The sequence below is a fragment of the Bos grunniens genome, chromosome 6 (genome assembly GCF_055505025.1).
Source record: "Bos grunniens cultivar Pamir isolate PY7600 chromosome 6, Bosgru_T2T1.0, whole genome shotgun sequence".
NCBI classification, from domain to species: domain Eukaryota; kingdom Metazoa; phylum Chordata; class Mammalia; order Artiodactyla; family Bovidae; genus Bos; species Bos grunniens.
The window spans coordinates 51317070-51881459 of NC_141170.1; the positions used below are offsets into that span (position 1 = coordinate 51317070).

At 39.3% G+C, this 564390-nt stretch overlaps 6 protein-coding genes, 3 long non-coding RNA genes, 1 other non-coding gene and 1 pseudogene across 33 annotated transcripts; 7 read left to right on the forward strand and 4 right to left on the reverse strand.

The window, feature by feature from the left end:
• Positions 1-36370: 36370 nt before the first annotated feature.
• SLAIN2 (SLAIN family member 2) lies at positions 36371-105522 on the reverse strand. Of its 4 annotated transcripts, none has more exons than XM_086405861.1 (9): positions 105299-105522; positions 79039-79187; positions 74275-74439; positions 70824-70985; positions 66447-66806; positions 65940-66077; positions 59339-59416; positions 38360-38678; positions 36371-36881 (listed from the first exon to the last, which is right to left on the reverse strand). In XM_086405861.1, the coding sequence occupies exons 2-9, from the start codon at positions 79151-79153 to the stop codon at positions 36815-36817; spliced, it is 1404 nt and encodes a 467-aa protein (XP_086261987.1). In that variant the 5' UTR covers positions 79154-79187; positions 105299-105522; the 3' UTR covers positions 36371-36814. The 4 variants fall into 4 exon arrangements, with proteins under 4 accessions (XP_086261987.1, XP_086261985.1, XP_086261988.1 ...); XM_086405859.1 differs by having other exon boundaries at positions 104866-105522; XM_086405862.1 differs by lacking the exon at positions 59339-59416.
• Positions 100920-101027, forward strand: LOC147370711 (U2 spliceosomal RNA; annotated as a pseudogene).
• A 59350-nt stretch (positions 105523-164872) lies between the features above and the next one.
• Positions 164873-334811, forward strand: TEC (tec protein tyrosine kinase). Of its 7 annotated transcripts, none has more exons than XM_086405864.1 (19): positions 164929-165000; positions 193718-193799; positions 220328-220513; positions 271866-271970; positions 275968-276049; positions 276765-276893; positions 295087-295133; positions 296792-296964; positions 300822-300887; positions 308092-308146; positions 313525-313604; positions 315135-315268; positions 321698-321772; positions 322503-322674; positions 322797-323013; positions 328929-328993; positions 332409-332527; positions 332611-332768; positions 334146-334811. In XM_086405864.1, the coding sequence occupies exons 2-19, from the start codon at positions 193779-193781 to the stop codon at positions 334227-334229; spliced, it is 1968 nt and encodes a 655-aa protein (XP_086261990.1). In that variant the 5' UTR covers positions 164929-165000; positions 193718-193778; the 3' UTR covers positions 334230-334811. The 7 variants fall into 7 exon arrangements, with proteins under 7 accessions (XP_086261995.1, XP_086261997.1, XP_086261990.1 ...); XM_086405866.1 differs by lacking the exon at positions 193718-193799 and adding an exon at positions 165659-165736 and having other exon boundaries at positions 164955-165000; XM_086405869.1 differs by lacking the exon at positions 193718-193799 and having other exon boundaries at positions 164873-165000.
• On the reverse strand, positions 215922-215993 carry TRNAG-GCC (transfer RNA glycine (anticodon GCC)). The gene has a single exon. It is a non-coding gene; the product is annotated as a tRNA-Gly (tRNA).
• Positions 334812-336386: 1575 nt separating the features above from the next.
• TXK (TXK tyrosine kinase) lies at positions 336387-396679 on the forward strand. 4 transcript variants are annotated; one of them, XM_086405874.1, is made up of 16 exons: positions 336394-336531; positions 338395-338462; positions 354722-354776; positions 355782-355884; positions 356582-356787; positions 360600-360665; positions 367276-367330; positions 375943-376022; positions 376944-377071; positions 380620-380694; positions 383871-384042; positions 387342-387558; positions 390288-390352; positions 391356-391474; positions 392961-393118; positions 396020-396679. In XM_086405874.1, exons 2-16 carry the CDS (start codon positions 338447-338449, stop codon positions 396086-396088), a joined length of 1584 nt encoding a protein of 527 aa, XP_086262000.1. In that variant the 5' UTR covers positions 336394-336531; positions 338395-338446; the 3' UTR covers positions 396089-396679. The 4 variants fall into 4 exon arrangements, with proteins under 4 accessions (XP_086262001.1, XP_086262000.1, XP_086261998.1 ...); XM_086405875.1 differs by lacking the exon at positions 338395-338462 and having other exon boundaries at positions 336387-336531; XM_086405872.1 differs by lacking the exon at positions 336394-336531 and having other exon boundaries at positions 338347-338462.
• A 959-nt stretch (positions 396680-397638) lies between these two features.
• Positions 397639-399860, reverse strand: LOC147370715 (uncharacterized). Its single transcript, XR_015165433.1, has 3 exons — positions 399624-399860; positions 398835-398968; positions 397639-398588 (listed from the first exon to the last, which is right to left on the reverse strand). It is a non-coding gene; the product is annotated as an uncharacterized LOC147370715 (long non-coding RNA).
• An 879-nt stretch (positions 399861-400739) lies between these two features.
• Positions 400740-447813, forward strand: LOC147370716 (uncharacterized). Its single transcript, XR_015165434.1, has 3 exons — positions 400740-400853; positions 447149-447257; positions 447706-447813. It is a non-coding gene; the product is annotated as an uncharacterized LOC147370716 (long non-coding RNA).
• Positions 402909-408653, forward strand: LOC147370717 (uncharacterized). Its single transcript, XR_015165435.1, has 2 exons — positions 402909-403046; positions 408589-408653. It is a non-coding gene; the product is annotated as an uncharacterized LOC147370717 (long non-coding RNA).
• NIPAL1 (NIPA like domain containing 1) lies at positions 409583-436912 on the reverse strand. Of its 3 annotated transcripts, none has more exons than XM_086405878.1 (6): positions 436790-436912; positions 423276-423542; positions 416002-416058; positions 412714-412804; positions 410884-411044; positions 409583-410362 (listed from the first exon to the last, which is right to left on the reverse strand). In XM_086405878.1, the coding sequence occupies exons 1-6, from the start codon at positions 436833-436835 to the stop codon at positions 409746-409748; spliced, it is 1239 nt and encodes a 412-aa protein (XP_086262004.1). In that variant the 5' UTR covers positions 436836-436912; the 3' UTR covers positions 409583-409745. The 3 variants fall into 3 exon arrangements, with proteins under 3 accessions (XP_086262004.1, XP_086262005.1, XP_086262006.1); XM_086405879.1 differs by having other exon boundaries at positions 415855-416058; XM_086405880.1 differs by lacking the exons at positions 412714-412804; positions 436790-436912 and having other exon boundaries at positions 423276-423379.
• A 21399-nt stretch (positions 447814-469212) lies between the features above and the next one.
• CNGA1 (cyclic nucleotide gated channel subunit alpha 1) lies at positions 469213-485041 on the forward strand. 2 transcript variants are annotated; one of them, XM_086405877.1, is made up of 8 exons: positions 469213-469329; positions 470796-470915; positions 471853-471915; positions 479262-479303; positions 479391-479501; positions 480707-480814; positions 481595-481701; positions 483209-485041. In XM_086405877.1, exons 1-8 carry the CDS (start codon positions 469223-469225, stop codon positions 484621-484623), a joined length of 2073 nt encoding a protein of 690 aa, XP_086262003.1. In that variant the 5' UTR covers positions 469213-469222; the 3' UTR covers positions 484624-485041. The 2 variants fall into 2 exon arrangements, with proteins under 2 accessions (XP_086262003.1, XP_086262002.1); XM_086405876.1 differs by lacking the exons at positions 469213-469329; positions 470796-470915; positions 471853-471915; positions 479262-479303; positions 479391-479501 and adding an exon at positions 480259-480317.
• A 16250-nt stretch (positions 485042-501291) lies between these two features.
• On the forward strand, positions 501292-563327 carry NFXL1 (nuclear transcription factor, X-box binding like 1). 9 transcript variants are annotated; one of them, XM_086405915.1, is made up of 23 exons: positions 501292-501828; positions 502169-502354; positions 505252-505425; positions 509069-509178; positions 510985-511115; positions 512358-512536; positions 512765-512926; positions 513029-513129; positions 513720-513834; positions 515393-515517; positions 516123-516245; positions 519214-519304; positions 523812-523932; positions 524168-524327; positions 525353-525444; positions 539540-539561; positions 540274-540414; positions 544561-544727; positions 547592-547661; positions 554643-554747; positions 558751-558837; positions 559654-559707; positions 561743-563327. In XM_086405915.1, the coding sequence occupies exons 2-23, from the start codon at positions 502171-502173 to the stop codon at positions 561914-561916; spliced, it is 2688 nt and encodes an 895-aa protein (XP_086262041.1). In that variant the 5' UTR covers positions 501292-501828; positions 502169-502170; the 3' UTR covers positions 561917-563327. The 9 variants fall into 9 exon arrangements, 8 of the variants coding, with proteins under 8 accessions (XP_086262041.1, XP_086262039.1, XP_086262037.1 ...); XM_086405913.1 differs by having other exon boundaries at positions 501443-501828; positions 505249-505425; XM_086405911.1 differs by having other exon boundaries at positions 501509-501828; positions 502169-502414.
• The last annotated feature ends 1063 nt before the right edge of the window (positions 563328-564390 follow it).

A 564390-nucleotide genomic window follows, 5' to 3' on the forward strand; every position in this document is an offset into this window, starting at 1 on the left:
TTCCGTGCTTCCACTGCAGGGGACACAGGTTTGATCCTTTGTTGGGGAACTAAGATTCGCCCCAAAATAAAGTAAATAAATAAATACATCGGATGCTGGATGTTTGGATATTAGACCAGTTGGAGTCCAATATGCAAATGAACTTTGGTTCTGAAGCCTAAGACGGAGAACTGGGAATAGATGTAAATTAGCAGTCAGATGTATAGCAATTGTCACACCTGCCTCTACTTTCTGATAATATGATTGATTCTGCAAGCTGAAAATCTTTCTTTTATGAAAAAACACCCAGATACGCTACATAAAAGGTAACATCATCCTTTTAAAGACACAGACAAGCCCATAACAGAATCCTGGAAAACCTCATTACATCTAATGGGCATTCCAGAAGGACTTATGGAGGCTGGAGATGAGGGCAAAAGAAGTAATATTTCAAAATGTAATAGTTAAAGATTTTCCAGACTTGGAAAAAAATGATTCCAGATTCAGGAAGCATAGTGAGTCCTGAGAATGGTAAACAGAAATAATTTCATACCTAGATATTTCGTAGTAAAAATGAAAAAAGACAGGGTATCTTAATTATATAACTTTTGGCTTTACCATTCTCATTTTTGGATAAGATTGAATTGGATAATGTCTAAAATCATTATTTATCAGATATCTGGGTGAATGTCAGGTATTAGGGATGTAAAAATGAGGAAGACAGCTTCTATAAAAACAGTGCCTTCTCTCCACCACACATTTCTATTTTCCGTTTATACTCTTCTTCAGACTCTCTTGTGTGTTACTTGTCACATCCTTGCCCTTCCTAGGATTTAGTCAGGGGCTCCTTCTCCCTCTACACATTCTTAGATGACTTAATTCATTCACTTGCCTTTAGCCCTGAACTGCAGAGAATGACTCTCCAATCTCTACTTCTAGTCCCAGATCCACTACAGATACTGCAAACATGGCATAAACTATAATTCATCCTCTCCACCCCCGACCCCTATTCTTGACCTCAGTTAATGGCACTGCCATCATCAGTTTCTTGCTCTTAGTATGTGTTTCTGTAGCCAGAAATACACTTACTCCTTTTCTTCATCTCGTAATAGGCAGTTCATCCTTCAAAATTCACTTCAAATCTCACTTCCTCTGTGAGGCCCTGGAACTCACCTTTGGGTTCCCTGTGAGTCGAGTGTCATCTTCTCTGGTTCCCCAAGTTACCGTTATGGCCTCCCCAACCTGTGATATTTTTTTGACATCTACCTTCTCCAGTAGACACAGGTCTGTCACAGTGGGAGCTGAGCTAGTGCAGTTTTATGTCCTGAGCACTGCTTTGTCGTGGTTCCTGTCTTGAGAGAGACCCACTCTGAATATAGCTGAATGAATGGGCGATGGCTTAATGAATGGATGTGTCTTATCCATCCAACACAGGGCGAGTCAAGAGAGTGGCATTTGTGTAATATCGTCATCTGGTGACCACACTCACTTCAGTTAAATTGGCTGTGATTTGCAGTCTGGTGTGAAAGCAGAAATGTGTGCAGAGCACACTGGTGGGTTTCCAGGCTGCCTGATTTCCGCAGCAGGGTGTTGCCAATCATTGTCATAAAGCCGTTGCCACAGCTCTGTTCCAAATGACCTGAAGTGAAACTGTCTGGGCTGTGGACTGGAATATTAAATGACATTGTGTTTCTTCGGCTAGCTGAGCTGCTTGAGTCACAGCTGCAGTAAAAACGTTTTAACAAAATTAAAATCTCTGTGGGGGAGGGGAAGCAGAGCATAAAGAAGGTTGGGCAGAATGCAGAGATGGAGCCAGGCAGGGGAGGGAGACCATGGTATTGCCTAATTTCTATATTTAGTTATAATAGGAAAGAAGAGGTTGAGACTGAGATGTCTGCATTTGTGATTTAAAATAATCTAAAATTTGCTCCCCATTGAATTGAAAAAAAAAAAAAGGTAAGAAATTGAGGAAAATACACACACAAATCAAAAGGGGCCATGGGGCAAAGGAATAAAAGCTGTCCCCTGCCAGAGCAAATTGAAACAGATCAATTACCTCTTGTCACTTCCTATTTCCAAACTAATGAATTACCGTTTAAAAAGCTTGGCTCTGTGCACTGCTGGGTTTAGTACAAAGGAGGAAATTTCTGATGTGTATCTCACGCAAATGGAAAATGATTGGGGTGATAAAGTACTGCCGCTTCTTTAGGGAATCAACATAAATAATTCTTGTTCATATGGAAAAACTAGAACTTGAAAAATCTTTATGGTAAGTTAGAGCCCTGAGGATCATGTTCTAGTTTATTTTTACTCAAATGAATATGTCTAGGGGTTACCTTGAACAAAGGAAAGAAAATATAAGGTAGCTTTCTTTGGTAGCTTTGCTCCATTTAAAATGGAAGAAATACTCCAATGTTCATAGCGACACTATTTACATTAGCCAAGACATAGAACCAATCTAAGTGTCCATCAACAGTTGAATGGATAAAGAAGATGTGATATATATACAACGGAATATTATTCAGTGATAAAAAGAATGAAAAAATGACATTTGCAGCAACATGGATGGATCTAGAGATCATACTAAGTGAAGTAAGTAGACAAAGACAAATATCATATGATCGCTTATATGAGGAATATATATATTCCAATATCACTTACATGTGGAATCTAGAAAAATGATACAAATGAACTTATTTACAAATCAGAAATAGACTCATAGACATAGAAAACAAACTTATGGCTACCAAAGGGGAAAAGAGGGGAGGGAGGGAAAAATCAGGAGCTTGGGATTAATAGAAACACACTAGTATGTATAAAATAGATGAACAATAAGGACCTACCATATAGTACAGAGAGCTACACTCAGGTATCTTATAATAAGCTATAATGGAAAAGAATGAGAAAAGAATATATATATATATATATATATATATATATATATATTTGAATCCCTTTTGCTGTACACCTGAAATTTATATATTATAAACCATCTATGCATCAGTTAAAAAAAAAAAAGCAGAAATAACTTGTCATCCCATTGTTTTCCAGGGCCTGAGAGTACAAAGGTGAGTTGGATGAGATTTCTGCAACTCACAGACAAAAGTAAAAAGATGAGACAGGGCCCAACCGAGAGTACCAAAGAGCAGCAAAAAGTACAAAGGCAGGAAGAACTACTGGACCCAGGAGGGACCAGAAGTGGGCACTGAAGGTCAGGAATCCACTTTCCCCAAAGTCTTAAATCTGTAGGCTGTAAGGAACTGAGCTTCTAAGCAAAGAGAGTGATATTTTTTAATAAAACTCTGGTAGTAATTTGAAGGCCAGCCTGAATCCATGACACCCTTAATGATATCATTCCACTTTCCTGCATGTAACTGATATGGGGGTTTTCATCTTCAGGAAAGCATACTGAAATGCTTTCAGGTGATTTTAAACTAAATTTATCACAAATTTGGTACTTTAACTATTACTAAATTATTGACCACGTGCTTCATAATTGATCATGGCTGGGAAATGCTAGAGCAAGGATGGTCATATGTGTTCTGTGGACACTTGAGGGTTCAGGGAAGGTGTCTTGGGAAGGGAGGGTAGGTAAGAAGACAGAGCCTGGACCATCCCCATCACACACACACATGTACAAAACACACTTCAACAAAAGTAGCTGCACTTTAATTATGGTAGATCTACCACCAAAATTTTGTTTTTATAATATGTTTCACCGCTTTTTTAAAAAGTTGTTTGCAAAATGGATAGAAGGTGGGAGAGACTGGAGGCAGAGAAAACAAATAGGACATAGTTGTAACAGTTTGGGTGAGAATAATAAAACTGGTTCAGGGAACTCCCTAGTGGCTCAGGTGTTAGGATACGGTGCTTTAAGCCGGACCTTGGTTCAATCCCTGGTCGGGGGACTAAGATCCACAAGCCACATGGTGCAACCAGGGGAGAAAAATGAACGAAATTTAACCAATCTGCCAAAAAAATAAAAAAAGGTTCAGTTAAATCTAGTTGAATGGATGAATTAAACCAATATGAATCAATAAACCAATATGAATCGCATTCCCTAGATATAAGATATCTCCATGATATGTAACAGGAGACTATGCCTCTAATTTATATTGGCATGAGACTGGGGGCGTGTGTGCATGCAAAGTTGTTTCAGTCATCTGCTACTCTGTGCAACCTATGAACCATACATAGCACGCCAGGCTCTTCTGTCCATGGGATTCTCCAGGCAAGAGTACTGGAGTGGTTTGCTGTACTCTTCTAACCCATAGATCAAACCTGAGTCTCTTGTGTCTCCTGCATTGGCAGACAGGTTCTTTACAACCAGCACCACTTGGGAAGCCCCCATGAGATGGGGTGAAAGTGAAAGTCACTCAGTTGTGTCTGACTCTTTGTGACCCCATGGCTATACAGTCCATTGAATTCTCCAGGCCAGAACACTGGAGTGGGTACCCTTTCCCTTTTCCAGAGTATCTTCCCAATCTAGGGATTGAACCCAGGTCTCATGCATTGTGAGGGGATTCTTTACCAGCTGAGCCATAGGGGAAGTCCATGAGATGGGGTAAAAATGAATAAATAAAATAGATGAGAATCGTGCTTCTCACATTTTAATGTTTATAGACATCACCTGGAGGTCTTGTTAAAAGACAGATTTTAATTCCCAGGGTCTGGGACATAAGATCCTTCATTGCCAATCAACTCCCAGGCTCCTCCAAGGACCACACTTTGAGTAGCAAGGTATTAGGGAATCAACAGAGGATTCACAGTTTGATGAAGGAGCACAGGCTTTGAAATCAGAGTCCATTGAATTTACAGTCCAGGGCTCACCAGTTACAAATTTCAGCTGCCCTCTGAATCTATGTCCTCCTCTAATAACTGTACTGGACTAGCTGCTGCACTGTTGTGAGGACTAAGAAAAATAATACACATAGGGGATTAGCACAATACCTAGCTCACAGTGGACATTTAGTAACTGGTAATTATTATCATTATTTTCTAAAAGCCAATTGTATAAAAGAGTGATCCACAAATCTCCTTTATTAGGTTACCGGAGGTGCTAGATGAGGAAGTAGATACATGGACCCTGCATCAAATCTGATGAATCTGAACCTCTGAGGGAGGGCTGGCCAGCATTTTTAACAAACCCCTTTGCACACCAGAGCTGAAGGCTCACTGCTGGAAGCTGTGCACATGTGTGGCTAGACTAGGTCAGGCCACTTCCAAAGAACGTTTATTTAGCATCTAGAGCTTGTACCATGACCTGGCTTCCCGGAGCAGGTGGGCAAAAGGCAGTGTGGTCCCTGGGCCACAGAGATTATAACATTCCTAGAGCTGAAGGAGAAATCTGTGCTTTGCTTTCCTGTGTTCCTTGTCTAGTAAGAAGCTCTTGTTCCAGGAAAAAAAAAAAAAAAAAAAGCCACCTCCAGCCTCCTTCCTTCCCCCATTTTCACCAAGATCTCTCACCAAGATAAGGGAGGAACTGCATCTTTTCAGACCAATTCTTGGCAAAGCGGACACTGGACGGAATGTCAAAGCTGGTCCAAGCTATTTCTGAGGCTTTCCACTTTGCCTTTTTTCACCTTTGTCCCACCACTCAGGCCGACCCTCTTCTCACCCCGTGGCGCTTGTGTGTCGCCCCATTTCTAGATCCCACTGCATTGTGTTCTCCCTCGCCTACAATCTCGTCCTCCTTCCTACCAAGCACACAAACTACTTCAGCAAAGGTGTAGGGATAAGCAGGTGTGCATCCTTTAGAAGTGGATGGGCTGAACCAAAATTCCACCTTGAAGGATCTGAACTAACTGTATGACTAAATGGAGCAAAGCTGGTACGAGCTATAGAAAAGCCAGGGCTGTACTTAGGAAACAAGGTTAAATCTGCCCTAACACATGATTAAATGACCAGTGAGGTCCAAATTACAGAGTATAACTTAGATGATTTTGGCCTAGAAAGGGGCAGATAGTACTACTTGTCCACAACAGCCATAGAAAAATCTCAAAAGTGATCCAAATGAAGATAATTTCCCCCCCTTTTTTGCCAAATGCATTTTGAAAGTGTAAGTGTTAGTCACTCAGTTATGTCCAACTCTTTGCGACCCCATGGACTGTAGCCTGCCAGGCTCCTCTGTCCATGGAATTTTCCAGGCAAGAATACTACAGTGGTTTTCCATTTCCTTCTCCAGAGGACCTTCCTGACCCAAGGATCAAACCTGGATCTTCTGCATTGCAGACAGATTTTTTAACCATCTGAGCCACCATTGAAGCCCAAAATGCATTTTACCTTTTCTTTTACATACTATTTCAAAAAATTTCGAACTTACATACAAGTAGAGAGCCTAGCTCAGTGAGCCTTCATGTACCCAGCAGCAATTATAAGGATTTTTGTATTATAAGGAATAATTTGAAGCAAATATAAAAGACCACATCATTTTGGCCACAAGTATTTCCTTGGTCAACGCACTGTAAAAGATGTCATCTATTTGATACTTCTGTCCTAAAGAAGATCAATTTTTGATCAAATAAACTTTTCAATGAACCTGTGAGGACCAGTTATTCATTGTCTTAAAATCTCTTGCACCTGTACATATCAGGCTAGGCAGATAGTCAGCAAATTATTTGGGGCACTGTTCTAGGTTCTGGGGATGCTACTACATAGATGGCATTTATGTGTTTATTTTTTAAACACAAATAAGAAAGTTAATTTTAGTTTATTATAGAATTATATGTTGTAATAAATACTATTAGGAAGAAAAAACAGGATACTATGACTGGGCACATGGGCAGGGGTGGTTAGGGGAGCCTGGTCTCCTCTGGAGGTAACAGTCTAGTTGCGATCCGTAGAAGGGGAGGGTGGAAACCATGTAAACATCCAGAGGAAGAATGTTCCCAGCAGGAGGACAGTAATGCAAAGACCTTGAGAGGAGAACGAACGTGGCATGTTTCAGGGACAGAATGGAGGCACCCGTTTGCACGTGTGTGCGCCAAGTGCGTGCGAAGTTGCTTCAGTTGTGACGAATTCTTTGTGACCCCATGGACTGTAGCCCACCAGGCCCCTCTGTCCATGGGATTCTACCGGCAAGAATACTGGAGTGGGTTGCCATTTATGGGTTTGCATTAAATATGTGGATGTCTAATACCTCCTTTCAAATGTGACAGGAGCCACATCAGAATTTGAACTATGGCACCAGCACATTATTAATTGCCTTTCTTTTAATTCGGTGAGTATTAATTACCCTTCAGGTGGTAGGCTCTAAGCTAGCTGCAGACACTAATAAGAGGTGCATCTGGAAGTGTTTTCCCTGAATAGCTCATAACAGGCAGTGGAGAGAGAGGTGTGAGCACACAGATAAAGCAGCCTTCCAAGTGAGTTAAGTGAGTTACAGCCCTGGAGGGGGAGTGCCACAGGGGACCACAGAAGCTCAGAGGCAGGTCTACTTGTCCAGGAAAACGTGGGAGGCTTTTATATAAGAGGTGACCTTTGAATTGAGCCTGTAAAGGTGAATAGGATTTAACAAAATGAATTGCTCCCAGCAATACTATGGAATAAATATCCTAAAAACCCCTTTAGTTACAAAATACCAAAACTGTTAAATTCAATACAATAACTGTCCTTGGAATCAAGACCATAGAATAGTGAACCAGTGCTGAAGTCCATGCTTTATTGAAAGCATTTACAAGAACTAGGAACCCAAAACCCTAGGGTGAAGTTGCATGGGGGCTTCTGGAGGATAAGACACTGGGGATGGGAGATGACAGCCAGACCCTCACAAAAAGTCAAGAACCTGAATGGCCACACCCTCCTCACAAAGGTAGGACAGAAAACTCTCTGCCCTTAACCAAGGCAAAGCATGAAGAAATACAACTTGTTTGTCTCAGTCCTGGCACTGGGAAAGAAAAAAAGAAGGGAAAGATATGTCTTCTGAGAAAATTAGTAGCCAGAACCAGGCCCCTGACTCAGACTGGGGTTTGATTGCACTACTAACTCAATTCACACCCCAGAACCCCCCAGGCTCAAGAATGGGCAGTACCACATACTTAAAGATGGTGTGAGAGATGGGCCATCTCAAACATCTGCTCTTGTTTGAGAAGCAGTTAGGCAGGTCCACTCTGAAAATCAGTGCATTTCTCTGTATGCATATTATATCTGAGTAAAGTGTTTTTTTTTTTTTTTTTTGTCCAGAGAGGAAAAGGAGCAAGAGTAAGGATGAGGAGAAACTGGAGGAAGAAGAGGAGGAGTTAATGTGCAGGTCTATTCCCCAGTTTAGGTCTCAAGACAATCTCCTGGGAACTAGAGGTTTCCTCTCTGGAGAGGGTAAAAGACTGTCTGTAGTGGGGGATAGCAGACACAGCGGAGGGTACAAATACAAGGAGCAAAAATGATAGGTGAACGTGTGCACACAACATACTATACTACCCTAGCCTTCTTTCCTCCATTTGGTTCCCAGAACTTGGCAGTTAGAGTCAGAAGATAATGATCCTGGGCTCTCCCAGCCAGGTCCCCCTAAAGGGAAGACAAATCCCACTCTTGCGCTCAAGCTTCCAGTCAGCTTTCCAGCCTTCTTCTGTTGAGCACGAGCAGACCACCAAGGGTGACTAGACATCTACTAGTCACCTTACTCTCAGACCCCAATTGAGACAGAACCTCAGATCTGTACCCTCTCCCGCTCTGTCTACCTTTGACCTCTGTGAGTGGCACTGGGTGTGCCATGTAACCTCCAGGATCTGTGAATAATACATCGTGCTTCAAAGTTTCCTCATGGTGTTTGCTTAATGTGTCTTCTGATCATAGCAAGAACCATGAGGGACAGAATAGCCACACACTGGCTCCAGTCAGGGAAATGTCAGTGGGGGTCCCCAGAAGTAGTATACAGACTACATGAGTGCGTCAGGCATTCCTAGCTGATAGCATCACTACAAAGAAGCAGAGATTGACAGAACATCCAGCTACACAAATATTTGTTGTTGTTGTTGTTGTTCAGTTGCTCAGTGGTGTTTGACTCTTTGTGACCCCATGGACTGCAGCATGCCAGGCTTCCCTGTCCTTCACCATCTCCCGGAGCTTGCTCAAACTCCTGTCCATTAAGTCAATGATGCCATCCAACCATCTTGTCCTGTCATCCCCTTCTTCCCCTGCCTTCAACCTTTCCCAGCATCAGGGTCTTTTCTAATGAACTGGCTCTTCACATCAGGTGGACAAAGTATTGGAGCTTTAACTTCAGCATCAGTCCTTCCAATGAATACTCAGGATAGATTTCCTTTAGGATGGACTGGTTTAATCTCCTGGCAGCCCAAGGGACTCTCAAGAGTCTTCTCCAACACCACAGTTCAAAACCATCAATTCTTCGGTGCTCGGCCTTCTTTATGGTTCAACTCTCACATCCATAAAAGACTACTGGAAAAACCATACCTTTGACCATATGGATCTTTGTTGGCAAAGTAATATCTCTGCTTTTTAATGTGCTGTTTATGTTTGTTGAATCTCATCTAAACACATTCTCGGAGAAACATCCAGAAAACCACTGGATACATATCTGGACACTGTGGCCCAACCATGGCGACACATAAAATTAACCATCACAGTGAGAGAAGAATAAACTATTCTTTAAAATTCAAGCCCTCCAAAAGTTAACCTCCCATGTTTCCTTGCCTATGAGCCTCTTAGAAAGCTTCCACAAAATGAGGGAGTAAACTAAGAAAGAAAAGCCACGGATCCAGGGAAGGGTTCTAACCAGGCTAGTCTCCAGGCAACAGCGATACAGCAGGCAGAGGAAGCCACCTGGCAGACAGGAGCAGCAGGATGACTGCTCAGGGCAAGGAAACGGAAGGTAGACTCCTGAGAGTTTCTGTGGGATGGTTATGAAGGGCACAGATGCTAGAGCCATACTTCCTGGGTCTAAATTTGTAGCTGAGTGATATTAATCTTCTAGTCTTCTGTTTTTTTCATATACAAAACAGGGAAGGTTACAATATGCTTTGCTGGGAGAGCTGGTGGATGGTCAAGACGAGCTGGGTTATGTTGTTCAACGACCCTGAAATCTCAGTGGCTTATAAACACAAACATATTTTCCTTTCTCATGCTGTATGTATGTCCCATGGGTTGCCTGGGGCTCCCCACTGAAGCCTGCAAGCAGAGGTATTCCTTATCATCTGGAATGACAGTGTTTTCTCTGGTAGGGGAAGGAAAAATGGAGAGTTACAGACGAGCTATAAAAAGCTTCTATCCAGAAATAACGTGTCATTTCTGCTCAGGTTCCATTGGCTGAAGCAAGGGACAGACAGGGACATGCAACTCTACCTTATGTCCAAGTGAAGGAGAAGGACAAGAATGATGATACACACTCTGCTGACCACCATAGATCCCCAAGCCCGTGGGATCCCTCCACCCGGAAGGAATCCGAGGCTTTAGATAGGAAGTGGGGGCTGCACGATCTGAAGGGAGGAATACATAGTTCCTAAAGAGGGAATACGGAGAAGGCCAGGGAGAGGGAAAGGAGTAGTCAATCCAGGGACACAGGTTTGAGAGAGAAAATAGAAATGTAAGACTTCCTATGAGAAATAGAAAATAGAGCATATGAGAGAGGTCTGACTAGGATTGACAGAAATTCTTCCTAGGTGGTTGCCATGTGAAGTGAAGTGAAGTGAAGTTGTTCAGTCGTGTCCGACTCTTTGCGACCCTGTGGACTGTAGCCCGCCAGGCTCCTCTGTCCATGGGATTCTCCAGGCAAGAATACTGGAGTGGGTAGCCATTTCCTTCTCCAGGGGATCTTCCCAACCCAGGGATCGAACGCGGGTCTCCCACATTGGAGGCAGACGCTTTAACTTCTGAGCCACCATGGAAGCCTGGTTGCCATGTAGCAACACATATCAAAGAGGAACTCTCTGATAGCTCCTCAAGAAAACTGAGCAGACTTTTGTTAAGTTTCTTTAAATGTTTCTAATCCTATTTAATTACATCCTCACATATTTATAGCTCAATTAACAAAGTTCCTATTTCTAGTATTCAACTTGCCTAGAAAATATACTGCTTTGAAAGTATTTTCCATGGTTCTGAAAAAGATGGGAAATTAGGTTCTGGTCTCACTTTTAAATATGTATATATTTAAATTTATTTAAAAAATTTTAAATGTGGACCATTTTCAAAGTCTTTAATGAATTGTTAGAGTACTGCTCCTGTTTTGTGTTTTGGTTCTTTGGTCACGAGGCACATGGGATCTTAACTCCCTGATCAGTAATCAAACCTTCACCCCCTGCGCTGGAAAACCAGCAAAGTCCCCTAAAATGTATTTTTTAGAATAAACTTATTTTGGAACAGTTTATAGACTTACAGAACCGCTACAAAGATACTATGTTCCCACATACATGATGCTCACTATCTCCTCTTGCTAACATCTTATATTAGTATGATCTATTTATCACAGTTAATGAACCAATATTAATACATTATTAATAACTAAACCACCTGACCTGCCATTTGAGAAATCTGTATGCAGGTCAGGAAGCAAGAGTTAGAACTGGTCATGGAACAACAGACTGGTTCCAAAGAGGGAAAGGAGTATGTCAAGGCTGTATATTGTCACCCTGCTTATTTAACTTACATGCAGAATACATCATGAGAAATGCTGAGCTGGAAGAAGCAAAAGCTGGAATCAAGATTACCGGGAGAAATACCAATAACCTCAGATATGCAGATACCACCACCCTTATAGCAGAAAGTGAAGAGGAACTAAAGAGCCTCTTGATGAAAGTAAAAGAGGAGAGTGAAAACCCTGGGTTAAAACTCAACATTCAGAAAACTAAGATCATGGGATCCAGTCCCATCACTTCATGGGAAATAGATGGGGAAACAGTGGAAACAGTGACAGACTTTATTTTGGGGGGCTCCAAAATCACTGCAGATTGTGACAGCAGCCATGAAATTAAAAGACTCTTGCTCTTTGGAAGAAAAGCTATGACCAACTTAGACAGCATATGAAAAAGCAGAGACATTACTTTGCCAAAAAGGTCTGTCTAGTCAAAGCTATAGTTTTTCCAGTGGTCATGTATGGATGTGAGAGTTGGACTATAAAGAAAGCTGAGCTGAAGAATTGATGCTTTTGAACTGTGGTGTTGGAGAAGACTCTTGAGAGTCCCTTGGACTGCAAGGAGATCCAACCAGTCCATCCTAAAGGAAATCAGTCCTGAATATTCACTGGAAGGACTGATGCTAAAGCTGAAACTCTAATCCTTTGGCCACCTGATGCGAAGAACTGACTCATTGGAAAAGACCCTGATGCTGGGAAAGATTGAGGGCAGGAGGAGAAGGGGACGACAGAGGATGAGATGGTTGGATGGCATCACTGATGTGATGGACATGAGTTTGAGTAGGTTTCAGGAGTTGGTGATGGACAGGGAGGTCTGGTGTGCTGTAGTCCGTGGGGTTGCAAAGAGTTGGACACAACTGAGCGACTGAACTGAACTGAATAACTAAAGTCCATCTGTGATTCTGATTTCCTTAGTTTTTTGCTTTATGTTCTTTTTCTCTTTTAGGACATACTACATTGCATTTAGTTGTCATGTATCTTCATTTTATTTTTATAGATATAAAAATCTCACACTAATTCACTTGTGTTGAAAATAAATTGAATTCAGAGCTAGTCGACTGGGAGTCAGTTTCCAGTGCCTCAAGAGAAAACAAGGTCTCCCCCTAGTGTTTAGAATAGGAAATAGCATCTTCTCAACTTTGTACAAAAACAAAACCAACCTTCCTTCAGTTCAGTTCAGTTCAGTCGCTCAGTCGTGTCCGACTCTTTGGGACCCCATGAATCACAGCACGCCAGGCCTCCCTGTCCATCACCAACTCCCAGAGTTTACCCAAACTCATGCCCATCGAGTCGGTGATGCCATCCAGCCATCTCATCCTCTGTCATCCCCTTCTCCTCCTGCCCCCAGTCCCTCCCAGCATCAGGGTCGTTTCCAATGAGTTAACTCTTCGCATGAGGTGGCCAAAGTACTGGAGTTTCAGCTTCAGCATCAGTCCTTCCAATGAACACCCAGGACTGATCTCCTTTAGGATAGACTGATTAGATCTCCTTGCAGTCCAAGGGACTCTCAAGAGTCTTCTCCAACACCACAGTTCAAAAGCATCAATTCTTTGGCACTCAGCTTTCTTCACAGTCCAACTCTCACATCCATACATGACTAATGGAAAAACCATAGCCTTGACTAGATGGACCTTTGTTGGCAAAGTAATGTCTCTGCTTTTGAATATGCTATCTAGGTTGGTCATAACTTTCCTTCCAAGGAGTAAGTGTCTTTTAATTTCATGGCTGCAATCACCATCTGCAGTGATTTTGGAGCCCCAAAAAATAAAGTCTGACACTGTTTCCACTGTTTCCCCATCTATTTCCCATGAAGTGATGGGACCAGATGCCATGATCTTCGTTTTCTGAATGTTGAGCTTTAAGCCAACTTTTTCACTCTCCTCTTTCACTTTCATCAAGAGGCTTTTTAGTTCTTCTTCACTTTCTGCCATAAAGGTGGTATCATCTGCATATCTGAGGTTATTGATATTTCTCCCGGCAATCTTGATTCCAGCTTGTGCTTCTTCCAGCCCAGCGTTTCTCATGATGTACTCTGCATATATGTTAAATAAGCAAGGTGACAATATACAACCTTAACATACTCCTTTTCCTGTTTGGAACCAGTCTGCTGTTTCATGTCCAGTTCTAACTGTTGCTTCCTGACCTGCATATAGGTTTCTCAAGAGGCAGGTCAGGTGGTCTGGTATTCCCGTCTCTTTCAGAATTGTCCACAGTTTATTGTGATCCGCATAGTCAAAGGCTTTGGCATAGTCGATAAAGCAGAAATAGATGTTTTTCTGGAACTCTCTTGCTTTTTCGATGATCCAGCGGATGTTGGCAATTTGATCTCTGGTTCCTCTGCCTTTCCTAAAACCAGCTTGGACATCTGGAAGTTCACAGTTCAAATTCCAAATTTGCTGGCATATTGAGTGCAGCACTCATCTTTCAGGATTTGAAATAGCTCACCTGGAATTCCATCACCTCCACTAGCTTTGTTCGTAGTGATGCTTTCTAAGGCCCACTTGACTTCACATTCCAGGATGTCTGGCTCTAGGTCAGTGATCACACCATTGTGATTATCTGGGTTGTGAAGATCTTTTCTGTACAGTTCTTCTGTGTATTCTTGCCACCTCTTCTTAATATCTTCTGCTTCTGTTAGGTCCATACCATTTCTGTCCTTTATTGAGCCTATCTTTGCATGAAATGTTCCCTTGGTACCTCTAATTTTCTTGAAGAGATCTCTAGTCTTTCCCATTCTGTTGTTTCCCTCTATTTCCTTGCATAAAAAGTTGTTTTTTTTGAAATATTAAAAATCATAGTTTAAATATTATCCACAGAAAGAGAAGGCACAGTTAATTACTAAAAAAAGAAATGGCCAACAACCTCAGCGTCAAAATGTCCTTGAAGAGGGATGGAGTTTTGGACCTGGTAGGGGGTTCATGTAAATGTGTGCAGGGTTGGTGAGCAGGTGTCCCCTACCGGGCCTGATGTCATGTTTCCTACAGAACAGGTAATCAAAGACTGAATGGGCAGTTTTCTGTGAGTTTACACTCTTTATATTCATTATAATATAATCAGGATTAATGAGTATAAAAGGTGAGGCATTCAATTCCTGTGCTATCTGTCCACTTGACTAGTCTTAATGAGCACTCCAGTCAGCAGCACTTTCCTCCTCTCCTACATCCCTTCCCAATTACTGGATATTGGATTTCTAGCTATTTGAACATTTGAACATAGTGAAAAATCAAGAAGAATGCCAAAGGAGGCCTGTGGAATAACTGTCCCAAAGACAAGTAAATAGAAATCTGGAACCCATGTAAAAATACACATAGCTAAGAACTTAGAACTTACTGAATATTCTTCTACATAGTTCTAATAATTATGATAATTTGATTTGCATGCACAGGAAAAAAGACAGCACCTTTGTAAAGATGGCTTCAATGCTGTATTTCTGGCAATAGGAGAACATCTACTGAACACAGAATAGTCATTGGTTTTACTGATGAGCTTAAATTATTAAGCAATATTCACATCATATCAGCATCTTCTGTTTAAGAAAGCATCAGAAAAAGATTTTCATCAGATACTAATGAAAGAAATTGAAGATACAAATAAATGGAAAGATAGTCTGTGCTCATGGGTTGGAAGATTTAATATTGTTAAAATGTCCACACTACCCAGAGCAATCTACTGATTCAATACATTCCTATCAAAATTCCAAAGGCATTTTCCACAGAAATAGAAAAATCCTAAAATAGGTATGGAACCATAAAAGACTCTGAGTAGCCACAGCAGTCTTGAGAAAGAAGAAAAAAAATGGGAGGTGTCATACTCCCTGATTTCAAATTGTATTACAAAATCAGAGTAATCAAAAGAGTATAGTATTGGCATTAAAGACAGGCACATAGATCAATGGAATAGAATAGAAATCCTTGAAGAAAACCCCACACATATAGGGTCAATTTATAAGAAAGGAGCACAAAAACATACACTACAGTGTCTTCAATAAATGGTGTTGGAAAAACTGGATAGTCACATGCACAAGAATGAAACTGGACCACTATCTTACCATACATGAAAATTAATGCAAAATGGATCAAAGATTTGAACATTACCTGAAACTGTCACACTCTTATAATAAGAAAACATAGGCCACAAACTCCTTGACCTAAGTCTTGGTGATTTTTAGATTTGATACCAAAAGCAAAGGCAACAAAAGAAAAAATACACAAGTGAGACTACATCAAACTAAAAAGCTTCTTCACAGCAAAGGAAATCAGAAAGCAAAATGAAAAGTCAACCTACCAAATGGGAGAAAATTTTTGCAAATCATATATAATAAGGGGTTAATATCCAAAATATATAAAGAACTCATAAAACTCAATGGCAAAAAATGCAAATAATTCTATTAAAAAGTGAGCAGAGGATCTGAAAGACATTTTTTTCAAAGACAGAGGATCTGAATAGACATTTTTCCAAAGATGGACAACAGGCACATGAAAAGATGCTCAAAATCACTAATCAATAGAAAAATGCAAATCAAATCCACAATGACATATCACCTCCCAACTGTTAGAATGGCTATTATCAAAAAGACTAGAAATAGTAAGTATTGCTGAGGATGTGGAAGGAACCCTTGTGTACTTGTTAATGGGAATGTATTAATAAACTGGTGCAGCCACTATGGAAAATAGTATGGAGCTTCCTCGAAAAATTTAAAATAGAATTACTGTATGATCCAGCAATTCCACTACTGGGTATTTATGTGAAAGAAACAAAACATTACCTTGAAAAGATTATGCACCCCCATGTTCACTGCATAGCTCAGTTGGTGAAGAATCCGCCTGCAATGCAGGAGACCCCAGTTCAATTCCTGGGTTGGGAAGATCCCCTGGAGAAGGCTACCCACTCCAGTATTCTTGGGCTTCCCTCGTGGGTCAGCTGGTAAAGAATCTACCCACAATGTGGGAGACCTGGGTTTGATCCCTGGGTTGGAAAGATCCCCTGGAGAAGGGAAAGGCTACCCACTCCAGTATTCTGGCCTGGAGAATTCCATGGACTATACAGTCTATGAGGTCGCAAAGAGTCAGATACAACTGAGCGACTTTCACTCACTCATGTTCACTGCAGCATTATTTATAATAACCAAGCTCTGGAAGCTACCTAAGTGTCCATCAATGGATAAATGACTAGAGAAAGTATGTATATACATATACATACACAATGGAGTATTATTCAGCTATAAAAAAGAAGGAAATCCTACCATGTGCAGTAGCATGGATGGGCCTTGAGGACATTATATTAAGTGAAATAAGTCAGCCAGAGAAAGACGAATATTGTATGATCTCACTAATATGTGGTATCTAAAACAAAACAAACCAAAGTATGAACAAACAAACTGAGTTCATGGATATAGAGAACAGATTGCTGGTTACCAGAGGGGGGGAGGAGAAGTGGGAGGTAGTGTGGAAAGTGGGTGAAGGGGGTGAAGGGGATTAAAGAGTGGAAACCCACAGTTATAAAATAAATAAGTTGTAGATATATAATGTACAACTTGGGGACTATAGCTAATAATTCTGTATTGTATATTTGAAAGTTGCTATAGCTAATAATTCTGTATTGTATATTTGAAAGTTGCTATAGCTAATAATTCTGTATTGTATATTTGAAAGTTGCTAAGAGAATAGAACTTTAAAGTTTTCTTCACAAGAAAAATTTGTAACTATGTATAGTGATGAACTAGATTTACTATGGTGGTCATTTTGCAATATATACAAATATCAAATCATTATGTTATACACCTGAAATGAATATAATGCTACATGTCAACTGTAGCTAAATACAAATAAAAATAGATTAATAAAAGAGAAAGTGTTAAAAAGAATTCTTATTTGGTATTTATGAGTCTGCCTGGTTTGGTGGCATCTACAAGAGAATAATCTACAAGTAATTCATTTTATCTAAAAGATGTTTGAGTATAAATACTCTAACTAGCTGCTGACCAAGTTACCAATTCTCAAAGAAAGCTTTCCCTCTCCCCCGCAATTTTCTGGAGTGTATATTAAAACAAGGATGTTTCATCCACCTCATTAGAACTGATTCAAATGTATTCTTTTTAATGGCTGAGTAATACTCCATTGTGTATATGTACCACAGCTTTCTTATCCATTCATCTGCTGATGGACATCTAGGTTGCTTCCATGTCCTGGCTATTATAAACAGTGCTGCGATGAACATTGGGGTACATGTGTCTCTTTCAATTCTGGTTTCCTCAGTGTGTATGCCCAGCAGTGGGATTGCTGGATCATAAGGCCTAATGAGGTGGATGAAACTGGAGCCTATTATACAGAGTGAAGTAAGCCAGAAAGAAAAACACCAATACAGTATACTAATGCATATATATGGAATTTAGAAAGATGGTAACAATAACCCTGAATATGAGACAGCAAAAGAGACACTGATGTATAGAACAGTCTTTTGGACTCTGTGGGAGAGGGAGAGGGTGGGATGATTTGCGAGAATGGCATTGAAATACGTATAATATCATATACGGAATGAGTCGCCAGTCCAGGTTCAATGCACGATACTGGATGCTTGGGGCTGGTGCACTGGGACAACCCAGAGGGATGGTATGGGGAGGGAGGAGGGAGGAGGGTTCAGGATGGAGAACACATGTACACCTGTGGTGGATTCATTTCGATATTTGGCAAAACCAATACAATATTGTAAAGTTTAAAAATAAAATTAAATTAAAAAATAAAACAAGGATGTCTACCATAGAAAATCAAGTTTTCTAATTAAAACCTTTTCATGTTATTTTAAAGGAATTAAGACAAAGATAAGGGACTTTTACAGGTTTTGCTTACACTTCTTTAGTAGACATGGTCTCCTTTATTTACTATAAACCAATATGTATAACTTGATTATGAAATTATATTATCAGAAGTATTTTTTTCTCAGTGCACAGCTTAGGGCTGTGCAGAGTAAGTTAAACCTACAGAAGCCTTTCTGGCTTGCGGAAGAATGAAAATATTTGGAAAATTTTAGTATCTAGGTTAAAAATTTCATTATGCTCACCTTACCTCTAAGAGAATAGTTGTATTATAAAATAAAATCACAATACAGTGTTCTGAAAAGGAAAAAGAAAATATGCCACATGAGGTTTCTTCTATTTTCTTCAGCTTCATGTTTTCTTGTCCAGTAAAAACTTCTTCTTCTTCTATTTATGTAAATCACTTTTTTTTTTTTTTGGACCAACACAGACTATAAAGAAATAAATTCATATATATTAGGTTGGTGAAAATGTAATTTTTGTTTTTGCATTATTGAAATTTGCCATTTGATATTGGAATATATTCTTAAATAAATGTGGTTATGTTTATACATCATTTTAATGAGCATTTCTATTTTTTTTGCTAATGACTTATTATCTGCTGTGTATTTTATATTTACTTTAGACTATGGAAATGATGTTAGACAAAAAGCAAATTCAAGTGATTTTCTTTTTCTAAAAAGATGGGTTGTAAAGCAGCAGAGACAACTCTCAACATCAACAATGCACTTGGCCCAGGAACTGCTAACGAACATACAATGCAGTGGTGGTTCAAGGAGTTTTGCAAAGGAGAGGAGAGCCTTGACGATGAGGAGTGTAGTGGCCAGCCATCACAAGTTGACAGTGACCAACTGAAAGCTTGGTCACTGTAGCTGATCTTAACTACATAAGAAGTTGCCAAAGAACTCAATGTCAACCATTCTACAGTCGTTGGGCATTTGAAGCAAATTGGAATGGTGAAAAAGCTCGATAAGTGGGTGCCTTGTGAACTGACTGCAAATTTAAAAAATCATCATTTTGAAGTGTTGTCTTCTCTTATTCTACACAACAGCGAACCATTTCTCGATGGGATTGTGATGTATGATGAAAAGTGGATTTTATACAGCAACCAGAGATGACCAGCTCAGTGGATGGACTGAGAAGAAGCTCTAAAGCACTTCCTAGAGCCAAACTTGCACCAAAAAAATATCATGGTCATTGTTGCTGGTCTGATCCATGACAGCCTTCTGAATCCTGGTGAAACCATTACATCTGAGAAGTTTGCTCAGAAAGCAAAGAAGCAAATTGATGAGATGCACTGAGAACTGCAACACTTGCAGCCGGCGTTGGTCAACAGAAAGGGCCCAATTCTCCGCGACACCTGACTACAAATCACACAACCAATGCTTCGAAAGTGGAATGAATGGGCTACAAAGTTTTGCCTCACCCACCATATTCACCTGACTGCTTGCCAACTGACTACCACTTAAAGCATCTCAACAACTTTGTTTCCACAACCAGAAGGAGGCACAAAATGCTTCCCAAGAGTTCACTGAATCCTGAAGCATGCATTTTTATGCTATAGGAATAAGCAAATATTTCTCATTGGCAAAAATGTGTTGATTGTAATGGTTATTTTGATTAATAAAGGTGTATTTGAGCCTAGTTATAATGTTTCAAAATTCAAGATTTGAAACCGCAATTACTTTTGCACCAAGCTAAGAAATCTACACTTTCTGGCAAAGGAAGAAAAATGCAAAGCATATGACAAAGCACAAAGGTCTTGTAATCACAAGGGCCACCCTCAGTTCCTCAAGAGACACAGTGATCTTCCAGGTACTGCATTCTAGAATAAAGTTTTCACAACAGGCCCTTATGCAGGGGATGTTGAACCACAGAATGAACAATGCCCTTGATAATTTTACACCAGAGAGAAGTAGCTCTTGTGGTTGTTCTTCATAAAACTCTGGATAAAGCCCAAAGAACAACACTAAAGTAAAATTTATGAAAGTGCCTTTTGTGGCCCAAATATCTAAGAGCATGTCCCACAAACCAGATTCTATTCATTTAACTAAAAGTCAGGTAAGTTTTTGGCGAGGTTTGGAGAAGTTAGAAGACCTACATTTCTCTTACTTTTTGAAAAACCATTGGGTGTACATACGTACATGGTGAAGAATTCAGAAGTACAAGAAAGATTTCTGGTAAAATGAGTGTTTTTACTACTGTACACAGAGTCCCTAGTTCCCCTCTCCACAGGTCAGTCACCAGTTTCTTTTGTTTTCCTCTAGAGAAAGTCATTGCTAATCAAGTGAAATAGCACACAGAAGCCTCTCTTGCCACAAATGGCATTGTTTAGTACTTCGTTTTTGCTTCTAACACTGTATGCTGGGTATCATGCCACATAATTATACAGAGCTCTTATATACAATCTTCCTAATTGGCTGCATGATATTTCAGTGAATAATGTATCATAATTTAACCAGTGTCCTACTGGTTGTCATTCAAGTTCAGCCTTTGCCACAAGTTAACACTATAATAAAGGTCCTGTATTCACAACTACGTAAGCACATGTGCAGGTATAAGATACATTCTTGGAAATCGCTGTGTGTGCTTAGTTGCTGCAGTATGTCCAACTCTATGCGACCCTATGGACTGTCGCCCACCAGGCTCCTCTGTCCATGTGATTCTCCAGGCAAGAATAGTGGAGTAGGTTGCCATGCCCTCCTCCAGGGGATCTTCCTGACCCAGGAATCGAACCTACATCTCTTACGCCTCCTGCATTGGCAGGCAGGCTCTTTACCACTAGCGCCACTTGGGAAACCCTGGAAATCACTATATCTACATTTTAACCTACACTGTAAATTTTGCTCAGTGTTATAAACCAAGAATGACTGAAGTTTTCATCTTGTTGCCATCAGCCAAGATGGATGCAGGCTTGCAAGATCGGAAGTTTGTTTTTGCACATGTACACCCTAGATTTCTACTGGATTTCCAAGTGAGGATACCAAATCAGCAGATGGGTACGTAAATCTGGAGTTCAGGAGATGGGTCTGAATCTAGACACATAATAGATGATTTCTAAGCCAAGAACCATTGAGTGAGTATAGACAGAGAAGTGGACCAAGGATTGGGACTTGCTGTGCTGCGCTTAGTCACTCAGTCGTGTCTGACTCTTTGTGACCCCATGAACAGTAGCCCGCCAGGCTCCTCTGTCCATGGAATTCTCCAGCAGAATACTGGAGTGGGTAGTTGTTCCCTTCTCCAGGGTATCTTCCCAACTCAGGGATCGAACACAGGTCTCCCACATTGCAGGCAGATTCTTTACCATCTGAGCCACCAAAGAAGCCCAAGATTATGGAGTGGTAGCCTATCCCTTCTCCAGGGGAACTTCCTGACCTAGGAATCGAAGCAGGGTCTCCTGCATTACAGGTGGATTCTTTACCAGCTGAACAACTAGGGAAGCCCTGGATTGGGCCTTGGGGCACATCAAATTAATAGCTGCAATTAAAAAATTGAGATACGCTTGGTAAAACTGATAAGGGAGGAGAGGTGGGAGAGGGATAGGGAGAGGGAGAATGTAGGAAACCCAAAATATCAATACATGAAATGAAAGGGATATCACGTTGTATTATTCATTCATTAAAAAGAACCATGAAAAACTTCCCTCAAAACTATTTTTACTTATCTAGGATACGTGGATTAGATAGACTTTCCCTTCTCCAGGGACATCTTTCCAACCCAGGGATTGAACCCAGGTCTCCCACATTGCAGGCAGATTCTTTACCAGTTGAGCCACCAGGGAAGCCCAGAGACAATTCCTCAGTTCAGTTCAGTTCAGTCGCTCAGTCGTGTCCAACTCTTTGCTGACCCCATGAATCGCAGCACGCCAGGCCTCCCTGTCCATCACCAACCCCTGCAGTTCACTCAGACTCACGTCCATCGAGTCAGTGATGCCATCCAGCCATCTCATCCTCTGTCATCCCCTCCTCCTCCTGCCCCCAATCCCTCCAGGCATCAGAGTCTTTTCCAATGAGTCAACTCTTCGCATGAGGTGGCCGAAGTACTGGAGTTTCAGCTTTAGCATCATTCCCTCCAAAGAAATCCCAGGGCTGATCTCCTTCAGAATGGACTGGTTGGATCTCCTTGCAGTCCAAGGGACTCTCAAGAGTCTTCTCCAACACCACAGTTCAAAAGCATCAATTTTTCAGCACTCAGCTTTCTTCACAGTCCAACTCTCACATCCATACATGACCACTGGAAAAACCATAGCCTTGACTAGACAGACCTTCGTTGGCAAAGTAATGTCTCTGCTTTTGAATATGCTATCTAGGTTGGTCATAACTTTCCTTCCAAGGAGTAAGCGTCTTTTAATTTCATGGCTGCAGTCACCATCTGCAGTGATTTTGGAGCCCCCAAAAATAAAGTCTGATGCTGTTTCCACTGTTTCCCCATCTATTTCCCATGAAGTGATGGGACCAGATGCCATGATCTTCGTTTTTGAATGTTGAGTTTTAAGTCAACTTCTTCAGTCTCCTCTTTCACCTTCAGACAACTCCTACTAATCAGTTAAAGAAAGCTCAATAGAAAATCAGAGAAAAACAAATACTGTATGTGAATGCATAATATGGAATCTAGAAAAATGGCACAGATGAACCAGACATGTGGACACAGGTAAGAAGGGGAAGGTGAGTAGGATGAATAGGGAGATTAGAATTGACATATATACACTGCCATGTACAAAATACATTAGCTAGTGGGAACCTTTGGTATAGCACAGGGAGCTCAGTTCAGTGCTCTGTGATGACCCAGAGGGGTGGGGATGTGGGGGTGGGAGGGAGGGCTCAGAGGGAGGGGGCATATGTATATATATAGCTGATTCACTTCATTGTACAGCAGAAACTAACACAGCATTGTAAAGCAATTATACTCAAAAAGAAAAAAAAAAAAACCAGGCAAGTTATTGGAACAAATTTCAAGAGGATACCCAAATGATTAACAAGCATTTGAAAAAGTACACAACCATCATGAATTATCAAAGAAACGAAAACTAAACCCACAAAGATTTCACAATATACTCTGACTAAAGGGAAAAAGGCAAAAAATATAGTAAAAAGGACTGTCAATACCAAACACTAGCAAGGATGTGGGGCAATGGGAACATTCATACACTGCGGGTAAGAATGGGAGCTGGCACAACACCGTGGAAAACAGCTTGGAAAACACCTGTTGATGCTGAACATATGCACATCACTTCATCTAGCAATTCCACTTATAATCATAAGTGTATCAAACAGAAATGCATGCACATGTACAAGAAACTTCATAGCAGAGTCCTCTGACTTCACTGATTTCCTCAATTGTTTTTCAGTCTCAATGAAGTCTGCTCTTAAATTTTTTTCCTTTGGCTTCTTTTTGTAGTTTCTTAAGGTAAATGCTTAGAGAGTTGATTTGAGATCTCTTTATCAGTTTGCTGTTGCTGCTATAACAAATTACTACAAACTTAGTGGCTTAAGACAACATAAATTTCTTTATTATTTCACAGTTATGGTCCAGAAGTCTGAAACAACTTTCACTGGGCTAACATCAAGGCTTTGGTAGGCTTTTATCTTAACCAGGAAGAATATGTTACTTTGATTTTCTAGCTTCTAGAGATGGTCCACAATCCTTTGTTCATGGCTGCATTCCTCTGGCAGTGTTGAGCTGAGTCCTCCCATTGCCATCTCTCTGGTTCTCCCTCTTTTGTCTCCTTAATCTATATGTGAGGACCTCTGTGCTTGCACTGGGGTTATAACAGCATATATTTATTGGGTCTTTTTAGGCAATCTGACAATCTAATCTGGTGTGCTTAAATAAATGTAAGATTGGTTTCCACTGTTTCCCCATCTATTTCCCATGACGTGATAGGATCAGATGCCATGATCTTCATTTTCTGAACGTTGAGCTTTAAGCCAACATTTCCACTCTCCTCTTTCACTTTCATCAAGAGGCTTTTTAGTTCCTCTTCACTTTCTGCCATAAGGGTGGTGTCATCTGCATATCTGAGGTGATTGACATTTCTCCCGGCAATCTTGATTCCAGCTTGTTTCTTCCAGTCCAGCATTTCTCATGATGTACTTTGCATAGAAGTTAAATAAGCAGGGTGACAATATACAGCCTTGACGTACTCATTTTCCTATTTGGAACCAGTCTGTTGTTCCGTGTCCAGCTCTAACTGTTGCTTCCTGACTGCATATAGGTTTCTCAAGAGGCAGGTCAGGTGGTCTGGTATTTCCATCTCTTTCAGAATTGTCCACAGTTTATTGTGATCCACACAGTCAAAGGCTTTGGCATAGTCAATAAAGCAGAAATAGATGTTTTCCTGGAACTCTCTTGCTTTTTCCATGATCCAGCGGATGTTAGCAATTTGATCTCTGGTTCCTCTGCCTTTTCTAAAACCAGCTTGAACATCTGGAAGTTCACAGTTCACATATTGCTGAAGCCTGGCTTGGAGAATTTTGAGCATTACTTTACTAGCATGTGAGATGAGTACAACTGTGCAGTAGTTTGAGCATTCTTTGGCATTGCCTTTCTTTGGGATTGGAATGAAAACTGACCTTTTCCAGTCCTGTGGCCACTTGCTGAGTTTTCCAAATTTGCTGGCATATTGAGTGCAGCACTTTCACAGCATCATCTTTCAGGATTTGAAATAGCTCAACTGGAATTCCATCACCTCTACTAGCTTTGTTTGTAGTGATGTTTCCTAAGGCCCACTTGACTTCACATTCCAGGATGTCTGGCTCTAGGTCAGTGATCACACCATCATGATTATCTTGGTCATGAAGATCTTTTTTGTACAGTTCTTCTGTGTATTCTTGCCACTTCTTCTTAATATCTTCTGCTTCTGTTAGGTCCATACTATTTCTGTCCTTTATCGAGCCCATCTTTGCATGAAATGTTCCCTTGGTATCTCTAATTTTCTTGAAGAGATCTCTAGTCTTTCCCATTCTGTTGTTTTCCTCGATTTCTTTGCATTGATCGCTGAAGGCTTTCTTATCTCTCCTTGGTATTCTTTGGAACTCTGCATTCGATGCTTATATCTTTCCTTTTCTCCTTTGCTTTTTGCTTCTCTTCTTTTCATAGCTATTTGTAAGGCCTCCTCAGACAGCCGTTTTGCTTTTTTGCATTTCTTTTCCATGGGGACGGTCTTGATCCCTGTCTCCTGTACAATGTCACAAACCTCCGTCCATAGTTCATCAGGCACTCTATCTATCAGATCTAGCCCCTTAAATCTATTTCTCACTTCCACTTTATAATCATAAGGGATTTGATTTAGGTCATACCTGAATGGTCTAGTGGTTTTCCCTACTTTTTTCAATTTAAGTCTGAATTTGGCAATAAGGAGTTCATGGTCTGAGCCACAGTCAGCTCCTGGTCTTGTTTTTGTTGACTGTATAGAGCTTCTACATCTTTGGCTGCAAAGAATATAATCAATTTGATTTCAGTGTAAACAGTGTCAGACTTTATTTTTTTGGGCTCCAAAATCACTGCAGATGGTGACTGCAGCCATGAAATTCAAAGACGCTTACTCCTTGGAAGAAAAGTTATGACCAACCTAGATAGCATATTCAAAAGCAGAGACATTACTTTGCCAACAAAGTTTCGTCTAGTCAAGGCTATGGTTTTTCCTGTGGTCATGTATGGATGTGAGAGTTGGACTGTGAAGAAGGCTGAGTGCCAAAGAATTGATGCTTTTGAACTGTGGTGTTGGAGAAGACTCTTGAGAGTCCCTTGGACTGCAAGGAGATCCAACCAGTCCATTCTGAAGGAGATCAGCCCTGGGATTTCTTTGGAGGGAATGATGCTAAAGCTGAAACTCCAGTACTTTGGCCACCTCATGCAAAGAGTTGACTCATTGGAAAAGACTCTGATGCTGGGAGGGACTGGGGGCAGGAGGAGAAGGGGACGACAGAGGATGAGATGGCTGGATGGCATCACTGACTCGATGGACGTGAGTCTTAGTGAACTCCAGGGGTTGGTGATGGACAGGGAGGCCTGGCGTGCTGCGATTCATGGGGTCGGCAAAGAGTCGGACATGACTGAGCGACTGAACCAACTGAAGAATGGTATGGTCAGATTTAAGTCTTCCATTTTAACATTTGTTTTCTGTTTGTCCTGTTTTTGTTCCTTTATTCCACCTTTCCTGCCTTCTTTTAGACTATCTGAACTAAATTATAACTTAGCTATTTTCTCTCTCTCTTAATTACAATATACACACTCTAGGGATTACAATATACATAGCTAAACTTTCACTGTCTATTTAGAGTTAGTATTTTGTCTATTAGTCTAATAGAGTTAGAGTATTTAGCGTTAGTGACAAAATACTAACTTGCAGCTCTACAGTTCTCTTTATTCTTACAGTTGTCGTATGTATTAATGATAAATACACTGAAAACTTTTGACAAAGTTACAGCTTTTGCTTACAACAGTCATACAAATTTTAAAGAACTTAGAAAATTTTTGTTTTTACCCACATAAAGTTGGCTTTAAGCTCAACATTCAGAAAACTAAGATCATGGCATCCAGTCCCATCACTTCAGGGCAAATAGATGGGGAAACAGTGGAAACAGTGTCAGACTTTTTTTTTCTGGGCTCCAAAATCAGTGCAGATGGTGATTGCGGCCATGAAATTAAAAGACGCTTACTCCTTGGAAGGAAAGTTACGACCAACCTAGACAGCATATTGAAAAGCAGAGAAGTTACTTTGCCAACAAAGGTCCGTCTGGTCAAGGCTATGGTTTTTCCAGTGGTCATGTGTGGATGTGAGTTGGACTATAAAGAAAGCTGAGTGTCAAAAAATTGATGCTTTTGAACTGTGGTGTTGGAGAAGACACTAGAGAGTCCCTTGGACTGCAAGGAGATCCAACCAGTCCATCCTAAAGGAGATCAGTCCTGGGTGTTCATTGGAAGGACTGATGTTGAGGCTGAAACACCAATCCTTTGGCCACCTGATGTAAATAGCTGACTCATTAGAAAAGACCCTGATGCTGGGAAAGACTGAGGGCAGGAGGAGAAGGGGACGACAGAGGATGATGGTTGGATGGCATCACCGACTCAATGGACATGGGTTTGGGTGGACTCTGGGAGTTGGTGATGGACAGGGAGGCCTGGTGTGCTGCGGTTCATGGAGTTGCAAAGAGTCGGACACGACTGAGTGACTGAACTGAACTGAATGAACATTTATGCTGCTTTTCCTTTGTTCTTGCAGTTCTAAATTTCCCCCTGGCATCATTTTCTTCAAGTCTGCAGATTTTATATAAAGTCTTAGTTTTCCCTCACCTGAAAATGTCATTTTGCTGTGATTACTGTCCAGTGTGTAGAAATTTGAGTTGATTATTCTTTTTCACCACTTTAAAGATCTTATTCACTATCTTCTGGACTCACAGAAATCTGTGATCATTTAAATTGTTGTTCTACCATACATAAGGTGTTTCAATCTAGCTGCTTTCAGGACTTTTCTCCTTTGTCTCTGGTGTCAGCATTGTAATTACGTCTGTCTATTTCTGAGTTTTTGCTTTTTGAGTTATAAAGTTTAATTCACTTCATTGTGTCTTAGTGTGGTTTTATCTTATCAACCCAGATATGTTCAGTTAACTGAGATTCTTGAAATCTGTATGTCTTTCATCAAATTTGGGAACTTTCATTCATTACTTCAAATAATTGTTCTGTACCTCTCTCTTTCTCTTCCTTTCTGGTATCCTAACACTGGTGTGCTAGAACCAGCTTATGAATACACTCTTGGAATGGAACTCATTCATATGTAGGGTGCTTACTGTAAGACTCCACAGAGAAGAGGCAAAGGGAGCAGCAGGAGTATCAAGGAGTGTGGGTTCTAGAGCGCAGGCTCAGCAGTTGTGACACATGGGCTTGTCTGCTCCATGGCACGTGGGATCTTCCCAGACGGGATTGAGCCCGTGTTCCCTGCATTGGTAGGTAGATTCTTAAATCACTGGACCATCAAGGAAGTCCCTACAAAAGACTTCTTTTTGAGAGTGAGTCCAGTGAAACAAATGTTGGGCCTTTTGATACTGGTCCTCTGGTTCCTGAGGCTCTGCTTATTTTTCCAATCTTTTGTTGCTCTGTTCTCCAGGTTTAATAAATTCTATTGATCTGTCTTCAGTATCACTGACTTTCCTGTCATCTTTAGTTAGCTCTTGGATCCATCTACCAACTTTTTAAATCTTCAGTTTTTCAGTTCTAAAATTTCCATTTAAAAAAAAAATGTACTTGTTCAGAGATTCTACAGTTTCATTCATCTCAAGGGTGTTTTCCTTTATCTCATGTTATAGTTATAATGGCTGCCTTAAAATCTGAAAATTGTAACATCTGGACCATCTTGGTGTTGACATTTACTGTCTTAACTTCTTGAGAATTGATCTCATTTCTCTGGTTCTTTGTATGTTGAATAATTTTGGATTATATGTTAAATACTTTGAATATTATTTAGACTCTAGGTCCTGTTAAAATGTTCTGGAGAATGTTGATTTTGTTTGTTTAAACAAACAACCCAGACAGGTTCAGAATGCAACTTCTGTTCCATCTTCTGCAGCCTGTGGTTCCAGTGTCAGTTTACAAAGGCTTTGTTATGCTATGTGGGATCAACCTCACACACACACTGCTCAGTAGTTATGCTGTGTCATAATTAGCGGTTTAAATTAGTTCACTTCTCAAAGGCTTTGCTGTGCCACTTTGGGTCTGAGTATGTGTACTGCAGGGGTAAGCTTAGAGCTTACACTGATTAGTTCGGATTAAAACACAATAAAGGACCCCTCTCTCTGGGCTCTCTTTCTAGTTTCCTCCTTACCCCAAAGGGTGCCTTTGCTTTTCCTCTGACCAGATACAAAGGTTCTCTCAGAATTTTAACACCATCACTATCACTGTGCAGTTGCCACAACTCAGTTCACCTTTAGGACAAAAAGTAGAGAAAAATGGATATTATTCTCACTCTTTAGACTGCAGAGGTTCTTTTCCCATTTTCTCTATCAGAAAAATAGGGTTTCCATCAATTTCAACTGCTTGCTACCAGGGCTTAATGGGGTGCTTAACAGTGACAAACCATGAAAGAAAAGCAAAAATAAAAGTCCCCAACAAGCTCTAGCTTCCAAGAGCTTTTTATTTTTCCCCTTTTTTTTTGGGGGGGGGCAGGTCGGGGGCAGGGTTCCTTTCATAGGTTTTCCCTCAGAATTTTCTCTGGTTTAACCTATCAGAGGAGCCATCATGACAGCTCTGCTGGGTGCCTTCTCTGAGGACAGGGCCAAGATAAAAGAGGAAAAAACCACTAATTTCTCTGAGTCTCTTCTCCAGGTTTGACTGTCCTCTCACACCACCTGCTTTTGTTTGTATTTCTGTGTCCACAGGTAGGTACCTTATGCATTTTGTCCAAAATTTTTAGTTGTCAGTAGGAGAAAAACCTTTTGAGAGCTTGCTCTGTCTTAATTATCTCTGAAGTCCAAATCTGCAATATTTTTAAGAGACTTAAACTGGAAACAACCCAATTGCTCTTCAACATTAGAATGGACAAATTGTGATATATACAATGGCATATGACAATTACAATGACCTACAGTAATATCAACATGGGTGAATTTCACATTAGCTTTGCTGTTTAGTCCTTGAGTCAGAGAAATGCTATTTTTAGCCTTTAATCAAAATGACAGGCAGAAAAAATTACAGAGTATGGTTTGTTGTTCAGTCGCTAAATTGTGTCCAAGGCTTTGTGACTCCATGGACTACAGCACACCAGGCTTCCCTGTCCTTCACTATTTCTCAGAGTTTGTTCAAACTCATGTCCATTGAGTCAGTGATGCCATCCAACCATCTCATCCTCTGTTGCCCCCTTCTTCTACTGCCCTCAATCTTACCCAGCATCAGGGTATTTTCCAATGAGTCGGCTCTTGGCATCAGGTGGCCAAAGTACTGGAGCTTCAGCTTCTCTGGTTACATTTAGATAAAGTTCAAAAATAGGCAAAACTTAAATAATAATGTTGGAAGTCAGGATACCTGTTATCTTTGAAGAGGAAGGAAGTAGTGATTGGCAGATGGCATTAGGAGAGCTTTTTGGGTGCTCTTAAGAGTCTAACTCTTGCCTGCATGGTGGTTATACATATAGTAACTTAGTAATTCACTCAGCTGAACATTTGTTTTGTACGCTTTTCTGTACATATTTTATGTGCCAATTTAAAAAACACATTAACTCTTCCTTCAGGTGGCAGATGACAGAACCTTAGCTTAAATCAATCTGTGTATTAAGGGGAATTTATAATAAGGATACGAGGTGTTTCGTGGAATTCAAGGTCAGGAATGATACTGGGCTGCATGAACATGACCCAGGGGATCCAATACTATCAGAACCTGGCCTCTCACCACAAATGTAGTTGAGGAAACATGACCACTGACATGAAACAACCATTCTATATGGTACACAATGAGACATTTTGGGGGTGTAACTATTGTTTTGTTTACTAAAGACAAGGCCTACCTATTGGAGACAGCACCACTTTTAGGGAAAATGGTCTTCCCTCATTCTATCCATATGGTTTCTCACAAGAGATACATGTTTTTTACTTAACCCCAATCACCTGCCATAGTCAACAAGCCCAGTAATGGGCACCTGACCTGTGCTGGGGAATAGTATTCCTAGACGTTTTATTCTTGGGGCCAGTGCTCTATTGTTAAATAGGCATGCTTGGGGTAGGGTGCAGAAATCTGCATTTTAGCAGCTTGTCAGATGATTCTGAAGTTTGAAGACTCTCATCTAGACTATCTTGATTCTTCATTTGGCTGTGTCCATTTCTTCAGAGGTGTTTTGTTTTGAAACTGGAATTGTATTCAACCAAAACTGTCAAGTCATGGCTTGGTAGGCTGTGTGTATGTGGGGGGCAGGGGGCTCAAGTGTCAAGAAAAGAAACTATATAAAGAATATGAAAATACAGATGTGGGAAAATTTTGGAATATTTGTATATTTTTCCTGGAACTTTTTTCTCCCCTAGCAGAATCCATCTGAACGATGGCAGTCCTCAGTGACCTCAGAGTTAAGAAAAAGTTACAATGTCAATCATGAAAATGATCCCAATTTCACTGGGAAGGAAAAAAACAACATCCTTAAATTTAAGTGGCTGATTACCTATGGAGTAAATGCTTTTTCTTCTTTATAAATTTACTCTATTCCTCCATTTTTCTGTAATAAACATAATTTTTCATAACAAAAGACAGCTGATGTTATAAAGATACAGTGTATTTATTTTTAATCAAGGAATATCTATAATCAGGAACCGAGAAATGTGTCAAGCTTTCAATAAGCAGTTAATGTACACCTCTGTTTCAAGAGGAAACTCATGTCAGTATTGTTTAAGTGAAAAGTATTTCCTCATCTTAAACAGAAGACTTCTTACCCTTCCACTTAATACGGGTTTCCTCCACTACTGAAGGTGAGAGCGTTTCTATGAAACTTTCCTGAGCTGAAATGGCATAAAGTGAAGAAACAATTATCTGAGGACACATCTTGCTAACAGAGACACAAATCAAGTAAAGCACAGATGCTCACATGGTTCCAAGCTATGGTGGCTTGAGACGCTGAGTAGCTCCCAGTGCAGGGGCTTCACGTGTTGGGCTCACTGTTCTCTGCAAAATAAACACTGAACACTATATTTGCTTTCACCCTTTTTTGTAAAAGCAAAAATCCTCTTTGAACTTCTTTTGGTTAGTAAAAAGAGGTACAAATAGGTCTTTCAAAAAAGTGAAGTGGCATACAGTGAACCTTTGAAATGTGGGAGATACCTGTTATTTTATTTTTTTGAGATACCTGTTATTTTATAACCATGTTAAGGTCAGCACTTAAATCTTTATTTCTGGGAGGAGGGATTGCAGGATCCAAAGGTAAAATGTGGGATCATTTTCCCTTTTATGTTTCTTAATATTTTCAGTTAAGTAAAAAGTAATGAGCCTATTATTTTCAAAATCATTAGAAATAAAGCTTTCTTCCCCTCTATCTAAAAAGAAAACACTGAAGTTACCCAGTATAAAGAACTGGTTTGAAATTAGAATACAGTTAATACTTTTAACTGAGTTGTATTAAGTTAGGTCCATGAGGAAAATTTGTTCCATTTTTTACCAGTAAACAGAAGGCCATTTAGTCTGCTCAGACTTATTCAGGATCATTAAAAATATGTTAGTGGTTGCTAACTTTGGCTTCATGCTCATATGAACACACTTTTTTCCTCCAAGTTAGTTTCACTATCATTTATTTTGCTTTTGCGGCTCAAAGCTAAACTTGGATATAGCAAATAATTCACAAAAACCACCATATATATTTTTCTGTTGCACTGGGTATATAAAAAGCTTAAGTAAACTTTTCATTCATGAATTTACAAGTATAATGACATTCAATTTTAAATGATTCTTTAAAAAAAGATTCTTAAAAGCTTTTAGATTGACTTGGGAGAAAAGTCAAGCATGAAGGTGTCATGTCTCTACAACTCATTAATGAGACCAATTTTAATACAGAGAATGGTGAAAACTTCCAAAAGGGATGCAGGGAACTAATAAAACAATATACAATTCTTGATTTTTTTCCCCATTCACCCATAAAAGAAAGATACACATGATCAACTGGAGAAGGCAATGGCAACCCACTCCAGTACTCTTGCCTGGAAAATCCCATGGATGGAGGAGCCTGGTAAGCTGCAGTCCATGGGGTCTCGAAAAGTCAGACATGACTGAGCGACTTCACTTTCACTTTTCACTTTCATGCACTGGAGAAGGAAATGGCAACCCACTCCAGTGTTCTTGCCTGGAGAACCCCAGGGACGGACGGAGCCTGGTGGGCTGCCGTCTATGGGGTCACACAGAGTCGGACAGGACTGAAGCAACTTATCAGCAGTACATGATCAACTAAATAAATATGCATATTTGGTTTGAAAAGGTATTAATTTTCTCTTCTGGACACTTTTTTTAAGGTTGTTTTTAAAAAAGGATTCATTTATTTGACTGCACTGGGTCAGTGTTCTGGCCTGTGGGATCTTCCATTGTGGCACGTGGGCTTCACAGCATATGGGATCTCAGCTCTCCGACCAGGGATCGAACCCCTATCCTCTGCATTGCAAAGGGAATTCTTAACCACCGGACCACCAGGGGAAGTTCCTGGAGCCTCTTACATAATGGTGTTTTTGCTAGTTTATGTATGCTATCTTTTTTTTAACTAGATAACAATTCACAGCAAGTTAAAAAGTTATAGGAATGTACCAGTTTTGAGTAAACTACAAATTTCACCCTTCAAAATCCATATACGAAGTAATTAGGACAGAAAGAATACAGCATGATATATTCCAACCTCACAGAGATCAAGTCCGAAAGGACAATGTGACTTGGGTTGCGTTTAGAAAAAAAAATCAACTGAGATATTTATTATTACCAATTGTAAGCAACTGGCGAAAAGGAGGGTAGATCTTACTGTACCCAGAAATTAATAAAACACTTGAAAAAACAAATATAAATTTAATAATAAACATTATGGTCAGGTTGTTTATTAAGGAGGCAACCACACATACAAGTTCGGCTATAGAAATGTTTGCAAATCAAACTTCATGTGATCTAAAAGGACCATGCGTAATGTCAAAAATGGACGCCTGTACATTCAATAAAAAGTTAAATATACATAGTCTAGATCATTCTAGAGTTATACAAACATCTGGGGACACATATGTATCTTATTTCCTTCAGAAAAACGTTTTTATAAAAGTGATGTATTGAGATAATAATTTTAAAAAGTATCTGACAATTATGAATGGTCCCCAGTATTACAAAATGTGATTTTCAGGGTATGAAAACCAAAAAAAGCCAACCCTTCAGAGTGTTTTATATTATACAAACAAGTTTTGTAGAAAAATGATCCAGCAAATGCTTGAGTTAAGAATATTTATATTTTTCCAATTCTTTACACTTTTATTAACACACTTACAAAAAAATAACATTCAAACACTGAAAAATTAAATAACTTTGGAAGCAGAGCTCATAGCCTTCTGCTCACATATAAGTGACAATTCTGGGCTGTTGGCACAAAAAAATAATCAACATTCATAAAACCCTTACTACTATATATCAAACATAAGTTAAAATCATAGGCACTAGTTTATCAAATCCACATTTCATCTGTAAGAGTAACCACAGCGAATCCTTATATTTTTCCCAAACAGAAAAATTGGCAATACACAAAGGCTTTCTAGTAAAAAGGCAATTTTTCTCTTTAGGAAACTAAAAGCCAATAGTCTGTGGTGGTATAACAGCAGGTAAAATAATACTTTACCTAACTCAGATCCATCATGTTCTTAACAAGTGATGAAAATTTTAATTAAAGAAAAATAGACATTTTTTTTTCTGATGCAGCCATTAAAAAAAAAGTTAAATAACCTGAATATTCCTTTTGAAAATCTAACTTAAAAATGTAATGGGTGTTTTGTAAGAGTTAAAATTCCTTTTAATTATTAGATTGCAGCATTTTTTTTTTTTGCAATGTTGCACTGAAAACTGAGACCTATTTTTCCTCTTGTGTATACGTGGTTTAAAAGAGACAATGGCTAGCTCTTTTACTTACTTAGATTTTTACAAGAGATACCCCTCTACCCGAAACAGATGCATTATCTTCTTCTGAAAAGCAACATTTTTAAGTTCATCATTATATGTGGAATTCTGGCGCCATCCTTTCCTGACCCACCCCCATCACCCTCAAATCCAAGAATAAAATTTCTTCCTTGCATTATACACCAAAATACACTAGCACTGGCAGTTTAAACTTCCAGCAGCTGTGCTAACTGAATGACTCCTTACTGGTCAAGCTAATAAAGACTACCATGATGTCCATCATGGCAGAACAGCGGTCTTGATCTTAAAAGTTTTATCCTTCTCTCAACCTATAAACCTCAGTACTATCCTGAATATAAGCTTCCCATTTCTCTCTCAATTTCTTTTGCCAACTTACAGAATGTCTTTGACTAACAGAAGATGAACATATGTTCAAATATCTAAAATCCTTTAATGACCTGACTGCCAATATTTTAAAGCTCTACAAATTAAATATTTTAAAACAGACCTCACCATGAAAAAAATGAGAAGTCTGCAGAAGATGGAAGCTTTAGTCTAGTAATAGTCAAATAAAATCCAAATTAGTTATTTCTAGGATATATATAAGGGCCATCACAGAGCAAGTGTTTAACAGGTTAGAGTCACATGTAGTAGGTTTCATTTGTACCCCCAAATCCCAAAACTGACGTCAGACAGAATCTAAAAGGGACAGTATTTTCAAAGGGTGTTTTGAAACAGTTGCTCAGTTTAAAGCAGATAAACTTAAATAGGATTCAGCAGGCTATAATTTCCCACCACATAATAGGCTGCTAGGTCAATTAATACTAACAATACAACTGTCATTACCAGAGTTTTTGAACGTTAAGTGCATAGATTACACCCCCTCCCCCTTATTGTATGGTTTTGTTCCAGGTTATAAGCACTGAAGTGGTGTTATTTATATCAAGAATAAAGACACATACTACTTGCTCTTTCCCATCATGGAAACCTGCTAATGAAAACAAGATCTCTTAGTCCTGTAACAGATAACAGCATGTGAAGAAGTTGGCTTCAATAGCAAAGGCTATCTTTCCTGAGCCAGGAGCTATAAAGTTTAGAAAGATTGTACAACTGATATTAAGCCCTTTTGGCAATCAAAACAAACACACAAAAGTCTGATATGTCAATGCAACATGATGGATGCACGGTGTAACACTGTCTGGTGGTGGTGATACGTGAGCTACATCCAAAACTTAAGATTAAACAAAATGACAATTTTTCTAATGAATCTGTGAAAATAATTTATAGGATTCTCCCAAATTTAGGTACTGTGTTTTAAATCTCTAGCCCAGGTTTCTTCCCACCCTGTCCCCTTCCATCTCAATCTAGTTTCCTGGAGTACTAGTGAAACATTGTAATTAGTCAGAATATTAGTTCTCATTAACACAAATATTTATTGATACTATGTATACAGTAACTTAGGTTGAATGTGAAGTTTTGGATAGCTAGAATTCACCTTGTGCACAAAGGTATGCTCTCATTTACAGATGGGCATTTCTCTTTGGCATCCATTAGTTTTTTGCCCAGATATTGGCCTCTGTCAAATATTAAAAAATCAATTTAGTTGCTATTAAATAAAACTAAAAGTGATTCCATGGAGAGTGATTGTATGATTACCAAACACATCTGATGTTAAATGTCATTAAAGTGCTGTTTGATCATCTCTGTCAATTTGTGCTAATTAAGACAGAGAGGGCTGGGATTTTATAAATCCCAAGAGTCTTATCTGAACAGTCTGCATATAAAAGTTGTCTTTTAGCCTGGTGAAGGGGTATCCATGAAGCTGTGGACCTCTGCATTCTTGTCTTTGCTGGTCAGTAACAGCCATCTTTCCAACTGTCATCTTTCATGCTGCCATAGGTTTTAGGAGCTGGCAAGGATCTGAAATAAAGCAATTTTACAGAATGATTTGCAAGGTTTTATGGAACATTACCATGCTATCTTCCACGCATATCAATTACTTTGTAGGTTGCAACACAATCCAATGTTCCAGGGGACTGCTGAGATCAAAGCTCTAAACAGCTATTAGCACGACCATTCTACATCAGGCATGTCCACAACTTTAAGTTTTACTGGGCATCAGGTAACTGCACTAACCTCTTTTTTGTTAACATAGACACTGCAGTAAGAGAAAAGACTGTCTTGTCTTTTCCAACCAAATGGATGACCAAACTTATTACTTACTTATTTGAGGGGTAAACTGATGAATGTGTTATCAGTGGCACAGTGTCACCATCATGAGAGAGGCAAAAGGGGACAGAGCTTAAAAGGACTCTGAAGTCAGACATACTTGGAACTGTATGTTGCTAGTTGAAGTCTCAGGCAAATTACTTAACTTCATTAAATTTTAATATTCTCTGAAAAATAGGCATAACAACAGTACCTATATGTCTAATGCTATAGTAAAAATTAAGTAAGGTGTGCATGTGCATGCTAAGTCGCTTTAGCCGTGACCGACTCTGCGACCCTATGGACTGAAGCCTGCCAGGCTCCTCTGTCCATGAGATTCTCCAGGCAAGAATACTGGAGTGGGTTGCCATTTTTTCCTCCAAGGGATCATCCTGACGCAGGGATTGAAAAACTGTTGTACTCTACTGAACTCAAAAATGTAATATATTATCTTAGAAATAAAAGAAGTATGGTTAATTCAGTTTCAATGCTTAAGGCACAAAAGCACTTCTTTCATGCAAATAAATATTTCAAGTTTAATACATTCAACACCTAATGATGGTGGTAAGCACAGTCCTTACCACCATATCTGAAAGGTACAGATATGACTACATATATGTGACTCCCAATCTGGGTAGGCTCAGAATCATCTGAAGATTAAACAAACAAATTTAAAAAACAGCATACCTACAGATCTGGGGCTTCACACCAGATCTACTTTGTGGGCAAAACTCAGCCTCTATATTTACATAAACTCCACAGAACATTCTGAACTGTAGTGAGATTTGAAAACCAACATCCTGGATTACACACTCAGACCTGACAGCTACAAGTTGTATCTTAAATCTCATTGTAGGTTCTACTATGCTTTTAATATCTTTACTGAATCTCATTTATTCAAAATGAACAAATACCACAACCGGATGGAGTGGTTCTAACAATTTTTCCTAGGAATTCACCAAGATGCTTAATCATACCAGGCATCTGGGCAAATTTAATCTGAATCAAAGTGATATAATACCCCAATGTCCCAAGTGAGAATTTCTTGAAAGTAATGTTTTATTCAAATTTTAATGATTTTAGTGGGAACCCACTAGGACTCCTGATCTTCACTATCAGAACTGAAGGTAATTCCTGTCTACCCACTTTCCTATACTCAAGAAGGTCAAAACAGAGTATTTGCCACTTACCTGCGAACAGGCTGTGCAAGTTTGCTGCGAGGCACTGGTATACCCCCAGCAGAAGGGGCACTGGGTCTGGGCAAGCCACTTCTCATCACAGTTGTCCCTGCAGGTCTGGTTAGAGTAGTGCTGTTGATATTGCTGGGAGGATTTGCTGGGACTGTGTTCTGAACCATGGGAGGCCCAGGTGAGGAAGTGGTTTGCATGAGTTGTGTTGTTTCTTGGCTACCAGGAGAACCAGAGCCATGGTTACTAAATGCTTTTACTGGTTGCCGAAGAGCCAAAGGAGATGGTGCTGCAGGGGAGCGGAATTTACCTGGAGAAGGTACTGCAGAATGGCAAAGAAAAATCAACGTTTTCAGTGGAAATCAAGTGCAAGTGAAACTGCTGCTTTATGACTGGGCACCAGTACATCTGTATTCCTGAAAATTCACTCTATAGAAATGCAAGGAGTAAAGAATATTTCTTGGGTAATATATACATTTACATAAAGATCACTAGCAGCTCTTAAGTAACCAAGTCCTTACTCAGAGGACTGTAACTATCCTTGATAACAGTGTTTTAATTTTTAACTAGGTGAGCTAGGAATCCACAATAACAGAAAAGACACTGCAGCATTCTGTTTCAGCACGGCAACCAACCTAAGCCACATTGTAGAGGTGAAAAAAGTGCTGGCTACTAGACGGTTGACTAGAATTTCAAACACACTTTCCCCTCAAAGAAACAATCATGTAAACATGTATCAAGTACCTGGAAAGTAAGTCCTCTCTCATCCACAGTGTAACTTAAATCTTAGAAACTGAACCTGCTTCTGTTGTGCTTCAGCAAGTAAGGAAGTTAAAATCTAGGGGCACATCAAGAACTATATGAAGTCATAGGATAGAGACGCTATGTTTTGCTGGAATGTCAATTCTACTAAGTAGTTAGTTAAAAGACATTATTAAAACAAGTAATGATATACAAAAGAATTAAATGTACAATTGAAGTAATTTTTGTCAAAATAAGACTTCAAAATAAATTTTATTATTGTGGTGGTCCCTTAGCATTGTAAGCTCAGATGTTGCGGGATTCATTTGTCCTTTCCTGCTTATTCTATTTGGATAAATCACCTCTGGAAGGTTTCTTCAAATACCTATGAATGCCTACATACAATATAGATAAAAAAATATTACCTTAATATGCTTTACCTAACAAAGAACTCTGGGGTGGGGGTTCAGAGTGAATGATAGATGGGGATAAGGGAGGAGAGTTCAGAGGAAAAGGGAGAAAGAAATCAGAGTCACCCTATTCTCTCTGAACCTGCATTACTTTGCCTAAGATATGAATAGAGAGAAAGCTTGACTGTGTATCAAAATCCCAAGGAACATTAAAAGGAGGGGGAGAGGGGCCCAAGTACCATCCCCAGAAAATCTAGTTTGGAATGAAATCAATATACTTATTTTAAAACCACAATAGGAGCGTCCGACCATGTTGACAAAAACAGGACAGGGCTTACCCTCCTGCTATAAGCACCTCTATAATTTGGGTAAGATACATAAAAACGATTTTCAAATATTGAACAACAGGCAGTACAGGACTGTAATTCCTGAGAGAAGGAAAATAAATGTGATGAGCTCTCTGGCTTTTTTTGGGGAGGGGATGGTGGTGGACTTTTTGGATTATAGAATGAGGAGGAGGATCCAGAGAATATCAAAATTATCTTGCTGAGTTGAGGAGACAAAAATTGGACTCTGAGGGGCAAAGTACCTTAGAGGAGGGAGGTGCTCCAGAAGACCTCTATAACTCAGGTCTGTTTGAACCTCTGCCTGAATACTGAGCTGTGCACTCACCAAGTAAAGCTCCATATGACTGAGCAAAGAAGGCATGTAGTAAACTGAACAGTTTCCAAAGCTTATACAGGACTAGGACACGTTTAAGTTTCAACCAGTTAGAGCAGAGAATCCTTGCCAAATATTCAGGGCAATCAGGGGACACTCTAAAAGGAATAAACTAGTTCTAGAATAAAACAACTCTAAATCCACTCTAACAAAACTCAACAAAAAGCCACTAAAGCAGGGATCAGCAGGTTACCACTCATGGGAAACTAAAATGCTTTTGTAAATAAAGTTTTATTAGAATATGGCAACATTTGTATGTTTATATTTATTGTCTATGGCTGCTTTCCAGCTACAAAGTAAAACAGTTACAATAGAGACCATATCACCCATGATCCTAAAATATTTACTATCTGGTTCTTTAAGAAAATGTTTGCTGATCCTTGCTCTAAGGATCACACTAATCTATAAATAACTGTTTACCAGAACAAAGTCCACACTATTTAAAATTAGATAACAAAATCCAGCATACAACATAAAACTTCACAATGTCTACTAACCAATAAAAACTAGTAGACATATAAAGAAACTGTAAAGTGATAACCAAAACTAGGCTAAAAATTAGTCAGGACAAACAGATTAAGAAGTCACAGGGATGACTGAGCTACTGAACTACTGTAATAGTTTATAAATACTATTATATACAAGCTTAAGGATATAAAAAAATATAAATATGAGATGAGAATTAAAAGATTTTTTGAAGAGCTAGATAGAACTTTTTAAAAAACTTTAGGAATTCTATTCTTATTATTTTTGGCTGCACCCTGTGGCTTGTGGAGAGAAAACAGACTTAAAAAAAAGTCTCCCAAGGCAATAAACATAAAAGTGAAAATAAACAAATAGGACATAATCAAACTTACAAGCTTTTGTATAACAAAGGAAACCATAAACAAAATGAATAAACAACTTAAAGAATGGTATAACATATTTACAAATGATGGGACAAACAAGGGCTTAATCTCCAAAATATACAAACAGCTCATATAACTGAACAGCAAAAAACAACCAACCAATTGAAAAATGGGCAGAAGACCTACATAGACATTTCTCCAAAGAAGACATACAGGTGGCCAATGCGCACATGAAAAGATACTCAATCATTAGAAAAATTCAAATCAAATCTATGATGAGGTACCACCTCACACCCATCAGAAAGGCCATGATAAAAAACTCTACAAAATAATAAATGTTGGAGATGGTGTGGAAAAAAAGGAACCCTCCTACACTGTTGGTGGGAATGTAAACTGATGCAGCCACTATGGAAAACAGTACAGAGGATCTTCAAAAAATTAAAAATAGATCTACCATATGATCCAGCAATCCCACTCCCAGGCAAACATCCAGACAAAACCACAATTCAAAAAGATAAACACAGTCCTATGTTCACAGCAGAACTATTATTCACAATAGCAAAGACCTGGAAACAACCTGAATATCAATCAACAGATGAATGGATAAACAAGATGTGTTACATATACACAATAGAATATTACTCAGTTGTAAAAAAAAGAATGAAATAATGCCATTTGCAGCAACATGGATGAACCTAGAGATTATGAGACTAAGTGAAATATGTTAAAAAAAAGACAGATACCATATATCACTTATATGTGGAATATAAAATATGACACAAATAAACCTATTTATGAAACAGAAACAGACACAGAGAACAGACTTGTGGTTGCCAAGGGGGAATGAAGTGGGGGGAGGGATGGATTGGGAGTTTCGGATTAGCAGAGGCAAACCATTACATACAGAATGGATAAACAACAGGATCCTATTGCATAGCACAAGGAACTACATTCAATATCATGTGATAAAACCATAATTAAAAAGAATTTTTTAAAATGTATATATATGTATAACTGAATCACTTTGTTGTACAGCAGAAATTAACACAGCACTCTAAACTAACTATTAATACTTCAACAGAAAAAAAGAAAGAAAGAAATGAACAGAATTTTCAGGGACCTGCAGGGTTACAAGAGGCTTACATCTGTATATCACTGGAGTACTAGGAAGAAAGGACAAAGAGAGGACAAAAAGCATAGTGGGAAACAATGACTTTCGTATATTAAAACTCACCATATTTGCTAAAGGACATAAACCTGAAGATTCAAAAAACTAAGAGAACACTAAACTAGATAAATCCAAAGCAATCCATGTCAAAACACATCACAGTTAAACTTTTGAACATGAAACACAATAAAAACCTTGAAGTCAGAGAGAGAGATAATACATAACCTATAGGGGAAGATGAATTTTTAACAACAGTGGACTTCCCATCATAACCCACAGAGATTAGAAGGAAAGTGGCATAAACTTTACAAGAGTTGAAAGAAAAGAAATGTCAATGCAGAATCCTATGCCCAGAGAAAATATCCTAGAAAAATTAAGGGAAAATCAAGACATTCTCAAGACAAGAAAACCAAGACAATGTGTGGGCAGCAGACCCATTTCCTCCCCACCACCCTGCCAAAAAAACCCAGCCGAACAAGTTCTATAAACAGGCAGAAGATGATAAAAAGATGGAACCCTTGAATACCAGAAAGGAAGAAAGAATAAGGTAAACAAAAATATAGGCAGACACACAGACTTTCCTTCTCCTTGAGTTTTCAAAATTATATTTGCAGGTTTAAGAAAAATTTGTAATACTAATGTCATTGGAAATATTAAAGTAAATATTTATGACAATTATAAATAGGGTGAGGGTAAAGATACATGAAAAAAGGTAAGGTTTACATACTTGAACTGATAAAATGATAACATCAACAGTGAAGTGAAGTGAAAGTCGCTCAGTCATGTCCGACTCTTTGTGACCCCATGGACTATATAGTCCATGCAATTCTCCAGGCCAGGATACTGGAGTGGGTAGCCTTTCCCTTCTCCACAGGACCTTCCCAACCCAGAGATCGAATCCAGGTCTCCCGCATTGCAGGCAGATTCTTTACCAGTTGAGCCACAAGGGAAGCCCAAGAATACTGGAGTGGGTAGCCTATCCCTTCTCCAGTGGATCTTCCCGACCCAGGAATCAAACCAGGGTCTCCTGCATTACAGGTGGATTCTTTATCAACTGAGCTATGAGAGACTGATATGTATATATGATGTAATGCATATATAATGTAATACAGTCACTATAATAACTATGCAAATATATGCACTCAAAAACACTACATTTAAGTCATTTGTGGTTGCCATAGTGGAGAGAGAAAATCAGACAAAGTTGGTCCAAAGGTACAAACTTCCAATTATAAGACTAATAAATACCAGGGGTATAGTGTATTGATAGAACTTAATTAACTGCTGTATGTTATATATGAAAGTTGCTAGAAGAGTGAATCTTAAGATTTTTTGGTTTTGTAGCTGCATGAGATGATGGATGTTCACTAAACTTAATTGGCTATCATTTCATAATGTATGGAAATCAAATCATTATGTTGTATATCTTATATATATACAGTGTTGTATGCCAATTACATCTCAATAAAACTAAAAGGGAAAAAACACTGTAAGTCAAAATGGAATTCTAAAGAATGTTCAAGTAACCCACAGGAATGCAAGAAAAAGAAAACAGATAAATGAAAAATAGGGAAAGCAAACAGAAAACAACAAATAAAATGGCAGACTTAAGCACATCAATAATTACACGAAATGTAAATGGGCCATCTGTATCAATTATTAAGCCAGATTTGGTAGAAATGCATTTAAAATATAACCTAAGTTTATGCTGCCTATAAGAAAACTCACTTCAAATATAAAAATATAGGGAGGTTGAAAGTTAAGGGATGGGAAAAGATATATCATGCCAACAATACAAAACGCAAAGCATGATGTTTACAATATCAGATAATTAAAAAGAAAATTACACAGGACAAGGAAGGATAATACATAATGAAAGCAGGGTCAAATTACCAAGACAAGCCAATCCTAAATGTGTACATACTAAAGACAGCTATAAACATGTGAAGGAAATACTTTGAACTGAAAGGAGAAATAGACAAACCCATAACAGTTGGGAGATTTCAACATCTCCCTCTCAACTAACAGAACTAGACAGAAAACAAGCAAGTGTATGTAAAAACTCAACATCACCACCACCAATCATAGGATCTAATTGACATTTATATCAACAGAACAGTCTACTCAACAACAGGAGAAAACACATTCTTTCCAAGTGTCCACAGAAACCAAGTCAAGACAGACTATACCCTGGGCCATAAAGCAAACTTCAACAAGTTTTTAAAAAACTGAAATTACAAAGAGTACTTTCTCTGATCATAATACAATGAAACTAGAAATCAATAACTAAAAGGTAACAAAGATTTTAAAAATCACTTGAAAACCAAACAATACACTTGAATAGAAATTTTATAATATATGGAACTGAATAAAAATTAAAATACAAAATATCAAAGTTTGTGGGTCATAATTAGAAAGTCTTACATCAGTAATCTAAGTTCCTATCTTCAAAAACCTAGAAAAAGTAGAGTAAAAAAACTCAAAGCAAGCAGAAGAAAATAATAAAGAGCAAAAATTAATGAGACTGAAAATAGAAGAGCACAGAAAAAAAAATCAATGAAATAGAGAGTTCTTTCACAACTGACAAACCTGACAAAATAAAAAGGAGAGAAAATACATAGTATCAGTAGTGAAACGGGATATCACTACAGACCCTGGAGACGTTAAAAGGACCATAAGGGAGTACTGAGAACAATTCTACACATGTTAATTTGACAATTTAGATGAAAAGAACCAACTGTTCAAAATGCACAAACTACCGTGACTCATCTGGTATGTAACAGATAAACTGAATGGCCGTATAATTATTAAGGAAACTGATTACCAACAATGGATTGTCTAGTCAAAGCTATGGTTTTTCCAGTAGTCATGTATGGATTTGAGAGTTGGACTATAAAGAAAGCTGAGTGCCGAAGATCGGTGCTTTTGAACTGTGGTGCTGGAGAAGACTTTGAGAGTCCCTTGGACTGCAAAGAGATCAAATCAGCCAATTCTAAAGGAAATCAGTCCTGAATATTCACTGCAAGGACTGATGCTGAAGCTAAAACTCCATTACTTTGGCCACCTGATGCAAAGAACCAACTCCTTAGAAAAGATCCTGCTGCTGGGAAAGATTGAAGGCAGGAGGAGAAGAGGACGACAGAGGATGAGATGGTTGGATGGCATCACCGACGCGATGGACATGAGTTTGAGTAGGCTTCGGGAGTTGGTGATGGACAGGAAGGCCTGGCATGCTGCAGTCCATGGGGTCGCAAAGAGTCAGACATGACTGAGTGACTGAACTGAACTGACTGAACTGAATTTCATAACTCGAAATCCTCTGAAAGAGAAACCTCCAGGCACAGACAACTTCACTGAAAAAATCTACCAAATGTTTAAAGAGGAATTAACATCAATTCCATATACTCTCTACCGGAAAAGAGAAGAGGAGAGAATAAATCAAAATTCATTTTATGAAATATCAGCCATAATATCAAAACAGAAAAAGACAGTGTCAAAAAAGAAACTTGAAGACCAATACCTCTCAGGAATATGGACATAAAACTCTTAACAAAATATAAACAGAAAGAACTCAGTGATATAAAAAAAAATTATACACCATGATCAAGTGGGGTTTTTTTCCAGGATGCAAAGATAGTTCAATATTTGAAAATCGATCAACATAATCCTCCACAATAACAGGCTAAAGAAGAAAAAGTACATGAGCCCACCTATTTTTGATGGAAAAAAGCATTTGACAAAGTTCAACACATATTCATGACAAAATTTTCAGAAAAAGATGGAACAGGAACTTCAACTTGATAAAGAGCACCTACAAAAAAATCTACAGCTAACATTATACTTACATGATATAACAATATAAACAATATATAATAATAACCTCAGATATGCAGATAACACCACCCTTATGGCAGAAAGCAAAGAACTAAAGAGCCTCTTGATGAAAGTGAAAGAGGAGAGTGAAAAAGTTGGCTTAAAGCTCAACATTCAGAAAACTAGGATCATGGTATCTGGTCCCATCACTTCACGGCAAATAGATGGGGAAACAGTGGAAACAGTGTCAGACTTTATTTTTTGGGGCTCCAAATTCACTGCAGATGGTGGCTGCAGCCATGAAATTAATAGACACTTGCTCCTTGGAAGAAAAGTTATGACCAACCTAGACAGCGTATGAAAAAGCAGACACATTACTTTGCCAACAAAGGTCCGTCCAGTCAAAGCCATGGTTTTTCCAGTAGTCATGTATGGATGTGAGAGTTGGACTATAAAGAAAGCTGAGCACCGAAGAATTGATGCTTTTAAACTGTGGTGTTGCAGAAGACTTGAGAATCCCTTGGACTGTAAGGAGATCAAATCAGTCAACCCTAAAGGAAATCAGTTCTGAATATTCACTGCAAGGACTGATGCTGAAGCTGAAACCCCAATACTTTGGCCACTTGATGCGAAGAACTGACTCATTTGAAAAGACCCTGATGCTGGGAAAGATTGAGGGTTGGAGGAGAAGGGGATGACAGAGGATGAGATGGTTGGATGGCATCACCAATGCGATGGACATGAGTTTGAGTAAACTCCAGGAGTTGGCATACTGCTGTCCATGGGGTTGCAGAGAGTCAGACATGACTGAGTGACTGAACTGAACTGAACATTATATTTAATGAGGAAAGACTGAATGCTTCCCCTCTAAGATCAGGAACAAGGTAAGGATATATGCTCTCATCACTCTTATGCAACTCAGTGCCAGAAGTTCCAGTGAGTGCAATAAATAAGAACAGAAAACAATGGACCTTAGGTTGGTACAAACATAACAGGTTTTTTACATTGTTGAAACTTGCCATTTGATACTGGAATACATTCTTCATAAAGGTGGTTATGTTACACATCATTTTAATTCACATTTCTTGCTTTATGCTTTTTGCTAATGACTTATTACTTATTTTTTATATTTTAGACTATGGAAATGATGTTAGACAAAAAGCAACTTCAAGTGATTTTCTTATTTAGTTCAAAATGGGTCATAAAGCAGCGGAGACAACTCACAGCATCAAGAACACATTTGGCCCAGGAACTGCTAGGGAACATACAGTGTAGTGGTGGTTCTAGAAGTTTTACAAAGGAGAAGAGAGCACTGCAGAGGAGGAGCATAGTGGCCATCCATTGGAAGATGCCAACTGAGAGACATCATCGAAGCTAATCCTCTTACAACTAACCACATGAGAAGTTGCCTAAGTCTCAATGTCGACCATTCTGTGGTGGTTTGGCAGAGGAAGCAAATTGGGAAGATGAAAAAGCTCAGTTAGTGGGTGCCTCATGAACTGACTGCAAATCAGAAAATTGTCATTTCGAAGTATTGTCTTCTTTTATTCTACACAATGAGCCATTTTGCAATCCTATTGTGATGTATGATGAAACCAGGATTTTGTATGACAACCGATGAGGACCAGCTCATGGCTGGACTGAGAAAAAGATCCAAAGAACTTCTCAAAGCCAAACTCTCATGCAAAGGTTATGGTCACTGTTTGGTGGTCTGCTGTGGTTTGATCCACTACAGCTTTTTGAATCCTAACGAAACTGTTACATCTGAGAAGTATGCTCAGCAAATTAATGAGATGTAACAAAAACAAGCAACGTTTGCAGCCGGCATCAGTCAACAGAAATGGCCCAATTCTTCTCCACGACAACGCCTGACTGCACATTACACAACTGATGCTTCACAAGTTGATCAAATTGGGCTACTAAATTTTGCTTCATCCACCATATTCTCCGGACCGCTCATCAATCGACTACTATTTCTTTAAGCATCTTCGACAACTTTTTGCAGGGAAAATGGATCCACAACCACAGGAGGCAGAAAATGCTTTCCAAGAGTTCATCAAATCCCGAAGCACAGATTTTTATGCTCTAGGAATAAGCAAACCTATTTCTCATTGGCAAAAATGTGTCTATTGTAATGGTTCCTATTTTGATTAATAAAGATGTGTTTGAGCCTAGTTATGATTTAAAATTCATAGTACAAAACTGTAATTACTCTTGCACCAACCTAATAGATTTCTGGGAAAGACTGAGGGCAGAGGGAGAAGAAAGTGTCAGAGGATGAGATGGCTGGATGGCATCACCGACGCTGTGGACACGAACTTGGGCAAACTCCAGGAGATAGTGAGGGACAGGGAGGCCTGAAATACTGCAGTCCATAGGATCACAAAGAGTCAGACACAACTGGGCAACTGAACAACAACAACAACAAGTTAGGGGGGAAAAAAAAACTCTTTTTACACAGAAAATCCCAAGGAATCTAAAAAACAGACAAAAAATAAAATCTTCCAGAAATTCTAAGCTCAGGAAAGTCACAAAATGTAAGATAAACATACAAAAACCAATTATATTTCTATATGCCAGCAGTAAGTGTATGGAAATATAAATTTTAAATGCAATACCATTTGCACTGCATCCCAAAATAGAGAAAAATACATACATAGATGCAAATCTAACAAAACAAGTTTCAGCAGATACCATAGGTTAGCTGTGAAGATCAAATGAGTAATGTATAAGCAAACTGTTGATAAAATGTAAAATATTACAGGATTTATAAGACAAATCATATCCATGCCTCCCATACCCAGGGAATGTGGTGCCTCTCACCCTGCTGCAGCTCAGTTTTCTGGAAAGATATTCAACAATGCCACTCAGGACAGTCTCCTGGGCTGTTCTGATAAACTGACTAAAATATAGGCATTAAGTAAGTTAGGCTCTATCACCCAAATTAATTATGACAGCAGGATATAATTTCTCTTTACTCATTTTGGATATCAAGAATTATACTTGAACCAAGGCACAAAATGAGGGAATGTTATCTGCCCCAAGCAAGAATTAGAATTCTATTTATAAAACTGACATGACTAAGAATGTTAACTGTGGTGTCAGAGTCATCTCTAAAATGGAATGGTGGGTGATATGAGGATTCTTGTTTTTCAAATACTCATTTTTGTCTTTTAATAAGCATTTAATAAAATCTGTTTATTTTCTATTTAAGGCTTAAATAATTCAGCAGGCACTTCACTCTAAAAAACAGAAACTGATTAAACTGTATACTGTATTCATCTTGATATTCACTGAATTTTTTACAAATAATCTATCACAACATTAAACACTATCTTGCAATATAAAAACTAGACATATCAAGTGGTTGTTTTCAGTCATGTGTCAACCAAACTACAAATTACATTAATTGTATAATTTTTTAAAAATATGTAAATGTCCAATAAATATATAGTTTGCAATAAAAACACACATAATGCCAAACATTGGCCACCAAGACTAATGGGGAACAAAATACTTATTAAAACATATACGCCATTCAGTTAATTAATAAAGAATAAGGACAAAAATACTTCCTTGTCAGTTATCCTAATTACACTACTCATTCCAGCCCCTCAATGATCTATGCACCATAAATGATGGGCAACAGGTTACTGACACAGTAAGGGCTTTAAAAATAATTTCTGGTTATTAAAGGCCACAGAGATGAAGTAAATATGATTCTCTCATTACAAAGTTAAAGAATCCTTGTTAAACGAGATGGTAGTAACCATCTAGTACAACCCTTCCACTCTATAGTGAACGAAAATTGCCATAATCACAGAAATCAACTGACCAAATAAATAGGAAAATGAGGCCTTGAATCCAGGTCTCCTGATTCCCAGACTGGTAATACCAAAGGAGAAACACCTCTGGGACTAAAAGTTAAAATACCATTTTTAACATTTTAAATTTCAGCTAGACTCAGAAAGTTTATTTGTGGGGCTACTATCCTATGCAAGTTTGATAAGATATGACACCAAGGCATATTAAATTTTTAATGGCTAACAAGTAATCATAAAAAAGTCTTTGATTTCTTCTTTCATTAGTATACAGTACTTGCCATTATTTTTCTAAGCATATAAAGAGAATATTTATTAAACATAAAGGCAGAAGAAACCTGTGAGAATCGACTTCACTAGCTTTTCTTCCATATATACAAAAACACTGATAGATAATAAATAAGCTACCAACAAACATCTGCAGCATCAGCAGCATTATTCACAATAGATACAAAATGGGAAACAACTCAAATGTCCACCAACTGATGAATGGATAGACAAAATTGGTTTGTGTCCATACAATGGGATATTATTTGGCAATAAAAAAGGAACAAAGTACTAATACATGCTAAATACGAAGAACTTTGGAAATGTTATGGTAAGTGAAATAAGCCAGCTGCAAAGATCACATATTGTATGAATCTATTGATATGAAATGTATAGCACAGGCAAATCCAGAGACAGATTAGTGGTTGCCAGTGCCTGGAAGGAGTGGGGAATGGGGACTGACTGCTAACAGTGCCTGTATTTCTTATGGGGTGACGAAAATTTCTAAAATCAGACAGTGGTTAACAGTTGCTCAACTTATGAACTGATCTTTGAGTAATTCAAGGAGTTAGAGGTGCTGACCATTTTCACAGTGGAAAATCCACACATAACTTTGCAGTTGGCCCTCTGTATGCATGGTTCTGCGCCTGTGGATTCAGCCACTACAGACCGTGTAGTAGTGTAGCACACGTGCATAGTGAAAAAATCCATGTATAAGTGAACCCACACAGTTCAAACCCATGTTGTTCACGGGTTAACTGTATCACCCTTTTTTTGCGTACACTTTAAAAGAATGAATTTTAAAATAAGGGAGGAGAATAAAAGCAAGAAACCTCAGAAAATAAATAGCCCTATTTTCGAACAGTTCCCTAAAACAACAGAAGAGGGAGCACTACAGCCATAAATTAGAAACTTAAAACTCCCTTTCTAAGTGTTTAGAAAACCAATTTCACAGAACAATAAACAACAGAAAGAATGAGGCCAAATTTCATATAAAGCTATTATATGAAAAAAAGAAAGTAAGAAAATAAATAATAGAATAATACTTCTACTAATGGTGAAATCTTGCCAAATATGTCTACCATGCATACACAACAAAGGTCCATCTAGTCAAAGCTATGGTTTTTCGGGTAGTCATGTATGGATGTGAGAGTTGGATTATAAAGAAAGCCGAACACCGAAGAACTGATGCTTTTTAAGTGTGGTGTTGGAGAAGACTCTTGATAATCCCCTGGACTGCAAGGAGATCAAATCAGTCCTTCCTAAAGGAAATTAGTCCTGAATATTCATTAGAAGGACTGATGCTGAAGCTGAAACTCCAATCCTTTGGCCACCTAATGTGAAGAACTGACTCACGGACAAAGAATTAATCTCAAAAATATACAAGCAACTCCTGCAGCTCAATTCCAGAAAAATAAAAGACCCAATCAAAAAGTGGGCCAAAGAACTAAATAGACATTTCTCCAAAGAAGACATACAGATGGCTAACAAACATATGAAAAGATGCTCAACATCACTCATTATCAGAGAAATGCAAATCAAAACCACAATGAGGTTCCATTTCACGCCAGTCAGAATGGCTGCGATCCAAAAGTCTACAAGAAATAAATGCTGGAGAGGGTGTGGAGAAAAGGGAACCCTCTTACACTGTTGGTGGGAATGCAAACTAGTACAGCCACTGTGGAGAACAGTGTGGAGATTCCTTAAAAAAACTGGAAATAGAACTGCCATATGACCCAGAAATCCCACTGCTGGGCATACACACCGAGGAAACCAGAATTGAAAGAGACACGTGTACCCCAATGTTCATCACAGCACTGTTTATAATAGCCAGGACACGGAAGCAACCTAGATGTCCATCAGCAGATGAATGGGTAAGAAAGCAGTGGTACATATACACAATGGAGTATTACTCAGCCATTAAAAAGAATATACTTGAATCAGTCCTAATGAGGTGGATGAAACTGGAGCCGATTATACAGAGTGAAGTAAGCCAGAAAGAAAAACACCAATACAGTACACTAACACATGTATATGGAATTTAGAAAGATGGTAATGATAACCCTGTATGCGAGACAGCAAAAGAGACACAGATGTATAGAATAGTCTTTTGGACTCTGTGGGAGAGGGCGAGGGTGGGATGATATGGGAGAATGGCACTGAAACATGTAAATTTACACATGTGAAACGAATCGCCAGTCCAGGTTCCATGCATGATACAGGGTGCTCGGGGCTGGTGCACTAGGATGACCCAGAGGGATGGGATGGGGAGGGAGGTGGGAGGAGGGGTTCCAGGATGGGGAACACATGTACACCCATGGTGGATTCATGTCAATGTATGGCAAAACCACTACAATATTGTAATGTAAAAAAATAAATAAATAAATTTTAAAAAAAAGAAAGAAAAGACCCTGATGCTGGGAAAGATTGAAGGCAGGAAGAGAAGGGGATGGCAGAGTATGAGATGGTTGGATGGCATCACTGACTGGATGGACATGAGTTTGAGCAAGCACCAAGAGTCTGCAATGGACAGGGAAGCCTGGCATATTGCAGTTCAAGGGGTCACAAAGAGTCGGACATGACTGAGCAACTGAACTGAACTGATGCACTGCTGCTGCTGCTGCATCGTTTCAGTCGTGTCCAACTCTGTGTGACCCCACAGACGGCAGCCCACCAGGCTCCGCCATCCCTGGGCTTCTCCAGGCAAGAACACTGGAGTGGGTTGCCATTTTCTTTTCCAATGCATGAAAGTGGAAAGTGAAAGTGAAGTCGCTCAGTCGTGTCTGACTCTTCACGACCCCATGGACTGCAGCCTACCAGGCTCCTCCATCCATGGGATTTTCCAGGCAAGAGTACTGGAGTGGGTTGCCATTGCCTTCTCTGAACTGATGTGCACACACACACAAAGATGAAAATTACAAGATACAAAAGAACATAAATAATAAATAATGAAAAACACTCAAAAGTGAGATGGTGGAACACAGAAAAGATTTAGACGTAAAATAAATCATTTCAAAGTGAAGTCTAAGATGCAAGGAACAAGAGTCACCATACACAACAGAGTGCTTTAAGAGAAATAAATAATGAAAATAAACTTTTATAGAACAAGAAGAAATTAAGAAAGATGAAAAGGATTCAAGAGAAGGCAACAAATATAGAAGGCAAAGAACACCTAATATGTGTACAAGGATTCCCACAAAAAGAGAAGAGCAATGCAAAAGGATGCAATAATGAAAACTATAATTTCAAAGAACTTGTCTAAAATTTTTAAATCTCTGCAACTTTAAATTGAAATAACACAAGTCTGGGGAAATCAACTCAGAAGAACCAACAAAGAGATGCATTCTCATAAATTATTGGACTTTAAAGAGAAAAAAAAACCTTTGGACATCTAGATAAAAATATCAAATGATTGTAACAGAAACAACTCTTATTCCTGACAAAAAATAAGAGTCATATATTTAGGATACTCAAGGAAAGAAAATATAAGCCAAAGATTTCATATCTAGCTGACTTTCAAATATAAAAATAGCAAACAAGCTGTCACCAACATACAAAAAATGAGAGAATGGATATTGTTCCCATAACTCCTTCTGAAGGAATCTACTAGAGGATAAGCTTTAAATAAAAAAATGGACTGGTGAGACAATATCAACAGACTGGTAGTAAGCATCAGATATTATTTAAATGTAGAGCTATCTCTAAATGAGGTATAAAGGAGAATATGGAATAGTTAATATATGGGAAACGTTTTATAAACTGTTTTTAGTAACCATACTGTATGGTGTATTACACTAATGTTATTTATCCCCAGAAGATTCTGTGTAAAACATGGGAGAAAAATTGTTACATGATACTCTATTTCTATGTGTTTCCAAGAAATAGGCTTCTCAGAGCAGGATAAAAGAAAGATAGATAATAAGTTAAAAGAGGCTAAAGCCCTAAATTTGAAAGGGAAGTATTAGCATGAACTCATTAAGGCTCTCAATCTTAAAAAATACACAAACTTACACATATACAGTTCTAGTAACTGAAAAGACCTAGAAATAATGACCAATAAGATAGCAAAAAGCATAACTAATAACTAAGATTTTGGTTTTGAGATTCCATTTCCTACCAAAACAGGTTTTCTGAAGAAAACCTAAATCCAGGTCTGTGGCAGGAAATGTAAAAGATGAGCCAATCTTGTCATATCAGTTTATTAAGACTTTATCAAAGACTACCAGGGTTGTGTCAAAAAGACCTGAACACCAACTTGATGATGCTTCTACCAAAGTTGGGAAAATGCCCAGAATAGATTGAAACACAATAAAAAAATGTTTGTTTAAATCTATACATTTATAATGATACATATTAAAGAAAAATACTGGTTAATCTTTGGAGAATTCTAGGTTGCTAATTTTTTATTTTGCAAACTGGTAAATAAAGGGAAAAAACAAGCACTGAAATAAAACTTTAGTGCTGATTTACCAAAGAATAAGAAAAAGTTTCTCTACATACTAGTTTTTTTATTTTAAATAAAGGAATGTTAGAATTGAAAAACCCAATTCTGCAATTCCTAATAAAGTAAAGATATAGGCATTATGCATCAATGCCTGTTAATATCACATGAAACAGGCAACCCCACTGTATGCACCTTTGGCTGAAGAAGTGCCACCACCAATGAAATAGTCTTGCCAAAAATAACATTACTGAATCTAATTAAGCATGAAGATAACTACCAATTTATAGGAAATACAGAGGAACCTGATAAAAGACATCACAGAAAATCCAATTTGTGTGAACATCTATAGGACAAGTGATTTGGTGGTTTCTTCAAACAATAAGGGGTAGTAAAGAGTTGGAGGAAAGCTATAAATTAAGGGACACTTAAAAAGACATAGTAAAGAGGCAAAACTATAGTTTGATTACTTGGATGACAAATACAGAGAAGTAAGGAACTTCTGGAAGTTCTAAAATAAAAATTATAAAAATTTGGGAGAATGGCTACTTTGGTGAAAAGGGGTCAAGAGAGGATTGTGTTTGGAAGCAGATGGATGTAGAGCATCTAAGGGAGTAAGTTCTAGTCTCCTGATACAAATGGTAGTCACAAGGTTGTTGCCTTATAGGAATTCATTAAGTTCTCTATGTATTATATGGTTTTCTGAATTGGTGTTGTATTTTAAAATAACAAGGATTAAAATACAGATTTATAAATCAGAAATCTTTTTAATTTTATTAATCTTTAAACTTTAACTTTATTAATCTTTAAGTTCTTAGATGAATGAAAGGACTCCTTTATGAAAGGAGAAGTCAAAATGTTCTATTAACACAATCTCAAGATATGGAGAGAAATACTTTAATAAGGTTAATGAATAAATTGAGGGAAAACTAGAGAGTTTATGAAGAGGTGCACTAAGCTGTAGCTTCACTAATGTAAAAAATGTTTCCTTCTCTAATGGCAGCAGCATTTTGCCTTATCTATAAATTTGCGGGCTAGGGAGGAATAAAAATATAATGAGGGTAAACTGGAATCAAGTGATCTTTTTAAGACCACAGAATATTAGATTTTTAACATTCTAAAATGCAGTCCTATTTAATCAGGAAAAGCAAGGTACAAGTTTCAGAGAGGAGGGAATTTTGAAATAGGATTTTATCAGCAAAGGAAATTAATCGATGTACTTAAGACTTAACCAGAGAAGAAAAGAGAATCTTAGAAAATCACGAAAGCCTTAGCAAGTCTAAATGTAAATACAATCCATTCAATCATCATTCCAAAACAGCATGACATGGTCTAACAGAAATGTGTGTGTTTGAAGGGAGCCCCAAGAACAGTTCTCTGTGCTCTTCTTTCCCATTCTCCCACTGTATATAACAGTCATGGGAGCGAGAGCAACGCCTATCATTTTAACTGCTTCAAAAAGCTGTTTATGGCAGAGGCTGGCTTTGATCACAACTGTTAATAGAAGAAAAAGTAAAGAGGGGCTAGAACAGAGAAAAAAAGAGAAAAGGATACAATGCATGTATCCTGTTTGCTTCAGATTCAGTACATGTTAACTGACAGAAAAGAGAACACAAGAAATTTTAAATTTTGGATCCAGAGTAATTACAAAATTCCTGGGTTCTTATCATTAAGGACTCTGATTAACTATTGCTTATCTCATGTTAAATATCTCATGTTAAATATGTTAAATATCTCAAAATACAGAACATTAAAGCAGTATTAGACAGCTACCATCACAAACTCCTTAGTTGCTTCTTTCCTTCTAAATAAAAATATAAAACATTTAAATTTGTTTTTAAAATAAAAAACAATTAAAAAAAAAAAAAAAACATTTAAATTTGCCCTGATCTCTGCATTCACTTTTCTAATTAGTCATTTTCTTCCTCTAACTTGGTTAGGTCCCCCCCACCCTGTTTCTCTCTACTTCACTGATTTTCTAACAACTGGAGGTAGATAAAACATATCTTTATCAAAGCAGTTTAAGCAGTCATTTCTATGAAGTCTTAAAAACACACAATGGGTTTCTTCCCTCTTCTCAAAGGGAAAAATGGGATGAAGAAAGCCAAAAGCTTTGCAAGAAGAAAATGCAAACAGGGATGTGTCCAGCCTTCTTGAGTTAGTGGCATGATCGTATTCATCAACAAATGTTTATGGTGTGTTTCTTTTGTGCCATGCCACACAGTTTTACTTCTCTTCCCATCTTCAAACTCCAGCCACTACTAAATGCAATTAAAATCAGCGACCATTTTTCCAAGAGTTTAAGGAAAACTTCTTCCTCTTCCCACAATTCTGTGAACCCTTAAAGTAAGTAAATCAGCTTTCTAGAAAACATTAGAGGTTCATCCCCAGGATAAGGAACATTTGATTTATGTGGCAATTTACTATCTAGTCCATGTTTCTCTACTGGGCAGGTTTAATATGCAAAGTTACCTGTGAACATATGTCCTGTCTGCTTTACATCCCTACAAGATCAGAGAATCCCACAGTCCAAAGCAGACCCCTTTCTCTCACAAAGTCAAGACAGGAGGGGAAATCAGAAAATCCATTTTGGCCTTCCAGTCAAGAGATATTCTCCAATTCAGCTTTACCAGTAATTAAATTAGTATTTGAAATCCTGTCATAACCATTTCTCAATTGGTTTAGAACTTAATAGTGTAAATGATCACCAAGTCACAACACCAACCAGAAAATATGGGAGTCTGGATTAAGATAATAAGGAAATTAAACAAAATGAAATTAAAAGAACAAAATATCAAACATGCACATGCACAAACTACTCTCCCTTTACCATGTCAACTAGACAGCTAGAGGTACCAGGAATTATGAGACTCAGCTTTCCTGTTATCACAGAGCGTAGGTAGGTTGGTAGCTCAGAATCACAAAAACAATGTAATCTCCATAGGCCCTATGGAGATTACCCATAGGGTAATGGAGATCACCCTTCCTCCAAAAAGTCAGCCAGAAATTACAATCTTCTCAATCTAATAATGGCTTCCCTTGTGGCTCAGCTGGTAAAGAATCTGCCTGCAATGTGGGAGACCCAGGTTCGATCCCTGGGTTGGGAAAGGCTACCCACTCCATTATTCTGGCCTGGAGAATTCCATGAACTATATAGTTCAGAGTCACAAAGAGTTGGACACGACTGAGCCGACTGTCACTTTCACTTTCAATCTAATAAAGAGCAACACAGAATTAAGTAAAAATTTTAAATTATATAAACCTAAGGCCCCCCAAATGAAGCAGCTTGTAGAACATAACAAAAAATACTATATATATATATATAAATGTAATATCCTCTCCTGCCCTTTTGTAGATACTAGAATCCTTTTATGATCATCTGTTTTCACCTTCCTCCCATACCTAAAAATATTCAAAAGTATTTGGAAATCTCAAAAAAGAGGCCTAGGGCCCTCAAAAAATTTAAGAACATTTTCTACAGTGATCTTTAGTAAGGCACCTTCTTCTTCAATAAAAGAGCATAATCTATTGTGTCTATCATTATTTCTGACAGAAGGTACCAGAAAACACCCCTACTGGAGGCCCTAAGATCAACTTCTGACATCCAAAACACGAACTTTCCTACATTCTTGTTTTCTATTTGACTATTTTCTTGGGATTCTAATATCTAAAAGTATTTCCTTAAATTATACTTATCCACCAAATCACTGTTAAATCATTTGCTTTTAATGAACTTGCTGAAGTTTTGATACCTATTTCAGTACTTCTGTCACCATATTAACTAAATTGTTTTTTCAACAAATCAAACCTCAAACCTCCTCTTTCCATGTAACATTCTGTTAGTGTTTTATCCTTATATCTTTGTTAGTTGTTGAGTTCTGAAGCTGTCAGGAAATCTATGCAGACAGGGGAAATATTTTTCTTCACTGCCTGTATTTATTCTGTCCCATATTCTCTGAGGTTTCTGTTCATTGTTTTTCTCTCTTGGCTGCTCGGCATTTGGAACTTCCTTGACCAGGGGGACCAGGAATCAAACCCTGCCCTGAGAAGCCGAATTACGGACTATTAACCACTTCCCACCAGGGAAGTCCTATTCATTCTTATTACTGTTGGTCTATCCAATCCCACAGTGTTTCTCCCAATTCTACTTTTTCCTAGCTGTCCATACATTCAGCCTCCTGGAACCAATATGATAGCTTTGATGTCCAACCTTCAGATATTTCTTCAATACTCAGTTCTTATAAAAACTACCATTCCATAAATATTCCAAACATCATCAGTTAACCATAACTCTGCTCTAACCTCAATCAATCTCTAATATGAAAACAGGCCCATTTCATCCTACAGGTAAGTAAATCCAAACACCAAAGTCAGAAGAAAAAATACTGCATACAGAATGTCTGGCATTTCATACATTTTAAAGCATTTATTAGTTTATCTAACAAAATTAAAACAGTGACCCTCAGTTTTAGGTAAGAAAAATGATAAATTCTCTAATATGAAAAGCTATCAAAAATAAATATCATTTATTCCTTTCAGAATTGAAACTCCATACATACCTCTGTAGAAAATTAGTTTCTTCTGGATTTATCCAAGTAACAGAGAATGAATCCACATTATTTTATTATTAAAAAAAAAAAAAAGACTAAAACGTGCCCTATACACATCACTGACTCAGTATGCCAAAAGGTGAAAGATTTAACTAACTTGATCATTTGCTGAAATTTAAAACTTAGTAAGAGGCTGTAGTTACCTCTTTTTGTAGATGAAGTTTGAAGCAACTGTTTGGCTTTGAGGGAAGTACGAGGCAAATTTTTCAGCCTTTGCGAAGCTGTTGAAAAATAAGGAACTGTAATATTTGCCTGGAAGGACAAGATAAAGGCTATAGCTTCTGTAAACTTGAATATTTTAAAACAAACTTGAAAATTTATCAAGAAACAGATAGGCGAGAATACATCAGAAACCTAAAATCAGAGGAATCAAAGTGATGCTTAGTGCATTAAGTTAGAAAAGAAAGGGAATGGAAATCTTAGTGCAAAGTGCATACTTTAAGAAATTGTTTCTTATAGATGAGAAAATCTATAACATGTAAACTGATCAAAATACCAGAGAAAACAAACCACCAGCAAACATGCTACAGGATGCAAAGAATACAAAGCTAATAAGTAAAAGTGATGAACACAAGCACACAGTACAGAAAAAAATAAATAAATGTAGTACTTGTTCAGTGCAAAAAAGCAGACTTTGGCAAAGCAGTTATTGTTAGATGAACTGTCCTAACGTGAAATAGTAATCCTCATACTCAAAAAGGAGAAGAAAACTCAGAACCAGGCAGGTCCTCAAGGGAGTCAACAATCTAGTTGCTTTAAATATGCTCAACACCATCTTGGTGTAGAATTTAACTAGCTGCATTTTAGACCTGGTTATCCGGACTATGTACATATGCATATGGGATGGTGAGGGGTAGGGATGTGTGTGCGTATGTGTTGGAGTTGAGGGATTTGGAGGAGTCAGAGCATCTGTTTTTTAAGTGTTCAAGGAGGAGTTCTAAGCTTTCTTCACAACTCCTCATCTATTAACTACAGTAAAACTCTCAAAACTGGCAACTAAGCAGCAGTTCAGAGACATCCAGAGCTAAAGCTCACTATGGCTCCAATGAATGGGTGAGTCCCACAGCCACCAGTGCAGTCACCTATGTAAGCTGTTCTAAAACATCATTCTATGATGTGAAAATAAGACTTCATACACCTCTAGGATTTATAAGCACCACTTCCACCTGCCCCAAAAAAGAGATCTCAAACCATAAACCTGGCCAGCATTCAAACAGTCATTTGTGGATAAATGTATTACTTGATACATCACCAAAAAGAATTAAGGAGAATTTTTCTTTATTGCTTAATCCAATCAATGGTGATAGAATTTTCACTAATAGGAAACATTTTTAAAAAGTAACAAACCCATTTGATTTCAATTTCTACCAACACTTACTACAACACACTACTGCAACTAAATGTTGTATGCCAGTTTAAGTTAAACATATTGCCAGGCGGACTAGCAAAAAATTCTCCAAACTTAAAAAAAAGAATCAATTTTATAATGCATTACCTCATATCTATCCCACAGAAATATCAGGCACTATCATCATTAAATATTCATTTATGTATTTATTCATACATGCTTTCTACCATTCATTTTCATTCATTCACTCACCCATTCATTCCTACTTTCTAATAATTGTGTACTTTATTCCAGGTACTGTTTTAGAAATAATGAATACATAGCTGGCTAGATAGACAAGTTCCTACTTCCATGGAACTAAGAGTTTAGGGAAGGGGAAACAGACAATAAACAAAGAATAAAATGCATGGTCTGCCAGATGGTGACAGCTGCTAAGGAGAAAATTAAGTAGGAAAGGGGGACAAGAAGTAGGAGACATAAGCTGCAACTATAAATAGGGTGATTAAGAAATATTTCCCCTGAGATGACATTTTCCCAAAGATCTGAAGGAAGCACGGAAGTGAGCCATACAGATACTGGGGGAATGCACTGTAGACGGAAGGAAAAGCAGTAGTAAGGACCTGAGGTAGGAGTGTGCCGGATATACATGAAGAACAGAAGTAGGCCACAGTGTTTGTAGTGGCGCAAATGAGGGCAAAGGGTAACCAACTGCACGTAACGCTGGCAATCCACAATATCTATTAACCACTAGATTTCTTAAACAAGGGTTTAAATATAAAATATCATCTATAACCAATTGTTCTGTAAAGATCTTATTTAAATTCACAGCTATAATGACTCCAATGGACTTTATTTATCCCTCAAGTTTCATGGGTGATGTCACAAGAACAGCATCTACAGACAAGTGATGACTGTCCAATGGTAATGCCAAGAATCAAACTGCAAATAGGTTCAGGCAGTATACTCTAAATTTGCCTGATACAGATAGAATAAAATGAATGATTTTCATGATACCACAAAGAAACATAATGTTACACAAATAAGAACAAAAACTAAATTTTAATCTGAATTATCAATCTTAATTTGATCCATTTTCCAATGGCAAAATCACTTGTATTTCTTTATTTTGACCATGTGGCTTGTGGGATCCTAGTTCCCCTCTAGGGATCCAACTTATGCCTGCTGCAGTGGAAGCACGAAGTCCCAACCACTGGACTGCCAAGGAGTTCCCAAAATCACTTTTTAAATGATAACGTATACTAAACTGAAGTCTCCAAATCCTTCTAGAACTTTAATCCACTCTTCACATCGCTATCAGATTCAATTTCTTAAGAAGGAACCCTGATTAAAAGCTATGATAGCTTGTTAAGATGAAATCTAAACTCCTTAATATATTTTATTTACCTACTTATTTTTTGGCTGCACCACACAGCTTGTGGGATCTTAGTTTCCTAACTAGAACCTGTGCCCTCAGCAATGAAAGTACAGAGGCTTAACCACTGGAGTGCCAGGGAATTCCAAATACGGTATTTTAAAATTCCCACAATCTATCCCCTACCTACATCTCTCATTCTTGTCACTGAACTGACTAACCATCCTGTGACCCACACTTTAGTCAAACAAAACCACTATAATCAGGGTGTCGTTCTTAAGATTTCATTACTGGTCCCACTGTTGGGAAAACCTGTACTTTCTTCCCTCATGTGACACCTCCTCCAGAGCTGACTGAGATATTTTTCAGTATCTTCTCAGAAAACCTCTTTATACTGATGAGTGTAATACCTCTGTTTCCCCATCACTTCCTGCTTTTGAAGGGCACAAGCTCTCTCTTTCACATTTATATTCCCAATGCTTGGAAAATAACATGTACCCTATAAACATCTTAATTATTTACTGAATAATTAAGTAATAATTAATAACAATCTCTGGATAAAATCTGGAGACTTCAATTAAATATTCAAGATCCTCCACAGCTGAGATCCAATTCAGTGGTTCTTAAACTTAACTATGCCCCAGAGTCAGCTGAGACACTTCTAAAAAAATAGAGATTCTGGGTCCCCATTCCAGATGTATTCAATCAACATTTTCAGAAGTAAAGGTCAGAAGAACTATACTTAGTATCAATGTCTTTGTGATAACTGACTCAACGTAACTATATTACTTATCCTTAAACAAAAATTCTACAAGTATTTCACTCATTCTTATATTAGCCCACTACACAGATTTATCATGACTTATTTTACTTCAACTTCATGTTTCATAATTGTGTAAAATTCTAGTGTTTTGGTCACAAGTGAAATTTGGATGAGAATTCCTTCCCCATGGGCCTAAGTGCAGTCTGGCTATGCATAAGCTGGTAACTGCCCTGAACACTCCCTTCTCAGTGTGAGGTCCACAGTACAATACTGATCCTATACATCTCTCCTCTAGGAGTATCTTGTGCAAATATGTTCTTCCACTTAGTTACATGAAAGCAAGCAAATGATAAATGTTACACAGACTTAGTTTATTCTTTTGTGGTAATTCATAAAGTATTTATAGTTCAACCTCAAATCATGCTCCAATAGTCATCCAAGAATATTTTCCAATGCCTCCTTATTTGCAGTTAGGGTCAGCATGATGTAATCCAAACAGTAACTGGGAGGAAATCGGGAGACACACAGAGGAGCTGAGTTAATCTGGCTTGGTTTTGCCAGTTTTCTAGTTACTTGGCATTGCACATATAATTTATATGGATCTCTGCTCCCTCTCTATAAAAATAAAAAATGGGATGTTGTGAGGTTCAAATGAGATAATACATATAAAAGTAAATATATACTACTTTTTTAAAACCAGCAGATTGTCTTGGGTTTTTCTCCCTTCTCTTATTTCTGAACCAGTAATTCCTGTATTTTTCTGAAAACTAAACCTGTTCTCTAGTGGTCTTAGAAAACAAGCACTACACTAGTCTTTTGAAAAACTGTCCCTGACAAACATTCCTTCCTTTAACTGGAGAAACTGAAAAAATTACATGTATTCATGACCTTTGCAATGCTCTGGTTTTCTTAAACTTTTTAAGTTACTCACATTTTCCAAATATAAAAGTCAAGAATTGGTAATAGCTATCAAAATGAAGTATATTAGAACTTTCATAATATTCATATTTGAATGCCAGCATCCACAATAATGCAGCCATAGCAAATAAGCATATAAAAATAGTGATTGCATAGTAACAAGGCAAAAGAAGTGGTCCCTTAGGTGGAAATAACAGCAATCTTGCAAAGTTAGGTTCATGCAGATCAGCAAGTAAGAACCAAAGCTTTACCACTTAAGAGCTGGAAAAATACTTAAAAGAAAACAAAATGCAGCAAATATATGAACTGGTTTGTATAAAATATTTAAAATGCTATTCATGTATAAAACGTGCCATTGTAATATTTTTACATAATTACCATATTAGTCTTAATTTTGATATGTAACAGTACATCTAACACACACACTAATTAAAACATACATATATTATGTATCAAAGATATATGTAAAATTTTCAGAAAAATAGGTAACATTTTGCTTCATAATGTATTGACTTTAAACACAAAGTTTTAACTTTTTTTCTTTTTTTGGCAGCACCATGTGGCTTGTGGGATCTTAGTTCCCTGACCAGGGACTGAACCCAGAGCCATGGCAGTGAAAGCACCAGGTCCTAACCACTGGACTGCCAGGGAAGTCCAAGTTTTAAATATTTTTATCAAATAAACTTTATTAAATTTTAAACCTGCTAATATTCTGGATTTACTACTTTTCAAATACATCCTGTGAACAATGTGACTCTATACTACAATAAATGTTTCTGACATTTCCATCATAAACAAGTTTCATAACTACAAATATAAAAATAAACAAGTATATGCAATTTTTAAAAAAGGATGGTACCTTACTATTTCTTCTGCCTATACATTATTCAAATACTGAAATATACTACTATGAAACTGCATACATATATTCATTCCACTTAAAAGTAAATTAGTGATTAGAATCTCACTATGTTTCTTTATCTATTTTTAATTATCAACTTCTGAGGGGAAAGAGAAAATAATTCACCTATAGGGAAAAAATTAAAGCTACATAGCCTTTCAAAGCTTCCGGTTCCTAGTTTGTAAAAATGTATTAGTAACTGAACCTACTTTATAGACTTGTTCAGAGGATTAAACAGAATTATGAATATAAGGTATAGCACAATGTGAGTTTTATAATATAAATAATATCATTTACAATTGGTAAATAAGGAAAACTTATCATCACAAAAGTCGTTTTGGTTCAAATTGAACCAAAATTTTTTTCTAGACTGTGAATTTTTGAGCCACCAAATAACAGCAGCTTAATATAAAGTACACCAAGTCAGCTAAACACAACAGAGCCAAGGAAGAATGCAAGGAGACTTACAAAAGAATTGAACACTGTCAAAGTTGTTCCTTAATACACAAGTTATAAAATGGACAGTCAATAACTTTATGTTTGTATCACTTCTTCATTACAGCTTTGAGGAAATGAAGGAACACATCACAGTGACCACTTTAACCACAAACAGTAAATATGTTACAAAGGAACTGAATAAATCAGACTACAAAACTGATGTGAACTGTGGGATAGAAGGCATGCATTAACTGAGCATTTCTAAGATTGCAGAAATAACTCTGATAGTTGTTTAAACTGGGTTTAGTACATGCTCTTATCTGCCTTAGTTAATAAGCAATACTTCTTGGAAAGTATTCAATTCTTTTAAAATCACTCTGTAAAGTACAGAGTGCCCATCTACTCCCACATCACTTCTTGGCTCAGTCTGGCCACTTTGTCTTAGGCGTTCCTTCTGTGTGATTCTCTAATCCTTGTTTATGTTGCATATGTCTCCTTAAGTCAACAGTTTCAGCTTTTCTTTCCATCAAGTTACTTTTAACCTTTTTTTAAAAAAATAAAATTCTACCTTTGGTAAAGTATTTATTAAGAATTTAGCAAGCCTTTATTTGTATACTCATAGGACGATTATTGCTTTTATTGATACTCTAGTAAGAAAGTTCCTTGGGTTTTAAATGGTCTATTTCAGGACTATTTCCCTCCCACCCCCCTAGATTCTGTCACTTTTAATGTTCAGTATTGCAGAACAGAAGGTTTTTAAAGAATATATATATTTATAAATTAAACAGAACTTGCTTATTTCAAAATTCGAGAGACTACAGTTTCATACAGATTTAAGTATTGATACAACTGGATATTTAATAGGGACAAATTTTAAATACAGCTATGATTATCTTACAGAACTAATGAACACTACATTTTACTATAGTATAGCTATTCAGCACAAAATTAAAGTCTGTAATTTTCATTTTTCTTTAAATAACTGATACATAAAAGATACTTACTGGCTGAAGCCTGAGGTTGCATGCGAGGTATACCTCCATTTGGCACTTGAAAATTTGAGTCACTTCTGCTGCTTTTCACTGAGTCAACTTGCGTATTAGATGTTCGGGACAGGTTTGGAAGACTGCGTCTTAGTTTTTCTATGACAACAGAATTTTAATTAAAAAAAAAACAAGTCAAAACATTTTTTAGGATGGAGAAAATTAAAATATTAATATTAATATTCAAAAATAATTCTTTAAGTGTTCTGAAGACTTTAGAAGAAGTAACAGGAAAAAAAAACATCTTATAAAAAATAACTCAATACAGTTTCTATAAATGGGTAGAACCTTTAAAAAAGAACCATAAATTACTTAACTCAAAATCTAAACACTTCATGAGTATGGCAAAGCAAAACTAACCTAAGTAAAAATTCTTGATGTACTTATCTAAAATACAAAACCTTGGTAAAAACCGTGTTACTATATACCAAAATATGAAGGACAATTTTTTTCCATTCTTAGAGTTACCTTCATTTTTAACATTGGTTGTCTGTAAATCTGTTGGATGGCCTTGAAGTGAAAGGCGAGGTTGCTGTAAGCGGCTAATCATAGGCTGTGGGGACACTCTACTATATTCTATTCCCCGAGCAGGAGATCGAGAACGAGGTGAATTTCGGGGTGACTGCTTAGGTGATGGTCGAGGTGAATTGCGTGGTGATGGTGAAAACCTGTTAACAGCAGGGTATACTGCATGATGCATATTGTCATCTTCATCATCTAAACTTTGTGCATCAAGTTCCTGATCACTAAAAGTACCCCGTCTTGTAGAATTGCAAGATGAACCAGAACTGCGCCGAGACGCTGTGGCTGCATATTCTTGCCGGAGACCTGACAATAGTGAATGTGTTATTTCTTTAGTATTAGACATTTAAGCATTTTTAAGGTTTAAAAGCACAAAATTATCATTGAGAAACACAAATAGCATATAACATGTAAAGGAAAACTCCCTTTCACTTGATTCATCTTAGACTTCCCCACACATAAGGATGCATATAGTACATCTAAAAAGCTATTTTTAAATTACATGAAATTCATAAACTTTTACCCAATTTCAACATTTCTTCTTGAATCCAAAATCTATATTAAAAAGAAAACTATAAATTTAAAAATACTTCTATTTCAAAAGACGGAGTCCAAATTTGAGATTAACATTAAAGGAATATTGAAGGAAAACAATTACCTGTCCAATCAGTGTAAAAAATACATCAGTGAGTAAACAAACATCCTGGATACTAAACTTTGGATTAATCTTACTCCAGAAGATGATGAAGGAAACTTCTAATCCACTCTTAGGAATTCAATACTTGGGTACAAATGTAATTTCAATTGCTTCATAAGCTAACAGACTTCAATAAAATAAGCTTATATTCTAAACCATCAAGAATTTTCAAAGGAGTCCCTTTTTATCTTGTTATTTCCAGAAACACCCAAGCAACCTAAGGAGCCCTTCAAATACTATAAAAACTTCTAGAATAAAAACAAATGTGACACATATTCAATGAGAAAAAAATTACAATTGAAAAAGAGTGTCGAATTCAGATAATATTTTGAGGAAATCCTGCTAACTACTGGCAGTTTCGTCCAGAAGATCTGTGTGTTCTTGAGTAGTATTCAAACTTTTTAAGTTATATAGTCATACACAGAAAGTGTTATCAACATGGTTCCCCAAAGAAGTGAAAGAGAATCATATCAGGGTACCTATAACACTATGCTTTCCTAGGGCCCATCTAGCCCTTTGGTCAGGTTTGGAGACCATTGTAGTAACTGATAAATTACTTGGCGTCACCTAGCAAAAGACAACAGACCCATGAAAAGAGTATTGTTTTAGAAAAGAAAGATCTAAATAGACATTTCTCCAAAGAAGACATACAGATGGCTAACAAACACATGAAAAGATGCTCAACATCACTCATTATCAGAGAAATGCAAATCAAAACCACTATGAGATACCATTTCACACCAGTCAGAATGGCTGCGATCCAAAAGTCTACAAATAATAAATGCTGGAGAGGGTGTGGAGAAAAGGGAACCCTCTCACACTGTTGGTGGGAATGCAAACTAGTAAAAAAAAAAAAAAAAAAAAGAAAATCCCAATCCTGATGCAAGTTCTCCACTAACAAGTGGGTCTTAGGGAGATCACAACCACTATGGGCATTGTGCTTCTCTCATCTTAAAAATGAGAGCTGAACCAAGCAAAAGCCCACATCTGTTACTTTACAATTTTGTTAGCAAAAAAACTGGAGAAACAATGTTGCAAAAAGGAAAATCATTCTTAAAAAGAAAATGATGGTGTTTTCAAAGAGGTATCACTCACATTTTCAGTATCTCTTTTTTTAATTCACCAAAAAAAGAAATATTTATGCATGTGAACAGCTTAGAAAGGATTTTTAAAGAAAGGCTAAAATTTCTATTATGTGTTACCAACATACAATATGAAAACTGTATCAAATATGTGATTGAATTACTAACAAAATATTGCAGTCTAAAAAGTCAGGATTCAAAGAAGAAACAAATAAGTTTAGTCTAAGTAACAGTTAGGCAGTATTCTTTATTCTTTTTTCACATCTGTGACAATAACCCCTCATTAGCTGGCAATACCATACTTGGAGTGAGGAGTTATGTCTACAAAGTTACAGAAGAAAAGGGTAACATGTTATTGGTTTCTAGGGCTAAAGACAGATAAGCACCAAACCTTTCTATCTTTCTAAGGGAAGATGTGTAAAAATGGGATAAGAATCAGCAGAGTAAGAAACCAACATTTTGCAGTTTCTTAATGTTACAGCTTGATAAAACTTACATAAAACAAAGGACAAACAAAATTTCTGAACCAAATTACAGCACTGCTCCATTACCTCAGCCAACTGTCAAGACTCTGAAACCTGTGCTTTAAGGATCTTATCATTGTAAAGCTTAAAGAGATCACTTTAGAGAGATTGCTTCCTTCAGTTAAGCCCATACAATAAAATGTACAGGCAAGAATAATATTATCATCATCATCTTATATTCAGATCAGAGTCAAGTCACTGATAAACCCTTGAAATAGTAAAAAATTTGTGCACATGTATATTTTGGGGACACTTCTACCAGATTCTCAAAGGTACCTGTTACCCAAAAAGTTGCAAGGACCACTGTGCAAAGCAATATCACATGCTTCATTTAATTAAATGTCACAATTTCAAGTTTCCCATAAAGGTCTCTCTCTCTCTTTTTAATCAGAATACACCATACATTCTAAGGAAGATGATATACTTGCCTCCAAGGAGAAAAAAACTGATTTTGTGGGTGTGAAAAAAATCTTAGACATAATAGTTTGTAGTTCTTAGAGTACACACAAAGAGATGTAGACTATATCAGTGGTATTAAAATTTATTGGGAGTGGAGGTGGGTAAAAAGGAAAAGAAAAATCTAAATAGGCTCCTTAGGGGTTCCAAATAGGAAAAGGAGTACGTCAAGGCTGTACATTGTTACCCTGCTTATTTAACTTATATGCAGAGTACATCATGAGAAACGCTGGACTGGAAGATACACAAGCTGGAATCAAGATTGCCGGGAGAAATATCAATAACCTCAGATATGCAGATGACACCACCCTTATGGCAGAAAGTGAAGAGGAACTCAAAAGCCTCTTGATCAAGGTGAAAGTGGAGAGTGAAAAAGTTGGCTTAAAGCTCAACATTCAGAAGACGAAGATCATGGCATCTGGTCCCATCACTTCATGGGAAATAGATGGGGAAACAGTGGAAACAGTGTCAGACTTTATTTTTCTGGGCTCCAAAATCACTACAGATGGTGACTGCAGCCATGAAATTAAAAGACGCTTACTCTTTGGAAGGAAAGTTATGACCAACCTAGATAGCATATTCAAAAGCAGAGACATTACTTTGCCAACAAAAGTCTGTCTAGTCAAGGCTATGGTTTTTCCTGTGGTCATGTATGGATGTGAGAGTTGGACTGTGAAGAAGGCTGAGCAGCGAAGAATTGATGCTTTTGAACTGTGGTGTTGGAGAAGACTCTTGAGAGTCCCTTGGACTGCAAGGAGATCCAACCAGTCCATTCTGAAGGAGATCAGCCCTGGGATTTCTTTGGAAGGAATGATGGTAAAGCTGAAACTCCAGTACTTTGGCCACCTCATGCGAAGAGTTGACTCATTGGAAAAGACTCTGATGCTGGGAGGGATTGGGGGCAGGAGGAGAAGGGGACAACAGAGGATGAGATGGCTGGATGGCATTACTGACTCGATGGACTTGAGTCTCAGTGAACTCCGGGAGTTGGTGTTAGACAGGGAGGCCTGGCGTGCTGCGATTCATGGGGTCGCAAAGAGTCGGACACGACTGAGCAACTGATCTGATCTGATCTGATCTGAATAATGAAAGAACAGCTGAGAAATGCTAACCTACACTAAGGAAACAGCAACAGAGTATACTACACCAGTGAATCGGAGAAGGAAGTGGCAACCCACTCCAGTACTCTTGCCTGGAGAATCCCATGGACAGAGGAGCCTGGTGGGCTACAGTCCACGGGGTCGCAACAAGTCGGACACGACTGAACGACTTCACTCACTCATACTAGTGAATTACAGTACAGAGTAACATGCAGGGTATGATTTCCAGTCACAGTAGAGCACAGCCTGCTTTTCTTCAGTACTCACACAGCAAACTGCTCAGTATACAATAGACTCTAAAAACGAGTCAATGAACAAACCAGTCCACATGCTGAAAAAGCTCTGAAATTTCAACATTTCTATTCTTATTATACTACTATTCCACAACACTGTAAGACATTTAATAAGGGCAACAAAATTATACCATAATGAAAGACCTAAACTTTATCCATTAAAATACTTACTTTCTTCCTGCATCCGAGCTAGAATTTGCACATCAGTTACATCATTTAGCTTATAATTGGATCCAATTGAATCTTCATCTAATTCTGAAGCACTTAATTCACTGTCTATAGAGGACTGAGGACTGAGTGGAGGATTTCTGTCTGATGAACTTTTCAAATTACCTTAAAAATAAAATGATTCAAACTTTGGTGAACAAAAATTGAATAAACATCTGTTGCAATTAACTTGATATTGTATCTTTGGGTTGATTCAGTTCACTGATTCTGTCTTTTCTGTTTATAAAATTCCCAGATGTTAAAATTAAAAACTGACCTGATTAAGAATAAAGACAGCTATAGAGACTCCTTCAAATACAATGACAAATACAAAACTCATTTTCTTATAGTTATAATTTATCCATATTCTTATGAAAAATTAAGTTTTCAAAACAGTACTGGCAAAGTAGTTAATGTTCAAATAATACATGCTAGAGGATTTCAACTTTTACCAGGTAGCCAATGAAACTGCTCTATAAATAGATGAATTATGTCGTGTTTTCTCCTCCCATTCAGTCATTAGCAAACACCATCATCTTTTCCCTTGAATAAAACCACCTACTTTTCCTAAACAAGAAAACTATAATTTGAGGAAAATCAGGATTCCTTAGAGATTTAGAACCAAACCAAAGAAAGAACACTAAGCTCGTTTCTCCTACATTATGCCATGTTTACAAAATTCCTTTGCCAAACTAGTAATGGGGATCCAAGGAGTTCTCTGATGTTTAGTAGTGAAGCACAAAGACAGGATGAAGGAAATGACTGGATTAAAAAACACATTTTATCACTATAAACCAAAGGAGGATAGAAGACAGCTCAAAGGAATAAAGGCTATACATATCCAAAAGAGTCTTATTAGGTTGGTGAAAAAGTAATTGCAGTTTTGGACCGTGAATTTTAAATCATTATAACTAGGCTCAAACACATCTTTATTAATCAAAATAGGAACAATTACAATCAACACAGTTTTGCCAAGAAGAAATAAGTTTGTTTATCCCTGTAGCATAAAAATCTGTGCTTTGGGGTTTGATGAACTCTTAGAAAGCATTTTCTGCCTCCTGCTGGTTGTGGAAGCATTTCCCCTGCAAAAAGCTGTTGAGATGCTTGAAGAAGTGGTAGTCGGTTAGTGAGGTCAGGTGAATACAGTGGATGAGGTAAAACTTTGTAGCCCAGTTCATTCAATTTTTGAAGTGTTGCTTGTACGACATGTGGTTGGGTGTTGTCATGGAGAAGAACTGGACCCATTCTGTTGACCACTGGCTGTAGGCGTTGCAGTTTTCAGTGCATCTCATCGATTTGCTGAGCATACTTCTCAGGTGTAATGGTTTCGCCAGGATTCAAAAAGCTGTAGTGGATCAGACGAGCAGCAGACCAACAAACAGTGACCATGACCTTTTCTGGTGCCAGTCTGGCTTTGCGAAGAGCTATGAAAGTCCAAATACAAGCTGGTTGCTGCTGGCTGTCATATAAAATCTACTTTTCGTCGCACGTCACAGTCCGATCAAGAAATGGTTCATTGTTGTTATGTAGAATAAGAGAAGACAACACTTCAAAAGGATGATTTTTTTTGATTTGTGGTCAGCTCATGAGGCACCCACTTATCATGCTTTTTCACCTTTCAATTTGCTTTGAAGGTCAAATGACCATAGAATGGTCAACATTGAGTTCTTTGGCAACTTCTCATGTAGTTGTACAGAGAAGGCAATGGCACCCCACTCCAGTACTCTTGCCTGGAAAATCCCATGGACAGAGGAACCTGGTAGGCTGCAGTCCATGGGGTCACTAAGAGTCGGACACGACTGAGTGACTTCACTTTCACTTTTCACTGTCATGCATTGGAGAAGGAAATGGCAACCCACTCCCGTGTTCTTGCCTGGAGAATCCCAGGGATGGCGGAGCGTGGTGGGCTGCCGTCTATGGAGTCGCACAGAATCGGACACAACTGAAGAGACTTAGCAGCAGCAGCAGCAGCATATAGTTGTAAAGAAGATCAGCTTCAGTGACCCTCTCAATTGGTCACTGTCAACTTACAATGGCTGGCCACTCCGCCCCTCATCTTCAAGGCTCTCATCTCCTTTGCAAAATTTCTCGAATCACCGCTGCCCTGTATGTTCGTTAGCAATTCCTGGGCCAAATGCGTTGCTGATGTTACAAGTTGTTTCTGCTGCCTTACAACCCCTTTTGAACTTGAATAAGAAAACTGCTTGAATTTGCTTTTTGTCAATCATCATTTCCATAGTCTAAAATAAATATAAAATACAGCAAGTAATAAGTAATTAGCCAAAAAAAATAAAGTGAGAAATGTGCATTAAAATGATGTACAACATAACCACATTTATTTAGAATCTATTCCAATACCAAACGGCAAAGTTCAACAACGTAAAACCACAGTTACTTTTGCACCAACCTAATACCTTCTAAGGAAATGCTTTTTCATCTGATCAACTTCCAATGAAGAACTGAAAAATTCCAACACTGTTACTAATATTTCTAATACAGATGTATTTGAAATTCTTGTTTTCTGAATTTTTCACCGTAAGAGTCAGCTCTAACATGAATGGCACATAAAAAGAACAAGAAGAAAACAAAACATAGTTAATATTTATTTCATCAAAAAGAGTATAGTGTACATAATAGGAAATGTACTACAAGGTCAGTCTCAAATAGTACCTGCATAAAAATTTTTAATATTTTTTAAAAATATTAATCAAATATGGTAGATCAAACGTTTTAGTACAACAGTCATGGGTGATATAAGTAACAACTAACAACCTATGTAAAGAGCAAAGAGCGGGATCAGTAAGTGATGAAACTGGCAAGTACAGAGGTCAAAAGTTTGAGGTGATTAATACTTTTTAAGGGAGCTATAATAATTAATCATAACAACAGCAGTAATAAGAGTAACTGAATGGGTGAAATCTAGAGAACAGTAAGCTATACAGTAACAGTCGCAGTCATAGAACCACGCAGAACATTCTTTCCTCAATTATAGCAATCTATCCTTTTCCTATACCCTTGATGGCTCTAAACACCTCCTTGGCACATTCATATATGGTCTAATACTATTATTAAAGTACAATATCAAAGCTCATTAAAACTCCTATTTAACTGTAGCTTTTACAACCCAAGCAAGCATTTGTTAAGAGAATCAAACTTATGACCCTATTTAATCAAGCCACATTAAAAAAATTTTACATATGTGCTAAAGAAAACTGGATGTATCCTGGCTCATCTGTATCCCTGGTGCCTAGTACAGCACCACCTGGTGCTAAGTAGCTCCTTGACAATATCCTCTCTAATCAGTTGGAGGTTTCATAAATAAAAAAACTTGAGCTACTGATGAATAAATTATTTTCTGAGGCAGGGCAATAAGTTAAAAACTATTTCTTGATTACTTCAATTCATTTCTCCTTACCTGAATTTCCAGGAAGTATCAGCTGTTTGACAATAGGAGGTCGAACTGGGGTTGAGGATGGAGAATTGAAACCACTACTGTACGGGCTACTGGCATTTGGACTGTAAGGACTTGTATAACTGACGGAGTTGAAAGGATTATTATACAAATTCTGCCTCTTGAGAGCTGCATTAATGACAAGAGAAACAATCAAATTGAACAAAAGGCTAGTAACATTTCAAAAAATTTCCTGTTAGGCAATTCAGTAATTCATTATCTCAATTTAAATACGGAAACATTTCTACGGGGTGGGCGGGGGTAATATCACATTAATAATCCCAACAAAATATCTCCACTATCTTAAATTCGGTTACGCAAATAAAAAGAGAGCCACATCAAACAAAAATATTGTAAGATGTTACAGAAAAACCCATACAAACTTTTTGGCTAACCCAATAATACCACAGGAAGAATATCTCCTCAATAAACTATTAACTACTAAATTAAGTTACTTCTGTCTTGCTGGGAAGTTTATTCCCACTGTTGAATAGCCTTTAAAAATAAAATGAATATAAAGCAATTTGTGTTTTCTCATTTTTTGAATACATACTGCTAATAACAACAAAAAACTATGAAATAATGAGTTTTAAACATAGCCTTTCCTAAGTTTGGATTTTAGAAGAAATAAAACAATATTGACTATTTAGTGAAAGTGAAGTCACTCAGTTGTGTCTGACTCTTTGCGACCCCATGGACTGTAGCCTACTAGGCTCCTCCGTCCATGGGATTTTCCAGGCAAGAATATTGGAGTAGGTTGCCATTTCCTTCTCCAGGGGATCTTCCCGACCCAAAGACTGAACCCAGGCCTCCCACATTGTAGGCAGACGCTTTAGCTTTACCGTCTGAGCCACCAGGGAAGTCCACTGACTATTTAGCCCATATTAAAGTCAAACATGCAAGAATTCTTTTTTAAAAAGAAAAAAAGTTCCCACCACTCCCATTTTCTCAGCCAAGGAGAATACTTCTGCTAGAAAAAGGTAAAACATCTGTGATATGTGTACAAAATTATAAAAGTAGTACGAAAGATCTCAAGTGAAATTATATGTAAGAAAAATTAATACTTAAAATATTTTGGGGGGCACTTTCCTTTATGGTCCAGTGGTAAGAAGCCACCTCGCAATGCAGGGTACACAGGTTTGATCCCTGGTCTGGGAAGATTTCACATGCTGCAGAACAACTAAGCCCACATGCCGGAACTACTGAGCCCGCACACCACAACTGGAGAATCTGTGTGCCGCAACCAAAGAGTCCTCATGATTCAAGAAGGATCCTGTGTGCTGCAACTGAGACCCAACGCAGCCAGCCAAATAAATACATATATAAAAGTATTTTTTCCTTTCCTCCACTCTATTCTAAAATCTACCATTTACTCATGTTTATGACCATTACCGAAGTATGATGTAGAATACATACACAGATGTGACATTGTACTTTTTCTCAACAGGCCTATCGCCAAGTACTGCAGGGAGAAAAAACAATGATTTCAAGGCAAAATGAAATCAGTAGCATCAAAAAAGTGCAAAGACGCTAATGGAAATGAGGAGATAGGAGTAATTCATTACAACCGACAGAAAATAGGTAAGGCTTTTTGGAAGAAGAGGCAGTGGAGCTTAAATGGATGAGTAGTAATTTGATAGGGCACCAGAACTGAGCAAAGTGTATGGTTTCATCTGTGTTTATAACAAACTAAAGCTGTGTCATGAAAATGCATACTGTGTTTAGGGAATAACAGTGAGTAATCTAGAAAGGTAAAGTTCATGGTAAGGAACAAAACAAGAAAAACCAGCTGGGGCCAGGTCACAGGAGGCATGGAACGCCATTCTTAGGAGTTTGAAATGTGTCCAGTAGCAATGATAACACCATTAGGGACTTCTGAGCAAGAGTACTGTGGTCTAATCAGCACAGGAAAAATAAATGGTAGAAATCCTAATGTTAAATAACTGAACTGGTTAATAAAGGTGACCAAAAAAGGGAAGAAAGGGATAAATATTAAAAACTACAAAGGATTACTAAAGGGCAAAAAAAAATAAGATGGTTCTGAAGTTTCTGGTTTGCTTATAGGCAGAGCACTGGTTTTGAGAGAAGGCAAACATGTTTTCTGTTAAGTTGGATAGTACAGTAAGCTGGTCGGTAGTATAGTTTTACACATATTTCACCATGAGACAAGACATCATTAAACACATTGAGTATGTAGTACATAGCTTGATCTCAATATATCAACCTGAGCAGAAATAGGGGTGTTCGTTCCTTCCTCTTTACTCTGATTTCCTTTGAAGCATATTCTCTATATGGTTATTTATTTAAATACCAGCACTGCAAGTTCTCAACTCAGATTTTAACTTTCTTTTTCTTGAAAAATTTTAATCATACTCACAACATTAGTTAGTATCTATATTACCCAAATCCCCTTTACTTATATCTCTAAGCCTAAGTTTTCATGGGCTTCAGTCTCATATACACTGCCCACTTAATGTCTCCCCTGAAGATATGGCAAATGCACCCCCAAAGCAACTCATTCTTTTCTCATTTTCATTCTCAAAACCAATTCATGTCCAAATCCAAACTTATTCTTTCTGAGCTAAAACAAATTTTATGTCTGCGGTCCTTATCTCAGAACGGTAAAAACATTCACCCTATCACACTAGCTGGAAACACAGAAATCAATGCCGATACTTTCTTCTCCCCCAGTTCCACATATTTGGCTTATTCCTTTTTCCTTTCACACCTTTTCATCTTGGTATGACCCTTTCTCCCAACGCACACTGCTCAGCTATCATCATCAACCCTCCTCAAAACCATCCTATGTTCACTTTTGGCCTTCTCCGCTCTAATATAGTCTGGGATGACAAAATGTTCTGGAGAAAGAGGCGACGGCAATGTGAATGTACTTAATGCCACTAAATTGTACACTTAAAAAGAGTTAAAGTGGGGAATTTTATGTTAAATAAGTCTTACAACCAAAAAAAAAGAAGATGGGCAGAGAACAGAGAAGGGAGAACCTTAAAGACTGAAAAGAAAACTGTAGGGAGTGTTTAAGACAGGGTAAAAAAGATAATGCATTATCATTAAAAAATAAATAAATAAACAAGAAAAGAATGTCTTAGAAACACATGGTAGTTCACTGAAGAGAAGCCAAGTGTGAAGGAGCAGAAACTGTTGTGCTGGAATACAATAGCTAAATTTCTAGGAAGATGTGCCTTATCAAAAAATACATTTAAAAAAGTATCTTCCCTCCAACCTGAGAAAAGAGAGGTTTAGGACTATAATCTTCAAACTTTAAACAGCCAAATTACTTTCCCTTTAAATATATACAGTTATAGCTACTGCTCTGTGCACACAGCTATAAGATCTAAGCATTGTTGAGCAGATCCAGTACTTGATTACACCTAGTTTCGGTTCAAGAGTAACAGCTTCTCTTACAGGCTCCTACTATCTTTAATAACTTTGTCATAATAAAGCAAAACACTACTCACTCCAATTGCTACTTCTGAAGTGTAACAGCTTTGGTTTTCTCCACTATGTCTATCCCATACATTATTTTCTTAAAATAACCACTGCTCCTTACAGGCAAACTACACTTTATGCCAGTTTAACTGTGTACATTCCCCATGCCTCCCCTGACCACTGGGAGCTTAAACCCTGAAAAAAAAGAGCATGTACTTCAACAAAAAAGCCAAAAAAGGTAATCTTAAGGACACAGCTGCCAAGTAAACACAAAGTAAAAAACAAAAACCTATTCCAAATTTGTAATCATGCATCAATCTTTTACTACATGAGTTTTCCGGGAAACTATTACTTTTTTTGGTCTTCTGTTTTTGTTTTTTTGGCCATGCCATGCGAATTGCGGGATCTCAGTTTCCGGAACAGGAACTGAACCCAGGCACCAGCAGCGAAAGCACTGAGTATTGACCGCTGGACATCCAGGGAATTCCTGGAAACTGATATTCTTAAGACAATGACAGTAATTCCAAGAAAGAATCAATAATATTTTTCCTATATTTCCAACACACCAGTATGCTACATTAAATGCCATAAATAGTGACACATATATTTGATTAGCTTTGTGAATGCTATTAAACAGGGCATAAAAGCAATTTAAACCTAAAATGCCAAAAAAAAAAACAAAGCAAACAAAAAGACGATAGGCATGAATACATTTACTAATCACTACCATGAACCAGAAAAACATGCAAGGCTCTTTCATAAAGATTATCATTTAACCCTTAAGTAACACTTATAAGATTTCATCATCCTTATAAGAAAACTGAGCTCAACAGAGTTAAGTAATTCACAGGGTCACAAGCAACTAAGTGACAGAGTGAGAAGGAGGTCTCTAAGGTTCTCCATCTGATTACTTCTATCACATCAGAATTTCCCTGAGGCTGGTGAGATGATTTCAGATGATACCAGACAAAACATTTTTTAAAATAACCGTTTGTTTTAGTTTACATTAGAAAAAAAGCTTGTCATAAAATCCATTATTTCACAAATATTTTTTAGCATGAAGCTAAATAGAGATTAAAAAAAAAAAAAGAACTTATTAAGTAAATAACAGAACAGGGTTATGTGCATATGGCAAAACCTCATAACAGCATGCACGATGTGATCTGAAAAACACCACCAAACAAGGACCTGCCTTCCTAAAAATATATCATTCAACATTTATCTGTTTTTTTGATTAAAGAAAGCAAAGGGGTGAATTTACAAGAAAAATTACAGACATACCTGACATAGTTTGATCAAGTTTGTGGATAAGAGACTTTTTAGCACATTCAACATCAGGACTTGGGTAATCCAAAACTTGCCTGCACCAAACTAAAGGACTAACCGATTTCTGCATTGGTGTAAGTTTTTTCTTTGGTGATGAATATAGCCTAGGAGAAAACAAAAAACAAAAAAGACTAATGTTAGTTACTAAACACAAGGTTACAAAATAAGGGATCTTTTGAACAGATTTAAATTGGGGGATGAGAAGTAAAAACTGATGGAGTATTTTTAAATCACCCACATCTACTTTCTACACAGGAAGAAAATATTATAACTATCAATACAAATCCAAATCTCAACTATTAAGTGAACTCAAAGGAGGCCAACTGTCCTGTCCTAAAGTGTGTCTTATTTTTCTTTTACTCTCATTCAAAAACTATGAGGAAACATGTTTTTACAATAGTTTATTCTGTTTTCAGTAGTTCTTAACTCCCTAACATAACCATATCATTAGGTCTTTGTCTGGAAGTCAGATAAATACCTTGCTTTCCAATTCCCAGTTCCCTTCCTACCACAAACCACATGAAAATTTATCATTAGCAATTCATTCCTTTTACTTAAGCAATAGCCCCTCTGTAGCCGTCTTTTCAAATGATGGTATGTTAGAAAAAAGCAATAATTTAAAAAATCCTTAATAACAATATGATCCAATTTACTAAATTACTTCAGTTTCAGTAAAGCAGAAAGAAGACATAAATTTTATAAGTTCCTGGAGAAGGTATATAAAAACAAAAAGGTGAGAAGACAGGAGACAGGTGTACTTTAATTTCCTAAGTAAGTGTTAGTCGCTCAGTCGTGCCCAACCCTTTGGGACCCCATGGACTACGGCCCATCAGGCTCCTCTGTCCATGAGATTTTCCAGACAAGGATACTGGAGTGGGTCGCCATTTCCTTTTCCAGGGGATCTTCCCGACCCAGGGATTGAACCCAGGTCTCTTGCACTGCAGGCAGATTCTTTACCGACTGAGCTACAAGGGAAGCCTACTTGATTTGTTTTTCCTCGAATGAGTTCAGATGGTATCAACTGATGTTCATCTCAAATGTGACTCTACAGGAAAAATGTGAAGTTAACTGTACTCTAACCAGAGTGGTTTCCAAATTAAGACACTTTAGGCGAAATCTATGATATAAACAAAATTATTGTATTTCCAATGGATGGGATGTAAAATCAGCTCCTTTCTTGGATCCTACTGACACATGGAGGATGGGGAGCGGGAGACAAAGGGCCCCATTTCCCCCTGCTTCCTTGTCTTGTTGATGCTAGATAGAGGTGAAAGTTCAGCGGTCTCACTGGGCCTCTATGACTTAATTTTAACAGAAACAGGGTAATGAAGTAATACTTTTCAAGTTTTATTGACAAGTGAAAACTTGATAATCTCAACCTACTGTAAATTATATTAGCCATCAATAAATTGGCTGTGTCCATCAGAACGCCGTCCCTCTTGATTAAACTATGTATCATTATGTAAGAAATTCAAAAGCATCAGAGTGAAAAAAATGTTTTCAGTAGGCAGTTATTTTAAAGAAGTCTATGTGTTTGTAAGAGATGAGCAAAGGAGATAATACATACAATTACTGCAAGCACTTTTGTTTGGGGTTTTCTTTAAAATTTAGGGTTAGGGAAACACTTGGTTTTGCTAAAGAGACATTCAGTTACATGCTACATACAATACAGCTTATGTGTCCTCTGGCAGGTTTAAAAGTACTGTGAAATGTCAACCAAAGGTTCCCTGACTGAAAAATAATTTGGTGCCAATATCATATGGGCCAAAGTGTTTTATTTTTAGGGATCATTTTAGTGATGGGACACTGAGATAAGAGAACAGAGTAGCAGAAGATAGTTTGCACACATAGGGTTATTGAATCATTTTCCCTCTTTTCATCACTTGAGGAATAGACAGTTTGCTACATTACCTTTTATCTGTTAACAGAAAGCAAGAGCATTCTTTATTGCCAATAAGGGGATTAAATATAGGATCTGTAGGGAGAGAAGTAGTTTATACATGTAGGATCAGCAGGACTTGGTGACAGATTAATGATGAGGGTAGGAAATAAAAAAGATAGAGGAATCCAAAATTGTTCTACAGTTTTTAGCTTTTTGTGACTGAAAGTATTACAGCGCCACTAACAAAAACAGGAAAGCTACCATTTGTGTGGCATAGGGGAGATCATGATGTTTTAATAGATTCTGAATTATTGATGCTTTATTCATTTAGTTTATAGTAGTTTCTGTATTTTTAAGATGCTAAAAGTACCTTACAACTTTCAAAAAAAGTACAACTTTTTCAAGATATAATTTACATACCATAAAATCAACCCGTGTAATCTCTGTACCATAAAATCCATTGTATAATTTGATAAATTTAGTATTTAATTATTCCAACCATCACCATGTAACTTTAGAATTAATTTATATTACCCTAAAAAGAAACCCCTTTTCTGTTTCTACCTCAAGCCCTAGGCATTAACTAATGTGCTTTCAGCTCCATGTCCTTTTCTAGACATTTCATATAAATGAAATCATTCAATGTTTTGTGTGTATGGCTTCCTTCATGTGAATTACCAAAGTCTGAAAGAAAGAGTGAGGCTGGTACCCTGGGACGACCCAGAGGGATGGTATTGGGAGGGAGGAGGGAGGAGGGTTCAGGATGGGGAACACATGTATACCTGTGGCGGATTCATTTTGATATTTGGCAAAACCAATACAATATTGTAAAGTTTAAAAATAAAATTAAATTAAACAAAAAAAAAAAAAGAAAGAGTGAGCACTGCTACAAACCAAAGTCTGAAAGAAAGGGTGAGCACTGCTACCAATACTAAAAGACTTGTAAGGAATATCACGAACAACTTTATGGCAACAAAGGAGGTATGACAGATAAATTTCTAGAAAGATACAAGTTATCAACTGGGACCCAAGAAAAAATTGAGACTCTGAAGAGATTATAAAAAGAAATTGAATTAGTAATGAGGAATCTCCCTCCAAAGAGAAGTCCAGGCCCGATGCCTTCACTTAATAATTTTATCAATACTAAGGAAAAATAATGCCAATCCTGTACAAAATCTTTCAGAAGACAGATCTAACAGTGAAAGACTGAATGCTTCTCTGAAGACTAGGAACACAGTTAAGGATGTACGGTATTATCATCTCTATCCAGTGTGGTATTGGAGTATCTAGCCAGTGCAATATGGCAAGAAAAAGAAATTCAAGGCATCCATATGGCAAAGAAAAAGTAAAACTGTCTTTATTCACAGACAATGTGATCCTGTACATAAAAAATCCTTTGTAGAATCTACTGAAAGCAAACAAAATCAACTAGATTTAGCAACAGGATATAAAATCAACAGCTCTCCCTCCACAAAAAAATTGTACTTCTATGTATCGATGAAGAATTCAAACATGAAATAAATAATTCCATTCACAATAGCATCAAAAAGAATACTTAGGAATAAATTTAACAAATGAACTGCGAGAGTTGTACACTCAAAACAATTAAAACATTGCTGAGAGAAATTAAAGAAGCCTTAAATAAATGGGAGAGATGCCCATGTTCACAGATCTGAAGACTCAATATTAACATGTCAATTCTTCCAAATTGATCAACAGAATTAATACAATCCCTAAAATATATCATCAGACATTTTTATAGAAATGGACAGCCTGATTCTAAAAGTTACATGAAAATGTAAAGATACAGAATGGCCAAAAGGATTCTGAAAAAGAAAAGTCCTTTTTTTAATTTCAAAATCTCTAATCTTGCTCCCTTCCAATTCATTCCATATACTGCAGGTGAACTGTTTTCTAAAATATGAATCTGACTATTAACATTACTCTACTAAAACTTCGATACCAGTTTTTTAATATGTATTTATAGGCTGCACTGGGTCTTTTTTGCTGTGCATGCACATTCTCTAGCTGCAGTGAGTGGGAGTTTCTCTTTGTTGTGGTGCAAGGACTTCTCTTTGAGGTGGTTTCTCTTACTTTGGAGCACGGGTTCTAGGAGCATGGACTTCAATAGTTGTGGCTCATGGGCTCAGTTGCTCTGCAGCATCTGGGATCCTCCTGGACCAGGTATCAAACCCGTGTCCCCTGCACTGGCAGGCGGATTCCTAACCACTCGACCACCAGGGAAGTCACTATGCCAGTTTCCTTTTGCCTTACAGTCTTTTCCAAAACACAGCTCCCATGACCCTTGAGACACAGCAATGATCTAACCATTGTAGTACCTTTTTTTTTAAGCTACATTTCTCACCCTCCTCCATCACTCCAATCTAAATAAAAGCCATATGGTACTAATTTCTAGTCTTGAAAGCCCAATACTTTTGCTTCTAGGTCATCTGTATATGCTGTTCCCCTTGCTCAATTCCACTTTGGGCTTACCTTACCTTCTCCTTGTCCAACTTCAGCCAGCCCATTACTACTTTCTACTGAATCTCATCTTAAATATGACTTGTTCAAGGGAACCTTCTTAAGTATCTTTCATAAGACTATATTAGGTGCCCCTCTATGTACTATATAGTGAAGAAAGGTGTTTTAACAAAGCATCTTTGGATCTACTTAGACATGGCTCACCAAAAAGAAAATTCCACCTCTAACCTTCTCTGAATTAAAAGAAACTTACTTTATTCATTTTTGTCCTGTCTGAAGTTTCTGAGTTGGTATTTATAAGTTGAAGAGAGACCTGTAAAAAACTGTTAGCAGCAATAAAAACATTAAACATGGATAAACCTCAGAAATACTAAACTAAGTTAAAGAAGTCAGCCACAAAAGACCACATACCAGATGATACCATTCATATGGAATGTCTAGAATAGGCAAATCTATGAGATGGAAAGTAGATTAGAGGTTGCCTAGGGATAGGAGAGAGGCTGGGGAAAGAGAAATGGGTAGTGACTGCTAATGGGGATAAGAATTCTTTTGGGAATACTGAAAATATTCTAAACCAAGATTATGGCCATGGTTGTACTATTCTGTAAACATGCTGGAAATAACTCAATACTACAAACAGGTGCTGCTGCCGCTGCTAAGTCACTTCAGTCCTGTCTGACTCTGTGCGACCCCAGAGACGGCAGCCCACCAGGCTTCCCCGTCCCTGGGATTCTCCAAGCAAGAACACTGGAGTGGGTTGCCATTTCCTTCTCCAATGCATGAAAGTGAAAAGTGAAAGTGAAGTCACTTAGTCGTGTCCGACTCCTAGCGACCCCATGGACTGCAGCCTACCAGGCTCCTCTGTCCATGGAATTTGCCAGGCAAGAGTACTGGAGTGGGGTGCCATTCCAAATTCTATCTTAGTAAAGGTATTAAAAAATCTGTTAGAAATAATTGGCCTTTCAAGATACTGCATTTTCCCTTAAAGTAATCAATACAAAGGAATTAAACACCATTAAATGTAATTTATGTATATTGCTAAAAGAACTAATAAAGATGTAAGAATATGAATACTAACAATATGAATATTAAGAAACTAATCATTACAAATCATATTTTGACCCATACATCACACATGCCTGTATAATATGACTTGTGATTATTTTAAAAAAACTAAGAATATAACTATTTTGGAAAAGTAAGAATTTTAGTAATATATTTAGAAATATATATTGTGGACAGTATACAAAAAATATCTTCATGACCCAGATAACCATGATGCTGTGATCACTCACCTAGAGCCAGACACCCTGGAATGCAAAGTCAAGTGGCTTGGAAGCATCACTATGAACAAAAAGAGTGGAGGTGATGGAATTACAGTTGAGCTATTTCAAATCCTAAAAGATGATGCTATGAAAGTGCTGCACTCAATATGCCAACAAATCTGGAAAACTCAGCAGTGGCCACAGGACTGGAAAAGGTCAGTTTTCATTCCAATCCCAAAGAAAGGCAATACCAAAGAATGCTCAAACTACCACACAGTTATACTCATCTCACATGCTAGCAAAGTAATGCTCAAAATTCTCTAAGCCAGGTTTCAGCAGTACGTGAACCATGAACTTCCAGATGTTTCAGATGGATTTAGAAAAGGCAGAGGAACCAGAGATCAAATTACCAACATCCACTGGATCACCAAAAAAAAGCAAGAGTTCCAGAAAAACAGCTACTTCTGCTTTACTGACTATGCCAAAGCCTTTGACTGTGTGGATCACAACAAACTGTGGAAAATTCTTCAAGATATGGGAATACCAGACCTCCTTATCTGCCTCCTGAGAAATCTGTATGCAGGTCAAGAAGCAACAGCTAGAACTGGACATGGAACAACAGACTGGTTCCAAATAGGAAAAGGAGTATGTCAAGGCTGTATATTGTTACTCTGCTTATTTAACTTATATGCATCATGAGAAATGCTGGGCAGGATAAAGCACAAGCTGGAATCAAGACTGCCAGGAGAAATATCAATAACCTCAGATATGCAGATGATACCACCCTTATGGCAGAAAGTAAAGAGAAACCTCTTGATGAAAGTGAAAGAGGAGAGTGAAAAAACTGGCTTAAAACTTAAAAAGTTGGCTTAAATTTAAAACTTAAGTTTTTTTTCAAAAACTTAAAATATTTTTCAACATTCAGAAAACTAAGATCATGGCATTCAGTCCCATCACTTCATAGCAAATAGATGGGGAAACAATGGAAACAGTGAGAGACTATTTACTTTGGGGGGCTCCAAAATCACTGCAGACAGTAACTGCAGCCATGAAATTAAAAGTCATTGGAAGGACTGATGCTGAAGCTCCAACACTTTGGCCACCTGATGCTAAGAGCCGACTCACTGGAAAGACCCTGATGCTGGGAAACAGTGAAGGCAGGAGGAGAAGGGGACGACAGAGGATGAAATGGTTGGATGGCTTCACTGAATCATTGGACATGAGTTTGAGCAAACTCTGGGAGATGGTGAAGGACAGGGAAGCCTGTTGTGCTGCTACAATCCATGGAGTCTCAAACAGTCAAACATGACTTAATGACTGAACAACAACAAAGAAGTGATAATAATCTCCCCCCTACCAATTCTGTCCTCTGAAGTTATTAATATTTATAATTTGCAGTAGGTTTCTCCTGACTTTTCTATACATACACATAGCAGACACATAATTAAAAGATGAGGGGAGAGACTGGAGATACTTTGCTGAATTTAAGATAACCACAATAATCACTTTTCATGTTGCAGTCAGCTGAGAGTAGGCTAACAAAGTTAAGATTTAACTTAAAGTAAAAATAAAAGCTATATTAAAATTATTATTGAAAAACTTCTGCAGATTGGTATGAAAACTTTTACAAGCTAAGGAAAATCAGATTTGAATACCTCAAAATCATCCTCTCTATTTACTCAGTAAGGCATACTCCAAGCAAAAGATTGGAGCCTCTGTCTTCACAAAGCTCAATATATATTCCCTGCAATAGTAATGACATTTCCAGACTGTTAAGTATTTGATCCTGAATAAAGTGTTAGTTGCTCAGTCATGTCCAACTCTTTTCGACCCCATGGACTGTAGCCCGCCAGGCTACTTTGTCCATGGAATTTCCCAGGCAAGACATACTGGAGCAGGCTACCATTTCCTATTCCAGGAGGCCATCCTGACCCAGGGATCGAACCTGCATCTCTTGTGTCTCCTGCATTGGCAGGTATATTCTTTACCACTGCACCATGTGGGAAGCCCAAGATTTTTTGTCCTACCACATCTAAATATAATTTAATAAACTATTAGGATTGTGTTGCTTAGTCATGTCTGACTCTTTTGCAACCACATGGACTGTAGCCTGCTAGGCTCCTCTGTCCAAGGGATTTCCCAGGCAAGAATACTGAAGTGGGTTGCCATTTCCTTCTTCAGGGGATCTTCCCAACCCAGGGACTGAATTCACATATCCTGCAATGGCAGGTGAATTCTTTACCACCAAGCCACCCCGAAAGCACAGCTCGTATGAGACAGGTACTATTATAATCCCTGTTTTATAAATGAGGTCACTGAAGCATAGTGAGATAAATGACTTGCCCAAGGTGACATAGCTGTTAAGTGGCAAAATCACGATTGCTTGAGAACAATTGCTCTTAACTATCATATTTTTCCAACTAATACCATTACTTTAAAAAATGCAAAAGATACTTGTAAAGACGTCAATATAATAATCATCCTAATGGCCTTCTGCTGTTCCCTGCTTTCTTCTAAGCCCTATGAACCACAAAATATAAAGCTGTAATTGATCCTACTATTACAAGGAAAAAAATCACAATGCAACTGAAGAAAGTATCTTTAGTTTATTTGTAATTATGCAATTGAAGAAAAGTATCTTCAGTTTACATGCAATGTAAGTCTTTTTAAATTTTAGTAAATAACAGTGGTAATTATTTGCAAGGCAAATTCATTAATGAAGTCTTAGAACAGTTTACAAGCCCCCAAATGACATCAGCTGCAGGGTAGAATACAGATATAAATTGCTAGTATGTCAGCAAAACACAACATGCTGAATCAAAAAATGGCAGAGCAAGTAGAAGAGACTGAAGAAAAGTTTTAAAGTAGTAAATCTCAAACTTCTGGACAGTGACATGCTATGCTTCCATTTTCATTTCATGAGTCTCTTGATTCTCATTTTGGTATGGTGTGGGTTTTTTAATTTTAAGAAAATAAAAACAATTTTGATATTCCTTGGGATGCCACAAAACTGAGGCTGGAAATTCTTTAAAAAGGCAAACATCTAGTGTTGAGGCATAATCATGTACTGCTGGAAAACAATAGTAACAATGAGATCAACTGGGAGTGTAGCAATCAGAAAATGAGTTGTTTCTTTTTGAGAAAAAACATCAGGAAGACTGAAGTCTCAAACTATATGAGATGCTGCAAATTATAGCAAAAGCATGTATCACATCTATATATTTCATGAAATGTGTGTGTGGTTCATATTGATTCTCTTAAGAGTATTTTGCTTGTCAACAGCTAATTTTATCTGTGAAATGCCTTAAACAAGACTTCAGCTGTTTAAGAAACCATGGTTCTTACAGCTAAGAAGTTAACTTTTAGCAAACGATATGTTCTTCAAGTCCTAAATAATAATAATGTATGTGTGTGTGTGTCAGTTGCTCAGTCATGTCCAACTCTTTGCAACGCCATGGACTGTAGCCCACCAGGCTCCTCTGTCCATGGGATTCTCCAGGCAAGAATACTGGAGTGGGTTGCCATTCCCTTCTCCAGGGGATCTTCCCAACCCAGGGATTGAACCTATGTCTCCTGCATTGCAGGCAGCTTCTTTACCATCTAAGCCACGAGGGAAGCCCAATAATAATGTATACTGACTTTTAATGGTTTGTCAACCAAGCTTAGGTTTTTAAAATTAATATATATTTTTCTTAGTGTTGGAAAGGTTTCTGCAAAAATATCTGAGAAAAGATGTGAAAGCAGCAAGTTAGAATTTACTAAACACTGGTAACAAAGATTTATCAACACAATAAACACCAAACTGTCTTCTCAGAGAATCTCCTATTTGCAGTATTCCTACAGGTTCTAAAATTAGATTTTTGAATTATTGTAAAATTAGAATATTTTGTCCACTTTGTGAAAACACGAATCAAATAGGAATAGAAGAAATCAAAATACATATATTAAGATAAACATATATTCAAATATAAGAATTTAACCACAACAATACGCTAGCCTAAAACATTAGGTAATTACAGTGCTAATATCTTTATGTTACATGACAGAGCAGTAAGAGTAAGTAATACATTATACTCTGCTTTTAGAACTAAAGTTAGTATTAAGGCCAGTCCAGACATTCTCTTTTCTTTTTCTTTTGAAAAGATAGATACAGAAAGATAGGAATGAGTATGTGAGGGTTCCTTATCATTAAAGTGTACTGTATACCGAGATGGTTAGAATGCATAAAATACATTTTAGGGGGTTTGGGGGAAAGTATTTAACAATGTCCTGGAGAGAAAACCCAATCTAGTCCTCTACTGTTCAAGCCTGCAGTTGTATATATACATAAAAGTTATATATATTTAACTCTCTGTCATATACAACTCCAAGCATCTCAGGGCCAGAAATATTCGTGTCATCTATTATGGCCCACTCTTATTCCCAAAGATAACTGCCTGGCACACAGTAGTTTTTCCTAATGTTCAGAATATTACTATTTTATTACTTAGAAATGTGTATGAAGCAAAGTTACTAAATCAGATACTTCTTCCTGCAATACAGCACTAAATATTTCTGATTAAGTAGACAATGTAAGTATGCTTTAGTGTAATACTTGGGGTGATTTTGCCACCAGGAAACATCTGGCAACATATGACATTTCTGCCTGGCTAGGGGTGTTGCTAGACATCATAGAATACACAGGACAGCCCTCACAACAAAGAAGTATGTGTCCCAAAGTATCAATTCTCTCATATAAGACAGTAAGATCAAAATGCTATTTTTAAGCAATGTAAATTAACTTTCTTATAAGCTATGTAGATATAAAATATCTACACTGCTTAAAAATATCATTTTGATATTACTTTTATAGGGCTTCCCTGGTGGTTCAGACAGTAAAGAATCTGCCTGCAATGCAGGAGACCTGAATTTGATCCCTGGGTTGGGAAGATCCTCGGGAGGGGGGCATGGCAACCCACCTCAGTATTCATGCTTGGAGAATCCCCATGGACAGAGGAGTCTGGCAGGCTACAGTCCACGGGGTTGCAAAGAGTCGAACACGACTGAGCAACTAAGCACACCAACATTTTATAAGAGGAATGAAACAAATCTGATCTTGAATCATTTAGCTTGGTATGACTGTTTTTTTTTGCAATCAATTGTAAGTGGTTGGGATGAAATGGAAAGACCATCATCACGGCTCAGTACTTTGATTTGGATTCCAGTTTTGCTATGTGTTTCTGGACCCAAGAGGTGGGTAAAGATCAGACTTGGTTTTCTAGCACACAAAGATACCTACATCTCCTGTTCCCACCCACATACCACTGCCACATTATTCTTTTCAAAATACCATTTTGTTAAGGATATTCCAACACTCAAAAACCTCCTCCTAGATTTCAGAGATCATCCACAGTATGGTCTCCAATCCAATGATTCAACTTTCTTCAGTTCAGTTCAGTCTCTCAGTCGTGTCTGACTCTTTGTGATCCCATGGACTGCAGCATGCCAGGCTTCCCTGTCCATCACCAACTCCTGGAGCCTACTCAAACTCATGTCCATCGTGTCAGTGATGCCATCCAACTATCTCATCCTCATCCCCTTCTCCTCCTGCCCTCAATCTTTCCCAGCATCAGGGTCTTTTCCAATGAGTCGGTTCTTCGTATCAGGTGGCCAAAGTATTGGAGTTTCAGCTTCAGCATCAGTCCTTCCAATGAATATTCAGGACTGATGTCCTTCAGGATTGACTGGTTGGATCTCCTTGCAGTCCAAGGGACTCTCAAGAGTCTTCTCCAACATCACAGTTCAAAAGCATCAATTCTTCGGCACTCAACTTTCTTTATAGTCCAACTCTCACATCCATACATGACTACTGGAAAAACCATACCTTTGACTAGACAGAGCTTTGTTGGTAAAGTAATGTCTCTGCTTTTTAATATGTTGTCTAGGTTGGTCACAGCTTTTCTTCCAAGAAGCAAGCATCTTTTAATTTCATAGCTGCAGTCACCATCTGCAGTGCTTTTTGGAGCCCCCAAAAATAGTCTCTCTCTGTTTCCATTGTTTCCCCATCTATCTGCCATGAAGTGACGGGACTGGATGCCATGATCTTAGTTTTCTGAATGTTGAGTTTTAAGCCAACTTTCTTACTTGTTCCCTAACAAACTTCACAGGCTTTGCTTCATCCTACTCAGATGAGGCACTCATTCTTTTCCCTGTACTTTTTGATTCAGAAAGAAATACCCATTGATCTATCTGTACCCATTGTTGGAAGCTGGTAAAGAATCTGCCTGCAATGCGGGAGACTTGGCATCGATCCCTGGGTTGGGAAGATCCCACTCCAGTATTCTGGCATGGAGAATTCCCTGGACTATATAGTTCATGGGGTCACAAAGAGTTGGACAGAACTGAGTGATTTTCACTTTTCACTTCCTCACATTCAAGTCCATATAAATTTTTCTTTTAAGAACTCTCACTGCTGGTTTTATAGAGAATCAAATTCTGTTCTCATAATGTTTCCAAGTTAAACTCCAAGCACTTGAAGGCTTAGTGTAAAGCCACAGTCAGTCATTTAAACAAACGTTTATATGGTAGCTACCACTGGCCAGGCATGGTGCTAAACAGGAATCCAAAGATAAATTAAGACAAAACTGAATGATTGTACCCAACACAGTACTTGTTAGCTCTCTCAGTCATAGGCAGTACTACCATCGAAACCTACAGCACCTACTCATCAAGTTCCAAACCTCCAGATTCAGGTTTCTAGGATTTATCTTTTTTGGGAGGATTTTGTTTTTTCAATCCTCTCCAGATCAGCCTGAGTGAAAAATAACCAATGGTAAACAAGAGTTTCACTATGACAAGTCAATGAAAAACCCATTATCTTCCTCCTAGGGGGGAAATTAGCAGGTTCACTCAAAAGATAGTCACATCCTAAAACTATTAATTTACTCCTTCTATATCTACTAGTTATTAATAAAGACATACAATATAATCTCTATAATTATAAAATACAGCACTAATTAGGCACGAAATGCATATACTTAAAACCTCCTCACTAACTTGATAGCATCTATTAAATTCCATTCCTCATGTTTATCAGACTCACAGGTTATTTGTGGACTTAACCTGGCTCACTCCTTGCTTCTTCTTCATACTTTTCAAACAAAACAACCCTTAACAGCCACACACGGTTGGGTGCTTTCTGACTCTCTCACAGACAGATGAGCAGAAGTTCCTGAATGGAATAGTGGAGGGTTGTGGGTGGGAGGAATCTCCTTCTAGTAAATTGTTAGAAGTGGGATATGGTTTGATTCATCCTCATGAATTCTGAACCTCCAAATTTTAACTAAACACTATTTCTCTATTTCTAAGTATTTCCATAAACTTCACGGTACTGCATTATCTTGCTTATCTATTATTTTTCAGATTTCAAGAAGATATAATCACTTTTTATTTTCCTCCCTATAGTTCTTTAATATTGTCAAGAAATTGCAATTTTACTCCAGAATTTGAACCTTTTCCAAGATTAAAGCAAACTGTATATTTTGCATTTTGTGTCTTCCTCTTAAATAATCTAGTTTGTTCCTAAAGGTGTCCACATCCTCCATTAGATTCCCAAATGAAAGATCACAGAGGATGTGATTTTTGAGTAAACAGAACATGCAAAATAAGAACTTGTATTACTGAAAGACTTAAAACCTAAATGTTTTTACAAGTTCACTTTTATTACTAAACTATTATAACAGGAGTCAACATGCAGAGTGCCTTGGCTAGCACAAGTCATTATTATAATGAATTTGTTGCTATTTTATTGTTTAATTGCTAAATGGTACTTGACTCTTTTGTGACCCCCATGGACGTAGCACACAAGGCTCCTCTATCCATGGGATTTTCCAGGCAAGAATACTGGAGTGGGTTGCCATTTTCTTCTCTAGGGGATCTTCCCAACCCAGGGATCGAATCCACGTCTCCTGCATTGGCAGGATTATTTACCACTGAGCCATCTGGGAAGACCATTATGAAGAAGAGTACATTATTATTAATATAACTCAATGCATTTACATTAATACATTATTTAATGCTATTTACTATCCAAAGTATTTTTTTAATCATGTCAAAATTAAAAGAATTTACTGATATATAGATATGCTCCCAACAGAAGGCAAGAAGGCAGGGATCTGGGAGAAAAGGAGTCTTTTGGGGCTATCTGGGCATCAGCACCAGCCAGGTACTTCAGGAAGTCTGGCACAGGAATCTGCATGCAAAGTAGTCCCAAAAATGAGACTGAGGAGAACAAGCAACATCAGTGACCCAGAAGGCTCACAATGTGAACTCCAAGCTTTAGAATTCTTTATCTGGTATCCTTGGAAAATTAAGCTGTTTGGATCCCTCCCCCCAACAAAAACAGACTACTGACCACAGTAGTATCTTTTTGATCCACCTCCTAATGAAAATAAAAATAAACGAATGGGAGCTAATTAAACTTAAAAGCTTTTGCACAGCAAAGAAGATCATAAACAAAAAGACAACCCACAGAAAAGGAGAAAATATCTGCAAATGAAGTAACCAAGAAGGGATTAACCTCTAAAGATACAAACAACTTATGTACCTCAATAAAACAAACAAACAAACAAAAACCAAACAACTCAATCAAAAAAATGAGTTGGGGGCGGCGGGAAGAGCAGAAGATTAAACAGACACTTCTCCAAAGAAGACATACAGATGGTCAAAAAGCACACAAAAAGATGCTCAATATCACTAATTATTAGAGGTATGTGAATCAAAACTACTATGAGGTATCACCTCACACCAGTCAGAATGGTCATCATCAAAAGATCTACCAACAATAAATGCTGGGGAGGGTGTGGAGAAAAGGGAACCTTCCTACACTGTGGGTGGGAATGTAAATTGGTACAACATTATGGAAAACAGTATGGAGGTTCCTTAAAAAAACTGCATACAGAACTGCCACATGATTCAGCAATCCCACTATGGGTATACTATGGGCATATATTCAGAGAAACCATAATTTGAAAAGACACACGCACCCCAATGTTCACCGCAGCACAATTCACAACAGCCGAGACATGGAAGTGACCTAAATATCCATCACGTTGTATTATGATCCCTACTCTATGTGACCACAGACTAATGAAACTGACTTCAATTAGTAGGATTTATCACTAGGATTTTTTAATTATAAAAGCAACTTGTGTTCGTAACAGAAAACTGAGAAATCATAAAATATACAAAGAAGTATAAAACAAAGTATATCTTTTATCCTACCAAAGAGATAATTTTGAAACTGATTTTTGATATAAGACACTGTATCTTGACAGTATTTTAATTAATTCATGGGAGAGTACAGTTTCAATATTGCCATTATGCAGACTACATGTGCAATTCCTTACTGTTAACTGGTATTGGGGTCATGCAAGTCATGCAAAAAATTTGGTCTCATTATTTCCAGCTTCACCTAGTTTCAATTTATCATTGACAATCAGATTGATTCAATTTAATATAGCTGAACTCACAAGATTCTGAAAGCCTGTTTTGGATACACAAAGATGAATATGATACTGTTCCCTCTGCTTAAAATACTCACAATCTAGACAAGACAGACCAAAGAGGAGGTTGTGATGTTACACGTGCTCTAAAAAGAAACATAAACAGTAGTAGGTAACATTGAAGAGGAAGTAAACCAAGTGGGAAATTTAGAATTTCAGAGAGAAAAAGAAGATACTCTATACAGAACAAACATTAAAAGGTAATAGGCCTGAATGTTCATGAAATTTCCTAACAGCAAGTAAATCTAGGAAAAAGGTGAACTGGACTTACACTGCTGAGAGCTTCAAATATCTTCCTAACCCATTTTTATTCACTAGGCATAATAATGACTTTAGACAGTTTTCAAAACTCAAACCTACCCTCAACAGGAAAAGAATTTGCCATTACTAAGGATATTCAAAGAAATGTGCCACAGATTTATAAAAACTCCATGATGCTTAAAGATCTCTCCCACATTTAAGCTTAGCACTTTGTCTTGAAGGTATCTTATGTTCCCAAAAGACTACAATATTTTAATCACGGAAACAGAATTTAAAAGAAGACTTAGAAGTAATCAAATTCAACTTTTACCTCTTTCTAACATCCCTTGCCACAGGACAATTAACTCTTACTGCTAAAAGTTACTCACAACACTTTTTAAAGGCAGTTCATACTGTCTAGGAACAGCTCTACTAGAACATTTTCCTTCTATTAATTAAATATTTGCTTACCTCTAATATATACCTTGGCCACCCAGTGTAAAGAGTCAACTCATTGAAAAAGACCCTGATGCTGGGAAAGACTGAAGGCAGGAGGAAAAGGGGATGACAGGGGATGAGAGAGTTGGATGGCATCACCGACTCAATAGACATGAGTTTGAGCAAACTCTGGAAGATGGTGAAGGACAGGGAAGCCTGGCGTGCCACAATCCATGGGTTCGCAGAGAGTCGGACACGACTGAGCAACAACAGTGTATACCTACTGTCCTAGTGATGATCTCCAGAGTTATACAGAATAAACCTTAAAAAATCAATCTATCTACAGGTTAAACAAATCAAGATAAAATGTTATTTACCAGGCACGGTTTTAAGGCTTGGTAAAAATTTCAATGAACTATATTAGCTGTGTGACATCAAGTTTAATTTCCTTACTTGTAAGATGACAAGATAACATGACACCTTCTTATCAATACGATCAAGATAAACTTTGAAGACACAACAATAAATGAAATAAACCAGACACTAAAAGAGAAATTCTACATGATTCCACTTCCATGTGGTACCTAGAGTAGTCAAACTCATAGACAGACTGTAGAGTGGTGGTGGTGGTGAGGGGCTGGAGGCAGGGTGAATAGGGGAATGGGGAGTTACTGTTTATACAGAATTTCAATTTGTAAAGATAAAGTTCTAGAGAAGGATAGTGGAGATGACCTCACAACAACATAAATGTTTAATATGCCACTGAACTATACACTTAGAAGTGACTAAAATGGTGAAGTTTTTGTTTTGTATATTTTACCCTAATTGAAAAAAAAAAATGGGGATAATAAATACAATTACAATTCAAAACAGATTAAATGATTTAACATGCATAAAATGCCTTGGTATAAAGAACATGCTCAAACAATAATGACTATAATGTATTTTACCAATCACGTGGCCTTTCTTGGTCAAATTCAATTTTTTAAGAAAGCAAGAAAACGCATTACTATGTCCCGAACTGTTCTAACATTGGGCTGCTCACACATACAGGCTCTAAGAATTTGTTCATTGAAGAAAAAAGAAAATATAAAGTCATGTTAGAATCACTGGGAAACCAGAGTTAAGGGAATAAAATGGTCATCTGATGTATAACTTCTGATTCAATTAAAACACACACAAACCATGTTACTTTAAAATAACATCTCCTTGGTACAGAAGAATCCAGAAGATAAAACTTTAAGATTTTAATCAGTGAGCCATTGCCAAATCATAAGTGGTGGCAAGTATACAAATTAAATTGCTTTATAAACCTGGGCTCATCATATTAAATTACAAATTCTACCGACAGTTTCCTACAAAAAGCATACATAAAACAAAATGGTCAGGTAATAAAGTCCATTCTCAAAAGTGAAGGGCTATGAGAAAAAAAATAAAGTAAAAACTACATACCTATCGATCGCTGAGCTGGGGAAAGTTTATCAATAAAATTTATTGACGAGCAGTCTGAGTGAAAGTGCCTTCATAAACTTAAAACTGATTTAAAGTAAAGCAAATTTAACAGGATATGAGGAACAATTTAGATTTCCAATCTCAAAAACTTTTAAGGGGACCTCGCTGGTGGCACAGTGGATAAGAATCCACTTGCCAATGCACAGGACACGGGTTCAATCCCTGGTCCAGGAAGATTCCACCTGCAAAGGAACAACTAAGAAATGAAAGCAGAGAGACACTAAAACTAAATTTAATTAAAAATGTTAACTAATTATAAAACTAATGATGATATTACAGGAGCTGACTATAGGCCAATAGGCCAAAGAAAAATATGAATGATGTTATTTACCTAATATAAATTCCATACAAAGAAAAGATGTAATAGTGATGGTCTAAAAACATTCAGAGCACATTTGATGATATTAAAGACAGGAAACTGGTATTGTAGTTAGGTTTAAAAAGAGTCCATATCTTCTACTATAATATTTAGTAATTAAATGATACGACGCCTTTGCTTTTCAATATGCCAAGGAGATCCAACCAGTCCATTCTAAAGGAGATCAGCCCTGGGTGTTCTTTGGAAGGAATGATGCTAAAGCTGAAACTCCAGTACTTTGGCCACCTCATGCGAACAGTTGACTCATTGGAAAAGACTCTGATGCTGGGAGGGATCAGGGGCAGGAGAAGGGGTCGACAGAGGATGAGATGGCTGGATGCCATCACTGACTTGATGGATGTGAGAGTCTGAGTGAACTCCGGGAGTTGGTGATGGGCAGGGAGGCCTGGCATGCTGCAGTTCATGAGGTCACAAAGAGTGGGACACGACTGAGCGACTGAACTGAACTGAACTGAAAGGTTTGTTTCATTGTTCATTCTACTTTTGTACATGTTTAAATTTTTCAAGTTCACTGCAAAGACAGGCCAGAGTTGAATTAAAATAAAATGGTGATGATGATGACAAAGCTAACACTTATATTTTTAGTTTGTACCAAGAACTTGTAAATGCTTTACAGATATTTAATTCTATATGGCTGGTATAATAATTAACTCTACAAACAATGAACAGTCTCAAGCACAGAGAGTAAGTGGTTGACAAGGTCATGCAGTTGACAAGGGTGGGACTACAGTCTGACTCCTGGGGCTCTAAAGGCCACTTCGGCACAAGAATAATGAGTACCAAATGAGGTCATCAGATAAATAAAAAATGTACCTAGGGCTCAGGTTGTTAAAAGATAAATGATCAAACGAATTAGGTGGAATATAGAGCTAAAGGTGAATAACAGTACAAATCTATTAAGAATAACAAGAATTAGGTAAAGGCTTCCCAGGGGCACAGTGGTAAAGAATCAGCCTGCCAAGCAGGAAACACAAGAGCTGTGGATTCGATCCCTGGGTCAGGAAGATCCCCTGGAGGAGGAAATGGAAAACCACTCCAGTATTCTTGCCTAGAAAATTTCATGGACAGAGGAGCCTGGCAGACTACAGTCCATGGGGACGCAAAGAGTTGGACATGACTAAGCATGCACACACACAACGGTTGAAAATGTTTAAATATAGTCAGAGTATCTGTGTTCCAATCCTAGTTTGTCCATATATTTGAGTGACTATAAGCAAGTTATTTAATCTAAGCTTTAATTGCCTCACCTTTAAAATGGGGATTAATAATAGAATGACCATACTGGGTTATTAAAAAGATGAATTACTGCATATAAAGTGCTTAGTATAGTATCCATCATGTGTTAATGCAATAAATAATTGTTAGCAATTATTAAAAATAAAAGAACAATGAAAATCACACTGATGGATGTCTTCTTTCACTGCTTGTACCCAACATGATACTGGGTGTTCTAGTTTCAGGGCATTTAGGCAGGAAGATGAAATAAAAGGCATCCAGCCTGGGAAAAAAGAAGTAAAATTATCTATCAGCAGATGACATAATTTTATATATAAAACATCCTATGGATTCACACCAAAAAACTATCACAGCTAATAAACAAGCTCAGTAAGACTGCAAGAGACAATGACATCAATACACAGAAATCAACTGTATTTCTATACAGCAGTAATGAAGAGTTCAAAATGAAATTAAGAAAAACAATTCCATTTACAGTGACATCAAAAAATAAAATGACTAAAATAAAATTAACAAAAGGAATATAACTCTTCTACACTGAAAATTTTTAAAGTTGAAAAAAATTAAAAATCAATATTGTTAAGACCTCAATAGTTAAAATCCCAAATTTACCTACAGATTTAACATAATCCCTATCAAAATTCCAGGGTTTTTTTTTTCTGAGATTTACAAGTTGATCCTAAAAATCATATGGAAATACAACAGTCTCTGAAGAGCCAAAACAATCTTGAAATAAACAAAATCAGAGGACTCACACTTTCCAATTTCAAATCTATAGTAATTATGGCTGTGTAGTACTGGAATAAAGATAGTCAAAGATAGATTAACAGAATAGAATGGAGAGTCCAGAAATAAGCCCATACATTTATAAGCAACTGAATTTTGACAAAGATGTGGTGACAATTTAATGGGAACAGAAAAGTCTTCTCAACAAATGGTACAGAGACAACTGGATGTCCACATGCAAAATGAATTGTCGGACCCCTAGCTCACACCATATAAAAACCATATAAAAACAGAATGAAGGCTCCCCTAGTGGTCCAGCGGTTAAGAATTCACCTTGCAATGTAGAGGACATTGGTTCAGTCCCTGGTCCACAAAGATCCCACATGCTGTTGGGCAACTAAGTTGAATAGCAACTACTGAGCCTAAGGGTTGCAACTACCGAAGCCTACACACCATAGAGCTCGTGGTCTGCAACAAGAGAGATCACCTCAATGAGCAGCCCACACACCACAACTCAAGAAAGCCCACATGCAGCAATGAAGACCCAGCACAGCCAAAAATAATTTAAAAATTTAAAAACTCAGAATGAATCGGAGTAAGTATTGGTAAGAATGTGGAAAAACTGGAACCTTTGTGTAATGCTGGTTGGAATGCAGAATGGCTTAGCTGCTGTGGAAAACAATACAGTGGCTCCTCAAAAAATTAAACTTAGATTTACCATTTGATCAAAAAATTCCACTTCTGGTTATGAATCCACAAGAAGTGAAAGCAAGGACTTGCACAGATTATTTGTAGGCCCACATTCATAGCAGCATTTTTCACAACAGCCAAGAAATGGAAGCAATGCAAGCATCCACCAAAAGATGAATGGATAAAGAAGGTGTGTTATATACATAGAATGGACTATTATTCAGCCTTAAAAACAGAAGGAAGCCCTATCATATGCTACAACATGGATAAACCTTAAGAAAATTATGCTAAGTGAAATAAGCTTGTCACAAAGGGACAAATTCTTCGTGATTCCACTTATAGGCATCTACTGTAGCTAAACTCACAGAAATAAAGTACATAGAACAGTACCTGCCAGGGGTTGGGAGTACGGGTAAGGAGTTGCTGCTCTGTGAGTGTAAAGTTTTAGTCATGCAGGATGGGAGGTTCTGGGGATCTGCTGCACAGAAGCAATGTGTATGCAGCTGACAGTACTGAACTACAAACTTGGAATTGTTGGGAGGCTACATTGAGGGAAACTGAAGTCCAAATTGAGTCAAGGTGATAGTAAGCTGAAAGGCAGCTTGAAACAAGGTTAGCTCTACTCTTCTAAATAATGGAAAATAACTGAAATTGTATCACCAAATTACTGCTGTTGATCCAAAATATTATGGAAGGGTCAAAAGCCTGAATAAGAGGAAATACTAGAATTTCTAAAGCGAAAAGGAAGCAATGTCTAGAAATTCCAGACAGATTGATTCCTTGCAAAATTCAAAATTATGTTAAACAAAATGTAAAGTTAGAAAAGGTAAAAGCCAGAAGATTCATCATGAACAAGTGAAACCAAATAACTGCAATTTCTATTCTGATAAGTTTACTTAACTGTAGGTAAGAACTCTGTAGGCACCATATAGCTTAATTACAGCAAGACATTTGGGAAAATCTTTCATAATATCCATACAGGCAAAACGGCATATAGGCTTGATAAGAAGAAGTAGTACTAACAGTTATTGAATAACCACAATGTATGTTGACTAATGATGTTAATCTGGAGGAAGTCTAGTCGAGCTGCATCTTCAGAGCTCTTTATTCTATAATTTTAATATTTTCATCAACAACCTGAATGAAGACCCATTAAGTATTCCTATGAAATATCAGTGAGTGAGTGAGTGAAGTCACTCAGTCCTGTCCGACTCTTTGAGACCCCATGGACTGTAGCATACTAGGCTCCTCTGTCCATGGGATTTTCCAGGCAAGGGTACTGGAGTGGGTTGCCATTTCCTTCTCCAGGGAATCCTCCCCATCCAGGGATGGAACCCGGATCTCCCACATTGCAGGCAGACACTTTACCGTCTGAGCCACCAGGGAAGCCATGAAAATGACCCAAAAAAATTGCAAGAAATAGGTAATATTAAATGCCTAAATCGATCGCTTCTCGGCCTTTTGGCTAAGATCAAGTGTAGTATCTGTTCTTATCAGTTTAATATCTGATACGTCCTCTATCCGAGGACTTAAAAAAAAAAAAAAAAGCCTAAATCAAGACTAACAAAATACAAAAACTTAATACCTAAGCTAAAAAAAATCATTACAGAAAGCCAGAGTTAGGAAGACTTGGTTTAACAACCTATGTATAAAAATACAGAGTGTAACTGAAACTACTGGCTCATATTAGGCATAAGTAACAGAAGTCAAAACTGTTAATGAAATACTTGGTTCCAAATAACAGCATTTAGCTCATGTAAAATATATCCACCACACGCTGGTCAAATATCATCTAAAATTCCAAGTTCAGTTCTGGATAACACATTTAATGACAAGGAACAACTACAATTTATTAAAAATGACCATGGCTGAAAGATCAGAGAATTACATTAAGTTATGAATGATTAAAGGGCTTCCTAGGTGGCTCAGTAGTAAAGAATCCACCTGCTAGGCAGGAGAAGCAGCTTTGCTCTCTGGGTCAGAAAGATCCCCTGCAGAAGGAAATGGCAACCCACTCCAGTATTTTTGCCTAGAGAATCCCATGGACAGAGAAGACTGGTGGGCTATAGTCCATGGGATTGCAAGAGTCGGACATGACTTAGGAGCTAAATAACAAGAAGGAAACAAACTGAGGTTGTTTTACTCTGGAGATTATAGAGTGCTCAGTGTGTGGTAGGGAGGAGTCAGTAGGGTTATGATGGTAGTATTCAAATACTGTAAGGGGCTATTCAGGTGGAAAAGGAATTATACTTGGAGAAAGCAAAATAAAGTGGGAACAATATAAGCTATGATGTCATAAAGACCTGGATTCAAATCCTGACTCCATCATTTACTGTCTGCTATTTGATGCTTAGAGAGTGATTAAGTTGCCTTACCTGGAAAATGATACCTACCTCATAAATGGATAAAAACTTAAATGCAATTAAGTGTAAAATTGTTCATACGTTGCCTGGCATCGCGTGACACACTGGGATACACAATAATGTACGTTTCCTTCTCTAGATTTTTCTGAGTTGTTCTATAAGAGCATTTTTCAAACTAATAATTACCATTAACGGGTCACCAAATCAGCTTAGTGAATTGTAACCAGCATTTTTACCCTAAAGAAACAGAAAATCTTAGCACTTTAATATACATACTAAGTATAGTTTTGTGAAACTGTTTCAATTATTCACATACATGTGTGTACTAAACTATGGTATAAAATGTACTTATCATGAAGATAAGTCTAAAAAAAAATAAGTGAAAGTCACTGCTAAAAGTACAGTGTTTGTGTGTGTGTGTGTGTGACTCAGTCATGCCCAACTCTTTGCAACTCCATGGACTGCAGCCCACCAGGCTCCTCTGTCCATGGGATTCTCCAGTCAAGAATACCTGAGTGGTTTGCCAGTTCTGTCTCCACTAAGTACAATACTGGTTACTAAGTGTGTTCTACAGAAACTAATTCCTTGGGAGCTCAAATGAGTTTAGGAGACAAACCACACCACTTAGAGATCTACTATATTCAACACATACTAGCATATCAAAAAAGTTCAGCATAAAAGAAAACTTTTTTGTTGTTGTTGAACCTTTTCCCCAGATATATCTGATCTCAGACCAACAATTATTTTTTCATACAATATCTACTAACACCTTCAGGAGTGGCATTTTGTGGTATACATTTGGGAAAAAAACATTTCCCTAAATGAAAAAGAAAGAAATGTGTATGTTACAGAAAGTAGATTTTTAGTTTGCTAAGAAAAACTGATTTAAAAATCTTCCTCTTACTGCTACTAACACCCACCACCCTTTGTAACTTAATACTTCATACACATACTCCAAAAACATTTTAAACATGATTTTCAAACTTTTAATTCACACAAGTCTTTTCAGAAAAAGAGTAGGACATCTATAATATAAAGACATGTAACCAGGAACCAACTGGCCAAAAGAAACTTCTGGCATACTATTTTAAAAGACTTGCTTTACTTAACCAAAGCAGCAAAAGACTTAATCAGCCTCTCCAAGTGGAGTTAATGTGTTCTAAGAATATATAATCTAAAATGGGGGATGAGTGCAGCTAATCCTCGTTATTATTAAGAGCATCATTATCATCATCAGTTGGAAGAGGCATGTGATGGTATTTAGATGATTCTCACTTCTTTTAAAGTGTATACATACCTAGGATTCCTTTGTGAGGACATGACTTCACACTAATATGAAAACTGTCACTACCACAGTCAGTTCTAATTATATTTGGTATCACTTGGCAGTAAAATAAAGGCTTGACATCATATATTCAAGAGTATCTCTGTATTTCAAACCTTTCTAATCGAGAGTTACAAATATCTCTGACTCTGCTCTAGCAGTTGTCACAGCATAAAATGCCCCTCAGTCCTCAGGCTCCACCTCTCCTCAAACTTTTCCCAACTACCTTAGACTATTATTTTCTTCCCAATTTCTCAGCACTCTCCGTACTTTCGGTCCCTATCAATCTTTTAAGCAATTCACTATGTATTTCCCAACCTATTTCTTATTTTGTTGTTCAGTCGCCAAGTCGGGTCTGACTCTTCGCAACCCTATCCCAACAAGACTGTAACTGCCTTAATGAACAGGGATCAAATTTAAGAATCTCCCACAAGATCCTGGAAGCACTCACTAAATATCTCTTGATATTAACAACTTGGCTTAACAGTAATAGCAGCTAGTGTCTCAAAGAGCTTATATACCAGACCCTTGCTAAAAGGATACACGGATTATCTCACATGATCTTCACAACGCTATAGAATAAAGAACTATTATTTTCTTCATCAAATAAGAGGAAGAAAGTGAGGCTCAGAGTAACTTGCCCAAGGTCGTACAGCTGTGAGTAGCAGAGCCAGGGCCTGAATCCAGTCAAAGCTCTCAACTATATCAGGACATTCAGTAAAGTTGCAGCCCTGCAAAACCAGAGTCTATGAAGGATTTCAATTTCACTAAGTTAGAAGTTTCAATTTCAACAAAGAACAGAGAGATACTTTAGCTAAAAGATGAAAACTTAAAAAAAAAAGACAAATTAAGAATTTCCCATAGATATTTTTATGCAATTGCCATAAAACACGAAGCAAACTGCCTCTCATGTCCTCTCTATATATGGAAGTGATATTATGCCGTGGGTCACAATTTTATCAAGTAGCTTGTGACAATGCAGTTCGGTTCACATTTTTAAACAGGGCTCTTTTTCTCTGCCTCTAGCATGACATGGAAATAAAAGATGGAAAACTGTCACTTCACAGCTCAGGAAAACGCCAAACTTAATTTTTGTTTAAAAAATGAGAGTCAGGGCTCTTGTTCCACCGTTGACTCTTACACAAAGCGGCACCATCCTCTGCCCTCTTCACACAAAGCAAGCTTCACCCCACTACCCAAGAGGGAGTGCTGATTCACACGGTCTCCCCATCGCCGCCAGAAATGTACCCAACTCCCACTGGTCCAAAACGCTGACCACTGCGCGGACTTCGATTACCCTGGTCTGCTCCCCGCACCGGTGACACCTCATCAAGCAGAACCCCTCCCCGACACCCAAAATACCCAGGCCAGCATCCTAAAGCCAGGATTTCACACAAAGCAAGATCCCTTCCTACAGAGCAGTTTCCCACCTCCGACTCCTCCCACGGCGAGCAGCCCTTCCTAGGCTGTGCCAGTCCCCAGATCCCAACGAGGCCCAAAGACCAGAGGGTCCCCCAACCCAGAGGAGAACTAGCTACAAACCCTGTTCCTCTCGCAAGCCTCGAACCCCCAACTCTCGCTGACCTTACCGCTGCCAAAGCAAGAAAACCACGAGTCAGAGAGCGGACCCCGCTACACAAAGCGAGGTGTCTTACCGGGGGACCCCCGTCCCCGCCCAGCCCCGGCCCGGAGCCCCGCGCTCACCAGCTCTCCTCCTCCTCCTCCCAGCCTGACAGGCGCTCCAGTTCCTCGGGCCGCAGCGGCTCCACCTCGTCCAGCAAGCCGCCCTCGCCCGCCGCCAGCAAGGAGGTGGCGTCCCGCAGCTCCTCGCTACTCGTCCGCCTCGGGCCCGACCCGGCCCCGCTGCCCGATTTGGCGCTGAGGCCCAAAGGGAAGCCCCGAGGAGACGCCGTGCCGGAGGAGGGAGTGGACGCTCCGGCCCGAACCGGGCTGCCGGGCCCGAAGGAGCCGGCGCCCTGCACGGCCCCGGAGCGGCTCCTCAGCTGCTCGTTCTGCTTCTCCAGCATCTTCACCAGCTCCTGCAGCTTCCGCACCTCCTGGTCCGCGTTCACGTCGGAGTTAACGTCCTCCATCCCGGCCCCGCTGCCTCTGCCGCCCGCCACCCGTTCGGACTCACAGCGACAGGCAAAGAGCCGGAGGAAAGAGGCGCCGCCGCCGCCGCTCACTCTAGCCGAGGCGCCGGCATATAGCAGGGCCAGGCCCCACCGCCTGTGTCCCTCCTGCTCCGGTTCCCAAGCGTCGCCGGACCCAGCCGAGCCGCCTCATCTGCGCCGGCTCCAGGATTGGGGGAGGCGGCGCCAATATCCGGCCTCGGCAGCCATCTTCCCTCCGTCCCTCCGCCCCCCTCAGCCCGGCCCAGTGGGTGACCTCAGAGCGTCGTGGGTGGACCGGCCGCCGACCGGCGCTAGGAACCCAGCTCAGATCTCCCGGAGGGGCGTGGCCATGGGCGAGGCTGGTGGGGCGGGGCCGCGTGGGGGCGGGTCTTAAGCCGGAAGGGGCGTGGTCGGAGCGTTGGCGGAGGCGGGTCACTGCTCTGCTGGATGAGACGAGCGATTCCGGGCGCAGGCGGGGCACGAGAGGAGTGTGGACCAGGTGGCGGGTGGGACTAAGATTGCAAGTCGACACTCTTAGCCCCACCAATTGGCGTTGGTTGAACACTCGCCTATGTGTCCGGCGTCCGATCCTGTTCTCCTAAGCGGGTTCTCTGGTGGGCGCTGAGCCTGGCCCCATGGAAAGAGTTTATTTCGTGTGTTCAGCAAATATTTAGTCGATGCCTTCTTGAAATAGGGGATCGTCGGGTCTTGCAGGAGCCGCAGACCATCTGTGACCCGTTTCTTCTTCTGAAAATGAGAAAGCCAAATCTCAAATGGTTAAGAGATGTCTAGAAAAGAATAACCATAAATTGTTGAGTACTTACTACGGAGAGACACTATGCATTAGATAAAGGCATTATCTAGAACAATTTTCCCGACTTCATTGCTGTTTTCAGCACACTCATGGAAGCAGGGATAGAAAACTGCTCCTTTCTCAACTTTGTCTGTTAGTCGATCCATAATTTCTTCTTTGTATTGTTTTCTTCTGAAAAACTTTTCCATATTGTGTCTTGCCTTTAAAAGGTTGTGTATTGAAAGTACTTAATAAACATGTTGACAAATACTGATAAACGCTGAGAGAAATATGACTAAAAATTTGTCTTCAGTGGCACCCGTTTGTAATTTGTCCCAAGTGGCGCAGTGGTAAAGAATCTGCTTGCCTCGGAGAAGGCAATGGCACCCCACTCCAGTACTTTTGCCTGGAAAATCCCGTGGACCTAGGAGCCTGGTGGGCTGCAGTCCATAAGGTCGCTAGAGTCGGACACGACTGAGCGACTTCACTTTCACTTTTCACTTTCATGCATTGGAGAAGGAAATGGCAACCCACTCCAGTGTTCTTGCCTGGAGAATCCCAGGGACGGGGAAGCCTGGTGGGCTGCCGTCTCTGGGGTCGCACAGAGTCGGACACGACTGAAGCGACTTAGCAGCAGCAGCAGCAGCCAATGCAGGAGACACAAGCGGCCTGGGTTCGATCCCTGGAGATCCCCTGGAGAAGGAAATGACAACCCACTCCGGTATTCTTGCTCGGGAATCCCGTGGACAGAGGAGCCTGGTGGGCTACAGTCTATGGGGTCGCAAAGAGTCGGAAATGAATTGAGACACACACACATACTCTGTTTTGATCACATTCAGTGCCCTTGAGACCTCAGTTGTGAATTACTGGTTTGTGTTTGCAGCTTTCCTCTAATTGCGTCCTCCACCCTTTGCTAATAATGACCCAGTCCTGCTACACCTGGGTGTGGACTCATGCCCTGTCATACTTGCTTCCACCCTTTAGTCCTCCTGCGCTGCATTTTCCTTATGCTGAATATTCTACCTGCCAAGTCTGATTCTTTTCTTAAAACTTCTGCTCACGCATTTAGGAAACTTTTTCCTGACAATTCCAAGAAGATCTAGTTGTTCTGTTTACTGCAGCATTGCTGTTGTTCAGTTGCTAAGTCATGTCTGACTCTCTGTGACCCCGTGGACTGCAGCATGGCAGGCCTCACTGTCTTCAGCATCTCCTAAAGCTTGCTCAAACTCGTGTAAATTGATCAGCATTACCTGATCAATAATTTTCAACAGGTATTTGCACTTTTGAAAAATTTGCTTCTTTTTCTAAGTCACTTTCAATTCTTTTTGTCTTTGTACCTGATGAAAAGGGACCATTCATTTTAGTTTTCCAGGTCTAGTAAAGTGCCTGACACAGTGGACATTCAATATTTGGCTTGTTGAAAGTTATGTGGGATGTAAATTCTGACAGGTCAAGGACCAGATAGATGTTTATTCATAGCAAAAAAAAAAAAAAAAGCGTTAAGTATTTTCAACATTTGCTAACTATAAACAAGTAGAATATTTTCCTAGCTATGCACACCTCGTCAAAGAACGTCTTTGCATCACAGTAACTGTGAAGCAGTATATATTACCTGTATAATGCACATCTAAATATCATTGCTATCCCTGGCACATCTGAATTAGTCACCAGAAGGTTAAACATCATGGTTGCTTTACATAGGGCAGTTTCACTTGCAATGGTTTGCAAAATAAATCTCAACCAGCCAGGTTCTGTAACAAGAGCATTCCAAATATATTCCTTGCAAAGAATAGTTCATATAACACTATGAAGTTCATGGGGCAAGGAGAAGTTGGTGTAATGTGAAGGAATGAATGGGTCATCAGAAGACTGGATGGCAGATTCTAGCTATACCATAAATATGGTACATGTGTGCTAAGTTGCTTCAATCATTCTAACTCTTTGCATCCCTCTGGACCATAGCCCACCAGGCTCCTCTGTCCCTGGGGTTCTCCAGGCAAGAATACTGGAGTGGGTTGCCATTTTCTTCTCCAGGGAATCTTCCTGATTCAGGGATCAAACCCACATCTCTCATTGGCAGATGGGCTCTTTACCAATAGCACCACCTACTTGACAATCTCTGGCCTTATATTCAAAATATGTTTGAATACTTCCTCTCACCACCACTAGTACAACTCTAGTTCAAGCTGCCATCTTTTCTTGTGGTTCTCTCTTAATGGGTTGTTTCACATTGTTGCTTACAGTCTGTGATGCACATAGTAACCAGATGATCCTTTGTTTAAGTCAGACCAGGTCACTTCTTTGCTGGGGATCCTCTACTTGATTCTTAATATACTTAGAAATCTCAGGTCCTTTCCTTGTCCTGTAAGATTGGATACTTGGCAACTTCTTCAGGTATCTCATTGAGTACCCTATTCTTCCCTTCTATCACTCTAGTCCGGCCACACTGGCCTTTCTGATGTTTTCAAACATGCCATGCAGATCTCTACTTTAGGGACTTTGCACTTGCTATTCCCTCTATCCAGGGTCAATTCTTCTTCCACACTGTCACATTACTAATCTCCCTTCATTCAGGTCTCAGCTCAAATATAACCACCTAAGTTCACTATCTTCATTATTATGACCCTCACAAAATAGCATCCTTACCGTTCCCTATCCACTTAACCTTTTAATTTTTCCTCTGATACATCATCTATTTCTTCCTCTAGTTTATTGCCTGTTTCTCCCCAGCAGAATGTGAACTGTGTGAAAACACGATTCACTGATGCCTGGTGCCAAGAACAGTGCCTACTATATGGTAGATGTTAATAAATGTTGAATGAATGGATGGACTTAGGTCAAGTGGATTTCAGATAAATGTATTTGTTATGTCTCAGATCGTTAAGCTGGAGAGTCCTAATAACACTGAATGGTTGATTTTCTTAATTATATTTCCTCTTCCAAAAGAGCAGCATGTCATACACATGTGTCATCTTCAACACGTCCTGAATGCCAACAGCCCTTACAAATTGCTGAGGAGAGAAAATCTTAGGTTTTCACTGAGAAATATGAGGACGAGAATATTACATTCCATCCTAAAACTATCTTTCTCTTTCAGGTTAACTGCAATACTGTCTTCTCTGGTGATTCTGAATTGTCAGAGCATATTTTCAAAGTCACTCTAAAAGTGACCTCATGTATGTATGAAGCGTAAAGCTGGGAGGTGTCTGTAGTATGCATCACAGTTAGCCCAACTAGCTCTTCAGGTGTTGTCTTTTATGATAAGCTTGCTTTGTTCCTGAATGAAGGAGTTGCTTCTTTTCTAAGCAGGTGTGGCCCCTTCCATAACTTGTTTCTACTTGCATGTTAGTTCTTGGCGAAACTCCTAACAAAGTGGAAAATATTACAAACCACCAAAAGTATTTAAGGAAAAACTATTACTCAATGGTTTAAAGATATTCAGCAGTCCTAAAATCCTAAACCAATATGTGTATGTGTATGTATGAGCATATGCCCAAAAGGAGTTTAGAAATCACTGGGCACTTACAGAAATATTTGCATTTGTTTTAAAAATGCTCAGATTCTTTGAAGAAACCTTGTCTATTTAGCACATCCATTTTGTCATCACAGGCACATACTGGGCTAGTCATTTCCTAGATGTTCTCTCGCACCTAATCCTCACCAGCATTTTCCCCCGAGATCTACCTCCTTCTGGTCTATCTTGGGGCCTTTTCTTTACTGTCTTGGCACATACTACTTTAAGAAGGAATCTCAGGAACTTTAAAGGGCTATGCATATAAGAGATTCTGAATTGAAATCTTGGGAACAAAAAGAAGAGGAGCCCAGGATTTGGACCTAAAATTTTTCCAGTCAACATTGATTAGGCCTTACAGTTATGGGATGCCTCAAAAGTGGCCATGATGTCAGGCATCACTTCCTTAAGAAGGTCCTCTGGTCAAGAGTGGCCCCCTATCTCACTGTTGGGGGCATGTATTATATTGATGTAAAAATGGGAAGGCCCATGATCAGGGCAGAGGTGAACAGGCTCTTATAGTCTTAGGAGGCTATTGTCTGAGCCCCAAATGAAACAACACCTAATATCCCACCCTTTTTGTGGCAGCAAAAAGGAAGATAAGATTTTAAATAAAATTTATTATTTCTTCCTTTTTTAAAGTAGTATATCAGCAGAACAGTGAAGCTGGAAAAGAAGACTGTGAATCACTTCTGAATATCAATGATGTTCTAGGGAACCTACCATTCAAGGATAGGAGAAACCTTATTAAGAATCATCCAAATCTCCAAGTTGATACAAGTCCCAGTTATCTGTCTAGGATTTATATTCTGAGGATTGACTTAGAGATGCTAGAGAGATAGTAGACTATGAATAAAGGGCTGGATTAGGCTTAAATAAATTAAGCTGTCTAGACATTTATACAGTTACTCTTCTAAGAAGGTGAAAGAATTCTATTCTTAAGTCTTTGGAATACTCATGGAATATTACACAGACTGACAGACATAATCAACTATTCAATTTACTGAAGCACATCTAGAAATTTCCTTTCTTATTCATCATCACCCTTATATAAACAAAGTTATATGTACCCTGGAAGTGTAATTCTGTAAATATCTAGGTCTTTCTGAATTAGCCCAATAATAGTGACTAACAAGGGGCTTTCCTGGCAGACCAGTGGTTAAGACTCCATGCTTCCATTCCTGGGGTTGTTAGTTCAGTCTCTGGTCAGAGAAGTTCCATATGCCACAAGATGTGGCCCAAAAAACTCCCCGAAAACAGAACAACAAAAAATAGTAGCTAACAATTATCGACCACTTCTATGATACATAATAATTCATTTAAAACTCACAATTGTCCTTTGAGGCAGCAGCTATTAGTATCATCATCTCTGTTTTGCAAATGAGGAAACCAAGACAAAAATGTTAAATAACTTCCCGGAAGTAGGAGAGCTGGTTTTGAACCCAGGTGGTCTGACTTTAGAATCTGCACTCATAATCTCCCATAGTTCATGACCAAGATGAGTTCTCCATTATTTTCCTTCCAAGAATTTTGACACCTCAGTCAGCTACCATCTGGAGTGGGGACTGGGAACAAGGGTTATTGCTTTCATGATACCCAACAACTTGATCCTCTTGCTCCAAGAGCACGTTTGCCAGTTTTGCAGTCTCAAAGACCCTGGGACTCGACACATGGAAACAATCTGTTCCTTAAGAGAGGGAAGTAATTCCTCCATCTCTTGTTCAAAACACTTCCTAGTAGGCCATTTACTCTGATAGTATTGGGCTTCCCTTGTGGCTTAGTTGGTAAAGGATCTGCCTGCAATGAGGGAGACCTGGGCTCAGTCCCTGGGTTGGGAAGATCTCCTGGAGAAGGGAAAGCCTACCCACTCCAGTATGCTGTCCTAGAGAATTCCATGGACTGTATAGTCCTTGGGGTCAAAAACAGTTGGACATGACTGAGCGACTTTCACTTTCACATTTTGATAGTACTCCAGATACTTGAGAAGCAGGAGGAAGGGTCCCGAGGACCATGTCCCTCCTGCCCCCCAGTCAGCACTTTACTTAGATGAAGCTTCGGCATCTGAGCTTCTTACCTGAAAGAAAGGCTGTTAGACTAGTTCAGTTCTATAGGAGTTTTATGGGGAAGAAGTTGACTGAGGGAGTCTTTTACCCAGAGCAGTAGTACTTACCACCACAATCAACAAAGCATGAAGATTTAAAGGTCAGAATTTAATGGCAAGAGTCCTAGGCCTATACATGAGAGAAGGAAAATTTGAACAGGTCCTGAAATAAGGGAGACAAAACAGTTATCAAAAGACAAAGTATAAAGCAAAGGAAACACATGAGAGCAGGAGGCGTGGCCTCAACAGTAGATGAGAGGATGCTGCTGCTGCTGCTGTGTCGCTTCAGTCGTGTCCGACTCTGTGCGACCCCACAGACGGCAGCCCACCAGGCTCCCCCGTCCCTGGGATTCTCCAGGCAAGAACACTGGAGTGGGTTGCCATTTCCTTCTCCAATGCATGAAAGTGAAAAGTGAAAGTGAAGTCGCTCAGTCGTGTCCGACTCTTATCGACCCCATGGACTGCAGCCTACCAGGCACCTCCGTCCATGGGATTCTCCAGGCAAGAGTACTAGAGTGGGGTGCCATTGCCTTCTCTGGATGAGAGGGTGAGTTGATGAGAGGGTGAGTCTCCACTAAAATTAAGTGTTTGCAGGCTTAGTAGCAGGTTGTGTGGGAGGAAGACTTGCATTTAAAGGGCCAGTGATGCTGTTGCCTGGCTGGGTTGTGTGTTTCTAGCCTTGGGACACATTGGTAACCAGATATGCTGGACCAGGGCCCGCTCTACAGAGTCCCTGCTGCACAAGAGTCCACCATTGTGCCGATCTGTAAACAGATTCCATCTCCCCCAAGTTCCCTGAAACCAGATAGCCCTATCTCACATCTGTACCCTTGTCTAGAGAAATGAGGGTAGGGTGTTGGCAGGGAGATGAGAAACCGGGCACAGGTGGTTCCCCTGTTATCAGTGGGTATGGTTGACTTCAGATAGGGCACCTGCACGTGAAGAGACGACGCCCAGTTCAGACAGAGCGGCTCTGTCTGTCGGCATGGTTGTCTACCCCAGCTTATGGGAAGACTTGCTTCCTCTTTCAGTCATCACCATTCTCCCAGATGGCTTCCACTTTGCTATTGCCTAGTTTTTCAACCCCCTTTCAGTTGATCAGGAAGTGTGGCCAGGTATTTAGGCAACCTTCCGTGACACATAGCTGTCAGTTTACAGTTCTGCTTAAGTACCCTCTGGTACTTAATGTTTTGAATGTTGTTTGCCTTTCAGTTGTTCAGTCATGTCCGACTCTGTGATCCCATGGACTGCAGCACGCCAGGATACCCTGTCCTTCACCATCTCCCAGAGTTTGCTCAAACTCATGTCCATCGAGTCCGTGATGCCATCCAACCATCTCATCCTCTATCGTCCCCTTTTCCTCCTTTGAATATTGGAGCCAAATTATGATATGATATCTTTGTAAACAACTCTTGAGAAAACCCCCAAAGTTCTGCTGTGCGTGGGCATCAGGACAAATCATGGTACTGACTGTCATGATCCTGGCAGAGAGAGGGTATGTGTACTATGGGCTAGCAGGGCAATGTGTATTGCTCTCATAAATAGAATTACAGGCTGCGTGGAAAGTGAATTTCTCCAACCTGTCCACCAGGCAGGATAAAAGAGACGGTTTTCTACATCTCCACCTCAGATACCTTTAGAGCTACATCATAATGTTGCACAAGGCCCCCTCCAAGAATAGGCATAGCCTGAATTCAGGCAGAAAAAACAACTCCTCCTACACTTAGTCAAAAGGCTAATAAAGGCCACCACCTCCACACAGAGGCTGATGTGCTCCCTGAGCACAATAATGTAGTTGCCAGAGCTTCCAAGTGATTGTAGCAATGGGCTTGGCTCTGGAGTTTTATATTTGAGCAACAACATTCAGTCATCCCTTGTAGGGTCAGCCCAGCAGTGAACCAGCCAGGATTAGTACCATGAGCAGAGAATATGAGCTGGAGCTATGTGAGAGGATACAAAATGATGTGCTAGAGGGCTCCAGGCTCTTTTTTTTTTTTTTTTAATTAGGTAAATCTAGCTTCGGAAAAGGCAACGGCACCCCACTCCAGTACTTTTGCCTAGAAAATCCCATGGATGGAGGAGCCTGGTGGGCTGCAGTCCATGGGGTCGCTGGGAGTCGGACACGACTGAGCGACTTCACTTTCACTTTTCACTTTCATGCATTGGAGAAGGAAATGGCAACCCACTCCAGTGTTCTTGCCTGGAGAATCCCAGGGACGGCGGAGCCTGGTGGGCTGCCGTCTATGGGGTCGCAAAGAGTCGGACACGACTGAAGTGACTTAGCAGCAGCTTAATGCCCAAAGTTTAGACAGTCCTTTCCCTGACCTCCAAACAAATGCTAAACATCAGATCTTTTTTCTTATAGTTTCCTAGAATGTTTACATTCAGCTTTCAGTTGACATGAGATTTATTGTGGTGGGTGTGTAAGGCATAAATCTATCGCTTTTTTTTTTTTCTTCTTTTTTCTGGCTGAGCAGTGTGGCATACGGGATCTTAGTTCCCCAGACAGGAATGGAAACTGTGCCCTCTGCAGTGGAACCCCCAAGTCTTAGCCATTGGACAGCCAGAGAAGTCTCAGTAAGGCTTAACTCTAAATGGACAGTTTTATATGGGCACCGTAGTATGCTGGGTTACACTCTATATATTCATTCGGTCTTTGTTACTAGTTCAAAGTACACTGTTAAGGGCCAGAGAAGATAAAGGCCATATAAGGACTGTGCCCCTTACTCTGCAGCAGCTTACTGTCCAATTAAGGGGATGAAATGTACACAGATAACTATGCATACAAAGAACCTTGTGAAAAGTGCCATGTGAGCCATATGGACAAGAGAGAATACAAGGGCTTTTTTTGTGTGTTTGTTTTTCATCTGATTTTTTTTTTTTTTTTTGAGAGAAAGAGAGAAAGTATTCAGGGAATAGAAGTAGCTTGAGTTTTCCCAGAAGAAGTATGATTTCAGATAGGCCTTCAGGGATAGGTAGCTATTTTAATCTTGACTTGTTGGTTGTAATGAGCAGAAAACCACCTGAACCATCTCTGTTTAAAAAGGGGGTTATCCACTCATCTCACTTTTAAGAATCTATTCCAAAAGTAAACTGGGAAAAAATATTAAACAGAAATACGCACAGGGCAATTTACTATTTTTATGCCATTATTGGTAATAACAAGAGACTGAAAGCAACTCCAGTATTGTCAGTATGAGACTGGTTGAGACATCATGAGGACTGTGCAGTAAAAAGAAGGAGAAAGATAACTTGTCTCCAAGATAATTGGTTTAGAATGGTGCTTAGTGTCAACAGGAGGGACAGATATAAAGTATGTACATATGCGCTTATATTTTCAGAAAGAAACAATGGAAGACTAACACAAAAATGATAAAACAAACAAACAAACAAACAAACAGTGACCCAATGAGAAAGAGTGATGCTAGTGGTAAAGAGGGCTTCCCTGGCGGCTTAGACAGGAAAGAAGCTGCCTGCAATGAGGGAGACCTGGCTTCAATTCCTGGGTCAGGAAGATCCCCTGGAGAAGGGAATGGCAACACCCTCCAGTAATCTTGCCTGGAGAATTCCATGGACAGAGGAGCCTGGCGGGGTATAGTCCATAAGGTCACAAAGAGTCAGACACAACTGAGCCACTAACACTTAGTCACTTAGTGGTAAAGAACACACATGCCACGGCAGGAACATAAGAGGCTTGGGTTCAATTCCTGAATCAGGAAGATCCTCTGGAGGAGAAAGTGGCAACCCACTCCAGTATTCTTGCTTGGAAAAATCTCATGGACAGAGGAGCCTGGCGAACTATATATAGCCCATAAGGTCGCACAGAGTTGGACATGACTAAAGTGACTTTTGGAGAAGGCAATGGCACCCCACTCCAGTACTCTTGCCTGGAAAATCCCATGGATGGAGGACCCTGGTAGGCTGCAGTCCATGGGGTCGCTAAGAGTCAGACACAACTGAGCGACTTCACTTTCACTTTTCACTTTTATGCATTGGAGAAGGAAATGGCAACCCACTCCAGTATTCTTGCCTGGAGAATCCCAGGGACGGGGGAGCCTGGTGGGCTGCCGTCTGTGGGGTCGCACAGAGTCGGACATGACTGAAGCGACTTAGCAGCAGCAGCAGAAGTGACTTTACACTCATGTACACAATGAGAAAGGAGGAAATAGAGTGAAGGAAATAGAAATTATGATATAACATTCATATTTTATGAATTTTGGCAAGATAAAAATTTAAACATGAAAAAAAATTTCTCTGCCCTTTGGCCTCCTCTCTCCCCCACTGTACATTGTGTATCTGAATTGTGCATTGACCAAATCTCCCCATCAGCAGAAATACCTGCTCAACCATAAAGAGCAACATTCTGTCTGGACAAAGACAACTCCTTTAAAGATAACATTCCTTCTTAATCTTCTAAAGGGGTCTCAATGACCCACCACTGTGTACTTACAGATCTGGATTGCATAAACTGTCAATAATATATCATTTAATATACAGCCCTCTTATCTCAAAAAATTTACATAACTATGCTTTGACTTGTAATAGGTGGAACAGTTCTCAGAGCTTTCTGAAGAGCTCATCCCAGGTTATAATCCTCAATTTGGCTTGAATAAATTTTCCATTTCTTCTTTAGATTGACTGATTAATTTTTCATCAACAAAATAGAATTTATCTTGAGTTTATTTTGTAACATAGTTTTGACTTTGGAACCATGTAAATATTGACATGCTTAAGAAACAGAAATTGAAAGTAAAAAAGGTGAGCAGGGGGTGCTTCCCTCGTGGTTCCATGATAAAGATTCTGCCTGCCAAGGCAGAAGACATAAGTTCAGTCCCTAGTCTGGAAAGATCCCACATGCCACAGAGCAGCTAAGCCCATGCATGACAACTGTTGATCCTGTGCTCTAGAGCCTGGGAACCACAACTCCTGAGCCCATACACCACAACCACTGAAACCCCCAGGCCCCAGTGCCTGTGCTCCACAAAAAGAAAAGCCACGGCAATGCAAAGCCTGTGCACCACAACCAGAGAGTAGCTTCTGCTCCCCACAACTAGAGAAAAGTCCGGGCAGCAATGAAGACCCTGCTGCTGCTGCTAAGTCGCTTCAGTCGTGTCCGACTCTGTGCGACCCCATAGACGGCAACCCACCAGGCTCCCCGTCCCTGGGATTCTCCAGGCAAGAACACTGGAGTGGGTTGCCATTTGCTTCTCCAATGCATGAAAGTGAAAAGTGAAAGTAAAGTCACTCAGTCATGTCCGACTCTTAGCGACCCCATGGACTGCAGCCTACCAGGCTCCTCTATCCATGGGATTTTCCAGGCAAGAGTACTGGAGTGGGGTGCCATTGCCTTCTCCGAATGAAGACCCAGCAGAGCCCAAATGAATAAATACATTTTTCACAAAAGTAAAAAAGTGGAGCTATTAAAAAGTCATACTATAATATCTGATGATAGGTAAAGCCAGTTGAGGGACAGAACTACAAAGTAAGAAACCAAGGCAAGGACTTCCCTCGTGGCACAGTGAATAAGAATCTGCTTGCCAATGCAGGAGACACAGGTTCCATCCCTTTTCCGGGAGGATCTCATACGCCTCAAGGCAGCTAACTCTGTACGCCACAACTACTGAGCCCGCACTCTAGAGCCCTCGAGCTGCAACTACTGAAGCCCATATGCCTAGAGCCTGTGTTCTGCAGCAAGAGAAGAGACTGCAATGGGAAGCTCATGAACCTCAATGAAGATTATTTCTCCCTCACCAAAACTAGAGAAAGCCCGTGTGCACCAGCAAAAACCCAGTGCAACAACAAAAAAAGTGGTACTATATATAATCGTAAGAACTATCAGTCACGTTTCAAAAGAAACCAAGGCAACGTCCTCCATCTCCTTTAAGTTGCTCATTTATTTATCCAACATGTTTATTGAGCACATATTAGGAACCAGGAATTGTTCTAGGCATTAGGCATATAGTAAAAAATCAAAAGGAAAAGACTTGACTTTATGGAGCTTACATTTTAGTGATGGGTGACAGATGATAAGTACATGAATAAAATGTAGAGTTTGCCATATGATGATGGTGCTATGGAGAAAAATCAGGGGGGAGAATAAGGAGCATGGGCAGGGGTAGGATTGTAATTTTAAATAGAGTGGCTAGGCAGAGTCTTGCAGAGAAGATGACATTTGAGCAAAGGTCTGAAGCAGGTAAGAAAGCATAACGGCCAGGTTACTTGGGAAGAGCATGCCCACAGAATTGCAAGTTAAAGGCTCTGAGGCAATAATGTGCCTGGCTTCAAGGAAGAAGTTCTCTGTTGCTGAACTGGAGTGAGTGGTGGGGAGGGTCTTGGTAGATGGAGATCAGAGGGAAAGGGGAAAGCTTCTATAGGGCCTATGAGGTACTTGTAAGGACTTAGGCTTTTACTCCAACTAAAATGAGAAGAAAAGGGAGGGTTTTGGGCAGAAGAGTGACATGACCTGATTTGCATTTTAACCAGTTTCCTGGTCTCTGCTTCTTGCATATTCAGCAGTGGCCCCATCCCTCTTGTTCTCTCTCAAAACTTCTGCTTACTCATGGCTTCTGAGTTCCCATCTTAACATCAGCTTACATGTGACTTTTTGTTTGGTGTTGTAACAACTGTTGACATTTCAGCTTGTGTGCCTACTGTGACCTAATCACTCAGTCTCTCAGTGTCTCAATTCCAGATTCTTGGGTGACACAATATTAGACTCACCATATTACTAGGCTAAGATTAGCCCATTGTGAGAGAATAAGCTGAAGCAAGTGTGGGCAGAAGTGATCAGAATCCTATAAAATGTCCAAAATATTATGGACAGAAAAGCAATGGTTAGTACATCAGCTTCAACAGGTACCTCAAATATTTTGATTATTCAACATATACATAACAATCAGTAATCTGGCATATTTAGTAAACAATCTATAATCCAATTAGACTGCTAGGGTGCTCAGGAACCACCTAAGAGTAATAGTAATAATAGATGACTTTACAGTGCTTTATACTAAAAAAGGTACACGGAGCTTCCCTGTAGCTCAAATGCTAAAGATTCTGCCTGCAATGCAGGGGACCTAGGTTTGATCCCTGGGTCAGGAAAATCCTCTGGAGAAGGGAATGGTTACCCACTCCAGTATTCATGCCTGGAGAATCCCATGGACAGAGGAGCCTGGCGGGCTACAGTCTGTGGGGTCGCAAAGAGTCGGACACGACTGAGCGACTAACACTACTGCTGCTGCTGCTAAGTCACTTCAGTCGTGTCCGACTCTGTGTGACCCCCATGGACGGCAGCGTACTAAAATAGAGCTTCGAAAGCTGTCCATGGTAAAGACCATTTTTCTCATTTCCAGTCTGTAGGAGAATTAGACTTTTGTAAAAGTGAATTCCTAGAAAAATTAAATGTAAGAAGATAGATAAAATTAAAACCTACATTTGTTGTTAGAGAAAATTTTCATTTTTTTATTTACTTAGAAAGTTATACGAATAGCTATAAAAGTTTCAAAATGCTTAGTCTCAATCTCTGTACTTATCACGCACCTGTTACAAATAGTTCTAAGCTTTAAATAGCACTGTACTAAAGCTCACTTATCTAAGTAGTAGCTAAATTCTACAGTAATGATGGAAGATTAAGGGCATTTTATATTCTGAATAAGCATATTAAAGAATATGAATTGTGCTGCTGATGTTACTTTCACTTTCCTCATTCTTCTCATTAAATAAGCTTAGTGCCCTGCATGCAGAAATGCATTTATTCATTTCTAATGAATCTTTGTTGATTGAAATATTTCTGTAGTTTGAGAATAATTTTATGCAAAACAATGTGTAATTTATTCTATTTAAATTTATTATTACAGATTAACTCTAAATAAATAGAGGAAAGCAAAAAAATAGACGAAAACAATAGAATGGGAAAGACTAGAGATCTCTGCAAGAAAATCAGAGATACCAAGGGAACATTTCATGCAAAGATGGGCACAATAAAGGACAGAAATGGTATGGATCTAACAGAAGCAAAAGATATTAAGAAGAGGTGGCCAGAATACACAGAAGAACTATACAAAAAATATCTTCATGACCCAGATAACCCTGATGGTATGATCATTCACCTAGAGCCAGACATCCTGGAATGTGAGGTGAAGTGGGCTTTAGGAAGCATCATTACAAACGAAGCTAGTGGAGGTGATGGAATTCCAGTTGAGCTATTTTAAATCCTAAAAGATGATGCTGTGAAAGCGCTGCACTCAATATGCCAGCAAATTTGGAAAACTCAACAGTGGCCACAAGACTGGAAAAGGTCAGTTTTCATTCCAATCCCAAAGAAAGGCAATGCCAAAGAATATTCAAACTACTGCACAGTTGCACTCATCTCACACACTATTAAAGTATGCTCAAAATTGTCCAACCCAGGCTTCAGCAATACGTGAACCGTGAACTTCCTGATGTTCACGCTGGATTTAGAAAAGGCAGAGGAACCAGAGATCAAATTGCCAACATCCATTGGATCACCAAAAAAGCAAGAGAATTCCAGAAAAACATCTACTCCTGCTTTATTGACTATGCCAAAACTTTGATTGTGTGGATCACAATAAACTGTGGAAAATTCTTCAAGATATGGGAATACCAGACACCTGACCTTCCTCCTGAGAAATCTGTATGCAGGTCAAGAAGCAACAGTTAGAACTGGACATGGAACAACGACTGGTTCCAAATTTGGAAAGGAGTACATCAAGGTTGTATACTGTCACCCTGCTTATTTAACTTATATGCAGAGTACATCATGTGAAATGCCAGGCTGGATGAAGCACAAGTTAGAATCAAGATTGCTGGGAGAAATATCAATAACCTCAGATACACAGATGACACCACCCTTATGACAGAAAGCAAAGAAGAACTGAAGAGCCTCTTGATGAAAGTAAAAGAGGAGAGTGAAAAAGTTGGCTTAAAACTCAACGTTCAGAAAACTAAGATCATGGCATCCGGTCCCATCACTTCATGGCAAATCGATGGGGAAACAATAGAAACAGTGAGAAACTTTATTTTGGGGGGCTCCAAAATCACTGCAGATGGTGATTGCAGCCATGAAATTTAAAGACGCTTGCTTCTTGGAAGAAAAGCTATGACCAAACTAGACAGCATATTAAAAAGCAGAGACGTTACTTTGTTAACAAAGGTCCATCTAGTCAAAGCTATAGTTTTTCCAGTAGTCATGTATGGATGTGAGAGTTGGACTATAAAGAAAACTGAGCACCAAAGAATTGATGCTTTTGAACTGTGGTGCTGGAGAAGACTCTTGAGAGTCCCTTGGACAGCAAGGAGATCCAACCAGTCAGTCCTAAAGGAAATCAGTCCTGAATATTCATTGGAAGGACTGAAGGTGAAGTCCTTCAATACTTCAAACTTCAATACTTTGGCCACCTGATGTGAAGAGCTGACTCATTGAAAAAGACCCTGATGCTGGGAAAGATTGAAGGCAGGAGGAGAAAGGGACTACAGAGGATGAGATGGTTGGATGGCATCACTGATTCGATGGACATGAGTGTGAGCAAGCTCCGGGAGTTGGTGATGGACAGGGAAGCCTGGCATGCTGCAGTTCATGGGGTCAAAAAGAGTTGGACACAATTGAGCGACTGAGCTGAACTGAACTGAACTCTAAGTGCTAAATATGGCTGAAATAAGTTCTAGTCTCTCTTGGGTTAGAAATGGGACACTCAAGGGGAAAAGCAAAATATCTTCTTAAATACCCAAGTCTCTGATATCTCCTGTATTAGCACGCAGGTTCTTTACCACTAGTGCCACCTGGAAAGCCCGAATTTCAGATATAGACAACAACAGAGTACTGAAACAGGAGGGAAGGGGGCAGGGCTCGACCCTTAAAGAATGACGTAGACCGAGGACACAACATAAACTGATTAGAACCAAATAGGTCCAAGATGATGGCAGAGTCAGAAGAGTCGACTTCCACTAGACCTTGAGCCTCATCATTCACTCATTATAATACATCAGCAAACTAAATGACGCACCCACAGGCACCATGACCTTTCTAAGGCCAAAAGTGAGCAGTGGCCTTAGAAAGTGGCCTTTCGCTTCCTGAAAATCCCCATCCTTTCCCTAAAATCTGGCTTCCCAGCTGGCTTTAGTGGTAAAGAATCTGCCTGTCTGGGCAGGAGACATAATAAGAGACACAGGTTAGATCCCTGGGTTGGGAAGATCCCCTGGAAAAGGAACTGGCAGCACACTTCAGTATTCTTGCCTGGAGTATCCCATGGACAGAGGAACCTGGTGGGCTACAGTCCATAATGTTGCAAAGAGTCGGACACGACTGAAGCGACTTAGCACGGACACACGTCATCACTAAAATAGCTGGAATACTCCTCCCACTCATCAGACCATGAAATTACTTACCCCTATAAAAACTGACAAGATGCCCTGGAGAAGGGAATGGCAACCCACTCCAGTATTCTTGCCTAAAGAATCCCATGGACAGAAGAGCCTGGCGGGCTATAGTCCATGGGGTCACAAAGAGTTGGACACCACTGAGTGACTACACATTCTTTTTTCATAAAAACTGACAATGCCTTACCCTCTTACCTTCTTGCACTTCTGAGTGCCACTCTTGCCTTCTGAGATAGCCCATATTCTGTGTAGTGTGTGTGTGTGTGTGTGTGTGTGTTAGTTGCTCAGTTGTGTCTGATTCCTTAAGACCCCGTGGACAGTAGCCCCCCAGGCTCCTCCGTCCATGGAGTTCTCCAGGCAAGCGTACTGGAATGGGTTGCCATTCCTTTCTCCAGGGTATCTTCCTGACCAAGGCATTGAACCTGGGTCTCCTGCATTGCAGGCAGATTCTTTACTGTCTGAGCAACCAGGGAGGCCCCTCTGTGTAATGTGTTTCTCTCTAAATAAATCCACTTCTTACCTATTTGTCTCTCACTAAAGACTTTCTGCAATGAAACATGAAGAACCTAAGCTTCATTAAGTCCTGTGACCAGGTACGATCTCAATTAGAAGACCATGGGTTCAAGTTCCAGTGTGAGTCATATGGCTTCATTACTAACACTAAATTAGAGGGAACAGTGCTTCTAAATACTCACATTTCATTGAGATTGAAAATCCTGGTTCTGTAATTGATTTGTGGACCATTTTTTAATATAGCTAGTATTTAAGCACTTAATTGCTATGCTGGGTTTTCTATAAAGTGAATTAAGCTGATTAAAGCCTAATATTTTATGGTTTCATCATTTAATACAAATGTATCAATAAGTATAACTGAATAAACAGTATATAAATCATTGATTTATTTACAAACTACCATTCTATAATCCCTGATTGGAAAGAAATTATAGAATAAGTTTACTCTGGTAGCAGTAAGCTTTGACTACTGGTTTATTTCCTAAGACTATATGGCTTTTTTTTTATCCACAGAATTCTGAGTAACCAAAATTTAAATTCATGCACAAACTGATTTTAAAAACCTGAAATGGTTATGAGGAATTAAGTGAGGGTGTTTAAATCTCTTAGTACTGCCTCGAATTTCTTTCAAAGATAGCATTAAATGTTCCAAGTTTTGTTTTTATTCATACAGAATCAGAGTAGTTCAGCAGGAAAAACATACAACAATACCCCACTTGACCCTTTGCCACAATCTACTCTTTAAAAAACAGAAAAAGAAAATTAAAAAAGGGAAATTGTTTTTAAAGAATTATTTCAAGTGCATCATTGCCAGGAATTTAAATTGGTCTCCTCCATACCATTGTTGTGAAAAAACATTAATATTGTTTTCAAAATATTTCTATACGTTTTGAGGTGAGATACCTTTTTTTTTTCTTTTTTTAAATCAAGTTCTAATGGTAAGGTTCTGTAAGATACAAACTAGTAAATATTCCCTGCATTCACTTGTAAAAATGCTAAACCTATTCCCATAACCATTCTAAAAACTATCATATGTACTTATTTACTTCAGAGGTCTAAATATTTACATATTTACTTCAGAGGTGTAAATAGGTTACTGACTGCTGTTTCTTCTGCTTAGCTCATCCTCTTCCTTCTCACCTATCTGGAGAGAGACATTTCTCCCGGATCTCTTGCATTTCTGCATATCTAGTGACCGAGCCATTGCCACTCTTGTTCTGGATTATCTTTTCAAGGATGTTTACACAACAAACAGTCTCGGAAACTACAGATAATACTTCTCTGTAGAAAAGGGCAGGGTTTTTTTTTAACCATCAAATACAACACAAATTGCGTATTAAAAAACAGAGACATCATTTTGCTGACAAAGGTCTGTATAGTCAAAGCTGTAGTTCCTGCAGTAGTCATGTACTACTACCATAAAGACCATATGGATCTTGGTCTTTATTTTTGGCTGCCCTGGGTCTTCATTACTGGGTGTAGTCTTTCACTAGTTGAAGTGAGTGGGAGCTGCTCTCTACTTGAGGTGTGAAGGGCTGCTACCAGTTGGACCATAAAGAGGGCTGAGTGCTGAAGAATTGATGCTTTTCAACTGTGGTGCTGGAGAAGACTCTTGAGAGTCCCTTGGACTGCAAGGAGATCAAACCAGTCAATCCTAAAGGAAACCAACCCTGAATAGTCATTGAAAGGACTGATGCTGAAGCTGAAGCTCCAATTCTTTGCCACCTGATGCAAAGAGCCGACTCACTGAAAAAGACCCTGATGCTGGGAAAGATTTAAGGCAAAAGGAGAAAGGGGCAGCAGAGAAAGAGATGGCTAGATAGCTTCACCAACTCAATGGACATCAATCTGAGCAAACTCTGGGAGACAGGGAGGACAGAGGAGCCTGGCATGCTGCAGGCCATGGGATCGCAAAGAGTTGGACATGACTTAGTAATTAAACAACAAACTGTAAGAATAATGTTTCCTCTCAGGGCCAAGGTCAGGCATACATCCTGCTTATTATAAAAGATTTGGGTTCCCTTGGGCTTCTCTGGTGGTCCAGTGGTTAAGAATCCACCTGCCAACCCAGGGGGACATGGGTTTGATCCCTGGTTTGGGAGGTTCCACATGCTACGGGGCAACTAAGCCCATGCACCAAACTACTGAAGCTTGCTTGGCCAAGAGCCTGAGCTTTACAACAAGAGAAGCCATTACAGTAAGAAGCCCTTCACACCTCAAGTAGAGAGCAGCTCCCACTCACTTCAACTAGCGAAAGACTATACCCAGCAATGAAAACCCAGGGCAGCCAAAAATAAATAAGTAAAATAAAAAAGATTTGGGTTCTCTAAACTTGGGGTTTCTCACCTACAATCCACTGGGTATGTAAGCACCACCTGGCTCTCTTCATGTTGCCCAGTGAGCACTGGAGCTCAAAACCAGTGCAAATGCTGATACTCTGGCTACTGCTATAAGTATGAATGATATATTGTTCTTTGTCTGCAGCTCAGGAACATTTTTGTTTTCTGCCAGAATGAAACTGTGGCAGGCAAACTTCTTAGCTTGTAAATAGGGTAAAATTCCTGGGTTCCTTGCAATACCTCAGTTCTTGCATTGAGATCTTTCCTAACATGCCCCCCCCTTACCTTTGCCCTTCAGGTTCCTGAGAGAATCTGTGTCTCCATAATGAATTTCCTTTTTATTTGCATTTAAATGGGCTCCCATTATTTGTAATCAAAATAGTCCTGATACTGTAGCCAAAAGTGGGATCAGACTGCTCACCACTCAAAAGCTGATAAAGTGGCAAGATTGGTAGAAAGGAAAGCTTGCTTTACTTTAGATGCCAGAAATTGGAGGAGAGGGAGGAAGGGGGAGAGATGGTGTCCTGTCTAGAGGCCAACTCCCTACAATCAGAGGCAAGAGCTTTTATAGACGAAGGAGGCAGCCACATGTAGAAACAGTACAGACAGCTCTGACAGTCATCTTGAAATTGGTCATCGGTGGTCTGATCAGCATCATGTTGGTTGTTTTAAGTACAGTTACTCTTCTGGTCCACAGTCCATTTTGTTCCCATTTCCAGGAGGCCAGTTCTTGGAACTGTATCATGACTACAGTCTGGTCATCATTTAGTTAACTTCTTCTACCTGGTGGGGGTTTTAGTATCCACAGGACAGCTCACAGTATATGGCTCAGAATATTATCTATAGCCCTTGAGAAAGAGCTAAAGGTCCTTGACTTTGCTTATTGACTTAACTATTATTGTTTTGTCCTATTTTCCTTTGCTTCTATATTTTCTTGCTTCCCTGTTTAGACTTATTCTTTGGCTAAAGTTTTTGCATAGACAAAAGGCCGGCAGAGGATATGGAAGGGAAGGACCACAGGGTCCTGTTCAGTTTCAATACCATCAAGAAAATCTATTTCTTTTTGAAAATAGAACAATAGGGGGGAATATTCGAGTGGTTTTCTAAATGCTTTCATTCAACAAATCTTTGTTGAGCCGATCCAGGTATTATGCTGGATGCTGGGGCTACAATAGTAAGTAGCATGTGGTTCATAGAGGTTCAATTATCCATACGAGAAGCAGCCTTAAGTATAAGTAAAGCAACACATATTAGTTGCAAACTGTGAGAAGTGTTGTGAAGAAAACAAAAAGGAGGTGAAGGAAGGGAATAAAAAGGGAGGCTACTTTACAAAGAGCGATTGGAGAAGGTGACTTTGGGAGAGGCATATTTAAACTGAAATGTGAAGGATGAGAAGGCCAAAGATCAGTATAAATTGAAGGAACAGTAAGTGCTAAAGCTTTGAGATGGAAAAAGCTTAGGAAATGTGAAAATCGAGAGAAGAACAATTGTGAATAAATGTAATGAGTAGCGGGAAGAATGCCAGGTGGGGACTTAGGTCAGATTATTCAGGGATTTACTCTGTGTACAATGGGAAGCCATTGGAGAGTTTTAAGAACTTAAGTGACAGGACCCAATTTACATTAAAGAAAACAAATTTTGCTGTTGTATGGAGGATGGGTTGGAGGAAAGCAAAATTGGAAGCAGAGAGACCCGTTACAAGGTTGTTGCTTTATTCAGGAAAGAAATGATGGTGGCCAAAAACCAGCGGTAGCAGTGGGTCCTGTGTGACTGGGACAGTGGATGTGGGTGGGGGTGGCAACCTGGGAGAGTGGTGGGTGGGGGAGGTCTGGGGCTGGTCAAATCAAGACTGCCATTTGGGGCTATGTTTAGTTGTACATTTTTATGCAATACCCCAGGGAAGATATCAAGTTGGCCATTGGAGGTTAAAGCCTAGAGTTAGATATAAATTTGAGGATCATCAACATATACATAGTATTTGGTCCCAGTTTACTTTCTTTCCCAGGACTTAGTGCTCATCCTTGGTGTCTCAGATGGTAAGGAAACTGCTTGCAATGCAGAAGACCTGGGTTCAACCCTCGGTTAAGAAGATCCCCTGGAGGAGGAAATGGCAACCCACTCCAGTATTCTTGCCTGGAGAATCCCATGGACAGAAGAGCCTGGTGGGCTACAGTCCATGGGGCCACAAAGAGTCAAACAGGGCTGAACGACTAACACTTTCACTTTCTCCCCAAATTGGGATATGCAGGAACTTCTGAATCTCCTGCAAACCACCCACAGAACATTAAGAACTGGAAGCACCATGTTCAGATTTCTCTGCCTAATGGTGCCACCATGACTATTTTTTTCCTTCTCTGGTGGTTCCAAGTTGATGAGGGCCTTCCTACAAGGCGGCCTCCTCCCAGATACCCTGACAGAAAGGTGCCTTTGCTTTCAACCTCCCCATCAACCTACCTGAAGGGTTTTTACTGACACAGTTTAATGGGGATACAGTTCTGGGCCCCTTCTCAGTTTATATCCATCCATGTTCACGTCTATAAACTAAAATAACACCGCCTCCTTCTCTCCCAAGCCTAAGTGTTTCTTTAAAGACTATTTTTTAAAACCACGTGGTTTTTTTGGACATATAAGTTACATACCATAACATTCACCCACTTGGGTGTGTAATTTAATGAATTTTAATAACACTCAAAGTAATAAACATAGCTATGCAGCCATCATCACCATTCATTGTGGACTACTTCCATCACTCCCTAAAAATCTTCTGTGCTTATTTGCAGGCATTCCTTGTTTCCTCCACCATGGCTCCAGGCAACCACTAATCTATTTTTGGCATTTTTTTGGCCTTTCCTAGACATTTCATATAAATGGAATCATGCAATATGTGGTCTTTTGTGTCTGGCTCCTCTTACTGAGCATAATGTTTTTGAATTTCATCCAAGTTGTAGCATATAGCAACATTTCATTACTTTTTTATTGCTGAATTTCCTTCCATTGTGTGGATGTACAACATTTTGTTTACCCATTTGCTTGCTAATTGTCATTTGGGTTGATTTTGGCTATTATCAATAATGCTGCAGAAATAGCATTCTTATTCACCAACCCTAGTCACATGTTGAAAGAATCATACATAATTTTTTTAAATTGTGAATTAAGTGTGTAATTTGTTGTGTATTTTCCTCTATTTTCCAGTTCTTTTGGAAATTTGGTTATACTGTATTTATAGTTTTAAAAGTAAACTTTATTCATTTGATTTAAAGTTATCATAAGATAGTTCAGTCACACACAAAGGCATTAGGATAATAAAAAAATCATGTACCTACCACAGTTCAAGAAATATTTCTCTGTCTAGGAGATAACTGCTCTCATTAATTTGTATTTTCATTCTCATTCATGTCTATGTACTTTTACATGTAGACATTCTTATAAAATACATAGTATTTTCTGTGTGATTTTAGACTGAATATACACTGTATGAAAAATAATGGTACTATGTATTCTTAGTACTTTAGTACTAACTTATTTTTCTTCTCATAATAGCTGCCTTAAGTTGAACAAATACTATCCCCACTTCACAGATAAGGAAACTGAGGCCAACAGAGGTTAAGTTACTTGCCAAAGTCACACAGGTAGTAAATAGTAGAGCTGGGTTTGAACTCAAGAGTCTGACTCCAGAGTATCTGCATGACTATGCCACACTATTTCAAATATTACATTGTTATACTGTGTTTCTTTTGCAGCCTGCTTTTCCCTTCAACATTATATTTGCAAGATTCCCCCATAATGATGCATGAAGCCATAGTTACTTCCTTTTCATTACAACATGGTATTTTGTTCAGTGACTAGGCCACAATTTAGTTACTCATTCTACTATTAATAGAGATGATTACCAACAATATTGCAAGTACATTCTTGAACAGGTCTTCCTGTGCACGCATGCAAGAGTTCCTATAGCGTATATATCTACAGAAAGAATTTCTGGGTCATATGGTATGTGCATCTTCAAACTAACTAGATATTTCCAGTTATTCTCCATAATGATGATGTCATTTCACTTGCAAGAAATCAGCTTGAAAAACATTCTTCTGTCCCTGGTTACAATATAAAAAATAACCAAGCACTACAAGAAACTGGAATAACATGCCCAAAAAAGTGACAAGAAGTGGAATTTATAAAGAAGAGTATAGTAACCCAAATTTGCCATTTATCAATTCTCTCATCTCCTTTTCCTTACTTCCTAAGCTATATTCAACTCTTGGATCTTTCCTGAAAAGCATGAACCTGATATATTACTACAAATATTAAAACCCCTGAATTCTTTACAGAGGAGTGAATTATTTTGAAGCGCAGTGCCTTCATAGTTCAGTGTTTCATTGATCCCCTTCTTCTCTACCAGCCTGAAACTTGCTATTTTTTATACTCACAATCATGGAGCATTAAAGAGTTGAAACTCTCTTTCATATATAAATAGAGATATAGACCCCAAGTAACCTTTTCAGTGAAGAACCTGTAAAGTTGTAAGAAAACAAAAAGTTTAGTGTAAGAAATTTTAGTTCAGTTGTTTGATAATTTACATGCATCTAACGTTAATACTGCATAAGAAAATTTCTTTCTTTGGCTATGCTGGGTGTACTTTTGTCTACTTGTGGCTACTCTCTAGCTGAAGTGCACGAGCTTATCATTGCAATGGCTTCTCTTGTTGCAGAGCGCAGGCTCTGGAGCGTTCAAGCTTCAGTAGTTGCAGCTCCCAGGCTCCAGAGCACAGGTTCAGTAGTTTTGGTATACGAGCTTAGTTGCCCGGCAGCATGAGGGATCTTCCTGGACCAGGTATTGAACCCGTGTCCCCTGCATTAGCAGGTGGATTCTTTACCACTGAACCACCAGGGAAGCCTGAAAATTTCTTACAGAAAAGGAATATAAGCAAACTTTGGAAGGTAAATGTTCTTTGAAATATTTTACCTTAAGATTCTTTTCAAAAGCTTTCTCTCTCATACATTTAAAATGGAGTCAAGTGTAGTTTGCTTCTAAATTATGAGCAATATTCTGCTTCCTCTGCAGCTTGGAGGGACATCATGGATGATGCCTTTCAGGTATAGAGAAGAGCACAGGATTAGTGGGGGTGGAGGGTGGAAGGAGAGAGAGGGAGCCTCCCGAACATGAGCTCATGGAAGATGGTAAACATTCATTGCACTTTTATTCTTTAGATCAACTAGGCAACTCCATTTATGTGTCTTGCCCCTCAACCTACCATGCTTTCTGAAGCTGCCTCACTTTCTTCTGTGTTCATCTTTCATCAGTCTCTCCCTTGTCCTAGGTGGCAGGACAGGATTGACGACATGTAAGTGCTCCCCTCTTGGATACTTTTTTTCACCTGATGCCCCATCCCCATAGAAGATATACTCTTTCATCTCACAGATGCTTCCTGTCCTTCCTGGTGTGCCTTATAGAGCAGAGGCTGCAAATTCAAATGCCCACAGTAGCCAGAAAGGCAACTTTACTGAGGAAAAGTGGGACGGGATCACAGAGAACTGGAATGATGCCCCATAAAAGGAAGTGGCTACTACCAAGCTCCTGTTGATTCTTACCATTGGAAAATGGGATCCCAATATTGCCAGGTCTTTTGATTTCTCAGGTGATCTGGAAATACAGATTTTTAGGTGAAATTCTCCCAACTGTTAAATGTTGGAACCTGACTCAGTAAAGACAACAGAAACATTCTACAACTTAAACTAAGCTGGAGGGCTGGCAATGGCTTGTGGGTTGCCATTTCACCACCTTTACTTTAAGGAGAGTTCTGTCTTGGCCAGCTTGATTCCCAGACCTTTTGCACAATTGATAATGGAGAATTGAAAAAAATGAGTAGAGAGAACCAAGGTCTCGGGGGTAAAATGAAATGCACAAGGACCTAACTGAATGAGGTAGGCTGATCTAGATAACAAAGAGCTGGGAGGAAAGGGGGGTAACAGAAACAGAGTTTCCAGAGTTGGGCAGTCAGGTGTGGAAAAATGGGAAGGATGCTCTAGAGGAGTGCTGCACGAGAAATCTTCTTAGGGTGGAGGTAAAGTCAGGAAAGAGCATGAATAAGTGTCAGTAAATACGGGTCACATTTTAATGATCCTCAGAGAAATTAGGTAGAGATTGGAACTCTTTTTTAAAGATCTTTTTGGATGCTAGGATTGGGCTTTAAAATGTGACAAAAATAAAAGAAGGAAGGAAGAAAAGAAAAATTAATAAAAAATAAAAAGCAAAAATAAAATGTAACTCCATGTGAAGACCAGGTCACTTCGAGTCCTGGGAATTAGTAGGAATAAGTTTCTTGATTGCTGACAACAGAAACAATTCTGGGTAACTTAAGAAGAAAATAGATTGATTGGAAGGATATGGGGCACATCAAAGAATCAAAGAATTTTAGGAAAACAAGAAAAGCAGGCTAAGAAAATGAGCAAGAATGAGGGAACAGCCTGGAAGACAGCCAGCTCACACACGGGAACAGCCTGCCTCTCTTGTCACTACTAGACGCTCACTGTTACACGCCTGACTCTGCTCTCACTGCTGGTACTCTGTTGAGCACTGGCTGCTTACACCAGCAACAGAAATAATGCTATAGTCTACTGTTCTTGCTTCTTTGTATCAAGACTCAAAATCCATATGCAAGACAGCAAAAGAGACACAGATGCATAGAACAGTCTTTTGGACTCTGTGGGAGAGGGCGAGGGTGGGATGGTTTGGGAGAATGGCATTGAAACATGTATATTATCACATGTGAAACGGATCGCCAGTCCACATTCGATGCAGGATACAGGATGCTCGGGGCTGGTGCACTGGGATGACCCAGAGGGATGGTACGGGGAGGGAGATGGGAGTGGGGTTCAGGATGGGGAACACGTGTACACCTGTGGCGGATTCATGTTGATGGATGGCAAAACCAATACAATATTGTAAAGTAATTAGCCTCTAATTAAAATAAATATATTTATATTAAAAAAAAAAGACTCAAAATCCTAAATAGAGAGTTTCCAACTGTCTGACCTTAGGGCGTATGCCTATTCCCTAGCTGGGAGGAATCTGAGAGTACTAGGGTAGTTCTTTTTAGCTTTCCCAGGGAGGGAGAAGCAGCCTCTTGCCCAAATGCATGCAATGGCAGCTTCTCCAAACAGGAAGTTCATTTGTATTAAGAATTGGGCAGTCACACATCTACTGCAGAACCTCAGTGGAAGTAGTCCCCCATGTGAAAGACTGAGTAGGAGATGGCCAGTGTATCAGCCAGGACATGATTCTTCATGCTGCAGTAAAAAATAACTCCGGAATCTCAGTGGTTCACAGCAACAAAGGTTTACTTCTCATTCACAACCATTGCAGACTGTACACACTGTCCTCATTGAAGGACCCAGGCTGGTGAAGCAGCCTCTACCTGGAAACATTACTAATCTCATAGCTTCAGTGGGGGTGGGGGTGGGGTGGGAGGAAGAGCATAGCAAGCCATATTCTGACTCTTAAAGCTTAAGCTTGGAAGTGATAAACATAAATTCTGCTCACATATTCCTCATCCAAACAAATCATACGACCAAACCTATTATCTGTAGGACAGACCCAAAGAAAGGGCAATTGATTATTTTTTAAAAGGAATTAAGGCCATTATCGGGGGCCGGGGGGAGATATGCCAGGTAGTAAGAATGAGAACATTAGAGGCAAGAAACAAAACGGTGTTTGGGCAGTAGCTACAAGTAGCGTGCCATTACTGAAGTATAAGGCTCAGGACAGGAAGAATTAAGAGTACTGGATGACAAGTGGGAAAGAGGTCACCAGACCCTTGTCTTCAGGATGAAGAACTTGATCCTTATTCTGTAGGCAATGAGGATCCTTGTGGGTTTTTAAACAAGAATATGAGATGACTACATTTGTACTTTAGGCAGATTACTCTATGCAAAGGATGATTTGAAAGAGGTCTGTTCGGAAGCTCTTGTATTTATTCAAGTGAAGGATGACAGCCTGAACTGGAGAAGCTAATAGGGGTGAAGAGGTGGTGACCGGCAGAGAGAAGGCAGAATGGCTGCGTTTGTTGATTGATTAGATGTGAAGGGTGAGAGAAAAAGAGACAGGGAGGGTGCTCAAAAGTACTCATTCTGCACAATTCAATTTCCTTCACCTTCCTACTAAGTGACAAAGCTGAATGTCCAACATCACCAAAATATCTTAGAACTTAGAATTTTCTGTTTCCCTAGATGTGTACATTGGAAAAGGCTAAAAGTTCCCAGGAAAATAAAAATGGCTAAACATCACCTCACATACTAGTGTAAGAAGAAGTTTAAAATGAGCATACTTCTTCAAGTGACTACCTGATCTCTCTTTTCCACTTATCTCCCTTTTTAATCATTCAATTCTCACGTCTTAGCCTATCCTTCAAGGTGTAGTATAACAATGAGAAAGGAACGCTCTCTTTTTTCTTTTAATAATTTTTATTTATTTACTTATTCTTGGCTGTGCTCGGTCTTCACTGCTGCTAGAGCTTTTCTCCAGTTGGGGTGAGCTGGGGCCACCCTCTAGTCGTGGTGTGTGCAGCTTCTCTTTGCAGTGGCATCTCCTGTTGCAGAGCACAGGCTCCAGGGCCTGTGCCATCAGGGAAGCCCAGTTACTTTATGGTAGGATGCCAGCTACTCAGGTGGCTCAGTGGTAAAGAATCTGCCTCCCAATGCGGAAGGCACAGGAGATGCAGGTTCGATCTCTGGGTGGGAAAGATCCTGGAAGAGGAAATGATAACCCACTCCAATATTCTTGCTGGAGAATCCCATGGACAAAGGAGCCTGGGGGGCTATATAGTCTATGGGATCGCAAAGAGTTGGACACGGCTGAGCAACTGAGCACACACACACAGTATTACCAGTGACATCATTGCCTACTGATATGATGCACTGAGAACATCTGTATATTCCTGCCCCTCAAATTATAACTTGTATCCAATCATGAGGACACAACAAACCCAAACTGAAGATTATGAGCCTGGGCCTCAAAAATACCAAAATTATAAAAGACAAAGAGAGTTTGAGAAACGGTCCTGATGTTGATAGGGATGCTGTGGTTTTGTAAACAGTGCCCTTCTTTACAAGGCCAATGGGGCATCATGTCTGCCAACTTACTTTGAAATGGTTTAAAAAATTATACATCATTGCTGTCTCATGTATTTGTACGGGTGAGATAATGAGAAGGGGAGGGAGGGAGAGAAAGAGAAAAAAGGAGAATGGTGAAAATGTTAGTAAGTAGGGAATCTGGGTCTTGGGTAAAGGGTGTATAGAATTTCTTTGTACCGTTTTCTGTAACTCTGGTCTCAAACTAAAACAAAAGTTAAAACTAGAGAATGGAGCTACTGAATATCAAAAAACATTCTTCAGAAAAAATATCTTTGATACAGTGTTAAGAGAAAGATATTACTAAAGAAATGAATAAAATAAATGGCTTGGGGAAACAGCAAGCCTCAGAGATATGTCCTTAGTACCAACATGGCGAGACAGGACGAAAGCAGATATGGCTGCTTGGGTCTGGATCACAACTTCTCTAGTGCTAGAGGCTAGTCCCTTCCTCCGAAGATCAGGGGAGAGTAATGAGAGAATGTAACAAAATAATAGAACACAATACAATAAACTCCTTAAAAGCCAATAAGCACCATCTAGTGGCAAGAAGATGACTTTCCCCACAGTTTAAGAATTGTCAAATTCAAATTGTACAGGTCAATTTGCATGTCTACCAGCGGAGTGTGAGAGTTTCCAAAGTTTCACATCTTCCCGATCTTCAGCAGGCTTGCTAAGGTCACCCTTGTCCAGTTTTATCATTTGGTAAATATGGAATGGTCTTTCCCATAAGTGAAAGTGAAAGTTGCTCAGTCATGTCTGACTCATTGCGACCCCAAGGACTATACAGTCCATGGAATTCTCTAGGCCAGAATACTGGAGTGGGTGGCCTTTCCCTTCTCCAGGGGATCTTCCCAACCCAGGGATTGAACCCAGGTCTCCTGCATTGCAGGCATATTCTTTACCAACTAAGCCACAAGGGAAGCCCATAAACTTTCCCATAAACTTGAGGTTATATTTAGAGGCTTGGTTTAGATTCAGGTTTGTTTGTTTATTTTTTTAATTGGAGAATAATTGCTTTGCAATTTTGTGTTGATATTTGTTATGCTGCTGCTGCTGCTAAGTCGCTTCAGTCGTGTCCGACTCTGTGCGACCCCAGAGACAGCAGCCCACCAGGCTCCCGCATCCCTGGGATTCTCCAGGCAAGAACACTGGAGTGGGTTGCCATTTCCTTCTCCAATGCGTGAAAGTGAAAAGTGAAAGTGAAGTCGCTCAGTTGGTATACATATATTCTCTCACTGTTGAACCTCCCTTCCTCACCCACCCCATCTCATCCCCTCTAGATTGTCACAGAGCACTTGATTTGAGCACCCTGAGTCCCAGCCATTTCCCCTGGCTATCTATTTTACATATGGTAATGTATATGTTTCCATGCTATTCTCTCAATTCGTCCCACCCTCTCCATCCCCGGCATGTCCACAAATCTGTTCTCTATGTCTGCATCTCCATTGCTGCCCTGCAAATAAATTCACCAGTACCATCTTTCTAGATTCCATATATATCCCTTAATATACAATATTTGCTTTTCTCTTTCTGACTTACTTCACTCTGTATAACAGGTTCTAGGTTCATTCACCTCATTAGGACTGACCCAAATGTGTTCTTTTATATGGCTGAGTAATATTCCACTGTATGTATGTACCACAACTTTCTTTTTCCATTCATCTGTCAGTGGACATCTAGGTTGCTTCCATGTTCTAACTATTGTAAATATGCTGTAATGAACATTGGGTACGTGTGTCTCTTTCAATTATGGTTTTCTCAAGGTATACGCCCAGTAGCGGGATTGTTGGGTCACACTGTAGTTCTATCCCTAGTTTTTTAAGGAATCTCCATATTGTTCTCTGTAGTGGCTGTATAAATTTGTATTCCCACTAATAGTGCAAGAGGGTTCACTTTTCTTCACACCTTTCCATCATTATTGTTTGTAGATTTTTTGATGATGGCTATTCTGATTGGTGTGAGGTGATACCTCACTGTAGTTTTGATTTGCATTTCTCTAATGAGTGATGTTGAGCATCTTTTCATGTGCTCATTTGTCATCTGTATGTCTTTGGAGAAATGTCTGTTTAGGTCTTCTGCCCATTTTTTGATTGGGCTGTTTGTTTTCCTGATATTGAGCTGTGTGAGCTGCTTATATATTCTGGAAATTAATCCTGTCAGTTGTTTTGGTGGCAATTATTTTCCCCCATTCTGAGGCTGTCTTTTAATCTTGTTTATTGTTTTCTTTGCTGTGCAAAAGCTTTTAAGGGCTTCTCAGGTGACACTAGTGGTTAAGAATCTTTCTGCCAATGCAGGAGACCCAAGAGATGTGGGTTCTATCCCTGGGTCAGAAAGATCCCCTGGAGGAGGAAATGGCAACCCAGTCCAGGGTTCTTGCCTGGGAAACCCCACGGACAAAGGAGATTGGCAGGCCACAGTCCATGGAGTCACAAAAAGTCTGACAAGACTGAGCACTACTACTGTACTGTAAGTCCCACTTGTTTATTTTTGCTTTTATTTCCGTTACTCTGCTGCTGCTAAGTCACTCCAGTCGTGTCCGACTCTGTGCGACCGCATAGATGGCAGCCCACCAGGCTCCCCCGTCCCTGGGATCCTCCAGGTGAGAGCACTGGAGTGGGATGCCATTGCCTTCTCCGTCCATTACTCTAGGAGGTGGGTAAAAGAGTATCTTGCTGTGACGTTTGTCAAAGAGTGTACTGCCTGTATTTTCCTCTAAGAGCTTTTTAGTTTTTGGCCTTACATTTAAGTCTTTCATCCATTTTGAGTTTATTTTTGTGTATGGAGTTAGGAAGTGTTCTAGTTTAGGCAAAGATACTACTAACACAATTCTATATACTTCCTATTGTATCACAACAAAAGGCACATGATACTGATTATAAGCTATACAAGCTAAAGCAATGAGGGCACTTTTAACTTTGTATCATCTTTGCATTATCATCTATTATCTTCAAAGTGGTTTAACAATTGCAGTGTGTTTCAATTGTTTCTGTTCATATTTTTAAGCAGGTAAGGTAGGTTTCTGAGGCTTTTTTGGTTAGTAAAGGACCACACTTTCCCATTTTTACTGTTGTATTTCTGTTCTTTTCTTATTATATTACTCAGATTATAACAAATCATTATCATACAGCAAAAACTTATCAATGTTTCTCTTAAAATTTATTTTATTTATTTATGTATTTTAGATTTTAAAATAATTCATATTTCTAGTCTTATCTAAAACCCTTTTGGCATACTGAGCTTTTCAGGTTTAATAAATTTAATAAATGCACATAGGGGCTTCTCTGGTGGCTCAAGAATCTGCCTGCCAATGAAGAAGATGCAGGTTCTATCCCTGGATTGGGAAGATCTCCTGGAAAAGGAAATGGCAACCCACTCCAGTATTCTTGCCTGGGAAATCCCATGGACAGAGGAGCCTGGCGGGCTATAGTCCATGGGGGTCATCTGACACAACTTAATGACTAAATAACAACTGGTTGTCAATCAGTAAGTTCAAATGTGGCCAATCTGATTCATCAATCATATAATAATAAGACCCCTCATCAATATTTCACCTAATGATCTTACCAAACATTGATAATCTCCCATGCTTCACTTCTCTAATCCCTTCCTCTCCCAGAACTTCTGGCAACCAATAATCTTTTTCCTGTCTCCATAGTTTTGCCTTTTCCAGAATGTCATATAATTGGAATCATACAGTACGTAGTCATCTCATATTTGCTTCTTTCACTTAACAATATGCACTTAAGTATTCCCCATATCTTTTTTTACCCCTTTGTCTTTTTGTGACTCGATAGCACATTTATTTTTATTGCTGAATAATATTCCATTGTTTGGTTGTACCACTATTTATTTATAAATTCACCTACTAAGGGATACCATGGTTGCATCCAAGTTTTGGCAATTATGAGTAAAGCTGCTATAAACATTTGTGTGCAGGTTTTTCTGTGGATGTTTAGGTAAATACTGCTTTCCTGATAGTTAAGTTGGTAAGCAATCCACCTGCAATGCAGGGGACCCTGGTTCGATTCCTGGGTTGGGAAGATCTCCTAGAAAAGGGATATGCTACCCACTCCAGTATTCTTGGGCTTCCCTTGTGGCTCAGCTAGTGAAGAATCCGCCTGCAATGAGGGAGACCTTGGTTTGATCCCTGGGTTGGGAAGATCCCTGGAGAAGGGAAAAGCTACCTACTCCAGTATTCTGGCCTGGAGAATTCCATGAACTGTGTAGTCCATGGGGTCGCAAACAGTCGGATACGACTGAGCGACTTTCACTTAGGTAAATACTAAAGGATATCATTGCTGGGTCATATGCTAAGAGTAAGCTTAGTTTTGTAAAAAACGGCCAAACTGTTTTCCAGAATTGGCTGTTCCATTTTGCATTCCCACTGGAAATGAACAAGCTCCCGTGGCACCACATACTCCCCAGCATTTGGGATTGTCAGTGTTTGGATTTTAGCCGTTGTGATATGTGTGTATTGGTATTTCATTGTTTTAATTTGCAATTCCCTAGTGATCTACCATGTTGAGAGTCTTTTTTTTTTTAGTTTTATTTTTGGCTGCACTGGATTTTCATTATCACACATGGGCTTTCTCTAGTTGCTGTGATCAGGCTCCTCATTGCAGTGGCTTCTGTTTTTGCAGAGCACGGATTCTAGGGTGCATGAGCTCAATAGCTGTGGCACATGGGCTTATTTGCCTTGTGGCATGTGGGATACTCCTGGGCTAGGGATCAAACTGGTGTCCTCCACACCACAAGGTGGATTCCTAACCACTGGATCACCAGGGAGACCCCCAAGCATCTTTTCATAAACTTATTTGCCATCCCTTTCTTCTGGGTTTTTCCTTCCACTATAGGTAACCATTTTTTATTGACTTTGGTTTGCCCTTCTATTTTTACTTAAAAAATCATATGTACTTATATTTATAGTCCCCTTGCTTACACAAAAGGTAGCATACTGTACAGATTCCAAAGCATTTTATAGAGCATCTTTTACTACAGCAGCATAGAACCCATCATATGGACATACTATTGTTTCATAAATGCTGAACATTTAACGGTTTCTAATCTTTTGGTATTACAAATAACACTACAGTGAATAAGCTTGTGCACACATCATTTCATATTTCTGTTTGTATATCTTTGAGATACATTTTATCGAAAGGTGATTATAGTGTCCAAGGTTAATGCATATGTAATTTTGCTAGATATTGCCAAATTCTCCTGATACCCCTGCATTCCACCAGCAATGTATGATAATGCACGCTTTCCTACAGATCTGCCAATAAGATCTTTTGTTAAACTTAAGGATTTTTGCCAATGTGATAGAGGAAAGCTGTAATGTTCTACATTTTAGCACTATAGAAGTCTGTTCTGTTCTAAATTATACATTTTATGCATCTAGGATATTTTATAAAACAAGTTAACATAAGTATTTTTAAAGAAGATAGGTTTTCTATTTCAGTCTTAGAATATACCACTTTTATTGATAATCTAACTATTAATCAAAGAACTAGAACAATTTTCAGCTAGAATGAGAAAGAATTTCAGAGGTAAGAAAGTCTGATTTTATCTTTTAACAAAGTAAAACTCTTGAGCTCAAAGAAGCCAGGTAATTAACTTCAAGTTACATGGTTCATAAAAAATGAGCTCACATTTAACTAAAGCTAAAAATACTGCAGTGACTACATCAAAATTATGAAGAATGCTCTCCACAAACTGGAAGGCATAACACTCATCTTCATAACAATTTCACTAAATTAAACTCTGATGGATTACATCAAAGCCCAGGTACTCGAGTGACTGCTGCTGTGTTTTAGTACAATTCTGGAAGCTGATGTGAGCAGTGAAATCCAAAGTCACTTGGTTCTAACAGCCTTATCAATCATCTTTCTCACTTTTTCAGCTTTACAGTCAAATAGATCTGCTAATGGATTTCTGCCAATAGTTCCCAAATTTACAATATGAAATCTGAAGGCAAGGCCTATATATATTAGAATTTTTCTATCAGTCTTACTATGACGTAATGGTTTGTAATTCTTGAGAACAGAGTATGGAAATTATCTTTTTGACTTGGCTCCTTATGGAGTAGCAGGATGAAACTGCAACGCTTTTACAGTTTTAGTCTCATTAAAAGGTATAGACACTTACTTAGAAGTATTTTACACTAAATTTGCATTCAGAGACTTCTTAATAAAAGCAAAAAGTTGGAGCAAATTAATCAAAATCACCAATTATCCATGATGTCATTCATAGCACAAGAAAAATAATTTTTTGGTCCAGCACCCAAGCCACTTCAATATCACACATTGCATTTAGTTTCCATGTTTGCTTTAGTCTTCTTTCACCTGGAATAACCCCTCAGACTTTCTTTCATGGCTTCGATGCTTTTGGAGCATCAGGTCTGTTACTGTGTAGAATGTCCCTCAGTTTGAGTTTGTCTGATGGTCCCTCATACTTAGACTCAAGTTATGAATTTGGAACAGGATTCACACAGAAGTGATGCTGTATTCTCAGTGCCTTGGGTCAGTCATGCACCAGTTTACATGACACTAATGTGTCCCAGTAGCCATGATACGTATCTTAGTTATTCTCCACTGTAAAGTCACTATTTTTTTACTTTATAAATAAAAAGCAATTTGTGGGGAGATATTTTGAGACTATATCATATTTCTCATTAAACTTTCATCTACTAATTTTAGCATCCATCAACGATTCTTGACTAAGCCAATAACTATGTGATAGTTACCAAATGGTGGCATAAGGATATTGTTTAATTTGGATTTTTTCCCTTTTGGCTGTGCTGTGCAGCTTGCAGAATATTAACAGTGGCTTGTGGGCTCTTAGTTCCTGAACCAGGAATGGCACTTGTGCCCTCAGCAGTGAAAGCACAGAGTTCCAACCATTGGACCACCAGGGAATTCCCAAGTTTGGATTTTCTTAATATACTATAATTGTAATAATACATTTGTTTGCATGTTCATGAAATATATACAGTGCCAGAGAAAATAAAATAGCTTAAAACAGCAACCCAAAGAAGCTGTTTAATGACAAAGTCAGTTTGCACAAATAACAAAAACTATTTAGAAGTATGAATGAGCAAGTCTCTTACAGCCTAAACCTTTTCTTCCTTTCTAGTTTTATTGAGATATAACTGACATGCAGCACTGTATACATTTAAGGTGTACAGCATAATGGCTTGACTCATATATATTGTGAAATAATTACTATAATAAGTTGGTTAACATCCATCATCTCACATAGGTACAAAAATCTCCAAAGGAACCAAAGAAAAAGAAACGTTTTCACCCTAGTGATGAGAACTTTTAGAATCTACCCCCTTAGCAACTTTCAAATATACCATCTGGCAGTTTAGCTCTTAGTCATCATGTTTGTTTTGACCTATACATATAAGGTTAAAGAAATTTTGGGAAACCTTTTAAATTTTAATTGTCACACATATCTTTGGGGGTAAATAAAAAGGATGCCCACCCAACATAAGCTTGAAAAAAGATGTCTTGATGGGGTTAACTGGAGCAGACTATCGTATCATAAACTTATCACAGGGATGAAATTAACTCTATTAATAAGCTTGAATCTTACAAGATCTATATGCTTTGCTTTTGTATCTCTCCAAATACAAAAAGTGTTTTCCTTAATAATAACTTACATGAAATTAAAAATTACTGTAATTATTAAATACTTCAAACATACAGAAAAAAATTACAGACATCCATTACCCACTATCTGAATGTAAATGATGTTTATATCTTATCATCTTTGCTTCAGAATGTTTTTTTCTCTACATAAATAAAGTATGGATACACTTAAAGCCAAACTTTCATCTTTTTCCTTTCCCTCCTTAGGGTTAGCCATTTCCTATCATCAATGTGTCTTTGCCATGCATGAATTCATGCTTTGAATTGTACAAAACAGTTAATCTTTGAGTCCAATATATTAATGGGCTTCCCTCATAGCTCAGTAGGTGAAGAATCTGCCTGCAATGCAGGAGCTCCGGATTCGATTCCTGGGTTGGGAAGATCCTCTGGAGAAGGAAATGGCATCTCACTCCAGTATTCTCACCTGGAGAATCCCACGGACAGAGGAACCTGGCAGGCCACGGGGTTGTAAGAGTCAGACACGACTTAGCCACTAAACCACCACCACCTTATAAATATATCTATATAACACTGTTTTATGCATTACACAATTAGATTATTGATTATAAGTTGTATCATACTGAATGCATCAACTTTCATTTTTACTTAGTCTAATATTTTTGAAACTTATCTACCTTGATACATGTACATCTGACTTATTCATTTTAACTACTGTATGGAAATTTATTGTATGAATAATCATCTATTCACTATTATTTATTTCCCAGCTGATGATGAATTAGTGTTTTTATTTTATTTTAATTTATTTATTGCTGCCTCAAAGGGTGATGTAATAAATATTCTTATATGTTTTTCTTGGTATATGTGGGCAAGTTTCCCTGTAGTAAAAAAAATTTGAGTCATGGTGTAACCATATTTTCAGTTTTACTATGTATTGCCAAATTGTTTTCTAAATGGTTGCACCAACTGATACTCATATCAACAACTCACATCTTCTCTTGTACTTTGATTCATCAGGCTTTCTAATTTGTTTCCAATTGGAAGTATGTGAATTATTATCCCCTTATTGTTTGCATTTGAATTTCTTAATTAGTAGTATGCAAACTTTTCTTTTCATGTTTTTGCTATTGTATTTTCTTTCTCTGCGATATACCTGGGTATATCTTTCACCAGTTTTTATTGGGTTATTTATAATTTTCTTGTTCATTTGAAAGGGTTCTTATTTATTATGAATATTAATTCTTTGTTCTATGCCTTGCATATCCTGCCACCTGTAACTTGGTAAACTTTGTGTATAGTGCTTTGGATACATGTTTTAAATTTAATGTGGCTAAACTTAGTAACAAGATAGTTTCATTTGTTTTGGGTCATGAAGACCAGAAGACCAGCATTACTTAGATCTAGTGCATACCTGGATGAAATCTAGTTCCCTGTGCTAAACGTTCCCTGGTTCCATGTCCCTTCTAATGCCTATGGAAGCAGAAGAAATTGAGACAAATTCTTAGAATTTGGATATAGTTGGGAATCTTAAAACTGGCCATAAGAAGCCGCACTTCGAGCAAATACTTTTCCTGGGGTAAATGAAGGAGATTCTTACCAAGTCGTTTTAGTTTTGTTTGGGGAAGGGCAGGGGTTAAACCAGGTAGATGAGCTTTTGTTTCTTAACAACTATTACTATCTGTGTGTGTTAGTCCCTCAGTCATGTCCAGTTCTTTGAGATCACATAAACTGTAGCCCACCAGGCTCCTCTGTCCAAGGAATTCTCCAGGCAAGAATACTGGAGTGGGTAGCCCTGCTCTTCTCCAAGGGATCTACCCTACCCGGGGATCGAACCTGGGTCTCCTACATTGCAGTCGGATTCTTTACTGCCTGAGCCACCAGGGCTATTATTCCTAATGGGGAGTATTGATAATCTGGTATATGCTACTCTTCAAAAAGAAGAAAAATTATTAAGTTTTTTTTTTTTTAAACCTTTTATGTTGTATTCGGGTATAGCCAATTAGCAATGTTGTGATAGTTTCAGGTGAACAGCAAAGGGACTCAGTCATACATATACATGTTCTCCCAAGAAATATTGTCTTGAGTCACATTAGTGGATAGGAGTTGCCAGGATATTTCCATAACATCTTGCTGGTTCTGTGGATGACAGCTGGGGTTTTGTAATACCTGATGTTTAATTCTCTGCCATTTGTTAAGAAATTTCTTTCCTGCAAGGATTGGATGAGTAGCTATTTTTCATATCCATATGAAATACCTCACACCCAACTCTACCTTGCTGAACATTTGGATAGCAGGATGTGTAAAAAGCTAATATAATGGCTACTTTGCTTCCACGAGGAAGAAAAAGGCAGTATATATGCTCTTTTTTAATGACTGTGAGAACTAGAAAAGTTACTTTCCCCTAAGACTACCTAACTGAATCAACGCAAACTTTAAAATCCTTGGTCAATTTTCCTTATTATGAAATCTTTTTAAAGCAAAATTAAATACCAATGTATTAGTCATTCAGTTCAGTTCAGTTCAGTCGCTCAGTCGTGTCCGACTCTTTGCGACCCCATGAATCGCAGCACGCCAGGCCTCCCTGTCCATCACCAATCCCAGAGTTCACTCAGACTCACGTCCATTGAGTCAGTGATGCCATCCAGCCATCTCATTCTCTGGTGTCCCCTTCTCCTCCTGCCCCCAATCCCTCCCAGCATCAGAGTCTTTTCCAATGAGTCAACTCTTCGCATGAGGTGGCCAAAGTACTGGAGTTTCAGCTTTACCATCATTCCTTCCAAAGAAATCCTAGGGCTGATCTCCTTCAGAATGGACTGGTTGGAGCTCCTTGCAGTCCAAGGGACTCTCAAGAGTCTTCTCCAACACCACAGTTCAAAAGCATCAATTCTTCGGCGCTCAGTTTTCTTCACAGTCCAACTCTCACATCCATATGTGACCACTGGAAAAACCATAGCCTTACTAGACAGACCTTTGTTGGCAAAGTAATGTCTCTGCTTTTCAATATGCTATCTAGGTTGGTCATAACTTTCCTTCCAAGGAGTAAGCGTCTTTTAATTTCATGGCTGAAATCACCATCTACAGTGATTTTGGAGCCCCCAAAAATAAAGTCTGACACTGTTTCCACTGTTTCCCCATCTATTTCCCATGAAGTGATGGGACCGGATGCCATGATCTTGGTTTTCTGAATGTTGAGCTTTAAGCCAACTTTTTCACTCTCCTCTTTCACTTTCATCAAGAGGCTTTTTAGTTCCTCTTCACTTTCTGCCATAAAGGTGGTATCATCTGCATATCTGAGGTTATTGATATTTCTCCCGGCAATCTTGATTCCAGCTTGTGTATCTTCCAGTCCAGCATTTCTCATGATGTACTCTGCATAGAAGTTAAATAAGCAGGGTGACAATATGCAGCCTTGACGTACTCCTTTTCCTATTTGGAACCAGTCTGTTGTTCCATGTCCAGTTCTAACTGTTGCTTCCTGACCTGCATATAGGTTTCTCAAGAGGCAGGTCAGGTGCTCTGGTATTCCCATCTCTTTCAGAATTTTCCACAGTTTATTGTGATCCACACAGTCAAAGGCTTTGGCATAGTCAATAAAGCAGAAATAGATGTTTTTCTGCAACTCTCTTGCTTTTTCCATGATCCAGTGGATGTTGGCAAATTGGTTTCTGGTTCCTCTGCCTTTTGTGAAACCAGCTTGAACATCTGGAAGTTAACGGTTCACGTATTGCTGAAGCCTGGCTTGGAGAATTTTGAGCATTTCTTTACTAGCGTGTGAGATGAGTACAATTGTGTGGTAGTTTGAGCATTCTTTGGCATTGCCTTTCTTTGGGATTGGAATGAAAACTGACCTTTTCCAGTCCTTTGGCCACTGCTGAGTTTTCCAAATTTGCTGGCATATTGAGTGCAGCACTTTCACACCATCATCTTTTAGGATTTGAAAGAGCTCAACTGGAATTCCATCACCTGCACTAGCTTTGTTCGTAGTGATGTTTCTAAGACCCACTTGACTTCACATTCCAGGATGTCTGGCTCTAGGTGAGTGATCACACCATCGTCATTATCTTGGTGGTGAAGATCTTTTTTGTACAGTTCTTCTGTATTAGTCATTACTAATACTAAAAATTACACCCCAACTGATTCTCTATAGAGGCTCATCTTCCAGAAAGGTGGGCAGAGAGAAAATTGGTTCAAGTGATCAATTCCTTTTAATGCTCTCTTTTATGTTTATATGTGATATGAGTCTTTCTTCATTTTTAAGATAATTTCTCTAACCCCTATTAAAGACTGTTTTTTAAAGCTATTGAATTTTCATTTCTTATTGAAAATTATTAAGTTCAGTAAAATTGTTAACAATGTGAGTTTAAAAAAAAAAACAAACCTGGTAATTCCCTGGCAGTCCGGTGGTTAGGACTCTCACTGAGTGGGCCCCAGGTTTGATCCCTAATCTGGGAACTAAGATCCCACAAGCCCTGTGGTGTGGCCAAAAAAGAAATTAATGAATAAAAATAAGTAACAATGATAACAATATCTTTGAATGCTTAATCACAGAAACAATGGATAATAATTACAAAATTATAAGAGAAAAAAAGAACATAAAAATCTGTAAGCATACCACCTAGAAGTAATAATTATTAATATTTTGGAATATAATTTATTTTTTCTATGCATATCTATGTACATTTTAACCAAAGATGAGATAATAAAGTCCATCTGCTTTGTAAATATATTTTTCACTGTTTCTTTCTTGATATAACATTTTACTTAATCAGTAAATATTCAGCTAAAATATCATTTTATCTAAAAGATCCTTTTACGTATACATGCCTTCAGAGTTGTGTCATTATATATATATACACATAGAAATGTACCTAATCATTTCTAAATTTTTATGTTATGAGTTTTAACATTAATGAAAATCATTAATAACTTTTTACACATGTCTATGAATAGTTCTTTGACAAACAGTCACTCCAGAGCAAATGGTATAAAAATTTTTTGGGCTTTTGATATTTACTACAAAATTTATCTTGATAAAACTTACATAACTTACACACTTAAAAGCCTTTTAATATTTTTTTTTACTTTCTTATAGGTAACATTTCAACTTTGTTGGCCATACTCTATAAATAATACATAAAAAGCTTGATAGTGTTTATCAATATCCAATAGAATATTGACCCATTAACATCCATTTTGTACAGTGCTATGCATTAGAAATCTTATCATATACTATTAATAGGTAAATATTAATCTGAGAGCCATTTCTAGCATTAAATGAAGATGAAAAGTAAATGTAAAAACTTATCTGTGAATTCCTTCAAAATATATTCAGGAAAATACTTTTTTTAAAAGCTTTTTAAAATATTTAATCATTTATTTGGTTGTACCAAGTCTTAGTTGTGGCATGAGGGCTCTGGTTCTCTGACCAGGGATTGAACCCTGGCCTCCTGCACTGGGAGTGAGGAGTCTTAACCACTGGACCATCAGGGAAGTCCCTACTTTTTTTTTTTTTTAAATAAACTACTATATTATTGGAGAATGAGTGAGAGTCACAGAAAGGTAGGTTTTGAGCAGAACTGTATGTTATAATAGAAATATTTAGACGTGAAAGTGAATGTGTTAGTCACTAAGTTGTTTCTGACTCTGCGACTCCATGGACTGTAGCCCACTAGGGTTCTCTGTCCATGGACTTCTCCAGGCAAGAATACTGAAGTGGGTTGCCATTTGCTTCTCCAGAAACATTTAGAAATTATCCATGAAATAGTATAGGTTGAAGCTATAGTAAAAAATTGTTTAAATTTAGATAAATTATGGATAATTGAACAATGATTGACTCAAAATAGAGACTAAGTATACTACATACGATTATTTCATGGAGCAGCACTTTCCCACCAACTAGATTATAAATATTACTCCACTACTCTTGCCTGAAAAATCCCATGGACAGAGGAGCCTGGTGGGCTGCAGTCCATGGGGTTGCTAGGAGTCAGACACGACTGAGTGACTTCACTTTGACTTTTCACTTTCATGCATTGGAGAAGGAAATGGCAACCCACTCCAGTGTTCTTGCCTGGAGAATCCCAGGGACGGGGGAGCCTGGTGGGCTGCCCTCTATGGGGTCGCACAGAGTTGGACACAACTTAAGTGACTTAACAGTAACAATCTGATCACAAATGGAATTATTATACTCTATTGTCCTTGCATCATTCATTCAACAAATTTTGAGTGCCTACATGTACCATTTAAACATTTTTAGGTTTTTTTTTTCTACAAACAATCTCACATTCACCATTTCATATTCTACATAGCTGGAGAAGGAAATGGCCAGACACTCCAGTATTCTTGCCAGGATAATCCCAGGATAATGGATGTAGGAGCCTGGCTGGCTACAGTCCTTGGGCTCGCAAGAGTTGGACTTGATTGAGCGACTAAACCACTACCAACATTCTTCATAGCAAGAGTTTAGATTTCCATGATACCAGGGGTTGAGACTCCAGGCTTCTGATGCAGGGGGTGTGGGTTCGATCCTTGGTTGGAAAATTAAGATCTGGCATGCTGCACATCATGGCCAAAAAAAAGAGTATTCAATTTTTTATATTTGTGGAGATAAATACTACAGGACTGGTGAATGACCTTGGACTCCTGGAGTAGGAATTTCTGGGACTGGGGTTCCCCTCTTTCTGCAGTAGAGGGGCTGCATCTTCCCACTAGGTCTCCAGATGCTGGGAGCCACTTTCTCAGCACTGCTCACAACTGCTGGCATTAAAATTCAGGCTGCCCAAGCAGTTCGTTTATCCCCACAACACTCTCATGCTCACCTTGCCTAAAGAGAGAGAAACAGAGGGGCAGGTCTCTCAACTAGAGGATAGCGTTCACGTTGTACCCACTATGTCCGGGCTCAAGTACATCTCTTTTTAGAACGTGTACGAGGGGGAATGCATCCATCTGCTGCCCCTTCTACCTGGGGTTTCTGCTGGCTCCAAGTGATACCACTGATACTCACTGGAGCCCTTCACCTGGCAATATTTAAGTAATCATTGTGGGAATCTTAGATCTGGCAGGGTCTCACCACCCCCTCCCAGCATTTCCTCAACTCCACCACATCTTGGCAAGTCCCAGGAAGGACCCTCAAGGTTCCTTCCGTTCTCCACTACGCTCCTCCCTGAGAGCAGCTCCACTGCTTTTTGTTCCTTCACCCAGAACATACAGGAGCTGGGATGTGGGGAGTTGAGTGCGTGCTAAGTCACTTTAGGTAGTCATATTTGACTCTTTGCGACCCTATCAACTATAGTTCACCAGGCTCTTCTGTTCATGGGATTCTCCAGGCAAGAATATTGGAGTGGATTGCCATTCCCTCCTGCAGGGAACGTTCTCAATCCAGGGATCAAACCAGAGTCTGTCTCCTGCATTGGCAGGCAGGTTTTTTTTTTTTTTTTTTACCACTAATGCCACTTGGGAAGCCCTTCTTTTTTCTTCCCCACCCTTCCCAGGTTTGAGGAATATTTCTATTTTGGATTTTGGTGATGGGGAAGGAACTGGTTCTCTGCTGCATTTGCTTTCAAAATAATGTTTTAAATGACCTTACATTTGGACATTCCTTTTGAATTTAGAAAGCTAGAATTCAGTGTATTTTTTTTTTCCTCACACTAAATGCTGATCTCTGTCCTGACCCTACCCAGATGGCAGCCTCCTGTCTTGCAGCCCAGAGGGGAGAGATGGTCAAAGATTCAGGAAACAAAATACATGGACCAAAACCTCACAGAGTCATCCCGTCAAACAGCTCATGAATATTATGTCTTACATGAGGAAATGTTAAGTGAAAAAATAGGAAAAATGTAACTATGCCTTGGTTAAAGCTATATAAAATGAAAATGTCTACATAGAAAATAAGACAGGGATGAAGAACACTATCTAGGTTACATTTAGAGCGGAGGGATTATAGGTTGAGATTTTATTTTTTGTTTTCCAAAACGCTTGTGATTACTTTTATAAGTTGGAAAAAAATGAATGTACCAAAACTAAAAGAGAAATGTCTTTCATTGTTTGCAGGTACATTTCCTTGAACAGACCTTGAATAATGAAGAAATATCCTACATTTATAGATAATGACCCTATTCTCTTGTGGTAAGCCATTCTAGTGTTTTAATAACCTTCTTGGTCAGGAAGTCTTCCTTCTGTCATAAATATAATTCGCTATATTGCTATAATATTTCTTATGTCTCTGGCAAACATTTCAGTTTGTCATTTAGCCAATGTTATCATTGTGGTTAACCACAAAGGAAAAGTATCCTCATATATTATAAATAATAATATGTTAGCTAAACTATTAGTTGTTTATGGAAAGCATTGCAAGTTATATAAACCTCTGTCATAGTGTATCATAATATATTGGAGTAAATACAAGCAAGATAAAATAATTTGTCTTTATCTACCAGACTTCTTAGCATATGGGATACTTCCAATAGATGGTAATTAAATAAATTCAATTTTATGATTTTAAAAGTCCTGATCATTTCATAAGAACATAAGTGATTTGAAATATCTTGATTTTTGAAAGTCTTTGGATTAAAATCCAGATCAAATCTTTTAGACATTTATTTGAAAAATTATCCTTGTCTACAGTATGAGAGGTTTGCCTGGAGCACCTCTAATTAACCCTTTCATCCTTTATAAAGGTATTTTTTTGTTGTTTGTTTGTTTGTTTTCTGGCTATCCTGTGCAGCTTGCAGGATCTTATTTCCCCACCCAGGAATTGAACTCAGGCCTTCAGCACAGAGCCCTAACCACTGGACTGCCAGGGAATTCCCTAAAGGTAAATAATTCTATGACTTTATGATTCATTGGCTCACAAATGCCAAAAAAAGTAAAATCTAGTTTTTTATATTTGAATATTATTTAAGAAACATTAAAAAAAAGGAACTGGCATATTTAGGCCAGACTTGTATTGTCAGTGGAAACAGAATTGAGTGCTTCCCTAGTCTAGTGGATTCAGAGAGCAGAGCCATGTGACTAGTCTAAACACTCCTTCAAGATGACAGAAGGTAGGGTATTTTTACACATAGTGAGGATACTTTCTTTAAATGGCTCTATGCTTCATGCAGTCGTTTTCATACTCCATGTTGACTATGCACACGGCCTGAGATAAAATAGTATTGGAGTACAGCAGACGCACTAGAGACAGCTCATTGGAAATCAAGAGCTTTGTAAGCCTCAGTTATAAAAATCACAAAAATTTTCTGGAGAAAAGGGGAAAAGTAAAATCCACTAACTAACAAGGTATCCTTCAGCTGCTGGTACAGAATTTTGCATAGCTTCAGCAATGGCCAAAGGCGTCACAAATCACACGGAAGTGAATTTTGATGGGTCTGTTCCAGTTTTAAGACAGGGTAATCAACCCCTAGTCTGGAGGTCCCTCCTTATCTCTGAGGAGATTGTGGGCAGTTTTAGGATTAACCAGGGAATCTTGTTCAGTATAAGATGACTGTGCTGTGCTTAATTGCTTAGTTGTGTCCGACTCTTTGTGACCCAATGGACTGTAGCCTGCCAGGCTCCTCTGTCCATAGGCATTCTCAGGCAAGAATACTGGAGTGGGTTGCATGCCCTCCTCCAGGGGATTTTCCTGACCCAGGAATCAAACCAGGGTCTCCCGCATTGCAGGCGGATTCTTTACCAGCTGAGCTACCAGAGAAGCCCATAAGATGGCTAGGGAACCCTTAATATCATTAACTCAGGCTGCGGAAACTTCAATGGCAGTGTTTCCCAAAGTGTGACAGCTAGAGTATTGAAGGCAGTGCCATTTTCCCTGCCTGCCCTTCTGTGAATGTATGCGCACAGTATGCTCTGGACCCATGTTGTCCAATCTGGGCACACCAGACACAAACAGCTCTTGAATACTTGCACCTGACTAATCCAAATAGAAATACGCTGTAAAATACACACCCAACGTTGAAAGCATAGAGGGAAAAAATAAAGTAAAATGTCTCACTAATAATTTTTTGTATGCACCACATGTGGAAAAGCCTATATTCTAGTAAACTGGGTTAAGTAAGACATGCAATTAACCTTAATTTTACCTGTTTCTTTTTACTTGTTTCATTTTTGATAACATGGGTGGCCTGGGTTTGTGGTGCTCATTGGATTTCGGCTAGATGATGCTGCTCTAGACAGATACCACTGGGAAGAGCTCCTGTCCGTCCCAGCACTCTGCTTGCACAGCATGCTGGGAATTACACCAGGGACCATTAGAGGAGGCCCTGCCTCCGGAGAGGAGGAGGATTTATCTAATGGTCAACAGCAGGCGGCTGTGTTGGAAGCTGTGTTGGAAGCCCAGCTGAGTCTGGGATGAAGGCGGATGAGGTCAAGGGAGGAAATAACAGATATTTGTATTTTCAGTTTCCTGAAATTTCCTTATTAGGTTGTTTTATTTAAGTCAGGGAGGGGGGCATGGAAACGAGTGAGAAGAATATATTAATACAGGTAGGTCTTTAGATATGTAAACACACAACTAAAGTTTGTTTTATATATTCAACATGACTGTTTACTTAAAGTTCTTTGACTAAAACCATTCATATATATATTTTAGAGTATGACTTTCTGGGTTTTACTGTGAATCCTTAGTTTTTCTGTTTCATAGTAAATACAGGGCTCATTTTCTCCATTGCATCAGGAGATGGCTATGCATTCAAGGGAAGGAGAGAAGCCAACTTCTCTGTCCCACAGGACTTCTTCTGTATCTACTCACAGCACTCATGCTGTCTATGTTGCTGCTGACACTTGTTGACTTAAAAAAAAATGTACAATATGTGAGTTGCGAGTTAAGTTTTAACTGGGGCAAAATGAGGACTGTAGGCCAGGAGATAGCACCTCAGATAGCTCTGAGAAACTGCTCCAAAGAGGCAGGGATAAAAAGGTCAATATATATGTGGTTTTTGGTGAAAAGAAAATACATGCAATCAAGCACATATTTTTCCAGAAGGTTTCTACTTGTCTCATGAAGCCTTTGCTAGTCACGAGGAAGAGTCATCACCATGAAGGATTTTAGTGCTTTTCTAGATATGGGGAAATACAAGAATTGGGCTCATAAAATTGACTCCTGGAAATATATAATTATCTGAAGACCTCCCTCCTTTGCAATGAGCACAGAGTGCCTCATTTCTGCTCTCCACCCTGAACTCCTTGCAGAGGGTATTGAAGGTCAGCATTTGCAGCTGCACATGACTTAATTCTTATAGAGGTAGATGGCATGTGCCCATGGTAAGTGCCAATTTGTAGTTGACACTCTTAATCGAAGAGTTTGGAATTCAGAAGTCAGGGGGAGATGCTTAGCTGTCCTTTTGAATGTTTCTATCAGCCCCTGAGGAATAGATTTGCATTTGCATTATAATGGAAGGATGTTCAAGAACTTTCTGTTTAGGATATAGGAGTTCTATTAAAGCAATTCTTTTTTTTTTTGCTGTTAAAGTTAACAATGCAGGATATTATAAAGAGCAGAAAAACAGCCTGAGGATGAAGGCGATTTTGCAAATAGACTTGAGCTTGTTAACCATCTTCCTCTACGAAAAGAAATTTATATATTGATTCATTTACTTGGCAATTTGATGATAGTCTCCCAGGTAGGTGCAAGGCACCTGTAGCAGTACCTACAGTGGGTGCTAGTTTCATGAAATCTTGCAGACAATTAAGAAGATACATCATAGAGGACAATTTCTAGTGTAGATGTGAAAACTTCAAGATGGAGAAACTTAAAGTTAACAAAGAGGGGAAGAAATTCTTTAAAAAGAAAAGATGTTAATTTTTACCTTTTGAAAAAGACCAAGAGGGTTGCCATCATTTCTAGCAGACTGCCTAACAAAAATGTGTCTGGCAGGCCACATTTTCTAACGGGCTTTGTTCCCACTATTGTTTAGAAGCCAAGAATTAAGTTGAACTAAAGAAGTCTAGCTTGTTTTTGATCATCATATTGTGTTATCAATGTTATGAAATAACATGCAATGTTAGAAAAACAAGCACAGGAAAAGGTTCTTTATAACCTTTTAATTTCTTTTGTATTTAAATTATTCCTCAGGGAAAAGAGAAGAGAAAAGGCAAAAATATTTCTTCCATTTTATAAAAACATGTAGTATCCAATCTCCTTAATTTGGAATTAAATTGGCTGAGCACCTCTGGGTGGGGACTGCTGGGAGATGATGTGAAACATACCTTGATCTCAGTTTCTAATGCAACCAGCTGCAGCTATTAATGAGTCCATACCACCAGGATATAAAACATATCATAGTCCTTAAACCAAATGTCATCGGTGTTGAGCCCTCATCTGTTCACTACAGGCTTCCCTGGTGGCTCAGACAGTAAAGAATCTGCCTGCAATGCAGGAGACCCAGGTTTGATTCCCCAGTCAGGAAGATTCCCTGGAGGAGGGTGTGGCAACTCATTCCAGTATTCTTGCCTGGAGAATCCCATGGACCTGGTGGGCTACAGTCCCTGGGGTCGCAAAGAGTCAGACAAAACTGAGCAGCTAACACTTGCACTTCTTCCTTTTCACTAGGCAGAAAATAAAATCTCAGTTATTATTCAATCCATTTTACTCCCCTCCATGGAATCATACAAGAATCACAGGCCCACATTGTTCCAGGAGCTTTGGGAAGAGGCCCATACTTAGTCCTTGAATGGATGTTGACTTCACATCTATTGCTTCTTCTGTAGAAGCTGGTCTTTGGTACTTTGGTGGACAAGACTGTGGTGGATGAAGTAGACCCTTGCTTAGTTTCCTAAGTTTACTTGGAGGAGCTACCAATGTCCACCCTGAGTGCAGTGCATGAATGAGGCCCACAGCTGCCATTCCTAGAACCAGATTGTACTTTGAGTCTAGGGGCAGGCCCTGTCTTGGCTTGGGTTTTCCCAAAGCAGAGCTGTGATAAGTGCTCTTACTTAGGCAGTATACTTGGAGTGATAGGGCTTCCCTGGTGGCTCAGTGGTAAAGAATTCACCTGCCAATACAGGAGATGCAGGTTTGATCCCTGGGTTGGGAAGATCCCCTGGAGAAGGAAATGGCAACCCACTCCAGTATTATTCCCTGGGAAATCCCATGGACAGAGGAGCATGGTGGGGTATAGTTCATAGGGCTGCAAAAAAGTCAGACGCAACTTTGCAACTAAACATCAACAGCAACAACACTTAGAGTGACCATAGGAAACAGGAGTAAGACAGTGGGGAGAATGAAGCAGAGAAACTGGAAAAGCCATGTGAAGGCATGTTCTGGAGGTCGATGCTTTGGGCAACAGGGCTTTGATTTGGCTAAAACCTTCAGTGCAGTATGCTAAGTGACTTCCAGAATTGTCTGTTCAAAATTGTCTGTACTGGAGTTGGAAAAATTCATATATACATCAGATATTGTCTCCCATTTGTCTAGGGTTGCTGTGTTAGTTTGCCTGGACTGCCATAACTTTCCCAGACTGGGCAGCTTAAACAATAGAAATTTATTTTCTCAAAATGTGGGGGGCTGGCAGGTCTGAATTCTCCTGAGGTCCCGCTCCTTGGCTTGCTCATGACCACCTGCTAGCTGTGTCCTCACCCGGCCTTATCTCTCTGCATCTCTTTTCCTGGTGTCCCTTCCCCTTCTTACAGGGACATTAGTCCATATAAGGTCCACCCTTATGACCTCTTTGAACTACATTACCCCCTGAAAGGCCCTAACTCCAAATACAGTACGTTCACATTGGAGATTAGGGCTTAAATCTATGAATTTGGCAGAGGTCGGGGTGGGGATAGGGTGACACAATTCACTCCATAATGGTTACCCTTGGCGGAGCTAACTTGTTGACCAGGGTAGAGAACAAATGCAGTAGTGTAAAGTTACTGGAAATTCAGACTTGGATGAATTAGGAGGTGAGGGGGAAAGAATGTTGTTGTTGTTCTGTTGCTAAGTCATGCCTGACTCTTTGAGACCCCATGAACTGCAGTACGCTAGGTTTCCCTCCTTCACTATTTCTTGGAGTTTGCTCCACTATTTTCTGGAGGGGAAAGAATACGGAGTTGGGATTTCAGATGCTTGGATGGTCACCTTTTTCCTTCTCAAGTCAAAACTAGATCTTCCCTCACTATCTAAAATGAACCAGGTTAATCCTTTTCAATGGGCTAGAAACAAAGCCAATCTTTACTTTCCTCCTGGGTGAGGAAAGTATTTTAATTTTTTGGCCATGCTGCACAGCATGTGGGATCTTAGTTCCCCAACCAGGGATCAAAGTTGTGTCCCCTGCATCGGAAGTACACAGTCTCAACCATTGGACTGCCAGGGAAGTCCTGGAGGCTATGTTTTTTTAAGACAATATGCTGGGTCTTTCTTTCCTGGGATGGGTGTCTTAGGCTAAAGTGTGTGCTCATCAGAACTAAGACAAGGATTTCAATGCAAATGATTTATTTGGGAGGCAATCAAAGAAAAGAAAGAAGTGAATAAAGTGTGTATTAGTGAGCAGATTATCACTGAGGGCAACTGGCCCTCCATTCACTAGAATATGCCTCAGAGCTGTCCTATCCAAAGGCAAGGAAACTGGGATATTTATCCTCCAGTCCTCACCTGTCATTGGTTGGTGGCAGTTCCCTGGCGATGCTAACTCTTCTGGCATTTCTGGACTATTCTGTATAAGAGAAAGCTGTCAGGCGCAAGTTGCCCAAGGAAGACCTTGTGTATCTAAGGAATATGAGGGACACTGACAGCTACTATGGTGGGGTGAGGCAGGGAAAGGATGTCTGAAAGAGGGATAAACTAAGTAATTAACAGTATGAGCAGAACTGGACCATCGGAAGATTTCATTTTTTTAAAAAAATCAATAAATATGCTGTGATCTTAGCAGTAGCGATTTGCATTTGCTTTATTATAGTTATTCAAAACGTATTCTACCATTCAGACTTTGCTGTTGCTGTCCAGTTGCTAAGTCACGTTCGACTCTTTACAATCCCATGAACTACACCATGCCAGGGTTCCCTGTCCTTCACTATCTCCCCAAGTTTGCTCAAATTCATATCCATTGAGTCAGTGATGCTCTGTAACCATATAATCTAATTCAGACTTCATATTACTTTCAATCACCCGTCTTTGTTAGGTTTAAATCAATTAAGTTTTTTAAAATTTAAATTTATTTATTTTTGGCTGTGCTGGGTCTTCATTGCTTCGAGGGTTTTTCTCTAGTTGTAGAAGCAGGGGCTACTCTCTCCTTATGGTGCACAGGCGTCTCACTGTGGTACTTTTTCTTGTGGAATATAGGCTCTAGGTCACGCAGGCTTCAGTAGTTGTGGCACATGGGCTCGGTAGCTGTGGCTCCCGGACTCCAGAGCACAGCCTTAGTTGCTCTTCGGCACGTAGGATCTTCCCAGATCAGGGATCAAATTCATGTCTCCTGTTTTGGCAGGCAGATTCTTTACCCCTGAGCCACCAGGGAAGCCCTAAATCAGTGTAGGTTTAATATTTTTTTTCTTCTTCATGATTGTTTCATTTTGCAGGCACAAAGTAATACTGTATTGTTATTTAGTTGCTCAGTTTTGAATGACACTGATTTCTGCTTTTTAGTATTTCTTCTATTTAAATTTATATAGCTTTTCTTCCTTTTCTAGGTTCTTGACAGTGGGAGCTTAAATTTTGATTTGGGACTTTTCTTCTTTTCTAATGTAGGCATTTACTGCTATAAACAGAGAAGGCAATGGCACCCCACTCCAGTACTCTTGCCTGGAAAATCCCATGGACAGAGGAGCCTGGTAGGCTGCAGTCCATGGGGTCGCTAAGAGTCGGACACGGCTGAGCGACTTCACTTTCACTTTTCACTTTCATGCATTGGAGAAGGAAATGGCAACCCGCTCCAGTGTTCTTGTCTGGAGAATCCCAGGGACAGGGGAGCCTGGTGGGCTGCCGTCCATGGGGTCGCACAGAGTCGGACACGACTGAAGTGACTCAGCAGTAGCACTGCTATAAAAATTTCTCTTGACACTGTTTAGCTGTATGCACAAATATTGATATGTTGTATTTTTGTTTTCATTCCATTCAGAATATTTTTTGTGTGTTTCCTTAATACATACTTTGATTCATGGATTATTTACAGGTAAGTTGTTATTTTCCACGTGTTCGGGAGTTTTCCTGGAAATCTTTGTTATTGATTTCTGGTTTGCTTTCATTGTGACCTGAGAACACATGCTGTATGAGTTCAATTATTTAAAATTTGCTGTAGTTTGTCCTATGGCCCAGGATATGATTATCTCAGTATATGCTTTAAGAACACTTGAGGACTATTTTAAGAATTCTATTTCAGTTTAAATACAGTGTTTTTGTGTATATGTTTTTCTATAGCTTTTTAAGTGGTTGCTCTAGGTTTTATTGATACCTTACATACACATAACTCCTCCTGGTGTCATCATTTTACCAGTTTGAGGGAAACAGAGAAACTTTAACTTCTTTTGCGTATCTTTACTCTCCAGGTGGCGCTAGTGGTAAAGAATCAGCCTGCCAATGCAGGAGACCTAAGACTCGAGTTCGATCCCTGGATTGGGAAGATTTCCCTGGAGGAGAGCGTGGCAACCCACTTAAGTATTCTCTCCTGGAGAACCCGAATGGACAGAGGAGCTTGGCGGGCTACAGTCCATAGAGTTGCAAAGAGTTGGACATGACTGAAGCGACTTAGCAAGCATGCACTTTCCCCCATTTATAATTGGCCTTAAAATAGTGGCACCCCACTCCAGCACTCTTGCCTGGAAAATCCCATGGACGGAAGAGCCTGGTAGGCTGCAGTCCATGGGGTCGGTAAGAGTCGGACACGACTGAACGACTTCACTTTCACTTCTCACTTTCATGCATTGGAGAAGGAAATGGCAACCCACTCCAGTGTTCTTGCCTGGAGAATCCCAGGGACAGGGGAGCCTGGTGGGCTGCCATCTATGGGGTCGCACAGAGTCGGACACGACTGAAGTGACTTAGCAGCAGCAGTGACTTCTGTTGAAAATCTCCTTTAAAAGGGTTTAAAGGCTTCCCTGGTGGCAGAGTAGATAAAAATCTGCCTGTCAATACAAGGGAAATGGGTTCAATCCCTGGTCCAGGAAGATTCCACATGCCGTGGAACAACTAAGCCTGTGTGGCACAACTACTGAGCCCACACAACTGCTGAAGCCCATTTGCCTAGAGCCTGTGCTCCACAACAAGAAAAGCCACTGCAATGAGAAGCCCATGCACGACGATAAAGAGTAGCTCCCACTTGCCGCAATTAGAGAAAACCTGTGTAAGAGCACCAAAGATCCAGTGCAGCCAAAAGTAAATAAATAAAAATAACAATGAAAGGGTTTTATACTTTACTCAATCCACTTTTAGATGACTGATCTTTCTACCAGAATGTAAGTACCACCATAACAGGGAGTTTCCTTGGGATTGTTCACCAGTGTTAGCTTTCTGCTAATGCATTGATGGTCACATTTTCATAACTGCCACCATTGAAAGCTCAGTGGTAAAGAATCTGCTTGCAATGCAGGAGACGCAAATTCGATTCCTGGGTCAGGAAGATCCCCTGGAGAAGGAAATGACAACTCCAGTATTCTTGTCTGGAAAATCCCACAGACAGAGGAACCTGGTGGGCCACAGTCCGTGGGATTGCAAAACAGTCGGATATGACTTAAACACTAAACATCAACAGCCATTGAAAAGGAAGCGGCTTCAAAAAGTTGTGGGGCTAGATCATTCTAGGTAGAAGAAACAGTAAGTAAAAGCCATCAGGCCAGAATATACTTAGAATCCTACTAAAAATACTGAGTATAACATTCTATGTGACATAGCTCATATCATCTCAATCCTCATAACTATAAATTTGTTGATATAGTATGACTCATTTGAAACACTATTTAGATCCTAATCCAAAATAAAAATTGGCCAAACCCACATGGTTTCACTCAATATGTTCCTCTTCTTACCTTTTTATATGTTTTCTTCTGAGCATAATCTGGTTTTACTTTGGGGCCTTTTTTTCTAACTCTGTAATTTAATATGTTTTTACTTACTGTTAAATCAACATTAAAACTTTATAGAAGGAATTAAAAAAAAAAACACCATGATCCATGATTCAAACATATTTTCCCTGGCAGCTTTGAATGGTTAAAGTTTTAAACTCTAGAGTCATAAAGCTTTATATTCATATCTTGGCTGTGTGACTTCAGGCAAATTATACTTGCTGCTGCTGCTGCTAAGTCACTTCAGTCGTGCCACGAATGAAGCCCACTAGGCTCCCCTGGCCCTGGGATTCTCAAGGCAAGAACACTGGAGTGGGCTGCCATTTCCTTCTCCAATGCATGAAAGTGAAAAGTGAAAGTGAAGTCGCTTGGTCGTGTCCGACTCTTAGTGACCCCATGGACTGCAGCCTATCAGGCTCCTCCATCCATGGGATTTTCCAGGCAAGAGTACTGGAGTGGGGTGCCATTGCCTTCTCCGAAATTATACTTAGGGCCTCTGCATTAGTCCTCTCATTTGTAAAATGAAAAGAAGAACTGCACACAGCTTTTTGTTAAAACTATTGTACCTCACACAGTTGTTGTGAGAATTAGGTGAATTGATCTAATGCATTTAAACAGTCTGGCACCCAAGAACCCCCTCCTCAATAACTGTTCATAATTCTTATTATCAACCCAACAATTTTCTTCCCACATAATTTTTGTTTAGTTGCAATCATAGGATATGTATGGAGTAGAGAATGGAAAACCAATTCAATATTTTTGCCTGGGAAATTCCATGGACAGAGGAGCCTGGCAGACTACAGTCCATGGGGTTGCAAAGAGTCAGAGATGACTGAGCATGTTAGCATGTGTGCACACGCACATGTGCATGCTCACACACACACACACAGGATATGTAAAGGATGGTGTTATACTTTTAAATTTAACTTTAATAAGGTTTCCTTCACACTTATTTAATTAACATACTGTTTTTAATGATAGCCTGACATGCCATACTATTGATATATTTTGCTTAAAAATTTCCCTGTTACTGGGCATTTATTTTATTATTATGAGTTATGATCTTATAAATTTTTTATTCTGAGTGATGAATAATATTCTTTATTATTATGAGTGATGATCAATAAAGTGTGGAAAATTCTGAAAGAGATGGGAATACCAGACCACCTGACCTGCCTCTTGAGAAACCTGTATGCAGGTCAGGAAGCAACAGTTAGAACTGGACATAGAATAACAGACTGGTTCCAAATAGGAAAAGGAGTACGTCAAGGCTGCATATTGTCACCCTGCTTATTTAACTTCTATGCAGAGTACATCATGAGAAATGCTGGGCTGGAAGAAGCACAAGCTGGAATCAAGATTGCTGGGAAAAATATCAATAACCTCAGATATGCAGATGACACCACCCTTATGGCAGAAAGTGAAGAAGAACTAAAGAGCCTCTTGATGAAAGTGAAAGAGGAGAGTGAAAAAGTTGGCTTAAAGATCAACATTCAGAAAACTAAGATCATGGCATCCAGTCCCATCACTTCATGGCAAATAGATGGGGAAACCGTGGAAACAATGGCTGACTTTATTTTTTTGGGTTCCAAAATCACTGCAGATGGTGATTGCAGGGAGGCCTTGCATGCTGCAGTTCATAAGGTCGCAGAGTTGACACGACTGAGCGGCTGAACTGAACTGACGATCTTATGCACATGCTTTGTACATGATGCTTTTTCCTTCTTTCAAATGATTTATTTCCCAGCTATCCCCAGGAGTATAATTTTTGATTTTGTGTCCAACATAGAACTCTTTCCTCCCATGTATTTAGTTCCAAAGAAGCAACCATTATACTTTTTACATGTACTTTCAGTACATGATGGAAAGAGAGGCAGACATATCATATCACCACAATGAAGTGATGTTCATGTAGGAACAGACTCTATACAAGACTGATAAGGTCTACATTATTAGCATCATTGTTGTTATCATTCATTTATTCCACAAACATTTACTATTCACCTTGGACGGGCGTGGACAATGGTTAGGAAGAATGTTACAAAAGGAAGCCAGAGAGGTACAAAAAAGAGTGAAGCTCCAAATGCTAAACACCACTTTATTTACAAACTTTCCTTGTTGATTCTGCATGTCTTCTCAGGCATCATGTGGAATCTATCTGAAAGTTAAAAAGAGGCATTTTCTTTTCTTAAGGAACTAAGATTACGTCAACCTGATATTTCTCACCTAAACATATGAATTTTATGAAGCCATGTGGATATATGGTAAGAAGGGAGTCCCTCTCTCAAAGAAGTCATAGATCGCCTTTTCCCCCCGTCTATATTTCAACTTTATTAAAATAAACAGGGCAGTAAGAATGTTTGAATCTTTTCCTTGGAGGAAGAGGAAGAAATCTTTTCAGGTCCATCACCAGATTCCTTCTTTGGAAGAGGCCCAACCTAAAAGTTTGAGTTACATAAGCCTAACCTTGTATACTATTTTCTTTTCTTTAAAAATTCTTTTATTGGAGTATAGTTGATTTACAATGTTGTGTTAGTTTCAGATACACAGCAAAAATGAATCAGCTATATATATATATATCTCCACTCTCTTGTAGATTCTTTTTCCATATATGCCATTTCAGAGTTACATATATTAATAAAAGAATGAAATTAGAACACTCCCTAACACCATATACAAAGAGAAACTCAAAATGGATTAAAAACCTAAATCTAAGGCTGGATGCTATAACACTGTTAGAGGAAAACATAGGCAGAACACTGACATAAACTGCAGCTAGATATTTCTTTAATTTTTTTTTTTATTTTGTATTGGGGTATAGCAGATTAACAACCAATGTTGTGATAGTTTCAGGTGAGCAGCAAAGGGATTCAGCCATACATAATATGTATGCTGTTTTCTATTAAAGCTACTGCCCATTTCACATAAGAAATAGTACAGGTTAAATTTTTTAGGTCTACCACATCCTGAGTTCAGTTTTACACCTTTTCATTAATGTAGCTGAAGCTCTCCTTCTGACACTGTCTCTAAAAACACTGCTGAAAACCAATGCCAGTACTCTCTACTGGCTTTGGAGATGATATACATGTGTTAATCACCTACTTATGCTCCTTGACTGGTAATATAAACAATGCTTTCTTCTGGAAATGGCATAATGTTATGGAAACTAATTGTCACCAATAAAGAGTTATGTTTACCTAGATGTTTTGTTTACAGATCAGTCTATGGTTTTCTTGAGAACAGAGAGTGACAACACAGAACTTCTCTTCTAAGAAGGGAGGCCATTTATGAAGGTGTTATGTGAGGATCGGGATTTGCTTCCCTTTCCATCAACCTTCATAAACTTTAAGAGTCTCACCAAGTCAAAAACAGGAGTCACCAGACCTGCCTCCCTCCAGGGAAAGTGAGCTGAAAATTAGTTCTTTTAATCACCACAAGTATCTGTTAAACTCAAGACAGTGACTTTTACCTTTTTTGGATCAATCTGATGAGAATTCTAAGTTCTCTCCCTTATACATATATATGTGAGCATTTTTCTTGGGAGAAAGCCAACATTATTACCATAATTACATAATTATAATTTGCACACACACATACATTTTCCATACTTTCAGAAGGTTCCTGACCTGCGCTCCCTCAAAGAGCACCTGCCCTGGGGGAAATTCTTTAACCAGTCAACAGGCAGCAGAAGAGACTGGGGCTGCGAAGAGGCAAGATCACCAAAGAGAAATTTTACTAGATTCATTCTGAGACATCATACTCAAGGCCCTCACCTGAGTGAAAGAGGTTTTGGAATCAGAAAGCCTTGGTTCAAATCTGTGCCCTCTTCCCATCGCCCCTCCCTCTTAGGCAAATCATTAATCATTAGATTTTTTTTTCTGTAAAATAGAATCTTGTCAGACTTCTCAGGGTTACTGTATGAGGAAAAGAGAGAGAATATATAGGAAGGCATGCTTTTAGGTCTCCAACAAGCACAAGGTAGAATGAGGATTAATGAATGTGACTTTCCCATTGCTTCATCTTCAGGCTGACTACCTGGCCGATCATTCAGCTCCCAGCTCCATTGTCACCTCCTTCGAGAAGCCTTGGAGACAACTGGATCTGTGGTCTTCCCCTCCCGACACTCTCAATTCCATCACCCTACTGTATTTTAGCCAGGACGCTTCTTGCACGTGCATGGCTTCATTTTTCACTTGCTTATTGATGACTGACTGTCCCTTTCGCCCCATTATACTAAAAGCTTCTGGAGGGCAGAGTCCTTGTATTTCTCTGGCCTCTTAACAGCTCATGAGACATGTGCTGGGCTGTGCTTAGTTGCTCAGTCGTGTCCGACTCTTTGTAACCCCACGGACTATAGCCCGCCAGGCTCCTGGGTCCATGGGATTCTCCAGGCAAGAATACTGGAGTGGGTTGCCATTTCCTTCTCCTCATGAGACATGGTGGACACTCAGATTTGGTGAGCCAGGAGAGCTGTGGTTTAGCGTTCAAAATCAGGAGGCAGACTACAGGGATTTGAATTCCAGCCTTTCAGTTTGTTGTTGGTTGACATTAGGTAGTTTCTTTAAATTCTCTGTGCCTTTCACCCTACATAAAATGGTGGACTTTTTTTTTTTTTTTTTAATGCTGGAGTAACGTCGATTATCAAGGTTATGATAGTTCCATGGGGTCGCAGAGTCAGAAAGGGCTGAGCCACTGAGTGAGAACACACACACACACACACCACGTGACCTGTTATAATTCCATGGGGTCGCAGAGTCAGAAAGGGCTGAGCCGCTGAGCGAGAACACACACACATACACACACCACGTGACCTGTAAGTGTATCAGATGCGCTCTGCTGCTTCAAGTTGGACAGAAAAATACTTATTCTTTTGGTAAAACTGGCTGCTTCGCTCCACCTCACTGCGTTACCACCTGGCTCGCCACCATTTAGCGGAAGGGGAGGTGTGGTCCCTAGTTCCGATCGAGTCCCCGGTCACCCACAGGTGGCACACTCGGGGTTCTCCCGGGCCAGGGGTGTCTGCGTCCTCGCGGGGCGGTTGGTGGGGGGCAGGAAGGAGGAGGTTCCTGCGTCCAGGAAACACCAGGGACGTTCCCGCGACTTCCCCGAAACTCCCGCTGGGTCCCGGGAGTCGGAACGCGTAAGCGACCCACTCCCACCTTCAGTCTCAGAACCGCAGCAGAGCAGTGGGAACAGGTCGCCGCCGGCCTCCCGGAGCTGGAGGCGGAGCCCTCTCGGGCCGGGCGGTCGCCGGGCCGGCCGGGGCGGGGAGAGCGGAGGAGGGGGTGGGGCTCCAGGCACAGGACTCCGCGGCTCCGGCGGACTTCAGTGTCCCGGGCTCCGCGAAGCGGTGTACTCCAGCCAGGTAAGGGCGCTGCGGGCCGGCGGGGCGGCCTCGGGCCTGCGCCACTCGGGGCGGGGAAGGGTGGGTGGGGATGTGTGCGGCGAGAGGAGGGTTCCACCAGCCCAGAGGCTGACTCTCATGGAACCAGGAAGGATTTTCTCTACCCCGCGCGGCCGTGAGCCGGAGCTCGCCGCCCCAGGTGAGGACCCCCGTCCTCTGCGGGCTACGGAGGGACAGGTGCGCGTCCCGGCGTAGCCGCGCCTTCCGGCGGCCGCAGCTTCTCCGTCCCCTGGGCTCCGGCGCTGGCTTCTCCCGAGGAGCGCCCGCCCCTTCTCCTTTAGAGTCTTGGGACCGAGGCCGCCCTGCAGCAAATTCAGCGTTGGGTTCACTTCCAGCCTCGCCGCGGACTTCACTCCTCCTCTCTTCTTGGGCAGCAGCGAAGTCTTGATGCGAGAGTTGGCAGAATCGACAGACTTTCCACGGTTGCATGTGTCTGAGTGCCTCTCCCCACCAGCCTCACAATTTTAAATCTGGGAAACTGTGTTTGAATCTCGATAGCAGGGAGTCGGTGAATACATGTGTTGGGGAAACTAGGGCCTTGACTCGGGGGTGTGCGCTTTCCTTCGGATCCTAAGTTTCCTTTTGGTTTGATTTTGTTTTTTTTTTTCCTCCATGGAAGAACAAGTTGCTGTATATCAGATTCGGAAACAGTCTCATCTGTTGCCATTCTTTGGAAACTGAAGACTTGATTAGAAGGGTAGGTCTCAGTGTTAAGTTAGAGCAACAGGATGACTGGTGGCTAAGTGGGTTTGAAGCTTATCCAAAATAGTTAAGTGTTCTGAGCATATACCCTGTGTTTTTCCAGTGAATGCCCATTTTTTTCCTCTTAGGAAATTCTGAGAATTCACTTTTTTTTCTAGATAATTCTTCCCTAAAGAGCTAGAAAGAAGGAAACACTCCAACAAACCCGTAGGTTTCCCAAGTAAGTTTAGGATTTAACAGGTTGGTTTGTGATACTGGTAGCTTAGTTTTTGAGAATCACATGGAGTGTCATGATTTATATGGAGAATAGAAAATGTGTATAACAGCCTCCTTAAGTATTTGAATTTTTTTTTTTTGGTTTAGGTACATTTTCATAGTTTAGGGAAAAGCCATACTTTCCCAATACTCCAGTTAATCTGATCAGTATATTCTTTTGTCAGTTCTAGATGCTTACTGCATTTATGTTAATGATCTTGATTCTTCTCAGAGGGTGTGTACATTTTGGTTTGTAGAACTGTGTAGGGCAAGCGTTGCAAACACATGGGAATCAGTGTTGTTTGATTGGCAAACCTCTAGTTTGCCACACACAGGTTCTTGAACTAGAATTTTCACATCTTCCCAAACAGAAAAAAAAAAAAAAAAGAATATTAATATATGTTCTAGCACTGTCAACCTGTTCCTTGCTTATTGTGTATCAAAATAGTCATCATATTTTGTCAGCAGCTAGTCACTCAAGGGCAGAATCTATGTTTTATCAAATCATAGTGAATCTCAAGAAAAAGGCGATCTTTGCTTCCTAAGCTGACCCTGGACAGGATGGCTGGTGGCATTGTGGCTGTGTCTGGCCACTTTTTGCTTGGGGAAGAATTGCTGGTAGAGACCTTCCTTTGTGTGTATAGAGCGCTGGCAGCCTGAGCCTTGCGCTCCAGGCATATCTCTACCTACAGGTTCCTCCAGGTTGACCTGGTTGGTGCCTCCCTTCCCCACCCCAGCTCTTCCAGCTCCTTGGCTTCCACCCCACTCCACTGCTCCCTGGGATTCCACCCCTGGAGAGAATCATTTTCTTGTTCAGGGCAGGGATAGTCCACGTAGTTGACAGGGCTGTTGACTCTCAGCTTGGTGCATAGATGCTGTTGATGACGGGGCTGCCTGTTTCAGAGCCCTTACTGTGTTCTTTTATCCGGTCGACTCAGGCAAAGTGGAGCACCTGATCACTGTGAAGGTGAGCTGCCTTAGCTGGAGTAACTGGAGTCTGCTAGAAAGGAGTGCAATTGGTCCATGGTCCCTGGCAGTTCTAAAATTATCCTGTCCCAGGAGATTATGCCATGAGACTAGCTATGTTGAAAAGAACCCCAGAGGAGAGAGGCATAGCAGTTTTCACCTACAAGCATGCCTCCACCCAGGCTTGCCTTTGCATCTCTGCTCTGGCTCAGCCAGTCCTTCTTGAATTGGATTATAACTATTAACTTTCCCACTAAGTCTGACTGTTCAGAGCTCAGATGACCACAGCTGCATGGTCTAGATGTAGAAAATGATATTTTCTTTTGTTTAGGTGAAACAAGGCTGGAATTTCCCAAACAAATTGTTATTAGGGAAACAGAGCAAAAGCAAATAATAAAAGGGCACAGAAGCCTCTATGTTTTTTGTTTTGTTATATTCTTCTCTTTCTTTTTAGTTTTAGTTTTAAACTTTTAATCCAAGTTACATGTTTCCCTCTCCAGAAATAAACACTTGTGATTCCCTGAGCTGGTTCTTTTGGTATTTATTCCTTGTAGGCGATACTTGTAGTTGCACTTTTCAGTCTGAAGGTTTATCTGTTCACTTCCCGCTGTGGAAGATGATGACTTGGTTCTCTTTTTCCCTCTGACCCCCCCATCTAACCACAGCTTCCTTATTTTCCTATCCTTGCTATAGTTAAATAGTAATTAGATCAATATTCATAGCCAAGCCAAGTACAACTTCTTTTCTTCAGAGTCAGTAATTGCTTTGTTTGTTCACTGACTTAGCTTTTTATGTACTCATCATTAATTTTACCCAAAACTTTTGAATAGTTTTCAAATTCTTCCCTTGGATGCATCAGGTATTCAGTCAATTGCATTTTCCTCGAAGAAGGTGTCCCTGAGCCTCCTGGCTTGCTCTAGTCTGGACTGGCTGCCTTCTACATATGGGCACAGATGTCACCCTGAGGACCTCCGTTTGTCATCATCCTGGGAATCCTCATCATTCCTCTCCTGTATCAGTTCTCCTGTTACCCGTGGCACATGCCTTTCTCATCTTTGCAGACTCCTTTGTTTTGGTGTAGTCCATCCTCAATAAGTTTCCTGGTGAAGGCTGCATAGGATGTGTATTTTTTTCTGTTAAGTTTATTGATTTGTGTTTTGTCTATTCATTTAATAGCAAGTGCTGAAAATATGTTTACCACTGTAAATTGATAGTTTATCTGGCTGCAGATTTATAGGATGGAAGATTTGAAGGCATTGTCTCATCATCCCCTCCTGGATTGTGGTGTTGCTGTTGAGAAATTCAGAGTCCTTAATTGTTAAGGAATCTTAACAATTAACAATTGTAAAATTGTTCTGATTTCTTAATTTTGTCTGTAACCTTTCTACACACCTGCTGTTTGTAGAAGTAAGTTTATAGAATTCCTTTCTGGAAGTTGATAGAATTTTCTCTTGGCCTCCATAGCCTGAAATTTTCATGTGTGCTATGATATGGGTCTGTTTTCATCCACTGTTCTGGGTTCTTCCAGTCCAGAAATCTGTGTCTTTCAATTTGGGAACTTTTCTTGAGTTATCTTATTGGTCATTACTTTTTCTCTATGATGTCACTTTCAGAAAATTATTGTTGAGATACTAGATATTTTGGGCTGGATACTAGATATTTTCTTACCTTTTCTTCACTCTTATCTGTCTTTTTATTTCTTGTTTCTATTTTGGGTGAGATTTTCTCAATATTATCATGAACTCCTTCCACTGAGTTTTTCATGAGTGTAATCAGTCATATTTTAAATATTTAAAATTAAAACCTTTTTGTTCCCTGAATATATATACATATGTATTTGTGTGTGGCTTTTGTATTTCTTTCTTTCTTGATTTTGTTTCATGGTTTCAGTGTCTTATCTTTCTGAGGAGTTTTGTTTTTTAAAGCTTTTTCCTTCCTCCACAGACTGTTTCCCCAGGTTGCTATTGTCTGTCTGTTTAGGTCTTTACCTTTTGTGTTAGAGACTTTCCTTGCATTTCTGATATCCTACATTGTCTACTCATATCTAAATGGGGAATTAAAAAGCTAAAGATATAGTGGGTTTGTTGACTGGGAAATTCAGTATGGGGTGATTTGGGGAGACTCTGATGTTAGTGCCTCCTGGGCTGGTGAGGGTGCTCAGAAAGAGCTCTTGCAGTCTTTTTCCTGCCTGATGGGAAGAGCTTGGCTGTCAGGGATCTGGGAGCTAGGTGGAGAAGAGGCTGATTGTCTCAGCATCTGCATGTTCATGTAACCCCTCCATGGTATTAAAACACCTGAGCTGTGGCTGACATACTCCAATACAGAGACCTTCTGTTTTCTGCCCTCTTTGCGGGTAGTTACATATTCCTGTAACTCCTCTGGGGGAAGAGGCAGGGGAGAAACTCCAGGTGTTTTTTTGCTGGGGTGGAGAAGGGGCAATCATTTAACTGCTCAGACTGGCTGAGACCTGGGAGACCTAATTGCTTCCTTAGGAGGCTTTCAATTTTCATTTTCAATCACCCCTCCCCCTACAGAGGATGCCATCGTCTTGACTTATTTAGATTGCAAGGAGATCAAACCAGCCAATCCTAAAGGAAATCAACTCTGAATATTCACTGGAAGGACTGATGCTGAAGCTCCAATACTTTGGCCACCTGATCCGAAGAGTCAACTTATTGGAAAAGACCCTGATGCTGGGAAAGATTGAGGGCAGGAGGAGAAGGGGACGACAGAGGATGGGATGGTTAGATGGGATCACCGACTCAGTGGACATGAGTTTGAGCAAACTCTGGGAGATAATAAAGGACAGGGAAGCTTGCCATGCTGCAGTCCATGGGGTTGCAAAGAGTCGGACACCGAGAGACTGAACAACAACAATTTAGCATTTTGAGATTCCATGGTATAAATCAGGGTGGATCTTGGCTTCCCTTCACCCCACCAAAGTATTTTTACTGTTGTCTCTTTTCACATTCTCTCCATCCTTGTGGGTTTGTCCCTCAATTTTCATTTTATTGGACTCTCAGGCGGGAGAGAAAGCAGAAGGTTTGTTTACTCTGCTCTTAGTGCCTGAAGTGTAGCTTTCTTAATCATCCCTGCAAAGGGACTAGTGTGGTTTAGCCACAGCAGTGTGCTGGCATTTTTCCTACCTTTACCCAGACTAAGCATTTTCTTTTATTTTTAATTTATCTTTTTTACTTTTTGGGTGCACCATATGGCATGTGGGATCCTAGTTCCCTGGCCAGGGATCATACCTGGGCCCCCTGCACTGAAAGCACGGAGTCCTAACCACTGGACCACCAGGGAAGTCCCAGTAAACATTTTCTAACCAGCCTGCGTGTGTTTTCTCACCCAGCCCAGTTTAGGCCCCTCATTCCTTCTTATACCACACTAAGGATCTGCTACCAGTTGATTCCAGGAGTCATAGGAAGCAAAACCCCTCTCCAGCCCTAGCTTGAGTAGAGTATAGCTTACTGTTCATAGAGTCCTGGTTCCTGCTTCTCAAATTGGCTTTGTCTAGGAGGACTCATTATGTCCCCTTGTCCTGTTAGTGTTACACTTTTCAGTGAAACTCAGCCTCTATAAGTCTAATGTTTTAAGCTGAAAGATGGGCCTGGTGTCATTGGTGATCATGTGATCTCCAGTGGAAATTATCATATGTCCTTCTGGAGGCATTTATCACATAGTTGCCTGACCAGCAGCAACATCCTCTCTTCCCGTTTCAGAGCTCACGCCTTTTCTTGAAATGGGCACCAAGTTCCTGTTTCTGGCTTGGATGAGCAGGGATGACGGACTTACCCTGCTCCTCACAGATGATCACAACTTTCCCAACCCTGTTTAACCAGCTGAGACATTCTTCAGGCTCCCTTAATGCAGTGTGATCTTACAGCTTTCTATCTCAGTAGCTTGACAATACCAACATGATTTTCTGGTTACGCATAGAGGAGTGACGCAAGAGTTAGCTTCCACTGAAGTAGGAAGAGTGTTGATCACACACCACCTTATCTGTGTAGAAAAGGCAAAGCTCTATGCTCTCATGATGGTGGCTATGCATTGGGAATCCAGAAAAACCAGTGCTGCCAGTTGCTACAGTGGAGCAGATACAGCAGTCATTCTGAAGGATGACAGCAAAGGATAGGATGGTTAGGAAACACTCAGTTGGAACTCACTAGGTACCATTGTGAACAAAAGCTTGGCCAAGGGGAATACCTTCAGTTTTCATTCTTCCCTCTGTATTTCCACAGAGGTCCTTTCCTTTTTCTAAACAGAACCTTTGAAGACATTGCAACATCTTTTTCGAAGCAGCATACCTTTTCTTTAATGTGCTGAGTAATTCATATAAGTTCTTCTTTTTGTCTTCTTAGCTGAAATGCGAACTCTCCCAGGTTAAGAGTGCATGTCTAATGAATACTAGATCATTGTATCACATGAATTTTCCAGATAATTGTCAACACTTGATAGTTATATATATATATACACACACACATATATATATTGTTATAATTATCCAAGTTGTATCCAATAGTCTATATTCACTAAATTCTTTTTTAATCTATTATATTTTTATTTTTTCAAACTTTTTATTTTGTATCAGAGTATAGCTGATTAACAAACAGTAGTGTATATTCACTAAATTCTTGATAGTACTTTCACTTCTCTTTGGCTGAATAGACTGAAGCCGTACAGTATTCAATTTAAGTATTCCCAAGTATATTATTTAGAAATAATCCTGATTGAAAACATTGAGAGGACAACATTAATTTTACTTATTATTAGTTGTTTTTCACCCATATATTTCTTAGCATAGTGTCGTGATTGTCTTGATTTTTATAGCTAAGGGGAGTAGCTTTGGAAGAGGAAGGGAAGTGTGTGCAAATTAGGTTTCAAATCCTCTAGGTTTTACATTTCTAAAAGAGGAAGATTTCTCTGGATTTCAGCAATATTTCATATATTTTTCCTTTGGTAACTATAGGCTATTTATTTTTTTAGGTTGAGAGCTTTGGAAATGCTTAGCTACAGAGTATCAAAATGAAAAACTTTACATCGTCATATACTACATGAAAGGCTTATAAAGTAGAACTCTGTCAAGTATCTTACTTCCTTTACCTTACGGTTTTGCAAAATTCTAGCCTGATTTAATAGGGAAAACTTGTAATGTCTCTTCTCTTTATTCTGAATAGAGTTCTAATAGTGTTCTTCTGTTAGCTATTTCTTTGGAAACTGTCATGTCCTCAAGTATCCCCCAATATTAAGTTTCAGCCACAACTTGTGAGATTTCCACATGACATTTCTGCTTTATTGACTATGCCAAAGCCTTTGACTGTGTGGATCACAATAAACTGTGGAAAATTCTGAAAGAGATGGGAATACCAGACCACCTGACCTGCCTCTTGAGAAATTTGTATACAGGTCAGGAAGCAACAGTTAGAACTGGACATGGAACAACAGACTGGTTCCAAATAGGAAAAGGAGTATGTCAAGGCTGTATATTGTCACCCTGCTTATTTAACTTCTATGCAGAGTACATCATGAGAAACGCTGGGCTGGAAGAAACACAAGCTGGAATCAAGATTGCCGGGAAAAACATCAGATATGCAGATGACACCACCCTTATGGCAGAAAGTGAAGAAGAACTAAAAAGCCTCTTGATGAAAGTGAAAGTGGAGAGTGAAAAAGTTGGCGTAAAGCTCAACATTCAGAAAACCAAGATCATGGCATCTGGTCCCATCCCTTCATAGGAAATAGATGGGGAAACAGTGGAAACAGTGTCAGACTTTATTTTTGGGGGCTCCAAAATCACTGTAGATGGTGATTGCAGCCATGAAATTAAAAGACACTTCCTCCTTGGAAGGAAAGTTATGACCAACCTAGATAGCATATTGAAAAGCAGAGACATTACTTTGCCAACAAAGGTCCATCTAGTCAAGGCTATGGTTTTTCTTGTAGTCATGTATGGATGTGAGAGTTGGACCGTGAAGAAAGCTGAGTGCCAAAGAATTGATGCTTTTGAACTGTGGTGCTGGAGGAGACTCTTGGGAGTCCCTTGGACTGCAAGGAGATCCAACCAGTCCATTCTAAAGGAGATCAGTCCTGGGTGTTCTTTGGAAGGACTGATGCTAAAGCTGAAACTCCAATACTTTGGCCACCTCATGCGAAGAGTTGACTCATTGGAAAAGACTCTGATGCTGGGAGGGATTGGGGGCAGGAGGAGAAGGGGATGACAGGGGATGAGATGGCTGGATGGCATCACCGATTTGATGGACATAAGTTTGGATGAACTCTGGGATTGGTGATGGACAGGGAGGCCTGGTTTGCTGCGATTCATGGGGTCGCAAAGAGTTGGACACGACTGAGAGACTGAACTGAACTGAACCCCAAAGTTAAATTGTGTTTTTTTTTTCCTACATAGTAGTGATTTCAGTGTTTATTATTCTGCAAATAATTTAAGCACGCAGTAGAGTTAGTTTTGGAGAAGGCAATGGCACCCCACTCCAGCACTCCTGCCTGGAAAATCCCGTGGATGGAGGAGCCTGGTGGGCCGCAGTCCATGGGGTCACTAAGAGTCAGACACGACTGGGTGACTTCACTTTCACTTTTCACTTTCATACATTGGAGAAGGAAATGGCAACCCACTCCAGTGTTCTTGCCTGGAGAATCCCAGGGACTGGGGAGCCTCGTGGGCTGCTGTCTCTGGGGTCGCACAGGGTCGGACACGACTGAAGCGGCTTAGCAGCAGCAGCAGCAGAGTTAGTTTTTACCATTGGGATTGTTTTTGTTTCATAGAAGGCAGTTGGCTTTCTATTTTATTTTCCTGCCTTGAGTAATAAAAATGCTTGATCCTTTAAGCATGCAGAGAAAAAGAAAACAATTTAACTGAGTTTTGAATGCTGTTAGATATGTAAGTTTTAGGTATGAATGCTTTTTACTTTTTTAAAATGATATTCAGCTTATTTGTCACAAATTTAAGCCAGTTACAGAAGCAGTGCATTAAAGAATTCTTGTTCATAGATTCTGGAATCATAGCTGAAGGTTTTTGAGGCTCAGCTGGTGACACATCCCGCTTTCCTCCCCCAGACCAAGGATGGAACTCTGCCTGCCACTAGCATTCCTCAGCTCTCAGTGTGCTTTCTGGACTCTCCCTGCCATCATTAAAAAGAAGTCATTTTATAGAACTTTATATATTCATTGTTAAAAAATTGTGAACAATACTGAAGCTTGCAAAAAAGAGATTTAAAATAACCCCCAAACTGTTCCAGAGAGAATCTTGGTAAACTCCCCTCTCCATCATCTTTATCATCATTTGACTTTCTACAAATCTTTAACAACTTTCTAGAAAATAACTAACCAAAGGAGCATTGTGTGCAACCATTTATGTAACTCTAAATTCGATAATCTTTACATGTATAACACATATATAGATACATAAACACACACACATATGTGTGTGTGTATATATGTATATATACACACACACACATACTTTATGAGATTATACTTAGACATGCTATTCTTTGGGTAACAGTTTTCAAAATAGGCATCTTCTTATAGGAATAATTATCATTTTTAATAGCCTTTTGACAGTCTGTCTTGTTAATATGCAATGATATTTTCGAACCACTCCCCAATTGTTGGACATATTTTTTGTTTGTCTTTAAGTAAATAGTGTTGCTTTATCTTTTTCCCGTTTGGGAATTGTTTTCTCAGGAAATATTTTTCAAAATACCACTCTGGGATTAAAGGATTTCTAGTTTCCATTAATCATTGTCAGCAGGTACATAATAATAGTTTGTAAAAGCTCACTGGCTATATAAAATTTCCATTACCTCTTTTTTGACCTTTTGGATCCACGGTATCTCTTTTGGGTGAAGACATAAGGTTTATCCGGAGTTCTTGAGGCCACACCATGTACCCAGTTGTAGGTCAGATAGTAAAGCTGGAGTAGCCTGACAGGTTTATTTGCGGAGACTGTGTTCTTGTTGATAAATGTCTACAGCCTCTTTATTTTGTTGGATGTCTGATAGGAAAAGTTTCCAGGGATCAGTAACAAAATGTGGAGGAGTTGTAATGAGATCTGTGAAACTAAATTTGTCTTTAGTATCTGTTCTAGGGTTCACGGAAGTGGGGAAGGCATTATATGTTCAGTAGGGAATTCCGACTTTCCCACCCATTTCCCCATTACTGGACTGCATGAGGAAGTAGGAGGGGCAGGGCAACCAGTAACAGGAGAGAATTTTGTAGTAATGCAGTTTCTTGATAAAGAACTGGAGCAGAGTGAATTCCTATTCAGATCCCTACCCCAACTCCCCGCAATCTCTCAGTCTGCTGTGTAAAGCCTAGGCTAGATTTCTAAGATAGCCATTATGTGGTATTGTGTTCCCAAGCCTCAGGTTTTCCATCTATTAAACAAAGCATAATGACACCTAATTAACAGTCCACTTCAGAAAGATTCATGGCCTAATGCTTGTAAAAGACTTTGAGCTTTTCCCAGAGTGTTTTATATACATTCATGAGTAATGAGATGGCCTGCTCTATTTAGCAAAGGACATCTAAATTATGGGTTTCCCAGGTGGCACTAGTGATAAAGAACCTACCTGCTAAGGCAGAAGATGTAAGAGACGTGGGTTCAATCCCTGGGTTGGAAAGATTCCCCTGCGGGAGGGGATGGCAACCTACTCCAGTATTTGTGCCTATAGAATCCCATGGACAGAGGAGCCTGGCAGGCTACAGTCCATAGGTCGCAAAGGGTCAGAGATGACCGAAGCAACCTAACACATGTATATTATGCCCATTTTACAGATGATAAAAGTGAGCCTCATAGAGGATAATGCCTTGTTGAGAATCAGACGATAAACTTAATGTGGTGTCTGTGGAATTTTTCTTGGTCTTTGTGGAAGAACTGACTCATTTGAAAAGACACTGATGCTGGGAAAGACTGAAGGTGGGAGGAGAAGGGGACGACAGAGGATGAGATGGTTCGATGGCATCACGACTCAATGGACATGAATCTGAGTAAACTCCAGGAGTTGGTGATTGACAGGGGGACCTGGCGTGCTGCAGTTCATGGGGTCGCAAGGAGTCAGACACGACTGAGCGAGAACTGAACTGAACTTGTGGGACGAGTGGAATCTAAAACAAATTCTGCAGAAGTTTATGTGTTGGGAAAGTGGATTTTACAGTTTTTAAGCAGATATAACCTTTTGCTGGGATAGGCTACTCCTTTGTGAGGAGGAATCGTGTTTGACAAATTCTCTAGAGTTCTTGAGGAACATTGCATAGTTATGGAAGCTAGGGATAAACTGTGAAAAGACTCCACACAAAGGCCATTAAATAAATTTAGTCAGAGGGAGGCTGGGAGAAATATTTTTAAAAGTCAGGAATAGGGAGGGGACTGGAAGACAGAACAGAGGTTAAGCATAGATGGACATGTCTGAGATTACAAATGTGAGAAAGTTAGTTTATTTATTACTATTTCTAAAGTAAAACATGTAGAAGAGGGAGAACACAGTGTAAACTCCCAAGTTTACAGTCAACCTGAACCTTTTGGGACATAAGAAGCCAAATTGCTGGTCTCAAGTTCATGCAAAATGTCAGGGAAGTAGTAAAGAAAGCATTTAGGTAAAATGAATCCGTCTGTACATACAAATGGATGTTCTCGTTTACTCGAGAATGAGATTCAGGTATTACTGTCAATTCTTAACTGAAGACATTGATTCACTGTAGGATTTGGAACAAAAAAGCTAGCTACATCTTAGCTGTTGTTACACATAATTCAGAAATGCTACCTTACCAGTTTTCGTGATCCTTAAGCATGTAAGATTGTTTCATCAATGTACCTTAAAAACATAATGGACTTAGAAAAAAGCAATATATTAATCAGCAGCATAGAGGATTGAGTAAATAATTCTGTGCAGTTCTTTTGTCTAGAAAGGTAAATGCTGAGGAGACACGTGGACATGGTGTACCTTCTTAAGCCATGGCAACCCAAGCTCTGTTGTACAGGAAGAGCTTTCATTTGCACCTTCTTTATTTCCAAATAATGCTCCAGTGGCCCCCTTGTAGTTAACTGAGCATGTAAGATGTGCCAGACTCCATGCTCAGTTCTTTACATTGGATTATCTCATTTAACCCTCCCAACAATCCCTATAAAGTACACAAGATAATTTTGGGCATTTTTATAGATGAAGAGCCTGAAGGAGACTCGGGAAATTTGGTTACGTGGTAGAGCCAGAGTTCAGAACAATACAGTCTGACTCCAGTGTACTCTGCAAGCTCTCCTGAGCTACACATACTGAGCTACCTGCTTGCCCGCTCCCTCTGTTATTTTCCTTCCTGGTCAACAGAGTTGGACAACCTGGAAGAAAACATAGAGATCTGCTTCAAACAAAACTAAAAGCAACCAGTTCCCCTGGGTATCATTCCAAGCCCCTTCGCACTATAGGTCCTAAGATGTCTTCACAGCAGCACTGATGAGTAAAAATATTTTGTGAGGGACTTCCCTGGTGGTCCAGTGGCTAGGACTCCATGCTCCCAATGCAAGGGGCCTGGGTTTGATCCCTGGTCAGGGAACTAGATCCCACATGCCACAACTAAAGATCCTGCATGCTCAACTAAGACCCATGCAGCCAAATAAATAAATACATATTTTTAAAAAAGAAATATTCTGTGTGCCAGACATGTAATTTAGAAGTTTCTAGTTGCCACATTAAAAAAAAGCAAAACACAACAAGTGAAATTAATTTTAATAGTATATTTTGGGTAACTCAGTACATAAAAAATATTTTACCATATAATCATATAAAAGTTATTAATGTGATACTAGAAATAACTCAGGAACTTACTGTGAGCAATACAGTATAATACAATGCAGTGCAATTCAATAGAATATCTTATGCAGTACAGTGGATAAAGTAAAATGTAATCCTATCAAACAAAGTTAGGAAACATATTTTACACCACTTCAGTTTTACATTTTACATTAAAATTAATTAAAATGAAATTTAAAAATTAGTCCTCAGTTGTAATAGCCACATATCAAATGCTTAATTGCTGTTTGTGGTGAGTGTCTACCATATTAAATGGAGCAGCCCCATAGCAAAAGTTACTCTCTGTCTCCAAAAGCCTGGAGACTCCAGATTCTCTATCCCTCCTATTCCTTGATCCCTTCAAGCCCCCATGTCATCTTCCCTGCCTATACCCAGGGCTACCAGGTACTGTTGTGCAAGTTATTCACGGCAAAACTCTGGGATGTCATTCAGGTGGACAATTTGGTAGATGTGTTTACTGTGAGGATGGAAGTGAAGTGTCTAAATGAAGAGACATAATTTCCTAATTCATGCAAAGGCGTTTTTTGGGGAGGGGCAGTGGTTGCAGTGCTTGTATACCTTCCTAGCATTCCGGCAGTGGGGCCTGACATTTTTCTCCTGTATGCTCAGGACTCTTCCAGTGTTCACAGCCTACGGCTAAAAGTAAGGCAGCAGCTTCAGTCACCCTCTCCTCTCCCCAAAATCATGTTACAAAGCCATAGTCATTTTTCATGGTGGTTTACCTTGGAGCCATGTATCTCACTCACTCATCACTCTATCCTCAGTGGCTGGCACATAGTATATAGGTTCTGAACACATTCACTGATTTGAATTATCATCTCAGAGTTCATTCAGGGCCCCTGTATTGTAGCCTGAGTTGCCCTTAATGAATCTTGACCTGAGGCTGATTTATCCAAGTTTGCTGACCTGGCTCTCTCTCTCACCAAGTCACAACTAATCCTTCATGTGGCGCCCTTGTTCTGAATAATAATTGTCATGATTTTTATTATTACTGATAATAGCTACTATTTATTGATCCGTGTTCATCAAGCATTATGCTTAGCAGTTTATGTGCGTTATTTCATTTAATCTTTCCAAACATCTCTAGAAGGTAGGTACTGTTTTATAAGCAGGAAACTGAGGCACTGAGAAATTAAGTAATTTACTTGAGGTCACACAGGTGGCTTAGTGGTAAATAATTCACCTGCAATGCAGAAGACACAGGAGATGTAGATTCAATCCCTGGGTCGAAGAGCCTCTGGAGGAGGAAATGGCAACCCTCTCCACTATTCTTGCCTGAGAAATCTCATGGACAGAGGAGCCTGGTGGGATACAGTCATGGGGCCCCAAAGAATCAGACACGGCTGAGCGGCTGAACATACATACATACACAGCTAGTCAGTGTCAAAACTGAAATTTAAAACCAGTTCTGTCTGACTTCAAAGTCCTTCTAATGGTTTAAGTGACAAAACTGGGCTTCTCTTTTGGTATCTGGGGCCTGACTGACAAGTCACTACACTGTCTTTGCCCAGACTTCCTTCCTTTGGGGAACTTTCTATTCACAGTCCATGTAGTTTGGGTGGGGTTGACACCAATGCCAAGGATGGTCATGTGACTCAGCTTTGGCCAATCTGAGAAGTTCCTCCTTACCTGGCCAGGTGATTGGTCAGAGGTGAGCACATGGCCTAGATTCACTCACTCAGGCTCTTTTTCTGGTTCAGTTTAAGAGAGGAGGCATTTTTTTCCCCTCTGGGATTTTTAGGCTGCTGAAGTAATGTAACCTAGAACTTCTGGTGGCCATCTTTCTACTACATGGAGGCAGCTGTTTGAAGGAGGAGGGAATGAATGAGGCTGACACGCAGAGAGAAGTACCAAGTGGTGGTGAGAGCACAGATTGCAGCATTTGAACCCCAGCATTCAGATGTGCCTGAAGCATCCAGGACTTCTTGGTTATGTGAGCTAATACATTCCTTTTTGCTGTTGTTGTGTGTACAAATCTAGTTGTTTGGAATTGAAAATGCTAACTAATAGACAGACTAGAAGATATTTTTGTCGTGCATTTCCTGTTGCCATTCTCTGTCTGACAGCTAGATGAATTCACTACTTCTTGGGCCTGGGTGCCTACTGTGGTCTGCTCTATGCTTGGAGGTCTTTGATCCCTGTAGACCCTGTACATATTCAGCTTGTTTCTTCCCTTTTCAGTCTGTGAGCCCTGCCCCCATGAAGGGAGATTCCACACCCAGCCCCTCCCTGGTACTCCCCCCAATCCACTACCCCTGTGGCACAGCCCACACATGGAGATGTCAGTTGTGCCATGAGTGGAACATTAGGGAAATCGGATCTTTGTAGACATTAGAACAATTACTCATCAACCTACGTTTGAGTGTTGATCAAAGATTGTTGAATGCTTAACTCATCTGGCCCCTGACACTCTGGGATCTCAGCCAGTTTAGGCCAGAGCGTTGCCTCTTATCCCTAGCTTCCTTGGCTCCCAGCCTTTCTGATTAGCTGCCTTCTTATGTATTCTCAACTCCCCTGTGATTCTGAGCTTCCAGCCTTCTACTGGCTTCCTGCCCACATCTTTCCGGTGGCCCTCTGAGGGCATTGTTCCATTGTGAATCAGCATTCCCACAGCCCAGCCACACAGAGTGAGAACACTCCCTTCTCTGCAGCTGGCTCTTCTGTAGCCTTCTCCTGGCTTCCCCTTGTTCCTTCCAGGACATGTAAAAGCTTTTCTCCTTTAGCATTCAAGCCATTCATGCAAATACCCTTCTGATTTCTCCTTTTGTCACTGACCTCATGGTCATGCTGCTTGTTAGACTCACCTGGTTCATGGTTTTCTCTCCCAACTCTGCCGTCTCTGCATTCATCTGTACAACTAGCTTTATATATCTGTGATAAGTTGTCCAGTTGCCTTGAGGTACTTAAAGGGAGTAGCTAATTGTGACCAGAGTGGTATATCAGGGACACTCCTTAAAAGAGATTACCTGTGATCAGGACCTTAACAAATGGGCCGGATTTCAACAGGTGCTCTTCTAGGCAGAGAGAACTCAAACAAAGGCATAGGGAAAGGAAGACATCTATGTCCTTGAGCTCTTGGAAACAGATGGTAGGATGGGAAGAGGGAACCCAGGTAGAATTTGACATGATGATATGTAGTTAAGATTAAGGAATAACCCAAAAGAGGATCCAGTGTGGAGAAAGCAAGCGACGGACCAGCCTTTATTATTAAAGGGAGAAGTACTTTGAAGTTTTCAGGCATAGGTTGATAGTACAGATTATAAGATAAAAACCTGTTAGGTTGATTATAAAAGGAGAAGAGTTGTAATTAAAGCAGTTGAAGGAAGTTCATAGTAAGACTAAGGATGTAGAGAGGGTGGGTGGTAGAAGAAAAGGTGGGAGAATCTGTGGAGCAAACTGGTTGTGAGGGTGCTGGGAGCAGGCAGAGAAACCAGCAGGACATCTGCTTCTTAGGAGATGGGAGAGATCGAGGTCTGCTTGGTGATGGGTGATTTAGAGGTACAGGATTTGGTGTGAAACAACCATGTACTAGATGTGAATCAAAGTACAATTGGCCTTTTAATTATCTTATGTATTAAGAGTAAGATGTTTATATCATGATGGTAAAAACAACTTAAATTATGTAAGCTTGGGAATTCCTTGGCAATCTAGTGGTTAGGACTCCATACTTTCACTGCTGGGACCTGGGTTCAGTCCTTGGTCAGGGAACTAAAATCCTGCAAGCCACACGGCATGGCCGAAAAAAAAAAATTGTGTTAAGGTGTTTCTCAAACTGTTCTGTAGAATACTACAACTCTGGGAGATGTTAATCAGGTTCAAGGGAAATGGAATGAGTTCTGTGATCAAATAAGATTGGAAAGTATTCTATATGATTCACAGAGCCTATTCATGTCTTAAGAGGTTCTGTGAAGTGCACACAGGGAACCATTTAGACATTGATTAACCCTGATTTCCCTAATAAATTTGTCCATTTCAGCAAGGATGTGATCAACACACACTGTAATAGTATGATCTGGCCACTGTGCTGGCCACTGGTCAGTAAGAATAAAATCAGCCCACGTGCCTGCCCTTGTGAGAGTGTGGCCTGGTATTATCTGACAAGTTCGTAGTGTTCTGAAACAGTTTGGGAAGCTTTGAGTTAAGGTGTGCAGACATTCTTGTTTGTGCTCTGGAGTAGAGGAGTGATTTTTAAAACAATACATATTTATTTATTGGGTTGTGTCAGGCCTTGGTTGTGGCACTCAGAATCCGCAGTCCTCCTTGTGGCATGTGGGACTTGCGGAATCTTTAGGTGCAGCATTTGAATGCTGTTAGCTGAAGGGGGTGGGATCTAGTTCCCTAACCAGGGTTTGGGGCTTGGAGTCGTGGCCACTGGCCCACCAGGGAAGCCCCTGAGCAGCGTGCTTGCCTCCTGTCCCATCACTCTGCCTCTGTGTCTCTAATGTTACACCGGTATCTCTACTTTTGCATACTGTTTCCTGCCCCTTCTGCCTCGGGGATGGACAGAGCTGATGACAGGCTAACTTTCAGTTCTGGGAAGTTGGTGACTTGCTCAGGGTGACCCAGCTAGTTAGTGGTAGAGCCAGAACCCAGCTCTTCAGGCTCTAGGTCCTATGCACATTCCATTCTTGGTGAGAAGGGACAATATGGAATGCCTAAATATTGAAAAAAAATTAGATAGACTCAACAGGTTAGTGAGATGAGATACTATGGATTATGCCAGTTTAATCAATATCAGGGCTGATTTAGATATCACCAGCACCACCACCATCATCATCACTAATGTTGAGTAATTACTATGATCCATGTCCTGTGCTAAGCACTTTACACATATTTAATTTTTACAGTAACTCTGTGAAGTAGTAATTATTACCCCATTTTATAGATGAGGAGGCAAGCTCAGAAAAGTAAGTGATATATCCATGTTTACATAGCTAGGAAGCAACAAAGCCAGGCTTCCATTCTAGGCTGTTTTCAGAGTCCACATGCTTAACTTCATCTTCTATTAGGTGAGTTTTTTTCTCTGCTTCTAAAATTCCTTCTCAGAATCAGTCTGTCTTTTCTCCCTTGCCATTTCAGCTTGCCCAGCCCATTCTCTGTGTGAAAAACTTGATTTCAGAAAGGATCTGATCTTTTATTTATTCCATGTCAGGTAACATTCATCAAGTATTTAATGGGTGCTTACTGTGTGAAGGAACTGTTTTAGAAGCTGAGGATCCAGTGGTGAACACACAGACTAGGTTCCTGCTTATGAGGAAGTTAGAGTCAGTGTGGAGGTCGCACGATTAAAAACAAATAACAGAAATCCTGCGTAGTAATAAGTATGATGCAGAGAATTAAAATCCGTATTTTAATTTAATCAGGGTGACTGATTATTTTAGATTGTGTAGTCAAGGGAAGGAGGGTTTCCGTGGTGGTTCAGCGGTAAAGAATCTGCCTGCCAATGCAGAAGACACAAGTTCCATCCCTGGGTCAGGAAGATCCCCTGGAGGAGGACATGGCAAGCCACTCCAGTATTCTCGTCTGGAGAATTTCATGGACAGAGGAGCCACAGTCCATGGGGTCGCAAAGAGTCAGACATGACTTAGCGACTAAACAACAACAGTCAAGGAAAGGTCTTTTGGTGAAAGTGGCATATAGGTTGAATTTGAGTTACAAGAAGTTATTGGTTAAGAGTGAGCAAGAGAGAGCAGGTGGAATGATTTTCTAGATAGAGGTAACATGATTTGCAAAGACCGCCTCCCCCCAACATGCCATGGATTTGCTATGTGTAAAGGACAGGAAGAAGGCTTTTGTGGGTTGACACATAGTGGGCCAAGGAGAGAGTGGTACTGGATGAGGTTGGACAAGTAGGTGGTGTCCTAAATTAAGAGATTTTTAGTCTGAGTTCAGGGAATCCATTAGAGGGTTTAAGCAGAACTGAGGACATAAGCTGGTTTATGTTTTTAAAAGTTTGTGTTGATTGAGACTTCCCTGGTGGCACAGTGGATAAGAATCCACCTGCTGAAGCAGGGGACATGGGTTTAATCCCTGGTCTGGGAAGATTCCATGTGCCTTGGAGCAGCTAATCCTGTGTGTCCAACTTCTGAGCCTGTGCTCTAGGGCCCACGAGGCACAACTACTGAGCCCGTGCACTGCAACTGCTGAAGCCCGTGTGCCTAGAGCCCGTGCTCTGCAACAAGAGAAGCCACGGGAATGAGAAGTCCGAACACCACAACAAAGAGTCGCCCCCCACTCTCTGCAACTAGGGAAAGATTGTGTGCAGCAACGAAGACCCAATGCAACCAAAAAAAAGTTTGTGTTGATTGATGAATAGAAAAAGGATTGTAAGAAGATGAGGAAGGAAGTAGTGAGACCTAACAGGAGGATATTGCAATAGTCCTGACAAGGGATGATGGTGTCTATATCAGTTATTGCCACAGTAATGCTGTGTGACAGATATCCCCATAAACTTAGTGACATACAGAAAAAAGGATTATTTTTGCTCAGTCAGTGGAATGGTTGGGTAATGCGGCTCTTCTGGGCCAGGCTCAGCTGATCCTGACTGAGCTTGCGCATGTCTGTGATCAGCTGTGGGTCAGGTAGGCAACTCTGCCATATTGCCTGCTTTCCCTGATATGTTTGGGAGGGCCAGCTGGTTGCTGATTGTCTAGGATGGCCTCAACTCAGATGGCTGGGACAACTCTGCTGTCCTCTGTGTGGTGTTGTTACATGACTCTATTCTTATTCTCAGGCTGGCCCAGTCCTAGTCTCATGGTCATAATAAAGAAGCAAGAAAGGAAGTAGAAATGGGCAGGCAGATTTTTAAGCCTTAGCTGGTGTTCCATTTGCTACTGTCACATTGGTCAAGGCAGGTTATTTGAGTACATCGACAGCTAGTATGAGGGGCATTGCCAAAGAGCAGGTATACAGAGAGGTATGAAAAGATTCAGGGAGGCATTACAATAAGAGCCATTAGTGCAATCAGTCTGTTGCACTAAAGGGAAAAGTATGAAGTGGAGTCTTGAATATTCATAGGATATTGGAATATTTTGGAGCCTGGTGGCTCAGTGGGAAAGAGTCCACCTGCAATGCAGGAGATGTGGGTTCGATGCCTGTTTTGGGAAGATCCCCGGGAGAAGGGAATGGCTACCACTCCAGGATTCTTGCCTAGAGAATTCCATGAACAGAAGAGCTTGGCATGCTGCAGTCCATGGGGTTGCAAAGAGTTGGACACGACTGAGTGACTAACACTTCCACTTCCACAGTCAAAAGAACATGCTGATGGATTAGAGTTGAGGTATGAAAGAGAGGAATGAATCAATGATAGCTCTTAGATTTTTGGCTGAGCAGCTGGGGAGATGGTGAGGCCATTTATTCAGACATCAAAGACTAGATAAAGAGCAAATTTTCGGGGACTATATAGCACTCCATTGTAGCCATGTTACATTTGAGATACTTGCTAAATATTTAAATAAAGATATCAGGATTGCAGTTGGATATATAAATCTGAGGTTCTTGGCAACAGGGCTAAAGATGGAGATGTCAGGGTTATTACCACACAGGCGGTATGTCAAGCTGTGGAACTGGATGAGGCTGCCTCCGAGGAGGATTCATAGATGAAGAAGCAAAACAAGCCCAGGGTAGAGTGCTGGTGCACACCAGTGTTCAGAAGTAAAGGAGGAAAACAGAGGTCAGCAAAGGAGACTGAGAAGGTTCAGCCTCTAAGATTGGAAAAAAATCAAGGAGACTTTGGTGTCACAGAGAACCAACAGAAGCGAAGCATTTCAAGGAGAGAATGGTCAGCTGTGTTAACACTGTTAGGGCAGCAGGGGAGAGAGACTAGAACTGGGAAGTGATCACGGGTTCTGGCAACAAGGCTGTTCTTGGTGATTTTGACACATGAAATCTTAGTGGCCTGATGAGACAGAAACGCGCCTGGAGCAGTTTGAGGCCAGCACATGAGTTGAGGAGCAGGGATAGCAACCCTAATCCTGTCTTTCAAGAGCTTTTGCTGTAAAGGGACTCAGGTGATACGGTAGTTGGAGGTGACTGTGGGTCAAGGCAGAGGTTTATTTTTGGGAATGTATGTGATGCTTCTGTACCAAAGGGGATGATCCAGTAGAGAGACATCGGGTACACCAAAGAAGGGAAAGCTACAGGCCACAAATGTTGGAGATGGCAGGAGAGGACGGGATTGAGAATTTAGAATAATTAGTGTGTTACCTTCTTTGGGGGTATTTGGGTACTCTGTTTTATTTCTAATTTTGGAATGAAACATTTACCATTGAAGTGAATCGTTTCAGCCAGGGTAAGGAAGAATATGAGTTCTGCTGTAACACTGGGCAGAGGGAATGCGTCTGTATTAGGCTCATTCAGCTACCATCGTAGAGGAGAGATGCAGAGACTTCTTTGGAAGTATTCTATTTCTGTAGGTGGTGCTCAGTGTTTCTTTTTTCTTTTTTTACTTATTTTTATTTTTCGGCTGTGTTGCCTGACATGTGGGATCTTAGTTTGCCAACCAGGGATTGAACCTCTCCCCCTGCGGTGGAAACATGGAGTCTTAACTACTGGACTGCCAGGGAAGCCTTCCACGTTTCCTATAATGATAGAAAAACTGATAAATTCAGTTTCTTAGATTTTGATATGGGTAGCAAGTTTGGCACTTCTTGAGCAAAGCTAGGGAGGGAATGTGAATGACAGTGTCCAGATTCTTATAACAGTATGACTTGATGTTTTGATCAGTTCAGTAGATTGCAGACCAGATATGCATTCTGTAATTCCAGCTGGGAGATAAAAATTGCCTTTTATACTTTTTAAGATAAGGTAACTTCAACTTTACCTTTTGAACCATGGTGTTGGAGAAGACTCTTAAGAGTCCCTTGGACTGCAAGGAGATCCAACCAGTCCATCCTAAAGGAGATCAGTCCTGGGTATTCATTGGAAGGACTGATGTTGAAGCTGAAACTCCAATACTTTGGCCACTTGATGTGAAGAGCTGACTCATTTGAAAAGACCCCGATGCTGGGAAAGATTGAGGTTGGGAGGAGAAGGGGATGACAGAAGATGAGATGGCTGGATGGCATCACCAACTCAATGGACATGAGTTTGGGCAAACTCCAAGAGTTGGTGATGGACAGGGAGGCCTGGCATGCTGCGGTTCATGGGGTTGCAGAGTCGGACATGACTGAGCAACTGAACTGAACTTCAACTTGGAACTATAATATAAAGCAAATATATTAAATGAATGGTAATTTAAAATGTATTTTGTAGAAGTTCATGTGTACATTTGGTGATATTTAAGCAACTATTTTCACCAGCCTTCCTGGAATCTGTGCTCTGTGTGTGGTGGGGTGAGGATGGTGGTGTTGAAAAAAGTAGTACTCTGTCTTAGAGTATCTTCCCAGTCTTCGAAGATTTTTGTTCAGTTGCTGTGAATCTGTTTTCCTATTTTACTGATTTAAAATATTAGTGCTTACTTGTGCAGTTCATATTGTGAACTGAGAACCACATCAGTCACCACTCTGTTTTTTATTGCTTTCTGATTTGGTGGAAATAATACTGAAAAAGACATCTGCTAGGGCCTTAGTCGGAGAAGACAATGGCAAGCCACTCCAGTACCCTTGCCTAGAAAATCCCATGGATGGAGGAGCCTGGTAGGCTGCAGTCCATGGGGTCGCTACGAGTCAGACCGACTGAGCGACTTCACTTTCACTTTTCACTTTCACACAATGGAGAAGGCAATGGCAACCCACTCCAGTGTTCTTGCCTGGAGAATCCCAGGGACGGCAGAACCTGGTGGGCTGCCGTCTATGGGGTCTCACAGAGTTGGACGCGACTGAAGTGACTTAGCAGCAGCAGCAGCAGCAGCAGCAGCAGCAGGGCCTTAGTAATTCTTATATATAGCAGTCTGTTAGTTCAAAGTTAGCAGAAATATTAGGAAGTCAAGAAGCAAGACGTAAATCAGATGAAGTCAGAATCTCAAAATGTAAATGCTTCTAGTGTGAAGCTGTAGATCTTTGGAATTGTTGGTGTTTTCTGTTATCTTAGATCATTCAGGAGGGTGTATCTGAAAATACTTAGCCTTCAAAAATTTTTACAGCAAATATGTTGATTATTATGTTATTAATGTAATATTTACATTTCTTTCACATGTTGGAGAGTAAGTCTGAATTTCATTTAATTTTTATTGAAAATGAACTTAAGCGCGTTTATCAGATATGGCTCAAGGATCATATCTATTTATCTAATTCTGTACTCGACTCTTCTTTCTTTTTTTTGGCCATGCTTTGTGACTTATGGGATCTTAGTTCTGCCACCCATTTCTCTTGAGGTGCCCTGGCTGATAGCCTGCAAGTGCTCAAAATGTGAGTGAGGCCATTCTGGACATTGAGCAGAATTGTTCCCCTGACAGAATCAGGAGGAAGAATACATTTTAATTGTTTTTAAGTTCATAATTATGGAATGGGGTGTATTTTGCTGGTGGTTTTTCTCATCAGAAGCTAATGGACACAGCTTCCAGTGCTGGTGGACGTTTCTGCTGATGCTGTGTTGGGCTCATCTGGACACAGTGTGGCTGTGTCTTCTATGGAACATTCAAGGCTAATTTTGATTATAATGAGTTTCTGTTGTATGAACTGATGTGAGAACCAACTTCCATATAAGTTTTGCTTGGTTTCACTCTGTTTTATTCCTTCCTTCTGGTTTGTGATTTCTCCTTCTACTTTTGATTCTCATCTGTATGTTATTTACATGTTGTACATTTATATTTTTCTTAAATTTTTTTAATTGAGAATAAATTCAGGTAACCACCATTTGAACCAATTTGAAGAGTACAATCCTGTGGTTTTTAATATATATACAATGTTGTATAACCACCACCACCATCTAACTCCAGAAGATTCTTATCACTTAAAAAAAAACTGTACACACCCACCCTACCCCATTCTCTCTTCATTGCAGCCAAATGATAGTCTACTTTCTTTCTCTATGGGTTTGCCTGTTCTGGACATTTCACATAAACAGTGTTCTGGTCATTTCACATAAATGGAATCAATATAATGTGGCCTTTTGTGCTTGGCTTCTTTTACTTAGTATAATATTTTCAAAGCTCATTTGTGTTGCACTATGAATCAGTACCTCATTGTTTTTTTCTGGTGGAGTAACATTCAGTTGTATGGGTTTATATATATCTCCATACATCAGTGTATGGACATTTGGGTTGTTTCCACTTTTTGGCTATTATGACTAATACCTCTATGCGCAGTAGTTTATAAGCCTCTTTGTGAATATATGTTTTCAATTCTCTTGGGTATGTACTTAAGAGTGGAAGTGCTGGGTCATAGCTTAACTCTATGTTTAACTTTTGAGGAACTACCAAACTGGTTTTCACAGTGGCTGTATCACTTTACATTCCTACTAACAATGGATGAGGGTTCCCATTTCTCCATATTCTTGTCAATCCTTATTTTCCTTTTTTTGGGATTATAACTAGCCTAGTATGTGTATAGTAGGAACTCCTTGTGCTTTTGATTTATGTATTCCTAAAAGAAAGACAGTTCCAGAAAAACATCTGCTTTATTGACTAAGCCAAAGCCTTTGACTGTGTGGATCACAATAAACTGTGGAAAATTCTGAAAGAGATGGGAATACTAGACCACCTGACCTGCCTCTTGAGAAATCTGTATGCAGGTCAGGAAGCAACAGTTAGAACTGGACATGGAACAACAGACTGGTTCCAAATAGGGAAAGGAGTATGTCAAGGCAGTATATTGTCACCCTGCTTATTTAACTTAATGCAGAATGCATCATGAGAAACATTGGGCTGTATGAAACACAAACTGGAATCAAGATTTCTGGGAGAAATATCAATAACCTCACATATGCAGATGACACCAACCTTACTCCAGAAAGTGAAGAACTAAAGAGCCTCTTGATGAAAGTGAAAGAGGAGAGTGAAAAAGTTGGCTTAAAACTCAACATTCAGAAAACTAAGATCATGGTATTCAGTCCCATCACTTCACGGCAGATAGATAGGGAAACAGTGAAAACAGTGTCAGACTTTATTTTCTTGGGCTCCAAAATCACTGCAGATGCTGACTGCAGCTATGAAATTAAAAGACACCTGCTCCTTGGAAGAAAAGTTATGACCAACCTAGACAGCATATTAAAAAGCAGAGACATTACTTTGCCAAGAAAGGTCTGCCTAGTCAAAGCTATGGTTTTTCCAATAGTCATGTATGGATGTGAGAGTTGGACTGTAAAGAAAGCTGAGCGCTGAAGAATTGATGCTTTTGAACTGTGGTGTTGGATACGACTTTTGGGAGTCCCTTGGACTGCAAGGAGATCCAACCAGTCCATACTAAAGGAAATCAGTCCTGAGTGTTCATTAGAAGAACTGATGTTGAAGCTGAAACTCCAATACTTTGGCCACCTGATATAAAGAACTGGCTCATTTGAAAAGACCCTGATGCTGGGAAAGATTGAAGGTGGGAAGAAAAGGGGACAACAGAGGGTGAGATGGTTGGATGGCATCACCAACTCAATGGACATGAGTTTGAGTACACTCTGGGAGTTGATAATGGACAGGGAGGCCTGGCGTGCTGTAGTCCAGGGGTCTCAAAGAATCAGACATGACTGAGTGACTGGACTGAACTGAAAAGCTAGTGATGTTGAACATTTTTTCAAGTGTTTATTAGCCTTTTGACATCTTTGGGAAAATGTCTACTTAAGTCCTTTACCTGTTAATTAAAAAAAAATTATTCAGTTGTAAGTGTTATATTTTCTGGATACTAGACTCTTATTGGTGCCTCAGCTGGTAAAGAATCTACCTTCTATGCAGAAGACCTGGGTTCAATCCCTGGTTTGGGAAGATCCCTTGGAGAAGGGAATGGTTACCCACTCCAGTATTTGGCCTGGAGAATTCCATGGACTGTATAGTCCATGGGTCACAGAGTCAGACACGACTGAGTGACTTTCACTTCACTTCAGACTCTTATTGGGTATGTCATTTGTGAATTCTTTCTCTCATATGTGGGTTGTCTTTTCACTTCCTTTGTAGTGTCCCTAGACATACAGAAGTTTTTGAGTTGAAGTCCAGTTTCTCTCTTTCGTCACTTGTGCTCTTCTTGAAGTTGTGTTTAAAAAGCCATTGTGTGAACTAAAATCATGAAAACTTACTGCTATGTTTCCTTCTGAGAGTTTTTGTAATTTTAGTTTTTACATTGTCTTTGATCCATTTAGAAATCATTTTTGTTTGTGGTGTGAAGTAGGGATCCCAATTCACTTATATCCAGTTGTCTCAGAACCATTTGTTGGAAAGACTGCTCTTTCCTTGTGGAATAGTGTTGGCATGCTCATCAAAAATGAGTTAACCATAGATGTGTGGGGTTTCTTTCTGGACTCCCAGTTCTACACTGTTGATCTGTACATCTATCTTTATATAATATTACACTGTTTGGATTCCTGTAATATTGTAGTGAAAGTGAAAGTGTTAGTTGCTCAGTTTTATCTGACTCTGCGACCGCACGGACTGTAGCCCACCAGTTTCCTCTGGTCATGGATTTCTCCAGGCAAGAGTACTGGAGTGGGTTGCCATTCCCTTTGAAATTGGGAATGTGAGACCACCAGCCTTTTGTTTTTCAAGATTAAATGGCTATTTGGCATTACTGTGTGAGTTTTAGTATCAGCTTGTCCATTTTTGCAAAAAAAGAAAAAACAAAAAAGGCAATTGGAATTTTGATGCAGATTATGTTGAATCTGTAGAGCCATTTGATAATGAGTGCCATTTTAGCAATATTAAGAATTTCAATCCTTGAGCATGGACATCTTTCCCTTTATTTTGGTCTTCTTACATTTCTTTTAACAGCATTTTGTAGTTTCCAATGCATAAGCCTCACACATCTTTGGTTAAATTTTGTTCATGTTTCTTTTTTTTTTTCTTTTTTGGTGGAGTCATATGGCTTGTGGATCTTAGGTTCCTGGCCAGGCATGGAACCTGGGCCCTTGGCAGTGAAAGCATGGAGTCCTAACCACTGGGCCTCCAGGAAATTCCCATGTTCATGTAGTTTTTAAAATTTTACTTTATTGAAGAATAATTGATTTACAATGTTGTGTTAATTTCTTCTGTACAGCAGAGTGATTCAGTTATGCATGCATATATATATATTCTTCTTCATATCCTTTCTATTGTGGCTTATTACAGGATATTGAATATAGTTCCTTGTGTTACACACTAGGACCTTGTTGTTTATCCATTCTATATATAGTAGTTTGCATCTGCTAATCCCAAACTCCTGATCCATCCCTCCCTCCACACCACTCCCCTTTGTCTGTCCCAAGTCTGTTCTCTCTGTCTGTGAGTCTGTTTCTGTTTCACAGATAAGTTCACTTGTATCATGTGTTAGATTCCACATATAAGTGATAATCACATTATTTGACTTTCTGACTTTTACTTAGTATGATAATCTCTAGGTCCGTCTCTGTTGCTCCATGTTGCTGCTGATGGCATCATTTCATTCTTTTTTTATGGCTGAGTAATGTACCACATCTCCTTTATCTGTTCATCTGTTGATGGGCATTTAGGTCATTTCCATGTCTTGGCTATTGTGAATAGTGCTGCTATTGTTTATGTGTTTTTATTGTAAGATGTCTCAATTTCTCTCTGAATGTACACAAGGTATAAATTGTAAATCAATACAAATAAAATTTTTAATGTAGTTCATCAGCTATATAATGTAGTCAGACTTTTACTATAAAAATCTGAGAGTAAGGACACAAGATTTCTATTCTTAAAGGTATTAGTATTATATTAGTTACATTCTATTTTCTTTCTTTGTTTATAAAATGGTACTTGCACTTACTATGGGACTCTGGTGCATTTTAATTTCTTAGTGATAATAGTAGCACTACAAAAATTAAAATGGTAAGACTAAGAGCAAACACTTAACACTTAAGTGCATGTACTCTTCTGAGTGCTTTCTGTGTATTAACTCATTTAATGAAATTCTGAGTGGGGGTGTAGTTTTAAAAGCTAAGGGACTGTGAGTTTGTGTGTATGAAACTTTACATTTTAATGCCATTTTTAAAAACATAATTTTAATCTAGAGTTCTTAAAAATAGCTATAGTGAGTTGTTAGTTTTAAAAATTAAGATACTAATAATAGTATTAATGAACAAAGAGAGGGAAGTAGTATTTGTCAACTTAGCTTTTGTGTACTCTGAATTATTGGTAGAGAGGTTTGGACCCGATGATTCTAATTATTGGAGCACCCAGCTCTCATTTTCTGTAAACAAATAACTTGAATATGAATAAGCTGTAAACATCACAGTCCTCTGTATGGCACTTGAGAAGGATATTGGAGGAGAGGGCTCTTTAAAGCTTTAGACAGAAACTCTGCTGGAGTATAAGCTCGAAGAAGGTGGGGCCTGTGTTTTCCATTGCACTGTTGTAATCCTCTCACAGCATTAGATGTAAAGTGGATTTTAAACAAACTATTTGGTTGAAAAATTAATGAACAAATGAATACAAGGCTGAAAAAGAATCAGTTTGGATTTTGATTTCTTTTTGATAGTGGAAATACCATTCTCTCCTTTGGGAATATGTGTGTGTATTTGGGTAGAAATGGAAGAGAGAAAGGATTATTGAAATAGAATATGTTTAAATTAATGGAAGTTGTTTTTACTGTTTTTCTTCAAACTCACCTTGCATTTAGTGGGGCTGAGCCCTTGTTCAACCATCTTCCATGGGTGACAACTAACTCAGCCCTTACCCCAGCTCAGACATCATCTTCTCTGATTATCTTTCTACCTTCTACCTTTGGGCAGAGCTGAACCTTGTATCCATCTGTGATATAGCACTTACCACATGGTTAATGACATTTTTACTTTCTGTTATATATGTCCTTTCTCCTACGTTGTGGATACCTTATCGGCTATGTCTTCTGCTTTATTCCCAGAACCTGATAGCGTATCTGGCACTTAGCAGATACTCAGTTAACAGTTGTTGAATATGAAGACATGTATCAGTTCAAAACAAAGGTATGGCAAAATGAACTGACTGTTGGCTATGTATAAGAAACTTTATGTGGATTTTTCTGATTTATACCTCATGTTACTCCATTAAGGTTGGTACCATTATCCTTATTATGAAGGTAAGGGAATAGTGTCAAAAGAGTTAAGTAACTTGTATGAAGTTATACAACTAATAAATGGCAAAGCTAAGATTTAGAGCCAGGTCAGTGAGACTTAAAAGTTCAGGCTCTTGTAGGCAAAATATTCTTTGACGTAAAGTGTAGCAATGTCTTCTTAGGTCAGTCTCCCAAGACAATAGAAATAGAAGCAAAAATAAATAAATGGGACCTAATCAAATGTATAACCTTTTGTGCAGCGAAAGAAACCATAAACAAAATGAAAAGACAGCTTATGGACTGGGAGAAAATATTTACAAACAATGCGAATGATAAGGGCTTAATTTCCAAAATATACGAACAGCCAAGGCAATTCAATAACAAAAAAACCAAACAACCCAGTCAAAAAATGGACAGAAGACGTAAATAGACATTTCTCCGGAGAAGACATACAGGTGGCCCAAGGCACATGAGAAGAGGCTTAATATCACTAATTATCTGGGAAATGCAAATCAAAACTACTTATCTCACAGTAGTCAGAATGTCCTAGGGAGGATGTGAAGAAAAGGGAAACCTACACTGTTGGTGGGAGGGTAAATTGATGCAGCCCACATGGAAACTAGTATGGAAGTTTCTTAAAAAACTAAAAATAAAGTCACCATATGATCCAGCAATCCCACTACTGGGCATTTATCTGGAGAAAACTCTAGGACAAAGTATATGTGCATCCCAATGTTCATAGCAGCACTAGTTACAATAGCCAAGATGTGAAAGTAACATATATGCCCATTGACACATGAATGGATAAAGAAGAGGTGGGATGTATATACAATTGAATATTACTCAGCTGTAAAAAGAATGAAATAATGCCATTTGCAGCAACGTGGATGGACCTAGAGATTATCAAACTAAGTGAAGTAAGTCAGACAAAGACAAATATATGATATCACTTATATGTGGAATCTAAAATATGACACAAATGATCTTATTTACAAAACAGAAACAGGCTTACAGATGTAGAAGACAAATTTATGATTACCAAAGGGGAAAGGAGGTGGGGGAGGGATAAATTAGGAGTTTGAAATTAGCAGATACAAACTATCAATACTATATATAAAATAGATAAAAACAAGGCCATACTATATAGTACAGGGAACTGTATGCAATATCTTATAACCTATAATGGAAAAGAATATGAAAAAAGACTACATATATGTATATGTATAACAGAATCACTTTCCTGTACACCTGAAACTAACACAGTCTATAAATCAATCATACTACAATAGAAAAAAAGTTAGGTTCTTTCTACTAAATCATTCTGCTTAAACCAGGAGTTCTAATGTAAGTAATTGGTGACATAAGATGACGGAGGGTGACATAGGGAAAGAAATCGTTAGGATAATGTATAAAGAACCATTGGTTATATCTTCTACAGCTCTGTCAGGGGACATATTAAAATTTTTAGAGTTAATATGTCAAAAGATATAGGCTTGCCTTCTAGATGGTTGAATTTCCTGTGTTTATACGGTGGTATTAAACAGTGGCAGAGTTCCAAAGAATAGCAAGGAGAGATAAGAAAGCCTTCCTCAGCGATCATGCAAAGAAATAGAGGAAAACAACAGAATGGTAAAGACTAGAGATCTCTTCAAGAAAATTAGAGATACCAAGGGAACATTTCATGCAAAGATGGGCTCGATAAAGGACAGAAATGGTATGGACCTAACAGAAACAGAAGATATTAAGAAGAGATGGCAAGAATACACAGAAGAACTGTACAAAAAAGATCTTCACGAGCCAGATAATCATGATGGTATGGTCACTGACCTAGAGCCAGACATCCTGGAATGTGAAGTCAAGTGAGCCTTAGAAAGCATCACTACAAACAAAGCTAGTGGAGGTGATGGAATTCCAGTGGAGTTCTTTCAAATCCTGAAAGATGATGCTGTGAAAGTGCTGCACTCAATATGCCAGCAAATTTGGAAAACAGCAGTGGCCACAGGACTGGAAAAGGTCAGTTTTCATTCCAATCCCAAAGAAAGGCAAAGCCAAAGAATGCTCAAACTACTGCATAATTGCACTCATCTCACACACTAGTAAAGTAATGCTCAAAATTCTCCAAGCCAGGCTTCAGCAATATGGGAACCGTGAACTTCCTGATGTTCAAGCTGGTTTTAGAAAAGGCAGAAGAACCAGAGATCAAATTGCCAACATCTGCTGGATCATGGAAAAAGCAAGAGAGTTCCAGAAAAACATCTATTTCTGCTTTATTGACTATGCCAAAGCCTTTGACTGTGTGGATCACAATAAACTGTGGAAAATTCTGGGAGAGATGGGAATACCAGACTAACTGACTTGCCTCTTGAGAAACCTATATGCAGGTCAGGAAGCAACAGTTAGAACTGGACATGGAACAACAGACTGGTTCCAAATAGGAAAAGGAGTTCGTCAAGGCTGTATGTTGTCACCCTGCTTATTTAACTTCTATGCAGAGTACATCATGAGAAATGCTGGACTGGAAGAAACACAAGCTGGAATCAAGATTGCTGGGAGAAATATCAATAACCTCAGATATGCAGATGACACCACCTTTATGGCAGAAAGTGAAGAGGAACTCAAAAGCCTCTTGATGAAAGTGAAAGAGGAGAGTGAAAAAGTTGGCTTAAAGCTCAACATTCAGAAAATGAAGATTGTGGTATCTGGTCCCATCACTTTATGGGAAATAGATGGGGAAACCGTGGAAACAGTGTCAGACTATATTGTTTTGGGCTCTAAAATCACTGCAGATGGTGATTGCAGCCATGAAATTAAAAGACGCTTACTCCTTGGAAGGAAAGTTATGACCAACCTACATAGCATATTGAAAAGCAGAGACATTACTTTGCCAACAAAGGTCCGTCTAGTCAAGGCCATGGTTTTTCCAGTGGTCATGTATGGATGTGAGAGTTGGACTATGAAGAAAGCTGAGCACCGAAGAATTGACGCTTTTGAACTGTGGTGTTGGAGAAGACTCTTGAGAGTCTCTTGGACTGCAAGGAGATCCAACCAGTCCATCCTGAAGGATATCAGTCCTGGGTGTTCTTTGGTAGGACCAATGCTAAAACTGAAACTCCAATACTTTGGCCACCTCATGCGAAGAGTTGACTCATTGGAAAAGACTCTGATGCTGGGAGGGATTGGGGGCAGGAGGAAAAGGGGACAACAGAGGATGAGATGGCTGGATGGCATCACTGACTCGATGGACATGAGTCTAAGTGAACTCCGGGAGTTGGTGATGGACAGGGAGGCCTGGCATGCTGCGATTCATGGGGTCGCAAAGAGTCGGACATGACTGAGTGACTGAACTGAACTGAACTGAACTGAGTACAGTGGTAATATAGGGAACAAGTGGGTTTCCAAAATGTTGAGCTACATAGAATTTTAGGGCTGACAACATTAGAGTTCCTCAGCTTCAAGGCATTAATCTTAGAGATAACGTCATAGGACATTAGAGTTTGTGAGTTTTGCTTTCAGTTGCATTGTCAACTGAGGGCAGAGAAGATTCTTCTACACCGTGAGGCTCACTTTTATATTGTAACAAGGGATTCAGAATAGTGGCAGACAAAGACCCGCCACATTGATGAGACAGAGCAGGAGAGCTGGGAGGAAACACCGTCATTTCCCAGCCTCAGAGATGGGTGAGACTTGGAGCTTTGAGCTGCTAACCCTGTCAGGAAAAAGAACCTCTTGCTTAGGTCAGACTTAATCCTCCGGAACATCTCAGAGGACAGAAAGATCCTGTTAGTTTTTTGGTGATTTATGATTAAAAGACAAAGACCCTGATGATTTGCAATACAGATAGATGTACTTTTGAAAAAGATTTTTCCTGCAAGTCTGTCCAGTGACAATAAGAGAAACTAAAAATGGTGAAGGATCTGAAGTAGATACTTCTGTTACTTTTGTGGTTTGGCTTCTGAGGTAAATACCACCAAGGCTTAAACAGAGTGAAATTGTTAAGCTATCAAGTACTTATTGAATACCTGTTGTATTTCAGGCAGAAGTACTGGTTGCTGGATCCTGCCAAATGTTATACTTTGTTTTGCTTGATTTTCTGTTAAGACAGAGTATTATTCAGGGTGGGAGAAATACTTGGTAATATGCTTCTGAGAATTGCTGTGGAATGGAATGGAGATTTATATATCTGTATAGGGTATGTATGTGCACGTGGGCTCAATCGTGTCTGACTCTATGACCCCATGGACTGTAGCCTACCAGGCTCCTCTGTCCACGGGATTTCCCAGGTAAGAATACTGGAGTGGGCTGCCATTTCCTTCTCCAACATATATATACATACATACATAGATATCAACTAACTTATTCTGTTGTGGCTGCCTAAATATCAGAATTGCCTTTTTTTTTTTTAATTTTGGCTGTGGTGTATGGGCCTCATTGTGATACACGGGCTCTTATTGCAGTACCCGGGCTCTCTCTAGTCACAGTGCAAGGGCTGCTCGCCATGGTGCATGCGCTTCTCATGTTGTGCATGTGGGCTCAATAACGCAGGGGATCAGGGGCTGTGGAACGAGGGCTTTGTTGTCCCGTAGCATATGGGATCTTAGTTCCCTGACCAGGGATAGAACCTACATCCCCTGCATTGGAAGACAGATTCTTAACCACTGGACCACCAGGGAAGTCCCAGTATTGCTTGTTTATGTCAAGTTGATTTTTACAATTTCACACAGCACTGGGAAAAAAATTGGGCATCAGTTTCTTTAATAGAATATAATTTTTCAAATGAAATTTTCAGTTGCACTGAAATATGCAACCGTCTGTTGGCTAAACATGATGTTAAGATTTAATGCTTGGCTGTCTCCCCAAAATGAGAAGTATCTAGCTTCAGAATCTTTGTATGGTTAGGGAATGCTTATGTGGGGGAAACTTTTATTTTGGAGAAAGTAGTTGAAAATAGTAGGATGATGATGAAGTGAAAGTTCTGTAACTACTAAATTTCAATTCAAGCTGTTGACAAATTCTGGAAGTTCCATGAAACCATTTCTCAATTCTTTAACACTCAGAATGGCCTTTTTCTTTCCAAAGATTTGTAGTATGTGTATTGAATAAATCTTGCCCCCCATGGAAATGTGTTTTTAATTCTGTAATTGAATTCAGACAGACATGTTACTCTAGTTAAATTTTATTTTAATTTCAGTCATATACTTGGAATGCATTTGGTCTGTAAAGTAAAGGATATATGTAGTTAAAAGAGTCATTCTTCTGTAACCAAGACTTCTGCTTTTCTCTTTAAGTTCTTTTCTTCACAACAAAACATGGCAAAAGTAAATCTCATGATGGAGAGCCAGTACATAACTTCTGAAAATGAGAGTGAACACATGCCATTTTAAACTTTTCTTTCTTGTTTATGATTCAGATAAAAATCAAGCAACTTGATAAGAACATTTTCATATCTGTTAATATGTGCAAGTGATTATACAGACCAGAATATTAACATCTATTAATACTTTTATTCATGTGTTGGTGTACATCTAGCTATCTGTCAGAATTCTGTAAGTTCCATGAAACCATTTCTCAATTCTTTAAGACCTAGAATGGCCTTGTTTCTTTCCAAATATTTGTAGTATGTGTATTGAATAAATCTTTCTCCCCCATGGAAAGATATTTTTAATTCTGTAATTTCATTAAATTACAGTTAATTTGATTGTAATTCTGTAATATCCTCATTGATGTGGTCTACCATATTTTGAAGAGGGGTAGTTGTTCTTCTTTAGTGATTACATGTTAGTGATTTTTAAGGTCTATTGGTGTTCCAAAACAGCTTTGTCCATGTCACTTGTATGGCCCTCAACAGACTGCATTGTAGCTCTTTGTTTTAAAATTGCTTTTCCCTATGCCTGCCTAGAGCAGAGTTCTTGTCTTGCTAACCTTTGTAACCTCCTCAGTGCCTCCTGCATAGTTCTCATACATCACGGCTTCGCAATAAATGCCAGAATGAATGATCATATATGAATGTCTGGAATTATTATTGTGGACAGATTATGTCATCAACTGAACATGGTGAAAAGATGGATGAGTGAAGAAGAGGAAACATTTAAGGGAAGGAAGAGGGTTGACAGGGATTAGAAATGAATGAAATGAGAATGAGATGATCAGGAATGATAAAGTACATTAATTATATGTCCTGGTTATGTATTGCTGTGTAACCAACCACCTTAAACTTAACAGCACACAATCACAACCACTTTATTACACTCATGGATTCTGTAGGCTAAATATTGGACTAGGGCACAGTGGGAATGTCTACTCCACAATATCTGATGCTTGTAAAACTTGGTATCTGGGAGCAACTTGGACAGCTCAGAGCTGGAATCATCTGAGGGTTTTTTCACTCATCTGTCTCAGGCGTCTGGGCTGGGATGATTTGAAGCCTGGGCTCAGCAGAAATTCTCCACTGGAACACCCTGTATGTGACTTCTCTATTTGGCAGGAGCTTCTCTCATTATGGTAGCTAGGTTCCAAGTAAGACTGTCCCAAGTATGAGAAGTCTGAAAAAACAAGACAGAAGCTACTTGGCCTTTTCTGGCCTAGCCTCACAGATTACCCAGTATCCCTTCCACTGTACTCTATTAGTTGAAGGAATCAAAATCCCACTCAAATTCCATGGGAGGAGTGTAAGTCAATTTGCATCTGATTTTAAAAACAGCTGTATTACATGTCATAAGTGGTTCAGACAATGGCAGTGATGGGTAGAGCCATAAAACAGGGAAGTACATTATCAATTTACTTCATTAGGGAGAGTGTGTATGAGAAAGGTCCAGTTCCATTCTTTTGTGTATAGCTATCCAGTTTTCCCAACACCATTTATTTATTTGTATTCTTTTCTTTTTGGAAAAATTATTTCATGTATTTATTTTTGGCTGTGCTGGCTCTTTGTTACTCCATGGGCTTTTCTCTAGTTGTGGGGAATGGAGACTACTCTCTCATTACAGTGTGTGGGCTTCTCATTATGGTGACTCCTCCTATTGCTGAGCACAGGCTTTAGGGTGCCCGACTTTAGTAGTTGTGGCACGTGGGCTCAGTAGTTACAGCTCCTGGGCTCTAGAGCACAGGCTCAATAGCTGTGGTGCATGGGCTTAGTTGCTCCACATGCCATGAGGGATCTTCTCAGATCAGAGATTGAACTCTTGTCTCCTGCATTGGCAGGTGGATTCTTTACCACTGAGCCTCGGGGAATCTCCCCTACACCACGTACTGAAGAGACTGTCTTTTCTTCCATTGTATATGCTTGCCTCTTTTGCTGTAGCTTGACTGTGTGAGTGTAGGTTTATTAGGGGGCTCTCTGTTGTGTTCCACTGATCTGTGTGTCTTTTTGTGTCAGTGCCATACAGTTTTGATTACAGCACTGTAAGTTTGTAGTATAGTTTGAAATCAGGGAGTGTTATACCCCAGCTTTGTTCTCTCTTAAAATTGTTTTGTCTATTTGCGGTCATTTGTGGTTCCAAACTTTCCAGCTGGTGCTAGTGGCAAAGAACCTGCTTGCCAGTGCAGGAGATGTAAGAGACTCGAGTTTGATCCCTCAGTTGGGAAGATCCTATGAGGAAGAAATGGCAATTTACTCCAGTATTCTTGCCTAGGGAATCCCATGGGCAGAGGAGCCTGGTGGACAGAGGAGCACGGGGTCGCAAAGAATTGTACTGAAGTGACTTAGCATGCATGTGATTGCAAACAAATTCAGGATTATTTGTTGTAGTTCTATGAAAAATGACATTGGTATTTTGATATGGATTACATTGAATCTCTGTAGGTTGCTTTGGGTAGCACATCTAAATGATATTGATTCTTCCAATCTATGAGCATGGTATATCTTTCCATTTATTTGTCTTGTTTTCAGTTTCTTTTCTCAGTGTCTTCGGAGTTTTCAGAGTATAGGTCTCTCATCTCATCAGTTAAATTTATTCCAGTTGTAAAGGGCATTGTTTGCTTTATTTCTCTTTCTGATAGTTTGTTATTAGTATACAGGAATGCAGCAGATTTATGTACATTGCTTTTCTTATACCATACTAAAAAATAAACTCAAAGTGGATTAAAGACTTGAATATAAGAGCTGGAACCACAAAACTCCTAGAACACATGGGCAGTAATCTTTTTTTATATCGATCTTAGTAATATTTTTTTAATATGCTGCTAGGGCCACAAAAGCAAAAATAAACAAATGGGACTACATCAAACTAGGCCTTTGATGAAGTCAACAAAACAAAAAGAGAACCCACTGAATGGGAGAAGATATTTATAAATTATATATTTGATAAGGGGTTGATATCCAAAGAACTCCTACAACTCAGTATCAAAAAACAAACAAAAGCCCCAATTAAAATACGGGCAGAGGACCTGAATAGACATTTCCCCAAAGAAGATAAACAAGGCATAGGAAAAGTTGCTCCATTGTCACTCACCACCAGGGACATGCAAATCAAAACCACTATGAGGTATCATCTCACACCTGTTAGATCGGCTCTTAGCAAAAAGAAGAAACAACAAATGTTGAGGAAAGGGAACCCCTGTGCTGTGTTGGTGGGAATGTAAATCAGTGCATCTACTATAGAAAACTGTATGGAGTTTCCTTAAAGAGTTAAAAAATAGAGCTACCAAATGATCCAACAGTTCCACTTCTGGGTCTTTATCTGAAGAAAACAAAAACACTAACTCAAAAAGACATATACCTGTAAGTCTTCATTGAAGCATTATTTATGAATAGCTAGTGTTCATTGATAGATGAATGGATAAAGAAGATGTGGTATATATACACAGTGGAATACTGCTGCTGCTGCTGCTGCTAAGTCGCTTCAGTCGTGTCCGACTCTGTGCGACCCCATAGACAGCAACCCACCAGGTTCCCCCGTCCTTGGGACTCTCCAGGCAAGAACACTGGAGTGGGTTGCCATTTCCTTCTCCAATGCATGAAAGTGAAAAGTGAGAGTGAAGTCGCCCAGTCGTGCTCGACTCTTAGCGACCCCATGGACTGCAGCCTACCAGGCTCCTCCGCCCATGGGATTTTCCAGGCAAGAGTACTGGAGTGGGGTGCCATACTACTTGGGTATAAAAAAGAATGAAATCTTGCCATTTGCAGCAACATGGATGGACCTGGTTACCTTCCAGGTCTAAGTGAAATAAATCAGACAGAGAAAAACACATACTATGACTTTACTTTTATTTGGAATCTAAAAAACAAAACAAATGAACAAAGAAAAGCAAAATGGAAACAGACTCAGATACAGAAAACAAACTGGTGGTTGCCAGAGGGGAGGCGGGTGGAAGGATGAGTGAAGGGATGGAGGTTCAGTCTTCCAACTATAAAACAAATAAGACATGGGAAAGTAACATACAGCATAAGGAATACAGTCAGTAATACTGTAATAAGTTTGTGTGCTGACAGATAATAACTAGACTTTTATGGCGATCATGTCATAGTGTATAAAAATATTGAATCACTGGTGTATACCCGAAACTAATATAATTGGAGAAGGAAATGGCAACCCACTCCAGTACTCTTGTGTACTAATTATAATCCCATAAGCAAAAGTCAGTGGACATTTTCCTCAGTAATTAGATCATGGCTTATATTCATGATACTTTTTGAATGTAGTTTACAGTTTTTAATTGTTGCAAGTGATGTGTAAGAATGTTTCTCCTTCAATAAAAAAATGAAAAAAATGTTTTCTATGGAATTGGTATTCTTAGATGTTTAATTTTATCCTTTTTAGAGATCAGGTATATAACAGCTGGCATTTCACTTTGGGAAATTCATCTTTAACTGAGCTCCACAAGCCTTAGAATTAAGGGTAAATAATTCTCTGGTCAAATTTGCCTCCTTATCTTAGGGTGCTCTGTAGTTTCAATTGTGATGCTCACCTTTGGTAAACTTTCTAATGATTCTTTTTAAAAAGGCTACGATTCAGATATACTCACTTTATCTGACTGTCCACTGTGCTTTGGTGCTTTGTTAATGTGTATAGAATTTTCTTTTTATTGTGCTTTAGGCTTGAAAAGCTAACTTCTGCTTTCATGAAGTTTGAACAGGGGAAAGGACAGGAAATAGAAGAAGAGGAGTTATAACAAGGACAAATGTTACGTAGACTGTGGTTTTATTTTTGGCCCTGGAAACCACATACTCCTGTTTGTCGGGGAAGAAATGGTATCACATTACATTATCATGAGGCTTTTCTGACTCAATGAATCATTGGGATCATTGGAAGAGCTTCTGTGATGAGCTGGATAGCGTGGTAATAATATCCTCGAATGAGAGCCCGCCCACCTTTTTCCACTTTTATTTGACTGTCTTTCCCCCCACCCCCTTCTCTTCCTTTTTTCATCTTTTTATGTACTCTTTCTTACCAGTTGCAAAGGGTTGGATGACAGGGACATGGAAAACCATGCTGTTCCTTTAAATAAATTTCAAAAAGTTTTTATTATGACAAATTTCAAATGCAGACAAAAATAAACTGTAATGAACTCCTGTGTGCCTCACTCAGCTTCTACAGTTATCAGCTCATGAACAGTTTTATTTTGTCTACACCCCCATATCCCCTTTACCAGATTATGAAGCAAATCACATACAGTATTTTGTCTGCAAAATTTCAGTATGTGTCTCTAAAAGATAACTCTTAAAAATAGAATCACAGTAGCATCATCTCACCAAAAAAATTCCAAAACGACCTAGTACTATTTTGTTATCATAAAATAAATCTTACCACAAACTATATATCACCAATATATAGTTAGTGGTCAAGTTGTTAAGAGTTGTCTCACACATTTAAGAGATATCTCTTAAGACTGTTAAAAAGGCTTTTGACTCCTTCTCATTCTCAGTGTTTTTGTTCTTGCAATTTTTTGTTAAGCTTACTTTCCTGTAAAAACAACTGAATGCAATAATGACTTGAGTTCTTTATTCCTATTTTGAAAACAATAGGAAAATAATATGTTGGCATTGATGAATGTTTCAAATTAAAAACAATCTAGATTAATGTAGTCAAGGAACATATTTTGGTATAAATTATTTTATATATAATTTCCAAATTACTTTCATGTTTTCTCCTAGTAAAAGTTGCTGAAAATCACTTGACCTACTTGAGAAATTTGTTATTCATGCCTTGTTTTCACTGGTTATTGTTTCCTTATGAATTTGCAAGAAGCAGAAAGAGAAATATTTTTTGTGTATCAGAAATTCCCTCATGTGAGGAGAACTAGTGCCAGAGTATCGTCACTTAAAGTGAATCCACTTACATTTCATAGTAAGTAGTAAACAAACAAAAAACCCACTATGATTCAGACTTTATCATGAAAAATAAAGTGAATATATGTCTTTTTATCTCATATATGGTACCGTTTAGATTATAATTTGTAACTTTTGAACAAAGAGGGAATCAACTATTAGTTTTCTTGAAATTATTTTTCTGATGAAAATGCATGATAAAGATTTTTGACTTCCTTCCCTTTACATTTGCATCTGTCAGCACAGATCTAAAGAAGGCCCTTTTTTGGGAAAGCATTAGCAAGCTTTTTCAGGTTTTGCAAGGGTGTATCCCGAGGTAGATTAAAGGTTAAGTCATGATAACAAAGAAACCATCATATGGCATTTCTAAGATCTGACAGAAGTGTGTTAATCCCTCACAAAGAAGGGTAGCACAAGTCTAGGCTGATTGAGCAGCTCTGATCCATGAAGTTACTCAAGGACTAGGTTCCTTCTTCTTCCCCTCTACTCCCTACGGTCATGTGTTGAACGCATAAAGTTGTGTCTGCCGTGTCTACTTTCCAACTGTTGAGAAGGTGGACAGTGCTCTAAATCTGGGGAGAGTGACCTGTCTTTAAGTTGAAGCTGGTCAACATATCATGTCTGCACACATCCCTTTGGCTTTCAGTTAGATGGCCACAGCTTGCTGCCAAGGCTGGGAAATATTATCTCTAGCCCATACATCCGGAAAGAAGGGAAGGATGAGTAGGGCATGGGGTTACAAGTGGGGAAGGGAGCAAAAAGCAGTCTGATGCAGTGTATTTTAGTATTTTAAGTGTAACTCATTAAAAAAATTTTTTTTTAAATTGAACGATAATTGCTTTACAGAATTTTGTGATTTTCTGTTGTACATCAACAAGAATCAGCCTTAGGTATACCCATATCCCCTCTCTCCTGGGCCTCCCTCCCATCTCCCTCTCCATCCCACCCTTCCACTTGTCCCCGAGCCCCTGTTTGAGTTCAGTCATAGAGTAGATTCTCATTGGCTGTCTATTTTACATATGGTCTTGTGAATTACATGTTACTCTTTCCATACATCTCCCCTTCTCCCTCCTCTCCTCCCACTGCCCATAGGTCTGTTCTCTATGTCTGTTTCTCCACTGCTGCCCTGAAAATAAATTCATCAGTACCATTTCTTCAGATTCCATATATATGTCTCAGTATATGATATTTATATATCACTTCAGTATTCTTGCCTTGAGAACCCCATGAACAGTATGAAAAGGCAAAATGATAGGGTACTGAAAGAGGAACTCCCCAGGTCAGAAGGGGCCCAATATGCTACTGGAGATCAGTGGAGAAATAACTCCAGAAAGAATGAAGGGATGGAGCCAAAGCAAAAAGAATACCCAGCTGTGGATGTGACTGGTGATAGAAGCAAGGTCCGATGCTGTAAAGAGCAATATTGCGTAGGAACCTGGAATGTCAGGTCCATGAATCAAGGCAAATTGGAAATGGTCAAACGAGATGGCAAAAGTGAATGTAGACATTCTAGGAATCAGTGAACTGAAATGGACTGGAATGGGTGAATTTAACTCAGATGACCATTATATCTACTACTGCGGGCAGGAATCCCTCAGAAGAAATGGAGTGGCCATCATGGTCAACAAAACAGTCTGAAATGCAGTACTTGGATGCAACCTCAAAAATGACAGAATGATCTCTCTATGCCCCAACCAGTAATGCTGAAGAAGCTGAAGTTGAACGATTCTATGAAGACCTACAAGACTTTTAGAACTAACACCAAAAAAGATGTCCTTTTCATTATAGGGGACTGGAATGCAAAAGTAGGAAGTCAAGAAACACCTGGAGTAACAGGCAAATTTGGCCTTGGAATACGGAATGAAGCAGGGCAAAGGCTAATAGAGTTTTGCCAAGAAAATGCACTGGTCATAGCAAACACCCTCTTCCAACAACACAAGAGAAGACTCTACACATGGACATCACCAGATGGTCAACACCGAAATCAGATTGATTATATTCTTTGCAGCCAAAGATGGAGAAGCTCTATACAGTCAACAAAAACAAGACCAGGAGCTGACTGTGGCTCAGATTATGAATTCCTTATTGCCAAATTCAGACTGAAATTGAAGAAAGTAGGGAAAACCACTAGACCATTCAGGTATGACCTAAATCAAATCCCTTATGATTATACAGTGGAAGTGAGAAATAGATTTAAGGTCCTAGATCTGATAGATAGAGTGCCTGATGAACTATGGAATGAGGTTTGTGACATTGTACAGGAGACAGGGATCAAGACCATCCCCATGGAAAAGAAATGCAAAAAAGCAAAATGGCTGTCTGGGGAGGCCTTACAAATAGCTGTGAAAAGAAGAGAAGCGAAAAGCAAAGGAGAAAAGGAAAGATATAAGCATCTGAATGCAGAGTTCCAAAGAATAGCAAGAAGAGATAAGAAAGCTTCCTCAGCGATCAATGCAAAGAAATAGAGGAAAACAACAGAATGGGAAAGACTAGAGATCTCTTCAAGAAAATCAGAGATACCAAGGGAACATTTCATGCAAAGATGGGCTTGATAAAGGACAGAAATGGTATGGGCCTAACAGAAGCAGAAGATATTAAGAAGAGGTGGCAAGAATACACAGAAGAACTGTACAAAAAAGATCTTCACGACCCAGATAATCACGATGGTGTGATCACTGACCTAGAGCCAGACATCCTGGAATGTGAAGTCAAGTGAGCCTTAGAAAGCATCACTATGAACAAAGCTAGTGGAGGTGATGGAATTCCAGTTGAGCTATTTCAAATCCTGAAAGATGATGCTGTGAAAATGGGGTACTCAATATGCCAGCAAATTTGGAAAACTCAGCAGTGGCCACAGGACTGGAAAAGGTCAGTTTTCATTCCAATCCCAAAGAAAGGCAATGCCAAAGAATGCTCAAACTACCGCACAATTGCACTCATCTCACATGCTAGTAAAGTAATGCTCAAAATTCTCCAAGCCAGGCTTCAGCAATATGTGAACCGTGAACTTCCTGATGTTCAAGCTGTTTTAGAAAAGGCAGAGAAACCAGAGATCAAATTGCCAACATCTGCTGGATCATGGAAAAAGCAAGAGAGTTCCAGAAAAACATCTATTTCTGCTTTATTGACTATGCCAAAGCCTTTGACTGTGTGGATCACAATAAACTGTGGAAAATTCTGAAAGAGATGGGAATACCAGACCACCTGATCTGCCTCTTGAGAAATCTGTATGCAGGTCAGGAAGCAACAGTTAGAACTGGACATGGAACAACAGACTGGTTCCAAATAGGAAAAGGAGTTCGTCAAGGCTGTATATTGTCACCCTGCTTATTTAACTTCTATGCAGAGTACATCATGAGAAATGCTGGACTGGAAGAAACACAAGCTGGAATCAAGATTGCTGGGAGAAATATCAATAACCTCACATATGCAGATGACACTACCCTTATGGTAGAAAGTGAAGAGCCTCTTGATGAAAGTGAAAGTGGAGAGTGAAAAAGTTGGCTTGAAGCTCAACATTCAGAAAACGAAAATCATGGCATCCGGTCCCATCACTTCATAGGAAATAGATGGGGAAACAGTGGAAACAGTGTCAGACTTTATTTTTCTGGGCTCCAAAATCACTACAGATGGTGACTTCAGCCATGAAATTAAAAGACGCTTACTCCTTGGAAGGAAAGTTATGACCAAACTAGATAGCATATTCAAAAGCAGAGACATTACTCTGCCAACAAAGGTCTGTCTAGTCAAGGCTATGGTTTTTTCCAGTGGTCATGTATGGACGTGAGAGTTGGACTGTGAAGAAAGCTGAGCGCCCAAGAATTGATGCTTTTGAACTGTGGTGTTGGAGAAGACTCTTGAGAGTCCCTTGGACTGCAAGGAGATCCAACCAGTCCATCCTAAAGCAGATCAGCCCTGGGATTTCTTTGGAAGGAGTGATGCTGAAGCTGAAACTGCAGTACTTTGGCCACCTAATGCAGAGTTGACTCATTGGAAAAGACTCTGATACTGGGAGGGATTGGGGGCAGGAGGAGAAGGGGACGACAGAGGATGAGATGGCTGGATGGCATCACTGACTCGATGGACATGAGTCTGAGTGAATTCCAGGAGTTGGTGATGGACAGGGAGGCCTGGCGTGCTGTGATTCATGGGGTCGCGAAGAGTCGGACACGACTGAGCGATTGAGCTGAACTGAACTGATATGATATTTATATTTCCCTTTCTAAAGTGTAAGTCATTTTTGATACTTGTGTTATTTTATTGTTTTTTTTTCAGTGCATTTAATTAGTTAATCTTTATTGGGGTATAGTTACTTAACAATGTTGCAAGTTTTTTTTTATTTTTACCAGCTAACTGCAAGATCCTTATTTGCCAGTGGCATTGAGTGTGATGGGAGCAATTCTTTAACATTATTTTCATTATTGACTTTTTGAAAACCCTCATCTTTTGAACATTTGATGTTGTTGACTGTTGCATTCCCTCATTCAGTGAGTGAAACAGACCCACAAAGAAGCAGAACCTAGTAATGTGGAAGGAATATTTGGAGCCTATATGGTCAGTTGATCAATGAGTAGTTTCTATGTTAAGACAACTTTTGATTCTCTCTAGAATACTTAACTCTGAATCTCCTGTAGTGTAAGTATATGTGATGATGCGTTGAGGTATTGCAAGCAGATAGGGTGGGGCTCCTCAGAGGAAGAGAACCCAGCCTCCTAGGCCTAAGTCATTTTGTGATCTAGCCTGGCCACAGTGCTTGCTCTTGCAGAAGAATAGGTCTCAATGGTTAATGATTTTATAGGAGCAAAAGAAGGTAAAACTGAACAGATATAATCAGGCCAGAGAGGTAACTTAACCATAATATATCAGTTGTACCATTTCAAAGGTCAGGATTAGCCTGAAGCACATTCTTGAGCTGTTTTGCGGAATGCAAACCCCTCTCGAGGGCACAATTTCCAGATCCGTTGGAACCTAAGGAATGATGATGGTGACCTTTGCTGACCCTCCCAACTTCCATCAACTTGTGCTGGACTCTGTCAACCTTTCCCCAGTTCTATGCTGACTTCTCTTTGCTCCAGCCCCAGTCTTGCTGTTTGGGGAGATAATGCTCTGGGAAGTGTCCTTGTTGTCCTCCTTACTTGCTGCAAGTAATAAATCCTTCCTTCTGCTCTTCTCTTTGAGTCTGTCTTTTGGCTCGATACCTGCCAAGAGGTGAAACCAATTTCCTTGTAATAGTATTGCTCATGGTTTCTTTTGTCAGAACTTTTTTCTCCATCCACTGTTCTTTTTATCTCTTTTTTTTTTCTCTTCATTTTTATTAGCCAGGAGACCCTCAGCCACAATCATAGCCAAATACCACAGGGGGTCCTTCGTTGTGAACCCCAAACCTGTTGTCTTAAAGAGTATATGTTAAATTATTGCATTTACGTGTATTATATGGACAGTAAGAAACCACTCTCTGTAGTGTAGTACTGCACAGTCCGCCCCCAGTCCAACATCTTGGTCACCCACCATGTGGCTGGACAGGCACTACCTACCCAGGAGAGATAAGTCAGCTGACTTCTGTAACTTTTGCCTTTTGACCTTTTGAGTCTAATCTAGACCTAGTTTCAGTAGATCAACAAACTACTCAAAACTTTGTGGCCTGTTACTGAGCAACTAGCTGAAAGGAGACACAGTCAAGACTTTAAGAAAATACAGTTTATCCCTGGGTGCCTTGTTTAGTAGGTAAGGAAGACTTGCAGGCTAAACTTTTACTCTCATCTGAGAGCTAAAAAAGTGCCTGATCCTGGAATAGCACCAATTCATGATGTTAAATGGGGAGCCTAGAATGTACCCTTTATTCTTATTAAAGTCAGCCGAGCATTTCCCTCCTTTTTGCTTGTGTTTCTGCTGTTCGGTTCCCTTTTTACAAAAGAAAATTGGGGCTTAAGCTGGGGTTTACATTGTAGAAGAGAGCAGAATAAGGTTTGTTACTATATAGTACCTACCCATTTTAGATACTTTTGAATTGAAATATAACCCACAGAAACTGTTGGCAGACATACAACATTTGATTTCTCAGATAATTGTCAGTCTGATGTTTATTCATGCTAGATTTCTTAACATTACAAACAGGCTGAAACTTTGTGGTAAACCTATGATGTAATGTGTAATAGCCACTGTGTTCTGATGTAAAATTCTGAAATTGAGAGCTTTAACTACATTACTACTCTTAGAGCACTGACAAGTATTAGATTGAGTTAGATAATATTGTTGATTTGTATAGGTAAAATATTGCCAAACATTGACCTTTTCATATGGCTTAACATAGTAAGATGAGAATTTTAACAACCTTTGATCACTCTGCTTCTTTCTGTAAGGAGTTCATCCTTTCTCTACCCTGACAAGTAGGCTGTTTGTTTCTTCTTTACTATATTCCTTACCATCCTCATGTTTGGTAATTCACAATCACCTCTGTACCCGTGATTAAAAATATTGTGAAAGGATGTATAAAGTAGGCTGGGTAACCTTAGTAGCCATTAAAAAAAACATATTTTTCTTCAGCAGAATTTTTATGATAAAAAAGAGTTCTTAGATCTTTTGGCTAAAATTGGTAGACCATGAAACCAAGAACCATTAGTCTGGTATTTAGATTTGTAACACTAGACAGAGAATACAACTTCATGGTGGTTTGGGTTTCTCATTGGTGAAACAGTGAACAGTGTCTACTTCAGAATATTGGTATTCAGATAAGCAACAAGGATATACTGTATAGCACAGGGAACTATATTCATATCTTGTAAAAACTTACAATGGAAAATAATCTGAAAAACATAACTGAATTACTTTGCTGTACACCTTAAACTAACACAGTATTGTAAATCAACTAATACTTTAATAAAAAAAGAATATTGATGTTCAAAGACTAATGCGTTATTTTTCAAGCTTTTAACAATTAGCAGTCAGAGTAAAGGAAAGAATGTTCTTGTGTTCACTGTTAAGGAGACACAGAGAAAAGGGTCTTAAGTTATAGCTCTTCGTTTTATTTTAAAAAGATACTTGTAACCCAGAGTTGGTTCATTTGTGATTCTTTTGTCTGAATGGCTCAGTCCTTTTTGGTGTGGAAAATGGGAGAATCAGCTGGAGGACTCTGAAATTTTGTTTCATCTTCGTTTTTTACTTTGGAGCATCAAACGGATTCTTTCATTCAGAGTGATTGTCTCCAGGTTTTAAAAATTAATTATGTATGTATGTATGTATGTATTCTTATTGAAGTCCTGTTGATTTACGATGTTGTGTTAGTTTCAGGTGTATAGCAAAATGATCCAGGTATACATATATATATGTATTTTTCAGATTCTTTTCCCAAGTTATTATAAAATATTGAGTATAGTTCCCTATGCTATACAGTAGGTCCTTGGTAGTTATCTATTTATTTATAGTAGTGTATGTATGTTAATCCCAAACTCCTAATTTATCCCTCCCCTACCCCTTTCCCCTTTGGTAACCATGAGTTTGTGTTCTATGGTCTCTTTCTTTTCTTTTTAAAAAAAATCTCTTAGATCTGTTATTGAAACTTGCAGTGATCAAATGACTTTGACATGCACGTTACATTTACATTTCTTATCATCAGTCCCCTATCCCAAGGGAGAACTCAGTTTCATAAAAGTTGAGGGACTTTCCCAAATTCACAAAGCTGAAGAAGCCTAACTTGACCTGGTACCCGGATTTGGCTGGTTCCAGCCAGAGCTCATACTTCTCCTGCCATTCCCTGTTCCTCTGGTAGAATGTGTGGGTCTGTTTCTGTTTGATTATAAATTCATTTGTTCTCTTTAGTTTTTGGTATTGAGAGATTGGTGTCCTTCTTAATGATGCCTTGGGAGTCAGTTTTATCTGTTGAAATTTGGAGGTTGTGTCGAATTGCCTTTAGCCATCTGCCTAAATAGAAGGCCGATAATGACGCATCATATACTTTTCCCTTTAGTTCTCTTTTCCTTTCCACTGGAGAGGTTGTGTGTGTAGCGGTTAATAGTGCAGGCTGTGTGGTGAGAATGCCTGAATTAAAATCTGGCTCTTATTCTTACCATATGACTAGGGAATGTTACCTTCAGTAGGTTGTTGAATTAAATGAGTTGTTACATCTGAAGTGCTTAGTGTTTAGTGCTTAGTGCTTAGTGCTATGTGTTTGCTATGCCAACACGTAGCAAAATAGTGGAAGCTTGATTATATTTTTTATTATTTTTCTGTGTAAATAGTAACTCTACAGGGATACTCCCTGATTCTCTTATAGTCTGCTTATTCCTCCGGCTTTCATTGATCTTATCAAAAGGTCATTAGATTGACCTTTCAGGACAATGAGGTTAATTTCAGGTGTATAGCAAAATGATTCAGGTATACACATAACTATAAGGGAAATCTACTCAGCCTCCTCTCCTCTTTTCATGTACTTTTCACAGTATTTGGCAGATATGTGTTTCATAGTTTGCAGCTCATAGCCATCTTTTTGTTCACTGGAGGTAGGAATTATCTTCCTCTCCGATTTGAGTATTTTATTGCTTGCATAGAATTTTAGGGAAGGAGAGTAGAGAACATATTAATACTCTTTCCACTGCCATCTTCTAATAATTTTTTGATCCCAGAAGCAACCACTTTTATTTTTAAAACAACATGTTAGTAACGTAAATCTCTAAGTGATGTACTTACGCTGCCACTTCTTGCTTTTTCAATTTTAGGTATGATGCACTGACTTCCTCCTAGTACTATGGAGGACATAGTTCTCTTTCACAACATACCTTGAGATCCACAAAGAAGCATATTTCCTGCATTCCCTTATCCCAATATTTTTATGCTAGTAGTAAGATTATTGTTGTTCAGTCGCTCAGTTGTGTCTGACTCTTTGCGACCCCATGGCTTCCCTGTCCCTCATCATCTCCCAGAGTTTGCCCAAGTTCATGTTCATTGAATCAGTGATGTCATCCAACCATCTCATCCTTTGTCTTCCTTTTCTCCTTCTGCCTTCAATCTTTCCCAGCATCAGGGTGTTTTCTAATGAGTCAGCTGTTCACATCAGGTGGCCAAAGTATTGGAGCTTCATCTTCAGCATCAGTCCTTCCAAAGAGTGTTCGGGCTTGATTTCCTTTCAGATTGACTAATTTGATCTTAAAGATAAGATTACTACTTATAGTCTATTTTATTATGATGTTCTAGATGTTATATATGGCTAAACTCTGTAGCAAACTGTGATTATTTTTCCTTTTCTGTATAATTTCTTACTTTCCATAAATTGATTTATTATTTTTAGGTTTGCTACATTTTAACTAATTTATTATAGATCTTCTAACAATACCTTCAGGTTCATTTCCTGGAATAATTCCTTCCAAGAACTGTTTCAGTTCAGTTCAGTTCAGTTCAGTCGCTCAGTCATGTCCGACTCTTTGCTACCCCATGAATTGCAGCACGCCAGGCCTCCCTGTCCATCACCAACTCCCGTGGTTCACTCAGACTCACGTCCATCGAGTCAGTGATGCCATCCAGCCATCTCATCCTCTGTTGTCCCTTTCTCCTCCTGCCCCCAATCCCTCCCAGCATCAGAGTCTTTTCCAATGAGTCAACTCTTTGCATGAGGTGGCCAAAGTAGTTTCAGCTTTAGCATCAGTCCTTCCAAAGAACACCCAGGACTGATCTCCTTTAGGATGGACTGGTTGGATCTCCTTGTAGTCCAAGGGACTCTCAAGAGTCTTCTCCAACACCACAGTTCAAAAGCATCAATTCTTCGGTGCTCAGCTTTCTTCACAGTCCAACTCTCACATCCATACATGACCACTGGAAAAAACGATGGCCTTGACTAGATGGACCTTTGTTGGCAAAGTAATGTCTCTGCTTTTGAATATGCTATCTAGGTTGGTCATAACTTTCCTTCCAAGGAGTAAGTGTCTTTTAATTTCATGGCTGCAATCACCATCTGCAGTGATTTTGGAGCCCAAAAAAATAAAGTCTGACACTGTTTCCACTGTTTCCCCATCTATTTCCCATGAAGTGATGGGACCAGATGCCATGATTTTCGTTTTCTGAATGTTGAGCTTTAAGCCAACTTTTTCAGTCTCCTCTTTCACTTTCATCAAGAGGCTCTTTAGTTCTTCTTCATCTTCTGTCATAAGGGTGGTGTCATCTGCATATCTGAGGTTATTGATATTTCTCCCGGCAATCTTGATTCCAGCTTGTGCTTCTTCCAGCCCAGTGTTTCTTATGATGTACTCTGCATATAAGTTAAATAAGCAGGGTGACAATATACAGCCTTGACGTACTCCTTTTCCTATTTGGAACCAGTCTGTTGTTCCATGTCCAGTTCTAACTGTTGCTTCCTGACCTGCCCTTGGTCTAATTTGGCCTGGTGATTTTCGGTCTGCTGCCCAATGTCAGCTTCAGATTTCCCTTCACCATTGTCTGGGAGACTGTTTTTACCTCTTTTGTTTTGAAACCCTTGTTTCCTGGGTTCCGTGTATTTTGTGATATAGTTTTTTTATTTTAATGGAGTATTGTCCTCAGGTAGCTATTTGAAGAGGGTGAATGGGAGGTAAAAATTTTAAAACCTTGAATATTTGAAAAATGTTTTTATTCTCTTGTCATTGTATTGATAGTTTGGTTGAGGATAGACTCTTAGTGAAGTGAACTCGCTCAGTTGTGTCCAACTCTTTGCGACTCTGTAGACTGTAGCCCGCCAGGCTCCTCTGTCCATGGGATTTCCCAGGCAAGAATACTGGAGTCGGTTGCCATTTCCTTCTGCAGGGGATCTTCCCAACCCAGGGATCGAACCTGGGTCTCCTGCATGGCAGGCAGATGCTTTATCCTCTGAGCCACCAGGGAACAGCTATAGACTCAGGTTAGAAATAAATTTTCTTCAAAAAAATTCTCCATTATTTTCTAGCTTCTGTTATTGTCCTTGATGATTGCTATTATGAATTTTGATCCTTTCTGTGAAACCTATTTTTAAGCTTGCTGAATCTTCTGCTTGTCCCTGTGATTTTGAAATTTTATGAGCTCTGCTGATTTGGTTCTGTTTAAATTGAGAAGTAATCTTTAATTTGGGGAAATTTTCCTAAATTTCTTCTTTGGTTGGTTTCTCACTGCTTTCTCATCTTGGAACTCCTATTTTTCAAATGCTAAATTTTCTGGATGGATCCAGAAAATTATATTTCCTCTCCAGTTTTTATTTTTATTTTTTGTTTTTTTGTTTCATATTTTGGGGATATTTCCTCAGTTTTATATTCTGACTCTTCTACTGCGCTTTTCATATCTGTTTTTCCCCGTGTTTCTCTCTTTTGGTTCTGTGTACTTTATTTTGGCTGTATCCTGACCTTGTGTTATGCATGCAATGTCTTCTCTTAACACTAGGATTTTAGGACGGAGCCTGGGCTAATGTGTACATTCAGCCCTCCATCTTTAACTGAAAATCTACGTGAGGAGAACTTTCCTTTGTTTATATGAAGTTTCATAGTATTCTTTGGCCAGGATTTCCCATTGACCAACAGATTATTACAACAACAATGAACTATTTTTTTCATTTATTTAAGTATGTAGTTTACAATTTTTACAATGTTGTGTTGGTTTCTGCCATACAACAGTGCAAGTCAGCCGTAATTATACATACATCCGCTCCCTCCGTAACCTCCATCCTCTCCCTCCATAGCATCCCCCCAGGTCCTCACAGAGCACTAGACTGGGCTTCTTGTGCTACTTAGGAACCTCTCAGCAGCTACCCATCTTACATCTGATAGCGTATGTATGTTGATGCTACTTTTTCCATTTGGCGCACTCTCTCCCCCCCCTGCTGTGCCTACAAGTCGATTTTCTACATCTGTGTCTCCATTCCTCCCCTGCAAATAGGCTTGTCAATACCATTTTTGAGATTCCATATTTATGCATTAATATACTATATTTATTTTTCTCTTTCTCACCTACTTCACTCTGTATAACAGGTTCTAGGTTCATTCACCTCACTAGACCTGACTCAGATTTGTTCTTTTTTATGTCTAATATCACATTGTATATATGTGCCACATCTTCTTTATCCATTCATCTGTTGATAAGCATGTAGGTTGCTTCCATGTTCTGGCTATTTTAAATAGTGCTGCTATGCACATTGGGGTACAAGTGTCTTTTTTGATTATTGTTTTCTCAGGGTATTTGCTGTGTAGTGGGCTTGCTGGGTCAGTACCAAATTTATAGTTTAAACTAAGGAGGACCAACTTAGATGCAAAGGAGCAAGAGCTTTTTTCTCTGACTTCTCAGCTTAGGATAATGGGTCAAATAGACCTGTTATCCACCTCTTATTGAGAGGCACTAAGAGTGGTATAAAGAGTTTGTGTCAGAGCCCAGTTTCTCTTCATTTAAGATAGTGGCTCTCAAATCTACCTGCACATTAAATCATGATGCCCTGGACCCCACCCCAGACCAATTCAGAGTACCTGGGTGTGGGTTCAGGATGTCTGAATTCTGAAAAAAACTTCCCTGTGTGATTCTGATGTGCACTTAAAGTTGATAATTATTCCTCCAGGAGCTTAAAATCTAGGTGAGAGTTAGAATATCAATTTAGAGCAACACCGATTCTCTAAACCATGCAAGGCAACAATGAGCTCTGTGATGGGTGATACAGAGATCATGGGCCCAGGAACCAGGTAGGTTTTAATTAATTGAGACCATCAGGAAAGGCTTCATCAGGGAGGTGAGTTTTGAGCTAGTAGTTTTCATAGGTGGAGAGAGGGGGTTCTCTAGGCCAGGGAATGAATGCTGACTATTTTGACTGGGATGTGGAGTGTTGGCTGCTGCTGCTGCTAAGTCGCTTCAGTTGTGTCCGACTCTGTGTGACCCCATAGACAGCAGCCCATCAGGCTCCCCCGTCCCTGGGATTCTCCAGGCAAGAACATTGGAGTGGGTTGCCATTTCCTTCTCCAATGCATGAAAGTGAAAAGTGAAAGTGAAGTCGCTCAGTTGTGTCTGACTCTTAGTGACCCCATGGACTGCAGTGCACCAGGCTCCTCCATCCATGGGATTTTCCAGGCAAGGGTACTGGAGTGGGGTGCCGTTGCCTTCTCCGGTGGAGTGTTTGGAGAGCAGTAAAAGTAAAGGTTGGATGTTAGGTTGCAGCTAAATTGTGGACCATGTCTAGTGTTTTGGCTAAAGAATTTTTACTTTATCCTGCAGGTGATGAGGAGGACTTTGGGGAGGCATGGAGGATTTCCAGTGAATGAATGTGGTGTGATGACAGTGATGTCTTTGGAGGCTGAGCCAGTGGGAATAATGGCATGATGACAGTGGTGTCTTTGAAGGCTGAGCCAATGAAAATAAAGGGCATGTAGTTTGAATAAAAGGAGGCAGGAGCTGGGGTGAAAGGAAGACCAGTTGGAAAGCTATTTTCATGGCCCAGATGATAATTCTTCAAGCTAAAAAAAGAACACTGGAATTAAAAAATAACAATAATAAACATTTGTACAGTGTTTCATAATAAGTAAGTTCTCTCTCACATCTCATTAAACCTCACAGTAACCTTGTGATATTTAGCTCCATGTTTTATGAATGAAAGAAACTGATGTTCAGAGGTTAAGCTGTTGTAAAGTAACTTTACAGAAAACAGAGGGCCTGATTGGATAATGAAAGATCAGTAGTAGGGAGTTGCAAGGAAGTTGCCAGGGTGTCAGCTTGGGTGGTATCATGTTGGCTGAGGTTGGTATTGGGTTGGCCAAAAAGTTTGTAAATTTCTCACTGCCAAACTCAGTGGCAAGTTCCCAGTTGTGCTCTCTGATAACCACTTATTTTCTTCACGTGACTCCTGTTGCCTCTCTGATTTTTAAAAAAATATTTTATTAATTTATTTAATTGTGTCAGGTCTTAGTTGTGGCATACAGGATCTTTAGTTGCTGCATGTGGAATCTAGTTCCTTGGCCAGGGATCGAACCCAGGCTCCCAGTATTGTGAGCCCAGAGTCTTAGCCACTGGACCACCTGGGAAGTCCCTGCCTCTATGATTTTATACACAGTAACTTCTTGTCAGGGTGTGGTGGAAGGAAGGGAAGAAAGGGCTGTTGTCCTTTCAACTCGTCTCAGATAAAAATGTCCAGCCCTTTACTGAGTGTCTTTGGTTTTCAGAAAGTGAAATTTTGTTGGATTTTGGAAGGCTTATTAGCCTGGGCATGGATAGTCTAGATGTGGGGGCTCCAAATACAGGACTGAGGACCTCATACAGAGGAGCTCTGCCTTGAGGGGCAGCCATGTAGGGTAGGGTAGCTGAGTAGCATAAGCTGTAACTGGGTGGGAATCGTTTTCTCTTGTGATTGAGACAGGAGCCACAGGGAAGAGAAGTGGGGAATGGTAGTGTAGGTATCAGAGAGCATCCTTGTAGTTCTGGTGGTGAGGTTGCTTATTAAGATTACATCCTTGTTACAACTGGAAATTGATGCCATACACCACTGTGGTAATTCATTTTGTTCAAGTCTGCCATGCCTATGTGCTTGTCTATTTGTGTACCAAGATCCTGAGGCAATTTAAATACCAGCCTAAACTAGCCATGCAGGTGATGAAATGTACTTTTCCCTCTGAGATATTTGTTTCTCTGCAATCAAATAGCAGTAGAGTGTGCCAGCAAACCAAGGGATTGGCAGGGAGGGACAAAGGAGTGGATCATCATGGCGGTTTGGATTAGGTTTTCTTATCAAATCCTGGGACTTGGAGGAAAAGGATGGGGCTAGGGAGAAGGCAATGGCAACCCACTCCAGTGCTCTTGCCTGGAAAATCCCATGGATGGAGGAGCCTAGTAGGCTGCAGTCCATGGGGTCGTGAAGAGTTGGACACAGCTGAGCAACTTCACTTTCACTTTTCACTTTCATGCATTGGAGAAGGAAATGGCAACCCACTCCAGTGTTCTTGCCTGGAGAATCCCAGGGACGGGGGAGCCTGGTGGGCTGCCGTCTATGGGGTCACACAGAGTCAGACACGACTGAAGTGACTTAGCAGCAGCAGCAGCAGGGAAGAAGAGGAGGTTGAGCTTTCATGCCCTGTCCAGGCACTTTCTGTCCGGGTGCATAGAGTAACATTCCTCAGCTCCAGCTGTCAGAGTAAAATCTGTTTTTGTAATTTGGAATGACTGGCGTCCTTGGATAATTAACATGTTGCATTTTATTTCAACTGTTAATTTTCTTACTTTAGAACACTGGGATCTTCAATGGCAGGAGAAAGAGTGATCAGAAGACCGAGATGAATTTTAACACTATTCTGGAAGAGATTCTTATTAAGAGGTCACAGCAGAAAAAGAAGACGTCGCCCTTAAACTACAAAGAGAGACTTTTTGTGCTCACAAAGTCCATGTTGACCTACTACGAGGGTCGCCCAGAGGTAGGAGACAATCAAAATTTACTTTGCTGCTTTCTATGTTGATACTGCCTTTTGACACTGACATTCCTCACACCCTCCAAATCTTATGCAATAAGCTTTAGGTTAATGAAGTTAAGCTAATGATTTGTTAGCTAATGAAGTTAAGCTAATGATTTGAAAGAAAAAGTTTAGAATATGGATGGACATTTTCACACGTCTGTTAATTATGGGTTTAGTATACGTGGGTATACATTTTATGTTGGCCTACTGAATTAATCTGTTAGAGGAAATAAATTCCTACATCAGTTTTAGATCCTTGTGGAATTCATTAGGTATGTTTTGTAAATGACCTTTTCGCATAAACTCATATTATGTATCAAAGTCTTCTTTATTAGCACATACAAACTGTGTCTATGTCCATCACTCTATATGAATATTTCTTCACTACTCGGTGGAAGTCACTTAAAACTGGTTAGTGATTTGATGAAGTTGACTGGCAGCAAAACTGTTCAACTTTTTTGGTGCTAAGCAGCTAGTACAAAGTTCCTTTGATGGGAGCAGGGGACAGTGGCTCACTGAGAACCTGGTTGGTGAGCAGCTGGCATGGGGTTCATGTTGTCATCCAGCTCCTGGCTCTTAAGTTGGTTTGTCCTCTGGTTCTACCACTCGATGAGGTGTGTGAGTGTAGAGTAGCCTCTGACCCACCTTTTTCTTCCTGCCGTGTTGGGGACTCATCATCCAGTACTGCAGGTCCAGCCATGTTCTCCCTTTTAGACATTTTCTCGAGTCCCAGGGGATGGCTGGAGAGACTGGGTCACCCTTGTTTACCACATGCCGTGGTCTAGTTGTTTACTAGTAGATTGTTGGTGATCTTGATGTTTTGTTTTATTTTACTCTACTTTTTTTCTGGAGTACCATCTTCAGAAATGGATTTGCTTCTTTTTGTTTTTGTTTTACTTCCACTAATTTCTCCCACTGATTTCTCTGTGTTTTGGTTCCCCCAGTACAGACAGAATGACATTGCTTTTCACTGGTGGCCCTCAATTCTGTTAATTTCTGTTGTGGCTTGTCATTGTGACCTGTGGAATTCTGCAGGTTCATATAATTCAGTCTTTTATCCACCTTCCTAAATCCCCATAATGCTGAAGACCCAAACTTCAAAAACTCAGTTGTAAAACCTGACCTTAGATGAAGCTATTTTTAGTTTTTATCTTAGTGGATATGGGTATATTTGGTAATAATCATGTGTTTAATTGAGTGGGGCTGTCCTAGTTCTTGCTGTGAGTGTTATGTGTGGTATATGAGGTATAATACATTTATTAAATCTGAAAAATTCAGGATTCCAAAGAGTTTCAGGTAAGACTAGAAATATGAATTATTTTAAAATCTAAAATAAAATTTAAGGGAAACATTAATACATTTTTGCTGTATGATAATGATCTGTTATAGTTTGAATAGTATAATAAGAAAAGAATAGAAATATTACAGTAAACATGGGTTAATGATGCTGTCTTTTGTGCTCCTTAACTGAATTATAGAAAACAAATACTGAAACAACTTGCTCACCTCTTGCCCAGCATAACTTAATATTTTTCTGTACTGGTTTTAAAATCATGCTTAATTCTGCAAACAAAAATAAATGTTTCACAGTGTTAAAAAAAAAAAAGTAAACATGGGAAAGTGTGGTCCTTTACTAACCAAGAAAGCCTTGGAAACCTACTTTACGTATTTAGAGATATGGACTGTTACAGTTGAAATTCTTTGTAATTGTTAAGTCACTTTGAAGATGATAAATGATAATACAAAGATGATACAAAGTTAAAAAGGCCCTCATTGCTTTAGCTTAGGGAGAATAAAGAGAAGAGTGGAAACCCTCTTGTTTGACAACCTGACCTGCTGTCTTTCCTGGAAGCAGCTTCAGCCACCATGAGAACCAGAAAGGACAGAATGAGGAAGTTGTCACAACATGTAAAAAAAAGCCCAGCCTCTGACACTTATCATCGATTTACTGTATAGCACAGGGAATTACCTTGCCTGGAAAATCCCATGGACAGAGGAGCCTGATGGGCTAGTCCACGGGGTCACAAAGAATCGAACACAACTGAGCGCACACACCGACACACAGGGGATTATACTCGATATTTTATAATTTATAATGGAATATAATCTGCAAAAAACCTGAACCACTATGCTGTATACATGAAACTTACATGATATTATAAATCAACTATACTTTAATGGGAAAAAAAAAGAATTCATCTCCTTTCTGGCTACTGATGACTGGCCCAGGGAGCCTAGTCGCATTAGCTAGTTCTGCCTGAGCCCTTACTTATCCCAGGAGCTGGGCATTTTTATCCCTCCTGGATTCTTTTCTCAGGAACTGATGTTCATTGGGACACTTATGACCTTCAGTTGAAAATATGATTACAGATTTGCTTTCCTCCCACAATTAAAAACAAATGTTTACCTATATTAAAAAGTTTGGAATTTTAAGATAAGAATCTGAATTCTTCATAAAGTAAAGGTTCTGATATACTGGGCTTAATTCCTTCATGACAGCTCTGAACCTGGCTTCTAGGTAAGCCCAGTAGCATGTCATTGTAGTGTTTCTTCCCTGTTTGGGTTAATGTGCCCAGTTTTCTGTTTTCCGTGGATCAGTGTTCTTGTTACCATCTCCCTTACCTTAGAAGCTGTGATCTAAGAAGGGCTGTAATGTGGGTAACCCATGGAAATCAACAGGTATTTTAAAAATATTATTTTGTTACAAATATAAAACTCTTTTAAGTGGATAGCCCCAGATATATTTATTTTAGTTGTTCATATTCTGTTTTAGAAGAGAAACAGTGGGTAGGCTACTGATTGATCTAGTAGCTACGTGGTTTCTTTATAGCTATTAAGTGACTCTTATCCTTTATTAAAAGTCTCAGTTAATCACAGTGTGAGTCAGACATCAGTCTTCTCCAGGTTTTCTACTTCCCAGCTCCTTTGATATGATGGCAGCAGGACTTTACTGAAAATTTTCTTGTACCCTAAGTACAGTTTATTGTACTTTTCGAAGTATGCCCAGGAATTCTGGGAAATTCATTGGGAAATTCAGTCAAGCTGTTTCTTCCAAATGTGATGTTGGAAAACTTGTGTTTTAGTTTCTGCTGTGGTTCATTTTTTGGTTTGTCCTTCTTATTCGTTCTCAACTAGCTCATATTTCTGCATCTTCTAGTGAACTGATAAATGATCTTACTGACAATTTATATTGTTTGCTCTTCTTGTAATAACACAGCACAGAGGACACTGTGATCTTGCTTTCTGATTAGGGAACTAATCACATAGATCAGACCACCTCATATTCTGCTGGAGCCTCCACTTGGTTTTGAGATGGAATCTAGGGAAGAATAGGACTGGAGTTTAATCAGAAAAATGACCTATTAAATAATAGAAAACAAAGAATGGTGAGATTTCTATATGATGAGATGTTTGAATACAGAAATTTCAAGTTGTATATAAATCTGCAACTATTGTTACTTGAGAAATCAGGAAGTTTTATAATTCGACTTTGAAATTATCAATCTGGTTGGTTTGTTGTCTGTAATACTCCTCTGGTTTGAAAACTGGCCAGTAGTTTATGAGGTTGAGGAACAGGGAGACTAGTTGTGCTGGGGATCTCTAAGGCCATCCCTAGGTTCAGGGATTCAGTAGATTGCATGGGACTCAGTATAGAGTTGAGGTCACTGCTATGATTTATTTCAGTGAAAGGGAGACAAAGCAAAATGAGCAAGGCAAAAGGTGCATGGGGCAGGTCTGGAGAAACCAAGCACAAGCTTGCAGGAGTTCTCTCTCGGTAGAGTCACAAAGCGGGTGTATAATTCCTTCAGCTCCCGTTGTGACAGTTGTGAAATGTTTTCTCACTGGGAATCTCAGTGGAGACTCAGTGCTGAAGGTTTTCACTGGGCTGGTCACATAGACACCCTCTGTCAAAGCATGTACCAAAACTCCAGACTCCAGAAAGAAAGCAGGTGTTCAGTGTAAACCAGATTGTACAATTTAGACCCAGTGAGCTATTCTTATCAGCACTGGGAATGTTAGAGCTCTCCCCCTCCCAAAGTCCAAGTTCCCAGATGCCAGCCAAGGACCAGCCTTGTAAGCAGACCTTTTTCAGCCTCACAGGCCTGTTAGGTTAGCTCTTTCCCGACACATTTGTAGTAGTTATGGCACAAATTATTGAGTACCAGATATGGCCAGGTACTGTTCTACTGTGCTAAGTACATGCATTATTTTCTTTATTCCTCAAAAGAATAGTGTATTACATCTTATTAGGACTCCCATTTCAAAAAATGAGCAACATGAGACTTGTATGTATAAAAACTTACACTAGGTCAATCAAATACCGATGAATTACAGGACTATTTATTCAAAGCCTATCTTTGAAACAACCTTGATACTCCAGGGAAAATTAAGGAAAAAAATCTATTAAATCTCTTTATAGTACAGATAAACTTTTATTTTAAAAGTTTTGAGGAAATTTTTCTTACTTTCAGTTATGATTTTTTAAAACCGTTTGTTTGTGGTAGAAGAAAATTAACATCAGACAAAACTAAGGTTTCTGTCTGATTCTGTCACTATTTACCTAGACTTTATAAAACAATGTTTTTCAATTGTTTTTGTAGTTTAGAAATTACTTTCATATATATTGTCTCTTTACACCCTTAACTCCTTTGCCATGACTGCTCAACCCAACACACATCCAGTCTGTTACCAAGTCTCATGAATTCTCCTTTCTTTCATCAGAGTCTTATTCCAGCTCCCACTTTCATTCTTTTGGTGGATCACTGCCCTAGTTGATTCTACTTTTGAATCTTCATCTTTCAACTATACAGACTTCAGAAGGATACTTAAAACCTATAGCTTTGCATCTACTCTAGGATCAAGTTAAAACTCCTTAGATTGGAATACAAGGTACTTGATGCCATTTTTCCTTGTCTTCCCTCTGTCTTTCCTCCATCTCCAGCTGTGTCTTCTACCTGTACTCTTTCACACTGTACCTTTATTAGTATTGTTCAATCAGCTTGGAGTGATATATTCTTCCACATGCCTGCCAGGATCAGTCTATCTATCTACATTTTATCCATCAAAAATATGGTGAGAGGCCTAGTCAACACTTGCTCATCTTTTCTGACTGAGTTCAGTCCTTACCTTCTCTGAAGCCTTTTCTGTAATCCTCACACCAGTGGTGGACTCACCAGCCCCCATCAGCCCTCTGTGCCCTGTCCCATATTTTTATTGAGACATCTTGGTTGCTTGACTTTGTTTATGTGTCTGTTCCCCCATTGGACTTCAAGCTCTTTGAGGGCAGGGTTCAAAGCTTTCCTATTTTCGAATTTTCGGGAGTTGAGTGGAGAGTTGAGTCCTCAGTACCCAGTAGGATGGCTGGTTGGTTCAAAGGAGATTTGGGGAGACCTCAACCCTTCAAAGAAGGCAGGGCTTCCTATGCAGGTTTATCCTATGCAGACAGCAGTTCAGTTCAGTTCAGTTGCTCAGTCGTGTCCGACTCTTTGCGACCCCATGAATCGCAGCACGCCAGGCCTCCCTGTCCATCACCAACTCCCGGAGCTCATTCAGACTCATGTCCATCGAGTCAGTGATGCCATCCAGCCATTTCATCCTCTGTCGTCCCCTTCTCCTCCTGCCCCCAATCCCTCCCAGCATCAGAGTCTTTTCCAATGAGTCAACTCTTCGCATCAGGTGGCCAAAGTACTGGAGTTTCAGCTTTAGCATCATTCCTTCCAAAGAAATCCCAGGGCTGATCTCCTTCAGAATGGACTGGTTGGATCTCCTTGCAGTCCAAGAGGACTCTCAAGAGTCTTTTCCAACACCACAGTTCAAAAGCATCAGTTCTTCGGCACTCAGCTTTCTTCACAGTCCAACTCTCACATCCATACATGACCACTGGAAAAACCATAGCCTTGACTAGACGGACCTTTGTTGGCAAAGTAATGTCTCTGCTTTTGAATATGCTGTCTAGGTTGGTCATAACTTTTCTCCCAAGGAGTAAGCGTCTTTTAATTTCATGGCTGCAATCACCATCTGCAGTGACTTTGGAGCCCAAAAAATATCATGGACAACCAAAAAGGTTATCATGATGCTAGTAAGAATAAGAGTCAGGATTAGAGCCTTGGTATTCTAACTGTAAGTTCAGTGCTCTTTCTGTAATGCCTCCCTTCTCATTTTATTACTTTGTACTTAAATCAAACATTCTATGTGATGAGATGATTGAAAATTTAACCTTTTAGCCAGTTTAACTGTCTTGATGGTGGAGGAAGTTACAAGATGATGGCATGAGTCTCTTGAATATCCTGGGCCATCTCCCGTATTTCTGTGTCTTCTGGGTCATATTGTTGTTTGCTTGACTGACCCTGGGAACCTGGAGACTCTAGTGATGCAGGCATAAGAGCTTGTAAGCTTCTGAGATTATTGGTTATTTCTCCCTTAGTTGTATGCCTTGACTAGGTGGACTCCTAGGGGAAAGTATAAGTTTATAGGATCCTTCTTATTGCTACCTGAAGATTTGTATCTTCTAGCACTTTCTAGGATTCTGGGGGGTGAGTATGGAGTAGAAGATATAGTTTCTTTTACTTCAGGACAATTGGGAGCATTGGCATCAGGCTTTAGAGGTTTCCAGACAATTCTCCAGCTTATAAAAAGTGAGACAGCTCTAAATACTCCATAAACAGTAAAGTGGCTAGTGTACTAGGGGATTTTTCTGGCTCTGAAAAGTCTCAACTCTGTGATCCCATGAAAACTCATTTTCTCACTGGTAGTTGAGTTTCCATGTTTCTGAAATAAGGTTGTATCAGTTTCCTGTCTTGTGTCTTAATTTCCTCTCTGTCTCTTCTTCTCCCACTCTTGATTCGTATTTGTGTTCTTATTCTACTCTCCTGGATCTGACCTTCTTCATCACTTAAAACAGCCAAGATGTAGATCTGAAGTCCTAGGGGTCTGATTTACCCTCTTTATTTGCCAATTTATCTATTTCCATCGAACAGTATTCACTTTCTTTTTTTTCCTCTAGGAAGCAGAAACGTATTTAAGACTGAAGAGGGGGATAACACCATTTGTTCTATCCACTCTCCTAAAGTATTTTTATAACCTTTTATTTTGCTATAGTTTCAAACTGATAGAAGAGTTGCAGGACTAGTACAAGGAATTCTCAGATAAACTTTACTTAGATTCACAAATTGCCTCTGGTTGCCCCATTTGCTCTGTCATTCTGTTGGTCTGTTACTTGGTCTCTTTCTCTTCCTATGCATGTTTTCTGAACCACTGGAGAATACGTTGTAGACAGTCCCCTTCTTCTTTTTTTTTTGTGGCCGCATCAGGAATAGAACCTGTGCCCTCTGCAGTGGAAGTGTAGAGTCTTAACTGGATCACAGCAAAGGCCCATGTAGATAATCCCTTTTTGCCACTAAATGGGTTGTTGTATATTGCCTAAAAATGAGGATATTCTCTTTTAGAACAACAGTACAATGGTCAAAGTCAAGACATGTAACACTGATACAATACTATTATTTGGTCCAGAGTCCATGGTCAAATAGTAGAAGGCAATGGCAACCCACTCCAGTACTCTTGCCTGGAGAATCCCAGGGACAGAGGAGCCTGGTGGGCTGCCGTGTTGCACAGAGTCGGACACGACTGACTCAACGCAGCAGCAGCAGCAGCAGCCATGGTCAAATTTCATTCATCATTCCACTGATGTTTTCATAGCTGTTTCAAAACCTCCCCTCCCAAGTCCAGCATCTAATCCCTGATCATGCATTGTGTTTAGTAGGTCAAGACATACAAATTGTAAATGTTCATGGTGCAAGGAAGAGAACGGTATACAGGAAATACTGTTCTTTGTTGTAAAATGCCAACTATATCATGAATACTCAGTGACTGTATATGAGAGTCCACATGCATGAAATCAGATTTAAAATCATTATAAGTTATTCCCTTGCTCACATTCTCATGGTCATCATTAGGAGCTGAAGATCACCTTTCCATGAAATAAATTATTTTAGCCTGGTACCCTGGGATGATTAGAAATCACTTGTTCCTGTTTCCCTTTCTCTCGCCCCCTCCTCAATTTTAACTTTTTATTTTTCTGTGTTAAACAATTACTAGTCATATAAAGCATTTTATGGAGAACATTACAGTATGAGTAATTTCTAGTAAATGAAGTGGGAGTTTAATCAAAGGTTTGGTCCTCATGCTACCTAAAAGTAGAAATAATAAAAGAATTCTAGGTCTCAAAAACACTTCTGGATCTGGCTATAATAGTTGTGATTTATTCATTAATTATTTGTATCATGATGAGAAAGACAAAACCTGTAAGAAAAAATTAGCATTTCTGTTCAGAAATGGTATTACCTAATTTATTCATAGCTTTCAGCAATTTTTAGTGTTATCAAAAAATAAAATTTACATCAAAGTTTTGTATAGTTATTTTAGCACTGAATATATTCAGAAAACTGTGCTGTAGGCACTGAAGGCAATTATGAAAAGACCAATTCCCAGAATGTCTGGGAAATGGCAGTATAGTGGAAACAGTGTTTCTCTGTACCCCCCTTTCCCACCTGCCTGTCTTAAAAGAAACTTGTTTTAACCAGAAGTGTATGTCACTTGTTGCAGTTTTTTTTTTTTTTAAAGAACTGTATTTGACATCATGGTTTTTGTAAGATGAGTTTTGTTCTCTGCATCATGAGCTGCTGGTCTGGGGATCCTTAGAAATCTTAGAAGCTAGTTCTGTAATTAGTAGTTTCTATTAAGTGTTTGTTGATGAGGATAGATATGATATCACTTGTCCTGAAGGACAATTAGAAAAGAGGCCAAATTAAATGAGTAGAGGAAGCACGGACTTCCCAGTAGCTCAGATGGTGAAGAATCTGCCTGTAGTGCAGGAGACCCGGGTTTGATCCCTGAGTCGGGAAGATACTCTGGAGAAGGAAATGCCAGCCCATTTCAGTATTCTTGCCTGGAGAATTCCATGGGCAGAGGAACCTGGCAGGCTATAGTCCATGAGTTGCAAAGAGTCAGAAATGACTGACCACACACACACACACACACACACACACACAATAAGATAGGGATGGGGAAACCAAAAAATGGATGATCCTGGTTTTGTTAAGCTTACAATCTGATTAAGTTATAGTTCTGCCTTTCTGGGTTCATAATGGTAGACTTTCCTATCCTGCATCCAGTCTGTTTCAAAGGGGACTTCTTGCCACCTGGAGTTCTTGTCCTTGTATGCCACAGTTATTTGCACTCGCCCATACTTTTCTGGATTACCTGAAACTCTGAACTTCCCTCGCCCTTGGGTTTCCCTCTGTTCTTAGACTTTACGTAGCCTAGATTTCACAAACGTAGAGGGGTTTTACATACACACTTGCAATATTCTGTTCTCCATAGCATCTCCATAAAGTATATGTGTAGATAACCATTTCTCCACCGTTTACTTCACAAGTGAAGACACTGAAGGAGGAACAACTAAGTCCTGTACCTTCTCTGAAGTGAGATCCCATTTGACTAGGTGAACCAAGATGCCTTATCTTTCTGGCTAGCATGCTGTTAAACCACATTATGTTCCTTCCCATGAAGGGGGACTTCCTTAAATAGTGTTTTCACTGACCGCCTCTAAACATACATTTCCTTCCTCCTTTCCTTCTGTAGCTTTATATATAAGATCTTGAAAGGGTGTTCTTTTAGCAGATGTTGAATTGTGTTTGCTTTTTTCCTCATTGTACCCCTGTGAGATGCTGGGAACCCTATGCATTTCAGTGAATTATAGTTGTACAGAAAAGGGACCCACAGAAAGAGCACATTCCTGTGAATGCTTAGATGAAAGAAATGGAAAGGGCTAAACTGAAGTTGTAACTCTTCAGAACTTTAAAATGGGTTTGGTTAAATAATTCATTTTATTTAACTTTAAATAGTTCATTTCAAAGTGCTTGTGCTGTGCTTAGTTGCTCAGTCGTGTCTGACTGTTTGTGACCCCATGGACTGTAGCCCACCAGGCTCCTCTGTCTATAGGGATTCTCCAGTCAAGAATACTGGAGTGGGTTGCCATAACCTTCTCCAGGGGATCTTCCCAACCCAGGGATCGAACCCAGGTCTCCCACATTGCAGGCAGATTCTTTACCATCTGAGCCACCAGGCAAGCCTAAGAATACTGGAGTGGGTAGCCTATCCCTTCTCCAGGGGAACTTCCTGACCCAGGAATTGAACTGGGTCTCCTGCATTGTAGGCGGATTCTTTACCAGCTGAGCTACCCAGGAAGCCCTCATTTCAAAGTATGAATGGTCAAATGTTTCTTCACAAAGAAAACTCACAGGTAACTCAACTAAAGATGAATTTATTCATATTCATATTCTATCCCAACAAGTAGAGAACATTATCACAGCTGAAGAGAACCCATAAAATCTATTGCAGTAAGACGTTAAGTGCTTTTTAAAGTAGTAGATAAGTAGTTAAATATTTTTTCTAAATAGTTAAGTAAGCTGATTTTTAGGCTAACTCAGTCCTGGCTAAGTGTTAGTTGCTCACTCGTCTCCAGCTCTTTGTGACTCCATGGACTGTAGCCTGCCAGGCCCCTCTGTCCATGGAATTTTCCAGGCAAGAATACTTGAGCGGGTAGCCATTCCCTTCTTCAGGGCATCTTCCCAACCCAGGGATTGAACCCAGGTTCAATCCTGAATTGCAAGCAGATTCTTTACCGTCTGAGCCATCAAGGAAGCACTGATTATTGTACAACATCAAAAAAAGGGTAGAGACTTGAATTTTCTTGGAAAATTTAGCAGCTTGAAGCTAAAGGTCAAATATGGAATTTAAAATTTGTTTTTAAACAAAGTGATTCTTTTACTTTCAGATATCACACTTAATCACTTTCTAAGATAGGTATTATGACTAAAATATATGTAGGAAACAAGACCAATATCTACTGGATGAGAGAGTATATTTCTAGAGGTTCTAGAACACGCTTATCGGCGGTTTTCTATTCCTTCTTCACTGTAGGGAACTTCTGTTGTGGTCTGAGGTCCATCTTTGAATTAATTGCTTTTCTGTGAGTTAGAGAGTAGATCATGGACTCTGGAGCCAGATCGTGTGGGTTCAAATTCTCAATTTGTTACTTATTAACTGTGTGACCTCAGTCAAATTACTTAATCTCTCTGTGTCTCATTTTCCTCATCATTAAACTGGGGCAAATAATAGTACTTCCTTAAAGGTTTTTGTCAGGAGTAAATGGATTCCCCTGCATATGAAGTAGTTAGGACAGTTGGCATATAGTAGGTGCCATTCCAAGTGTCAGTGATTGTTGTTGTTATAAGTAAATTGCATTGTCTACCCACTTCTGTCTTTTTAGTATAATGTATTTCAGAGTTTTTGTCTTGCATCTGGCTTTTCCCAGATACAGACTTTTTTTTTTGCAATAAGTGTAACCATTTCATTTTCCTAATAAGTCACTAATCACAGGTGATTTCATTGATCTTTGCTCCTTGTAGTCTAGTTGCATTTGTAGAGTCTGATCACTAGGGGAGATGCATACCGTGTGTGTGTGCGTGCGTGTGTGTGTGTGTGTGTGTGTGTGTGCTCAGTCATGTCTGACTTTTTGTGACCCCCCTGGCAGGACTGTAGCTGCCAGGCTACTCTGTCTATGGAATTCTCCAGGCGAGAATACTGGAGTGGGTTGTCATTTCCTCCTCCAGGGGACCTTCCTGACCCAGGGGTTGAACCTGCATCTCTTGTATCTCCTGCATTGGCAGGCGGATTCTTTACCACTCTGCTACCTGGGAAACCATGCATACCTTGGGATAGGGCTAGTTCTCATTTTTGGCACCTCTGAGCATCTGTTGGTGGTGCTCTCATTGCGTTTACCCTGTGTCTCTTTTGTCCACTGGCACATGATAGAATGAATGCTGGTTTGATGAATGTTGTGTTGTTCAGTTTTATATTTCATAACACTAGAGGTAGATCGACTGGGAAGGTAAAGAAAAGTAAGCATTAGAACCTTTCAATTCCATAGAATTGGATTTGTAAAGCCCCTAGAAGGGCCCTAGCACTTTCGCATTTATAATTTTGCACTGAAAATAAGAATCTTCTCCCCAAGGTGTGTAAGCCTCAAGCCTCTCAAGACTTGGATCTGCTTTTGCAGAACTTGTGAGACACTATTTGTTCTAGTATCTGATAATAACTACAAATCTGCGAGTGAAATACCCCCAGACATCTCCACTGTAAAGGAAGCACATTTATAGTTTATGCTCTTAAATTTTTCTTTCAAGATCAAGCTAGTTTATCTATTTAAATTTGTCAATTTATTTTTCTTTAATTAAAGTTTTAGCATTGTTTTTAAAAAGTCTCATACTAAATATATTCCTGAGTATTTTATGGTTGTAGTTACTCTTATGAACAGGTGAATTTTTAGGATGTGTTATAGTTAGATACTGTTGATATGTAATCAAGCTCTTGATTTTTATATATCTGTTTTGTAACCAACCAGTATACTATATTATTTCTAAGTACTTACATTGGGGCACAATTTTATATTACCAACCTTGCTATAAAAGGGTTATTTTCTACTAAATTTAATCCAATTATGAGAAGAAAATAATTTTTAAAAATATATTAAGAAAAATAAAAGTATTTAAAATCCTAAGCAGGAATACTTGAAAGCTACATGGAAGCCTAGGGGAGGGTGTTCCAGCAGGTGAATCCAGGAAGTAAGGCCCCAAGGGAGACATGGGGTACTTCTTTGCTCCAGAAACAGCAGAGAGGCTGAGGGACTGAAGTGGAGTTGGCAGGGTGGGGGGGTTGGTGGGGGTGGGGGAGGTGGCTGGTGACCTGGGCAAGTTTGTACATGGATTGTTGTCAACCATGGAAAAGACTGAATTTTGTTCTTCTTCTTTTTTAAAAAATTAATTAATTTATTTATTTTACTTTACAATACTGTATTGGTTTTGCCATATATTGATTTGAGTCCTCCATGGGTGTACATGTGTTCCCCATCCTGAATTCTGCTCCCACCTCCCTCCCCATCCCATCCCTCTGGGTCATCCCAGTGCACCAGCCCCGAGCACCAAGATATTGGAGGGTTACGAGTGGGGAGTGACATAGTTTGGCCCTGACATTCATGCACATCAGAATACTGGGGCTCAGTGCAACATGGGTTGGTGGTTAGAAGGTGTGAGGTTGTTTTGGCTCTGCTAGCTGATGTGAGGCTGCATTCCATGGGGTCGCGAAGAGTCAGACATGACTGAGCAACTTCACTCTCACTTTTCACTTTCATGTATTGGAGAAGGAAATGGCAGCCCACTCCAGTGTTCTTGCCTGGAGAATCCCAGGGACGGGGGAGCCTGGTGGGCTGCCGTCTATGGGGTCACACAGAGTCAGACACGACTGAAGTGACTTAGCAGCAGCAGTAGCAGCCAGTGTGATCTTGAGGAGGTGAGTTATCCATGCAGTACCTCAGTTTCAACCCTAAAATGAAGAAGTTGGATTGTGTGGTCATAGAGTCCTTTTCGTGGCTAAATATGATTCTCAAGTCTTAAAATAGTTATTAAACATGTATCGGCAGTGTCCCCACCTCCCCTACCTGCTCAGACTTGGACTTTCCTTCCCTGTTCAGCTTCACCTCTGCCTCTGTGGGTAGCCAGATTCTGGTGAGTGTGGAGTGGTGATAACATTTTTTTTTTTTTCCAACGTATATTTCCTTGGTTACTAAAAAGGGTGAGCAAGTCTACCTATTTTCATTTACTGTCGGTGTTTACTCTCTGTTGAAGTGCCCCTTTCGATTTTTTTCCTCCTTTTTTTTTTTCTATTAAGTTTTCTGCCTTTTAAAATGTACTTTTAGAATACATAAAATACATATTCTGAATCAAACCCACTATCTGTATGTGCTTTGCAAATACTTGTTTGTGCTTTGTGACTTGTCTTCTCTTCATGGCATCTTTTTTCTTATTGTGGTAAAAACACATAACATAAAAGTTACCATTGTAACTATTTTAAAGTGTACAATTCAGTGGCATTAAGTATATTAATAATGTTGTGCAACAACCACCACTATTTAATTCTAGAACTTTTTTCGTCTCTCCAAACAGAAACTGAGAATGTTGCATGTGCACTGAAGAAGAACATGTATTATGTTGCTTTTTGGATGAAATGTTCTGTGTATATCTGTTAAGTACATCTTATATAAAGTATCATTTAAGGCAGATGGCTTCTTATTGATCTTCTGTCTGAATGATCTATCCATTGATGTAAATGGGGTGTTAAAGTCCCCTGCTGTTATTGCATTGTGGTTTTTCCCTTTGGGTTGGTTAATATTTATATATTTAAGTCCTCCTATGCAAAAATCGGCTTGATAAAGGACAGAAATGGTATGGACCTAACAGAAGCAGAAGATATTAAGAAGAGGTGGCAAGAATACACAGAAGAACTGAACAAAAAAGATCTTTAAGACCAAGATAATCATGACGGTGTGATCACTCACCTAGAGCCAGACATCCTGGAATGTGGAGTCAAGTGGGCCTTAGAAAGCATCACTATGAACAAAGCTAGTGGAGGTGATGGAATTCCAGTGGAGCAATTTCAAACCCTGAAAGATGATGCTCTGAAAGTGCTGCACTCAATATGCCACCAAATTTGGAAAACTCAGCAGTGGCCACAAGACTGGAAAAGGTCAGTTTTCATTCCAATCCCAAAGAAAGGCAATGCCAAAGAATGCTCAAACTACCACACAATTGCACTCATCTCACATGCTAGTAAAGTAATGCTCAAAATTCTCCAAGCCAGGCTTCAGCAATACGTGAACCGTGAACTTCCAGATGTTCAAGCTGGTTTCAGAAAAGGCAGAGGAACCAGAGATCAAATTGCCAACATCCGCTGGATCATGGAAAAAGCAAGAGAGTTCCAGAAAAACATCTATTTCTGCTTTATTGACTATGCCAAAGCCTTTGACTGTGTGGATCACAATAAACTGTGGAAAATTCTGGAAGAGATGGGAATACCAGACCACCTGATCTGCCTCTTGTGAAACCTATATGCAGGTCAGGAAGCAACAGTTAGAACTGGACATGGAACAACAGAATGTTGTTCAGGAAAACAATAGGAAAAGGAGTACGTCAAGGCTGTATATTGTCACCCTGCTTATTTAACTTCTATGCAGAGTACATCATGAGAAACGCTGGGCTGGAAGAAGCACAAGCTGGAATCAAGATTGCCGGGAGAAATATCAGTAACCTCAGATATGCAGATGACACCACCCTTATGGCAGAAAGTGAAAAGGAACTCAAAAGCTTCTTGATGAAAGTGAAAGGAGAGTGAAAAAGTTGGCTTAAAGCTCAACATTCAGAAAACGAAGATCATGGCATCTGGTCCCATCACTTCATGGGAAATAGATGGGGAAACAGTGGAAACAGTGTTAGACTTTATTTTTTTGGGCTCCAAAATCACTGCAGTTGGTGACTGCAGCCATGAAATTAAAAGACGCTTACTCCTTGGGAGAAAAGTTATGACCAACCTAGATAGTATATTCAAAAGCAGAGACATTACTTTGCCAACAAAGGTCCGTCTAGTCAAGGCTATGGTTTTTCCACTGGTCATGTGTGGATGTGAGAGTTGGACTGTGAAGAAAGCTGAGCGCCAAAGAATTGATGCTTTTGAACTGTGGTATTGTAGAAGACTCCTGAGAGTCCCTTGGACTGCAAGGAGATGCAACCAGTCCATTGTAAAGGAGATCAGTCCTGGGTTTTCTTTGGAAGGAGTGATGCTAAGGCTTAAACTCCAGTACTTTGGCCACCTGATGCGAAGAGTTGACTCATTGGAAAAGACTCTGATGCTGGGAGGGATTGGGGGCAGGAGGAGAAGGGGACGACAGAGGATGAGCTGGCTGGATGGCATCACTGACTCGATGGACATGAGTCTGAGTGAACTCCGGGAGTTGGTGATGGACAGGGAGGCCTGGCATGCTGAGATTCATGGGGTCGAAAAGAGTTGTACATGACTGAGCAACTGAACTGAACTGAACTGATGTCGGGTACATAATTACTTATGAATGGTGTATCGTCTTGTTGGGTTGACGTCTTTATAATTAGGTAATGATAATTACATATTCTTCACCTTTTATTATAGTCTGTTTCAAAGTCTATTTGTATGACATGGGTAAAGCTGTCAAGTTTTACCCAAAACTTGGTAAAACCCAAGTTTTCCTTTGGTTTCCATTCACCACTACCTTTATACTTACATTTCCCATGAGATTTATCCTTCTGAGTATTTTCTTGTTGCTCATTCATGCAACATATGAATGTTTCAGTTTAAAGAAGCCCTTACACATCTGGTTTAGTGATGGTGACTCCTTTAGCATTGTTTGTCTGGAAAACTCTTGGTCTCTCCTTTAATTCTGAATAACTCTGTCAATTAAGTATTCTTGGTTTGAAGTTTACTTCTTTCAGGACTTCAGCTATACTGAACTACCCCAGAATTACCCCAGTATCAAAACCAGAGAAGGATGCTGCTAGAAAAGAAAATTGCAGATCAATATCCCTGATAAATTCAGATGTAAAAATCCTTAGGTGGTAAACTCATTGACATAGGTCTTGATGATTTTTTAAATCTGACACCAAAAGAAAAGGCAACAAAGCAAAAATAAACAAATAGGTCTTCATCAAACCAAAAAGATTCTGCATAGAAAAGGAAAGCATCAACAAAATGAAAAGGCAACATACCAAATGGAAGAAAATATTTACAAATCACATATCTGATAAGAAGTTAATATCTAAAATGTAGAAATAACTCATACAAGTCAGTGGCCAAAAAAAAAAAAAAAATGTGGGCTGAAGGTCTGAATTGACATTTTTTCCAAAGAAGACATAACAGATGGCCAACAGATATATGGAAAGGAGTTCAACATCACTAATCATCAGAGAAATGCAAATCAGAACTACAATGAGATATCACTTCACACTTGTCTGAATAGCTATTAAAGAAGACAAGAAATAACAAACATTTGTGAGGGTGTGGGGAAAAGGAAACATTTGTGCACTGTTGGTGGGACTGTAAATTGGTGCAGCCACTACAGAAGACGATTATGGAGGTTTCTCAAAAAATTAAAAATAGAGCTACCATATGATCCAGTAGTTCCACATTTGGATATATATCTAAAGAAATGGAAAACACTAGTTCAAAATGATATACACTCCTCAGTATTCATTGTAGTATTATTTACAGTAGCCAGAATACAGGAGCAATCTAAATATCTATAAATGAATGAATGGATAAATTGTGATATACAGAGACATACATGCACATAGGGGAATATTACTCAATCATAAAAAAAGAAATGAAAGCGTGCCATTTGCAACAATGTAGATAGACCTCGGGGCTTCCCTGGTGGCTCAGACAGTAAAGAATCTTCCTGCAATGCAGGAGACCTGGGTTTGATTCCTGGGTTGGGAAGATCCTCTGGAGAAAGGGAATGGCTACTTACTCCAATATTCTTACCTAAGAAATCCCAAAGACAGAGGAGCCTGGCAGGCTACAGTCTGTGGGGTTGCAAAGAGTTGGACACGACTGAGCAACTAACACTTGAATACTTGAGATAGACCTCAAGGGCATTGCTAAGTAAAAATCAGTTAAAGAAGACATCAGTTCAGTTCAGTCTCTCAGTCATGTCCGACTCTTTGCGACCCCATGGACTGCAGCACTCCAGGCCTCCCTGTCCATCACCAACTCCCAGAGTTTACTCAGACTCATGTCTGTCAAGTTGGTGATGCCATCCAACTATCTCATCCTCTGTTGTCCCTTTCTCCTCCTGCGTTCAATCTTTCCCAGCATCAGGGTCTTTTCCAATGAGTTATTTCTTCACATCAGGTGGCCAAAGTATTGAAGTTTCAGCTTCAGCATCGATCCTTCCAATGAATATTAAGGACTGATTTCCTTTAGGATTGACTGGTTGGATCTCCTTGCAGTCCAAGAGACTCTCAAGAGTCTTCTCCAACACCACAGATCAGTTCAGTTCAGTTGCTTAGTTGCGTCCGACTCTTTGCAACCCCATGGACTGCAGCACGCCAGGCCTACCTGTCCATCACCAACTCCCAGAGTTTACCCAAACTCATGTCCATTGAGTCGGTGATGCCATCCAATTGTCTCATCCTCTGTCATCCCCTTCTCCAACCACCTTCAATCTTTCCCAGCATCAGGGTCTTTTCCAATGAGTCAGCTCTGTGCATCAGGTGGCCAAAATATTGGAGTTTCAGCTTCAACATCAGTCCTTCCAATGAACACCCAGGACTGATCTCCTTTAAGAGGGACTGGTTGGATCTCCTTGCAGTCCAAGGGACTCTCAAGCATCTTCTCCACTACCACAGTTCAAAAGCATCCATTCTTTGGTGCTCAGCTTTCTTCACAGTCCAACTCTCAAATCCATACATGACTACTGGAATAACCTTAGCTTTGACTAGATGGACCTTTGTTGATAAAGTAATGTCTCTGCTTTTGAATATGCTATCTAGGTTGGTCATAACTTTCCTTCCAAGGAGTAAGCATCTTTTAATTTCATGGCTGCAGTCACCATCTGCATTGATTTTGGAGCCCCCCCAAAATAAAATCTATCACTGTTTCCCCATCTATTTGCCATGAAGTGATGGGACCAAAAGCCACTTAGTTTTCTGCATGTCACTCTCCTCTTTCACTGTCATCAAGAGACTCTTTAGTTCTTCTTCACTTTCTGCCATAAGAGTGGTGTCATCTGCATATTTGAAGCTATTGATATTTCTCCTGGCAATCTTGATTCCAGCTTGTGCTTCATCCAGCCCAGTGTCTCTCATGATGTACTCTGCATATAAGTTAAATAAGAAGGGTGACAGTATACAGCCTTGACATATTCTTTTCCCGATTTGGAACCAGTGTGTTGTTCTGTGTCCAGTTCTAAGTGTTACTTCTTGACCTGCATATGGATTTCTCAAGAGGCAGGTCAGATGGTCTGGTATTCCCATCTCTTTCAGAATTTTCCACAGTTTATTGTGATCCACACAGTCAAAGGCTTTGGCATAGTCAATAAAGCAGAAGTAGATGTTTTTCTGGAATTTGCTTGCTTTTTTGATGATCCAATAGATTTTTGGCAATTTGATCTCTAATTCCTCTGCCTTTTCTAAAACCAGCTTGAACATCTAGAAGTTCATGGTTCACACACTGCCAAAGCCTGGCTTGGAGAATATTGAGCATTACTTTACTAGCATGTGAGATGAGTGCAATTCTGCAGTAGTTTGAGCATTCCTTGGCATTGCCTTTCTCTGGGATTACAGAGTGATTTTTTAAGTATGTAGAACCTAAAAAAAAAAAAAGCCAAGTTTATAGATAGAGATAACAGATTGGTGGTTGCCAGAAGTAGGGGGTGCAGGGTTTGAAAAATAGGTACAAAGGTATTTAAATATTTAAAAAATGAAAACATAAATTGATCAGGGGAAAAAAGAAATGACAATAAAACTTAGAATACATAGTTTCTCTTATTTTCCTTAAAAAAGTAAATCCATTAAGGCATTTTTTGAAAATGAAAGTGAGCTGCCTGCTTCCCATACATTCTGGTTCCTAAATTCGTCCCTAAATTGTGATTAAAATTTTTTTTTAAATTAAGAATCTCAAACAGTATACAAAAGAAACCTAAATGAAGCTGACTTAGTATGTCAACTTGTAACTTTCATTTCCACTGTGAGGATACTGGCACACCACTAGAAATGTTTTTTGTTTTTATTTAGAAGGAAATTTAGTTACATTCTTGGCTAATAGTTTCTAGTCTATAAATTTAATTATTTCTGCTTTATTGACTATGCCAAAGCCTTTGACTGTGTGAATCACAGTAAACTGTGGACAATTCTGAAAGAGATGGGAATGCCAGACCACCTGACCTGCCTCTTGAGAAATCCATATGCAGGTCAAGAAGTAACACTTAGAACTGGACACAGAACAACACACTGGTTCCAAATCGGGAAAAGAATATGTCAAGGCTGTATACTGTCACCCTTCTTATTTAACTTATATGCAGAGTACATCATGAGAAACACTGGGCTGGATGAAGCACAAGCTGGAATCAAGATTGCCAGGAGAAATATCAATAGCTTCAAATATGCAGATGACACCACCCTTATGGCAGAAAGTGAAGAAGAACTAAAGAGTCTCTTGATGACAGTGAAAGAGGAGAGTGACATGCAGAAAACTAAGTGGCTTTTGGTCCCATCACTTCATGGCAAATAGATGGGGAAACAGTGGAAACAATGGCTGACTTTATTTTTTGGGGCTCCAAAATCACTGCAAATGGTGATTGAAGCCATGAAATTAAAAGACACTTACTCAAATAGACATTTCTCCAAAGAAGACATACAGATGGCTAACAAACACATGAAAAGATGCTCAGCATCACTCATTATGAGCAAAGTGCAAATCAAAACCACTATGAGGTACCATTTCACGCCAGTCAGAATGGCTGCGATCCTAAAGTCTACAAGCAATAAATGCTGGAGAGGGTGTGGAGAAAAGGGAACCCTCTTACACTGTTGGTGGGAATGCAAACTAGTACAGCCACTATGGAGAACAGTGTGGAGATTCCTTAAAAAACTGGAAATAGAACTGCCTTATGATCCAGCAATCCCACTGCTGGGCGTACACACTGAGGAAACCAGAATTGAAAGAGACACGTGTACCCCAATGTTCATCGCAGCACTGTTTATAACAGCCAGGACATGGAAGCAACCTAGATGTCCATCAGCAGATGAATAGATAAGAAAGCTGTGGTACATATACACAATGGAGTATTACTCTGCCATTAAGAAGAATACATTTGAATCAGTTCTAATGAGGTGGATGAAACTGGAACCTATTATACAGAGTGAAGTAAGCCAGAAGGGAAAACATCAATACAGTGTACGAACACATATATATGGAATTTAGAAAGATGGTAACAATAACCCGGTATACGAGACAGCAAAAGAGACACTGATGTATAGAACAGTCTTTTGGACTCTGTGGGAGAGGGAGAGGGTGGGAAGATTTGGGGGAATGGCATTGAAACATGTATAATATCATATATGGAACGAGTCGCCAGTCCAGGTTCGATGCACGATACTGGATGCTTGGGGCTGGTGCACTGGGACGACCCAGAGGGAGGGGAGGGGAGGGAGGAGGGAGGAGGGTTCAGGATGGGGAACGCGGGTATACCTGTGGTGGATTCATTTTGATTTATGGCAAAAGCAGTACAATATTGTAAAGTTAAAAAATAAAATAAAATTAAAAAAAAAGACGCTTACTCTTTTTTTAAAATTTTATTTAACTTTACAATATTGTATTGCTTTTGCCATAAATCAAAATGAATCCACCACAGGTATACCCGCGTTCCCCATCCTGAACCCTCCTCCCTCCTCCCTCCCCTCCCCTCCCTCTGGGTCGTCCCAGTGCACCAGCCCCAAGCATCCAGTATCGTGCATCGAACCTGGACTGGCGACTCGTTCCATATATGATATTATACATGTTTCAATGCCATTCCCCCAAATCTTCCCACCCTCTCCCTCTCCCACAGAGTCCAAAAGACTGTTCTATACATCAGTGTCTCTTTTGCTGTCTCGTATACCGGGTTATTGTTACCATCTTTCTAAATTCCATATATATGTGTTCGTACACTGTATTGATGTTTTCCCTTCTGGCTTACTTCACTCTGTATAATAGGTTCCAGTTTCATCCACCTCATTAGAACTGATTCAAATGTATTCTTCTTAATGGCAGAGTAATACTCCATTGTGTATATGTACCACAGCTTTCTTATCTATTCATCTGCTGATGGACATCTAGGTTGCTTCCATGTCCTGGCTGTTATAAACAGTGCTGCGATGAACATTGGGGTACACGTGTCTCTTTCAATTCTGGTTTCCTCAGTGTGTACGCCCAGCAGTGGGATTGCTGGATCATAAGGCAGTTCTATTTCCAGTTTTTTAAGGAATCTCCACACTGTTCTCCATAGTGGCTGTACTAGTTTGCATTCCCACCAACAGTGTAAGAGGGTTCCCTTTTCTCCACACCCTCTCCAGCATTTATTGCTTGTAGACTTTAGGATCGCAGCCATTCTGACTGGCGTGAAATGGTACCTCATAGTGGTTTTGATTTGCACTTTGCTCATAATGAGTGATGCTGAGCATCTTTTCATGTGTTTGTTAGCCATCTGTATGTCTTCTTTGGAGAAATGTCTATTTAGTTCTTTGGCGCATTTTTTTGATTGGGTCATTTATTTTTCTGGAATTGAGCTGTAGGAGTTGCTTGTATATTTTTGAGATTAGTTGTTTGTCTGTTGCTTCATTTGCTATTATTTTCTCCCATTGTGAAGGCTGTCTTTTCACCTTGCTTATAGTTTCCGTTGTTGTGCAGAAGCTTTTAAGTTTAATTAGGTCCCATTTGTTTATTTTTGCTTTTATTTCCAATATTCTGGGAGGTGGGTCATAGAGGATCCTGCTGTGATGTATGTCAGAGAGTGTTTCGCCTATGTTCTCCTCTAGGAGTTTTATAGTTTCTGGTCTTACATTTAGATCTTTAATCCATTTTGAGTTTATTTTTGTTTATGGTGTTAGAAAGTGCTCTAGTTTCATTCTTTTACAAGTGGTTGACCAGTTTTCCAAGCACCACTTGTTAAAGAGATTGTCTTTAATCCATTGTATATTCTTGCTTCCTTTGTCAAAGATAAGGTGTCCATATGCTTTGAAAGTAAAGTTATGACCAACCTAGACAGCATATTGAAAAGCAGAGACATTACTTTGCCAACAAAGGTCTGTCTAGTCAAGGCTATGGTTTTTCCAGTGGTCATGTATGGATGTGAGAGTTGGACTATAAAGAAAGCTGAGCACCGAAGAATTGATGCTTTTGACCTGTGGTGTTGGAGAAGACTCTTGAGAGTCCCTTGGACTGCAAGGAGATCCAACCAGTCCATCTTAAAGGAGATCAGTCCTGGGTGTTCATAGGAAGGACCGATGCTGAAGCTGAAACTCCAATACTTTGGCCACCTGATGCACAGAGCTGACTCATTGGAAAAGACTCTGATGCTGGGAAAGATTGAAGGCAGGAGGAGAAGGGGACAACAGAGGATGAGATAGTTGGACGGCATCACCGACTCAATGCACATGAGTTTGGGTGAACTCTGGGAGTTGGTGATAGACAGGGGCGCCTGGTGTGCTGCAGTTCATGGGGTAGCAAAGAGTTGGACACGACTGAGCGACTGAACTGACCTGAACTACACATAATGTCTTGCACTTCACCTCTGTTTTTTTTTTTTTTTTTTGGCTTCACTAAGTCTTCTTCGCTGTACTCGGGCTTTTGTTAGATGTGGTTTTCAGGCTTCTCACCGCAGTGGCTTCTTTTGTTGCAGAGCAGGGGCTCTAGGGCATGAGGGCTTCAGTAGGTGTGGTGTACAGACTTGGCATGTGGAATCTTCCCAGACCAGGGATTGAACCTGTGTCCCTTGCTTTGGCAGGTAGATTGTTAATGACTGGACCACCAGAAACATCTACCTCTAACTTTTGATAGTTTTTAAGACTATCAAATATAAAAATGGGAATCAGTAAACCCAAGGTCTAGTGTTTATTTGGTTTGTGGATCCAAGCAGTCACTTAATCACTCTGAACTCCAGTACTTTTATGCATAAAAAGGTGCAGGTGGGGCAGGAGGAGTAGCATCTGCCTTAACCTATTTTATACATTGGTGAATATCTACTTAAAAAAATGGTAGTGAAACTATTTTGCATCTTTAAAAAATTAGCTATCATTATTATGATACGGGCTTCCCAGGTGGCTCAGTGGTGAAAACTCTGCCTACCAATTCAGGAGACACAGGAGATGTGGGTTTGATCCCTGGGTCGGAAAGATCCCCTGGAGGAGGAAATGGCAACTCACTCCAGTATTTTTGCCTGGAGAATCCCATGGACAGATGAGCCTGGAGGGCTACAGTTCATGGGGCTGTACAGAGTCTGACCTGCTGTACAGAGTCTGACCTGACTGAGTGAGCACACATATTATTATGATTCTAAATTAATTGTCATTATCAGTCATCTGAAAAGCTGTATTAGGTCAGGTAAATCCAGATGGTGCAGAATTATTTAGTACATAATTAACTTCTGAAAAACTGCATGTAGTTTTGGTCATTCCTCAAAGTAAAAAAACTGGAAACTAGCTGGAAATGATCAAGAAGGGTCATTAAAATTTTCAAAGGGAAGAACTTCCAGTGTAAAAGAGTAGACTAAACATTATAGAATCCTAAAGACTGATACAGGGAAAGGCAACAAAGGAGAGCAGTGGGTCCTTAAAACAAAAACAAACAACCCACCCACCCTTGGCTTCATTAAATAGTTAGTCCCCATTCCCTTAATACTGTAATCCCTTACAGTATTTATTTTTTTCCATCTGACTCATTTCACTTAGTATAGGGCCATCTTCATCTGTCCATGTTAGTTACACATGGCAAAATTTTTTATGGCTGCATAGTCTTCCGTTGTATATATAGATCACATCTTCTTTGTCCATTCACCTGTTGATGGACACAGGTTGTTTTCATGTCTTGGCTGTTATAAGCAATGCTGTTGTGAACATTATGGTGCCTGTACCTTTTCATGTTAGTGTTTTTATTTTTTTGTCTATACACCCAGATCTCATTCCTTTTTATAACTAAATAATATTATATCATAAGGATATGCCACGTTTGGCTTATTCACTTCTCTGTTGATGGGTATTTGAGTTGTTTCCACTTTGTGGCTCTTTTGTTCTTTTTTTTCAAATTTTAACCTTTTTATTTTGTATTGGGGTATAGCCGATTAACAATGTTATGGTAATTTCAGGTGAACAGTGAAGGGACTCAGCCATACATATACATGTATTCATTCTCCCTCAAAGCCCCCTCTCATCTGGGATGGCACAAAACTTTGCGTAGAGTTCCATGTGCCATACAATAGGTCCTTTGTTGGTTATCTATTTTGAATAGCAAATAGCAGTGAGTTCATGACCTTCCCAAACTCCCTAACTATCCCTCCCCCCGATCCCCCACCACCAGCAACCATAAGTTCATTTTCTAAGTCTGTGAGTCTCTTTCTGTTTTGTAAGTAAATTCATTTGTATCATTTCTTTTTAGATTCCACATATAAGGGATGTCATACAATATTTTTCCTTCTTTGTTTGACTTCACTCAATATGCCACTCTCTAGGTCCAGCCATGTTGCAAATAGCATTATTTCATTCTTTTTAGTGGCTGAGTAATATTCCACTGTATATACGTACTATATCTTCTTTATCCGTTCCTCTGTCAATGGATGTTTAGGTTGCTTCCAAGTCTTGGCTTCTTGCCCACAGTAGTAGATATAATGGTCATCTGTATAAAATTCGCCCATTCCTGTCCATTTTCGTTCATTGATTCCTAAAATGTCAGTGTTCACTCTTGCCATCTCCTGTTTGACCTATTTGATTTTATTTTCTTGGGCTCCAAAACCACTGCAGATGATGACTGCAGCCATAAAATTAAAAGACGCTTGTTCCTTGGAAGAAAAGCTAAGACCAACCTAGACAGCATATTAAAAAGCAGAGACATTACTTTGCCAACAAAGGTCTGTCTAGTCAAAGCTATGGTTTTTCCAGTGGTCGTGTATGGATGTGAGAGCTGGACCATAAAGAAAGGCTGAGTGTCAAAGCACCACTTTGAAATGTGGTGCTGGAGAAGACTCTTGAGAGTCCCGTGGACATCAAGCAGACCAAACCAGTCTGTCCTAAAGGAAGTTAGTCCTCAATATTCATTGGAAGGACTGATGCTGAAGCTGAAGCTCCAATACTTTGGCCACCTTATGTGAAGAAGCCCCTGATGCTGGGAAAGGTTGAAGGCAGGCGGAAAAGGGGATGACAAAGATGAGATGGTGGGATGGCATCACCAACTCAATGGACATGAATTTGAGCAAGCTCTGGGAGTTAATGAAGCACAGGGAAGACTGCAGTCCGTGGGGTTGTAAAGAGTCAGACACGACTGAGTGACTGAACAACATGTCTTAGCTGTTGTAAGCAGTGCTGCAGTGAACACTGGGGGGCAGGTATCCTTTCATATCATGTTTTCCTCTGGATATATGCCCAGAAGAGGGATTTCTGGGTCCCATGGCAGCTCTGTTTTTAGTTTTTTAAGGAATTCTGCATAGTGGCTTTAGCAGTTCACATCCCCACCAATAGTGTAGGAGGGTTCCCACCTGTCCACACCCTCTCCAGTGTTTGTTGTTTGTGAATTTCTCTGATGGTAGCCATTTTGACGGTGTAAGCTGATACCTTATTGTAGTTTTCGTTTGTATTTCTCCGATAACTAGTGATGTTGAAGATCTTTCATGTGCCTTTTGGCCATCTGTATGTCCTCTTTGGAGAAATGGCTTATCAGGTATTTTGCCCATTTTTTTGAGCGGGCTGTTTGTTTTGATGCCTTTAAGCATCATAAGCTGTCTGTAAATTTTGGAGACTAATCCATTGTAGGTCCTTGTGGCTTTTTGAATGGAGCTGCTGTGAATATCCATGACTGTTTTCCAAAGGGGCTGTGACATTTTAGATTCCCACCTGGGAGAGAATGAAGGTTCCAGTTTCTCCACATCCTTCTTAAGACACTTGTTAAAATCTCCTTTATTGTTTGAAGTCCTCCTAGTTGAAGTGGCATCTCATTGTGGTTTTGATTTGTATTTCTCTTTTGTCTGAAAATGCTGAGCATCTTTTCATGTAGCCTGTTGCTTTTTAAAATGCATATATGCTTGCTCTCTTTGGTTAGACAGTAAAGCTTGTCTGGCAGGAACTTTATCTTTACTCAATTTTTAAATGAACGGGACAGTGGTGTCCTAGTAAATGCTTCGCAACTAGAGGTCAGGGGGAAGCCCATATTTTTAGTGTTTGCCAGTTTCTGTGGTTTAAGCACTCCTACTATGGCATATTTCCAGCCATCAACGAGCCACTGAACGTGGAGCAGGGAGATGGTGTGCACAGTACGCTCTCATGAGCTGGCATGCGCTGACTCCTTCCAGCATATCAGTGGGGAGAGGAACGGGTGACGTGAACCTCATTCGGGCTGCCTGGTGAGTGCAGGCTGGGCCCATGGCACCAGGCTGGTGCCATCCTCATGTTAGCCTAAAGAGAAAAATGTATAATGTTCATTGAGTGTCTACCATGTACTTAATCTTCACAACAGTCTCCTGAGGCAGATTTTACTATCTTATTTTCAGAGAAATCCAAGGCTTAGGGAACTATTAACCAATTCAGTGATTCACAGCTCAGTGTCATCCTTGGAATTTAGGTTAGGATTCCAGTTTACTAACTGTTTTGGAGAGATGGTGAGATCTCCAAGACCGCCCTCAGGCTTGATTAATTGCTGAGGGGACTCATTCAATGCAGCATGTTACTGTACCCATGACTCTCATTTATTATAGCAAAAGGATACAGAGTAAAATCAGCAAAGGGAAAAGGCACATGAGGTGAAGCCCAGAGGAAACCAGGCTCGAGCTTGCAAGAATCCCTTTTCTGTGGTGTCACACAGAGTATGCTAAACCTCTAGCGGTGAGTTGACAACGTGTGAAATATTACCTGACAGGAAGCTCATTAGAGATGCATTAGGGCACTGGTTGGTTATATTGGCACCCTCTGCCTAGCATGAGTCAAAACTCCAAATTCCAGGAGGAAAACAGGTGTTCAGTGTAAACCAGGTTGTTTGTACAGACAGTTTAGACTCAGTGAGCCATGCTTTATTTTATTTTCTGACTCTGTGGCATGTGGGCTGTTAGTTCCTTGACCAGGGATCAGACCCATGCCTCCTGCAAGTGGAAGCGTGGTCTCAAGCACTGGATCTCAGTGAGCCATTCTTATCTGTGCTGGGAATGACGGGACCTTTCCAAGTTCCTAAATGCCAGCCCAGGCCAATTGCAGAAAGGCCAGTAGGCCTTTCTAAGAATAACAGTCTCCAGTCTGCTGTATTAACTCTTTTCTGCACACTAACCCCAAAGCAAAAATAGGGAAGAAGGTTGAGAAAGGGCAGAGACCATATCTGCTTATCATTTCATCCCTTTTCCGCTTCTGGTGCCTGCATCAGACTTGATATGAGCTGGGTTGCTAATAATGGTGCCCTGAGTTATGCAAATCCTCACTGATGCTCAGCCCCTGTGTATCTGTGCCCTCTGTAAGGCTTCTGTGCTCGAAAGGTTCTCTGGGTTCAGCCAGAACCTCCAGATCATGATTAATTATGACTAATTATGACTGCTTCTCCCAGATATCTCTGTGTAGCTTCACACCCCTACTCTGACTTCTCAGCGACTATTCTTTCTTGTAAGGCCTTCGTTTGAATCACTGAGATCTACATTTGTATCTCCAGTGGAAACAATGGTTCTTTTGTTCCAGTACCCCAGACACCTTGCCTCAGACTCACTTTTACTTCTGTGAACTTTAACTAAAATTGAAACAGTTTCTTCCACCTGACTTCCTCTGTCATGGTCATCTGTTGGGGTCACACCTTCTTTTTGTTCTTATGGGCACTGACAGAGTGAGTTGTCTGCACTGTGTCCAGTTGTTACCAGCACATTCGGGGGTCTCTGCTCTAGATGAACAGTACTGGGAGAGAGCAGACCCGGCTGCTACGAGCTGTCTAAAACCCAGTTCCTCTCATTCTGAGTCACCAGACAGATCAGTTAAAGCAAACAACTTACCTTTCTTTGACCATTTCCCTCAGCTTTCAGGTGAAGTAGTTGTTTTTCTGCCTATGACTTTACATAATTATTTTTTCCACTAATTAATTTAACATTATGGCTGGAAATATTCTTTTTTGGAGTTAAAAGCAAATTTTCTAACTAAAAGAGGAAGCACTGATTCAGATGTCAGATGGCCAGTGTTCAGTCCCAAACTCTGTCCCTCACTGGCTCATATGAAGCTGGGTGAGTGAACTTAACTGCTCTGTGCCACAGTCTTCTCATCTGTGAATTGGGGACAATAATAGTTACTACTTCATAGGGTTGTTGTGGGAATCAGTTGAGAAAATGCCTTTAATATTTATTTCTTAGTTATTTGGTTGCACTGGGTCTCAGTTTCAGCATGTGGGGTCTTTAGTTGAGGCATGTGAACTCTTACTTGCGACATGTGGGATCTAGTTTCCTGACCAGGGGTAACCCAGGCCCCCTGCATTGGGAACATGGAGTCCTAGCCACTGGACCAGCAGGGAAGTCTGAGAGAATGCCTTTAAAATGGGCACTAAGTGAATTTAAAACACAATCCACCATGTAGTGAGCCTAGCTCAGTTGGTAAAGAATCCACCTGCAACGCAGGAGACCCCGGTTCGATTCCTGGTTGGGGAAGATCCGCTGGAGAAGGGGTAGGCTACCCACTCCAGTATCCTGAGCGACTTTGACTTTAAAAGAAAAGTCAGTATCTTTTAGTTAACTCTTGGTATAAAAAAATCATTCTTTTTGACTGCTCATACTGATTTGAGTAAATAAACACCCTGACCCTCTACCCCACACTCCTTTAGAACTCTATTTAACTGACAGTGAAAATTTTAAGAAAATTGTTTGAAAGGAGTTCCAGTGTGGTGAGTGAAGCCTGCTTACCTTGAAACAAGTTACGGGCTTTGGGACTGGGCAGCCTGGGGTCCACCTGAGACCATTCTCTGACTATGTGAGCAGAGGGACCACTAACTGGGCTTTTGATTCTTGAGGTGGGGGTGGGGAGGGCGTGATCTGCCCCTCCAGCCTCAGAATGTAGGCCCCTCCAAAGTCTCTCTGCAGGCTCACAGCTTCCTCCCACCATTCTGCTTCTCCTGTTCCTTGCTCCTCCTCTTCTCCTCCTCCTGGCCCAACTCCGTCTTTTAGATCCTGCTTCCTTGTTCGTACAGTGCCATTTGGATGTGATCTCCCTGCCTCTTTAATGACCCCCTAGCTCTTATGTCGGAGAAGGCAATGGCACCCCACTCCAGTACTCCTGCCTGGAAAATCCCATGGATGGAGGAGCCTGGTAGGCTGCAGTCCATGTCGCTAGAGTCGGACACGACTGAGCAACTTCACTTTCACTTTTCACTTTCATGCATTGGAGAAGGAAATGGCAACCCACTCCAGTGTTCTTGCCTGGAGAATCCCAGGGACAGGGAAGCCTGGTGGGCTGCCGTCTATGGGGTCGCACAGAGTCGGACACGACTGAAGCAACTTAGCAGCAGCAGCAGCAGCAGCAGCTCTTATGTATTAATTTATTTACGTATATTGATCCATGTACCTATTCTTTTTCAGATTCTTTTCCCGTTTAGGTTATTACGTAACTTGAGCAGAGGTCCTGTGCTATATGGCAGGTCCTTGTTGGTTGTCCATTTTAGATATAGCTGTGTGTACTTGTCCATCCCAGACTCCCTGACCCCTAACCCTTCTTGTTCATACAGTGAGTAATGGCGTTTTTCTCCTTTTGTGAACTCCAAGGTTTTCCTGCTTCCTTTCTGGCTGCTTGTTCTTGTCTCCTTCGAGAGTCAGTGTTCCTTAAGGTTGCTCTTTAAGGTCTCTTTTCTCACTCCACGCTTGCCTGAGGGGACATCATTCATTTCTGTGGCTTTGGGTTGGAATCTATTTGCGAATAATGTCTCTACTGTGGTTCCCAGCCTGATGTCTATTCTGAGATCTAAGAATTTTCATCGCCACCTTAAATTCAAACTGTCTGAAAAGAAACTCAGGTTGTGCCCACCATCTCTGCCTCAGTAATTGTACCATGGTCTCTCCAACTGCTTGTGCCAGGAACCTGAAAGTCAGTCTGACCTTACCCTTCACCCTCTGTCATGTCTGGACTCTCAACAGATTTTGTTGATCCTATCTTCTAAATATAACCTCAATCCTGCCACTTTTTCTTATCTCTACCACCACCATGATCCAAACTACCCCTGCCTGTTCTTGGGTAAATATAGTGGCCTCTGTATCATATAGGATTGAGTTAGGCTATATATCACACAAAACCTCTAACTAATAGCAGCTTAAATGTACTAGAAATTTTTTTTTTCTTTCAATGTGGAAAAAGACAAAGACTGGAAGCAAGCTGCCCTGAACTGGTACAGTAGATCCAACCTAGGGATTTTGAATCCTGTCTTTTTCTTTTATCGTCCTAGCTTATATCTTTTACTTTGGCCCACGATGGTTGCTGGTGCTCCAGCCATTTTTTCTGAATTGCAGGTTGTAAGAAGGAAGAAAGAAAAGAAGGTACTTCTCTCACCCGAGTTGATTTCCTTTAACAGCCTTTCCTTATGTTCTGTGTAAGACTTCCACCTGTATCTCATTGACTATAAATTAGCTGCATGGTCAAGTTAGCTGCAAAGGGAGCCGGAAAGTAGTCTTCTATTTTTAATAGCAGTATACCCAACTAAGAGTTAGGGTTCCGTTATTGCTGAGAAATGGATATTATGACTAGACAAGTAGGGATTTCTGCTGCGTCCTAATAGCTCCTTTTCCTGCTCTTGCCCTCTGCAGTCTGTGTACATCTTGGCCACAGTGATCTTTTAAAAACACAGTCTTGTTCCTCCTCTGCTTAAAATCTTTCAGAAACTAATCATTATCTCCAATTTAAATCTCAAAAGTCCTCAACAGGCCTTTGGGCCAGCAGCTTGCCCATCTGCCTGCATTATCTGCACTTCTTTCTCTTCCTCACTTCTGACCTTCCAGGTCACCAGTCTTTGTGTTCCTTTTAGGCGCCTGACTCCTTTCAACCTTAGAGCATGTGCTTTAGCTATGTCCTCTGTCTAGAATCCATCCCTCCCTTCCCTTGACTGGCTAACTTCTTCCGGTTTCAGCTTAAATATCACTTGCTCAGTATAACTTCACTGTTCTTCCAGGTTAGATTAGTTTTCCACTTATAACATCAACTTGAGCTTTTACTATTTTTTACCACCTATCTCTGCTTAATAAATTTTTAGTGCAATTGTTTTTGCAGTCTCTCTCTTAACTAATCTTTTGCAAGGCAGATGAAGGCATTTCTTAGCCCAGTTCTTGACCTGTGGTAGGTAATAAATGGTTGTTGAATGACTGAATGTGATTGAGGTTCAAGGATGGATGTTATGAATTTATTCTGGATGATGATAAAGAGATGTAAATAAAAACTGTAAAGAGAAGTGGCTTGCTAGGTAGTCAGAGATACTGAATCAGGCACAGTAAGAAGTTGGGACTAGAGAACTAATTTTGAAATAATCATATCTAATCTGTTTAATTCTCTTTATTTGAGAAGGAGGTAGCTTCCTAAGGGGATGTGCAATGGGGCTTTAAATCCAGACAGTTTGCTCTGAATCCTGGATCTGTCATTCACTAGCTATGACATTGGTCAGCTGATAAAATTCTCTAAGTCTGTTTCCTTTTGTGTAAATGGAGAAAATACATAGCCTGCAAGGACATTTACATGTAGCCAAAATATTTTGAACTCTTCTGTTTAGTCTTAAAAAAACACTATTAAGAAGGAAGATACACCTCACTATTAAAAAGGAAGATATAGCTACTTAAATAAACAGAGATGATAGAAAACATTATCCTTTTTAATCATTTCCTGGTCATCTTGAATGCACATCCTTTTTGCACAGTGAAAATCAAATTGCCTTCTGGGCTTAGGAACAGAGGGCTTTGGGGCTTTTTTGGAGGCTTTTAAAAAAAAATAACTTTTAATTTTATGTTGGAGGATTGCTGATTAACAATGTTGTGATAGTTTCAGGTGGATGGCAAAGGGACTCAGCCATATGTATGCATGTATCCATTCTCCCCCAAACTCCCTCTCATCCAAGCTGCCACATAACATTGAGCAGAGTTCCACATGCTGTACAGTAGGTCCTTGTTGAACGTAACTTACCAAATACTTCCGTAGTGTGTACCATATGTCATGGTCTTCTGTGCTTTTCAAGCATTAACTTTAATCCTCTGAACTTTATAAGGTAGATGCACCTATCATTTCCATTTTACAGATGGGGAAACTGAAGGATAAGGAGATTGAGTGCCTCACCCAGGGTTGCAGAGGCAGGAATCCAGCTGAAGCTGTCTGATTCATACATAAGGATCAGGCTTCTATTCATCTTTATGTTCAGCAGAAAAAGGAACTTTTCCTCAAGAAAGCCTAGGAAACTGGTTCAAGTGTGCCTTTGTAGTAACTACTGTCAATAGTATACTTTGAAGAAAGAGCAGTTTTGGGCCAAAGATGCTCTCTTCTGTGCTGTGTAAAGGCTGTGAGCTACCAGAGATCAACTGTTTCTAACGTAAAAAGGAAGTGCTAATATAGTAGTTTGCAGATTCAGTATTGGTTTCATACTGTAAGACAGAGCTAAAATAGCCTCACAGGGCAAAAATAGTACAGTCACGTGAAGCATCAATAGTCCTTTTTAAAAAACAGAATTATCAGACTTGTGAATTAGAGGTTAATCTCTTTTTCCAGATGAAAAGAGTGGATGTTGGTAGATACTGGTCATTTCTATTCTATCCTTCTGTAATGTTAGGGAACTGATATTTGTCCTGACCCAGGGAATAATCTCATTCATGCCATTTTATTTTCTAAGATACAATCAAATTTGATATCAGTTCTCAGAAGACCTTTCATGGCATCTAGAAGGTAGGTGTGAGAGTCTTTCTTTTAGTAGAACTAGAAACTTTTCCTTTATTTTCCCTAAGGACTAAAGTTGTTTTAAAATAACATTAATAGCTAAATTGATCAAACATTGGCTATTTGTCAGCTTTGTTTTGAGAGCTTAACATGAATTGACTCTTCAACTCTTATAGCAGGCTTAGGAGGTTCTGGTGCTGTTATAGCTATGGTATAGCTAAAGGCACTGAAGCTCAGGAAGGTTGAGTAACTTGTCCAAGGAGACAGAGCAAGTAAGTGACAGAGCTGAGATTCAAACCCAGGCGTTTGAATCAGAGTCCAGAGTCTTGCCTCTTAAGCAGTAAGCTCTTGTTAGAGTCCTGCTGGTTCTTAGTCTAATGAGGTGTAAGATATATAATAAAAAGTAAAAATGATTTTTCCTTTTATTATTATTTTCAATTATTATTTATTTATTTGGCTGCACCTGGTCTTAGTGACAGCACACAGAATCTTCAGTCTTCTTTGTGGCATGCAGAATCTTTAGTTGTGGCCTGTGGGATCCACTTCCTTGACCAGGGATCGAGCCTGGGCCTCCTACATTGGGATCTCAGAGTCTTAATCACTGGACACCAGAGAGATCCCAGTGTATTGTTTTTAGCAGCCTGGGCCCTTGCATGCCAAAATATAATCATTCAATGCCATGGTTCCTCATTTCCTTTAAGGTTAAGTGCAACCCCTATATCAGAGCCTTCCATAATCTGGTCCCTTCTCACCCTCCCACTCTCCTCTCCTGCCCCTTCCACTTGTCCTCCTCAGTTATCTGAACATGCAGGTACACTGACATCCCTAAATCTGCTTTGCTCCTTAGCCTATGATATTCTAGTTGTCAGTAATACTCTTTTTCTTTGCTTGGAAAACTCTTCTTTAGGACTCAAGGTGCAGCTCAAAGAGGCACCTTCTCCATGCAGCCTTCTCTGACTCTTCTCTTGGAAGACTCAACCTCTTCTTCCTTTGTGTCCCAGTACATTTTGTTCAGGAAAGAACCTTCCACACTGCCTCATGAGTAATCATCTCTTCCCAATCAGCTGGAAATTCCTGAAAACAGGAGCAGATGCTACATAAATGTTGACTGTGAGAGCTGGAGGGGTGAGGAGGTGCAGGTGAGATACTTGAAAGGTCTGAGGATATTAGACCTGGGTTAATTCCAGATAGTTAATATCCTGTGTATGGAATGTAAGGATTTTTGATTTGGGGACATAAACTATTCATTGTGACCTATTCATACTTTCTTTCATAACTCGAAACGAGAAGTATACGAATTACATTGTTCACAACCGTGATATCCATGAAACAAGCAACAGTGAAATAACTCTTCGATTTGGCAATTGAAATAGTGTGTGTGATTTAAAATAATTGTGCTGATTCTAGGTTAACTGTCGGATGTTTTAATTTGATTAAGTTAAGTCTCATTTCAATTCCATTGTTTTCCTGGGTTGCCCATACCACATATCCATTGAGTTCCCACTGTGCTGGTGGCGACCACACGAGGCAGGCGCCCATCCCTTACCCATCTATTATGGACGTGGAGTACTCCATGAGAGTCTCACAGTTAACTACATATTATGATATGTAGAAGTTAGAAAAAGTACTTTCAGAAAAAGTACAGGCTGCTTTTGTTTCAGAGTGTGAGGTATGTGAGTAGGACCAAAACGTTCTAACGGTACAAAATGTATTAAATGGAACCACCTGCAATTACCATTATTTGATCATTTTTCACTTCTAAAAGGGCAGTTTCTTATGACCTAATATTACCTTTGTGAATTGATGAGAAAAGCCACCTCTCTTTCTGAATCCACTTAAAAGCCTGTGCTTGGTAATATGGAGGTTTGAAGTCATTTGCTATAGAAACTCCTACAAGTTCTTTGAAAGTCTCACAAAGCCTGTTGTTGTTTAGGTGGTGTGAAATGGTCCCTCTGTGCTCGGAAGGGAGCTAAAGGGTTACCCTTATATCCCTTTAGAAGAGAAAATCAAACAGATAATGCCCCCTCCCAGGTGCTGGTGGGCCCACAGTGAGTATAGCCTGGCTCTTGGGCTGTGGGGGTCATGTATTTGGCATTGGAGAGCATCTCTTGGAATGGCCATATATTCTGCAACATGGATTAATTTTTATTAGATTATTTGAGAGTTAATTGTATTAGCAATAGCAGAGTAAGAGAGGATGAACAGTTTAAGGATGGCCCCCAGCTGTGATAACCAATAAAGAGTAGAGTAGCGCAGTCTAGAACTCTGTCTTCATTTGCTCTTGGCCAATTGGTTTAATGTCAGTGCCCCCATGTACCTAATTATACAGTGCAGATGCTAAGTAACTCATTTTTTCAGTAAGATCAGTAGTTTTATAATTAGACTTGAAGCACTTAGAGATTGATGGATGCAAAGAGTTGAGTAAATGAGACCTCTAAGAGCACTGTGTGAACATCAGGAATTGTGTTCGTTCCTCTCTTGAATCCATTGTTCACAGTACCAACAAGGATAGCTAAATCTTTATTAGCAGCACTTAAGCAATTTGTTCATCTCTACTTTTTTACCTGTTTATAATGCAGACTTTCTGTATTTTCACAAAGAATTTTTGTAAGTATATTCAACAACTGCTTTAATCAGGATTTTTAAAAATGTGATGGGAAGAAATATTTTTTTAGACTTTTCAAACATACTCAAGTGTGGACAGAACAGTGCACTGACTCGTATGTATCCAGCACCTGGCTAAATAACCCCAAGTCATACTCCCCATGCCCACTTCAGTTATCTTGTGGCACATCCTTCCCACTCTCAGTATCTCATAGAAATCACATAGTTTCTTCTACAGATGCTTCAGTATTCATCCCCAAAAGACACAGAGGACCCATCTTTTTGCTGTTGTGTTTTTATGAAAGTACATTTGGTTTGCAGTGTTGTGTTAGTTTCAGGAATACAGCAAAGCTAGACACACACATATATATATATATTCTTTTTCAGATTCTTTCCCCTTATTACAAATATTGAGCATAGTTCCCTGTGCTGTACAGTAGGTCCTTGTTGATTATTTTATATATAGTAGTGTGTATATGTTAGTTCCAAATTTCTAGTTTCTCTCTCCCCATGCCTTTCCCCTTTGGTAACCGTAAGTTTGCTTTCTGTCTGTGAGTCTGTTTGTTTTGTATGTAAGTTCATTTGTATCGTATTTTTTTTTTTTTAACAAAGTCTGCGTCTTAGTTAGAACCTTAATACTATCACACATCTCAAAACATATCAACACAACTTCCTTGATGGCATGAAGCAGGCCCAGTTAGTGGAAGAAATTGTTTCGAAAATCGTTTTATCTGTAGAATGTTCACAATTAAGAAACTGTGCTACCAACATTTTCTGTAAATTAATTGTAATACAAAGTGAATATTCCTATAGAAACCATAGTAAAAGCAGTGGTTAGCACCCATTCAGTTCAGTTCAGTTCAGTCGCTCAGTCGTGTCCGACTCTTTGCAACCCCATGAATTGCAGCACGCCAGGCCTCCCTGTGCATCACCCATTAGGCCTCCACAAATCCGTGGAACTAGGCAATTTTGGGTATTTCTCTTTGAATATCTTACTGTGGGGAGAATTGACAGACAGTTCATCTTTTCTTACGAGAGATCTCGATATAAGACACACAGTTTCTCTCTCTTGCTGGTGTTGTCCCACATGATTCCTTCTCCCCACGTCCACCTCCTCACTCGCCTTCCCTTCACCCCTATCTCTTAGGCCCCCGAGAAGCAAAAGGAAGGAACTTTCCCTAGCATGACTGATTATCTTTACTGGAAAAAAGCAAGGATATTGCTTTCTTGGGGTCAGCAAGCTATCTAGGGAAGCTACGTTATATGTAGTTGAATATTTTAAAGGTATTTTAGTGAACAGACTACAGGATGGTCCTGTTAACACTGGAGCAAACTAGAAAAATGTCATATATGGTTCAGTAGAAACTTATTTAAAGACCAAGTTCATGCACTGTTTTACAGGATCCTAGCACAGCTAGGTTTATTTAAAAAAAATCTTATCTCCAAATCATACTTCTCTGCAAACACTTTTGTGGTCCACTCACATCAGATAAGCAGAGAGAAGGTTTTTTTTTTTTTTTTTTTTTTTTAGTGGAGGACCTGGAGGTTTGGCGTGGGCAGTGCGGAGATAAAGTTCCCAAGAGGTTGTGAGCCTCCTAACATATTCCCCTTGCTCAGAAACCCAGTCCTGCCTGCATGTCATAGGTCAGCCTCCAGGATGAGGCTGGGGGCAGTTACCACAGGGGTTTCCCACCCCTGGGGCTATCCTTTCTCTGAACGATCACTTCATCAATCCATTTGGCCATGATGGGGATACTGGGAGTAGGGGTGGAAATCATACCCCTAATTGTGCTGCAGAAGTAGGTTCATGCCACATGCAAAAGCCACAGAGTTTGCTGTGTGTGTTGCCATTACTCATTGCCCTGCCACCCACCACTTATCCCGGAAACTGCATTTTCAATTTTGCCCCATTTGCTGTCTGTAATTTTCACCCACCAGAAACTCATAAAGCTTCTCTCTCCTAAGTTCCTCTTGATTAGAAATCATGTTGTTGTGATTCTAGTTATTTATACTTTCAAAAAGATATAAAATGTCATTAAAAAAAAAAACCTGAACACATGAAGTGTTTACTGGAGAGCCTCAGAACACGTGTGAGCAAACATACATGCAGTCATATACGTGCGGGTGTGCACGGAACCCCTAGGACAGAAGCAAGGTTCTGCTTGTCACTGTTAATTGTAGAAACTTGAAAACTGAAACCTAGGTTAAAGGATTTTCTTTTATCCCCTTCCTTCTCTTTTACTACTTAAACATACAAACAAAAAAGATTTGCAGTGGCTTATCCAGTGATTACCTTCTCTGTGGTTGAGGAGGGGTCCCTTGACAGAGCTGTATTTCTGAGAACTGTAATGTGACAGTTATTGTGTTCATTTGTAGTCACACGTTCAGCAATGTGCTTTGACTGAACAGGAGGGCAGAAAAAGGGCCTTTTAGGTCCTGGAAATTTGTGGTGTGCCTGTGCCCATCTGGGGTGGTGTATGTCTGAGACAGCAATGGCAGAAATAAAGCTAGCTGAAATGAAAGTGAAAGTTGCTCAGTCATGTCTAACTCTTTGCGACACCATGGACTATACAGCCCATGGAATTCTCTAGGCCAGAATACTGGAGTGGGTAGCCTTTCCCTTCTCCAGGGGATCTTCCCAACCCACTAGCTGAAACCCTGCTCTAAAATAGCATAGTCAAACAGATAGCTAGTGGGAAGCTGCTGTATAGCACAGGGACCTCAGCTTGGTGCTCTGTGATGACCTAGAGGGGTGGGATGGTGTGAGTGTGGGAGGGAGATTCAAGAGGGAGGTGATATCTGTATACATTTAGCTTATTCACATTATTGTCGCAGAAATTAACACAACATTGTAAAGCACTTATCCTCTAATTAGAAAAAAAAAGTGATGGCTGTGACAGGATATTGTGAAATCAGATCCAAGGAAGGCCTCCTCCCTGCTTAGCTGAATCCGCTTCTGTTCATTCATGTTTTCATTCATTCATGTCCATGTTCATTCTGTGACCCTGTGGACTGTAGCCTGCCAGGCTCCTCCTTCCATAGAATTCTCCAGGCAAGAATACTGGAGTGGGTTGTCATTTCCTTCTCCAGGGGATCTCCCTGACCCAGGGATCGAACCCAAGTCTCTTGTATCTCCTGCAGTGGCAGGTGGGTTCTTTACTACTGTGCCACCTGGGAAGCATTCATTCATTCATTCATGCACAAGTCATCAGGCACCTGCCACATGTCAGGTGCTGCGGAGAAGGTGGGTGTGTCTTTCCCAGTTGGTGACCTTTATCCTGCCTGTCTCGAAGAAGTGGGTGAGAAAGGGAGAAAGAGGAGCTTAGGGCTGGGAACCAGCATTAGGGGAAGGTATTAAATTAATTTTATTTCTTAACCAGAAAAAATTTAGCACTGGATGAATCAGGTGGGTGGATGAGTTGTTTCTAAATCAAAACAAATACTAAGGCAGAGCCTTCATTTAATTGAGAGCCTATTAATTGCCTACTTCATTTTTATAACAATTTTTTTCTTTGTTGTTAAGTTTTCTAAGTCTTTGATTTATCTAAAACTTTTTTATATAGGTCATTATAGAGTATTGAGTAGAGTTCCCTGTGCTATACATTAGGTCCTTATTAGTTATCCATTGTATATATAGTAGGGCATACATGTCAGTCGCAATCTCCAATTTATCCCTCCTGCCTTTACCTCTTGGTAACCATAAGATTGTTTTCTATATCTGTAACTCTTTTTCTGTTCTATAAATAAGTTCATTTGTACCATTTTTTTTCAATTCTATGTGTAAACAGTATACCATATTTGTCCTTCTCTGTCTGACTTAACTTCACTCAGTATGACAATCTCTGAGTTCATTTATGTTTCTGCAAATGGCATTATTTTGTTCTTTTTTTATAGCAGAGTAATATTCATTGTTCTCTGTTTGTTTCCAAGGCAAAGATAGAGTGCCTGATGAACTATGGAATGAGGTTTGTGACATTGTACAGGAGATAGGGATCAAGACCATCCCTATGGAAAAGAAATGCAAAAAAGCAAAATGGCTGTCTGGGGAGGCCTTACAAATAGCTGTGAAAAGAAGAGAAGTGAAAAGCAAAGGAGAAAGGGAAAGATATAAACATCTGAATGCAGAGTTCCAAAGAATAGCAAGAAGAGATAAGAAAGCCTTCTTCAGTGATCAATGCAAAGAAATAGAGGAAAACAACAGAACAGGAAAGACTAGAGATCTCTTCAAGAAAATCAGAGATACCAAAGGAACATTTCATGCAAAGATGGGCTCGATAAAGGACAGAAATGGTATGGACCTAACAGAAGCAGAAGATATTAAGAAGAGATGGCAAGAGTACACAGAAGAACTGTACAAAAAAGATCTTCAAGACCCAGATAATCACGATGGTGTGATCACTGACCTAGAGCCAGACATCCTGGAATGTGAAGTGGGCCTTAGAAAGCATCACTACGAACAAAGCTAGTGGAGGTGATGGAATTCCAGTTGAGCTATTCCAAATCCTAAAAGATGATGCTGTGAAAGTGCTGCACTCAATATGCCACCAAATTTGGAAAACTCAGCAGTGGCCACAGGACTGGAAAAGGTCAGTTTTCATTCCAATCCCAAAGAAAGGCAATGCCAAAGAATGCTCAAACTACTGCACAATTGCACTGATCTCACATGCTAGTAAAGTAATGCTCAAAATTCTCTAAGCCAGGCTTCAGCAATACATGAACCGTGAACTTCCTGATGTTCAAGCTGTTTTAGAAAAGGCAGAGGAACCAGAGATCAAATTGCCAACATCCGCTGGATCATGGAAAAAGCAAGAGAGTTCCAGAAAAACATCTATTTCTGCTTTATTGACTATGCCAAAGCCTTTGACTGTGTGGATCACAATAAACTGTGGAAAATTTTGAAAGAGATGGGAATACCAGACCACCTGATCTGCCTCTTGAGAAATTTGTATGCAGATCAGGAAGCAACAGTTAGAACTGGACATGAAACAACAGACTGGTTCCAAATAGGAAAAGGAGTACGTCAAGGCTGTATCCTGTCACCCTGTTTATTTAACTTACATGCAGAGTACATCATGAGAAACGCTGGGCTGGAAGAAACACAAACTGGAATCAAGATTGCCAGGAGAAATATCAGTAACCTCAGATATGCAGATGACACCACCCTTATGGCAGAAAGAGAAGAGGAACTAAAAAGCCTCTTGATGAAAGTGAAAGTGGAGAGTTAAAAAGTTGACTTAAAGCTCAATATTCAGAAAACGAAGATCATGGCATCTGGTCCCATCACTTCATGGGAAATAGATGGGGAAACAGTGGAAACAGTGTCAGACTTTATTTTGGGGGGCTCCAAATTCACTACAGATGGTGACTGCAGCCATGAAATTAACAGACACTTACTCCTTGGAAGGAAAGTTATGACCAACCTAGATAGCATATTCAAAAGAAGAGACATTACTTGCCCAACAAAGGTTCGTCTAGTCAAGGCTATGGTTTTTCCTGTGGTCATGTATGGATGTGAGAGTTGGACTGTGAAGAAAGCTGAGCGTCGAAGAATTGATGCTTTTGAACTGTGGTGTTGGAGAAGACTCTTGGGAGTCCCTTGGACTGCAAGGAGATCCAACCAGTCCATTCTGAAGGAGATCAGCCCTGGGATTTCTTTGGAAGGACTGATGGTAAAGCTGAAACTCCAGTACTTTGGCCACCTCATGTGAAGAGTTGACTCATTGGAAAAGACTCTGATGCTGGGAGGGATTGGGGGCAGGAGGAGAAGGGGACGACAGAGGATGAGCTGGCTGGATGGCATCACTGACTCGATGGACGTAAGTCTGGGTGAACTCTCGGAGTTGGTGATGGACAGGGAGGCCTGGCGTGCTGCAATTCATGGGGTTGCAAACAGTCGGACACGACTGAGCAACTAATCTGATCTGATAATATTCATTGTAGGGCTTCCTAGGTGGCTCAAGTGGTAAAGAAGACTAAGAATAAGTGGCTTAAGTGTTAGTTGCTCAGTCGTGTTTGACTCTTTGCAACCCCATTAACTAGCCTCTCCAGACTCCTCTGTCCATGGAATTTTCCAGGCAAGAATACTGGAGTAGCTTGTCATTCCGTTCTTCAGGGGATCTTCCCTACCTAGGGATTGAATCTGGGTCTCCCAGATTACAGGCAGAATCTTTACTGTCTGAGCCACCGTGGAAGCCCAAGCAGTAAAGAATCTGCCTGCCAGTGCAGGCAATGCAGTAGATGTGGGTTTGATCCCTGGGTCAGGAAAAGCCTCTGGAGGAGGAAATGGCAACTCACTCTAGTATTCTTGCCTGCAAAATCTTATGACGTAGGAGCCTGCAGGCTACAGTCCATGGGATCTTGAAGAGTTGGACACAACTGAATGACTGGGCATGCAATATTCTATTGCATATATGTACCATATCTTCTTTATGCATTCCTCTGTCGATGAGCATTTAGACTGCTTTCATGTCCTGTGAAAGTGAAAAAAAAAAGTGAAAGTATTAGTTGCTCAGTCGTGTCTGATTCTTTGTGACCCGATGGACTGTAGCTTGCCAGGCTCCTCTGTCCATGGAATTGTCCAGGCAAGACTGTTGGAGTGGGAAGCCATTCTCTTCTCCAGGGGATCTTCCTGACTCAGGGATTGAACCTGGGTCTCCTGCATTGCAGGTGAATTCTTGACCTTCTGAGCCACTGTAAATTATGCTGCAATTAACGTTGGGATGCATGCATCTTTTCAAATTATGGTTTCCTTTGAGTGGATGCCAAGAGAGGGATTACTGGCTCCTGTGGTAACTCTGTGTTTAGTTTTTAAAAGAACCTCCAAACTGTTCTCCATAGTGGCTGTGCCAATATACATGCCCACCAACAGTGTAGGAGGGTTCCCTTTTCTCTACACCCTCTCTAGCATTTATTATTTGTAGATTATTTTATGACCATGTGAGGTGATATCTCATTGTAGTTTTGATTTGCATTGAGCATCTTTTCATGTACTTTTTTGGCTATCCGTATGTCTTCCTTGGAGGAATGTCTATTTAGATATTCCACCCATTTTTTGATTGGGTGTTTTTTTTTAAGGGTTTGTTTTTCTGTGAACCATGTTTAAAGTCTTTATTGAATTTGTTAATATAGCTTCCATTGTTTTGGTTTTTTTACCTCAAGGCATGTGGGATATTAGCTCCCCGACTGGGGGTCCATCCCACATCCTCTGCACTGGAAGGTAAAGTCTGAAGTGCTGGACTTTCAAGGGAAGTCCCAGGGTTGTTTGTTATTGAGCTGCATGAACATTTGAAGTCTATGATTTAGAACAGTAAATTATTAGCAAGGAATTTCTTAGTTTCTAAATGTTCCCAGATTTCAAGGTCTCTGAATGCAGGGGCCATATTTTTTTTTTTTTTCAGCTTTGTTGAGATTATAATTGATATATAGTAAACTGTATGTTATAATTGATATATAGTAAACTGCATGATAGGTTACCTGCTCCAGTGTTCTTGGGTGGCTCAGCTGGTAAAGAATCTGCCTGCAATGGGGGAGACCTGGGTTCAATGCCTGGGTTGAGAAAGATCCCCTGGAGAAAGGAATGGCTATCCACTCCAGTATTCTGGCCTGGAGAATTCCACGGACCGTATAGTCCATGGAATCGCAAAGAGTTGGACGTGACTGAGTGACTTTCACTTTCAAACTACATGTATTATTTGAGGAGTCTTGACGTATGTATATACCTGTGAAGCCATTACTACAATACAATAATGAACATATCCATTACCCCTCACATTTTCCTCATGCTCTTTTTGTAATTCATACCCCCTTTCTATCTCACTGTCCCTAGGTAATCACTTATCTGATTTTTGGCACTATAGATTAGTTTGAATATATGGGCATTTTGAAATAAACTCGTATAGCATTTACTCTTTAAAAAGCTAGCTTCTTTCACCTGGCATATTATTTTGAAATACATCCATTCTATTGTATCAATGTTGCATTTCTTTTTATTGCTGTAAACTATTTCATTGTTTGTCCAGTCACCTGTTGATGGTCATTCAAATTGTTTCCAGTTTTCAGCTAATACAAATAAAACTGCTGGGGAGAACATTTTAGCAGATGTTTGGGAGTAAGAGAGCTTTGTTAGTCTTTTGTTTGTGATCTTAGTGTTTGCATGTGGCAATTAATAGTTCTAAAAACTGAAAAATTTATGTATAATACAATAAACACTCATTGATATTACTTTCACTTGCACTCCTTTGGCCAGAGATTGGGCACATGGTCTTACCCAAATGCATGGAGATAGGAAAATACAGTCTAGCTGGGCACCCAGGAAGAAGGGGAAAACATTGAGATCACTAGCATCGTCTCTGCTCCCTGGGGCTCATAGTCTTTGGATTGAATTGATTAATCCTGGAGTTCATTGAATTTGGATGTCTGTCACATGAACTTTATAAAGTAAGAGATCTATATATGTTGATTTCTACATAACTCACTCCAGTTTTTACTAACTTGAAGAATTTAAGTAAATTACTTTTAGACTTACTTGCAAATATTTGTGTTAGTAGGTTTTGCTTTCAAATATGCTAAAACATAACTGGTATAAGTTTTAAAAAGTGCCTTTGGGTTGCAAAAGGGTATTAGGAAAAGGGTACCAGAAGTATAGAAACATCTCTATCAGCACAATATTATTTGAAGATTATTATGTGATTTTGGAAATGATTTTTTTTTGTCTTCAAATTCCTTATAAGTTATCCTGTTTTTGTTCTGGATGTTATGTTAGAAACCATAATCTTCATAAGTGAGCCTTGCTTGTGTATGTAACTACAGGCTTCTTAATGTAAAAGTACTCTTTTTGTTTGTTTGTTTGATTAAAGTCACTTTGTAAATTGTAAGGCCCTTATGTCAGTTATTATTATGAGCTGATTAAAAGGGAGGACAAAAATATTAAGATGCCAAGTTTTTGTTTTAGTTTTCTTCTAGTTTTTCACTGAAATTTAGTACTTAGTAAAGTGGGGACATTTCACCATAGAATTACCAAGTTGGAAATGACTTTATATTTTATTTATTCTACTTCTCCTGATACCAGAAAGGCCTACATCAGAATTATTCCCAGTATCCACACGCACACGGTCATAACCATCCTGAGGTTTTCCTTGTTTCTTATGATTTATGTGTCCTGTTGCTCTTGAGGCCCATTCTTTCAGCTCTGTTCTGAGTGGAAAGGGAAAACAACTTTCATGTATGAAATAGGCCTTTTTACTCATTTGAGATTTTTGGTAGAATATATCATTTTATTTCTTTCCTTTCAAGAGCTGATTGAAAACTCTATGGCCTCTTAGTATTGACCCCTCTGAACTTTCAGTGTCAGCTTGATTATTCCTTTCCCTACCTTAGCAAATGGCTAGTTGTAAATTCCATAAGGGCAAGAAATTCTGTGCTTTTAAAATCTCTGTCATGGTTCTTTGGTATCTCTGTGCCTGGTGGTACAGAGATACCAAAAATCAATCTTAAAGATTAAAGATTAAAATCAATCTTTAATTAATGTGACTGAGTGAAGAAACGGTCATGATAGAATATAGTGAATGTCACTAGTAAGCTTTGATGCTGCCCATCTGCTGAGGACTGTGAGATTTAAGAACTTCACTATTATTATATAAAACATATCTTTTGTCTGTATTCTCTGGAAGGTCCTTTGTCATTAAACATGCCATGTCAACAGCCATCTTTGGGTTTGTACTTACGGTCTGTTTTAATTGTTGTGTCCTTTGGAGAAAACAGAAGCTGACTGAACACTAAACAACTTAACTGGACCAGATGGAGTCCTAACCAAAGCGTGGCAGTGTGTGTGCAACTAACTGGTTTGAGGTGTGCTTTTGAGGTGTGCTGTGTGTGTGTTCAGTCACTCAGTTGTGTCTGACTCTGCGACCCCATGGACTGTAGCCCACCAGGCTTCTCTGTCCATGGAGTTTTAATTCCATGGTTTGGGGAGAGAGATTCAATTCCAGCAAATAGCCCAGCCCTCACATTCAAGTAAGCTGTTGGTTTGAATCTTACTTACTGTCCAGTTTTGTTTGCATTTAATTGGTGAACTTGCTTTGATCTTATACCTATTAAGAGTTATAAACACGAGAAATTTCCACTGAGTTAGTTTGTGCTCAGTTAAGTGATATCAAGTTACTAAAGAGTACCTGGCACTTGAGAATTCAGGGTTGGAATTAGAGTTAAGGCCCTGGTTTGTTGTGTGACTTCTGCCCAGTTAATTATACGCTGTCAGCCTTGATTTCTTCATTGGTAAAGTGGGGTGGCAGCTCTCATAATGCTGTGAGGATTCACTGAGTTACCATTAAAGGTGCACATAGTGCCTGGCTCAGAGTAATTGTTACGTTTTGACATAAGATAATTTTATTTTCTTAAAATAAGTGTTCACAAATACTCAGGCTTGAGAGACCAGGAGTCAGGTAAGAGCTTCTGTGAGTTTGAAAGATGTGGTTTCAGTTCTAGCTCAGCCACTCATTACCTCTCAGCTACTCAGTTTCCTAACAACTTCCCAGGGTTGTTGTGAAGATGAATTAAGAGTAGATGCTGCCATTTAGAGAGTGACTTCCCTGTACCAGCCACTGTACCGAGCACCTTTGTGCCTTATCTTTTTTCCTGCTTAGAGCTTAGTGAAATGAGCAGTGAAATTATCCCTTATCCTTAGTGAAATTATCCTATACCTACAGAGGAACCCAGAGAAGGCAGAATGTGGATCTGCCTGCCTCCAAGTTCATGCCCCGGACCTGAGGTCCCTGCAGTGCACGGGTGATTCATCCAGTACTTTCTTCTGTGGCAGGCAGCTGAGAATAGCCACATTAGGAATAAAAGTTGTGATACAGGGGGAAAGGGAGGAACCACGAACAATATCGGAAGGAAACTCATTGCGCATAGTAAGTCTTAGGAGAGGGGTGTAGAAAGGAGGACCTGAGGGTGTTTTGCACATAAACCTGGGGCCAGCTCTGGATATTTGTATATAATCATAAAAATTTAGTTTAATTTAGAGTTGTTATTGATATTTTAAAAAATATTTTAATTCTAGAAATTAAAGGAAAACAGTGTATGTTGTAAGACTTTCCTAGGGGCAGATTCTCTTTCATCTAATTCCCAGTTCTACTGTTCTGTTGGTGTGTTGTTTTACACACGTCACATTTCATCTGTCTCTCTAGTTTCCCTATTTAAACAATGGACAAAATGACCATTAGTTACCTATTCCTTATTTGGTCTCAAATAATCATTTTTGTGTCCTTTCCTAGACTTCCCCTGAACCACTTTGAACTTCAGCCCCAATGAATTTCTGTTCCCTGAATCGGTGCTTTGTTGTTTTTTTTTTTCGCCTGAGTTCTCTTCTCCACTTTCTCTAAAAGAAAACTCGTACTATCTTTTAAAAACCAAATGAAAATATCAGTTCCTCCCTGAAACTTCCCTGGCTTTTCCCGGCTCATTCCATAGCATAGCATGACACATGACTTCATCTTTATTTGATTGTGAGTCATTCTCCTCTTCCCCTTCCACCTACCGTATTATTGTGAGCTCCTCTTGAGGGGACTCTCAACCCTCTTCCGTAATGTTGAGACTGCAGCACACAGCGCTGTGCTTGGTGTCTGATCAGTGTTTGCCAGCAGGATAGGTAAAGTAATGAATGACCAACTTAAGTGTGAACCTTTATCTGTAAATTTCATAGTGAAGTATTTGAATTAATAAACACAAATGTTAGTATAGTACAATAGATTATATATCATAGGATGTGTATTTAGGGGGCCATAAACCAGCCCACCCCCAATTTTCCTATATAGATTAACTGGCATCTGTCAGCCGCTTTTAGTCCTGGGGGCAGGTGGTGAGTGGAGATGGGCGTCTTAGAAACTGATGATGGTCTGCTGCTCCAGAGCTAAGAGAGCTGGCAGGTGATAAATGACCCCAGAGCAGTGTCTGAAAAAACTCTATGATGTATCAACAGGGATTTTCTCCAGGGTTGGGAGATTAAAGGTCATTTGATTTTCTTTGTGCTATTAATATTTTCTAAGGTTTCTACAGTGAAATATTTTCCAAGGTTTCTGTGACTTATTAATAGGATCGCAGTCTCTTCTGCCCACTAACTGGCATAAGCCCAGGAATGGGGTAGGTGGCCTTGTCTAACTAGCCCCCTTGGCACGGTGCACCAGGTTTTTTACAAGCTGGCCCTGCTCACCTGCCTCATGTACCCTGGGCTTCAGCCACAGTTTTTTTCCTGTTTATTTATTTTATATAGCAAACACTCACGGATAGCATATTACAGATCACTCTTTAAAGCATTTTGCAAATGCTGACTCATTTCAATCTCATAACTATCTAATAATCTCTATGAAGTGGGTACTATTATTATTCCCATTTTATAGATGAGGCAGCTGAGGTCATTCTGGAATATGTTTTTCATCCCATGTGCTGTGATTTTCATTCCCTTCCTACCATATTATCAGAATTTCTTTTCTGAAATTAATCATATAAGCCTTGGTTCCCCAGTGTTCTCTTAGCATCTTTTTTATATCCAGTACTTACTATGTATTGCTGTGTTACCATGTATGTCTCTCCCACAGGTAAACTTGGGCAAGTTACTTAACTTTTGTTTCCTTCTTCTGTAAGATGTGTTTATTAACTGTTAACTCACAGAAATGGCACAATATTTGGATTGTATGTTCAGGAAATGCACTTTCTATCTCTGGACTTAGTGTGTTCCTTAACACAGTGGCTGGCACAGAGCAGGTATTGTTCTGTGAGAAACTGAGTGGAAGAGACAGAAAACCAGAGTGACCTAAAGTCAGAGCCTCTGCAGGAGAGAGCAGCAGCACCCCCTTAATGCCTCATAAAGGCTTGAGCGGAAGATAGCTGAGTGAAGGCCATTGGGTTTGGTCATGAGCGGTGTTTTTGAGAACAACTTTAGCAGCTGCGGTGAGAAGGGAGGCAGGCAGATTGCACGTGGTTAAGGAGGCGTGGGTGGGAAGGAAATGAAGGCTGAAGGTGTAATACCTCTCTTTTAGGAAGGGAAGGCCAGAAGAAGGTCCTTGGTGTGGATGGCAGAGGCCTGAAGGTGGCTATAGCAGAGGTCCCCAACCTCCAGGCTTGGGACCGGTACCTGCCGTCAGATCGCTAATTGCTGTCTAATTGCTGGCGGCAACATTAGGTTAGAAATAAAGTGCACAGGGAATGTAACACGCTTGAAAAATCCCCCCACGCCATGGTCCCTGGAAAAATTGTCTTCCATGAAATTGGTCCCTGGTGCCAAAAAGGTGGGGGACCGCTGGTCTGTAGGCAGGAGAAGCAAAGGCCTCAGAAGAGTATGGCTGTAAAGAACTTTCCTCTGGCTCTTGGGGCGGAAACTCAGTCCATGCTCAGAATCCATGTTGCCCCATCGAGGACTTGGCTCCATTAATTTTGTCACCTGTTTGCAGCTGGGGCATCCAAGGTTGAGAGAGCTTTAGGAGTTGTTTGCAATCCTTGGGTGATGTGTTTAACCTGTGTGAGGTGCAGTTTCCTCATCTGTAAAGTGAGAATTCGGTGAGCATAGAAAGAAATGAGGTCTGTTAAGTGCCAACTACTGTGTCCTTAGCTGTTGTGTCCTTTTAACCTTCTCATAGAGACAGGATGAAAGAGAAGAAAAAGAAGGGTGAATCTTAGGGTGTTTTAGGCCTGCAAAAGTAAGAAGTCAGGGGTGTGCTTGTGGGATGGCTTCTCTCTTCTCCATGAGGTAGTGACCGGGATGGTCCACTGGGACGAGGGGAATGGGTGGGGTTTGTAGCTCTGTAGCATTTATGAGACTGGTGGTCTCCACGGAGGCCACCAGCTTCTCTCCACTGGAGACAGACAAGACCTGTGAAGGCCTGGCTAAGTATGAGAGGACAGGTAGGATTGTTTTGTGACCTGCTGCTGCCAGGCATGCAGGAGCAGAAGGCGTGGGTAGAACTGGGGACTGACGGAAATGTCATTGGGGGATGGGGATTCCTGTGTGGGGGTGGGTTGGGGAGAGGGAGAGAGAGATGGGGGTGGAGGGAGGGAGACAAGGAGGATGGATGCCCTGGTAAAATGACGGCCAGATAATTAATGGGAGCTGATAGTCTGGTAGGGTGGTCTGGTCTAAGGGTGGTGGTAGTGAAACACAGAGCTGCTTATAAGGAGCAGGGTAGGGACTCCAAAGGCTGTGGCCAGCGGGGAGTTTCAAAGTATTAGATGAAGCAGTTTTGAATGACCAGGGCCAGGGCATGCCTGGGTCACCCCAGATACTACAGTGTTCTTCATCTTCATTTCTCTTCTTCTGTTCTTTGTCATATGACTCTGTACATTCTCTTCTAAAGTAATCTTAGTCTTTGTGCAGCTTTTATATGGGATGTATCAGTTAATATTATTCAGTAAACATTTTTTATTTCTACATTGTGCTTGAAATCATTTTTAAGGAATACACTATGCCAACTTGTCTTTGCACATACTACTTTGTATTCTTCTGGATTTTTTCCCCTGGGATAAATTCTCACATGTGAGATCATTATGTTCATGGATGTTGATGTTTTAGAGGGAGAAGTCCTGGTGTGTCATTAGTTACTTGCTGTAGGGAGATTTGCAGTGAGCAGGGAGGGAGGGCAATAGGGAAGGAAAAAAAAGAAAAGAAAATTCAAACATAGATTCTGAATGGAGGCTTTGCACGAGCATGCATCCTCCTCACATCCTCCTGAGTTCTGTGTGCTGGAGTGGAAGATGTCACTGGCTGGAGTTTGCATCTGTGATCGAGTGCATGGACTTTTGCTTGGTTTGTCTCTGATGCTTTCTTTTTTGGGTTATGAGAGTTGGCTGTCATCCAGAAGTTAAGGTGTGTGTCCGTGAGGAAGACAGCAATCAAAGGGAGTCTCTTTCTCAGTTCTAGACCTTTCTGGAGAGGGCAAGGACAGAGCAATTTCAGCTTTGAAAATTAAAGGGCTTAATTATTTTGATTATAATCCTCATATGTTAGTACTTTGAATAATTTTAGCCATACAGGGAGGCATGATTTATATAATTATGAAGGAAATTGTAATGTTTTGAATCAGTGATTTTTAAAACAAATATTGCTATTAATAACATTTTTCCTTTAACTTATGATTGAAATGGTTCTCTTTTTTTTTTAACAGAAAAAGTACAGAAAGGGATTTATTGATGTGTCAAAAATCAAGTGTGTGGAAATAGTGAAGAACGATGATGGTGTCATTCCCTGTCAAAATAAATATCCATTTCAGGTGAGCTGGCGTATTTTTCTGACAGTGAATTTCTGGGCTTTTAGTCATGTTTACTATTTCACATTAAAGTTTCCTGTCCTTGCTTTGTTGATTGATTTCTTGCAGCTTTGTTGAAGTATTAATATAACTGACCCATAAGAATCATATATATGTAAGGTATAGATTTGATGTTTTGATATATTTCAACATTGTGAGATGATTGCTACAATCAAGCCAGTTAACATATCCATCATTTCACGTAGTTACCATTTTCTTTCCTTCTCCTCTCCCTTTTTTTTTCCTTCAGTGGTGAGGCACTTATCTACCTTCTTAGCAGTCAAGCATGTAGTGTTGTTAACTGCTATCCCCATGCTGTACGTTAGATCTCCAGACTCATTGATCTTGCATAACTTCATCTTTGTACCCTTTGACCAACATCTCCCAGCGCTCCTCCTGCCTGCCCCTGTCAGCCACTCTTGCTGTTTCTATGAGGGTGTTTAAGATTCCACATCTGTGATCATGCAATGTGTATCTTTCTGTGTCTGGTTTAGTTTACTTATCGTAATGCCCTCGAGGTTCATCCATGTTGAGGCAAGTGACCAGGTTTTCTTTTTTAAAGCTGCATAATATTCCACTGTGTATATGTATGTTTATATATATGTGTATGTGTATATATACGTGTGTGTATAAAATAATTGTTTTTATTCATTAATTTGTCTGTGGACATCTCCTCATGTTTACCAACTAGATGGCTCTCAGACCCCTCTCCTTTTTGGGTTTTTTTAGGGGCTCCATTTCTTAGGCACGATTGATTACATCATTGGCCATTGATGATTGAACTCAGTCACAGCTCCACTGCCCTTCTCGGAGCTCTCCACCTCTGAGAAGTGGGACTGAAAGTTCCAATACTGTAATCACAGGGTTGGCTTCACTGGCAACCAGCACCCTCCCCAACCTTCTCCTGGATTGTCACCTCATTAGCATAATAAAAGATACCCCTTTTCTCAGCCCAGGAAATTCCAAGGGGTTTCTAGGAGCTCTGTGCCAGGAACCAGAACAGAGACCAAATATATATTTGTTGTTATAAATCACAATATCAGAGGTGTCAGCTGCAAATTGGCACTTGTCATGGGCACTTGCCATTTACCTCTACAAGATGCTGCTGCAGTTGCTGACCTTCAGTAACCCCTGAAAGAAGTTCAGGGTATAGGGCGGAAATGAAGTACTCTGTGTTTTAGGAAAAACTGGCAAGACAGGTCTTCTGATAGTTAGATATTTTCAGGAGCTGATTTTATGAGCACAATTCTTGTATCTCCTCATATCTGGAAAAGCACTAAAATCCTTCATAATGATGACTGCTTAACGAGCCTAGCAGAAACCTTCTGGCAAAATATGTGCTTCATTGCATGTACCCTCCCTTCAGCAAAAATCACATGTATATTGACCATCCCCCTTGCTTCTTTGGAGCAGCTTCTCAGAGCTATCTGACGTGCTGATTCCTGGGCTGCAGTCCTCATTTTGCCCTAAATAAAACTTGCAGCTCTCACATTATATCTTTTCAAGGTTGACACAGGTATGAAAATCATGGGCCAAATGAGGCAGCATACACCCCCAGCATACAGCCCTTTCTCTTAGTGCTTTATCTTTACCTCTTTAGTACATCTCATTTTCTGTCTTGTCATAAGGTATTTCTTAGATTCGTGTCTGTATCTCATGTAGTCCCAGCAAAGTGCTAGTTGTATGAATTAATCACCGAGTAGAATATAGCAATATTTGTTCTATGAAAGGAGATCCAACCAGTCCATCCTAAAGGAACTCAGTCCTGAATATTCACTGCAAGGACTGATGCTGAAGCTGAAACTCTAATCCTTTGTCCACCTGATGCAAAGAACTGACTCCTTGGAAAAGACCCTGATGCTGGGAAAGATTGAAGACAGGAGGAGAAGGGGACAACAGAGGATGAGATGGTTGGATGGCATCACCGACTCAATGGACATGCATTTGAGTAAACTCCAGGAGTTGGCAATGGACAGGGAAGCCTGGTGTCCTGCGATCCATGGCGTTGCAGAGTTGGACACTACTGGGTGACTGAACTGAACTGTTCTATGGTGTTCCCATTGTTATTAGACCACATTTATTTGATTCAAATGAATGAGGAGGGATTGTTGACAAAAAACTAATCAGTCGATCTAGGAAAGAAGTGGGGATTTTTAAAAACTTTTTACTTTATATTGAAGTATAATTGATTAACAATGTCATGTTAGTTTCAGGTGTACAGCAGAATGATTCAGTTATATATACATATACACACACACATGTATCTATTCTTTTGGGGGATTTGCATGTACACACTGCTATGTGTATGTGTGTGTGTGTATGTATTTTTTTTTTTTTTGGCTTTGCCGTGCAGCTTGTGAGATCTTATTTCCCTGACCAGGGACTGAACCTGGGCCCTTGGCAGTGAGAGCATGGGTGAAGTCCTAACCACTGTATGGCCAGGGAGGTCCCCATACTGCTGTATTTTAAATGGCTAACCAACAGGGACCTACTGATAGCATAGGGAACTCTGCTCAATGTATGTAACAATCTACATGGGAAAAGAATTTGAAAAAAAATGGAAAACTTAATTCGAGCCAGAGTTGAGGATTATAACCTGGGAGGAGCATCTCAAAAAGCTCTGAGAACTGTTCCACCCTCTACAAGTCAGGACACAGTTAATGATACGTCAGTTTTTGAGTCAGAGGGCTGGACATCATGTGACATATTATTGACAGTTTTACAGAATCCAGAACTGAGCAGCATTGTAGTGGGTCATGTGACCCCTTACAAGATCAAGAAGGAATGCTATCTTTTAAGGCTCTATATTGTTCCTGCTGGGAAGATGATGTTGCTCTTTAGGGTTGAGCAGGTATTTCTGCCCATGGGGAGGTTTGATTTTGCATCACAGAATTACACAATGTACAGCGGGGGAGAGAGGAGGCTGAAGAGCAGAGAAGAAATTTTTGTTTACATTTCTCTTGTCTTGCCATAAAAATATGATTTTTATTTCTGAGGATTATCTACTAAATATGGTCAGGAAGAACCATCTATTGATAAAAGAGCTATCTGTGTTCAATCTAGTGGCTGTTGACATAGTAAAGAGAGGTTTCTAGCCAGATATTTCTTTTCGGTCAATCAGGGTGTTTCTGCCTTGTGACTGACCACCAAGGGTAAAGTGAAGACCAAAATTCTTGGGTTAGCTTCCCATTCTTAATTTTATTATTGCTATTAAAAATATTAGGAATAAGACTGTCTAATTGCTCATCTGGAGGTAACTGTAAAAGAGGTACTGTGGTTAAAAGTTTGGAACTTAGAGTCAGGATCCTGGCTTTCTGGATGACCAGATACATGCTGATGAGCAGGTAAATTAAAGGGTACCATTTGCAGTGTATTCTGTGTGAGTGGTGCCTCCGGGAGCTATTTAGAATTGATGTCTTGGATAGGCCTTAGTCTCCTCTTCTGCAGAATGGGAATACTAATGCCTTGATGGTAGGATTGATTGAGTTGATGTCTGTAAAGCATGAAGTTTAGAGTTGGAGTAGTCCGTGCTTAATTAAGCTACCTACTGCAGTTATTTGTAGTGGCAAAAGGAAGGTGTAGGAGTGATGCTGAAAGAGTAGTCCATTCATCTAAATATTATTCAGAAAAATACTTGATTGGAATAATCCCTGTTGTACCAAGTTTACTTAAGGAACTTTAGTTCCTTACGTTGCAAGAAATAATAAGATTGGCAAAGCATCCTGGCCTCTGTACATTTTTTTTCGTCCTGTAAAAGCACAATCCTTTGCAAAATCCCACCTGATGTAGACCTGAAGAAATATATTTGCTTTTGTAAGAAGGTAATCTAGGTTCTTTGAACTGAAAGCAATTGACTTTTGCTTAAAGAGTTTCCGAGTCTTTTATTGGTCCCTATGGTACCAGGGCTCTGTGCTGGGCAGGAGTGCTGTTCTCACCTGCTCCATCTTCTGTTTTATTTCAGGTTGTGCATGATGCTAACACACTTTACATTTTTGCACCTAGTGCACAAAGCAGGGACCGGTGGGTAAAGAAGTTAAAAGAAGGTAAGCTCATATCATGAAATATGAATCCGTACATAATTTCAGAATATAACATTCTTATCACTAGGACAGAACTATCTTATATTTATAATCTTTTAATCTACAGTAAGTGATTCTCCAAGGTCATTCTTTTCCTGTAAGTGACACACATTGACGATAACTTCCTTTTTTTATAATCTGCTTCCTTCTAGTGGCTTATACATAGTTTTTTAAGAAAAACAAGCTTTCATTTAATATATAATACATTTGGAGGTGACTAACCACTGGGCTTTTACGATAGCAGGATTTAGTATTTTCTAAGAAATTGTGTAGTCAACATGTGATATGGAGGAATTGACTTGCACGTGAAGAATGTTCATTTGTAATTTGTCCTGCATAATCCTCATTGCTTCCTCTGAAGAACAAAATGGTGATGGGCTGACTTTTGTGTTTATCCATCACAATGTAGCAGAGATTGTTTCACCTTGTTAGCACAAGGGTGCCTCGCCAAAAAAAGGAGGCAAAAGAGAACTGTATGCATCTTCTGAATGTTTGATTTTATGTTATGAGGATTTCCTCATAATAAACAGTCCATGGGGTCACAAAAGAGTCAGACACGACTTAGTGTCTAAACTGTAACAATGAATTTGAGAAAGAGTGATCAACAGTGTTATTCAAGGAAACATTCTGTCATCTCTGCTTTATTTCACTGATTGTTTAATGTATCTTTGAATTACAGAAATAAAGAACAACAATAATATTATGATTAAATATCATCCTAAATTTTGGGCAGATGGAAGTTATCAGTGTTGCAGACAAACTGAAAAACTAGCACCTGGATGTGAAAAATATAATCTTTTTGAAAGTAGTAAGTATTCATTTTATTCTATAACTATGTTGTGCTCAGGATGTACATATTATTCGTAAAGGGAGAAAGTGACATGTTTTTGATTTTGCTGCTGGTTAAATATGGCCTTCAAACTTTCAGGGTAGGTCTATTTTGTAAGGGTAAGTGTGAACCTAAGGAAGGACTGTCAGCACTTTTTCTCTCCTTTCCTCCCAGCTTTACTGAGGTATAATTAACAAAATTGCAACATCTTTAAAATTTACAGTGAGGTGATTGGATATGCTTTTCCATTGGAAAAGGTTTTTCTCATTGAGCTGATTAAAACCTCGTATGTTTACCTTTGTGTGTGTGTATGTATGAAAACACTTAAGCTCTATTTTCTTAGAAAACTTCAATTTACATTACAAAGCTATCAGCTATAGTTGCCATGTTATACACAAGATCCTTAGACTTTGTCTTTTTTCCTGTTTTATATTATGTGTATATATATACACACACAGTTCAGTTCAGTTGCTGAGTTGTGTCGGACTCTTTGCGACTTCGTGGACTGCAGAATGCCAGGCATCCCTGTCTATCACCAACTCCTGGAGCTTGCTCAAACTCATGTCCATCCAGTTGGTGATGCCATTCAACCAACCCCTAATCTGTTGTCCCCTTCTCCTCCTGCCTTCAATCTTTCCCAGCATCAGGATCTTTTCCAGTGAGTCAGTTCTTCACATCAGGTGGCCAAAGTATTGGAGCTTTAGCTTCAGCATAGGTCCTTCCAATGAATATTCAGGACTGATTTCCTTTAGGATTGACTGGTTTGATCTCCTTGCAGTCCAAGAGACTCTCAGGAGTCTTCTCTAACACCACAGTTCAAAAGCATCAATTCTTTGGTGCTCAGCTTTCTTTATGGTCCAACTCGCACATCCATACATGACTAATGAAAAAACCATAGCTTTGACTAGATGGACCTTTGTTGGCAAACTAATGTCTCTGCTTTTTAATATGCTGTCTAGGTTGGTCATAGCTTTTCTTCCAAGGAGCAAGTGCCTTTTAATTTCATGGCTGCAGTCACCATCTGCAGTGACTTTGGAGCCAAAAAACATAAAATCTGTCACTGTTGCCCCTGTTTCCCCATCTATTTGCCATGAAGTGATTGGACCAGATGCCATGATCTTAGTTTTTTGAATGTTGAGTTGTAAGCCAGCTTTTTCACTCTCCTCTTTCACTTTCATCAAGAAGCTCTTTAGTTCCTCTTTGCTTTTTGGCAAAAGGGTAGAGTCATCTGCATATCTGAGGTTATTGATATTTCTCCCTGCAGTCTTGATTCCAGTTTGTCCTTCATCTAGCCCAGCATTTCACATGATATACTCTCCATTTAAGTTAAATAAGCAGGGTGACAATATAGAGCCTTGACGTACTTCTTCCCCAATTTGGAACCAGTCTGTTGTTCCATGTCCAGTTCTAACTGTTGCTTCTTGACCTGCATACAGATTTCTTGGGAGGCAGGTCAGGTGTTCTGGTATTCCTATCTATTTCAGAATTTTCCACAGTTTGTTGTGATCCACACAGTCAAAGGCTTTGGCATAGTCAACAATACAGATGTTTTTCTGGAACTCTCTTGCTTTTTCTGTGATCCAAAGGATATTGGCAATTTGATCTCTGGTTCCTCTGCCTTTTCTAAATCCAGCTTGGAGAATTTTGAACATCACTTTGCTAGTGTATGAGATGACTGCAATTGTGCAGTAGTTTGAACATTCTTTGGCATTGCCTTTCTTTGAAATTGGAATGAAAACTGACCTTTTGCAGTCCTGTGGCCACTGCTGAGTTTTCCAAATTTGCTGGCATATTGAGTACAACACTTTAACAGCATCATATTTTAGGATTTGAAACAGCTCAACTGGAATTCTATCACCCCCAAGAGCTTTGTTCATAGTGATGCTTCCTGAGGCTGACTTGACTTTGCACTCCAGGATGTCTGGCTCTAGGTGAGTGATGACACCATCATGGTTATCTGGGTCATGGCGATCTATTTTGTATAGTTCTTCTGTGTGTTTTTGCCATGTCTTCTTAATATCTTCTGCTTCTGTTAGGTCCGTACCATTTCCGTCCTTTATTGTGGCCATCTTTGCATGAAATGTTCCCTTGCTATCTCAGTTTTCTTGAGAGATCTCTAGTCTTTCCCATTCTATTGTTTTCTTCTATTTTTTTGCATTTATCACTGAGGAAAACTTTCTTATCTCTGCTTGCTATTCATTGGAACCCTGCATTCAGATGGGTGTATCTTTCCTTTTCTCCTTTGCCTTTCACCTCTCTTCTTTTCTCAGCTATTTGTAAGGCTTCCTCAGACAATCATTTTGCCTTTTTGCATTTCTTTTTCTTGGGGATGGTCTTGATCACTGCCTACTGTACAATCTCGTGAAACTCCATCCATAGTTCTTCAGGCACTCTGCCTATCAGGTCTAATCCTTTGAGTCTATTTGTCACTTCCACTGTATAATCATAAGAGATTTGATTTAGGTCATACCTGAATGGTCTAGTGGTTTTCCCAGCTTTCTTCAATTTAAGTCTGAATTTTGCAATAAGGAGTTCATGATCTGTGCCACAGTCAGTTCCTGGTCTTGTTTTTGCTGACTGTATAGAGCTTCTCCATCTTTGGCTGCAAAGAATATAATCAATCTGATTTCAGTATTGACCATCTGGTGATGTCCATGTGTAGAGCCTTCTCTTGTGTTGTTGGAAGAGGGTGTTTGCTATGACTAGTGCGTTCTCTTGGCAAAACTCTATTAGCCTTTGCCCTGCTTCATTCCGTATTCCAAGGCCAAATTTGCCTGTTACTCCAGGTGTTTCTTGACTTCCTACTTTTGCATTCCAGTCCCCTATGATGAAAAGGACATCTTTTGGGGGGTGTTAGTTCTAGATATATGTGTGTGTGCATGCTTAGTTGCTCAGTTGTTTCCGACTCTTGCTACCCCCATAGACTGTAGCCTGCCAGGCTCCTCTGTCCATTGGATTCTCAAGGCAATATGGAGTAGGTTGCCATTTCCTTCTCCAGTTTTATATATAATATATATATATATAAATTGAGTAATAATTAACATACCTTATTCATTGAATAACTGTAAACTTGTATTCTTTTACCAACATCTCTATTTTCCCCACCCTGCATCCCCTGGCAACCATTATTCTACTCTCTATGAATTTTTTTTTTTTTTAAGATTCCCCATATAAGTTACAGCATGTGCTATTTGTCCTAAGTCTGGCTTATTTCACTTAGCATTATGCTCCCCAGCTTCATCCATGTTGTCACGAATTAAAGGATTTCCTTCTTTTTCTAAGGCTGAATATTCCATCATGTATATATGTACATATGTACACACCCATTGCATTTTCTGTATTCAGTCCTGTTGGTGAATGCTCAGGTAGTTTCTGTTCCTGGCTATTGTAAAATATGCTGCTGTGACCATGGGAGTACAGATTGTCTCCTCGAGGTATTGATTTCCTTTCGTTCGTGTATATACCCAGAAGTGGGATTGCTGGATCATCTGGTAGTTCTATTTTTAAGTTTTTTGAGGAACTTCTATGTTATTTTCCACAGTGGCTACATCATTTACATTCCCACTAACAGTGCACAAGAGTTCCCTTTTCTCTACATCCTTAGAAGCATTTGTTATCACATGTGGGTATTTTTTTTCCTTAGTTGTTTTTTATTTGTTTTTGTTTTTTTATTTTTAATATAAATTTATTTATTTTAATTGGAGGCTAATCACTTTATAGTATTGTATTGGTTTTGCCATACATCAACATGAATCTGCCAAGGGTGTACACGTGTTCCCCATCCTGAAACCCCTCCCACCTCCCTCCTCATACCATCCCTCTGGGTCGTCCCAGTGCCCCAGCCCTGAGCATCCTGTATCATTCATCGAACCTGGACTGGTGATTCGTTTCACATATGATGTTATACATGTTTCAATCCCATTCTCCCAAATCATCCCACCCTCTCCCTCTCCCACAGAGTCCAAAAGACTGTTCTATACATCTGTGTCTTTTTTGCTGTCTTGCATACAGGGTTATCGTTACCATCTTTCTAAATTCCATATATATGTGTTAGTATACTGTATTGGTGTTTTTCTTTCGGGCTTACTTCACTCTGTATAATAGGCTCCAGTTTCATCCACCTCATTAGAACTGATTCAAATATATTCTTCTTAATGGCTGAGTAATATTCCATTGTGTATATGTATCACAGCTTTCTTATCCATTCATCTGCTGATGCACATCTAGGTTGCTTCCATGTCCTGGCTATTATAAACAGTGCTGCAGTAAACACTGGGGTACATGTGTCTCTTTCAGTTCTGGTTTCCTTGGTGTGTATGCCCAGCAGTGGGATTGCTGGGTTGTATGGCAGTTCTACTTCCAGTTTGTTAAGGAATCTCCACACTGTTCTCCATAGTGGCTGTACTAGTTTGCATTCCCACCAACAGTGTAAGAGGGTTCCCTTTTCTCCACACCCTCTCCAGCATTTATTGCTTGTAGACTTTTGGATCACAGCCATTCTGACTCATGTGAAATGGTACCTCATAGTGATTTTGATTTGCATTTCTCTGATAATGAGTGATGTTGAGCATCTTTTCATGTGTTTGTTAGCCATCTGTATGTCTTTGGAGAAATGTCTATTTAGTTCTTTGGTGCATTTTTTGATTGGGTCATTTATTTTTCTGGAATTGAGCTGTAGGATTTGCTTGTATATTTTTGAGATTAGTTGTTTGTCAGTTGCTTCATTTGCTATTATTTTCTCCCATTGTGAAGGCTGTCTTTTCACCTTGCTTGTAGTTTGCTTTGTTGCACAGAAGCTTTTAAGTTTAATTAGGTCCCATTTGTTTATTTTTGCTTTTATTTCCAATATTCTGGGAGGTGGATCATAGAGGATCCTGCTGTGATGTATGTTAGAGAGTGTTTTGCCTATGTTCTCCTCTAGGAGTTTTATAGTTTCTGGTCTTATGTTTAGATCTTTAATCCATTTTGAGTTTATTTTTGTGTATGGTGTTAGAAAGTGCTCTAGTTTCATTCTTTTACAAGTGCTTGACCAGTTTTCCCAGCACTACTTGTTAAAGAGATTGTCTTTAATCCATTGTATATTCTTGCCTCCTTTGTCAAAGATAAGGTGTCCATATGTGTGTGGATTTATCTCTGTGCTTTCTATTTTGTTCCATTGATCTATATTTCTGTCTTTGTGCCAGTACCATACTGTCTTGATGACTGTGGCTTTGTAGTAGAGCCTGAAGTCAGGCAGGTTGATTCCTCCAGTTCCATTCTTCCTTCTCAAGATTGCTTTGGCTATTGTAGGTTTTTTGTATTTCCATACAAATTGTGAAATTATTTGTTCTAGCTCTGTGAAGAATACCATTGGTAGCTTGATAGGGATTGCATTGAATCTATAAATTGCTTTGGGTAGTATACTCATTTTCACTGTATTGATTCTTCCAATCCATGAACATGGTATATTTCTCCATCTATTAGTGTCCTCTTTGATTTCTTTTACCAGTGTTTTATAGTTTTCTATATTTAGGTCTTTAGTTTCTTTAGGTAGATATATTCCTAAGTATTTTATTCTTTTCGTTGCAATGGTGAATGGAATTGTTTCCTTAATTTCTCTTTCTATTTTCTCAGTGTTAGTGTATAGGAATGCAAGGGATTTCTGTGTGTTGATTTTATATCCTGCAACTTTACTATATTCATTGATTAGCTCTAGTAATTTTCTGGTGGAGTCTTTAGGGTTTTCTATGTAGAGGATCATGTCATCTGCAAACAGTGAGAGTTTTACTTCTTCTTTTCCAATTTGGATTCCTTTTATTTCTTTTTCTGCTCTGATTGCTGTGGCCAAAACTTCCAAAACTATGTTGAATAGTAATGGTGAAAGTGGGCACCCTTGTCTTGTTCCTGACTTTAGAGGAAATGCTTTCAATTTTTCACCATTGAGGATAATGTTTCCTGTGGGTCTGTCATATATAGCTTTTATTATGTTGAGGTATGTTCCTTCTATTCCTGCTTTCTGGAGAGTTTTTATCATAAATGGATGTTGAATTTTGTCAAAGGCTTTCTCTGCATCTATTGAGATAATCATATGGTTTTTATTTTTCAATTTGTTAATGTGGTGTATTACATTTATTGATTTGCAGATATTGAAGAATCCTTGCATCCCTGGGATAAAGCCCAATTGGTCATGATGTATGATCTTTTTAATGTGTTGTTGGATTCTGATTGCTAGAATTTTGTTAAGGATTTTTGCGTCTATGTTCGTCAATGATATTGGCCTGTAGTTTTCTTTTTTTGTGGCATCTTTGTCAGGTTTTGGTACTAGGGTGATGGTGGCCTCATAGAATGAGTTTGGAAGTTTACCTTCCTCTGCAATTTTCTGGAAGAGTTTGAGTAGGATAGGTGTTAGCTCTTCTCTAAATTTTTGATGGAATTCAGCTGTGAAGCCATCTGGACCTGGGCTTTTGTTTGCTGGAAGATTTCTGATTACAGTTTCAATTTCCATGCTTGTGATGGGTCTGTTAAGAGTTTCTATTTCTTCCTGGTCCAGTTTTGGAAAGTTGTACTTTTCTAAGAATTTGTCCATTTCTTCCACGTTGTCCATTTTATTGCCATATAATTGCTGATAGTAGTCTCTTATGATCCTTTGTATTTCTGTGTTGTCTGTTGTGATCTCTCCATTTTCACTTATAATTTTATTGATGTGATTTTTCTCCGTTTGTTTCTTGATGAGTCTGGCTAATGGTTTGTCAATTTTATTTATCCCCTCAGAGAACCAGCTTTTGGCTTTGTTGATTTTTGCTATGGTCTCTTTTGTTTCTTTTGCATTTATTTCTGCCCTGATTTTTAAGATTTCTTTCCTTCTACTAACCCTGGGGTTCTTCATTTCTTCCTTTTCTAGTTGCTTTAGGTATAGAGTTAGATTATTTATTTGACTTTTTTCTTGTTTCTTGAGGTATGCCTGCATTGCTATGAACCTTCCCCTTCAGACTGCTTTTACAGTGTCCCACAGGTTTTGGGTTGTTGTGTTTTCATTTTCATTCGTTTCTATGCAAATTTTGATTTCTTTTTTGATTTCTTCTGTGATTTGTTGGTTATTCAGCAGTGTGTTGATGAGCCTCCATATGTTGGAATTTTTAATCGTTTTTCTCCTGTAATTGAGATCTAATCTTACTGCATTGTGTTCAGAAAAGATGCTTGGAATGGTTTCAATTTTTCTGAATTTACCAAGGCTAGCTTTATGGCCCAGGATGTGATCTATCCTAGAGAAGGTTCCGTGTGTGCTTGAGAAAAAGGTGAAATTCATTGTTTTGGGATGAAATGTCCTATAGGTATCAATTAGGTCTAACTGGTCTATTGTATCGTTTAAAATTTGTGTTTCCTTGTTAATTTTCTGTTTAGTTGATCTATCCATAGGTGTGAGTGGGGTATTAAAGTCTCCCACTATTATTGTGTAATTGTTAATTTCTCCTTTCATACTTGTTAGTATTTGTCTTACATATTGCGGTGCTCCTATGTTGGGTGCATATATATTTATAATTGTTATTTCTTCTTGGATTAATCTTTTGATCATTATGTAGTGACCTTCATTGTCTCTTTTCACAGCCTTTGTTTTAAAGTCTATTTTATCTGATATGAGTATTGCTACTTCTGCTTTCTTTTGGTCCCTATTTGCATGGAAAATCTTTTTCCAGCCCTTCACTTTCAGTCTGTATGTGTCCCCTGTTTTGAGGTGGGTCTCTTGTAGACAACATATGTAGGGGTCTTGTTTTTGTATCCATTCAGCCAGTCTTTGTCTTTTTGTTGGGGCCTTCAACCCATTTACGTTTAAGGTAATTACTGATAACTATGATCCCGTTGCCATTTACTTTATTGTTCTGGGTTCGAATTTATATACCCTTTTTGTGTTTCCTGTCTAGAGAATATCCTTTAGTATTTGTTGGAGAGGTGGTTTGGTGGTGCTGAATTCTTTCAGCTTTTGCTTGTCTGAGAAGCTTTTGATTTCTCCTTCATATTTGAATGAGATCCTTGCTGGGTACAATAATCTGGGCTGTAGGTTATTTTCTTTCATCACTTTAAGTATGTCTTGCCATTCCCTCCTGGCTTGAAGAGTTTCTATTGAAAGATCAGCTGTTATCCTTATGGGAATTCCCTTGTGTGTTATTTGTTGTTTTTCCCTTGCTGCTTTTAATATTTGCTCTTTGTATTTGATCTTTGTTAATTTGATTAATATGTGCCTTGGCATGTTTCACCTTGGGTTTATCCTGTTTGGGACTCTCTGGGTTTCTTAGACTTGAGTGATTATTTCCTTCCCCATTTTAGGGAAGTTTTCAACTATTATCTCCTCAAGTATTTTTTCATGGTCTTTCTTTTTGTCTTCTTCTTCTGGGACTCCTATGATTTGAATGTTGTAGCGTTTAATATTGTCCTGGAGGTCTCTGAGATTGTCCTCATTTCTTTTAATTCGTTTTCTTTTTTCCTCTCTGATTCATTTATTTCTACCATTTTCTCTTCTAATTCACTAATCCTATCTTCTGCCTCTGTTATTCTATTTTTTGCCTCCAGAGTGTTTTTGATCTCATTTATTGCATTATTCATTATATATTGACTCTTTTTTATTTCTTCTAGGTCCTTGTTAAACCTTTCTTGCATCTTCTCAATCCTTGTCTCCAGGCTATTTATCTGTGATTCCATTTTGATTTCAAGATTTTGGATCAATTTCACTATCATATCTTTATCAGGTAGATTCCCTATCTCTTCCTCTTTTATTTGGTTTGGTGGGCATTTATCCTGTTCCTTTACCTGCTGGGTATTCCTCTGTCTCTTCATCTTGTTTAAATTGCTGAGTTTGGGGTGTCCTTTCTGTATTCTGGCAGTTTGTGGAGTTCTCTTTATTGTGGCGTTCCTCACTGTGTGTGGGTTTGTACAAGTGGCTTGTCAAGGTTTCCTGGTTAGGGAAGCTTGTGTCGGTGTTCTGGTGGGTGGAGCTGGATTTCTTCTCTCTGGAGTGCAATGAAGTGTCCAGTAATGAGTTATTAGATGTCTATGGTTTTGGGGTGACTTTGGGCAGCCTGTATATTGGAGCTCAGGGCTGTGTTCCTGTGTTGCTGGAGAATTTGCTTGGTATGTCTTGGCCTGGAACTTGTTGGCCCTTGTGTGGTGCTTGGTTTCAATGTAGGTATGGAGGCACTTGATGAGCTCCTGTCAGTTAATGTACCCTGGAGTCAGGGTTTGGACTTAAGCCTCCTGCTTCCAGTTATCGGTCTTATTTTTACAGTAGTCTCAAAACTTCTCCTTCTATACAGCACCATTGATAAAATAACTAGGTTAAAGATGAAAAGTTTCTCCACCGTGAGGGTCACCCAGAGAGGTTCACAGCGTTACATGGAGAAGAGAAGAGGGAGGAGGGAGTTAGAGGTGACCCGAATGAGATGAGGTAGAATCAAGAGAGGAGACAGCAGGCTAACCAGTGATCATTTCCTTATGTGCACTCCACAACTGGACTGCTCAGAGATGTTCACGGAGTTATACAGAGAAGAGAAGAGGGAGGAAGGAGACAGAGGTGGCCAGGAGGATAAAAGCAGGGAATGAAAAGGAGAGAGACAGATCCAGCCAGTAATCAGTTCCCTAAGTGTTCTCCACCGTCTGGAACACACAGAAATTCAGAGTTGGGTAGAGTAGAGAAGGGTTAGGGAGGAGACACAGGCGACCTGGTGGAAAGAAAGGAGAGTCCGAAGGGGGAGAGAGCAGTCAAGCCAGTAATCTCACTCCGTAGTAAAAAATGGGTACTGAAGATTGGGTTCTTAAAGGTACAAAATTGGTAACAAATACCTAAAAGCAAAATTTAAAAATCTAGAGTAGAGTTTGGAATTTCAAAAATACAATGTTAAAGAAAATACGAAGGAAAAGAAAGAGAGAAAAAGAAAAAGAAAAAAAAAGAAAACAAAGTCACAAAAATTATAAAGAAAATATAGGTACAAAATTGATAACAAATACCAAAAAGCAAAAGTTAAAAAATCTAGAGTTTGGACACCTTATCTTTGACAAAGGAGGCAAGAATATACAATGGAGTAAAGACAATCTCTTTAACAAGTGGTGCTGGGAAAACTGGTCAACCACTTGTAAAAGAATGAAACTAGAACACTTTCTAACACCATACACAAAAATAAACTCAAAATGGATTAAAGATCTAAACGTAAGACCAGAAACTATAAAACTCCTAGAGGAGAACATAGGCAAAACACTCTCTGACATACATCACAGCAGGATCCTCTATGACCCACCTCCCATAATATTGGAAATAAAAGCAAAAATAAACAAATGGGACCTAATTAAACTTAAAAGCTTCTGCACATCAAAGGAAACTATTAGCAAGGTGAAAAGACAGCCTTCAGAATGGGAGAAAATAATAGCAAATGAAGCAACCGACAAACAACTAATCTCAAAAATATACAAGCAACTCCTCCAGCTCAACTCCAGAAAAATAAATGACCCAATCAAAAAATGGGCCAAAGATCTAAATAGACATTTCTCCAAAGAAGACATACAGATGGCTAACAAACACATGAAAAGATGCTCAACATCACTCATTATCAGAGAAATGCAAATCAAAACCACTATGAGATACCATTTCACACCAGTCAGAATGGCTGCAGTCCAAAAGTCTACAAATAATAAATGCTGGAGAGGGTGTGGAGAAAAGGGAACCCTCTTACACTGTTGGTGGGAATGCAAACTAGTACAGCCACTATGGAGAACAGTGTGGAGATGCCTTAAAAAACTGGAAATCGAACTGCCTTATGATCCAGCAATCCCACTGCTGGGCATACACACTGAGGAAACCAGAAGGGAAAGAGACACGTGTACCCCAATGTTCATCGCAGCACTGTTTATAATAGCCAGGACATGGAAGCAACCTAGATGTCCATCAGCAGATGAATGGATAAGAAAGCAGTGGTACATATACACGATGGAGTATTACTCAGCCATTAAAAAGAATACATTTGAATCAGTTCTAATGAGGTGGATGAAACTGGAGCCTATTATACAGAGTGAAGTAAGCCAGAAGGACAAACACCAATACAGTATACTAACGCATATATATGGAATTTAGAAAGATGGTAACGATAACCCTGTATACGAGACAGCAAAAGAGACACTGATGTATAGAACAGGCTTATGGACTCTGTGGGAGAGGGAGAGGGTGGCAAGATTTGGGAGAATGGCATTGAAACATGTGAAATGTCATGTATGAAACGAGATGCCAGTCTAGGTTCAGTGCACGATGCTGGATGCTTGGGAATGGTGCACTGGGACGACCCAGAGGGATGGTATGGGGAGGGAGGAGGGAGGAGCGTTCAGGATGGATTTTCTTTTAAAAATTTAGAAAAAAAAGAAAAGAATTACAAAAAAAAAAAAAGTTTGTCCCTGATGTGTTGTTCTAAACAGAGTATGGAGACTAAGAGGGAATTTATTAAACAAAAGCAATATAATCAAAAAAAAAAATATAGAGTTTGGAATTTCAAAAATACAATGTTAAAGAAAGGAAGAAGAAAAAGAAAGAGAAAAAAAACCAAAAACAAAGTCACAAAAATTATAAAGAAGATATAGGTACAAAATTGATAACAAATACCAAAAAGCATAAATTAAAAATCTAGAGTAGAGTTTGGAATTTCAGGAATACAATGTTAAAGAAAAGATGAAGAGAAAGAAAGAGAGAAAAAAAAAGTCACAAAAGTTATAAAAAAAAAAATATAGGTACAAAATTGATAACAAATACCAAAAAGCTAAAATTAAAAATGTAGAGCAGAGTTTGGAATTTCAAAAATACAATGTTAAAGAAAAGAAGGAAAAAAAAGACCAAGGTCACAAAAGTTATAAAAAATATATATATGAAATTTGCTTTTTTAAAAAAAAAGGGTCTTTTTTTTTTTTTTGCCAAGTAATGGTAGGTTATAAAAGTGAAAATTAAAGGAGTAATAGAGGACTTGAAATTTTTAAAAAAATTAAAAAAAAGAAAGAATGATCGTATAAATAGTAAAAATATATATAGGACTTTCTCTGATATTGTGGGTATTGTGGGTTCAGTTCATTTTCGGCTAGTTCATTGCTCCGGCTTATATTTCTCAAGATCTATAGGCCCCTTCCTATGTAGTCGGTACTAACCACGGGGTTTTAATCTATTGCCTGTCGCTTCCAAGGCAGTTCCCTCAGTTATAGCTTCTTCTGTTTGCTGGTCTCTTCAGTGTCTGGTTTCTGCCCTGATACAAAGGGGGCGGTTGTGGACACCTTTTTTTTTTTTTTTTAAAGCTCACTTGTTCAGTCGTGCTGTGGGGAGGGAGGGACGCTGCAAATAAATAAGACTGGCGTGTGCTCGCAGTGCCTCAGCCACACTGGGCCTGCCCCCGCTCACAGCACGTGTAGCCTCCCTGCCCACACTGCTCAGGCTCTAGGTTGCTCCGCCAGGAACCATCCATGGCCAGCCCTGGACTGCTTGCACCTCCCAGGTCTAAGCTGCTTAGGTTCAGGTACTCGGGTAGTCCTCAGAGGCACAGACTCAGCTGGGCCTGCGTTTTGTGCCCTTCCCAGGTCCGAACAGCTCAGACAAGAAAGACAAGACATATACTTGTCTTTCAGCGATGAGGTGTTTGGCGAGCGTGGTTGCTGTGACTTATCGCCTCCCCACCACTCGGTTATCTGGGTGTACAACCGGCACACCTTCTCAGGCGGATGTTGACTGTCCAGAACCCCAAGAAGTTTTAGTTAGCAAAGAAGCCTGCTTACAGTTTTGTAGATAATGTCTCTCTGGGGCTGCGATTGCCCCCTTCCGGCTCTGGCTGCCTGTCACTGGAGGGGGACGGTCTGCAGCCGGCTATCTCTGTACAGTCCTTTGTTACGTGTGTGGGCCTGGCGGTGTCTTAGGTTAGGGCTGACTTTTTGTGTGGTAGATATCCCACTGTCTGGTTTGCTAGCCCAAATTATTTCGCTCAGGTAGCGCTCGGGGTATTCAGGGCAGATCCTTACTCTAAGCGATACAGCCCGCACCGCACCTCCCTGCCCAGCCCCCGCTTGCTAATGGTGGATGCAGGCGTCTGCGCTGCTTCTCCGCTGGGGGACTTACCGTAGGGCTCGTAATCTGTGGGTGTTAATTGTTTATTTTTCCTCCCTGTTATGTTGCCCTCTGTGCTTCCAAGGCTTGGCACAGACTCGGCAGTGAGAATGTTTCCTGGTGTTTGGAAACTTCTCTCTTTTTAAGACTCCCTTCCTGGGACGGAGCTCTGTCCCTCCCTCTTTTGTCTCTTTTTTTGTCTTTTATATTTTTTCATACCTCCTTTCAAAGACGGTGGGTTGCTTTTCTGGGTGCCTGATGTCCTCTGCCGGCATTCAGAAGTTGTTTTGTGGAATTTACTCGGCATTTAAATGTTCTTTTGATGAATTTGTCGGGGAGAAAGTGTTCTCCCCGTCCTATTCCTCCACCATCTTAGCTCCTCCTTGCTTGTAGACTTTTGGATGGCAGCCATTCTGACTGGTATGAAATGGTACCTCATTGTGGTTTTGATTTGCATTTCTCTGATAATGAGTGATGTTGAGCATCTTTTCATGTGTTTGTTAGCCATCTGTATGTCTTCTTTGGAGAAATGTCTATTTAGGTCTTTGGCCCATTTTTTGATTGGGTCGTTTATTTTTCTGGAATTGAGCTGGAGGAGTTGCTTGCATATTTTTGAGATTAATTCTTTGTCAGTTGCTTCATTTGCTATTATTTTCTCCCATTCTGAAGGCTGTCTATTCACCTTGCTTATAGTTTCCTTTGTTGTGCAGAAACTTTTAATTATAATTATGTTCCAAACAGTATCAGACTTTATTTTTGGGGGCTCCAAAATCACTGCAGATGGTGATTGCAGCCATGAAATTAAAAGGCACTTAATCCTTGGAAGGAAAGTTATGACCAACATGCTGCTGCTGCTAAGTCGCTTCAGTTGTGTCTGACTCTGTGCGACCCCATAGACGGCAGCCCACCAGGCTCCATCATCCCTGGGATTGTCCAGGCAAGAACACTGGAGTGAGTTGCCATTTCCTTCTCCAATGCATGAAAGTGAAAAGTGAAAAGTGAAGTTTCTCAGTCATGTCCTACTCTTTGCGACCCCATGGACTGCAGCCTACCAGGCTCCTCCGTCTGTGGGATTTTCCAGGCAAGAGTACTGGAGTGGGTGGCCATTGCCTTCTCCATGACCAAACTAGGTAGCATATTAAAAAGCAGAGACATTACTTTGCCAACAAAGGTCCTTCTAGTCAAGGCTATGGTTTTTCCAGTAGTCATGTATGGATGTGAGAGTTGGACTGTGAAGAAAGCTGAACGCCGAAGAATTGATGCTTTTGAACTGTGGTGTTGGAGAAGACTCTTAAGAGTCCATGGACTGCAAGGAGATCCAACCTGTCCATTCTGAAGGAGATCAGTCCTGAGTGTTCTTTGGAAGGACTGATGGTAAAGCTGAAACTCCAGTACTTTGGCCACCTCATGTGAAGAGTTGACTCATTGGAAAAGACTCTGATGCTGGGAGGGATTGGGGGCAGGAGGAAAAGGGGACAACAGAGGATGAGATGGCTGGATGGCATCACCGACTTGATGGACGTGGGTTTGGGTGAGCTCCGGAAGTTGGTGATGGACAGGGTGGCCTGGTGTGCTGCAATTCATGGGGTCGCAGAGTCAGACACGACTGAGCAACTGAACTGTTTATTTCTGTTTATTTTTGCTTTTATTTCCAATATTCTGGGAGGTGGATCCTAGAGGACCCTGCTGTGATTTATGTCGGAGAGTGTTTTGCCTATGTTCTCCTCTAGGAATTTTACAGTTTCTGGTCCTATGTTTAGATCTTTAATCCATTTTGAGTTTATTTTTGTGTATGGTGTTAGAGAGTGTTCTAATTTCATTCTTTTACAAGTGCTTGACCAGTTTTCCCAAACCACTTGTTAAAAAGATTGTCTTTTCTCCATTGTATATTCTTTCCTCCTTTGTCAAAGATAAGGTGTCCATATGTGTGTGGATTTATCTCTGGGCTTTCTGTTTTGTTCCATTGATCTATATTTCTGTCTTTGTGCCAGTACCATATTGTCTTGATGAATGTGGCTTTGTATTAGAGCCTGAAGTCAGGCAGGTTGATTCCTCCAGTTCCATTCTTCTTTCTCAAGATAGCTTTGGCTATTCGAGGTTTTTTGTATTTCCATACAAATTGTGAAATTATTTGTTCTAGCTCTGTGAAAAATACCATTGGTAGCTTGATAGGAATGGCATTGAATCTGTAGATTGCTTTGGGTAGTATACTCATTTTCACTATATTGATTCTTCTGATCCATGAACATGGTATATTTCTCCATCTATTAGTGTCCTCTTTGATTTCTTTCACCAGTGTTTTCTAGTTTTCTATATTTAGGTCTTTAGTTTCTTTAGGTAGATATATTCCTAAGTATTTTATTCTTTTCGTTGCAATGGTGAATGGAATTGTTTCCTTAATTTCCCTTTCTATTTTCTCAGTGTTAGTGTATAGGAATGCAAGGGATTTCTGTGTGTTGATTTTATATCCTGCAACTTTACTATATTCATTGATTAGCTCTAGTAATTTTCTGGTGGAGTCTTTAGGGTCTTCTATGTAGAGGATCATGTCATCTGCAAACAGTGAGAATTTTACATCTTCTTTTCCAATTTGGATTCCTTTTATTTCTTTTTCTGCTCTGATTGCTGTGGCCAAAACTTCCAAAACTATGTTGAATAGTAATGGTGAAAGTGGACACCCTTGTCTTGTTCCTGACTTTAGGGGAAATGGATCAATCAAAGAAGAAGATATAACAATTATAATTATATATGCACCCAATATAGGAGGACTGCAATATGTAAGACAAATGCTAACAAGTATGAAAGGGGAAATTAACAATAACACAATAATAGTGGGAGACTTTAATACCCCACTCACACCTATGGATAGATAAACTAAAAAGAATATTAACAAGGAAACACAAACTTTAAATTATACAATAGACCAGTTAGACCTAATTGATATCTATAGGACATTTCATCCCAAAACAATGAATTTCACCTTTTTCTCAAGCACACACAGAACCTTCTCTAGGATAGATCACATCCTGGGCCATAAAGCTAGCCTTGGTAAATTCAAAAAAATTGAAATCATTCCAAGCATCTTTTCTGAACACAATGCAGTAGGATTAGATCTCAATTACAGGAGAAAAGCTATTAAAAATTCCAACATATGGAGGCTCATCAACACACTGCTGAATAACCAACCAATCACAGAAGAAATCAGAAATAAAAATATGCATAGAAACGAATGGAAATGAAAACACAACAACCCAAAACCTGTGGGACACTGTAAAAGCAGTCCTAAGGGGAAGGTTCATAGCAATGCAGGCGTACCTCAAGAAACAAGAAAAAAGTCAAATAAATAATCTAACTCTATACCTAAAGCAACTAGAAAAGGAAGAAATGAAGAACCCCAGGGTTAGTAGAAGGAAAGAAATCTTAAAAATTAGGGCAGAAGTAAATGCAAAAGAAACAAAAGAGACCATAGCAAAAATCAACAAAGCCAAAAGCTGGTTCTCTGAGGGGATAAATAAAATTGACAAACCATTAGCCAGACTCATCAAGAAACAAAGGGAGAAAAATCACATCAATAAAATTATAAGTGAAAATGGAGAGATCACAACAGACAACACAGAAATACAAAGGATCATAAGAGACTACTATCAGCAATTATATGGCAATAAAATGGACAACGTGGAAGAAATGGACAAATTCTTAGAAAAGTACAACTTTCCAAAACTGGACCAGGAAGAAATAGAAACTCTTAACAGACCCATCACAAGCATGGAAATTGAAACTGTAATCAGAAATCTTCCAGCAAACAAAAGCCCAGGTCCAGACGGCTTCACAGCTGAATTCTACGAAAAATTTAAAGAAGAGCTAACACCTATCCTACTCAAACTCTTCCAGAAAATTGCAGAGGAAGGTAAACTTCCAAACTCATTCTATGAGGCCACCATCACCCTAGTACCAAAACCTGACAAAGATGCCACAAAAAAAGAAAACTACAGGCCAATATCACTGATGAACACAGATGCAAAAATCCTTCACAAAATTCTAGCAATCAAAATCCAACAACACATTAAAAAGATCATACATCATGACCAACTGGGCTTTATCCCAGGGATGCAAGGATTCTTCAATATCTGCAAATCAATAAATGTAATACACCACATTAACAAATTGAAAAATAAAAGCCATATGATTATCTCAATAGATGCAAAGAAAGCCTTTGACAAAATTCAACATCCATTTATGATAAAAACTCTCCAGAAAGCAGGAATAGAAGGCACATACCTCAACATAATAAAAAGCTATATATGACAGACCCACAGCAAACATTATCCTCAATGGTGAAAAATTGAAAGCATTTCCCCTAAAGTCAAGAACAAGACAAGGGTACCCACTGTCACATGTGGGTTTTATAATTGCTGTCCCAGTACGTATGAGTTGGTATCTTATTCCTGCTTTTAATTTGCATTTTCCTAATGATTAGTTATGCTGAGCACCTTTTAAAGTACCTCTTGGCTGTTTGTATGTCTTCTTTAAGTGAAAGTCTGTTTAGGTCCTTTGTCCACTTTTAATTGAGTTATTATTTAACTATTGAGTTGTATGAGTTCCTTGTATATTTTGGATACTAACCCCTTCTCAGATATGTGGGTTGCAAATATTTTCTCCCCTTCTGTTGGTTGCCTTTTCATTTTGTTGATGGGTTTCCTTTGCTGAGCAGAAAATTTTTGGTTCTGTTGTAATCCCATTTGCTTACAATGAATAACACATGGCCTCAATCCCTATGGCACTTACAGTCTGTTCAAGAAATCTGTTCTAAAATAGTATTGCAAGCAACATGCACCAGAGTGAGAGAGTCAGAGTGGACTTCTTGTTATGTTTGCTGCTGCTGCTACTAAGTTGCTTCAGTCGTGTCTGACCCTGTGCGACCCCATGGACTGCAGCCCACCAGGCTTCTCTGTCCATGGGATTTTCCAGGCAAGAGTACTGGAGTGGGGTGCCATTGCCTTCTCCGTCTTGTTATGTTTAGTTTTCCTTAAAACTGTCGATCACTGTTAGATGGCATTTTAACCTATCTTATTGTTGTATTTTTAGGTATAAGAAAAGCACTACCTCCAACACCAGCACCAGAAATAAAGAAAGTAAGGTGGTCTTTAACTTTTGGAAGTGATGAAAGAGACAGTTGCTCATTCATGTGTAACTTTTTGCGACCCATGGACTGTAGCTTGCTAGGCTCCACTATCCGTGGGATTTTCCAGGCAAGAACACTGGAGTCAGTAGCTATGCCCTTCCCCAGGGGATCTTTCTGACCCAGGAATCGAACCCAGGTCTCCCACATTGCAGGTAGATTCTTTACTGTCTGAGCCACCAGGGAAGCCCCTAACTTTTTTAAGCGTGTGTTTACCAAGTGTGTTTTTGTTCAGTCCTGTGATATTGCCTCCTACATTTCTATCAGAAATGGATAGATTATGGCTTAACTTGATTTTTTTTTGGTGTCAAATAATATTTATTTAAATGTATCAGAAATTATCACTGGGGGCCCTATTATCATCTGGCATTCTGCCTATATTTTGGCTTTGAATATTATTCAAGCAATGGGGGACTTTAGAGGAATATTTCAGTCCTGAGACCACAGTATTATGACAAAGGGATGACTCTATTGATTTAATGATATACCTATGAATAGTGAAGTATGGTACAAAACATATACTTTGGACTTGGGAGGGACCCGATCCAGCACGAATCTGATGTGGGTGACTTTAAGCCATTGTTTCCTTAGTTATAAAATGGAAATTATATACTCTTATGGAATTAGTACTAAGAATAAATGAGGATGCAAATGAACTTATTTGCAAAACAGAAACAGACTCACAGAGGAAGGAAATTTAGGGTTGCCCAAGGGGAAAGGCAGGGTATGGGGGTAAATTAGGCTTTTGAGATTAGCAGATAGGAACTATTATATATAAAGTAGATAAACAGCAAGGTCCTACTCTATAGCATAGGGAGCTGTATTCAGTATCCTATAATAAACCATAATGAAAACAGTATGAAAAAGAGTATATACTGAATCACTTCGCTGTATACCAGAAACGAATGCAGCATTGTAAGTTAACTATGTGCTATGCTGTGCTTAGTCCCTTAGTCATGTCCAGCTCTTTGCAACCCCATGGACTGTAGCCCACCAGGCTTCTCTGTCCATGGGGATTCACCAGGCAAGAATACTGGGGCAGATAGCCTATCCCTTCTCCAGGGGAACTTCCTGACCCAAGAGTTGTACAGAGGTCTTCTGCATTGCAGGCAAATTCTTTACCAGCTGAGCTACCAGGGAAGCCCAACTATATATTTCAATTTAAAATTAAAAAAAAAAAAAAAAAGAATAAATGAGAAAAAATATGCCAGCTATGTACTTAGAGTGTACCTTGCACATAGTAGGCATGAAGAAGTAGATTCCTTCAAGTGGGAGACCTGACGAAAGTAGGTCTTTTTCCCATTGTAGGCCATTAAATGGTGGATCTGCTTTTAGTCGTGATTTCTACTCACATTCTACCCTTGCCTCTCCCTGGTAAGTTAATCCTGACCCCAAGAAGAATCCTTCTGATATTTAAAGACAGTTTTTGCTCTTGTCCTGTATTCTGAAACCCATGAGAGGCCCAGTAGCATCAACATCCTCAAACTCATGGGCGGAGAGTCACCAGATTACTTTAGGTAGAGTTTATTCTGTGGCGGTATGCAGTGCTTAGTGTTTACTTCACACCCAGTTTCACATAGAAGACTAAACTTTCACATTTCCATTTCTTAGCGAAGGCCTCCTCCACCAATTCCGCCTGAAGAAGAAAATGGTGAAGAAATAGTTGTAGCCATGTATGATTTCCAAGCGACAGAAGCACATGATCTCAGGCTAGAGAGAGGCCAGGAGTATATCATATTGGAAAAGAATGACGTTCATTGGTGGAAAGCAAGAGATAAATACGGGTAGGTATTCCCTCCCTGTGGATGATACACAGTGGGTGGCTGGGAGTTAAATACTGAGCGAGAAGATGATAATCTGTAACTGCTATGTAGTGAGACCAGTTCAGCAGCCGTAAATGAAAATATACATTATTACCTTTTAGTAGCACAGTGTCTTCTTAGGGACTCAATAAATGTAGATAGATCAACCACTTCTTTGCAGAAATTAGAATCCATTACACTGGTCTATTTCTCATCCATTGTATGTTTGAACTGGATTGTTTTGATCTTGGGGGAAATTACATTTTAGGTCTCTTTCTGTCCCCCTCCCCCTCAAAATAAATAAGTAATCTTAGATTGGTTGTAGAAAGAGAGAATGTGAGTGTGTGTCTGTCTATATGTATGTGTGTATGTGCCTATGTCTAAAATACATACATTCAAGAAGTTTAAAAACAAACATTATTTATACTAAATAGGATTTAAAGAGAATAATCCTTTCAACCTTATTATTGGTAAATAATGGGTAAATATGATATGGCGGGGGTGGGGGATGGTGTATCTTAAGCTTCATTAGGAAAGCTCTATATCCTGTGCTTACCTCTGTAGTATAACCCTGTTTTTATTCTGAGTTCCTGTGAATAAGAAGAGGAGGACTTTTTGTCCTGATTAGAGCATTCCTTTCATGCAAATCCACTTTCTTACCTCCTGCCCCACCCGCAGTTCCAGGGTCACTGCTGGAGAAGCAATGGAAGCCTCTGGATTGGGCAGGGCCCATGCCTGCTGCTCACTTCTTGGCAGTGGTACATCTCCTGAGTGCTGTGCATTAGTACCTTTATGGAAACCTGTTCATCTGTGTTTACAGGAAGGTCATCACTGCTTTTTTTTTGCCAAACAAGATTTTTTTTTAAAATTATAGACATATCCAAAAGATATGTAATAGTTTAACGGAGCCTCTTGTCACTTGACTTCAGAAATTGGTCGGTCATAATTTTAAAATCTTCCCATTAAAACAAAAAAAAAATCTTCCCAACTGTTCTTTTTTTTTTTTTTTTTGAGTATTTAAAAGTAGATTCAAATCATCATGAAATTTCACCCCCAAGTCTAATTGCTAAAGATGTTTTTAAACAACTGCTGTGTCATTAGCATGTGTGCGTGTGTTAGTTGCTCAGTCGTGTCTGACTTTTTGTGACCCCATGGGCTATAGCACACCAGGCTCTTCTGTCCATAGAATTCTCCAGGCAAGAATACTGGAGTGGGTAGCCATTGTCTTCTCCAAGGGATCTTCCCCACCCAGAGATGTACCTGGGTCTCCTGATTGCAGGCAGTTTCTTTACCATCTGAGCCACCAGGGAACCCCAATATTATAATAGAATAATAATTTAAAAAATTCCTCTGTAGGCTTTCTCCCAGCATTTTCAGGACTAGAAAAAATAAAATAAAAGCCCAGATATCAAATATTTAAATATTTATAAGTCAGGCTGACAAACTAGTGAATAAGGTATAATTTATCCCCCAACTTGACAAACATACCTCCAAAATGACAAGGAAAGCAAGGTCTGGCTTGGAGTTCCGTGCCAGAATGTGACAGCGCCCGGAGGGCTGGCCGTCTCAGGGTCTCGCCCTTCTCCCTTCCCTTCTGTCCCTGGTTCCGTCTCGCATGCACCATGTGCGTCTCCCAGCTACACATCCAAATTCTGTCCATTTGGTTGGCAAAAGCCACCTCCCAGCTTGGTTACTGCCTGGACCTGGGCTGGAGGAGTGCATGCGAGCAGCATCATTTGGTTTCCAGAGAATGAAACCCCTTGGAAAGGCCCCTGTAGGGCTTGGCAATGGGCAGCGAATTCTGAGGCCATAGTTTCAGATGATGGTCCAGCTGAGGAATGATGGACTTTAGCATTCCCTCGAAAGTGTGAGGTCAGAACAGGGGCCCTTCTGGCCCAGGTTTAAGGATAGTACCAACTCTGTAATTCTGGTTTTCCTTGATTAGCTCTAATCTGTATTTTTACAATTCACTCAAGATTAAAACAAGGTCCACACAATGCATTTTGCTGACACGTCTCATGTCTGTCTCTCTTTTATTCTACCACAATCCCTGTCCTTTTTCCCCCCATTTTTGATTTATTGATAAAACCAGATCTTTTTCTCTATAGTGAGCCACAATCTAGACTAAGCAATTTGCTTCCACATGGTGTTGTTGAATATGTATCTATGTCCCCTATATCTGGTGGTTCCACTTCTTACGATGCCAGGGTTACGCAGGTAAACACACTGGAGGTATGTTTGTCAACTTTATTCCTCCATCATAAAATTCTTCGTCAATGTTTCACTTAATGATTTTAGCATCCATTGATGATTATTGCTTAGATCTATTATTTCCTTCAGGATAGCAAAATGGAGATTTTTCTAATTCTGACGACCAAGCTTCCTCTGCTGATAACAGTGGTAACCAATACTTTTAAAAATGTTATTATGGATACTTCTGGGATTCCCAGGTGGCTCAGAGGTAAAGAACCCACCTGCCAATCAATGCAGGAGACGTGGGTTCACTCCCTGGGTCAGGAAGATCCCCTGGAGAAGGAAATGGCAATCCATTTCCAAGTATTCTTGCCTGGGAAATCCCATGGAAAGAGGAGCCTGGTGGGCTCCTTGCGGTTGCAGAGAGTCAGACATGACAGCGACTAAACAGAAGGAGAAGCATGGATAGTTTCATATTTGGTTTTTTTCTATTGCTGTCATTATTCTTTTTGCTTGGATTGTCCCATCATGCGTCAATGGTAACTATTTTTGTTAGGGGTCCTTTTAGCCTTTCTTTCTCAGCTTCCTTGCTTTCTGAAGAAAATAAAAGAGCTCAGTTTCATTCTTGTGTTCTTCCTGGTCAAACCTGCAATTTGCCATTTCCCCATAGAGTTCTGGCTCCTTTTCATACGAAATAATATTTAAAGACAACAGGTGGGGTACTAAGATTCTATTGCTGCTGGATTGTCCTTGCTTCTAGGCCTTTCTCAGTGCACAGAGCCACATATATACACTCTTATGTGTGCATATATTATGAGTTGTTACCAGAGGCCTGGCGTGCTGCGATTCATGGGGTCACAAAGACTGAGCAACTGATCTAAACCAGCAGTTCAAATTCAGAATTATAGTATTTTTACTCAACGTAGAAATTTTATACCTATGTCTCTTTTTCTGCTGAAATTCTTGGTTCCAGCCAAGATTCTACCTACTATGACTGCTCCTTAAATTTTAATGTGCACAGGAGTCATCTAGGGTAAAAATGCAAGGTCCCCTGGCCCCACACAGGCCTCCTCAGTTCATGTCTCTTGGGTGGGACCCAGGAATTTGTCGTTTACCGAGTGACCAGATGATGCTGATGCAGATGTTAGGGATTACTCTCTGAAAGCGTGCACTGCACAGACTGTCGCGGTGTTGCAGTGGCAGTTGTTCTCATCCCACACTGCCACTTTCCTGAAGTAGTGGTTTCTTTAAAACATCCCCAGAAAGGGTGAATTCAAGAGAAGCACCATAGAACGTTAGGAAGGGCCCTGAACCGAGTCACAAGTTCAGAATTCACATTCTGACTCTGTTGCTGGCTAGTTCTGAGCCCTTGAAGAAGTCTCAATCTTCCTAAGCTTTGGTTTCCCCACTGAAAAGTGGGTACAAGAATGTCTGCCTACCTCAGAATTTTTGTAAGGATCCAATGAGGAAATCCTTTGTAAAGCATCAAATACTGTAGATACATTGACTTATTGAGGGTCAGCCAATCTTTCTTATAAGCTTTAGGCAATATTATACTTTAATTATTCCAGAAGGGCAGTAATTTTCCTCTTAATACTGTCAGTAAAATATTTTCAGTTTATCTAAAGTGTTTTTCTTATTTCTAGGAGTGAAGGATATATCCCAAGTAATTATGTGACAGGAAAGAAATCAAACAACTTAGATCAATATGAGTAAGTAAAAGATATTTTGTGAATGTGGAGAACCAGACATTGTTTTTCTTTTCCTAATTATGTAAGGGATCTGGGAGACTAATGGTTATCTTTCACTGTCTTTATAAGGTGATACCAACTTATTCTTAACTCAGTTGTATAAGGTGGTAAATGATGCTGTAATTAGTGTATAATTAGTTTCTATTATACACTTCACCTGAACATACTATGTGTGAATCGAGTTACAGAAATGAATATAATTAAATTGATTTTAAACAAATCACAGCTTAACTGGCTTTGAAATACAGCTCATTGTTCATTCAAGAAATGAAAATACAGTTTCCTAGAGTTGCCTTTAAAAAAGCATTTGATTGTTTATTTTTTCTAACTATAATAAGTGATTATTGTTTTAAAATTGTTTGAAAATATGAAAAATGTTAATAAGGAAAAAATTATAAATCACCTAGATCTGAACTCTGTCAACATTTGTATATTTTCTTTCAATCTTTTCACTGTTTTAAAAAAATAGAATCATGCTGTATATACTGTTTTATATCCTGTTTAATTCACTTAACAATATATTTCCTCATACCGTTGAATGTTCTTCAAAAACATTTTCATAATTGTACTATGTTTCATTCTTCAAATATTTACTGAGACCTTAGTATGTATCCTGCACTGTGTGAGATCTTAAGGAGTACAACCAGGCATATAGCCACATGGATGTGCAGTAATTTATAAAATCATTTTCTTATTTGTGTGACATGAATGTTTTGGCATCTTTGCTATGTAAAAATACTGGGATACCTCTTTCTGCTTATTGTTTTAAACTAGATCTTTAAAAACCTATGTACTGGGCTAAAGGCTAGTTTTGAACTTCTTAAGACTTCTAAAGCATGCTGTCAAATTACTTTTCAGAGAAAGCAAGTGGGCTGCTGTTCATACGCCCACTAGCAGTGTGTGGCCAGGTTTTAGTGAGAGGCTCAAATATACCAAACACTGTTTGTGGTCATTCTGAGGTGGTATTTTGATGCTTCATTCACTTCTTTAAAAACAACACCATCACCACCACCTCCAACACAAAGCTGTTTCCTCTGTCCATGTCACTTCCTGTAATATGAGTGTACCTTAAAAGTCTAGAAAAGGATTAACAGATTCAAAAGTCGTAGTTCCCAGTGGTGTGACCCCTTCAAAGGTGTTTTAGAAGTAGGTGAGGGTATAAAAAACATGTAACTAAAATAGTGTTTTTGCTCTGAAATAAGTTTTAGGAAAATAGAGCATATATTTAGAATTTGGGGAAGATGCTAAAGGTAGAAACTTGGACTTGATTTTAAAGGGATCTGGTAAAGAAGTGACTGATAATTGAGGAAGGAAGTGCTTGGAAACTAGATAATCCTTATCTGAATGTAAGAGCTACCCCCTATGACTCACGGGATTACACATAAGGGCTTTAGAAAGTTTATGGTGCATTGCCATGCATTTTTTGGGTGCCTGACTCCACCTCTGCATGACTAAGGGGACTTGCTGTGGGAGCCCCCTCAGCTGGCTTCTGCCCAAGGTTGGGGATACCACGTGACAGGGTGCCAGTTCTGGCTGCATGAGAGATGAAAAACCTGTTCTCAGTGCTGACTCCTGCTATCTTTCCATGCCACGGTTGGTGTTGGATTTTGCTAAAGCCCATCTTGTAATACATCTCAAATATCTCCAGGGTTAAAAAACTTTTTGCCAGGTGCTGAACCAAGAGCAATAAGGAGTTCATGATCTGAGTCACAGTCAGCTCCTGGTCTTGTTTTTGCTGACTGTATAGAGCTTCTTCATCTTTGGCTGCAAAGAATATAATCAATCTGATTTTGGTGTTGGCCATCTGGTGATGTCCACATGTAGAGTCTTGTGTTGTTGGAAGAGGGTGTTTGCTATGACCAGTGCATTCTCTTGGCAAAACTCTATTAGCCTTTACCCTGCTTCATTCTGTACTGCAAGGCCAAATTTGCCTGTTACTCCAGGTGTTTCTTGACTTCCTACTTTTGCATTCCAGTCCCCTATGATGAAAAGGACATCTTTTTTGGGTGTTAGTTCCAGAAGGTCTTACAGGTCTTCATAGAACTATTCAACTTCAGCTTCTTCAGCGTTACTGGTCGGGGCATAGACTTGGATTAGTGTGATATTGAATGGTTTACCTTGGAAACAAACAGACATCATTCTGTCATTTTTGAGATTGCAACCAAGTACTGCATTTCAGACTCTTTCGTTGACTGTGATGACTACACCATTTCTTCTAAGGGATTTTTGCCCACAGTAGTAGTTATAATGGTCATCTGAGTTAAATTCACCCATTCCAGTCCATTGTAGTTCACTGATTCCTAAAATGTCAGTGTTCACTCTTGTCATCTCCTGTTTGACCACTTCCAATTTGCCTTGATTCATGGACCTAACATTCCAGGTTCCTATGCAATATTGCTCTTTACAGCATCAGACCTTGCTTCTATCACCAGTCTCATCCACAACTGGGTATTGTTTTTGCTTTGGCTCTGTCTCTTCATTCTTTGTGGAGTTATTTCTCCACTGATCTCCAGTAGCATATTGGGGGGGAGTTCATCTTTCAGTGTCCTGTCTTTTTGCCTTTTCATACTGTTCATGGGGTTCTCAAGGCAAGAATACTGAAATGGTTTTCCACTCCCTTCTCCAGTGGACCACATTTTGTCAGAACTCTCCACCAAGACCCGTCCGTCTTGGGTGGCCCTATGCAGCATGGCTTAATATCACTGAGTTAGACAAGGCTGTGGTCCATGTGACTAGATTGGCTAGTTTCTGTGATTGTGGTTTTAGTCTGTCTGCCCTCTGATGCCCTCTGTTAGCTCCTACCACTGAAAAATGCTGGGCTGGATGAAGCACAAACTGGAATCAAGATTGCCGGGAGAAATATCAATCAATAACCTCAGATATGCACATGACACCACCCTTATGGCAGAAAGTGAAGAAGAACTAAAGAGGCTCTTGATGACAGTGAAAGAGGAGAGTGAAAAAGTTGGCTTAAAGCTCAACATTCAGAAAACGAAGATTTATGGCATCTGGTCCCATCACTTCATGGGAAATAGATGGGGAAACAGTGGAAACAGTGAGAGATTTTATTTTGGGGGGCTCAAAAATTAAGCAGATGGTGACTGCAGCCATGAAATTAAAAGATGCTTGTTCCTTGGAAGGAAAGTTATAACCAACCTAGACAGCATATTGAAAAGCAGAGACATTACTTTGCCAAAAAAATGTCTATCTAGTCAAGGCTATGGTTTTTGCATTAGTCATGTATGGATGTGAGAGTTGGACTCTAAAGAAAGCTGAGCACCGAAGAATTGATGCTTTTGAACTGTGGTGTTGGAGAAGACTCTTGAGAGTCCCTTGGACTGCAAGGAGATCCAACCAGTCCGTTCTGGAGGAGATCAGTCCTGAGTGTTCATTGGAAGGACTGATGTTGATGCTGAAATTCCAATGCTTTGGCCACCTGGTGTGAAGAACTGACTCATTGGAAAAGATCCTGATGCTGGGAAAGATTGAAGGCAGGAGGAGAAGGGGATGACAGATGGTTGGATGGCATCACCAACTCAATGGACATGAGTTGAATAAACTCTGGGAGTTGGTGATGAACAGGGAGGCCTGGTGTGCTGTGGTCCATGGGGTCACGAAGAGTCGGACACAACTGAGTGAGTAAACTGAACTGAACTGAACTGAACTGAATCAAGAGCCCCTCTGCTGTTTGTTTGGGGGCAGGAGGAGGAGCCCTAGGCAATGGTTGTCCCCTGGGCTGGACTCAGGACTGCCAGCCTACAGCTCCCGGAGTATCAGTACCCTGGTTCTCACCTCTACATCAGGTCCCAGTTGGGGGAGGACAGAACCAGCAGAAGTGTTGCAGGAAAGAAACTGGACTCATTATGGTGGTCAGGAATATATTCTTGATGGAAACACATTAAAGGAAGAAGGTGACAGGAATGCAAGGGCCCTTAGACGGGAAAAGTCCAGAACAAGACTTTGCATGGGTGATCCAGGAGGCAAGGACCAAATTGAGAACCGGCTAAGATTTATAGCTCATTGATTGGTTGTTTTCAATTCTTTTTTTGTTATTTTATACCTGTTGCCTCCTTTTTATAATTTACCCAGCCTACCCTCCCCAAGAAGCTTGGCTAGGATCTTTCCTTTCCAGAAAGGACTCAGTATCCCTAAATCAGCTTTTCCCCTCAATTCAGACACCACCATGAAGTCCTATCCATTTAAGTGTTTGAAGTGACTAGCCAATCTGAAACCCTCATTCCCATTAGGGTTTTGATATCTAAGAAGGGAATGACAAGTTACTTACAAATCCTGACGTTGTTTCTAGAGATATATTGTACCTTCATCAAGGGGAACTAACTGATCTCCCTAGGTATTTGTGTACCAGGCTTGTGAGCGATGCGTGTGCTGGCGTCCTAGAGCTGTAACTCTCCTCACCGTGTGTGCTTCCTCACATTCCCACCCTCTGCATCGTTCTTTCCCATACGATGCGTTCAGCATCCTTTCCCTCTTGTCTGTCCCTCCGTGCCCGGTACCTCCGTGCCCATACCTTCTATGATAGGTATCATAGAAGAGACAAAGAGGCCACAAAGAACCGTTACGAAATACTCACCAAGAGCCACAGGTTGATTCCTCTTTTGATTTGCTCATCACTCCTTCCTGTTTTCCTTCCACTTTAGTGTCTGAGTTTCTATTCTAGGGAAAGAAAGCATCCTTTCTGGGGAACCTGCAAATGCCTTAAAAATGACTGCTTAGAACAGGATTTGTGCTGTGAATTCCTTTTCTTTCCTTATTTTCTTTATCCCTTCCTAGAAGCCTGAATCCGAGAAGGCAGTGGCACCCCACTCCAGTACTCTTGCCTGGAAAATCCCATGGATGGAGGAGCCTGGTAGGCTGCAGTCCATGGGGTCGCTAAGAGTCAGACACGACTGAGCGACTTCACTTTCACTTTTCACTTTCATGCATTGGAGAAGGAAATGGCAACCCACTCCAGTGTTCTTGCCTGGAGAATCCCAGGGACAGGGGAGCCTGGTGGGCTGCCGTCTATGGGGTCGCACAGAGTTGAACACAACTGAAGTGACTTAGCAGCAGCAGCAGCAGGAGCTTGAATATACTAAGTGAGGAAAGGACCTCTTTTTTTCCCCCGAGTTTCTTATATCTAATTCCTCTTGAAAGCCACAGTCTAGTTTTACTGACTACTTGCATGTGAATGTGAGACTAATCCTCCATTGTTTACTCTTGCTGTGAGAATATGGGCTTGGATTTTCTGTGATTAGTTAAGAGAATATTTTTCAGTCTTTCAGATCCTGCTGGTTTATAATGCATAATGAGAGATCCAGTTACTGTTCTTAATTATTTCTTATGACTGTTTTTAAGAAGATAAATATTTCCTCTATCAATGAGAAAGCTTTAGGGACAGAATCCAATCTGTTCTCCTTTTTTTTTTTTTTAATGTGAACCATTTTAAAAGTCTTTAGTAAATTCGTTAACAATGTTGTTTCTGCTATATGTTTCTTTTTTTTTTGGTTGCAAGGCACTTAGGATCTTAGCTCCCCAATCAGGGATCAAACCCACACCTCCTGCATTGAGAGGTGAAGTCTTAACCACTGGACAGCCAGGAAAGTCCCCTCCTCCTTTATTTCATTTCTCAATTACTTTCAGAAATTGATCAGAACTATAGCTTTGTTGAATGTGGTCCCAGTTCATAAAGTGGGACCCACAGAAGTGAGATCTTAATACCCACAATTCTGAGGCCTGGTTAATCATTTCAGGTTCCAAATAAAATAAGTTACTGGCTTGTACTGAGATTATAATTTGTGTTTGGCTGCTACAACTGCTTAAAAGAATCTTGATGAGAAAAGATCTTGTATTTTTTTTCTTTGTGTTTTTCTCTTCCTCAGTCAGGGAAGGCCTTTGTATTTGCTTGTCTCACAGTGTTTGCTGGGCCAAAAATAGGTGCTCATCCTCTTATAAAAGCCTGAAACAGTGACAAAAAATTCACGTGTTTAGAGGGGCCAAGCTAAGTTTTGTAATATTGGAACCCTCAGGAAATATGACTGGTGGAGGGTTCTGCCCATGAAAGGCCATCTAAAACAAAACAGCAGAGAGCAAAAACCCAAGTGTAAAGCTGACAGTTTGAGGGACTTGTCTAGTGGTTCAGCGGTTAACATGCTTCCTACACGGGGCGGGGTGGTGGGGGTGGGGTGGTGGGCATGGATTCCTGGTCAGGAATTAGGATTCCACATGTCACACGGCCAGAAATATAAATAAACCTGACAATTTGAGTTCATCTTCTTCGGCCAACTTGCTTATAATCCCATGGAGAGATTGAGCTGTGGAAAGCAAGGGAAGGGGTGTACTTCTGAGCATGAAGTGGGAGATGGCAGTATCCATCTTTCCTTAGGAAAAATTTCCCAAGGGGTAAAAGGGGCGCTGATATGCAGGGGCTTAGCACAGAGTGGGGAGGGCAGGCGCCACTGCTTGGCCCTGGCGGAGTTCCTACAGCACACCTGAGGAGGCTCCCAGGGGTTAGGACTGTGCTAGAAGCAGTACGTCGGGAAGACCCAGGAGGCCTCTTCTGTTTTGCTCTGTTTCTTTCAACACTTGGGACCTTTGTGAAGTTCACTAGGGGAGTCTTCCTGATAAGCTGAGATGAAATCTACTGCCTGTTGGTGGGATGGAGGCTTAGGATTAGATTTAATTTGAATTAAAGACAATAATGTAGTGATATTTCCTGCATATTTGAGTCTGTGGGGTAAAATTCATTCTTGCTGTTATTATAATAGTGAAAAATAGGAATGATTTTTATGTTAACTAATAAAAAAGAGCTTAAATAAATTATGGCACATCCAGACTGTGAACTATATTGTTTTGCAAAGATGTGTGTGATACACTGTTAAGTGAAAAAATCCAGGTTCTGATACAGCAAGTATACTTTGATCAGCTTTAATAATGAAAATGAGAATGTTAGCATACATATGGGTCTTTATAAAAATATGGGTAGAAAAAGTCTGCAAGTATGTACATCCAAATGTTACTAGTGGTTTTCTATTTTATAGAGATCATGCATGATATCTTGTTCTTATTTATTGTTTGTCATTGGGGAGCAGTATTGCCTTGCTAATTCTAAAAAGAAAAAAGAACAATTAAAGTACCTGAGGTCTTAAACATATCTTTTTCTGTTCAGATGGTATTGCAGAAATATGAATAGGAGCAAAGCAGAGCAACTCCTTAGAAGTGAGGTAAGTGTTTGTACTTGTTTTGTGGGTTTGGTTCCAGCACAGAATCAATTGAAATTAATTCCCGATTAGAAATTCCACCTACCTCTGTGACCAAAGCCTAAAAAAATACCATGATGTACGTACAAATTAAAAAAAAAAAAAATTTAAAAGCGAAGGCTGCCATATTTGTTTCCTGGGGCTACTGTAAACAAAGTACCACAAACTGAGTGCTGTACCAAAGTAGCACAAGCAGAAGTTTGTTGTTTCACGGATCTGAGGGTCAGAAACCTGAAATCCAGATGTCAGCAGGCTGGGCTCCTTCGGGGGCTGTGAGGGAGGGATCTGAATGAGGCCTCTCTCCCTTTCTCCCTGTGGTTCTTCCCTCTATGCATATCTGGCTCTGTGTCCAGATTTCCCTTTTATAAGGACTCCAGCCACATAGGATTAGGGCTCCCTGCCCCATGACCTCATTTCCACTTGATTGCCTCCATACATCTCCACAGAAGGTCACGTTCTGAAGCACCAGGGATCAGAACTCCAGTGTATGTTTTTCAAGGGGGAAAGAAAGTCCCTGTTCTTCAGTCGCCCAGTCGTGTCTGACTCTTTGTGACCCCATGGACTGCAGCAGGCCAGGCTTCCCTGTCCTTCACCATCTCCAGGAGTTTGCTCAAACTCCTGTCAACAGATTTATGCTATACTATGCTATGCTAAGTCACTTCAGTCGTGTCCGACGCTGTGTGACCCCATAGATGGTAGCCTACCAGGCTCCCCCGTCCCTGGGATTCTCCAGGCAAGAACACTGGAGTGGGTTGCCATTTCCTTCTCCAATGCATGAAAGTGAAAAGTAAAGTGAAGTTGCTCAGTCGTGTCCGACTCTTAGTGACCCCATGGACTGCAGCCTACCAGGCTCCTCTGTCTATGGGATTTTCCAGGCAAGAGTACTGGAGTGGGGTGCCATTGCCTTCTCCGAACAGATTTATAACAATGGATAATAGCTATACATGGCCAACGTTTTCTTTACTGTTTCTTACTGATTTATCATTTGCTACCTTAATGTTAGTACTTATATGTATTTTTATTTTTTGCTTCAAGTTGTTTTAAAACAGTTTAACATCAATATTACATGCTATCTTTTATAAATGAAGTGTTAACACAGTATTTAGTTGCCTTTAGAAATGTGCCAAAATTCTTGCACTTTAGAAATAATTACAGTGGCAAGATGAAATCTAGTCTAGAGGAAGCTAAGTGGACTGAATAAGGAGACCCATCCAAGTCTAGCTGTGACTTTTCTAGTCTATTTTTGGCATCTGTAAGGCCAAAATGTTGTATTAGAAGATGACCTCTACAGTTCTCTGCATTTATGACCTAGTTATTCTATTTAGTAATAGTTCTGTTAAACCTGTGCTTTCTCATTTTGTCTCCTGCTTATTATCCCTAGTTGAGGTTTGGTTGGGTGCTTATTTCTTATAGTTTATGTTAAGAGATCAGTACATTCATGCATGCTAAGTTGCTTCAGTTGTGTCAGACTCTTTGTGACCCTATGAACTGTAGCCTGCCAGGCTCCTCTGTCCATGGGATTCTCCAGGCAAGAAAACTGTAGTGGGTTGCCATTTCCTCCTCCAGGGGATCCTCCGGACCCAGGGACTGAACCCATGTCTTTTACATCTCCTGCATTGGCAGGCAGGTTCTTTGCCACCATTGCCACCTGGAAAGCCCATACTGGAAGAGAGCAATAGCAGGTGATTATGCTTGATTCAGAGATCAAATTGCCAACATCCACTGGATCATCGAAAAAGTAGAGAGTTCCAGAAAAACACCTACTTCTGCTTTATTGACTACGCCAAAGCCTTTGACAGTGTGGATCACAAAAAACTTGAACATTCTTTAAGAGATGGGAATACCAGACCACCTTACCTGCCTCCTGAGAAATCTGTATGCAGGTCAAAAAGCAACAGTTAGAACCAGACATGGAACAACAGACTGGTTCCAAATTGGGAAAGGAGTATGTCAAAGCTGTATATTGTCACCTTGCTTATTTAACTTATATGCAGAGTACATCATGTGAAATGCTGGGCTGGTTGAAGGACAAGCTGAAATCAAGATTACTGGGAGAAATATCAATAATCTCAGATATACAGATGATGCCACCCTTATGGCAGATAGCAAAGAGGAACTAAAGAGCCTCTAGATGAAAGTGAAAGAGGAGAGTGAAAAAGTTGGCTTAAAGCTCAACATTCAGAAAACTAAGATCATGGCATCTAGTCCCATCACTTCATGGTAAATAGATGGAGAAACAATGGAAACAGTGACAGACTTTATTTTCTTGGGTTCCAAATCACTGCAGATGGTGACTGCAGCCATGAAATTAAAAGACGCTTGCTCCTTGTAAAAGATGCTTACTCCTTGGAAGGAAAGTTATGACCAACCTAGATAGCATGTTCAAAAGCAGAGACATTACTTTGCCAACAAAGGTTCATCTAGTCAAGGCTATGGTTTTTCCTGTGGTCATGTATGGATGTGAGAGTTGGACTGTGAAGAAGGCTGAGCGCCAAAGAATTGATGCTTTTGAACTGTGGTGTTGGAGAAGACTCTTGAGAGTCCCTTGGACTTCAAGGAGATCCAACCAGTCCATTCTGAAGGAGATCAGCCCTGGGATTTCTTTGGAAGGACTGATGGTAAAGCTGAAACTCCAGTACTTTGGCCACCTCATGTGAAGAGTTGACTCATTGGAAAAGACTCTGATGCTGGGAGGGATTGGGGGTAGGAGGAGAAGGGGACGACAGAGGATGAGATGGCTGGATGGCATCACTGACTCGATGGACGTGAGTCTGGGTGAACTCCGGGAGTTGGTGATGGACAGGGAGGCCTGGCGTGCTGGGATTCATGGGGTCACAAAGAGTCGGACATGACTGAGCGACTGATCTGATCCGATCTGATCTGCTCCTTGTAAGAAAAGCTATGACCAACCTAGACAGCATATTAAAAAGCAGAGACATTACTTTACTGACAAAGATCCATCTAGTCAAAGCTGTGGTTTTTGCATTAGTCATATATGGATGTGAGAGTTGGACTCTAAAGAAAGCTGAGTGCCGAAGAATTGATGCTTTTGAACTGTGGTGTTGGAGAAGACTCTTGAGTTCCTTGGTTTGCAAGGAGATCAAACCAGTAGATCCTAAAGGAAATCAGTCCTGAATATTCATTGGAAGGACTGATGCTGAAGCTGAAACTCCAATACTTTGGCCACCTGATGCAAAGAACTGACTCATTGGAAAAGACCCTGATGCTGGGAAAGATTGAAGGCGGGAGGAGAAGGGGACGACAGAGCATGAGATGGTTGGATGGCATTGCTGACTCTATCTATTGACATGAGTTTGAGCAAGCTCCAGGAGTTGGTGACAGACAGAGAATTCTGGCGTGCTGCCGTCCATGCAGTTGCAGAGTCAGACACACGTGAGTGACTGAACTGAACTCAACTCATGCTTGATTCATATGACATGTCACCTCTCCTCCCATTCTGTGGGTGGCTCCACAGTGAAAGGCCGCTGTAGGGCAGTGGGTACCTAGAAGGCTTGAGGTCTAAATCCTGGCTCTGCTCTTTATTAGCCATTTGACCTGGGGTAAATTTCCAACCTTTCTGTGCTTCATTTCCTCACCTGTAAACAGGTAAGGGGATAATAGCAGTACCTACCTCAAAAGACTATTTTGAGGACTGAGTAGATCCACATATAATATATCAAAGCAGAGTAAGTTTTCAATAAGTATGTGCAGTGGCACCCCACTCCAGTACTTTTGCCTGGAAAATCCCACGGGCGGAGGAGCCTGGTGGGCTGCAGTCCGTGGAGTCGCTAGAGTTGGCCTGAGCGACTCTAGCGACTTCACTTTCACTTTTCACTTTCATGCCTCGGAGAAGGAAATGGCCACCCACTCCAATGTTCTTGCCTGGAGAATCCCAGGGACGGGGAAGCCTGGTGGGCTGCCGTCTATGGGGTCGCACAGAGTCGAGTACGACTGAAGCGACTTAGCAGCAGCAGCAGGGACTTCCTTGGTGGTCCAGTGGTTAAGACTCTCTTCTTCACTGCACTGGGCACCTGTTTGATCCCTGGTTGGGAAACTGAGATCTCACATGCCACACAGTGCAGCCAAAAACAAAAGAAAATAAGCACACAGACAAACAAAATGTGTTTTACTAGAAAATCTTCCAGCAAAGATAAAGGAATAGTTCTGCTTTATAGAGTAAAATCATTTCCAGGAAATTTTGTGTAAGCAAATAATGTTAACTCATGGGAAACATAAATCGGGAAACAAAGTTTACTGACCAATAAATTATTATGATCATTGTCCCTAATTGTTCTTATCAGATTTATTTTGGGGGCTTTATTTCATTCCATTGTCTTTCCTAGGAATAAGGAAAGACTGTTTTTATTTTCATCTGCTAGGCACACTTTCCAAGCAGATTCAGTGTTGGAGACTGACTGTGGTGCTATTGGTGGAGAGGTGTTTGAGGTTCCTGGCTTCTGTTTCTTGCTCTTAGGCTTAGAACTTGATGAGGATTTATCTCTTGACCATTCACTGTGTTTCTGCCTTTTGGTTTTCTCTGCTTAAGTTGCTTGTGCTTCCGTCTCTCCTTTTGTAAAGAGTGATATTTAACATAGATTTCTAGGGGAATTAAGGACTTTTTAAAGTGTTTCTATAAAGAGCACTGAGATGTTTATAGGAAAAATGCTATGTGGACAAAGATGATATAGAGTTAGGATTCACGACTTCTAGAAAATACAAAAAATGTATGAAATGAAACCCAGTTGTTAAGAAATGCCGTTTTCAGTAACTGTTTCCCCATATGTCCAGGAAGTAAAGGAATTGCAAAACTTGTCTGTCAGTTCTGGAAGGGCCCTGAGAGATTATCTTGTTGAAATGTCTCCTACTAGTGTGTGTTCCATGCATTGGAGAAGGAAATGGCAACCCACTCCAGTGTTCTTGCCTGGAGAATCCCAGGGACAGGGGAGCCTGGTGGGCTGCCGTCTATGGGGTCGCACAGAGTTGGACATGACTGAAGCAACTTAGCAGCAGCAGCAGCGTGTGTGTGAAGAGTTACAGCTATGGGGAATTATGAGTGTGCTTTCTTTAACCAGTCCATGGGTCGCAACAGTCCACGGGTTGCAAAGAGTCGGACACGACTGAGCGACTTCACTTTCACTTTCACTTTCTTTAACTAATCTCACGGTCCAGTAATGTGAAGTGAAACATCACGTGGATGACTTACCTGTTGCTAAGTTGTGCTTCTCCAACCAGATTTTCTAGGCAGAGGATAATAATCATAAAATCATAAGACTGGGTTCTTGGATCTTCTGTATGGCATTGATATTGGATTGAAATAAAATTTTTCTTAACTTGGATTTTAGGATAAAGAAGGTGGTTTTATGGTAAGAGATTCCAGTCAACCAGGCATGTACACAGTTTCCCTTTATACAAAGTTTGGAGGGTAAGTAATCTCTCTGTCTTTTAATTCAGAATTTTTGAATGCAGTTCTTACATAGCTTGCATGGATTCCTGAAAAATAAGCTGCAATTCAGAATTTTAAAATCTGAACTTGATTTCTAAAGTCTATGTGCTGTGCTGTGCTGTGCTGTGCTTAGTCGCTCAGTCATGTCCAACTCTGTCCCCATGGACTGTAGCTTACCAGGTTCCTCTGTCCATGGGGATTCTCCAGGCAAGAACACTGGGGTGGGTTGCCATGCCCTCCTCCAGGGGATCTTTCTGACCCAGGGATCGAACCAAGTTCTCCCGCACTGCAGGTGGATTCTTTACTGTCTGAGCCACCAGGGAAGCCCTAAATTCTATAACATTTTTGTATTCATATCTAGTAATTGTCCTCATCATTTTCTATATATGTATTTGTTGAGAATGGCTATAGAAACCTTGGGGCTTCCCAGCTGGTACAGTAAAGAATACAACTGCCAATGCAAGAGACTCAGGTTTGATCTCTGAGTCTGGAAGATCCCCTGGAGTAGGAAATGACAACTCACTCCAGTATTCTTACCTGGAAAATTTCATGGACAGAGGAACCTGACTGGCTACAGTCTATGGGGTCACAAAGAGTCAGACACCACTGAGGGACTGAGCACACACACACATAGAAATCTTAGCAACATTCCACAGATAATTACTTTGTACTGTGCTAGTGGTAAGGCTACCACACTGAGTTGCTTCCAGTTGCTTGGTGGGGATTTCTTTCAGAGAAGCAAACAGGCAGTGCTGGTATATATGAGTGAGTGCTGGGCAGAGTGCCTGTGTGGCAGGGTAGTGGGGTACATAGCCCAGACACATCTGAGTTAGTCATTAATACTACCTACTGACATCCAATCTGAGACCTGATGGATGAGGCAGGTGGAGGTTGGAGGGAGGGGAACAAGTGTTTCTGACACAGGAAATTGCTGGACCCAGAAGTGAAGGAGCACTTGGCAAGCTGAGGAAAGTGTATTGTAACTAGATTGTAGAATGGGAGGGGTGGGGCAAGGGAGGAGAGAGGAACCTGAGAAGGAAATGTGAAGTCTGAGCTTTATCTTAACACCAGCAAGAGTTCTCTGAAAAGGACTTTTAGCAGATGACTCAAGAAGATCTGTGTTACAGAAAGATATCTAAAACAGAAGTTGTACATGTTTTATAAGTTCAGTTTATTCACTTTTAGAGGTCCTCTGAACATTTGTAACATCAATAATAGGGACAAAAAGCAGTAGCCAGCTAATTGCTATTTTAAGACTTTAAACTATTAGTAAAGAGTTGGTAGAAATTCTTTTTTACATTCTCATGCAAGAGATCAATGATGTTATCAGTGACCACTTTAAATCCCATCTGCTAATTTGAAAGGTGAAATTAAGAAGAACATGGGGAAAAATAAAATTTGTGTTGGAGACTAGATGGGGCTATATGTAGGGACCCTGGTAGAAAATATCTTACAAGTGAAGTTATGTTATTCCAACTTAGTTCTAACACATTTGGATTTTTGTTATAGCGAAGGTTCCTCAGGTTTCAGGCATTACCATATAAAGGAAACAATGACATCTCCAAAGAAGTATTATCTGGCAGAAAAACATGCTTTTGGTTCAATTCCTGAGATTATTGAATATCATAAGCACAATGCAGCAGGTAAGTAAGCTGTTAAAACCTATTTCAAATATGCTTAGAATAATTAGACATTGTGATGCGTTCTTCCTGGAGCAATTTTATATTGCAGTTAGTTGTAGAATGTCATTGGTTGCATATTAAGGAAATGATATATACAAAGAAAAATCAGAAATAATGACTAAAGAAGTGCAGTCTTGACCTTTAAATGCAAGTTATTTTTGTTGTAGGTGGCAAAGGTTCACATTTCTGTGGTTTATACCCTTGGTGCTGACAAACACTCTTTGCTTGACCAAACTTTAGTCAGGGTCTGGAACCATCTCCTAGGTCCATCAGTATATTTTCTTATAAAATCCAATTTTAGCAATAACACTGCTATGTCAGTTTAACCAGAACCTCTTAACCTTGAGATCTGATACATATCTAAGCACCCTCAGTATCTGATTGAGTTCCTCATCTCCAGTCATCCCCTGCGTGATAGTCCGGCACCCTGGCTTATCTTCAGTGAGAATAATCTTGCTGCAAGATTCCTGATAGATGGGCTTAGCTAGAACCATCCCCACTCCTCCCTCCACTGGTGTTTCTTTTAGTAATTTTCCACCCACTGAACCCCACCCTTCTCCTTGGCTGTAAGCTTTCGCTTACCCATGCTGTATTTGGAGTTGAGTCCATCTGTCTCCCCTATTCTAAAATCCCATTGCTGTGGTCCCTATACCTGTCACAGTGGTGCTGATTGAAGCCTGCCGAACCATCTGTGACAGTGTCGTTGAATATTTTTTTTTTTCCTTTAACAGTACCAGACTAAAATTCAACATATGTCTGTGTCAGAGTTGTCACAGAAGCTACCAGATGAGCAGCTTGGGTTTAGGTCTATGTTAGAGGCTTCTAGAAACTAGAGTAATAGTGTCCCAGACAAGTTTCCCATCTTTCTGAATCTCTGCTACACTTGCCACTGAATGGGAATAAACCAAACACCAAAAATAAAACCAGAGACCACAGTTTTGCCCATTGAGGCTCCACAGGATGAAACAGAGAGGTTTCTAGCTTTTGACTTCAAAGGTATAACTGAGTAGAGAGCCAAGCATCCAACCCAATTTATAGATACTTTATTGAAGGCTTTTGCCAAGAATGTTGATATTTGTGACTCTCTTTACTTTTCTCAGATAATGATAGAAACCGTTATTGAAATATAATTTACACATCCTAAAGTTCTTCTGTGTGATATGTTCATAAATTAGTAATTTACAGAGTTGTGTCAACTGTCACCATAATCTAAGGTCATTTTTACTATCCCCCACAAGAAATCTTGAACCCATTAATCAGTTCAGTTCAGTTCAGTCGCTCCGTTGTGTCCGACGCTTTGCAACCCCATGAATCACAGCATGCCAGGCTCCCTGTCCATCACCAACTCCCAGAGTTCACTCAGACTCACGTCCATCAAGTCAGTGATGCCATCCAGCCATCTCATCCGCTGTCGTCCCCTTCTCCTCTTGCCCCCAATCCCTCCCAGCATCAGAGTCTTTTCCAATGAGTCAACTCTTCGCATGAGGTGGCCAAAGTACTGGGGTTTCAGCTTTAGCATTATTCCTTCCAAAGAACACCCAGGACTGATCTCCTTTACAATGGACTGGTTGGATCTCCTTGCAGTCCAAGGGACTCTCAAGAGTCTTCTCCAACACCACAGTTCAAAAGCATCAATTCTTCGACTCTCAGCCTTTTTCACAGTCCAACTCACATCCATACGTGACCAGTGGAAAAACCATAGCCTTGACTAGATGGACCTTTGTTGGCAAAGTAATGTCTCTGCTTTTGAATATGCTATCTAGGTTGGTCACAACTTTCCTTCCAAGGAGTAAGCGTCTTTTAATTTCACGGCTGCAATCACCATCTGCAGTGATTTTGGAGCCCAGAAAAATAAAGTCTGACACTGTTTCCACTGTTTCCCCAACTATTTCCTATGAAGGGATGGGACCAGATGCCATGATCTTCGTTTTCTGAATGTTGAGCTTTAAGCCAACTTTTTCACTCTCTACTTTCACTTCCATCAAGAGGCTTTTTAGTTCTTCTTCACTTTCTGCCATGAGGGTGGTGTCATCTGCATATCTGAGGTGATTGGTATTTCTCCCGGCAATCTTGATTCCAGCTTGTGCTTCTTCCAGCCCAGCATTTCTCATGATGTACTCTGCATATAACTTAAACAAGCAGGGTGACAATATACAGCCCTGATGTACTCTTTTTCCTATTTGGAACCAGTCTGTAGTTCCATGTCCAGTTCTAACTGTTGCTTCCTGACCTACATACAGGTTTCTCAAGAGGCAGATCAGGTGGTCTGGTATTCCCATCTCTTTCAGAATTTTCCAGAGTTTATTGTGATCCACACAATCAAAGGCTTTGGCATAGTCAATAAAGCAGAAATAGATGTTTTTCTGGAACTCTCTTGCTTTTTCCATGATCCAGCGGATGTTGGCAATTTGATCTCTGTTTCTTCTGCCTTTTCTAAAACCAGCCTGAATGTCTGGAAGTTCACAGTTCACATATTGCTGAAGCCTGGCTTGGAGAATTTTGAGCATTACTTTACTAGCATGTGAGATGAGTGCAATTGTGCAGTAGTTTGAGCATTCTTTGGCATTGCCTTTCTTTGGGATTGGAATGAAAACTGACCTTTTCCAGTCCTGTGGCCACTGCTGAGTTTTCCAAATTTGCTGGCATATTGAGTGCAGCACTTTCACAGCATCATCTTTCAGGATTTGAAATAGCTCAACTGGAATTCCATTACCTCCACTAGCATTGTTCATAGTGATACTTTCTAAGGCCCACTTGACTTCACATTCCAGGATGTCTGGCTCTAGGTCAGTGATCACACCATCGTGATTATCTGGGTCGTGAAGATCTTTTTTGTACAGTTCTTCTGTGTATTCCTGCCACTTCTTCTTAATATCTTCTGCTTCTGTTAGGTCCATACCATTTCTGTCCTTTATTGAGCCCATGTTTGCATGAAATGTTCCCTTGGTATCTCTAATTTTCTTGAAGAGATCTCTAGTCTTTCCCATTCTGTTGTTTTCCTCTATTTCTTTGCATTGGTCGCTGAGGAAGGCTTTCTTATCTCTTCTTGCTATTCTTTGGAACTCTGCATTCAGATGCTTATATCTTTCCTTTTCTCCTTTGCTTTTTGCTTCTCTTCTTTTCAGAGCTATTTGTAAGCCCTCCCCAGACAGCCATTTTGCTTTTTTGCATTTCTTTTCCATGGGGATGGTCTTGATCCCTGTCTCCTGTACAATGTCACGAACCTCTGTCCATAGTTCATCAGGCGCTCTATCAGATCTAGTCCCTTAAATCTATTTCTCTCTTCCACTGTATAATCATAAGGGATTTGATTTAGGTCATACCTGAATGGTCTAGTGGTTTTCCCTACTTTCTTCAATTTCAGTCTGAATTTGGCAATAAAGAGTTCATGATCTGAGCCGCAGTCAGCTCCTGGTCTTGTTTTTGTTGACTGTATAGAGCTTCTCCATCTTTGGCTGCAAAGAATATAATCAGTCTGATTTCAGTGTTGACCATCTGGTGATGTCCATGTGTAGAGTCTTCTCTTGTGTTGTTGAAAGAGGGTGTTTGCTATGACCAGTGCATTTTCTTGGCAAAACTCTATTAGTCTTTGCCCTGCTTCATTCCGTATTCCAAGGCCAAATTTGCCTGTTACTCCAGGTGTTTCTTGACTTCCTACTTTTGCATTCCAGGCCCCTATAATGAAAAGGACATCTTTTTTGGGTGTTAGTTCTAAAAGGTCTTGTAGGTCTTCATAGAACCGTTCAACTTCAACTTCTTCAGCATTACTGGTTGGGGCATAGACTTGGATTACTGTGATATTGAGTGGTTTGCCTTGGAAACGAACAGAGATCATTCTGTCATTTTTGAGATTGCATCCAAGTACTGCATTTCAGACTCTCTTGTTGACCATGATGGCTACTCCGTTTCTTCTAAGGGATTCCTGCCCACAGTAGTAGATATAATGGTTATCTTAGTTAAATTCACCCATTCCAGTCCATTTCAGTTCGCTGATTCCTAGAATGTCGATGTTCACTCTTGTCATCTCATTTTGACCACTTCCACTTTGCCTTGATTCATGGACCTGACATTCCAGGTTCCTATGCAGTATTGCTCTTTACAGCATTGGACCTTGCTTCTATCACCAGTCACATCCACAACTGGGTATTGTTTTTGCTTTGGCTCCATCCCTTCATTCTTTCTGGAGTTATTTCTCCACTGATCTCCAGTAGCATATTGGGCCCCTACTGACCTGGGGAGTTCCTCTTTCTGTATCCTATCATTTTGCCTTTTCATACTGTTCATGAGGTTCCCAAGGCAAGAATACTGAAGTGGTTAATAGTCATCACCTAATCCCCTTCACCAGTCCAGCCCTAGGCAACCACTAGTCTATGTTCTCTCTTTACAGATTGGCCTGTTTTGGATTTTCATGTAAATGGAATCATACAATATGTGGTGTATTGTGACTATATGTGGTCTATTGTGCTTCTTTGAGTATAGTATGTCAGAGCCTCTATAAGTACTCTATTCTTTTTCATTGATGAATAATCATCTATTGTGTAGTTGTTTATCCATTTTGTGTCATTCATTAGTTGATGGACATTTGGGTTGTTTGCACCTTTTGGCTGTTTTCAGTTATGCTGCTATGAACATATGTGTACAAGTTTTTGCCTGGGAACATGTTGCATTTTTCTTGGGTACTTACCTAAGAATGGATTTGCTAGATGATATAGCAACTCTGTGTTTAATATTGATGAACTAATTTCATATCAATTTATCCCCCAAAGAATTTTTTCTTATCTTTTATTCTATGCTTTTTCAGTGTTCACATTCCCTTCTTTCTTTTTGTTCTTGTGTGAATTTTATTCTTCATCATTATCTCAGTTAATTCATTTCAGAAACATGTATTAAATGCCTAGTGCATACCAGTAAACTATGTCAGGCTGTAGGGAGACTATGGTGAACTAGATGTTATTAATCTCAACATCTGGTGGGGGAGACACAGAAGTACATAATAATATTAAATTACTATGAGATATCGTATATTAGAGAAAATACATTGTGCTACAAGGTACCTATAGGTGAAATACCTGGGATTTCTTTTTTAGTACTTAAGCAACTTAAGTTAAAGGATTTAATGTACATCTCTGATTTCCAGTAGCTGGTATTCCCAGTTGTTAATGTTGTAGAGTCCAACTTTTTGTTTTGTTTTTTCTCTACGAAATGCTTTATTTTTTAAATTTATTTTTTAATTGAAGGATAATTGCTTTACAGAATTTTGTTGGTTTCTGCCAAACATCAGCATGAATCAACCATAGGTATACATATGTCCCCTCCCTCTTGAACCTCCTTCCCATCTCCCTCCCTATAGAGCCCAGTTTTTATGCTGAGATTACAAATACAGAGTTATGGCAGGTGAATCACTTTAATTTTTAGTAGACTACTGTAGTTCCATTTTATAATTCAAATCTCATACTGGGAAAGAACATGATACAATAATTCATAATAATTTTTGGAAACTAAACATCCTTTAAAATGTTTGCAAAGACAGTATGTTAGCATGGTGCCTGATAAACACTGCATTTTAAAAAATAATGTTGAATGAATAAAAACATATGTATATTTAAAAAATATGAAATTGTCAACTCAGTAGTGAAACCAAGTAGAACCCTGTGGGGCCTTCCTGGGTACAAAAACCCCTGTGTGTTTGCCATTTCTTGTTTGTTTTTTTTAAAAAAAAAAAAAGCCTCCCCTGAATTCCCAAGGAGAGGCTCAAGCAGTTCATGATTAGAGTTACTGGACTCCTAGTTCCTCCTGAAAGGATATAGATAACAATTGGATGCATACCTTTGAGTTGCTCTGCAGAAACTAAGACCCCCATCCAGGTGGAGGAGGGTGACTGCCTGCTGACCCCAAGCAGGTAGACCCCAGACTGGTTGGAACTAGAAGGCTGATGACTGAGATTCCTGAAACATCACGCTGTTACCTACCACCAATCAGTAGAAGGTCCATGAACTAATCACTCATTAGATGATCCCCTCCCATAACATTGTCTTTAAAACCCTTGTTGAAAGGCTTTTGGGGAGTTTGAGTCTTTTGAGCACAAGCCACCCAATTCTCCTTGCTCGGCCCTGCAATAAACCTTTATCTGCTCCAAACCCTGACATTTTGATTTGTTTGGCCTCACTATGCATCAGCCACACAGACTTGCTTTTGACAACGTAGGATCATCTTCCTTCCCTCCTTCCTTTACTTTTTGCCGGGATATAGCACAGGGCTGTATGTACATACAGAAGACGAGCAGTAAGTGAATAAAGGAATGACTTCTGTGGGTGAATTTCTAGTTTAGTGTTTTACTATGCAGAATGATTCAGAGTGAATTCAATTGCAGTACTTCTCTTTGATTTCTAGGACTTGTCACAAGGCTGCGGTACCCAGTCAGCACAAAGGGGAAGAATGCACCAACCACTGCGGGGTTCAGCTACGGTAACTCCTTTCGCAGTTGTGTGGGTCATTTTTCTTGTAAAGAACCCATTATCACAAGGCCAGTTTAGATGTGTAGAATTCCACATACGGAACTGTTTTTATAGAAGTTTATAGTCTGAAATGTTAGATGATTATACTTAAGAGCTGTAGTAACCCTAGGTTTTCTGTTTTCATCATTATTGATTATTTGGCAAAAAAAAAAAAAAAACAACCCGCCTGTTTGTGAAAATGAAGCATTACCATGTTGCTTCTAAATTATATCAAAGTCTTCCTGGGTCTCAGTGGGCTCGGTTGGCTACTCACAGGAATGTAAAGATGGAGGTTAGTAGAGAAGAGATCCAACTTGATTGTGCTACTGGCGAAACTCTTTCCAACTTGATGGACTTGAAAAAAAAAAACTGAAGGAGAGGAATGGTAAAGGAGGAGATATTTGTTTAAAAAAAAGAGGTACCGTTCTTTCATGCTCCATTATTAGCTGATGATGCAGCATCTTCTTTCCTTCTTCAGTTCACTTTGCTTTTATTGCGACAGCTGAGAATGGGTCCATCCTCCTAGAGTAGAAAGCCACCTTCTGGGGTTTACCTGCAGGTTGCAAGTCTGCTCACTGTTTTACCAGTACTAGTATTAATTGTATAATTTTTAGATTGACTTCAGTTATAGTTTGTTTCTCACTGATTTTTACTGTGTTCTCCTGCTTAAATTTTAACCACTTTCTCCTTCTGTCTCACAGAAAAATGGGAGATTAACCCTTCAGAGCTGACCTTTATGAGGGAGTTGGGGAGTGGACTGTTCGGAGTGGTAAGGCTTGGCAAGTGGCGAGCTCAGTACAAAGTAGCCATCAAAGCTATTCGGGAAGGTGCCATGTGTGAGGAAGACTTCATAGAAGAAGCTAAAGTGATGATGTACGTTTCTGTGTTTTTTTCTGGTTCCCCTTTCTGTATTCAGAAGTGGCCCCTTGCCAGCTAACACCCCTGGTGGTTTCTTTCTCCGCAGTAACTCTCTGTATGCTTAACTTCCCTCCCAGGAAACTGACACACCCGAAGTTAGTACAACTTTATGGTGTATGCACACAGCAGAAACCCATTTACATTGTTACCGAGTTCATGGAGAGGGGATGCCTTCTGAATTTCCTCCGCCAGAGACAAGGCCATTTCAGTAGAGATATGCTGCTGAGCATGTGTCAAGATGTGTGTGAAGGGATGGAGTACCTGGAGAGAAACAGCTTCATCCACAGAGACCTGGTAATCATACCACCTGCTTTCCTGTCCCTGGCCAAATTCCTTTGTAATCTGGGTCAGCAGTTCAGTTCAGTTCAGTCGCTCAGTCATGTCTGACCCTTTGCGACTCCATGGACTGTAGCATGCCAGACTTCCCTGTCCATCATCAATTCCTGGAGCTTGCTCAGACTCATGTCCATTGAGTCGGTGATGCCATCCAACCATCTCATCCCCTTCTCCTCCCACCTTCAATCTTTCCCAGCATCAGGGTCTTTTCCAATGAATCAGTTCTTTGAATCAGGTGGCCAAAGTATCAGAGTTTCAGCTTCAGCATCAGTCCTTCCAATGAATATTCAGGACTGATTTCCTTTAGGATTGACTGGTCGGATCTCCTTGCAGTCCAAGGGACTCTCCAGAGTCTTCTCCAACACCACAATTCAAAAGCATCATTTCTTTGGCGTTCAGCTTTCTTTATAGTCCAACTCTCACATCCATACATGACTACTGGAAAAACCATAGCTTTGACTAGTCTACTGGAAAAACCATAGCTTTGTCAGCAGACAAGCAATGATTTATTCATACCCAAGTTTTGTTCTCAACAGTATTTCGCCATTATTTTTAAATGTGGTAAATTTAACTTGCCCGATAGTTTTAACAGAAAGATCTTGTTAAATCTAATACATGTAGTATATATAGTTACAGAGGTCGTATTTCCAAGTTAATAACCATGCACTGATATTTGATCTTCACAAGAATCTCATGAGGTAGCCAGTGATAACAGATTTTCTGACCACCATTGTCTTATATAAGAAAATTAGCATCAGAGAAATGAGATAATTTGCATATGGTGAAAAATGGGTAAGTTAAGGGTTGACTCATCTTTTGACTTAATACTAAGGTCTTTTCTAGACTAGAAGAAGAAACTATTATGTAACAGAAATCCTTTGGTTCATTTTCTTCATTGGGAAGAGATGGAGGGCCATGTTAATAACTCCAGAAAATATCAGTAATCTTGTACTGGTTCTAAATGATTATGATAGAGACACTTCTAGATTTTCCTCTGTCTTATTCTGTCTCCCTTTCCCCTCCATTCTTTTTTCTTTCTCTTTTTCTTCTCTGCCTGTTATTGCCCAGTGTGTCTATTTTCAGTATGTTGGTAGAACTGTTAGTTCCTGTTAAAGTGTACAACCCTCTATTATTAACTGTAGTAATCATGCTATGTCTTAGATACTCAGAACTTATAACTGAAAGTTTGAACCCTTCGGCCAACAGCTCTTCATTTCCCCTATACTGCACCCCTGGCAGTCACCAGTATACTCTCTCTTTATAAGAGTTCTGTTCTTTTTCCCCCGCTTAAATTCCATGTATAAGTGATACCATACAGTGTTTGTCTTTCTTTGACTGACCTATTTCACCTGACATAGTTTATTCCAGATTCATCCGTGTTGTTGCAACCGATGGGATTTCCTTCTTTTTTATGGTTGAATAATGTTCCATTCTGCATGCCTGTGTGTGTGTAGTTATATACATGTGTGTGTGTGTGTGTATATATATATATATGTATGCATGTATATGTACACACAGGTGTATACACACACATACACTACACATGCATGCAGAATGGATGTGTATATACATACACACACACATATATACACACACACACCACATTGTCTTTATTCATTCACCCATTGATGGACACTTACGTTGTTACCATATCTTGACTATTGTGAATAGTGTTGCTATGTATATGGGAGTGCAGATGTTTCTTTAAGATACTAATTTTGTTTCCTTTGGATATGTACTCATAAGTGGGATTGCTGGTTCATATGGTAGTCCATTTTTAATTTCTTGAGGAACCTCCATACTGCTTTCCATAGTGGCTGTACCAATTTGCATTTCCACCAACAGCATACAAGGATTCCTCTTTGTCTACCTTTTATATTTCTTGCTAGTGTTGTCATCTTGTGTTTTTGTTGTAGTAATTCTAATAGGTATGAAGTGATATCTCATTGTAATTTTGATTTGCATTCCCCTGATGGTTTGTGGTGTTGAGCCCCTTTTCGTATATATGTTGACCATTTGTGTGTCTTTTTTTTTGTTTGCTGTGCCATGTGGCATGCAGGATATTAGTTCCCTGACCAGGGATTGAATCCATGCTCCCTGCAGTGCAAGTGCAGAGTCCTAACCAGTGGACCACCAGGGAATTCCCTTGTGTGTCTTTTTTGATGAAATAAGTATTCTGTCCTCTGCCCATTTTTCAATTGAATATTTGCTTTTATTTTTGCTATTGAGTTGAATGAGTTCCTTATTTATCTTAGATATTAACGCTGTATCAGATGAATGGTTTACAAACATTTTTTCCTATTCTGTAGTTTGCCTTTTCATTTTGCTGCTTGTTTCCTTTGCTGTGAAAAAGCTTTTCAGTTTGGTGTAGCCTAGTTAGTTTATCTGTGCTTTTGTTGCCATGCTTTGGTGTCATATCCAAAAGTTAATTTTGTGTATGGTGTAAGGTTAGGGTCCAAGTTCATTATTTTGCATATGGATATTTGAATTTCCCAGCCCCATTTGTGGAAGAGATTATCCTTTCCCTATTGTGTGTCTCGGTGCCCGTGTTAAAGATTATGTAACCGTACATGTGTGGGTTTAGTTCCAGTTTCTCTGTTTCTGTTCTGTTGGTCTATGTTTCTCTTTTTGTGCCTTCACCATACTGTTTTGATTACTGTATTTCTGTAATCTGGTTCAAAATCAGGAAGTGTGATGCCTCCAGCTTTATTATTTTTCAAGATTCTTCTGGCTATTCAAGATCTTTTGTAGTTCCATATGAATTTTAGGATGATTTTTTATACTTCTATGAAAAATGCAGTAGAATGTTGATAGGGTTGCATTTCATCTGTAGATAATTTTAGGTAGTATGGACATTTTGACAGTTATTAATTCTTCCACTCTGTGAACACGGGCCACCTTGCCACTTAATTGTGTCTTCTCAGTTTCTTTCATCAGTCTTACAGTTGCCAATGTACAAGTCTTTCACCTCCTTGGTTAAATTTATTCCTACATATGTTCATGTTCTTTGTACTATTGAAATTCACTTGGTTTATTAATTTCTCTTAAATTTATTCTTACATATGTTAATGTTTTTTGTACTATTGAAATTCACTTGGTTTATTAATTTCTCTTAAATTTATTCCTACATATGTTAATGTTTTTTGTACTATTGAAATTCACTTGGTTTCTTAATTTCTCTCAGTTCATTGTTAGTGTATAAAACAAAACTGATTTTTCTGTTTATTTTGTATCCGACAACTTTACTGAATTCTTTTATTTTTTTAACAGTTTTTTAGTGGAGTCTTTATAGTTTTCTATGTATAAGATCATGTCATCTGCAAACAGCAACAGTCTTACTTTTCTGTTCTAGTTTGGATGCCTTTTATTTTCTTTTCTCCTCTTGTTCTGGCTACGACTCCCAAGTACTGTATTGAAAAGAAGTGACAAGAGTGGGCATCCTTGTCTTGTTCTGAATCTTGGAGAAAATGCTTTTAGCTTTTCCCCATCGAGTATGTTGTTATCTGTGAGCTTGTAATATATGTTTTTATTCTGTTGAAGTATATTACTTCTATGAAGTACATTACTTCTAATTTGTTGAGAGTTTTTAATCGTGAAATCAAGGGATATTCAGTTTTGTCAAATGCTTTTTCTGTGTCTATTGAGATAATCATTTTTATCCTTCCTTCTGTTAGTGTGGTTCCTCGCATTTTTTGATTTGCATACGTTGAACTATCCTTGTATCTCAGGATTAAATACCACTGGATTATAGCATGCGATCATTTTAAATGTGCTATTGAATTCTGTTTGCTAATATTTTGTTGAAGATCTTTACATCTGTGTTCACCAGGGATATTGGCCTATAATTTTGTTTTCTAGTGTCCTTATCCTGCTTTGGTGTTAGGGTAATGTCAACCTTATTAAATGAGATTGGAAGTGTACCTTTTAAAAATTTTTGGAAGAACTTGAGAACTCAAATTTGGTGTTAATTCTTCTTTAAATGTTTGATAGATTTCACTAGTGAAATCATCTAGCCCTGGGCTTTTCTTTCACAAAACTTAAAAATTTATTTATTTATTTTGGCTATACTGGGTCTTCATTGCTGCACATGGCTTTCTGTAACTGTGCTGAGTAGGGTCTGTTCTAGTCCAGTGCATGGGCTTCTCATTCAGTGGTTTCTGTTGTTGGAGAGCGTGGGCTCTAGGGCACGTGGGCTTTAGTAGTTGCTGTGCAGGGGCCTAAGAGCACAGACTCGGCAGTTGTGGCACATGGGCTCAGTTGCTTTATGGCATGTGGGATCTTCTCGGACCAGGGATTGAACCCATGCCCCCTGCATTGGCAGGCGGATTCCCAATCACTGAACAAAACTTTTAAAGACTACATTTTATGATAGGGGCAAAGGACTTTTCAAACTTGAAGATGTGAAAAGGTGGTGGGGTGGGGGGGCTTCCCTGGTAGTCCATTGGTTAAGAATCTGTCTTGCAATACAGTGGACACTGGTTTGATCCTTGGTCCTGGAAGATCCCACATGTTGCAGAGTAACTAAGCTTGAGTGCTGCAACTACTGAGCCCATGCTCTGGAGCTTGCGAGTTGCAACTGTTGAGCCCAAGAGCCCTCGAGTCTCAGAGTCCCACAGCAGGAGAAGCCACTGCAGTAAGAACCTGTGCACCACCAACTAGAGCGTAGCCCCCACTTGCTGCAACTAGAGAAAACCCATGCTCAGCAACGAAGGCCCAGTGCAGCCAGGAAATAAAGAAATTAAAAAATTTAAAAGGAAGATGTGATATGTGTAGCATTAGTTATTGTTATTATTATGTGCAGTGATGATAAAGAACATCTCTTTGTCATATTGAAACTTGTGAACTTAGCACCTTCCTCTTTCTTACACTTGTAAAACTGATGGAAATCTGTAGTCTACATGGGTATGACAGATTACACCTCTTTATACATATCACATCTTGGTGAAGGCAATTTTGATATCTTTGTGCCTGTGATACTGACATCAGTAGGGTATGTTTTTATCATCCCTTAAGGAAGATTCTGATGGTTCTGTCTCCTGGGTGAGGAATCCTGGTGACCATCATGTAAAGGCACTATAGGATATCTTTACAGGAAGATGGAGATAACCCAGAGAATGGGCATTAAGTAATACTTTAAAAGAAACACTTAAAACACATTCAACAGGAAATAACCTCATTTAAGTGGAATTTTCCATGCACAGAGAACAAAATTCTGAAGCAACAGGAAGAAAAATACATTCTTACCCTATGGCTTTAGCATTTTAAATGATTGTCATCATGTCCTCCTTCTGAGAGATACTATGTGTTATTCCAAACTATTTTCTTGAACCTTGTAACCTTAAAGCATGGGCAAGAAAATCTAAATAATCTAGAATTGTATTTGTCATAAGTGATAAAGCAAACTATATTATGCAGGGCTGTTCTTTTGACTGGGGTAGGGAAGACCAATCATTGAGCAAAACCACTGGGTAAAAGATTTTCACCCATCACTGTGGTGGTTGTGTGTTATATAGCTCACCTAGTAAGAACCTGAATTAAGGACCTTAAGAGATGTTGTTACTATCAATAAGAAAATCAGGTAATTTAATAAGAATAGCAAAAAGCTGGTTGACCCTTCTATTAGTCGTTAGCTGCGACAGTTGGCAAAGATTATGTAATAGTGCCTTGTTTGCACATGAGACTTTTGACCTGTCTTTCTATCCATTCTTTCACATATATGTTGAAGACATTTCCATAGGGGTAAAAAAAATTTCATATAAGACACCTCTGCAAATGTTGACTGGCTTATAGTAAATTTAATATACACAGAACTTATATTTTTCTATTTTTATTGAACTTTTACACTAATATACCATTTTAATGTTGTTTTCCAGGCTGCCAGAAATTGTCTAGTAAATGAGGCAGGAATTGTGAAAGTGTCTGATTTTGGAATGGCTAGGTAAGACTGAGTATATGTGACCATTTTCTCTAAATTTGGGGTTAAATTAAGGCTGTGGCCTTTCCCTTTAAAGTACTTGACTTTTTCTTTGCAATTTGTGTCAACTTCTTCCTCTAAAGCCTATTTAAGAACTGTTTTGAAATATCTTTTTCTCCATTAGCAAAACATTAGAAGTACCCATCATTTTTGTACAGATCGATTTTTCTGCTTCTTAGTGTTTTTGATATAAGGTTAGAAAATAAATTAGATAATCTATATCTTGAAAAATTTATTTGCTGAATTTGTCTTTTTATTGTTAGCTTTGACTTTTTCTCAGGTAAACTGTTGAGAAATTATGATTACTTAGTGCTTCATTCGGAGAAGGCAATGGCACCCCACTCCAGCACTCTTGCCTGGAAAATCCCATGGATGGAGAAGCCTGGTGGGCTGCAGTCCATGGGGTCGCTAACAGTCGGACACAGCTGAGCAACTTCACTTTCACTTTTTACTTTCCTGCATTGTAGAAGAAAATGGCAACCCACTCCAGTGTTCTTGCCTGGAGAATCCCAGGACGGGGGCCCTTGTGGGCTGCCGTCTATGGGGTCACACAGAGTTGGACACGACTGAAGTGACTTAGCAGCAGCAGCAGCAGCAGCAATGCTTCATTATGTGGCTTTAGTTGATAGTCACATTAGTTCATAAAATTGATAAGCATGGAAATAATCTGTACTGATAAAGCAAAAAGGAAATCCTGTTAGCTGTCCTGAGATAAAGATAAATGTATTAAAGATAATAGTACTGTATATGAGGGCTTCCCTCATAGCTCAGTCGGTAAAGAATCTGCCTGCAATGCAGGAGACCTGGGTTCATTTCCTGGGTCAGGAACATCCCCTGGAGAAGGAAATGGCAATCCACTCCAGTATCCTTGCCTGGAAAATCCCATAGACAGAGGAGCCTGGCGGGCTACAGTCCACGGGGTCGCAAGAGTCGGACACAACTTAGCCACTAAATCACCACTAAACCATACATTGTGTTAATCATTGTTAACCATTCTCTCCACTAGGTGGTAGTATAGCCTGTTAAATATACTGCTTTCTTTTCTCCCTCGTGAGGATTAAATTTCTAGAATCTTTTGTTTTGATAGAAATGTGTTTGGGGTACAGTTTTTAGAATAACCAATCTGTAGTGTTTTTATTCTCCTAATTTTTGTAATTTTAGTAGTGTGTTATAAAAGACCTTTAAAAAGCATTTCATTTGTCCTGTCTTTCCCTCCTTCCTTCTTTTCATTCATTCATCCGTACGTGTGTGAGTGCTAAGTCGCTTCAGTCATGTCCGACTCTTTGCGACCCTGTGGACTGGAGCCTGCCAAGCTCCTCTGTCTATGGGATTCTCCAGGCATCTGTACATCCATCTATAAAAATATTAGGTGCTTGTGCTGCGCTAGGCACAACATTAGAGATTGAAGCCAGCAGAGGCTAAGACATTCGAGTCCCTGCCCACGTGCAGCTTTAATTCAGGAGGAGAGAGAAGTATAAGACCTGAGAAGCACTAAGGGGAAAAGAACAGAGTGAGGTCCCAGCACAGGGGTTCGCAAACACCAACCTCCGGGCCACATCTGACCTGACACCTCTGTTTGTACAACCTGAGCCACCCACGGGGTTCACATTTTTTAATGGTCGGAAGAAAACTTAAAAAAATGTTATGACATGTGAAAATGATCTGAAAGTCCAGTATCAGTGTCCATAAATATGATATTATTAGGACATAGACTCGTCTGACTGCTTTCACTCGACAGAGGCCTGCAAACCCGAAATATTCATCATCTGGCCTTTTACAGAAAACATTTGCCAACCCCTGTGATAGTGATAAGCTGGGGTTCATGCGGTGGGGGATGCTGAGTGATATGTGGGGCAGGGGTGATAGTTACTCCTTTAGGTCTATTGCCCTGGAAGGCTCTTTGAGGCCAGGACATTTGGAAAGAGACTCAAAAGGTAGGCAGCAGTCAATTAGGTGAAAAATCTGACCGTAAAATAATCCAGGAGGTAAGAAACAGCGAGTCCAAAAGCTTGAAATTAGGGATGAGTTTGGCCTGCTCAGGAGTCAGAAGAGGGTCAGGGTGGTTGGCCCATGGTCGGCAAGAGGAATGGTTATAAAGCAGGCAAGGCCAGGTCATACAGGCAGGTCTCTCTCCTAAGGAAACTCAAGCCGAGGGAGGTTTGAAAGCCTTTACTGTCAGAAATGGGACCAGAACTGCCGACTCTCAGGAAGTAATGACCCAGTGTTCTTTGTTTTCATTCTGTGAAGACATTCTGTATCTGCCAGGCAGACCTCCCATTTCATGCTTGATTTTCATATACGTCAGGCTTTCAGAAAAACCTGTGCTTTTGCATCAGTCCCTCTAACACAGTGGTCCCCAGCCTTTTTGGCACCAGGGGCTAGTTTCGTGGAAGGCAGTTTTCCCGTGGACCCGGGGGTGGGGCTGGTTTCAGGATGATTCGAGCATGTTACATTTATTGTGCACTTCATTTCTAGTATCATTACATCAATTCCAGCTCAGATCGTCAGGCATTGGACCTCAGAGGCTGGGGATCCCTGCTTCTAAAACACTCATTCTACACTCAATTCAAACTCTCTTGACTGACAGGCACCCACGGTGGCATTTTCACCAGCTTTGTCTATACAGCAAAGGAAGTTAGTGCAAGTATTTGAATATTTTCCCATGGAGTTTGTATAAATTAACTTTATATGTCCCTACCTTCCTCTTGTAAATACATACTGAACACATTATAGAAAGGGCTGAAGAACCCAGGTTTACCATCCCAATTAAGGATCCTCCCCAGGGGTAACTGGTGTTACCAGCTTGTGTGTGTCCTACATGGTATTGTTTTGAGTGTGTGTGTATGGAGGAGGGATGTCATGGTATATACACCACAGTGTACATACATCATTCTGCTCTTTTTATTTGCTATAGTTTTAAGTTGTGCTCTGTGGAATCATGGGGGCAAAAGCACATGTTCCAAGCTCTTTGCACTACTTCCTTAGAGCAGCTCTGCTTTAGATGTTTTACAAATGGAACCTTTGGGCAAAACTTGGTTTAAAGGACAAAATTGCTTATTTAAAAAAACAGTTTGCAAGCTTTTATTGTGTGCTGCCTCCACTGCCTTATAAAAAAGAAAAACAGAAAAGTGAAAGTACAGATAGAAGGTAGTGTTTCCATCTCAAGCACTCAGAGGAAGACAACAATCGCAGAGGCGTGGCTGCAGAGGCAAGCAGCTTCAACCGGATGCTTGTTGGACTTCAATCAACTGTGTTTTGATTCTGGGGTGGGTGGGGGGGAGGTGGTGGTGGGCGGGGGCTGTGGTGGAGGGAGGCAGGTAGGGGGGTGGATTAAAGAACCTGTACAAAATAGAGATCATAACTCAGTGTCGTACTCTAGGTATGTCCTGGATGATCAGTACACGAGTTCTTCTGGTGCTAAATTTCCTGTGAAGTGGTGTCCACCTGAGGTGTTTAATTACAGCCGCTTTAGCAGCAAATCAGATGTGTGGTCATTTGGTAAGACTCACGCTCCATTTCCCCTCCACACTGCCCTGAAGAGGAAGTGGGTGCATTTTTTGGCAATCCTTCTCATCTTCCAGGTGTCTTAATGTGGGAAATATTCACTGAAGGCAGAATGCCCTTTGAGAAAAACACCAACTATGAAGTGGTAACCATGGTTACTCGCGGCCACCGACTCCACCAGCCAAAGTTGGCCTCCAGATATGTATACGAGGTGATGCTGAGATGTTGGCAGGAGGTATAACATTTTTGGGGTGCTTTCTTCCTCAGACTCTAAAGCATTCAGGGATCTGGGCTTGGTAGATTTTAATTTAATGTGTGGTCATTATAGCCTAGTGAATGAGTGCATACTTTACATGATTTCAGACTCTTAAGTAGGAAGCTGCTCTTCTCAACTCAATCTGAATAACAGGAAGAAGATGTGAAGATGTGGAAATGCTAATAATAAGATAGTAAATTCAGGCTGCCCCTTCCCTCCCAAGTGGGCATCCTTCCATGGTTGCCTGAGTTGGAGACTCTGGGAACACACCTGGAGAAGTAGCTCTTCTTTCAGTGGCCCTCTTGTGTTATTGAAATATTTACTCTTTCACCAGAGAGAGTTTCTTTCTCCAAGCCTCAAATTCCTCAGGTCTACTTTACTCATGGTCTTTGAAAGTTTTCCTTTTCCTTGTGTTGAAATGTCACCTCATAGAAGAGATTGGCTTCCCTGGTGGCTCAGTGATGAAGAATCTGCCTGCTAATGCAGGAGACGTGGGTTTGATCCCTGGGTCGGGAAGATCCCTTGGAGAAGGAAATGAAAACCCACTCTAGTATTCTTGCGTGGAGAATCCCATGGAGAGAAGCCTGGCGGGCTACAGTCCATGGGGTCACAAGAGTCGGACCTGACTGACAATTAAACAGCAACAATGACAGAAAGAGATTAGACACGAAAGTGACTTTTGAAAGATAACAGTGATATTAGCTCACAATTATTACGTGATAGGCACTGTGCTAAGTGCTTTTGATTAGTCCTCAAAGTAACCCTTTGAAGTATGGATACATTGACCATGGTGTGGATGGGGATACCATGTTAATGCCTGCCCAAGGCCACTTCACTGTAGAGAAACAGAGTCCTGTCCAACTCCAAAGCCCATGCCCTCAGTCACTTGCTATAATTTGCCTCCTAAGAGCATTGATTGGGATGGGAAGAGGCCTACTGCCCAAGAAGTAGCACTGGCCAGGAGGGGATAGTGTGAGCAAAGATAGGGTGGTGGTACTGGACTTTGTGTCCACAAGGGTGGAGATTGTTCTGCTTCAGCATAGAGCCCATATGAGGGTTTTTGTGGGAAATAAAACTGGGTAGCAAGGCCATGGGGGTGGAACAGGTCGTAGAGGGCACTGCAGGTTAGCAGGACTTGATTTTACAGGTAGCTGGGATCTCTACTAGGTTTTTGAGTTGGATGCAAAAGCTGTGGGGCAGAAAGATGAGTGTAGCAGCAGCACGCGCAGGATCAGTGAGACCTGATGGGATATATGTGTGCTCTGGTGTGCTGTGCCATTTGAGTTTGAACAGTGAAAACTCATTTTGGGGATGGGTTCTGGAACCCACAGCTTCTCTTTGCTTTTTGAATTATAGAAACCAGAGGGAAGGCCTTCCTTCGAAGATTTGCTGCGCACGATAGATGAACTAGTCGAATGTGGAGAAACTTTTGGAAGATGAGTGGTGCTGTGACCGACGGCTTCCAGATTCCAAAGCACAAGGATGAAATGGCACTTCGTGGCAGGCTCTTAATTTATTTAGCACTTGGACGGGAAGATTGTTGTACTTATAAAGTGGAAACATCTGATGCATTTGCTTCATGACCAGCCATAGCTCTGTGACTGAATCTTCTGGATTAATGGAAATGCTGGCTTAGACAAAGTGGTTAAAAGCACCCACTTTCATTCATTTCACAAGTGCCAGAGTGCCCACTGTGGGCCAGGCACTGCACCCAGGCCCCCGGACTCAGTCCGTTTCTCGGGTGTACGTGGCGTCATGTCCGCTGGCATCAGTGGAAGGCCAGGGTAATGGGGAGGAGGAAGGGCGTCAGAGCTGCAGTCCAGCTACCCATCTGCCCTATGATTTTTACAAAACTCTGGGCCAGGGTCTTGTCTAGAATGTGGGTTCTGGATGGATCGGTACCCATCTTAGGTTTTGAAACATCTGTTTTCAAGATTGCCATTAGTATTTCATTAAAACATATTTGTATGCTGTACATATTATAAATATATATAATATATAAAGTTATATATTTATAAGAAACGTGAGTTGTCTTTTTTATTTAATTTTTATTGGGATATAGCTGATTTCATGAGTTGTCATTTAATTGAAACATTTAATTCTGTAATACATGAGCCAGCCTTATTAGGACATGGATTGTCTTAATTCCTTTTCCCCCAAGGATAAAACATTCCCTACTGAAGAGGAATGTCGGGACCTTTCTATTGCTTGTGCCCGCTCCTTACTTGAGTAGCCATGTTTGGGGTGCCTGTCCAGTTTAAGCCCCCAGCAGGGTTTGTGTTGGGCTAAGTGGTCCTGTCCACAGTATCCACAGCTAATTGAAGTTGGATGGAAAATTGAACTGGGTTTCCCTGATGGCTCAGATGGTAAAGAATCTGCCTGCAATGCAAGATCCTGGGTTTGATCCCTGGGTTGGGAAGATCCCCTGGAGAAGGCGATGGCAACCCACTCCAGTATTCTTGCCTGGAAAATTCCATGGACAGAGGGCCTTGGCGGGCTGTTGTCCTTGGGATCACAAAGAGTTGAAAGGTCCTGTCTATGATATCCACAGCTAATTGGAGTTGTATGGAGAATTGAACTTGGCCATTCAGTTAGTCTCTGTGTCCTAAGACTCTGTCCCTGGACATAAATGCTGTGAGTGGAGGTGTACTCTGGAGCAGAAGGATCAGTGATGTTCAACACAATGGCTGTCCCCACTGCCTGCAAGATGCAGGAGCAAGCCAAGTTCTGGCAGAATCCAGGAAACAGCCAGGAATAATGGAGAGCATGGTATACTAAGCTGTCTCGCAGCTGGTTTTCAGGAGGCCTGCTTGGACTTGAGTTCCTGTGTCAGAGAAATTGTCTATTATTGCTTTATAGTAGACTCTGTGATTGAGGTTACAATCTGAATTAGAACCTCATTTCCTCATAAGCCCAGGGAAAAGAAACACAGTCTCTATCATAAAAGCAAAGGCCATGTATTGCTGCACACAGGATTGTTCGTTTTGAAGGCATAGAAAGCCCAGGAGGACACAGGGGCTTGCTTCAGGAATTCATCTGCTCCAGGGGCCCTGGTCTTGACCCTGTTCTGTGCTGCACTGTGTGAACACTCCTTATGTAGCATTCACACAGCAGTTGTTATGTGAAGAAGCTACTTAATGCCCAGCAATGAGTTGTCTTGGCCAGCAACATCCTATAGAACCCTCCCCAGGAATAGCTGCAGAGGCTAAACCACAGTGTTGCCAAGGAAACAGCTCACAGGAGGGCAATGCTGTGTTCAGGAGTATACCCCACTGGTTCCCTAAGCAAGTAACAGGCCAGAAGATGAGCCCATGGCCTCAGAATAGTGCAAATACTGTTCCCTAGCTACCTGTTTCCTCTAGGACTCCCTGTTGACCTAGGGACATTAAAAAGGCACCTCTGTGGTTCATATGTTTGAAGCACTAAAATGTCTTATTTATGCGGGGCCCAAAGAAACCTGTGTACTGCAAGACTTGGGTTTCAAAGGATTTATTATGGCTCTTGCTTCTAAGAATGAGCTGAGGCCTCCATATTTAATTTTTTTTTTTAAACTACACACTCAAGACCCACTTCCTTTACCATCTTGCAAGTCTCACGAACAAGGGTGGGGCTGCTTCTATCACATGCCAGCTTGTAGGGCACATGCCAGCTTGCTGGGACCCAGACAGCATGTCCTCTACATGTGACGTCTCATTTCCCTGTTTACTCTGAGGATCTAGAGGCAAGAGCAGGCAAAGTCAAGGTGAGTGACCCATCTACCCTCTTTTGTTGACTGCACTGACTTGAATACTGCAGCAGTGGTACTGTGTGCTGTGTGTGCTGTCACTCAGTCGTGTCTGACTCTGTGACCCCATGGACTGTAGCCCACCAGGCTCCTCTGTTCATAGGGATTCTCCAGGCAAGAATACCAGAGTGGGTTGCCATGCCCTCCTCCAGGGGATCTTCTCAACCCAGGGATCAAACCCAGGTCTTGCAGTGGTGCTGCTGCTGCTGCTAAGTCGCTTCAGTCGTGTCCGACTCTGTGTGACCCCAGAGACGGCAGCCCACCAGGCTCCTCCGTCCCTGGGATTCTCCAGGCAAGAACACTGGAGTGGGTTGCCCTTTCCTTCTCCAATGCATGAAAGTGAAAAGTGAAAGTGAAGTCGCTCAGTCGTGACGGACTCTTAGCGACCCCATGGACTGTAGCCTACCAGGCTCCTCCACCCATGAGATTTTCCAGGCAAGAGTACTGGAGTGGGGTGCCATTGCCTTCTCCACACAGTGGTGCTAGAACCATTTAATTGAAAAAGTGCTTAAATGGTTAAAAAAGATTATTATACATGCTGTACATATGGGAAAACAAGACCTTTTAAGGAACACAAGCTGTGGCTGGCTTCTCTGAGCAGCACCTTAATATGACCCTGGAGAATCATCTTTCCAGTCTGTTCAGTTCAGCTGTCTTCTATCCTTCCCTGTTCCTTGTCTAATGGGAAAAAATAAAACATTTGTCCTGAGTCTTGTCACAGTCTGTTTCTTGCCTTCCTCCTCATCTTCCTGTCTAACTGTACCCTCATCGCAACAACATATGCATCTGTTAACTGTAGCTCCTTCAGGGAGTTGGCTGTGCACAAGGTGCAGCCTACCTTACGGTCATCTTCACGCTTTCCTCCTTCCTTCCTTCCTCGCCTTGACTCCTGCGCCTCCCAGCCACATCCCGTGTTTCCCTTTTGACCTTGAGGAGCTGCACTGAAAGTGCTAGGGGGCTTTGATGAAAAAGGAGAAGCTATAGCCCTTGCCCTAACAGTTGATGAATACTTTTGATGGGAAAGCAAGCTTTGGCTACATTTGGGAACATCTTAAAAAATCTTTAAATCATTCACTGGAACGTTTTTTTAAAGCTATATATATATAGCTTTATATATATATAGCTGCAGCAAAAGAATTAAAAATAGAAGAATCCACCCAGAATGTGTAAAGAGATCTTAATCTATAAAGCAGGAAATAGGAAGGGCCATGTGAATTTGCTGTGTCTTCAGCGCACTTGTTCCCTTTAGTTTACTTACTTTTTGTTTATTTTTCAATGGGATAAAGTGAAACTCCCAAGTGCATTTTTATCATTGATAATGTTACCACACCCCAGTTACCTGGGGATGGGTTGGTTTTCCCTTCTCCCCACGGAATAAATTTTCTTCTGATGGTGCCAAAAAGTGTTAGTACTGAGCCGGAGGACAGAACATTCTAGACACGGTACTTTAAAACTGACAATCTAGTTCTGTTTCTACCATGAACTGTGCCCCTTATCCCATCTGTGCCTCCGTTTCCTCCTCAGTTCAGAGATAGCAGTTTGCATTCATGCTCTTTTTAAGGTCCCTTTTGCCCAAACCTTGTGACTTCTTGAAATGGTGTTTGGTGGGGTCACCCACACAGTCGGGAAGGAGGAGCGAACAGCAGCTACCCTCAGATCCGGATGGAGATTATTCAGCTTTCTCTTATATAGGCCATCAGGTTGTCATTCACACACTTCGCTGAGGTTTTTAGAACAGGAAAATAGGTGGGGTTAACTTTGCCCGTGAGAAACGTCTTCAGTGAGCTATGATTTCAGTTAAAAGATGTGTTTTTGTGACAGGAGCATCTCTGGAGACCAGAAGGCTGTTTGTATGCTCCCCACATAAGGCAGCATGATTCTTTCCACCTGTAAGTAAGATGGCTCGGGCCTTTATCTTCAGGGCTTGTTCTGGGCTTGATTCTCACTCTTGAAAGCCAGAAATTATGATGTTTGGAAGATAGTTTCCCCAGATGTTGTGACAGGGTTTTCTTTGTTATTTGAATAAGCATGGTGATGATGTCATTTTAGAAAATGTTCAGCCTTAAGAACACACAAAAAACCCCAAAATTGCTGTGTGTAGAAATGTGATCAGTTTGAAAAGTATTTGTGTTAGAATATTGTGTAGAGAACTGAGGGCAGAAGTCTAGGATCCCAATTCTAGTTCAGGATTTGCTGCAACCTTAGGGGGTCACCTTTGGCAACTTCCTCATGTGAGGTCCCCATCTGTACAACAGGGACCCTCTTTTTGCCTACCACCCAACACAGTATATTAGAGAAACAAGAAATTAAAACGACAGGTTCTTCATGAACTTAATTTTGGAATTGCTTTGGAGGACTATTCAGTCCCATGTACAAGTTTTGGAAATGCATATTAATTTACTTTGAAGACTCAGAGAGTCTTGTTATGCAAGAAATTAAAAAATTGGGAAGAAAGACACTGATTTGAATACTGAATGACTATGAAAACTACACTCAGTCACATGAGAATAAAGCCGTCAAGGCCAGCTGACAACAGTTTTTGCATTTCTGATTTTTTAAGTTGCATTAGGAAAAGTTGTTTGCAGTTTTTAAAATGTCATGGGTTTAAACTAAATCACCTCATAGGACTCGTTGATAAGATTTGTAAAAAAAAATAATAATCCAGGCTATCCCACTTGTACTTACCTGAACTATAACTTACTGTCTGGATCCACACATAAAGATGGATGCCTGTTATCAGACTTACAGGCAAAGCAGAGTGAAGCATTAAGAGCTAAGAAGCAACAGCCTGTGTCCTCACCTCCCCCGGCGACAGGACAAAGATGAGCAGTGACTTAATAAAAATCTTTTATTAAAAGCCATGTGGGCATCTGTTCTTCATGTCTCCTGAGATCAGAACTAGAGAAAAGGTTGTAAATAACAGGAAGGATTCAGTTATATATAAAATAAACAGTGAGGGTTGAGACAACGATTAGATTGCCCAAAGGATTGAATAAGAGGTTGCCTATTTGTGGGGATATTTTGAGGATCATTCTGTCTGGTCTGGAAGGGCATGGGTTTGATGAACTATCACTGTCCTTTCCAGCTTCTGATAATTTGATTGCATGGTGAGAATCACCGATTTATTTATTCCAACAAATTGCACTTAGATGTGGCTCTGTTTTCTCCTGGGTGAAACAAATGAGTGTTTACTGCTGATGAGCGAAAACTGAGGGGTGCCCCAAGATGTGTTAATACCAGCTGAAACCATATTTCTAAGTATTTGCTGGACCAGAGTCATTTGCGAAACACACTGGTTGTTTTAAGGGTTGTCATAGAAGTCTGGCCTCCTAGGCTGCTGTGGGACAGGAGAAGGTGGGAGGTGAGTGTTGATCATACAGACTGGTGGGCAGAGCCTGAGGGAGGTGCCAGGGCCCTGCTCCAGTGAGGGTCGGTTTGTGAAACGACAACTAACGGCTGGTCTGAGGACAGACCCAGCCCAGGGGAATTATTTAGGGCGCAGGGACCAGGGAGAAATGCTGGGGGCTCATGTAGCTGACCACCGCCCTCCCTTCCACTTCATCATCACCTTATTTCTCGTTTCTTTCCAGTTTATAGAGTAGAAGGAAAGTAATCTTTGAGTGCTTCTTAAGTCTTAGTGTGTCCAAAGTGTGCCTGGGATACTGTTAAAAGGCAGTTTTCTGGACTCATAATTTGATCTGGGGCGGGGGTGGGGTGCGAGGTAAGGACCCCGCGGTCACTCTACCTTTCCTGGGCCTCTGATTTCAAAGCCCCTCTTATTCCTTCTTGTTCCTCCTTGGGCCACCTGATGGAAAGAGCTGACTCACTGGAAAAGACCCTGATGCTGGGAAAGATTGAAGGCAGGAGGAGAAGGGGGCGACAGGGGAGAATGAGTTGGTTAGATAGCAGCATCGAGTCAATGGACATGAGTTTGAGCAAATTCCAGGAGATGGTGAAGGACAGAGAAGCCTGGCGTGCTGCAGTCCATGGGGTCACAAAGAGTCAGACATGACTGAGCTGAAAAACAACTGAACAAACAAAACTTGAAAAACAACATTCCTCGTTGTATTTGAGTCCCACACAAACCCCTTTAAATTAATATTCTCTGTTATTTCTTTTCCAATTAATATGAAGATAAGGAGGGTGGCTGCATGGGCATCTCTAAGGTGGCCCAGTGATGCCTCCTCTTGCTGTCCACACCCTTGCATGATCCCTCTTCTCTAGTATGAATGGAGTATGGTAGCTGGGCTGGATAGAGTGTTCCTGGGAGATGAGCTCGCAGCAGACTGTAGCTTCTGTCTTAGTGCTCTCAGACTCCCTGTCTTTTGGAAAACCCACTGCCATGCTGTGAGCACTCTTGGACACCCTATGAGAATCCCCATCCCCATGAGCCATGCCACCAAAGCCAGCAACAGCCGTGTGAGTGAACTTGAAAGAAGATTCTCCAACTTAACCCAACTCCCCTTTACCACAATGTCACGAGCTTCGTGAACTTTTCAACTTGATTCAGAAGCACCCAGCAAAGCTGTGCCTGGACTCCCGACCCACAGAAACTGTGAGATGGTTTCTGCCTCGAGGTTTGGCATCCAACAATGACTAGCTAAACCAGTGGCAAAACCTAGGACAGCCATGGACCCAAAGAAGACTTGGCCAGTTGCCTCAGGCTGGAGTTGGTCCTCTTTCTGAAAAATAGGCTCAGTGTTAATATGGACACTAGAATGCATGTCTTTCCTTTTGTTTCTAAATAATTTCATTTTTATCCCCTCACAGCTGCATAAAAGCAATAATGCCCACAGCAGCCACTGACTGGCACTGGGTTTGTGAGGTTTCCACACTTTTTTGTGTGTGACCAGCAGATGCCCTGCTGTGCAGTGAAGCCCACTGACCAGCATCTGTCTCCTCCCTGCCCTTGGAGAGCGTGGCCCAGTGCTGGCTGCCAGCAGGTCTGGTGGCCACCAAGCTGGCCAGATGTCTGCATGTGATGTCTGTGAGCTGTTCGTGCACTTGGAGCTCATAGACCATAACCTCCTAGGAAACACCACTCTGAGACCTGGGGATGGAGGAGTTGTGTGCAGGATGCTTGCAAAGCCCTTCTCATGCTAGCTCAGAACTGAGAAGAAATAAAGTTCTTTCCTGGAGCAAACAAGGGCTTCTGGAGCTGGAATGTTTGGTATCCGGGGCTTTGCTGGCTGAAGCTGTGAACGGATGGGCTGTCAGTCTTCAGGGAGACTCCGTCTTTTCCTTTAGCATCTTTGCTCCCAGGACACCATTTCCCCTCGTGCCCAGTGCCCCAGTGCAGAGCTTCCCCGAGCTTCCAGAGTCCCCTCGCCCTTTTCCTCACACAGCAGCCTCTCAGGCCCCGCCAGGCCAGCACTGTGCTTGTCCTTCACCCAGAGTATCACATACCGTCCCACGAGCTAGCTGCCTGTTTTCTATTAGGAACCAGCGAATCCCTTAGTGGAATAACTTGAAGCTTTAACAGACAGGATAATGTCCAAAAACCAGTTTGGGATCTAATACAGAGTCGCTGACTTATTTTGTCAATACATTTAAAAGACACTAACATCTCTGATGATTGCTATTTTTAGAAGAATGGAAACACTGTTTCTTAATTCTGTGAAAGGAGTGTCCTTTTAACATCAGAGGAGGCGCACACACATAACAAGGGAAATGTAAGGTTTCAAATACATAGAGCATAAACTCAGAATTGAGGATATCTTTGAAATGTTTTTAAATTTAATTTTTATTTTATATTGGAGTATAGTTGATTTACAATGTTGTGTTAGTTTCAGGTATACAGCAAAATGATTCAGTTATACATATAGATCAACTTTTTTTTCAGATTCTCTTCCCATATAGATTATTACAGAATATTGAGTAAAAGTTCTCTGTGCTATATATATACAGTAGGTTCCTGTTGATTATCTATTTTATATATAGTAGTATGTATATGTGTATCCAAACTCCTAATTTATCACGCCCTCACCTTTCCCCTTTGGTGACCATAAGTTTGTCTCAAGGATAATGTTTTACATTGAGTAAATATTTCTGTGAAAAACTCAATGTGTTTCTCTCCCTCTTGTTTCCTCCCTCTCTTCCCCTTCCCCTCTCTTTCTATTTTCTTTTCTGTCTTTCCCTCATTGGTGTGGATTCTTAGTTTGGTGAACACAAAGCCTTTTTTCGGTGCCTGTTCAGAGGTAGAAATCCAAGCTAGAAAAAAGCTAGCTATGTGTCACACCTCCCAGATGGCGTGGGGTTAAGTTCACTAAAATGTACCTGTCTTTAAAAGTCCCTTAATAGATCTGGAGTGGAGTGTTAGTCCCTCAGTTGTGTCTGACTCTTTGCAAACCCACAGACTGTAGCCCGCCAGACTCCTCTGTCCAAGGAATTCTCCAGCCAAGAATACTGGAGTGGGTTGCCATTTCCTTCTCCAGAGGATCTTCCCGACCCAGGGATCAAACCCAGGTCTCCTGCATTGTAGGCAGATTCTTACTGTCTGACCTACTGGAAAGTCCCAGAAATAGATCTAGTGGTGGAAGTTTACTGCAGTCATGAAGAGGTGTGCCCTTTCTGTGAATTTCTGGGGGGAAAAAAAGATGGTTCTTATAGTGGACTTAGGAGGATCAGCTCCAATAGCCCAGAGCCATTTTTCCAAAGCCAAAGTTTTCCAGACTTTGCCATTCCTGGAATTCTTCAGCTGTGAGTGCAGCTGCCCTAGAATTCCTGGTCCTAAAACCACAACCTGGATCGTGTGGGCTGGGCCACTAGCCTAGTCTTTGGCTCGAGGCAGCTCTTGAAACGAGCCAGTTATTTACGTTTTCAAATAAAAGTCACCAGCCATCTATTACTAGCAAAGTTGTTATAAGCAACCAGCCAGTTGTTATAAGCAAACTCAGGAGGAGTGAATTTCACTTGGCGCACTGATTCAAAACGAAACTCTGCCATCGGAAACGCCCGGAGATGAACGTGAAGTTATACACATACAAACCTGAAAACATTAGAAACGCGCCAGCTTTGTTCCCAGACAGCAATGGCCCAACAGCTCCTGTACTTGGGCTTATCTGTGGGATTGAGAGCCTTCGGGAGATGTGAACAGTGGTGCTTCTTCCATTTGCTCCCTTCTAGCGCCCCCTGGTGGAAACCCGTCCCCAAACCGAGCCCTGCCTCAGCCATGTGCGCAAGGCCAGAGGTGGAAAGGAGACCTGCGCGGATGGGAGAAGGGGGAGCAAGCCTTCACAGGAAAGAACGAGAATATCAAATAAAATGAGAAGCCCAACTCCCTTATCCATGAGAGACGTGCCAGTTCCTAAAGGTCACAGAGATTACGCCGGGATGTGATGCCCTTTTCCTGATTTGCTGGTACACGATAGATAATTAAAGACATTTGCTGGGGAATAAGCAGCAGATGAAAAGAACAGCGCAGATGTAAGCCTGGGAGAGGAAGCTCTGATTACTTCCAGTGATAATCCTCAACCCTGAGTATAACCTTCCAGCAGGCAAATAGTCATTGTCTGTCTCTGGGGCGTTTTAGACAGTCTCTGGCAAAGGCCAGGTATGCATGAATTTCTGCCTAAATCGGAAATTTTACAAAGGCGCAAAAAGGCTTTCTCTTTGCAGGTTAATGAGAAAAAATTCAAAGAATAGCTTCTGTAATCACTGTGGGCATCTGGCAGTGACTTCGTTTATTCATTCACCTGGACGACCTGTGATGCTGTAAATAGAAGATGACCATGAATCCAATAATCATTGTCATTTACTTTGGCATGAATCAACACTTCAGTCTGTAAGCAGACATGCCAAGTGTCTTGAGAGTCATGCCAAACAAGGATCATCAGGAAGCTGTTTGGCTTTTACAGTTTGTTTTTCACTCACTCATTGATAATTCCCTGGGCAGCAACTAGTTGCTAGTAACTGTTTTGTGCAGAACTGGAACCATAAACAAGGCAGAAGTGGGCCTCCCTGCTCTCAGCTGTCCTTGGCCTTCAGCGGTGATAGAACAAAACCTTATTGTGACTAAAGTCATGGCAGAGTCGGACCTTTATTTCAAGGCAGTTGTCTTTGCTATTGAATGAGGACAAATAATTTTTTTTATTGGAGTATAGTTGTCTTACAAAGTTGTGTTAGTTTCTGCTGTACAGAAAAGTGAATCAGTTATATATATACACATATATCCCATATATGGATATTGGATTTCCTTCCTACTTATGTCACCACAGAGTATTTAGGAGAGTTCCCTATACAGTAGGTTCTTGTTAGTTATCTATTCTGTACGTAGCAGTGTATGTAGCAATCCCAATATCCCAGTCCATCCCACCTCCCTCCCCACTCCTTGTTATCCATGTTTGTTCTCTATGTCTCTACTTCTGCTTTGCAAATCAAATGAGTATTTCTGAATAATCTTCCTCCTAAATTTTAGGCTGCAGAAGAGAGTAAAGATAACTGAGAGATTGTTGCTGGATTTATTATCCACTCTGCTACTGTGTAGTCATGTATTATAAATTCAGTGAAGAGGGCAAGGCCTTTTCCTAGTCCCCAGATATTATGTCTGCTGACAAATACCAGCAATTTCCCTTTGAAAGGTCTATATATTTAATTTAAGGAAAAGACCCCGATGCTGGGAAAGATTGAAAGCAAAAGAAGAAGGGTGTGGCAGAGGATGAGATAGTTAGATAGCACCACCTTACACAATGTGGGTGAGCCTCATCTAATCGGTTGAAGGCCTTAATAGAGCAAAGACTGATCTCCACTAAGCAAGGAAAAAGTGGGCCATCAGCCTGCCTCTGGACTCAAACTGCAGTTCTTCCCTGAGTCTCCAGTCTGCCTCATCAGATTTTGGACTCACCAGCCCTCATAACTGTGTGAGCCAATTCCTTAAATCAATCTCTCTCTCTCTCTGTCTCTGATCACTTTGATAAAGATGAGTGTCATGCCTACAAACGTGAAAATGCCTTTAAAAGAAGCCCTGCAGTGAATGTTTACTGTTACATCAATTTACTCTCATATCATTTACACCTTCTGGAGAGCTGTTGATAGTTGGAGGAGGGACCATTAGAGTCCTGAGTGGGGCAAATAGGGTAGAGAATACTGAAGGTCAGCTCTAACCTACTTGGCCTTCTTCCCATTCTGTCTTCAGAGGGAGAACCGCAGTCCGCTTCTATCTGTTTACCTTCAATCCACCCTGCAAATACACAGTACATGAATGAGTTCTAGGAAGCTGAGTGATGGGAAAGGTGCGAAATTAAATGGCTAACTGCTCTGTTCTAGGCATTCCCCTTTGCTAACTTACCCAATCTTCTCATCCACAAGAGGAGGCTCATCATTATGCTCATGGACTCAACCAAGCTCTGTGGCCTTAAATTTGTGCTTGGTTGCTTTTTAGGTATGTGGCTTTGGACAAATTACTGAACCTCTCTGTTATTCAGTTTCTTCTGTTCAATGGGGATAATAACATTCAGTTCAGTTCAGTCACTCAGTCGTGTCCGACTCTTTGCAACCCCATGAGCTGCAGCATGCCAGGCCTCCCTGTCCAACACCAACTCCCAGAGTTCACACAAACTCATGTCCATTGAGTCGGTGATGCCATCCAACCATCTCATCCTCTGTCGTCCCCTTCTCCTCCTGCCCTCAATCTTTCCTAGCATCAGGGTCTTTTCCAATGAGTCAGTTCTTTGCATCAGGTGGCCAAAGTATTGGAGTTTCAGCTTCAACATCAGATCTTCCAATGAACACCCAGGACTGATCTCCTTTAGGATGGACTGGTTGAATCTCCTTGCAGTCCAAGGGACTCTCAAGAGTCTTCTCCAACCCACAGTTCAAAAGCATCAATTCTTCAGCGCTTAGCTTTCTTTATAGTCCAACTCTCACATCATACATGACTACTGGAAAAACCATAGCCTTGACTAGACAGACCTTTGTTGGCCAAGTAATGTCTCTGCTTTTTAATATGCTGTCTAGGTTGGTCATAACTTTCCTTCCAAGGAGCAAGCATCTTAATTTCATGGCTGCAGTCACCATCTGCAGTGATTTTGGAGCCCCCCAAAATAAAGTCTCTCACTGTTTCCACTGTTTCCCCATCTATTTGCCATGAAGTGATGGGACTGGATGCCATGATCTTCATTTTCTGAATATTGAGGTTTAAGCCAACTTTTTCACTCTCCTCTTTCACTTTCATCAAGAGGCTCTTTAGTTCCTCTTCACTTTCTGCAATAAGGGTGGTGTCATCTGCGTATCTGAGGTTATTGATATTTCTCCTGGAAATCTTGATTCCAGCTTGTGCTTCTTCCAGCCCAGTGTTTCTTATGATGTACTCTGCATATAAGTTAAATAAGCAGGGTGACAATATACAGCCTTGACGTACTCCTTTTCCTATTTAGAACCAGTCTGTTGTTCCATGTCCAGTTCTAACTGTTGCTTCCTGACCTGCATACAGGTTTTTCAAGAGGCAGGTCAGGTGGTCTGGTATTCCCATCTCTTTCAGAACTTTCCACAGTTTATTGTGATCCACATAGTCAAAGGCTTTTGCGTAGTCAATAAAGCAAAGTTTTTCTGGAACTCTCTTGCTTTTTCCATGATCCAGTGGATGTTGGCAATTTGCTCTCTGGTTCCTCTGCCTTTTCTAAAACCAATCTGAATATCTGGAAGTTTATGGTTCATGTATTGCTGAAGCCTGGCTTGGAGAATTTTGAGCATTACTTTACTAGCGTGTGAGATGAGTGCAATTGTGCGGCAATTTGAGCATTCTTTGGCATTGCCTTTCTTTGAGATTGGAATGAAACCTGACCTTTTCCAGTCCTGTGGCCACTGCTGAGTTTTCCAAATTTGCTGGCATATTGAGTGCAGCACTTCACACCATCATCTTTTAGGATTTGAAATAGCTCAACTGGAATTCCATCACCTCCACTAGCTTTGTTTGTAGTGATGCTTCCTAAGGCCCACTTGGCTTCACATTCCAGGATATCTGGCTCTAGGTAATAATAACATTAATAATAACAGTATTACGTTATTATTACAGTAAGATCTTACTATTACACATTGAAATAGTGTAGGGAGTGAGTTGTGTGTATATGTGTGTGTGCTCAGTCACTCAGTCATGTCTGACTTTCTGTGATGCTATGGACTGTCCATGAGATTTCACTCCTCTGTCCATGAGATTTCGCAGGCAAGAATACTGGAGTGGGGTGCCATTTCCTACTTCAGGAGATCTTTCTGATCCAGGGATCAAACCCGAGCTCCTTGCATCTCCTGCATTGGCAGGGGGATTCTTTACCAGTAGCGTCACTCCCATAGGGTGTGAATTAGTATATGATAATAAGATCTTACTGTAGTGTCTGCATATGGTAAAGGCTTTGTTGGTAGGAGAGGGGAACTGCCTCTCTTAGAAGGTAGGTTTCCAGGTGAGTTTCCTGAGTAGTTGCCCCACATCATATTATTGCTACAAGAAAATTGAGACATGATGTGACTTCAGGTTACTCTGACCCTAATGATCGCTCAACTCCATATCTGTCCTAACAGAGAAAAAAAAATTTGAACACCAGTTTCACCATTTCGTTTAGCATCTCATGGATTGATGTTTGATTTCGGATAAACTGCTGTTTCTTTTTCTCCCCCCACCTCTCCTTCTTCTTCTTTTATTATATCTGGAACAAAATGTTAGTTAGACTCATGACCTACTATAAGCTCCGGAAGCTGTCTTCTTCAGCCTTGCTGTCCCACTTAGTGAAAAGGACGTGGTCAACCTAGCTTTCTCTGCGGCCAGCATCAAGCTGTGAGATACCATGTGGTAGAGTGAGTTACTGAGAAATAGAGCCTAAATGTAATATGATGGTGTAGAGATCAGGAAGGTGTTATTTAACAGTTATCTATCAGGTTCTTGTTCTAAACAAGCCTCTGATGTTATGGACAAGACAAAAAAGCATGCAACACAGACCATGAATCTAGCTCAATGGTTACAATCTAGCTCAATCAGTGGTTCTTAACAAAGGGTGATTTTGCCCTCAGGGGACATCTGACAATGCCGCTAAACATTGCGGTGTTCACACCAGTGAGGGGGAGGTGGGTATTAGAGGGGTGATGGGGCTGTTGCCGCTGGCACCTGGTGCATAGTGGCCAGAGATGCTGCTAAACATCCTGCAATATACGGGACAGCTCCCCACAACAAAGAATTCATCCATCTAAAGCGTCTAAAGTATCAACAGTGGTGCGATTGAGAAGCCCAGTGAGCGATGAAGGCTACACAAAGAAATATAAATGACCATGGAAGATGGTACCTAATTAAGAGCCACAGGGCAAGACAGGTCACAGCGCTTTGGGAGCCTGAAGGAAGATTAGATGGGAGTAAAGTACAAAGGAAGCCTTTTTCAGGCTGGAGGCAGAAATAGGCAAGATGTCTGTGAGAACAGCAAATAGAAGAAGTTGGTGTGATAGGAACTGGTGAACAGTAAGAGTCAGGATGGGTGATCAGATTTTGAAAGGCCCTGAAAATAAGGAAAGATACAATCTTGTTGCCATATGTTGTTGAGAATCCATTTTATCAATTTAATTTTTTCTTGAGGATTAACTGACCTACAATATATCAGGTGTAGCTGTACAGCATAGTGCTTTGGTGCTGCACTGTGCAGGGCTAAGCTGCTGCTGCAGTCGTGGCTGACTCTCTGTGGACTGTAGCCTGCCAGGCTCCTCTGTCCTTGGGATTCTCCAGGCAAGAATACTGAAGCGGGTTATCATGCCCTCCTCCGGGGATCTTCCCGAGCCAGTGATTGAACCCGCATTTCTTATGCTTCCTGCATTGGCAGGTGGTTCTTTGCCACTAGCGCCACCTTGGAAGCCCAGTGATTTGGTACATGTATACGCTGCAAAGTGAGCGCCGCAATAAGTCTAGTTAACGTCGGTCAGCATACCTGGTTACAGTGGAATTATGAGAAATTTTAAGATCTCATCTCTTCGCAACTTTCAGAAATGCAATACAGTATTATTAACTATAGTCACCGGAGAGTCATTTTAGATGCTGAGGATGTAGAGCAGCTGGCTAAGATAGACTTTAGGGAAATGAGTATATAGGATGTACTGAGGGGAGGAATTTGACCAGTGGGGAATTTGACCAGTTTATTCAGTCACTGAAACAGGTTCAGAGCAGACTCTGGAGTGAGCCTGCCTGGGTTCTAGTCCTGGCTTTCCGCTTATAAGCCCTTGACTCTCAACATCTCTGTGATTCAGAGTCTTCATCTGATAAATGGGACTTCCTTCATGGGGTCATTGTGAGAATTAAGTGAATTAATGCAGAATTATAGGTGTGGGCTTATGAGGGCTTGGACTAGGCTGGTAGCAGGGCAGAGAAGAAGTAAAAAGCGGAATAATTTGAACTGAATCATGGAAGTTGGATATAAAGATGGGGCTTGGACAGAATCCATGATTTTGATGGACTCATACACAGACATAGGAAAACTGGAAAGGGGAAATGATTGGCTAGTTTTCTTATTAGGGCTTGCAAGGAAGATGATAATTCTGATTGGGTAAAAGGTGAGACAGTTGGCTGAATTAGAGAAATAAAAAATCTTTGTATCTATCACTAAAAATCATATACATTCAAAAAGTTTCCAATCCTAGAATAGGTATCTAACTAGTCACAGACCTACCTGATTTTCTGGGTCTTTGCTTTTTTTTTAATTCACAAATTTTAGTTTTATATATTCTGTATTGAAGCGTACAGAAAACTATAGAGAATAAATATAGCATGCCAGCAGTTATTCAAGGAGTAACGTAACCATTATAAATACTTAGCTTCAATGATATTCAATGTTCTAGCTTATATTAGAACCTGTGACCATGAAGATCATCGCTTACCTTGCCAGACCATCTTACAAAGGTTTCTAGGCTGCGTACAGAGTTTATTCTGCTTTATTGTGACTGAATTGTTCTCTGTCTTCAGTAGTTAGTGACTCTGTTCTACAAATACAGTCAAGGTCCTATCTTCTCTTATTTCAAGGACTTTCATAATCTTACATCCCCACTCTTACAGTTCACTACTTGTTCTGCTGCTTATTTAGTTGCACCTGCTTATTCTGTCCCCCACACATTCAGTTTTCATTTTCCTGTTGGGATTGAAGCAAAGCAGGTGGGTGCTTTGAAAAAGTTATCATTTGATGCTCCTTCAAACTCTTTCATTCATATATTGATTTTGCTCAACAAATAATTGTTGAGTAATGATTAGGTGTCAAAAACTATTCCAGCCTCTTGGGATCTAACTGTGAACAAAGTAGACAATGATCCCTGTTTGCATTCTAGTTGAGGAGACAGAAAGGGGAAAAATGATAAATTGCTTATCATGTTAGAATGTGAGAAATGCTATTTAAAAAAAGAATAGAGCAAAGTCAGGAATCCTGAAGTTAGCAGGTCAATAGTCATGGGTCAGGGTACTCTTCACTGAGATGGTGAGATTGGAGCAGACTTGAGGAGTGGAGAGAGGGAAGACTGACACCTGAGGGAAGAATGGTCCAGGCAGAACAGAGGTGAAGAGCCTTTTCCGAGAGCAGGCCTGGCCCGGAAGCACTGTGGGGCCAGTGTGGCCAGTGTGGGGGGTAAATGAGTATGAGTGCACTGGGGAGAGGGATGAGAAGGCACCAGGAGGCCAGACCACAGAAGGTTTCGAGACTATTGTGAGAAAATTGGCTAAAACACTCTGTGAAACGGAGAGCCGTTGTGGGTTTTGAGACAAGGAGTAGCATGATCTGACCTAGGTTTTAAATTAATTACTCCGACTGCGGAAAAGAAACCATAGGGGGAGTTAAGGGTAGAGCAGTAGGAAGTTAGGAGGCTCTTGGTATAATTCAGATAATGGAGACTTAGACCTTTTTAGTAACAGAAGTCTTGCCTGGAGAATCCCAGGGACGGGGGAGCCTGGCGGGCTGCCATCTATGGGGTTGCACAGAGTCAGACACGACTGAAGTGACTTAGCAGCAGCAGTAACAGAAGGGTGGGGAAAAACAGTAAGATTTTAAAAACTGACAGAAGCAGTTGAGACCCAAAAGCCTAATAATACACGGTGTAGTGCAAATTTGTTGGGGGGGGGGGACTCTATTTGAGTCTCCAGAAATCAACTTTGGGATGGAGAACAGATGGTTTCTTGGCTAAGGAAGAAAGCTATTAAATCATAGGGGTAAAGGTGAATCTTTGCCTGATGGAAATGAGGTGTTTGCCACTGGACTCCCAAGGTGTCTATAGCCCAAAGACAGAATAATGGCAGGTCCAAATCGGAGAAAGGCGTGTTAGTAATACCTGAATCTGGTTTTGAAGGTCAATTTCAGTGAAAGGAAAAGGAAACAATATATAATTGATTACTGTCCTGGGTGTCTTTATTCTTATTCACCCTGTTCTATCCTGGAAGGATGACCAGTAGGAGTTAAATGTAGAACCAGCCTCCATGGTGGCTTAGTGAGCTTGGCTTCTTGGTATTCCTTCTTCTCCTGGAAAAGTTATCTGTAGGGCTTAGTTCAACATGCTTCCAAGCTCTCTGGCTTCTGGTTGCTAAATGGCCTGCTAAAGCATCAATTCCTATGACATCTGGGAGACAACATCTTGCAAAGTTGGAAAGATGTTCTATAGAATACAGTAAATGTCTTAAACCAGCAGCAAATGTGGTGATGTCTTCATAAAGCTAGGATACATGAGTCTGGCAACTGAGGAAGAAGAGATTGGAGTGGCCCCTCTTACCAACTAATAGCCCACTGGAATATTGTTATTTTCTTTCCCTGTGACTTTTGTGTTTGGTGAGCTTGGAGATACCAGTGCCCCAGAGAAGAATCCTTTTCTTAGGGAATATTGGGAGCTAAGATTGCCCTCTGACCATTGTGGGATTCTTGGTATCAGTGAGTTGATGGGCACAGAAAGGATTCAATGTATCAGAGATGAGTATCCCAATTTCCAGGAAGAAACTGGGTTCATTCTTTACAATGAGGACAAAGAGGACTTGGAAACTGAGGGGACATACTAGCTTCATTTCTTTCCTTTTGGGGATGAAGTAGAAAAGAATAACTTTATTGCTTTTCAGGCAAGGAGGGGGATGGGTGGGTAGGTCACAGTGTTTCTCCCCTGGAGGCGGTAATGAGGAATTTTATAGGAATGGTTCAAGGAGCAGGGCATGATCAGCTCATGGGCATTCTTCTGATTGGCTAGTGGTGAGTCAGCATCATCAACTTCTGGTTCCAACAGGTCTGGGGACTACGTGCTTGTGGGCAGCATGAAGTTAACTTCTTCCATCTGGTGGGGGTTTCAGGACCTAATGAAGCTCAGTCTTGTTGTCTCATCACAGAAAGAATTCAGTGAGAGACAAAGTGATAGGTAAGAGGTGGATTTATTTAGAGAGAAACACACTCCACAGAGTGTGGGCCACCTCAGGAGGCAACACTAGCCACTAGCTTCATTTCTTAGTATTCAAAATAGTCCTGGTCAGTAGAAAATTGTAACAACCCCATTAAGAACACCTAAGGACCAGATCCTACAGGAATGAACATTTGGGCAATTCCAGCAGAGGAAAGCTCCTTCCACCAAAGTGTTAGCAAAGGCAAGAGGGCACAAGGAATGGAAGGTGATAGAGGGCACCTGTGATCAACTTATGACGCAGGATAGCTGTAAAGGTGGAAATTGTAGCAACCATGTCCTCTGTTACTCTTGTTTTCACCTCATTTCTTTATCTGATGTAAGAATCCTAATGATGGTTAATGTACCAAGTTTCAGGTGGGAGTATAATCAAATTGACATCAGCTGGTGATAATATGTTAGCTGATAGGGCTTTGTTGCATCCTGTGTTCTGAGGGCATAGAGTGGATGCTGAGGGGTAGATTGTACTGGGTGGCTTCTGCTTGGATCCGTCCCTCTCGTGTGTTCCAGGAGAGAAACTTTAGAGAAAACATCTAGTTTAACCTTTTCAACAAAACTGTAATGATAATAGATCTTGATTGCCCTCTTAAACATACCTGGCATTGTTCTAGGTGTTGTATAGGAACTCATTCAATTAATCCTCACAGTAGCCTTACATGCTAAGTATCCTATTATTCCCATTTTACAGATGAGGAAACCTAAGCACGAAACACTTAACTAGCTTGCCCAAACCCACAAAGGCAGAGATTAATCTCTGCCCCTGAAGGCTTCTCAAAGGGGATAGGTATGATTTTCTTGTTTTTACAGATAGGAAAACAATGACTTAGAGAAGTAAAGGGACTTATTCCTGATATAGTCAGCACCCCACCCACCTCCAGCTAGAATTCATATGCAGCCCTTTCTAACCTCAAATGAGGTTAGACTAATGCTAATGCTCATGTCTAATGTACTCTGCTTTCTTAATAATATTTCATTTTCAGGGGCCAGTATGAGAAAGAGTTGCTGTGAAATGTAGGTTCTGTGCACATAAAACAGCTTTTGATATATTCAGAATTTATTTATGGTTTGAAAATAGGCAAATAATCTAACAAATAAAGATTAAGCTTGACAAAAGAAGTGTAAGAATGACCCAGATTTAATAAAGCACTAAGTAGTTAGTGCTTTCTTTAAATATTCATTTGTTTGAACCTAATCCATAGAAAGTTTGAGATCCAAAAAGGTAAGTGTATTTTTATACACAAAATATAAAAATAGAATAAACATGCTAAGTTATATTATTACATAATATATTACATAATATTATAAATATATTTAGTATATTTATATTACTTTATATAAATATATTTTAAAATATATTTGAAGAAATGTAATGGACCTAATTTAAAATCCCTGCTAGCAGATTCCCTAGGGAACATTGTTTTCAGAATCATATTCTTTGGTACATTTGTCAGCCGACATCAGCCCTTATCAATGTAAAGTGAATACACTGGTCATTTTTCATCCACTGACTGAGGAAATGCATGAAACCAGACCCAGAGATAAGAGCCTGAGAAGGGAAACCACAGTGGCCAGGGTACCAGTAACTTATTTTCGTGTTAGTGACAATCTTTCATCTTCTACTAGTGAAGAAGGGCAGGGTAAAGGTTTGCATGTGTAGGAAACTTTCTATTACCCATGCCCTCAGAGATTTCCTCCTCTGGAATAGTGCCAGCAGCCTCCTCTTTCCAATATCATGGATTCATGGCTTTCTAACAGTTGAAAATGATCTGCTTTTCAGATAACACCATCCAGTCGATTTTCTGCTGCTGCTGTTGCTGTTCCGTGCAGAAGCGGTAAGTCTGAGGGCAACTTCTTGGGTGGAATCTCCATGTTTCTTTGAATCTGCTGTTCATCTGCCTGGGAAACTCCTCCCATTTTTTCCCTACTGAATGGCCATTCATTTAAAGCTAGCGATAGGTCATGTGCCAGGTCCATGGTCCTTTCTCGATCCTCTTGGACTTAATTGCTCCTTCCATTGTGTTCCCAGAGCATGCGGCCTGGTTCTCTATTTGATTTTTGTTTCATGTGTGCTATTTATGTGTCTGTGTCTCATTCTGTAATTTTTACCTTTTAAGGGCAAGAATCCTGTCTTATTTGAGGTTCTCCCTGAAACTACCAATGTGTTTTATACTCTGGTGCCCAGTAAATGATGGATAAAGATAAAAATCCAGGGTGCCATGATAATAGTAACAGCCAGCATTTAATGGGAGTCCTGTATGTCAGACTGTATTAAACAGTTTACTTTTTTTAGCTCTTAGTAACTCTCAAAACCACCCTTTTTATTTGTTTGTTTTTACAATCCCCATTATACAGATGAAGAAACGCAGGCCTAGGGAGGTTACGTTGCCCAAGGCCACACTATAAAAATGGTAGATCTGGGATCCAAACTCATGTTCTTAATCGTTACACCATGTCTACTTTTTAACAATAGATGCTTTCAAATGAGGCGATGCATGTGAAATGTGAAACACTGCCTGACACAGAAAGGTCTTCATTATCGTGATTTAACTGTATGCCCTTAATAGTCACCAGACTCTGTGTTGCCCGTGTGACATGTATTTTCTCAATTTTATTATTCATAGCAACTCTATATGCTCTTAGTGTCTCTAGTCCTAGATTAAAAAAAGTAAAATAAAGTTCTGAGAGGTCCCAGAGTACCTTGCCCAAGGAAATGGAGTTAGGAAGTCTTCTAAATAAAAAATAGGAAGAAGACTTCACTACTAGCTTGTTTATAGTCTAGTGGATTTATAGCTAAGAGTAAAATAATCCTTTGTAACGTGATTATTTTTCAATGACAGGCAAGTGAGGACACAAATAAGCCTTAGCAAAGATGAAGAACTTTCAGAAAAATACACACAGCGTCGCAGACCGTGGTTCAGTGACTTGCCAAGTAAGAAGCAAGTGAGTATCATTTTGAAGGGGGAGAAGGGGTAGAGGAAGGTGGCATTTTTAGGGTCTGTGCTTCTTGAGGTACCGTTTGCTACCCTGCCCAGAACCTAATGTCATGCTTGGCACATAATAAGTTTTCAATAAACTTTTAGTGAATCAACAGCCTAGAAGAAAGGGAAAGAAAATAAGACCAGTTAAAATGGCCTATTCTGTAATATTTTGGCAGAATTTGAAATTGGGGAAAAAATGCCTTCTGGCTATCACCATTTTGAGGCCAGGATTAATTTTCAGTTCAGTGTTAGAAAATAAATTTTCTTGGGAAGTTGATAAGCCCAAACACAAGCTTACAGCATATTAAAGGGAAAAGCTTTTTTTTTCCTCTCTCTCTCTTTTTCTAAAGGAGAAAAATCCTTAAAGTGAAATTATTACGGAGAAAATAACATTTTAAGAATTATGACATGAAAATATTCAGTGCCATGCTGGCAAGAGAATTTGTGATCTTGAGAATTTACAAAATGATGAGTGTGTTGCTGGATCTGAAAATTGTTTTGTAGTTAGTCATTTCCTATGTTTATACCACCCAGGCTTCTGCTTTACTGCAGCTAGCTGGGAGAAACAAGGCGGCAGGCAGATGCTCTCTACCCTTATTCTTTTTTAGCTCAGATCACTTAAACAATAGTACCACGACTCATTCCTTAATTTTTTACAGTCCAACAGGGGCCATGGGCAACCATCAAAACGCAAGCCACTGCCTCCCCTCCCACCCTCTGAGGTTTCTGAAGAGAAGATCCATGTTAAGGCACTGTACGATTTCCTGCCCAGAGAGCCCTATGATCTAGCTTTAAAGAGAGCAGAGGAATACCTTATCTTGGAGAAGTATGATCCTCACTGGTGGAAGGCAAGAGACCGCTTGGGGTAAGACTGGTGGTTTGTCTTTACCAAATCTTTCCTCTTTTAGTCCCTACAGACTTCCGAAGTGTGAAATAGACTCCATTTAGTTTATTAGAGAAACAGACTCTGTTTATTTTCTCAAGGTTTATAACTCTCCCTTGTAAATGAAACAGAAGCTGTTCCCACACCTCTCCGTCTGTATGAATGGGCATTATAATGCTGTGATTTCAGGCAGACTCTCCAAACTAGGTACATGTGGCTTTATAGCCTGATGTAGCCACACACTGCTGTGTGTTTTGGGGCAAATTACTTACCCTCTCTGTTTCCTTTCCCTCCTTCCTTTCTCCCTCCCTCCTTCCCTTCCTTCCTCCCTTTTCCCTTTCTTTCTTTCTTCTCAGATATAGCCACCAGGGAAGTCTCTAAAATTGACATAGAACATTATATTAGCTGCAGGTGTACAACATAATGATTTGCTCTTCGTATTTATTGTGAAATAATCACTACAAGTCTAGTTAACATTCGGCAGCATACATAGTTACAATTTTTTTTCCCTTGTGATGGGAACTTTTATGATTTACTGTCTTAGCAATCAGACATGCAATATGGTACTATTTTTCACTTTTAATGCTTTTTAACTTTTTTAAATTATGAAACTAAGGTAACACATTTACAGGAGACTTGGAAAATATAGAACAAAGTTACATATAGTTCTATTATATATATTATAATTTTTTAAAAGTAGGTAAATTAAGATGTTTAGTTAGAGTTTCAATATCAAACTCTTAAAAAGTAATAGAATGAATATACAGAGAAGTAGAAGGATATAGTAGACCTGAAAAGCACTATGAATCAATTCAACATAATATAAATTTATACAACTTTCACACAACAGTAGGATACAAACTCTATTCAAGTTCCTATGGACAATAAAAAGAACTAAAAAGGCTCTTGATGAAAATGAAAGAGGAGAGTGAAAAAGTTGGCTTAAAACTCAACATTCAGAAAACTAAGATCATGGCATCCGGTCCCATCACTTCATGGCCAGTAGATGGGGAAACAATGGAAACAGTGAGAGACTATATTTTTGGGCTCCAAAATCACTGCAGATGGTGACTTCTGCCATGAAATTAAAAGACACTTGCTCCTTGGAAGAAAAGCTATGACCAATCTAGACAGCATATTAAAAAGCAGAGACATTACTTTCCCAACAAAGATCCGCCTAGTCAAAGCTATGGTTTTTTCAGTAGTCCTGTATGGATATGTGAGAGTTGGACTCTAAAGAAAGCTGAGTGCTGAAGAATTGATGCTTTTGAACTGTGGTGTTGGAGAAGACTCTTGAGAGTCCCTTGGACTGCAAGGAGATCCAACCAGTCAATCCTAAAGGAAATCAGTCCTGAATATTCATTGGAAGGACTAATGCTGAAGCTGAAACTCCAATACTTTAGCCACCTGATTCGAAGAACTGACTCATTGGAAAAGACCCTGATGCTGGAAGAGATTGAAGGTGGGAGGAGAAGGGGACGACAGAGGATGAGATGGTTGGATGGCATCCCTGACTTGATGGACATGAGTTTTAGCAAGCTCCGGGAGTTGGTGATGGACAGGGAAGCCTGGCGTGCTGCAGTCCATGGGGTTGCAAAGAGTCCGACACGACTGAGCTACTGAACTGAACTGAATTGATAAGACAATAAACTAGGAGACACTGGAACATATTCAGGGACATAAGACTGGGTGCAAAAATTTCATGGTCTAAATGTATTGAAATCTTACAGAAGTCTGTTCTGTTATCACTGTAGAATTAAAACATGCAATACAGTACTATTAACTCGACACCATTCTATACATCATATCCCCAAGCCTCATTTATTGTGTCACTGGAAGTTTATACCTTTTGATCCTCTTCGCCCATTTTATCGCCCTGCAACCACCCTTGCCTCTGGCAGCCACCAGTGTATTCTTTGTCCTTTGAGCTTGTTTTGTTTCAATTTTTCATTTTTTTTTTTAAAGATTTCACATGTAAGTGAGACCACATGGTTTTTCTTTATTTCACTTAGTATAATGCTGTCAAGGTCCGTCTATGTTGTTGCAAATGACAAAATTTTTTTTTATGGGTGAATAATATTTCATATCTTGGCTGTTATAAATAGTGTTACAGTGAACATGGGGGTGCAGGTATCTTTTTAAGTTAGTGTTTTCATTTTCTTCAGATAAATACCCAGAGGTGGAATTGCTGGATCATATGATAGTTCTGTTTTTAATGAATTTTATTTGTAAATAAGCATAATACTAGTTTCTACCATACAAGTTCTTCTTCTAATTTATGCTTTTTTTTTTTCGCAATTTGAATTTTTTTTTTCCATTAAGCTCTAAGATAGAAACAGAAACAGTGTCTTACTCATTTTCATATTTCTACAATGACTAGTTTTGGAAGTAAACATTGCAGTAGTTTCTGAATGAAATTAGAAAAAATGGCCCTGGGATACAAAGGGCCTTTGTATCGGTTCTTTGTACTGGTTGCGATAGATTGTTAATTCTAGACTGGAGTCCTGGGTAGAAAAGAATTCTGAGGAGTATGTCTACTTTCAGGGAGAGAATTCTGGCCTTGATTTCTGATCCTTGTCAAGATTTTGAGGTTATAAGTATCTAAGCGTTATAGGTATCTAAGGTATAAGTATCTAAGGTATAAGGTTATAAGTATCTAAGTACATACAAATCTCTTTCTTTATGTTTTCTTAATGATTTGGCTCTTTTACCAGTTCTTCATTAAGACTCAACATATGCTGGAGGCTTTTCAGCGGGTAGAGAGGAATGATGTCCCAGTGATCATATGAGTTAGTAGGTTCAGGGCTGTATAATTAACTACCCTTGCAGGTGGTGTGTTGTCATGACTCAGACTTAAATAGCACCAATTTTTAACTTCAAAGTTAATAAGTGAATATAGGTTTAAAAAAAATAATATTCAAACATGATAAATAGTGCCCAAATTCTGCTTTGCCACACCTCCAAACCCAGACTCTTTCCCAAAAGTAAGCACCATTATCCATTTAGTGATTCATTTCAATGATCTTCCTGTCCAGATTGCTTTCAATGCACTTTCTTGGATGTATTAAAAATATGGTATTGTCTGAAGATTTAATTTACTTAAATCTGACTAGACTTTATGCATTGCTCTGCAACTTGCTTGTATTCCTCAATAATATGTCTTGGAGATCTTTCATGATTTTAAATTTCAGATTTTGTTGGTGAAGTTATAGGAAAAGAAAAACTCCTCCCCTGCTGATAAGTGTGAAAATTGTTGCCCTTCGACAGCAATTTGCTGTATCTACTGAAAAGAACCGCTTAATCAGCAACCCGGCAATTCCCCCACTTTGTATCTGTCTTAGAGAAATACTCTTACTTGTGCACAAGAAGGCATATTCAAGTATTTCTGTACAGCTTTGTTGTAATGGAGGCATGGCTAAACTAGGATATCTATTCTGTGGGATGCTCTGCAGCAATGAAAAAGAATTACGTCAATATCTTTGTAGTTGGTATGTTTTTAATCTAGTCACTATGATGTCCCAGTGATCATGTTAAGTGGCCCTTTTCCTATTTGCAAAGATATCTGTGTCAGAAAACATCTTAAACTACTAATGTTAAACATCAGAAACTTAGTATTTGTTGTGCAAAGATTTTAGTTGAATGTTGAAATGAAAAAAAGTTTTTTCTTCTCTCGACAATTTAATTAGTCAAATGAATTTGATTTTCCTCTGCATCCCTGAGGTTTTTTAAAGGGATCTTCGCCACAATAATACCACAGATGTGTCAAAATTTTGATTTTTGCTTTGTGTTTGTAGGAATGAAGGCTTAATTCCAAGCAACTATGTGACCGAAAACAAACCAACTAATTTAGAAATATATGAGTAAGTGTCCTCCAAAATATGTCCCATGGTTAATCTATAAAAATCAGGTACATTTGGGTAACTTATTAGTATACATACTGTTTTGGGTCTGAAAAGGGAAAAGAAAGTAACACATTTGGAAGCTTTAGCTTAGATTTTTGATCTTAATAATGGCTGATTCAGAAACTTCTTTTTCTTAAAATTACTTTTTTTTTGTTTTGTATGGCCAATTAAAGAAAATTTTAACAGTGACTACAAGAAACCAAACACTCATCTTGCACTTGTTTTACTGCATGTCCTAAGTGGAAAAGTTATTATTTTAAAAATGGGGACTTCCCTGGTGGTCCAGTGGTTAAGACTCTACACTTCTACTGCAGGAGGCATGGGTTCCATCCTTGGTTGGGGAACTAAGATGTTCTATGCTGTGCAGCTTGACCAAAAATAAAAAATAAAAATAAAAAGTGACATCAGTTGTTCATTAATTAAGTTAGACTTAATATACAGACATATTACTATAGTTTGACTCATGTTTTGAAGTGTTTAGAAATCACTGAAGATGAGAAATAGGCTAATGCTATAGTTCAGAAGAACTTTTGATATGTTCACTAGAGTTTTGCTTAGAAATGCATTCTTTTTACAATATATTAATGGATTTAGAAGATAAAACATAAGCAAGCACTATTTAACCCCTCAATCTGCAGATCAGAAAATAAGGTTGAGATATTAATGTATAGATAGAGAGTGACAGGGCTAGGAGTGGTCCTTGTTGTACAGTTACCAAGTCATGTCTGACTCTTTGGGAGCCCTGGGATTGCAGCTTGGCAGGCTTCCCTGTCCCTCACCATCTCCTGGACTTTGCCCAAGTTCATGTCCATGAATTGGTAATCCATCCTCTGTTGCCTCTGTTGCCTCCTTCTCCTCCTGCCTTCAATCTTTCCCAGCATCACGGTCTTTTCCAATGAATCAGCTGTTTGCATCAGGTGGCCAAAGTATTGGAGTTTCAGCTTCGGCATCACTCCTTCCAAAGAGTATTCTGGGTTGGTTTCCTAGTCTTTTATAAATTTAGGTTTGCAGTTTGAGCACTTGAGTGCCCTCCCCTGGCTTAGATACTGGTTTTGCAATTAGCATATGTTCTAGTAGGTTGTATTAGGTGATGTGAGTTGAGGCATTAGAACAGGTACCTGCCTGAGAACCAGGCAAATTAAAAGAGAACTCAGCCTTGGACTGCCTTGCTGCTTATTGAAGCCCATTTGTAGGCCAGACTCAGCATGCCTGCCTGCCTGCCAAGTCGCTTCAGTCATGTCTGAGTCTGTGTGACCCCATGAACTTTAGCCCACCAAGCTCCTCTGTCCATGGGATTCTCTAGGCAAGAATACTGTAGTGCGTTGCCATGCCCTCCTCCAGGGGATCTTCCCAACCCAGGGATAGAACCTGCGTCTATTATATCTCTTGCGTTGGCAGGCAGGTTCTTTACCACTAGTGCCACCTGGGAAACTCCAGACTCAGCACATCCGTCACTGAAAACACCCATAACCTTACCAGACCTTTCTGCTGTCTGTTTCCATTCTCCTCAAGTCTCTGTCCTCAGCTCCATCACAGTGTCTCTTCTCTCTTCCTCTCCTTTGCTTAGCTTGTCATAACCCCTCTCTTGATCTGTGTCATTTAGCTCTACCCTGAAATTCCTTCTCCACTCAAAGCCCCCAGGTGGCTGACCCCGCCTTCCTTAGCAAATAGCCCCACAACTCTCTACAGTTGCTCAGGCATGCCCCATGCATGGAGTTGGGGGTGGGAGTAGGCAGGGGGGTGTGGTGGGGGAGAGGAACTCACCACTAGCCCCAGCTGAAGCTGCTCAGCACAAACAGGTCTCTTTGAACTCTTTGAAGGCCAGGTCAGGGAAAATTTTGTTTGAAAATCTCCTGCTAAGAAAAACCAGAAAAATAAGATGGTTTTATCACCATATTCTAACTTCAGTTTGGATTTTCCTGGAAATTAAAGGAGACCTGTGTGAAGGTACCTAACACAGTGCCTGGTGGTTAGCAAGTGGATGCTCAGTAATCAGCAGGGCTACTTTTCTTCCTTCTGTTATGAATTGATGTGCTTGTTGCTTCCCCTGTTTAGACCAGGCTTAGCGTCTGGCTTTAACAACTTGTTTATACTGCAGATACTGGATCACAAATTAAACCACTCTGATCATCTCATTTCCTTAGCCTGGATTTATGTTTCTGTAAGCCTTCTTTTATAATGACTTTAATTATGAAAAGACCAATTTTAAATTTTATTATGGTTTCAAGAAGGTTATTAAAATATAGATCATCAATATAAATCACTAAAATTGATCAACCACTTACTATGCACCAAGCACCATTCTACTGACTGTACAGAAACTACTGTCCCACATTGAAGTGCAGTAGTACGGGCTTAGAAATCAGAGAAATCTGGGTTCAAATCCTGGCATCCCTCTTGACTAATGGTTCAGCTCTGAGCAAAGTTACCTAATGCCGTTAAATCTCTGAATGATCTGAACCCTGGGGACAATAATGCCTGTCTCATTCGGTACATAGTAGCTCTTCAATACATTCTAGAAGTTATGACTATTTCCTTGAACTGTGAAACAAGAAAGACATTGACAGCTTTGTCCACCTTGCCTAGTATAACTGGTACACTACATTCAGAGTTACTTCAGTCCTCCACTTAATTTGTTTGATCTTTATCATTATGTACTTAGGATAATGTTAGATGTTAGCTGTTGTAAGCAGTGGAAACACAATATGGAATACACAGAAGGAGTCCTGGTTTTCATGGAACTTACAGCTTCACAAGGAAATAGACATTAAGCAACCCTGAATTCACAAATACATCATTTTAAATTGTGGTGTTATGAAGGAGTAGTATGGGGCATGGGAAGGAAACAAGAGGGGAGGGAATATAATTTAAATGAGCATGTTGAGTGAGGAAGACCTTTCTGAGGATGTGACTTGAGGCCTAAAGGAGAAAGGAAGGAGATAGGGGGCTGATGGAAGAAGGAATGCTGTCCACGTGGGCTTCTGACATCTCTGGGGAACCTTTATACAGAGAAATGTTTATGGCTACTTTGGTTTGAAATTAATATCCAAATTATCAACATTACAATGAAAAAACTTTGTTTTCAGTAAGCCTTCAAATTGAACTTTAAAATCTTGATATACTATTTATAAATCTAAAAAACAAGAACAATTACCTAAATGTATACTCGACATAAAAATATCCTTAAACAATCCATCCTACTTACAAACTCAGTTAATTAAGTTTCCTGAAACATTTAACTTGCATTAATAAACTGAATAAATTCAGTTTTCTTTATAAAGGACATGCCTGACCCGTCAAATTTGCAATTGTAATAGTCCCTTGTACGTCCTTACATGATCCTGGAAATGTAATAAATTAAACATAAATGTTTAATTAAACATAATGTGAATTGAGTTATTTTAACCATGTGAATATCATTTTAAAAATTAGTTATTCTCAAACTTCAAATATCAAGTTGAAGTGTGAAGTGAAAGTCACTCAGTTGTGTCCAACTCTTTACAGTCCACGGAATTCTCTAGGCCAGAATACTGGAGTGGGTAGCCTTTCCCTTACTCTGGAGGATCTTCCCATCCCAGGGATCAAACCCAGGTCTCAGGGAAGCCCAAGAATACTGGAGTGGGTAGCCTATCCCTTTTCCAGCAGATCTTTCCCACCCAGGAATTGAACTGGTGTCTCCTGCATTGCAGAGGGATTCTTTATCAACTGAGCTATCAGAGGCTTCCCTTGTGGCTCAGCTGGTAAACAAGTTGAAGATTAGTTATAAATCTTCAAGCAAAGACAAAAAATCTGATATGCCAGATTCTCTTAAAATTTTTGATACTTTAAGTAGCAGACATTGATTATCCTGAGCTATGAATGTGACTTACCTCATTTTCTCTACACTAAATGCTTAAATCTTCTCAGGGTCAGAAAGTCACCAAGTGAAGCAAATTAACCTTCTCAGATCTAATAGGGTTTCCAGGTCTAAAACTCAAAGCCACAATACTGTTCTTTATTGATTAGACATCTAAGACTGGCGCATGGGAGGCTTACATATAAGTTCCATATGTGATGGTTGTAGTCAACCACAGTTAGATGTAGTAGATTTTAAAAAATGTATTAATAGAATCCCCACCCCAATCCTGTGTATTGGGGGTTCTACTGACATCATTCAATGTTAGTTTTATAATCAGTATTGTCTCAGTAAAGAAGTTGCAGCCTTACCTATTTGAAATAAAACAAAACAAAAAACTCTTCTACCTTTTATCATCTGACTTAAATAGTTGAAATTCTGAAATACCATGCCTCAACCTCCTCTAAATTACATTTATCCTTTTTCTGCCTTTTACTTATCATTATCATAATGCAGATGGAATTCTGCCTTATTTTAATTGATCTTAAATTCATCATATACTTCTATCTGGTTCTTTTGTTACTTTTTTGAAGTCATTCTGAGAATGACTTCCACACGGATGGATTTTTAATTTATATTTAATCACAATATATTTTATTTATCACTATAATAAATAAATACAAAGCAACAAAATTAATACCAACATGACAGCAGGTAAAGAAACATTATTTAGAAAAAAATCAGTTTATGTTAATTCCTCCCTTTTTGAGTGTCATTATGCAGTCTTCTCTTTTCACAACTTCAGTCTCTTTCAGTGAGCTATAATCATTAGTCTCTTTTTAGACCCATATTTCATAACTTAGCCAGTATGGGGGCCTCTTTAAACTGGTCCCCTTGAATTTAACTCTGCCTCATTTATTTTGAAAGAATTTCTTCTTTCTACAACAAGAGGTCTCAGACTCATCTTGAAATTCCCTCCCACAATAAGAATATTCATTAACAAGTATTGAATGATAGGCACAGTTTAAATTCACAGTTACTCTTGTTCCCATTAGCAATAGGTAGTTATATGACTTTGACTAGAATCATCTGTAATCATCTCCTGTTCTCTGTGGTTCATCTTTTTAAAAGACCATTTTCAATTGAAGCGCATTAATATTTTAAAAACCTGGCCATGCTAGTTAGTGGCAGCTTTCTACTATAGAAAGTAGAAAGACTTCCCCTAACCTCTACTATAGAAGGTTAGGGGAAGTCCACATGAGGAGATAGGTTCCATTGTCCCAGGCAGGTATGAGTCTTATTCAGCCACCACTGGACTCCCTCACTTGACTTAATGCCTGGTTATACACACACCCTTTCTTCCGCTGTCCACAAAAATAGTATTTCTGGTAATATTAGATTAACCTCTTTTTAAAATCTTGTTTTGAAATGAAAGTGTTTCCATTTTTCTTTTCCTCTCCATTGTTCTATTGTCACTTCCTCTCTCTTTCCTGTACAACATTTGCTTACTGCTTAGGTGCTGTCACATCAAACCATTTGTTTATTTTTTTTTTAATAAAATTTTTATTAAAGATTTTTTATGTGGACCATTTAAAAAGAAATCTTTACTGAATTTGTTACAATATTGCTTCTGTTTTGTTTTTGGTCTTTTGTCCCTGAGGTATGTGAGATCTTAGCTCCCAGATCAAGGATCAAACCCACACACCCCTTGTATTGGAAGATGAAGTTTTAACCACTGAACTTCCAGGGAGGTCCCAAAACCATATGTTTAAATTACAGTGTTCATTAATTATGATTACTGTGTGAACGTCTGATATTTTAAGGTCATTTAATGACGTGTTTCATGCAGAGACAACAGGAAGGCTGGAGGCAGAAAAGGGCTTGGTGAATTTCAGCCAGGAAAGAAATCCAATGTGATGGAAGTTTAGTGAGTGAGGGCAGAATGAGGAGAATATGAGGCCCAGGAGGGTGTGGGTGGGGTGATTAGTATACTGGTTGTTCCATTTACTCTAGTAAATTACTGAGTTTACTACAAGGTGACATACTTTGGAGCTTCCCAGGTGGCTCTGTGGTAAAGAATTCACCTGCCAATGCAGGAGATGTGAGTCAACCCCTGACTGGGGAAGATCCCTGGGAGAAGGAAATGTCAACCCACTCCAGTATTCTTGCCTGGGAAATCCCAAGGACGGAGTAGTCTGGTGAGCTATGGGGTTGCAAAAGAGTTGGACATGACTTAGCAACTAAACAGCAACAACAACATATTTAGGAGAATCAGATGAGTCAGTATGAGTTTTAAGTTTGGAAAGGTAACAGCACATGTAAAAGCATGCAAATAAGATATTCCTGAGGGGAAAGAAATGTGTATGTTTTAGTTGGGTTTAACCAAAGCTCAGGAAAGTGTTTATCGAAGATGATGGCTTTTTAACCACACACATTTCATGGAAATTTTCAGGAAGTTAAACCATTCAAAATTAAGTGTGTTAAACCAAGTGTGTTTCAGAAAGTTGAATTGAAATATGGTAGAAAAATGAGATACTGGCTTGCAATTAATATAACTGTGTTAAAAAATCAATTGATATATTATTATAGTACATGATTGTTTATGTGAATTAATCAGTCCATTTATAAAATTAGTTCTGGAGTGTGTTTTTTAAAATAAAGGAAATGGAACAGGTATTTTTCTGGAAATAAATGATATATAACACTTAAAAATTATTTTTATTGCTTTTACAGGTGGTACCATAGGAATATTACTAGAAATCAGGCAGAACGTCTTTTGAGACAAGAGGTAATTTATTCATGAGTCATTTTGTGGATAGTTTCAAAATTTCTGAGAGAGGTGAATTATAAATACTCAGCTAAAAATGTTTTATTACTTCCTGATTTTTTTTTTAGTTCTAAAATATTATTACAACTTCACTGCTACTACATTTTGTATTAAAATAGATTAATTTATATCAAATCATGTTTTCCATTGATTTTCACCACAATTTCACATATCTTTCTCCTGAAATGATTTCATCTCTAACATACCAAAACTGCTTCATTCACTCCAAAGTGCATTCTGCCAGAAGGGTCTCTTTGAATTGCCTGTATACGTTTGCATCAATGTCAGTCCAATAGATTCTCTGTCCTCCTGAGCTTAGCTTAGACTCGTAAAAAGCACAGATACAGAAAAATACATGCAGCTGCACTTTCATTCTTTGGGAACAAAAGGAAGAGTGGAGCAGCCAAAATATCAAACTTAGATCAAAACTGCTCATTTAGGTCAAAACAAAACAAAACTGAGTGTAGTTTAAATTTCCAACTGACGGTAAGTATCAGCTGTGGGTAAATGCATAGTCAAAACTAGAAAGTAGCTGAGAAGTATGCATGTCATTATGACCTGATGTTGGATGTTGAGGAAATCTAGTAATATGAGTGAGAAAAAAATCAGTTCTGTAACTCAAAACTCAGTGCCAGTAATGACCTATGACACAGGGAAGATGCAGTTAGTATTTGGGGGATAGGCTGAGTACGAGGAACACAGACCTCTCAGGGGCTGGTGGGGATGGAGGTTGGAGGTCTGGCCCGGTCTCATTGGCTACAAGGAAAGGGAACATGACAGCAAATGTGATATCTGCCTGGCATGGTGACATTATATATTGGTTCAGAACGGACAAGGAAGATGTAGTGATAAGCAGACAGAACTGAAGAAAGGAAGTGGACAATTCGGTCCACAGAAAGCAAGCTTGTCACAGGCAATATGGCCCGAATCACTGGGCTGGGCGGGTTCTACATGAGGTTCTGCATCTGAGAGGAAGCCAGAACAGGGTGAGAATCTGACCTCCCTACCAAGAGTAGAATGGGGCATTTTGTAGCAAAACCTCCATACCCACAACCCAGATATCACAAATAGTAGCACTGATCATAACATTCTTTAATAAAATAAGACATTACAGAAACTGTTGAGGCCCACCCTCTCCCTTATCTTTTTGGTCCTCACTTCTCAGAGGCAACCACAATAGAGGAGCATGTTCCCATTTTGTCCATGGGTTTATACTTTTATCACATGTATGTGTATAAACAACCTATAGTGCTATTTTATGTGTTTTAATATTTGATGTCAAGGAGAGCACATATATGTTGATTTTTTAACCAAACATTGTATTTTCCTTTTAATTCATAGGCATATAGGATCAACACATACCTTCAAGTATTGTGTACTATTTCATTATGATTATATAAAAATGTATCAATTTTACTATAGATAAACATTCTAATCATTTCTAATTTTTTTGCTCTTACAAACAGTGCTGCAAAGAACATCCTTGTGCATGTCATCTTTTATACAAGGGCAAGGGGTTCTTTGAATTACACTCCAAAATGGAATCATCTGGTCAGAGGATATGTGCAGATTTAACATTACTAGATACTGTGTATTCAAATCAGGATTCAGTACTTAGACCAATTTATACTCTTACAGGGAGTGAAAAAGCTGATTTCCTACATGGGCTTTTCTCATGGCTCAGATGGTAAGGGATCTGAGATTCGATCCCTGGGTTGGGAAGATCCCCTGGAGGAAGGCATGGCAACTTATTCCAGTATTCTTGCCTGGAAAATCTCATGGGCAGAGGAGCCTGGCAGGCTACAATCCATGGGGTTGCAAAGAGTCAGATACGACTGAGTGATTAACACTCACTCATATTCTTACTAACAGTGGGTAGTTTCATATTTTTCCCCCAATTCATTGAGTGAAAAATTCTGTATTTTAAAATGTACATTTCTTTGGTAAACAGTTCAATTGAAGTAACTTTCCATTTGTCTTTGACCAGTTGTCCTACTTCTGCTGTTACATGCCTGTTAATATCCTTTGCTCATTTTTCTATAATGTGTTTGGTTTTTTTTATACTGATCAATATGTATTGTACTTAAGAAATATATTCCTAATACCAATCTTTCGGCATTATGTGTTACAATGATATTTTTTGGATTTCTGGCTTTCTGTAAACTTTAGACTATTGTATACAAAAATTTTTAAATGTTAATGTCAAATCCCTCAATATTTTCCTTTATGATATCTGCTTTTTGTTTTTATTTAAGAGATTCCTCTCTTTTCCGAGGTAATAAAGGAATTTTATATTTTTCATTAAATGTTTTAAAGATGTGCTTTCACATTTAGGTCTTTAATCTGTCTGAAGAATGTATGTATGATGTTTTAAATACACACATATTTTTCCTATATATCTTAAAATATTTGTGTAATTTACATATTTTCCAATTTTTATTTTTAAAATTATGCCTGGCTTAAATTTCATTTGGTTATGAGTCATTTAAAATATATATTGCTAGTTTGGCTATCCTCAATTTAGCATTTTTCCTGTTAAGTTCAAAGTGAGCCCGGCTTCTAATTTTCTGTTCTCTTTGTCTGGTTTTGGTATAAATGTTATCCTAGCATCATAAAATGAGTTGGAATGTGGGGTTTTTAATCTCTTTTTCTAGTCTCTGAAATTGTTTATATCAGATAGATGTTATTTGAAGGTTAAAGTTTCATAAAATAGTCTGGCAAAGACCACATCTACCCTTTTAAGAAAGAGAAAAAAATACATAACTCCCTTCTTCACTTTGACCACTTTGAGTAAGTAAATGGAAGTTTTGAAGAAACCATTTGCTGTACACTCATCATGGATTATAATTAAGCTCTCGTTTTGACTAGCCTGTTGACCATACCGTGAGTTTTTGTACATTCCAGTTACATAGATGTTCCCTTGAGATTTTGGTGAAATTTAAGGGAGGCAGAAATCTGCATTTGCAGTAAAAAAATGATTGGTCTGTTTTTCATAGTTAAGGGGCATGTGGCTATTTTCATACTAATTTTGATATCATATGCATTCTTTTCATGATTTTATTCTGCCACTATAAACATATCAACAAAAAAGTTGTTTCCAAACTGCAGTTTTTAAAACCTGGGCTTTATTAATAGTAGCAATTTTGAATATGTAAGGTTAGAAGCTGCAATAATCAAGCACTAGGTGGCACCCAGTTATCTTAACATTGGAGATATTGATACAGTTGTCAATTTTTTAAACTTACTTATTTTTAAAAGTTTTATTAGAGGATAGTTGCTTTACAATGTTGTGTTAGTTTCTGCTGTACAGCAAAGTACATTTTACTGTTTTAAACAATGAAGGTTTCTCTGGCTAGTCTCCCTTTTTAAGAAACTTTCTGAAAATATATGTTTTGTCTGTATGAACTTCAGAATTACTTTGCCTTGTTTAAGAAACCTTCCTGTTGTTTGCATTAAATTTAAAGATTAATTTAGGGAAAATTATTTGTGCATTACAAATCAGTGTGGTTTGGGGACCAGTTTGTTCCAGGACGTATATATTAGTTATTCACATAGAAAAAAATCAAAATTAGACCCAAGCCTCAAGCAAAAATTGATATTAGATGGATGAAAAACCTAATTAGAAAAAGCAAATGCTTTTGTATTTTTCAGGAGAATTTAAAGGTTTTCTTCATTTAACTTTTGCACATGTATTTTTAAAATTATATTAAAATAATTTATCTTTTTGTTTCTATTATAAATGGGCATATCTTTTTATTTTTACTTTTGAAATCTCTTGATTTCTATGAATTAATTTTGTAACTGATGACTTTGATGAATTCAAAATTTTTTTTTTTTTTATAGATAAGAAGTGGATTTATTTAGAGAGAGACACACTCCACAGAGAGAGTATGGGCCATCACAGAAGGCGAGTGTGGCTCAAATATTTTTTTGTAGTAGTTTTTCAGTTGATGCTCTTAGGTTTAGGTATGTAATCTTAGCAGTAGCAAACAGATTATTTCAACCCTCTTTTACAATTTTAATTCAGGGTTCTAATTTCTGCCTCATTTAATGGCACTGGCTAGTTTCTCAGAACAGTTTTAAATACCGCTGCTGACAGTGGCCATTTCTTTTTTCCTAATTTTAGTTAGAATGATTTCCACATAAAGCACGATGCTTGACTTGGGACCAAAGTAAATAAGGGCTATTGTGTTAATATACATATATTCCCATTTTATAAAGAATAAAAAAACCTTGATAATAGAAATTGAAATTAAGTGCTTCTTCAACATCTATGGAAATTTTCGTGCGATTTTTCTTCTCAGATCTATTACATGTTGAATCATATTAATACAATTCTTAATGTTACATTACTTTTACATTCTTATATGTAATCCCTCTTGGTTATGGTGTATTATTCTTTTGTTGTGCTGCTGGATTCGGTTTGTTAGTATTTAGTTAGGGTTTTTCGGAGAAGGCGATGGCACCCCACTCCAGTACTCTTGCCTGGAAAATCCCATGGATGGAGGAGCCTGGTAGGCTGTAGTCCATGGGGTCGCTAAGACTCGGACACGACTGAGCGACTTCACTTTCACTTTTCACTTTCCTGAATTGGAGAAGGAAATGGCAACCCACTCCAGTGTTCTTGCCTGGAGAATCCCAGGGACAGGGGAGCTTGGTGGGCTTCTGAAGTCTATGGGGTCGCACAGAGTCGGGCACGACTGAAGCGATGCAGCGGCAGCAGCAGCAGCAGTTAGGGTTTTTGCTTTGATACGAGTGAAGACTGGTTGGTAGTTTTCCCTTTTGTGCACAATCTTTGCTATGTTATGGTATGGATATTGAGCCTACTTTGTATGATCTGGAAGATTTTTTCTTTTCATAAGCTCTGGAATTATTTAATTGATCTATCTACCTTTTTTTAAAGATTTAGTAACATCACAGTGCAATGTAGTGCTTTTTAATGTTGAAGCCCTTATAAAACCTTATCTGCTTTTCAATTTATTAGGTCCATTAGATTTCTAGCTTTTCTGGAATCAATTTTAACAAATTTTATGTTTTTCTAGCTAATTATCCATTTTATTCAAGTTTTCAAATATATTACATAGAGCCAAGAAGATCCTTTAATTTTTTTCTGAATCCTTGTGACATTTTTAATAGATTTCCTCCACTATTTATTAATTAGGTTAACTAGTAGGTTAACTAGTAGGTTACCTATTTTATGGTTTTCCCCTAGACAGCCAGACTTTGAATGTAATTACTATCTATATTATACTTTTGTTTTTGTAATTTGTTATTTTCTGATTTTGCCTTTATTCTTTTCTTCTGCTTTACCTGAGTTTATTTTATAATTCTTAACCTACTTGAGTTGGATATGTTTATTTTGTATTCTTCTCATTTATTGATATAATAAGACTGTGAATTTATTTCTGAGTATTGCGTGAACTATATAGCAGAGGTCCTAATAAGTAGTGTGTCCGTATTCTAGATTTTTTCATTTGTACTTGAATCTCCTTTTTTATTGAAACACGGTTGACTTACAATATTGTATTAGTTTCAGGTGTACTACATAGTGATTTGATATTTGCATGCATTATGAAATGATCACTGTAAATCTAGTCACCATCTGTCCCCATACCGGAGAAGGCAATATCAACCCACTCCAGTACTCTTGCCTGGAAAATCCCATGGACGGAGGAGCCTGGTAGGCTGCAGTCCATGGGGACGTGAAGAGTCGGACCCGACTGAATGACTTCCCTTTCACTTTTCACCTCATGCGTTGGAGAAGGAAATGGCAACTGACTCCAGTGTTCTTGCCTGGAGAATCCCAGGGATGGCGTAGCCTCGTGGGCTGCCGTCTCTGAGGTTGCACAGAGTTGGACACGACTGAAGCGACTTAGCAGCAGCAGCAGCAGTCCCCATACAAAATTACTACAATATTATTGACCACATTCTTATGTTGTATATTACATCCCTGTGGCTTATTTATTTTCTAACAGGAGGTTTGTAATTCAATCCCCTTCACCTAGTTCATGCTCCCTACCACCGCCTCCCATTGGGCAACCACCCATTTGTTCTCTGTATCTATGAGTCTGTTTTTGTTTTGTTTGCTTTGCTTTTTAGATTACACATATAGGTGAGATCATATGGTATATGTCCTTCTTGTTGTCTGGTTTATTTCACTTAGCATAATACCCTCTAGGTCTGTCCATATTGTCACAAATGGCAAGATTTCATTATTTTTTATGGCTAAGTAATATTCCATTGTATATATATATACCACATCTTCTTTAGCCATTCATCTATCCATGAATACTTAGGTTGCTTCCATATCTTGACTATTGTAAATAATGCTGCTATGAACATATATCTTTTCAAATTAATGTTTTTGTTTTCTTTGGGTGAATACCCAGAAGTAGAATTGCTGGACCATGTGGTAGTTCTATTTGAGGAATCTTCATGCTATTTTCCATAGTGGCTGTACCAATTTGTAATCCCACAGAGTACACAAGGGTTCTCTTTTCTCCACATCCTTGGCAACACTTGTCTCTTTGATGACAGCCTTTCTAACAGGTGTGAGGTGATATCTCAAGGTGGTTTTGATTTGCATTTCCCTGATAATTAGTGGTGTTGAGCATCTTTTCACAGGTCTGTTTGCCATCTATATGCCTTCTTTGGAAAAATGTCTTTTCAGGTCCTCAGCCCATTTTTAAACAGAATTGTTTGTTTTTTAATGTTGAGTTGTATGAGTTCTTTGTATATTTTAGGTACTAACCCCTGATCAGATATATCTTTTGTAAATATCTATTCCCATTCAGTAAGCTGCCTTTTCATTTTGTTGATCATTTCTTTCACTATGTAGAAGCTTTTTAGTTTAATGTTGTCTTGTTCATTTTTGCTTGTTTCCTTTGCTTTGTTTCCATTTTTCCTTGTCTTCCTTTTGAGAAGACAAATCCAAAAAACATGTAGATAAGACCAACGTCAGAGAGCATACTGCCCATGTTCTTTCCTAGGACTTTGATGGTTTCAGGTCTTACATTTAAGTCTTTAATCCACTTTGAGTTTATTTTGGTACATTGTGGGAGAAAGTAGGCCAGTTTGATTCCTTTGCACATGGCTGTCCAGTTTTCCCATTGCAGTTTATTGAAAAGGCTGTCTTTCTCCCATTGTGTATTCTTGCCCTTTTTTTGTCACAGATTATTTGACCATATAAGCATGGGTTTATTTCTGGGCTCTTTACTGTACCACTGGTTAAAAAGCCTTGTCTCTTGGTAAGCATCTGGAAGGAGGAGACAATGTATTATGTTCCTCTTGAGGGGTCACATCATGCTGTTAGGGTTGTGCAGTTCTCACCAGTACTTCATAAACGTAAATGTTCATGAGTTTGACAAGATCTGAGATATTTTCCTCTGCATGAATGTAAGCAAACTTAATAGAGGTAAAGATTTATTTAGAAAATAATATCAAACAAACCAAACCAAGCAGTCCAAGCTTCAAGTTTATTTAAAAGCAGTTTCAAAGAATGTCAAAAGTGTTAGTTGCTAAGTCCTGCCTGACTCTTTGCGACCCCATGAACCATAGCCTGCCAGACTCCTCTGTCCTTGGGATTTTCCAGGCAAGAATACTGGAATGGGTTGCCATTCCCTTCTCCAGGGAATCTTCCTGACCCAGGGATCAAACCCAGGTCTCTCACATTGCAGGCAGATTCTTTACCATCTGAGCCACCAGGGAAGCCCAAAGAATGTCATTGGGGATCCAATTGATAATGAAAACATCAAACTTACTACAATATTCTCCCCTCTTGCCATGTCTCCCTCTGTGTCTCCTATGTCCCTGCATGCATGCATGCTAAGTCATTTCACTTGTATACAACTCTGCAACCCCATGGACTGTAGCCCACCAGGCTCCTTTGTCCATAGGGTTCTCCAGGCAAGAATATTGGCGTGGGTTGCCACGCCCTTCTCCAGAGGATCTTCCCGACCCAGGGATCGAATCTGCATCTCTTGTGTCTCCTGCATCGGCAGGCGGGTTCTTTACCAGTAGTGCCACCTGGGAAGCCTGTATCCTTAGAGCAAACAAAATGGTTCTCCTTGCTCTTCCCTCAAGACTTCTCCAAGTCTATTCTCTTTCCATCTGCATCATGAACTGGTCTTTTTTCCCCATTCCTCAGCTTCCCAGATGTATTTCTCCCTGCCTCCCTCACCCCCACTTGCCATATTGTTTCTTTTCCTGTAAAGAAAAATCCTGTCCATCTGTCTCAGAGTTCTTCTTATTCATCAGCTCTTTTATCTATTACTTAATCAGTATATAAAAATAACTAAATGGTGGGGTACAAGGTTGTCAAATGAAGTATTAGAAAAAATCATGAGCGAAGTTTTAAAATGCTCGCACATTGCAGATTCTTATCCCAATTTTATTTTATTTTATAGGTATGACATCTAAATCTGTAAGAATTTAAAAGATAAGATTGTGTGTACTTATAAAAACAGTATCATCCTTCTATAGTAAGTCAGTATAGCTTTAGTTTTCATTATGGAGATATTTGTCTTTCTTCCAAATAAGGAATAAACATGTACAATGAATGAATTGTTTTGCAGTCTAAAGAAGGTGCATTTATTGTCAGAGATTCAAGACATTTGGGATCCTACACCATTTCTGTGTTTATAAGAGATAAGAGGTAAGCAATTGTGATTTTGGTCACTTTAGAAATAACAGTCACTGGGATAGTCATTGTTAAGGAGACACCATCGCATAGAGAATGGAAGTGAGAGCCTAACATAGAAAATTGCTGGCCTGGATGTTGGGACAACTAATTGGTTCCAATTTTATCCCCTAAGAAGCTCTGTGTGTGATATTAAATATAAGTTACTTACACTCTCTCGTCTCCTTTTCTCAAGTATCAGGTAAGGAGATTTGATTAGTTGTAGCACACACTGCTGATGCTTTCCTCATATCCCTTGTTTAACCCCAGGGTTTACCTACAGAGAGCTCTCTTGTCTGCAGAAAGCTTCCTGTTTCTTTCTTCCTGAGAATGTTCTTTGCCTACGGGTTCTCGTGGTGGGCTAGAAGTGACTAAGAACATTGTAGGAGTGACCCTCCATCCATGTGAAATAAGGGATAAATTCCTCAGCTTCTTTGCACTTTAGTGGGACAACTCCGAGGTGTGTTCCACATTTCTCTCATGGCTTCCTAAAGGGTTTAAGTCCCACTTGCCCATAACAAACCTGCTCATCAAGACACCCTATGCTGGTTTTCCTCTTTTCTTTGTCTCACATCTCTCACAGTGCATTTGTTTACTCATTGGACTGATACCTGATTCAGTAGATACTTATAAGTGTCCATTACGAGCTGTACGTTTTTGAACACTAGACGTTACCTAGACATCTTTGGCTGAAGTTATATTTGAATCTAAGACCCTAATACCATAGCTGTGGAACTTTCCTAGCAATGGTGAGCCACCTGTTTATTGTAATCCTATCTACTTTTCAGTGTGTAGTGAGGATACAAGGTTTTAAAGTCGAGTCCTGTTGCTTAATGATTGACTTGGTTCCAAAGTGATCTTTTGCTTGTTTACGAACTCACATTTTATTGGTTGTAGAGATATGGAGGCTACCATCAAGCATTATCAAATTAAAAGGAATGACTCAGGACAGTGGTATGTGGCTGAAAGACACCTGTTTCAATCAATCCCCGAGTTGATCTGGTATCACCAGCACAATGCAGCTGGTAAGTTGGAAAATTCAGGCTGGGAAACTTGGGGAGCCAGGCCCCAGGCAGGTTATGTGTCTTTGGTCAGACATTTAACAGGAGCAAATGTCCCCGTAGAAATGTTTAAGAGCTTGAAATACAACCTGTCTTCTGAGAAGTTCTCCTCCTCAGGAGAGGTGGAAATGTTTTTTTGTTTTTCTAGTCAGAGGGGCAAGAGGTAGGTTGATTTTCCACATTTCTGCCAGTTTAGAAGAAAGATACATGACAAAGATTCAAAAGGCCATTTAGTCACTACACGTTTGTTCTTGAAATTTACATGGCGCTAAATGTAATAAAATTTCAAATGTCTTAAAGAATCATGCTTTTTTTCCTTTGCCCCTATAAATTTGCTCTCTAGACAGTTACAGTAGAAAATTACCCTTAAATGTCTCATTCTCTGTATTTCCTGTTTGGAGAGCAGGCATAGTCTTTCACAGTTATAATCTGACTTAAGTATACCATATCAGAGTCATATTTAACCCCCTCCTCTTGCTGTTATTTGCAATAATGGCTACTTTTGCAAACCTATCATCTGTGGAAAGATGTAAGATTCCAGAAAGTTCCATCACAATTACAATCGCAGCTCTGACCTTCAGCCCTCATTCAGTCTATCCTGGACTACTCTGAGTCCAAGGGGAATCTCTTTACCTCAACATTATAGAATTGGGAACCCAGTGCAACTTTCATACTGTTTTGATTTCTTGATGCGCAGTACTTTTTAAGATTTTTCTCATGAAAAGTTGTGTTGACAAAAAGATTCCCTTTTGGAAAGCAGTCAATTTTCCATTACACTGGTTTTTTATATCAGGAATAAATCCATGGAAATTTTATGCACTCATGGGCTGAGTCCACCTGGATATTCCTGGTGGTCACTGGGCATTTGGTTAGAGAGGAAGTGGCAACGTGTTTGAGTGAGGCCAGTGAGGACGTATCTGTGGCCAGAGATGGAAACCCTTAGAATCAGATCAGGTCTGAGTTTTCTTCTTCACACTCTTCTTTCCTCTTCCTTCAAAGAAGAAATTTAAGAAACTGAGTGTTTGTGGTGGTGAGGTTAAAAAAAGTACTGAGGCAGATCAGGATGTGCTAACCTAAAAAGATGTTAGTGAAAAATTGTTTCATAAAGGAAAAAAAAAAGTGCAAAACAGTATATTTATAGCCTCACTTTTGTAGAGTAATACACATTCACACAGACATGTGTGCCTAGGAAAATTCTGTTAAAGTTTAGATAATAATTTTTAAACTAATAAGATGATAACAGACTATAAACTGTTAATGTTTACCTCTGCGGAAGGAGACTGAGGGTAAGGAAAATTTTATTTTCTGCTTTGTAGATTGCCCTAGGGATTTTTAAATTACAATATACATATATAAATTATTCTTACAGTGTGTGAAATACCATACAGATAATTTTTAAAATTAAAGTTAGATCAAACAATAATAAGATGAAAGATAGGAGTTGAAAACTAATAACTATGGCTGTTGTTAGAGAGAAAAGAAAGTAGAAAAGAGATAAGACAAAGAGGAAGAAAAATGATAAGAGGAAAGGCACAGGATCCAGAAACAACTAGTATTTATTGAAGACTTACTTTGGGGCAGACCCTATTTATGTCTATTTATTTATTTAATCCTCAGAGAAATCCGATGAGGTTGATACTGTTGACATCTCCATCTCACAGGTGAGGAAACTCAGGCGTAAGTTGTGCTCAAGGTCACACCATTAATAGGTATTTGAGCCAAGATTTGAAACCACAGAAATCTATGAAACCACTGGAGTCATTCAACCCACTGGTTCCACAGTCTGTGTTTAATGCCTGCTGTCTTTTCCAGAAAGAAGTAAATTAGATTTTTGGAGAGACCATTTTAGAAGAGGCTTGAAACCCATGACTAGCCCATCTACTTTTTGACTTCTGGTCATTTTAGCTCATAACAATCCATTTCCTTACCAGAAGTAAGGACAGTGCAAAGAGAGTGACAGACTTTTTTTGTTTCTATCAGAGAGATACACTGTCACTAAACTATTGGTTCATTTCAGTTCAGTTCAGTCGCTCAGTTGTGTCTGACTCTTTGCGACCCCATGAATCGCAGCACGCCAGGCCTCCCTGTCCATCACCAACTCCCGGAGTTCACTCAGACTCACGTCCATCGAGTCAGTGATGCCATCCAGCCATCTCATCCTCTGTCGTCCCCTTCTCCTCCTGCCCCCAATCCCTCCCAGCATCAGAGTCTTTTCCAATGAGTCAACTCTTCGCATGAGGTGGCCAAAGTACTGGAGTTTCCGCTTTAGCATCATTCCTTCCAAAGAAATCCCAGGGCTGATCTCCTTCAGAATGGACTGGTTGGATCTCTTTGCAGTCCAAGGGACTCTCAAGAGTCTTCTCCAACACCACAGTTCAAAAGCATCAATTCTTCGGCGCTCAGCTTTCTTCACAGTCCAACTCTCACATCCATACATGACCACAGGAAAAACCATAGCCTTGACTAGACGGACCTTTGTTGAAACTGTTGGTAGTAATTCACAAAATAAAAATATTTGCAAACAAAAACTTTGAATTCAGAGGGAAGTGTTAGGGTGTTAAAGCAATTCCTCTTGTGTTTTTTATTTGGATTATGTGTTATGGAGTCCCAACTCAATGAGGGCTCTAACTCCAACTAGGTCTTCAGAGTCACTAGTAGGCATGTGCTTTCTTCTGTTCAAATTTCTACCATTCTCCTCAAAACCCTCTTTCCAGTATTACCCACTGCCCATCAGCAAATTGCCTCTCTACTTCACTAAGAAAATTGAAGTCTAAGAGGTATAAGCTATGTATAAAATAAGCTACAAGGATATATTGTACAACATAGAGAGTTACAGCCAATATTTTATGACTATAAATGCAGTATAACCTTGGAAAATTGTGAAACACCTTATTGTACAGCTGTGACTTATATAATATTGTGCAGCTGTGACTTATATAATATTGTGGATCAACTATATTCTGTTTTAAAAAATTAAAAGAACATCAAAGTCACCAAACATGAGCTATCTCAATCTCATCCTTTTGCTTGCCATGCTCTTACCCTCATCTCACTCCCTCCAGCATACAGCATATTTTTCTATAGTGAAATCTTGGAAATAATTTTAAGGTCGATTTATAGTCATTGATGTACATCGATTATATGTTGAGTGTAAGAAGCTTATAGCAAAACATTTCCATTTCCATGAAACATACAGATGTGTATATATGTTCAAATATAGAGATTTTTGCAAAGATGGTCACAAAAATGATAACAAAGTATCTCTGGATACTAAGATTTTGTAAGGGACCTTTTCATTTTTGTATTTTCTTGGCTTCTTTAACTTGTGTTCAATGAGCATATACTATATTATGAAAAGTCTTTTTCAAATAGGAAAAATAACCAAACAGACTAGCTGTAGAATACTTTCTCTGGCTGATCTGTTTAGGGAATGGTTCCATCTTCTGGTATATTTGGCTTTTTCTCTTGTACCAGGAACTAGAATTGAAATGCTGGTTTCTCTTTCTCCCCAGGACTCATGTCCCGTCTCCGTTACCCAGTTGGTCTGATGGGCAGTTGTTTGCCGGCCACAGCTGGTTTTAGTTATGGTAAAGTATGCATGTGTGCTCAAGTAAAAATCAAACCAGTAAAGAGTCTACCCCAAGTTTTCTCTATGTTCTTTAAATTCTCAGCTCTTTTGAGATGTCTGTCTTGAAAAATGTTTTCTCCTCAACGTTTAAATTTCCTTTCTGAGATTTAAATGCATCTCATAAGGGCATTTAAACTTTGGGGGGAAATATTTCACTTTTCCTTCAAATTTCATTACACATTATTTGGAACCTGTTTGATAAATTCCAATTCTTTTTATCTGAATGATTGGGTTGTTGCTCTCTGGTTATGTGGGTGACTGGTAAATGACTTCTTCCCAATGGGATCTACTAAAATAAACTGCTTAATCTGTCCTTTTCACCTTTTCAAATAGAACTTGGGTGAAGTTTGAACTATTTTCTAGTGAATGTGGTAGTTATGAATCTATAAGAATAAATAAGAGCCAAAGAATCTTTCTTTCTAATTTGGTGATATTTTATTTCCTTAAATTTATCTCACTATGGGGACTAAGAATATGCTTAAAAAAAAAACAACAAAACACAATTATTGTGTAGCAGGTACCCAGGACTCAGTCTCTGAATTGGGATGGAAAAGTGATTCCAGAGTGTTATGTGTGCTTAGATCATTTCTCTGCTGCTAAGTCACTTCAGTCGTTGTCGACTCTGTGTGACCCCATAGACGGCAGCCCACCAAGCTCCCTCGTCCCTGGGATTCTCCAGGCAAGAACATTGGAGTGGGTTGCCATTTCCTTCCGCAATGCATGCAAGTGAAAAGTGAAAGTGAAGTCGCTCAGTCGTGTCCAACTCTCAGCGGCCCCATGGACTGTAGCCTAGCAGGCTCCTCCATCCATGGGATTTTCCAGGCAAGAGTACTGGAGTGGGGTGCCATTGCTACCCCATAAATACTACATGTTTAAAAATTCTATCATTAGCAATTTATCTAAGTTAAATATGGTCCTCATTCATTAAAAAAATAAACTTTTCAATATTTAAATATTCTTAACAGTATATAGTTCATAGATCTAGAGTCTGATTAATTTTGTCTAATTTTGATTACTTTATATAAACAAAATTCAACACCGTGCATCCATGTCTGGCTTCTTTCTCCAACGGGTCCATGAGTGGATTCACTCGTGGTGTCGACTGTGGTTGGTTCATCTGTGTGGCGCTGCACTGCTGTTTTGTGACTATACTGCAATGGGCTTGCCCATTTTTCTTTATATAGCCATTTGGGTTGAACCAGTTTTTGGCTTTTCTAAATAATATTATTGTGAACATTCTTGTATGTCTTTTGATAAAGTTTAATCACATTTATGGCCAGACAATGTTGGATGTATACTTAGAAGTAGATTTGCTGGGTCATAGAGTATGCACACACTCAGATTTAGTCAGTTTTCCAAAGAGCTTATCCCAAATTATATTTCAATCAATGACATATGTGAGTTTCAGCTGTTCCACATCTTTGTCCTTGCCAGTGTTTCGTATTCTTGTGGTTTTGTTTGTTCTGGCTTGGTTTTTGTTCATACCCCACTCCAGTACTCTTGCCTGGAAAATCCCATGGACGGAGGAGCCTGGTAGGCTGCAGTCCATGGGGTCGCTAAGAGTCAGACAAGACTCAGCGACTTCACTTTCACTTTTCACTTTCCTGAATTGGAGAAGGAAATGGCAACCCACTCCAGTGTTCTTGCCTGGAGAATCCCAGGGACGGGGGAGCCTGGTGGGTTGCCGTCTATGGGGTCACACAGAGTCAGACACGACTGACGAGACTTAGCAGTGTATGTGTGCATATCTCATTTTGGTTTAAATATGCAATTTCCCTGATCAACTTTTCATAGGTTCAGTTGCCATTTTGGGTATTCTCTTTTGTGAGAGAAAACTCTATTGAAGTTTTTATTTAACACTTAACCATAGGATTATATGCCTTTTCCTAATTGATTTATTCTTATTTTGAAAAGGAAGTCTTAGGTTGGTTATGTATTTTAAGAAATATCTTTCCCCAGTCTGTGGCTTACTTTTTCATTTTCTTAATGGGCTATATTTGATAAATAAGATTTTATGAAGTATAATTTATTAATATTTTCTTCTATGGTTATATTCTGTTGAATAAATCTATGCCAATCCCAAGGTCATGACTATATTCTCCTATGTTACTTTAAAAACACACCTACTATTGGAAAGGAGAGTACCTTGCAAAGCCAGATACAAGGGTCCATTAGTCCTTATAATTCTTTTTTGGGGGGAGTAGAGGAGAATGTGCTTCACAGCTTGTGAGATCTTAGTTCCCTGACCAGAAATTGAACCTGGGCACTGAACAGTGAAAGCATAAAGTCCTAACCACTGGAGAGCCAGGGAATTCCCTTCAATTCTTTTAAATGCATTATCTTAAAGTTCCAGCAGATGGTGGCATTGCTATATAAAAGGGGATACTAAAAAGTTAAGATTTGATTCTGAGTTCTCCAAAGCATTATTTTAAAAATAGTCCCCCCCACCCCACCACTGATTTGCTTCTATAGGATGAGACATATTCAGTAATGTAATTCTCATTTCAAATGTACACTTAGATATAGGTTAGAATCTTAATATTGAAAATATTTATTAGATGAATTGATTAGGCTTTTTGCAAAAGAGAAAGGGCAAAAAAGCCCTTTGGAGTGGGAGTGGCAGAGGAACAGTAAAAGAAACTGGGATGGGGGTGGGGGTAGCCCAGGTTTTATCTACCTCATAAGTTTACTTATCAGAACAAAAACAGTGTGGGGATGTACATATTTAGGACCACATCTGGTTTTGGCAGGTTTAGTTTAGAAAGACACAGAACTGTGTTTCCTTCTGGATCTCTCGGGAAGGAAAAAGCCTGTTTTGATAAGCCATAATTTCTCTCCAAGTAAGTGAGATTTGTATCTTTGTTTGCTTTTATTTATTTAAAATAATGTGTTTATATGGCACGACTCAACATATAAAATTCCTTTAGAACTTATTGCATTTAAACTTGAATTCTGGAATTACACTTTTAAGCCACAATGATAGTATTAAAAATGGTAACAGGTCCTTACTACTCATTTATAAATGTTTTCGACCTCTCTGAAAAATAAAATAGGTCGAGATAATTCCTAGATCTTTTCTAGCTCTAAAATTTAACATTTTTCCTTACTTGTAACATGGATATTTTACTTTTCCAGAAAAGTGGGAGATAGATCCATCTGAGTTGGCTTTTGTGAAGCAGATTGGAAGTGGTCAGTTTGGGGTGGTCTATTTAGGCCAATGGCGAGCACATGTCCAGGTAGCTATCAAGGCCATCAACGAAGGCTTCATGTCTGAAGAGGATTTCATTGAAGAGGCTAAAGTGATGATGTAAGTATACACAAAACCCAGACAAGTAGGCACAACATCCGGGTGTCATGGAAAATACATGGATTTTGGAGTCAGTCACAAGTGGATTTGTGTCACAACTCTGCCCAAGCTAGTTGTGGGACCTGGGCAAATTATTTGACTTCTATGTGGCTTGAGTTATTTCATTTTTCTAAGCTTCAATTTCCTCACCTGTAAAATCTCACCTAGAATCTCTATCAGAAAGAAGGAATTAGAATTTAAATCCGTCTTCTGAGATGTTTAAATATAATTTGAGCAATTTAAACTTTGGGAAAAATATTTCACTTTTATTTCAAATCTCATTATACATTTTTAGGAACCCTTTCGATAAAGCAGGTGGAAGATGATGGTGAAAGGGGTGATAGCAGAGATGGAGAGACGAGAAAAGTTTCAGGATACATTTTTGAGATAAAATTATCAGGACTTGCTGATAAATTAGATGTAACAAATCACTTAAGGAGACTGCGGGACCAAAAAGTGAAAACCAAGGTCTTGGGTGCACTGTTAGGCAGAGAATGGCACCATTTACTGAAATGGGAGAGACTGGCTGAGGAATAGTTTTAGAGGAAAAATGAGTAATTCTGCTTTGGACATGTTGAATTTGAGAGACCTATTGGGTAGCCAAGTATGACCAAGGGTCAAGTGCATAATGAGTCTAGAGTTCAGGAGAGAGGTCAGCCTGGTCACCACAGATGACATTAAAAACTCTGAAACTTGATCTGATCACATGGGAAAAAAGAACAATTAGAAGAAAAGAAGACTACAGAGTTTGAAAATATTTAAGTAACAAATTTACATAAATATGACATGTTTGTTCTACAATGAATCATATGCATTTTTCTAAGATGAGAAAGGAATGTGTATTAATGCGTCCTAAGTTATAGCAAACAATGTTCTTTTTCTGTTTGCATCTTTCTGTGCCCTTGAAAAATATTTGTTCTATTTGTTAGACTGAACTATACAAGTGAAGGTTTATTTATTTGTTCTTGCCTTATTTCTGATAAATGTTATTTCTTTTTTTCTGATAAACTTTTGCTAGTGATCTTACTGAGCAAATACAGTGTAATGTTCTAATTCTCAAATGCTTACATGTGAGTATCAATTTGGCAGCTTTCTCGTGGAAAATTAGTTTTACATTTCAAGAATTACCTTCCTGCCATTATTTTGCACGCATGTAAGCTGCATCCCCTAAGTGAAAATACACTTCATGAATTAGAAAGGTAAATCAGACAAAATCTACACATATAATATGTACATGTGTGTGCTCAGTTGCTCAGTTGTGTCCGACTCCTGTGATCCCATAGAATGTAGTCTGCCAGGCTCCTCTATCCATGGAATTTCCCAGGCAAGAATAACTGCAGTGTGTTGCCATTTCCTACTCCAGGGAATCTTCCCAGAGATGGAACCCGTCTCTTGTGTCTCCTGCACTGGCAGGCAGATTCTTTACCACTAGTGCCACCATATAATACATATATCTACAAATTAAAATCATGTAGAGCTGCTTGAATAGCTTTCTCCCCTACTAACTGGAGTGTTTCTGTTTGCTCATTATATGGGAATGTATCAATCACTCATACATGTTGTTTTAATATAATTAATCTCCCTGATGCATTGATCTTGTGTTATCTTTATGAATGGAAAGAAGTAACATTTCAAGGTACTTTTGACTAACAAAATGTTAGTTTATTATACACCTCCTAAAATTACAAACATTAATTTGAATATTCTATTCCATATTCAAGTTGGCATAAAAGGGCTTTAGGGACTAAATATTACAGTACAAAAGAAACAATAAACTTTTGAGAAATAGATGACTAAAAAGTTTTTTTCTTTTTTTAAACTTTTTATTTTATATTAGACCATAGCCGATTAATAATGTTGTGGTAGTTTCAGGTGACCAGCAAAGGGACTTAGTCATATATTTACATGTATCCATTCTCCCTCAAACTCCCCTCCAATCCAGGTTGCCACATAACATTGAGGAGAGTTATCTGTGCTATACAGTAGGTCCTTGTTGGTTATCCATTTTAGATATAGCAGTGTGTACGTGTGGATCTAAACTCCCTAACTATCCCTTCTCCGCATCTTTCCCAGCTGGTAACCAAAAGTTCATTCTCTAAGTCTGTGAATCTGTTTCTGTTTTGTAAATAAGTTCATTTGTATCATTTCATTTCTTTAAACAAGATTTTTTTAAATGTATTTTATTTTTGGCTATGCGGGTCATTGTTGCTGCACGGGCTTTTCTCTAGTAACGGTGAGCCTGGGCTGCTCTCTAGCTGTGGTGTGCATGCTTTTCATTGCAGTGGCATCTCCTGTGCGGAGCACAGGCTCTAGGGCATGTAGGCTTCAGTAGTTGTGGCTCCCAGACAAAGGCACAATAGCTGTGGCGCACAGGCTTAGTTGCTCCATGGCATGTGGGATCTTCCCAGATCAGGGATCAAACCTGTGTCTCTTGCATTTGCAGGTGGATTCTTTACCACTGAGCCACCAGGGAAGCCCCTCATATGTATCATTTCTTAAAAACTTTATTTTAGTGTATTTTAGTAGGTAATATTCAAGAACACGGTATGTGTGTGTGAAAAGAGAAAAAGAGAGGAGAGAAAAGTTCAAGCAGCTGAGCACGAATGTTTTAATTCTCTAAAGTGAAATTTTCTTTAAGTTATCCAACAGTTCAAAGCTCATTTCTATGAGGTGTCACAGCCATCACCCTTTTAAGAGACATAAAAGTATGATATGGGTGTGTCTGTGTGTATGTGTGTGATTACTAAATACATAGAAGAGTTTCATGTCAGTAAATGTTTTTCAGTCTTCAACTTAATCTAAAAATTTCCTTTAAATGCATTTATTAGTTATAATTCAATTTTCTAAAATTTCTCAATTTATAAAAATTCACATCAATTGCTCTTTCTTCCCTCTGTCTGTCCTGAATTTTTTGTCTAGACAGCTGTGATTGGGGAGGTTGAAACTCAAGGACCAGGAACTGGGCAAGGGGTAGCAGTAAAGAGGAAACAAAGGCTTACAAAATGGAAAAAAGAAAAACAGAATATGGGGCATGGACTATCCTGTATGTATCACAACTTAGGAAGTAGTACCGCATGACCTCTTGACCCCACTCTTTTAGCACATAAAGTGGAAAAGAAACTGTCCTACTTGCTCTGTGGTTGGGTTAGTTTCAATCATAGCTTGATGATGAACATCATGTGGAAATGGTAAATATCACCAGTTGAGTTCAAACACTTGAAAACACAAATTTGCTCATGGGTCTATGTTTTCTTCCACAGGAAGTTATCTCATTCGAAGCTGGTTCAGCTTTATGGAGTGTGTATACAGCAGAAGCCCCTTTACATTGTGACAGAGTTTATGGAACATGGCTGCCTGCTTAACTATCTGAGAGAGAGAAAAGGAAAGCTCAGCAAGGAGATACTACTGAGTGTGTGCCAAGATATCTGTGAAGGAATGGAGTATCTGGAGAGAAACTGCTTTATCCATAGGGATTTAGTAAGTACAGTGCAAATTTGCTGACTATTTTGTGTATTAAACATATATTCAGAAGGACATGATAAGTTAGGACTTTCAACACTTTGAATAATGCATCCTTTGGCTTAATTTTAAAACATTTTTCTATTTGTGTAATTTGTTGGGAAATGTAGCTTAATTTTCTATTGCCTACTGATGCTGTAACCAAGTAAGATGTTACTCTACATATGTCTTGAACTAATTATTCACCAACAAATCAACTACTTTCCTTTCCTCTCTCCCCCTTTCTTTGTCCTTCTCTTACTGCTATCTTTATTTCAACTAATAATCTAATACATATTAAGTGCCTGTATATGACAAGCTCTCTGCCAGGTGCTGGAGGACCATGCTGAAGCCCCAGCCCCAGTGGGTCTCACCCAGGGGGCGAAACTGCCTCCAGGTGGAGGTGGTTTGGTTCTTACAGCATCATAAAAGCACCACTGGCATTATTGAGAGGGACTCGAAATGTTAAACCATTCTGTTCTGTATCGCTCAGAACAACCCTCCAACAAACAAGATCAAAGCTTGTTTTACCTCAGAAGCAAATAGCTCTGCTTCCCTGCCTTGCTACCTCCCCTTGAAAAACATTTTCTGTCTGCTCCGTATTTATTCATGATATTCGTACTATTCCTTCTGTGTCCTTTCATGTCTCGTTTCTAAGTTCCTAAATTAAATCCAATGAAAATTTGAGAATTTATGAGAAGTCCCTGTTACTGACACTTACAGGTAATCCTGAACTTTCATCAGCCATGACTGCTGCTGCTGCTGCTAAGTTGCTTCAGTTGTGTCCGACTCTGTGCGACCCCACAGACGGCAGCCCACCAGGCTCCTCCGTCCCTGGGATTCTCCAGGCAAGAACACTGGAGTGGGTTGCCATTTCCTTCTCCAATGCATGAAAGTGAAAAGTGAAAGTGAAGTCGCTCAGTCATGTCCAACCCTTAGCGACCCCAATGGACTGTCATTCAGGCTGGACTATTTTGGGGAAAGAAAGGGGTCATAATTTCATTAGCCCCAGCACACCATTGCTTGTCCTACACATGATTTAAAGCTCTCATTGGCATTTATTATTTACTACCTCCTTTAATAATTGTTTACATTGTTTATGCAAATATTAGACTCCAGACTCCTTGACATCAAGGCGTAGACTTCTGAGCTGCAGTTCAGTGTCATTAGAGTGCAAGTTGCTGAGCAATGGCTCTCAAACTTAGCTGGGCATTAGAATCATCTGGGAGCTTTAAAACATCACAGTACCGAGCCCATACCACCAACCAATGAAATTAGAATCTTTGGGGCTAAAATCTAGTGATCAACTGTTTTGGAAAATTTCCCTGATAAGTTTGTTATGTAGTCAAGATGGCATACCCTGCCTCAGCTAGTTGAAATCTCACCTTTGTTTCTTACTAGACATGTGACCTTAAGTTAGTTAACTAGTCAAGTGGTGTTAATTATAGCACCTCCTTCCTATGGGCTTACTGGGAGGATTACGTGGATTAATATGTGTAAGCACTTAAAGCAAAAGCTCCACCATTGTTTTACACGCTTCATGACACATTCCCCAGTGTCTGGCCGTTGAGCCAGACTGAGTTGCCGTTGAGCGCACATTTTGTTGGATGGATATGGTATCAGTTCCACCTAACTCACCTTCCTAGTCTCTGTGGTTTGTCCTCCCCATAAAGATTAGAATTCAAAATTCAGTCAGGTGATGGTTGAGGTAATTCCATTTGCTCCAGCTGTCTTCTTGCAGACCTGCCTAGTCTTGGTTCCTTCCTCGATCACTTTCTTTTGTGTCCTGTCTTCTCCACCTACATGCCACTCAAGATATATTAGCTAACAATGCGTGTGTTCTCTGTCGAGGGCTTGCCTTGTGGTTTGACTTTGAGATCATTGCTGGCACTTGACAACATCTTCCAGACTGGCTCCAGACTGGCTCTCCATTTCAAGTTTTTTCTTTTGTTTTTGAACTAACTGAACCACAAATTAGCTCAAAAGAGAAAAATTCTGTCAAACCTTTGACCTACATGAGGCTAAAAAATCAAGTCAATGGTTTTTCTGACTAAGCTGACTGAAAATAGATTGTCTTGGTATCAAATAGTTTCTGCATTATATACTACTATATTTAGTTCACTGTGGTTTAATAAATAAGAAAATATCAATTGTAAACAGTTCAGTTCAGTTCAGTTGCTCAGTTGTGTCCGACTCTTTGCGACCCCATGATGTTACATTCAATGAAATGTAAATTTTAAATACAATTTCTTAATTTCTATAAATAATTTTATATAATGAATATCCCAAAGATATATAATGATCTTTTATTTTTCATGCATATTGGACTTTCCTCTTTTTACTTATAAAGGTAAAGTTTTAAATACACACTGTTTTTTATATCAAGATCCATAGTTTTTTACCTCTTAGGTTGAGTTTCTCCTGATACTTGTCAAGGATACTTCTTGAGAAAGATTACACATTTTAAAAAGGAAAAAAGTTAGTTAAAATTTTTCTTTTTTATCATTTCTTAAAAAAAAAACACTAAAATCCATTTCACAAGGGCAGATACATTAAATCCTATGTAGCATCGACAGTTATCACCATGAAGTAACATGGCTGTTCACTCAGATGTAGTGCTGAGCCACAAACGAAATAAGGAAAAGAGTACAAACTCTGTAAAGAAAAAACTTTGTATTCAAACCTGAATTCTTTTCTTCTTTTTATAGGCAGCAAGGAATTGTTTGGTCAGTTCTACATGTATAGTAAAAATTTCGGACTTTGGAATGACAAGGTACATGATATACTTTCTTTCTTTCTTTGCTCATAGTAGGGACTCTTATGTTCGTCTACAGACAAGCTGAAGGTGTTACTGGCATTGCTCTTTCTTCCCTGAGGGAAGTGTTGATGTGGTTGGATATCCTGCTGACCCACTTTGAGTTTTAGCACATGCACCAATTGAGCTATAAGGGAAACTGAGACTGTGGGTTAGTCTTCTGATCTGTCAGGTCATTATTAATAAAAGTATGTCATCCCTTAAGAATAAAAAGAATTTCTTAGTCTACTTATCATATGTAGAAGGTTAAGAGAAAAGTTTTCCTTATATATTTCTGAAATAGAAAAAAAACAAAAAGAATTTGTTTACTCAGCTCTGATTTTGCTATCCTTTTCCTGCATTTCTCTTATCAACTGTAGTAGCTTACAGACAGCAAGGGTGTGAAAACAAGGTTGGAAAACCTTATTTTCAACAACTCAGGGCAATTTATATTTTGAGTCTGCCTCTCTTCAGGTTGCTAGAAATTTAATCCTAGTGATTTCAGGGTTTCTCCCTGGCTCTCTTCAGGGTCAAAATCCAAACTCCTTCTGTCTCATGGGGCCACATACTAGAGATGGCCTGACTGGTCCCTGTTGCTATCCACGGACACTGGCTTCCCTGCAGCCACCATCTTCCTGTTTTGTCCTGGTCTGACTCTTGACACAGGTGGTTGCTGACTCATCCTGAATTTCTGTCTGCAAGATTCCTTCATGCCTGGCATTATTAAACCACAGGCCTGTTTTAGACTGAAGAATTGCTATGGTTTTCTGGGATTCAAATATAAACACAATGGAGGTTTGGTTTAAGGAGGAAACTGTATAAAGGTTACTTTCCCACCTTGATAGCAAGGAGAGAAGGTATCCTTAGCCTTTCTGTGGCAAAATACTTTGTGTTTTAGAAATCAGAGTTAACTAAAAGGATTAGAAGTACACAGAACTTAGGGGTGATTAACACAATGTGCTCTGAACTCTGATGGCCCCAGGTACGTTTTGGATGATGAATATGTCAGTTCTTCTGGAGCCAAGTTCCCAGTCAAGTGGTCCCCTCCTGAAGTTTTTCATTTCAACAGATACAGCAGCAAATCTGACGTCTGGTCATTCGGTGAGTGAATTTGATGTTCATTTGTTGGAGCTTTATTGAATAAAATCGAGATTGCTCTTTTAACGTTGATTTCTTGATATTATCTAGCTAAAAGTCTTCTTATAACTGTGTTTCTGTCTCGGGTGTTCTAACACATCAGATTGTCTTTGGCAACTGGTAACCTTCTTACCAAATTTGCCTTTGGGATCTTTCCCTTTCCCACTGAGCACTTGCTGTAAAACCATTACAGAGTCTACTGATTTAGAAAACAAATTCAGCCAAACTTCCCACACCACAGAGACTTGCAAGGAAAACTGATCTTACAGTGTCATTTATTCTTGAGTGTAATTAAGAACCTTCATTGCTTGACTATCAGTGATGCCATCTCATTTACATTATTATTCCCATATTTTGTGAAATTAGACATAGGCTTCCTTGGGGTCTATCAATTGCTATTTATATTGGGTAATGTTCTTCATTGAAAAAGAGATACTGTGGACCCATGTCTGATAGAATTTGTTCTTTGAGTTGACTTCCAGAAAATGGCAATAAATATATAAATAATCTATCTATTCTCTTTTACCTGGGCCTTCCTGGGTGCCTTCTTAGGTTTTGAGAGACATCTGTACCATCAAAGGGTGTGAATGTTATTGCCCACAATAAGGTTTAGCTTGTATTGATCTCATTAGCTCTCCACTGACATGTGATAGTCTTGGCTGGTGACATTTTAAGCTCTGCTGGAGAGCAGTTGAGTTGTGAGACCAATGATAGCAACATAAGGATCTCATCAATGGTGGTTGTAGAACAATTAGAAACCCTTGAGTTTTACCTGACCACCTGTCTTTCTTCATCACTGAACAGTGAGCTTTTTAAATTCTTAAGAACTTGGACAGGTTTCAATCTTAATTCTGTGGCTCTAACATAAGGGTGGAATCTGATCAATACATAATACATATTTGTAGAATAAGTGAATAATTAAATGAACTCAAAGTGAGAGACTTGAAGGAGCTTCATCAATCATCAATGAGTTTTGAACACCTGCTTATATAAACAGAACCCCTGCCAGCTTTTCTGGGACTCTACTCAGCAGTCTTTCAGTGGAAAGAGGGAAATGCACTCCTCCTGGACAGGAGTTTTCCTAGCCTTAGCAGGCAGTAGGGGATTACACAATATTGTCATTTTCTATGGAATGGTAGAAAGTTTCATTGATGTCAGGGTGTGGAGACATGAATAGTACTTTGAATTAAAGATGCTGCCAGCATTTTCTTCCAATAAGGAGGCAGTCAGGACCAACAGAAAAGGGAATAAATTGTTTTCCCTTGGAATATATTCAGTTCAAAACCTACAATGCACAGTATCTGCTTCCTGGACAGAACTGCAGTCATTCTGGATGATCGTAACTCCATGGCTGCAGGAGGGAAATAATGCCTTGTGATTGGAAACAGCTCTTTCAGTTCCAAGTAACCACCTGTCTCTAACCTCTTATTTTAATGTGTTTTATTTTCAGGAGTTTTGATGTGGGAAGTTTTCTCAGAAGGAAAAATGCCTTTTGAAAATAGGTCAAATTTGCAAGTCGTGGAAGCTATTTCTAAAGGCTTCAGGCTGTACCGACCTTACCTGGCACCAATGTCCATATATGAAGTCATGTATAGCTGCTGGCATGAGGTGAGTGCCCTTACTTTCCTACAAAGGTTGGCAGTTCCTGCATCTAAGAGCAGATTATCACCCATGTTACCCCAGGACTCTGTCATGGCAGGAAACGGTTTCTATTTCTTGGTAATGATCCCTGAGAGCTGGAAGTAATTCCACAACAAAAATCATCAACCCATTTTAATAGTGGTCTTTCAACTGAGGAATTCAGTAGCTTTTCTAATTCTTATCTTTCCAGAATTGGTTCCTACAGAAACTCTTGATGTTATTAAAGCCTCCGTGATGAGAGGTTTTACTCCTTTTAAGAACTTCTGGGTGGAAACTTGTTCAATTTTCACGTTGAACGAGAAGGATGGTGTTCTTATTTACTTCACTCTACTATAATTCATCTTGCTTTTCCAAGGCTAAGAGTAATGGGTTTCATCTCTCCTGTGGCATTTGAGACTGATAGAGAGATTAAACAAGAATAGGAATGAAGGCAGGAAGTGAGCCAGGAACTTGTACTCAGAAAACTCTCTCTCAGGAGGCCAGTTTCTCTTTTACTTGAAATGCCAACCTTAAAAACAAAGCCAGAAGAGTTTACATCCCACCTCTGTCTTTTCTGGGCACAACTCAACACACCCCTCCCCATCATCAGACTCCTCTGTGACTGTGACAGTTCTTCTCTCTTTCCAGTTGACAGTTTCAGCCCAGAATAACTACAGCTGGATGAGGATTTCCTCCTGGCCAAAAAAGAAGTCACTCGACTTCCAATTCACAAACACTAAAAAAATTCAGTATTTCAAAAGTAACGTGGTTGTTTCCATTCCAGAGAAGTATTAATTTTATAAAGATCCCCAGTGTATGAAAATACTTTACATATGATTAACTGCTATGCAAGGAATCTTGAAAGACATAAAAAAAATATTAAGTAAGCTATTAGTAACAAACAGATGTCTGAAGAGCATCTTTGCAATAATCATGTAAATAGCTCAGGAATGTACATGTTTAAAGCAATATACTTGTACATATACACATACAATATAATACTTATTGAGATTTTACATATCTGTGGAGAGGAGACAGAGAAAGGAGTAAATAAGATGCTGACCAGAGGACCAAGTAAACAAGGTGCTTAGACAAGCATCTCTAGACTCAAACATGATTATATTAGCATGGTTATACTTGTTTCCGGAGAAGGCAATGGCACCCCACTCCAGTACTCTTGCCTGGAAAATCCCATGGGCGGAGGAGCCTGGTAGGCTGCAGTCCATGGGGTCGCTAAGACTCGGACATGACTGAGCAACTTCACTTTCCCTTTTCACTTTCATGCATTGGAGAAGGAAATGGCAACCCACTCCAGTGTTCTTGCCTGGAGAATCTCAGGGACGGGGGAGCCTGGTGGGCTGCCGTCTCTGGGGTCACACAGAGTCGGACACGACTGAAGCGACTTAGCAGCAGCAGCACACTTGTTTCATTGGCTCTACTACTGGCACAACCTCAGCACCAGCAACAAGCTCCACTATTTATTCTTGAAGTCTCAAGGAAGACCCTCACATGTGCTCACATATTCTTCTATTCCGTCCTTTAATTGTTAGATTTTCTCTATTTAAAAAATTTAGTTTATAAAGTATAGTTGACTTACAATGTTGTGCATTAATTGCTGTTGTACAGCAAAGTGATTCAGTTATACATATACGTACATTCTTCTTCTTCCCTGTTATGGTTTATCACAGGACATTGACTATCGTTCCCTGTGTATACAGTAGGACCTTGTTGTTTATCCATTCTGTATATAATAGTTTGCACCTTCTAATCCCAAACTCCCAATCCATCCCTCCTCCACGCACCTTCCCCCTTGGCAACTATAAATCTGTTCTCTATGTCTGTGTGTCTGCTTCTTTTTTGTAGATAAGTTCATTTGTTTCATAGTTTATCCACATATAAGTAATATCATATGGTATTTGTCTTTCTCTTTCTGACTGACTTCACTCAGTATGATAATCTTTAGGTCCGTCCATGTTGCTGCACATGGTATTACTTTCTCTTTTTATGGCTGAGTAGTATTCCATTGTATATACGTACCTCATCTTCTTTATCCATTCCTGCATTGACGCATATTTAGGTTGTCTCCTACTCTGTACTTTTATTGATGCCATCGGTTTACAAGCCACTAGGGGTGGTGTCTCCCTACTAACCCTGTTGCCAGGGACCTCTACTACCATGAATATTTCTATTTCCCATGGATTTCAAAGATGCCATGGAGCTTCCTCATGGAGTCAAAGTCAAACCACATCCCACTGTGAAATAGAGAAAAGGCTCTAATCTTCATGGCTGGGAGTTTATTGACTGAGCCTTAAGACAGCACAATCAGTGCTTTAAGACCTGAAAAGGCCCTCATGGAAATATGCCTTTTGCTTTCTGACTAAAATCTGTCTTTCTACAGGGGTCAGGTATAGTGACTAACTGGGGCTGAGCTTGGGGACTTGGGACTCCAGAGACCCCTCTCTCCCAGCTCTTCCTTTATTCCATGCACATCAAGTCATGCAAACAGATCTCTGGGGCACAGCTGTGGAACGCTCTGTGGTGATGGAAATACGCTATCTGCATTGTCCAATAGGTCAGGCCATACCTGGCTATCAAAGAATTGAAAAGTGGTTAGGGTGACTGAGAACTGAATTTTAAGATGTATCTAATTTCAGTTAATCTAAATAGCCACGTGCGGCTAGTGTTCGCAGCTCTAGCCATTTTATTTTTGAAGCGATCTCTTCCCTTATATTTTCACACCCCTGCCTCGCTCAACTGCCATTCATGCCCTGTGTATCAGCCAAGATATCTGTCTCTTCTGTTCGTGGTGAGCTAGCCTGGATCCGGGTCCAAAGCTGGTCTCCGTGTGAGTCTTAAGCTAAGTTGACTGCCTCCAATTCCCTTTTCCAGAAACCTAAAGGCCGCCCGACGTTTGCTGAGCTGCTACAGGTTCTTACAGAGATTGCAGAAACCTGGTGACCTAAAGGGACTGCCAACCCAGAGGATCATCCTGCAGGACTGTCATGAAAGGAAACCCTGGGTGAAGTCACTGATGGTGAATATCACCCTTTAGAGCCACTGACTCTAAGAAACAGTGCAAAGATTACAGGCTTTTCCAATTTGTTAAAGCTTGAGAGTATTCTGACAATAACTTTTCTACGTATATGTTTGAGAGTGACTTCTAAACTTGGACTATTCTATAATATTCTTTATGTCTCATGCATGAAGAATGAAAAAATTGCTCCATAGTCGTCTTTATAGTGGCTGCTCTTCACGAGAAGCGCCCTGAGAGCCCTAAGGTTACATGAAAACCTTATCCTTAACTGAGGACACTGCTTTACTGAAGAGGAGTGACTTTCGTTTTTACTTTGGTGGTTCATGTGTAGAAGATGAAAATAAATTCTGCCAAATCCTGGAATAAAGGAGCCTCCCCTGCAGGATGTTGTGCTTTTGAGCTGTACAGATCTTTATGAAAAATGCACCTTTACAAGCCACATGAGTGGGCATTCTGGAACTGTCCTTCATAATCTTCCTTATGTTATTTAATAAACTATTTTTGCACAGATTTAATTATTTCAGCAGTTTCCTGTGCTCCAGTATTGAACACTGTTACAGGAGAAAGTCCTTTGAACAGGACCTGGTGAAGTTTCTGTTTCTAGTGAGATCCATTGTCCAGGGCAATTCAGAACCTGCATCTCAGTTCTGAGATTTCACCCTTGGTACCTGTGAAATTGAATAATTGAGGAAGCCTCATTTTATCATAGAGAGTACCTCTGGCACCTTCTAGAAGATGACTTGCTTTTTCCATAAGAATAAAAGGTGGCAAAAGCAAGATATTCAAATGTTACATCAAAGTTCCATTATTTCTGAAGTCCAGGGTTTTAGATTCAAAATGAAACAACCAGTAATCACCATTAAACCTTAATATTTCACGTACCATTTGCAGGAATGACTGGAAATTGATCTTCGTCATCCTCAGTGCTTCAGAAAGGGGAAGCTGCATAGGGGAAAGGGTGCTGCAGAAAGCGGGAGTCATTACCATGAAGTTTAACAATGGGAGGGGCTTTCTAGGTGGCACCTAGTGGTAAAGAACCCGCCTGCCAATGCAGGAAACATAAGAGACATGAGTTTGATCTCTGGGTCGGGAAGATCCCCTGGAGGCGGGGTCATGGCAACCCACTCCAGTATTCTTGCCTGGAGAATCCCCTGGACAGAGGAACTTGGCAGGCTACAACCCATAGGGTCACAAAAAGAGCTGGACACAACTGAGCACACTCGCACTTGGAAATAGAAACTGAGAGCTCTGGGGAGGGCAGCGGAGGAGTAATAGATGCAGGAAAGATAAGCAGAAAACATCCACCATTCTTCTCTTCCCAGTGACTCTCTTGCTTTCTTGGCCATTTAACACTTGGTCCAGCATCCTCACTAGTAATTACTTGGAGCTGTTCAGCTATGATCCCTATTTCCTTAAAGCATGATTGATAAATTGGCGGACTTTGTCAGTATTAAGTGCCAGTTGGCCAGGTTTGTTTTTCTCCAGCACTTTAATGTTTTGAAGTAATCTGGGGTAATTTTTCTCACAACTAACGAGAAAGCTATCGCAGTAAATGAGGATCTTAAGAAAAAGCTGAAAGTCCTTTATAGGTGCCTTCTTTTAGTGCCGGTAGTGGTGGGTTTGGTGACTTCCTGTGTGATAAGCTGTCTGGGAAAGCTGAAAATGCAGGTGAATCGGCTTGGACTGAAGCAGAGTGGTTTCCTTCTGGCACTTGTGCGCATCCACTTATTGACTCATCTCCTGCTCCTCCCCTGTTAACACACACTGTCCCTCGAACATTCCAGGCACCTCCTCACCTCAGGGCTTTTGCATCTGCCTGCCTTTTGCCAGGAGTGCTTCTCCTTGATAGCAACATGGCTTGCCTCCTCATCTCAAGACTGTTGCTAAAAAGTCACCCTCTCTGTTACGCTTTCTTGAATCATCCTATTTAAAACAATAACCCCACCATGGACATTCCCCGTCTCCTTTTTCCATATAATTTTTTATCTATAGCTCTTAACACTATACAAAAAAATCACATATTTCTACTTATTTATTTGGTCTATTGTCTGTCTCATTATCCCTGAAACTGTAACATGTGTGAGGTCAGGCATTTTTGTCTGTTTTGTTCATTGCTATATCCCCAGGTCCTTAAATAGGGCCCGACACAGAGTTAAGCTAAATACTCATGGAATAACCCAATGAAATACAAGTGCTGGAATTATCCAGAGGCTTCATCTTCCAGAGGTGGGGATCCAGTCTGGTAAACAGCTCTCCTCTTGGGATTCTTGGCCAATCCATTGCTTTGCCACACAATAGTGGGCCATTTTTCCTTCTGGTTGTAGTGTATAATCTCAGGTGTTCATCCACTCTTCTTTTTGGTAGAATTCTTACTTTTTCCAGAACAATTTGACTTACCCAGAAATTTTCTATATCTCCTTTTCCCTGTTTACATAGAGAAAATTATGTTTTATTAGGGATTGACTTCAGATTAACAGAAAAAAAATATTCCTGAATAAATCTATAGAGAAATATAAATTCATATAGACACATCAATATTTAATAGAGGAAGTAGATTATCCTGTGTCTACACAAGGATAGAAGTTTCTTCACACTCCTACCAGATGTACAAGCAGCCTGCAGCTATTTTATTTTATCTGAAATTATCCTGTTTTCCTCAGGTGCCCCTACCTGCTTAGGAGTGCTGGGAAATTTTAGCTTAATCTTGTGACTTTAGTCCAGGGCAAAAATGAGAATATTCTCTGTGGGTGAAGTGGGTTGTCTCTCAGATTTTGCCTTTCCTTCTGTTTCTGACAAGGTAGCATCTGGGCAGAGAAGAGAGAGGGGTGACTTTATCCAGGGGGTGATATTCAAAATATTTACCAACTGATTTCTCACAGGCAGACACCAATCAGAATGGATGCTGACCGCCGGTAATCAGTCCAGCCCTGCTGATGGAGACCATGACTATCAGCCCTGGCGAGGTGACCGTGAGGTGCTGACGTGAATAGGAGGGCTGCTTGGATTGGAGCAGTGTCCCCTGGCACCTCTGGTCTCAGCAACACTGCTTATCAGCCTGGTTGCTGCTTGTCCTACTGGCCTTTGCAGACCATGTTGGTGGCTGCAAAGGCCAGTAGGTTGGCCTCTCTTGACTAGCTCAGGATACAGAAGCCTTTCCTGGCTGCCAAAACCTCATCCCAGCTCTTGGTGGCACTGTGGGCCCCTCTTAGGCTCTGCTCTGAGTTCCATTTGTCCCTCGGCCTGGGCGTGTTGTAGCAGAGGCTGCCAGTCACCTTGGCTCTTGAACAATGGGCACCATGACAGTGCTTCTGCTGTCAGTTCATTGAGTTCCTGAGTCTCATCTTGAGTGTGTGTGGGAACTTCTGGGTCTTGTTCATATCACTCAGGGTAGAACAGCTCAGAAAGTTGAAACCCTGCAACTGTGCACTCCCACCCCTCCCCCTTACCACCCTGCCTGACCTTGTTGTGCAGCAGAGTTTATCTTACTATGACTGCTTGCCAGACTTGGGCAGGGACTGTTTGTGAGGGAACCCCTCCAGGAGTCTGAAATATGAATCACAGTAAAAGCCCCCCACTGCCCTTGGCAGTGTCCACCTGGCCTCCCCTGCCTCGGTGGTATCATCAACCCATCTAACATCACTCTCCCAAAGAATATGAGATTTTCACTTCCTTGCCCTGGTTCTCACACATTAGAATGATCCAAGAGCTCACCAAAAATATCTTATTTAACTGCTTTGAGGGGACCCAGGCATTGGTAGTTTTACAACAAAGTGCCCCAAGTGATTCTCATGCAGGGTTGAGAACCGCAGTTGTTAGCCCAGTGGTTCTCAGTGTTCACTGATTATTAGAACCATCTGGGGAGGTTTCATGCTCAGGCAACATCCTACAGCAATGAAATCAGAATCACTAGCACAGGACTTTTTAAGTTCTTTGGCTTATTCCAATAGGAGTCAAATGTGACAACCCTTGTTCTTCCAGGTCAGTTACTCTCAAACGCTAATGTATGCACAATCACCTACGGCCTTTGTCAAAATGCAGGTTCTGATTCAATAGGTCTGAGGTGGGGCCTCAGAGTCTTAGTTACTAAAAAGCTCCCAGCTGATGTCAATAGTGTAGGTCTTTAGACCATATCCTTCTTCCCAAAGGACATTTGCCTTCCCACCCCCACAGACTAACTGGATTCAGAGAGAGGGAAATGGCCTTGTGAGTGAGTGACGTATTTCAAAGTTATTATGCCTATTACATATGTCCTGGTAGTTTTTGGGGTTTTATCTTCCAAAAGTCAGGTAAGATCCTTTATTATTCCTGTTATGAAAGGTTGAAAAATTCAATTTTTAAGGCTGTCTTGTGGCAAGCTTGTTGGTTTAGTTGCTAAGTCACATGTGACTCTTTTATGACTCCATGGACTGTAGCCCACCAGGCTTCTCTGTCCGTGGAATTCTCCAGGCAAGAATGCTGGAGTGGGTTGACATTTCCTTCTCCAGGGGATCTTCCCAACCCAAGGATCGAAGCCACATCTTCTGCATTGGCAGATACGTTCTTAAAGCCCCATGGCAAGCTTACCCACGTGAGAAAGTTCTAATGAGATGCAGCCAGAAGCACCCAAGGATAGCTTCCCTTCCCAAAGGAAGAAACAAGAAGGAAAACTTACGCTTCTTCCTGCTTGGAGCATGGCCTTGAGATCTGGAGGTATAGTAGGTATAGTGACCGTGGATGGGGTTCTCAGATGAAACACAGAAGGACCAGTTAAATTTGAATTTTGGATAATTGACTTTTTTTTCTTTTTTTGGCCACGTTGTGCATGGCTTGCAGGGATCTTAGTTCCCAGACCAGGGATGGACACTGAAAGTGTGGACTCAACCACTGGACCCCCAGGGGGTTCCCAACAAACAGTTTTTCAGTGTGTTGTAGTCTCTTCTGTTGTGGTCACCCTCAGAAATGGATGAACCCCTATCCCAAACTTGGTTCAGATGTTGAGACTGCCGCTGTCATACACGCATCGAGAGAGTGTGAAAGGTTTATGACTCACAGAGTGAGGGTTTCTGCGGACATCAGTGAACACGCTCCCCAGCAGACCCAAAAGTTGACTTGAGAGAGCAGGGAGGGGCAGTTTCCTTGGGGTTTTGTGGCGAGGAGGGGTGGGGCAGAGAGGAAGGGGCTGGGCTGGTGTAGTTTGAACTTCAGCTGCTACAGAAGGAGCAGCGGTTCCTATCAGCTTGCTTGGGCGTGGGCAGAAGGGAAGAAGGCAGTGATGAGGCTTGAAAACTGTCATCAGTTAAACTCTTTATAACAGTGTGTTCCAAAGATTGTAAGGATATTCTTATACTATTTGAGGTATTGTGTGTCTGAAGTTCAAATTCAGCTGGGTGGTGTTTGTTGTTATTAAATCTGACAGCCTTGTCTATGGAGCAGAGAGATACAAAGGGCATGAATCTCTCCATTGTGGCAGCTCTGCATTGCCTGCTTCTATGCTTCTTATTCTATGAAACAAATGAATCCCTATTTCTTTAAGCCAATATTAGTCATTTAATTACCAGAAGCCAAACCTATTCCTAAATGATACATGTCTACTGATTCTTCTATTGGCAGCTATCTTACTATGTGTTTCTTAGGTCCCAATTATGTAGTTCACTTCAAAGATCATTGAAATCTAAGAAATTGAAAACAACCATAGCCACAGAATATACATGCTATATTTCAGCACTTTTTAAAAAACAGCTTTGCCATGGGGCTGTGACTTGGATAGGTGGGGTCTTAGATTAGATCTGTGGTTCTCAAGCCGGGCTGCATATTAAAATCACTGGGGGAACCTCTAACAAAATAGCATGACTGTACCCCGACCCTCACGTGTTCTCTTTGATTGGTTTGGGGTGGGGCCTGGTCTTGGGAAGGTAAAACAGCCTTCTCAGGCGAAAGTAATGTGCAGTCAGGGTCAAAAATCATTGCATGAGATAAAATACTTTATGTATGTTTTCTCTGGGTCAAGACTTATTGTGAAGATTTTTTAAAAGATGGAAAAAAGGGAGAAAAATATCTCAGTGATGCCTGATGACTAACAGCTGTTCAACAGGGGGGCCCCTTACTAAGACATCAGATGCTTTAGTTAGCTTTCCTTTAGCCACCAGCATGGCCAGGAAATCAAAGCCAAGGAGGGCAAAAGGAATACAATGACTTTTTTTTTTTTTTTTTTTTTACAAAGAGCCAGAAATCCAGAGGCAGGAAGTTTACAGTTTCTCCTCTCTGGATGGCAGTGCTCCCAGGTCTCTTGGGAAGATGTTAAAGATGCTGAGAACCTAGAGAGGATGTACTCATTTTAAAATTATTTTTAAGATTTTTTTTTTTTTTAAATGTGGACCACTTTTAAAATCTTAATTGAATTTGTTACAATATTGTTTGCGTTTTGGGATTTTTGGGCAAAAGGCATGTGGGATCTTAGCTCCCGGACCAGGGATTGAACTCACATCCCCTGCATTGGAAGGTGAAGTTTTAACCACTGGACAAGTCCTGAGGAGTTACTGTTTATATCTCATGGAGGAGGGGTGGGGGGCACTCTGCATACAGAATTCATGAAATCTCAGGAAAAGAGCCAGAAATTCATGTATTTTAGGAAGGGCTTTGTTGTTTTGTGGAATCAGCTGGTTGATTGGGGGAAGTGAAAGTCAAGTGAGTTTCTGACCCTGAAATTAAGCCTTGTTTTCTTGTCTGCTTGGAAACCCAACTGGACGTGTTTCTGTTCAGCTACAGGTTTTAGAGCTCAGCCTTTATGTCTCATTGATGATTCTGAAGTCATGGTCTTTCAGAGACACTGGACACACAGATGAGTTTGTCAGAAGGGTTTAATCTTCACTTGGCTAGACTGTAAATTATCCCAATGTTATGAAGGTAAGATCACGTGCTCAGGTCGTTGGTGGGGACATGCTTCTTCCAGCCCCAGCTATGCCACACCATGAAGCAAAACAAATAATATAACACTTGATCTTGTTTGACCAGTTCTTCCATGCCTTTTATTTTTCCTCGAGCAGCAGGGTAATCTCCTATCAGCAGGCACCTCCCCATAAGAAGTGGAAATGCTGCCTGTAACCTGAATTGCATTGAATTCCTTAAGTCCACCTGACCTAAACCAGTTTGGTTCTCACAGTGAAACCATACTGTGGTGTCTCCAATGTTGACCCTCCTTCTTGCCCATGTGAACTCAATCCAGCAGCCTACCTTTGCAGAAAGTCTGTCTCAGTACTTGTTGAAAAGATTGAATCACTGCCTTCCTTAAGTTTACACGCTGCGATCCTGTGATCCCAGACTCTCAAAGAGCCTTGCCCTTTTTCCTGTGCATGCAAGATTACTCAGAAGGAATTAAGTTCAAGTAAGATAACAAGGGTAAATAAAACCACATTCTATCCATAATAATTAAATTTCTGTTTCCTGCAAGGCTTGTCCATTATAACCTAGACTTACCATTCCCTGGATTGGGAGAAGTGTGAACTCTTTTATTCAAATGTACTTTATTTAAACTCTTCTAGTGAAATGATGAAATGTTTATAGTGAAAACAAAGGCAAAAACTAATTGAAAAACAAGGAGACTTTCTGAGTCGGAGAGCTAGTTTGTCCCTTCTTGGTCTGTGAAACAATTTATTTCATTGGGATGTGTTTGAGTTTATTTTCTGAATGTTTGTTGTGCACAATTAACTCAAGGAGGAGCCATATACTTCACCCAGATCCATTCCAGGGAAGATCTAGAGACTTGATTCATAGATGCTAAAGAGTCAGGCCCTGTATTTGGTTTCCATGGTTGGTGAGTCTATAGAAGACATTTACAATGCAATCCACAAGCTTTTTTAAGTATAATACTATTGTACCTAGTTTTCTTTTTAAAAAGTATTGGAATACAGTTGATTTACAATGTTGTATTAGTTTCAGGTATACAGCAAAGTGATTCAGTTTTATATATGTATTCTTTTTTTAAACTTTTTATTTTGTATTGGGGTATAGCTGATTAATAACATTGTAATATTTTCAGGTGAATAGCAAAAAAAATAAAAACCAATAACCAGCCATACATATACATGTATTCATACTCCCCCCAACTCCCCTCCCATCCAGCTGCCACATAACATTGAGCAGAGTTTGATGTGCTATACAGTAGGTCCTTGTTGGTTATTATATATTTTATATACAGTATTTTGTGTACGTTTTAATCCCAATCTCCTGATTTATCCCTCCCCTACCTTCCCCAACTTCCCTTTTGGTAACCATAAATTCGTTATCTAAGTCTGTGAGTCTGTTTCTCTTTTGTAAATAAGTTCATTTGTATCATTTTTTTTAAGATGCCACAAGTAAGATATTAGCATATGATGTCTATCTTTCTCTGACCTATTAATATCATAATCTCTGAAAGTGTGAAAGTTGCTCAGTTGTGTCTGACTCTTTGTGACCCCACAGACTGTAGTCCGTGGAATTCTCCAGGTCAGAATACTGGAGTGGGTAGCCTTTCCCTTTCTCCAGGGGATCTTCCCAATCCAGGGATCGAACCCAGGTCTCCTGCATTGTGGGTGGATTCTTTACCAGCTGAGCCACACAAGGGAAGCCCAAGAATATTGGAGTGGGTAGTCTATCCCTTCCCCAGGGGATCTTCGAGCTATCAGGGAAATGGCATATTGCTGCAAATGGCATTATTTCACTGTTTTTTATGGCTGAGTACTATTCCATTGTGTATACATACCACATCTTCTTTATCTATTCATCTGTTGATGGATACTTAGGTTGCTTCCACATCTTGGCTGTTATAAATAATGCCACAAGCTGTGGGAACAGATTGAGTTTCACGCTGGTGGTCAGAAATTTCTGGCTGGATCACAGAAAGCAGGGTGTGGGAGGGAATTCTGAGAATATGGTACTCATGGCTTTTACCTCCATCTGTCATCCCCTCTGCACCGCACACCTCTCTCCCCGACCCCGCCCCTTGCCCCGTCAAGTGGTTGCTCAGGCCTACATGGTCTTAAGAGCACCCCAGTGCAGAAAACTGGTGTGAAGACTTGCCTCCTGACCACTGGACAAGCTTGAGGTTAGTGACGCTTGGCCTACAGGTTCCTGCCGGCTCCATTCCCAGCCACAGGGGGAGTTCTCCATATGAAACAAAAGTGCTTTAGAACTCAGAGGTTTTCTCCCATATTAAAGGCGTTAATGGAGACTCAGTTTTCCTTCAAGAAGAAAGATTTTTCATGATTTGTAACTGAAGTGGGAAAAGGTGTCTCAGGTGGTCAGCCCTCTCAAAAAGCTTTTTCTGCTTGTTTTTTGGCAAACAAATTCTAGTTGGGAAACATATATTGTTCATTGTTGTAGATAAAATTTAAGACTCTTTGTAACCTAAGCTTACCTCTTAGAGGCTTCCTGTACACTGCAGCCAGGGTACTGTCATGTTTGGTCTACGCTAACACGGCTTGCTGGGGGCAGTTGTAGTTCATTCTAACTCTGGGGAGATGTGTTCCACCAAGCCCTCCTTATATGTGCCTGCATACTGTGGAGTGGGTAGTTTGGGGAGCTTGGGTTTTGGTCCTCATTCTGGCCCTAAGTAGCAATGTGATTTAGGGAACTGCAAATTATTTCTGTTCATTTAAAAAGACACAGGTAAGAAAGAGGCTTTTGTACCCTAGACAATTCATTTCCTTAGAAACAACTGAGAGAGCTGTTCTTAAACATGAAATCAAATTAAAATAAGGAAAGTTGATAAAGTCATGGTGATATGGTCAATACTGATAAAGTTGATAAAGGCATGTGGTCAAGTTCCCCTGGGGCCAGAAAGAGGGTTTGAGAATATAAATTTTAATGTAATGCAGTGCTACCAAATATTGTTATATATTTTTTTCTCTTTCTTGTTTTTCTTTTAAATTTCTGAACTGAGAGGTGATACCATTACACTGACTGTTCAACAAAATTATCAAAAGATAAGACAGTTTCTTCTACTTTTTGTTCAGGTGCCAGATCAGTTAGTTATACAGGAGATGGTTTTGTGCAGAGCCTTTCTCTAAAACATAGACTTTAATTTCAAGGAAAATGACAAAGCATTAAGCACAAAGCATTTTAAACCTCGAACTTTTCTTTTTAATTTTGCCATGGCATAAACTTAACTTCAAGAAACTCAAAACAGAACTTCAACAAGGATAAGTAAGCCACATTATTTTATTACAAATGAAAGATATAGAGAAACATCAAAAGTTGTAAACTTTCTAAAATGCACAGTATTTATAAACATTAGAAAAATAGAAAATTTCATAATCATAATTTTTTAAATATTTGAAAATATTTAATATATATTGATATAAGTTATTTTCTACAAAGCTTTATTGGGATGTGAAAAGTGTATTTAGTTTGGTTTTATTAAGAAAAATATTTTTGTCTGACATTTTGTATTGTTGATAATACACTAATAGAATTCATTTTCACTTGAATTATTAAAAATGAACTAAAGTGACAAACTGAGAACAAAAAAGAATTTATGAAAACTGATGACTAATGGTCCTTATCAGTCCAATATTAAGACTATGAGAATTAAAATGTTTCCAAGAGAACTGAATTGTATTGAATGCCTCAATGTCAGGGATAAATGTGAGTGCTTTCCATACACACATATTTGATTTCATACTCTTAAAAATGTTAATTGCATGCTGCCAAATCTAGAGGCTTTATGAACATTTGGAAATCTGAACTAAAAATTAATTAACCATTGATCTAGGAATAAAATTGTAAGTTAGAAAATAAAATGAAACTATTATGTTTACAGAATTACAAAAGGCTTTTCACATAATAAATCTTAAGGTATCTGAGATAAAGTGTATGTATATTAAAATATATACATTTGAAAGTACCAGTTAGACTAACACAGTTAGTCTGAATATAGGGATCCAGCATTGTATTCCTTCTTAGACAACATCTTCCTATTTGGGAAAAAGTATTCTGGGTTTTGGATTTGCAAAATTTTGGTTTTTCAATGCATATGCCCGCCAGAGATTTTTAGAGTTTTTCAAATGTTTCATTGTTTCTCAATATATTTCAACTTATTAGATTTTTCTGAGACTTTCTCCTGGGCATATGTGTCAACACCAGTTCATTATCCATCCCAGGGTACACATGGTTTCTTGTATTCCAGGAACCTTCAAGCTGGGCACAATATACCAAGGGCAAAGCTTTGTAACAGGTGCCCTTGAGGAAATACCTGAAACCAAGATTCAGTTAAACGGAGGACTACCTTGGAGTCAGGTTGGACGCTATGAATTTGCTCACTAAGAAGGTGTCCTGGAGAAAGCAACAGTTTTCAACATAAAAAAAGAAAAACTTTAAATGAGTTTCTACAACTTTTAACACCTACCTTTTTAGAAACCATGTTTTCTATGAACACAAGCTTATATTCATAACTTATGTATCTGATATACAATTTAGATGAAACAGCAATCAACAGAGTAAACATATATTTGACCTGAGGTATCAACCCATGAATCTTCCATGGATTATCAATTTTCAAAAATTTGGAAGGCACTGAATTGCACTCAACACTGCCTGTGTGCTAAGTCACTTCAGTTGTGTCCAGCTCTTTGCAACCCCATGGACTGTAGACTGCCAGTCCCTTCTGTCCATAGGATTCTCCAGGCAAGGACACTGGAGTGGGTTGTCATGCCCTTCTCCAGGAGATCTTCCTAATCCAGGGATTGAACCCGTGTTTCTCATGTCTCCTGCATTAGCAGGCTGGTTCTTTACCACTAGCGCCATCTGGGAAAGTGAAGTGAAGTCACTCAGTCGTGTCGGACTTTTAGCGACCCCATGGACTACAGCCCACCAGGCCCTCCGTCCATGGGATTTTCCAGGCAAGAGTACTGGAGTGGGGTGCCATTGCGCCATCTGGGAAGCCCTATGCCAAAGAGACTATACCAGCACTTTAGAATTTTGCAATCATCTCAGGTCATCACTGTGGACGTCAGTCATAGTTCAACGAAACTGTGGAAATGCTCAAGTCACTTTAATGGAATTCTGAAGGAAAGAATCTACTACTATTACCCAGGATAGACTTGAGCTAGATTACAAACAAAATAACATTTGACATTAGAGAAGAAAAATCCAGTCAAACTGAAGGGTTTTTTTTTTTTTTTTTCATGTCATAATTTTGGGCTTAGGATTTTTTTGAGAGAAATAACTTTGGTCTAGAAATAATATAGCTAGTTTCTTTTCCATTAAATCAATGAGTGATGAGTAATCTACCCATAAACAGTAAAGATCACCAAAATTGTTACTTCTCCCATGCACTTGGAGTGAGATAGGAAAATTTTATGCATGCTTTAACATGAAAATATATTTCCCTGTACTAAGGTCTTAGTATTTTACCCCGAGGTCTTAGTATTTTGTTTTCTAAGAAGTTAACCCACCTTCCTATTCTCCCCAGATAATTACAATAAAATGGATGGAAAGCATGGCCAGGATGAAATTCAACAGAAAAAGACAATCTACCACTTATTGTGGTAGGATATGTATATTTTTTAAAAGGTTAGTAACCAATTATAATTTCCTTAAGGTGAAAGTGCCAGATTTCAAGAGGACAATTATGATAACTCATTCAGGTCTTTCATAAAGATTTTTCTATTTGTTTCTAGTTTGTGGAAAACCCACCCTTTGGGGATTAAACCTTTGAGAAAAATTGAAGTGTACAATATAATGCTAAAACAATGCAGCAATTACTCTTTGAAAGTCTCTACATCAAAAAGAAAAATGACACTTGGGATAATAATAATAAAAGTAAAGAACAAAATGAATAGAAAGAACTCCAAAGCCAAAATCACTTGTGCTTCTTCAGAAACTCAGTTGTGTCCTGTGTTGTTCAGGTCTGAATTAACCCATGAACATAATCATGTGCATTTGTTTTTGTGAAAAGGAAAAATAGTTTCATTTACCTAAGGTATTAAGTATTTCTCTCTTCCATTCTCCCATTTTAATTGTTAATAAACCTCTATGATATACCAATAAATTACAACTTATAAGCCCTTCATGGGCACATGTGTCTTGCACAGTCTAGCATACCACCGAGCAGATTTCCAACATGTGTGTGTTCTTTAACACTCTTCCTTTTAGCTATTTAGTTTAGAAAGAAGGAAGTTGTAGAGCGAGGGGAAGCATCAGTGATCTCGCTTCTCAGTCTTAATAATTTGAAACTATGACTCATTAGAGTGAAGACTGATATTCTGCTTATCAGTACACAGTTGAGTTTACCTGTGAATTACTGAGAAACTAAGAATAGCAGCCAAAGAAATGACGAGCCACCTGGCAGGTCACACACACTGTGACCAAAAGAAAGAGATTATTCTGAGAGTTATCTAATTCTTTGACTTCTTTCATGCTTAGGGAGTGTTTCAAGTTTGCAGAAATGAAAAACAGCAAAAGTCTTCTGGACCAAAATTTTGATTTTTCAAACTTGATGGCTTATTTGGCCTCATGTGTACATTATTAGTTAGAACTTTAAAAATGCCAGCTTTCCTAATATTTCTTTCAAGAATCAGGTATTCCTTCTCCTCTCCAAGTGTCTCCTGGTGGTTAAAGTCCACGTTTCTAGGGATTTTGACCAGTCCTGCTATACAAGGTAATGTCATCATCGAATCCTGGCACTGAACAGTCTGTGTTCTCTAGTAAGACATATTTGTCTTCACTGCCATTCGCAGAGAGGACTTCTTTCTGAGTAGTGGATGTCAGGTCACTCCAGGTAATGTCAATGTTTTTAAAAGCATGTAGAAGGAAGATGCCATTGATGATGGTGAAGAATCCACTCAAAGTCCCGATGACATCTCCAGCATTCATGCCATACCATTCTTGGAATAAGATGGCGGAGCAAGTCACTACCATGGATGTGAACAACACGTAATAAATGGGAGTCACAAGAGATGTATTAAAGGTGTCCAGTGCCTTGTTGAGATAGTTGATCTGTGTTGCCACCGAAAGCACAAGTACAGCCAACAAAACAAAGACCAGGGGATGCTTATAAACGGGCTTCCATTCCAGTAGTTCCTTAATGGCAATTCCCAGGCCCTTGACAGAGGAAACTGAAAATGCTCCAATCAGTGAACAGATTGATATGTAGACCAATATATTGGTCTGTCCTTTCTTGGGCGCCACAATCAAAATTAGTACCAAGGAGATCACAGTTATGATCACAGCAAAGCAGATAAATCCTGTTAGAAGGAGAAAAGAATTAGACTTTAGAAAATGCCAATAGGGTCAGGTCTTTGTGAAATCTTGTTAGTCATGAGTTTAGGAGCATAAGTGTTTTAGAAAGAGAACCGTGATTAAATTAAAAACAGGAACAGCAACAACATGTTACTGCATGGCTTTTGATATCTCATAATGGACTTTCACAGACATATTTGAACCTCACAGACAACACTATAAGGTACAGCAGGTATTGCCCGATTGACTTTATTTTCAGAATGAGGAAGATGTCAAAGTTTGGGTTGGAATATAAGCCTTTCCCCTCTCCAATTCCCATCTCTTCCCTTCATTCTGAGGAAGCGAAGCACGGACACAGAAATTAGTTGTGGCACCTTTTCAGAAGGCTTGTACTACTCAGAAGGCTTGTACTATATCTCAAGCCACAGACAGGCTTGCAGGAAGCATATTACAATATTATTACAAACTCATGTGATGACAGAAAGTGGAGCAGAATTTGAGTGTCTCTTTCAGTTGAATTACAGACCTGGGTCTCTCAATTTCATTTCCATTTCATGCAGAGTAGCAACTTTCTCTTCTTGTGGGGCATGGATAACCATCACAGTTGATCCCAATATACTTAATATGCAGCCTATTTTCCCATGAATGTTCAATTGCTCATTTAAAAAGTAGGAAGACAATATTGCACTGTGGGAAGAAGGAAAAAAATCACTCTTATTCAATTACCTTTGGATTCCACAGCAGCTCAGTTGTCACGCCATGGTGTGCACCAGTCTGTATCTCAGTCAACTGCTTGGAATATGCTACATGACACTGAAAACCCCAATTAGCTTGCTTGCTTTATGTATGTGTGTGAAGTTTGTTATATATTACTATATTTGTATTTAGAAAAATTTCTACCATTTGTCAAACTTTAAGATTAACATTTTAAAAATCATTGGTAGTTTGCTATTTTAAAAAAATTTCATGGGAGTATAGTTGATTTACAATGTTCTGTTAGTTTCAGGAATACAGCAAAGTGAATCAGCTATACATATGCATATATCCACTCTTTTTTAGATTCTTTTCCCATATAGACCATTACAGAGTATTGAGTAGAGTTACCTGTGCTATACAGTAGGTTATTAGTTGTCTGTTTTATATATAGTATATATATATATGTCAATTCCAGTCTTCCAATTTATCCCTTCTTCTCCCTTCACCTTCTGGTAACTTTATTTTCTACATCTGTACTCTGATTAGCTTTAAAACTCAGAAAAGATGATTAATCAAATCTGCTTAAATTGCTTTTCTATCTAAAATATTATAATAGGCATTCTGTACACCTGAAAATTTCCCATGGCCTTCTAAGAGGTCCCACTCAATTTGTTTTCAATTTCCCCATCTTTTTCTGTAAAGTCAAAGTAGAAGATATTTTTACATCTTACTGGCATGATACATTTAGAACATGCATGCTCATGAAAGCTTCAAAGAAAGATATAAGCCTAAAGAAGAATTAACTCTGCTCTTCAGGGCCAGTATTTAGCTGGTACACACAAGTACAACCAAATGGGTTGTCAAAATACTAAAATATTTCCTTACCAACTGCTATTGCCCTGATACTTTCCCACTACTTTGGTTGCTATGGCCTCAGGGAGTTCTAGATTGGCACCAGGATGGACACAGATTATGCCATCCTGCTGTTCAACCACTAGGTCGGCTGTGGTCCCTTCTCCTTATGCCCTGGCACTCCCACCAGTGGGTAGGCCTAGTCATAAACCTTCTTCTAGAGGTTGATAATGGAGATAAAAGGAAAAGGCAAAAACACAATAGTTGCTTAGTTACAAAATAAAACAGTTCATGGGTTCATGGAACACATTCATTTGGGATCATAATAACGATCAACTCAGATATATTAGATCCACTTTCTATTGACAGGAAAATGACTCCTGCTTGCAGGACTAAAAGAAACTAAGATGTCTCCAAACAGAAGTAATTCAGCATCAATGCAAGAGTTTTAGTAAGAGCTGAAATTTAAACCAAATATCATGCTTTTTAAAGTCCTCTGATAACTATGGTCATTAACCACTATGGCAACAGAAAGCATAAAGAGGGTTGTGGCAATTTGTTCAGGTGAGAGGGGAAAACTGCTTGGCTTCACTGAATCATCACAAAGAAAACACACAATTACCTTAAGTTTAGCAGGAAGACACTCTGTTTCTTATTTCTACTGCTATTTATTGTGGAATCTTCTTAAATTATTTTTGTGATTTTCAAAATTTTCTTTGAGATACGCTTAGTAATCTATTTCTTGTGGGTTATGTGAATCATGGTATTAAAATCTCTGCAGAAGCCAAGTTCCTTACTGCTCACGTACCTGACAAGAACACTCAGAGCGCCCAGTGAGGTGACCAGAGTGGCAGGAGCGAAAGCATAAGCTGCAAAATTCACAGCCTCTCCTGCTCCCACTGGAAAGCAAGCAGCAGCGTTAATATGAAGGATAGGCACATGTATTCAACAACGGACACAGGCAAAACAGTAGTCTTTTATTCTGAAGACACTCACAACTAATGAAAAGGAATAATTTAACTTCTTTTAGGGAAGGTGGGGAAAGTTTGGTATTCAAAGGTTGCAGATGCACCATAATTACCTGATGATGCAAACTCACTAATGCAAAAAGTGGTGACAGGGAAATATCTATTTTAAAAGACCTTCAATAAAGATTTCAGTTACTTTAGTACCAGAAACATAGTTGGTCACTCTGCTGAAATCTGGCAGAGGTAGGCTTTGAAGTGAGCAGAGAATTATTGTTTGCTCAAGAATACCTACTGTGGGCAAATTAATAATAAAGCAACTTGTAAAATTAGAATGCTTTCTAGAGGTCCAGCCAGGGGATAGTCCAGCCAGGGGATAGGCAGAGATACCCACAGGCCTGTGTAGTCAGGCAGCCCTGGATTGCAGGGGATCTACAAGCAAGTAACAGTATCTTAGTAGCTCAAGTCCTAACAATGTGCTCCTGGAGGCCTTTTCTTATCTGAGCAACTCCAGACTTCCATGAGATAGGGGGATGCAATTAACTTCGAGAGCAATGGAAAATCCCTCTAAGAGTTGGGTTCTTGTATTGAGGGCAGATTATTCTCCTGGGTCACAACTGAATGCTTGCCCACAGAATGTAGTATTTCACACTGCAGCTATGCCAAGCACATACTTCTTGTTGAGAGAGCTTCTGGAACAGATAAAAGACACCAGTACACTTTTTCTTTTTCCCCCTGGCTGCTATCCACTCCACTCCCAGCCCCTACCCCATCCCCAGCCAGATCTGCAAGAGTAATCAGCTTCAAAACATCTTAAAACAAATAGAAACATACAGAATGGAACATTAGGAGACTGTGCATAACAGCAACAATGGTAGTTTTCTTGGAATCATAAGCAATGAAATAAAATTCACATTTTATGGCAAGATGAGAAAAATGTACACAATTTTTTTCCCCATTTGGGCCTCCCCTCTCCCCTTTAGTGTGTCTTGTGCATTAGCCAGACTCCTTAGCGGATATCCTTCCTCCTCAATCTTGAAGGGACCACGACCTTCTTTGTATGTGCACCTCTGGATTGTGTAAAGTGTTCATTATACAGCATTTAGTGTACAGCCTCCTGTCTTGAAAAACTTATACAACTGTGATTTGATCTCTAACGTACAGAATAGTTTGCTGAGAGTCTGTTCTCAGGTTATAATTCTTAATTTGACTTGAATAAAAATTTTCCATTTCTTTTTTAGATTGACTAGTTAATTTTTCATCAACATAAGCTTTCTTGAATACCTCATTATTTATATTTTTATCACGATAGCTTTCCAGGAAAATACTGACTTCATGAAGTAATGTGTGTTTGTCTCTAGGTAAAAATCTCTAATGTTGAAGACAATGCTTTTCTGTCTTTAATACTTGTTGAAACCATGTGCATGGTGAGAATACAATTACAAATGTAGCCATATAATATTCTTCTTCTACTTTCTATCGCATAGGCAGAGGGTGGGAAGATACGAGAAAAAGAGAGAGTAAAGGGAGAGAATCATCCAAGTATTTATTTGGAATCTTCCCAGTATGGTCCCTGACAACAGTTACTCAAATGAAGTATGAAAACAAATGTGAAAACACCTTAAAAATTGAAAAAACGCTATATAAATTGAAATTATTTTTATTCACCATCTTGTAAGCAGATAGGGTATGGGTTTCCCAAAGGAAAAGAACGAGATACAGCTTTTTGATGTAAGAGAAGCCATTTTAGGCCTAAGCTATTGTGTGCTCTAAGCCTGGCCACAGTGCTTGCCGTTGAACAGGGCTCAATAATTAATGATCTTAAAGGAACAAAAGGACAAACTGTTATCAGGCAAGAAAAGTCACAACAGCAAAGATGATAAATTGGTTGTAAAGACTCCCAATTCTGGTTCAGTGGAAAGGCTAGCCTAAAGTACTTTCTTGAGCTATTTTGCAGAATTTAAATCCCCTCCACCACTAAGTCCATTTGAACCTAAGGAATGATGTTGAACTTGCCCAACCCTCATGACCTCTATAAACTAGACAGAAGCCTTAGCCTGGATTTTATCAACCTTCATCCCATTTCTATGTTCGATTCTTCTCTGCTCAAGCCCTCTATGAATATGCACATACTTTGAGCTTGAAACTTTCCCAATTTGCTGTTTGGGGAGACAGCACTTTGGGAAAGATCTCCAGAATTCTCCTTACCTGCTCCAAGTAACAAATCCTTTCTTCTTCTTATCTTTGGTTTGGTTGTGTCTTTTGACACCCACCAAGAGGCGAAACCAAGTTTTGACGTAACAAGCCTTTTAGATACCACCATTTGTTTAAAGAAAAAGTTATCCAATTCTTTAAGAGAATCTCAAAAATACTGAAATGTTTTACGTGGTACAGGAAAACCGATGGAAGTTTTAAGGCTTCTGGCTGCAGAGGGAGATGGCTGGCAAGTATGTGAAACTACAATTTATGAGGTCCTTTCTCTGGAAGTTTAAGGCTTGGAATTTGAGAAAGTTCAGAGGAATTAGCAGGGAGATATAAATCTGCAAAAGTGCTTGAGAGATAACACCGCCTTCTCTCTGGACATCACATTAACGAAAGTGGTTTCACTTCATACAGAGTCTCATTTAATCCTCCGGGCAAGTCTAGGAGGAGGGAGATGCTGACAATCTTCATCTCCTCTCTGTTTGTTCAGAACCAAGCAACCTGAGGGGACTTTCATTTATCCACGTTTTGGTCCTTGCTAGGAAATTTACCCACTCTATGCAGCTAGAATAGTCACATATAGAATTAGGAGCCAGGGAAATACAGGAGGGAAGCATTTTCATCAATTATTATGGGGAATAAAATACAAAAGAAGGAGAAGTTAGTGATAAAACTTAAGATTTCAGATGGTAAGTTTTTTCTTGGCTATCCAAGACAGTATTGAGAACATGAGGGTGGGAGGAAGACAGAATAAAAATTAATTCTAAATTCATAGGACTTACTTTATATATGAGACATTATGCCCACACAAAAACTTCCAGACTGATATGCCAGCCTTACCAGTTGGATAAACTGATCAGTTTGAACAACTGCATGTAATTTATTCATCATTTTGCAAGCAAACACCATTCTTGGCATTATGGACTCACTTGAGAGTAATCCTGCCCACCAGAGCCATTCCTTGAGGTAAGAATGTCCACCTTGTCCTAGGAAAATGATGAAAATAGAAATTAAGTTCTAAAGTGGAAGAAGAGGGTTTGGGGAATTAACTTCTATAAAAGGTACCGGAATATGGTTAGAAAAAGCAAGACTTAAGGCCTACTCAGTATATCTGATCTTTTAGCTTACTTACTCAGTCATTTCTAGAGATCTCCTTTACATTGCCTTTGATTTCTACAGAAAATGTTTTCTTCATTTGCAGGAAAATTAGTCATGAGGTTTATTATTTTCAACTCAAAAAAAAAATGCAAACCTAAAAACTGAAAATTATGTTTTATTTGGTGGATTTGCTGAGGGCTTAAGTCTGGGAGGCAGCCTCTCAGATAATTCTGAGGGCCTGCTCTGAATAGAAAAGGGAGGAGCCAGGATATATAGGAGTTTTGCAAAAAAAATTAAAAAAACAAACAGGTAGTTGGAACATCAAAAGATTACTGTTAATTTTAAACAATGAATTTAGCACTTCTATTTGTATGGGAAGATGTAGGAGTCTGGCTCACTGGAATCATTCCTTTGGTATGCACCTTAACTGTTTAGGGCCAATATCGAGTGCTCTCCATCTCAAATCCCCTCAGGCTGCACTGACTGCTGGTGGGGGCAGTCACTACTGTCTTGATGTCAGCAGTATCCTTTGTTTACTGATATGGAAGGTAAACTATTTATGCCATTCAGAGGTGTAGATAGAGTATTATAAGCCCTAAATGCTTTATTTTGGCCACAGTTAAAGACAGAACCCCGTAAATATTAAATTAGATTAGTACCTAATGAAGACATTAAAGGAAAGATGGTTGACATAAGAGCTTTTGAAATTTTGGATAGTCAATGAGAGAATAACCAGCATTAGCCAGCTGGACTCTACTTATTCTCTACCTTTTGGCACCATGAAACTGAATTTGTGTCAGCTGTCATTCAGTCGCTCAGTTGTGTCTGACACTTTGTGACCCCATGGACTGCAGCATGCCAGGCTTCCCTGTCCATCACCAACTCTGGGAGCTTGCACAAACTCATGTCCATTGAGTCAGTGATGCCATCCAACCATGTCATCCTCTGTCATTCCCTTCTCCTACCTTCAATCTTTCCCAGCATCAGGGTCTTTTTTTCCGCAATGAGTCAGTTCTTTGCATTAGGTGGCCAAAGTATTGGGGCTTCAGCATCAGTCCTTCTAATGAATATTCAGGACTGATTTCCTTTAGGATGGACGGGTTTGATCTCCTTGCAGTCCAAGGGACTCTCAAGAGTTTTCAACAACACCAAATCTCAAAAGCATTAATTCTTCGGTGTTCAGCCTTCTTTATGGTCCAACTTTCAAATCCATACATGACTACTGGAAGAACCATAGCTTTAACTATATGGACCTTTGTCAGCAAAGTAATGTCTAGGCTTTTTAATATGCTGTCTAGGTTTGTCACAGCTTTTCTCCCAAGGAGCAAGCATCTTTTAATTTCATGGCTGCAGTCACCATCTGCAGTGATTTTGGAGAAAATCAAGAAAATAAAGTCTGTCACTGTTTCCATTGTTTCCCCATCTATTTGCCATGAAGTGATGGGACCAGATGCCATGATCTTCATTTTTTGAATGTTGAATTTCAAGCCAGCTCTTTCACTCTCCTCTTTCACTTTCATCAAGAGGCTCTTTAGTTCCTCTTCGCTTTCTGCCATAAAGGTGATGTCATCTGCATATCTGAGGTTATTGATATTTCCTGGCAATCTTGATTCCAGCTTGTGCTTCACCCAGCCTGGCATTTTGCATGATGTACTCTGCATAGAAGTTAAATTAGCAGGGTGACAATATACACACTTGAAGTACTTCTTTCCCAATTGGGAACCAGTCTGTTGTTTCATGTCCAGTTTTAACTGTTGCTTCTTGACCTGCACACAGGTTTCTCAGGAGGCAGGTAAGGTGGTCTGGTATTCCCATCTTTTTTAAGAATTTTCTGTAGTTTGTTGTGATCCACATAGTCAAAGGCTTTAGCATAGTCAATGAAGCAGAAGTAGATGTTTTTCTGGAATTCTTTTGCTTTTTCAATGATCCAACGGATGTTGGCAATTTGATCTCTGGTTCCTCTGCCTTTTCTAAATCCAGTTTGAACATGTGTGTGGAAGTTCTCTGTTCAAGTACTGTAGGCCTGGTTTGGAGAATTTTGAGCATTACTTTGCTAGCACGTGAAATTAGTGCAATTGTGCGGTAGTTTGAGCATTCTTTGGCATTGCCCTTCTTTGGAATTGGAATGAAAACTGACCTTTTCCAGTCCTGTGGCCACTGCTGAGTTTTCCATATTTGCTGGGATACTGAATACAGCACTTTCACAGCATCATCTTTTAGGATTTGAAATAGCTCAGTTGGAATTCCATCACCTCCACTAGCTTTGGTTGTAATGATGCTTCCTTAGACCCACTTGACTTCACATTCCAGGATGTGTGGCTCTAGGTGAGTGATCACATCATCCTCGTTATCTGGGTCATTAAGATCTTTTTTGTATAATTCTTCTGTGTATTCTTGCCACCTCTTCTTAATATCTTCTGCTTCTGTTAGGTCCATATCGTTTCTGTCCTTTATTGTGCCCATCTTTGCATGAAATGTTTCCTTGGTATCTCTAATTTTCTTGAAGAGATCTTTAGTCTTTCCATTCTATTGTTTTCCTCTATTTCTTTGCACTGTTCACTTAGGAAGGTTTTCTTATCTCTCTTTGCTATTCTTTGGAACTGCATTCAGATGGATGTATCTTTCTTTTTCTCCTTTGCCTTTCAATTCTCTTCTTTTCTCAGCTATTTGTAAGGCCTCCTCAGACAGCCATTTTATCTTTTTCACATTTCTTTTTCTTGGGGTTGGTTTTGATCACCACTTCCTGTACAATGTTATGAACCTCTGTCCATAGTTCTTCAAGCACTCCGTCTATCAGATCTAATCCCTTGAATCTATTTGTGTCTAGTCTACTGAAAACGACAAAACCTTTCCTAAGATACTCAGAGAATTATCTTCCCACTCTTGTAATTTTTGACCTTAACCACATGAATTAACCATTTATGATTTTCTCCTTACAAAATTTGCAAATAACTAAATTGGAATATTAAAATATGATTTCATATGCTATTTTTAAAAAACTTAGTATCAGAAATACTTTGTCAGCCCTTAATTAATAATTGAGCATTCCAAAGTCTGGTGTATTATTATTAACCTGTATGAGATCATACAGACACTCAAACATAGAGTGTGTGTGTGTGTGTGTGTGTATATATATATATATATATATATATAACCATAGAGTGTATATATATATAAAACTGGAAACAATATATATATATTGTTTTTAGTTTTTTTCTTATCATTATATAAAAGCCTTAAATATTATAAACATCCAGATATGTAAATCTAGGTTGAATTCTTATTTACTCTTTTTTTTTTAAACTCTTTTACTTTATAGGCCATAATGCTTATATTGGATGTGTTTAATTCTTTTTTTAAGAAATTGAAATATACTTGATTTATAATTTTGTGTTAGTTCCAGGTATACAGCAAAGTGATTCAGTTTTTTATATATATATATATTTCAGATTAATTTCCATTATAGGTTATTATAAGATATTGAATGTAGTTCTATATGCTATACAGTAAATATTTGTTGCTCATCTATTTTAGGTACAGTAGTTTGTATCTCTTAATATCATACTTCTAATTTATTCTAATTTATCCCCTTCCCTTTGGTAACCATAAATTTGTTTTCTATGTCTATGAGTCTGGTTCTCATTTGCATTATTTTGTAGATTCCACATATAAGTAATATATATTTGTCTTTCTCTGTTTGACTTAGTATTATATTCTCTAGGTGCATCTGTGTTGGTGTAAATGGCAAGATTTAATTCATTTTTATGATTGGGTAATATTCCATTATATTTATATATCCCATCTTCTTAAGCCAATCATCTGTTGATGGGCACTTGGGTTTTTTACATGTTTTGGCTTTTGTAAATAGTGCTGCTTTGAACACTGGGGTGTATATGTCTTTTCAAATTAGAGTTTTTGTCTTTTTGAATACATGCCCAGGAATGGGACTGCTGGATCATATGGTAACTCTAATTTTAGTGTTCTAAGAAACCTCCAGTCGTTTTCCAGAGTGGCTGTACCAATTTGCCTTCCCACCAGCAGTATAGGAGGGTTCCCTTTTCTCCACACCCTCTCTAGTCATTTGTCTGTGGACTTTTTAATGATGGCCATTCTGACCAGGGTGAGATAATACCTCACTATAGTTTTGATTTGCATTTCCCTGATAATTAGTGACACTGAACGTCTTTTCATGTGTCTATAGGTTATATGAATGTCTTCTTTGGAAAAATGTCTATTTAAGTGTTCTGCCATTTTTTTGATTGGGTTGTTTGTTTTGATATTGAGTTGTATGAGCTATTTGTATATTTTGGATATTAACTCCTTGTTGGTTACACTATTTTCGAATACTTTCTCCCATTACATAGGTTGTCTTTTTTGTTCGTTGATGGTTTCCCTTGCTATGCAAAAGCTTTAAGTTTGATTAGGTCCTATTTGTTTATTTTTGCTTTTATTTCTTTTGCCTTGGGAGACATATAAAAATATTGCTACCATTTATGTCCAAGAATGTTTTGCCTATGTTCTCCTCTAGGAGTTTTATGGTGTCACATCTTATATTTTGGTCTTTAAACCTTTTTGAGTTTATTTTTGTATATGGTATGAGGGATGTTCTAATTTCCTTGATTTACATGTAGCTGTCCAGTTATCCCAACACCACATGTTGAAGAAACTCTTTTCTCCATTATATATTCTTGCTTGCTTTATAATAGGATAATTGACTGTAGATGTGTGGGTTATCTCTGTTCCATTGATCTATATGTCTGTTTTTGTGCCAATATGATGCTGTTTTTATTACTGTAGTTTCATTCACTTCTTAAGATAAATTCCCAGAAGTAGAATTATTCGATTTTAAGATGGTAACATTGTAAACTTTCCCAAATTTCTCTCAGGAAAGTTTGTACCTATTTATATTGCTTCCAGCAATGTTTAAGAAAGCTATTTATTTCTCAAGTTCCCTTAGCAGCATAGGGCATTATTTTTTAAAGAAAAACCAAATCTTATTAAAATAGTAGGCAACAACCCTGGAGCCAATTGTTATATAGTTGATATCTCTTTGGGTACTAGTGAATTAACATTTACTTAAGTATGTTTATTGGCCACTTACAATTCTTATTCTGTGAGTTCCTTGTTTATGTGCTTTGTCTTTTTCTGTTAGGTACTAATCATTTTCTTATCAACTATTGTTGTTGTTTAGTCACACCTAAGTCATGTCAGACTTTTTTGAGACCCCATGGACTGTAGCCTGCCAGGGTCCTCTGTCCTTGGGATTCTCCAGGCAGGAATTCTGGAGTGGGTTGCCATTTCCTTTTCCTGGGATTATCAGCTGTAGTCACTCTTTACATACTGTGGATCCTAATACCCTTTGTCATATATTTTGAAATTTTCTCCCCTACATGTCATTTCCTTTTCAGTTTCAGTTACAGGTGTTTTCAAGTAGGATTTTTTTTTTTTTGGTCAATCCAGATAATCTCTTTCTTCATATAGAATTGTTTCCTCCTTTATCTTTATGCTTAGGAAGACTTTCTTTTAGGATTTAAAAAAATTACTTTATTTTAAATTTAAATTAAAGTATGTGAAATCTATTGTGAAAAATGGAATAAAGTAGGACTCTTACATTTTTCTCCTCTAGTTTTTGACAGTTGTCTCTATACTTCCGATTGAATAATTCATCCTTTCTCTAGTGGACTGAAATGCCACTTTAAAAATTGTGTAATAAACTGCTGCATGGACTTATTCGACTTTTCAATTATCTTTTATTTTGTCTATCTTTTTAAATGCTAAACTATTTTAATCAGTGTCCCCTCAATAGTACTCTTCTATAAACTTGTTTGTGTAATTCATAACCATTTATTATCCTCCATGGATCTTAGAACAATATTTAGCTTTTTAAAGACATTTTTCTTGATAAGAATGAATAGAAAATTCATGGCTAATAAAGGACAGTCAAGCAGAGCTAACAGCTTCTGAAATGTCACTGCAAATAGTACCTAATTCTACTGCTATCTATTTATTGACTTGACAATACTTATTGGGTGCCAACCTCTATGCTAGGGAAGGTTCCTGCTTTTGTGAATCTACTATCAATAAACAAGACTGTTGACAACAAGTAAATAAACAATAAATGTACAATGACAAATTATTCCAGGGACACTGAAGGAAACCCTTAGTGCAATAATAGCAGGGGTGGAGGTGAGTGAGACCTTCCCAAAGAGGATGGTCAAGAAGGCCATTCTGGAGTGGTTATATTTTAGTTGAAGTCTGAAGTATGAGTCACCAAGTGACAGGCAGGAAGAAGAGAGTTGCAGGCAAAGGAAAAGACCTTGAGGTGGGAAGCTGTCCCAGCCATGCTGCGCTCAGTCATTTCTGATTCTTTGCTGTCCCCATGGACTGTAGCCCACCAGACTCCTCTGTCCATGGGATTCTCCAGGCAAGAATACTGGGGTGGGTTGCCATTTCCTACTCCAGGGGATCTTCCCGACTCAGGGATTGAACCCCTGTCTCTTGAGGTGGGAAAGAACTTGGTAAATTCTAAGAACCAGAGAAAAGCAGGTGGCAGGGAGGGTAGCAGAAGATGAAGCTGGAGAGGTAGCATGGGACACTTTAGACAGGAGGTGAGGTCAGAGATTGTGCAAGGATGTTTGGATTTTACTCTGAGTGCAAACAAAACCCCCTAATGTGTTTAGCCTGATCTGACTTTAAATCCTGAAATCTCAGACTAAGGAGGAGAAGGAGGTGACAGAGGATGAGATAGTTGAATGGCATCACTGACTCAATGGATGTGAGTTTGAGCAAACTCCTGGAGACAGTGAAGGACAGGGAAGCCTGGCATGCTGCAGTCCATAGGGTCGCAAAGAGTCAGACATGACTTAGCAACTGAACGACAACAAGGTTATGAAAGAATAACTCATTCCACATGCTAAATCTTTTGAGTTTTAGTCTCAACCTAAAGGAGACATAACTGGTTCAATCCTGGAAACTGCTGAGAACAGAGATAGGGGCTAAGACAGAGACAGGGAAATTCTCTGAAATTCTCATAGCACCACGGTCTTACAATACGATTATCTCTGCAATTAGAAACTTGAATTTGTTAGTTGCATTTGTCTCTTACCAGCTCTAGTGACACCCTTTTTGGCCAGTTGCAAAAGGCCCTTTTTTTTCAAGATGAAACTGGAGCCAATAAAAATACTGGAACTTATTGCCAGTACCAGGCCTATATAAAGGTTGTATTTGTTCTCTGTATTTGTAGAAACACTCAGGTTGGTTATGCTGGAATTCAGGTCCCTGTAGAGGACAGGAGAAGCCAGCAGCTGTGACACACGTGTGATCTCACACCAAGCCTGGGAGGTATTCGGACAGCTCAGGGACAGCACATAGCCTGGAAAAAGGGAAAGAGGGAGATGTCAACCGACGAAAGGGAGATGCATTAACATTTTCTTTCTTTCTCCAAGAAATAGAAACTTTCTTTCTCCACTAATATACTTTTTTACTGCCTGATGGGCAGTCTCCAGCACCTGATCCACGGGCTGGCAGACACGTTCTGCTGGGCTCACACACACAAGTTCTTCACAGTGTTTGCAAAGTGCTTTAGCTGTCATCATCTAAGCATGACAAACTTCACATCAAAGTCTGGATTCCGCTTATTGAATGGAAAGTCTACCAATACTTGGTTCTCTGCTGGAGCATCAGGGAGCTGTGTGCACTGGCTTGGGCTCAGCAGTTCATTACAGCCCCCTCCCCGGCACATCCACTTCTCTCCATCAGTGTGTTTCATCATCTGTGTTTCATCAGAAAGCATCAGTGTGTGTATAATGCCCGAAAGTAGGAAAGAGCACAGCAACCCCACCAGACTAGAAATCACCACGTTACAGGAAACTGAGCTAACCCACTTGATGTGCATTTCAGAAAATGTGTTTAAAAGTGGGTCTAGTTTACTAGACCACTTTCCCAGAGATAATAATTTTTCAAGTCTAATTCACTTCCTCCTTAATAAAATAGACTCTAATAGAAAAATGAATTAAATATCAGTTGGCCTTTTTTTTCCCCCTTGAAGAGGATTCAAAAAGGATGTAAATCCACTGAACCAGACCCATTATTATAACTGCCTTTTCTTGGGGGGGGGGGAGCTAAATACTAAAACACAGAATGACAACATTTTATACTGTTTAAGAGATTTTTATAATCTATTCTCCATTTGAAAAGCTACCAACACAGTGACCCTGTGACTAGGTTTTCTATCTTCTCAATTTTTTTTTTTTTCCATTTGAAAGGCTTATTTTCCTAGTGTTACTTACCCTGAACAAAAATGGGCAAAAACAAATTTTAGGATTCAGTGAAATAAAGTCAGCTTTACATCTCAAAAATCTTAAGAAAGCAAGAAAACAACAAAAGATAGTTTGACTAAATGTTGTCTTAGAAACAAAACTTTAATAGTGGGATCTGTGTCTCTGGGGCAAAGCAGTATGCGTGCGTGTGTGTGTGCTAAGTTGCTTCAGTCATGTCCAACTCTTTGCAACTGTAGGGACTGTAACCCACCAGGCCCCTCTGTCCATGGGATTCTCCAGGCAAGAATAATGGAATGAGTTGCCATGTCCTCCTACAGTGGCTTCCCAACCCACAGATCAAACTTGCACATCTTTTGTCTCATGCACTGGCAGGCAGGTTCATTACCACTAGCACCACCTGGGAAGCCCTAAAAGCAGTATTGAGTTATGTGAATTTTACCACACATACAGGTGAGAAACAACTATTAAGCTCAAGTCTAGCAAAAGGTAAAATAATTGAATTCAATTTTTTCATGGTTATTATTTCATTTATCTCTGTAATTTGAAAATGAACCAACTTTGATTCAGAGATACAGGATAAATTCTGAGACAAAACTTCTAAATATTCCAAGGAGAATTATATTACTTCAGGGATAGTTTACCGTAACTGAGGAATTTTTTAGGCTGGTTGTTTTAGTAAGAATTGCTGCAAATTTTCACATAAGCTAGCCGTAGGCAATCTAGTCCTGGACACTGTTCATCTCATCTAACCCCCAATTACTACAAAAGTAATTTTTAGTAGTAAGAATTTTGATTATATGAATTTTTGTGAAAACATCTGATTGAACTGGACAGAAAATTCCATGGCTGCATCAGTATCATTTACTATGTAGTTAACCATTCCAAAACTTTATCTCTGGAAACAGTGTGGGTGGACCTCATTCCAGTGAAACAATACTCTCTCTGAACTGTTTACACAGCAAAATGCTTCCAACATTTTAGGGGGCGTGGGGCAGAGGATGATAAGGGAGTGCAAATAATCTTTGTTGCCTTTTGTAAGTTCTCATTGTAAATGAACATTAATGTTGCATGTTTTATGGCAGGAAAAATAATAAAATCTTGTCTAGTTACTGACCTTAGAACTTAAATTGTTTTATGTTTGGGGAGCATATGAAAGAGGGAGGGCATGTGATATGAAGGAATGAGGGAGTGACTGGTGGGTAGGTGGGTATGGAGTGCTGTAGGGCAGGAGGGGAGGGATGGAGGAAGCAGAATATGTGGGCAGGGACACTGGAGGATTTCAGAGCAATTAGAGATCTCAAAATTCAGGTAGCTTCTTAAGATTATAGTAAGCAAAGTAATTCTCCAGGAGTTTAATCCAAACTTTCTCTAACACAGAAAATCTATTACATTCCTTCTTTTTCATTTTAATAGACACTGCCAATAGCCCTTTCAAGTGTCTATACCAATTTATACTCCTGTCAGCAAAGAGCATGTGTCATTTCTTTAATGTTATATTGTTTTAAATATTGAATAATTTAATTTAGGAAATATGTGTCAGTTATAAAGAAAAAAATAATATACACCAAAGTATCAACCACCTAATTTAAGAAATAAAACATTATCTCTCAGAGGTAACAATTAATCTGATTTTCTGTCTAATAGTCCTTGCTTCAAAAAAAAATGATTTCTCGGGACTTCCCTGCTAATCCACTGGTTAAGACTTGGAGCTTCCACTGCAGGGGACATGGGTTCAATCCCTGCTCAGGGAACTAAGATCCTACATGCCATGGGGAATGGCCAAAAAAAAAAAAAAAGAAAGAAAGAAATTTGCCCTATAAGATTATCTTTAAATAATAAATTGTTTCATTTTCTTCTTTTTGTATTCTCTAAGAATGTAATCATATAGTATGCATTCTTTGGTGATTTGCTTGCTTTTGAGATTTATCACTCTTGATGCTCTGACTGTAAGGTTTGCTTTTTTCCCTACTGTTCTATAGAATTCCCCTTTATGACTATCTCACCAGTAATTTTTATATTTTATAGTTTGTGGACATTTGGGTAATTTGCTGTGTTTTTGTTTTTACAAACAGTGCTGCTAATGTTCTCAATTATGTTAAACCAAATGAAGTTGATGATATTTGACAATTTTTTACCCCCCAAAAATAGCAGTTTCATATGATTCAACTTAAGATGTATCTTCTAGGTACAGGTGTGAATATCTTCTTACACACACTTAAAAATTTAACAACAAAGTCAAATTTTCTATAGGATTATATGCCTTTTCCCATCTTAAACTCCATTACTAATTGTCTATAATCTTGGGAAAATTGAATCATCACTCTTGACTTCAGTTTCTTCATCTCTAAAATGAGGGAGTTTGACTCAATGAGTCTAAAGATCCCTTCAATACTTTTGGGTTTGATAATAAGCTATCTTGGTTCCCAGAGTAATTTACTTATAATTCTGGTAGTTCATAAATATTGCTGATGGACCAGCTTTAAATTCATAGGCACTTGTATCTGGAAGATATCTTAAAGAAACTGATGCCAAGATATTAAGTGACTTGGCAAAGCCACGTAACAGCCAAAATCAGGGCCAAATAATCCAATTCCCAGACTACTATTCTCTTTCAGAAACATAAGAACAAAAAGTACAAATAAAGTCAGTTAAAATTTATTGTCGTTTATACAAAGATGAAATGCTTTGAACAGCTTTTTCAAGTCTTATTTGTCTATAAAGAATAATTTGGGGGTCCCTTGGTGGCTCAGGGGTAAAGAATCTGCCTGCCAATGTAGGAGACACAGGTGGATCTTCCTGTTCCTGGAAGATCCCACATACCTTGGAGCAACTAAGCCTGTGCACCACAACTATTGATCTTGTACTCTAGAGCCTGGGAGCTGCAACAACTGAAGCCTGAGCATCCTAGAATTTGGGTTGTGTGTAATACAGCGATAGCTGACTGATAGTGGTGGTTTGGTGGTTTAATCGCTAAGTTGTGCCTAACTCTTACAACCCCAGCCAGGCTCCTCTGTCCATGGGATTTCCCAGGCAAGAATACTGGAGTGGGTTACCATTTCCTTCTCCAGGGGACCTTCCCGATCCAGGGATCAAACCCACATCTCCTGCCTTGCAGCCAGATTCTTTACTGCTGAGCCACCAGGGAAGCCCCTAGCTGACTGATACACTTGCCTGTTTATATTAGCGAAGGAAAGAATGAATGAAATCTCTTCTGTCTATTACAATTTATTCTCCAAATATCAACCAGTGTGAATCAGATTACATCACTCCCCTGCTTAATTCCCCATGATTTTTCATGGCAGTTGTAACAAAATTTGAATTTTTAATTTTTAAAGAGGTTTACATGTTCTGAAGCTTGCTCACCTCTGACATTACGTTGCATTACTCTCTCTCACTCATTCTCTGAAACAACACTTTTCATTCTCTGATTCAATATGTTTTTATTGAGCATCTACCATCTGTCAGGCATTTTCTAGAAGCTGGGGTTACAACTGTGAGTAAAGTAAAATTCCTGCTCTACTACAGTCATTCTAAATGGGGGAAAATAAACAAGTGAACTAAAAACTACAGAATATGTTGACTGCCATGGAAAGGAGTAAAAGCAGCATAAAGGAGTATTTTTTAAGAGAGCATTGAATAGAAAAACCTCTCTGCTAAAAGTAAATGCAAACACCCAGATGTGGGAATTTACTTGAGAAGGGTAAAAGGAACTTTACTAGCCAGGTTGGCTGATGAGAGAAGAGAGATGGTATGAGATGAGGTCAAAGAGTAGTAAGACATAAGCTCAGGTGAAATAAGCCTTTAGTTAAGTCCATCCTTTTGTGTCCTTCCAAAATTCTCCTTCCAAAATTCTACAATGGCTTCCCTTTCCAAATCCCCACCACAGTCTAAAATGGCCTATAGAATCCTGTCTCCATGTATCTCTGTAACCTCATTTCCTAATTTTCTCCCTTCTTTCTTTAATAGGCTTAATTTCTTCTCATCTTAGAAGCTTTTAATTAAGTAGCCTTCACTTGTTACTCCTAGTAGTGGCTGGTGTGGCTAGCTCCTTGTCTTCACTGAACTCTCACCTCCTTGGAAAGCCTTCTCTGCCTTTCCAACCTAATTTCTCACTTTCCACTGTATAATTAAACACTGCCAACCAAACAAATGTCCTCTTACAGCTTAATTATGGCTTTGTAACAACACTGTATATCCACAGATCTATTTCATTTACTCAACAAACTACCATGCGTGTACTAAGTCACTTCAGTTGTGTCCAACTCTTTGTGACCCTAAGGACTGTAGCCAGCCAAGCTCCTCTGTCCATGGAATTCTTCAGTCAAGAATACTAGAGTGGGTTGCCATTTCCTTCTCCAAGGGATCTCCCAGACTCAGGGATTGAACCCGCATCTCCTGTGTCTCCTGCATTGGCAGGCAGGTTCTTTACCACTAGCACCACCTGGGGAGCCCAAACTACCATACAAAGCACCATGTTGGGCAACCATTCATCAGCACTTAAATTCTTATTATACTTTCTGTGTGCCCGGCCTGCTCTAGGAATGTGGGAGACAGTGATCAACAAGGCAGGTAAACAGGTCTTGAAACTGAAACAGGTCTTGTTCTCACGGAAACTGACAATTTTATTGAGAAAACTAACAAAAAGACAAGAATAAGGAGAGTAGAATAGGAATGAGAAAAAATTTTGGGAGAAATGGAGAGAAAATTTGGAGCAGAATGAGAAATAATTTTGCTATAAACTGGAAGTTTGGAAATAAACTGTGACAGGACTGGGTAAGAAGCCCATTATTTCAATTAATCCAAATAAAACTGAGCAGATACTATTGATTTTTTTTAAGTTAAAAATTTGTATCTCTAAACAAGATCATCCCACTATCAGTATGTTTGGAAGCCAAATACTCTATGAGGACTGTTGACCATCAGATTTCCTACATAAACTGCTGCAATTCAAACATATTGTTTTCTGAACAACCTTAAGTGAAGAATTTTTACTAGCTTAGAGCACTTAAATTTCAGCACTTAGAGCACTTAAACTTGGAAAAAAAAACTTATGCTTTTAACTTTCTTGTAGAAATCTGGAGAATGTCTATTTTAGTGTAATATAAAAGAAGCTATATTTTATATAGAAAATACAGCTTGCCCTGCTAATAAAATTATATTCATTTGGTGGAATTTTGAGAAACGTTTATGATATGGTTTTTTTAAGAGTAAAATCTCACAGTATGGTACTGGCACAAAGACAGAAATATAGATCAATGGAACAAAATAGAAAGCCCAGAGATAAATCCACACACATATGGACACCTTATCTTTGACAAAGGAGGCAAGAATATACAATGGATTAAAGACAATCTCTTTAACAAGTGGTGCTGGGAAAACTGGTCAACCACTTGTAAAAGAATGAAACTAGAACACTTTCTAACACCATACACAAAAATAAACTCAAAATGGATTAAAGATCTAAACGTAAGACCAGAAACTATAAAACTCCTAGAGGAGAACATAGGCAAAACACTCTCCGACATACATCACAGAAGGATCCTCTATGACCCACCTCCCAGAATACTGGAAATAAAAACAAAAATAAACAAATGGGACCTAATTAAACTTAAAAGCTTCTGCACAACAAAGGAAACTATAAGCAAGTTGAAAAGACAGCCTTTAGAATGGAAGAAAATAATAGCAAATGGAGCAACTGACAAACAACTAATCTCAAAAATATACAAGCAACTCCTACAGCTCAATTCCAGAAAAATAAATGACCAAATCAAAAAATGGGCCAAAGAACTAAATAGACATTTCTCCAAAGAAGACATACAGATGGCTAACAAACACATGAAAAGATGCTCAACATCACTCATTATCAGAGAAATGCAAATCAAAACCACTATGAGGTACCATTTCACGCCAGTCAGAATGGCTGTGATCCAAAAGTCTACAAGCAATAAATGCTGGAGAGGGTGTGGAAAAAAGGGAACCCTCTTACACTGTTGGTGGGAATGCAAACTAGTACAGCCACTATGGAGAACAGTGTGGAGATTCCTTAAACTGGGAATAGAATTGCCTTATGATCCAGCAATCCCACTGCTGGGATACACACTGAGGAAACCAGAATTGAAAGAGACATGTGTACCCCAATGTTCATTGCAGCACTGTTTATAATAGCCAGGACATGGAAGCAACCTAGATGTCCATCATAAGATGAATGGATAAGAAAGCTGTGGTACATATACACAATGGAGTATTACTCAGCCATTAACAAGAATACGTTAGAATCACTTCTAATGAGGTGGATGAAACTGGAGCCTATTATACAGAGTGAAGTAAGCCAGAAAGAAAAACACCAATACAGTATACTAAGGCATATATATGGAATTTAGAAAGATGGTAACAATAACCCTGTATCAGATCAGATCAGTTGCTCAGATCAGAGTCGTGTCTGACTCTTTGCCACCCCATGAATCGCAGCACGCCAGGCCTCCCTGTCCATCACCAACTCCCGGAGTTCACTCAAACTCACGTCCATCGAGTCAGTGATGCCATCCAGCCATCTCATCCTCTGTCATCCCCTTCTCCTCTTGCTCCCAATCCCTCCCAGCATCAGAGTCTTTTCCAATGAGTCAACTCTTCGCATGAGGTGGCCAAAGTACTGGAGTTTCAGCTTTAGCATCATTCCTTCCAAAGAAATCCCAGGGCTGATCTCCTTCAGAATGGACTGGTTGGATCTCCTTGCAGTCCAAGGGACTCTCAAGAGTCTTCTCCAAAACCACAGTTTAAAAGCATCAATTCTTTGGCGCTCAGCCTTCTTCACAGTCCAACTCTCACATCCATACATGACCACAGGAAAAACCATAGCCTTGACTAGACGAACCTTTGTTGGCAAAGTAATGTCTCTGCTTTTGAATATGCTATCTAGGTTGGTCATAACTTTCCTTCCAAGGAGTAAGTGTCTTTTAATTTCATGGCTGCAGTCACCATCTGCAGTGATTTTGGAGCCCAGAAAAATAAAGTCTGACACTGTTTCCACTGTTTCTCCATCTATTTCCCATAAAGTGATGGGACTAGATGCCATGATCTTCGTTTTCTGAATGTTGAGCTTTAAGCCAACTTTTTCACTCTCCACTTTCACTTTCATCAAGAGGCTTTTTAGTTCCTCTTCACTTTCTGCCATAAGGGTGGTGTCATCTGCATATCTGATGTTATTGAGATTTCTCCCCGCAATCTTGATTCCAGTTTGTGTTTCTTCCAGTCCAGCATTTCTCATGATGTACTCTGCATATAAGTTAAATAAGCAGGGTGACAATATACAGCCTTGACGTACTCCTTTTCCTATTTGGAACCAGTCTGTTCTTCCATGTCCAGTTCTAACTGTTGCTTCCTGACCTGCATACAGATTTCTCAAGAGGCAGATTAGGTGGTCTGGTATTCCCATCTCTTTCAGAATTTTCCACAGTTTATTGTTATCCACACAGTCAAAGGCTTTGGCATAGTCAATAAAGCAGAAATAGATGTTTTTCTGGAACTCTCTTGCTTTTTCCATGATCCAGCGGATGTTGGCAATTTGATCTCTGGTTCCTCTGCCTTTTCTAAAACCAGCTTGAACATCAGGAAGTTCATGGTTCACATATTGCTGAAGCCTGGCTTGGAGAATTTTGAGCATTACTTTACTAACGTGTGAGATGAGTGCAATTGTGCGGTAGTTTGAGCATTCTTTGGCATTGCCTTTCTTTGGGATTGGAATGAAAACTGATCTTTTCCAGTCCTGTGACCACTGCTGAGTTTTCCAAATTTGCTGGCATATTGAGTGCCCCATTTTCACAGCAGCATCTTTCAGGATTTGGAATAGCTCAACTGGAATTCTATCACCTCCACTAGCTTTGTTCGTAGTGATGCTTTCTAAGGCCCACTTGACTTCACATTTGAGGATGTCTGGCTCTAGGTCAGTGATCACACCATCGTGATTATCTGGGTCATGAAGATCTTTTTTGTACAGTTCTTCTGTGTATTCTTGCAAGTAAGACAGTAGGTGTTGCAAGAGGGCATCAGAGGGCAGACACACTGAAACCATACTCACAGAAAACTAGTCAATCTAATCACACTAGGACCACAGCCTTGTCTAACTCAATGAAACTAAGCCATGCCCACGGGGCAACCCAAGATGGGCAGGTCATGGTGGAGAGATCTGACAGAATGTGGTCCACTGGAGAAGGGAATGGCAAACCACTTCAGTATTCTTGCCTTGAGAACCCCATGAACAGTATGAAAAGTCAAAGTGATAGGATACTGAAAGAGAAACTCCCCAGGTCAGTAGGTGCCCAATATGCTACTGGAGATCAGTGGAGAAATAACTCCAGAAAGAATGAAGGGATGGAGCCAAAGCAAAAAGAATACCCAGCTGTGGATGTGACTGGTGATAGAAGCAAGGTCCGATGCTGTAAACAGCAATATTGCATAGGAACCTGGAATGTCAGATCCCTGAATCAAGGCAAATTGGAAGTGGTCAAACAAGAGATGGCAAGAGTGAACGTCGACATTTTAGGAATCAGCGAACTGAAATGGACTGGAATGGGTGAATTTAACTCAGATGACCATTATATCTACTACTGCGGGCAGGAATCCCTTAGAAGAAATGGAGTAGCCATCATGGTCAACAAAAGAGTATGAAATGCAGTACTTGGATGTAATCTCAAAAACGACAGAATGATCTCTGTTCATTTCCAAAGCAAACCATTCAGTATCACAGTAATCCAAGTCTATGCCTCAACCAGTAACGCTGAAGAAGCTGAAATTGAATGGTTCTATGAAGACCTATAAGACCTTTTAGAAATAACACCCAAAAAAGATGTCCTTTTCATTATAGGGGACTGGAATGCAAAAGTAGGAAGTCAAGAAACACCTGGAGTAACAGGCAAATTTGGCCTTGGAATACGGAATGAAGCAGGGCAAAGACTAATAGAGTTTTGCCAAGAAAATGCACTGGTCATAACAAACACCCTCTTCCAACAACACAAGAGAAGACTCTATACATGGACATCACCAGATGGTCAACACCGAAATCAGATTGATTATATTCTTTGCAGCCGAAGATGGAGAAGCTCCATACAGTCAGCAAAAACAAGACCAGGAGCTGACTGTGGCTCATATCATGAACTCCTCATTGCCAAATTCAGACTTAAATTGAAGAAAGTAGGGAAAACCACTAGACCATTCAGGTATGACCTAAATCAAATCCCTTATGATTATACAGTGGAAGTGAGAAATAGATTTAGGGCCTAGATCTGATAGAGTGCCTGATGAACTATGGACTGAGGTTCCTGACATTGTACAGGAGACAGGGATCAAGACCATCCCCATTGAAAAGAGATGCAAAAAAGCAAGATGGCTGTCTGGGGAGGCCTTACAAATAGCTGTGAAAACAAGAGAAGCGAAAAGCAAAGGAGAAAAGGAAAGATATAAGCATCTGAATGCAGAGTTCCAAAGAATAGCAAGAAGAGATAAGAAAGAGTTCTTCAGCGATCAATGCAAAGAAATAGAGGAAAACAACAGAATGCGAAAGACTAGAGATCTCTTCAAGAAAATCAGAGATACCAAAGGAACATTTCATAACCCTGTATACGAGACAGCAAAAGAGACAGTGATGTATAGAATAGTCTTTTGGACTCTGTGGGAGAGGGAGAGGGTGGGATGATTTGGGAGAATGGCATTGAAACATGTATAATATATATGAAATGAGTCGCCAGACCAGGCTTGATGCAGGATACTGGATGCTTGGGCCTGGTGCACCGGGACGACCCAGAGGGATGGTACGGGGACGGAGAAGGGAGGAGGGTTCAGGACGGGGAACACATGTCTACCTGTGGCAGATTCATTTTGATATATGGCAAAACCAATACAATATTGTAAAGTTGAAAAAAAAAAAAAGTAAAATCTCAGAATCATTAACATATACCATTGCATCCAAGAGGCCAGAGAATGCGGATGGGTACCCACAAAAATAAAAAGTCTCAAATAATTTTGTACTTGGTTTCATTCCTAATTATGAAGACTTATTCAATTATTTGGGCCTCTAGGCCCAGACTGTCTTGCAAATCTCTCTGTTCTATTAATAGAACCTAGGTCAATGTCATTTGAATAAGTGAACAAATGAAAAATGGATCCTTTACTCCATGTCAGGTCAGACTCTGAAGTGTTTGCTTCATATAAAATCCCACCTGCATCTACTCCTCAAACTAAACTGTAGGAATTATTCTCAATTTACAGACGAAGAAAGACTTAAGGAGGGTGTCATAGCTGAGAAGACTGCCTGTGTTCTCAGCTGCTTCAGTCATGTCGGATTCTTTGCAACTCCATGGACTGCAGCCCACCAGGATCCTCTGTCCGTGGGATTCTCCAGGCAAAAAGACTGGAGTGGGTTGCCATTCCCTCCTCCAGGCGATCTTCCTGATCCAGGGATCGAATTGGAGTCATCTGCATTTCCTGCATTGCAGGCAGATTCTTCACCACTGAGTCACCAGGGAAGTTTCACTGATAATTCTGGTTTCTCTCAAGTCTTTTCCCCCAGTTGTTGTTCAGTCTCAGTCGTGTGCTCAGTCGTGTGTCCAACTCTTTGCAACCCCATGGACTGCATCACGCCAAGGTTCCTTGTCCTTCACCATCTCCCCGAGGTTGCTCAAACTTATGTCCATTGAGTTCGTGATGCCACCAGAGTCCCACACAATTAATTACTACAGTTAACCCTTGGTATTAAACATGGAGGGCTTCCTTGGTGGTTCATTGGTAAAGAATCCACTTGCCAAAGCAGGAGACTTGAGTTCCATCCCTAGATTGGGAAGATCCTCTAGAGAAGGAAATGGCAATCCACTCCAGTATTCTTGCTTGGAGAATTTCACGGACAGAGGAGCCTGGTGGCTACAGTCCGTGGAGTCACAAAGAGTCTTACAGAACTTAATGACTAAAAAACAATGATTAAACATGAAGCTTGAACATTTCTTGTTGGAACTAAATATACAAGCAAAGCAGGAAAATCATCCCTAAGTTCAAACAAGCAGGTTAATTCACACATCCTCCTTGGGTGGATGTGTTAGTAACAGTGGACATGTTAGTAACAGTTTGACTTACTGGTTTAGGAATTCTTTAGACAAAGATTGACTATCTAGGAAATAATTCTAGATCCTACTGCCTCATAACCACTTTCAAAACTACAACTTTCTAATAGTTTGTGAATTGTTCAGGTATTTTACTCTGTGTTCGTTCTTTCTCTTCCTGGCACCGTTCTGACTAGTTCACTGCGTTCTACCTTAAAAACAAAACAAACAATACCTCTCCACATCAAGGAATAAGCTGGGAGAGCCAAGGGAAGAGAAACTCGGGGGATTTGCCTGCAGTTTTGGGAAGGTAGAGTTCTTGCCACGCCTCTCATTGCCCCCTCCCTCTTTACAGCCTTACTGGGTAAACCAGAAATCAGCTTTCCTCTGGACTCTGTACAAACTGAAAACTGTAATTTCACCTGATACAAACTGTCCGCCCGCGCCCCCTCCCCGCCTGCCTGGTCCCCAGGTCCTTAGTTTCATCCCGAGTTACATGAGCCTTCGGTACTGAAGTTGTAGAAAGCCCATGAGCAAAGAGCAAGGGGCGGCGCCCTAAGACTTTAGCCGAAGAGGGTGGAGGCAAAAACCTAGGCCACAGAGCAGTGAGAAACCTACAAATGATCGCGCCCAGTTCCGGTCTCGCCTTAAGCAGCCAAGTGACTGCAGCGACTCAGACGCGAGGCTACAGAGGTTGGAGGCGTTTTCACCTCTCAAAGAAAGAGGAGGGAGGTGGGCAGCCCAGCCTTGTTCAGCGTCCTCCCCCGAGGGTGTTCAGGGCGCCTGACCCTCTACCGTTCTTGAGCTTCGCCAAGCCAGTGCGGGGCGCAAGACTGGACCCCCCCACCCCGGGTCCACGGCCGCGCCCTCTGCCCACGGGATGACGTCGACCACGGACTCTGGAAGTGAGTCCGAGTCAGTGGAAGCGTCTTTCTCGGATGAAACTTGGGAGTCTTCCCACAACACCCTGAACACCCCGTCAAGACACTCAGCTCTTCATAATTTACATGGACCTGTCTTCTAGAGTGGGAGTGGGAAGCCACGTATATCTTGTTCGACTCAGGCATTCCCATAGAGTCTGGCATATTGTTGGCACCAATAAATATCTGTAGACAGCTGAGAGAATGAATAAATGCATGAATGAGTACGTTAAGAGTCGGCGTTTCCCTTTCTGGACTCCACAAGTACCCGCGACCGCCCGCCGGGTCTCATCGCCATCCGGACGCCAAGTCCTCCTGCCCGGAGCAGACACTCACCTTCTCGGCAGGGCTCTCCGGGCGGCAGCCTCACCTGTCCCCCCATGACCCGCGACGGGGCTTCCCAGGCGCAGAAGCTCGCTCCTCAAGCAACCGGTCTTCTCCTGCTCCCCATGTAACCGCGTTGGGGCGGAGCTGAAGGGTCTCGGACTGTGGCGCGCAGACCCCGGCCCCAGGCAGCCTCAGCCAATGGGGGCGGCGGGGTGGGGCCTCCGCTAGAGCCACGCCCCCGAGCCGCGGGGTTGGGTGCTGATTCCCACAGAGCGGGCGGAGGCTGCAGTCCGCCCGCGCAGGTATCGAGGGTTGGTGCGAGGACGCCCCCTGGGGACCGCTGCTGGACCCAAGCAGAACAGAAGCACAGGCACACTTCGCGGGGTAAAGCGTCTCTCGGAGCGTGGAAGTCGCCAGCCAGGTCAACTCCCTGGAAATTTTGTGATGTAAAAGTCTGTGCTGAGGCCCACTTCAGGCTCTTCCCTGGTCGAAATGCCTTCTGCCGGGGGATTCTGAGGGCCCTGCTTTGGGTGTTCGCGGCTTTGCAGGGAAGTTGTGGCCCCTGGATTCTGCTCTGATTACCAAGTAAAGTTTATTCTGCCGGCTTGAGAAGAGAGTTTGTTGTTTTGTATTATTATCAGCTTTTCCCTAAATCCCTAGGCTCAAACTGCCACCTTCCGTCTCTCCCTTTCCTAAGTCATATAGTTATTGCCCTAAACCCTAAAAGAAAGGCAATGCTCAAACTGAAACGACTAATTCCTACAAAATAGTAATAACTAACGTTTATGATTTTATTTTTTGGGGCTCCAAAATCACTGCATATGGTGATTGCAGCCATGAAATTAAAAGACGCTTACTCCTTGGAAGGAACGTTATGACCAACCTAGATAGCATATTAAAAAGCAGAGACATTACTTTGCCAAAAAAGGTCCTTCTAGTCAAGGCTATGGTTTTTCCAGTGGTCATGTATGGATGTGAGAGCTGGACTCTAAAGAAAGCTGAGCGCCGAAGAATTGATGCTTTTGAACTGTGGTGTTGGAGAAGACTCTTGAGAGTCCCTTGGACGGCAAGGAGATCCAACCAGTCCATCCTAAAGGAGATCAGTCCTGGGTGTTCATTGGAAAGACTGAGACTAAAGCTGAAACTCCAATACTTTGGCCACTTCATGCGAAGAGTTGACTCATTGGAAAAGACTCTGATGCTGGGAGGGATTGGGGGCAGGAGGAGAAGGGGACGACAGAGGATGAGATGGCTGGATGGCATCACTGACTCGATGGACGTGAGTCTGAGTGAACTCCGGGACTGGTGATGGACAGGGAGGCCTGGCCTGCTGCGATTCCTGGGGTCGCAAAGAGTTGGACACGACTGAGCGATTGAATTGAACTGAACTGAACGTTTATGATAGTCTTACTTCACCATGCATATGTAGGCACTTTATGTGTATTATCTCGTTATATCCCACAACATAGTCTGTTAACCCCTAGTTTACAGAGGAGAGATCAGAGGAAAAGAATGAGATTAAGTAATTTAACCAGCTATACATTGGAAGGCTTGGTAGCAGGTCATTATGCAGCATTATGCACCATTATGCAGATATGGGTATAATTCCTGGTAAAACTCTCACCACAGGAATGGGGTGCCTCTGTGCTATGGGGCTTCGGCAGGGAAGGAAATACTCTTGTCTGCCTATCTTACCTTTGTTGTAGGTAATCATGAGCAGCGCTATTTGTTACCTAGGAGTTGCATAGCAGAGGCTCGATCTTGCTTTTCTTATTCTTAGGCTGAAACAGGAGGAGGATGAGGAGTTAAGATGCTAAGATCAGGAAACAAAACAATACAAAGTACACACTTTCACATGTGATTGGCTTGGTGGAGAAGGAATAGCATGGGGAGGTGAAAGTTGGAAGGAAGGGAGATTTATGCCAAACTTGGATTACTGTAAAGCTTAGATTTCTATTTAAATGTTTTGTTTATACCTTAGAGTTGAAAATTTTACCTTATCAAAGATTGGTGATGAGAGTCAACAGGGATCTAAAGTACTATTTATTTATTACTTAGTTAACTGACACATATGTAGCATTTATATGGACAAATATTCTGAGACCTTTATGAATATTTGCTTTTTAAATTATCATAATAGATAGAAACTATTCTTAATCCTCACTTTACAGATAACAAAAGGGAGGCACATAGAGATTCAAAAACTTGCCTGTGAACATATAGCTAGTAAGTGGTGGAGCTGGGATGCTAACTAAGGCCTCAGAGTCTGTGCTGTTAACCCATTTGCTAATTGGATTTTTTTTTTTAATGAAAAATGTATCTTTGAGATGATATATAAATCTAGATCTGCAACTATTGAGTGGTTTTCCTCCTGATTATAGATCACATTTTTCTGCTTTTTTAAATAAAATTTTTTATTATTTACTTATTTATCTTTGGCTGCACTGGATCTTCATTGCTGCGGGGGTCTTTTTCTAGTTGTGGAGGGTGGGGGCTACTCATTGTGGTGGCTTCTCTTATTGCGGAGCATGGGCTCCAGGCACACAGGCTTCTGTAGCTAAGGCATTTGGGTTCAGCAGTTGTGGTGCACGGGCTTAGCTGTTCCCAGGCATGTGGGATCTTAGTTCCCTGACCAAGGACTGAACCTGGTTCCCTGGACTACCAGGAAAGTCCCTGAACATGATATTTAAAATTCATGATTTATTTCTGAATCTAAGCATCATTTTATGACTTGTATTGACAAGCAAACAGTACAAAGTTTCTCCACATAGAAATTGATAATCTGTGATGACTCAAGTGTTATTTCTCTTGGCACTGCTGTCAGTAATACACAACCCTCTCTCCTCCGTGATAGGTTCCTTCCCTACTCTGAATCCTTTGGAGCCCTTCTATATTTGATTATGTTGTTTAACTAGAAATTTTGTGGGCTTCCCAGGTGGTGCTAGTGGTAAAGAATCTGCCTACCAATGCAGGAGATGCAAGAGACACAGCTTTTATCCCTGGGTGGGGAAGATCCCCTCGAGTAGGAAATGGTCCTCCATGCACACACACACCCCACACATAACCATAAATTTGATACTCTAACAGTAATTATTAATTAATAGTGAACTCCAGGACCTTTTAGTAAATAATATCTTAATAGTTGTCATAATTGAGGTTCTAATGTATGCTATACCTGTGGGAAGAGTTTTGTGTAGAATATCTCTGCAGCTGCTGCTGCTGCTAAGTTGCTTCAGTCGTGTCCGACTCTGTGCGACCCCATAGACGGCAGCCCACCAGGCTCCTCTGTCCATGGGATTCTCCAGGCAAGAACACTGGAGTGGGTTGCCATACCACTAATTGATAAAAAGGATCCCTTCAACTATCAACTATACTGATAAAAACAAACACTTGCTAATTGGCAGAGCCAGTGTGCAACTCTACATTAGTTTGACTCCAAAGTCTGTTTGGTATTCTAAGCAACTGTTAACATCAGATGCTAAAATTTTACTACTCAGCTTCTTTTAGATATATGAAAATTAATCAAAATTTGATCAGTTTTTTAAGATCAGTTAAATTCAGTAATAATAAATGTTTTCCTTTAAATTGCATGATGGTTTATGAAGAGTTGTGTAATTTCAGTTACAATAGCACAATGGTAACTTAGGTACGTACACTTCTTATGGGTAGGGCTGTGATTCTGTAGGCTCTAAAATCCTATTATATTCATTCAGTAGGTCTGGTTTTACAGGTTGGATGCTTATGATCTGTAATTAGTGTGTGCTCTCCCTATAAACAGATCTACCTGAAAACCTAAATTATAATTAAGGAGTCAGTTTGCTCATTAGCAGGAATCTCACCACATATTGAGGGCTTCCCAGGTGACTCAGTGGTAAAGCATCCACCTGCCAGTGTAGGAGACTCAGGAGATTCAGATTTGATCCCTAGGTTGGGAAGATTCTCTGGAGTAGGAAATGACAACCCATTCCAGTGTTCTTGTCTGGAAAATCCCATGGACAGAGGAGCCTGGCAGGCTACAGTCCGTGGGATCACAAAGAGTTGGACAGGACTGAGTGACTGAGCCTGCACACATAGCCATATATTGAACACCTCATTGTGGAAGAAAGGTTACTTACTATGTTAGATATATCTTTTAACTAAGAAATAGAGAAGACTTAAAAATATTTTAAAAAATTGAAGTATAGTTAATTTACTGTGTGTGTCAGATGACACCACACTTAGGGCAGAAAATGAAGAACTAGAGCCTCTTGAAAAAGGAGAGTGAAAAAGCTGGCTTAAAACTCAACATTCAAAAAACTAAGATCATGGCATCTCGTCCCATCACTTCATGGTAAATTGATGGGGAAACAGTGGAAACAGTGTCAGACTTTATTTTTCTGGGCTCCAAAATCACTGCAGATGGTGACTGCAGCCATGAAATTAAAAGACGCTTGCTCCTTGGAAGGAAAGTTATGACTAACCTAGACAGCATATTCAAAAGCAGAGACATTACTTTGCCAACAAAGGTCCGTCTCGTCAAAGCTATGGTTTTTCCAGTAGTCATGTATGGATGTGAGAGTTGGACTGTAAAGAAAGCTGAGCGCTGAAGAATTGATGCTTTTGAACTGCGGTGTTGGAGAAGACTCTTGAGAGTCCCTTGGAATGCAAGGAGATCCAATCAGTCCATCCTAAAGGAAATCAGTCTTGAATATGCATTGGAAGGACTGATGCTGAAGCTGAAATTCCAATATTTTGGCCACCTGATGCAAAGAATTGATTCATTTGAAAAGACTCTTATTCTGGGAAAGATTGATGGCAGGAGGAGAAGGGGATGACAGAGGATGAGATGGTTGAATGGCATCACGGACTTAATGGACATGAGTTTGAGTAGGCTCCGAGAGTTGGTGATGGACAGGGAAGCGTGGCATGCTACATTAAATGGGGTTGCAGAGTCAGACACGACTGAGTGACTGAACTGAACTGACTGAAGTGTATAGCAGAATGATTCAGTTATACATATATTCTTTTTCAGATTATTTTCCATTATAGGTTATTGTATTGTAGTTCTCCTGCTATACAGTAGGTCTTTACTGCTTAGCTATTATATATATAGTAGTATGTATATAAATTCATTCGTGTCACTTTTTCAGATTCCCTATTATATGATATATGAAATAGAGAAGTTTTATAACTTGCCTCGGTAACACAGTTAGCAAGTAGAAGAACTGGATTTTGAACCAAAGTGTATCTGACATCCAAAGCTGATATTCCTGACTATTAAGCCAGATTGCTTCTCATAGGGAGTGATATGCACACTCCCTATCCCAGTGCCTGGCATGTAACACTCCCCATTTTTTTCTTAACTGAATAAGGACACTAGCATTTTGTCAATCTTGCACATTTTATGTATTTTGAACTCTGAGTTTACTGAATGAAGAAGAGTGAAAAGATATTTAATAAATGTATGTTATATTAATGTGGATACATACTAGCTATTTGGGAGTGGTAAATTGATGAAAATCATGGATCATTTCAGAAAAGAACATATTTTCATGTATATACCACATCATGTTATAGTATCATGGGGTCCTGGACCCCCAAACTATGCTAATGGGATTTAAGAACTTTTGTGTTCAAAGGGCAGTGGAAGGCAGTTCTACTGTTTATCAGTATTGCTACTCTCAAAACTGTACAGCCTCTACTTTCTCTTTCTGGAATCCTGAATAATAAAGTAAATATAGGTACAGGAAAATACGTAAGTTTTTCATTCATCTATTTCAATGAATATTACTGATGCACTGATATGCACTAACTCCTTATTTTCCAAACAGAACCCCCAATCTCCCTCTATCCCCATCCTGTTCTTCATGATGCCTTCCTATCTCATTAAATTACAACCTATTATTTGGTTTCATAGATCAAAAAATCTAAAGTCCACCTTGATTTCATTCTTTCACTCACACCGCCCCCCACCCCTGCCTCCATGTAGTCAGTCAGCAAATCTTATTGTCTCTGTCTTAAAAATACATCCCCTTTTCATCATCTCCACATCTGCCATCCTGGTCTGAACCACTGCCATCTCTCACTGAATTGCTGTCATAGCCTCCTAACTGTTCTTCACATGATCTGTCCTCTAAGACCTTAACTCCTTCCCCTCCTGTCTTTGCTTCCTCTAACTTAGCCATCTGACCTCTTTGATGTTCTTTAAATACTCTAAGGCAGTCCTGTTTTTGAGCTTTGCACATGTTTTCTTGCCAGGCAGGATCTGTCCCCCCGGAACTAGGCTTGACTAGCTCTGTGCCTATATTGAGGTCTCAGCTAGGTGAGGTCTTCCTTGAATATCCCATCTGAAACTGTCCTGCCTTATCCCCAAATCATCTTCTCCCCACTGCCTTATTTTATCATATTATTAATCACTGTCTGACTTCTGTGTTTACTGCTTAGTTTATTGTCTTGTGCCATCCTATCCCATTAGAATGTACCCTCTATGAGGGTGGGAACTTAGTTTTGTTTACTATTAAACTTCTTAGTGCTTAGAAAGGAGCCTGGCACTGAATATCTGTTAAATGAATGATTATGCATGGTATTGAGCTAAACACTAAAGATACAGTCGTGAATAACACAGACACAGTCCCTTGTGGAGTTTACAGTTTTTATAGGAGAGACAGACATTAAACAATGTAGCTCAGCTGGTGAAGAATCTGCCTGCAATGCAGGAAACCTGGGTTTGATTCCTGGGTTGGGAAGATCCCCTAGAGAAGGGAAAAGCTACCCACTCCAGTATTCTTGCCAGGAGAATTCCATGGAGTGTATAGTCCATGGGGTCACAAAGAGTCAGACACTACTTGGTGACTTTTACTTTACACCAGATTTAATTATTATGGTTATAAGTGCTGAGAAGACATCTCAGACCATTCTCACTGCAGGTCTTGGTGTGCTGGAAGACATATTATCAAATATTTAATAATTTAGGGCCAAGTGCCAGAATCCTTTACATCACACAATTTTTTTGAAATGAAAATGCAAAAGAATCAATGTCACACAAATGAGCATCTACAGTTAGAGGCAGTTTAAATAGGATTATAAAGATTTAGAGGGAGCTGACAAAGCAAGGCTGGGAACCAGACTAAAAGTAGCCTACTAAACAGATAATCCAGTCTGGCTATGTTCTTTCCATCAGTCAAGGTTACTGCAGGTCCCAGGAAGAGAAATCCATTGGTAGACTGGGTCAAGTTAATTGTACTTTGGAGGCGAAAACAAAATGAAATAAGATGAAACATGCTTTTACCCTTTTAAATTTGGGTAAATCAGAAAAGTATCGTGGTATGTGTGTTGTATACACAAAAACAACATTCCTACTTACCTTCAATTTCAGCAGAGATAATTTTCCCCCACAAGTTTTCTTGACCAACTCTTTTCCTCTCCCAATCTTAGGGCTTCTTTGGTGTGCTTCCTTAGCTCTCTATCACACTCTTTGGTAAGCACCTCTTGCTTTGCCTGTCTCCTTCTTGTGGATAATCTCTAAGGAAAGGGCTTGTGGGTGTGCTCCCAGACCTTAGAATAGCACCCAGCATAGTGTGGTGCTCGGGAATTACATGTTGAATGAATTCTACGCCTTTGTGAAGGACTATTATTTCACATTGTTAAGTACTGTACACACAGAAAACACCGATTTTCATTTGAAAAAACTACAGAGAATTATTTTATTTGGTCACACTCTGCTAGAATTATGTAATAAATTGTTTAGAAACAAGGTATAAAAAATAGCTCTGTATCTTTACCTATTAGTTATTTAATAGCCACATGTACCTGCTATCAAAAGTCCAACTGCAACATGTTGAATACAGGTAAGGCCTAAGCAATGTGCTGCAAAGCTCCAGTTTAGAGGAAAGCGAAAGGAGAGAGAGCGCATTATTAAGTGTCCTCTTATATACACCATGAGTGTATCATATGCTGTAATCTTGCTCCATTTTTCTCACAAAAATGTACTGAGGGAGGTATTATATTTCCATTTTACAGATAAGGAAATTGAGGCTCAGAAAGATTAAATCATTTTCTCAAGACTGCACAACTAGTAAGGGTCATCCCAAGAATCAAAAATATTCACTTCATCTTTAATTATAGTTTTGGAGTAGGAAAGGTGCACAAAGGCAGTGTAAGCTAGTAAGGGAAGATAAAATAAATGAGAGCTTCTTATGGGGTGTGTGTGTGTGTGATTCATTGGGGAATAGTTATTTTATAATGGCAAGTTCTGTGAAGTTTTGTGTCAACCAGGGGTTGAGTTGGCAGGAGGAAGAAAGGTATCAGAGTTATTGCTTCAACTTTCTTATTTAATTCATTGAATCATTCTAAGAGTATTTCAACTAACAAGCAATCCAGGGGAAAATGAATGGCACTATGAGGGAAGGAGTTCCTAATCTTGTCATCTTGTTTTATATTTAGGTATATTTGTTTTAGTTACATCTTTGGGCTTCCCTCATAGCTCATTGGTAAAGAATTTTCCTGCAATACAGGAGACCCCAGTTTGATTCTTGGGTTGGGAAGATCCACTGGAGTAGGGATAGGTTACCCATTCCAGTGTTTTTGGGCTTCTCTTGTGGCTCAGCTGGTAAAGAATCTGCCTGCAGTGTGGAAGACCTGGGTTCGATCCTTGGGTTGGGAAGATCCTCTGGAGAAGGGAAAGACTATCCACTCCAGTATTCTGGCATGGAGAATTACATAAACTGTACAGTCCGTGGGGTCAGTCACAAAGCGCTGGGCATGACTTTCACTTGGTGTATGAGGTAAGATTAGAAAAAGATTACTCTAAATAAGATATTTACTGAGCAGCAAATTTTTTTTTTTTTTTTTTTTTTTACTTCTTTTTGGCCATGCCATGTGACGTATAGGATCTTAGTGCCCTGACCAGGGATAGAATCTGGGCTCCTGGCACTGGAAGTGTGGAGTCCTAACCACTGGACAGTCAGGGAATTTTCAAGAAAATATATTTTCAACTTTTAAAAGAAAGCATACACATTTCTGATAGTAGACCAATTATTGTAAAATAAAGTTTAACTCTGCTATTTATCTTTAAAAATGTTTAATAGTCACTTATCAAGTGTTTACCATGCTTTAGAAAGTGTAATAAACTCTTCATATTACTATATCTCGTTTTAATCCTCAGATCTTCAAGGTATTATCATGTCCATTCCATGGAAACTGAAACTGAGGCTCAGAGGGTTCACTACCATGCTCTAGTCTCAGAGCTGGTGAACTTGGAGCTGAGGTTCAAACCAGGCCTGTGACTCCAAAACCTCTGTGTATAAACTTAGTGTGGCGTCACAGACACCACCCCAACCTAAAGGGAGCCAAAGTTCCTGTAAGAGAGACGGAAGTAAAGTGAACATTGAATTTAAGAACAAAAGGTTCTTTATTATTAGACAAGTATAATTTTCTGAAAAATCCTTACTTCCAAGAAGAGATCTCTAACTAAGCTATTAAGGAAGTCTACAGTAATAAATCAGAAAAAAATTTTGTGAGTATGTGAAGTGAAGTGAAAGTTGCTCGGTCATGTCCAACTCTTTGTGATCCCGTGGACTATAGAGTCCATGGAATTCTCCAGGCCAGAATACTGGAGTGGATAGCCATTCCCTTCTCCAGGAGTTCTTCCTAAACCAGCAATTGAACCACGGTCTCCTGCATTTGCAGACAGATTCTTTACTAGCTGAGCCACCAGGGAAGCCCTTAGTGAGTATGTAAACTATCAAATATTGGATTAAAAACTCTGAGGAAAATTTACTGTTTGGTCATTAGAATAATATTTGGACACTAACTGGCATATCTTATTGCCACACCTAAAGTATGCCTCATTCAGGGATGCTCAGACTCATCCAATTTTATTTCTGACTAGATATGAGACATGCAGCTCTTCCACAAAACACACATTAAATGGGTCAATGAATAAATAAGTACACCTTATTTATATTTTAATAGTTTTATTATGATGGCACTATATTTAAAATTTTAGTCATAATTTGTAAAAGCCTATAATTCTATCCAGATTGTAATGCTGGATAAATTGAAAACAGAACTTTAATAAAATTCATTAGCCGATATTACCTTTGGTTAAGCTTAATTGCAAATTTGTTAAGAGGTATAGTATAAGAAAACCCCTTTTGTTCCTAAATCTGTCACATATTAATAAGCTTGGGCTCTAGCAAAGGATAATGGTGCTTTGCTGTTATTTTCATCTGTATATAAATCCGCAAATCCAATACTGGCTCATGAAAATCCTCCTTTGTCAATGCCACAGAACTGTTTCTTTCCTTGGGAATGATTAAGAAAACTAGCTGTTTGTACATGTTTAAAGAAAGGAAAAAGATCAGCATATTTATTTCTTTTAAAAATTAGGACCTGGATTTTGACAATGTCCGGATTTACACTATATCCCTGTTTGCTTTGGATACACCACTGACTTCTGTTTCTGGAAGACACAGATACAGTGCTTAAGCAACCAAAGGTAAGAACTCAGTGGTAATTAAAATTATATTTTCACATATGTTTATACCTCTGTTTTGATTTATTAATGCATCAGCATTTGCTTTGTTTTCCATGGTATATGCTTTCTAGCAACAACTGATGGTTTGATTTTTATTGATTTCTCTGTATTTTTGACAGATAAATGAGTATTCTACTAAACACAGTTTAGTTAAAGATACAGTTTTAGTTAAAAATAACACTAAATAAAGTCTGGCAATATGGTCCTGCTAATCTGAATATCATAGCATAGTAAATACTGCCTTTTTGCAAATTTAAAGTTTATTTTTTACAAATATAAGTATAGTTGATTTACAATATTGTCTTAGTTTCTAGTGTACAACAAAATGATTCAGTTATATATATATACATAAAACATATGAATGTATGTATATACATATGATACATATATATATTTTTTTTTTTTTCAGATTCTGTTCCATTTGGGTTATTAAAAGATATTGAGTAGACATCCCTGTGCTATACAGTAGGTCCTTGTTGTTTACCTTCAAGTTCATTTTTAGAAGTCAAAACAATACCTTTGTTCAGATGTGTCTTTCCTCAAAGGAAGTATCATATACTAGGTTTTCTTTCTTTTTAAGATATTTGAAGATGGAACACTGTCAAATTCATGTAAATCTTAATAAAACTCCCTGAAAATATGAGCTCCAACTCATTGGGGACATTTAAGAACTTTTTAAATGTTAGTTACTTTACAAACATTATTGTAGCAACCTGCACACTTCCTTTTAGAGATAAGTGGTCTAAAGAGGTTTAATAACTCTCTCAAGGTAACATATTACTATTATGTGATGGAGCCAGAATTTAAATTATCTTGCTTTCTTTTATTTCTCCATGATAGGCATGTATAATTTAATTAGACTTTAAAAAACGTATCAATTATTTGATAGTTTTATTTTCCTGGCCTCCCTGGTGGCTCAGAAGGTAAAGAATCTAAAGAATCTGCTTGCAAGGCAGGAGACTTGGGTTTGATCCCTGAGTCAGGAAGATGCCCTGTAGAAGGGAATGGCTACCCACTCTTGTGGGTATTCTTGCCTGGAGAATTCCATGGACAGAGAAGCCTGGAGAAGTCCACAGGGTCACCAAGAGTCAGGAACCACTGAGTGACTGACACTTTCACTTTTTTCACTTTATTTTTATAAACTTAAAACTACTCTTTATCATTTTATTGTGCCAAGATTCAGTTCAGTTCAGTCACTCAGTCATGTCCGACTCTTTGCGACCCCATGAATCGCAGCACCCCAGGCCTCCCTGTCCATCACCAACTCCCGGAGTTCGCTCAGACTCACATCCATCGAGTCAGTGATGCCATCCAGCCATCTCATCCTCTGTCGTCCCCTTCTCCTCCTGCCCCCAATCCCTCCCAGCATCAGAGTCTTTTCCAATGAGTCAACTCTTTGCATGAGGTGGCCAAAGTACTGGAGTTTCCGCTTTAGCATCATTCCTTCCAAAGAAATCCCAGGGCTGATCTCCTTCAGAATGGACTGGTTGGATCTCCTTGCAGTCCAAGGGACTCTCAAGAGTCTTCTCCAACACCACAGTTTAAAAGCATCAATTCTTCGGCACTCAGCTTTCTTCACAGTCCAACTCTCACATCCATCCATCCATCCATCCATCCATACATAATATATATATTATGTATATATATACATACATACATAATGTATACATACATACATACATACATAATGCCAAGATTACAGGATTTTAAATATTTGTGCTTTCATTCTGTATCAGAAAGTTAGACTTTATTAAACTGAGCTTTTAAAATGTTCCTACTGTTAAAGACATATCTTATAACTAGCTTTTCACTCCTTGACCTTTTCTGTTTATATATCCCTCAGTCAATTTGTTCCACTATATTCATTCTTTCACTTACTGTCCTTTCTATAAATGTTACTTACAGTTTTGTTAAATGAAGCAGGCGGATAAAAGAGAATGGTGGTGGTTAAGCATCATGGTGTTAACTGTAAATAAAAGACCTAATAATTATTGATTATACTTTATATCCCATAGTGCAGGGGTCCCCAGCCTCTAGGATCTAATGCTTGATGACCTGGGGTGAAGCAGATGTAGTAACAATAGAAATAAAGTGTACAGTAAATGTAACGCCCTTGAATCATTACCAAACCATCCCCCTCGACCCTGGTCCTTGGGAAAATTGTCTTCCACGAAATTGGTCCCTGGTGCCCAAAAGGTTGGGGACCGCTGCATAGAAAATACACCCTCTTTACTCTACTCTTAGAATATTGGTACATATTGATCACAAAAATAATCTCAATTAGGCAAAAAAGTATACATTCTCTGGTCACAGTCAAATAAAGTTAAAAATTAATAAGTTTAAATTAAGGGGGGAAGCCGGCTGCCCTGACGTCATCAGGCTGCGCAGCCCGCAGGGCGGGACCCGAGCGCGACCAGGCGGCCCGCGGACCGGGGCGGGCTAGTAAAAAAATAAATAAACAAACAAATAAATAAATTAAGGACCCTACCCCTTAGAAATGAAAAAAAAAAAAAAAGGGGGGGTGGGAAGGGGGAGAAATATCAAATAACTCTTTGACGATAATAGCAAGACACTATTATAGATCTTTCTCTTTTTCATGGAGGTAATTTTTTAAGCTATGAAATTAATAGTGCTAAAAACTTAAAAGTCTGGATAAAATAGATTATTTTCTACATAAACAAATGCCTAAATTTAAATTGAAAAGTAAAACTTAAATTGACTAAAACTTATGGACATGATTTTAAAAAGGGGTCCAAAACTACCTCCAAAAAAGCTACTGTACCCTAGATATTTTTATGTATTATTCAATAAAGACTTACCTGGTACCTATTATGTGCCAGTGATTGTCTTAGATAGAAACTTTGCTTTGTTTCCTACTGTGTCCCCATCAGTAGTTCAGCGGGATAAATCCACATAGTGCTAGAGCCCGTCACCTGACATAAGAGTGCATGGGAATTTAGACTGTCATATTTTAAGTTTGGCTATGGCAGTAATCAAACAGCTGGCACTTTCCTACATTGCCTCAAAGGAAAAATAGCGTGTACCTTCCCATCAGCAGACAACCATTATGCCAAGATTTTGAATTATGGTAATATAGATACTCTAGAGTGTGAAGCAAGTACTTATAATTACATGTAATAGTTCTCAAATGTTACAAATGTTCCCAGTTACAAATAAACTTAGCTTTAGCTGATGAAAGGTAACTGGTGAAGTTTAATGTATATTCTTGAAAGAAGAGGAAATTACTTATATAAGAAAACTTCCTTAACACAATAAAGAAAATTTATCTGGAACCAGTGAGAAAAATAGGAGAAATTCTAGGGACTGAAACAGAAGCAGGATATAGTATCTATTATTTAGCAGTGTTCTATAACTTCTACTCATGAGATGAGTAGAATGAAATGAGAAAAATAAACAAGATATACATTTTGAAGAGATAAAATTATCATTACTTAAGGTATCGTCTACCTAGAAAATGTAAATGGATCAATTTAAAACTATTAAAGCTAAAGTTCAGTAAGATGATAGGCTACAAAATACATATATAGACACCTCTCCTATAAATCAGTAGTAACTGGTGAGACAATATGTTAAAAAAATCTTATTTACAAATACAAATTTAAATACATAGAATATATTTAACTAGAAATATGCATAGCTTGTTTAATGAAAATTATAAAGACTTAAAACATATATAGTAGACTTTAAAAGCTATCAATAAATGAAGAGATGTCCCTTGTCAGGTAATTAAAAATTTTAATGTATTAGGTGTGTTGATTCTCTCAAAATAAATCCATGAATCGAATGAAATCTCTTTTCAAAGCACATTCTTGGGAATTGATAAAATTGTTCTAAAGGAAATTGGGATTAAGAAATGTACACATTGTGCTGTTAAAAAATAGTATTTAAATGTGATCATCACAATGATGATAGAGTATAGATGTTTAAGTTTTGAGAGTAGTGTTTGTGCAATAAACTAAATATCAAAAGTAAAGCAAAGCTTTTTTGGAAGGTTTTATGAGCCAGGCATTATGAAAGTTGCTGGAAACATAAAAATCAGAGCTCACTGGTACCTGATCTCAAGTCTGTTGGGACAGACACTGATAACTGGATCATAATACAATAATGGGTCAGGGCACTCACGAAAAGTGTTCCACATTACATGAGTGCTGAGGGGAAGCCACAAGCACCCAGGCATCCTAATTCTAGTCATTAGAAATATTTGCTCTTTTCTTCATTCCTTACCTTCTTCAGATGGTGTTTCTTCTGCCAGGAGTACTCATTTCCACCACTACCTTAGTAAACTCCTACTCATCCTTCAAAACCCAGTCACATATTCCCTGCTTTGGAGAGCTTTCATGAATCTCCTGACTCCACAGAGTTGGCCTTTATACACACAAAATTGTCATGTTGGATTTTTGTTACTTACAGGGCTCTCTTATTAACTTCTTTAGGGCTGGAAGCCTGCCTTCCATCCTTCCTCTTTTCTTCCTTGCCTTCACACTGCAGCAAGCTATATGGCATATAGCACATGCTCAACAAGGGTTGAGAAACAAAAATATTAAGTAAAGATTAGATTATGCTATCTTCACATTGTTTAAAGTAAAAATATCAGTAGTTTTAATGTGTTCTGTTGGGTATAAGACATAGATTTGTAAGAAAAGCAGGGAAAAAATTATCCTAAATTTCAAATAGACATTGTGACTGACAAAATTCCTGTGTAATTAGAATCCAGGGGACCTCAAGTGCTGGGTTAGAAATACTTATTTGCCTCTTTGTATGTTTACTCATTATTGTTTCCATCAAATTTTGTATTTGCTTTGTCCCAAGGATGTAAAGAGCAGAGAAAGTTCTCTGCTTTTAAGAAGCTTAGAGAAGAATTGGTAAAGTGGAATAGTCATATGCAAACGTAGATGTATGTACAAGGAAATAAATGCTTATGGCTAACATAATGGTTTAAAATATAGTCAATACATGTAATAGATGGTGAAATCACAACAGATTTTATGGAAGATGAAACTCTAATTCAGACTTTCCCCAAAGGCTTCTCATCAGCATCCATTTTCTGAGAAATTCCATTCTCATCAGATTGCATTTCCTGAGAAACAAATATTTGAGTGAGGTACCCTAACATAAAGGTCAAGGAAACCTGCAGGTAATCATAATTTATTAATTTTTATGGTCAATTTTTAGAATTCAGAATACTTTCTGATTGAGTGGGTAAAAGGGGGAGGATAACGCATTAAGGCTTCCAACCATTGCAGAAAGTCTTCATTCTTACCCTTGATCAGTATAACACATCGATTCTAGAGAAAATTTTCTTTGATGATGTAGGGTCTTGTGGTGCTCTAGGGTTTTAATATATATGACTTTATTGTTATAATCCATACTTTAAGTTTATTTAAAAAATATTCCTAGTTCTGGTCATTGGGAATGGAGTAGCTTCATTCAAAAAGTAGTAGTTTTGCTCTTAGGACCTTTATTTTTCTGGCATTTATATCACTGTTTTATTGTAAAATGTTTGGCTAAAAAAATGAGTCTGGAGAATATATTTGGTTATTCGATGGTTTATTAACTGCCTTTTGATTAATTGAGATTTTACTTTATGATGGCCCCTTTGCGAATTTTCTGTGAATTGTAAAGGTGATGATAATGACTAGGATAATAACGACCTCCTTAGTGAAATTGTTGCTTCCTGAGGAAGTGTTGTATTTTCTCTGTAAGTTGATAACAGTCGTTTTAACAATCGTTCCTTGTGTTTGTTTGCTACAGGCACACATAGCAACAGTTTTGTTCAGTTCTGTTTTGGTCTTCATGGCAATTACAGTTAGCTTATGACCCTCTAAAGATAATTATTAAATAGTTGCTCTGACAAAATTGAGTTCTCAAAGTGACAGTTCAAGGAGGGAAGGCTTAAAGAAAGATTACTTTAAGCATGTTAGCTCTCTTTGTCTCCCTTAGAAAGTTGATGGTTGTCTCTTTCTGAGCTTGGTAGTTATATAATTACATCATCAACTTGGCTGCTACTAAGTCGCTTCAGTTGTGTCCGACCCTGTGTGACCCCATAGATGGCAGCCCATCAGGCTCCCCCATCCCTGGGATTCTCCAGGCAAGAACACTGGAGTGGGTTGCCATTTCCTTTTCCAATGCATGAATGTGAAAAGTGAAAGTGAACTCGCTCAGTTGTGTCTGACTCTTCGTGACCCCATGAACTGCAGCCCACCAGGCCCCTCCATCCATGGGATTCTCCAGGCAAGAGTACTGGTGTGGGTTGCCATTGCCTTCTCTGATCGTCAACGTGAATTTGTGTAAATCTTCACAGCCTTCAATATTACTTTGTGTGTATTTTTCATTAACTCCCCATAGAGAATCACTATAGAAGTCAGGACAGGTTTTAGCATCTCCACTCTATGGAAGGGGAAACGAAACTCAGAAAGATCTCTGCCAAGTTCTCACTGGCAATTTGGTGTAGAGCTGGGGCTAGAACCTAAGCTTTTCCAAGCAGTAGATGGTTGTTTTCAGGCACTGGCTGCTTCTCTATTGCGGAGCTGGCAAAGCCTGTTCTGGATGGTTACACAACTCTGGGAGCATTGTTAAATATTAAGAAAGAACCTAGGCTCTGCAGTAGGATACTGAGATTGGGCAAGGGCTGGAAAACATTATTTTAAAGCAAAACTGCTGACATAAATTATTTTTGCTACTAAACAAAATTTATAAATACTGCCTTTTTATTCTCATTAAGAAAATAAATTAGGCAAAATTACAGAATACAAAGAAAAATCCATATACTGATGATCCTACCACTAAAAACTTAAAATGTTTAATATTAAAGTATTTATCCTTTCCATGCACATATGCAACATTTCTAATAAGACAGGATGATAACATAAATAGTGTAACATAAATAGTGTTTAGCTATCTGCTTTTTCTGTTTAACACTATATCATGAACATTTCTACAAGTTGTTTAGTAATATTCTTTTGAGAAAAGATACTGAAATTTATCCTTTTATTATAAAGTTAATACGTGCATATTGTATAAAGTTCAAATAATGCAAAGATCTAGTCTCCAGAGGTAACTATTGTTTATAGTTTACTGCATGTTGTTCTGTACTTTTTTTTGAGGCTTGAGTTTTACTGGTTGCATTGGCAGATTAGAGTACATTCTTTAGAATATCTTTGCACTAATGGAGAAGAAAGCATTTCTCTTTAAAAAGGTACCTATTTACTTAGTGTCAATATAACAAATAATGTTGTTGTTGTTGTTCAGTCTCCCAGTCGTGTCCAACTCTTTATGACCCCATGGACTGCAGCGTGCCAGGCCTCCCTGTCCCTCACCATCTCCCAAAGTTTGCCCAGGTTCATGTCCATTGCTTCAGAAACGCCATCCAGCCATCTCACCCTGATGCCCTCTTTTCCTTTTGCCCTCAATCTTTCCCAGCATCAGGGACTTTTCCAGTGAGTCGGCTGTTTGCATCAGATGACCAAAATATTGGAGCTTCAGCATCAGCTCTTCAAACAAATATTCACAGTTGATTTCTTTTAAGATTGACGGGTTTGAGCTCCTTGCTATCCAAGGGACTCTCAGGAGGCTTGTCCAGCACCACAGTTTGAAGGTATTAGTTCCTCAGTGCTCTGCCTTCTTTGTCTTCATACATACAAATAATAGATGAATACCAAATACATCATTTTTCTCAGTTTTTTTTGGGACATTCACAAAGAATTCTACTCCAGAAAGCACCAACATATAGGAATCCTCATACAAGTTGAATGGTCTTTGGCTAATGCTAAAGCGGGAGTTGGTGATGGACAGGGAGGCCTGGTGTGCCTGGTGTCCATGGGGTCACAAAGAGTCAGACATGACTGAGCGACTGAACTGAACTGAAAGGTAACCTACTTTGTTTACCTGATGCGAGGAGCTTACTCATTGGAAAAGACCCTGATGCTGGGAAAGATTGAAGGCAGGAGGAGAAGGAGGTGACAAAAGATGAGATGGTTGGATAGAATTACCCACTCAATGGACATGAGTTTGAACAAACTCCAGGAGATGGTGAAGGACAGGGAAGTCTGACATGCTGCAGTTCATGAAATCTCAAAGAGTCAGACACGACTGAGCGAATGAACAACAAATAATTACAGTGTGGGTGCTCTGAGCTGCATAATATGCAACTGTCTTTGTTTAAAGATGATGCTTTAAAGTCTGCATGCTCTGCCAAACTTAGAAACTGGATTGCTCAGTTCAGTTTTCAATTTTATCCAGAAGTAGTTCACTGCTTGGGTGGCATAATACGGTCAAAACATAGTTGTGATGATAATTAAATGAGATTAAAGGATTTAGATCGCTTAGTAAGCCAAACACTGATAAACAAATATTTCTTGGTAAATAATTTAAGGGATTCACATGTTAGTAGAGTACATGAATAGCATTGCTGTGCTGTGCTGTGCTTAGTTGCTCAGTTGTGTCTGACTCTTTGAGATCCTCTGGACTGTAGCCCACCAGCCCTGTCCATGGGGATTCTCCAGGCAAGAATACTGGAGTGGGTTGCCATGCCCTCCTCTAGGGGATCTTCCCAACCCAGGGATCAAACCCAGGTCTCTTGCACTGCAGGTGGATTCTTTACCATCTGAGCCACCAGGGAAGCCCATGAATACTGGAGTGGGTAGCCTATCCCTTCTCTAGGGGATCTTCCCGGTCTAGGAAACAAATCAGGATCTCCTGTATTGCAGGTGAATTCTTTACAGCTGAGCTACCAGGGAAGCCTCATGAATGGCATTCAGTTCAGTTCATTTCAGTCACTCAGTTATGTCCGACTCTTTGTGACCCCACGGAATGTAGCATGCCAGTCTTCCTTGTCCATCACCAACTCCTGGACCTTGCTCAGACTCATGTCCATCGAGCCTATGATGCCATCCATCTCATCCTCTGTCATCCCCTTCTCTTCCTGTCTTCAATCTTTCCCAGCATCAGGGTCTTTTCCAAGGAGTCAGTTCTTTGCATCAGGCGGCCAAAGTATTGGAGTTTCAACTTCAGCATCAGTCCTTCCAACAAATATTCAGGACTGATTTCCTTTAGGATGGACTGGTTGGATCTCCTTGTAGTCCAAGGGACTCTCAAGAGTCTTCTCCAACACCACAGTTCAAAAGCATCAATTCTTCAGCACTCATCTTTCTTCACAGTCCAACTCTCACATCCATACATGACTACTGGAAAAACCATAGCTTTGACTAGACAGAACTTTGTAGGCAAAGTAATGTCTCTACGTTTTAATGAATGTCATTAGTAGAGCACTAATTTTGGATTTTTATGCTTTATACTATTATGCTTAGTTCAGAAAGGTAAAATTAAAGTGAAGTTAACAGAGGACCAGGGGTACATATTCACTTGGAGGGTAATAATAATGCCTAACAACTAGCAGGCATTAAATATGTTTTGAATGAATGAAAGAACCCAACTGAAAAAATGTTACTAAGAATATAAACTTCTAATAAATCCAAATGGTTAATAGACTAATGAGAGTTTGTCCAACTTCTTCAGTAAAGGCAAATCAAAAACCATAGTGCAAACAAATTTGTCTCATCAGATTCAGAAAAAACACCCTAAAATCTGACAATATGAAGGTTGGTCTGGTGTGGAGGAAATGATATATCTGTATAGGAGTCACAGAATGTAAAATGATACACAACCTTGAGAAGCAATGTGGCTGATCTCGTAAGCTGAAAGTAGAACCAGCCATTCCACTTCTGGACATAGACATAAGGACTACTCTTGCACAGGCGTCTAAGGAAACATGCAAAGGATTTTTATAGTAGCATTGTTCATAATAGCAAAAAACTGGAAAGAACCAATTTTTCATTAATATAAAGAAGAGGTACAAACAGAAAAAAGGAACAAAATATAATCTATACAGGTTACAGTATTAACAAACAATATTATAAAATGAAATAGGAAGTCAGAATTATACACTTAACATGTCTCAAACTATGCTTTGGTTATGGATGCTTATATATCTATGTAAAATGAAGAATTGATGCTTTTGAACTGTGGTGTTGGAGAAGACTCTTGGGAGTCCCTTGGACTGCAAGGAGATCCAACCAGTCCATTCTGAAGGAGATCAGTCCTGGGTGTTCATTGGAAGGACTGATGCCAAAGCTGAAACTCCAGTACTTTGGCCACCTCATGAGAAGAGTTGACTCATTGGAAAAGACTCTGATGCTGGGAGGGATAGGGGGCAGGAGGAAAAGGGGACGACAGAGGATGAGATGGCTGGATGGCATCACCGACTCGATGGACATGAGTTTGAGTGAACTCCAGGAGTTGGTGATGGACAGGGAGGCCTGGCGTGCTGCTATTCATGGGGTCGCAAAGAGTTGGACACGACTGAGTGACTGAACTGAACTGAACTGAAAACGATGGAATGAGCTGGAAAGATACACACCCATGGTGGTTGCTTCTGGGTAGAGGGTAGAGGGAAGACAAGGTTGGAACTTCGTCGTGACAGCTTGGTAAAAGGACCTAAAGTTTGGATATAAAGTTTAATTTTATTTTTAATTGGAAGATAATTGCTTTACAATGTTGTGTTGGTTTCTGCCATACAACAATGTGAAGCATTGTTATATGTATAACATAAAAGTTATAAGTATATAACATATAAGCATAAGTATATGTGACTCCCTCTTGAAACTCCTTCCCACCCAGGTATAAAATTTTATTTTCAAATGCCATCAAATGTGGGAGGCAAGTTTGACAAAAGATAAAAGTTAACTTTGTTCATTCCTGGTGGTGGAACTATGGGTAACATAATTTTACATTGTTTTGCACTTTGAAATGAGGGTCACTATGCATATCCTCAAATTTATTAATGTACATTGTACAATATTCAGAAAATGCAATAGTCCCCTTTCTATGCTTATTGCTCATTTTCATCCATGGTTTTATTTTTTCAGAGGCAGGTAATAACTGTTACCACTTTCTTGTTGCATCTTCTTTTCTCTTTCTCCACACACATGCATATACACACATGAATATATATATATGTATGTGTATATATATATCTTTTCTGACATATGGTAATATACTATATCTTTAAGAACTTACAATACCTGTTCATCTAGAAGTATTTTGTTCTTTTTAATAACTATATAGTATTTCATCCTGTCTTTTTTGAAGTAATAAAAAGGGAGAAAGAAATTGAGAGGGAGGGAGGGAGGGAAATTGGGACTTTGTTGCAGAAGAAAGGGTAATAATTCAGTAGACAATGGTGAAGTCTTGAAGATTCTAGAACAAGAATATGCTATGTATATGCTCCTTAAGAAGATTAATTTGGGAGTACTTTGAAGAATGAACTGGGGGGAGGGTGAGGCTGGGGATAAATAAATCAGCTAAAAGACTTAGTCAAAGGTAAGTGGCAACAAGCACCTGACAAACCCCTAGTGATAATTAGAATGAAAAAGTGGGGGTTGTAAAATAGGATATATAAGACTTGATAGGGTGACTTGGTGGGGAAGGAAAGAGTCAAAGACAATGAACTCCAAGTTCTCAGAGAATTAAGTGCATGAAAGAACAGTGATTCTATGACCAGAAATAGGCAAGTCAGGAAGAAGAGCTGGTTTGACAGGGAAAGAAGTGAAAGTCCACTTTTGAACACATTGGACGCAGGGCTCTGAAGTGGCTGCTGCAGAAAACAAATGAGAAGAGATGGGCTAATAGGAGGTATTCAAAATATTTGAAATGAATTAATGAATTAAATGCAGTTTGAAGCCAAGAAAGATGGTCAGGGCTATTTATGTGAAATTTGGAGATATCTGCATAGAAGTGAAGGTAGAATTTTATGCAAGAAGATGGGTGAAAGTATGAGTCCCTTTGTTTCTCAACAGTACAGGATGTTGAATGCAGGACTGTGCATGCTACAGATTTCTACGTAATATGTGACATTACTAGTATAAATGGAAAGACACAGTGGAAAAAATTACTGGAGCAGACAGAGCACTGGTGTTTTGGAGGTCTAGAGCTTCTCGCGTGCATGCTAAGTCACTTCAGTCATGTCTGACTCTTCGTGACCCTATGGACTGTAGCCCAGGCTCCTCTGTCCATGGGATTCTCCAGGGAAGAATACCGGAGTGGGTTGCCATGCCCTCCTCCAGGGGATCTTTCAGACCCAGGGATGGAAGCCGAGTCTCTTATGTCTCCTATATTGGCAGGCGTGTTCTTTACTATCACTGGCACCTGGGAAGCCTATTACTCATTAATGAAAAAAGGAGATCCACATCCATGCCACGTTGCTAGTGGCTACAGGATCTTCAGATTCAGTTGTCCTTACAGTCCTGATGCGCTATACCAGAGTTGGGAGAAAGTGATAAACAGAGGAGGTGGGGAATGAGACTTTAGTAAAGAGGTTGGAACAGGAGCAAACAAGGAGATTTGGATTTATTTCTTCATTGCTTTCACCCCTGCTTCCTCTGACCTGCATTGATTCATTTGCTCATTCATTCTTTCCACAAACATCACTGGGTACTTGCAGAGTTTGAAGTGCTATTCTTAATGCTAAGAATATATATGAATGAAACACAAAACAAAAGCAAGCCCTTCTCTTAAAGAGTTCAATCTAGTGAAATTATAGAATATCCTGTCTGGTATTTTTCCTAAGTGGATTTAGAATTTCTACACAGTAAGGGTTTAGGGCGGAGAAGGCAACGGCACCCTACTCCAGTACTCTTGCCTGGAAAATCCCATGGACGGAGGAGCCTTGTAGGCTGTAGTCCATGGGGTCGCTAAGAGTCGAACACGACTGAGTGACCTAACTTTCACTTTTCACTTTCATGCATTGGAGAAGGAAATGGCAACCCACTCCAGTGTTCTTGCCTGGAGAATCCCAGGGATGGCGGAACCTGGTGGGCTGCTGTCTATGGGGTTGATGCTATCTGATAAGAGGTGGCGGCTAGGAACTTAGTTTAAAGTTATATTTATTTACCAAATCGACTGTTTTTTGTTTTTGTTTTCGTTTTGTTTTTTGAAGTATATTTTTTGGTGGTAGCTTGGCTCCTAAAGGACGTCTTTGGAAGTTAGAACCCCCAAGGCTGCCATTTTGCTGAAGTCAGTGTTTTAAGACATGTGTTTTGAGTCTATCTCACTGCCTTGTAAATAACTGACTGAATCCAAAAGGTACACTTCCCTGGAGAAGACAACACTGATAGGCATAAAGCAGGGACAGACAGGTGTCACTTGGGGCCATTGGTGACTAAGTTCCCATATCATGCCTTTCCTGAGCTGTGCCAGAAAGAGCTTGAGCTTTACAGCTTGTGTGTGCATACCGGCACTGCAATAAAAGTCACGTGAACAAAACTTTAACCTCTCTGAGCTTCATATCCTCCCCTGTGAAATGGAGAAGATAAAGCTGTGCCTCAGATTCTTATGTGGATTAAATAAGCTAAACTGGTGTAACGCCTGACCTGTAGCAGGTGTTTAATAAATCCTTCTCACCTTTGTCTTTTTGTCTCTGTGGTCCCCAAGTACACACAGAGGCTGGGAGAGGTAGACTGATGCAGAGAATGGACAACATATAGTTCTTTCTCACTTGCCTGTTCTTGTCCTGCCTACCTTTGTCACACCCGATGGCAAGGAGTCATGAGTATTTCACAGAGACGTTCTCCCCAATGCAGTCAGAAATGCTTCATTTCATGTCTAAAAAAATGATTAGAATTTGGTCAGATTCTGATGATGCACAGGCTAGATGCTCCTGATCCTCTTAGAAAGAGGCTGACATTTTCTTACCTTTCAACTGCCTATTCTAAATCCTTCACGACACCCTTTTCTTTTTCTACTCTTTTCCCATTGGAACATATCTTGAGCATCTTCTGACCCCCTGTTGCTGCTCCAGTTTCATCAAATAATTTGGCACTTACCGTTCAGATGTCCCTCTCCTGTTGTGTCTCCCTGTCATTCCAGGCAACTTCCACACCTATGAAATATGCATTCGAGACATCTGAGTTCCTAGCTTCACAAGGTCTTTCCTTCCCTTTTCTTCCACCTTTCCACTGTGGTCACCTGAAACTTTAACTCATAGCTGCTTCACCTCCACAGTTGTAAATTTCAGTGCAACTTCTTATTTCCTGACCGCAGGCCCCTCTGCTTCCTGCTCTTACTCTCTAAACCTGTTGTTCAGCCTTACTGAGACATTTGTCCCTTTAACCTTTAATTTCCTAACAAATCCTCCATTCCTATCATCCCTCTCCCTCCTTCAGCTGAAGCTCTGTGATGTTTTATCTCTCACAGTCTCCTTATCTCAGTTGCTGACACCAGTCTCAGATCATTGCAGATACCTTTTGGGCTCTTTTCTTCCTGAACGACTAGGTGTGGTGAGACATCATAGCACCCTGCGCACTGGTGCTGGGACCCAGTGATAACTGTAATCCTTCCATAGATTTCTACCCCAGTTTCTTCCTGTCGCCTCACCCAGTTGGAAAGCTGACCATGGCCCCATTAGCATCCTCCAGTGACTCCTCATCCTTGTTAACACAGCATTCAGTGCAGGTAATGAATTAACCCCTGCCTCCCTCTTCCCTTTTTTTCTTGTCATTTACTCACACAACTGTATTCTGCATGATTTGATCTTCTGTGCCTCCCTGAAGGCATTCTGCTGTCTCACATGCTTGCTTTTCTGTACTTGCTGCTCCTACCTACAATCTTGTTCCATGTTGTAATAGGCTTGGTGGGTGCCTGCTCTTTGTACAAGGATTAGCCTTGTCTTTTTAGGAAGTTTTATCTCAGGCTCCCTGCAGAGGATTTAGTACATCCTCTCTCGGCTCCCACTGCACCCCTGGCCTGACTACTCCCTGAATCCCCTTTCACCATGTACTAGTTTCCTAGGACTGCTATAATCAACTTACCTAAACACAGTGGCTTAAAAATACAGAGATCATTGTCTCAGTTCTAGAAGCCAGAAGTGCCACATCAACATATTAGTTGGGCCATGCTCCCCCTGAAGGCACAAGGGAAGAGTCTGTTCCATACCTCTCTTCTAGCTTCTGTTACTGCAGCTATTCCTTGGCTCGTGGATTGCTGTTGTTCAGTCGCTCAGTGGTGTCTGACTCTTTGTGACCCCATGGGACCCAAAGAAGGTCCCTTTCTTCTCCTTCTTCTCATTTTCTGTCTTACTGTAAGAGCTAGGACCTCCAGTACAATTTGGATACCGCTAGAGTATCTTTGCCTTGTTCTTGGCTTTAGGAGGAATATCTTCAGTGTTTTTATCATTAGGTATGATGTCAGTAATAGGGTTTTTGTATTTTTTTTTTTAAATCATGTTCATCAGCATACCCCTGTCCTTTACCATCTCCTGGAGTTTGCTCAAACTCAGGTCCATTGAATCAGTAACGCCATCCAAACATGTGGATATATCTTCCCATGGTATTTTTTTTGTGTATCTCCACAGTCTTCCTTCTGTCAGTGTCTCTGTGCTCAAATTTCCCCATTTCCAGCTATCAGTTTTTTTCTCATGGTATAACACTATTAAAATGGCCACTAACTTTGAAACAAAGAGAAAATAACCTTAGAAATTGAAAGAGTCTTGCCTGGAGAATCCCAGGGACGGCGGAGCCTTGGTGGGGTGCCGTCTATGGGGTCCCACAGAGTCGGACACGACTGAAGCGACTTAGCAGCAGCAGCAGTTTATTTTATGAGTCTGAAACATTTTGTTCAGTGTGGTGCTCTTATCTTTTTTATCATTATTAGTTGTGAGCTCTTCAGGGTTGTAGTCATATCTGGGCTTCTTTCTCAAAGCAGCTGACAGAGAAGTTTGTACATAGTATTTATGTTTTGAATTGAACATTTACATTCATTTCCTGGAATGTATGTTTCATTTTCCTGTTATTCATTGCTAATATACAGAAATAAAATTAATTTTTTTACATTGACTTTTTGTCCTGTGACCTCGCTAAGTTCACTTATTTGTTTTAATATTTTTCTATAGATTCTTTAGTGTTGTTTACAGATACTACAATTTCATGTCTGAAAATAAGGATATCTATCATCTATCATTTCTGAAAATATAGTTTCATTTTTATCTAATATAAAACCTTTCCAATATAGAACCTTGCTTTTTTTCCCCCTTTCTTCTCCTTCTTCTTCTCTTTTTCTGTCTTACTGCAAGAGCTAGGACCTCCAGTACAATTTGGATATCACTAGAATATCTTTGCCTTATTCTTGGCTTTAGGGAGAATATCTTCAGTGTTTTCATCATTAGGTATGATGCCAGTTATAGGGTTTTTTGTACTTTTTTTTAAATCAGGTTGAAGAAATGTCCTTTTATTCCTGGTTTGCTAAAAGTTTTTATTGTGAATAGTTATTAAATTTTGTCAAATGATTTTTCTGTATCTGTTGAAATGATCAGATTGTTTTCTTACTTTTTTCTGTTAATATAGAGAGTTTCATTGTTTTTCAAATTTAAATTTATATTTTTCATTTAAGTTATGAAGTTGACTTTTTCTTATATTAGTTGTTTGTGAGTTTTGTCTTTGAGAATTGATCCTAAATGTTTCAGATTTGCAGATCTGAACTGTCAGGGAGGTAATAACATCAGCCTTGAAGTCTTTCTTGACCATTATTTTATCTCTCCCACCGCTGTATTCAGAAATTCAAATATTATTGGGTTAGTGTAGGGTAAATCAGAGAAGGCAATGGCACCCCACTCCAGTACTCTTGCCTGGAAAATCCCATGGATGGAGGAGCCTGGTGGGCTGCAGTCCATGGGGTCGCTAAGAGTCGGACACGACTAAGCGACTTCACTTTCACTTTTCCCTTTCATGCACTGGAGAAGGAAATGGCAACCCACTCCAGTGTTCTTGACTGGAGAATCCCAGGGACGGGGGAGCCTGGTAGGCTGCCATCTATGGGGTTGCACAGAGTCGGACACGACTGAAGCAACTTAGCAGCAGCAGCAGCAGTAGGGTAAATAACATAGAGTGATGTTTCTTTAAATGTAATTTAGGAATGGCTTGAAATAGAATTACTTAAGGTGCTTGATAGAATTGTAGATTCCTGTGCCCCATGACATTCATACTCTGAGAGCAGGACCGGGGAATCTGTATTTTACACAAAGTTTACAGGTATCATTCATCCTAAATTTAGAGAACCACTGCTTCATAGTTAATTATGTTCATGTGTGTGAGTACACAGCATATCTTTCTGATATTTGATATAAAAAAGATACTATTCTGATTTTGCAGATGTAAAACCAAGGCTGAATAAGGTTAAAAATCTCACTTGAGTTCATTCAACTAATAAATGGTAGAAGTAGATTTTGAACCCAAGTCAGACTGCTTCCTGGTCATTCACAATTTATATTCCAAGTTAATTTTGCCTGAATTGTTCATCAGGTTTCTCAATCATTTACTTTGCTTTATCTAAGTGAAGTTTTCGTTTTCGTTTTTTATTTTAATTGAAGGATAATTGTTCTACAATGTTGTGTTGGTTTCTTCGTGAAGTTTTTTTATTGCCTTGCTTAAGTGAGAAAATTTTGTTATTCATTTAAAAATGAAAGTGGAAACTTTGTAAAAACAGTTGTTTCATTTTGATGCAAAGATTCATGTTTGAAAACCAACAAAGGAATGAATTCTCTAAAAGAATTTTTTGTTTTTTGTTCAGATGTCTTACTAATTATCCTATGATACCAAAAAAGTTGAAAAGCATATGGAAAAAATCAACTGTTGCTAACATTAAAAACCCTTTCTCAAACTACAAATTTTGCCTTTAATATGTAAAAATCTTTAATGTAAAATTTCAAAATTAAATATTAGCAGCTAAAATTCAATACATATGAAAAGAATAACTTACCATAGTCAAGGAGATTTTATTCCATAACTATTCAAATAATTTATTAATATAGTTCAGTATATTAATAGGGAAAATTGACAGGAAAAATATGATTTTTTTCTATAAAAGCAAGGGAGCCTTAATAAAAATCAACATTCATTCCAATTTCTAATTATTAAAAATTAATAAAATATGAATAAATGGAGATTTTGCTATCGTGTATCAAACATTTCTCTTAAGCTAACAGTCAGTAATATGCTTAAGAGTGAACCTATAAAACATTCTCATAAAGCCAGGAACCATACTAGGTGTCTCTTAAAATAGTTTTAATATCAGAATATCAAGACTGTTACTTGTATGTTCTGGAATTTTTAGTCAAGGTAACTAGACATAAAAAAGCTAAATACCTCATGAAAAAGACAAAGAATAATTTGTGTAAGTTCTATGATTTCATTACTGGAGGCAGAAATTGTTTAGCATAAAAACTATTAGAAATATTTTTAATTATTTAACTTTAACTATAAAGGTCAGTTAGGTTTGCTGGTTTAAAATAAGTAAATAAATATTTTTAATGATACAGCAAAAACAATGGGAAAAAGGGAAAAGCAAGGGGAAAATGTCTTGACTATCTTGATAGAGACAAAAATGCAAAATATCTAGAAATTAATAAAAATATAGAATGTGTACTTAGAAACTTTTTCAAAAACATAAAGAAAAATAATTTTATAAATTTTTCTATAATTTTAATGCAAACTCCACCAAAATCTTTATGGTTGACAAAACAAATTTTGAACAATGACATTTCAAGCTAGTAGGGGAAAGATGGACTATTGATTATTGATTTAGTGCTAGACTATTGACTAGCCATTTAGAAAATGTAAAGTTAAATCCCTACCTCACACCTTACACCAAAATAAATTTGATAGGTTAAAATTTAAATGTGAAAAAGGAAACCATAGAAACAGTGGAGAAAATGTGTTGATAAATAATTATAAGGTCTAGAGTGGAATTTTGTGTATTTTATTTTTCTATTTATATATTTTTATTTTTTCCTAGAGTGAAGATGTATTAAAAAGTGATTGTGTGATATAAAAAAGGTTTTTTCCTATATACAACACTTAGGCCAACAAGAAATTATGGGAGAAGGGAAGTGATTCTTTGTTCTTCAGGTGCAAGCAAAGTCCTGGTTTGGTTCATTCTGACATATTGGATAATATTATTTGTCCTTATTTAATCTTTTTTACTCACACATAGTTTTTCCTATGTTGAGATGAATGAAATAATCATATATTCTCCTTTTGTTAATCCTAAGGTACAGGATCTCTCAGAAAGAGTGGAAATTGACGACAATAGGAAGCCAGCATGCTATAAATATAACCAGAATATCCATGTTAATATTGAAAAGGAGTCGATGAGATAGTTCTCAGTGGCTGTTTCTTTAAAAATTGCTTCATATTTAAATAAATATGCACACTTTTATTAACAAGCATCACAAAAATCCTGTTTACTATTTTTTGACTACTGATCACTAGTTATTTTCATTAGTTGTATGAATAGTAGGGTGAAATAAAGAACATTATTTATTGCCATCTTCACTAGAAGATGTAACATTTTAAAGAATGAAGGGTATTTTATACAGTTTCTCACATGAAATGGTGTCTTTTTTTAAATTTTTGCTTTTCTATTTTATTCATAACAAAGGCAAGTTTCCCAATAAAACCCAGAGATCAGTGGTAGAAAAATAACAAAGGAAAAATTCCCAATCTATATAATAAAAACCTGGGAGTGCAGGGAAGTGGGGGGTGGTGTTGTGAGAGGAGAGGGATGGCAGGATGACCAGCCATGGAGCATAGATGGAGGTTTGGGATCTGTTGAAGTTGTCTCGCATCCCAGTCATCCTCTCACGTTGGCCTTCTTTGGGTCTTCATCAGCAGGACCGCAGCAAGTGGTATTCAGTACAAGAACTGATGTTCTTAGAGCCCATGAATAGATACTGTGTTTTTATTTTGTTGACTGGAAGAAACATAGAGCTTAAAAGCTGAGAATTGTATTTTATTTGGGGACATTACTGAGAGCTATAGTCTGAGAGGCAACCTTGCAGATGGCTATGAGGGACTGATCCAAAGAGGTAGGGAGGGAACGAGGATATATATACGAGTTTTTGCTGGAAAAAAAAAAAAAAAAGGAAAGAAAATCTTGTTGTCGAACATCAGAAGATTACTGCTAATCACAAAAATTTGGAAGGAATGATGCTAAAGCTGAAACTCCAGTACTTTGGCCACCTTATGCGAAGAGTTGACTCGTTGGAAAAGACTCTGATGCTGGGAGGGATTGGGGGCAGGAGGAGAAGGGGACGACAGAGGATGAGATGGCTGGATGGCATCACTGACTCGATGGACATGAGTCTGAGTGAACTCTGGGAGTTGGTGATGGACAGGGAGGCCTGGCGTGCTGCGATTCATGGGGTCGCAAAGAGTCGGACACGACTGAGCAACTGAACTGAACTGAATCACAAAAATCAGACTTCCTAAGTTAATGATTTTAGTGCTTTTCTATGTATGGGAAGTGTCAAGAGTCTGGGCTTACTGAAATTATTCCTTTGCTATGCATCTTAATTACCTAAGGCCAGTGGCCTGTTTCACTCCACTCCAGTCCTCTTGCCTGGAAAATCCCATGGATGGAGGAGCCTGGAAGGCTGCAGTCCATGAGGTTGCTGAGGGTCAGACATGACTGAGCGACTTCACTTTCACTTTCATGCATTGGAGAAGGAAATGGCAACCCACTCCAGTGTTCTTGCCTGGAGAATCCCAGGGACGGGGGAGCCTGGTGGGCTGCCGTCTATGGGGTCGCACAGAGTCGGACACGACTGAAGTGACTTAGAAGCAGCAGCAGCACTTTATTAGTGGGGAGTCTTGGTCTGGGGGAGGAGCTGGTATGGATACCTACTGCCCATCTAGGCTCATTTTTCTGGGTATCAGATGTTGACTCTATGCAACTTTAAAGGAAACATCCTTAGGGATGAAATCCTGACAGGGTAGCTCTGTGAATACCAAGCAGCAAGGGTAAGGGGAGGATCCTGGACACAGCTGGGCCCTTGGGACAGCAGAGCTTCAACATGGGACTTCATGTCCATGGGCACACAGGCACACTGTCCGGGCCCAGCAGGAACTTGTTTCCAGCCATGTCACTGCAGCACCCTGGAGACCCAGTAAGGAACTTGGATCAGTCACGATTGCAGGGGTGTCATCATGGAGCTAGTGGTTAAAGAACCCACCTACCAATGTATGAGACATAAAAGGAGCTGGTTTGATCCTTGAGTTGGAAAGATTCCCTGGAGGAGGACATGGCAACCCTCTCCAGTATTCTTGCCTAGAGAATCCCATGGACAGAAGAGCCTGGCAGGCTACAGTCCATAAGGTCAAAAAGAGTCGGTCGTGACTGAAGCAGCTGAGCATGCATGCACCTCTGGGTGCTGGCAGAACATCAGGAAAGAAGGCAAAAGCTGATTTGCCTGCTGGCCATTCACTTTGTATAAAGCTGGGCTCCAGCCACCACAAGGTTGGGTTGCTTTGTTCTTGGTGTTTTGCTGATGCCTTAACTGGTTGTATGGAAGCTGAGTGGTATGTATACCAGAATAACACAGTAAACTTGCTAAAATGTGGATCAGTCTCATCTTTATTCACTCCAAAGTTTGAATCCCACTTGAGACTCACTGTTTTTTTCTGAATGCCTGTAGAAATTCACATCTGATTACATCCATTTTGGTATTTTATTTTACAGCTTCTTATTCATACTTCATTGTTGGATGTGTATGTGAAGTCCCTATAGTTTTGTTCTACACTTACATTGTCTAAATATTTTAAAGTTAGGGCAAATCCAAATTTTAAAAAGTTCTACACTTCTGGTACATTCTTGAATTTTAAAAAAATACACAAAAACCTATCTAGTGGTAATTTAAGTATTAGACCATTACTATATTAAAAATAATTTCTACCTATAACTAGAAATAAGATTGTTAATACAGCCTCAGAAGAATGATAGAGTGAAACTTCGGATTATATCTGTAAGTATATAAAAAGTCTTCCTGCTAACAAAACTTTTTCCTCCCAGATATTAAACTAACCATGAAGAAAGTGATTATCAATACATGGCGCTCTTTTGTAAATATTCCCAATGTGGTTGGACCAGATGTTGAAAAGGAAATAACAAGGATGGAAAATGGAGCATGCAGGTAAATGCACACTTTCTTCTATGTATTTTTAATACCAGCCACCATTCTTAAATTTGAATGGGCTTAACTGCAGTTTAAGTTTTAATTTCAAACCTTGAACTTCATAATTTATTTAATTTAGTGAATTTGCTTCTACTTTGTGACAGCTTCAGTTCAGTTCAGTCACTCAGTCGTGTCCGACTCTTTGCGACCCCATGAATCGCAGCACGCCAGGCCTCCCTGTCTATTACCAACTCCCGAAGTTCACTCAGACTCACGTCCATTGAATCAGTGATGCCATCCAGCCATCTCATCCTCTGTCGTCCCCTTCTCCTCCTGCCCCCAAACCCTCCCAGCATCAGAGTCTTTTCCAGTGAGTCAACTCTTTGCACGAGGTGGCCAAAGTACTGGAGTTTCAGCTGTAGCGTCACTTGTCTAACAAATGAACATAGATATTATTGTGGGCATTCTTTAGAAGCACCTTTGCCAAATATTTCCTTTGTCACTGGCAGGACCTTTCCTCATGAAACATTTCACATCTAAAGGGACAACAGTGCCATGGAGAAATGTGGGGAAAAAGAATAGTGTGAAATGCTAATGTGTTTTAAGAGTATGATTTAAAGTGGTCACCCTATAAATGAAGCAAACATGTATAAATAAGTTGAATTTATTTTTGGTGAATTGAAATGTTATTACAAGTTAATTAAAAAACCTGTATTATTTGACCTGAAGTATAGGTATCAAGGGCTACCCTGGTGGCTCAGAGTGTAAAGAATCCGCCTGCAATGTGGGAGACCTGGGTTCGATCCTGGGTTGGGAAGATCCCCTGGAGGAGGGCATGGCAATCCGTTCCACTGTTCTTGCCTGGAGAATCCTCATGGACAGAGGAGCCTGGCACACTACAATCCATGGGGTCCCAAAGATTTGGACACGACTGAGCGACTAAACACACAGATATTAAGGGGGCTTCCCTGGTAGCTTAGCTGGTAAAGAATCCGCCTGCAATTCAGGAGACCCTGGTAGGTTCCTGGGTCGGGAAGATCCCCTGGAGAAGGGATAGGCTGCCCACTCCAGTATCTTGCCTGGAAAATCCCCATGGACAGAGGAGCCTGGTGGGCTACAGTCCATGGCATAGCAAAGAGTCAGACACAACTGAGCGACTGAGCATACATGCACACATAGATATCATACTTTCTGACAAATACTAACATTATCGTCATCAATTCATCAAACAATACAAATATGAGCGTCCTAGAGAGTAATTTCTTAATTACACGCATTGTGCTGGATTGTGCATATACTCTAATTCTGTTCTTCTTGAGAGTAAATTGCTACTTCTGCACAGTTTGCATTTCAGTCTTATTACACATTGTTGTATGTGTTTGTTTGAGAGAGAAGGAGAAGAGATCCCCCAGTGAGAAGTGTTGTTCCCCTATAATGGTTCAAAACGTTGATCCAATTCATCTTTGCCACCTTTTGGACCGTAGCTCCTTTTCTGGTGATGATGACGACAGTGCCTCTATGTTTGAAGAATCAGAGACTGAGAACCCCCACGCAAGGGATTCCTTTAGAAGTAATACACACGGAAGCGGACAACCATCACAGAGGTGAGCAATGAGATCGGTCCCTCCACACTTGTTTTTAAACTATTATTTAGATGAAAGAAAGGCACTATTCTTCCACTTGGTGGGCTTGGTAACCTTGATAAGCTTGGCAAACCTTCCTGCTGCCCAGCTACTCTGAAGTACATTCTGTTCCTTACTTTTTTCTTCTCTTGGGAAACTGCCATTGCTTGATGATGATTCATGTTTACGGGGCTCCAAGTCATAAACACACTTTCCAGTCAGTTTCCCTGAGACCTGTGTCTATCCCTTAGGAAATCTCATGCCTGAGTCCTCTCTGATTTCCTCCTCTTCTCTGATACTTCTTCCAAGCAATTGTATGTGAGAGGGATTAGCTGTCATTCTCTAAAATGCTCTGTCCCCTTCAACCCTACTTTCAGGGAAGGCAAGCACTAGGGTGAGTATCGAGAAGAGAAAAGCTAACAAATCCACCTCAAACTGTTGACTCTGAGAGTGTAAAAGAAGTGTAGTATTGGTGTGGATGAGGGGTTCCCATTCTATCACGATTATTCACGTTTTCTTTGGCTTTATCCCTCTCTTTTCCCCCTCTCCTCTTTCTTTCCCCACTGACCACCTTCACCTTTCCTATTGTTTTCATTTCTCTTGTCTTCCATGACAGTCTAAGACTTAGATTTCTTGCTGAGAGTTAGTAGCATCCAACTTGGCTTACTCAGGTTGTAAGAATGCTAATGTGATCCATTGTAAGCACTGATGAATAGACATTTACCGATCGCTTTGATTCACGGCACTAACATTCAGCAACTCACACTTCATGGAAGCTCTCTATTTTCAAAAATTGCCTAGGCACTGGTTAGTAATGGGTAGAAACTGGAAAGCATTTGTTCTTTAAGACTGTTTGCTTGCCATGGACATTGTATATATGGTAACTACTAAGACTTTACTGTACTTTTTCATTTCCCAGGGAGCAATACCTGCCTGGAGCCATTGCACTTTTTAATGTTAACAACAGCAGCAATAAGGAGCAGTAAGTATATCGGCAATAGAAAGCCAAATTTTTGTTTTTAAAGAAAACCAGTAAAAAGGCATAAAGACGTCTGAATGTGTTAGACTCCAAATACTTATTTGGCAAACTCTATCTAATGCAATTCCAATCCCAAAGAAAGGCAATGCCAAAGAATGCTCAAACTACTGCACAATTGCACTCATCTCACACGCTAGTAAAGTAATGCTCAAAATTCTCCAAGCCAGGCTTCAGCAATATGTGAACCGTGAACTTCCTGATGTTCAAGCTGGTTTTAGAAAAGGCAGAGGAACCAGAGATCAAATTGCCAACATCCGCTGGATCATGGAAAAAGCAAGAGAGTTCCAGAAAAACATCTGTTTCTGCTTTATTGACTATGCCAAAGCCTTTGACTGTGTGGATCACAATAAACTGTGGAAAATTCTTCAAGAGATGGGAATACCAGACCACCTGATCTGCCTCTTGAGAAATTTGTATGCAGGTCAGGAAGCAACAGTTAGAACTGGACATGGAACAACAGACTGGTTCCAAATAGGAAAAGGAGTTTGTCAAGGTTGTATATTGTCACCCTGTTTATTTAACTTATATGCAGAGTACATCATGAGAAATGCTGGACTGGAAGAAACACAAACTGGAATCAAGATTGCCGGGAGAAATATCAATAACCTCAGATATGCAGATGACACCACCCTTATGGCAGAAAGTGAAGAGGAACTAGAAAGCCTCTTGATGAAAGTGAAAGTGGAGAGTGAACAAGTTGGCTTAAAGCTCAACATTCAGAAAATGAAGATCGTGGCATCCGGTCCCATCACTTCATGGGAAATAGATGGGGAAACAGTGGAAACAGTGTCAGACTTTATTTTTCTGGGCTCCAAAATTACTACAGATGGTGACTGCAGCCATGAAATTAAAAGATGCTTCCTCCTTGGAAGGAAAGTTATGACCAACCTAGATAGCATATTCAAAAGCAGAGACATTACTTTGCCAACAAAGATCCATCTAGTCAAGACTATGGTTTTTCCTGTGGTCATGTATGGATGTGAGAGTTGGACTGTGAAGGAGGCTGAGCGCTGAAGAATTGATGCTTTTGAACTGTGGTGTTGGAGAAGACTCTTGAGAGTCCCTTGGACTGCAAGGAGATCCAACCAGTCCATTCTGAAGGAGATCAGCCCTGGGATTTCTTTGGAAGGAATGATGCTAAAGCTGAAACTCCAGTACTTTGGCCACCTCATGTGAAGCGTTGACTCATTGGAAAAGACTCTGATGCTGGGAGGGATTGGGGGCAGGAGGAGAAGGGGACGACAGAGGATGAGATGGCTGGATGGCATCACTGACTCGATGGATGTGAGTTTGAGTGAACTCCGGGAGTTGGTGATGGACAGGGAGGCCTGGGGTGCTGCGATTCATGGGGTCGCAAAGAGTCGGACACGACTGAGTGACTGATCTGATCTGATCTGATCTAATGCAATTGCAAAGATATTCTTTTGTTTTGTCATTTGGTTATTTCCTTCTGAAAAATTGACCTAGCCATGTTAAAAGTAGTATGTGTTTATTTGAATACATGTAGGAAACCCTTGTCTAGAGCATATGTGCAATTGCACTTCCATGTGGTTAGGGTTAGGGTGGCTGACCAAATAAATGAAACGTTATTAATCGTTCTCATTCTGAGTCAATATGTCTTAGGTCAAGTTTCCCAGGAGACAGTCTCTGGGATGGAGGCTTGTATGTGGAGGTTTATTGGGAGTGCTTTCAGAAATGACACCTAGAAGGGAGTTAAGGCAGTAGGACTGGGTAGAGAGAGAAGCACAGCATCCATAATATACATTGATTCAAGTCAGAATTATTTGATACCCTTTCCATGGTGTAATTAACTTGCCACCAAGTGACCACTTTCTTCAAGTAATGGTGCTGTTTTAGAGTCATAGGATTAGTCTTTGTAACTGGAAGGTTAGACAGTATTAGCAGCAGTTAAATCACCTGGGTGAATGGGACCTCTGTGCTGGGCCCATACATCATCTCCATCTCTATCACCATGGTTGCTCCATTCATGTCCATGTGTGTCAGCATCATTGAAAATGCCAGTGACAGAGGGTAGCTTTATCAGCAGGCAGGTTTTTTTCTCCTTGCTTGTTTTTATTTTCCTTTTCCATGGCACCTGATATTTGATGGGCATTAACATGGGATACAGAGATTTTAAAACTTTGTGCCCATGCTCCTGAAGTCCATTTAGTCTGCCTGTTCTCCAGAATTATTTTTGCTGATCTTTAAGTATCTTTTCATCAGGTCCCTGACCAACCAGCCAATGCATTGTGACTGTCCATGAATCCTTGTACATTCTTAATTTGAGCCATTTCTTTTTTTCCCACAAAGTGGATGACTATGCAGTGTTTGACACTGTCCCATTGGTAAGATTAACCTCACTGTCTTTTAAGGCCACCTCTCCATAGTGCTTTTCTGTAGACAACAGCTCATTTTGGCTTAATCCAAAGTGTCAAACTGACTCATCATAGATCATGCTCTTTCAGCTGCTCATACAAAGCCAATATATGGCCATGATAGGGCAGGAGGAGTAGCTTTGAGACAGCAGTGGTAGATGATACGGGGAGAAGGTGCTGAGCCACCTGCTCAATCCCATATATACCACTTTATCATATGATAGACTGCAATACAACTTTAGGACTTATTAGTTCTGACAAGATCCAGCTCATGGTCAGCGGTCATTGTCTATCCTATGGTTAGATAATCCTCCTTAAGGTCCCAGTTAACTTGATGTCATTGATACAGATATCGTGGACCAATGTGATAATCTGAGGAATGTTCAGATGGCCCAGGTCCCTCGAGATTATGTCATGATAGTAGGTGGGAGAGTTAACATAGCCCTGGAAAATACTGCAGATGACATACTGTTGTCCATCCCTTGCGGATATGGACTGTTTATGACCTTCTTCCCTGAGAGTGATTAAATATAACGCATTCTCCCCGAATATAACACTGACCCAGAATCTTAGGATCTGGTATAGATTGGGTGAGTGCATTGTTTTTCACATTCACCAGAGTGGCTGCAATGGGAGCTACTATTTGGTTGATTTTGCAGTAGTCTGCTGCTGTCCAGCAGGATCCATTTGGTTGTAGTAGGGGTCAGACATTGGATTAAATGAGGATGTGATGGGGAAACACCACCCCTGCATGCATTAGGTCTTTAAGGATTGATTTCCTTTCCTGTCCAGGATGCAATATTGTTTGTTTTTTGCCAGAAGGTAGGAAACAGCTTTATGGCTTCCACTTGGTCCTCCTCACTACGTTAGCTCATATTCCACAAGCCAATAAACTTGTGCAGACGTTGTTGTTGTTGTTCAGTTGCTCAGTCATGTCTGACTCTTTCTGACCCCATAGACTGCAGCATGCCAGGCTTTCCTGCCGTTCACCATCTCCCAGAGTTTGCCCAAACTCATGTCCATTGAGTCAATGATGCCATCCAACCATCTCATCCTCTACTGGAGAAAGTATAAACACATGACACCTACTATGACAAGTATATTCAATAATAATTTCCCCAGTCTTTCCCGTAAAGAGAATCAATGGATTTCAAAGGAGGAGAAGGGGACCACAGAGGATAAAATGGTTGGATGGCATCACTGACTCGATGGACATGAGTCTGAGCAAGCTCTGGGAGTTGGTGATGGACAGGGAAGTCTGGCATGCTGCAGTCCATGGGATTGCAAAGAGCTGGACTTGACTGAGCGACTGAACTGAACTGAACTGAACTGGAGAAATGACCACAAGGGCGCATCTTCAGACCCAATGGAGGCCCCACAAATTACTACCAAACCACATATGTCCCCCATTTTAATGGAAGGGGGCATGATAATGCTTTAGTTCCTGGGTCTCAATAACAAAACTTGGGTCCTCTGCCAAGTGGTCTTTAACGTATCTAGGCATTCTTTTTATCCCCCAGGGTGCGTGTCTGCCTGCTAAGTCACTTCAGTCGTATCCGACTCTGCAACACTGTAGCCCACCAGGCTCCTCTGTCTATGGTGATTCTCCAGGCAAGAATACTGGAGTGGGTTACCATGCTTTCCACCAGGGGATCTTCCTGACCCAGGGATCCAACCTGTGTCTCCTATGACTCCTGCACTGCAGGTGGATTCTTGACTGCTGAGCCATCGGGGAAGCCCCACTAGGGTACAGTTACCTAAGTAAATGACCATTGATTGTCTTTAAGCGAAAGACTGGGGAAATCATTACTGAATATACTTGTCATTGCTGTTGTAGTCTTTCTTCATGGGAGCTTGGCTTTTCCTCCAGTCAGGGGTTTCATTTTTGAAAGCTTACTCAGGTTTAGAAACTGTTCAAGGGGTTGTGACTTTTTATTGGTGTAACTTGCCCTCAACCTGCTGATCATCCATTCCTGGTTTTTTTTTTTTTTATTGTAAATGTTAAACAGTACCCTAACAAGTCAATGGGATGCCCACCTATCTAGGAACGCAGTAGACTATTAATCCCTTCTATAGCTTTCTGTGGGTTAAGGCCCTGGCTACTGTGTGCTGCCGCTGCTGCTGCTTCAGTCGTGTCCGACTCTGTGCCACCCCATAGATGGCAGCCCACCAGGCTCTGGCATCCCTGGGATTCTCCAGGCAAGAACACTGGAGTGGGTTGCCATTTCCTTCTCCAATGCATGGAAGTGAAAAGTGAAAGTGAAGTCACTCAGTCGTGTCCGACTCTTCGCGACCCCATAGACTGCAGCCCACCAGGGTCCTCCGTCCATGGGATTTTTCAGGCAAGAGTACCGGAGTGGGGTGCTGTTGCCTTCTCCAGCTACTATGTGCACTTAACTGCTAATTACAACAATCAGGCCCACTTCTTTTCTGATGGGTAAGCACTGCCGCTGATCTCCATGATTCTAGATCCTGCCATCCCTATTGCTCTCAGGGAATCTGGTTCTATACCCAGGTCAGTGTCTCTCACTGCTCGCTAAAGTAAACAGAGGACAATACCACTGAGCTGCTCAGTGATGCTGGTGCCCCTCTCACCAGCACAGTCCCTATCATTTTTGTATCCTCTCAGCCCTCTTAGGGAACACAATCAGTTGCTGGGCTAGTTTGCTTACTTAGTATATTCATTTTAGCATGCTGCTTCTCTAAATCTTTCTGATACCTTCTTCCACCATCTGCCATGACATTTTGTAATTTTTATGTCACTTGGTGTGAGCCATCACCTTTTCTAAACTTTTTTTTAATTTTATTTTATTTTTAAACTTTACAATATTGTATTGGTTTTGCCAAATATCGAAATGAATCTGCCACAGGTATACATGTGTTCCCCATCCTGAACCCTCCTCCCTCCTCCCTCCCCATACCATCCCTCTGGGTCGTCCCAGTGCACCAGCCCCAAGCATCTGGTATCGTGTATCGAACCTGGACTGGCGACTCGTTCCATATATGATATTATACATATTTCAATGCCATTCTCCCAAATCATCCCACCCTCTCCCTCTCCCACAGAGTCCAAAAGACTGTTCTATACATCAGTGTCTCTTTTGCTGTCTCGTATACAGGGTTATTGTTACCATCTTTCTAAATTCCATATATATGCCTTAGTATACTGTATTGGTGTTTTTCTTTCTGGCTTACTTCACTCTGTATAATCAGCTCCAGTTTCATCCACCTCATTAGAACTGATTCAAATGTATTCTTTTTAATGGCTGAGTAATACTCCATTGTGTATATGTACCACAGCTTTCTTATCCATTTATCTGCTGATGGACATCTAGGTTGCTTCCATGTCCTGGCTATTATAAACAGTGCTGCGATGAACATTGGGGTACACGTGTCTCTTTCAATTCTGGTTTCCTCAATGTGTACGCCCAGCAGTGGGATTGCTGGATCATAAGGCAATTCTATTTCCAGTTTTTCAAGGAATCTCCACACTGTTCTCCATAGTGGCTATACTAGTTTGCATTCCCACCAACAGTGTAAGAGGGTTCCCTTTTCTCCACACCCTCTCCAGCATTTATTGCTTGTAGACTTTTGGATCACAGCCATTCTGACTGGCGTGAAATGGTACCTCATAGTGGTTTTGATTTGCATTTCTCTGATAATGAGTGATGTTGAGCATCTTTTCATGTGTTTGTTAGCCATCTATATGTCTTCTTTGGAGAAATGTCTATTTAGTTCTTTGGCCCATTTTTTGATTTGGTCATTTATTTTTCTGGAATTGAGCTGTAGGAGTTGCTTGTATATTTTTGACCTTTTCTAAATTTTTAAATGCCATCCAAGAAGGTGCTAGCACCATCTCCCAGGGTCTGTGTGAGGATGTGAAATCCTGTATCATAGGAATGTACTCCTATAGCTGTAAATTCCTTCTTATCTGACTTTATATTCTGTTCCTGTTAGGTGCCAAGTCCCGGCTCCTTGTCAGTTTTATCTCCTGTTTCTCCTTGGTAGCAGTTTTCTACTTCTGCTGGGCCGTTCCTACCCAGATGAAGTTCATTTGTATATTTGCACCTGAAAGTTTCCCTCCCTTTAGCATTCTTCCTCTTCTTCTCAGCCTCTACAACTCTTACCCATACCTGGATGCCTAGTTTATTCCTACTTCTCTTTAACAGCATTCTCTGACTATCCCAGTAGTAATGAGATGCTTGTTCATTCAACTCTGAATATTATATTTTCCCAAGACATCTGAGCCAACAGTGACAGCCTACGATTACTTTTGCTCTGTCTGACTCCAGAATCCATTCTTCTGCTGACAGAGAAAGCCAACTGCAGAAAGAGGCCTCTAATCACATACTCTCCACTCAAGAAGAAACAGTACATAGAAGATGATCTCAAATCCAGTGAATGATTCTAAGAACTGGAATTCTAATTCTGTTACCACAGAACTTTTTGACTGCTCATAAAACATTGCTTCAGCCAGGATTACCCCTCTAGAGAAATGTCATGACATTTTCTGGAAATTCTCAAAGTTCTTATTCAAGCATAAATCTAAGTGACATCAAGAAGCTGAAAGTTTAAGTAATCATTTTTTGGATATGTATTGAGACTTTGAAAGTGCACTCTTACATCTGTTATTTTGTAAATTTCCCTCCCTGGGTTTATGCCTTTATCCACCTCCATTTTCTCCAAATTTCTACATGCACTAATTCCTGGGAATTTTTATTTGCTTCTTATCTGGGTATGTGTCTATTTTTGGTTGAACACTCCATTAAGAGATCAGATTTCTGGTCTCTGAACATGGGGGTGTGTCCTTGAACACAAAGCTCAGAATTCTTGCCCAATGAAGAGAAAAGTGAATAAGAATGGAAGTCGGAATGTGATTTGTTTATGTGACGCAGATGCTGTTTTTTCCTATAGAGAACCAAAGGAAAAGAAGAAAAAGAAAAAAGAAAAGAAGAGGTAAGTGAGACTTTGCCTTGAATGACCCCAAATTTTTCTGCCCATAATATTTTTGTATTTTACCAACTATATTGCTCACTTTTTCAGCAAGCCAGATGATAAAAATGAAAATAAAAAGGACCCAGAAAAGAAAAAGAAGAAAGAAAAGGACAAAGACAAGAAAAAGAAAGAGGAGAAAGGCAAAGATAAGAAAGAGGAGTAAGTATTTTTAATGGCATTGAGATTAGAAGTAAATTTGTGATAGGTTTTGAATGCAGAGATAATTTCCCAGAAATTCACAGGAAAGAGGCCCTGTGTAAAGGCTAAATAAATTGTTGTCAAATGTGAATTAATTTTTTTTCCAATTTCCTTAAAATTAGCAATGGTAGTCTTAATCTCAATTTTCTCATCAAGAACTTTCAGTGTCATAGTTAATTTCCTTCCTCAAGCACTGATGAAGATAAACTTATTATTGGGACATATTTAGGATCCAAAGAAAATTGCATTTCTAGGCTCTTACCATCATTTTTTTATTTGAAGTAAAAATTTAATAATTTCATTAATGTTTTTGAGTCATCTATACTATATGGCAAATAATCTAAAGTAAAGTAGTCTCATTACAAAAGCCATGCTTAAGAGTTAAAATTTCATAAGAATAAGACTGAGTGATGTTTTCTGAGCTATCTTTTTACTTTATAATTAAAGAAAAACTTGTTCGTTTAACTTACTCAAAGAAAACTCTTTATCAGACAATGGTTTAATTATTTGTGCCTGTTAGCACTTTGTTGATGTTGTATATAGGGAAAAATCCTTAAAAATAATAGACTTGATACCAGAAAGTTTTTAAAAATGTCATTTGATGGTATAGTTTCTTCCTTTCTTCTTTCTCTTGTCCTCTACTTCTTCTCAATTCTTCATTCACACTTAAGGACGAGTACGTTTTATTAGATTGTATTATATTCTTCTCTCCATACAGATGAGAAAGAAGCCATGAGTTCCCCCTCACAATGTGGTCCCTGATTGTTATATTACCTGGTAAGGGGAGTGGCAAAACCATCATTCTCCCACCACCCGTAACCCTCCAAAGGGATCTGTGGAATATCCAGAGTCTGGCATGATCTATGCCGTTGTTCTTTCTCAGTAGCTGGAGTGATAGAAGTGTCCGCAGCATCACAGTTAAATAAGGGCTTGGATAAAGTCTAAAGTATGGTTTAATGTGAGACTAATAATTTAACTATCCACCCCTCACTAACCAGTTTCTTATGATTAATGCACTATGTCAAACTAGTCTTCCCACTGTGGAGTGAGCTTCTCCAGCTTGTTTTTATATCATTAATTGTGGGTGATGGGTGTAACCATATTTGATATGTGAAATAAAAATCTTGTTTCTTGGTAACCTTCCCTTTATTTCTAATTGCTGGTAGAGAGAAGAAGGAAGTCGTGGTTATTGATCCCTCAGGAAATACGTATTACAACTGGCTGTTCTGCATCACCTTACCTGTTATGTATAACTGGACCATGATTATTGCAAGGTGTCTATATATTTTTATGGATCTCAACCCACTTTTAGTTTCCAATTTCACTGACTTAACAGTTTGGCTTAGAAGTCTTTAGGACACACCTTTCTCCACCACCAGTTTTCTAGATGTTACATCATTCTCTGTGTTTTCCTAAGATCAAGAGTTATTTGGTTTCCAATATCCCTGGAAATTCAGAACTGGGATGGGGGATATGGGCATACTTTTAAACTTTTTAATTGCTCAATCATTTAATTAGAGTTTGGGGAGAAACTTTTTATTTTCTTTGGCCTGCAAGAAAAAGAAAATTGCCAAGACTGGAAAAAGATCAAAGATCTAGGTTTTATAGAGCAAGATGGGTTTCCCAAGTAGTATCTATGGTTCCTTGTCTTTTAGACAGTGAACATCTCAGTCACCTAGGGCCAAGTGTGATTTCCTGAGGCACTTTGGGTGTAAACAGTCAGTATGAACCTGGTTATCAATGTGTATCACCAAAAATTATCAGTATTTTGACATTAGCTTGAGCCATTTATTTTCATTTGATATTTTCACAAAGCTGACTGGTATAATGGAAAGAATGTTGAAATTCAGAAATGTGAAAAAACTAAATCTAACCCTCAGATTTGGGAATAAATTTGGGAAAACCATGGTTGAGTAAATGGATTCTAAGGACCCCTCCTCACCTTAGTGTATTATATTTCTCATCATGATAAAAATTATACAAAGAGGACTTTTATTTAAATTTATTTAAATTGGTCCCCTTTCATTTTATTTATACAAGTTTTTCTTTTACAGAGCATGTTTTGATGAACTTCAGTCTGATTACCTAGAATACTGGCTTGCTTTTGATTACTTATCAGATGTAGTCTATCTTCTTGACATGTTTGTACGAACAAGGACAGGTAAATATGTTTAGTTTTGGATATTTTGCAATTTTGTGCTTTTGTCTCTGTTTAATTTGAAATTTATTAATTCAAGTATTCTTAAAGAAAACAAAGAGTTTTTTGAGAAGAAAAGGCACCATTGAAAGCAAGAGTACCATATACTCAACCACAGGCTGGTGTGTGTTAGTTGCTCAGTTGTGTCTGACTCTTTGCGACCCCATGGACTGTAGCCTGCCGAGTTCCTCTGTCCATGGACTCCTCCAGGCAAGAATATTGGAGTGGGTTCTCATTGCCTTCTCCAGGGGATCTTTTTGACTCAAGGATTGAACCTGAGTCTTCCACATTGCAGAAGGTTCTTTACCATCTGAGCCACCAGGGAAGCCCAACCCACAGGCTTAGGCTACTCCAACTGATTCAGAAGGACATTACTAGCAACCTTCTGGATATGGATTGATGGCTTTCCTCCATTAGCCTGTTCACTGGGTTCATACCAGGCAAGAGGAACAGAGAGAACAGAAATATTCTGCAGCTCTGTGAGGAAAGGGTAATTGCTACTTAACAGAGGTACCTTGAAGAGACATGGGGGAAAAGGTCATTGTACTTAGCAGAGCTGTCCTAGAAATATTATAAGAAACAGGACATACATCTTTAATTCAACTTTATGGTTCATAGGGAGGCATTATTGACCAATAATCTGGGCAGGATCTGATAGCTTCTTACTGAAGTATTCTTGTTAAATAGGTATAAGCTTATTGTTTCTATACTACTCTCTACATGCAAAGGTAACCTATGTATGCAGAGAATGGCTTTTAAGAATCATTATGTAAAATAGTGACATTCTCTAGTATCAGTGCATTGAAACAATATTTCAGTTCTGTTCTATGCACAGGTCTGGTAACCAAAATAGGAAGAGAAATAAAAATTTTCCCTAGTGAAATATATCAGAGCATTGAAATTCTGGGTTTAATACACAGGGCCCGTGGTAGCAACTTAAGTGAAAGGAAGATCCCAGATGTCTAATTTAGCCTGGGGAAGGTCAAGAAAGAGATATGAAAATGAAGCCTCTAAGGAGATATGCTTCACATTGAAAGGGTAAGGTAAGACTATGCAGGACAGTCAAACAGCAAGGAGGTACCCAAGCTTCAAGGGTGAGGCTGGGATTCTGACAAAAGAGTGGCATGAGGAATTAAACACAGTGCTAGAGCATGCAGAAAACTTTGTATGAACACTGTTTATAAAAAGAATAGCTTAACCTGGACAAGACACTGAGCCTAGAGAAATTTGCATATATACCTCATATATATACATTGCATATAATCTCTCACTTTTGTACTTATAAAGCTAGATTTTTTATTTCTGCCAAAGAACATTTTCCACAGCCGTATGTTGATCTCATTACATTGCTGAAAGTGTATTTATTGAAATGAGCTCTTGTTTTGAACTCAGCAAAGTTGGTTGAAAGTTACTTTAGAAAAATTCACAATGGCATAAAAAGGAAAAACATTTTTTTTTTTTTCTATTTTAGGTTACCTAGAACAAGGACTACTGGTGAAGGAAGAGCGTAAACTCATAGACAAGTATAAATCAACCTTTCAATTTAAACTGGATGTTCTATCAGTGATCCCAACTGATCTGCTGTATATTAAGTTTGGCTGGAATTATCCAGAAATTAGATTAAACAGATTGTTAAGGATCTCTCGAATGTTTGAGTTCTTCCAGAGAACAGAAACACGGACAAACTACCCAAACATCTTCAGGATCTCTAACCTTGTCATGTACATCATCATCATCATCCACTGGAATGCGTGTGTGTACTTCTCTATTTCCAAAGCTATTGGGTTTGGAAATGACACATGGGTCTATCCTGATGTTAATGATCCTGATTTTGGCCGTTTGGCTAGAAAATATGTGTACAGTCTTTACTGGTCTACACTGACTTTGACCACTATTGGCGAAACACCACCTCCTGTGAGGGATTCTGAGTATTTCTTTGTGGTGGCTGATTTCCTCATTGGAGTGTTAATTTTTGCCACCATTGTCGGTAACATAGGTTCTATGATTTCCAACATGAATGCGGCCAGGGCAGAATTTCAAGCAAGAATTGATGCGATCAAGCAATACATGCATTTTCGAAATGTAAGCAAAGATATGGAAAAGCGAGTTATTAAATGGTTTGACTATCTGTGGACCAACAAAAAAACAGTGGATGAGAGAGAAGTCTTGAAGTATCTACCTGATAAACTAAGAGCAGAGATCGCCATCAATGTTCATTTAGACACATTAAAAAAGGTGCGCATTTTTGCAGACTGTGAAGCTGGTCTGTTGGTGGAGTTGGTCTTGAAATTACAACCCCAAGTCTACAGTCCTGGAGATTACATTTGCAAGAAAGGGGATATTGGCCGAGAGATGTACATCATCAAGGAAGGCAAACTTGCCGTGGTGGCTGATGACGGGATCACTCAGTTTGTAGTATTGAGTGATGGCAGCTACTTTGGTGAAATCAGTATCCTTAATATTAAAGGTAGCAAAGCTGGCAATCGAAGAACAGCCAATATTAAAAGCATTGGCTACTCAGATCTATTCTGTCTCTCAAAAGATGACCTCATGGAAGCTCTAACTGAGTACCCAGATGCCAAAGGTATGCTAGAAGAGAAAGGGAAGCAAATCTTGATGAAAGATGGTCTATTGGACATAAACATTGCAAATGCTGGAAGTGATCCTAAAGATCTTGAAGAGAAGGTCACCCGAATGGAGAGCTCAGTAGACCTCCTGCAAACAAGGTTTGCTCGGATCCTGGCTGAGTATGAGTCAATGCAGCAGAAACTGAAGCAGAGGCTAACCAAGGTTGAGAAATTCCTGAAACCACTTATTGACACAGAATTTTCAGCTATCGAAGGATCTGGAACTGAAAGTGGGCCCACAGACTCTACACAGGACTGAAAAGCTGGTTTTTCATAAGGACATTCCTCAGGATCCTTTTGGTGATGTGATGAAAGTACCTGTAAGCCGGGAGACAAGGATGACTCAGCTGGGAATTTTTCCATAGGGAAAATGTGCTTTGGTACAGGGCACAAAGCCATACATTTGCTTGTGAGGTACTATAGCTAAAGAATCATCACACTTAGAATTTTTCACAATGGATGACCTGCAAAGAACCAATTAACTTGTCAGCATCTCTTATCTTCTAATTTTTTCACATATGGTCCTTTTATGTAACACTATTTATAAAAGTAAACAAGCATCTCTCACTTTCAGACAATTTATATTGCTCAGGGGCAACTGAAAATTATCATGTACCTCATGTTCAGGATACTATTTAAAAAGAATTAGAATGCAATAAAGTGATATAAATCCTAAAGCTATAGCGAATATTATTTATTTGATAATTTGGTCGAGAGTTTAGGACATTTTAGAGCTTCCAGGTCATTTTAAAGACCTTAATCATTTATGCTAGAGCTTGGGAAGAATGGTTGAAAGAAACTTCTTACTGATATAAGCATGACAAATCATATTTATATACGTGTGTATGTATATATGTGCATGTGTGTATATATATGTACATATGCACATACACATACATACACACATGGTGTGTGCATGCTCAGTCATGTCTGACTCTTTGCAGCTGCATGGGCTGAAGTTTGCCAGACTCCTGTATCTGTGGGATTCTCTAGGCAAGAATACTGGAGTGTGTTGCCATTTCCTTTTCTGTACACACACACACACACATATGACTATGCTGTGCTTAGTTGTGTCTGGCTCTTTGTGACCCCGTGTACTATAGCCCGCCAGGATCCTCTGTCCATGGAATTTTGCAGGCAAGAATACTGGAATGGGTTGCCATTTCCTCCTCCAGGGAAACTTCTGGATCCAGGGATTGAACCGGAATCTCCTGCATTGCAAATGGATGCTTTACTACTTGAGCCATCGAGTAAGCCTTGTTGTTTTTGTTGCTCAGTCTTGTCTGACTCTTTTGCAACCCCATGGGCTATAGCCCACTAGGCCCTGTGTCCATGGGATTTCCTAGGCAAGAATACTGGAATGGGTTGCCATTTCCTTCTCCAGAGGATCTTCCCGACCTAGGGGTCAAACCCACGTCTCCTGCATTGCAAGCAGGATTTTTACCACTGAACCACCTGGGAAATTGAAAATCATAAAATATTAGAAGAATCTTTAATTATATAATTATATATATATATAATTACATAAATTTTAAAATTCATGATTATTAAAGCTTGATAGAAGTTGGCTACTATCTCCTATTCTCTGACTGACCAGCAATAAGAAAAGGAGATAAAGCTAATATTTTGCTGGGTGATGAACAAAGGAAATTGTTAGAAAATGAGAGCTGGAAGTACTATAGTCCAGCATGGGCATCATGGGAGCTTCTTAGCAATTCAGAATCTCAGGCCCTACTCCAGACCTGCTGTATCAGAATCCAAATTTTAGCAAACCCCTAGGTAATTCATACATTAAAGCGTGAGAAGAGAGCCAGGAAGGAGTTAATAGGAGGATGGGTCTAGAAAAGAAACGGAAGTGTCTGCTCACAGAAGACACTGACAATCAGTTATATAACTCTACTGCTAAACTCAGATGTGGCTCAGTAAATTCTTACCACAGATCACTTGGACTGACTTCAGATTTTTATCCATGCCTATAATAATATGACTTAACATGACTTAATATGACATAATATGGCTTAATATGACAATAATATGACTTGTTAATTTGACATTTCAGATATCTCTATGGACCTCAATCAGTGTATGCCCATGGTAGAAGTTATCCTACTCTACCAATAGGATATTTGTTGAACTAAATGTTGTTTTTGCCTTGAAGCCTTTGAAGCCTTCCCTTCAACATCCTACCTATATCTTTAATATCAACAGGCAAATACTTCACTGCAGAGGAAGTGGTTAGTCCTGGAGTGGGTGAATCATAAGTAATAAAAAAATACGGCTTCTTCTTGAGACAAGTGCTCCTTTTCCTCTCTTTTCTTTCTTATTATTCCTTTTCCTTCATCTGTGTTTTATTCTTTTCTTTATGTTCCTTCTTGTCTGTTATAAAAACCTCTAAAACACTGTAAACAGGCTTGAAGGCTCCTCATAGCAGCAGATTTGCTGGGAATAAGTGAGGGTTGCACACCTGGCTCAGGGCTGTCTCCCAAAGGAGAAGCAGCCCCAACCACAGCATCCAGTGGGGGGCACATTGAATCTGATCTGGGCTAGAGACGTATCCAAGGGTTCTGATTTGATGACCTCTGACCCCAAGCTCTGAGCTTACATCAGATAGGTAGCAGGTTCTTGGTGCAAAGCCTTGGGCTAAGGAGGGTTTAGCCAAATCCTTTTTCATGACTCTTCCAGGTGGTGAAGACTCCAGTTTTAGACACCTGGAGTGTGAAGCAGAACTTCACAACTGAGCTCTGGCTTCATGCTTCTGCTGCTGCTAAGTTGCTTCAGTCGTGTCCGACTCTGTGCAACCCCATAGACTGCAGCCCCTGAGGCTCCCCTGTCCCTGGGATTCTCCAGGCAAGAACACTAGAGTAGGTTGCCATTTCCTTCTCCAATGTATGAAAGTGAAAAGTGAAAGTGAAGATGCTCAGTCGTTAACGACCCCATGGACTGCAGCCTACCAGGCTCCTCCTTCCATGGGATTTTCCAGGCAAGAGTACTGGAGTGGGTTGCCATTGCCTTCTCTGCTGGCTTCATGAGAAAATTAAAAAAAAAAAAAAAAAAAAAAGACAGGGAACATGTGGCTTTGGTGAGACTGATGGTAAGTGTGCTGACTTGGGTACATGTGGATGTCAAAGCAGGAGCTCTCTTTTATCAATCCAGAGACCATCCACATTCCAGCCTGATCCCGCACTCCAGTGGCTGTCTGGGACTAGGATCTTAACATGTTAAGACTACAACAGGCTTGATGTAAGGACAAGTGAAGGCTGGCTGAAGTTGGAAGATCTTTAGTAATGGCATCTGAGAGGAAACGAGAGGGAGAATTCTGGGACTTGTAGACGGCAGATCAGAGAGAATATGACCCAGGCTTGCCAATGTGTCTGGTAAGTATTCTGCCTTCCTCCCAAATCTATTATGATATAGGAAGAGATTACTTCAAGATTTTGCAGAATTTTTAAAAATCAACTTTTCTAACTTGAAATATGATGTGATTAAGCTTCTTACTATTAGGAGGCAATATTGGCCTATAATTATAAACTTCAGAGCCTGAAGCTTTTTTTTTCTCATAGAAATTGTAGGTAGTAAAATCAGAGCTCTTTGGTAACAATAGGCAGTCTTTCTCTGACATGAATATTTCCAGAAGATTTTAGTATAGACTATATATTAGTCTAAAATGAAAGCATGATCAAATAAAGTATAAAATACAAATGTAATGGGTAAAATAACAACATGAATGGAAGCATTTTAATATTTCTTATTTTCAGGAAGTTCATCTAGGCACTAATATAATTTCATTGCAAGAAGCTTTTACCAATGTGTAAGATGCATTTTAAAGGTAAGCAAAAAGGGGAGAAAAGGAGCAAGCAGCATTTATATTGAGCTTCATTTTGTACTTTTATTTTTTAAAAAGTCCACTGCTTTAAAATATTTGAAAACCACAGATATGTTTTAATAGTGTTGGATGTATGTATGCCTGGCTTGGACATTGTCAGTTTAAGTTATATTCTTCCTTATGACTATTGAAATTTTATTATTGGATGTCCTAGTTTATAGACTATTCAGAATATAAAATACAAAAAAAATAGGCTTATAGACTCAGAAGAAACAGTTTGCTATTTGCTGGACTAGTTTATCTCAAGGTGAAGAGAGAAAGTGGGAAATTCAAGAAAAGGGAATCAGAGAATATAGAAAATGCACACTCTACGGATCATCTTATTTATCCCTCCTCATTTTGAAAATACAGAAATGATGATCAGACGACAGTAAAACTGATGAGTATGTAGTAATGGGAACTTTGAATGAGACTGGAAATTTTTGCCATATGTTGGAAAGCAATATGCTGATATCTGCTAGAGCTGCAAGTTGGGTTAACCTAAAACCCAGAAAGTTCATTCTTAGGTGTTTATAATCACTACAAATATTGGCCACATTCTTCAACAGTGAGACATGTTGAAGGGTGTAATAGTAAAAAAATGTAAGCAACTTAAATGATCATGGAAAGGAGATGACATATAAATTAGAATATATTCATATAATGCATTCTATAAAATGTTTGAATACCAACAACTGCACTCATCTCACATGCTACTAAAGTAATGCTCAAAATTCTCCAAGCCAGGCTTCAGCAATACATGAACTGTGAACTTCCAGATGTTCAAGCTGGTTTTAGAAAAGGCAGAAGAACCAGAGATCAAATTGCCAACATCCGCTGGATCATGGAAAAAGCAAGAGAGTTACAGAAAAACATCTGTTTCTGCTTTATTGACTATGCCAAAGCCTTTGACTGTGTGGATCACAATAAACTGTGGAAAATTCTGAAAGAGATGGGAATACCAGACCACCTGACCTGCCTCTTGAGAAACCTGTATGCAGGTGAGGAAGCAACAGTTAGAACTGGACATGGAACAACAGACTGGTTCCAAATAGGAAAAGGAGTCCGTCAAGGCTGTATATTGTCACCCTGCTTATTTACAGAGTACATCATGAGAAGCGCTGGGCTGGTTGAAACACAAGTTGGAATCAAGATTGCCGGGAGAAACAGCAGTAACCTCAGATATGCAGATGATACCACCCTTATGGCAGAAAGTGAAGAAGAACTAAAGAGCCTCTTGATGAAAGTGAAACAGGAGAGTGAAAAAGTTGGCTTAAAACTCAACATTCAGAAAATGAAGATCGTGGCATCTGGTCCCATCACTTCATGGGAAATAGATGGGGAAACAGTGGAAACAGTGGCTGACTTTATTTTGGGGGGCTCCAAAATCATTGCAGATGGTGACTGCAGCCCTGAAATTAAAAGACGCTTACTCCTTGGAAGGAAAGTTATGACCAGGCCAGACAGCATATTCAAAAGCAGAGACATTACTTTGCCAACAAAGGTCCATCTAGTCAAGGCTATGGTTTTTCCAGTAGTCATGTATGGATGTGAGAGTTGGACTCTAAAGAAAGCTGAGAACCGAAGAATTGATGCTTTTGAACTGTGGTGTTGGAGAAGACTCTTGAGAGTCCCTTGGACTGCAAGGAGATCCAACCAGTCCATCCTAAAGGAGATCAGTCCTGGGTGTTCATTGGAAGGACTGATGTTAAAGCTGAAATTCCAGTACTTTGGCCACCTGATGTGAAGAACTGACTCATTTGAAAAAACCCTGATGCTGGGAAAGATTGAGGGCAGTCAGAGAAGGGGACGACAGAGGATGAGATGGTTATATGGCATCACCGACTCAATGAACATGAGTTTGGGTAGGCTCCGGGAGTTGGTGATGGACAGGGAGGCCTGGTGTGCTGCAGTCCATGGGGTCGCAAAGAATTGGACATGACTGAGCGACTGAACTGAACTGAACATTTATGTAGTGCTGAGTTTGTGCCAGGCTCTGTCCCAAGTATTTTCCAGATGTCAATTCATTTAATTCTCAGGACAACCTAGAAGTTAGGTTCTCTTATGTCTCCTGTTTAACAGATGAGGAAATGGAGCCACAGAGAGTTTGCTTATTTTGCCTGATGCCCACAAGAAGAAAGTTACACAACCATTATTTGAATCCAAGCCCTGAGGCTCCATTGTGTTTGTTCTTAACATTTTCATTTGTGCACTCTTGTATGTACATATAATTGTTATCTATACAAAACTTACAAACATACAGCAAAGTACTAGGTAGCACTTACTGATGTGTACCTATGATATAACAGTTTAATAACAGGCAGGGGAATGAGCAGAAATCAGGAGAGTGGTTACTTCTGTGTTGAATGGAGAGGATGGGATGGAAGAGAAACTGGAAAATTCAGAGGACTTCATTTATATGTTTTATATATTTTAAAACAATATGAAGGAAATAAGTCCAAATATTAAGATTTGACAAACCTACATACAAATACGGACATATATTCTCTATAATTTTTGGTATATTTGAATTATTTCACAAGAAGAAAAAAAGATGAGTTAAGTATACATTCACACAGCTAGTTTAGTGGCAAAGCCTGGACTTTTAACCCTTGGCTCAGTGTTTACTTCACCATGAGATTGTACTTGATTGCTTTCTACACAGATGAACTTGAGTGCTTTATGAGGCTCTACTTGGTGGTTACATGCCAATTACCTGTGTTTCCACTTGAAGTTAGTCAGAGTGCATATTAAATCACTTGGAGACAATACCTTCTAGAATTACATTCCACGTCTGGCTCTTGGTTTCCTGATGAGTTCAAGGTGAAAGAATGCATTTTTCACCCATGTATTCCTTTGGGATTCTGAAAATAGCAATTTACCACAAAATTACTCATCAGCCTGACAATGCTGGCCCTTAAAAAGAGTTGATATTTGATTTCTTGTCAAATTGCCAGTTCTCCTCTTTTCAGTTAGGTTCCTTTTTGTTTCATCTAGGCTGAGCTTCGGCCAGTTGGACTTGGTCCAAGAAGCTACTTGAGTTAGGTCTTCAGAGAGCAGGGAGCCTATTTCCTGGGTTTGTCACAAAGATTCATGATGCTGAGGAGCACAGGTATCCTGGTGGCACCCAAGTCCATAGTGCTCCCTGATATCCTCCAATGGCCTCATTGTGGCAGAAAGAGTGTTGAAGGATGACCATCTGTCTACCATTACCAGGGGGACTCCAGGATAGGAATGTAATTTGTTTCCACTCAGATTTTAGTGTAATAGACCTCTCTCCCTAGTTCCTTAGTTTGCTAAAAATAAGGATAATTAATAGATCTACATTTATGGCTTTTTCCATTGCTCCATTTCTGATATAATTTCAAAGTGCCTAAAAAAGCATAAAATATATAAAATCACCAAAGAAGCATATTACAGTAAAGTAACATGAAATTTACCTTGATTGTACTCCTTTTATTTTTCTGTCTAAAAGAATTGGGCATTTGAAATTCATTGATTAAAGAGAGACAGGACTCCTCAGTGGTAGAAAAATGAGAGTTGTTTTATTAATGAACTGAAATAATGGATAGGTCTTTTAAAAATAAATTTTAGTGCTAAACTCTTTAATATAGATCTCTTTATTTAATGCTACTGACCTAGTCTTATTTCTTTTACCTTGAGAGGTGGCCTTCTTCACTGGTTGTTGTTGTTCAATCACTAAGTCATGTCTAACTCTTTGCAACCCCATGGACTGCAGCACACCAGGCTTCCCTGCTCTGCTGGCCCACATGCCAAACCAGAAAGCTTTTTTGAAGCTCAAAGAGAGTAACCAAAAATAAATCACACACACACACACAAATACAAATACATAATATAGATTAACCATATTTCAAATACCTATTTGCCATCAAATGTAGTATACTGTGATACAAGCAATGCAGATTGAGCCTTTGCTTCCTGAGCCCAGTTATAATCACTTTCTTCAAATTATTTGAGCCTCTCAAACTGGAAGCCATAACTGAATAATCTATTTGAGCTGTAAATAAATTTGTGAACAAAAGGAAATCAGTAGATATCACTTATTTAAACTTTTTAAAAGTTATTGTAACAATGATTACCATAATTATTTTTTGAATTTTATAGTAGACTTAGAACAGATATCATACAATAAATGGTGAGGATAAATAGATTCCCTAGGTATTGACTCTGATGGGACTGGTCACATTTGAAAGTGAGAGTGATATCACTCAGTCCTGTCTGACTCTTCACGACCCCATGGACTGTAGTCTACTAGGCTCCTCTGTCCATGGGATTCTCCAGGGAAGAGTACTAGAGTGGGTTGCCATTTCCTTCTCCAGGGGATCTTCCCAACCCAGGGATCGAACCCAGGTCTCCTGCACTGCAGAGAGATGCTTTACCATCTGAGCCATTTAAGATGTTTAATTAAACATCATCTTAAAACCAGCAGATGGGCTTCAGTAGGGGTAAGTTCTACTGGAGTGAGTACATTTGGGATAAGATAATGAACATTATAATTTTAAAATAATTGGCTCTAAGTAATCAAAGGCAGTGAAGGCTTATATAAGGACTTTGCAGCTAGTAATGTTCTCAGTGGAGATTACAAAAAGATCAAAAAAGACTGGATTTAATTGGGAAGTTTTAAGAAGAAACATGCTCTTGCCTTTGTAGAAAATCATGGGGCGTCTGAACTTAGAATACTGTATGCATTTCTGTTTAGTGAACAGAATGTATTCTATTAGATGTGGATGGGCCCTAGAGACTGACTAAAAGGGTGATAGAGTTGCCACATGTGAATGAACGGTCCAGAGGTAGGGGAGGGTGGGTCTCCAGCTGCGTGATCAGGAGTAAAAGTGACAGCCATGAGACCAGTGACTGGCATCTGAAGTGAGGGGGCCAGTCTTGTGGGATTGAGCCCTTAACCAGTGAGATCTGAACTCTCCAGGCAATTAGTGTCAGAGCTGAATTAAATGTAGGACATCCAGTTGGTACCCACTGAGAACTGAAGAATTATTTTGTGGGGAAAAATCCACACATCTGGTATCAAAAGTGTTGCTGGACGTAAAGAGAAATGGGAGAGCCAGCTTTTAGTGGAGACTTGACGTGTTTTAAGCAGAACTCATGATTTTTCCCCCCAAATATATTCCTTTCCTAATATTCTCTCTCTCATAAGAGGGCATTCCATTGGCTCAGTTCCTCTTAATTTCACACCCGCTATCATAATTTGTCAGTGAACTTTGTCAGCTCAACCTTCAAAACATATCCTGCATCTCACTGTAAGTCCTCATATCCAAGCCACCATCTTCACCTGGACTATACACAGCATGTTAAAGGTGTCTATTGCAACTCTTGCTCCCCTTTCCCCAATAGCCCACTTCGAGGTAGAGCTGCCATTGTGATCTTACAAAAACAAAATCAGATCATGTTGCTTCCTTGCCTCAGCTTGCTTACAGTTAAATCCAAAGTCCTCACCATAGCCCTACGTGAAATGGCCCCGATCATCTCTCTGATTTGGTGTCCTACTGCTCTTCTGCCTGCTCAAACTCTTTTAGTTATATTGGCCTCCTTGTTGGTCCTTAAACATACCAAGTATGCCCCCTTTTCTGGGTCCTTGTTTTCTTTTTCTCTCCCTGGAAAATTCTTTCCCCAGTATCCAGTGGGTGTTGCACCTTCGTTCAGATCTCTGCTCAAACGTCACCATGGTAGAGTACCTTCTTTGCTCAGTCTAAATTGAAAACCTCTTCACCGCATCTCCCCACACAGATCACTGCTTCATATTATATCTTAATTTATATTTTACTTGTTTGCTATCTGCTTTCCCCATTCAAATGTAAGTTCCATGAGGACAGGTACTTTATTTCATGTGCTGCTCTATTTCCAGTATATAGAAAATGTCTAGGCATAATAGGGGTCTGTTGAGTGAATTAATAAATGCATTTTTCCAACCAATCCTGGGAGATATAACTCAAGAGTTCAAATTAAGGTAACTGAAAGATTATGATTACTGTAGTGTGATTATTTGCACATCTGAATTTGTAAACTGAATCCTACAAGTACAATTTAATTCTATGGAGAAGGCAATGGCACCCCACTCCAGTACTCTTGCCTGGAGAATCCCATGGATGGAGGAGCCTGGTGGGCTGTAGTCCATGGGGTCGCTAAGAGTCAGACACGACTGAGCGACTTCACTTTCACTTTTCACTTTCATGCATTGGAGAAGGAAATGGCAACCCACTCCAGTGTTCTTGCCTGGAGAATCCCAGGGACGGGGGAACCTCGTGGGCTGCTGTCTATGGGGTTGCACAGAGTCAGACATGACTGAAGCGACTTAGAAGCAGCAACAGCAGCGATTCTTTTACAAGGCTCTTCCTAGCTCAAATTTTCCTATTATTTCTACATTCATTTTCCTGAAAAATCTCCCTTTTATAATGTCATCTCCCTTCTCTTGAACCTCACAGTGGCTACTTAGTGTCAACATTGAAACCAAAATTTTCTACTTCTGTTTCACAGTGTTCAACCCCATTAATCACTTTTGCCTGGGGATTCAGTAGAATTTTCTTCTGTCTGGTTCAAACATGTGCTTTGTTTGTTTTCACTTCTAAACCTTGGCTCATTCCATCCCTACCAAATATAGTGCCTCTTACTTACAACATGAGAGAAGACTCTACACATGGACATCACCAGATGGTCAATACCGAAATCAGATTGATTATATTCTTTGCAGCCAAAGATGGAGAAGCTCGATACAGTCAACTAAAACAAGACCAGGAGCTGACTGTGGCTCAAATCATGAATTCCTTATTGCAAAATTTTTAAATTGAAGAAACTAGGGAAAACCACTAGACTATTCAGGTATGACCTAAGTCAAATTCCTTGCAATTATACAGTGGAAGTGACCAAGAGATTTAAGGGATTAGATCTGATAGACAGAGTGCCTGAAGAACTATGGATGGAGATTCATGACATTGTACAGGAGATGGATCAAGACCATCCCCAAGAAAAAGAAATGCAAAAAAGGAAAAATGGTTGTCTGAGGAGGCCTTACAAATAGCTGAGAAAAGAAGAGAAGCTAAAGGCAAAGGAAAGATATACCCATCTGAATGTAGAGTTCCAAAGAGTAGCAAGGAGAGATAAGAAAGCCTTCCTCAGTGATCAGTGCAAAGAAATAAAGGAAAACAATAGAATGGGAAAGACTAGAGATCTCTTCAAGAAAATTAGAGATACTAAGGGAGTATTTCACGCAAAGATGGGCAGAAATGATATGGACCTAACAGAAGCAGAAGATATTAAGAAGAGGTGGCAAGAATACACAGAAGAACTATAGAAAAAGATCTTCATGACCTAGATAACCACGATGCTATGATCACTCACCTAGAGCCAGACATCCTGGAATGTGAAGTCAAGTGGGCCTTAGGAAGCATCACAATGAACAAAGCTAGTGGAGGTGATGGAATTCCAGTTTATCTATTTCAAATCCTAAAAGATGATGCTGTGAAAGTGCGGCAGCCAATATTCCAGCAAAGTTGGAAAACTCAGCAATGGCCACAGGACTGGAAAAGGTCAGTTTTCATTCCAATTCCAAAGAAGGGCAATGCTAAAGAATGCTCATACTACCACATAATTTTACTCATCTCACACACTAGTAAAGTAAAGCTCAAAAATTCTCCAAGCCAGGCTTCAACAGTATGTGAACCACGAACTTCCAGGGGTTCAAACTGGATTTAGAAAAGGCAGAGGAACTAGAGATGAAACCGCCAACATCTGTTGGATCACCAAAAAGCAAGAGAATTCCAGAAAAATATCTACTTCTGCTTTATTGACTATGCCAAAGTCTTTGACTGTGTAGATCACAACAAACTGTGGAAAATTCTGAAAGAGATGGGAATACCAGATCACCTTACCTGCCTCCTAAGAAATCTGCATGCAGGTCAAGGAGCAACAGTTAGAACCGGACATGGAACAACAGACTGGTTCCAAATTGGGAAAGGAGTACGTCAAGGCTGTATATTGTCACCCTGCTTATTTAACTTATATGAAGAGTACATTATGCCAAATGCCAGACTGGATGAAGCACAAGCTGGAATCAAGATTATCAGGAGAAATATCAATAACCTCAGATATGCAGATGACACCACCCTTATGGCAGAAAGTGAAGGAGAACTAAAGAGCCTCTTGATGAAAGTGAAACAGGAGAGTGAAAAAGTTAGTTTAAAGCTCAACATTCAGAAAAGTAAGATCATGGCATCCGGTTCCATCACTTCATGGCAAATAAATGGGGAAACAGTGGAAACAGTGGCTGACTTTGTTTTTTGGGGCTCCAAAATCACTGCAGATGGTGATTGCAGCCATGAAATTAAAAGACCCTTGCTCCTTGGAAGAAAAGCTATGCCAAACCTAGACAGCATATTAAAAAGCAGAGACATTACTTTGTTGACAAAGGTCTGTCTAGTCAAAGATATGGTTTTTCCAGTAGCCATGTACGGATGTGAGAGTTGGACTGTGAATAAAGCTGAGCGCCGAAGAATTGATGCTTTTGAACTGTGGTGTTGGAGAAGACTCTTGAGAGTCCCTTGGACTGCAGGAAGATATCAAAGCAGTCCATCCTAAAGGAAATGAGTCCTGAATATTCATTGGAAGGATTGATGCTGAAGCTGAAATTCCAATACTTTGGCCACTTGATATGAAGAACTAACTCCTTGGAAAAGACCCTGATGCTGGGAAAGATTGAAGGCAGGAGGAGAAGGGGATGACAGAAGATGAGATGGTTGGATGGCATCACTGACTCGATGAACATGAGTTTGAGTGAGCTCCGGGAGTTGGTGATGGACAGCAAGCCTAGTGTGCTGCAGTCCATGGGGTTGCAAAGTGTCGGACACAACTCAGCGACTGAACTGACTGACCACTTACATCCACATCTTAGTCTGCCTTTAATAGTTTTCTCAGTTCTCAGCATCTCAGTGAACCTTCTCATTCCTATTCTGGTTCTTTATTTACAATGAACCCTTCCCATCTCTGAGTGCAAATATGTAATGCCTGACAATATTGGATAACTGCCAGAGTCAGTTTATAAAAAAAATTATTTCATTTATTTTTGGCTCTGCTGGTTCTTGGTTACTGTGTGGGCTTTTCTCTAGTTGTGCTGAGCAGGGGCTACTCTAGTTGCTGTGCACGGGCTACTCATGGCCGTAGATTCTCTTGCTGTGGAGTACAGGCTCTAGGACACGTGAGCTTCAGTGATTGTGGCATGTGGGCTCAGTAGTTTTGGTTCCCTGGGCTCTAGTGCGCAGACACAATAGTTGAGGCACCTGGGCTTAGTTGCTCTGGAGCACTTGGCATCTTCCTGTACCAGGGATCGAACCTGTGTCTTCTGTGTTGACTGACAGATTCTTTACCACTGAGCCACCAGGGAAGCCCCAGACTCAATTATTGATTGATGGATGGGTTATTTAGCCGAATATTAGAAATAGTTTACATGAAATATGAATAAATGTTTGGTTAACTTTTGTTTTTGAAGGTTTTACTGGAAAAAGAAACTGATGACCCAGTTTAAAAATTATGTTATTTTAATGAAATTAACATTATACAATACTATTTTTATCACTCAGTTCTCTCAGTATTAATAATTAAAGCAAAATAAGAATCTATCCTTGAAAGTTATTTGTGTTTAACCTGCCTAGAGAAATCAGCCTGATTATTCAATTTTCTAATTTTGTTTTGTCCCACGGATAGCACTTCTGTCCCACTTATTTCAACTGGTGTATTTTGCACTTTATGTTGTACCCTTTATTTTCTTCTTAACACTTTCCCTCTTTATTTCCTTGTTAACTATATTTATTTTTGCTGTCAATGTGATTGGATGATATCCAATATGTCAAGTAAAATGTATTCAGTGCTTGTATTGGTCTTGGTCCAATCAACAATAGAAACCACTCAGTTCAGTTCAGTTCAGTTCAGTTGCTCAGTCGTGTCTGACTCTTTGCGACCCCATGAATTGCAGCACACCAGGCCTCCCTGTCCATCACCAACTCCCGGAGTTCACTCAGACCCACGTCCATCGAGTCGGTGATGCCATCCAGCCATCTCATCCTCTGTCGTCCCCTTCTCCTCCTGCCCCCAATCTCTCCCAGCATCAGTCTTTTCCAATGAGTCAACTCTTCGCATGAGGTGGCCAAAGTACTGGAGTTTCAGCTTTAGCCTCATTCTTTCCAATGAATACCCAGGACTGATCTCCTTTAGAATGGACTGGTTGGATCTCCTTGCAGTCCAAGGGACTCTCCAGAGTCTTCTTCAACACCACAGTTCAAGAGCATCAATTCTTCAGCACTCAGCTTTTTTCACAGTCCAGCTCTCACATCCATACATGACCACTGGAAAAACCATAGCCTGGACTAGATGGACCTTTGTGGGTCAAGTTTTATATAAAGAATTATTAAGCTCTTATAAAAGAAGGACTAGAAGGAAACTATGTATGGTGTTCTAGGACTGAGGGAGAATACCCAAGGAAGGACAAACTTGGAAGAGTTTCCCTCCCCAAGGTTGATTCAGTCTTACTGGTGAAGGTGTAGTTCAGCCCACTAGATAGCAGAGAAGCTTGCTGGTTTGTTCAGGCCACAGCTGTTCTGCAGTCTCCTGCGGAGTGCAGTGATCAGAAACCAGAGGGGTGAGTTTGCAGAGGGGATGGGAGCCAAGGCTCAGGGGTGCTGTGGCAGGTATGAGGAGGGTGTCAGCTGCAAAGGGAATGGTGACTCAGGGGGATCAGTGGTGAGCAGAAGACCTTAAGGTAGGTTTCCATGTTGAGAGGGCTGCTTTGGAAGTTTATCTCCAGGCCAGGCAAATGCTGCAAGGTGGTTGACCTATTATACAGCAGCAGGAAATAACAGGAGAGCGTGTTGCTTCCTCCAATGTTTCTCCAGTGCCCTCTGCCGAGAAAACTTAACATCTCTGGTGAGATGCTTCAAGTTGTGTCCTGTCACAGAGCATATACTGAAGGGTGAATAGGAGCTGAGGGGCAATGTATTGATAACAGGCAAAGTGTTTACCTGAGTCTAGATGTATTTGTCAAAGATCAATGTATTTAGGGAGCTATATTGAAACACTGGCAAAATGAATCCATATCAGGAAGACATGTCAGTAATGGACAAATAATTTTTTAAATGACTGGACAATAGGGGTATTCAGATATCCAAATTTTTCTATATTTTAGGATTCTTTAAAAAATTGAGGTGTGTCATACATATAGTAAGTTGCACAAATCATACATGTATAATATTTTGAGTTTTAACACATGTACACACAAGTAAAACTACCACCCAGATTAAGATAGAATTTTCCCACCACTCAGGAGGATACCTTATTCCTCCTCCCAATTAAAATTCTCCCACCCCTACCAGGAGTATGCACTAATCTGGCCTCTGTTACTTGTTCAGGAACTTCATGAAATTGGATTCACAAGAGAGTCATCTGTTGTGTCTGGCCTCTTTTGTTCAACATGGTATCTTTGAGATTCACTCATCTTGCTTCACATATCAGTATTTCTTTTGGCATAGCATTCTATTATATGAATATACCACAATTTTTCTATCCTGTTGATAGACATGTGGTTTGTTCCTAGTTTTTGACTATTATGAGGAAAGCTGCTATAAAATGAGTTTTTGTGAAGCTGTGCACTCAGGTCTTTCAGGTATATATTCAGAAGTGGAATTACGTGGGCCTTGGAACATGCCAAACATTTTTCTAAAAGGTTTGAACCAATTTCCACTCCTACCAAAATGCATGAAAGTTCCAATTGCTCCATATTGTTGCCAGTACTTGGTGCATCTTTTGTTTTTAGCTTTTCTTGAGGGTAGTATTTTTAATAATTAAGATTAATTAGAACTATACAATTATATTTATCACTTTTATAATCTTAACTATATATTTATCATCTTCATGTATTTCTCATGTTCCCCTTTGATAAATAGAACTTGTTTCCTTCAAATGTTATCTGATATTTCAAAGTGAAAATAGCAGAAAATGGTATTTTGAAATGTGCTCTAAGTTTACCTATACTTCCACATTATAAATCCATCAGCTCTCCACTAAGCTTTTTGAGAATAATATAATAAATGCTTGCTCATTCACATAGCATATAACATTCTTTTTGACTCCGCAGTAGTTATTATGATTATCAATTATCATTGTAAAATGGCAAGGGAAAAACTCTGAACAACTGAGCCTTTTGCCTGATTAGGGCCTCTAAACCTAAGTGGAATTTCTATGTAAACATTACTTTTTCACAGTAATTAAGTAGTAGGATGTTTTTAAGAGTATAGTACAGGAGTCACACAGCTCAGCTGCAGTCCTGGCTCTGCTAGGATATTTAATAATAAAGTTTTCTGTGTCTTTATTTTCTAATTTACAAAATGGAAGAGAAAACAACACCAGGCTATGTCAAGGGCAAGGAACTTAACTTCTCTATCCCACAGTGTAAAATGGGGATAAAAATAGCATTATTGAGTATCACACTGTTAAAATACATATATATGTAAAACACTTTGCATAGTGCCTGGAACTTAATAAATGCTATATTAATATTAGGTATTCATTAAGCTGAAGAGTTGTAAAGGGCCGTGTAGTCCCAAACAGCAATTAATATATTTCTCAATCCCAGACAGACGCCTGAATTTTTAAAATTTCTTCCACTCTTCTCTTTATCTATTATTGAAAACAGCAAAGCCAGAAGAATCAGGACCAGACCTGGCTCTTAACTACTTTTCCTTTTGTTGTGAAAGTAAAAATCGGCCTGCTTCAGAAACAGTACATTATAAACTATAAAGGACTTTGATACTAATGCCGTTAGATTTATCTTCTACATCCCTTTAGTAATTCAGAAGAGCGTTTTCTCCACTCCAGCCACTTTACCGCAGCACTCCCTCGGCTTTCCCTCCCTCTTCCCCGACCTCAAAGTATTTTTCTCGTAAATGCTTTCTCCTATCTGCGAGAAAAGTTCCCTGGCACCAAAGACAGTGGGCAGTCAGTTACGACCACTGGTACAGACTCCAGCTAGGTTCAGGGAAGTTTCGAGAAAAAAACAGCAACCTTCGGTGTCCTGAACACCTCAGGGCCCGCCCACTTCCCCATCTAGTTCGCTCTCTCTGCGCCCTGCCCGCCCGAAGTGAAAGTGAAAGTCGCTCAGTCGTGTCCGACTCTTTGCGACCCCATGGACCATACAATCCAAAGAATTCTCTAGGTCACAATACTGGAGTGGGTAGCCTTTCCCTTCTCCAGGGGATCTTCCCAACCCAGGGATCGAACCCAGGTCTCCAGCATTGCGGGCGGATTCTTTACCAGCTGAGCCACAAGGGAAGCCCGAACCCCAGAGCATTTCGGGAACTGTAGGCCCGGTTTCCGAAGGCCCGGTTCAGTTGGCGCATGCGTTCCGAGGGCTGGCCAACACACAGAAAAGGTCCCGGATGAGGAAGCGGCCGGTGATGCCACGCGTTCTGCGATTTGTGAGCCTGGACTTCTGGGAATTGTAGTCGCTTGAGGCGGGCGCCGTCGATAAGGAGACGTAGCTTTCCTTGGGGTTTGCTACTGCAGTTGCTTCCCGGCGGGATACGCCGGGTTAGTCGGTTGTTCTCCCATCACCGCGCTACTCCGAGGTCCAGGAGGCTCCTTCCTTCTCTCTCGACTCTTTCTCCGTGGCTGTATGCGCCTTGCTCTGCAGTCCATTTCTCTGCCTAGCTCTCTCCCTCTCCTAGCCATCTCCAAAGCCTGGGCGTAGCGGGGGTTCGCCCTCTGGGAGAGACAGGGCCGCGACCTTTTCAAATCCGGCCCCGGTCCGGCGGAGACCCTCCTCATTTCACCCTCATCTCGGTTTCCCTCACTGTCCTTTTCCCCAGACTCTTCGGCACCACAGCCCTCACGCTCCTTCCACTCTTTTTTTTTTTTTTTTCCTCTGCAGGGATGGAAGCTTCCTGGCGCCAGGTAGCCGGTGGTCGAGGCCGAGCCCGAGGACGAGGCACTGCGGCCCCCTCCTCGGGAAATGGAGTCCATCTCCGCGGCGCCGGAGGAGGGCGAGAGAAGGGGTCGGTGGGCGCTGCTGTTCCTGGCCTCAGCCCCGGAGGAGCGGCCACCCCTGCGGCTGCAGGTAGCTCAGCGCGGCGCTGCCCCGCGGGGTCTGAAGCGCCTCAGACTTCCGTGGCCGGTGGTGAGAATGGCTCCTGTTCTCGGGCTCACCTGAATACCCACCTCCTAAGGCACTGCCTAGTCTGAGCTGCCTCCGCATTCACTACTTTCCTTCTTCAGGAGTTTATAATTGGCCTCACTTCTCAAAGCTTTCAGGCAACTGTTCATTCTAGGCCAATTCCCATCACACCTTATTCATCATCAGTTTAATTGATATTAATCTTTATTATTTCTCCGTCCCGTAGTCTTCTCTTCTCTCTTGTCTATTGAATTCCCAAGGTTGCAAATCGTAGCCCAGCGGTCTGATTTAGCGTATAGTTTGGTTAACACAATGCGTTAAATCTGAATTGATTGCCGGCAGTTTTTTGGTTTTTCTTTTTAAAATTTCATAAAAACCCGGTTAGCAACTTTTCTTCTCAAACACTGTGGCTTTGGTACTTTAATGCGTGGCAACAGTCGGTTGGGCCGAGTTACAGAAGTCCCTTTTAGATTGGATTTAGGCTTTCCCCTTCGCATTGTGTCTCCTACTTCTGGGGCTGTTTGTCATTTTCCATCTTTGTTTGATTGCCTAGTTTAGTGACCTTAATTATCTATGCCCTATATGCACTTAAGTTTGTGGTACTGTTTTCTACTGGGGTCACAAATTTCATGTCCTTTCCTGGATATATCTGGTGTGGCCTCCTTCAGCTTGTCAGTATCCTTCACCCAAGGCAACGGACAGGAGTTGGAGCTAACTCACAAGAGATAGTGAAGGACAGGGGACCCGGGCTTGCTGCAGTTCATGGGGTTGCAAAGAGCTTAGTGACTGAACAACAAAGCAGTGTTTTGGTGGCGTGCACACATGCAGCTTTCAGTTGTCCACAGCAGTGAAAGAGTGCAGGGGGTCAGAGAATAATCCCGGAAATCATTTTATTGTTGTATTTTTCAAAATATATTTTTTTGGGTGGAGGAGCAAATTGAGCTTCTGAATGTTATACCTCCTCCAGCTAATTTTAAAGTTAGGTGATAGAAAATTCTGAGTTTAGAATAGTGATGAGTTACTGAGTATGATATTGGTGGTAGTGAGGTATGCAAGAGGGAGACTTGTGAACAGTTTTGGTGAACTTCCTTGGATTTTGTGGTTAGAGAAAAGCAAGCATCCTTCAACTGGATAATTGAGATTTGACTGTAAAAAATAATATATGGGAAGGTTGCTTTGTCAGCTGTCTTTGAGATGATCTGATCTGGGTCTATTGATCAGGTTATGAATGTTTTTATTATATCTGCTTCAACCTTTAAAAAAATTTTGAGTCATATATCTTATATCAATTAGTTTTCTACTAGTACTCAAAGATTCCTATGTAAGCTCTGTACATTTTCCTCCAGTTTTACTTGAAATATCCAGGAGTTCCCAGCCAAACCAGCTGCAATAAGAAAAGGAGAGGATTTCATGAGGAAAATAAAGATAAAACATCATTAAATACAAGTACACCACCTAAAATAGGAAAGTTTTTATGAGTAGTGACTCATCAGTTTCAAGCATAAAGTGCATTTCTTAGTGCACTGATGAATTAAGGCACTCATGAATTAAGATCAATTCAGTATGTTTGTGGCTCCTTTCTTGAACTGTGGTTGCTGTCTAGAAGGGTTTATTAATAATGCTTGTAGAGAATTCTGATAGTCCTGCTCTTGAGGAGTTTGAAGTCTCATTGGGAATGTGCTATGAAGTAGTCTAATTCTTTTTTGCATTATTTAAGACAGTAACAAAGTCAGAAGTACAGACAGTGCTAAGCAGAATAACGGAACTAATTCAAAACTTACTTAACGTTTCTTCTTGGAATGAAGTTGTGAGAAGCACATTTTCCATGTTAGCAGTATTTTGTGTTGGATTCCTGTGCTTACTCACTCAGTCGTGTATCACTGTTTGCGATCCCGTGGACTGTAGCTCGATAGGCTCCTCTGGCTATGGGGAGTCTCCAGGGAAGAATACTGGAATGGGTTACCATGCCCTCTTCCAGGGGATCTTCTTGTGGCCCAGGGATCGAACCCAGGTCTCCCGCATTGCAGGCAGATTCTTTACTGTCTGGCACTTTACGGTCTGATTCTTTACAGTCTGTCTGATTCTTTACCGTCAGTCACTTTTTGTGTGGGATTAATGTTCAGTAAATGTGTTTTGTGACCACATGCTAATAAAGACAAAAAAGTTCTTGCGCTTTCTAAGCAGCAATTGTAAACATAGTGAGTATACAGTGAATATTGCTTGTGCTAAGTCTTTGGTGGGCCAAGCCATGTTGGGTTTGTAGTATGGAAGAAGATGATTTGAAAAAGCACGTGGCTTTGCTGATTTTGATGTGCTCCCAGTGGGTATGTTTCCCACCTCTTAAGAATCACTGTGTACCATTCATTCATTTAAAACTTTTTTTTATTATTGGAGTATAATTTCTTTGCATTGTTGTGTTAGTTTTTGCTGTACAACAAAGTGAATCGGCTATGTGTATCCCTTCCCTCTTGGACTTTCCTACCATTTATTTTTAAACATCTCACTTTAATTTTGTTAATGTCCTTGTCTTGAGGTTGATCACCAGTTTTTTGATACTTTAACATGCCTTTGTAAATTAAAAAATTGATTTGTTAGTCACTCTAGAACAGTTTGTTGCATTTAGCAGAATATTTAACAAAAGTGAAAGTTTATATTGTGGTATTCTGTTTACCTATATGATAAGAAATTTGAAAATACTTTTTTTCATAGATGACAGTAAAATAGAATGCACCAAAGGTGACTTTTAAATCTGTATTTTAATAATGTGTTGGTATATCATGTCTTTCTTTTTGCGAGATTGTTTTGCAGAAATGAAAAACATTTTTTTTTCTATTAAGCAGAGCTAATGTCTCAAAAGAAATTTGAGGAAATCAAGAAGGCTAATCAGGCTGCAGCCAAAAAAATTGTTGAAGAACACTTTAGCTCTTCATCTGAAGAAGAAGGGGATGAAGATTTTGAAGGAAAAAGAGGAAAAATAGTTGCTAATACATTTATAACTTATACTACTCAGACAGGTACTGTATGAGCTTTTAAATTTTGATATTTTTACATCAAATGAAAAATATATTCCTGACTTTTTCTAACACCTTTACTCTGTGTGGGATACTTTTTGTATCTTAAGAATGAACATTCTTATGCTATGGAGTTGAATTTTTACACCTTTTATTATTTGCTGCCACCACTGCTAAGTCGCTTTAGTCGTGTCCGACTCTGCAACCCCATAGACGGCAGCCCACCAGGCTCCCCCATCCCTGGGATTTTCCAGGCAAGAACACTGGAGTGGGTTGCCATTTCCTTCTCCAATACGTAAAAGTGAAAGTGAAGTCGCTCAGTCATGTCCGACCCTCAGCGACCCCATGGACTGCAGCCTTCCAAGCTCCTCTGTCCATGGGATTTTCCAGGCAAGAGTACTGGAGTGGGGTGCCATTGCCTTCTCCGTTTACTATTTGAGTTATATGTTTTATCACAGTAATAGGATGGCAATGTCTTTTATAGCCTTAGAAATTCTCTTTGGTGTTTCATTGGCATCTCATTAGTATGCCTGGGTGGTGGGGATGGGGGATCTTCCCTGAGAGATGAGTTGGGTCCAGTTGTTCCTGATGATGGTTTGATTGCACTTGAAGACTTTGAATACTCCTTTAAATTGATTCTTCATTTTTCTCTTTTTCATTATGTTAAATGTATCTTGGAGTCAGTTTCATTTCTTAACTTTATTCCTTTATTTTATATCTTACAACTTCTGATGTTTATGCTTTAAAAAAAATCTTAGTCTCCTCAGGTTCAGTGTGTACAGTCACATTGTATGTTGTATATATCTGGGTTACTTAACCACATTCGTTTATGAGAGCAAGGGGCAAAGTGATGTTGCTGTGAAGATTTGGTACTAAGTGTAGAAATAGATTATTTTCTGTGAAGTGCTCTTACATATTCCACATTTTATGCTTACAGTCATTGCTGGAAGCATTCTTGAAGGTATTATCCATAGTAGTTGCTGAGTATATTGATAGCATCATGAGCCTGGGTACATATCATCAAAATGGTTTCCAAGGAATTTACCCTGTCTGGCAAAGAATTAAGATTAGGAAGCTTGACTGAGAAGTCTGACTCAGCCAGGTAAAAGTTGGCAAAGAGGAACCTTGAGGTTTCTTGCTTTTAAAGGATTTCATAGAAAGTAACTTCAGGCTTCCTTCAAGAAGACCTCACTTAAACCATTCTAGGTACAGGTGTTATTTTTAAATAGGAAATCCAGTGATATAACCAAGTATTTCTGTCTAGTGTTTAGAAAACTTTTATCATTTATGAGTATTGTTAATTTTAACCCGGCTTTCATCTCAAAGTGTTAAGGCGATTTTCTTACGCTGTATTGTGTCAAATCCATAAGTATTTTGATATCCATTCCATTGTGTTCTGTACTTTGCCTCTACCAAAGTCAGGAAACTTGACTAGTACAGTAAATCCCAGAGTTATGAGATGGTTCCCATCTCACGTTAGTGAATTGAACACCAGAACTCACAGCCCTTATACTTCCATGTCAAGTTTCAGACTTTAATGGCAGCTTCCTGTTGGGTATTGCTGTCTTGCTGGCCTATGGAAACATAAACATATGTTGAAAGATAACTTATTTATTGTCTTATTTTCTTTATATTAATTAGTAGTGCCACAGTTTTCCCAGTCACCCACCTAAGGCAGAAATCTGGGAGCAGGGTTGGCATATACATGACATGAGTATATTTTATTTGCTCCCACTCCTCCCCTCAGCCTATGTCAGACAGCTCTTCAGGCACAGCAATCTTTCCTTCTGAATCTTGGCATGAACGTTGACTTTTCAAAGCAACACAATCTCATTGTCACCAAGTCCTGCTGAGTTTTACTTCCTAAATTTCTTAAATTCACCCCACCTTTCCCCATACTGTCATCACCTTAATTCAGGCCCCTACAGCTGTTTAATAGGTTTAATAGCTATTAAATAATAGTTATTTAAATCCACATAATAGCTCTGTGGGGTAGATATTATTATTACTACTATTTTAAAGATGAGAAAGCTGAGATGGACACATTGACTTACTAAATGTCTTTTTTGCTTCATCTGCTGTAACTACCTCCTCTCTGGTACTTCATGTTTCCAGTCTTGGCCTCCTCACAGTCATTTTTCTTCAGTTGCCAGAGTGATCTTGTTAAAATGCATGACTTCAAATGCCATCCTGTCCACCTTGGGCACTATACTTTATTGCTGCAGCCAAGTTTTAACACAATTTTCAAAGAAGTCTTACATAAATTTTATAAATATAAGATTAGACTTTATTAAAGTCTATTCATCTTGTTTTTATCTTCTATGTTACATGGTAGCTGTTAAATTAGATGAAATTTTAAAATGCTCTACATTTGTTAGAGCCAGCCATGTCAAAGAGCAAAATAAATACATAGAATATGGTTATTAAGTCTGTCTTTAAGGATTCTCGTCAAACTTTGATGTTTGTTCAAAACAATTGTCTTAGTAAGTTTATAGTATTTTATAGTTTTGGGAGTGATTTTATATATATTTTGTTGAATAACCTAAATTATACTTGTGTTTATAGTATGGTAGAACAAGATTTTGTGACTTTTGTGTTTACTTAGATGGTCTTAGAAAGTAAAGAATTATCCAAGTGTCCTTCTTATTTTTCTTTTTGATGACATAAATTTTGGCTTGTACAATTTTATTGCCATGTTCTGTACTTACGATAGTTTATGCCAGTAGTGTACTTTTCCTGGAGACTTGGTTAACCTCTATTGAATAATCTTTATTATACTAAAGGCCTGTAGGTTTATTTTTCTTATACTAAAGTGACTCAGATTATTGTCCTTTTGGTGTCATGTGAGCTTCAGGGTTGCTTTTCTGCCTTTCATTGTGCTGTTATTTCTTGGACCTTCCTGTATTAAACCCTTGCTGCAGCATAGCATAGTGGTCAAGAGGGCTCACTTTGGAGCCATACCGAAGTTACTTAAATGTTATGTGCTTCAGTTTTCTCATCTGTAAAATGAAATTAAAAACATCTTATTTAATCTTACTGAAATACAAATAGTGCAGTGTCTACCAAGTAAATGCTTAATGATTGCTTAAAGAAAATACGGTGTAGTAATTTTTTTTCTAAGTCATGCTTCCTTTTTAAGCAGAAATAGCATAATTTAATGAAACAAGGTTATTGTACTGTATTGATCTTTTCATTCGACAGATTTTTACTAAGAACATGCTTTGTCAGACAAACAGACTCATATACACAGACTCTTATGCACTTACACATTGATAGACATATGCTTATATTTAGGCTCAGTGGCTCTGCTGAGCTTTTGCTTTTCAGTTCCTTTCACCTCGCTTTAGGTATGCTTTCTCTTATTACTTGGCATCTTGCTGCCTTTGCCTGAGGCTCTGCCCCCACCGGATTTGTTAAGGACTGTAACAGCAGGTGAACTCTGAGAGAAGGTCAAAATAGAATGCATGGACTTTGTGACCTCTTTGCAGTTCACTGATTGCTTTTTTCCTTTAGCTTCTCCTTTTTTTAGCTGTAGTTTGAACAATTGATAATACTAGACAGTTCTCACGTAATGTGGTGCTGTTGGTGACTTTGTGTTATTTTCAGATGTTGCTTAACCTTAAGTTTTCAATTTTTAAATTTCAAGATGGAGATGTACGAGAATTAGAGCGAACGAAACAGTACGTAAATGAAGCTTTTCAAGCCGGGGCTATGACATGCTTAATTTGTATTGCTTCAGTGAAGAGAAACCAAGCAGTAAGTTTTTGTCCATATCTAAAATAATGTTATTGCCGTCAAATATCTTATTTTGCATGTATACTTTGTAATCATTTATTACTGTTTTTGCTAAAAAATGTTTCATTTGAGAATTCTATTTATAAATTGATATTCAGTTTTGGGGAATCTGTGATTAAAAGAAAAATACCTCTAAATGAGCAATGAATATTTTCAGCACTATTAATAAAACTGAAGCAAATATTTTCAGTGTCAATGCATATGTCATGTTGATAAAGCATTTTTAGCATTAGTACTTCATAGAGACTCACAAGTACTGAAATGTTAAATAACTTACATTTCATTACTTTCACCAGGTTTTAAAAAATATCATTATGTTCCCTGCCTTCAAGGAAGTAAAACCTAGCAGTGACATTTATGGTTTATTAGTGAGCTTCTCTTGTCTTGAAGGTGCTTCTGGAAAGTGGCTAGGTTAATGGGGAGAGATGGATTCAGAGATAACTTATGTACTTAGAGATTCTATGGCCTAATGGTGAAGTTAATATATATGTAAATTTAAAGAGCATTAATAAAGCAATTAAGGGGACGTGATGACTGAATGTGATAGACTCACCATTTAGACCTCAAGCTAATCCTCTGCTGTTGTAGCACCATTGCCTAGAGAAGGGCAGTCAGGTCAGATGTGAAATGGATGGGTCATGCAGAATGAACCAGAAATTTAAGCTATATCAGATAGGATGGCATAGCAGCTGCAGGTGCCTTTGGTGCTTCTGGTTGGCTTACTGTGAATTCAGCTGCAGTGGAGGAATAGTCTCTGCATTAAACACTTGCTGTCTGTGGGTTTTTTCCCCAACCTCACTGCTTTCTCTTTGGGAACTAACTCAGCAGGAAGTGGGTATAGTACCGAAGTAGGGCAGAGTTATTCCCCACTGGGGCAACATTCCACCATAAGGAGTTAAGGGATGAGTGCTCTAGCTTCCTCTTTGCTAGTGGTTGGGGCTGGAGTTGTCCTAGGCATGTTTTATGTGGTTCTTCAGAACATTCCTAACAGGACTGAACTTTGGCCCTTAGTAGTAATCAGCTGAGTAATATGCAGTTTATTCGCATTTCCTTTTCCCTCTCTTGACCTTTTACTTCTATATCCCAGTTCTTTTTTTAGGCACTGCTTTTTTGGGGGAAGAAGTTGGCTTTTTTTCAGTGCTTCAGCTGGCTTATGATATTTATATATATATTTTCAAGTTTCTTTGTTCACCCAAGTTTTAGAATTTAGCATTAATTGTGAGACTAATAGATTTTTAATAACAATGGGGCAACAGAGATTATAAGTACATATTGTGTTTAAGGATTCCTTTTGTGGTGTTATTTACAATTAGAAAAACCTAAATGTACAACGATCCAAAATTTGTTAAATTATGGTATATAAATCAACGTGATACCTGCTATACAGCTATAAGTATCATGTTGTATGAACATATTTGATAAGGGTAAGTGCTTATACTATGTTAAAAAAAAGGCTATAGTTACTTATCAGTAACTGCAGTATGACCTCATTTTTTAAAAAGTATGAAATATATACAAAAATATTAGAGATTTTTTTCAGAATGTTAGCAGTAGTTTCTAGCTGAATGAATCTGGATGGTTAATATTATTTTTCTTTACAGTGTTCTACATGTAAATTAATTTTTTAAAAGAACATTTCTTCTATTATGCTAGAGGAAGGTTTTTTTCTGTAATTAGTTCTTGAAAATGATACTTATTTTAAAGTATTGTGGAATTATCAAAGAAAAATCATTTTGTGTTTGTTAATCTCTGATACCTTTGTCTTAGGTTTGGAGTTGTTCAGGATGTTTCTGTATATTTCACATGCCCTGTATCCAGAAGTGGGCTAAAGACAGCCAGTTTCTGGTATCTTCTCTGACGGATGATGATTTTGGAAAGAGAGATTATCCCTGGCCTTGGTAACTTTCTCTAATTTAGTTGGAGTGTTTAGTAGTAAAATAAATGAAAATTGTAGCTTCTAAGTTGTTCTATTGGCAATTTCATTGTCCATGCTTGGCCTTCAAGTAGTCATTTGGTTTGTGAAGAGATGAAACCTACTAATGGCTCCCTCCATTGCCCCAACTTGTATTAACTAATAGTTCCTTTGGTAACTACTAAATCATTTAGATTCTTACCCCCACCACCCCCCCCCCGACCCCACCACAAAGCAACGCCTTAGTTATCTTTTTAAAGAACTTTTAATTTCTTTCTGACTAGAATCCATTGAAATTCTGCAGCTTCTCTCAGGAGCTCCTGTTTGTATATTTTAGTGTCACATTGTACAAGACTGACATCTAACATTTTGATCATTGGCTTCCTAGTTTTAGCCTCAAAATCTATCAAAGCTTCAGGTTATCCAGTCTCATTAAATTTTCTACATTTATTATTTTAGTTTGGCTTCTAGGACCAAAACTGCTTTATTTTAGTCTTGCTGGGTAAAAATTTGTTTTAGTAGAGAATGTGAAGCAGTATTTGAACTTTTCTTTGACTTAGGCATATTTGAAATATATATATTTTTGTATTAGATGTTAAATATGAATATTTTTTATTTTCAAATATTTTTTCCCTTTCTAGATTTTGCCATGTTTCTTGCTGCTATATTACCTACCTGTAACCTGATTTCTCTCTTCTGCTTGCTATTCCTAATATAGTTTGCTTATTTGTAGACCACCCAACCAAACTTTTAAAATAGTGAGCCTTATAAAATTGGAATGAATAACTCAAGAATAAAGTTCAGGTGGTTAGTAGAAAGCTAATGTTGCTTTCTTGTATAGCTGTATTTTAGATATGTGTTGTTTAATACAGTAGCAAGTAGCCGCATGCAGTTGTTTATACTCTTAAAAATTATGAAATAAAAAATTGTTTCTTCCTCAGTTGTATGTATTAGCCACATTTCAAGTGCTCACTAGCCATATGTGGCTAATGGCTATTGTGTTGGACATGACAGGTGTAGAACACTTCCATTGTCTCAGGAAATTATTGGACAGAGCTGTTCTAGATGGTTGAAGTTGATTTTAGTAAAATCATGTTTCTTACTAATATAGAGATGGAGCAGAGGGTACATTAACTGATTGTATATACTCCATTGTTAAGTATATTTATATCCCATCTCATATCACTTTTATAAATGAAATTAACTTCAGGAATTTCATTCTTTGTAGTCCCAAATGTAGGTTTGAATACAAACGATCTGACACACCTAGCAGGTACTATTGCTATTGTGGAAAAGTGGAAGATCCACCTTTAGATCCGTGGCTTGTGCCTCATTCATGTGGCCAAGTATGTGAGAGAGATTTTAAACCTTCTTGTGGCCATAAGTGTTTACTCCTCTGCCATCCGGGTGAGTTATATATTATATTTCTTGTTGTTTGTGGGTAGTTATTTCTTCTTACATTGAAGCAAAAAAATCATTGTGAAAGTTGAATCCAGAACTTAAGTGTACATAAGAAAATATTTGAAGGGATTGCCTTTTAAAGTATCAGGAAAGTGTTAGGAATTACTGATAGGTGTAGGAACTGAAATTTTTAATTTTTGGCTTCTGATTTTTTTTCCTTTCATTGGATTCTAGGTCCTTGCCCCCCTTGTCCCAAGATGGTCACAACTACTTGTTATTGTAAGAAAGCAAAACCTATCCCTCGCCGGTGCAGTGCTAAGGAATGGTCCTGTCAGCTGCCATGTGGACGGAAATTGCTTTGTGGACAACATAAATGTGAAAATCCTTGTCATGCAGGTAAAAGGTCATAAGTGTTAGATGTTCCAGCCTTAAGCAGAAGTCAAAGCAGCCGCCATTGCTTTTATGATGTTCCGTGCTTATTTATCGTTTTGATTTTAGGAAGTTGCCCACCTTGTCCAAGAGTTAGTAGACAAAAGTGTGTCTGTGGGAAACGAGTAGCTGAAAGAAGCTGTGCAAGTCCACTGTGGCACTGTGATCAAGTAAGTGTATATGCATTTTGAGGAGTGGGTGTTAAAGTCTACCAAAGCATATACAATTAGAAATGCTAGTTAGATTTAGTTGGATAAAAAGAGAGGAAGAACAGCAATTCAGATGAATTTTATTCATGTTTTAGGAAACTTTTCAACTTAGTATCATTTTAATTACCAGGAGAAATTTATTTTTCAAATTAACAGCGACTTGTTGAATTTCAGATTTAGTACATATGTACTCTTTCTTGCTAGCTTTTTCTCCTCTTTTCCCTCTTCTTGAGTTAATCCACTTGAGGAAGTAGGGTTGATTTTGTAGCTTGTCTTAGAATTGGCATGGCTTTAGTACCATTGGAAATCTTGGTGGATGACCACATGAAACTGTATGTTCTTTTTGCCTTTGTTGTATTTTAAAAATATACTCTGGCACAAAAGAAATGTGTGTTTGTGTTTATGCACATTCATGATACCTATGTGAGAGAGAAAGCATAATAATATGAGGAATATAAAGAAGTTGCTTATTTGTGATTGAGAAATTATTATGTCGTATACAAAGTCTTGTTAACTTTTAAGTCTTTAGCATTTATTGCATGTTGTTCTAGGTATGTGGGAAAACACTACCATGTGGTAATCATACGTGTGAGCAAGTTTGCCATGTAGGTGCTTGTGGAGATTGTCCTCGATCTGGGAAAAGGTTCTGTCCATGTCAGAAGTCAAGTAAGGCTTTCTAAAAAATCTTTAATCAGATTATGATTACTTGTTATGCTAATTATTATATTTTCCCAATTAGTCTTCTCTGGAAACTTACAATGTCATTTCAATAATAATATAAATTCAGTATTAGATTTCTACACACCTGGGTAACAGGTGGATTAAGAACTCAGATTTTGGCCCCAAACTTCCTGAGCCTCTGAAACGGGTGTCTTGTCAAGCTCAGACCAACCTCTTTTCAACCCATCAAAGCACATTCAAGGTGTATCTTCGGCTTCCATCTGAATGCTCTTCCAACTCCCCTATTCTTTCAACCCCTGACCAGTGAAGAGAAGTGATTGAGGGAAGTAAATGTCAATATCCTGTGCTGCATGCTGATAAAACAAACAAAAAACTGGAGTGATAATAATATGATCTTTGATTATATAAGGGTCACCATTCTGAATAGCGTGCCAACATATATAAATCTGGGTGAGTTAAGACTGTGATGAATATAAGTATTACAAGATGTATTCCTGATTTAGTTCCTTCCTCTGATCCCATTTCTTTCTTTCCTTGCTTGAATAAATCTCTGCTAAAATTTAAAAAAAAAAAAAAAAGACTAAGCGTATCTGGGTTGAAATCCCACTTTCTTGAATATACTTTTCTCAAGTTAAATGGGGACAATAGTAGTACCTTCTTCATAAGATAATTGTGAGAATTAAGTGATAAAATGCACATAAATTATTTAGTGTAGTGGCCAGCACATGAAGGAAACCTAATAGTTATAAACTCTTGCCATTATTCTGTGTTAGAGGTGAATTTAGTTTTGACTGCTTTGAGATGAAGGCATAGAAGAGTTTCAGTTGACGTTCACTTTCTTGATTAAGCACCAATACCAGCACACATATTTGTGAGATTATTGCCAGCATTAGTTATAAAATATTTATGTTAAAGGCCAATTTCATAGTTTGAAAATCTAGATTTTTTTTTTTTTTTCATCCTATGAGCTTGTTTAGAGCAATTTTCTTTTTTTTTTTTATTCTGTATATTGTAGAATTCTTCCTAGTAGTTTCCAGGGACTTACTCATTTCTTTAGAAAAGTTATTTCTGAAGTAGTTAGCTCATAAAAATGTGCTTCTTGAGTATGGTAACATGTCATGTGTCGAATTCTTTTTAAAACGCATAAACTTTGGGACTTCCTGGCAGTCCAGTAGTTAAGAATCCTCCTTGCAATGCAGGGGACCTGGGTTGGATCCCTGTTTGGGAACTAGGATCCCACATGCCACAGAGCGGCTAAGCCTGAGTGCCACAACTAGAGAGCCTGTGCGCCACAACGAAGATCCCACGTGCCGCAGCTTAAGATCCGATGCACTGAAATAATTTTTTTTTTTAAAGCATAAACTTTACAAATATTAGGGGTTATTTTCATTAAAGTGAACTTTTTCCATTAATTATGTAGATGCAAAAACTCATGTCAGAAAGGCCTGTCATTTAGGGAACCAGAAGTACATGGCACATTATTAGTGTTTTATAATAATATATGTTGTTACTAATACTGATTTTTTTTTTTATCTGCTTCTAGAATTTTCCTTGCCTTGTACAGAAGATGTACCAACTTGTGGAGACAGTTGTGACAAAGTACTTGAATGTGGAATCCATAGATGTTCACAGCGTTGTCACCGAGGCCCTTGTGAAACATGTAGACAAGTTAGTCATCTCCTGTAATGATTACTTTTTTAACAGCTGTCATAATATGTCAAATGGGGTTGTTTTATAATTGTTCTCTTAAACATCTGCTGTCATGATCTAACATTTATTATGATGAAACAGGAGAGTATGCCAGCAGTTAAATCTGAAGTTACCATTTATTTTGTATTCCTTGGTAAAAGTTTGAATGTTGTCATTTTTAGACTAGTGTGGACTTGTTTGTTCTCAGTAGACATTCAAAGCAACAATGAATTAGGCTTAGTGATGATGGAAAAAAATGCCTAGATGTCATTTTGGTTTTGACATGCTACCAGATAATCCAGTTTTCTTGTTTTATTGAAACTAGATGTATAGATGTTATGGTGTAATTAGATATAAGAGATTTTAATTGTTTTACTATTTAATATCAAGTTTTTACTAAATTTAATAATAGAAATTCTGTAAAGTCTTTTTGAAACAAGTGTCTTAGAAAATTCAGCCTTTTTTTTTTAAGTCTTTAATACAAAAGGCTCTTAAAACTTTTCTCTTTCATTTTTTAGTAATTATAGAGATAGCAATGTGAAAAAATCATATCAACAAAAGTCAATAGCATTTGATTCTTCCAGGAAGTGGAAAAGCATTGTCGCTGTGGGAAGCATACAAAACGAATGCCGTGCCATAAACCTTATCTTTGTGAAACTAAGTGTGTTAAGATGCGGGACTGTCAGAAGCATCAGTGTAGGAGAAAGGTAATAAGCTTGGAAAACTGATTTTAAAATTCTTTTGAGTTTTTCCTTTTGGGGCCTATGATAAGTGCCATCTTGACTTGTTCTTCAGGTATTTAGACATATTCTTTGCTTCCTATATGAAATATTAATAAATATATTGTTTGTATTAGTGGAAATTCTATCAATGTTTTTAAATAACAGTGGTGTCCTTTTGTCCTGTGCATAATTCTTTTGTCTTGATTATCTGGCTATTTCTGTTCCCTGACTAAAACGTCATAGCAGTGTTAGCAGTGTCATTTGGTTTTGTAGAGGCTTAACTTCTGCTGTTCAGATCTTATCTGTAGAAACTTGGTTCAGTATAAGGAGTATTTTTTTGAGTCTGTAGATTTGCAGTTTTTTCAAGCCTCTTTTATTATTATAAATTATCCCTCTATCTCCGGTAAGATACCTTGTTCTTAAATTTATTAAATATAGTGATTTCAACTTTGTTTTTCATAGTGTTAATACAGTATATCTTTTCCATCCTTTTAACTTATTCATATCTTTATATTTAAAGTGAACATCTATGCAGAGCACTTAGATTTTTTATTTTATTCAATCTTTAGTTTTAATTTGAGTGTAGATCATTTACATTTCTTACGATCTTTAATAAAATGGTTGAATTTAAATCTATCATTGGCTATTTATTTTCTGTTTGCCCATCTGCTCTTTGTTGCTTTTCCTTCTTTTGTGTCTTCTATTTGATTGAGTGTTGCTTTTCAATGATTCTACTTTACCTCCTTTATTTAATTCCGACACATTTTATACTATTTTTTAAAATAATCTTAAATATGTTGTTTTGCTTTAGTCAAAGAATTTGAAAAAAATAGGTAATCTTTTATATTTATCATCAAACTCATGACTTTTGCCATTTTTCATCCTTTTATAAAGATTCAGGTTTCTATCTGGTTTCATTTTCTTTTATCTGAAGAACTTCCTTTAACACCTCTTGAGTGCTGGTCATGGAGTCTTTCAATTTTTGTAAACTCTCTTTAGCTTTTGTTTGTGAAAAATATTTTTACTGTATGATTTTTATTTGACAGTTTTCCCCCCATACTTTAAACTATTTTTGTTATCTTTGTTCTTCTGTATGTATCTTTTTTCTTTGTTTAAAAAGATTTTTCTCTTTATCATTAGTCTTCAGGAATTTATTAGTGATTTCCTTTGTATTGCCTTCTTCATGTTTCTTTTGCTCGGCTTTTGTTGAGTTTCTTGTATTTCTTTATAGTTTTCATCATACTTAGGACATTTTCGATCCTTATTTCTTCAAATATTTCTCCTACTCTTTGCTTTATGACGCTCCAGTGATGTATATGTCAAACTACTTGAGGGCCTATAGTTCTAATGCTTCACTCATGCTCCATTTATTATTTAGTCTTTTTAATGTTCATATTTTATGTTAGCTTATATTGCTTTATCTTCAAGTTCAACAAGTTTTCTTTTGCATTGTATAATCCCATTTTTAATCCCATCATGTATTTTCTCCTCTCAGACAGTATTTTTTCATCTGAGTCTTGGAGTTGGGTCTTTTTCATCACTTCCATGTCTGTCCTTTTCATGCTCATGCTTTCTTCTGTTGTCATCAGTATAGGTGGATGGGCTATACTTCACAGGCTTATTTTAATGTACTTACCTACTAATTCTGTCATCTGTCATTCTCGGGTCTATTTCTGTTGATCGAATTTTGCTTTCCTTTTGGGTTATTCTTTCCTCCTGGGTGACTTTTGATTGGTTTCCAGATACTATGAACTTTATATTTTGTGCTACCATTTCTCCACAAATTCTAACCATACTGGCCTCTGAACCTTGAATTTTGTCTCCTTAACTTGGTGAGACCACTGGACTTTGCTTGTGATTTTTCTCCTTGTGCTGCAGTGTGGAAACTTCCAGGTCTAAACTTGTGCTATCATAGGACTCACCTTTTTTGTTTATCTTTTCATAGGGTTTCTGTCCAGTGTTGCCTAATTGTCCAAAATCTGAAAACTGTTGTTGGATATATTTTGTCTGATTTTCTAGTTGTTTAAAGCAGGAGAGTAAATCTGGTCATTATTGCTCATCAGTGGTGAGAAACAAACACCTAAAAGGCTTATCGCAATAATCTTCTTTTCCCCCACTGGCACTGGGAAAGTGATAGGCACATAGTATTTTTTGGTAAATACTTATTGAATTGAGTGAACTATTTTAACTTTTAATTGCTTTTCAGTAATGTATATTTTGTTTTGAGCTATTTTTTTATCCTGAAACTTTTTCTTAAGTAGGTTACAAACCCATATTTCTTTAAGACAATTGTAGTCTGTATTTTGTTTCCAAGGTTTGGATATATGAGAAGTCAAGGAGTTAGAATGGCAGATAGAACTTTTAAGTAGTTGCTTTGTGTTCATGAATGAAAATTGGGACAAGTCTTAGACAGCTGTATTTCTCACAGATTGAAAATTAAGAAGTAACAAACGAGAGAGTGCTGAAATCAGTTAGCCTGTCTCTGCTTCTTTCCTTTAGTTAGACTCTGATTCTTTGGTTTGAAAATAGTTCCCCACCTAATTTATATAATGCACTGGCTTTATTATAATTAAATCTTAAAAATAGGCAGATTGTTTGCCTAAATTGATTATAGAGTTTGACTACATGCATTCCTATGGTTAATGTTGTCAGTCTCTGCATATATAAGTAGAAGAGAATCTCTTATGGAACTATTTTAGATTATAGAATAGTTAACCAAAGGGCACGTAAATTTAGCTTGATTTCACTAAATTAGGTCATTGTCTATTTAAACTTACAAGTTCTTAGTATAATGTATTCTACACAAGAATGTTAATACTCTTGAATATTCTTATTCTTACAGTGAAAAGAACAATCTTTTGATTTCCCTAAGTTCTGTGAATAACTAGTAATGACATTCATATTATGTATGATTTTCAAATTATCTGTTCTTTATATATTGCTTTCCCTTCAGTGTTGCCCTGGAAACTGTCCACCTTGTGATCAAAACTGTGGACGGACTTTAGGATGTAGAAACCATAAGTGTCCATCTGTCTGCCATAGAGGTAAAATTTAATAACAGCTGTAATTTTATGTTTATATTTACATAGTGCTTTATAGTTGATAGAGAGCTTTCACATTTATTATCTTACTCTTAACAATCTTGAGACGTTAGAGTAGTCGCTAGTATCCTTATTTTATGGTCGAGGACATTTAAGCTGAAGAGGATTCAGTGATTTCCTTAGGGAATTTTCTAGCAAAGCACCATAACCAAGATTTGAACACAGGCCTTCTAAATATAAACTTTAGTTCTTTCTGTAATACCATATTGTTTCCTTTCTTCTACCCAACCTTCCCCATATAGTTCTTAAGCTAATAGGTTTTTCAGTACTATTGTGAATTTTAGACATTTATATGAAATTAAGTTTAGTAAATGAATGGATATATTCTTTCCAGTGGGTCTCAAAATTTTTAATCTCAAGGCCCCTTTAAACTCTTTTTGGACCCAAAGACCTTTTGTTAATATGGGTTTTATCTATTGATATTTATTCTATTTAAAATTAAAATATAATAACATTTATTATTTTATTTAAACATAGTAATAATCCATTACATCTTATTACAGTAACTTTTTTTGTGTGAAAAATAAATATTTTCTGGAAAAAAAAAATTAGTGGGAAGAATGGTATTTTGTATTTTTGCAGATTTCTTTAATGTCCAGCTTAGTAGAAGATAACTGGATTCATGTATCTGCTTCTGCATTCGATCTATTGTGATATCCCTTGTCACATAGCTTCTGGAAAATTCTAATCTATGTATATGAGATCTTGCACACCACCTGAAAGGGTCTCAGGAGTCCCTAAGTTATTAGACGTTGAAGACTGAGTTAACTTTACTCATTTGGAGTATGTTAGTATGAAGTGAAATCTCCTGAAAGATAGTATATGGTAGTGGGAAGAGCATGGACTTAAATTAAGAGGTCTGAGTCAAGTCTGGACTTAGTAGCTATATGACCTTGGACAAACTACTGTACTGTTTTTTGTTGTTTTCCTTTGGGATTAGGTGGATGCTAGATATTTCTCTTAATGTCTTCGTTCTTTCAGGAATCTTGGAAGGTGAATGACATTAGTGTTTTGTGTAAGGAGGAAGAAGGCAAAGACTATTGGCCCAAGGTTATAGAACTAGTTACAGAGTCAGGATGTGAACCCAAAACTTCAATAAGTATTTTTGAGTGTCTTCTAAGTACCAGGCACTGGGATTACATGAGTGAACAATTTGACAGAGTACCTGCTTTTATGGAACTTATTTTGTAATTCTCCCTTAATTAGAATAAAAATAAATAAATTAGTACAGAATATCAGATAGTGACAAGTATAATAAGAGAATTAGAGTGAAATTAAAATCATGTTAGTGGATGATATATACTGCTTTACATAGTATGGTCAAGTAGGATGATGTGTGAGGGGGACCCTGAGAGACGTAGGGATCAGACGCTGTGGAAATGGGGATGGGGCGGTGGGATTGCAGATGCCTTAAGACGGAAACGTTTGAGAGGACTGAAGTGATTGTCCAAGGAGATGAGGTCAGAAAAATGGTGGGATAAAGGACTGCTGAGGAAAGGAGAATATGTCTAGGGTTTCAGAAGCCACTGTTAAAACGTGACCTTCACTTTAAGTTGAAAACTTGACTGGTTGTATGACCATCAAAGAAATTAGATCAGTAGTTGAGAATTTTCTCACCAAGAAAAAAAAGGTCTCATTGATATTTACACTTGATTTTTAACAAATAAACATTTAAGGTATATATAAGTTTAATCTCTTTGTAAATTATTTGATAGTATATATAAAAAAGGATTGTGCCCCAGCTCGTTATTTATCTTACAGAGAAAGTAAGAGAAAATTACAGGTCAATCTAACTCATGAACATGTTTGTGAAATTAGTTTTAACCACTCAAATCCAGCTAGATGGTATTAAGATATCCATGCAATAATATATGGTTGGTTTAAGATTAGTAAATGTAATATGTTTCTACCACATTAACAGACTATAGGAGAAATGAGATCATTTTAGTAAATGTCTGAGAAACCATTAATAAAATCCGAAATCTGTATATGATGAAAACTTAACCAGGAATAGAGGAGAGCATCCTTAACCTGATTTATACAGTATCTGCAAAAAGCATAAAGCAAGCATCATACTTAGTGGAGAAATGTTGAAAGCATATCCCCATCTTGTACTCCTTTGAAGTAGATCCCATAAATACTTCAATGTGCATCTCTAAAAGATGGATTCTTAACCTGAAAATAGGTAATCTGTTTCTGAATATCAGCAAATATGTGGTGTTCACATATCTTGTTTCATAAATACCTTTATTTTTTTACTTCAGTTTGTATGACTCAGAAATGTTACTAAGATTGACATTGTAGTTGGTTTATGTCTCTAAAGTCTGTTAATCTGTAATTTCCCTCTTTTTCTATGATTTTCCATCTTTTTCATTTGTCACTTAAGAAACTAGATTGCTTTATGCAGTTTTATAGAGTCTGGATTTTTCAGAATGCATCTCTGTGGTATTATTGAATTTTTGGCATTTTCCTCTGTATTTCCTATAAACTATTAGTGGGACTAGTGGTTTGATCAGATCTGGGTTCAATTATTATTATTATTGTTTGGCAGAATGTTTATTTTAAAAAAAGTTTACTAGCCCCTAACAAAATTTATCTTAATGGAAAGTGTATGAAAATACCATTGTCCAGCTCTTACCACAATTGCATAAGATATGTAAAATCATTATTTTATGTCATTTTTCATTATTCTAGACACCTTCATAATCTTAAGTTATACGGTAACTCATAGGAAGAGCATGCTGTCTGCATGTTTGCATTGTGAATATATGAAAGTTCAATTTATAGTTCTTTTAAGTTTAAGACCATCCATGGTTATGATTCCAGAATTATTGGGCTTTTGACCCACTGATCACTGTAACTCAATGCTCCTTTTTCATTTAAAAAATACTGTAACTGAAGTTATTTTAGTTTATTTGTCATGTTGTACAAGTATTTGTAATGGGTTCATTAGGAAGACTGTTTAGGGAAATTATCCCTTATTCTCAAGATTTAATTAAAAAAAAAGAAAACTAATACGGTAGTTTAGGATGGTGAAAAGATATTGTTTGATAAGTTCCTCTCTGAATTGCTGAAGATGAATGAAAATGATCATTGTTAAGTGTGGAAATTGATACAATGTGCTGAGTAAGAACAGACATAAATATTGCTATTAACTTTTAAAAAATGTGACATCTAGTCATTCTTTTGGAAGGAACAAAATAAAGTTTGTTCAGGTGAGTCAGGATGACTTGGTTTGCATTACCATCAGGATAATACTTCATTGGATTATACTTACGAAAACTCTGAAGTCTAAGTTTGGTAATTTGTATGATACATGTGTGTTTTTTCCCTATGATGATTTTTGTTTTCGTTTTCTGTGGTCATTATTTAACTTATTAAATATTTTTAACTTTTGTTTGTTTTGAACTTATAGAATCTTTAACCAGGCTGTTTGTCATCTTTAATCTGTTTTTTATTAGGTTAACTGCTGTTCATTATTTTGCTTGGTCTGACACCTAGGCAGCAGTGTCTTGAGATACTTCCTAGTTGAAGACTCTTTATTCCTTTTTTATTATTTCATTTTTAATGGGGTGCCCTACTGGGAAAACAGAGTAGAAAGAAAGCCCTTAAGAGAATGTCAAAGCCTTGGGGGGAACTTTTTAGCCCAGTTTAAAAGATTTCTTTTCAGTTGGTTTTGCATGTTTCTACCAACCCATAACAAAAGAAGGTGAAAAACTAAAACTCTAAAGATGTTTACTTTTGAAATGTTTAGAAGAGAATTATTTGGAATTATAGCCTAAAATGAGATTTTACAATTTAGTCTTTTCTCAGAGCATGACTAATGGAAAATTGACTGTACTTGTTAATAATCTGATGAAAGAAGTCACTCATTTTGGGGAATTTATCTTAAAATAATGTACTTGAATAAATGTATGTATGAAATTAAGCCAAAAAGATTATTGCTAACAGATTTTCCACAGACTTAGCTCCATTTTGCTTATATAATTTTAATAATGTGTTATTTGTTACTTAGAACTTTTAGCAAATTTTAAGTGAAATTCTAAAACTTTTTGTTGAAGTACCAGTGTAGGTACAGAAAAGTATACAGATAGCAAGTGTACAGTTTGATGACTTTTTGTAAATGGAACCTACCCATATAATCAGAACTCACATTACTAAACAGAACATTACCAGCATTTCCAAAACTATTTTTGTGTCCTTTGTAATCATCATCCTGATTTTAAACAGAGTAGATTTAGTTTTTCCTGTTCATTTTATGTAAATGGAATCATACTCTTGGTGTTGAATTTCTTTTGCTCAGTGTTACGTGTGAGGTTCGTTCATACTGGTTTTATTCTCATAGTAGAATCCCATTCTGTGAATATACTAAACTTATTGATTCTGCTGTTGATGGGAATTTGGATAGTTAAGGAACTTTCTCTTTAAGTTTCAGACATTTTTTTTCTAGGTAGTTGTTACCCTTGCCCAGAAACTGTAGATGTGAAGTGCAATTGTGGTAATACAAAGGTGACAGTACCCTGTGGCCGAGAACGTACCACAAGACCCCCCAAGTGCAAAGAGCAGTGCAGGTTAGTACAAAGCTCTGCATAGACTTACATCTGATACCTTAGAGATTTAAATTCATATTGATTTTTAATTTTGTTAATATTTTCAGTTTTGCTTTAATGTTCTAAAATATTAATATTCACAGTATGATCATTCTGTGTGGAATCAGAATATATATATATATGAATAAATAATTGTACTTTAGATACAATTGTTCAGTGATCAAAGTAATTAAAAAAATTGTATTTTATAATTTAGTCGGCCACCAACTTGCCATCATACAAGTCAAGAAAAACATCGCTGTCACTTTGGCTCTTGTCCTCCATGTCATCAACCTTGCCAAAAGGTTTTGGAGAAATGCGGTCACTTATGTCCTGCTCCGTGTCATGATCAAGCATTAATAAAGCAAACTGGCAGGGTAAGAGAACAAATATTACTAAGAGATAATGCATTTCTCTGGGTTAGGTTTTCTTAATTTTACTTAGTCATACAACAAGCGATGATTAATTACTTACTGGATATTAAACACTGTGATAGGAGCTGGGTCATAAGGTATAGGGCTTCTCTGGTAGCTCAGCTGGTAAAGAATCTACCTGCAATGCAGGAGACCCTGGTTTGAGTCCTAGGTCATGAAGATCTGCTGGAGAAGAGATAGGCTACCCATTCCAGTATTCTTGGGCTTCCTTGGTGGCTCAGGTGATAAAGAATCTGCCTGCAATGCAGGAGACCTGGGTTTGAACCCTGGGTTGGGAAGATCCCCTGGCGAAGGGAAAGGCTACCCTCTCCAGTATTCTGGCCTGAGTCCATGGGGTCGCAAAGAGTCGGACACGACTGAGTGACTTTCACATAAGGTTTAAGACTTGACCTTCTGTCTTTAGAAGCTTACAGTATAGAAAAGAAACCAATAAACAAATGTTTGTAAGAACAGCATGATAGTCATTTTATAATCTTGCAGATGAGTTTGTGAGTCCTCCATATATTGTGGTGTAGGGTTATAAATATCTCCTAATTTCTTCAAAGATTCCTTCACACATTCAGCAAATATTTACTGAATTCTTACTACATGTTAAGCATTTTTCTAGGTGCTGGGGAGATAGTAGTGAACCAAACAATGGAGGTTAAATTCTACTGGTGGAATTTAGATTTTGTGATTCTGTTTTGTTTTGTTTGGGCTTATAAGAAGTGGAGGATGCTATACTGCCTTTGTTCTGTTATTTAAAAACTGCAGTCTGCCTCAATTTTTAATATAAATGTGTTAGAAGGAAACAATGTAATGGAATTTAAGGATGTAGTAAAATATTTCAATAAGCACAATTTGTTGATGACTTGAAAAAATTTCAACCTGCTTGAGCAGAGGATTTTTGGAACTGTTTTCTTAGATACTTAAACTGGCCATACAGTTTAGCTCTTCTGACTTAAAATTGGTGTGTATTTTACTTGTAGCACCAGCCTACAGGCCCTTGGGAACAGCCTTCTGAACCAGCATTTATTCAGACTGCATTGCCTTGTCCTCCATGTCAAGTTCCTATTCCTATGTAAGTATTAGAATTTTAGCTTTTTTTTTTTTTTTTTTTAATTTATTTTGGTTGTGGCATGTGAGATATTTAGTTGCAGCATGTGAACTCTTAGTTGGGGTATGTGGGATCTAGTTCCCTGACTTGGAAACTTGGGCTCTCTGCATTGGGAGCAGAGTCTTTAAGACCTTTTGACATAGTCCAAAGCATATCTTAAGAAACTTCTCCCCTTTTTCTTTTTGTAGTTCATCATTATGTCAGGCCTAGCCTGTAAAGTGGGCTTCCCTGGTGGCTCTGGTAACCTGGTATCTCTTCCCTGGTAGCTTGTAAAGTAGTCTGTCTTTCTGTTTCATTCTTTTCCAAATATATTTTGCATACTGCTTAAAATCTTCCTCTAGATAACTTTTTTTGAGTCATTTTCCCCAATTAGAGTTTTAATGGGTCAGTATAGCCACTCCTACTCTTCTTTTGGTTACTGTTTGTGTGGAAAATGGACAGATTCTTAGAAACACATAACTGTACTGAAACTGACCCAAAAAGAAGTAGGAGATCTGAATATAACTAGTTTTTAAAGAGTTAACACCAGTGTTTTACTAAGGAGGGACACTTCCTGATGCATTCAGTGAGGCTAGAATTTCCCTGATAATAAATTAGAAAAAGACAGGAAAAATACAGACCAATATCCCCTTTTTAATATAGATACAAAAATTCTTAGCTAGATATTAGCAAACTAAATCCAGCAATGTGCACAAAGAATTACATACCATGGCCAAATGTGTGTATTCCAGAAATATGAATTTGAATCAACCTCAGTCATTCATTCATCAATAATTGATTAAAATCAATCAACTTAGTACTTCATCAGTAGAGTAAAAGGCAGTTGATAGATGCAGAAAAACATTTGACAAAATCTGACACATTTTCTTGATAAAAACACTCAACAGTCGTGGAGTAAGAGGGAGCTTCCTCAACCTAATGAAGGATGTCTATGAAAAACCCATAGTTAACATCACACTTAATGGTAAAAGATTTAAAGGTTTCACCCTGAATATCAGGAACAAGACTAGGATGTTTGTTCTGCTACTTCTGTTCAATACTATACTAAACATACTAGCTAGAGCAATTAGACTAGAAAATGAAGTAAAACTGTTTGGATTTTCAGATAACATGATCATGTGTATGGATGATCCTAAGGAATCTTTCCACAAGTTATTAGAGATATTAAATGAGTTTAATGAGGTTATAAGAAGCATGAATATACAAAAGTCAATTTTATTTCTATCCACTAACAATGAACAGTCTGAAAATTGAACTAAGGAAACAGTTCCATTTCCAATAACATTAAGAAGAATAAACATTTTGTTTATTTAACAAATTGTTAAATAAATTTGGATAGAAGAAATCCAAGATTTCCACACTGAGAACTATAAAACATTGTTAGAATTTAAAGAGGACCAAAAACTGTAGTACTGACATCCAGATATACATAAAGGTCAAGTGCATAGAGCTGACAGCCCAGAAGTAAGTGCATGCATTTATGGTCAGTTGATTTTTGGCAAGGGCGACAGAATAATTAAATAGGGGAAAGAATGCTTTTTGTAACAAATGGTTTGGGGACAACTGAATATTCACATGGAAAATTAGCTCAGATTCTTACGTCACAGCATATGTAAATAGTAACTCAAAATGGATCAGAGGCCTACAATTAAGGACTAAAACTACTAAACTCTGAGAAGAAAACATAGAATAAAATCTTTGTGTCCTTGGGTTAGGGATTGTTTTATTAGATATGACACCTAAAACATAAACAACAAGAGAAAATAAATTGGAGTTCATAAAAAGTAAGTCAGAGGACATTATCAAGAAAGTGTACGTTAAGGACACTATGAAAAAATTGAAAAGATAGCTCACAGAATGGGAGAAAATGTAAATATGTATCTTATAAGAGTATATTATCTAGAGTATGTAAAGAATTCTTAGACTGAGAGACAAAAAGACTAATAATCCAATTTCAAAATAGTCAAAGACTTAGAACAGGTATTTCTTCAAAGAAGATCTACAAATAGATAATAAACACATGTGAAAAGATGCTCCATGTCACCAGTTAGGAAAATATACATCAAAACCACCAAGAGATAGTATTTTATACCCACTAGGAAGGCTAAAATAAAATAGACATATGATGTGTTGGTGAAGATGTGGAGAAATTGGAGCCATTATACATTGCTATTGGGATTGTAAAATGGTGTAGCTATTTTGGAAACATTTTGGTAGTTTCTCAGAAAGTTACCATATGACCCAGCAATTTTGCTTTAGATCTATACCCAGGAAAATTGAAAATATATGTTCACAAAAACTTGAACATGAATGTCCATAGCAGCATTATTACTAATAGCCCAAAAAGTGAAGACAACTCAATTGTCTGTCAACTGATGAATGGATAAGCAAAATGTGGTTTAGCCATACAATGGAATATCAGTTCAGTTCAGTTGCTCAGATGTGTCCGAATCTTTGTGACCCCATGGACTGCAGCATGCCGGGCCTCCCTGTCCATCGTCAACTCCTGGAATTTACTCAAACTCGTGTCCATTGAGTCGGTGATGCCTTCCAACCATCTCATCCTCTGTCATGCTCTTCTCCTGCCTTGAGTCTTTCCCAGCATCAGGCTCTTTTCAGATGAGTCAGTTCTTCGCATCAGGTGGCCAAAGTATTGGAGTTTCAGCTTCAGCATCAGTTCTTCCAATGAATATTCAGGACTGATTTCCTTTAGGATGGACTGGTTGGATCTCCTTGCAGTCCAAGGCACTCTCAAGAGTCTTCTCCAACACCACAGTTCAAAAGCATCAATTCTTTGGTGCTCAGCTTTCTTTATAGTCCAACTCTCACATTCATACATGACTACTGGAAAAACCATAGCTTTGACTAGACAGACCTTTGTTGGCAAAGTAATTCTCTGCTTTTGAATATGTTATCTAGGTTGGTCATAGCTTTTCTTCCAAGGAGCAAGCGTCTTTTAATTTCACGGCTGCAATCACCATCTGCAATGATTTTGGAGCCCCCCAAAATAAAGCCTGTTACTGTATCCATTGTTTCCCCATCTATTTGCTGTGAAGTGATGGGACCAGATGCCATGATCTTTGTTTTCTGAATGTTGAGTTTTAAGCCAACTTTTTCACTCTCCTCTTTCACTTTCATTAAGAGGCTCTTTAGTTCTTCTTCACTTTCTGCCATAAGAGTGGTGTCATTTGCGTATCTGTTGTTATTGATATTTCTCCTGGCAATTTTGTTTCCAGCTTGTGCTTCTTCCGGCCCAGCGTTTCTCATGATGTACTCTGCATATAAGTTAAATAAGCAGGGTGCCAATGTACAGCCTTGATGTACTCATTTTCCTATTTGGAACCAGTCTGTTGTTCCATGTCCAGTTCTAACTGTTGCTTCCTGACCTGCATACAATTTCTCAAGAGGTAGGTCAGGTGGTCTGGTATTCCCATCTCTTTAAGAATGTTTTGCAGTTGTTTTGATCCACACAGTCAAAGGCTTTGGCATAGTCAATAAAGCAGAAGTAGACTTGCTCGTGAATGTCTAGGAGTCTCTGGCGGAGGTGTGGGTCAGCAGTGGCCTGCTGCAGGGCTAGGGGCACTCAGTGTAGCAGTATGCATGGGACCTTTTGAAGGAGGTCGCCATTATCTTCATTACTTCCACCATAGGCTGGCCCCAGGTAAATAACAGGGAGGAAACACAGCCCCACCCATCAACAGAAAATTGGATTAAAGATTTACTGAATAGGGCCCTGCCCATCAGAACTAGACCCAATTTCCCCCTCAGTCAGTCTCCCCCATCAGGAAGCTTCCATAAGCCTCTTACCCTTCTCCATCAGAGGGCAGACAGACTGAAAACCACAATCACAGAAAACTAACCAGTCTGATCACATGGACCACAGCCTTGTCTGACTCAATGAAACTTATAAGCCATGCCATGTAAGGCCACCCAAGATGGATGGGTCTTGGTGAAGAGTTCTGACAAACCGTGGTCCACTGGAAAAGGGAATGGCAAACCACTTCAGTATTCTTGCCTTGAGAACCCCATGAACAGTATGAAAAGGCAAAAAGATAGGACACTGAAAGATGAACTCCCCAGGTTGGTAGGTGCCCAATATGCTACTGGAGATCAGTAGAGAAATAACTCCAGAAAGAATGAAGAGACGGAGCCAAAGCAAAAATAATACCCAGTTGTGGATGTAACTGGTCATGGAAGTAAAGTCTGATGCTGTAAAGAGCAATATTGCATAGGAACCTGGAATGTTAGGTCCATGAATCAAGGCACATTGGAAGTGTTCAAACAGGAGATGGCAAGAGTGAACGTTGACATTCTAGGAATCAGTGAACTAAAATGGACTGGAATGGGTGAATTTAACTAACATAACCATTATATCTACTACTATGGACAAGAATCCCTTAGAAGAAATGGAATAGCCATCATAGTCAACAAGAGTCTGAAATGCAGTACTTGGATGCAATCTCAAAAATGACAGAATGATTTCTGTTTGTTTACAAGGCAAACAATTCAGTATCACAGTAATCCAAATCTACGCCCTGACCAGTAATGCTGAAGAAGCTGAAGTTGAACAGTTCTATGAAGACCTACAAGACCTAGAACTAACAGCCAAAACAGATGTCCTTTTCATTATAGGGGATTGGAATGCAAAAGTAGGGAGTGAAGAAACACCTGGAGTAACAGGCAAATTTGGCCTTGGAGTACAGAATGAAACAGGTGAAAGGCTAATAGTTTTGCCAAGAGAATGCACTGGTCATAGCAAACATCCTCTTCCAACAACACAAGAGAAGACTCTACACATGGACATCACCAGATGGTCAATACCAAAATCAGATTGATTATATTTTTTGTAGCCAAAGATGGAGAAGTTCTATACAGTCAGCAAAAGCAAGACCGGGAGCTGACTATGGCACAGACCATGAACTCCTTATTGCCAAATTCAGACTTAAATTGAAGAAAGTAGGGGGAAAACCACTAGACCATTCAGGTTTGACCTAAATCAAATCCCTTACTGTTATACAGTGGAAGTGACAAATAGATTCAAGGGATTAGATCTGATAGAGTGCCTGATGGACTATGGACAGAGGTTCGTGACATTGTACAGGAGGCTGTGATCAAGACCATCCCCAAGAAAAAGAAATGCAAAAAGGCGAAATGGTTGTCTGAGGAGGCCTTACAGATAGCTGTGAATAGAAGAGAAGCGAAAGGCATAGGAGAAAAGGAAAGATATACCCATTTGAATGCATAGTTCCAAAGAATAGCAAGGAGAGGTAAGAAAGCCTTCCTCAGTGATCAGTGCAAAGAAATAGAGGAAAACAATAGAATGGGAAAGACTAGAGATCTCTTCAAGAAAATTAGGGATACCAAGGAACATTTCATGCAAAGATGGGGTCAATAAAGGACAGAAATGATATGGACCTAACAGAAGCAGAAGATATTAAGAAGAGGTGGCAAGAATACACAGAACTGCACAAAAAAGATCTTAAAGACCCAGATAATCATGATGTTGTGATCACTCATCTAGAGCCAGACATCCTGGAATGCGAAGTCCAGTGGGCCTGAGGAAGCATCACTATGAACAAAGCTAGTGGAGGTGATGGAATTCCAGTTGATCCATTTCAAATCCTAAAAGGTGATGCTGTGAAAGTGCTGGACTCAAAATGCCAGCAAATTTAGAAAACTCAGCAGTGGCCACAGGACTGGAAAAGGTCAGTTTTCATTCCAGTTCCAAAGAATGCTCAAACTACTGCACAATTGCACTCATCTCACACGCTAGTAAAGTAATGCTCAAAATTCTCCAAGCCAGGCTTCCAACAGTACGTGAACCATGAACTTTCAGATGTTTAAGTTGGTTTTAGAAAAGGCAGAGAACCAGAGATCAAATTGCCAACATGCATTGGATCATCCAAAAAGCAAGAGAGTGTTGGAAAATTATCTACTTTATTGACTATGCCAAAGCCTTTGACTGTGTGGACCACAACAAACAATGGAATATGATTCAGCCATAAAAATGCATGATTTTTTGATATATTTCCATGTTACATGGCTGAACCTTGAAAAATTTTCATTCTAAATGAAAGAAGCCACAAAGGAATTCCCATAAGGATAACAGCTGATCTTTCAGTAGAAACTCTTCAAGGAGGGAATGGCAAGACGTACTTAAAGTGATGAAAGAAAATAACCTACAGCCCAGATTACTGTACCCAGCAAGGATCTCATTCAAATATGAAGGAGAAATCAAAAGCTTTACAGACAAGCAAAAGCTGAGAGAATTCAGCACCACCAAACCAGCTCTCCAACAAATACTAAAGGATATTCTCTAGACAGGAAGCACAAAAAGGATGTATAAATTTGAACCCAAAACAATAAAGTAAATGACAATGGGATCATTTATCAATAATTACCTTAAACGTAAATGGGTTGAATGCCCCAACCAAAAGACAAAGACTGGCTGAATGGATACAAAAACAAGACCCCTACATATGCTGTCTACAAGAGACCCACCTCAAAACAGGGGACACATACAGACTGAAAGTGAAGAGCTGGAAAAAGATTTTCCATGCAAATAGGGACCAAAAGAAAGCAGGAGTAGCAATACTCATATCAGATAAAATAGACTTTAAAACAAAGGCTGTGAAAAGAGACAAAGACGGTCACTACATAATGATCAAAGGATCAATCCAAGAAGAAGATATAACAATTATAAATATATATGCACCCAACACGGGAGCACCGCAATATGTAAGAAAAATGCTAACAAGTGTGAAAGGAGAAATTAACAATAACACAATAATAGTGGGAGACTTTAATACCCCACTCACACCTATGGATAGATCAACTAAACAGAAAATTAACAAGGAAACACAAACTTTAAACGATACAATAGACCAGTTAGACATAATTGATATCTATAGGACATTTCATCCCAAAACAATGAATTTCACCTTTTTCTCAAGTGCACATGGAACCTTCTCCAGGATAGATCACATCCTGGGCCATAAATCTAGCCTTGGTAAATTCAAAACAATTGAGATCATTCCAAGCATCTTTTTTGACCACAATGCAGTAAGATTAGATCTCAATTACAGGAGAAAAACTATTAAAAATTCCAACATATGGAGGCTGAACAACACGCTGCTGAATAACCAACAAATCACAGAAGAAATCAAAAAAGAAATCAAAATTTGCATAGAAACGAATGAAAATGAAAACACAACAGCCCAAAACCTGTGGGACGCTGTAAAAGCAGTCCTAAGGGGAAAGTTCATAGCAATACAGGCATACCTCAAGAAACAAAAAAAAAGTCAAATAAATAACCTAACTCTACACCTAAACCACCCAGAAAAGGAAGAAATGAAGAACCCCAGGGTTAGTAGAAGGAAAGAAATCTTAAAAATTAGGGCAGAAATAAATGCAAAAGAAACAGAAGAGACCATAGCAAAAATCAACAAAGCCAAAAGCTGGTTCTTTGAAAGGATAAATAAAATTGACAGACCATTAGCCAGACTCATCAAGAAACAAAGGGAGAAAAATCAAATCAATAAAATTAGAAGTGGAACTGGAGAGATCACAACAGACAACACAGAAATACAAAGGATCATAAGAAACTACTATCAACAATTATATGCCAATAAAATGGACAACGTGGAAGAAATGGACAAATTCTTAGAAAAGTACAACTTTCCAAAACTGAACGAGGAAGAAATAGAAAATCTTAACAGACCCATCACAGGCACGGAAATTGAAACTGTAATCAAAAATCTTCCAGCAAACAAAAGCCCAGGTCCAGATGGCTTCACAGCTGAATTCTACCAAAAATTTAGAAAAGAGCTAACACCTATCCTACTCAAACTCTTCCAGAAAATTGCAGAGGAAAGTAAACTTCCAAACTCATTCTATGAGGCCACCATCACCCTAATACCAAAACCTGACAAAGATCCCACAAAAAAAGAAAACTACAGGCAAATATCACTGATGAACATAGATGCAAAAATCCTTAACAAAATTCTAGCAATCAGAATCCAACAACACATTAAAAAGATCATACACCATGACCAAGTGGGCTTTATCCCAGGGATGCAAGGATTCTTCAATATCTGCAAATCAATCAGTGTAATACACCACATTAACAAATTGAAAAATAAAAACCATATGATTATCTCAATAGATGCAGAGAAAGCCTTTGACAAAATTCAACACCCATTTATGATAAAAACTCTCCAGAAAGCAGGAATAGAAGGAACATACCTCAACATAATAAAAGCTATATATGACAAACCCACAGCAAACATTATCCTCAATGGTGAAAAATTGAGAGCATTTCCTCTAAAGTCAGGAACAAGACAAGGGTGCCCACTTTCACCATTATTATTCAACATAGTTTTGGAAGTTTTGGCCACAGCAATCAGAGCAGAAAAAGAAATAAAAGGAATCCAAATTGGAAAAGAAGAAGTAAACTCTCACTGTTTGCAGATGACATGATCCTCTGATCCTTTAGAAAACCCTAAAGACTCCACCAGAAAATTACTAGAACTAATCAATGACCATAGTAAAGTTGCAGGATATAATATCAACACACAGAAACCCCTTGCATTCCTATACACTAATAATGAGAAAACAGAAAGAGAAATTAAGGAAACAATTCCATTCACCATTGCAACGAAAAGAATAAAATACTTAGGAATATATCTACCTAAAGAAACTAAAGACCTATATATAGACAACTATAAAACACTGGTGAAAGAAATCAAAGAGGACACTAATAGATGGAAAATGTACCATGTTCATGGATCAGAAGAATCAGTATAGTGAAAATGAGTATACTATCCAAAGCAATTTATAGATTCAATGCAATCCCTATCAAGCTACCAACAGTATTCTTCACAGAGCTAGAACAAATAATTTCACAATTTGTATGGAAATACAAAAAACCTCAAATAGCCAAAGCGATCTTGAGAAAGAAGAATGGAACTGGAGGAATCAACCTACCTGACTTCAGGCTCTATTACAAAGCCACAGTCATCAAGACAGTATGGTACTGGCACAAAGACAGAAATATAGATCAATGGAACAAAATAGAAAGCCCAGAGATAAATCCACACACATATGGACACCTTATCTTTGACAAAGGAGGCAAGAATATACAATGGATTAAAGACTCTCTTTAACAAGTGGTGCTGGGAAAACTGGTCAACCACTTGTAAAAGAATGAAACTAGAACACTTTCTAACACCATACACAAAAATAAACTCAAAATGGATTAAAGATCTAAACATAAGACCAGAAACTATAAAACTCCTAGAGGAGAACATAGCCAAAACCCTCTCCGACATACATCACAGCAGCATCCTCTATGACCCACTTCCCAGAATATTGGAAATAAAAGCAAAAATAAACAAATGGGACCTAATTAAACTTAAAAGCTTTTGCACAACAAAGGAAACTATAAGCAAGGTGAAAAGACAGCCTTCAGAATGGGAGAAAATAATAGCAAATGAAGCAACTGACAAACAACTAATCTCAAAAATATACAAGCAACTCCAACAGCTCAATTCCAGAAAAATAAATGACACAATCAAAAAATGGGCCAAAGAACTAAATAGACATTTCTCCAAAGAAGACATACAGAAGGCTAACAAACACTTGAAAAGATGCTCAACATCACTCATTATCAGAGAAATGAAAATCAAAACCACTATAAGGTACCATTTCACGCCAGTCAGAATGGCTGTGATCCAAAAGTCTACAAGCAGTAAATGCTGGAGAGGGTGTGGAGAAAAGGGAACCCTCTTACACTGTTGGTGGGAATGCAAACTAGTACAGCCACTATGGAGAACAGTGTGGAGATTCCTTAAAAAACTGGAAATAGAACTGCCTTATGATCCAGCAATCCCACTGCTGGGCGTACACACTGAGGAAACCAGAAATGAAAGAAACACGTGTACCCCAATGTTCATCGCAGTACTGTTTATAATAGCCAGGACATGGAAGCAACCTAGATGTCCATCATCAGATGAATGGATAAGAAAGCAGTGGTACATATACACAATGGAGTATTACTCAGTCATTAAAAAGAATACATTTGAATCAGTTCTAATAAGGTGGATGAAACTGGAGCCTATTATACAGGGTGAAGTAAGCCAGAAAGAAAAACACCAATAGAGTATACTAACACATATATATGGAATTTAGAAAGATGGTAACAATAACCCGGTGTACGAGACAGCAAAATAGACACTGATATATAGAACAGTCTTTTGGACTCTGTGGGAGAGGGAGAGGGTGGGATGATTTGGGAGAATGGCATTGAAATACGTAAAATATCATATGTGGAATGAGTCACCAGTCCAGGTTCGATGCACGATACTGGATGCTTGGGGCTGGTGCACTGGGACGACCCAGAGGGATGGTATGGGGAGGGAGGAGGTTTCAGGATGGGGAACACATGTATACCTATGGTGGATTCATTTCGATATTTGGCAAAACCAATACAATATTGTAAAGTTTAAAAAAAAATAAAAAAATAAATGAAAGAAGCTAGACACTGAAGGCCACATAATACATTTATATGAAATGTCCATAGTAGGCAAATCCATAGAGACAGAAAGTAGGTTAGTGGTTGCAGAGTCTGGGGATAGGAGACCATGGAGAATGATTCTGATTGTTTCACGGCTTCTCTTTGGGTCATAAAAATATTCTAGGATTAAGTCATGGTGATTTTAGTTACACAACCATGTGAGTACACTAAACACCTCTGAATTGTACTCTTTAAAAGTCTACATTCTATGGTATGTGAATTTTATCTCAGTTTTAAAAAGGAGAAGAACATGTATAAAGATCCTTCTAACACTGATATGATTTTTTAGTAACATGCATAACAAAATTATTGTAAAGTATATATTAAAAATATTACTTGTCACATGAATTATCAAGGCAATATAATTTCTTATTATTGTACAGTGTTTTTGTTTTCTTGTCCTCTTGTTAAAAATAACATTACATTTGATAATAATTTGGCCGTGTGGTATAAGAATTCTGAATATGTATGTATAATATATATAATATGTGCTGTATCATTTAGGGTGCCTTTAGCTTCAAGTAACAGAAACTCTAAATTAAAAGCAACATGGTAACATTTATTTCTTGCACAGTTAGACTGGTGTTAGAACTGCTTCCTAGTTGGTTAATCTGATTAATTCAGATACCTCATTGAGGGCCCAAATTTTGTCCTTACTTTGTACCCTTTATATAGTCTTTGCTCTCTGGCTATTTTCCTTTCTGATAAACTTCCCATCCAGTTAGTGAAGTTTCCAAAGGGAGAAATGGAAGATATTTGTGCCTTCAGCCATCCTTTTCTTTTAAGACTGAGGAAATTTTTCCCATAATAAAATTCTTTTCACTTTTCATTGGCCAGAGTTGGATCACATGACAATTTCTAAACTAGTCTCTCGAAAGGGATATAAAATATTTGTTTTGTTTTTTTAAATAGACTTTTTTTAAAAGATGACTTTTTAGGTTTGCAGGAGAATTTCACAGAAAGTACAAAGAGGTCTTGTTTTCCTGCCATTCACACACAGTTTCCCCTGTTATTAATACATTAGTGTGGAATTCTTTAAAAGTGTAAACTTTATGGCATGTGAATTTTATCTCAGTTTAAAAACCAAAAACATATATATAAAGGTCTTTCTAACTCTGACATAATGCTTTTTCAGTGGCATGTGTAACATAATTATTATTATGAGGTATATGTTGAAATTTATTATTTGTCACATGAACTATCCAGGTAATATAATTTCTTTCTTAGAGCAGAATTTTTTACAGCTGAGGAACTGATACTGATACATTGTTATTAACTAAAGTTTATAGTTTACATTAGGATATACTTTTTCAGTTGTATGTGCATAATGTCCTGCCTGCATCAGAATAGTTTCACTGCCCTAAAAACATCCTGTGCTACACTTGTTCATCCCTCACCTGCCTGTCCCTCAAGCCCCTGGAAACTGTTCATCTTTTTCTTTCTTTTACTGTCTCTGGAATTCTTCCTTTTTCAAATTGTCCTGTAGTTGGAATCCTACAGTATATAGCCTTTTTAGCATGTTGCACTTAATAATTTACATTTAATTTCCTGTATGTCTATTTATGGTTTGATGGCTCATTTCTTTTTATTGCTAAGCAATATTCCATTGTACCACAGTTTGTTTATTCATTCACCTATTGAAGGACATTTTGGTTGTCGAAGTTGTAGCAGTTATGAAGAAAGCTGCTGTAAACGTTCATGTGTAAGTTTTTTGTGGTCATATGCTTTCAACTCATTTGGGTAAATGTTTAGGAGTGCTGATTCTGGATCATATGGTAGACCTATGTTTATCTATATGAGAGCGCCATTTTGCATTCTCTCCAGCAGTGAGTGAGAGTTCCCTTTGCCCTGCATCCTTACCAGCAAATATTATTGTCAGTGTTTTGAATTTTAGCTGTCCTAATGGGTGTGTAGTAATAGCAACATCTTATTGCTGTTTTAATTGGCAGTTCTTTAATGGTAAATGATGTTGAACATCTTTTCATATGCTCAGTTGCCATTTGTATATATATAAAGTGTCCTCTGTTCAGATCTTGCCCATTGATTTAATTGAGTTGTTTGACTTATTATTATTGAATTTTAAGAGTTCTTTTATATTCTGCATAAAAGTCCTTTACCAGCTGTGTTTTTCCAAATATTTTCTCCCAGTCTGTGGCTTATCTTTTCATTTAAGTGTTCTTATTTAAGTGATTATGGCAGAGCAGATGTTTTGGGTTTAATGAAGTCCAACTTAGCCATTTTTCTTTCCTGGATTGTGCTTTTGGTGTTGTATTTAAAAAGTCATCACCAAACTCAAGGTCACCTAGATCTTCTCCTGTGTTTTATAGTTTTGCGTTTCACATTTAGGTCTTTGATCCATTTTGACGTAACTTCAGAAAGTTGTAAAGTCTGTTTGTATTTTTTTCCATGTAGATGTTCCTTTGTTCCAGCACCAGCCATATGCTGAAAAGTCTGTCCTTTCATCGTTTAATTGCCTTTCTCCTTTGTCAAAGATCAATCGACTATCTTTGTGTGAGTCTGTTTCTGGGCTCTCTGTTTGTTCCATTGATGTGTTTGTCTGTTCTTTCACTAATACCATACTATCTTAATCACTGTAGCCTTATAATAAGGCTTGATGTTGGGTAGTGTCAGCTCTTTGCCTCTGTTCTTCAGTACTGTGTTGGCTATCCTGGGTTTTTTTGTTTTTCCATAAAGATCGTAGAATCAGTTTGTTGATATCCACAAAATAACTTGCTGGGATTTTGATTGTAATTGTGTTGAATCTAGATGAAGTTGGGAAGAAGTGACATTTAACAGCATTGCACCTTTCTAAAGATGAACATGAAATATCTCTTCATATATTTAGGTCTACTTTTATTTCTTTAATCAGTGTTTTATAGTTTTCTTCATATAGATCTTATTATTTATTTTGTTAGATTTATATCTTAAGTATTTCATTTTTCTGTGTGATAGTATAAATGGTGAAAGTGAAAGTTGCTCAGTCGTGTCCTACTCTTTGTGACCCCATGGACTATACAGTCCATGGAATTCTCTAGGCCAGAATACTGGAGTGGGTACCCTTTCCCTGCTCCAGGGGATCTCCCAATCCAGGGATTGAACCCAGGTCTCCCGTGTTGCAGGCGGATTCTTTACTAGCTGAGCCATAAGGGAAGCCCAAGAATACTGGAGTGGGTAGCCTATCCCTTCTCCAGTGGATCTTCCTGACCCAGGAATCGAACTGGGGTCTCCTGCATTGCAGGTGGATTCTTTACCAACTGAGCTATCAGGGAAGCCCTGATGTAAATGGTGGTGTGTTTTTAATTTCAAATTCCAGTTCAGCAGTTGGCTTTTGTATATTAACTTTGTATCCTGGAATCTTTCTGTAATCACTTATTATTTCCATATGTGTTTATTTTTTGTTAATTTAAAAACCAGTAGAGTTAGCATCTTTGCTTTAAAAATATTCTTTTTGAAGAATGTATAATGTTTTCATTTTTTTTCTTATAGGGAATGTCTTGGAAAACATGAGGTGAGTTACAGGCACAAGCTTTAACTAAAGCTTACAATCTATTAATATATTCCTCTTCTATATGATGGGTATTAGAAATAACAAAGTCAATGTATTGTCTTTTTAGTGCTCTAAAGAGTATAAGAGTTTGTCTACTAAGTATTCAAAAATATACAGTGCTTTTATTTGAGAATTAGCCTATGAATATGCATTCACTACAGAAGCATTATATTGTTGAGTTTCCCTTTTAGGAATAGGATATTTTGCTTTTTGGCATTCATTCCTTGGATTTTTTTTTGATAGATTACTTTGATTTTGATAGTAATTATTAATGAAATATATCAGATAGAACTTGTTCTCAAATGAATAACAATCATTTTGGAAACATGCTTCCAGTAGGCTGTGTATGTGTGTACGTTGCTGCTGCTGCTAAGTTGCTTCAGTCGTGTCTGACTCTGTGCAACCCCATAGACAGCAGCCCACCAGGCTCCCCCGTCCCTGGGATTCTCCAGGCAAGAACACTGGAGTGGGTTGCCATTTCCTTCTCCAATTGTATGAAAGTAAAAAGTGAAAGTGAAGATGTTCAGTCGTGTCTTACTCTTAGCGACCGCATGGACTGCAGCCTATCAGGTTCCTCCTTCCATGGGATTTTCCAGGCAAGAGTACTGGAGTGGGTTGCCATTGCCTTCTCTGGTGTATATTGCTAATTTTCCTTTTTTTCTTAAATTTTAAGGTGAGCCCTCTACCATGTCATGCTGTAGGACCTTATTCTTGTAAAAGAGCTTGCGGACGAACCTTAACCTGTCAGAATCATACATGTATGAAAGAGTGTCACAAAGTAACTGAAACAGATTCCTGCACTGACAAAAAAAAGGTAATGTCCTTGGATTGAATGTATACATGGTTATGATATGCTTAAAACACTTTCTTTTAATAATTATGCCATAAATATTTTGCTATAATTTCTTCTCTCTTTTCTTGCCCTCATCCCTTCTCCTTCCTTGCTTTTCCTAAGACAACCAGCTTTAACACTTGGCGTATATGTCTCTGTATCTTTGTGCTAGCTCAAAATAATACGACTTTTCCTTTGGTACTCTTTACATGCTGTACCTGTGTTAATACATAGGATTTGATTTTATGATAAAAGTACAGAAATTGTCCTTTTTAGACAATAGCGGCAGTATCACCTCTACTGCTATCCGTTTATATCTCAAAGTTTTGTCTGGAGCATTTGCTCTCAGCTGTTTTTTAACTCTAAAATTGGTAGTAGGCGATGTTCACGATTTTAAGAAATTCTCTGTTGGCAGTAAATAACATCACAAATATGGGATATGTGTAAATTGTGTGAGGTTTACTAAAATTAGCATTTTACAAGCATATGTGATATCAACCTTAAAAAAAAGTCTAAAAATTGCCATTTTACATAGAAAAACAAATGTAGCTAATCAAATTTCAAATAATATAAAATTTTTTTTTTAAATAGTGTTTTTTCTTAGGTGTCCATTTTGTAGAGAATCCTAATTTAGTAGTGTGCTTAATAAGGAATAAGTCAAACATTTTTAAGCTTCATTACTAAGTAATGTTACATTAACATGTTTAAATTATTATATGAATTGTGTTATTGAAAATTTCTCTTGCATTGTTAGATGTTTTGATCTTTGATTTGGTAATTATAATACATGGCAACATAAATGTCCGTAGTATATTCTTTTTCGTGTGTAAATATATATGTAACTTGTATTGTTTATAATTTTTTCATCGAGCTATACCTTGATCCTTAGTAAAAATATTGTCATGATAAAATGAGGAAGATCCTGGACTTATAAAATCAAACTAATATAATGATTCAGAATCTCTTTAGAGAATAGCTGATGTATGATGTATGGCCAGAATATCAACTGAGTCAGAAAAAATTCATTTAAGGAAGTGGGGAATTACAGTTACCTTGGATTACTTGACATGGCTTCCTAGGCAGTGAATTGCTCTGGCAAAATACGAGTTATAAGTTATGTGCAATTCTTCTCGATGTAGCTACAAGTTCATCCCTGTCTCACATTCAGGGAAGGCTACTGCAGTGTGCGTGAATGAAAATTATTTTGGAAGATAACTTTGTAATCATTCTAATTTATGTATTGAAAATTAAATAATTCAGAAACTTTTAAAATTCTTTACTGTAACATTTCAATTGAGTCTCCTATAGGTTCTGCTTTATCTTTTCTCAGTATATATGAAAATATTCTGTTACAAGTTCTTTATAGTCCCCTACTTAAATATAAATTTCTTGGGCCAGGAACCCTCTCCAATCTTGCATATTCCCAGTATATGAGACAATACCTGGCACATAATGCTGAATAAGTATTAATGGAATAAGTTAATATGTATTTTTTTAAAAAAGAAATTATAGAGGAATGTTTGATAATTGAAACACTTTTTCTTTGTAATCCTGCATGTCAAAAATAGATTAGAATTTTATGTCAATTAAAAAAGACATAGAGATGCTCAATAAATTATTAGACCTCTCTGGTCTAGTAATTTAATAATTTAACTAATATGTATCTACTAAAGAACTGAGTTTGTGTTGGTTGTTATTCAGTCGTGTCCGACTCTTTGCGACCCCATGGACCACAGCACGCCAGGCTTCCCAGTCCATCACTAACTCCTGGAGCTTGCTCAAACTCACGTCCATTGAGTCAGTGATGCCATCCAACCATCTCGTCCTCTGTCCCTTTCTTCCCCTGCCTTCAGTCTTCCCCAGCATCAGGGTCTTTTCCAATGAGTCGGCTCTTTGTGTCAGGTGGCCGAAGTATTGGAGTTTTAGCTTCAGCACCAGTACTTCCAATGAATATTCAGGGTAGATTTCCTTTAGGATGGACTGATTTGATCTCCTTGTTGTCCAAGGGACTCTCAAGAGTCTTCTCCAACACCACAGTTCAAAAACACCAATTCTTCTACGCTCAGCCTTCTTTATAGTCCAACTCTCACATCCATACGTGACTATTGGAAAAACCATAGCTTTGACTATATAGACCTTTGTTGGCAAAGTAATGTCTCTGGCTTTTTAATATGCTATCTAGGTTTATCATAGCTTTTCATGTAAGGAGCAAACGTCTTTTAAAATCATGGGTGCAGTCACCATTTATGGTAGTTTTGGAGCCCAAGAAAATAGTTTGTCACTGATTCCATTGTTTCCCCATCTGTTTGCCATTAAGTGATGGGATTGGATGGCATCATCTTAGCTTTTTGAATGTTGAATTTTAAGCCAACTTTTTCATTCTCTTTCATTAAGAGGCTCTTTAGTTCCTCTTCACTTTCTGCCATAAGGGTCGTGTCATCTGCATATCTGAGGTTATTGATATTTCTCCTGGCAATCTTGATCCAGCTTGTGCTTCATCCAGCCTAGCATTTCACATGAATAAAGGAGAGCAATTGACATGGATACTGTGCAAATAGGAAAAGGAGTACATCAAGGCTGTATATTGTCACCCTGCTTATTTAACTTATATGCAGAGTACATCATGAGAAACGCTGGGCTGGAAGAAGCACAAGCTGGAATCAAGATTGCCGGGAGAAATATTAATAACCTCAGATATGCAGATGACACCACCCTTATGGCAGAAAATGAAGAGGAACTAAAAAGCCTCTTGATGAAAGTGAAAGAGGAGAGTGAAAAAGTTGGCTTAAAGCTCAGCATTCAGAAAACGAAGATCATGGCATCTGGTCCCATCACTTCATGGCAAATAGATGGGGAAACAGTGGAATCAGTGGCTGACTTTATTTTTCTGGGCTCCAAAATCACTGCAGATGGTGATTGCAGCCATGAAATTAAAAGACGCTTACTCCTTGGAAGGAAAGTTATGACCAACCTAGACAGCATATTCAAAAGCAGAGACATTACTTTGCCAACAAAGGTCCATCTAGTCAAGGCTGTGGTTTTTCCAGTGGTCATGTATGGATGCAAGATTTGGACTGTGAAGAAAGCTGAGCGCCGAAGAATTGATGCTTTTGAACTGTGGTGTTGGAGAAGACTCTTGAGAGTCCCTTGGACTGCAAGGAGATCCAACCAGTCCATTCTGGAGGAGATCAGTTCTGGGTGTTCTTTGGAAGGACTGATGCCAAAGCTGAAACTCCAGTACTTTGGCCACCTCATGCGAAGAGTTGACTTACTGGAAAAGACTCTGATGCTGGGAGGGATTGGAGGCAGAAGGAGAAGGGGACGACAGAGGATGAGATGGCTGGGTGGCATCACCGACTCGATGGATGTGAGTTTGAGTGAACTCTGGGAGATGGTGATGGACAGGGAGGCCTGGCGTGCTGTGATTCATGGGGTTGCAAAGAGTCGGACATGACTGAGCTACTGAACTGAACTGAACTGACATGGATACTAAGTTATGAGGGTTAAACATTTTTATTATCATTTCCAAGTTCAGCCATGATTACAAAAGAGGTACTTTGTTGAGCTACATTAAGGTCCATTTATTTGTAAATGTAATTTAATCTTGTCTTACTGAAGTGCATTAAAAAATAAATTAGACTGCTAGTCATTTTCTCTCCCTTCTGTATGTGTTTCTCCTTGGCCAGATGCAATTAACATTCCTAGAACATTGAATGCTTTGGTGATTTTTATTTGTGTGTTAACAGTGCGTTGATTTCTTTAGTTAGATGATGGTCATACTTCTTGAGTGGAAATTGGTAAGCTTTTACTGTTTCCCCCCCACCCCCCACCACTGACTAGGAAGTAATTTACATTTTAGTAGGAAAGCTTCGTGTAATCTAGTCCATTTTAAAGGTGAAGCAGTTTGATCAAATGAGGTTGGCAGACAAAAATCTTTGTGAGTAATGGTCCTATTGATAATCTTGCTGTTATTCATTTGAATATTTTTAGAAGAGTGAAAGCATAGCACCATTTTATTAACTGAATTTCTGAGAGCTGCAGATGTAGATATATACATTTTATAGGTTTAGCTGTATAGAAATGTTAGATTTCTGTATTTCAGTGATGTATTTCCTTGGTACTTACCAGGCTGGCCCAGAATGCCTTCACTGTGAAGAAGGGTGCTCTAAATCACGGCCATCAGGTTGTCCTCATCCGTGTGTCCTGCCATGTCACCCTGGAGAGTGCCCTCCATGTGTTCAGATGCTTAGAATAAAATGTCACTGCAAGATCACAAGTCTTTATGTGGAATGTAGGTAAGTAGACTGAAGAAATACTCTTGTTTTACCAGCCATTTTAACTGTTATCTTTTTTATAATTCAGAACCTTTAATACAGTACTTTAAGGAATATTTTTTCAGTGTGGTCCTTAGAGGCTGGAGGCCTTGATTTTCCGGTAGAGATCTGGAAGGAAGAAATGTAGGCTGTTTCACCTTCCAGATACTTTACCTTGATCTTAATCAGGGAAATTCTCTTTTTTCCATTTGGGTATTTCATGTAAGATTTTGTTAGGAAAAAACTTGCTTTTAGAAAAACAGCAGAAGCACTCCTATAGCAAATTGTTCAAATACCAGTGTCAGCTAGGGTTTTGTTGGTTCAAAGTTGACTTGCGTATAGTTACTTAGGCACAATTTTTAAATCGTAGATTTAAAAGGTAGGCTTTTGTTTATTGCAGACGTTACTGTTATGGCTATTATCATACTAGGATATGACTTCTATATTTTCCTTACTTAAACATGCAAGTTTTTGCTTGTGGATTATGTGGAGGAAAAAATTTTTTTCATTTTTTTTCTGTTTAATGATGCTCTGACATAATTAACCATTTCACTTAAGTCTGTAAAGTGAGATTTTTATATTTTACTCAGATTAAATTTGGGAATATGAGTTTATTTCTGACTTTTTGGACCATACATTACCATACAGAAAAATGGTAATCAGTTTAGTTGCTCAGTTGTCTCCTACTCTTTGTGACCCCATGGACTGCAGCACACCAGGCTTACCTGTCCATCACCAACTCCTGGAGCTTGCTCAGACTCACGTCCATCGAGTCAGTGATGCCATCCAGCCATCTCATCCTCTGTCTTCCCCTTCTCCTCCTGCCTTCAATCTTTCCCAGCATCAAGGTGTTTTCCAGTGAGTCATCTTCACATCAGGTGGCCAGAGTAAATGCTGATAGTTTCTTAAAAATATTTTTGTTACTTATACTCTGCTGCTGCTAAGTCGCTTTAGTCGTGTCCAACTCTTTGTGACCCCAGAGACGGTAGCCCACCAGGCTCCTTTGTCCCTGGGATTCTCCAGGCAAAAATACTGGAGTGGGTTTCCATTTCCTTCTCCAATGCATGCATGTATGCTAAATTGCTTCAGTCATGTCCGACTCTGTGTGACCCCATGGACAGCAGCCCTCCAGGCTCCTCTGTCCACAGGATTGTCCAGGCAGGAATACCGGAGTGGGTTGCCATTTCCTTCTCCCACTTAAATGGGGAAGTCAGATTTTATTCTTTTCAAATACTAAAAATATTTTGTTGAAATTAAAAAATTACAATTTTTAGTTTTAGAAATTTTGTAAGAAGAGTTAGGAGGAAAATTTTGCTTTATTAATGAGTGTTACTGAATGAAAAGAGGCTGTTTTCTTTTTTCCTTTTTTGGGACTGTGCCCTCTGTGAATCTTAGTTCCTCAGCCAGGGATCAAACCCATGCCCCTTGCAGTGGAAGCATGGAATCTTAATCATTGGACTGCCAGGAATGTCCCAAGAATTTGTTTTCTTTGGTCTTGCAGTGTCCTAAATTTACCCCTCTTGCTTCTTTTTCCTTTGTCATATGGTCTCCAAAGGACACCTTCTCTTTTTACTTTCTTCCACAAAGCATTGCCTTTCTGACACTGGCTCCTTGATTCTTGCCTACTTTTTAAAAGTGTCTTCTCTTGCTTTGATTTACCAAGACTTTTTCAGTATTTTTACATTTGTGGTGGACTTTTTCTTCTTGGTACATCTCTCATTTTTTCCAGAACTCTACCAAGCTGTCTGTAAAGATTTGCTATGGGAGCTTGAGAAATAGCTCTGCTAGGAGTTGGTGTTTATTTGTCTACTTACAGGTCATTTGCAATTTGTAGAAATTTCTATCTTCTAGTTTTGCTGACATCATGGAATTTCGGTGATTGTTATTAATGAGCTGAATGATTTTGGGTAGAAATGTTTGGAGGTAGATGGATTGGAAGTGGTTTCCATTACCACAGCTATTGAGTTCTTTTTTCCTTTTCTTGAATCCATGTTTTTATACAGAATTCTTCAGTCTCAGTATTTTTTCTGATAATTTCATTTACTTTCCATTTCATAAGTCATCTTTTCCTTTTAGTCATTTTCTGCTTCATGCAGTTTCTTCTGTAGAAATTAGTTATAAAAGATACAGGCCTTGAAAAACTTGTTTCTAATTATAGAGAAACAGGAACAAAATAATATTACCTCTTTAAGTTCAGAGGGGAGCACTTTACCTGTAAGAATGAAAATATAGAGCCAGTGTGAAAACTTTAGTTGTAGAGCCAGTATAAAAACTATGTTATTGTTACATGAAACTTTGTCAAGAAAATTGCCTGTGTTATCTAGGGTACAGGTTTTAGCTAATTTGATATATATACTTAAGATAATAGTTTTAACATTAGTGAGGCTAAACTTACAGTGTATTTTAGCAATTATGTCTAGTGAAGGGAATTGGAAAAGAAAGAATAAAGGAAAAGAGAAGAAAGGTAATAGGGAAGAGAAAAGTGGGATATGTATTATGGGGATTTTTAGATTGTCATTGGTTACTGACTCATCTATCTACTGTTCAGCTCTTTGTTAGAAAGTAGTTTTATTCATTGATGTTTATGTCTTCAGAGTTACCCCCTGCATCAGATATAAAAGCACAGACTGATTTTAAGTGAACTAACTGATTTTAAGTGAATTAAATGAATGATTTTAAATCATTTTCTAACATTAATAAATAGCTTAATCCAGAATCAACTGAAAAAAGTTTTTCTGATAAGCTTATTGCATTGCTGTTTGAAATTGTGAGCTGTTTTTAGAAAAACCATACTATAAAACGGACTTTGCTTTGACTGTCATTAAAACTTCCTCTCATCTTTTTAGAAAAATAACCACAGCTGATGTAAATGAAAAGAATCTCTTGAGTTGTTGCAAAAATCAGTGTCCTAAAGAGGTAAGATTTAATACAACTTTTTTACATTGTATTTCTTGGGCATTGTTTCTCTTTTGTTGTTTGTTCATCCTATTTTAGGTCTTTTCTGGACCCACTAGATATGTGGGCCCAGAAAGCAAAATGTGATTGATATGTGTAGAAACTTGTAGTTAGGGTCGGTGCACATCTCTTTGTAAAATTTTGGGATAGTAGGAGAAGGAATGACCCTTTGAAGATTTTTTTTATGACCTAATGTTTTCCCATCTTGAAATATAAGTAGATTAGGAACTGTGTGGCTCATGGGCAGTTGGACAGTAAATCTACAGTAGAAAAAACAGATCGCATGTGTGTGTGTGTATAAACCTTAAAGCTCATTATTTGAATTCGTATAAAGCATTCATGTATGAAGTTTTGCTTTTAGAGATTATGATGCTGGTACATGCATTGTTTTCAAGCTAAAAGTATCAAAAATAGTTCAGAAAAATTGTTCAGAGTGAAAAGGTAAAAACTCACTGGGAATAATTTTGAGTATCACTGGCAGTAATTTTGAGAAACCAAAGCAGTCTATCTCTGACCAACTTAAAAGTTAAGACAGTCCTTTTTTGATCGTTGGAGTAGGGAAGTGACAGTTATTTGATTTATAAAGGAATTCTTTTTACTTATAACTGTACTAGTAGCACCTTTTTTCTTTAATTCTCTGTCTTTATATATTTACCTAAGTGTTTCTTATCCTATTTAGAATCAGGAAGAGATGACAGCAAAGTCTTAACCATAGTCAGTCTGTCTCTTTGATTAAAGAAAAAGCAAATCAATGCATGATATGCCTTTTTATTAACAGCATTTCCTTTTAACTAAAACTTTGGACACATTTGTGGGTTTTTATTTAAGAACTATTGGAAATTGGACCTGGGAATTTTAAAAGTCACGTGAGATTATAAAAGGGAGAAATTTCAAGCAATACATGCTTATTTTAATAATCCTGTCTTTGTTATATAAGTGAAACATGAGGCATGGGATATTTCAAATTTAATTTTCTGAATTCTTCAAATTCTAAGTTTCCCCTTGTTAAAATAAATTTTCTTCTGTTCAGATTCAAGTTTCAGGTAATAAGTAGTTGAGAATGTTTTATTTTTAATCTGACAACAGTAATTTGGGATGAGATTGCTGTCAGAAATAAACATTTAATTCAGGGATCACTAATTTGCAATTTAGCATTGCCTTGGTTATGATTTGTTTGTGATCCTGTTATGACATTAGGGTGGGACTCGAGCTGAATATGCACTATTTATTTAGAAATTTTTCCTCCATGCTCATCATTTTTTAATTCTAGGACATTCTGGAGACCATGGTATTGCTAGTGTCTCCTTGGACTTTCTTGAAAAATATATCCTTAGGTTGGGAACAGTCCATATGGTTATTAAGGTTTAGAACAGTCTCAGAGTAGACAGGTGAACATTATTATGTCTAATAGAATTCAATCTAGTTTATGTTCTGATAAGGCTACAGCAGTGGTTTTCAAACTCTGATGTGCATCAGAATCATTATAAGCGCTTGTTAAAACAGGTTAATGGGCCCCACGCCAGAGTTCCTGATTTTGTGGGCCTGGAGTGGAGGTTCAGAAATTTGCATTTCTAATAAGCTCTTACATAAGGCCGATAATATTGGTCTGGTACAGTTTGAACCAGTAGACTATGATGGTATCAACCAAGAACTGTCTTTCTGAAATCTTAAACAGAAAGACAGAAATCTTAGACTCAGACTGAAGATACAGGATTATGACAAATTCTGATGCATTGATAAATTTCTGTTTGTTTTCTCTTCCCTTTACCATACTATAGATTTCCTATGGGCAGCGACTATGTCATATTTGTCTTTGTATCCAGTCCCTGGTTGTACTTACTAGGTAGCTGGTAAATGTCTAATGAGTGTGAGTGTAAGAGTGAACTGTGGGGATGGCATAAATGTGTTCTAGTTACATTGCTTCTCTGATATACACTCCATGTGTCTATTGGATTGTTCAGTTAAGTTTGAATTAAACTCAAAGGAAATACATAAAGATAGCGTGAAGAACTGAACCTTTATTTAAACTGTGGGTCACATATACAATTCTGCTTTTAAAAATCATTTCTGAATTTGGGTTTATCATTCCCATGCAAGCTTTTCTGTTTTTTACTTAGACACATTATTGAATGTCTCTGTATATCAGATTGTTCATGTGTAAAATGGAGGCAGTAGCAATATTCATTTCAGAGTGCTGAATATTAAATGAATCCGTAACAGGTAAAGATCTTAATATACGGTAAATGCTATGGATGTTCCAGCCATGGTGATGATGATGTGGGTATTTATCCACAAATAATATTGGTATGCAAAGTTTCTTTAATTATTTTTAAGGAGCTTTTAAAATTACTGGGATTAAAATGAAACATTTTGAACTAGACAATATTGCTTGTTGGTAAGCCATTTATTTTGACTTACCAAAGTGCTAGCAAATGATATTAAGGGCTGAGTAGAGTAGAGGAAAACCATCTCACTTTAAATGGGAAGGGTGTAGGATATCTCATCTTTAAATGAATACCAGGGTTGGATGTTTTTAAAAGATGTCTTTTTTTTGCTGTGAAATCTGTAATGAAGATACAGTCATTGTATATATTTTACATTCTAAGTAATTTTCTTTGGGACTACTTTTTTGCCCTTTGAGAATATAATCTGGCTTTTGAGATAATACATGCCTGCACATCTAACAGGGAAACGGTTACGTGATTTGATTTTTTAAATAATGAAATGATTACACACTCAACAGTGCATAGAATGCACATGTACAGTATAAAAAATGGTTAAAAACTGAACATCGTATAACACTACCTAGGTCAAAAAATATAGCATCTTAGAAGTCTACCAAAGTTCCCTTTCTCTCCAGCACACTGAAGAGACAGAATAATGATCAGTAAGAGACCACACTGTAGCCATGAGTCTATATAATTTCAAAAACATCTTCCCTTACTGATTCTGATATGTTTCCCTATTCACTTTCCACTTCAGAATCACTGATTTAAAGTAGAGTGCTTAATTACTTTCAGAGAAGATGACTGATGTAATTACATCCAAGATTAAGGAAAGAACAAGATGCTGTAAAGACATCTTTTGAAGGGAAAAAAGGATAGGTGGTGAGCTAATGCCAAGTGTTTGTCTTGTTTATGAAGACAGGCTAGAGGCACTGGCAGGAATGAGGTGAGAGAGAAGTGAGGAAGTCCCTGAAACAAATACTCTGAGACAGGTGTTTGATAGTGAATAAATATTGTGCTTGTTAAGTTGTGTTGAGGGCCTAGTATTAGGTGTAGAGAAAAACAAGACTGAAGTGGCCCAGGAATGCCTAGTGTGGATGGAACTCATTCTAGTAGGTAGCATTGCACTCTGCTAGGATTAGTGAAAATGCAGTGTGAATGATCCAAATTTAGTTTTGGTATTGTTAGGTAGTTAGAATAGGAAACAGGAGTCCAGAATGGCGGTGGCTAAAAGACAAGGAAGGGAAAAGCCCATGAAAATAGAACAATGGAAGGTCCAAGGACTGGAGTGAGGACCTCAGGTAGAACAAGCAGCACTCCTGGCTAGCCCAGTTTACATAGGGCAGGCCCAGGGGGGAAGAAAAGATACATAAAAAGAGGAGCCAAAGGGAAAGGGGTCTCTCTCTCTCTCTCTCTCTCCCCTGCGTGCTGGGACACTCTTCTCTTCACATCTGTGGGTCGACATGTCCTCATGCCTCGAGAATGGATTTTCCTGCTATTTTCTAAGTAAAATAGAGCTGTAACACAGAGCTGTAACACTGATTTGTCTAAGAGCTATATCATGGTCTGTTCAAGACCTGAGAGCTATAACACGGTCTGCCCAAGACCCGGGAGCTGTGACTCACCGAGGGCTTTAATGTCCGTCACTCCAAATCTTTGTTGTGACGAGACAGAACCGAGGAGCATACACTCGCCTGACGGTATGAATGTCTCAGCTAAAAATTTAAAAATTTGAAAGCTGGTTGCATACTCTAGAGAGACTAAAGACAATGGAAAAGGATTCTGAATTTCTTAAAATGGGTGGTAGAGCCAGGAATTTGAAAGATCAGTCTGGTGAATCATAAAGACTAGAATTCAGAGAATTTAGATATTTATTGAGGTGTCCACTATCTGTAAATATCTTTGTTAATGAATATGAGAGACAAAAAGAAATATAAAACCACTGCTCTTAACTAATTTGTAATAACAACCTTTATTATGATAGCTAAATATATTAAGCCCATGTAATCCTCACAGCAGCTTTATAAAGTTTTATTACTCTTCCCATTTTTAGATGTGAAGCACAGAAAAGTCAGGTGACTTACCCAAGGTCCCATAGTTAGTCAACAGGGCATCTGGGATTCAGTTGTAGGCAGTATGATTTTGAAATTTAACCCTTAGCCAGTGGATGTCTTTTATATTCTGGTTGGAGAGACAGAAAAATACGAAGTGGTTTTAAAAATGTTTTTTAAGTTGAAAATAATACAGGCATTGTCACAACAGTTTAGAAATAGATTATTATTTTTCAAATGTAAGCAAACTCATGCCATGATTAATGATGATTTAAGCTGTATTTTCAAGTTTGTATAAGATTTGAATAGAAAAAAGAAGAGAACCCTTTGATTTGAAAGCTTGATTAAGATAAGAAAATAGTATATAAAGTCAAGGAGCACATAGACATCACAGCAATTACTGAATTAGTTTGGCTACCTATTTCATATGTTTTAATTCAGAGTGGCAAGCCTTTTAGAGTAAAAGGCTAAGCAGTTGTATTACAATACAGTAGCTTAAGGACAAGGAAATTTTCTTTCTCACATAACAATGAAAGGGAATATAGATGTGTCACTGTGCTCCACGGGACCCAAGTTAGCAGGGCAGCTCTGTTCTCTTTGACTCATGGGATCCTCGTTGCCCTCAGTTCAGTTCAGTCACTCAGTCATGTCCGACTCTTTGCAGCCCCATGAATTGCAGCATGCCAGGCCTACCTGTCCATCACCAACTCCCGGAGTTCACCCAAACTCATGTCTATCGAGTCGGTGATGCCATCCTGCCATCTCATCCTCCGTCATCCCCTTCTCCTCCTGCCCCCAGTCCCTCCCAGCATCAGGGTCTTTTGCAATGAGTCAACTCTTTGCATGAGGTGGCCAAAGTATTGGAGTTTCAGCTTTAGCATCAGTCCTTCGAATGAACACCCAGGGCTGCTCTCCTTTAGAATGGACTGGTTGGATGTCCTTGCAGTCCAAGGGACTCTCAAGAGTCTTCTCCAACACCACAGTTCAAAAGCATCAATTCTTCAGCGCTCAGCCTTCTTCACAGTCCAACTTTCACATCTATACATGACTATTGGAAAAACTGTAGCCTTGACTAGACGGACCTTTGTTGGCAAAGTAATGTCTCTGCTTTTGAGTATGCTGTCTAGGTTGGTCATAACTTTCCTTCCAAGGAGTAAGCGTCTTTTAATTTCATGGCTGCAATCACCATCTGCAGTGATTTTGGAGCCCAGAAAAATAAAGTCTGACACTGTTTCCACTGTTTCCCCATCTATTTCCCGTGAAGGGATGGGACCAGATGCCACGATCTTCGTTTTCTGAATGTTGAGCTTTAAGCCAACTTTTTCACTCTCCTCTTTCACTTTCATCAAGAGGCTTTTTAGTTCCTCTTCATTTTCTGCCATAAGGGTGGTGTCATCTGCATATCTGAGGTTATTGATATTTCTCCCGGCAATCTTGATTCCAGCTTGTGCTTCTTCCAGCCCAGCGTTTCTCATGATGTACTCTGCATATAAGTTAAATAAGCAGGGTGACAATATACAGCCTTGACGTACTCCTTTTCCTATTTGGAACCAGCCTGTTGTTCCATGTCCAGTTCTAACTGTTGCTTCCTGACCTGCATACAGGTTTCTCAAGAGGCAGGTCAGATGGTCTGGTATTCCCATCTCTTTCAGAACTTTCCACAAGTTTATTGTGATCCACACAGTCAAAGGCTTTGGCATAGTCAATAAAGCAGAAATAGATGTTTTTCTGGAACTCTCTTGCTTTTTCCATGATACAGTGGATGTTGGCAATTTGATCTCTGGTTCCTCTGCCTTTTCTAAAACCAGCTTGAACATCTGGAAGTTCACAGTTCATGTATTGCTGAAGCCTGGCTTGGAGGATTTTGAGCATTACCTTAGTAGCATGTGAGATGGGTGCAATTGTGCGGTAGTTTGAGCATTCTTTGGCATTGCCTTTCTTTGGGATTGGAATGAAAACTGACCTTTTCCAGTCCTGTGGCCACTGCTGAGTTTTCCAAATTTGCTGGCATATTGAGTGCAGCACTTTCATAGCATCATCTTCCAGGATTTGAAATAGCTTACCTGGAATTCCATCACCTCCACTAGCTTTGTTCGTAGTGATGCTTTCTAAGGCCCACTTGACTTCACATTCCAGGATTTCTGGCTCTAAGTGAGTGATCACACCATCTTGATTATTTTGGTCTTGAAGATCTTTTTTGTACAGTTCTGTGTATTCTTGCCACCTCTTCTTAATATCTTCTGCTTCTGTTTGTTAGGTCCATATCATTTCTGTCCTTTATCGAGCCCATTTTTGCATGAAAATATCGTTGCTCTAGATATCCTCATTTCCAGCATACTGGGAAGGGAAGAGCATGGACCTGTGTTCTTAAAAGCTTTAAGGCATGGAGGTGCACTTGATTCCATTCCATTGGCCAGAGCTTAGTCACAGGGCTCTAACTTACCAAGATGTAAGGTGTACTCTTGGAGTGGAACCAGGGAGAACATTGAACATTTCTGGGAATTAAGATAATTTATATCTAAAAGAAAAAAATGAAAAACTTGGCCAGTTGTCCAAGATTTATCGACCCTATTGTAATGGACTTTTTCTTAAAATAGTTGTTGGGGGGAAGGGGAAGTAGAGTATGGCTATAAATATGTAATTGTTTTATTTTGGTTTTATTTTAGCTTCCTTGTGGTCATAGATGCAAAGAAATGTGTCATCCTGGTGAATGTCCCTTTAATTGCAACCAAAAGGTGAAACTTAGATGTCCTTGTAAAAGAATAAAAAAGGTAAATATTTTAAGTTCTTAAAAATTCTTTTCTATGTACATTTTTGTTGGTTTTCTTTTTTTTGGTGGGGAGAGTGTGTTTTGGTAGTTCTTTGACTTTAATTTTTTGCCTTTTAATTTTAAGCTCTTATTTCTTAGAGTTTTTTCATTATTGGCCTATCTATTTCTGTAAATGCTTAATTTAAAAATCAGCATTGTTTGGCAGCTTAGTTTTCTGCAATTTAATAGTTAAAGAGGATTATTTTATATTGGAACTGAGTTCAGTGCTGTTTTTTGGACAGAATCCATGTTCTAGATTTGAGGTCTCCACATAAGTGACAGTGTGAGTAATGAAGTGAGTTTCATGATTTAAGAAATGGTCTGGAATGAACCTTTGTTGCTCTTACTTACTAAAGTTTTTTATAATCAGTATTCTGTTGTGAAAATGTTACCTTAAAAAGACCTCACGTACTCAGCCTTATAAAATTATAAAGTAACATTCAAACTTGGAGAGAGTTAATTTTAAGATAAAGTTATGGTTGAAATGAAAAAAAAAAAAGATAAAGTTATGGTAATGGAGGAGTGAAAGGGCAAAAGCTAATGGTTGGAAAGCTCAGTGATAGCAAACTACACACCGTTTGGCAAAACTTAGAAAGGACTCAGGTCAGTTGTCCTTTTCCTTGACTTCCCTGTTTACACTCTGGACTCTTACGAAGATTTCTTTACTTCTGATTTTCCCTTTCTCAGTTATAGTTGTAACTCCTTGTTTTCTTCACATTATTATGGTTGTTCGCTAAAGCTATTCTTTCAGTTTACTCATTTACTCATCTATTCAGCAAATATTTATTGAAAATCTTTTGCTTTTATTGAGGACCTTTGCATTTCTTCTGCTTTTACAGCTCCAACTATCATTTCCTGGGAAGGTTAATTTCTGAATTTAAATTTATAGGCCTAAGTTTTTCTGGAGTTGGATCCCTAAGTTTTTGGTTTTTAAATGGATCACCTCTATATGAAAATCAATACTCAGTCAAATCACTTTTAATCTGAAATGTTTCTCAGGTTTTCCCTCAAACCTCATCTTACTATCCAAGTACAATTTGCCACCCCTTAGAACTGGCAACAGCTTATTCTTAGACTTTGAAAACAGCTTCATAACGGATTTCCATGCCTCTAGTCATAATATTTCCAATCCAAGTTCTTCACTGTTTCTTAAAAATAAGCATTTTATAAGGTATACAAATACAGAATTATGACATAGGAGGGGACTCTATCTTTGCCTGCTTGTTTAGTCATATCCCCTGTTAGTCCTTTCTGTGATTTGTTTCTTAAGTGCACTGACACATTAGCTATATTCCGCTTTAATATGTGATACTATTTATGTTCCTTCTGTATAGAATATATATATTTTTCCCTTTACTGTCCCATTTGTAGAATCCTGTTTATGCTTACTAGCATAAATGCAAGCATTTCTTGGTTTGGGAAGGTTTTCTTTCCTTCTGAAAGGACTTAGGTGCTCCTTCCTCTTGACTTCCTTTATACTTTGTACTAGGTTCATGACCAAGAGCTTTGTGATTATAGGGATGTGTGTAACCTTGTTTACATAGACTTACTGAAAGGAATAAAAGAGATAATGCTTATATAGCATTTAGCACCATGACTACTCTATGTTTAATAAATAGCAGCTGCTATGATTATTATTATCAGTTTAGCATTTACCATATTAATTTTTTCCTTATTGTATCCCCTGTTCCTAATGCAGTGCTTGGCATGTAATAGGTACTCTATAAGTACCTTTTGAATGAGAAAAGATATGGTGATCTTTCTTCCAGACTGATAGACTTAATAGCCACTAACATGCAGCATTTATTTTTGTCTCTAATGTTTGTCCATGTTATTTTTCCTTTGGACTATTGTTGGACGACAAGACTCTGTTTATCACCAACCTCAGCCAGAATTCTCTGCTATAAAGTCCTTTCATTGAAGTGTATGTCCTTTGCTCAGGATTTGATGATCTCATTTCCTTACCCTGGTAGATTTGAACTAAAAAACTAGTGTGGTGAGGGTGTGGTGAGAAAGGAGCAACTTGGTACCAATAGGTACCCTTACAGCAAAAATGACATCTGGCAGCAAGAAATATGGAATGAATAAAAGGCAGACAGAAGATCTACAGAAGCAGAGTTTAGACTATTTAAAATAAAGACCACTTATTTTATTACAGTTCAGTTCAGTCGCTCAGTCGTGTCTGATTCTTTGCGACCCCATAAACCACAGCATGCCAGGCCTCCCAGTCCATCACCAACTCCCGGAGTTTACCCAAACTAATGACCATTGAGTCAGTGATGCCATCCAACCATCTAAACCTCTATCGTCCCCTTCTCCTCCTGTCCTCAATCTTTCGCAACATCAGGGTCTTCACATCACAGTGAGTCAGCTCTTCACATCAGATGGCCAAAATATTGGAGTTTCAGCTTCAACATCAGTTCTTCCAATGAACACCCAGGACTGCTCTCCTTTATGATGGACTGGTTGGATCTCTTGGAGTTCAAGGGACTCTCAAGAGTCTTCTCCAACCCACAGTTCAAAAGCATCAATTCTTCGGTGCTCAGCTTTCTTTATAGTCCAACTCTCACATCCATACATGACCACTGGAAAAACCATAGCCTTGACTAGATGGACCTTTGTTGACAAAGTAATGTCTCTGCTTTTGAATATGCTGTCTAGGTTGGTCATAACTTTCCTTCCAAGGAGTAAGCGTCTTTTAATTTCATGGCTGCAATCACCATCTGCAGTGATTTTGGAGCCCAGAAAAATGAAGTCACCCACTGTTTCCCCATCTATTTGCCATGAAGTGATGGGCCCAGATGCCATGATCTTCGTTTTCTGAATGTTGAGCTTTAAGCCAACTTTTTCACTCTCCTGTTTCACTTTCATCAAGAGGCTCTTTAGTTCTTCTTCACTTTTCTGCCATAAGGGTGGTGTCATCTGCATATCTGAGGCTATTGATATTTCTCCCGGCAATCTTGATTCCAGCTTGTGCTTCCTCCAGCTCAGCGTTTCTCATGATGTACTCTGCATATAAGTTAAATAAGCAGGGTGACAGTATACAGCCTTGACGTACTCCTTTTCCTATTTGGAACCAGTCTGTTGTTCCATGTCCAGTTCTAACTGTTGCTTCCTGACCTGCATACAGGTTCTCAAGAGGCAGGTCAGGTGGTCTGGTATTCCCATCTCTTTCAGAATTTTCCAGTTTACTGTGATTCGCACAGTCAAAGGCTTTGGCATAATCAATAAAGCAGAAATAGATGTTTTTCTGGAACTCTCTTGCTTTTTCCATGATACAGTGGATGTTGGCAATTTGATCTCTGGTTCCTCTGCCTTTTCTAAAACCAGCTTGAATATCTGGAAGTTCACTGTTCACGTACTGCTGAAGCCTGGCTTGGAGAATTTTAACCATTACTTGACTAGTGCACAAATTGATTATAGTCTTGATGTCACCTCATCAATAAAACTGTATTTTTTATTATTTCATTAAGGAGTCAGTGAGGTACAGAAAGTTTAGAATGATTTTCACCTCAGATTTTTTTAAAAAGATAAATGGTTGAGAGAAAAACTTGTAGTTCTCCAAAAGACTCTCTAGAGCTACACTGTGGTGATAGCCACTAGCCACTTATGGCTATTTAAATTAGAATTTTAATGAATCAACATTAAATAATATGTGACATGACATTCAGTTCCTTGATTTCAGTACACTTTGAGTACTCAGGCACCACCTGTGGGAATCGCTACCCCTGTGAGTATAGAACATTTCCATTGCCTCGGCTAGCTGTGTTGGATGGCACTACTCTAACACCTCCCTGGAGGCTTCAGAAGAGTAATAGGAAGCGATAAAGAGAAATGAAGAATAAAAATGAAATAATAGGCATAATCTTAAGCTGCTAGATAAATTTTGCTTTTTTATGGCATGCAGTTACTACAACTTTGAGGGACATCTTTTGAAGTAAAAATCTTAAAAATTTTATTTGTAGGAAGTGCAGTGCAACAAAGTACGTGAAAATCAGATTTCCATAGAATGTGACACAACATGCAAAGAAATGAAGCAGAAAGCATCTGAGGTAATGTCACGTTAAATGTCATTTTTAATGTGTTAGTGACCTTTCCTTATTTATTTTGTACATTAAATTTAGATGCTTATTATGAAGAACTTGAGATCTCATCCTTTTTTGTTTTTGTGATAAAAGCCTAGTGTGTAGGCCTTTTTAAAACTCTCAGATGTGCTGGTGTGTGCTAGATATAATCTTTATTGTCTGGGATGTACTAGATTTTCCCATACTCTGTACCAGTGAGTGGATGTACTCTGGAACATAGTTACTCATCTTAATGTTAGTTTAAGCTTCCTGAAAATTATGTTAAAGTAATACAAAAATAAAATTTTAGGATTCTTTGCTGTTTGGGTTACTTTAAGTGTCACTATTTCCCTCCATTAACCCAATCAGTGCATAAACTTTTGGTTTTGTTTGAAACGAAGGATTCCCCTCCAGAGAGGGCGTTTTAGGAAAATGGTCAATTTCATCCCTAGGCAAACAGTAATATTTAATAATTGATCATAATCTTAATGTGGTAACTTAAGAGTAAAAGTCCAGTTTTAAAAGTGTTTCAGTTTACAGTGATGTAACTCTGTGTATTATGATCTAGTATCTTATAGTTGTTCAGCTGAATAAGATATAACACTCTACTTCTGCTCACACCCTGTTAGATAGTACCCTAGTAACACTTCTCAGTGTATAACATTTATGGTTCTTTAAATAATTTTCAGTATGAAGCTCTCAGAAGTTGTTATAGGTTAGTGGAGCCTGGAAGGAAAGATGTTAAAATTCTGTATAAAACTTGGTGATTGCAATGTTAATTTAGTTTTAAATGTCTATAAACAGTTAAAAGAAGCAGAAGCCAAAGCTGCCCTTGAAGAGGAAAAACGAAGACAACAGGTAACAGAAAACACCCAAACTTAGGTCTTTTTGCATAATTGTTAGTTTTTATGCAAATACAAGATACGTGGAAACATATAAACATAACATATAAACTAGGTCAGCTCAATTCTGGACTGAAACTATAGTTCCTTGTAAAACAAAAATTATCTGTTTGTTTCAGTCCAGGTATCCTGAACCTCTGAAGGAAGCATGGGACCTTGTATGTGCCCAGATATTCTGTGTATTTTGTGTATTCCCAATTACTTCCTTGTTGATTTCATCCATTCTCCAGAGATAATGCCTCTTTTGGTTTGAGTGACGGGGGGTCAGGACATGGCAGCATCCGTTTTAAGGCATCCCCTGGAGTGCACGTCTTCACTCATGTTACTGAGTTGTAGGTTGTCTGTGACAGACAAGTGCTGTTTACTAACCAATGCATTTGTTTTAATAATACACCTTCTTATTTCCCCATTAGACTCTTGAATGCCTTCAAGAATTCTTAAATTTTTATCTGCATTCAAGATAAAATGTGTTACCTAGATAACAAGTATATTCTTGTACCTCCTGTTTGCTCAAATACTATATTTATTGATCATATATTCCAAAGAGTGGCTTAACTTTCTAATAGTGACATACAATTTTTTGTCAGTTTGCATTTTGAGATACTTCAGTGCTTAGCAAGTAGTATACATTGTATGTAAACTACCACCATTATGAATGAAGAAACTGAAATTTCCATGTCTTGAGAGAGGGCATTAAAAATAACTCATGTAGCAAGGTGGGATAAAATAACCTCTCGTGTTTTATGTTCTGTAAAGTTGATTTGCCTAATATCAAAAAATAAATTATCAGAGCTAATGCAATAAAACATGGGTTGACTGGAATCCTGGAGATTATTATTAATAGTCCGGAGTGTCCCTTCTTCTCCTTTTTATAAGCCATTATGGAGAGAAATCTTAAATATAGTCTCTATTTACTGCCTTTTAAACAGTGTATAGAACATAATTTAAACCACTTTTGAAAACTGCGAGTCATCATTTATGCATCAGTTATTTTACTGTGTCAGTGCTTCTCAAGTTTGACTGCTTTTAATATATTTTGACCTTTTGCTGTATATCACAACTGCTTGAGAATATTTTGATATTTTGGTTCATTGAAGAATGTCACTTTGTGTTAAATTAAGTATTGAATATATGTTAGGTCTTCAGATGCAGTTTATGAGAAAAGTTATGAATATGTTAACTGAAGTTTCTGTTTCCTTCTTTTAAATGAACATATATAGATTTTCATGAATATTACATATATGTTAATAAGTACCAGGCTTTAGTTAATAACAGTGCAGTGTATAATATTATATTGTCATGCATTAAAGCTTAATAAGTAAGTTCTTTACAATAGACTAAAAATCTGCACTTTATAATGAGTGTCATCTAGGTATCCTTTTTTTAAAGTTATTTTTTAGAATGAATTTTATGTAATTTTACTTTCTAAAGGAGTCATTTTGGTTTAAAGTATGAAACATTTTTCCCCTGAAGAATTTTTACTGTGTTTTTAAATGTATTTGATTGAGAGGAATCAATTTCTAGCAGCTTTTTCTATTCACTCACTTGAATGTCTTCCATACAAGTCGTTAATATTTGTTACCAGCATTGTGTAAAACTAGAATTAGAGGTATCTTTATCCTAATGGGTTGTCTGTTTGCACTAGCTGGAAGCTCTGTATTATAGAGCCCCATTAACTACAGATTAATGGTGCTATATAAAACTAATGTCTATATTTTAAATCAGATGTTTCTGTATTTAGTATCAAAAGCAGGCCATCAGTCTGAAATAGTCTCTTTCACCACTCTCTAGTTCCAGTTCTTCTTACCTCAACTCTGAATTTGTTGAATAAGGTCAGTAGTGGAAAGATAGTATTTTAAAAAAATCAAATCTGTATATTAATTATATACCATTACTATTAAAACATTTCCCCAATTTATTTTTGTCTGAGTGGAAAAATTCAAGTCAGTGTGTGTATTGAATTTAATAAAAATGATACTGTTTTGATTTAGGCTGAACTGGAAGCTTTTGAAAACAGACTGAAGGGTCGTCGGAAGAAGAACAGAAAGAGAGATGAAGTGGCAGTTGAGCTAACCCTATGGCAGAAATATAAATATTACCTCTTTCCACTGTGTGCAATTGTGGTAGTAGTGTTTGCATGGTACATAGCCAATGCTGTGGATTAAAAAATGTTTGACTTGTTAATATACCTCAGATTAGATTTAGATAAGTTGTTAAATTTGGAATATTAGAAAGCAGATGCTGTAGAACACAATATATATTCACATTCATCTCTGTATTCTCTTTGAACTCTTGTTAGAAGGATAGAATGTTAAGCTTTACCTTAAGTAACATCCTAAAAGTGGCACTATAACAGTATTTAATAGTAAAAGCATGACTGAAATTGTAAAATATTTCATAAGATGTGGATAGTGGCAAGGCAACATGTCAGTTGTTTGTTGTGCTTCCTTGTATTAACATACCTATTTCATTTACTGTTTCAAGCCATCTTTTTCTTTTTTGGCAAAATTAAGATGAAACTGAGCCATATGTGTAATTAGAGGAATATTTCACAATGTTGTGGTTACTTATTAAAAGGTACTTTTCCTGATCATGTAACTTTGTACTTTTTAAAAAATATATATTCTCTAAAGGGCCTCTTAAATTATAACATGAAGCTATATAATTAGACTCTAGAAGTTGGTTTATTAATGAGGAATTTTTATCAGTTATTACAATTTTATGTAGTATATTCCTCAGAAGAAAATGTAATTGTTTTAAAAAAATGCTAGGCTAGATTCCTTACATGTGGTTATTTCTCATGTAAGAAGCTTCTATCTGAAGTTGGCATGTTCTGTAAAACTTTTATGTGTTTTTCTCAAAGTAATAATAAAAGAAAAACTAGTATTTATGAGCAAAATATGCTGAGCACAGGCTTATAAGCTTTATGTATGTTATTCTCATTTCTTCTTACCACAGTCCTATTGGTAGATTTTTTTTTTTCAGCTGGAAATAATCAATTCTTATGAAAACAAGCTAATAGAGAAGTATCAATAAGCTGAATCTCTTTGAATTATAAGTCATTTTAAATGGTTTTGATATTTAATTTTTGTACGATTAATGTTTTCATTAAAATTTTTCATACCAAATTTTTAATGTAGAATATTTACTATTTAAAGCATTCAGGAGCCTATAATTTTATCAATATATAAAACTCTTGCTTGTTACAAAACATAGTAATCGACAGGTACTAAAAAGTGGTAGAAGTACTAAGAAGGATTTTAAAATCTTGCTTCCTTTAACTCAGTTTGTTTAATGTTGCGTTCCTGAGTCAAGTATTAGCTGGTGTCTAAAGTGGGAAGGCAGTCATTCCTTTCTTTATTGTATTTTTGTTTTAATTTTAGATTTCTTTTTTATCTTTCCCAATGTTAGAGTTACTGGGTTGGTGTCTTAGAAGCTCTAATTCAGAGCTCTTACACTCAAGTCATTACCTTACTCTAATCTAAAATGAATATTAATTAAATGATTAGGTGTCCACATTGGAAGCTCTTTTCATGTATTTCAAGATCTTGGCCTAATAAACAGACCTGAAGATTAGTTTACGTCTGTTTGCTGGGTTTCTGTTCTTGCTAAGTTTTCTTTCCAAGTTTTGCAGAAGAATTTAGTGAGCAGAAGAAGACAGTGAATAACACAGTTTGCTGTTTTTTATTTGATTGGCTAGTAGCTCAGAGCTTAATTAGCCCAGAGTCACACAGCTGTGCATTCATTTATTCAATCAACAGATGCTTTTACTGTGTGATGGGTACTTTTTAGGTACTGGAAATAATGGTGGTCCTTTCAGGGACCTGCTAAAGAGTAGAAGAAAGCAGGCAGGAAATAGATACACAATAAAATGAACGTGATTTCATGTATGGTAAGTGGTGTTAAAAAAATGAGAGAAATGTTACAGAAAGTGATGGGGTTGGGGGAGCGCGGGGAGCGTGTAAAGGCACTAACTACTTAAATTGAAAAAGCCCCTCTGAGGTGGGGACATTTGAGTTGTGACCTGAATGACCTTCAGTTGATGTTCTGAGGGAAGAGTCTGTGAGTGAGAGAAAGCAGCAAGAAGAAAGTCTTTAAGTTGGGAGATGCTTGGCCTGGCTGAGGAATAGGTGGAAGAGCCAGTGTGTCTGGAGCTTAGTGAGTGACAGGGAAAGAGGATCCAGGGCCAGTTCCTAGCAGGGTTGATAGACCGTGGTATGGAATTGGAGTTTATTTCTAGTTGCAGTGGGCAGCCATTGGAGGTTTTAAGTGGGGAATAATTATTTGTTAATTCAGACTTAAATTGAAGAAAGTAGGGAAAACCACTAGACCATTCAGGTATAACCTAAATCAAATTCCTTATGATTATACAGTAGAAGTGAGGAATAGATTTAAGGGACTAGATCTGATAGACAGAGTGCCTGATGAACTATGGACAGAGGTTCATGACATTGTACAGCAGGCAGGGATCAAGACCATCCCTGTGGAAAAGAAATGCAAAAAAGCAAAATGGCTGTCTGGGGAGGCCTTACAAATAGCTGTGAAAAGAAGGGAAGCGAAAAGCAAAGGAGAAAAGGAAAGATACAAGCATCTGAATGCAGAGTTCCAAAGAATAGCAAGGAGAGATAAGAAAGCCTTC

Bases quoted from the DNA above. Each gene is read 5' to 3' on its own strand.
- NIPAL1 (XM_086405878.1), bottom strand. From the start codon at position 436,835: ATGGGGGGACAGGTGAGGCTGCCGCCCGGAGAGCCCTGCCGAGAAG. The intron at 423,543-436,789 runs GTGAGTGTCTGC...CCCTTTTTCCAG, and splicing joins CGGAGAGCCCTGCCGAGAAG to GCTATGTGCTGTCCCTGAGC. The intron at 412,805-416,001 runs GTGAGTCCATAA...CTTGCTTTCCAG, and splicing joins GTGGGCAGGATTACTCTCAA to TGGGAGCAGGAGAGGCTGTG.
- SLAIN2 (XM_086405859.1), bottom strand. From the start codon at position 105,254: ATGGAGGACGTTAACTCCGACGTGAACGCGGACCAGGAGGTGCGGAAG. The intron at 79,188-104,865 runs GTGAGCGCGGGG...GTTTTCTCCTAG, and splicing joins GAGGAGGAGGAGGAGAGCTG to GCTATATTCATCACCAAAGA. The intron at 66,078-66,446 runs GTAACTCTAAGA...CTGTTGTCATAG, and splicing joins AACCAATGTTAAAAATGAAG to AAAAACTAAGACGCAGTCTT.
- TXK (XM_086405874.1), top strand. The intron at 360,666-367,275 runs GTAAGTGTCCTC...TTGCTTTTACAG, and splicing joins ACTAATTTAGAAATATATGA to GTGGTACCATAGGAATATTA. The intron at 380,695-383,870 runs GTAAAGTATGCA...TTACTTTTCCAG, and splicing joins CACAGCTGGTTTTAGTTATG to AAAAGTGGGAGATAGATCCA.
- NFXL1 (XM_086405909.1), top strand. From the start codon at position 502,171: ATGGAAGCTTCCTGGCGCCAGGTAGCCGGTGGTCGAGGCCGAGCCCGA. The intron at 513,835-515,392 runs GTAAGGCTTTCT...ATCTGCTTCTAG, and splicing joins CTGTCCATGTCAGAAGTCAA to AATTTTCCTTGCCTTGTACA. The intron at 519,305-523,811 runs GTAAAATTTAAT...TTTTTTTTCTAG, and splicing joins TCCATCTGTCTGCCATAGAG to GTAGTTGTTACCCTTGCCCA.
- CNGA1 (XM_086405877.1), top strand. From the start codon at position 469,223: ATGAAGAAAGTGATTATCAATACATGGCGCTCTTTTGTAAATATTCCC. The intron at 471,916-479,261 runs GTAAGTATATCG...TTTTTCCTATAG, and splicing joins AACAGCAGCAATAAGGAGCA to AGAACCAAAGGAAAAGAAGA. The intron at 480,815-481,594 runs GTGTCTATATAT...TTTCTTTTACAG, and splicing joins TGGACCATGATTATTGCAAG to AGCATGTTTTGATGAACTTC.
- TEC (XM_086405863.1), top strand. From the start codon at position 179,683: ATGTGCCTGAAGCATCCAGGACTTCTTGGTTAT. The intron at 276,894-295,086 runs GTAAGTATTCAT...TTGTATTTTTAG, and splicing joins ATATAATCTTTTTGAAAGTA to GTATAAGAAAAGCACTACCT. The intron at 323,014-328,928 runs GTAATCATACCA...GTTGTTTTCCAG, and splicing joins GCTTCATCCACAGAGACCTG to GCTGCCAGAAATTGTCTAGT.